This window comes from Drosophila miranda, chromosome XL (genome assembly GCF_003369915.1).
Source record: "Drosophila miranda strain MSH22 chromosome XL, D.miranda_PacBio2.1, whole genome shotgun sequence".
NCBI lineage: Eukaryota > Metazoa > Arthropoda > Insecta > Diptera > Drosophilidae > Drosophila > Drosophila miranda.
Genome location: NC_046673.1, coordinates 8,775,581 through 9,199,580, shown reverse-complemented (window position 1 = coordinate 9,199,580; position 424,000 = coordinate 8,775,581). Strand labels below are relative to the sequence as shown.

At 45.6% G+C, this 424,000-nt stretch overlaps 46 protein-coding genes and 3 long non-coding RNA genes across 87 annotated transcripts; 26 read left to right on the top strand and 23 right to left on the bottom strand.

Moving 5' to 3' along the window:
- Positions 1-2,782: 2,782 nt before the first annotated feature.
- LOC108158828 (coronin-7) lies at positions 2,783-12,700 on the top strand. 5 transcript variants are annotated; one of them, XM_017291530.2, is made up of 15 exons: positions 2,783-2,888; positions 5,047-5,533; positions 5,607-5,793; positions 5,865-6,421; positions 6,482-6,634; positions 6,775-7,377; positions 7,751-7,970; positions 8,054-8,130; positions 8,443-8,475; positions 8,575-8,747; positions 8,813-9,745; positions 9,803-10,148; positions 10,213-10,351; positions 10,441-10,544; positions 10,613-10,705. In XM_017291530.2, exons 2-15 carry the CDS (start codon positions 5,225-5,227, stop codon positions 10,703-10,705), a joined length of 3,927 nt encoding a protein of 1,308 aa, XP_017147019.1. In that variant the 5' UTR covers positions 2,783-2,888; positions 5,047-5,224. The 5 variants fall into 5 exon arrangements, with proteins under 5 accessions (XP_017147019.1, XP_017147038.1, XP_033242623.1 ...); XM_017291549.2 differs by lacking the exon at positions 6,775-7,377 and having other exon boundaries at positions 10,613-12,700; XM_033386732.1 differs by lacking the exon at positions 2,783-2,888 and having other exon boundaries at positions 5,225-5,533; positions 10,613-12,700.
- A 933-nt stretch (positions 12,701-13,633) lies between these two features.
- LOC108163163 lies at positions 13,634-17,964 on the top strand. Its single transcript, XM_017298288.2, has 9 exons — positions 13,634-13,968; positions 14,031-14,948; positions 15,005-15,432; positions 15,509-15,660; positions 15,736-15,952; positions 16,012-16,362; positions 16,432-17,268; positions 17,330-17,550; positions 17,611-17,964. Exons 1-9 carry the CDS (start codon positions 13,830-13,832, stop codon positions 17,759-17,761), a joined length of 3,414 nt encoding a protein of 1,137 aa, XP_017153777.1. The 5' UTR covers positions 13,634-13,829; the 3' UTR covers positions 17,762-17,964.
- LOC108163168 (putative uncharacterized protein DDB_G0268364) lies at positions 17,786-21,277 on the bottom strand. 2 transcript variants are annotated; one of them, XM_017298302.2, is made up of 3 exons: positions 21,079-21,277; positions 19,558-20,986; positions 17,786-19,489 (listed from the first exon to the last, which is right to left on the bottom strand). In XM_017298302.2, the coding sequence occupies exons 1-3, from the start codon at positions 21,120-21,122 to the stop codon at positions 19,007-19,009; spliced, it is 1,956 nt and encodes a 651-aa protein (XP_017153791.1). In that variant the 5' UTR covers positions 21,123-21,277; the 3' UTR covers positions 17,786-19,006. The 2 variants fall into 2 exon arrangements, with proteins under 2 accessions (XP_017153791.1, XP_017153800.1); XM_017298311.2 differs by having other exon boundaries at positions 19,558-20,983; positions 21,079-21,276.
- Positions 21,278-21,858: 581 nt separating this feature from the next.
- Positions 21,859-23,781, top strand: LOC108164654 (probable dolichyl pyrophosphate Glc1Man9GlcNAc2 alpha-1,3-glucosyltransferase). The gene is made up of 4 exons (XM_017300506.1): positions 21,859-22,033; positions 22,134-23,054; positions 23,120-23,230; positions 23,295-23,781. The coding sequence occupies exons 1-4, from the start codon at positions 21,942-21,944 to the stop codon at positions 23,740-23,742; spliced, it is 1,572 nt and encodes a 523-aa protein (XP_017155995.1). The 5' UTR covers positions 21,859-21,941; the 3' UTR covers positions 23,743-23,781.
- Positions 23,782-24,131: 350 nt separating this feature from the next.
- LOC108164655 (ataxin-1) lies at positions 24,132-25,234 on the top strand. Its single transcript, XM_017300507.2, has 3 exons — positions 24,132-24,362; positions 24,422-24,647; positions 24,727-25,234. Exons 1-3 carry the CDS (start codon positions 24,205-24,207, stop codon positions 25,084-25,086), a joined length of 744 nt encoding a protein of 247 aa, XP_017155996.1. The 5' UTR covers positions 24,132-24,204; the 3' UTR covers positions 25,087-25,234.
- A 5,273-nt stretch (positions 25,235-30,507) lies between these two features.
- LOC117188039 lies at positions 30,508-37,280 on the bottom strand. Its single transcript, XR_004472427.1, has 3 exons — positions 36,898-37,280; positions 32,952-33,153; positions 30,508-31,766 (listed from the first exon to the last, which is right to left on the bottom strand). It is a non-coding gene; the product is annotated as an uncharacterized LOC117188039 (long non-coding RNA).
- A 1,003-nt stretch (positions 37,281-38,283) lies between these two features.
- On the top strand, positions 38,284-56,351 carry LOC108164584 (frizzled-3). The gene is made up of 2 exons (XM_017300411.2): positions 38,284-39,062; positions 54,309-56,351. The coding sequence occupies exons 1-2, from the start codon at positions 38,832-38,834 to the stop codon at positions 56,058-56,060; spliced, it is 1,983 nt and encodes a 660-aa protein (XP_017155900.1). The 5' UTR covers positions 38,284-38,831; the 3' UTR covers positions 56,061-56,351.
- A 3,411-nt stretch (positions 56,352-59,762) lies between these two features.
- On the top strand, positions 59,763-62,843 carry LOC108164840 (protein O-mannosyl-transferase 2). Its single transcript, XM_017300766.2, has 10 exons — positions 59,763-59,891; positions 59,968-60,051; positions 60,139-60,223; positions 60,293-60,397; positions 60,463-60,571; positions 60,631-61,412; positions 61,489-61,729; positions 61,804-61,952; positions 62,024-62,420; positions 62,483-62,843. Exons 1-10 carry the CDS (start codon positions 59,788-59,790, stop codon positions 62,674-62,676), a joined length of 2,250 nt encoding a protein of 749 aa, XP_017156255.1. The 5' UTR covers positions 59,763-59,787; the 3' UTR covers positions 62,677-62,843.
- Positions 62,727-64,580, bottom strand: LOC108164841. The gene is made up of 3 exons (XM_017300767.2): positions 63,783-64,580; positions 63,391-63,702; positions 62,727-63,324 (listed from the first exon to the last, which is right to left on the bottom strand). The coding sequence occupies exons 1-3, from the start codon at positions 64,335-64,337 to the stop codon at positions 62,914-62,916; spliced, it is 1,278 nt and encodes a 425-aa protein (XP_017156256.1). The 5' UTR covers positions 64,338-64,580; the 3' UTR covers positions 62,727-62,913.
- A 5,141-nt stretch (positions 64,581-69,721) lies between these two features.
- On the top strand, positions 69,722-70,470 carry LOC108164842. The gene is made up of 2 exons (XM_033391339.1): positions 69,722-69,879; positions 69,962-70,470. Exons 1-2 carry the CDS (start codon positions 69,829-69,831, stop codon positions 70,319-70,321), a joined length of 411 nt encoding a protein of 136 aa, XP_033247230.1. The 5' UTR covers positions 69,722-69,828; the 3' UTR covers positions 70,322-70,470.
- A 383-nt stretch (positions 70,471-70,853) lies between these two features.
- On the bottom strand, positions 70,854-71,686 carry LOC117188061. The gene is made up of 2 exons (XM_033391330.1): positions 71,445-71,686; positions 70,854-71,363 (listed from the first exon to the last, which is right to left on the bottom strand). The coding sequence occupies exons 1-2, from the start codon at positions 71,493-71,495 to the stop codon at positions 70,998-71,000; spliced, it is 417 nt and encodes a 138-aa protein (XP_033247221.1). The 5' UTR covers positions 71,496-71,686; the 3' UTR covers positions 70,854-70,997.
- Positions 71,687-72,332: 646 nt separating this feature from the next.
- On the top strand, positions 72,333-108,441 carry LOC108157372 (putative uncharacterized protein DDB_G0282133). 8 transcript variants are annotated; one of them, XM_033391268.1, is made up of 3 exons: positions 72,333-72,396; positions 95,878-96,291; positions 104,982-108,441. In XM_033391268.1, the coding sequence occupies exons 1-3, from the start codon at positions 72,348-72,350 to the stop codon at positions 106,949-106,951; spliced, it is 2,433 nt and encodes an 810-aa protein (XP_033247159.1). In that variant the 5' UTR covers positions 72,333-72,347; the 3' UTR covers positions 106,952-108,441. The 8 variants fall into 8 exon arrangements, with proteins under 8 accessions (XP_033247159.1, XP_033247178.1, XP_033247158.1 ...); XM_033391287.1 differs by lacking the exon at positions 72,333-72,396 and adding an exon at positions 73,407-73,572; XM_033391267.1 differs by lacking the exon at positions 72,333-72,396 and adding an exon at positions 74,466-75,096.
- Positions 107,665-112,531, bottom strand: LOC117188068. Its single transcript, XR_004472452.1, has 2 exons — positions 112,327-112,531; positions 107,665-112,276 (listed from the first exon to the last, which is right to left on the bottom strand). It is a non-coding gene; the product is annotated as an uncharacterized LOC117188068 (long non-coding RNA).
- LOC108164843 (mitochondrial import receptor subunit TOM70-like) lies at positions 111,846-114,618 on the top strand. The gene is made up of 2 exons (XM_033391292.1): positions 111,846-112,244; positions 112,529-114,618. The coding sequence occupies exon 2, from the start codon at positions 112,853-112,855 to the stop codon at positions 114,509-114,511; it is 1,659 nt and encodes a 552-aa protein (XP_033247183.1). The 5' UTR covers positions 111,846-112,244; positions 112,529-112,852; the 3' UTR covers positions 114,512-114,618.
- Positions 114,619-115,351: 733 nt separating this feature from the next.
- Positions 115,352-116,450, bottom strand: LOC108164844. Its single transcript, XM_017300773.2, has 4 exons — positions 116,316-116,450; positions 116,204-116,265; positions 115,995-116,130; positions 115,352-115,932 (listed from the first exon to the last, which is right to left on the bottom strand). Exons 1-4 carry the CDS (start codon positions 116,348-116,350, stop codon positions 115,854-115,856), a joined length of 312 nt encoding a protein of 103 aa, XP_017156262.1. The 5' UTR covers positions 116,351-116,450; the 3' UTR covers positions 115,352-115,853.
- A 632-nt stretch (positions 116,451-117,082) lies between these two features.
- LOC108156334 (histone deacetylase complex subunit SAP30 homolog) lies at positions 117,083-118,592 on the top strand. Its single transcript, XM_017287734.2, has 2 exons — positions 117,083-117,829; positions 117,906-118,592. Exons 1-2 carry the CDS (start codon positions 117,437-117,439, stop codon positions 118,032-118,034), a joined length of 522 nt encoding a protein of 173 aa, XP_017143223.1. The 5' UTR covers positions 117,083-117,436; the 3' UTR covers positions 118,035-118,592.
- On the bottom strand, positions 118,468-120,540 carry LOC108156286 (exosome complex component RRP45). Its single transcript, XM_017287666.2, has 3 exons — positions 119,984-120,540; positions 119,305-119,922; positions 118,468-119,245 (listed from the first exon to the last, which is right to left on the bottom strand). Exons 1-3 carry the CDS (start codon positions 120,438-120,440, stop codon positions 119,124-119,126), a joined length of 1,197 nt encoding a protein of 398 aa, XP_017143155.1. The 5' UTR covers positions 120,441-120,540; the 3' UTR covers positions 118,468-119,123.
- A 394-nt stretch (positions 120,541-120,934) lies between these two features.
- Positions 120,935-125,168, top strand: LOC108156303 (UPF0472 protein C16orf72). Of its 2 annotated transcripts, XM_017287691.2 has the most exons (6): positions 120,935-121,609; positions 122,953-123,042; positions 123,123-123,309; positions 123,388-123,636; positions 123,705-123,824; positions 124,574-125,168. In XM_017287691.2, exons 1-6 carry the CDS (start codon positions 121,429-121,431, stop codon positions 124,608-124,610), a joined length of 864 nt encoding a protein of 287 aa, XP_017143180.1. In that variant the 5' UTR covers positions 120,935-121,428; the 3' UTR covers positions 124,611-125,168. The 2 variants fall into 2 exon arrangements, with proteins under 2 accessions (XP_017143180.1, XP_017143187.1); XM_017287698.2 differs by lacking the exon at positions 124,574-125,168 and having other exon boundaries at positions 123,705-124,525.
- Positions 125,169-126,777: 1,609 nt separating this feature from the next.
- On the bottom strand, positions 126,778-129,282 carry LOC108156316 (NECAP-like protein CG9132). The gene is made up of 4 exons (XM_017287709.2): positions 129,099-129,282; positions 128,269-128,665; positions 127,986-128,197; positions 126,778-127,918 (listed from the first exon to the last, which is right to left on the bottom strand). Exons 1-4 carry the CDS (start codon positions 129,179-129,181, stop codon positions 127,867-127,869), a joined length of 744 nt encoding a protein of 247 aa, XP_017143198.1. The 5' UTR covers positions 129,182-129,282; the 3' UTR covers positions 126,778-127,866.
- Positions 129,283-129,384: 102 nt separating this feature from the next.
- On the top strand, positions 129,385-130,744 carry LOC108156291 (zinc finger protein 845). The gene is made up of 2 exons (XM_017287678.2): positions 129,385-129,674; positions 129,735-130,744. Exons 1-2 carry the CDS (start codon positions 129,489-129,491, stop codon positions 130,704-130,706), a joined length of 1,158 nt encoding a protein of 385 aa, XP_017143167.1. The 5' UTR covers positions 129,385-129,488; the 3' UTR covers positions 130,707-130,744.
- LOC108156324 (39S ribosomal protein L22, mitochondrial) lies at positions 130,704-131,679 on the bottom strand. Its single transcript, XM_017287722.2, has 2 exons — positions 131,314-131,679; positions 130,704-131,240 (listed from the first exon to the last, which is right to left on the bottom strand). Exons 1-2 carry the CDS (start codon positions 131,581-131,583, stop codon positions 130,809-130,811), a joined length of 702 nt encoding a protein of 233 aa, XP_017143211.1. The 5' UTR covers positions 131,584-131,679; the 3' UTR covers positions 130,704-130,808.
- A 252-nt stretch (positions 131,680-131,931) lies between these two features.
- Positions 131,932-139,125, top strand: LOC108164646. Its single transcript, XM_033391900.1, has 6 exons — positions 131,932-132,160; positions 132,225-134,327; positions 134,395-134,524; positions 134,583-136,505; positions 136,584-136,798; positions 136,857-139,125. Exons 1-6 carry the CDS (start codon positions 132,020-132,022, stop codon positions 138,816-138,818), a joined length of 6,474 nt encoding a protein of 2,157 aa, XP_033247791.1. The 5' UTR covers positions 131,932-132,019; the 3' UTR covers positions 138,819-139,125.
- A 1,634-nt stretch (positions 139,126-140,759) lies between these two features.
- On the top strand, positions 140,760-175,903 carry LOC108160771 (integrin alpha-PS2). Of its 5 annotated transcripts, none has more exons than XM_017294975.2 (12): positions 140,760-140,883; positions 144,326-144,692; positions 154,198-154,328; positions 156,759-156,856; positions 162,165-162,291; positions 166,457-166,518; positions 167,128-167,176; positions 169,064-169,138; positions 170,895-172,173; positions 172,230-172,473; positions 172,547-174,307; positions 174,418-175,903. In XM_017294975.2, the coding sequence occupies exons 2-12, from the start codon at positions 144,496-144,498 to the stop codon at positions 174,505-174,507; spliced, it is 4,113 nt and encodes a 1,370-aa protein (XP_017150464.1). In that variant the 5' UTR covers positions 140,760-140,883; positions 144,326-144,495; the 3' UTR covers positions 174,508-175,903. The 5 variants fall into 5 exon arrangements, with proteins under 5 accessions (XP_017150464.1, XP_033243246.1, XP_017150498.1 ...); XM_033387355.1 differs by having other exon boundaries at positions 140,760-140,887; XM_017294999.2 differs by having other exon boundaries at positions 140,764-140,814.
- Positions 175,904-177,980: 2,077 nt separating this feature from the next.
- On the bottom strand, positions 177,981-178,825 carry LOC108151572 (transmembrane protein 256 homolog). The gene has a single exon (XM_017280248.2). The coding sequence runs from the start codon at positions 178,754-178,756 to the stop codon at positions 178,208-178,210; it is 549 nt and encodes a 182-aa protein (XP_017135737.1). The 5' UTR covers positions 178,757-178,825; the 3' UTR covers positions 177,981-178,207.
- Positions 178,826-180,424: 1,599 nt separating this feature from the next.
- Positions 180,425-181,474, top strand: LOC117186487. Of its 2 annotated transcripts, none has more exons than XR_004471547.1 (3): positions 180,425-180,910; positions 180,988-181,183; positions 181,226-181,474. It is a non-coding gene; the product is annotated as an uncharacterized LOC117186487 (long non-coding RNA). The 2 variants fall into 2 exon arrangements; XR_004471546.1 differs by having other exon boundaries at positions 180,428-180,910; positions 181,250-181,465.
- Positions 181,475-183,264: 1,790 nt separating this feature from the next.
- LOC108159877 (protein gone early) lies at positions 183,265-209,073 on the top strand. 2 transcript variants are annotated; one of them, XM_017293495.2, is made up of 11 exons: positions 183,265-183,503; positions 189,821-190,257; positions 190,360-190,695; positions 190,773-190,937; positions 206,223-206,486; positions 206,546-206,697; positions 206,768-206,895; positions 206,960-207,514; positions 207,596-207,718; positions 207,817-208,320; positions 208,396-209,073. In XM_017293495.2, exons 2-11 carry the CDS (start codon positions 189,924-189,926, stop codon positions 208,481-208,483), a joined length of 2,649 nt encoding a protein of 882 aa, XP_017148984.1. In that variant the 5' UTR covers positions 183,265-183,503; positions 189,821-189,923; the 3' UTR covers positions 208,484-209,073. The 2 variants fall into 2 exon arrangements, with proteins under 2 accessions (XP_017148984.1, XP_017148976.1); XM_017293487.2 differs by having other exon boundaries at positions 190,345-190,695.
- LOC108160022 (keratin, type I cytoskeletal 10) lies at positions 191,003-192,446 on the bottom strand. The gene is made up of 3 exons (XM_017293762.2): positions 192,378-192,446; positions 191,487-192,303; positions 191,003-191,403 (listed from the first exon to the last, which is right to left on the bottom strand). The coding sequence occupies exons 1-3, from the start codon at positions 192,390-192,392 to the stop codon at positions 191,087-191,089; spliced, it is 1,149 nt and encodes a 382-aa protein (XP_017149251.1). The 5' UTR covers positions 192,393-192,446; the 3' UTR covers positions 191,003-191,086.
- On the bottom strand, positions 196,052-196,847 carry LOC108160049. Its single transcript, XM_017293797.2, has one exon. The coding sequence runs from the start codon at positions 196,685-196,687 to the stop codon at positions 196,052-196,054; it is 636 nt and encodes a 211-aa protein (XP_017149286.1). The 5' UTR covers positions 196,688-196,847.
- LOC108160038 lies at positions 199,099-200,117 on the bottom strand. The gene has a single exon (XM_017293785.2). The coding sequence runs from the start codon at positions 200,002-200,004 to the stop codon at positions 199,225-199,227; it is 780 nt and encodes a 259-aa protein (XP_017149274.1). The 5' UTR covers positions 200,005-200,117; the 3' UTR covers positions 199,099-199,224.
- LOC108159907 lies at positions 203,358-204,895 on the bottom strand. The gene is made up of 3 exons (XM_017293542.2): positions 204,785-204,895; positions 203,960-204,695; positions 203,358-203,884 (listed from the first exon to the last, which is right to left on the bottom strand). The coding sequence occupies exons 1-3, from the start codon at positions 204,797-204,799 to the stop codon at positions 203,604-203,606; spliced, it is 1,032 nt and encodes a 343-aa protein (XP_017149031.1). The 5' UTR covers positions 204,800-204,895; the 3' UTR covers positions 203,358-203,603.
- LOC108159887 lies at positions 208,712-215,882 on the bottom strand. The gene is made up of 3 exons (XM_017293517.2): positions 214,889-215,882; positions 209,846-210,979; positions 208,712-209,774 (listed from the first exon to the last, which is right to left on the bottom strand). The coding sequence occupies exons 1-3, from the start codon at positions 215,860-215,862 to the stop codon at positions 209,666-209,668; spliced, it is 2,217 nt and encodes a 738-aa protein (XP_017149006.1). The 5' UTR covers positions 215,863-215,882; the 3' UTR covers positions 208,712-209,665.
- Positions 215,883-216,059: 177 nt separating this feature from the next.
- Positions 216,060-223,167, top strand: LOC108160058 (transforming growth factor beta-1-induced transcript 1 protein). Of its 2 annotated transcripts, none has more exons than XM_017293816.2 (5): positions 216,060-216,149; positions 216,693-216,815; positions 221,365-221,589; positions 222,532-222,765; positions 222,838-223,167. In XM_017293816.2, exons 2-5 carry the CDS (start codon positions 216,813-216,815, stop codon positions 222,913-222,915), a joined length of 540 nt encoding a protein of 179 aa, XP_017149305.1. In that variant the 5' UTR covers positions 216,060-216,149; positions 216,693-216,812; the 3' UTR covers positions 222,916-223,167. The 2 variants fall into 2 exon arrangements, with proteins under 2 accessions (XP_017149305.1, XP_017149297.1); XM_017293808.2 differs by having other exon boundaries at positions 216,065-216,149; positions 216,715-216,815.
- Positions 223,168-223,837: 670 nt separating this feature from the next.
- On the bottom strand, positions 223,838-227,214 carry LOC108164719. Its single transcript, XM_017300604.2, has 3 exons — positions 226,962-227,214; positions 224,129-226,891; positions 223,838-224,063 (listed from the first exon to the last, which is right to left on the bottom strand). The coding sequence occupies exons 1-3, from the start codon at positions 227,043-227,045 to the stop codon at positions 224,043-224,045; spliced, it is 2,868 nt and encodes a 955-aa protein (XP_017156093.1). The 5' UTR covers positions 227,046-227,214; the 3' UTR covers positions 223,838-224,042.
- A 104-nt stretch (positions 227,215-227,318) lies between these two features.
- On the bottom strand, positions 227,319-242,278 carry LOC108164720 (carboxypeptidase D). 8 transcript variants are annotated; one of them, XM_017300606.2, is made up of 10 exons: positions 242,113-242,278; positions 241,631-241,719; positions 230,360-230,625; positions 229,965-230,297; positions 229,716-229,903; positions 229,154-229,195; positions 228,772-229,067; positions 228,537-228,713; positions 228,378-228,470; positions 227,319-227,668 (listed from the first exon to the last, which is right to left on the bottom strand). In XM_017300606.2, exons 3-10 carry the CDS (start codon positions 230,605-230,607, stop codon positions 227,459-227,461), a joined length of 1,587 nt encoding a protein of 528 aa, XP_017156095.1. In that variant the 5' UTR covers positions 230,608-230,625; positions 241,631-241,719; positions 242,113-242,278; the 3' UTR covers positions 227,319-227,458. The 8 variants fall into 8 exon arrangements, with proteins under 8 accessions (XP_017156095.1, XP_017156094.1, XP_017156096.1 ...); XM_017300605.2 differs by having other exon boundaries at positions 230,360-230,641; positions 242,113-242,277; XM_017300607.2 differs by having other exon boundaries at positions 229,154-229,183; positions 230,360-230,641; positions 242,113-242,277.
- Positions 231,131-232,024, top strand: LOC108164776 (serine protease SP24D). Its single transcript, XM_017300697.2, has 2 exons — positions 231,131-231,392; positions 231,453-232,024. The coding sequence occupies exons 1-2, from the start codon at positions 231,169-231,171 to the stop codon at positions 231,988-231,990; spliced, it is 762 nt and encodes a 253-aa protein (XP_017156186.1). The 5' UTR covers positions 231,131-231,168; the 3' UTR covers positions 231,991-232,024.
- LOC108164778 (serine protease SP24D) lies at positions 233,086-233,966 on the bottom strand. Its single transcript, XM_017300699.2, has 2 exons — positions 233,724-233,966; positions 233,086-233,655 (listed from the first exon to the last, which is right to left on the bottom strand). The coding sequence occupies exons 1-2, from the start codon at positions 233,927-233,929 to the stop codon at positions 233,112-233,114; spliced, it is 750 nt and encodes a 249-aa protein (XP_017156188.1). The 5' UTR covers positions 233,930-233,966; the 3' UTR covers positions 233,086-233,111.
- On the top strand, positions 234,195-235,168 carry LOC108164721 (trypsin beta). The gene is made up of 2 exons (XM_017300611.2): positions 234,195-234,443; positions 234,513-235,168. Exons 1-2 carry the CDS (start codon positions 234,214-234,216, stop codon positions 235,066-235,068), a joined length of 786 nt encoding a protein of 261 aa, XP_017156100.1. The 5' UTR covers positions 234,195-234,213; the 3' UTR covers positions 235,069-235,168.
- LOC108164777 (chymotrypsin-1) lies at positions 236,454-237,427 on the top strand. Its single transcript, XM_017300698.2, has 2 exons — positions 236,454-236,767; positions 236,845-237,427. Exons 1-2 carry the CDS (start codon positions 236,538-236,540, stop codon positions 237,371-237,373), a joined length of 759 nt encoding a protein of 252 aa, XP_017156187.1. The 5' UTR covers positions 236,454-236,537; the 3' UTR covers positions 237,374-237,427.
- LOC108164775 (serine protease SP24D) lies at positions 238,015-239,019 on the top strand. Its single transcript, XM_017300695.2, has 2 exons — positions 238,015-238,287; positions 238,376-239,019. Exons 1-2 carry the CDS (start codon positions 238,049-238,051, stop codon positions 238,902-238,904), a joined length of 768 nt encoding a protein of 255 aa, XP_017156184.1. The 5' UTR covers positions 238,015-238,048; the 3' UTR covers positions 238,905-239,019.
- A 1,700-nt stretch (positions 242,279-243,978) lies between the features above and the next one.
- LOC108164090 (septin-5) lies at positions 243,979-252,492 on the top strand. 2 transcript variants are annotated; one of them, XM_017299683.2, is made up of 5 exons: positions 243,979-244,104; positions 244,555-245,121; positions 250,265-250,724; positions 250,783-251,185; positions 251,250-252,492. In XM_017299683.2, the coding sequence occupies exons 2-5, from the start codon at positions 244,842-244,844 to the stop codon at positions 251,508-251,510; spliced, it is 1,404 nt and encodes a 467-aa protein (XP_017155172.1). In that variant the 5' UTR covers positions 243,979-244,104; positions 244,555-244,841; the 3' UTR covers positions 251,511-252,492. The 2 variants fall into 2 exon arrangements, with proteins under 2 accessions (XP_017155172.1, XP_017155178.1); XM_017299689.2 differs by lacking the exons at positions 243,979-244,104; positions 244,555-245,121 and adding an exon at positions 249,651-250,037.
- Positions 252,493-258,596: 6,104 nt separating this feature from the next.
- LOC108156758 (cAMP-specific 3',5'-cyclic phosphodiesterase) lies at positions 258,597-379,063 on the bottom strand. Of its 10 annotated transcripts, none has more exons than XM_033392000.1 (13): positions 378,926-379,063; positions 377,150-378,816; positions 282,643-282,819; positions 277,178-277,216; positions 268,305-268,409; positions 265,928-266,111; positions 265,766-265,859; positions 261,427-261,764; positions 260,802-261,066; positions 260,619-260,733; positions 260,393-260,555; positions 259,964-260,332; positions 258,597-259,884 (listed from the first exon to the last, which is right to left on the bottom strand). In XM_033392000.1, exons 1-13 carry the CDS (start codon positions 379,007-379,009, stop codon positions 259,669-259,671), a joined length of 3,816 nt encoding a protein of 1,271 aa, XP_033247891.1. In that variant the 5' UTR covers positions 379,010-379,063; the 3' UTR covers positions 258,597-259,668. The 10 variants fall into 10 exon arrangements, with proteins under 10 accessions (XP_033247891.1, XP_033247895.1, XP_017143936.1 ...); XM_033392004.1 differs by having other exon boundaries at positions 265,928-266,105; XM_017288447.2 differs by lacking the exons at positions 377,150-378,816; positions 378,926-379,063 and adding exons at positions 332,045-333,306; positions 361,083-361,352.
- On the top strand, positions 289,859-291,619 carry LOC108156817 (katanin p60 ATPase-containing subunit A-like 2). Its single transcript, XM_017288516.2, has one exon. It carries the CDS (start codon positions 289,865-289,867, stop codon positions 291,566-291,568), a length of 1,704 nt encoding a protein of 567 aa, XP_017144005.1. The 5' UTR covers positions 289,859-289,864; the 3' UTR covers positions 291,569-291,619.
- LOC108156839 (protein new-glue 3-like) lies at positions 370,062-386,099 on the top strand. Its single transcript, XM_017288554.2, has 2 exons — positions 370,062-370,103; positions 385,571-386,099. The coding sequence occupies exon 2, from the start codon at positions 385,571-385,573 to the stop codon at positions 385,904-385,906; it is 336 nt and encodes a 111-aa protein (XP_017144043.1). The 5' UTR covers positions 370,062-370,103; the 3' UTR covers positions 385,907-386,099.
- On the bottom strand, positions 372,248-373,089 carry LOC117188347 (salivary glue protein Sgs-4). 2 transcript variants are annotated; one of them, XM_033392071.1, is made up of 2 exons: positions 372,886-373,089; positions 372,248-372,645 (listed from the first exon to the last, which is right to left on the bottom strand). In XM_033392071.1, exons 1-2 carry the CDS (start codon positions 373,061-373,063, stop codon positions 372,386-372,388), a joined length of 438 nt encoding a protein of 145 aa, XP_033247962.1. In that variant the 5' UTR covers positions 373,064-373,089; the 3' UTR covers positions 372,248-372,385. The 2 variants fall into 2 exon arrangements, with proteins under 2 accessions (XP_033247962.1, XP_033247960.1); XM_033392069.1 differs by having other exon boundaries at positions 372,248-372,798; positions 372,886-373,088.
- On the top strand, positions 379,558-379,780 carry LOC117188375 (protein new-glue 4). The gene has a single exon (XM_033392116.1). It carries the CDS (start codon positions 379,589-379,591, stop codon positions 379,778-379,780), a length of 192 nt encoding a protein of 63 aa, XP_033248007.1. The 5' UTR covers positions 379,558-379,588.
- Positions 381,331-381,998, bottom strand: LOC117188351 (protein new-glue 2-like). Its single transcript, XM_033392072.1, has one exon. The coding sequence runs from the start codon at positions 381,954-381,956 to the stop codon at positions 381,510-381,512; it is 447 nt and encodes a 148-aa protein (XP_033247963.1). The 5' UTR covers positions 381,957-381,998; the 3' UTR covers positions 381,331-381,509.
- LOC108156830 (alpha-tubulin N-acetyltransferase 1-like) lies at positions 382,327-383,534 on the bottom strand. Its single transcript, XM_017288542.2, has 2 exons — positions 383,426-383,534; positions 382,327-383,359 (listed from the first exon to the last, which is right to left on the bottom strand). Exon 2 carries the CDS (start codon positions 383,329-383,331, stop codon positions 382,462-382,464), a length of 870 nt encoding a protein of 289 aa, XP_017144031.1. The 5' UTR covers positions 383,332-383,359; positions 383,426-383,534; the 3' UTR covers positions 382,327-382,461.
- LOC108156850 (protein new-glue 3-like) lies at positions 384,737-385,171 on the bottom strand. The gene has a single exon (XM_017288579.2). The coding sequence runs from the start codon at positions 385,122-385,124 to the stop codon at positions 384,789-384,791; it is 336 nt and encodes a 111-aa protein (XP_017144068.1). The 5' UTR covers positions 385,125-385,171; the 3' UTR covers positions 384,737-384,788.
- A 3,879-nt stretch (positions 386,100-389,978) lies between the features above and the next one.
- LOC117188353 (protein new-glue 3) lies at positions 389,979-390,666 on the top strand. Its single transcript, XM_033392077.1, has one exon. It carries the CDS (start codon positions 390,055-390,057, stop codon positions 390,445-390,447), a length of 393 nt encoding a protein of 130 aa, XP_033247968.1. The 5' UTR covers positions 389,979-390,054; the 3' UTR covers positions 390,448-390,666.
- Positions 390,667-424,000: the final 33,334 nt, after the last annotated feature.

The following is a 424,000-nucleotide window of genomic DNA, read 5'->3' as shown; positions in this document are numbered from 1 at the left end:
CCTCCCACGCGGCCGTCTAGCTTTGAGCCATCAGTGTAGAAGTGGACCGCATTTGCAGGTCCTGGTTCGCCCATCTCCCAGTCCTCCCTAGATGGGATTGATACCTGGAAGGGCGTCGAGAGGTGATCACTGGGGATACAGTAATCTGTCCTCTCTGGTAATTGCGGGAGTCTCATCAGGATTCCCGAGTGCCCAACCGCGGATGCTTTCCACAGTCTGGCTTCTCTCATTCTGAGGGCGGAAAGTGTTGCCACCTTCTTTCCCATGAGATCCACAGGGAGGAGGTCCAGCACAGTATCCAGGGCTTCCCCTGGAGTAGTGCGTAGCCCGCCAGTTATGCATAGCTCTGCCATGCGTTGAACTCTGCTGAGTTTATTGAGGCATGTCCTTCTGTCCAAGGCTGGCCACCATACCACCACTCCATAGAGCATGATTGGTCGTATGATGGCGGTGTAGAGCCACCGAACTATATAGGGGGTCATTCCCCATTTTAGTCCGATGGCTTTCCTGCAGGTATAGAGGGCCACTGTGGCCTTCTTTACTCTATCCTCTATGCTCAATTTCCAATCGAGCTTTCTATCGAGGATTAGGCCAAGATACTTGGCGTTGTTGCTGAAGACTAGCGTTTCCCCACATAGTCTTGGGGGAATCAGTACCGGAACTTTGTACTTCCTAGTGAAAAGCACCAGTTCCGTTTTAGACGGGTTGACGCCTAACCCGCATTTGTCTGCCCATTTCGACATTTTCGTGAGAGTACTTGTCATGCACTCACACAATGTCTGCGGAAATTTTCCGAAGAATGCTATGGCAACATCGTCCGCGTACGCCACCACACGGCAGCCACCCCCCTCTATCTCCCGCAGCAGTGTGTTCACTGCCACGTTCCATAGGAGGGGCGAGAGGACTCCGCCCTGCGGTGTGCCTCTGCTGACAAATCTGGTACACGTTGACGTCCCCAGTGATGCCTCAACCGTCCTGCATTGTAGCATCTGATCGATCAGGCTCACCGTCCTGGAGTCAACGCCCAGATCCGTCAGTGCGCCCGTGATGGCGGTCGGAAGGATGTTGTTAAAGGCGCCTTCTATGTCGAGGAAGGCTACTAGGGTGTACTCCTTAAAATTAATTAAATAAGACTAAGAATGGCCAATGAAAATCGTCAAAAATGCATTGCAAAACTTGTAGCTGCAGCATTATGTTTTGCAGAAAAGTTTAACGATTTTCATTGGCCGAAACCAAAAATCGCGTCGTTATATGGCGGTATATTTAAACCCAACACATGAAAAAATAAGTTTATAATATATCCAATATTAGAAGTGGTGTATATCAAATACATATTAAAACTAACTTATCAATGCCAATATTAATACAAGTCCCTGGGCTCCGTTAAACTGACCAACTTGGTAGGAAACGGCCGCGACAGGCCGTGTTAATATTCCCCAATAATTTCTCTAGTTTTCGGCTATTAAAGTGATCAGCCTGAATGGTAGGTCCTGAAGGTCAAATTTTTGCCGAAAAACATTCTGAATCTGCTCCACCTATTGAATATGAACATCACGTAAATTTCCCATTGGGTTGACCTTATACAGTAATTAAGGTACATAATTTAAAAGTATGGAATGGGACTCATTGTTGTTAACCGGTTCAAAGAGAACCTTTCCAGATTCAAGTTCGGTTATCGTACTATCGACAGGATATAAGTGGTGCGCGTCAAATAGAAATTGTTTGAAAGTGAACCAGCGAAAAGGATTTAAATGCAATCTATTGGAATGTGAATAAATATATTTGATAAGCAAGCAGCTGTAGGAGAAGGATGTTCAAACTTTTGCAGATTAATTCGAAACGATTCAAGCACATCGAGCAGTGCTCTTGAAAATACCGTAGCGTTCCAGCTAGTTCTACTGAATCTTAGCGAACTTTCAGTAAAGATGGATAAATACTTGGGGCTAAAGCCACAAAATGTTGACAAACTTATATTTTTGAACAATATCGTGTGGATTCTTGATTAAAAGCATATCATTAGTTTATACATATATCTATATTTGATTCATACAATGGAATTTGTATGGATATGTTGTGTGATATTTTTCATTTGCATATTTACAGTATATTTTGAATGTGAGACGGTACATTTCTGAGTGTCAGACCGCATATTTGATCTATAGTTAAGACACCATGCCTACCTCAAACACCTTGCAATTTTTTGTATAGTATCCTCTAGTATTTTTTGAGACGCGTTATGGACTCACCCTCTTCTCGAATGCACGAATGTAGTCATCCTGTAGAAATGCCATTTAGAGCCATGTCCAAGTCCCCATCGGATAAAAGTTCGTGGTCAGTTATCGAATTCCTGATCGTTTTCCATCAAAATCCCAATTTTTTCAAAAATAATCTTAGAACGTGGATAACGGAGGTTTTTCAAACTGGCGCCTCAATGGGGCTTACACAGATGTCGCTTTTGATAACTACATATACATGTAGTTAATGTGTAGTAGTCGTGTAGTTACCATGTAAGGACATTAATTTTATAAACAATCCAATAAAGATAAGACATAATATATTATCCAGTATTGTAGAAAGTTAATTTATTAATTAATGGGATACAATTATGAGTTCAGAGCTGATGGTCCTAGCTAGTTAGTAATATTCCACGGAATATCAAAATTGAGGAATATGTATAATATAACTTGAGCTCGTCAGTATATTTACGGTATATTTTGAAATTTGTGACGCAATTTCGATATATTTCTGATGGTCGGACGGTATATTTTATCGGTAAGTCCGCGTCACACTGCTCGCGATGCACCTTAAAAAAAGCCGATAATAGAAATAATATTTAATAGAAAAGGGCCCCGCCACAATATCGCGGTGTGATTATAGAAAAGATTTTGGTAATTAATCTGTTACAGATCCTGTTATTTTTTTTTAAATATACTTCTGGTTTGTGTATTGCACCGTGGGTGTGTGTGGTTTATGTGCGTTTGTGTGTGTGCAAAACTGCTCCTTTGTTTGCTCATAAAAAAAAACGGCGTCGGCTTCGCGCAGTTCTTGTTGTTTTTTTGTAGTTTTAGTCATTGTCATTGCCGCTGCCGGCGCCAGGGTGTGTGCCGCCGCAAAGGAAAAACAAAGGCCTCCTTTACATCCGTTTTTCGCGTTCATATGTGTGTGTGTGTGTCGATAATTAATTGCACGCAAGTTGCAGCAACTAGAAAGTTGCATTATTTCAAAAGCCTGTCACGGAAAATGTCAATAAATGCAAGATGCAAGAACAACAAAAACCAACCACCAGTAGAGAGAGGGTGTGCGTTTGAGAAGAGCAGAGCAAAAAAGAACAATAAAACAGTAGCAAAAAAGCTCTCGCTTGCCGGTTTATGCCCATTAGCCCAGCCCCTGCCCAGCCCGGCAGCCACCCCCAGCCAAGCAGCAGCAGCACACACCCACAGCGAGAAAGAGAGAAAGACAGTGTCGCGTGAGAGTGGGGGGAGACACCCATATTCCATATTCCTTGCACCCTTTGCACACGATGCACACAGCATAGCATAGCGCACACAAGATGCCGCTCCCTCTCTCCCTTTTTATGCTCTCTTCTCTTATGCATGCTCTCCCACGCCGGAAAGACCGGATCCCGTTAATATTAAACGGTGATGGTGGAGAGTAGAGATGGCAGCAGCAGCAGCAAGGTCTCCTCCTGATTGCACTTGTCGTCTCGGTCTCGGTATATCTGCAACCCGCTTGTTGGCGCATTTCATTTTTCTTTCGTTTTTCTAAATCACTTGACCCCATTACCTGGTAGCAAACCCAATACCTGATTCACTTGGCTGTTGCTGCTGGTGCTTCCAATCGCCTCTCCTGCTTCTGCTTCTGCGGCTGCGGCTGAGGCTGCCTGGCTAGCCTGGTGGTCATTTGTTTTGCCGCTTTCTAACGGACCAGTTGAATTGGCGCACGCGTCGTTTGCCTTCTGTTTGTTAGTCTCCTCTCTTTCTCGTTCTCTTTGTGTTGGTCACCTCCCAACCCCCCTGGATGACTGGCTGCACTTGGGAAATTATCCATCCACTGACGCTGCGTCGCTGCTGCTTCTGCTGCTGGAAGAAGAGGAGAAAAAGTGGTTTGCTCTGCTCTCCTCTTCGCGCGCGTGTGTGTGTGTGTGTGTTCGAGTGTGAGCAAGTGTGACAAAATCTCCAATTCTCCAACCCCCTGTTGTCAAGGGTCCATCAACTGTGCGTAGATTACTGCCTGCCTGTCGAGGAAATTTCCATGGCAACCGTAGATCGGTGATATATGCATGCCATATATGGACTCATATGTAGGTGTGGCTCCTGATCATACGACATACATATGTATTTATGTATGTATGTGCATACATACATATATCCAATGCACTTTAATGGGGTAGGGTATACAAGTGTCGATTTCCCCCTCACATTTCCTGTTATACAAACAAATACTGCATACAGCAAAATGTACATGTGTTTGTGCGTGTGTGTGTGTGTGTTTGGTGTTGCTTATCCGGCTTTTTGTGGAACATCTTTGGATATTGTTGGATGGATGGAGTGATATATTCGCTGGCATTGAAGCCATTCTTCTGCTCCTCGCACTTGCTGCAATCGCAGTCGCCTTTAGCTTGCTTTCTCTTTTCAATCGGCAGCAGCAGCCGTATCAGGGGGAGTGGGTGTGGGGGAAGAATTTGCAACGGACACCGTTCCAATTCCATTCCAATGTATTCCAGTGTGTGTGTTTGTGTGTTGTGTTTGATGGCAGTGCAAGTGCCGTGCCGTGCCGGGAATCGCCTTATCAAAAAGCTGGCCGTTTCTTTTTCTGTCTCTGTTTCTGTTTCTGGCCTTATCGAGTGACTCACGGCAGAGCGGCGGCGGCGACGGCGACAACAGGCCTTTGCTTCAATACCAGGAACCACATACTATAAATATATGTATATATTATATTATGCGAGTGCCCACAAACAGATGTGTGGTTGTGCCTCTTTTAAAAAAAAAAAAAACAAAAAACCAAAAAAAACTCTTTTATAGTATGAATATGCCTGCACTTTTCCAGACACGCACAGAGCCAGCGAGAGACGGGAGCCGAACAGATCAGCAGACCTGAACCCACCCCCACTCTAGCGATCTAGCGATCCAGCAATCCAGCGATCCAGCGAACAAACTCTCCTTTAGGCACATCGGATTGCTTTCCATTCGAGCAACAGCCACATCCTCAGTCACATCACAACAGCATGGCCTGGCGCTTCAAGGCTTCCAAATATAAAAATGCCGCGCCCATTGTCCCCAAAGCGGAGGCATGCGTCCGCGAGATCTGTGTGGGCAGCTATCAGACGTATGGCAACAATATCGCCGCATCGGCCGCCTTCATGGCCTTCAATTGGGAGCACACCGGATCGAGTGTGGCCGTCCTGCCGCTGGACGATTGCGGGCGCAAGAGCAAGACAATGCCGCTGCTGCATGGGCACACGGACACAGTGACAGATCTGAAGTTTTCGCCATTCCATGACGGCCTGTTGGCCACCGCATCGCAGGATTGCCTGGTAGGGATTACATTACGCCCCCTGCCCGCCACTCCATCTTAATGCAATGGAGCTCTTCTTTTTTGTTTTGCAGGTGAAAATCTGGCATATACCAGAAAAGGGCCTGGAGCAGTCGCTCTCCGATCCGGAGGCCGTCTTCTCACACAAACAGCGACGCGTGGAGACGGTGGGCTTCCATCCGACGGCCGATGGAATGATGTACTCGACAGCGGCCGGTTGCGTGGCCTTGTTCGATCTGAGGAGCCAAATAGAGATATTCTGTGAGTGCCTATGTCAAACCCAATGCTGGGCGAGCGCCGTCTAATTGGGTTCACCTTTTCCACTCACACAGCCAACAATGAGCATCCCGAGGTGATACAGTCGGCCAGTTGGCGCGAGGATGGCACTGTCCTGGCCACCAGTTGCAAGGACAAGTGTGTGCGAATATTCGATCCACGCGCCTCCGGCTCACCCCTCCAAATGGTGGCTGAATCGCATCAGAGCATCAAGGATTCGCGAGTTGTCTGGCTGGGAGGGCAGCCGCGCATCCTTACCACCGGCTTCGATGCAGCTCGCCTGCGGCAGGTTATCATCCGGGATATCCGTAACTTTGGCACACCCGAAAAGACCCTCGAGCTGGACTGCTCGACGGGCATACTGATGCCACTGTTTGACCCCGACACGAACATGCTCTTCCTTGCCGGTAAGGGGGACACCACCATTAACTATCTGGAGATCACAGACAAGGATCCCTACCTGATCGAGGGACTGCGGCACACCGGCGAACAGACGAAGGGCGCTTGCCTGGTCCCCAAGCGGGCATTGAGGGTGATGGAGGCGGAGGTGAATCGCGTACTCCAACTGACATCCAATATGGTCATTCCCATCATGTACCAAGTACCCAGAAAGGTAAGAGAGAGAGAGAGGGAGAGAGATACGATTATAATTCTGGGTTTCCCTCTCCTCTAGACCTATCGCGATTTCCATGCCGATCTCTATCCGGAGACCACGGGCTACAAAACGGAGCTGATTGCCTGCGAGTGGCTGAATGGGAGCAATCTGGCGGTGCCCAAGATGAATCTGGACCCGGCAAAGCGGGAGTTTGGCGACGAGCCGATAATCGTAAGTGCGGGGCAGAGAAGGACGGGTCCGAAACGAGGAATAGGAGTATTCTATATAGATTAAGAGCAGGGTCTGGGTTGTCTATAGGCTCTATGCGATCTTTGATCTCTAATCCCCGTTATTCCCGGCCATCAATGCAGATCCATCGGGGAAATTTAAGCGATTTTGTGAAGAATCTGGAGAACCAGCGGGCCAATGGCCAAGGCAAGGGCAAGGCCACCGGCCAGAAGAGCCAGACACAGATACAGACACAGACACAAACCCCTAACCAGTCGGCCAAGCGAAACGACAACGATCACTTTGTGATGCTGAGCAAGGGCAACAATTTCGAGGAGAAGAACGGCAACGACAACAGCAACCAGAACGGAGCCGGCCAGAAGAAGAGCTGCTCCCAGGCGCAGTCGCAGCCGGACGGAGAATGCAGCGAGCTGATACGTAAATTTGAGGCCAAGTACAAGATCGATACCGAGAAGGATGTACGTGCTGCAGGTGGCGATGGCCATGACGACGAAAAGGAGTCGCCCACCGAACATTCGGCTGGCAGCAGCGAAGAGGCATCCGCCAGTTCGTCGGGTGCCCTGGACACCCACTCGGCCAGCGGCAGCAACTCCCCGCCCAAGCCGATGCCGCGCACATCGCGCAACAACTCCCTGCCGGAGGCCAGCGATTCGGCCGGCGAGAGTAGCAGCACCACAACCACGCCGCGGCCCAGGCCACGTACAACGGCAGCGACTGCCTACAAGGTGCCCCACTGTTGCAGATCCCCAGATCCACGTTTTGGTTGTTGTCTTTCGTTTTTAGTTTTGTAGCGTTGTTTTTTGATAATTTTTCATCGTTTCTTTTTCGTCCTTATGGACTTTATCGAATGATTCGATCGATATCGTTTGTAGATCGTATCGTTTGTATCGGTTTGGAGACCAGACCCCACCTGTCTGCAGGCTCACTTTTTTGTTGTTTTTAGTGACTCAGAAAATTATGATTTTCGTCACCGTTGTTTTGAAATTATTTTCCCATTTAATTGAGTGTAGAATTATGATTTTTAAACGGCACCAATTTGTTTATACGTTTACGGTAGATTTCCATTGACTTACGATATATTTTTGCCCACACGCACAGCCCCGATTGGGACCGAAGCCCTTCTCGAGCACCACGGGCGATGTGTCCTTTGACAAAGTGTTTGCCGTACCCCTGGCACCCGGCTCCCATGAGAACATCTCGAACGTTGGCCAGGAGAGCGTGGGCAGCGGAGGCGTAAGCGGAGAGCCAGCAGCAGCAGCCCCAACTCACGTACAGGCGTCAGCCAAGCCGGATCTGATTGTGGAAATTGAAATCAAAAGTGAGTGGAGACCAAAATCATAAACAGGGATGAAGGATTTCTTTAACACCGCTTCCTCTATCCCCATCCCGGTATGCTTGCAGAGAAGAACGAACGGGAGACGGTTGCATCTGCCGGCAATGGAGTTCAAAAGTCACTGACTACATCGGAGCGGCGCAAGGTAAGTCTCTCTCCAAGGAGACGGACTCTCTCTCTCTTACTGTTGTAGTCCTGTGGTCCGTGTACGACTACAATATGTGTTTTTGAAACGTTCCTTAATCTGTGATCTATAATCCGTAATCTGTAATCTGCTCTCTTCTGACCTCTCTTACATGCCTGTGCCACAACAAAATTCGCCTTATCTCGTGCCTAACTTTCTTTAAAACGCATCCTGACTACTTACTAACCACCCCTCCAAAATAAACTCCTCTGTCTACTAAAACTTCCAACCGACAACCAACAACTACAACAACAACTACTGGAACCACTGTAGTCCTCGGCTGACGATGATGAATCATCCGATAAGGTCTGCAACGGGGGGATCACCGAACACCACCCGAGTCCGATCGATTGCGCTAGCCAGCATTAATCACACTTTATTCTCTGTATCGTTTACCAAATCTAGATTTTCGAACAAAACTCCGAGTCGTCGGAGAATTCAACGGAGGGGGAAGACCGCACCGATGCCGATCTGCGGCGCTTCTCCTCGGCCCGGAGCAGCATTGCTGAGCGTCGACGTCTCTACGAGAACCGCTCCAAGAGTCAGGTGGACGAGAAGGCCCAGTCGCCAGTGCCATTGTAAGTGTGGAGGGGGGAAAGAAAGCCACCTGTACAACATTCTCTCAATCGTATACCTCTTGCAGGCGTCGCGAGCACTCCAAGGTGGAGCCGCTGAAGCCCAACCAGCAGCAGCAGCAACAGAGCACCTGCATCGACAGCAAGCGGATCTCGGTGCCTGAGGGTAAGCTCCTCGAAGAACATCGTCAGCAACGGGGCAACAATGGGGCGGCCAATGCCGCTGGCCTCAAGAAATCCGCCACGGAGGCTGCCTTCAGTGCCGCCTCGACCAAACGCACCTCGACCGTATTCGGCAAGGTGTCCAAATTCCGGCACCTGAAGGGCACGCCCGGCCACAAGTCCACCCACATCGAGAACTTGCGCAACTTGAGCCGCCAGATACCGGGCGAATGCAATGGCTTCCACGCCAATCACGAGCGTGTGGCAGTGCCGCTGTCGGGGCCCGGCGGAAAGATAGCGATCTTTGAGCTGAGTCGCCCAGGCCGTCTGCCCGACGGTGTCATTCCCTCGCTGGTGAATGGCAGCAACATCATGGACTTCCAGTGGGATCCGTTCGATGCCCAGCGCCTGGCCGTCGCCTGTGACGATGGCATCGTCAAGCTGTGGCACATAGCCGAAGGCGGCCTCAGCGAGCCAACAAACACGCCCGCCGGCGAACTGACCGCCCACCTCGACAAGATCTACTTCATCCGCTTCCACCCGCTGGCCGCCGACGTTTTGCTCACCGCCAGCTACGACATGACCATCAAGCTCTGGGACTTGCGCACCATGACCGAGAAATGCGCGCTGACGGGCCACTCGGACCAGATATTCGACTTTGCCTGGAGCCCATGCGGCCGCCTGGGGGCCACCGTCTGCAAGGATGGCAAGATACGCGTCTACAATCCACGCAAGTCGGAGATGCCCATACGCGAGGGCAACGGACCCGTGGGCACCCGAGGGGCTCGCATCACCTGGGCCGTCGAGGGACAGTACATTGTCTGCACTGGATTCGATAAGTACGATATATCATTCCCACTTCCATTCGCCTATTCTCATTTAAATACATTCTACAGGGTCTCGGAGCGACAGATCAGCGTGTATAATGCCCAAAAATTGACGGCACCTCTGAACACGGCCAGTCTGGATGTGTCGCCATCGATACTGATCCCCTTCTACGACGAGGACAGCTCCACACTGTTCGTCACGGGCAAGGGCGACTCGACCATCTATTGCTATGAGATCACCGACGAGGAGCCGTACATCTGCCCGCTGTCGCATCATCGTTGCACATCGCTGCACCAGGGCCTCAGCTTCCTCACCAAGAACCACTGCGATGTGGCCAGCGTGGAATTCTCCAAGGCCTACAGGCTGACCAACACGACCATCGAGCCGCTCAGCTTCACAGTGCCACGGATCAAGGTGGGTGTCAAGAACAGCCTGTGTTTAACCTCCAACCTCATTCTCGTGTGTGTGTTTTTTGCAGAGCGAGCTGTTCCAAGACGACCTCTTTCCACCCACGCGCATCACCTGGAGCGCCACGCTCAGTGCCGATGATTGGTTTGCCAGCAACAATGACAAGGCGGCTCCCAAAATCAGCCTCAAGCCGGAGGGCATGGAGACCCGTGAGTAGTCGAATCTTCCTTTGTCCTTTTCGCCCTGCGCCCTGCTCTTAACTCTTTCTCCCCTTCTCTCTGTTTTCCCTGTGTTGCAGTGTCTTCAATACAACAAGTGCCAGTGCAGCATACAAAGAAATCGTTGGAGCAGCACGCTCAACTTGGCCAAAAGTCAGAGTACGAGATTAACAAACAGCAAGAGGTACAACACAACAACCCGCACTAAATGTTGTTGGGACTCATTAACTGAACATTTTAAACGACTTGCAGATCCAGAAATCGGTGAGTGCGCGCATGGAGTACACCACAAAACTGGAGCAAGACGATATGGAGGGTGTGGACGAGAACGAGTGGCAGGAGTAGCAGCAACAGAAACAGCAACAGAAACGAGATTGGGAGTAATTTGACTATATATGTATTGACAGGACATAAAGCGGCTTTACAGCGACAGCAGCAGCAGCAGCAGCAAACAGCAAATAAAATAACTCTCTCGTAGACAAGCCGAAAGCTAAAACTAATCCACACAAACATGGCCATAAAAAGGTCCTCCAATCCGTGCAGTATATGTATGTACATATATATGTGTATGTATGTTGTAAAAGGGGAGGAAAGGACAGACTGTTCCGTTCCCTTGGGTTTCCTTTCCATTCCTTATCCTCATCTCTCTCCTCGCCCTGCAGTTGCTCAATAATTGCCAAATTACTGATCGTAAGCAATGTTTTTATTCGGTTTATTTCGGTTCGTTTTTTTTGTTTGTTTAAACTACAAAATTTATTTGTAATTACCGATGTGTTTATTTTGTATTTGTACGTGTGCTACAATTACAATATTTAAGTAGTTAGTCCAAAATTAGTTTAGCCCGTTCAAATGACTTATAATTCATAATCATTTACACTTAATGGAATCCCTCCTGAGTTCTCGCGTCCTTAAGTTTGTGTTTGTGTTTGTTTTTTATGTTTTTATGTGGCCATATACTAACGTATTTTTATAAGGACTCCTCTCCTCGAGTATATTTCTCCCTCTCTCTCTCTCTCTTTCTTATGTATGTATGTGTATGTGTATGTGTGTGCGAACGAGAGGGTTTGTCTGTCTCTTTCTTTGTCATTTTCTGTCTAGTCTTTGCTCCATCGATCCTCCTTAAACCATTCCCCCACAGCCCCCCACAAAAATACAACATATAGACTGTAACTGTAATAATTGCTGATAAAGATATAATGATAATGATTATGATAATGGATACGTTTCATATGCGTAAAGACAATTAATTTAACAAACAAAAAAAAGAGAGAAAGAGAAACTAAAATGACAAAATCAAACATTGTAATCACAGAATCAAAGAAAACGATTAACGAACTCGAAAATTGTACGATTCCAAAATGTAATAATAACGAAAAGACTTGAAGAACAGATGAGCCAGATAGATAGTACCCAGATATTAGAGATACATACAGATATACTATGTATTGTGTACATCAATCTGGCCATCTCCCTACCATATGATTCACAAACAAACAAAAACGAGTTGCCATAAACATTTTGTGTGTAATATCCTTCGGAGGGGGAAGTAGGAAGGCAATAGAATTTTTGTACTTGCAATAGAATATAGTATATACCTATATACAAGCATACATACATATATTATACAAACATGACATACACACATATATATATATTGATATATTTTGTATACCAATCGTAACTAAAAGGCCAACAACTCCCCCAATGGCTGAAACAACGACTGAAAACCAAACACACTCCAACAATAGACACTCGAACAGAACAGAACAGAACAGAGCAAAGACAGGCAGCAGACCAACGTATAAATTCTCGGGTAATGGGCAATATTGTGCTAGCCGCCTAGTGTGCTAACTGATAAAGGTTCTATTATACAGATATACACATAAAATAGCTATAGGCGCATACACATATACTGTGTACGTACGACGCATGTCGCAAAGATTAATGCTGCCCCAAAATGCTGAAACAATTCCAAATCGAAAGTCCAAGTTGCATTTAACTCGTAAACCCCTATGGAACGACTGAACAAATGACTCACAAAGTATTCAAAAACACTGAACATTCTGATCTCCGGCCTCCACTCACATGATGATGTGATGATGATCGTTCGCCCACGCTCAGAGCTCTCTACAGAGGGTTCTACAGAGAGCAGGAGGCGGACGGGCGGGGGGAACACGGAGCTCCATTTGATATGATTATAAATGATATTTTGTATTGAAGAACGGATGGGAGATGAAGTAAACCTAAACCTAAGCCTAGATACCCATAGATCCCCCAGTATCCCAAGCAAGCATTTTGTATTTATTAGCCATATTCGATTACAATAAACACACACACATATTTACAAGCGTATATATATATTTAGGAAACTTCTTTCGATTCTCTACGTCTCTCTCTTATTTCTATTACTATTTATATCTATATAAATATACAAATATAAAACTTGAAGCGAAATATGATATGAGAATAAATGTCGGCAATGGGACACGACTCACGACTCGAGAGAAGTGATTGTGGCAGGTGCAAGAAGGTAGCAGCAGCAGCAGCAAAGGGAATCAGAAATGAAAATGCAAAATGCAAATGCGAATAAAAAGCATACACATTATTTATACAATTTATTTTACAGTACGATTATATATATCCGCTAAACCCCCATTAAAATCCAATACTCTAGCCCTAAGCAATAATTATAATATTATTAATAATAATAATGAAGGCAAAAATATATTTATATACATAATTCAATAAAAACAAATACAAAAAACTACAAAATATAATTAAAAACCCAAGAAAATCCATCAATAACTTTTGATCCACCAGCTTTAGAACCAAGGAATCACCAGCACAATGTATCATGTATCGGTATCAGGTATCACGTTAACCATCAACTTTTGAGTGCTGGGGAATGCCCATCGTAAATATAATCGGCTACGAGCCTATCGATACTGGCAATTCAAATTGGAATGATTCCCCGTTCTTCATGATATCTTACTATTTTGGATTCGTTTACTTCTTTTTATCGCGTATTCCAATAGATATATCGTCTATCGATATACTCCACAAGCAATGCATCATGCATCAATTAAATGGATTGTAGTATTTTACGCTCCATTTCTGAAAACCCGATGCATGAATTTATGCATCATAATCATCAATCATGTGCGTTCACCGGCACTATCATACGAAATTTATACCTGATCCTTGATCAACAATGGGGGGATTTATGGCAGATTTTTCGATTATATAAAGAATACTACATACCTAAAACCCCTATCGAATGGCCATCGGTAGGGGGCTCATCGGTTCTTGGCTCCGCACAAAGGTTGCGCTTGGCCCTGGGTAGGTTGCCAGGACGACGGTGTCCGTCTCTCGTTGCCCCTCCAAGGGCATCGAACAAACAAAAGTTTTCCCCTGAAATTGGAGGACAGCGAAAGCAGCAGTCAGAATCGCAGATGAATTGCTGGCATCGATGAAGTTCCTGCTGAAGAAATGCCTGAGGAAGAAGGCCCCGGAGATGAAGCCGGGTGCCATCCTGGATGCGGTCATCTCCCAGTCCTCGGCCACGGCCTGCAAGTGCCTTCTGTACAAGCTGGCCGACTACAAGCGGGGTGAGTGCCATTCGGACATCGCAGGATGCACTGAGCCTAGACCACTATGTGCCCTATTTCAGGCGGAGACCTGATCGATGCCATCAACTCGGGCGGCCTTGTCGCCGTAGAGCAGCTGATCCGTGAACAGTTCGGTGTATTCATGTACAACGATGGCAAGGGACAGGTGATCAATCGGGCGGAGTTCCTGCGCTGGAAATACCGCGACCACACGGAGGTGACCATACCCATTGAGGCGTCGCTCTCGATCCACGATCCGCTCGGCAAGTGGGAGGACCACAAGGCCTGCTGGCAGATGCAGTACCGCGGCGCCCTGGGGGAGAGTCTGCTCCACGTCCTGATCATCTGCGACTCGAAGATCCACACCAAGCTGGCCCGGGTCCTGCTGCGCGTCTTTCCCAACCTGGCGCTGGACGTGATGGAGGGCGAGGAGTATCTGGGGGCCAGTGCCCTGCATCTGTCGATTGCCTACAGCAACAACGAGCTGGTGGCAGACCTCATCGAGGCGGGGGCGGACATCAATCAGCGGGCCATCGGCAGCTTCTTTCTGCCGCGCGACCAACAGCGCACGAATCCCGCCAAGAGCACCGACTACGAGGGACTGGCCTACATGGGGGAATACCCGCTGGCCTGGGCCGCCTGCTGTGCCAACGAGAGTGTCTACAACCTGCTGGTGGACTGCGGTGCCGATCCGGATGCCCAGGACTCGTTCGGCAACATGATCCTGCACATGGTCGTTGTCTGCGACAAGCTGGACATGTTCGGCTATGCCCTGCGCCATCCGAAGACCCCCGCCAAAAACGGCATCGTCAATCAGACGGGGCTCACACCCCTCACCCTCGCCTGCAAGCTGGGCCGGGCAGAGGTCTTTCGCGAGATGTTGGAGCTCTCGGCGCGCGAGTTTTGGCGCTACAGCAACATCACCTGTTCTGGCTATCCACTGAATGCGCTGGACACACTCCTGCCCGATGGTCGGACGAGTAAGTGGGCGGAGCGACCACTCTTCATTCTCTTCATTAATGATGCCTTCCTTTAGATTGGAACTCCGCTTTGTTCATCATTCTGAATGGCACCAAGCCGGAGCACTTGGACATGCTGGACGGTGGGATTATTCAACGTCTGCTTGAGGAGAAATGGAAGACCTTTGCCCAGAACCAGTTCCTTAAGCGCCTGCTCATCCTATCCACGCATCTGCTCTGCCTGTCCGTCTCCGTTTATCTGCGTCCCGCCCACGAGGGCGAGCCCGAGGAGGAGTCGGAGTCCGCTCTGGCCGCTGCTGCGGCCGCTCTTCAGAATCGAGCTGAGCCTGGAGGAACCGCGGAAGCCAGCGATGACTACAATGCACAGACGGTGGCCAGATATTGCGCCGAATTGGCCACCATTGCGGGTGTCCTCAGCTACGTGGTCTTCCAGCAGGGCGACGAGATCAAGAACCAGGGATTATCGGCCTTTCTCAAGCAGCTGGTAGGTGCACCCTCCAGCCTTCCAGCCTCTACCCTTCTTTATTCATCATTCCATTCCATTCCATTCGTTTTGGCAGTCACATGCTCCGGCCAAAGCCATCTTTCTGTTCTCCAATCTACTGATCCTGGCCTGCATTCCCTTCCGCCTGATTGGCGACACCGACACCGAGGAGGCCATACTGATATTTGCGGTACCCGGCTCTTGGTTTTTGCTCATGTTCTTTGCCGGGTGAGTGTGCCGGATACGATACAAAAGATGGAAGATCTAATCTGTAATCTGCAATTTGTAATCGACTCCTATTAGAGCCATCCGTTTGACCGGGCCTTTTGTGACCATGATCTACTCGATGATCACCGGCGACATGTTCACCTTCGGCATCATCTACTGCATTGTTCTGTGTGGATTCTCGCAGGCCTTCTACTTCCTCTACAAGGGGCATCCCCAGGTGCAGTCGACGATGTTCAATACCTACACCAGCACCTGGATGGCCCTCTTTCAGACCACTTTGGGGGACTACAATGTTAGTTTCAAGGATAATTATTCTCTAGTCATTTCTATAATATTTTCTCCTCCATCCAGTATCCAGATCTCAATCAGACCACATATCCGAATCTCTCGAAAACCGTGTTCGTGATCTTCATGATATTTGTGCCCATCCTGCTGCTAAACATGCTGATCGCCATGATGGGCAACACCTACGTGACGGTGATCGAACAGTCCGAGAAGGAGTGGATGAAGCAATGGGCCAAGATCGTTGTCACCCTGGAGCGGGCCGTGCCCCAAGCGGATGCCAAGGGCTATCTGGAGGCCTACTCCATTCCGCTGGGGCCGTCGGATGACTCGGGGTTCGAGGTGCGCGGCGTTATGGTCATCAAGAGCAAGAGCAAGACGCGGGCCAAGCAACGGAAGGGGGCCGTTTCCAATTGGAAGGTGAGTGGAGTGGAATGGATCCGTCATCCGTTTTCTGTCTAAATCGAAATCTTTTCATGGAAAGCGTAGCGTGTGGGACGTGTCACGCTTACGGCCTTGAAGAAGCGCGGCATGACCGGTGAGGAGATGCGTCGGCTCATGTGGGGACGCGCCTCCATCTCCAGCCCCGTCAAGGTCACCAAGCAGAAGCTAAAGAATCCCTACAACACAATGCACACGGACTCGGACTTCACCAATGCCATGGACATGCTCACCTTCGCCAACAATCCGGCATCCAGCAATGGCGTGCAGCTGCGCACAACGGCCTCCCTGGGCGGTGGAAAGGAGTCTGCTCCACCGGTGCCGGATCCCTTTCGGGAGCTGATCTTGATGTCGGACGAGCGGCCAGAGACCCATGATCCCCATTACTTTGCCGGGCTGCAGCAGCTGGCCAACAAGGCCTTCGATCTGGTCGAGCAGACAATGAAGACACAGCCGCATCCGCACTCGCAATCACAGCCGCAGACCGACATGAACGTGGCGCCAGCCCCCATAGCCGCTCCGGTTCCAGTGGCTGCTGCTGCTGCAGTCACATCTTTGCCTGCTGCTGCTGCTGCTCCAATGCCTGCGGTGGCCATACCATTGCCCATGACCACACTGGGCAATCTGTTCCAGGACCCCAAGGACGTTGTGGATCCCAAGAAGCTTGAGGAGTTCATGGCCATGCTGGCCGAGGTGGAGACGGAGGAGAGCGACAGTGGGGGGCCCATTCTTGGAAAGCTCTCGCTGGCAAAGCGGACGCACAACGCTCTGTCCAAGGCGGACATACGGCGGGAGCACGACACGATGGGCTTCGATGGGAACAGTCACGGGCAGTTTCAGGGCATGTCCTCCGTCTGGGCACCGCCCGGCCTGGACGTGAGCACGGTAAGGATTCGCAAATGAGAATCGTAGATTGTTAGAAGCCTAGTGGGCATTTCTTTGGCAGGGCTTTCACTTTGACGAGGCCGTCGCTGAGGAGGTGCTGACCATTGAGCAGGAAGCCGAGGTGGAGACCGAGGACGGCAATGGGGGCCAGGAAAGCGAGGATTTGCCCACCACAGATGAGGTGCACGCCACCATGAAGCAGTTCCATCTGCGCAAGTGTCAGCCATCGCAGGATGAGGCCGCCCGTCGGGCCAAGAGTGCGCGCGTTCGTCGAAGGAACAAGTGAGTGATGTTTTGGGATCCACGCATCCTTGATCAAAGCCTTTTTTACTTCCTTTGCAGAGTCTCGCCGGAGCAGAGCGAAGAGGAGGAGCGGCGTCAGCAGCGTGGACGTACGGCCCACGGACGCAAGATGCCGTCGCCGCCCGATCCGCTGGAGCCATGGAGCACCCGCGAGCTCCAGGACATCAACAAGATTCTGGCCAGAAAGTAACAGAAACAATAGTACACAATCGCATCTGGCACATAGTCCTTGTGGCTTATAATTGATTTTAGATCTTATCCTAATTACACATACAAATACATAATAAACCCGGGGATGCTCGGCCCACGGCCGTGTGCCGTGGCACACCATCGCCGAATTCCATCACTTCGGCTGTGTGCCACTGTAGGGGGCATCCTCGGCTGCGTCTCTAAGTGCTAGCTTTAAAATGGTGGATGTGTGTTTGGTGGTTGGAGGAGTTGGTGAAACCTGCAGCCAAATGTGGCATTCCCGAAGCAGTCCACAATATCTCATCCGTTTTGGCATTATTCTGGACTTGAGACTAGCGTATCTTCGGGTGTTTATATTAACAAGAAAGGAAGGAAGGAAGAAAGGAAGGTGCTACCTTCGGCGGCCCCGAAGCTTTCGGATACCCTTGCAGATCGATAGTTCGCCGCCTGTGCTTCGATTTTAATCTTTGTTTTCTTTTTCTGCTCAGCTATGAAGAAACACATCCAATTACAGGCCTTATCTTTAGAAATATACAATTTATCATGCACTCCTCGGTCGTTTCTTCGTTCGATGTTGGCATCGCTTGGGCCAGTTGATGGTAAAGACTTGACGATATAGTAGCATGATCTGGGCGCTAGCCACTGAAAGGATCTATGTTTCGTTTCTGCCTTACTCTGTACGTTTAGCGGCAGCAAAGCACTTTACTTTGGTATCCTCACGAGATGCTCTATGCCTTAGATTCCAATTCCAATTCCATAAAAAGTTGTAGCTACAAAACTAAGTGACTAGTTTGCATAGAAAGAGGTGAAACGGACAGACGGGTATAGTGCTATATATACACACACGGCTATTCGTGCTAATCAAGATTATATATATGTATATATCCTTCACGTGATTGTAAACATCAGAATACCCTCAACTGCAAGGGTATACGTATAAATTTAAATCCGAAATCATTTCTACACTGAAGAATCTCACCTAAAACCTAAAAACTATCTATATATAATCTTCTCCTATACTCTACTCTACTCTTCTCTGCGATATGAACTAAATATTTATAATATACATTGTGCTGGATGACAGGGAATGGCGCAATCAATGCCATTGCCATTGCCGATGCCAATGCCAATGCCTCCCGATGCTTCGATATGATTGCTAGTTGTCCAAAATCCAAAAACTAAGCCTCTCCTCTAAATCTCTTTCTCTTTGGAGGGGGTGGGGAGACATAGACGCAGCTCTGAGCTTTTACCGAAACCCTCCAGTCAGCGTCCGATCCGTGGACATTGTGGTGATCGTCTGCGCCTGCGTTTGCTGCTGCTGTTGCGATTGCGTTGCCGTCTGGGCACTCGATACCGTAGAGTTAATGTATATGGGCGTGGCATTGGTGACGGTGCTGGAGTTGCTCTGGCTGAGATTTACATGCTGCTGTTGCTGTACTTGCACCTGTATCTGATGCTGCTGCTGGTGGTGGTGATGCTGCTGCTGCTGCTGATGATGATGCTGCTGCTGCTGGTGGGTGGCTGTGGCCGCGGGCGTGGCCCCCAGCTGGATGAGCTGCTGTGCCGTCAGCAGCTGTGTGGGTATGATCACCTGCTGCTGTTGGCCATGCTGCTGCCCAGCCAACTGTGCAGCGGCGGCGACTTGTTGCTGCTGTTGTTGCTGCTGCTGTTGTTGCTGTTGCTGCATCTGCAGTCGCAGCAGCTGCAAGTGGCTTGCTGTGATGGCAATCTGAAAGGGAAAACATGGCAGCATCTGTCAGAATTTCGCCGTTGGATATATTTTTTTGGATGACTTACTGGTACATTGGTTATCTCTCCCGTTGGGCCCACCACCTGCTGAATTATCTGAATTTGCTGCTGCTGCTGTTGTTGTTGTTGTTGCTGTTGCTGCTGGTGATGCTGCTGGGCGAGATTCTGGAGCAGGGCTGTTTGCTGCTGGGCTGCCGTTGTGGGTGCCGGAGTGGCGGTCAGCTGCCCATTGGGGCCGGTGGTGAGGATCAGCTGCTGCGTGGGCTGCTGGGCGGCCACAATATTGAGGCCAAGACTCTGGGACAAGTGATTCTGGGCTGGCTGCTGCTGCACCTGCTGCACTTGCTGGACCAGCTGCGTCCCCTGTTGCCCCGGCAGTGCAATGAAGTACTGCAGCTGCTGCCCGCCCGCATGTCCTCCGGCCTGCTGGATGATCTGCACATGCTGGGGTTGATGCTGCTGCTGCTGTTGCTGCTGCTGGTGTTGATGCTGCTGCAGTTGGGCGGTGAAAATGTCCTGATTGACAGTGCTGAAGCCGAGTACCTCGGCTGCGGTGGCAGCGCTGCTGGTGTCCATCTTTAGGGTGGCCGTGGCAGAAGGTACAGTGGTGCCGCCCAAGCTGAAGTTGCTCGTGGCGGTGGCTGTGGCGGCGGAGGAGGAGCTGTGGTTGACGGAACTGCCCGCAACAGAGCTGGCCATACCCGTTGTTGAGCACGCTCCCATTGAATCTTTGCCCTTCTGCGCCGACGATGGCTTGATCTCCTCCCGCGGCACTATGTCGATGAGGAAGTCGAACTGATCGTAGTTGGCTATGGCCTGGGCGATGTCCGAGCGTTGCAGCGTGCGCCGGCGACTCTCCTCGGTGTGCACCCAGGCGTGCATGGTCAGCTCCTGGATGAAGTACTCGCAGGCCTTGGCAAAGAGCAGCGGTGCCTCGCCCGCTATCATTTTGGCGTTTTCGTCCAGCTTCATGATTTTCTTGATGCGTGCCAAGGGCAGAACCTGATGCTTGGCATCGACCTGCCCGATCCCATGCACCTCACTCACGATATTCGGCCAGAAGTTGTCGATGGTCGGCGGCGGCTTGCGGGCCACTTGCGCCCGTGTCGCCTTTGTGGCCTTCTCCTTGGGCGTGCTGGGACTGGGACTGGCACTGACCGTCATCGTCATTCCGGGATTCACAATGGTGCAGGCGCTAGACACCAGCGTTGCCTGCATTGGCATCGTCAGCGTGGCCGTGGCCGATTGTTGAAGCTGCTGCTGCTGCTGCTGTTGTTGTTGTTGTTGTTGCTGCTGCTGCTGCTGTTGTGGGGGTAGTTGCTGTTGGGATGTGACAACCACAGCGTTGGGCGTTCGTCGCTGAACACCCGTCGTTACCTTTCCCGCTGTGTAGGCCTGCGCCATGGGCCCGCTTAGATCCACCTTGATCGGTGTCACGGTGATTGTGTTGTCGAACAGCGTGGTGGAGGTATTGCTGCTAGGAAGAAACACAAAACAAAACCCATCAATTTTATTATTTGTAAAGCGTCCGAAGTTGGGGAGGGGTTTGGGGGTGGGCAAGAAACGTACCTGTTTGGCGCCTTATTCGTGCCGCCATTGTTGGTGGCGTACATGGCCAATGTAGCTCACGTGCTCTGCTATGCGGCGGCGGCAATTGGTGGGCTTGAGCGACCGGCTCAAGCTCAGATTATTTATTTAATTTGATGCTATTAATTCGCAAATGCGTACATACACTGAGCTGCAAAACTATCGATGGTCCTATCGATATATTATTTGTTTTTCTATCAATGGCCTTATCGATAGAAGCGTCATCATTGTGGGTATTCATTCAGTTCTGAAGCTGAACTCAATTTGGAGTCAATAAATCTCAGGCATCTTCTGGAACGAAGGCAGTTGTAAGCGTATGACAAAAGACTTTGCTAAATTTGCTGCGAAGAGGGGAAATAGCATGAAAGACAAAATACAAATCGGATCCGATGCGCCCTCCATGGTCTAGCACTTTCGATAACACAATACTGTCTCCAGCCCTGGTGCGGTATGTGTAATCGGTGGCTTATCAGTTATCAGTATTGTGAATAATATTCAGGTGACCGTTTTGAATACTTTTTAATAAATTTAATTTTCAACGGTACATAGAAATCCAATAAAAGCAAGTATTTAGAATGGGCTAGTTAAGTAGGAAATTGATTCATCAATCGCAAAAAATTATGTGGGCATGGCAAATTTTTTTATATAGATGGTAATATTCGACGGAAGATCAAAAACGGGGAATATTTTGAAAATGATACGGTCTATTTTGGTATATTTCGGAGGGTCAGACGGTATACTTTATCAATAAGTCCGCGGTCACACTGCTGATATTGAACATCGGTAACCATCGGCAAAAAACATGCATCGAGCATCGAGGTTTTTTTAAATCACTAAAATCCAGTATGAATCCTAATCCTATGATTCTCAAGAAGGACTGCTTTTGGCAACTGGTGGGGATCAGCACAGGTCTCAAAATACTACTCATTCCCGCCAAGTAAGTGCGTGGCCCAGAGCCAGAGCCAAAGAAGAGCCAGTCCCCAAAGAAGTCCGGTCCCCTCATAACACAACCATCTGATCCACTTGTGCTTTTGCAGCCATTCCACAGACTTTGAGGTGCACCGCAACTGGCTGGCCATCACTCATAGCCTGCCTTTGAATCGCTGGTATTTTGAAGACACAAGCGAGTGGACGCTGGACTATCCTCCGTTCTTTGCGTATTTCGAATGGCTGCTCTCGCAGGTGGCGAGATTCGTCGATCCCCGGATGCTGATTGTGGAGAACCTCAACTATGAGTCAAAGGCCACATTGTACTTTCAACGACTGTCGGTGACGGCCATGGACCTGATCTATGTCCTGGGCGTGCGCAGTTGCCTGAGCGCCTTGGGCGTAGTCAAAGGTAGCCAGCAGTTCTTTGCCGGCTCCCTGCTGCAGCTCCTCAATGTGGGCCTCATCTTCGTCGATCACATTCACTTCCAGTACAATGGCTTCATGTTCGGCATACTCCTGCTGAGCATAAGTGCATTGATACGCCAGCGTTTCCTCTGGAGCGCCTTCGCCTTTGCTGTCCTGCTGAACTTTAAGCACATCTTCCTGTACTTGGCGCCGCCTTTTGGCGTATACCTCATGCGATTCTACTGCCTGGAGCAGGCCAACGTTAAGGGTGGCTCCTTTTGGAGATCCCTCTTCAAGTTATTGGCCGTCGGACTGGCGCCATTTGTGGTCTCCTTCGGCCCATTCTGGAATCAGCTGCCGCAGATTATGTCCCGCCTGTTCCCCTTCAAACGGGGACTCACTCACGCCTACTGGGCCCCCAACATATGGGCGCTCTACAACACCGCCGACAAGGTGGCCGCCAATGTGCTAAAGACAGCCAGTGCAGGACCATCGAGCACATCGGGCCTGGTCCAGCAGATCGATCACTCCGTTCTGCCGACCATTACACCGTCCATGACTTTTGGCCTGACTATCGTCTTTATGCTGCCGATTCTGCTGAAGCTCTTCAAGAGCTCCAAGAAGTAAGCTTTGCTTTTGATTTTTGACTTGGTCTTTTTGCATCATTTTCGATTTGTAAACATCGCAGGCAAAGCCCGCTAATGTTCCTACGAGCTGTGGTACTGTGTGCCTGCTCCTCGTTCATGTTCGGCTGGCATGTCCACGAAAAGGCGATACTAATGTGCCTAATACCTCTAAGGTGAGTGCCTGAATGCGTACGTATTGCGGCTAAAAATGAGTTCTGTTCTGTTTGTCCGCCATAGCCTGCTCACCTTGGTGAACCGTGAGGATGCCAGGTATGCCTACATCCTGGGCATTGCCGGGTACTTTTCGCTGTTCCCGCTGCTCTTCGACATTGACTTGTACGTGCCGCGCTATTCCCTCTACTTGTCGTACATGGCCATGCTCTATGGGCAGCTTTATCGCATGTTTTCGGGCTTCAAAGGCTTCCATTGGCTGGAGTGGGCATATATGCTGGGATTCATAGCAATACCGCTGTACGAGCACATCATCAGCCGACTGCTGGGCCTCCACATCCGACTGCCCTTCATGCCGCTGCTATTGACGTCCACATACTCGGCCCTCGGTGTGGTCTACTTTTTTGGGCGCTACTATCTTTATGCCATGGGCGTCAGCTGGCCAAAGGTGGCTGCTCCCAAGGCCACAGCCACATACTCCTCGTCTGCCAAGCGAAAGCGTAAAACCAAATGAACGAAAAACTAGAATATACTTGAATACTTGAAAAGAATATTCAATAGAAATCTGCATGGGTTCAGATGGGATCGGATCAAATGGGATGGGACGGAAGGTGGGATGGGATGTGCGAGACTAGAAGGCGCCTGGCGCAACAGCCAGCTCGGCGCCGCATCTTCGAAGCGAGCCAAACAATGGCTCAAACTATTAAGTGGAAACCGACCGATCCTAGGTACAACGCTGAACCGACGCCGATGCCGAAGCCGTGCCATTGTCTCCGATAAAGTGGGATGCCGCGTACCTGTCGCCTTGAGCAGATTATGGCAGGAATACCGCGCCGGCTGCCGACAGTCATAAACCAGGTAAGTGCAACAGAGAGTGTCACATTCGGTGTGTATGGCGGTGGCGACACATTCTTTGGAAATTCCATGGAAAACACGCTCTCGACTGAATGAATATCAATGGCCTGATCGAGCACCGATGCCATCAGTTGATAGTTTACCCTCCAACGGACAGGTTGTCATTATACCATACATCATAGCCATGCAGATTCAAATGGAATTTGCGCCCAATCACGGCTACAAGCCATTCAAGATGCCACAGCAGCAGACGCAGCCGCATGTGGCGGCGGCCACCAAGTAAGCATATCTTTTCTCGTGTGTGTTTCTCGAGTGATTGATTGATTGATCCGTTGCAGTCACGTGGAGTCCAGTGGCTGCTTCAGGAAGGGCTCCTACATTGAGCTATCCAATGGAGCCATGCGTCGTGTGGAGGACATTCGCACAGAGGACTTCATTCAATCGGCGCTGCGCAGCCAGCTCTTCGATCTGAGAGAGGCCACGGTCGTACGGATTGACAGGGGACACTTGTGCACCTCCTCGCATGTGACCATCACATTTAGCTACGACACACGACACTCCAAGGTGAGAGCACTCCTGTCACACTGGCGCCTCGATTGAAATCCGTGGCCTCTTGGGTTCTACTTCCACTTCCTGTTTGCAGGTCAATATGGATGTGCTGCCGGGTCATCCGTTGTTCGTCTATGGCCAGGGCTGGGCCTCCTGCAATCCGCAATTGTCGTTCCAGCTGTACGAGCTTAAGTGTCAGCAATTGCAGGTCGGGGACATCTGCCTGTCGCTTGTGCCCCGAGAGCAGCAGACTGTGCACCACATTTCTGCTCCTCCTCATCTTGCTGCTGCTGCTGACCCACCGGCGCCTCCACCACAAGTGCCACTTGCGTCTCCACCGGACAGGGGCTATGGGATGGCGCCCATGAGGCATCATTCCTATCAGATGTATGCAGAGATGGCCAATTTTGTGGCTGCCTACACCCAGCACGTCATTGAGAAATTAAGGAACTAGCCAGTTTTGGAGCTTTTGCATAGGAACGTGGCTATGCTTCGATAGATTTCTCGCTATCGCTGTCATGACCGATTACTCATATATTTTCAATTAACTGTAAAATGTTTATTTTGCTTAATAAATTGAAAATCAATACTAGCAGAACCAATTCTACATATTTGCACAATCAAATCTCGATCATATTGATGATTCTGCGGCATTTCGATCGAAAAACGATTATTTTCAGTGTGGTAAAGGACTAATTGTTGGCGGGCGATTCAAAAACACTTGTATTGTCACTGCATATGAACATATTCTTTTATTTTTTAAACAAACATTTTGGGGCCAGCTTTGGCAGTAAAATATATTATAATGGTAACTACGAAAGTCCAACGATATCGATATTTTCAAAGTGTTAAAAGTAAACGAATACTTGGCGCGCATTCAAACGAATGATTCTGGTATTGTAAAATATGCAGAATTCGACGATTCATTGAACCTAAAACAGTTCTAGAATAAAAAATAGATAAAATGATATTTGATCATTTAAAATGCTAAGAATATAATAATAGACACGCACAATTAATGCATATGAAACGTGCGATCCGTGCTAAAAAGTTGTATTCCATTTGATCAGCATTCATTAAATTGCTTGCCATTCTCTTTCCGCCCCAACTGAGCATTCGATTCAATTGGGGTATTCCCCCCTCCCACACAATACATATCTGTCCTGCATACGAGTACATATGGATTTCAGTTTCTACCTTCACCTTCAGGTTACGGGCGTATCCCAAAGCCTACAAAAAAACATAAAAAACAACAATTCGACCGACTTAATTCAGCAATCAAAAGCAATACAACAGCAACAAGAACGGCTGAAGAAAGAAACCTGAGAGTAAAAACCCTATCATAAAGGAAACTTCCAGACATAAAGTCCCTATAATTACCAACACCCTGAACGTTGTAAATGCATCAAAATTGAACCGCCCCTCGGGGCAATATTTCATGCGGCAGCAACAAAAACAAGAAGCACCCAAAGCTGAAGAGGAAGATCCCAAGACGCGGCCAAAGACGAATGCGATGGCGGGGGAAGTGGAAAGGGTTGCACGATGGAGCGGCAGGGGAACCGAACAAAAAACGTGCATTCAATTTTCAGCTCGAATCTTGGCCTGAATCTTGATCCTAACCCGATCTCTACACGATGAATAAATGATTGTGTTTGATAAAAATAAAGATACAAAATTAAGTCCGAATATTTGCAGAGATAATTTCTAAAAATCATAAAATTCTTTTAGAACAAATTGTATTTTAAAAAGTACTTCATAGATATTTCTTGTGGAGTTTCAACAGAACCATAAAACTACTACTACAAAGAGTTTTCTGCGAGTGTATTTTATGGTCCTCGGTCTTCCGGCCATATTTGGAGCAATTTGCGGCAATTGAGTTGTTGTTGTCGCACAGTTTTTCCCATGCTGGGGGAAAATTCTTGAATGACTTTCCACTGCCACCGTGCCGCCCGGCCCTGCCCTGCCCCTTCACTTGCAACTTTACCCCGCCCCTCTCTAAATTTTTACGATGCGGAGCCGAGCTCTTCATTGCAGCCAGCATTTATCATATATCATCCATCCCTGGAAGACACAGGAACTGTGCGCATTAGGCCTCATAATGGATAATTTCGCACAAAAACGCAAAAGACAAACCGAGAGACAGAAGGAGGATGCATCATACACCATGCACCATGGACTTGCCGCATTGGACACGGCCAGCACGATGACAACGAGAGGCATACTGCGGAGTGCGGCAGCGGCAGCCTGCGTCTTGTATTCCCTTGAAAAGGGTATTTCGACTTGCAGAAGAGCTTTGCTAAGAAGCCCTAAGAAGGTATGTCTCGTATTGTATTCCTGATTAGTATCTCAGTTTGAAACTGGGAAAAATAGAGATAGAAACGATCTCCCTGGAAGGATATTCAAATCTCCACAAGCCTCTACAAATATGCTTTAATGAATATTTCGCAAAAGATTCATTCATCTCCTATCTTTTGTTCCTCAACCAGAATCCAGACAAGGTTTACTCTTTGGATTTTGTACTCCTAAATCTACGTTTTTGGTTGGGGTTGTTTGGTTGGTTGCTCTTGTTGTTTTTTTTTATATAGGGAGCTTGGGGTTCCGTTTACCTGGAAAAAGTCTTAAAAGTTTTGTGTGATCTTTGAACCTGAGTCATCATTTGTTTGCTTCCTCGACCCGAGCCCCTGGACACCCTGACTATGAGTCATGTCCAGTCACCTCCACTCTTTTTACTACTAGTATTCTCTTTCCATACCATAGCCGTATCTTGGGCAACCCTTGTCAAGAAAAAGAGAATCTGTAGACGGCGTAAGGAACAGCAAGATTTAAAATTGGTTTGCCAATATACTAGGCCAAATATATATTTGGATTAATATTAAATAAACTTATTACTATGTTGGTACTAGTTACAAGCAGAAACTTCACTAACTAGTACTAGAAAATCATCTTTAAAATCTTGCCTGACGGCATGCTCCGGGACGGCTACCGTCCGAACATGGAGAAAGAGGGGTTTTTGCTGCCATCGATCACTATTCGGTCTCCATCTCAAGGAAGGTGGTGGCCGGGAGTACTACCCTACCAGCACTGGCAGGGCCCAGGCAAAGGGTGCCCCGACATCAAGATACCAGACATGAAGTTTCTATATATATTGTATCTGTATGTAAATGAGTCAAATAAACCTATCCTATTCTTAATATTAAACAACACAAATAAGAGGCATACATATGTCTGTACATTTTAATTGTTTCTAATTGACCCGCCTCTGTTGTAATTTTCTAGAATTTTTTTGCACTGCACCAGGCATAATTATTTAGTAATTTACTGGGCCCTTTCCCCATTCATGTGTATTTCCTTGTAATTGGAATCGATTTGATCGATGCCAATAATTTGCATTGCCAAAACAGCAAGAGAGAGAGAGGTGGAGAGAGGGGGAGAAGAAAACAGACTTATTCCACGATATTTGTCTGATGTTCCACTTCCAGTTCCAGGTCCAGTGCGTGTGTCTCTGTTTTTGCAAGTAAATTGCATCATAAATTTCAAGACTCCGGGACTGGAGACTGGAACCTGGGACTGCGGAGTGCTGCCTGCTGTGGCGCCTCGAGGATTGCGTGTATTTAAATCATATTTCTCTTTACAGCTTCTGTTTCCCTTGTTTCGCCATCACCCTCTTCGACTGCCCCGACTGCACTCCTCTTCTGCCTAATCTGGCCAGCTGGCCAACAAGTTTCTTTATACCGACGATATTTACTGTCTGTACATTTTGCCATGCAAAAGAACGAAATCTCCATGTCACTGGGGAGGAAACGCTGTTTCTCATTACTTTAAAACGTTTTTCTTTCGATGGAAAACTCCAATGAAGTCGGTCCAATGGAAAAGGTATTGGGTAGTCCACAGGCTCTCTCTTTTTCCTGCCCTCAGACGCCTTCCAGTTCCTGGAATTCTCTGGGTGCGTGTGTGCGTGTGGCTCTCTCAAATGCATTTCAATTGGGAGAGCGAACACATATGGACTCAGAGTGATGGGAGTGGGAGAGACTTGCAAATCATTTATAACCGGCAGCTGCCTGCCTGCTGTTGCTCTCTTACCTGCTCAGCGGGCTAGTTCAAATGCTCTCTTATCACTGCTGCCCCGCTGGCCGTCGCACGCTTATCATTTAATGAACGCCCCAGCTTCCAGTGTGCCTGCCTGCCCGATTCCATTGCGGCTTTGGGCGTTATCTTAAGTAAAAGGAAGACCACTCTCCGACCACGACTCACAGCCCCAGCCCCAGTCCCAGCCCCAGGATCGACTACTACAACTACTACAATTCCGCTTGCAACTGCAGTGCAATGTTAATATAGCGATAATCGTGGATCCATCTACTAATTAATTGACTCTTTGTGTTCTTCATTTTTTTGCTCTTTTCTCGTTCGTTGATGGAAAACAGAGCAGAACGGATGGGATGGCACTGACAGAAGGCCAGATATGCCCACTCATATCAGGGAGAAAGGGATATGAAATTCGATTGAATAGTTCGTGTGGACAAAAAATGGTATTACCAGTAATGCAATGGGGTGGAAACATTCTATAGATCCTATAGAACAGCGAAATATAAGTATCATTATCCATTCAAATGAAATCCCACATCGGATCAGTGGGCATTCTCTAGTCGGAACACAGAATATATGGGCCTGTCCTACCTGTTTTGTTTTTGTTCGCTCTGGTTTGCCACCATCTTCGCGTGGCGGGCCCATCTCCATTTGGCTGGACGCCAGTCAGCCAGAGATAGCGATAGCCCAGACCCAGACCCAGACCCAGACCGAGACCCAGACTGCGGCATCCGTCCAACCAACCATCCAGGCATCTCATCTCTCGCGGCGCTTTCATTTCATTAAAAGCCTGTTTCAATTTTCTGCATTTTAGTGCTTGATGCACTTTGGCATCTCGAGGTAAGGCGAGCCACGCCACTCAGCCATGCGATGCGCCTCATCCTCCTCCTCCTCCTCCTCCCTTTTGGCTTTTAGCCGGATTCCCTTTGACTCTGACTCTGGCTCTGGATCTGGCCATGTGTGTGCTGTGCTGTGCCTGTGTGCTTTGTGGTTGGCCAACACATATTTGCACTTTGTCTGGGCTCCCCATATCCCCACATCCTCATCCTCGCTCCATCTGTAATCTTCAATACCCAAAGACTTGAGCCCACATCGCCGGGTTTAACCCATTAAAGAGTGTCGGGTATTTGCAATACGAAATAGTTTTATTAAAAACTAAAATATAAATCTCCTTCTTGAAAGACATAAAAAAATATTAAACCCATATGAAGTGTATATTTCTGTACAAATATCGAGTTCGGCCGACAAACGGATAAAAATGGAATATAAAAGGTAAAGATTCTACAATATATATTCTATTTACTAACTCGAAAATATCATTTTCGTAATCAAATCGTCAAATACTACAATTTTGTATATAATTTTCTTTGAAATTTAATTTATAATTACAATATCAGTAATAGCAATAAATTAAGTGTATTTTTTAACTATCTAAAACAGCGATGCGCTCGCATGTGACTTAATCACGGCGTGTATTTTGTTATTGCATTCTCGGGCATAAGCCGTGGAAACACACTTTTTTAGGAAAATTATGATTCAATGAAATAATCTGTCAGGCTTTGCCACAGGGGGTTAATTAAAGACCAATCTAATTTCGAGGACTTCTTCCTTGGAATGCCCCTTGGAGCCATGGTGGCTTTCAGTTTTCTTGCTTTAGTGGTGCCAAGGGCCAACCATGGGTTAATTGGGCATCGAGTGTGTTGATAATTTTGACATTTAGTCTGTTATCTGAAGTTCATTTCTGTTGAAAATGGAAATCCTGTATGCGTGTCCCCCACCCTGCCAGTCGGTCTTTCCGTCTGTCTGTCTGTCTGTGTGTGTGGGGTCGCTAAATTAGCACCTACACCACACTACAGAGCAGAGAGAGCCTGTAGCCGGAGTTTCGAGTGCATACGATGATCGTTTCCCCCGCTTCACGTTTGCCGCTTGATGCTTACCGCTCCCCTCTTTGGGCCATGGATCAAAGTTCTTTGTGGGCAACTTTATTAGCACCCCAGTTCTGCTTTCATCTTTTGCCGACAAAGTTCCCTCGGCTCTCGAGCTCTCTTATCTCTCCCCCTTTTCATACCCATACGACGGTATGGCCCTGTTCCGTTCCGCTTGCCAGGATATGGCAAATTATTTTCGGCGCGCCTTCCTTTCCATCCGCCAACCCTATAGACGATTGTCTAGGGCCGCGCACAAAAGAGATCATATTGGGTTATGCCTGAAGTAGTTCCTGAGCTTTTTCTATACCCTTACCGATGGAGGGTATACAATTTTTGATCAGAAGGATTCACTTAAGATCCTGATCAAATTGATCATTTTTATTTACCTTTTTAAGTCTAAGAATTAACATCATTGGATCGGTAGTGTTACTCGAACACAATTTCAGCATGAAATATGGGACATAAAGTATGGGAACGATCAAGAACGATCTTCAAGTTATCTTTTCTACAATAACTTAGTTTTAGTTTCCCTTATGTTGCATATACGCAATCGTTTTGCGAACTCGTTTCACGCGTCTGAAATAGGCTCAATATACTTAAAATGTTCGTACTATTAGAAGCTCGAAATGTTTTTTTCGGAGCCATAATACCATTATACCCGCCACAATGTCCAATTAACATCCACAATACTTGATAAGTCTCTATAACAATCCAGACCTTTCTTTCTGAACTCAAACATTTTTGATCCCTTAAGCTGCATTAGAAAGAGTATCAAAATCGAGTCTTCCTTTATTGGTTTTTCATGGGCTTTTAGCAAAGTTTTTTTTCTCGAATTTTTGTATTCGAGATTTTTGTTTGTTTTTGTACTTTTTTGTATACTTTCCGTCGTATTTTTATTGTTGGGATTGGACTGAGGCTGGAACTGGGCTGAGGAGTATTGTTGTTTTGCGGGTCTTGGCTTTTACCTGGACTAGCGCCAGGCTTCGTTACCCGTCCCCGTCTCCATCTCCGTCCTCCGTCTACCGCAGTCCTTATGCCAGCCCTCTTGTTCTGTCTGTTGTGCCTGTGGCCGCCTGCATATCAGTTTCCCAACAGCGAGAGCTTCAAGCAGCTCAAGGATGATCTGAAATGTATAAGTCCTTCAATTAGGCCTATCAAATAACCTCACAGTGCTCAACAACTTGCAGGAGCTTAATCTATTATACACGTACAGGTATATGAGGGGAACTGGCCTACAAAAGTGGTAAACTCTGTGGACCTTCGAGAAGAATCGTTTATGCATATATGTATGTATGTACATTGTTCAAGAAAATCAAAATGCATAATTCATTCTCATTCAGTGTTGGTTTTGTGATATAGTCTGATCACATCTTTAATGCAGCAGCGCCCCTCTGATGGTGCAGTCAACGTCCCAATATTTAATGTACTCATGTCTAAAGAGATGAAATAATTTCTCAATCACTTAACCCTGAGCGCAGGCTCTCTTTAATCTTTAAAGTGAAACTTATACTGTCCACATACATATATGTACATACATATGTATGCTTATCGAACTAATACCCATATCGAAGACATCTATCACGTTGTGACTGGGTTTCTTCCACACCCACTCCCTGGTGAGAGATTTATGCGGCTGGTGTTTGCTGTACTTTAAATAGTAACAGATCACCGTCTATCCCCCTATTGGTGGGCACAACAACAGAAGAGACTCCTCTCCTTCATTGCCGCCTAATCCCTGGACCCTGCCGCTGCCCCTGTCCCTGCCCCTGCCCATGACCACTCGCTTGTCCGACAAGTAACTTAAGACTTTCGTCTGTTCCTTTGGACTGAGCCGCTGTAATTCACACGACTCCCCTTACCACCTACCTGGGCCGAATGATTCTTGGCATTGTAATTATCGCATTATTCCTATGGCTTCTTCAAAACGAGAAGCAAACAAAGCGACAGGCAAATCCATCAAGTATGAAGTTTACACGCACATTGCGAACTATCGGATACCCCCTAATATCTGATAATACATGATATTTCTTGATCTACATATGTAGTACCTTAGTTTCACTAGCAGCACATCCACAGTCGCCTATGTTGTACACCACGTGACTGGCACTTGTGGCTGGAAAAACAGCTGTTTATCGGGCTATATCCACTGATTGTATTATTTCCCACATTATTGAATATTTACTATATAGTTTCATTTAAAACAGAGTCAAGGAATCATCGAATGTGGCTAAGTGCAAGGTCTTCCTGTTCTGGGTGCCACTGAGGGGGCTGCCGCATGACGTGTGACTAAAGGGAGTACAGCGCTTACCCTGGAAAATGTATCTTTGCATAAAGAGTGGCTCCATGGCTCCATGTTAACTGGGAAATCCCGCCGGGGAGTCCAGGCATATTGAATTGCAGGCGCCCGGTTCGAGGGTGTATGTACAAATGCAGATATTCCATGCGTATTCCCTGGTCCCCTCCCCACCAGGGCAGTAGGAGATCCGTGTATACACCCAGAGAAAATAGCCCTGAAATTTTTACATTTTCACATAGATTTAAATATTTATAGAACATGACTACGCCGTAGTCGTCGGTGTCGTCGTCAATATGTTACGCTGGGGTGGGCAGGGTGCTTGCCCCCTAGCTTAAGATAAATAGGTTTTCATACTTGAAATACATAATTGTCCCACTAAAATAAAAATTCTCCATTCTAAATTTTATATATTTTTACTTACATACATCTCAAATCAATACATCTCTATTATTTTATATTATATTATTATATATTATTATTATTTATTTATATTTATTATTATATATTATATTTCACTATATTATATTATTATATCATATAGATTTATTATGGCGGGTGTTGTAGCATATATAAAATATATATCGTATTGTATTAGTTATATAAATCATAAGCCTACATATATACAGTCTGAGAATCGGCAATAAAAGTAGAGCCGCGGCCCTTGCCGCCATTTACAAAACAGAGATTAGATTTCATTATCTCGTTAGCTGTAGCATAAAAATTTAAGTTGATGAAATTAAAAATTTAAAAACTTGTGTACTTCCATTTATGATCCATTTTTCTCTCAGTGTGGAGCAAATCAAAAGATAAATAAAATAAATATTGACGCGCGTCCAATTCGCGAAAGGTAAAAAACGGGGGAAAAAATGTAGAAACGAATCGGGTTGATGGTGGATGGACGATGGAGGAGGGAGACGAGAGTGGCTAAGGCTGAGTGGAAGAGTGGAAGAGCTGAGGATGAGGATGAGGAGAGTAGCATACAAACATCGTGACTCGAAGCGGCGGCGAAACATCAAGCATACTGAATAAAGTACTCAAAACGTATTTAAAAGTACTAAACACAAGTACCAGAGATTAATAAGCGCGTTTGAACTCGGCCGACCAGAAAACTAGTTAATGGCTCACACACACACAGACACACATACACAGGCACCCAGCGACCAGAGACCAACGGCAGAGGCAGAGGCAGAGTCAGAGTCAAACCCGAGACGAATGTGGGAGAGCGGGCCGGTTGGTCGGTCGGACATCCACTCCGATGGCATCGGATCGGATCGTCCAACGTACATACATATGTATCTTTGTCAAACATCGCGGGAAATGCCAGGGGGGAAAAGCCATGCAGAATCGGAAAAGCGCAAACAAATCAAAGACTCCAGCAAACGTGAAGCCAGACCCAAGTCGAAGTCGGAGTCGAAGACGAGGACGGAAACTGTGACGGCGAAGCGGTGTGGAAAATATGATCGTTTTCCATGTTGACAGCGCTTAACGGATGGGCAAATCCCCATCGCGGTTCCACTTTGAGATGTGTGCATAAAGTCAGTGCATAGAATGGGAATGGGGATTGACAGATGCTATGGGAACTGTCCACAGAACTGGATATCACTGAACTCGAACAGGACTCGTACAATGCACAGAATAAAACCATTTGGGAAAATTCAGATTCATTATATTTGCTCCCACGATTCATCGGAAAACAATTTACTTAAGACTAGTCCATCTTTAATGCTCTTAAGGAAAAGAGAAAAATAAATAAAGAAAGGCTCAACTAGAACTTGAAACCTGGGCCTGAAGACACAGCGAGGGTCCTCGATCCTCTCTGAGAATTGCGATTAAAGATGAGTGACGATAGGCAATTGTTGTACTCATTCTGGTACTAATTTCATTTAACAAACTCAACTCTCTTTATAGGTAACAAAAGGTACTAAAAGTGCAGAGTCTATACGAATAGGTTAAAAGATAATTGGAATTTAATGTGGCATTGGGAATACATACATATAATAAATGATCCACATTTAGCATAAGCTCAGTTAAGTATTCCAAACATCCGGTCAAAATCATAATACCCTGTGCAAACAGTAGAGAACAACGATCCCCCATTACCACAATTGGTTTAATCCAAAGCGATCCCCGACGATCGATCCTCAAACGGTGCGAGACACTTAAGAGAGACACTCTTGAGCCCCCGAAAGAAGAATGTGAAAACAGAATAGAGAGTGTAAACAAAAGATGATCCGCTGCTGCAGGGCTGGGGTAGGCTATGGGTATCGTATGGGTGCTTACCATTAGCTATTATATGGCCAGCCACTTCTTTCCAGATTACTTCCAGTCAAATCGATTCTCTTTGAAGATATTTTTACGTGCGCACTTCCAAAATAAACACAAATTCTCTCTCTCTCTTGCTCGTTCTTCTTGGGCACTGCTTACATGGAGGATTAGCTGCTGTGACAATTGGGAAACAGAAACAGAAAGAGGGAGAGGGAGAGAGAGAAATGGAAGAGCCGTACGGAAGTGCGCACCGATTTATTTCCAATTGAGCGTAATTTTGGAACTAGGAAACTGGAAAAGGATCAGTGTCAAAGAGATAGGGAGAGAGTGAGATGGGGAGGGGGAAACAGGTGGGCCATCTAACATCTACATACCTTCCATAACTCACTGCAATTCGTTGTTGATTTTGCTATTTTCTCTGCAAAAAATAAGATCGTGAGGAAAGGGAGGAGAATGAGAGCCAAAGGCAAGGAGCAGCAGCAACAAAAATAATGCGAGAAAAAGAATGAGGAGGAGCAGGAGCTGGAGCTGCAGCAAAACTTGGAGCTGGAGGAGGGGGAGGAGGAGGAGAAGGCAGAACAAAAATCTTATCTCGCTGCCGGAAATCAAAGCACACATCAAAGATTGCCGACATTTGCCGCCCGTCCAAGTCAAAGTCGCTGCAACTGCAACTGCAGCCACAACGTGTGGTGGTCGCCGTGTTCAATTGCATTTACCCCAGCTCCCCCTGCAGTCGCACCACCCTGCCCCCGGCTGTTGCGGTTGGCTGGCCGCTGCCGTTGTTGCCGATCGAATTTCCCCACCATACACGTACAGAGAACAGGGTGTGTTCAAAAAAGGTGAGGCATGAGACCATGAGCAGATGCAATAAATTAATATTACCTAGTATTATTCGTAGAACGTTGATCATCGGTGTATCCTTCAAGTGTTCCGGTTTGTAGAGAATCGGAATGCTTTCTTTTCCACAACATCCTCAAAGCCCCTTCTCTTTCTTGTTCTCCCATTTCGCGATTAGCCTTGTATTAATGGACCTTGCTCCATCTTGAAGGGAAAGCACTCCTGATCCTCAAACGATTTCTTGAACTGATCCGACATCCTATCTGACATACGGTCGGGTGAATCAACACAGATATGTAGGTTCAATAGGTACCCACAGGTTTTATACATACATACACAGACATTGACAATTAATAGGAAAATGGAAAATGTACAATGATAGATGTGTGACTTTACCCCAAAAAGCCATAGTAAAATTTCCTCCATCAAAATTAGTAACTAAAATGAGGAAATTTGATCGGGCGATTTAAGCAGACACAATGCTTAAACGATCCATGGTGTTTATGATATGACGCGCCTCCCAGACATATCGTCGCGACGAAAGAACAGTGGTCTGGATCGTGTTCCAAATGTCTGGATAATTGATAATTGAAACATGCTGCAGACCCAAAAACGGTCCAGACCCCCCAGACGAAATAAACAAACGGATGGGATTGTTTGCATTCAACACCTGTCTACCGAATGGGATCATGCTTATGGTCATCTTGATGATATGCCAATAGCCAATAATTAGACAGTCGCTTAGGAATTACTTACATATACATATGAAGATATCTATGCACATACACAAGTATATGTATATGGATTGGGAGGGATAACCTTTAAGGGCAATTTTTGGGAAATCTACTATTCTCACCCTGTTTTTTGCTACGAGTCCACCGAGGCCAACAAATTAAAAGTTAAAAACACACATTTCCATATTCTTTTGTACCGATGTTATTTTCCAAAAATATTAAACCTTAGCTAATTTAACCAGTTGACATATAGTTTTATTAACTTTGATCTGATCTGAACTTTTTAAAATAAGCAAAAGTTCAGTTGATCGCAACAATGTCGAAAGCGAATTTTTGCCCATAATCGACTTTAGCAACAATTATAGGGCCAATCAAGAGCTACTTTATAATAGAAAATTAACTTTGAAAATCCGTCTTATTTTGGCCTATTTATCACTTGCAATGTGTACGACTTTCCCGTTCGACGTCTGGGAAATGGCCAAATGTAAATCATAGAACTTTTGTGTATGCCATATCAAGTTTTTTTTTTTTTTAATATTATTATTCTTTTTTTAAAATAATATTATATGTTATAGTTTAAATTTTATAAAAACGGAAAACAGCTCCATCGAAGCGACAAAAAACTGGTTTAGCAATCTATCGAACATGTTCGACGCGTTTGAACAGTTTCCATGTTGCCAGCAACATACTTTGCAACATTAGATCGTACCTTCGATTCGACCTTTTTAAGCGCCAAAAGCATTCTCAAAATTTTCTTCAAATGAAAAACCAGAACCTTTAAACAAATATTTAAAAGGTGACGGCAACCAACCACCAAACATGCTTGAACGCAGCCTGGTCGAGCCAGGCGAACCACAAAAACTCTCTTCGTGCTTGCTCTTAGGTGCCTTAAGAACATGAGTCGGATTTTCTGCAACATTTGGTTTTGGTCAAACTGGCTAATGGTGCTATGACACTAGAATTTTCGGACCTTTCTGCGAAGAGAGAGATATCATGAGAGACATAACGCAAAATTAGTGTTCATAGCCGTCTCCAGACACATCGCCCAGCACCAATTCTAACACGCTCGCCCAGCCAGACAGCAAAATTCGATCTAAAAAGTGTAACAATCGATGCTCTTAGCTCAACTGGAGGCTGGAGCATATTTGTACATATATCTCTTCCTCTCCTTCCCATAAGGCTTAGTGTCATATGGCCATAGGCGAGCTCGAGCCACGACTCGAGTCTCTGGGCTATGGAAAGGTATGGAAAGCTAGGGAAAACCCAGCAACATAAACGGACTGCAATACGAACCTCACCCCATTTTGGATTCTAATATGCCATGAAGACTTACAAGCCTCGTCAACATTCACAGCATGTTGAAGATAAAGGTGAGCTGGACATTGCATGCGCTGTGCTTTCCTTGCCGTTCTGCCCGTTGACCATACCTTTTTTTTTTCTCAGCAGCACACGTTTGTTGCCGAGCAACATTTCAAGGCGGGCGTATTTGAAAGAAACGGACTTGCCGCCCCCAAATGCGAGCATGAATGAACGGGCCGCGGACAGGGAAACAACAGAAAACTAGTGTCGAATGAACTCCGAACAGCAGTTTCGTAAATTTTCCCCACAAAAATATCCAAATTGAAATCAAACTACTGAAAACATATTTATGTATATACATACAATATCAATAGCCGCCTCAATCTGGGGAATTGGAAAGCTGGAAAATGGAAACACCAGAGATAGTGCCGAGTTTTCTTTGATATTTCCCACAAAAATATCCAGAATCCCTACATGCCGGTATCGTTCGGGATAGTGCCTCTGCCCGCGTATAAAGAACAAACTCAGAACAGGTCTGAAGGAGCTTGGAATCCATATCTGTAGTATATAAGAACTTGGTGGAATATTAGTTGTATTTTTTTCACGTGATCCCTCGCGAGTGTGTAAACATTGCCAAATCATTGCCATGAAGCCCGTTTAATCCAGACCCTGAGATCCTGAAATCCTCTTCTGTCCGGGTGACAGCCCCCATACGATATTCCTAACCCTTCCCCCGCACCACGACAACCAAGAACAAATGTTGGCTCGTGCAACAGCCCTGGGCCTGATCCTGCAGAGCATCTGGCTGGGAATCGGTGGAAGCTCCAGCCTCGATGGACACGGCCAAGTGGCGGGCCACCACCATCACCACTCGAGTGGATTACAATGTCAGCGAATAGCGGTGTCGGCCTGCCAAGGCCTCGGCTACAATATGACCGCACTGCCCAATCTGGCTGGTCACACCAATCAGCTGGAGGCTGAGCTACAGGTAAGCATGAAACACAGGCACGTCCCATCCATCCCCCATCCCCCCTCCCAGACTCTCGATCCCACGCCGTTGATAAGCTCTGGCTATGGCTGTGGCTCTAGCTCTGGCCCCGGCTTTTGTGTGGCCCATAAAAATAATTCTCGCCGCTTACGTGCGAAAGCCCAAGCCCCCAACAAAACCAGAAAGAAGGCGAATTTCGGTTATCCGAAGCCTTACATACCCTCACTGAGCACCCCCATTCTGCTGTGTCCTTTATGCTGTACCCTATAGTCATGCCATGCGTATCGAAGTTAATTATTTACAGAAGCGGTCCACGACATGCATTTTGTTTTTGCATTCTCGGTCATTCTCCTTGGTACCCTTTTGGTTGCGTTTGTGTCTGGCGGCGTGGAAAGGACGTCCTCAGAGGATTCTTAGCCAGCCGTAAGGAATACTGATCCGTACATATCCGATCTTAAAATAATATTACCCTTTGCGAGGGTATCCACGAGTGAAGACATAACAAAAACAAAAACAAATGAACACAGAGACGGACAAACGGTTGAAAAGTCACAAGCTCTTGCGAAATGTACGAAATTGTGAATGGCAGAGCGGGTTGGGGTTAGAGCTGTGGCGGCAGCTCATCAAAGTGCGACTCTCCCCGAAGACCCCACTAGCACACCTGCCCCCTGCCCACAAGACTTTTTCTGAGTTTGTTTTTTACTTGTTTCATATTCGCTCCGGTGATGTCTCAGATAAGCACAAGCTACAAAATCCAAAAAAATCAAGTAAATAATACTCGTAAATTTTCAAAAATATAAAACAAGTAACTGGCAGAGACTTTGGTACTGAAATCAGTACCACACTTTTTCTTTACTTGAAATGAAATGTAGAAGTATCGATTCAGGGTCTATGGATGGTCTATGGGTCTATCAAAATTTCTACACCAACTGGGAAAAAGTTTTTGTATTCGTATTTCCTATCAGCAGTATTGAAGAATTTATTCAGGGTCACAATAGATATGAGTATGAGAGACCATGGAAATGTATTCTGAATACCAAGAGTATTCCAATCTGTTAATATATAGTTCTGAATTCTTTTTTACACAGATCTACAATAGATCTGTTTTTTTTTTTTGTTTTTTTTATATGCTATCGGTCTGAGGAGAACACTGCCCTGCCCCTGCCTCCTGGCCCCTACTCCTGTGGGTATGGTATTATTGTGTACGCCCTCCCGCTGCTCTGATTGTACTTTGTTTTTCGGGGGTTTCATTTCCATTAGCAACGCTCTGGGGAAAAATACAAAAGGAGGCATGGCTTCGACTCTGACTCTGACTCCGATTCCTACTACGGGGCTCGGTATCTAGATAAAAGTGGAAACAACACACTGACACACGCATACACATGCAGGGACCAGGGGCGGCACAGGCACAGTTATCACTCAGAAAAAAGTCAAAGAAGCGACATTTAATTGCTTTTCAATTAAAAGAGAGAGAGGGACACCAATAGAAGAGGGACAGAGAATGGGAGAATGAACCATATGCAGCTATCAGGGCTGCCGTCTTTGCATGTTCTATATAAAATGATAAAAGAGAGAACTAGAGAGAAAAACAGACGGAGTGTTAGTGTGGTAAAACTCTTTGGCTGATACCCTGTTACTTGTAGCCAGAAAAAACAAAAAAATGTACCCCACTTGGGTGCTATTTTGTAAAAAAAACTATTGTTCAATAATGTGAGATGAACTGATCTATTGATCTAATACGAATGAGAGCCATTCATTGTCTGAATACGAGCATCGCCGTTGATACCCTAGAAAATGCGATCAGATCAGAAGAGCTTATACAGCTCAGGTCGTCTTCGTCCATAATTTACCATGAAAATGGTCCATGAAAATCGCTGAGTAGCTGGAAGGAGCGAGAGAGAGAGAGAGAGAGAGCCATTTAGTGGAAATCACATGGGCGACCTCTGCGATTGTGCGGCGACAAAGAAAGAAAGAAAGAATGGAAGAATGAAAGAAACGGTGGAGAAGAAAGAGGCTGCCGCCGCGCACTGAAGAGTGAAAGAGAAATGTGTAAAAACTCGAGCCAGCTTAGAAAGACACTGAGAGAGGGAGGGGGGCTAGATGTCGAAGAGAGGCTGTGGCTGTGCGTGTGCGTGTGCATCTGCGCTCGGCGCTTGTGTGTGTGTGTGTGTGTGTGTGTGAGTCCATTAACACCTTTCGGCTAGCTCTTTTGAGCATAGCTTGCATTTCATGTCCATGCCTGCATTTGGGAGAGCAGGCAAATGTCGATGACGATGATGCTGTGCCGTGCCATGCCGTGCCTAAGTGCTGCAAAGAAGTGATGCTTGGGGAGGGGGTAGGGGACCGGGACCGAGACCGAGCCCGAGACCATACGACAGATAAGCGGAGAGACTGCATTTGACTTTTTATCTCTCGGCTGCACAGCGCTCTCTCCCCATCGCAGTCACCTAATCTCTATGTTTCCATATACCCTCTCAACGGGTATGATAGAACTATGGAAGGTGCGGCCATGCCGCCCATCATCATGCCCAAGCAGACGCCATGTGTCTATTTTTATGTGTTCTCCCCAGGGTATACAAAGTCTCGACTCTATACCGAAACTCTGTTCTTTCTTTCTATCTAGGGGCGTCTGCTCTCCCACTCCCACTCCCACTCTCCCTTCCCCTCCCCAGAAGCCATCGCATTGTTCGATCTAAAAATGCATTGTCCGTTTTCCCCGTTTTCCCTCGATTTACTCGTTGTTTAGAGGAGAGAGAGGCAATGAAATCCCCCGTACATGCCTCAAGTGGCAATAAAAACGAAAGCAGCGCCCCCTGAATCAACCCCTACCCCTCATTCCATCCACTGCCCCCACCTACACACCAAACATCGAACAAATTGAATCGGAAGCACGTAAAACAGATCAAAGGCAGAAAAACTATACAAAAGAAAATCAAAAGAGGCAGCAACATCAAGCGGCAATAAAAAGCAACAATAGCAGCAGCAACAGCAGCGGCAAAAACAACAATCAAATTCGGAGATGGGTTTACATAACGAAGGCATCAGAAGAGCATCGGCAACGTCATTCGAGGATACTATATTCGTATGACCATTTACCATATACCATATGCCATATGCCATATGCGATGGAAAAGATCAGAAGAACGGGAGAGACACCCAAGAATTGAGCCAGAAACGAGAAGAATGAATTTCTGTTTCTATGAACTTTATTAAATATCGGCATATATCTAATGAAAGATATATGTTTGATTATCGATTGGAAAGACCTTTAACTTCTGATAACTTTCAAAGAAAAAAAACGCATAGTCTAGATGGTCGAACAACTGTACAGTGTGCTCCCCAAAGATTTTTTTCTGCCAGCTTTGCAGTATTAAAACTATTTTGTATCTCTCATCATCTATCCCATGCAAAGCCTATCCATCGCCCAGATATACTCGTACATAGGCTCATTCTCTTTATAAAGTTTCCAATTAAATAAACTTTTTTGTTGCTGTGAGGGAGCTCCGTTGATGGATGGTGTTATCTACAGTGGAACGGACATCATCATCATTCCCCTTAGTGGGGAGCGCACTTTCAATTAATTTGCTTGTAATTGTCGCTTGACGAGCACTTTGTCGGCACTTGATCGCAACGCGCCCCCACTCGACAAACAGACAGACAGATAGACAGACGGACAAACAGACACACAGATAGATAGATACATATATGTACAGATAGAGAGACAGACAGACAGACATACAAGCAAACAAATAAATAGGCAACACACAGACAAGACAAATGATAAAACTGAAGAGAAGTGCATTTGACTCTCTTGGTGCGCTTGGACATTTCAAACACCAAAAAAAAACCAACCCTCCTCTGCCTGTTGATATTTTGTTTTTGTTTTTGCTGTCCCCCAAAGCTCCTCCATTCACGTGGCAACGGGCTCCCTATTCCCCAGCCATTGGGTTTTTGGGTTTGTCAACGATGTTTGTGTTTTGTACTATCTCCAACCGCCGACCCTCCTGTCCAGATAAAGAAAATGTTCGTGGTCCCCTCAAGTCGACATAACGTCAGGGCTTTGAAGATGTCTGCCCTTAAACATGACAGATGACTGGCTGACTGCTCCGCTCCACCCATCAACAACAGACACACCGCCGGACAGAGAGATAGAAATTGTTTTGAAAATAGTTGGGAATATGCGCTCATAAATGGAAGATCTGATGGGTAGGAAAAATTATCATTATTTAGGAATATTTTCTTTGTTTTTTGGAATCCTTAACCATCAGCAAATGGGAAATGTTGCATTGCATGTGACAAACTGTCCGACTAGTTGGTATACCCTTTGCTTTAAACAGAGAAGTGTTTTACTCGCACGACTCGTACTCGTCGTAGCTTCGGCAGATGACAAAACGGTTTGGCATTTTATGTAAAGTAATTGTAAATATTTGAGCAAGGCATTAGCCAGAAAGCCCCGGCCACAAGCTCCGGCTCTCACCTGTGGGGCTCCCCAGACCCCCGACCACAGACCCCACTGCACCCAAACCAAAACCAAAAACAACATCAGAAGACAAGGCCGCGGTCCGCATGCATACATACACACGTAGATGGCAGCCATAAAGCAGGCACAGCAACGAGGACCGACCGACGACCGACCGACCGACGATGGCGACAATAAAATTGTTTGATTTTGAAAATCAGAACCCATTAAGATTGCTTCGGCAACCAGTTCTCCAGTGAAAGAGAGAGAGAGAGACTACAGAGACATCGATAGAGAGGTGGCCACGTACATACAATATATGATAAACATTAACGAAAGCATAAGAAAACTTTTGGGGTTTCGGGATCCAAAGAAATGTGGTAAAACTTAGGTTTTTTATCGTTTTCGTTTTTATGGCAATTGCCTTTGGGGCTTATCGCTCGGCAAAGTCCCCCCCGGTCCTACAGAATGCATGACCTAACCTCGCATATCAATCCTATATCTCACTATCTATGTATATCTATCAGCATTTGATTAAAGAAATTGCCGCGAAAAGAAAAAAAACAAAAAAAGGGAAATAATATTGCATAGGTATCTTAGTACAGGGTATATAGGGTGTGTTTCGATAGGAGAACTATATCTCAAGAGATCGATTTAAGGTGGATTTTTCCAATTTTTCTTTTGCTTTCAACATAATCTTCTTTTAGACGCAGGTCCCCACAATGTCGGAAAGAACTTTCTTATGGAAGATCATAATAAAAGAAAATATGGTATGAAAAATACCAAAAATACTCGGAAAACTTTTTGTTTCACATCAAATTGATAGAAATTATATGCTATTATTGGTAAAATGTTTTGGGGATTTAACAAAGTTGTGCTTATTTTGTAGTGGAGGAAGTTTTTGAGGATACAAATGTATGTTCTATGTATTAGGGAAATAGATGAATTCCATTATTCTGTATTCCATTAAATACATATTTGAGGGGTATTCAGATGGTCGAAAGGACTGATTGTAGCGTTTTCTGGTACTGGTTTCTCTTCCGTTCAATTCCCGATAAATAAAAAAAATACCTAATGTGTTTGCATTGGGGTTTTGCTATCAGTAAAAGAAATCATAAAATTTGTTGTGATATTCTCCGGCGTAAAGAAATACACACACACACGCAGACATGCACACACACACATTATCATCCAAAGTTAATCCGCAACGGCATTTCTGATAAGAAAAGTAACCCAAAAGCTCTTATCAAAGATTGACGCCGGTAGAAAAAAAAAACAACGACAAGCGCCAGAGACACATTGAAGTTGTTGTTGGGCTGCTACCTCGTTTACGTACGCAGACAAAGTGGGAGAGAGAGGGAGAATGTTTGCATTGTAATTATGGCAAAGCCCAAAACAACAACAATGAGGAATCCATCAGGGCGGGATTTGAAACGACTTAACAATGATAATGTCACAAAAAGCACAAGAACGTCAGAGTTCCCTTTCAACCAAAGTCGAGAGAGGGAGAGAGAGACAGATTACATGCGTAAGTCGTGGCATATTGCTTGGAGAGGAGAGGAGAGGTTCTTCTTGGTTCTATTTTGATACCCAAAATTCATAGTGAATCCTGAGATCATTATTTAGATGTTATTGGAATCTAGCCAGATACAATCTATCCTTAAGAGGATAGAGAGACTTCAACGGACTTTGAAGTCTGCTGGCGCTGCGGCAGCCACAAACGATTGGCAGAGACGGGCGAGTGCAGGAGCAGGAGATAATGCGAGGCACAGTGGAACGGAACGGGACGGGACGGAGACGGATGTGTGATGGGTGATGGGAATGCGCTGAACATAACTCCAACAAAATGTCGCTTGTTATTTTTCGGATATATATTTTTGTCGTTTCACTGGAATCCATCTCTCCTCTCCCTCTCGCTCTCGCTCTATAATGATGGGGTCAAAAGGAGCTGAGCTGCAATGCTGACGAAAACAATTTGACGTCCAAGAAAAAAAAGAAACAAACAAAAAAGTTGGCAAGGGGAACAAAAACAAAACCAAAAGTCAACACACACACAGAAAAAGTCATTGCGAAATCCTCAAAGCGCGATTCCGTAGCAACAACAATTAGTTCATTCCACTGTCGTGGTCTTCGTCATCGTCGTCGGAGGAGGCTCTGCTCTGCCCTGCTCAGCGGTATCTCTGCTGCAGCGCAGCGCTCCCTGTGATCATTCCGCTGCCTGCCCTGCCCTGCCGGGGCCCCGCTATTCCTTTTCCTGGAGCTTCTACTGCCTTCTTCTCCTCATCCGCCTTCTCTCCTGCTTCTTCTTCGTCATGTGCAAAAGACAAACCACGCAAAAAATGCGGCAACGTTTTTCAAATGCCAGTCCAGAGAGAGTGAGAGAGAGAGAGAGAGAGAGAGAGAGAACAGTGGAAAGGGGAAGCAAACGGCAAGCAAAGAGCAAGAGGCAAGGGCAAAAGAGAGCGGCATACCTGCTGCTACACGATACGTTTTTCACCGTCGGCACTCGGCAGCCATCGGCAAGTGCGTGTGGGCGGGGGCCATGAAGATAGTGGGCCTTGATGAACCGCAAACAAAATGTTCGGCGAAAGGGGTATCGTGTTGTCCAGCAGCCCATGTGAAGAACAGCAACAGTTAAAGAAGCAGGCAAAAGAATCAGCAGGCACAGGCACATGCACAGGCAGAGGAATGTCGAACGAAGTCCCAGCCTCAGACTCGGAAAAAATTCGAAAAATATAAAAGAAAAAAAAAAAAACGACGGCCTCTGCAGCCACAGCCACAGCCACAGGTTTGTGTCTTAAGTCTTTTGTTTTTTTGTGGTACCCTTTCTGCGGCGACTATAACAAATTTGAGCAGACCTTTGCTTTCGATGGTACCCTAGCTTTTCATAAAGTTTTCGGTTGAAATTAGTATGCAATTGAAAGACGGGATCCAAACGAAGGATTAGATGGAGTATTTGGAGTGTATTCTACAGATTTTATGGTCAGTGGCCTTCGATTTCCTTAGGATTGAAAGGTCTGATATCCGCACAAGAAGAGCTGTCCAATTCAAGGGTATTTGTTGGTTCGATCTACAAGACAAGCCTTCCCTTTAGCAGGAGGCAGGAGGCAGGATGTTGCAAGATGACGTTGAACTTGCTGCCTGTTGCAGTTGCAGTTTCAGTTGTTGCTGCAGCGCGTAATTACATGGCAATTAAGTTAATTGAACTGCGCGCCTGCGCTCGCGTGAATTGCTCTCACTCTTTACCGCTCCCCCAAACCGTATACGAATCCCCAATCGCAATGCCCCAATGCTGCTCCATTGCCCCATCGTTGCTTTACATGACAGTGGGATAAAGTTGATCCATCCAGTGGCATAATTTGTGTTGTAAGTTGCGTGTAGAACTCGAAACGGCAGCCTCATTTTGGTAATCCCGCCTGACAAAATGTCAGCAATGGAGACGGCAGCGCATATATTACTCCGTGGACGGACTCCCGTGTCGGTCCGCCTGTCCACAGGGGCACCGCACCATGCATCCATACAATGGCATGGCATGGCATGGCTTGGCCTGGCCCGGTCTGGCCTGCCCTGGCCTGGCCGCGGCAAACCAGTCCCAAAACATGTCCCAATTGTATGGGTAACTGTAGCGTGCCAGTGCCAGTGGCAGTGCCAGACCCAGCCGCCACTAAGCGGCCGAAACGATACTCTAAGCCAAAAGACCAATTGAACCGGCAATGTACTCGGCCGGCCAGTGCTCAGTGCTCAGTTCTCAGCTTCAGTTTTATGCCGCCGTAAAGTTCTTCGTCCCTTGAACGTCCCTGACTGCACCGAAGATTTCTGTCAGAGATTATCTAACTTGAGAGAGCGAGAGCCCCGGGAGCCGCAAACACTTGGGGACAAGGATTTAGAAGCAGTCACTTGATGGCAACTAAATCAACGAATCCTTGGAATACACTGATCTAATAGATCGTATAGAAACAAAGCATCAACTGAAACTGTTTGAAGCGCAAATGATATGCAGAAGGATCATAAATCAAAGAACTAAAAAGTATAGTTTTATTAATACATAAATTTGTATGATCTGAAGAATCTTTCCCCATTTCAGACCGTTTCTTTTGCTGTGACCTGCACTGTATACACAGCCAGAGAATGCCAGAGAATCGATTCCTAGCTCTTGATGTTGTGCGCGGCGGCATCCATCTGCCTGGTGCTTTGGTGCATTCCGCTTGGATCGGGCTGGGGCTGGGGCTGGTTCTGGGGCTGGGGCTGCGGCTGGAGCGTTGGATGTGTGTGCCTCTTGGTCTTGCGACTGGGGCTTTTCTGCTCCTCGTTTGCCTTTGAATGACAATCGTCGCCAGTCAAAATGTCAATTAATTGTGAGACGACAGTCGTATGTCGTCGGCATTGCCAGCGCTGGCGAGTTGACAGTTCTGTCAGCGATCCGTGGCACTGCAAAAATGCAGTCGGCGATCTCTACCATTTGAATTGATCTCCAGCTCCAGCATCAGCTTCAGCTCGATCTCAATCTTGATCTCGATCTGTGGCTCTTTTTGTTTCGGTTTCTGCAATAGCTGTTTCTGTTTCTGTATCTGTATCTACATCTCTGGCTTATCAGAGCTATAGGGCTCTAATTAGGAAGGCAGAATGCTAGCTTTTGCATCTATGATGTCATGACGATCTATCATCCCAAGCGGAAAGGAAGTGAGGAACGGGCAGAGGCCAGGGGCAAGCCGGGGCATCTTAATTATGCAAATTATTGCCAGAATCAAGTCAGCGATCGCGATCTGCCTGCGATTGAGACAGAAATCTCAGCAAATAAAATCCACCCCAGGAAATATAGAAATACAATTTTTTGGTCCGCTCGCTAATTGCAAGCGCTCTCTCGTAGCGAAAATTAAATCAATTGACTTTGATGTTGAGCCGACAACGAAAACAGCGATGACGACGACGACGACGACAGCCCGGCCCCAATGGATCTCTGCCCCACTCGATCTTCCCTCCGAAATCGTCCGAAACAGCATTCGAGCATTCGTGCACAGCTGTCAATGCGAATCAGCCGGAGTCGGAGCGTCAGCATCAGCGTCAGCGCCAAACGGCAACTAAATCAAATAAAGCGCAAATCAAATAAAGTACCACAATGCACGAAAGCCGAATAAACAAACCCACACACATGCCTCGTCGGATGGATGACCGACGAGTGCATACCCTAACAACAAGAGTCCCCCAAACCCAAAAAAAAAAAGGTTTACCTCTTCATCTCTCTCTCTGTCTCCAGCGAACCTCTTCCCTACTCTTTAAAAGCTGGATTCCGATCGGATATAGCTTTAAACCGACTACAAAAATCATGCGACTCTCGCACTCGCAGGGTGGGGAATCGCAAGCGAGACGCAACGGCTGGAAAAAGATGAATCGTTGCCGGCTCGCGGATTGCTGCTCCGCTGCTGCCAGACTGCTGACTGTTGACTGCTGACCAAAACTCGACTTTGAGCTTCGCCGGGCCTAGCCGGACAGGGGCATCTATCCGTCCATCCGCCGTATATATGGCTTCGTCTGTTATGTGCGACGCGGCGCTGCGGTATTTCCAGTCAGCATTTTGCAACACTTTTCACTCTGACAGCCGGCAAATTGCTTTGGGGGCCGCCTTAGCATTAGCCACAATCCCCAGCCACATCCGAATCCGAATGAAGCGTGCCGCATAGATGGCTCGCAGAGATACAGGATAACATGGCCGAGTGGAGCCTCTGTCACGGCGTGGCGTGAAGTGGCGGGCGCTGAGAGATGAAAGGCCTCCTATCCGGGATGAAAGAAGAGGTCGGAGAGATCCTCTCTGCGTTTCGATTCCAAAACCTGTCGATACTATCGCTGGCCGATTGCCAGGCCCTTCCACTCGTGTAATTCAGTTCTCAATTGTTTAATTATCGAATATCCAATTGACACATTGAGTAATTCCTGTTTAAGAACCAAATATTCCACTCCGAATGACCGCATAACAATAACAAAGTGCATTCATCGATACTTCGATTGCATTACCATTCCCCTTTGAGGACCCATCGGGGCGGGGCGGGGCAGGGCGCCTAAGCCCATAATTTGTATGCCATATTCGTGGGCACACTGTCCGTTCCACGATCCGGTCTGGGTCTGGGACTGGGCCTGGCTTGGGCTCTGCAAGCGTAGAAAATTATAAATTAATCCATTACCTAGATTATGCAGATGTCTGAACGCATTAAGTGTCCATGGGCCAGTACCATGGAGCAGCAGCGGAGGATCTGTTGGATCTCTTGGGCATTAAGCGTTGTTAATGAATGAACACACGACACAGCCAGAGCCAGAGCCAGAGCTAGAGTCGAGAATTGAGTTGAGTGGCGTTTCCATCTGGTTTCAGTCCGCGGTGGTGGTGGTTGGGGAGAAGGAGGAGGTGCCACAAGGTTGTGTGGCACTAATGAAAGTCAAAGATATCGCAGCCGCCGCTGGATAGTTTCCGAGTGCGGCGGCAGCTGTTTAGGGGTTCGTTCTCCATTTCCATTCCATTCCTTTCCCTTCCATTCGATTCCTTTCAAAAATATTCAAAGTCAAAGTGCCGCGCGACAAAGTCTGTCCGCCGTCCCCTCCGCACCCGACCACCGTCCCTTCCTCTCGTTTCGTTGCCATTGCATTCGCTTGGAAATCATTAATCAAAATTGAAAAATCATTAAGTTCACGTTTTTCGTTCGTTCGTTTTTTTTGGGAGGTGTCAACTCTCGCATTGTTGTTGGTCTTGTAATTGAATTGTGAACACGGGCACACGAGGAGGGGCACCGCAGAGCACCAGACCCAGGCCAGGTCCCGCTCAAATTGAACAAAATTAAATGCTTTTGGTCTTCATCCGAAAAAAGTGTGAAACACGCTGCTGCAAACCGAAAGACAAGAAAAAAAATTTAAAAGAAATTGCCGCAAGTCTCCGCGTCTCTACAGCCACAAAACGAAACCCGAAAAGAGCTCCAGGCGATCGGTGGAGCGAAGCAGAAACGGTTCATTATTATTTTTGTTTTTGTGTTGTTTTTTAAGTAAATTAAGCAGAACTTTGCTGTTTGCTGTTCAAGCCGAGCCGCCCGATGACACAAAACGTACGATCATTTAATGATTGTTCAAAATCCTCATCAAAGTCAGAAATCATTGTTTGAAACACATAAATGTGTACACACAAAGAACTAAGACTACTCGTTCGAGTAGTACTCCTTTTCCACTAGCGGACGCACATTCTCCTAGGCGAAAGGATCCATTCGATAGAGAACCTATGCCACGATATCCACATTTGTGATGGACTTTTCTTATAGAAAATTGTTTAATTTTTTGTCCAATAAGATTATTTTTCCTTGAATACTCTCTTCAAACAGAGCATAAGAACATATTTGATAGAGATTTTTGCTGAGTATATCCATTCGCTTCTATAAACATCGCATGAATACAATACATAGTACATACGTATATGTACGTACTCGTATGTAGTCGTTCCTTGAACCCCCACTGACGCTCAAACCCTTTCAAATTGCCGACTTTGTTACTGTCTGTAATAACAATAATTTCGTTTGCTGGAGACCAAAACGAATTTGTCGCTTGGTGTCGGGTGGACGGATGGACGGACAGACGGATAAACTGCGGTGCGGCGAGCCGCGGCGAATTGCCAACTTCTTCTTTGGGCTTTTGCGTGGCCGAAAAAATGACAGCAGCGCAGCAGCGGAGGCATGGCTATGGCGCTGCGAGTGGAAGGAGCACGGCAACATAAATGCTCAAAGCGTTGCAGATTGCATTCGCTGCGCAGGCTGGAGGGGGTTAGAGGGGCAGGGGGTGGATCGGCTTGGGGGTGTGACTGGAGGAGAGGAGTGTATGGTGAGATGATGATGATGACCAAGCATTGCTCTTTTGCATTAATAATACATTTTAGACACTCTTCAAGCCTTTGCTCACGCTCTCTCTTCCAGCTTGTCGCTCTCTCGCGCTCTCTATCTCTCTCTCAGTTCACCTGCACTGTATTGCTAGAAGGTGAGGCAGAGCTCCCTCTAACGCTGGCCCTGAGGATCGGCTTGGGTATACCTCACCCTATATTAGTACACCTTGCCCTCCGCTAGCCGATTGCCCTTCAGTTTTGTATACCCCTTGACGGGGGGTATATTGATTTTAGTCCAACGGTTTCGCTGCCACATCTGAACATTTAGATTTGAATGGCCTTCGCATTGTTTCCCAAAAAAGCAGATCAAGCACTGGCAAAAGGGTATTTCAAATTCGAGAGGCACCTGCCAAAGCCCATGCATTTTTCTCTCTTCTTTTTGGACTTTGCTTTTTCGTTGTTGTTGTTGTCGATGATAATGCCGACTTGCTGGCTGCTGCGCCTGATGATGATGAGGTTCACTTGCTGTGTGCTTTTTGCTGGGTTTGTTGTTGCTGCTGCATCATTAAATTATTATTGCCCGAAGCTATTTTTCATCGAAGTGTGAGTAGAGCAGAGAGGGAGAGTCAAAAGGAAGAGAAACAAAAGCTACACAGAATTGGAAATCGCGTGTCTAATGCTTCATTCGAGATGCCCGGCGGTTCTTCTGCTATCTGCCCCCGTCCCACCATCTTCACATCCCCATACTCTCCCCCTTCCCCTTCCCCTCCCCCTCCTCCACCTCTATCTCTTCTTTCGGCCGCTCCTCGTCTGGGCCGCTTTCGGCCTTTCGTCTGGGCCTAATGTAGCTTAATTATACAACCAACAGCAGCAACAGCAGCAGTGGAAGCAGCAATAACAATTCGGTTACTGTTAGCCCCCACAATATCAGAGCCAAGAACGAGTTGGCCTGTCCAAGAGGCAGCCCATCAAATCCATGTCAAAGTCCCGCTCAGGGAGTCACTGCCGCGATATCAGAATGATGCCTACACAGAGAGAAAAGCTTGACAACTTGCATGAGATAAGAACTTAGATCCCTGTCTGATTGATCCTGTCTGTGCAAATTGCCCATAAGCGAACGGACACCACAAGCGATTCGGCAAATCCCCCAACCAATGATATTCCGATATAATTACGGACCATCGAAATTTATTTCAGTGTACTCCTGCAGCCGGAACCTTGGAACTCTTTCCTGAGAAAACGTTTCTCGATAATTTGATGCAGTTTTTTTTGTCGTTTTTTATTGTTGTTTTTTTCTCTCTCTCTCTGGGTCTCTGGGCCCCCGAAACCTTGCTGTTCCTGTGCTATCCTGTCCCTCGTTGTTTTTTTTTTGCCCCGGACTTGTCTAAAATTCCACAAACTCATAAATGTTGATGCGTCTGGTCCGTCATCGTCATCATTGTCGTCGTCGTCGTCGTCCGGTCGGGGCTCTTTTGATGGACAATGGGTTTGGTATGTGTCTGACTCGGTTTGTGGCTGGTTTTTGCTCCGACATGGTTTTCCATGGATTAATTTCGCATCAAGTCGAATGGAATCTGGCTTCATTTGATGTTATTAGATTGCATGGCCAGTAATTGACAATTAATTGCCATCGACAACAACTGCAAATGGTAATGGAATGGACGTTCGCGTCCACGTCCACGTCCACGTCGGACGCGGGATGCCATTTGAAACGTTTTCTTTCTTATGTGTGAAATCTGACGCAAGTTTTCACACCAAACATTCATTCACACACATCGTAATGATCAAAGGAATGGAAACAACAAACAAAAAGAAGCATGAGACCCTTTTCCACTTCAGAGGAAAACCCGGACTACTGGTTTGATTTTCTAACATTTTCCCAGTGACAAAGAATCTGTGGGGTAGAGATAGATACATAGATACTTGCCAAGATCTATCATATATGGGGTACAACATATATCGAAGTATACGACTTTTAGCAATTAGCAAGATTTAATTATATCGCTTATATCGATGGAATGGCCACATAAAAGATTGCCGCCCAAGTAATTAGATCGAAATTTGTTGTTCGATAAGCAAAATCGAAAAAAAGGAGAACAAAAACTACACGGAAATTACTAAATAGTACGCCTTCAGTAAAACAAAGCAAAAACAAATTGCTTCTAAACAAAAGATCGGATCTGATTCCCATTTCCCATATCCCATAACCCATTCCCCATTCCACGTTCCCCCTTTTCCTCTTCACACTTTGGCGCTTCTTGGCTTTTGTAGTTTCGGCGCGAGGTCTATAATTTTATCTAATAATAAAAATGCCATAAAAACTTAGTCAAACAGTTGGACTTTGTTGTGGCGCCTGCTCTTTGTTGTTCCGCCGACACGACGCCATCAAGCAGCATTAACAATAGCCACAACACCAGATAATTCAACAAATGCTGGCCATTTGCAACAATTGAGCACAACAATTGCTGGGCAGTTTGTTTGGCTCGTCAAATGTCTGGTATTAAAATTAGTTGAAATTGCAAATAATGCTAGTGATTTCCCCTCATATATGTATGTACTCATAGACGTACTCTCGTACTCGCGTGGGTCTGAAAGGCTTTCATTTGGGAGCATCGCATCGTAGTTGAAGTACAATATAATCTGAAACGAATAACAACAATAATAGTTATTTTCTACGTTTTTTGTCTTAAGTTAATGCAATGTTTCCCTGCAAAGACTTTCCATCAACATATATATGTATTTATAGATCTGCTGATTGCCTACAGAATCTTTAAGAGTAGGTGCTCCTAGAATAGATGCCTGAACGACACCGAAGTGCTTGAATGTAGGACTTTGGACAGGGCTGAGAATAGCCCTTAGATCTATATTGTAGACCTTCCCCCACCCGTTTCTGGATGCACCACTAATAATTGTTGCATGTCATTCTTGTTGCCTTTCCTTGCAGATTGCCAAGCTGCTGCCTTTGATCGAGTCGGGCTGCTCGAGGCGGGCGCGCTTTCTGCTCTGCTCGGCGCTGTTTCCGCTCTGCACGCCGGATGTGCCACGGCCCGTGACCGCCTGCAAGTCCCTCTGCGAGACGGTGAAGGGGGAGTGCGCCGCCAATGCCGGTCCGGAGCTGATGCAGCTGTGGCCCCCCTTCCTCAGCTGCGAGAGTCTGCCGCAACCGGAGAAGCACGAGCTGTGCATGCAGATACCCCAGGAGGGTGTCCATGCGGCGCCAACGGCCAGTGCGGCCGCATCGGAGACTGTCCCCGCCCAGGAGCCCCCGTTGCAGCAGCAACAGCAGCCACAGCAGCAGTTGCAGCATCCGCAACAGCAGCCGCAGCAACAGCAGCACATGTCCCGCTTTTGGATGTCCTGGAAGACGGGTGGGCCACTGGGAGGCGGGAACGGCGGTGGAGGAGGTGGCGGCGGCGGCGGCAGCCTGGCCGGTATCATCTGCCCGCAGAACTTCAGCGGAAGCCACCTGAATCCGGAGGAGTGTCTGCCCCAGTGCCAGCGGGACGCCTACCACACCACACAGCAGAAGAAGCTAACGGAGAGCCTGATCCTGGGCCTGTCCGCCGTGTGCTTTGTCCTCACGCTGTTCGCGCTGGTCACCTTCTGGGCGGAGCCGACGCGGTTCGGGTACCCGGAGCGCCCCGTGCTCTTCCTCTGCCTGTGCTACAACCTGTTCAGCGTGTGCTACCTGGAGCGGATCGTGTTCCACAACCAGGCGCGGAGTCTGGCCCAGCTTCAGGAGCCGCAGGGGCTGCGGCTGCGTCCCGCCTGCCAGCTGACGCCACCCTGCCTGGCCTCGTACATCACCACCTCGTACCTGAGCCTGTGCGCCGCCAGCTGGTGGCTGATCTTCGCCCTCTGCTTCTACCTCTCGTCGCACAAGAAGTGGTCCAGCGAGGCGCTGGAGAAGCGTTCCGGCCTCTTCCATGTGCTGGCCTGGGTGCCGCCCCTGGTGCCGCCGATCGCGGCCCTGCTCCTGGAGCGTGTCCGTCCCAGCGAGCTGACGGGCATGTGCTCGGCCCCCGGATTCGTGGAGCTGCCCGCCCTGGTGCTGCTCCTCCTGGGGCTGTACTTTACGCTGCGCGCCTCCCGCTCCCTGCACTCGCTGCAGCAGCAGCTCCAGCCCACGCTGGCCCACCACCGCTTCGGCCAGATCCGGAAGCGGTTCGTCATCTTCTCGCTGCTCTTCTTCGTCCCGACGGCGGCGGGCGTGGTGGCCGCCCTCTGCGAGCGCTTCGGCGATCCCGTTCCCAGCTGTTCGACGCTCGAGGACTGCGCCGCGCCAGATCCCCTCACCGCCTGGCCGGCGCTGGTGAGGATCTTCTTCCAGTTGGCGGGCGGCACACTCACCGGCATGTGGGTGTGGTCCCGCAAGACCTGCGAGAGCTATCGCAGCCGTCTAGTGGCCGGCGGTACGCCCACCTCCTCCCTGATGACCCAGAGCAAGTCGGGGGCGAACGGCCATGGGGGCCATGCCGGTGCCAATGCCATGGGAGGCGGTGCATCCGCTCTGCCCAAAAAGCATCTCTACACCAGCGGCAAATCGATGCTGGCCAGCGGAGGCATTGGAGGCATTGCCGGTTTCGTGGGAGGAGGAGGCGGAAACGGGGGCGGGGCCAGTGCCACCGCTCCGCTCTATGCGGGCATTAGCTTCCACAATGTCCCCGTCTACAATCCCAACCAGTCGCGTGTCTAAAGAGGGATCCGATGGCTCAAAGCCTGATCAATGATCTGGATACATACTCGTATGCATCGCTCATTAAATAAAAACAAATTAATAAATTATCAATTGAAATGTGTTAATCGATTTTAAGTCCCCATTTTGAATAGTTTTTAAGTATCACCTAAGTCCTGTGTAAATAGAGGAATCGTATTTTTATTTGTATTTTATTTTCTGTGTATTTGTATTTTTTTTTTGTAATTAATTTGTTTCTAGGAACTTGATTTAATTCAAATTGTGAATAAATTGTGAACTATAATATTTAAATGAGAAATTAAAGTTTGTTTTCATCTGCAATCACGAGATAGAGTACTTGAGCTGCCCCTAACATACCCTAAGATGTTCTTAAAGATGTTCCCATAAAAAACCAAAAAAACCGTAGACATAGTAAAGGAACTTTTTAATGTGATAATCATTCAAATAATGATAATGGATCGGACATCGAAAGAAACGGAAGAGTACGATGCTATATGAAAATCTGGTAACAATCTGGTAATCATCGTTGTTTCCTCCACCAGAAATGCCCTGTAGAGCTCCTGTCCTGTTCTGTTTTTCGCGGGTAGACCCTCGAGCAATAACTGAAGAGACTTCAGTAGTTACTATCTAAATGGTTTTATGGTTGTTCCCTCCGGAACAGGCACCAGTATTAAGTACTGTTCAGGAAGCACCAACCCACTCGACGAGGTTTCTTGGGTCACAGAATCAACACATCTATAATGTTAATTTCCACAAGAAAAGCGGGGATCCCTTAGCGAATACTTATCTAGATATTACTTATGATACCTTCCTGCCCTTTCGGTGGCAGTGGCAGACTGGTAACCAAAGACAGCTGAAATCAGTGGAATTCGAAATCCAAGTGCATCGAGTGCCCCCGCTGTGGTTCTTGAAACTCTCACGTGCCTCCAGGTTTCTCCTTTCTCTGTCCCACCATATGGGTTAATTATGCGAGAGCGGCACTCTGGCGGGGCAGCACGAATTCGTTTAATTGCAACAAAAGGAAGCTAAATTGTTGCTATTGTTCGGCCCCTGCAATGGCAGCGGCAATTAGAAGGAAAATGCTTAATGACAGAGGCACCGGCGTTGATTGCCAGCGTTTTGCTAAGAGCCCCACCCTTTCCCTTTCCCTCCTTCCTTGCTACCTCTCCACTCTCCCCCTCACCTAATCCACCGCCTGTAGGCATCGCCTCCTCTGCCCCTGCCTCTGTGCTACCTGTTGTCCTACCTGTGCGTGTCGTGTCTCTTCTGGGTCGTCGCTGCAACGTTGCAACGCCACCCTGAGAGAGTGTCACACACATTAAGAGACACGTCGGGACACGCTGGTAGTCGACTACTGTGGCACCCCTTAAAGGATGATGGTACCACTGTGTTTGTGTGTGTGTGTGTGGGGGGGGTGGGGGGAGGGCATGGGAATGGGCACCGAACAGCAGCAAAAGCAATTCAACAACGGGCTTAATAGCCGAGCCGCAATTAATTTGATTGAAGCTGCCACACCGCGTGCCGGGCAACGTTTCTATCCAACAAATTGCCAGGCGGTCGGTGCAACAACAGAAACATGTGGCAGCAACAGAAACAGCAGCAGCAGCAACAACCACAAGCAGCGGCAGCAACTGTGCAGCAAGCGTGCAATTAACTCTTGTGCGCCAAGATCAAAGCGATTAAAGCCGCCCTGGCAAACAGTCAGGCAGACAGACAGACAGACAGACGGCCAGACGGACGAAGTCGCCATCCCCCCTTGGCTAAGACCAAAGACCTGTAGACCGACACCGAAGATTGGGACCAAGACGGGCCCCAAGACTCAGAATAAGCCAAGCGAAGCAGCCAGCTCTCTGACGCTTTATCGTCATCCTCATCGGTGTCGTACGAGTAGTACTCTCCGTCTTTGATATTCTTACGAATCGACCATTGGATACCCAGTGATCGAGAGTGGGAGAGTACTAAAATGTCTAAATAATAATATGTGATGCATGTGCATGGATGTACCGCGATATGAACGAGTCAGCTATATCCCCCAATAGGTATTTGACTTCTATACGTATCCGGGGGTATGCAAAGAATATCTAGCGATGGGCCTGAAACGTGGAAACAGCTAAAACGAGGGGCAGAGGCCGATCCCCAGGCAGCTCTGGCCAAAGCAGTGCCGTGGCTGTGGCTGTGGCTGTGGCCGTGTGGTTGGATTGGCCATTTACGTGCGTTAAATGTGTCCAAGAGCTGTGGGGCCAACGCAATAAATGCAGCACAAAACGAATTGTGGGACAAATGCACTTCAATGAGCCACCAAATGGCTATTAGCCATGGGCCATGCGCCTCGGAACCGGTCTCAAATTTCAATTTGTTTGCCATCCCACAAGAGTGGTACCGATTTCCATGCTAAATTATCATTAAGGCACAAATGGAGGAACTATTAGATATGACGGCATAGATTTGGGGAATTAGCATTGAGGATCGGATCTGTTGATTCTGGAGCCCAAGACACATCATCGGATGGGTTGGTGCTTCCTGAAAAGAATTCTTTGCGCCATTCTGATGCCTTGCTTAATTTTGATATTCCGTTGAATAATGATGGCTAACTAAAACTCTCAGCTCCACCCACAAAGTTGTATCCCATTGATGAATGCATTTTCTAAGAACCTAATTACTTAATTAATAAAGAAATTTTCTCAAAATTATATGCTTTAGACGTATTCATGCATTCGATTAGTTTTCCTGTATATCCTGATCCCGATACTAATTCTTGGTCTCTGTAAGAACATCAATAATTGCAAAATATCTTTGAAATGCCTTTAAAACAAAGACTGACTAGTTTATGCATTTATTAGAGCCTGGGATGACAAAGATTTCCGCAATTTCCTATAATATCCTTTTCCCTAAGGTATGCAGAATGTTGCCCATGTTTTCTCGACACATGAGTCTGGCCCATACAAATTGAATGTTGCCTCAACCTTTGTGCATGGAGTGGTTGCGTTGTAGATCCGTTGGTTCGGGCGCTCAACGGGGGACGTCTACATGACACGATATCTACATACATTGTACTGCATTCTAGAGACGCCACTGAGACCTGTTGATGAAAAGTACAATTGTACATGATTTCTTACATTGCATATTCTTAGGCATTGTATTCTCTTTAGTATCGTAGCCGTCCGTGAGGCAGCGCCACAATTTCTCTTTGGCGCGCACCACACGTAACATTCCATACACACTTACGTTTCATTCCGTACACTCTTACGTTTTGGTACTTTGATTTCATTTTTTTAATGCTTATTTTGGAAAAAATTATATTTAAGGAAACATTTAAAAATTAGCCAATCTTGTAGAAAATTTAATTATCAGAAGGATACAATTCTTTGTTTGGGCCTGAAGTCCTAGCTGGCTAGTAGTATCAATTCGAACATAAAAATCGACGAATATGATCTCAGATCATGGACAGAGACCGATTAACCCATTGTCGACCAGTCTAGGCCAGAATCAGAGCCAAAGTCAGAGCCAGAGACAAAGCCAAAAGCCAAAAGCCCAAGCCAAGTCGTAGCTAAATCAAGTCCAAGACCGGTTTTGCAGTGGTGCGTGGAAACGGGGAAAGAATGCCGAAAGAGAAAGCATTCTCCCGCGATCAGTTCAGTTGTTTTTGTTGACGTGTGCAGCACACACCACACCAGACCACTCTGGTAGAGAAATGCTGCTCCAGATCTAGGGGAAAATTCTAGAAAATATGGCAGCTAGCGTTGTTAAAACTCCCAAATGTCCCAGACGAGGATCGGCCAAAGAGCAGCAGTCCAAGGCCTCATCCAAGTCAAACAATGAGTCGAACAATGGGTAAGTATATCCCCGAATCTGGATCTGAATCTGCATCTGAAGCGAAACAAAATCAAAATCAAAATCTCACTTCCAGGCATTGGTGGATCCTACTGGCATCCGTGTTCCTCATTACCTTTGCCACTCGCTTCTACAAGGTGACCGAACCGGATCACATCTGGTAAGGCAGATATTTCCCCATCCCATCCCATCCCGGATCCCATGAATGGTCGAATGTCGTCTCTGAATGGGGTCGTCTCTTTTGCAGCTGGGATGAGACACACTTTGGCAAGATGGGGAGCTGGTACATCAATCGAACATTCTTCTTCGATGTCCATCCACCGCTGGGAAAGGTTAGTTCCAAGACTGATAAATACGAGTATACAATATTTGTATAAATCTGTATCTCTAACATCTGGCAGATGCTTATTGGACTCTCTGGCTACTTGACTGGCTACAATGGAACGTTTCCGTTTGAAAAGCCGGGGGATAAATACAACGAGACCGCCTATCAGGGCATGCGATATGTGAGTGTATATTCGGAAAGAGATAAACTGTATCGGCATCTAATGCTTTCTGAATTGTTTCGCAGTTCTGTACGACGCTGGGGGCCCTGATCATGCCCATGGGCTTCGATACTGTCTACGATCTGACGCGATCCCACGAAGCGGCCCTGCTCTCGGCAGCCTATCTCATATTTGGTGAGGGATTCGAAAACACCTTCAACCTTTGAACCATTTAACTGAAATCCTCCGTTTAGATGTGGGACTCCTGACGCTGAATCAGTACATCCTGCTGGACCCCATTCTGCTGTTCTTTATGATGGGCTCCGTCTGGGGCATGGTGAAGATCTCGAAGGCGACGGCCTCGGGTGGGTCCTACTCGGTCCGCTGGTGGTTCTGGCTCTTCCTCACCGGCACCATGCTCTCGTGCACGATCAGTGTGAAGTTTGTGGGTCTGTTTGTGGTGCTGCTGGTGGGTCTGCACACGGCCACCGAGCTGTGGCTGATCCTGGGCGACCTGGGCCAGCCGATTGTGGAGACGCTCAAGCAGATCGCCTGTCGCGCCATCACCCTCATCCTCTGGCCGATCCTCCTGTACACGCTCTTCTTCTACATCCATCTCAGTGTGCTCAATCGCAGCGGCAATGGCGACGGCTTCTACAGCTCCGCCTTCCAGTCGCGTCTCATTGGCAACTCGCTGTACAACGCCAGCATGCCCAGGGACGTGGCCTACGGGTCCGTGGTGACTATTAAGAACCACAAGACGGGCGGCGGCTATCTCCACTCGCACTTCCATCTGTACCCCAAGGGATCCGGCGCCCGCCAGCAGCAGATCACCACCTACACGCACAAGGACGACAACAACAAGTGGGTGATCAAGCCGCACAACAAGCAGCGGCTGCCCAAGGACAAGCTCCAGCTGCTGCGGCACGGCGATCTCGTCCGGCTGGAGCATTTGGTGACCAAGCGGAATCTGCACTCGCACAGCGAACCGGCGCCCATGACCAAGAAGCATCTGCAGGTCACGGGCTATGGCGAGGTGAGGTGGTGGGGCCTCAGGGCCCCAAAAGACTGCAATCCAATCGAAACTGTTTCACTTTCTTGGCCCATTGCAGTCGGGCGTGGGCGACGCCAACGATGTGTGGCGCGTTCTCATTGTGGGCGGCAAGGTCAACGAGACGGTGCACACGGTCACCTCCCGCCTGATGCTGATCCACTACCTGCAGAACTGCGCCCTCACCTCCAGCGGCAAGCAGCTGCCCAAGTGGGGATTCGAGCAGCAGGAGGTCTCCTGCAACCTGAATGTTCGCGACAAGTACGCCCACTGGAACGTCGAGGACAATGAGCACAAGTTGTGTGGGTATTATGATCCCAATTGGTATCCTTCGGCATTCCTTTCTTCACTTGCCTCCACTTGCCTCTGCCCGCAGTGCCCAGTGTCAGCTTTAGTGTGTATGCTCCTGGCTTCTTTGCGCGCTTCCTCGAGTCCCATGCCGTCATGCTGCAGGGCAACGCGGGCCTCAAGCCCAAGGAAGGCGAGGTCACCAGCAGACCCTGGCAGTGGCCCATCAACTATCGGGTAAGCCAAATCGAATCAAATCAAATCGTATAGATTCCGCATTCCACATTCGATTCCGTACTTCCTTCCAGGGTCAGTTCTTCTCTGGCAGCAGCTATCGCATCTATTTGCTGGGCAATCCCGTGATTTGGTGGAGCAATCTGGTATTTCTTGCCCTCTTCGTGGCCGTCTTCCTGGGCAATGCCATCCTGGAGCAGCGACGCGCTGGCCAGGCTCGGGCCCTCGTCCGCTCCCAAGCGGACAGCGAGGACAGCGAACCCTCCACCACGGATGTGCCTCTGTGCACCTGCTGTCCAGAGGAGCAGCAGCTGTTGAGGCAGCCGCGGAAGGACCACAGCGACCCCCTTCGGGCCGCTGCCTGGCTCTTTGTCGGCTGGCTGCTCCACTATCTGCCGTTCTGGGCCATGGGGCGGGTGCTCTACTTCCATCACTACTTCCCGGCGCTGATCTTCAACTCTCTGCTGACAGGTGGGTCTCCGCCGTTCCCTGTTCGCCCAAGACTGACTCCCCTCTGATCTCTCTGCCTTTAGGGGTGATGTTCCACCACATAATACAGTCGCTGCCGCGATGGATACAGCACGTACTGCTGGGCGGACTGCTCTCGCTGATCGTCTACAGCTTCGCCCTGTTCTCGCCCCTGGCCTACGGGATGAGCGGGCCCCTGGCCAACGAGCCGAACAGCACCATGCACAGCCTCAAGTGGCTGTCCACCTGGGAGTTCTAGTTCTGGGCTCTTGTTTAGTATAGGGTAGAGAGCAGACATGAGTAGATATATACATATGAATAGTATTTAATGTTTAGATTGCGCTTACGACTACGTACCGAATAAAAGTAACAAAAAACAACATAAAAAAAAAACACACATTAGTACGAATTGGTGCCAAAAAAAACGTTAAGCCGATGATAGATTGAATATAAATAGATCGATCAGACATCCCCCCACAGGCCCCCACAGGTCGGATCAATCGAATATGCCGAGCTCATCGAAGCGACGGAGGGCATAGCGCAGGGTGTCCGTGGTGCGGGGATTGGAGGAGAACATCAGCTGGACCTTCGTCTTGGCAAAGTCCGGATCACTGAGGGCCTCGATGCTGATGTCGTACGAGTCCTCCTTCTTCATTGTGACCATCGGCAGGAAGGCGTACGACGAGAAGAAGCCGTACAGCTCACGGGCCCTAATCTCCTGCTGGATGTCCGCATAGCTCGGCACGAACTCAAAGTGCATCCGCTCGAGGCTCTCGCGCAGGGCGCCGTAGTACGTCTGGATGAGGAACTCCCGCCGGTGGATGAGCACATCCAGCTGGACACTGCTATTCAGAAAGAAGTTGATGTCGCATCCGGGACTCCCGAAAAAGCTGTTCTGAAAGTCCACCTGCAAGCGGGAAGGATTAGGAGACTGCCAGAGGATATACAAATGAAAGGGTGATGGGTGTCTTACAAATATTGCATCTATGGGCTTTGTGGGCTGCTCGTCGTCGTATTTGTACATGAAATTGTTCACCCAGAGATCGCCGTGATTCAGCACGGTTATCTCTCCGGGCAGGGACCGACCGGTCGTCACCAGGTTCTCCTTGATGTTGTCGCAGTGGCGGTGCAGCTTGTCCGCCAGCTGCTCATAGCCGGGCCACTCGGCCACCAGATTGGCCAGCGTTCGCAGCTGCAGGGCCATGAAGTTGATGAAACGCTCGTTTGTCCGTATGTAGTTCTCGTCCAGCATGCCGCTGGTGAAGTGCTCCCCCACGCCGGGCTCCTGCAAAAAGGAAACGAAACAAAAACAGGGATAGGAACACAGCGACACGCAGGAGGGCAGACGCCCCGAAGAGTACTCACCTTCTGGGCCAGGAGCATGGAGCTGGCATGGAACTTGCCCAGCTTCTTGAGGATCACCACGCAGTGCTCCTCGTTGAGGCCGCTCTGGCGGCTGGCCAGCTTGTAGCCGTACTGGGTGAGGTCATCGAAGACGATCGTCTGGATGGGCTCGCGGGTCGTGTAGAGGCACTTGGCCCCAAACTTGGAGCCGTCGCCAATGAGCACCTCCAGCTTGCCGAGCACATCGAAGTAGAAGATCTTCTCGCGCAGGTAGACGGCCAGCTCCTCGAGGAACTGGGTGGCCGGTGTGATGGCAATGCTCTTGACTATCATCGCCAGCTCCTCGTCCAGCTGCCGCTTGCTGCTCCGGTACAGAGCCCTGGCGCGATAGATCTTGCTGCAGTAATTCTCCCCACCGCCGCCACTCGATTCGGCGAATATGATCTTCTTGATATCCACACGCATGTCGCGCAGGCCATCCTCCAGGGCGGCCTTGAAGAATTCCTCGTTTAGGTACTTGGGCGGGTCGCCAGTGCGCCTCTCCTTATCCTTCTCCTTCTCGCTCTCCAGCTTCATGCTGCTGTCGTCCCCAGAACGAGTATTCAAGATCCGGCCGTCAGTCAGTCAGTCAGCAGTTGGCAGTCGGCAATCGGCAATCGGCAGTCAGCAGTCAGTGTCCTGTCTATTCTAAGTGGTGTCCTATTTTCAGTATCCCTTCGCTTCGAAATCTCTGGATTGTTTTCGTACTACTCGTATTGTCTGGCTCGTGTAATGGCTGGTCTAGTGGTTGCGTCTGCGTTTGCGTTGCTTGGGAAACTGTGGCCCGCCCAGGCGACTCCTCTAAATATAAGCCCTTATCAGGTGAAGGCGCTGCCGTCAGCGACGCCAGCGTCGACATCGATTAAATCGCTTCATACACACAGATATATGCTAGACCATATCTCTGGCTATATACTCACCTCTCGGCGTACATATCGGCGGGGACAGTGGCGGGGAGAATAGAATAGAGCACAGCCACAGCTACAGGTCGCCTGCATAAATTTCCCATAAGCAAACGGACACAGACACCGATGCCATTAGTCGAGGGCATGATAGTCAGATGTAACATCTGGGAATGTTGAATTTTAGCATGCAAAATATGTTTCTGCGGCACCGATAACCTCTCTCCCCCCAATCGGAATAGATCTATAGATTCTACAGTAGAATCTTAAATATGCTTTCGACTCGGAACTTCGCATAAGGGAAAGGCTACAAGCCGCTAGATCGAGGAATGTGAACGTTCTACTAGGTTCTTTCGAACCTCTCCCCCCCTTCAAAAACCTCTCTGGGTGTGGGTGGTCCGTCCCTGGCATTGGATCTACATGCATTCGACTCGGACATCATCGTGAGTATCATCCATCAACCTAGGCGAGCCAAATACGACGTGTCCAGCATACTCCGAGTACCATATACCATCCATATACACCCATATACACACATATTTGTACGTGTGAGCATGTGTTGGGTGGACACCTATATATTGTAGGTATGGCTTTATAGATTTTTATAGCTGTCATTAGTCTAAGTAAATGATAAATGCGTCTGAGCGTTCGTTGAGCACTTTGTCCATGCTAGCAGGCTGATGCTGATTAAAGAGCTCCACATATATTCGACATAATCGTTGGTTTCGTTTCTTTTGACAGCACTGTATCTTAGAATTGGTTCGAAATTGTTAATAGGTTTTTGTTGTGCATAAATATATACTATATGATGGAAAGGAAAGCAAAGCGGAACTTTGGGCAGAGAGATTCGACGTAGAGTTCTATCGCCGGGCGGGGGAGAGCCCAGAACTCGAGACATTTGAAAAACGACAATGGAATGCTCAACGAGATTATGGCGATTATCATTTGTACGACTGCGGAATCCACAGCACGTGGTTCGATTTCGAGCTTATCGAGAAGCAGCTGCCTACTATAATCGTACTATAATCCCCATCAAACCGATCAAAGTCGTAAACCCAATTACAAGGCACAACAAATCAACGATAGCTCTGCTCTGCGTTGTAGGCCGGGCTAACTCTCCTTTTGGCGTGGTCGGAATGCCCCAACCATCCTTCATCCTACATCCTCTGACTCCAGCTTTGGCTCTGACGCTGGCTCTGAGAGAGAGCTGAGAGAGTGCTAGAGTCATGCCAGGACAGGACATGAGTATATGACCTATAGAAAGCCCAGGCGTTATTGCGAACAGCGTGTTTTATTTGGTCGAATTTCTATTGCGAATTCTATTGTTCCTCGAGCATTCCCGGCGACGAACAGGTGCCATGGTCCAGTGGCAGGGCCTCTTCCTGGCATCCTGTCATTCGAGTCCTGCTCGCTTAGCTCAGGCTCAGCGAGGTCTTCGTTTTAAGCCAAGTCTGGAGAACTTGACGCAGACTGGCGAATGTTTACGGTATTTTTGGTCTTCTTGTTGAGGCAACGCCTGGCCCTAACCTTGCTGCTGGTATAAGGGCTGGCCTGTATGGATTCCTATGTGAATGACGGTTCTGCCTGTCGGACCAATCCACACTTACCGAACGGACGAAGCTCATCTTCTGAGTTGGGGAGAGCTTGCCCCAGGTCCGCGAAGCCTCTACGGCGCACTGGCCCGGCGACATCTGCGAGTGCTTCCGGTTGTAGGCTCTTAGGAATTGCCGAAAGCCGATGTTTTTGGTGGCGCCTGTCTCGCCCTTCAGTTTGCTCAGGAAATTGCCCATGATGGAAACGAGATATTTTTGATACTAAGGAATTTAATTGTTTTGAGGCAAGACTCAGTTCAGTTCAGAAATGAGGATAAATAACCAAATACCCATACACAAAGGAGTGCACTATGTCAAAGCATACTTTCTTCTGTAAATTCTGTCCAACCCATTCGAATCATCAAGAAAGTATGCTAAAGGATAGAACAGATCAGAACAGAGCACACTAGACCTCTCTAGAGAGTTCGTTGAATCTCCAAAGGAACAATATCATTCATTCGCTGGCAGCAGATAAGAATTAAAATCGTGATTCGAGGGCGTGACTTGGGCTCTACTCTGCACTGGCCTTGGAAAAACAAACAAAATGCAGTGCAATGTCTTCGCAAAAGTCGCATTTGCATATACAGATCCGAGTACGGGTATACATATGTATATATGTATATACTAATCGTATCTATATGTTCTCTTCGAATTGCACAACAATAAAATTACGTCATTTGCGAGAGGGAGTTGCGGGTTTGGTTTCGTGCTATATATTGTTTGATATGGGACGATGGGACTGTGGGGATCGTGGATGCCAATACGTGAGGATTGTGGCTTGAGCACGGCTCTGTTGTAGATAAACGGCTGCTCGGATGACACATCCGAGACGAGTCTAGTGATGCGAAGATACGAAACTATTCTGGGACGACCTTTGACCCGTGTCTGGCTGCCGTCTAATTAGCTCAGTTCCTCCTTTGCCGTCTCCACGCGAGAACTACTTGGACATTGGGTTTGTACTGGTATTCGCTCATATTCATGTTGACCCGCCTGACACCGGCCATCGGTCTTCGCCATCTCTTCCGATTATACTTCCCCATTAGACATCTATTCTGTCTATAAACTGATCTGAACTGGCTTGTCTAATGTCTACTAGTGTTTAATGCCTAATGCCTGGCACTAAGTAATCTCAAATGACGCATTAAACAACACAAAGTGTGCGATCTTAGAGTGCTGCCTAATCGGCAAACAGATCTGGAATGGCCTTGGCAATGGAAGTGCAACATCTCCGAGACTTGGCCACAGTTACAGTCCGCAGTAGCCAGTTCCCCGTATCTGTATCTTTTCATTCGATTTTGGTTTTGGTTTTGGTTTCTGTTTCCGAGGCACTGCCAGAGAGACGCAATCCATAATTGCAGTTCACTGAAGGTTATCTCTCACGACTACGAAAAGAAAGCAGAAAGCAGAAAGACTAAGGGACAAACGGAAATTGAAACCGAAACCGATCGAGGGTGCGCTATAAAATATATTTTATATATAGTATATATTTAGATTTAGTGGAAGCTATACGAGTGCGAGTAGTGTGGGAAACACGATCACCATAGAGGTATTCGTACCAGTATTCCTTGATGTTCTGGAAGTATTTATTCTCACTATCTGCTGATACTCCGCATCGGAATGGCCATCTAGCAGACACTATATGACCTACGTCTACAATAACTACTGCCATACATCGATATCTATGTACACATACGAGTATGCCCATATGTATAGGTAGTATATCGCTTGGCCAGACAAATACAAAACCTTCACTTACTTGAGCCTCCGTCTCGGGAGATAGAACACCAACAGAACCGCACTATGCAAGCACTCGACTCCAATCCGATCCTATCTGAAGATCGATACCTCGATACCTAAAACGAGCACTCGTACTGCTCAATGGGTAGATAAACATGCGATTCCTGATACCCTCCTCCAGCATAGGGCGACTCACTTCGGTATAGAAGTGCTCTTATCTCAAAGTTAAACCAATTTACAAGGAAATTTGCTTAGGAAAATGGCTTTGGGTAAGTAGGTTAGTATAAGTATTTAACATACCAGTATTTCCCACAATAAATAGGTAAATGTTTTACTTTGAATCTTCTTGAGCATGAAAGTGGCCCAATCAGGTAATATGTACATGCAGGGACATATTTTAGTCGGAGGGATATGTATAAGACCTTTTCCTTTACAAGCATTTTAGCAGCAATGCCAGGTGATTGAGAGATTCGCTTGGGCCGGATCGATTCCCGCAAAGAATTGTGTCAAAACTCAAGCCAGCAACAAATTGTTTACTTAGCTTTTCATTCCGTATCTGTATCTGTTGCTGTTGCTGTCGCTGTCTCTCTTTTTCTGTATGTAGAAGCGAGTCCGGTCCGGCATGCCGCCAGTGCCGCCAGATTGCCAGTGTCAATACTTAGATGAGATATGTACTATTATATGTGAAGTGTTGGGAATTTGCTGCTGCGCAAAAAGTGCATTAAACTTGAACCAAATGCTGATTGCCGACTGCCAATTGCCGCCACACCAATCGTTCTGGCTCCCTGGAAGCCACAAGCAGAGCCTTCCACTACGCTTGTTAGCCAAGTACGCAGATAGGAACGGGCCATAATCTGCCGCTTGCTAATCAACATACGATACGCCCATCCCAGCCAAGCTTAGACAAAACCTTAGTCCCAAGGTATCGATCCTGGGAACCTGTGAATTAAAATATTTTAAACATGTTCCTTTAAGCTCACATAAATTATCTAGCTATTTCCCTCTCTATGGCAGCAGAGGAGCCAATATATACCTACATATCCTTTAGAATTAGTCTGCATTATGCAGTTTAATTTCCTCATCGTATGTAGATATTTCTACTAATTCATCCGGGCAAAAGTCCTGTCTAGCCCATGATGCAATTATACAAGGTGGTCTCGTCGGGAGCCGAAGTTCGTTCGTGTTGTCCCTTATCGTCAGTGCATGCTTGCTTGTGGATGATGAAGGTTGTTCACGGACGAATTTTTTGATATATTCTTAGCCCTTATGTCCCGACAACAACAAAATTATAAAAAGCATATAAAAAAAATACCACAGAATTAGAAGTAATCTTTATATATTATGTAAAAGAACATTTTAATATAACTAAAAATGTTGAAGAAAAATTATTAATGGCTGCATAAAATTTAAATATTAATATATAAGTAAAATCATTTTATTTTAAAATTTTAAAACCCACGGGCCTGTTAAGGGTTAAACAACATCAACATACACCGTCTCACTCACACTCACTATACTATGTGCCCTTCACTCGCACTTACTGCTAGCATACGTTAAGGGACTAACTTTTGCCGACGAGACCACCTTGTATAATTGCATCATGGTCTAGCCGAATTTTTTCTTATCCAACACACCAAAATGATCCGAGGCAATCCTTTTCCTTGAACGGCAACAGTGGCAACCTTGCCATCTTCGTGCATTTTGAGCCGAGCCACAAATTTCCACAAGTAATCGGCCTTCAGCATTCAAGTCAGCCTTCAACTGAGAAAAAAGTTAATTGTAAGCTGCAAATTTAAGATGAATTCCAATTGGCGTGAAGAATACATTCGCAAGTCGGTTGGCTACTATGTAAGTCCATCGCATGTCATTCGGTCACGTGCTTTTCCGAACATCCCTGCCTCATCTCATCCGCCATTCGACCTGCCCATAGGTTTCATCCAAAAGCAGCCCCGAGGACAATTCGACTCCCAATGTGCAGGCGGTGGAGGACAAGCCGTACTTTGCCAGCAACATTGCGCACTATCCGCACTTGCAACCGACCAACCTCACCTGGGTTCCTGACCACCTAAGCTACGCGGATCTGAAGGAGGCCGTGGACAAGGGCTTCGACCCGAAGCAGTTGCGCCCCAAGAACATACCCTGGTCCAAGCTCAAATCTGAGAGCAATACTCTCTTCGATTGGCCGAAATACACTCGGACTGGAGGCCAGTATGCCCATGGCAATGCCAATGCCAATGCCATGCAGAAGAAGAAGCAGGAGAATTTGCGTCCGCCAAATGGCCGATTCTAGGGACGACCAGTCGGTGACAAAAACTCCTCTACTTCGCCAAAGCCGGTTCAAAATCAGTCCTTTGGGCTTACCGTAGCCCCGCAGCAGCTCGCTTTGCATGGAGATTGTACCAATATGTATGAAAACTAGATAGAAATAATAAAGAAATAAAATAACAATGTAAGCACATTTTATTCTGCAATTTGTTGGTTAGCTTTAGCTGCTGCAGCGATGTTTCGATGTATTTCGATGTATTTCTCGATGTTCAGTGTTGGGTAGGGTCTGAAGCCTCGAGTCGTGCCAGCAACTTGTTCTTGCCACAACCACTTGTCAATTTATTCTCTAGTATGGACTCTAGGCAGGTAAAAAGTATTCAAGTATTGATTATAGATTTTAAAAAACATTGCTGAACATTTTTGCCTGGCACTTTAAATACTCCACTGCTCATTTTTCCACACTTAAGTTGCCGATATATGTATATCGATTGTTTCAAAAGAAACATCGCTGCAGCAGCTACTAGCTGTAGTACCAACAAGTTGCAGAAAATTGTAGCTTACATTGTTATTGTATTTCTTTATTATTTCTATTTAGTTTTAATACATATAGGTACAATCCATGAAAAGCGAGTTGCTGGGGGGTTACGGTAAGCCCCAAGGACTGATTTTGAACCGGCTTTGGCGAAGTAGAGGAGTTTTTGTCACCGACTGGTCGTCCCATTTGGCGGACGCAAATTCTCCTGCTTCTTCTTCTGCATGGCATTGGCATTTGCATTGCCATGGGCATACTGGCCTCCAGTCCGAGTGTATTTCGGCCAATCGAAGAGAGTATTGCTCTCAGATTTGAGCTTGGACCAGGGTATGTTCTTGGGGCGCAACTGCTTCGGGTCGAAGCCCTTGTCCACGGCCTCCTTCAGATCCGCGTAGCTTAGGTGGTCAGGAACCCAGGTGAGGTTGGTCGGTTGCAAGTGCGGATAGTGCGCAATGTTGCTGGCAAAGTACGGCTTGTCCTCCACCGCCTGCACATTGGGAGTCGAATTGTCCTCGGGGCTGCTTTTGGATGAAACCTATGGGCAGGTCGAATGGCGGATGAGATGAGCAGGGATGTTCGGAAAAGCACGTGACCGAATGACATGCGATGGACTTACATAGTAGCCAACCGACTTGCGAATGTATTCTTCACGCCAATTGGAATTCATCTTAAATTTGCAGCTTACAATTAACTTTTTTCTCAGTTGAAGGCTGACTTGAATGCTGAAGGCCGATGACTTGTGGAAATTTGTGGCTCGGCTCGGAATGCACAAAGATGGCAGGGTTGCCACTGTTGCCGTTTAAGGAAAAGGATTGCCTCGGATCATTTTGGTGTGCTGGATAAGAAAAAATTCGGCTAGACAGGAATTTTCTCGAGGGAATAGAAGAAATGCGCTGTTAGATGTAAAGACAGGCTTTAGCGATTGCTGAACAAACAAATAGATTTTTAAATATTTAAATATAGGGATCTCTTTATCTTAATCTCGTTTTTGGTTTTTGGTTCATTTGCAAACATATTCCGACTTAACCCATGTCTACTGTATTTTTGTTTTGTTTGCACTTTGTACAAATTTATGAACGTAAATTTATGCGTATGTATGTATGCTATGTATGTACGAACGAATCATTTTCTGCGCTCTGGTGTTTTTTCTATGAGTATGAATATCGTTTTCAGCTTTTCAATATTTTCCTCGCGCCAAGCTCGAGCGCACGTCGCCGCTTAGTTGATAACCGAACGCCCCCCAGAGCGGAGCTGCCACAAAGCCGTTGAAATAACCGAAAACAACAACAACGACAAATAGTGCGCGGGCGTGAACAGTACTGCTATACGAGAAGAGGACGTTGAGTCACCCACGCGTCCCAAGGCTGGTGAGTGCGCGAAGGACTTGTTTCGCTCTCTCCTTCATCTGATTTCCCTTCATGCGTTGTCCCACTAACACATGTGTGGAATCGCCAGAGAGCACTCTCCCGCCATTGTGGGAATCTATTTCGTATCACAAATCAACACCGAGAGTGGCAAAATGTGGGCCGTAGGAATATGCCGCTCGGAGAGCGGATACACACCTTTGGGTACGTACACACTTACCTGCGCAAAAACAAACGGTAAACATCTCTGTTTTGATCTCAATACCCAAATATGACCGAGTGACCCCATTCGGTGTTCCCTTTCTGCCTTTTGCTCTGTTGTGGTTTTTTTTGTTTGCATCCCATCTTCGACTCCAGTCGGCACACGATTGTGTCTCTACATGATGCTGATATACTGAGTATTCGTGAACAGAACAGAACTCATATTGAGTATCAAAATCATCGTATTTCAAAGCTTGCCTTATTTTTCTTGTGTTCCATTTTGGAAAAGACGCGAGCGTGACTCAACAAGTGTCTGCTGGCCTGCTTTGCTCTGACAAAGGGGTGCGAGGGTGTGGGAAGCCTCGAAGCTGAAACGCAATAGGAAATGGCATTGACACAGTGGTGCTGTGGGGTGTGGGATGCCCAGATGCCTGCCACCTGATGCTTTTGCGGGCTCCAATGCAAATTGTATCTCAGAAAGAGCCGTCCCAAGTGCTGTACGTGCCTCACTCTGCCATGCGCTACGCGCGGCCTCTATCTGGTGCTATTTCTGTTTAGAATTTTCAGCACAAAAGAAACCGAAAAGCCACTCGGTGCTCTTATCAAACGTTCCAAAAAGCCAAGTTCCCAATCATTAGTTGAGAAAAAGCTTGCCCGTAGTCGAGTTCTGCGCCTCATCATTTGACCATGCGAAAGCTTCCTCGCACAGTGGTGTGGCCCCGGCCCTGCACAGTGGTCCGCAGGCAGGAAAAAATGCAAAGAGGTGTAAAAGGCAAACAAATCTTGTGTCTTGGGCAGGCAAAAACCCATCTAGACAGTGACATGCGTTTGCATGTCGTTGGTGTAATCTTCCATGACCTACGACCCGACGACGGGTCGCTATTAACTACCTGCTAACTACTGGGCCCACCGCTTATCGGTCACAATGTGTTTTTAATCTATTTGTGACTGTCCCCGGGCCCTTTCCACCTATAAATGTGCGAATATGACAGATTCCCAGACAGTTGACTTTATGAACTGATGCAGTTCGGTTGTTTTCAGTTGTTAAATGTGAATATTCTCTAAACAAGTACGCAAAGATTAAAAATACATGACTGAAAATTAAAAAAAATTCGCTTTTATTGAAAACAAAAGGGATTTCAAAGTGATTTAATCTATACTACGAACATTAATTAATGGGTAAGTTATTTACATATATGTACGTTAGTATGGATATAGTTTAAAATATTTTATGGTTAAAGAAGTAAAGGCATTTCAAGGCATGGTCAAAAATATATTATTGAGTATTAATAAAATCGTTCAAACAGGTATGCAAATTTATGTGACCTGAGAGGTAATATTTTGTTAGATTTATATATGTATATTTGTATATAAATCTAACTATTTTTTGGAAGTGTAATTTTAATATTTTCGATGATTAGCAGAGTCTTTTTCTCTATCCAATTTGTATTATATTTAATACACACAAGCAAATGATCGTTTAAAGTAGCAATTTCATTGCATCCAACTTTGAGCATAGTTTTGCTCCACTGTGCTGCACAGATGTGCGCCAGCGATAGCTGAGTGAAAGCTCTGGGCGCTCAATGCCGCTAACGGTCAACGGTTGCAGTGCGGTGTGCGAAACGCTGATAAGCGCCGCCGCAGCGAAAGAGATGGCAACAACAGCCGCTCCATGACCAGAGATGATGACACTCAAATTGGGTTAGGCGCAATATGTGAGGCATGCGTCAGAGCGCTCCGCCTGACTTTTTCTTTGTTCTTTTGCCAGCAAACACCTCCAACAACCTCCAACCCAACGTCGACTGCGACGGCGACTGCGACTACGATTTCTCTCCTGCGCAGCTGGCTGCGCTGCTCTCCTCGTCGCATTTGAACTCTTTCTTACGCCGCGATATTCTTGGAATTATGCACAAAGACAGTGCAGCGCTTTGCGAGAGAGTGCTCGAGGGAAAGAAATCGCGAGCGAGCGCAGGCCCCAGCGGCGCTGCTGCGACGCGTTCAGAGCCAGCTGCAGCAGCGACGTCGCAGCACACGCGGCAGCAAAATAAATCGCCCGTCCATTTGAGCTTCAATCATACACGAGGAGGTCCAACAAATTGGGCGGCGAGCAAGCAAGTGGGAGCGCTAGATTCTGAGCAAATTAACTGTGTTTTTTTTTGTGTGTCGTGTCGCGTCGTGGTTGATTCCTTTGAGGTCAAAGTGCTTTACAATACGCGCAGTCCGCGGCAGAGAGGCAGGCGAAGGCTGCTGCCCCAAAAATTGAACACTCGAGTGCTGCGTAGATGATCATTTCGTGACGTCAAACGGGAAATACAGACAACAGTGACGACTCTTTCTCTTTGTGTTTGCAAAGAAGATGTTGCATTAAGCGCGCTTCAAACTATGCAAATAGCAAATAAGTGACACAAATAGAAAACCACAGCAGCAACAGAAAAGGCGACATGCTGCTGGAAAGGTTAAACGGAGACCAGGAAAAGATGCTGCCACAACCCCATGCAGCAATCAAACGGAAGCCCGAACAGGAACAGGAGCTGCAACCTAAGCAGCACAAGAGATCCTTCGATCCGCACAGCCCGATCAACTACAACAATAGACAACAGGCGAAAATGTATTCTAATCCCAATACGCAGCAGATTTTGGTCCAGATCAGACCCTCCATAAGTGTAGCAACGACACCCCCAAAACCAACAACGACAACAGCATGTGAGTGATGTGATGTGATTCTTTCGTTCTTTGCTTTGCTCTGCTCTTCTCTGCTTTGGTTTGGCCCCGAACATGTTTTCTTTCTTTACGCGCTTTTATCGCGCGCGCACCGAACAGCTGCTGTGACCAAAGAAGCAATCAGCTAGGCACAGTGGTACGCTGAAGCTTTGCTTTTGGCTGGTGAAATCAGTTTAGTGAAGCAATGGCCAAAGGAATTATGATGTGTAGTGTACATCTTTGGAAGGGCAGTGAGTGATATTTTAGAAAAAACATTTGTGATGTTTTTTCCCCAACAATTGTTTTAATGAATTTGCATGCCTTCAGAAAGGGAGAAAACCACTCCAGTTCCAGTGATACTTGACCCAAACTTAACCTGTCAAGGATACACCACTCGCTCATCTCTCTCTCTCTCTCTCCCACTCTGTCCTTAAAAAATGATGCGCAGCAGAAAGAGAAACGAAAACAACAAATAAACGCGCCGGCGAACAGACGGAGAAAGAGAGAGAGAGACAGCAGGCAGGCAACGCACTCACTCACGAGGTTGAAGCACGGCAATGAACTTCAGGCGACGAAAGAAAAGTTTGTTTTCGAGGTTAAAAGTGGTCCCGAACGAAGGGAAGGGTGCGGGGCAAGCAAGGGAGCCCAAAGAATAACAAAGAGGGGTGACAGCGAGGGAGAGAAAGATGTAGCAATGGCATTGGCATTTGTTGTGCTTCGTTTCCCCTCCTCTCCCTCCCGCACGGTCTCTCTTTCTAAATTGCCAAAATATCAGCAGTTTCTACTTAGCGCGCGCCCCATACAATACCATACAATACCATACATACCCACATTGTATATCGAAAGCTCAAAACAAACGGAATGAAAATTAAATAAACAATAGGTTCAATGCACTTAAGTCGCAGTAGAATTCAATTTGCACGAAACACAGGCATACACATGAACACACACACTCGTACAGCCCACACGCACACAGCTGCATGATGCAATTATACAAGGTGGTCTCGTCGGCAAAAGTTAGTCCCTTAACGTATGCTAGCAATAAGTGCGAGTGAAGGGCACATAGTATAGTGAGTGTGAGTGAGACGGTGTATGTTGATGTTGATTAACCCTTAACAGGCCCGTGGGTTTTAAAATTTTAAAATAAAATGATTTTACTGATATATTAATATTTAAATTTTATGCAGCCATTAATAATTTTTCTTCAACATTTTTAGTTATATTAAAATGTTCTTTTACATAATATATAAAGATTACTTCTAATTCTGTGGTATTTTTTGTATATGCTTTTTATAATTTTGTTGTTGTCGGGACATAAGGGTTAAGAATATATCAAAAAATTCGTCCGTGAACAACCTTCATCATCAACAAGCAAGCATGCACTGACGATAAGGGACAACACGAACGAACTTCGGCTCCCGACGAGACCACCTTGTATAATTGCATCATGCACAGCTGCATCCGAAGAAAGCTTCGGATAGCGTAAGCTTTTCGCTCATTTGGCCTTCAGAACCAGCCTCAACTTGCACTCGGAAATGTAAATCGCATTTAACGCATACAGATGAACATTTACATGTATCCATTATCCATTACACCGCTATCAGGCAGGAACGCAGTGTGAAAGGGGGGGATCCCGGTCTAGCATATAGAGCACTTATGTTCCACTAAAAGTGATGCTCCAAAATGGTTAGAAAGTGTTAAACATCATGTTAAACATAATTGAAATAAACAAATAATCTGTATTATGTTCATTTTAATACAAAAGCAAAGGTTATCCTCCGGGAAAGCATTTTTGTTAGCAACTCTAGAGATTGTCAAATGATTTTACTGTCAAATTTCGTTCTTCTTTGCAATCGTATGACCAAGCTATCTGAATAATCAAATGAAGTCGTTTAAATTGAAGTATAATGGTCCCAAACGCTCTACCGGGATACCGCACGTTGAGTGTGCATCGAAGGAATCAAAGCTAACTCGGAAGCCAACCGAACAGCACAAAAGTGAGTGTGAATTTACTTGCAACATACTTGCAACATCTCAGTTTGTGTTGTGTTGCACGGCTGCGTAGAGTGCAACAATACACAAGGGAAAACTGTTGCTTATGGTAGCAAATGGAGCTGTGCGCTTCTCCTACTGTTCTCTGAGCTTTTGGGGCCTGCGACTGCCACAACGATTTGCACCCAAAACTACGAGATCTGGTCTTGTGTTGCTCCAAATGTTGCCAAAAGAGAATTCCTCATATATTGTACACACTTATCGAGTATACGCCGTGTGTGTCTGCATTATGCAGAGCTAAAAATTTATTTTACTTATCAATTAATAATGAAACAAATTCCTCCGTATATCGCAAAAGGCAATTAAGTATAAATTCAATAAAGCCACTTCCGCACAGATGGGAAACCACCAAAAACAACATGTCAGTGTGACTCGATTTCCGTATTAATCAGACAGATCCCGCTATCAGATGCAGGCTGCAGTCCATCGTTGCTTCATTTTTGGGGAGATACATTTTTTGGATGTCAGGTGGCGGCTGGATATCTCCTCCCGGCTCCTCCCAAACGTGTTTGCAAATGTAATCTACATATATGTATGTATGTATGTCTGTTTGTGCGTATACTTAATACTTCCTGTGGCAGTGGCAGTGGCAGATGAACAAAGACAGAGCGACGGAGACGCAGGCAGGAAATGCTCGAAAAATAATAAAAATAAAAGCACATTTTTGTTGTCTTTTAATTGTTATTGTTTTTGTTCTTATTGCCTTGTGACTGCTGCCTGTACCCTGTCTTTGCGCACTAAAAAGGGTATATTAAATTCGAGTATTGTCTTACGATCTACTTCGATTCTCCCTCGGAAATATCGGAGATTCTACCTCCCCTCCAGGGGATTTCCATGCCCATTCCATCGTGACATTCCCTTGGACTAGGGTATACCCCTAGTCGGCACTTGCAACTGCATTTGGCTGCACTTATTTTTGTTTATTACCGCCTGACCATGAGAGGAGATTGCCATGCAATGCAAATTGAATGACGACAGCCACCAGCAGCAGCAGGCGCAGGCGATAATAATTTACAATTTATTAATTATTTAGCGCCTTGCCCTGGCATCCCCCGGGGCGGGGGACACCCCAAACAAAGCCCCTGGGAAGAGTCGCCTACCCCAACAATTTGCGTGGCGGCAAAGACAAGGTCAGAGCCAGGGTAGGGTCGGATAGGGGTTCACTCACCCAAGTGCCGCCAGCCGCCAGCCGCCATCCGCCACATGCACCTGATTCTACATCATAGACACGCGCGCGTCGGCCGGATGCAGAGGGAGCGAGGGCACACGAGGGAGGCACACTCTGCTGCAATTCCCCCCAATTCCCACCAAAAACAAAAAAAAAAGTTCAAGCACCTGCTCTCTCGCTCGTGCTCTTTCACTTTCCCTCTCACTCCCCCATCTCTCGTTTCGCTGGCCGATTAAAGCGGCCTGCGCACACGCTTTTCGCAATAAAACCCGAATGGTTCGGTTCGTTACTCCGATAAGAGCTTTTGTGCTCGCGAAAAGTCCAAAGTTTCGTAGAGAAAGAGCTGTAAGAGCATCAGGAAGGGAAATTGTGAGCTTGCTATCGACAAATCGATTGAGTAATCGAAGATTGCAAAAGGAATCGATTGAGCCCATGCACCAACATTTTATTCACAAAACACCCGGATACCAGATCTTGAAATGGCTTTCGGCTTACACTATTTTCGATTTAGTAAAAATCTTTATTTTCCTAGCAATTTCCTTGAATTTTTCTACAATTTGTATTTATTTTGATGACCTCTTTTTCTTTACTTTTAGGTGAGTAAAATATACTGCCTGTCCATACCCTGAGTAAGTGACACGCCCCCCATTTCATTTAAACCTATCCACATAAAAATGAACACTTTTCGAACCACAAAAAAAAAGAAACAAAATCTAAAATATGTGCAATAATTTACAAAGAAGTGAGAAAAAAAAAAAGAGAAAAAGAGGAGAAACCAAACAAGAAAACACTTAAAAAATTCATTTCGAAACTGCGCATTTGTTCGAGAGCACCCAAAGACGGGAATTTAGATATATACGTATAATATTTATATAGAACTTGTTGCGTTTCGTAAACAATTAGCAAGAAATGCAATATATAATGCAATACTATATACATTTCGAATCGCGCATAAATTCAATCGAATTCAAGCGGACTACGGCCAAAATGTGGGTGCATAACCACCCAAAAGAAGCCAAACGCCAGAGGCGGAGTGGCATAGAGGGGGTGGGGCATGGCAGCGAGAGAGAGACAGTGGGAGAGAGTGTGTCCATAAGGCGTGGAGGGATCAGGTTCAATGGCCAAAACACACAACAACAGAAGGCAACAGACAACAGCCAAAAAGTCACCCAGCCAGATGGGTTGTTGGCCAAATTGAATTGAATTGGAAACAAGTTCAATGCTGGGGGGAGGGACGTATGGACGGATGGATGGGTGGATGGCTGGATGGCTGGATGGAGGAGGAGCAGCAGCTTTGGGGCATGGTTTATGAGGGAGGTTAGGCTCCATCGACGCCTTGGGGGTTGCAGCAACGAGTCAACCAAGTCATTAACATTCTCTGAACAACAAATAAATCGTTGAACCTGAAAGGCACAGACACAGGCACGGGCACAGCCAGAGACAACAGATAGAAAGTAGAAGGAGATACACAGATACAGGCAGTTCTTGCCTCATGCAGCGGCTGTGGCGGCAACGGCAACGACAACGACAACGGCTGGCTGTCATTTCCCTTTCTTTTGTCGCTTCCTTTATTGCTTTCGTGATGAGTTACTTGAGCGAAATCTCTTATTAGGACTATTGGGCAAGGACACGTGTCGTGGCTTGTTGTCGGTCTTGGAATGAGGACATTCATGTGTACATCGGGGGTTCATTGCGCGATAGGGGGCTTTTTGAGGTCACTCCATCTATCTACATATAGAGATAAACCAGAAATGCATTGATAAGCCATATCTAAATGGGGGACACAATCGTAATCGTAATTATTATAATGAGCATCAGCATATAGACTCTTGAAATATAAGGAAGCCTCTGCTTGGAGCTGCATCCAGTGTATGTCCATTTCTAGAGCTCTTACTACTGTTTATTGCCATTATTAAGGACTAATATATCATGTATAACAAGTGCAGGAATATTTTCGGAAATTGACAAAGTAAGAGATCCTTTCATGTTATGGTTATACATACCTCAAATATAAATGCTAGAATACGTGCACCCAAGCCACGCTTCCGCGTGGATTCGAGGCAGAAACACAACCGAGAGACGCGGCTGCATGACGCGCCGCTCGTATAACCGTATCGCATGCAGGAAAATATTTGGTTAAACAACCAAAGACCTAAATATACAAATATTTATGCGAATTACAGGCTCAATGTTGGTCCTTTGAGAAGAGAATGACAGTTTTCATGGGATCCTTTTACCTTCTTCTAGTACTGTTCTCACGACTCACAGATGGCATCCAAATGTGTTCGAAATTCGGGCATCGGATGATTAACTTAGCCAATCAATAATTATGCACTTACGTATCGTTTATCGTAGTATACTGAGGACAAATACTCCCACAGAGGACAAACTTTATGGCTGACGTGTTGGTTAATGCCGTGAGGTGGTTGGAGCGTGGGTTTATGGCCATGGGGGAGGGGAGGATAGGATAGGATATATATTTTTATATTTCATTTTGTAATTGGTAGCCAACGTCAACGGCCGTTTGCTGACGTGGCCCCATGGAAAGTTTGCCTGTCCGTCTTTTTGTCTGCTTGTGTTTGGGGCGGTGTGTGGGCATGCAGGGGCTAATGGAGGTGGCAGTAAATGCCACAAACAGACACAACACTAGTACGTGCTTCTCCAACTGGCGCATGTTCTTGGTAGTACGTGTCTTTTGGTCAACAAACCCCCCGCTCGGATCCGATCCTTTACTCAACTTTTACTCGATATTTCATCATCAAAATGCGCTTTCTTTGCTGCCTGCGATCTATCCTGTTCTGCAAAAAGAAGAAGAGTTCTGATCTGCCATCTGTTATCTGCAGGTGCTACAGAGTCGTTTAATGCCGAATGACTCGGCAGCACGTGAGTGCTTTTCCGATCACCAATTTCCGACCGCCAGCGAAGAGAGGGCGAAAGTGAGAGCGTCAGAGAGCAGATAGCAGAGCTTTGCACGCGCGCCTCTCGCTCTCTCTCTCTCTCTCTCTCTCTCTCTCTCTCTGTTACTATTACGTTATTCGGGTTTGTTCCTTTAACTTGCGGCTCATGAGAGCCGAAACTTAACATACCACGTTGCTGGAATCTCTCACACTTAACATTTGGCATGCGGCTGGAAAAATGCTGTATGGCCCGTAAAAAGAGGCCAGAGACGGCGCTCGCAGGGTTGTCCACACCTCGAGCCAGCTTTACCATGCGCTCACATGTACGCCAACGAGAGAGGGAGAGAGCGAGAGCGACAGCGAGAGAGAGCCCCCAAGTTGGGGCCGTACCCGCAGTTTGTGAATAATTCTGCCATGAGACCAGTCGACGTTTTACCGCCGTCGTCGACGTTACAAGCAGAAAGCACAACGACGAATCGCAAAGTGCGCCCCGACCGACCGACTCGATTAGCCCCAACGCCGAAATTCACGTCTCCGCGAGTGTTCCGTTTCGTTCCGTTGCCCGTCGATTCGAATCCCGAGAGTCCCTCCCCACAGGCCACAAATTTTCAGATACAACTTGTCTGTTCCCATTGAGAACTTTAGATTTGGATTTGGATTTGGTTGTGTCTGGACTTGTGGATACCACACCGATGCAAATCAGTTGCGCCCGATTTGCAGTGCCAAACGATGGCGTTGTTATTTGTGCAACAGAAATCACAGAAGCCACAACAACAACAACAACAGCCAGAGCCACACCAGTGGCATCCACGATTGAGAACAACAGCCAACGCCGAGGAGCAACGGTGCAAGGATACCCCTCATATAGGGGAGGCGCCACAACAGCAACAGCAACAACAACAACGCATTGAAAATCATCTGCATCTGCAGCTGCAACAACGCTTGAAGTAAAAGCCAAAAATATACATACATATATTTGAAATCAGCGAAAACTCTTACGAAATAAAGCCCAAAAATCCAACAAAAATATCAAAAAAATACACGTTGCGCCTGCGCATTGCCCCACAAAGAACAAAGAAAGTTTCTCTTTACCCCAAAACAACAACAACAACAACAACAAGAAAAAGTGAGAAAAATAATTTTTGGAAAATAATCCAAAAATAAATAAAAGTTAAGCTAACACTTTTGTGTGTGTGTTTGCGGTTTTTTTGTTCGAGTGTTTACTTTGCAAGTGACTAAAAATACAATAGAAACCGAAAAAGAAATCTAAAATGGAGCAAATCACCAATTACTTTGAGCACATGGATTACGTGTCCTTTGGGGTTATAGCCCTGCCCTGCGTGGTGATAGCCGTCTATGGATTCCTTCAGGTGGCCAGTGGACTGGCCAAAGGGAAAAGTAAGTAGTACAAAAGAAAGGTCTACACTAAGAGAAAGAGACAGAGAGACAGAGTGAAACGTGAGTCAGTTCCACGCCAGACTCCTCCCCAGACTCCCCGATTGCGCTGACTAAGAGCTGCAGATATATGTAAGATTTTGACATGATGTTAATGTGGAAATTTACAAAAGATAAACAGTATTTTTTAAAGCATATGTTTTGATTCATTCATCAAGTACTTGAGGCCATTCAGCAATTATGGATTCGGATAGTTTGATCATTCATTGATTGATCGGATCTTCGCATGGATTTTGGCACTTAACCTGATCCACTTTTGAGGCAATGAATGCTGTGCTCCACATTCCTTTAAATGTGGAATAGAACAGAGCCAAACAGAGTACGGCGAACGGTCTGGCTATTGGCAATCCCCATAACCGCAGAAAAGCAAACAAATTCAAAAAAAAAAAAAAAAACAGAAATAATATGGAAATTATTCTTGTTCTCGTGTATTTATCATGTGAAATTTGTTTAAGTAGGAAAGTTTTAACAGCTGCTCCCCAAACCGGGAGCCGGCAAATGGGTCTTTCCCACACTTCTCCTCCCATTGGAGCCGTCAGATACGACGACTCCCCGGGCATTATTTATAGTGTGCGGAAAGTAAATACACGCGAGAACTTGTTGCGATTGCGATTGTGATTGTGATCCCACGGGAACCACAATGTGCCACAATAGGTCTGTGTGTGCGCCCCTGACCTACCCCACAACCTTCAAAATGCGCGATCGTTAGCCCCGCGCCCCCGTCCGATGGGGAGTTGGGGAGTGTCTGATAAGAGCTTCGATTGCGATTAATCAAAAGAGTGTTGGCTGCATAGAAATTTGTTTGCAAGTCGAACTTTTAAGCGAAAGACATCACTCGAAAGCGATCGTATCTCAGGGATCTACTGGATCGAATCTGGAGTCGGCGATTTTTTGTTTCATTTGATTTCTTTGAAGAAATAAAACCCGATCGTTACGTAACACTCGCGGCAGCAACTTTCACACGCAACTAATTTACAAGGAGACAATCGGCTGAAAAGATACTGCAAGCAGATACAAAGATACACGAAAGAAGATACAAAACCTGCAGAGACTTACTTTCTTTTCGGTTGGGAAAGGTCCCGCGCATTCGCGCTGCCGGAGGAGGGCCGAATATCGCCGATCTATCCGACAGTCAAACAGATCAGAAAGTTAACTTAATTTTCTTTTGATTTTCTTTGTTTGTTTTTTGTGTTTTTTTTGTTTGCCATCTGCCATTTGCTATTTTTGTGCATCTTTCGCCTTGCTCTTGTTATGGCCGCCTCAACGCTCTTTGGCGTTTTGTTTTTTCATTCTTTTGTTTCAAATTGAGTTCATTTATTTTTGTTGTGTGAGGCAGTAAATGAAATTCAATAAATTAGCAGAAGATACGGATACATCCGTACCTGAAGATATTCTACCTACGTTTTCCATTCCCCCACACACACACGGCTGGAAGAACATCTGCTGTCGCTCTGACCCATCCATCTGCCCCTCCAGAGGGGTACGAGTACTGGTATTTTTTGCGCGCAATAGATCTCCTCTCTTATCAGGGGGAAAAAGTAGATTAATTTGTATTCTTTTTTGCGAGTATTCCTTTTATTTTCGTTCTCTGTTGTGTTCTTTTTTGTTGTTTTTCCCCACTCGTATGGCATGGAATTTTACGAGTAAGTATTTCCCTTCGTGCCCCTTTAGGGCCCTCCAGGGGAATTGAAATTGGATCTGGTATGCATAATGCATAATGCATAAGCGAGGACTGAGGGGTCTCTGAGTTTTGTGTTTTATTTTTTTAATCAAATTTGTTGCAGTGTGTGTGTGTATCCTTTCGCTTAGGGGAACAGTGGATCATCCGAATAGCATTGAATATAATTCCAGCAATTACTTTTGCCATAAATACTACTATTGTTAATGGTTTTCTACTTTGTTTTAAAACATTTTCACGCTCTTCGTAAAAAACAAACGCGTATTAAACGCTTCCGATCTGTGGCACCGATAAGCGTATCGTGGCAATTATACATTGTTTTTTTTTAGCCAGTAAAATAGCTTGGAAATCTCTATTGGCAAATATTTCCAGCACAACAAAAACAAAAGTGAATACTCTTTCGAGCAATTGAGACTGTGGGGCATGCTGATGCCTCAACCCATCGAATGGGCCCATCCTCTTGGAAACCGGAGAGCTCTGCTCTTGAACCATCAATCAGAGGAGAGGGAGAACTCTTTGCCCTTTCAGGACCTCAAAAGGGGCCCCATCAATCCGTCTCCAAGTACAGGGTATCCGCACAGTCGAGGCACATTCCTGGGGCTCTGTCGTTCCGGCGCTCTGGTATTTTTTTAATTTATTTGAACTCTTATGCTAATTTGTTGGCATTTAGTTCTCTCTAAAACAGATTCTTATACAGAAAAGCAGACTCTGATTCGAATTTCGGAATCATCTGTGGGGCATGCCCCGACACCGTCTCTACGTGCGGAATGGAGCGGGGCAGGGCAGGGCAGGGTAGGGTAGGTCGTGTGTCGTGACATAATCGGCGACCCTCCATTTATGGGATTTGTGTGGATTTTTGCATAAAACTCGAAAAGTGAAAAGAGTCGAAGAAATTTGCTTTTTTGCTGAGCAGAGAAGAGAAATACACAGAGACGTGACATAAGCAAAGGTCGAAGATACCCCAACAGACCCGCCGCGACCCCGGCCATCGCTCATCGCTCATCCATTTCCAGTCTTCGTCTTCATCTTTGGGTCTCGTCTTCGGGCCTGCTTCTTGGCCAAGTTTAAAGCCAAAGCCAAAGCGAAAGTTTTGCCTCGTTTGTGTTTTTTTGTTGTTTTTGTTTTTTCTTTTTTGGTTTTTTGTTTTTTCGAACTTCTTATTTAACAGCTCCGGTCGTCGTGGTCGCTCGTTTTCACTTTACCTTGATATTTTCGATGTTGTTTTCTCTGCGGCTTTTCTACTACGTGCCACAATTAAATAAAAATATGAATCAAAGACACACACTCGCATTTCCAAATATAAATATATCCCAAAAAACAAAAATACTCATGATTAATGAACCACACATAATGTCAGCGCTTTTCCAGGTGTACGACAGAAGATTTCAGATACTTTTTCGTATCGCAAAATACTGGGAGCTAGTATCTTCATTGACTTTTATGTTAAAATAACTGCCCCGCCCCCTCTTCCGCCTCCCAAAGGTTAAGCCTTTCAGACATTTGTGTGAAGTACCCGATTGTAAATTGTAGGAAAATTTTAAGTGAATTTTACTCCGTAAATCTCGGTGCAAATTACACTGAAAATCAACGAGACGTAGAAGAATACCAAAATTTTCAATATTTCCAAAATTGTCAGGTGTTTGAAAATGTGGTACCCTCCATCGTCGGGACCTTATTGGGTGTATCCCCAAGATCGCTGTAAAACATGTGAGTGCAAAGATATTTGTAGGTGTGGGGCAGAATCTTTCAGGAAACATTCCCCCAAAAGGAGCTCCTTCTCGCCAAGTTCCAGCCTCAAAGAGTAGTCAAAGAGTTTTCGATCTGGTCTAGAGAATTCTAGTTCGAAATTCCATAACTACATAGGCTTTTGTTTGCTTATTAGCTTTGTGTTCACTTTTCAAATATATTTTATAGAAATAGCAGGCATTTTTTATAGTGCCAAGCATCAGCTGGTTCGTTATTCAACATTCAACAAAATTACTGTGAGCAAGGCAGTTACCAACGGAAAATATTCAAATAGTTAAATAATTTTATACAATTTTCGAAAAAGATGTATACCTCCTCATCGGGTACATCCTCAGGGGTGGTGCCTGTAGTATCATGGAGATCCACCAAAGCCACATGTGAGTGCCTCAAGCTGTAAAGATACTTACGTACTCAGTGTTGCCGTCGCGATGTTCCGATGTTTCGAGTGATGGTAGTCTAGCTCTAGCAATCCCGCTTGGTCACTGTCTCGCTGTGTCGTTACGTCGCTGTGTCGTTGTGTTGCTGTCTCGTTGCGTTGCTGTCTCGTTTCGTCGCTGTGCTTTTGGTTCGCTGTCTCGTTGCGTCGCTGTGTGTTTGTGTTTCTGTCTCGTTGCTTCGCTGTCACATTTTGCGGCTGTCTCGTTGCATCGCTGTCTCGTTGCGTTGCTGTCTCGTTGCGTTGCTGTCTCGTTGCGTTGCTGTCTCATTGCGTTTCTGTGTCATTGTGTCGCTGTCTCGTTGCGTCGCTGTCTCGTTGTGTCGCTGTACCTTTGGGTCGCTGTCTCGTTGTGTCGCTGTCTCATTGTGCGGCTGTCTCGTTGCGTCGCTGTGTCGTAGTGTTGCTGTCTCGTTGCGTCGCTGTCTCGTTGCGTTTCTGTCTCGTTGCATCGCTGGGTCGTTGTGTCGCTGTCTCGTTGCGTCGCTGTCTCGTTGCCTCGCTGTGTCGTTGTGTCGCTTTTGATATCTCGCTGTTGCTGTCTCTCTATCGCTTTTGTTGCTGTTATGTGATGCAAGCGGCACTCGTGCCACCCCGCGCTCTGTCGTCATCATCTCTCGCTCTCTGATGTATTCGAAGTTGTTAGCACTTTTTACAGCCCAACATCATCACGACTGCAACAAAATGGTGCGATTTTTTTTTGGCCAAACGAACAAAGCGAGACGAACGCTAGACGCGAGAAAGAGAAACAAATTGAAGCTAATTGACAGGAAACGGGCAGCACTTTTACTCTCAAACAGCCAGAAGTTGGCCAGGCCATAGGCTTTCGATTGTACCTCGAAAGGATCTCTTAAGCGGTAGATAGGTAGATCTACGATAGATCTATTTACTTGTGTCTCGGAGAGTGCCGAGTGGGATGGGGATTTTATTTCTATGAAATCTCTTCAATCAAATGCTAATCAAGAATTTCAACATTCAATATATTTCCACTTAAGAGGACAGCCCCCCCTTTTCCGCTTTCCCCCTGTACCACCATATGAAAATGATTTTATTTATGCACAATATATGAATGAATTTATTTGCCCAGCGGTGAGAGGCCACAAAAGAGCAAAAATTTAAGCGTTTTGGTAGCAGGGGAAAATGCGGAAAGTGTAAATTTGTAGCCGGAAATGTGTGTTAATATATTATACGACAACAAAGTATCTTCTTCGGGCCTATATCAAGTGTGGCACTTCAAAGAATGGCTGTGTCTCTCTGTATGTCCATTCGATTCGAGGGTATCCCCAGTTCGGCCCATAGGTTGTTCCTATAGCGGAAAACTGAAACTATTTATGCACAAAGATACAAAGATACATTTGTTGGTAGGATTCTGTGATTAACTGATTGGATGAAAAGTGTCGGCGAGAAGGTTTCCCAGCACCAAATCAGATTTATACATCTATATATCAACAGATTTGTATCCAACAGATACACGGATACGCAGATACATACACTCTCGCGTCCACACTCGAGTGTGTGTTTTAGAACAGTTTATAGATACAAATCTATTCAATTGTTGATCTTTATTTAGATTGGTGGGGGGCGGGAGAGCTTTGTGTGGGTCGTATGTTCTGTGGTGATTTCCTCTCTCTATAAAATCGTGTTGTTGGACCGCCCCATCGTCTATAGACGATTTGCCGATGTCCGATCGCCGATCGCATTCCAAACAATTTTTCACTGTACATTTTCACCCGTTCTCATCACCAAAGCTCACTGCATTCTATGATTTTTGCGCTTATTTTTACATAAGCCTTTTTTTTATTTGGTTTTCTGTTTCGCGCGCGCTGCCAACTTGTTGATTTGCACATTCGACGCGGCGTCCGACAGGCGTGACAGCGACAAAAAAAAAAAAAAAAAACCATTTGGAATATGTGGAACATTGAATATTGAATATGTCAATTGTTCCACATTGTTTGGGTTATCGATTAGCAATACTATAGAAGTATTACAGCTCCAACTTGCCATTAAATAGGGACCGTTTATCTAAATAGAAGATTGAATCGATTATTAATCGAATTTGGAAGAAAATCATCTGCATAAGTCGGAAATTTAATACGAATTAGAGAATAAATCGAACAGGAATGGCTATTATATATCGATTACTGGTGTAAACGATTATTTATCGAGAACTTTGACCAAATGGAGTATGGAATAGGTTGGGGATGATCAATCGAACAAGTCTTGGCTATTAAAATATCAATAGCTGCAGTAAACGATTATTAATCGAATCACATTTAAGATTATTCATTAGAAATGGGAGATCCTCCAAATGGGAGATTTATGGGCTATTCAAATAGCAATAACTATAGATCGTTCATCGTTCAGTTATCCATCTTTCCGCCCCTCCCTTCTCCACGCTTTTAACCTACTGTTTTACATTTCCCATGCCACACTTCCGTTAATCCATCTTTCGAGTAGTATGTGTTTTCCCTGCTCTGCTCTTCTTTCTCATGTGTTTTTTTTGTATATTTTCCAGCTGTGTTTTCTCTTTGGAAACTTATCTAACATTCCCTCCGATTTCTCACGGTTTTCACTCTGTTTTCCACTCCACTCCACTCCAATTTCGCACTGCATTCGGGTGCTCCGTCAATGCCAAATTTATTAACATCCTCCCCATTCATATTCGTATTCGTACAATATTTGTACATGTTGTGTGTGTTTGCAAAATGTTGAAATCATTTCCGCAATTTTTTTATAGATTTCGTTGGCAAAAGAAAGCCAGAGATCTCTGGCTCTGTGGAGGGAACCTCCATAGTAATAGTAACTATAATTATTGCTCACTTTCCCAAACATGTAATTCGTTTCTCTATCTATCTGTATATATCTTTCCACTGTTCCGCTGTACTTTTTAGCATTTAGGGGGCCCCCTTTCACTGCCACAGAGAGTCGTCACTCGAAGGGGCACACACAGAGAGCGAGTCAGAGAAGGGGCACATCGAGTAGGTCTTGTATATTTACTTGACTTCTCTATCTCTCTCTCTCTGTCGCTCTGTGTCTCTGTCTCTTTTGTTATGTATCTCGAATGCGTTATTTACTTATGTTTTTTACAAGTGCAATTGAGGTTACTTTCTATTTAAAAATTAAAGGAAAAAAAACAAGTACTACGTGCATGCAAATGGTGGAGAGGTTTGGGGCCAGCGACAGAGACAGAGACAGAGCCAAGGCCCGATCATCAGAGTGTGGCCATATTGTTGGCTTTTTCTCTCTGTCTCTCCGTTTCTTCTTCCACATCTTATCGATGGTACGTTTACGTGCTGCGGACTCCACTTTGTGGGCACTTTGCAGAACCATTCAGTACTTTGTTCTTAAGGAATCAGAATGCCAAGATCCAAGTGGGATCAATAAGGGTTGCTCTATCAGTTGGCACTGGAGGGTGTACCCTTCTACATCTTCGAACACATGTTCTAATCCACTATCTGATGGAGTGCTATCTGCTTACGAGCTTCTGTTTGCTTGTCTTTGGAGCACATGTTCATTTGTTTGGTCTGATACATGATATCTGATAGGATAGGAATGTCCTTCGATGGGTTCTTGTGATCTTGTGCCGTGTCGAGACCCTGGGACCTGCTGCAGTAATCCCTTGATGGTTCGCTGTGGCATGTTCTTGATCTGTTTTTGTTTTTGTCTTTCGCACACAGCTGGCGGCATGCATCAAAATTTGCCATCATTTCTCTAGCTGTCTTCTGTCTTCTGTTTTCTGTCCACTGGCCACTGCCCTTGTTGTTCCTCTCGAAGATCTCGAAGAGTACACGATTAGATGTTTTAGATGTTTACTGTCTGTGTATGCCCCGTTTCGTTTCGTTTCGCTTCGCTTCGTTTCTTTCTGTTTTGTGTTTCGTTTCTGTTTCGTTCTGTTTCTGTTGCTGTTTTCTTCTGGTTCTGCTTCTGTTTCAGTTTCTGTTCCGTTTAGGGATTGTGTTTTTATTTTGTATATTTTTGTGTGTCTGTTTTTATAAATGTGTTGTGTGTGGCCGCCGCCGCCGCCCCCATTTGTATTACTTTGATTACTTTCTTGGCTGCAGAGTCAAATAAATCATTGAGTTCTGCCACACTGCCACGCTGCCACACTGCTACACGCCACTTTTTGGCGTTCAAAAATAATACATACGAGTATGTATGCCCCCAGGGGGCATTCAAACCGACCATAATATATATCATATGTCGGCCATTATGTATTATAATAATAATAATAATAATTATCATAAATATTTTGTGTGTTTTTCTCATGAATGAAGAATGAAGGCGGCCAAAACAGAAAAGTATCTCCCACAAAAAACCAAAACAAAATCTGCCCCAAAAACAAAAAATAGCGAGAAACATTTTGTCAAAAAAGTAATTTCTTGGCAGAATAGAACATAAAAGCCGCACGAAATAAACCAAAACAAAATCCCGTATTTGTATCTGTATCTAAATATGTTTGAATCTGTATCTGTATTGGTTTCGAGTGGGCCGTGAAACGTCGCCTCGTCCGTGGAGCATCGCCAGCAATTGCAAATTGTGATAAAAGCAGAGAAAACACTCGCCGAAATATGGGTCATCCTCGATAGATAGAAATCTCTGCCTCTCTGGCTCTCGATTCAGAGTCCGATTCCGATCCACTTGTGCTCTGGCCCGTTACTTTGGCGGTGGAGTGGAGCACTAGAGCTGGAATAACGGCAGCCCCATGGCAGATCAACGGTAGATCTAAAGTGCAAAGAGAGAGAGAAACCATAGAGAAAAAGGAAGAAAGAAGCCGCTTCGGCAGTGTCGATTAATTGATTGATTTCCTATCGATCTACAAAAGAATCGTGTCCTTTGGGATGCGGAACACCCACGTTTCCAGTAGGAAGGCCAGAGCACTACTCTGATCCGAATTCTAGGGAATTCCCTTTTGAAGCTTTCGCTTGTGCGTCTCGAGTCGAGCATCAATGTGCCGGGCAGACAATTTCTATGCCTCTCGATCTAGATATTCATTAGAGATCCCACATCAGAGATTCCACAGCCATGGGAGATGATTATTAAATTGCATTCAGCACTTGGCCGCTTGGCCGCTTGTCCGTTTGGCCGCTGGTCCGCTCCGCTTGCAATTAAATTAAGTTGGAAAAATGAAAATATACATAAATATATTGAGAATGATTTGTTTTGACAAGTGTCTCAAGAATTCAGTGCTTACGATACTTGGAGGAGGAGTGTTGTCTTGTGGCATTCGAGTATTCTTCAGGTTCAGCTCTTCATCTGTACAGCTCTTGAGGTTTTCTTTTGGGCTGTCAGAAAAGTGTCAGAATCATAGAATTGTGACAGCAAGCACGCGGGACTCATTCTCATATCCCTCCAATTTAATTTCTGAAGAGAAACAAAACAAAATAAATACAACTAGAATTAGATGCGAACTGTTAGATGTATATGTATCTATGTATATCTCGTTTTTAGAGATGGAAATTTCGTTCGGGGAAATTAGTTGATTTGTGTTTGGTATTTGAGTAAACAGCGGATTCCATAATGTTTTCAATTAATAACAATTGCCGAATGCCAGCCATGGTCTCTCGGAACGATGTGTACGGGGAGATCTATGACGCAGATCTGACCTGATCCGATCCAATCCGATCTGATCTTCATTTGTATATTTGTTTTCCAAACTATAATTATGGATTTTTCACTAATTAGCTGATGGGCTTTCCACTTGGATTGAGTGATTTATTGGATTGAGAAGCAGGGAAGAATAGGTTCTGGACTCGATAGATTTTTAATAAAGAAAGAGCGGAAATACCTTGAGCTTATTTATGGACGGGTGGAGGAAACCTTCTTCCGTTTATAGATAACATACGGCTATGATAACGAATCCCATCGCCATGTGCCACCACCACTCGATGTCGTCATCGGAAGTGAGTTATTTATCGAACGATCCGACCCGATCCGACCCGATCCGACCCGACCCTACCACACCCGCCACAGACCAAAGCATGGTCGATCCCCCTTCCCTTTCATTTCGCTCTTTTTTGCCCATTCAGGCATAAAATACAACTAATTGTACCCGCAATAAACGTCACCAGATCACGCTCCATCGCCGGCGATCTACGAGTGTGCACATATGTGCTCTGCTCTGCCCACTACGGATATTGGTAGTAGTACTTCTCGAATTCGCGAAACCCCAATCCCCGAATAAAGAGCACGTCCCATGGGCAGGGGCTGGGTCTTCTTCCTGTATGACTCTGTGTGTCTTACATCAATCTAATGTACGTTTCACGGCATACGGAATACCGAATGCCACACAAAGTTCTAGATGCTTGTGCACGTAATTGGAATGCGAATTACTTAATTTTCTATGGATTTTCCATACACATCTTTTTTTTTTTTTGTTTTCGTTCTGTTTGATGCCCCGAAAAGCACAGACAATTATACAAGGCATTGAGGCCGCGTTAACATTTCCGGCTACACAGCACTCTGTCTACTACGATTACAATCCATCTGTTATCCCTCCGTCGCTCGCTCTAAGAGTTTCTTTTTTGGACTCTGAAAATAGAACACGTGTTTCCTTAGGCTCGCGCGATGAACTTCAAACCCCACAACACTCGAAGGGGGGAAAAGCAAACAAGTATTTCAGTTCGTTAGCACCCCGAGGTAACCCCAGAAACAGAAGGCATTAAACTCATTATGGAAACTTGTTTTAGTGGTGTGTTGTTGGGGATTGCGGATTGCGGATTGGGGAATGCGAATGGGAAATGCTCGAGCGACGTATGCGCACGGGCACGGGCACGGGCACGGGTCCACCACACAGCAGTCGGCAAAAATTTCCAACGAGATTTTGTACGTTTTCGGAAACTCCATCTGCCGCATGTGTCCCCACTCCTCTGTGTGTGTGCGTGTATCTGTATCTGTGGCAGACACGCATGCGCTGAATGCGCGCTGTCATTATCGGGGGCTGTTGCCATGCGCAAAGCCAGATGCCAGAGCATACCCTTTTTGCATTTTGTTTCCTTTGAAATTTCGGCACACATGTGGCTTTCGATGGGCAAGCAACCGAGGGGCACTGCTGCATGGTGCGCCACATGTAGCATATCTTCTGTATCTTCTGGCTTAAGGAGCTTATGAAATACGATCCTCGGTGCAGGAGAGGGCAGATGGCGATCGATCAAAGTGTATCTCGGGGTTCGTTCTTCTTCCACCCTAATGATCCGCTTCACTGGGGACTGCTCCACTCTTTCGTGCTGGTCTTCTTTCGAACGCTCTTTATGGCGCGGTAATTCTTGCCGTGCCGGGCCTCGTTTCCTTTTTGCTCCCTTTGCTCTTTGTTTTTTTTTTCCTGTCTCTCTCTTTTTTGTTCCCCTTTTAGCGGCTTTGTCGCGTTTCTGCTTTGTGAGAGCTTCTTCGTTGGAATTCATTCAACTTTGGCGCTCTGGTATTTTTGTAGTTTTTTTTGTTTCGATCCGTTTCGTGCCGTTTCTGTTGCTAACTTATGAATGATCCCAAAGATCCGATCCCCAATGATCACGATCATCACGCTGATGATGATGATGATGCAGTTGATGAGTTCTGTGGCCACAAATAGAATCACGCGCGCCTTTCATTTCCGTTGCAATTTTTGGCACCCTAAAGGGGAAAGTCATTCCTCTCTCCGCCCGCTCTCGCCCTCTGCCATCGCAAGAGGGGGGCACACGTGCCGCCCTGCACAGCGTTTTCAATGAACTTCCAAATACGGGAACGACTGGTTCTGGAACTCGCTGAGGAATAATCCAAGCAATTTCAATTTCAATTCCATTCATTAAAGCGCGGCTCTTAACGGTTCAATTCCATTTCCATTCCCATTCCCATTCTGGATGGACCTAGAGATTCAATGCCCGGCAGCATCGCCTCTCCATTCCACAATGTTCCTGGCGATTTCCATTTCCATTCCGATTCCAATTTCAATTCCATGCAGGCGCCGTCTTTTGCGAATTCTCGCCATTCAATGCACGACGGCGCCTCTCCATCTGCTCGTAAATCACACGCCCCAAAAGCCCCCACATAGCCGATCTAGAGTGGGCGTGTCATATCATTTGAATACTAATATATTTCGCATTTGCCAAAAAGGAATACAACAATTTCAAAGTGAGAACAACAAATTACACTCCACGCGAAATTCCAAAGAGTTCTCTTCGTGGCTCGGGTGGCGGTGGGGCGGCCTGGCGAGGGGCAGGGTTAGGGGCAGGGGTACGCACATGGACCCGGCGCGCTAGGCACGAACTGGTACCTGTTTTTCGTGGCTTTTATTTGTTTTATTTTGTCTTTAATTTATTATTTTGTTGTTGTTGTTGTTGTTTTTTTCTGCCACTCGTTTTCGTTCTCCCAAAACGAGAAATTGTCAAAATTCCCCACAAGATCTCCATTCACAGCCACAGCCATTCGGTGGTTTTCTATCGAAAGCCGTGAAAATTCGAACATCGAACTGCCCTTCATGGAAATTCGTGCATCGACGAAAACGTTTTAGGGGAAACCCCCTTGGAAAGGAGTCCTTTCCCTATACTCGTAAAAACAAACCCATATCTATACGATTTCTTGGAAGCAGCATGGATCATACGCCCGTGTTCGTATTATCAACACGTTATCGGGACAGTTCCAAGGTAGTACTACTAAAATTAGTGGAAATTCCGGGGAAATGGAATATAAACAGCATCTGAAGTTCAGGGTAAAGACTTTTGGTGAGGTTTGTCTAAGATATGGCCATAATCCAAAGAAGTACATACCCTCTAGAAGGTATTATCATATCTTATCTAAATAGGAAGCTAATAGGTGTGGTGTGGGGGGCTGGTGTGGACTGCTGGGGGCACGTGGTCATAGCCTGCCCTAGGCTCTACGGCGAAAAAGATAGCAACCAAATTCGAGTTCGAAAACGAATACGACTACGAATTCGCCGTATTCCGTATTCCACTTATCAGAGAATCGAGTCGAGTCGAGTCGATGATGATGATGATGATTCACTGTGTCGTCATCATCGCCATGGCGTCGTAGTAGTAGTCGTAAACGTGAATTGGTATGACTCTGGGTTTTTTTTTTCTTGGTCTTGGGCGTTGGTTGTTTTCTTCCCGCGTTTTGCTGGCTATCGTTCGTTTAGTTCGTTTTCAAATGCAAGTGCAGGCGGTTTGTGGTTTTCTACACGATCAGAGTCTCTCCTGCTAACTGGATAAAAATAAATAACATAGTATCTACTGTCATATCAGCGCCGCGTTTTCATGCACAATGCACGACCTCGGTTTCGCTGAGTTGTTGAAGTTTAAGTTGAAAGATTACTGTAGGTCAAACCGAAACCAAAACAAAAGAATCCTTAAGTAATCCAAAATTTCTTTCGCTTTTCTTTTAGATGAGAAGATGCAACAGCAGTGTAATCCAAACAATAACAATAGCAACAACAACAATTCCAATAATGGCCACACCACTGGCAACGCTGGTGGCAACAATTACAACAACGGATACAACAACAACGGCGGCAAACGCTGCCCTGGAAAGTATTCCAATAATAATTCCAACAACGGCAACATGTCTGGATACCAAAACAACAATAATAACAACAAAAATGGTTCCCGCAAGAATCGCTACAACAACAACAACCAGAATCAGAATCATACCCAAAAACAGCGTCACTTCTATGGCAATTCGCAAAAGCGAATCGATGGAGCAGGCGACGAGTTGGGTACCACTGGGAATGTGGAATCGCAGCCCAAATCCTGGCGCAATTACGGCGGACACCATCTGGTGAATTCTTCATGCATCGAAGGTGAGTAATTGTTGCAAAATACCGAAAATAGCGAGTACTTTTTTGGGAGGAATGAAACAAAAGATAGGCACAAATAGGGGAACACCCTTGTTCGCTTTCGACATATTCCCACAAATTCCCAGGGCAGGGCATTCTACAAAAAGTCTCGTGAAATATTGGTTGTAGATTTCAATATCGTCTGTGGAGAAGGCATTCCTTCGAGCGGAAAGAGCTCTACGGTTCTGTTTTGTGGAAGTCACTCCCACACTTGATTCTCAGTTGAACTGTTGGCCAGAGAAACCCAGACATAAACACAGACACTGAAGACGCTGATTCACTTCCATTTCCATGCCGATTACGAGTCGGCTTTTTGTTTTGTTTTTGGTTCATAAAATTCCAAGCAAATCGAGCGACCGGCATCTAAAAAATGAATCACACATACAAAACCAAAACCAAAAACAAAAACAACGTCAACGTCATCGATGGGAACGGGTATCGTATCGTCACTTGCTTCGCTAGTTGTACTTTTTGCCAGATTTGGACGTGGCTCTGATTGTATGTATGTTGTTGCATCTTTGGGTCAGAGGCAGGGGCAGAGCCAGTGGGTGATGGGGTGGGGGACTGGACGTTAATTAGGAAAATGCGTTTGATTGGAATGGCCTCCTTCCCACGAGACGCTCTGATGGCCGACCGACCGACCGCCGCACACACACACACAGAAATAAGTACTACGAGTACAGTCGCGTCGGGGGAATTATAGTGAGAGGTGATCCAGTAGATTGTCGAATGCGTACTCGTTTATTTGGGTCGACTATCTATCCATCCATCCATCCATCCACCTATCCATCTATCTATCTATACTTGCTATCCCCTGGGGAGGGTAAACCTCAGTATTCAATTGACTCTTGACCACAGCAGAGACACGGAGATGCCGTTGGCCTACAGAGAGAGGGAGAGAGAGTGCCTTTTCTATTTATACACTGTCTCGTTACCCGATCTACAGAATACACAGAAATTGCAAAGGTTCTTCTGCTCATAAATAGGAAAATTGCAGGAAATCTTCGCTTAAGCCTAATGAACCTCAGATCGAAACGAGGCGCGCTCAAGATAGCAGCAGCACTGATGGGGGCGGGGGGATCTCAATCTGACGGAACGTGTGTGTGTCTGCTGGGGGGATAGTATTCTCTCGTAAAAATACAACTAATTTCATTGGGAGACCCGGCCCCTTGCCGGCCGCTTGCTTTCGCTTTCGCTTTCGTTCGAAATTCCTCCCATTAAAAATCAATTCAAAATTCGGGCGAAAAAAGATTCAAACAACAAATAAAACAACAATAAAGCGGAATTAAATAAACAAACAAAAGCGTTTGGGCACAAGAAAGGAAAGGTAGAACAAGTCGCAAAAAGTAAAAAAAAAAAACCAACAAAAACGAAACCCAAAACATTTAAATGGAACTCAAATAATCAAAATAATCTATAATCTGTTCAGTTTCATAATTTCATAATTTATGCGGAAACATAAATATCATTCCTCTAATTTGCATTTCAACATAGGCGATTATCTGTGTGTGTGTGGTTTTTTGCACCTGATTGATTAGAGGGTTACGCATATGTATAGGTGGATATCCATATAACATCTTTTTGAGAAGAAGAATCAATGAAAAATCGCTTGCCACTCACTCAGCGCCAGGCATAGATCATACTCCTTTGTTCATCTATTCCTATCGATTGTTATCGATGACTAGATAACGTTCCCTTGAAGCTTGTCTTCTTTTGAACCAATCTGCCGCGATAACGGCCTAAAACCCCTCTCCATTCTATAGTTGTCGATGGCTTTCGTTTATTATTCTCCGATAAATCCGATAATCAATCTCGTCTTCATATCTATAACTATCGACTGTTATCGATAACTAATCAAGCGAAAATCGTTAGATAAGGTTAAGTTTAATATTTTCCGGCTTTGCCACGCTTATTACATGTTTTTTTTTTTTGGCACAAAGCGTGGAAAAAACTTTCCAGAATTGTTATCGTGCGTTTCCATATACATGCCTACATATGTATGTAAATATAGTAGATGTACATGTATATGTTTTTTATATATATTTATTGTATTATTGTCAGGGCGTGACGATGGGGCGGGTAGAAAGCTAAGACGCAATACACCTCTGCGTCGACTTTCGGAGGAGCAGCAGCTGATTAGCGCTTCTGCTTGTATTCTGTATCTGTGTGAGTGTTGGGTCTTAGATTCGATTCGATTCCATTCGATTCGATTTTATTTGCCAGTGTATCAGGTGTATTATTGGTTATTATTGGTGTACACTCTCTGGTACGTGCTCGTATAGTGCGGCAATCAGACGACGGGGGTTCGATTGGGTTCGTGTATTCTGGTCAAACGATGAACTACTGATAGTCGCAGATACCGGCAGGCAGCAGCACGACAAAGAATCGGGAGAATCGAGCACTTACATAACTGATCGTTTTGTCATTGATTAGCACTTGGCCGGAACCGAAACCGAAACCGAAACGGAGACCCAGCTCCTCCCAAGTATCGATCTGATCAGGAAATAAGAAATACTGAAAGTTGCACAACTTTTTGGGATGGAAATTTGCACTCGAGCGTTAAATAATTAGAGCTACTCGTACGTACGTATGTATCTTTGGCTTTGACAGAGGGGATTGGTTGATGGGAATCGTTAATCATCTCTGGGCACTTGAAACGTAAACGTAACCTCGAGCTCCACTTCCCCAAAGATCAGCGCCAGCAGACAGACAGGCAGACAGACAGACAGACATCAGATAGTACTATTCAGAAAGAGATGTAATAAAGCCAGCTAGCAGCCGTCTTATATGACCCACAAAGAGCCATTAGATAATTGTGTTGGCCAAGTAATGAGCGAAATGAACGCCTCCAAGTGGCGGAAAAATGTCTGTCTGTGGCACAGGCATGATGGCATTCGATGAATGCAACCGCCAGACGCATTTTTCACGCCCCGTTGAATTTCACACACTCGACTCGGCTTTAAGGCTCTCCATCGCCATCTGTGTAGATACATTGTAGCCGTATTCAATGTTCAATGCCTCCATCCTTCCCCCCATTGCAGGCGAGGGTGGGGTGTACTCGTAATTGGAATCCAAAGGAAACTTGAACTCATTTACGGTGGTGCCAACTAACGGTGGTGCCACAAACCACATGCCACATGCCACACGCACTCCATTGATCGTTGCAATCGTCACCAGAGCAAACGTACAGTGCGTTTCACGGATGTAAGAGCTGTCACCTCAATCAATATTTGCCATTTGGAACCTTTCTCCGTCTTAGGAAACGGACTTCATGTCTCGTACGTAGTTTTCCTCGATAAATAATCGATAAGTGCCTCGATTTTCGGTAATGTTCATTCAATTATTGATTTCAAAAAAACGAATATCGATTATCGATATTTTTAATTCGATAACTAATCGTTGGAGATCTTTAAATGTTTCATATTCATTCTAAATGGCATTCCATTGATATATGCTCGATTTCCTCCGATAAAAAATCGATTTATGTAACTTTAATCGATAAGTGACTCGATAATTTGGCTGTGTGTCAATATTTTTCGCCAAATGACTGTTCGACAGCTAACCTCCGTAATGATCATTACATTGATGGGATTTTTATCGATTACCAATGTTTTTAATTCGATAACTGCTCGTTGGAGATCTTTCAATGTGCCACAGCGATACGTTCGGTTTCCTTCGATAAATCGTACCTTACAACTGGTGGCATATCCAACGCTTTTGAACACTTTTGAAACGCACTGTAGACACATATTTCACATTCCTGCTCGCATTATTAACCCATTAAAAAGTGCTGCTGCCACAGACACAGACACATACGAATATGTAACAATAGTAAAAAAAAAAAGATTGCTCACACGTCAGTTATTGCTATTGTGATAGCAGCCCGTAATCATCAGCTTTAGCCTTAGCTTCAGCTTCAGATTCATGCTCATCATTATCATCAGCGTTCGCATTTCTTTAAAATACGTAGCTCTTTGGAATAGCTCCCCGACTCCGACTCCGACTCCGACCCCAGCTCCGACTCCGAATCTCTGTCTCGGCATCGCAGCCGCCGGCAATAGTCAAGGTTAACATGTTTGCCATTTAAGCAACGGGCGTTTACCCAATGTCTGCGATCTCTGCGTTGAGATGAGACCAAAGATCGCGTGTGATCTCGCTACCTACTACTCATACAACGGTCACCATCACAGTGACAATCGTCAGTTTTCTACACGATCTTCAGCGATCAATGATCAGATTAAGTTTCAGATATACACAGGAAAGTGCCTCAGTTTGAGGGATTCTAAGATCAAATTGTGTATCCTTTGTTTTCCATTTTTCCCATGGTCTTTATCTCAACCTTGACCTTTCATTACCTGTATTTACAGCACTTTAATTGTAAGATAAATATTGGTATAGTAACATACGATTGTTCTCCGAAATTAGAGCCCCAATAATAGCACAAAGTGCCATAAAGATTAATCAAATTTTCGGCTATTTCGTACGTCAAAATACTGTGATAAAAATTGAAGAATGATAAGGAAATTTAAGGACTTTAGGCCAATTCCAGACAGTTACAAAACCAGTCCAGTAGTCTACATATAGTATATATGTATATATATATGCAAATCTGTTGGATATTGTTAAAAGTTTTTCTTTTATGGCTCGTTATTATATCTGTTTTTGTGTTCGCTGGCTGGCTGTGACCTCAATGCAAAAAGAGACCCCTACTATATATACATATGTTGCGTATATATTATACAGACAGATAGTATATATTTGATTAATAAAACTCATATTAGTTTACATTAAAAGCAAGCCATAGTCGGACCATAGCCAGGGGCTGCCATATCTGCATATATCTATGGCTATGGCTATGGGCACACGGATCGAGGGGTAGCATACACGTTGTGTGTGTTGGGGGATCGGGATGGGATGTTTGTTGTGTTGTGACATACGTGAGCGTGTTATGTTCGCTCACAATTAACTATCGCGATGGATGTTTTACGAGTATTATCGTTATTGTTATTGTTATTTCTTTATTTTCTGTAGCTCTCAAAGCCAGCTTTTTTGGCCCAGAGCCTCATTAAAAATGCACAAGACCACAATTGCGAGTCGAGTGGACTCGTCGTACTTCGTAATTGCTGGGGCTGTGTGGCGCGGCTTTTGGGGGGTTTTGTGTGTCTTGTGTCTTGGCACAGGAAGCGCCGCATAAACCCACGAAGGTCAACTCAAAGCCGAATAAAAAATCCACTGGCACTGCCACTGCCACTGCCACTGCCCCCCAGGGATGCTTTTCGATTGGAGAGATAGGATAGGTAGCCGCCTACAATATGGGTCACCCTGTGACGTATGCCTTGTCGGAGGCGTCGGCGTATTAGGTAATCGATAAACAAATGAAATTGCGTCACTGCCAGGCGAATTCATTACCGAATAGAAAATGATAAAACTAATGCATAAATATAGACTTATCTTGACAGTTGACTGCCTGCGCGATAACTAATTAAATATATCAATATATCAATCCGTATACCAGAAAATTCCCCTCCTGGAATCTGCGTGTCCGTTACTCTCTCGCCCATGGGAAGGGGAAGGGGAAGGGGCAGGGGCCCAGTTCATCTGCTGCCAACCAAAATTTTGTAATTTGATTCGATTTTGTTTTATAATTTTGTGTCGGGATTGCCCCGTTTTGTGTGGATTGTAGCTTGGAGCTGATTAGATGTTAGACTTTCGACGATCCACTTCCACTTGACGACGACGACGACGACGACGACGACTCACAGACGCGTGCATACAGGTGTGTGGGGGGGAGACAATCACGACAGTTCCTCGAGCACTAGTCCGTGGCCGTTGGTAACTGGAGGAGGGACGAACTGGCCGACTGGCCATCTTATCGGTGCCCGGTAACCAAATTTCTTTTGGGCTGTCTAGACCCCAGACCCCCAAAACGCATGAGACGATCAACGAATGGAATTGGAATGAAAGCAATCCTTTTCACAACCGAAACACGAGTACTTGCATGAAGCATCTCATGAAGTACCATTAAAGCCATTCAAACATTGGCCGCATCACGAGTCTCGGGCGAGGGTACGGGTACATTGTTGTACCAGCATGTGTGCTCAAAGATTATCATTTAAGCTGCTGGCATGCGTTTGTCCCGCTTATTTGCCTAAGCAATCTTATCGGTAGACGTATGTATTTTTTAAGTGCTTTTTGGCCAGGTTTTTTTCGTGAGTTGTGTCCCTCCAAAGGTTAAGATCTGTCGCATGTGGAGAGATTACTCATGCGAAAGGAATATCCCCAACGACGATAGTGGGATATAACTAGAACTAGCACTAGAATAATGATCGTCTCCACTCTGGTGCGGTGGGGGGCATACATTTTCGCGTGCTTCATCGTGTTTATGTTTTAATCAGATGTACATATGTATGTACATACTTGATATTTATGTACATATTTGATATTTCAAGGCTGTTTGGAGAGTTTGGCGCGTGCGTTAAGCCGATGCGCACTCAAAGGCAGCGGCGATAAAGCGATGGTATAGGGCTTCAGCGCTCCACCACTCCGCCATCACCATAAAAGTGTCAAATTTTGTTGAAGCTTTCGGAAGCTCTCGGCGGCAGATAATTGTTGGCTTGTGGGCCAGATGGCCGGACCATTCGGGCCGGGCCGGGCCTGTCCCAAAGAGGTTGTTGGCCACGCCCTATCTAATCGGCAGCCACGCACACAGCACTCCAAATACATACGTGATGAACATACACATGTACTCGCATGTAAACCATATATCGAGCCATTCAATTCGACTCGATACGATATCATTTCTCCCAGAAGCAAACGATGACGATGATTCGATGAGATTCTGTGTGCAGCTCACGTCTGGGTGCTTAGCGTGCTCCGGGGCAGCGTCCTTCGGGTCGGCCGAAGTCAACAAACCCACCTCGTCGCCATATGATTTATCTATGCGCGTATTGAAAGTCAATAAGTGCCTCCCTCGCGTCCACACATCTATTCATCTACCTTGGGTAGTATTTACTCTGGGGCCAGAACTTCCCGTCTCTGGAAAGATGAGACAAGCTCGCGTATAGATACATATGTATTAAGGAAATGCACGCTCGCGAACGAGCACTTTTCAGGCTTTTCTCTCTGTAGTTTGTACAAGGAAGCTTAGAGGCTGGCGGCTAATGAGTGCAGGAAATGCGTTCGTCGCAAGTGCAATGCAAACCGATAGATAAGAAAGTTTTGGGGGACGTTTGAGACGTCACAAGACCCGCTGACTGTCCGGGTGACGGAGTGACAGCTTGACAGACGACACCTGATGACAGATTGCTGTATTTGACAGATCTGCGCAATCGAAAGTCGTTACCCGTGAATGGGAAATTTCCAATAATCGGATTCGAGAGGTACAATATGATCATTATTGAGCATTTGGCTTATGCAGGTGTATCTAAACAAATCGATAAATATCGATATACATAAAATTCGATTTATTTGATTTAAAATCATTTATTTGTAGGGTATTTTCTCGTAAAGACCCCACTTATCCCTTAGCATCATTCATCTCAGCCCCAACCCCTTTCGTAGTCGAACCCCACCTCCCCACCTCCCCACAACAACAGCACCAGCACCAGCACCATCACCCACTTATCTCTCTGACAACAGGTCAAGCCAGCTTCCCAGCCAGGTTCTAAGCGTGTGCCCAGCCCCCCAAAAAAAAAAATGTGTTTCCGTGGCTTGGCAACAGCACTCCACCCCACAATAGCACCAGCCCCAGGCCTGCCCAATAAAACCACCTGACCCCACACCATCACACCCCATCCACCCCCCCTCATCACCCCTAGGCTACCCAACAGACGACCAAGCGACAGCCGACCAGCAGCTTTTATTTGGCTTAATGGAAATGATGGAATGATGATGAGCTAAACGCGGAAGCCGACGACACAGCGTCTCGCATACACGTCGTAGAACGTAGAACGTAGAAAGAACTCTTAATAGGCGAAGGAGAGTGGGGAAGGGGAAGGGGAGGATCATAATATCAGAAAATGTTTATAATTGTCATTCCCAGCTACACAAACGCACACACGCACACAGCACCGCACTCTTCCGAAAGCTGAAAAACCCGAAACAAGAACCGCCGCACATGCCTCAATTTCCAGTCGTGCGTAACCGTAACCGTAACCCCTTCCCCTGCGCCTTCCCCTTCCCTTCCCATCCCCTTCCCCTTTCCTAAATCAAAAATCCACACACGCGAAAACCTAAAACAAATACCAGAAACAAAAACAAAAACAAAAATAATAACAAAAAGGGAAACGAAATGAAAACGAAAAGAGAAAGAGATAGAGATAGAGACGGAGTGTGTGAGAGAGTGGTAGGGGGAGGGGAGAGAAACAAAAAAAGCACGTGGCGAGGGTAGATGTAGATAAGCCTCTCGCATACCCCCCCGCCACCCGCCACCCGCTCAAGGCACCACGCACCAATGCGATGCGATAGAAGCTCGTGTTTGGGTTCGTGATCGAGATCGTGCTCGGGCTTCGGGCTGTGCGTGAGGAAGTGTTCATGCATGTCTGTGTGTGTGTGTGGGTGTTTGCTGGTGCCTTGCAGTACTCTCCCCCTTCCCTCTTTTCTTATATTTATTCAAATTTGAAATTAATTTTGACCTTGCATCGCTTTCGTTGCAGACAAATTCCTGGGCCAGCACAATCCGGCCCACCGCAACAGCACCAGCAGCGAGACAGCTAGCGAGGACATCTGTTCCAGCCGCGAGCAGATCCACAAGCCCAAGGGCGGCCACAGCAATGCCCCAAACGGTGGCAGCAATAGCAACAAGTCGCACTCGAAACGCCAACAGAAGCAGCAGCAGGACCAGCAGCAGACCCAGAATGGCCACGGCAAGGCAGCAGCCGCTGCAGGTGCAGCAGGATTCAACAAAGGCAAGCAGCAGTCCGGTGGAAAGTGGCGCCAGCAGCAGCAGCAGCCCCAGCAGCAGTCGCAACAGTTGCAGCAGCAGAAGCGTGGCAGCAACAACAACAAGAAGCAGCAGCAGGGCAACAGCAAGTGGTGCAACAACAGCAACGGCAACGGTGGTGGTGGCAGGAACACCTGCCACAGCAACATGAACAAAGCGAACGGCAACAACAATCGCAATGTGGCCAAGAACCTGGCCAACTCCTGTGGCAGCAGCAGCTTCTCGTCCTCATCGTCGGCCCTCAGTTCCTCTGCTGGCAGCTCGCCGAACAGCTCCCCGTACGCCAATGGCAGCCGCAAGCAGCGTGGCAGTGGCGGCGATCAGTGGCGCCACTGCAAGAATATCCTGCAGCAGGGCAAGGTGAACGTGAACTTCCTGGTGCCGCCGCTGCGCCAGCGCGAGCAATTGAAAATGGACGACGAGGAGGTGATCAAGCGCCTGCGCCCCCATTTGGTTGACCGCCACCTGCTGCGGGTGTACGGCTTCCCCGTGGACAGTGTGGTGCACGAGGGCGCCGTCGAGATCTTCAAGTGCATGCCGAACATGAATATGGCCGCCGCTCGCGTGATGTCCCTGACTCTGGAGCGGGAAATGCTGTACCGCGAACAGGGGCCGCCACCCGTTATCAACTACGATGACGGCCTGCCGACGGAGGAGTCCCAACGAGCAGCTGCCGCCCTACAGATGGGCATAGGGACTGGAGCCAACCGAACCTTCACATTTTCGACAGACTCCGGCAACTGTTCGCCGAGCTCCCTGGACTCCGAGTCCGGCGAGTGGAGCGGCAGCGAGTCCTCCGAGTCGTCGGCGGGAGCTAGCAGGCCGGAGATGCAGTACTATCAGTACGCCAACAGTGTCCACGCCCATGTGGAGCGCAGCCTGGCGAAGCCATGCGCCCGCTGCAAGCGCCACTTCCTGGTCGATGAGATGACCGGCGAGTATCTGACGCGCGAGGAGTGCGTCTACCACGAGGGCAAGTACAATCGCTTCTACGACGGTACCTACATTGGTCGCTGGACCTGCTGCAATGCCACCGACGAGGCAGCCGAGGGCTGCGTCCAGGGCGAGCTCCACGTGTGGACTGGCTCTGCGGTGGGCGTCAACGGACCCTACTACGACTACGTGCGCACCCAACCAGCCCCGGGGCGCTACAACTTGGGGCACACACCCTCCGTGTATGCCCTCGACTGCGAGATGAGCTACACGGGCCGTGGCCTCGATGTGACCAAAGTATCGCTGGTGGCCCTCAACGGGCAGCTGGTGTACGAGCACTTTGTGCGCCCCGACTCCGACATCATTGACTACAACACACGCTACTCCGGCATCACGGAGCAGGATCTCCGCTCGGACAGTGTCAAGACCCTCGCCGAGGTGCAGCGCGACCTGCTGCAGCTGATCAACGACGACACCATTCTGATCGGCCATGCCCTGGACAACGATCTGCGCGCCTTGCGCATCGTCCACCACACACTGATCGACACCTCGATCACGTTTCCCCACGGCAGCGGGTTTCCCTTCCGCCGGGCCCTGCGCCTCCTCACCAAGTTCCATCTGCACCGCGAGATCCAGTGCGGAGAGGGGACGACGGGACACAGCAGCTTCGAGGATTCGCGCGCCTGCATGGACCTCATGCTATGGCGTGTGCGTCGCGAGCTGGACCCCACATGGCGCTGGCAGGGATAGGTGCGAGGTTCGAGGAACGAGGAGCGAACATGCGCACAATGGGGTCGAGTGCACATGCATATTGTTGGGCGGGTTGTTTTAGTTACGTATAGTTATTATAATATTGGGATGGGTTTCAGGGCTGGGGCTTAGGCCCTGCGGTGGCTCCACGGGGGACGGGGGCCACCGCTTAGATGTATTGTATTCAAATCTCAGAAGTGTTTTCGAAACACGGCATCGAACGGCAGCTGCCGCATTGCCGACGAAATGTTTCACAAATCAAATTTAAACAAATGATCGACACAAAACGTTGTTGCATTCAATAAAGGCAAAACACTATATTTATGCTATAAAGAGAAGGATAGAACTTTAATCGACACATATGTATATACGCATATTGTTTTTTTCTATTATTTAATTCTTTTTTTTTTCGAACCACAAGAAAATGTACTGAAGTTTTAGCTGTGATGTTTTTTTTCACTTTCTCACATATTTACACGACAAACAAAACAAAACAAAAACAAAAACAAAAAAAACAACAAAAAAATCCACAAAAAAAATGAAAAGAAAATACAAAAAAGATATATACGTAGATTTCTAGAGAGGAAGGGTAATCGAAATGCCTTTCATATTTTTTTGACCAAAACTTTCGACAAAAAATCACTCCATTTATCACGATTTACTTTTAGTTTCGTTTTCTTTACCATTATTATTTTTATAATTTTTTTGTTATATTTTATTTTATTTTTTATTCGACCAAAAGTACGAATGAAGGAAGCATCTCATATGTCAAAAAAACGCGACGGAAGGAAAGTTGAAAACTTTCAAAATTTAACTACTTTATACACTATGCATAAATGTAGGTTAGGTTCTGCCCCTGCCCGCCCGCCCCCCTCCACCCACTAAACGTAGCTCTTTAGTCTATATTTTTTGTCCCCCTTTGTTCTTTCTGTTTGTCAAGGATTACATATAAATATTTATTTAAAGATATCGCGCACACACACACACACACACACACACAAATGTTCATTGAAGATTCTTCGAGTGAACTTCGAACTTCTCCATTTTAGGCTTAAGAGTCCCAGCAAGTAATTAAATTTGGTTTTCTGACCAAATCCAAATCCAAAAAGAAATACAAATATATCTATGACATTGAGCGATTGCTCCTCTTCGCCGATGCCCCCCCTAGGGCGTGGGGTGTGGGGTGGAGCGGAGTGGAACTCGAGGAATGGAGTTCTTTATTCCTCATTCGATTCGACAATTGATGTTCCTACTTAGAGTAGTGGCAAGAGCACGCACACACACACGCCACACGCCACACGCCACACGCCACACGCACAGAATGCCACAATTTTTGTTTGAAATGGAAAGGGCAGTGGAAACCGAAACGGAAAAGATACAAATGCGACTGCACTCTGCACGAAAAAGCAAAGGAATAAATTGAGCGATTTAACGATTGAACCACAATAAAAGAAACATTGATTTGTTTACAACTAAATACCACTTTAAAAGCAATTATCGTTCTTATTAAACGGGCGTGGGTTGGGCGTTCATTTTCAGAGATTTCAGGAATGGAACACAGATCTAATACGAGATCTTTGCTGGAGGAAGTTTAACGTACGGATGAATCACTTATTACTCATCATGTGAAGGGTGTATCCTATATACTATGCCTAGACGATGACTACTTACTTGGCTCCCACTTTTCTTCCTACAATCTTAATTTAGCCGAATGTATGGGTATGTATGTATTTACCTTCGACGGGCAGCAGCAGGTGGGTTTTACTATAGAGTACATACATATGTATGTACTGTTTACAGTTTACAGTTTACCGATTGTCACCTTAGCCAAACGATCAAGATCAAACCGCAACCATATGTCTGTCTCTTGGCCCTGCAGTCGGAGGTCAATGCATTGCAGATGCAAACGAGGGAGGGGGGTGGGGGGTCTCGAGGCTTCTGCATTTGGGACTTTCAGCCAGTTTGCGGAAGCAGTGCTGCGTTGGAGGGCTGGTGTATGATCAGCCGAGGGCATGTTTGTGCACCACTACTCGTCTCGTATAGTCGTATTGTTTACCCAACTAAGTAAGCAGAAAGTGCTAAAACCAGACCCAGGCACAGTCAGAGACTCAGAGCCAGGCATCTGCGTCGCAGAAACTATCGGGGCTTACATCGTGGTATCGTGGTGCTGTGCGGCCCAACAGCTGTTCCGTGTACGGTGTACGGAGGAGAGCATCTGATTGCCCAGATTGCAAACGGCGGCATGGCTGGCAAAGGTTATCGCCGTGCGTCTGACGTCAATTTTGCCGTCTTTAGCCCTCGAATGAGTGCAAAGCGAGCCATCATCACCAGGCAACAAGCCCCACTCGTGTGTGTGTGTGTGTGTGTGGTGTGTTCGAGGTAAAGGCGAAGAAGCAGTGAAAGTAGAAAGTGATTCAAGAGGTGGCGGCATGTTAATGGTGCTGATCCCATACCGGTGCCGATGCCGATGCCGATGCCGATGCTGATGACGAAATCCGAAATGGGTTGACATACTTTAAGCAGAGCGCAGCACGGAGCACGCAGCACGCAGCACACCCACGGCTTTCCTCCTCTTGCCACAAAGTTCGATCAAAGCTGTGTGAATTACAGCATTGTGCTCGATTTTTAATCGATTTCGGAGGCGGAGAGCGGGTAGGGGCCAGGGGGTAGGGGCGAAGGAATGCTTTTGCGGTTGATCCAATCCGAACCGATCCGATACGATCCGACTATCATTTGACGGATGAAGGCGATCGACTAAATATAAATTGAATGTTCGTGTTTGGCACATTTGTGCGAGAAATCGCATCAATTGTTTTAATTGTCTGGTATATAGAAAAACATTGGGATGTGTTAGCGCTACTATATACATACACACATACCTATGTATCTAAATATGTGCATAGGTATACGTATAGTGTAGAATCTGCTTCTGCTGGTGCTGATGCTGGTGTGTGCAGCGCACGAAAAACGAACCAAATCTATAACAAAGCATTCTGTCAGCAGCCACAGGTATTACTAGGTACTATTATGCAATCACACACACACAAACACACACAGAGCACGAATCTGTTGGGAGAATCAATTGGCCAAACACCGTTGGCCAGACAATCGGTCTCCCCTCAATAATGGCATGCAAAAGTTGATTGAATTTCGAAATATTCACTGATTACAGCAGAAGACATTCAAGCCGAGAGAGACCGAGAGGTGCTGCCGCATAACGCGCGACACGACACATCTTCTGATGTAGATCTTGGCTTCATCCTACACCCCAGCCTTGGGAGAGCCCACAAATATGAGTATGTATGCCATGAGACACCTGTGTAGTCCCCACATTTGCCAATGAACCAATGAACCATGTGGTCAAATGATTCATCGATATATTTATGCAGATTCAACTGGTGTAATAGTCGCAATCCGTTTTAAAATTAACCAAAAAAGGCAAAACAACCGAAACCGAATCCAAGTCACCGATGATGATTCACTCGCGTCAGCATTTCTCGTAAGAAGTCGGCGTGGCGTCACAAATATATATTTATACTTATGCAAACATTTTCATTTATTCGGCGTCACCTGCTGAGCCCTCTCCCAGTCCCCGTTCCCGTCCTGGGGGTCTATCACAGAGTTATAGAACGTAGAAGACATAGGGAATATTCTAGGGAACCCCATAACTATCTGACCATTCTCATATATGGGTCTGATTGGATTCGCATTTCCTATAAATAAATATCCTATTGTCCAATCGAAAGCACATATGTATTTTTTTTGTTTCAGAAAGGCTCTAAGCCGACACATGACTCCCCAGCGCAACGTTGCATTTGCCGATAACTACGTCACGATCACCGCGTCGATCACCGATGACCGATGGAATTGCATGGATTCAGAATAGAGCCATAGCCATAGCCAGAAACGGAGTCCGATACAGATACAACGAAACAGTTAAAAAATGTCGTCATTTTATTTGGACACATCAGAGCATAAGGCGATGACGTGATGGCGCTGCTGGCACGAAACTTGGCCAAAGAATTTTGTTGGGGAGCGCGGGCACCCCATGACATAATTACCCCAAAACGGAGCCATATGTAAGATGATACTCGTACGAGTATACCCGCCCATATTTGGGAATGTGTGGAGAAGCTGCAAATTGCTTTCCATTTCCGTTGCCAGACGCATTTGGTGGCAAGCTGAATTGGCCCCCGGACTGCAATTGTTTCACCGTCTCAGTGGAATGGCAATTGAGAATGCGATTGGCAGTGAAAATGCAAATTCAAATGCAAATGCCTTTTGCATGTCCATTCATTCAATCGAAGGCAGCAATTACTGAAGCAGGGACTGTCTCTGTAGAATCTTATATTTGAGATTTCAGGGTAACCAGAAGTAAGCTCACATTTGCACGCACTGAAGTACAAGATACTTGAAGATACTATTATTTTTTATCAATCAGTTTCATTAATCAATTTCCCATTAACGATTAACGATTATCAGATTATTTTCCTTTATTTTCCGCTCACCGATTGGATCGCATTTTGTAAGAGAAAATTTCACTTTGGAATTTGGAATTTCTTTTCGGATGCGTTTCGAGCAACATGAATCATTGCTGTCTCTCCCTCTCTCTCTCTCTATCTCTGTCTCTCACTTTCGCCATGTACTCGGAATGTGATTGAGGAAAGAAAGGGAAAGGCCATTTGATCCAGATACGTTCGCTCTCTCTGTGAGAGTGATGCATGATGCTTCTGATACTCTTGTTGCTATGCATATCCGAGAGCATAAGATTTTCCACCGCAGGGTATCAAAAGCTCTGACCCCAGTCTCGTATCTTCAGAGAGAACCAGAGTGCAGCGGAGAGGGAGCAGAGCAGAGCAGAGCAGAGCAGAGCAGAGCAGAGCAGAGCAGAGCAGTGCCCTAGCCGATCGATTAGCTGAACGGTTAATTCAAGTTGAAGGCCTTTGGCGCGTCATGCGAGTGCTGCTGGTATGCTCGTGCATGTGGCTAAACAAACGCACCTTGGCGGCCAATTTCATTTGAGTTTTGTTCGTTTTTCATTCTGTTGTTTCAGGCCTGTGTACGAGTATTTACCTTGCATGGCCGCAGCTTTTCGACGGCACGACACCCACACTGAGCAGACGCAGTGGCAGTGGCAGTGGCAGTGGCAGTGGCAGAGGCAGGGGTACGCAGTACAGATACTGACACAGAAGACAGTGGCCTCCTCGGAGCCACAGACTCTGATCAGATCTGCTCTGCCTCATCCTACACGTTGGACGTCGTCGTCTGTGAATCGACAGTGCCCCTGATGACGGTTGGTGAAAGTTCAAGGCTGTTTTCCGTGGGCTTTGCAACAAGTAAACATTGAAATACAATCATGATTATGGAGAACATACCAGTACACCAGCAGATGATAAGAATCAAGTCGGAGATCCATCCCACCAAAAGTGATCTGTGGGATATCCATATCATATCATCAGCCGCTCCATAGACACCCATAGAACAGTACATTTTCTTTCTAATTAGTCCCTTATTTCGGGGCCAAGACAGTCATAATGAAATATTTATTAGAACTCCTTTTCTCTATTTTAACGTTAGGGATCAAAACAGCAGAACAGTTGGAAATCGCTAGAAAGCAAGCCAAGCGAAAAAACTCAACAAACTGTGGCGTCGTGTAATATTTGAGGGCACAGGGAATTTCGAAAAAAAATTGATCAATATATCCTTGACTTGGAACTTCAGCCAAAGCCTTTGTACGACTGTAGGCTCGACTCTATATTCTTGCATAGGACTTCCTACTGACTAGAAACAAGTAATTTTCAAAAAAAAATTCCAAAAGAAAATAGTTGAAAAAAAAAAAACAAATTTCGAAACGAACTACGTATTTTGACGGTAATTTCGAATCATCGCTATAAACCGAAAATGGCGATGATACTTCAGGGCCTCCAGCGCCTGGCGGCTATTAAGTTGGAGAAGTGGCAGATCGGCGTTATCTGCAGCACGCCATTCGTGATCGGGCTGTTGACGATCGGAGCTAGAAAAATACTCGCCGGGAAGACTACGCCGGCCCAGAAGCTAGCTCTGTTCAAGCAGGCCATGATCTACGGGGCGGCGGGCAAGAATTGCTGTCGCAACGAGATGTACAAGGATGCTCTGATGTGCTACGAAAAGGCGCTCGAGAAGTGCCCGAAGGACATGACCAACGACATGGCAGCGCTGCTGTATAAGCGAGCGGAGGCATATGAGAAGCTGCACAAGTGGGACAAGGTTCTGGAGGACTGTACCGAGTCGTTGGCGTACTGTCCTGAATACATCAAGGCCTACGCGCGTCGGGCCCGCGCTCACGAGGCTCTAAACAACTTCAAGGACAGCTTAGACGACATTACGGCTTGCTGCATCCTGGAGCTGTTCCAGAACAATCGCAGCATTGATTTTGCCGATCGCATACTCCAGCTGACGGCACGTGCAGACGCCGTTGAGGAACTGGCCAGCCGGGCACCGATTGTGCCTTCGTTGATCTGCATCAACTCCTACATGCGCCTGTTCATTGCCGATCCACTGCAGACTATGAAAGTGCCGCCGCGCTCCTTGGTGAAGACGCCCAACGCCTTCGTGCGCGCATACTGGGCGTTGCGCGACCGGCTCTTCGACGACATTATCCCAGCCTGCACGGAGGAAATCGAGTCCCCCGAGTCCTCCGGCTACCGGCTCGAGGCCCTGCTGATGCGCGGCACGTTCTATCTGCTTTCCAACGCGTTCAAGGAGAGCAAGCACGACTTTGGGGCCATCATCGACAACCCCAACGCCGGTGCCACCCTCTGTGCGTATGCCTATATGCGTCGTGCCACTGTCAATTACTACATGAATGACAGGGCGGCTGCCGTAGCCGACTTTAATGCGGCGGAGAAGATCAATCCCGCAAACCCTGATGTGTACCTTCAGCGTGCTCTCATTCTACTGCCCCTGAATCCGGCTAAGGCGCTCAAGCATTTCAAGAAGACGGTGGAACTGGCACCAGGGCACGCTTTGGCTGTTATCAACATGTACTATGCCGACTTCCGTGCCAGCATCATCGCGGGTGCCCTCAGCGATAAACGCCTTGAGGGCCTGATGCGCAGCTTTGAGGAGGTCATCATGGCGTTTCCCGATTGCGTCGAATGCTACAAATTGATGGCCCAAATGCTGGTCGCCCTTCAGGACTTTGTCAAAGCCCAGGAATACTTCGTAAAGGCTCTGGAATTGGAGCCCTCCAATTCGTCCGTGATTGTGCAGCATGCGCGCATGGTCCTGCAGTGGCATGAGGACAAGGAGATAGCTTCAGAGATGCTCAACCAGGCAATCGTGGCTAACCCCCACTGCCAGCAGGCGTACGAAACTCTAGGCACCATCGAGATGGAGCGGGCGCACCTAAAGGAAGCTGTTAAGCTGTTCGACCAGGCCATAGCTTGCTGCAAGAGCTATGATGACCTAACGCATGCCTTTGCCCTACGCGATGCCTCCCAGGCTCAGATCAATATCAACCAAAAACTGGGCATCGATATCGAGGTCACGAACGAATTGGTCCAACAGCTCCTCGACTAGGAGCTCTCGTTATTCGTTCGCCCAAACAATTGTCCAATTATTTTTGTCATATTTGTAACATTACATTTGTGCAATTAAAAAGCCCGTTTCATTCGCGCCAAACCATTCCCTGGGGCCGAGCCTGGATTCGAATGCATTTGCTGACCGAGCACTTGCCGAAAATTTTTTTGGGATGCTCTTCATTGCATCACCGCACTTGCGACTAGCTAAAAATATAATCAATATTTTACAGTGCAATTTAAAGCACGAACGAACCCGTTTATGGAACCAGCCAAACTCCCCATCCTCCTACTACTCCTCCTCCTCTTCCTGGCGGTGCCATGTGGGACCAGTCGCTGGCTAGAGAAGATTTTCGGCTGCATTCGTGTCAAAATTTGTGTGTGCATCAGGCGCGTGTTTCTGTGATGGACAGGGGGCGCCATGTTGTCATACTACTTTCAAAATACATATTATAGAAAGAAAAAAAAACGATGCTCGTGGGCTGTGGAATTTACGGCAATTTGTCTGGTGGCACTGCGAGCTTGTGGCTTTCTGCTTTCTGCTTACTGCTTGTTGCCCGATGCCTGTTGCATGTTGCATGACAACAATGTATCATATTTTTTCGGTTCGTTCATTACATGACGTGGGCGGCTCTGCATTTCCTCAACGACTGAACACTGACGATCTCAACCCGGAAAAGGAAAGCGCAGTGCATGATTGGTACGAGTACTCGTATGATTGAGTAATTATGGTGTTGGCGGCGATACCAAATAGAGGTAGCCAAGGAAGGAGGGTCCGCTTGGCATAATTAATGTAGTCTTTTAAATTTCTACTAGGGTTTAACCACAGCATAGAATTGTATCATTTGGAAGCGTATTTTCATAGTTTTAATTGCTATTGCACCAGCAGGTAAATGTAAATAGTTGCCAAAAGTGGCGACCGTGGTTACACATGATTATTTATCTGATCGATTTAGATATATGTATATGCGTATGTATGTATATGTGTGTGTATATGCATTTAGGATTGTATGCGCGTACTCAATTTAAGGCTTAGTCGTGAAAAGTGCTTTCTATATATGTACATAAGATGTGGGTTAACTTGTAACTACTCGTAACTTTGGTGATTAATGCGAATTTATAAAAAAAAAAAACCATAATGATAACAAGAAAAAGAAATGAAGACAGCCAGAACTGGCATTGAAACACTTTAACAAAAGCGCGAGGCACGTAAGCGATTTCTCCTCAGTAGCAGCAGAGTCCCAATTCGAGTCCCGTATGCGACTCCTGGAACAAGCGCAATTTGGAAGACTTGACTTGGCCTGAGAATGACGAATGACGAATGTTGCTCGTCCACCCTCTAGCTAATCGCTGGTCGGGGCAGATATGTGCTGCTTGTAAATGACGCCAGTAATCTCCCCATTCCTCTGGATGACGCAGCGCCTGTTCCACGGGGACGGGGGAGAAGTCGGTTAAGTGCCAGAGGCAAGGGGTCGATCACTTACCTATTTCCACTGTATAGGCAGATGGTTGGATGACGTGCCTCTGGTTGAGCCACCGCATTCCTTGGCTCCAGACCCGCCACCTGATCAGATATGGCCATGCCGATGCCAGAGACATTCGGGTTTATATCGCCTTTGGCTGCAAGGCATTGCTCGTTATTGGCCTGGCACAACTATTTGCACATGCTCATCCATTGGGGATATCTACTCACCGCCCAAGCAGAGCCCTTGACGATTCGCCAGCAGAGCGCCCACCGTGTCCGGCTGTGTGACGCTGCAAAAGTGGGTTTTTAATACGTTATTGGTATTATCGAGATGCCATACATATCGCTCAAGACTTTCTCCAGTTGGGTCTCCATGGGCTACACTTAAATTTTACGTTTTTGGCGAAATTAATTCCAAAAAAACAAAGCAAAAACCAAAACAATGATTAGGGATAGTGTGACCGCGGACTTATTGATAAGATATACGGTCTGACCCTCAAAAATATACCAAAATATTCCGTCTCATTAAATATACCTTTAAAAATTAAATTTAGTAGATAAAATTGATCAAATATACCATTATATTCCGATATACCGTAAATATACCTTCAACTCAATTTCAACGTAAAAAAAAACAGTATATAATACACTGTAGATGATCAGCCTGATGCTATTATATTTGTATTTTCTTTCAAATTCGCCCGCAATTGCTGTCGAAGGGGTATGGACAATTGGAAAAACGGCCGAGAAAATGCAACGCACGCAAGTTAAAATTCACCCTTTTGCCTAACATACCATGGAGGGAAGCTTATACAATATCCCCGCTAGGAATTTCACAGAAAAAAGAGGGCACGGTAAAATCTACCTCTTTTGCCTAATATACCAAAATAGGCCAAAAATAGGTCCGCCCACATGGCATAATGTTGATCAAAAATAGCGAGGTGAAGTTCGTACGAGCCTGGCCATTTCCCTTGGCTGTTTTTGCCTGTTGTTCATATCTAATCATGTATGAAAAATTGTAGATTTTTATGTCAGTTTGTTCACGAATTGGCATTCGATGTGCGCTGGGACATCTTAATGACGTCTTAAAAATACTACAAAATAATACAAATATCGATTAACAATTTAAAAATACCCAACATACTAAAAAAGTTGCAAGAGGTGTGGGCTAGATAGGGGACAAGATCGAACGCACCTTCAACGACATCGTCTCCTCTCCAGTGGTACGCGGATAAGTGGGAGCACAAATAACATCGCCAGATCTTCAGAAATTGTCCTACGTTACCTTACCATACCTAAGTATGACCCTGCAGCTTCGGGGTGGTGTGACCATCAATTATCGATAAGGAAGACGCAGAAGAGAAGGCAACAAAAACAGAGAAACAAAAACCGTCGCGAGCAGCAGCAGCAGTGCAGACACCACACACATTCACAATAAAGAGATCGAGAATCGGCAACAGTATGAACAACGGCTTCAGCACCGGTGAGGAGGACTCCCGTGGCCACGCAGACCAGACCTGCTGCCTGATTGACGACATGGAAAGGTGTCGCAATCAGGCCGGCTACGCCAGCTACAGCAAACGCATCCAGAAGACTGTGGCCCAGAAGCGCCTGAAGCTGAGTAGTGACCCAAGTGCCCAGCACATCTACATCTGTGACCACCACAAGGAGCGCATACAGTCGGTACGGACCAAGCGACGACGCAAGGACAGCGAGGACGATAGCAATGAGACGGACACAGATTTGCACGAGTTTCCTGATCTCTACCAGCTGAGCGTTAGCACACTGCGTCGCTATAAACGCCACTTTAAGGTCCAGACACGGCAGGGCATGAAGCGGGCACAATTGGCAGATGTAAGTCGAGATCTAATAAAAGTGTTTTGTTGAATTTTACTAGATATATTGTGTTCTATTTCCTATGTGTGTGCAGACCATCATGAAACATTTCAAGACAATACCCATCAAGGAAAAGGAGATAATCACGTTTTTTGTGTATATGGTGAAAATGGGGACAAATAAGTTGGATCAAAAAAATGGCATTGGCAATGATACCACCTAACTTGGATGTAAAGGACACAAGGGGAGGGAGGATGCTACGGCTGCCGGCTCTCAAAGCAAGCTAGCTATCTCCCTTCCACAATATGCACACACACACACATACACATTGTTGCTGCGTTTGCTTTCGTCATCATTCGTTCTCCTGACGTCAGCATTGTTCACTTCTAATAGCAATAATGTCCCACAATCCTGTACTGTGCCCATGCCTACCAGCAATCTTCCTACATCCCAACAAAAATCAGAAGATAAATATACATTTAATTGTAGAATAAAGAATGTAATATAAATTTACATCTAAAGAAATTAAGTAAACAAGCAAACAGCAACTGGTGCTCCCAAAACAAGAATTATATGATGTATGTATTGTAGTTTAAAGCCAAGAAAAGAGAGTAGATTGGTAATCGCGAAAGAAGAATAATTAACACTAAGATGAATGAATTTTTACAACTTTATTGTAGCATTTGTCCGTTGTTAATAGCTCTTTATATACATAATAGATACACCTAAAATCTAAAACATTAAACCAACGCACGAATAAACCATGTACATTTTATAAAAACAAGCAGCAGAACCAATTGATCGAAACGGAAATCAAAAAGCGAACTCTTATTCCATGATTTCCATGGTCAGCGACGAGCACGAATTGTGTTCACTTTTTAGCGTTAAGCCGGGGCTGGCCCACCTTGGAAAGAAATTAAATCAATCCCATAGTCTAAACAAGTGAAACGAATTAACTTTCTTTTAATTGAAGTTCGTTCTACTGGTTGTATGTGTTGCAATACTCGAACCGACAACCGCGATCTTCTGCCTGGGGCTGTGGCTCTTCCTGCCCTACCACGTAATGCTAGTTTAAGCTTAAATAAGATGTATATGGTCAGTGGGCGCTGACAAACTGAACGAATTGTGTTAAGGTCTAGACTGATTTTAGCCATACAATTATTAAACTTAAGTAAACATTAACGGAAAGCCTGTCTAACCTATTAATTTATAGATTTATTATACATAAATTGTTTACAAATAGATGACTTGCTTCGCTTTCCTTTTCCTCCGTACCGCCCTAGAAACCATTCCTTTTTTAGAAGGAACTCTGTTACTGCTTCTTTTTGTTGCCCTTGTTGCGCTTACGCTTGGGTTTGCCAGGGCTCTGCTTTGTCAGATCTATTGTGGGTTCAGGCTCCTGCGGCAGCCAGCCGCTGTCGTCCATGGGTAGTTCTGAATAAAAGGAGACGCATGGGCAGAGGAACAAGGATCATTATTCAGGCAGGACTTACCCTCTTCCTGTGCTGGTTGATCGCTTTCGACGTTTTCGACGTTATCGGCGTTCTCTCCTTCGTCTGCTTCGAGCTTTGGATTCGGCTTGGCCTCCACTTCTAAATCCATGTCCTCTGTTATATGCTGCTGCTGCTTTTGATCCCCCTTCATAAGAGTCTTGAAGCTCAGCTTCTGTGCCGACTTGGCCATTAAACCCAGCATGCCAGTGTTTTTCTTGGTGCCCTCTAAACATTGCTGCTCATCCAGATCCAAGGCCTTTCGGACGAATGTAACCATGGCCTTGCACCGATTCGCAGCACTCCGGGCACATTGCATGATGGTGCGAACATCAGTTGGGACAGTGCCGCCAGCATTGAGGGTGCACAGCTCCTGATAGGAGTTAAAGCTCAAAATAATAGTCGAATCGGCGGTATTCTCCTCCAGCAGCGTAGGGTCTACAAAGGGCTGAAAGTTGCTTGTGTAGATGCAGTAGGTGACGCTCACAGGATAGTGCAGAAAGAGCAGGGGTATCATGTCGCGCTCCTTCTCCGTGTAGGTGCGGAGCTCACCATCGGTAAAAGTCACGTCTGGACGGCGAAAGTGCATAAGGGCAGCCAAAACGGCAACAGTGCTGGCATCTACAAAGAAAGCAAACGTTAGACGGTCGAAGGTATTCTCTATGACACTCGTCATGCTTACCATACAGATTTCCATCGTGATTGAGAACATTGACGTCTACACGGATGCACCAGACATGCAGCTCGGAGGCCACACACAGAGACTCCAGATCCACACAACGTGAGGTGCGGAATGTCCGCTCCAGCAGCGAATTAAGCGTGAGCGAGCGCTTATCGTGCGTCTTCTGTACCGAGTCTAGGTAGGAAACGCCTGCCAGTGTTACATACAGCTGGAGCTTGCCCTCGTTCGGCCTGGACGTGGTCGGTGTGCCCATGTCGCAGGTCACCTGAGCCATTACCTTGGTATCGCCAAGCGACACGACCACCGAGCCATATTCCCCACCGAAGGTTAGTTGGACATCGCGGCTTTCTCCAGACTTGCGGCCATCGAGGCGTTGGCTCTGCTTCACCGCCTGTTGGATGAATTTACGTTCGGTCTTTGTTTTACCCGGCTCGAAGAAGCCTGTGTTCATAAACATTTTAGTTCTTGTTGATTTTTGCTCTGTTTTGAATTTGATTCTGGTACGCCGGCAGTCGGCTTTTAAAAACGTGCAGAGATTCTGCAGAGCTGCCACCTAGTTCGATAAAATATCGACACTGAACTGGTTCATTTAAACTGGAACTATTGATCTACGAAATAATTAATGGTTGCGTTCAGTATGAACTTACAAAGTGTTAGGAATTTGAAAAATGGATGAGTTTTGTATATACATTTCTGATAAATAATGTGCAATTTCATAAAATGTATATCTCAACATTTCCTCTAAGCGAAAAATCATGTGGGAGAATTTTTCTTCTCTTGGCGGTCGTTTTTCCATTGTAACTTAACATAAGAGAATAATTTAACTGAATTCACTGAAAAGAAAGGCATATAGAACCATAGAAATTTATAATTTTTTAGTTCAGGGATGGGATCTAGAACGAACTGACTCGTCTAAATCGAACTAGATTGCCAACTCTGGTGAAAACATCTTGAATCAGTCCGGCAGCACTAACAGCAGAGTCTCAATTCTTTTTTGAGGTGATTTACTATTCACACTCGTTTCTATGTCGAATACACAAATACATTTTAACAAACAAATAAATAAAGGCGATCTACGGCACTTCTAGTGGCGGATTGGAGGCAGTGCATCAAAGTGCGCATTCAAGTGCCCGAAGTCTGCAGTCAAGAGTGGACAATCCTCTACACACCCACACACAGAAGCAAGACTGCGTGTGTGTGAAGCGTGTGTGCTTCTGTGCGAGCATATCTCGCTCGTGTGTGTGTGGTTAGTGCGTACTGTCGTCGTAGCAGAAGAGGAAGCAGCAGAAAGGAGCAGCAGCCAGAAGACGCAAGTCGCGATTCCCTAGTCGCGGAGTCCAGGGCAGTAGCCGTAACTGTGACAGAAGAAAAAAACCAGCGCAGCAAAAACCACATACAACCCACACACACACTAACATACACACAAAAAAAAAACACAGTCAAAAATGCAACAGCAGCATGAATCGGGCGGCGAGGAAAGCTGGCTCGAGGAGCAGTGTCACCATGAAATTGACGGCCAGCATGATGAATTCGAACGGGAGTATGTGCGTCAGCGTGACAACAATTTAGGCACCGTCTGGGGAGCATTCCAGGATTCGGCCACCGCTGTGGCCCAGCTCTATCGCGGTAAGTGCCGGGGCACTAGGGAACGGAACTTTGGTAACAGGGGCGTAGTACAGGCTTTCACGGTCCTTTCCAATAGAAGGATAAGCGGTGTAGCGGCGAGAGAAGGAAGCTGGGGCAAAACGCATTTCCATGGTTCATTTTTTTTTGTGTTGGTTCTTTGTGTCTGAGAGTGTGTGTGTGTGTAAAAATAGTTTTGGGCGAGGTATTAATAGCCCAGCGCTCAAGGAAGAAGCAGCACCATCCCGGCTTTCATTTACCTTCTGCCCCCGGCCCTGATCCTTTCAATAGTTAAATTCTTCTCTAGTTTCATAGCCTTTTCGTAATGAGCTCTCAGCTCCTTTTTTCCTGCACAATCTACGCATTATCAAAATGCAGAAAGGGCTTTGGCTTGTGCTGTGTAGGGGGAGAGTGGAGGCACGGTCAGAGCATTGCAATAGAATAGAGAGAACGAGAGAGTCGGTGGCAGAGCCCCAGAGGGCGAGCGAGCGAGGGAGCGAGAGATGTAGAAGCCAAGTGCAATGGCAGCGCAGTAGGCAGCGACAGCAGCTGTGTAGAGAGGCAGAGGCGTCGCGTCTAGGAATTACATGTATATTTTTCTGATTGCTGATTCTAGTTATTTGTGGGCTTCTTTTTGTTGTTGCTCCGATATCCATTAATCAACATGTGCGTGCATCGTATGTACACACACGCACACACACACACACCTGAAACGCACATCTCTGCGTCACAACAAAAACAATGCTCAAACAGCTGTTTTGCTTCGTCATTCTTTTAGCGGAGATGGGGGGATGGCGAAAAATTAAAGAATGAAAATAGTAATGACGGCGCAGCCCCAAAACCGGAAGCTGAAAGATGAATATGCTTTGCCTTCTGTTGCTTCTTCTTTCTCCTCATCTGTTTCTCTTCTATCCGGCAAGTCGCTGTCGCAGCCTCTTGTTCTTTTTATTTTATTGCAAATTATTTTGGGTTATGACTGAGTGTGGCTAGTGCCATCCCGCTTCCACTTTAGTTTGCTGCAGGCTCTTCTTCTCGGGTCGATAACGGCACAAGGGAGGTCGGTCTACAGCCACTCTCACTCTCTCTCTCTCTTTCTATTTCGTCGTCCTGTATTCTCCGTGTGCAGCAGGTGTGCAAAGAGGAGACAGTGCAAAAAGAACAGCTAGATACCAGAGTGGAGAGTGAGAGAGGGACAGCAGGATGATTGATCTTCAATGGCCGACAGGTCGGACATGTTTATTTTATTTTATATTTTGACAAGAGAGGAAATTGAGTTTTCTAGGCTTCTACTTCCAACACTTCTACAACTAACAACCATCTCACATTCCATCCTTTTTTTCCGACAGAGCGCTCATCAAACGCATTTTCCTCAGACACAGGAGCCCTTTGGCTGCCCTTCCAGACCGCAGCTGGCACTGTGACAACACTTTACAAAGGTAATGTAGCCCCCGAAACGATACATATTGATTCCCCTTCAATGGTAACCATAACCATACCCAATTAATGCACCTTCCAGAATCATGTGATGGTCTCAAGCGCACTAGCGACGCTGCTGTACAGTGCGGATATCAACGCCGCACACGCGAGCTAGCAGATTGGGCACGCAGCAAAAAACGGCGCATGATACGTCGGGAGGATCTATTGGCCTATCTAGCCGGAAAACCGATGCCGCCATTCAACACAAATCCACATGCCAATCGTCGGTGAGTCCCCCGGCAGCAGGTTCCAGGGCAGTCACCCTTTTATATCTTAACCAAATCCCTCTCTCGATGTCTCCGTAGGTCACCAAAACCAGAGCATCACCACGGCGGTGGCGGCGGACATTTTTCGACCAGCGGTGGACCAGGCTCTGGCCTTGGCTTTCTCGGATCTGGCCTGGACCTGCCCGGTGGCCCACTGACAGGAGCTTCGGGACAGCCATCGCATTTGTTGTCGCCAGCTGTCGTACAGGGTGGTGGTGGCGGTGCCCCGGGGGCTGGCATCGGCGATGATTTGCACACCTTCAAGGAGGCTTTGGTTTTGCGCCCACGGTTAGTCCATCCATTCTCCATTTTGATTGTGCATATCCTCCCTAATCTCTTGATTGTTCTGATTTCAGTGGGCCGGAACTATTTGCATTTGTTGCCAATGAAATAGCGCGTCACTGCAAGCGTCCCGGCAGTCCCATCGACGATAAAATGGATATATGCCACTATAGCAGTAAACGACAGCGCTTCATGTAATCCCATCGTCCAATCCGCCATTATCTATCCCAAAATAACACACACCACAACCATCCCCCGCATCTCACCTTTTAAGTCGTGATCAGGCAGTGTAGTAGAATCGGCACTATTTTTGGATAGAAAGAATCTTTCGAGAGAAGCAAGACAGAAGAGGACGCGTTCTGAAAGCACAGACGTCAAATGTAAAATGTTTGCCTAAAATTCTTTTTGCAATGGCCTTCGCCCCACACACTTTAACCAACTTGTGCATGTATGTGCAGACACTTACATGAGTTTAAAATAGGTTTTAGTTGCTAGTTCTAAAAAAATACGGTCAACATTGTCGTTTCATGACAACGTAGCGGTGTAATAGAGTTTTTTGAATTTTTTTTGCACGGATTTTCGTCGAACAGCTATTGGAAAATTAATTGATTACGATGAAATATTTTTCTGGGCCAGCTGTGTGTCCAATATATATACTTAGAATTGAGCAAAAAGATATTCGAGGAGGAGGAGAGCAGGTAGTCGCAGGCAGGACTGTAGTTAATGTATTATACAATACTTTTAGCGTGGAAATGCAGCTGTGTAAATATCGTAGCTAGATACAGAAGCCGAAAGTATAGCAGGGTAAAGCAGAAGCAGAACATTAAGATCCCCCAATCAGCTATATATATATATAGTAATTATGTATCCGAATTAAGTGAAAATTGTATTAGCCGATATAATTCATATATGTTTTTTTTTGTTTTTTTGCTTGTTCGTATAGGAAATCGCCCACTCAGCCACATTCTCCCCCCTCCTAGACCACATCTCCGCTAAAGGAAGGATCTCCACGCCAGTTCTCTGGGTCTGGTGTCTGCCCCAAGCCACACAAAAAGCAGAATTCCACCTAAACTGAAATTTAAATTAAAAAAAAAACAACAAAAAACGCTACAACAAGCATTACTTATGCGCATGGAGGCACATATACTACAAAATCAGGCAGAATATGATATATAGAATCTGTGTGTTGGTGGTTAGTAGCCCCGCAAGTTTCTAGCTGGCCAGGTTATACATCTATTAACACATATGTACGTACATATAGCTATGTATGTGAATAGGAAACGATGAAGTAACACACACAAGCACTCACACACAATGCTGTTCTATTCAGAATATGTAACACACACAAACACACAAATTACTAAGCGAAACAACAAAATGGGAAAGGCTAAGAGAAAGGAGGAAGGAGGAGTATCAGAGAGATGATGGCAAAGTCAAGCGGAAACAGATGTCCTATGAGAATAATGAAATGTAATTATATGTACTAAAATCTAAACAACTTAACAATTACAAAACAAAAACAAGCAAAAAAAAAAAAATTTAAAAAAAAACGAAAGCAAAAAACTATACAAAAAATACAGCGTGACCGGAAGCAAAAATTATAAGTTAAATAAAAACCATATGAAAAAAGTTTAATGGAAAATTAGTGATATTTATTGGCGTGGACAATCAAAGACTATAGAACAGTCCACGAGGCACAAAAAGCTTCGTTGACAAAATCTTGGGCAGCTCAGTCGGTCCCCAAAATCCAACAACGTGCAAGACGTACATTTCGGTCCAAGGAATCTGACACCAGAATACGCAGTCGGTCCCAAGAAAGCAAAAAAGAAAATGTTACAAGGAGTCGTCCATCCAGGAGGAGGAGGAGTCGGAAGAGGTGGTTCCTAGAAGGAAGCAGCAGACCAGACGAGACCAGCCTGAAATTGTATTTTGAAAGAATCCTTGGAATGAAAACTGCATTAATTGTACATTGAAATTGCTATGGGTTTTTGTTTGTATTTATTTCGTATTTCATTAATATTAGTTGCATTTTGTATATATCATGTGTGTGTATATTTATACATATAATTTTTTTAACTTTATTTTTTCGTATGTTCATTTTTTGTAGACTGCTCAAAGCTGGCAAATAATGTATGTAGTGATGGTATTGAAGGTTCTCTCGAATGAGCTACAAAAATGAAACACGAGAGCCCCCCAACGTATATCCATAATGATACAGTGCGTTTCACAGTTGCAAGACGGGGTTGAGTGATTGTAGAGCGGAGCTTCGTTGCTTTGGCAGCTGCTAGGGGGTGCCCTGAAAGAGCCTTTGTACAAATTAATATCCATATACCAATTGAACTAAATTCTTGCAAGTTTCGCTATGGTTTGGTTAGTAGTTATACATTTATCACCATGTTGAAACAAATCCTTGGTTAGTTAATATTAAATCAGGTGTTTTCTAGCCCTTGAAAGTCGGTTAAGATTCTGTACTATATTTCACAATTAAGGGTCTATTTTTAAATTGAAAGAAATCGCTAATGGGTATGAATGGACTTGCAAATAGTTTGTATCCAGAACTCGATTACTGCCTTCGAATTGTGTTGGGTCTGTCAATTGGAACCTTTCAGAGCATACATTTATCTATCAAACATCTTTAATTCGATTATACCTATTATTGTGATTAATTTCGGAGATATCTAATAGATTCTGCTTAAGCAGTATCGATTCATCTGGAGGATCTGCTCTCACTCTCCGTCTAGTCCATGCCAGTCCAGCGAAAAGTGAAACACACTGTATGCCCAGAAGTGGTTTTGTTTAATACCCAGTCGATAGAGCGAGCGATGAAATTGTGTGCCAGTTGCAGCTCTAAGTATACACATGAATGGAACAAATATATATAGCTATTTTTTATGTTTTCATTAGTTTTTGTTTAGTTCATACACATTTTTGTTTTATGTTTTTGTTCAACAACAGCAACAGAAACAATAAGGAGCAGCAGCAGGGAGCGATGTTGCTCCCAAACATACACATAGTAATCTACGATATTGTTTCGGACTGCGGGCTAACAATGGGTACGGTTCAGAATTAGCAAGAACGTGGGGAGGGGCGGGGTCAAACAATTAAACTATGGAATAAGTATATATAGAGCAGGATCGGGGCAAACAGTTTAACTATTGAATTTATATTTAGCAAGATCTCGTTCACTATTTATCGATCGTAGTTGCATGTACATATGTATGTTTGTATACTCATTCGTTTTTTGTTGGTTTCTTTTTTGTAATGTACTAAATACATTGCGTGGTTTATTTAAATACATATGGATATCTTTCATCATACTGTATGTGTATATATATAGTATATATATATATATAATTCATTTGATTTACTTAATTGCTATGCGTGTGTGCCGTTTTTTAAACAAAAATATAATATAATATAAGACCCTCGTGTTGTCGGGGCTGGATTGTGGAGCGGGAAGGAACAAGGTGGTGAAGACTGCTGCGTGGGGGCGATAGATAGTGTAACAAAAAACTAAAATTGGTATGGTATGTAATGCCGTCCTATAACGATACGATACTTTCTTTTGTTTAGTTGCTTGCTCATCTGCGGAATGTCCTTGCATGCACACGTGACTGTGACTGTGACTGGTGTAAGTACTCAACAATTTGAATCACTTTCCACTCTAGTTTTTTTTTTTTTTTTTCCTTTTTTTGCATGTTTCATGTTGCGTGCCTATAAAATTGGTTTAAAGTTTTAACTTAATTCGCTTTTGCGTCCAACAAATTACACTTTCCGAATATTAACTTCCATTACAATTATTACGAATTATCATGCTTCCTTCAAACAATTCCTTTACACAATTAACAACCAGGCTAAATAGTTTTGCTACCAAAATCCCCTCCCTATCTATCTACACCATTCAGAGGGAGACGGGTAGAGAGCCCCTCTCCAGTGTGAGAGAGGAGAGGCAGAGAGGGGAAACTAATACACAATTTCCATTAATTAATATATATATAAAAAAGGCTAACTTTAACGTTTTTCTCTTGCGCTGAATGCCTCGGTTCAATTTCTCCTCTTGGTCGTCGTCGTCGTTCCCATTGCCAAAACGAAAAAAAAAATTATAATCCAAGTAATGAATGTCCCCAACAAATGATAGTAGGTGATAATATAAAGCGCTGAAGAAGATCCTATGACAGAAGAAAGGAGGTCGGTCGCAACAGCAGCAGCAGGCAGCAGGAGGATTAGAGCTGCAGCCTAGAACTGCACCCAGTTGGCATTTGCCGAGTTCTGTTGTCCTTGATTGCCACTGGAACGGAACAACGAAACGCCATTAGGGAGGATTGGGAAGCAGCTACAGGAGACACGGGACTTACCCGGCTGATGCATAGTCGGTCCACTCGGAGCCCCCGCCGGATGGTCTGTGGGCTGGCGAGACACCAGGACTTGTCCGAACCGTCGCCCCTGGAGAAGCCGCTGCGGCTGGTGGTGGCGCTATCTTGCCCAGGCCACCGGGCGGCGGTGGCAGTACGCCGCTGTTGCCCTTGTTCTTGCCAGTCCGGGACGGACCGTCGGAGCCGTCCTTTTTCTATACAAAACAAAACAGCACATACATGAGTGGAAAGGCCTAATGGGCTGTTAAGGAGCATAGGAGCCTACCGTTATTCTCATATTAATCTTGATAGTTTCCCCCTCCTTGAAGCCCAGATCCAGCTCCTGCTTGGGCTCGGTTTTCTCCTTTTCGATCTGCTCTTGGTTCTTAACCCACTTAAAGTGATCCTGCAGCGCCACATTCAGATCAAAGGAGTCCGAACGATCGCCAAAGCCCAGGCCCAAAAAGGCAGACCTTCCATTGTCGTCCTGGACGCGTATGACGAAATAACGGGAACTGTCGGAGACTGCTTCGATGGCCACGCCGGGATATGTATCGATGGGGCAATTGGCGAATAGGGCGCCGCTGGCCTTATCCTCCAGCTTCAAGATGCAGGCAGTGCCCTTCGCCACAAGTCGCATCCTCCCTGTCCAGGTGGGTTCCTTTAGGTTCCAGTCGGCGGCCCTGCAAACAAGAGATGGGAAAATTCAGATGGAAATCAGTGAGCAACAAAGAAATCAGCAGCCGCGGCAGCAGCAGCAGCACACACGCAAATGATGGAGCTTTTTTCGGGGGGGAAAGGGAGAGGAGGGGTGGCCGCATACGTGTAAGGGAAAATGTACAGTAATTAAGCAAAAAGCATAGAGCAGCTGTAAAAAATCAATTGGAAATGAACTTCAAAAGAGAAGAACAGCAACAGCAACAACAACAAGCATAATTTATGCATTCTCACGCAGCACACACACACAGACACCCATACACATGTAGACATGCCCCAGATGTGGGGGCGTCTTTTTGAGTGCAGGGGAAAAACTTTCAATTTAGAATAAAACACAGTAAAAGCAAAAGAAAAAAGCAGTAGTCACTTTTTCTTCCTATTGTTGTTGCCTTGACTCACCTATAGCCTCGATTGCTCGCCCGCGGTGGTATTTTATATATAAAAACCTCCGGTTTGACAATCAGCACGCTCTCGTATTCCATGGTTTTTGTTTAAAAACTTCACTGTTTTTGATTTTGTTTATTATCTGAAATTCTGCCAAGTGTTTTTTTTTTTGTAAGCTCGGGGGACTAGCTTTTAAGCTTACCAACTACACTGATAACGATAGTGCACTCTGGGTATCGATGTATCGCTTAGACAGTCTCTGCGTGTCTATCGATTATTGAGTTAGGGTGATTTTGCCATCTGCAGTATTTTCGTCTTGTTAAGCACTGGAGGGGGAGGGGAGCAAAACAATTTGTTTAAAAACAAATGTGTTTTTGACATAGTTATAGTAGTAGTAGTAGTAAAATGCGGCCGGATTTAAATATTACCAGCGACAGTGACTTGGAAGCTGTGTTGGAAGAGTTCAAGCAGAAGGTGGAGCGGCGCAATAGTGTTGGCTCGGCCAAGTACACGTGCAGCATTGAAAACTGCGGGGCCACATTCAAGCGTCTCGACCATTTGGATCGGCACGAGTTCCACCACACGGGCAAAGTAAGTGTGAATGACTAACGAAAATGCAACTATTAGCTACTATCACTATGGCTATTACAGAAGAAGCATGCCTGTACGTATGAGGGCTGCGACAAGACCTACTCAATTGTCACCCACTTGAAGCGGCATCTGCGTAGCACCCACGAGCGAACCGAAGATGCGGCACAGAAAAACGTTAAGTGCTCAGTGCTGGAGTGCAAGAAGATGTTCACATCCGACAGCAACATGCAGCGTCATGTGCGTCAAGCTCACGACAGTCCCAGGGTGTACCCATGTGGACACTGCCCGGCCAAGTTCTCGCAAAAGTTGAAGCTGAAGCGACACGAGATCCGGGAGCACACCAAAGACTATCCGTATCGCTGCAGCAAGTGTAGTCGCGGCTTCTACCAGGAGTGGCAGCGGGAGAGCCATCAGGGCAGCTGCAAGCTCTACTCCTGCCCCGGCTGTGACCTGCAGTTCGACAAGTGGACGATATACACGAAGCATTGCCGCGACACGCTGCATGGACGGCAGCGGAACAAGTGCGAGCACTGCGAGAGCAGCTACGCCAAGCCCAGCGATCTCAGGCTTCACATGGAGGCCAAGCACAAGGACTCGGTGGGGGCTTTTGCATGCACCGAGGAGGGTTGCTCTCGCACCTATTCATACGAGCGTAATTTGCGCCAACACCAGCTGGCGGCGCACACCGGAAGGCGCTTCGAGTGTCAAGCCATCAACTGCAGACGCTGCTTCAGCAGTGCCCAGAACCTGTCCAAGCATCTGGCACGGGATCACACCGATGGAAAAGAGAAGGTGGAGAAGGAGAAGCCAAAGTCAAATTCGAAGACCCGCAAGCGTCGTCGCGATGCTGGTCGCACCAAACATTCCAGGCTGTCAAAGCTGGCCTGCCTGCAGCTGGAGAAGGATGTGGATGAGGAGGTGCGTCAACGCAAGTCCCCGGCTTTGAAGAAAGTCGCTGAATATCTGGTTGAAGAGGATCCCTTGCAGCAGCTGATTAGCGCGACTCTACAAGACGAAGAGGCAGTGGACTAAAGATGCGCATCTTTCGTTTTAATATTTATTAAACAATGTTCAAAACAAACAAAAAATGCTTGATGGGGAAGCAGGTGGAAAAGCGGTGTGGGACGGTGTACACTACAGGGAATTGATAACCTTCCGGCTGCGCATCTGTTCCAGCCAATGCTCATACTGCTGCTCGGGTGTTTGTGGCTCCTGGTAGTAGTGCTCGGGCGGCTGGCCTTCCTCCAGGCGCACGAAGTAGTGACAGTGCTTGTACTCCACCTGGCCGAAACGACCGCGCGCATGTCGTCGCATTCCCTTGAAGACGCGGCCCTTTCCCACAAATGATTCGGCTACCCACAGATTGCTTTTGTATTCCACATTGTGGCGCTGAACTGCCATCTCCTGTGCCTCCAAAATGGTCTCTTTCACATCGGTGGCTCCCTTCTTGAGCACAAAATTGAGCTGCTTGAGGGCTTCGTCCACGGACATGCCGCGCACAAATGCCGCTATATACCACATCTTGTCCGGGCTGTATTTGATATTGCTGCGCATATGACACACGTACTGTAAAGGCAGATTGTGGAGTGCGGTCCATAAGAGTGGGTTTAATCGGAATGAGAATCTAAATTGAATTTACCGCCTTGCGTGGCTCCTCGTCCGGCTGCTGGGGTGGATGTACTGTTTTGTTATATACCAGCCACTTGCGCGGCCCATTATTGTGTTTGTTCCAACTGGCACACAGGGCTCCTCCAGATCCAGCGGCCGTGTGCAGGTTGTGGTGATTGACAGGTGCCCCACTGTGATCCAGTGCGGATGGGGTGGACGCGGAGGCAGTCGCCTTAAGCAGCATTGAGCTGGGCATCGCTTGCAGCCTCAGCTGCGACATTTGCCTTATCACTGTGTGCATGACTATTGGATTTCTATTCAAGAGTTTCCAAATTAAATAAAATAAAATAGGAATCGCGTAATGTGGGTGCCAGAGGTTGCCAGCTCGCTGAAAACTGGCCAGCTATGAACAGCTGTTGATATCGATAGAAGATGTTAGTCGATGAATGCAGAAAATAAAATATCATTTTATTATTATTTATTCATATTTGAATATATATCATCATATAAAATCCTTCGATTGGTATAAATACGCCTATTTAAGCGAATTAAAAGTATTCAAATTTGAATGCCAATTAAATGGCAGCCCTTCTCAAATCTCCTTCTTAAATCTGAAGCCGATCTGGCAGCCTCGTATTAAACGGTAAATTTCAAAGAATTTTTCACGTGTTTTCCCTCGCTGTTTCGTTCTATTGTTAATTGTTAATTGTTCATAATTCAGTGTATATCTGAGGAGAATGAAATTGCCAATCGTCTTCGGGCTGCTATGCCTCTGGCCCGTTCTAATCGGTCGGTGCCAGTCGACGGACAAAAAGTCGGAGATTGCCAAACTGCGCAGTGAACTGAGCGATGCCCTGGAGGCCAGCGATGTGGGACCGGTAAGTGGCTTTTTTCCTTCACTTCCGGCATTTAGTGGGTACATCTGTGCTCTTCCTGCCGCAGCCAGGAGTCATCACACAGCCAGTGTGGACGAAGCAGTCACAAGGCGCTCCTATCCCAGCGACAGCCGGCAAGGTAATTGTGGATCAAGCGGCCTTGAGGAGTGCCGCTGCCGTTCGGGACGAGATCCAGAAGGCTGTGGCCCAGCAGGGACATACCCAAGAAGTGCTGCAGCTAGATGCGGCTCTCAAGGCGGCGAGCAGTGCCCAGGCAGGCTCCACCTTGGGCGATGCGCGCCAGGAGATGCTGGGCGCAAGCCAGGACCCCGAGGACGAGGGACCCGGGCAGCCGAATGTGGTGCAATCGCAGGTGGACACGCCTGGCATAGATCTGGAGCAGCTGCAGCGCGTTGAACTGTCAAAGCGTCGGACCCGAGACCTGCTTGTGCTCAGTCGCATCGAGGAGGACACACACTTCACCCTCGGCGCCGATGTGGACCAGTGGCTGTCTGTGCTGGCCAATGGCAGCGCCTATCTTGTGGGCCTGCAGCCTGGGGGCTTCCTGGTGCTAAACAGAGACTTATCGACCTTGCAAACTGTGCCGCTGACTGCTCCCATTGACGCGATGATCAGCCTCGAGCGCTGGAGCATCCGCACCCACCTGCAGGAGGGTCTGTTGGTGGTGGCCTCCCAGCACCAGCTTCTCTGGCACCGCCTGGAGCCGGGCCGAGGCCTGGTGCCCTTCTGGCACTGGCCCCTGGGCAGCCCGGCCACTAGGCTGTCGATTTTCAGTCTGGACGGTCGCGACTTCATCGTACTGGCCGGCAATCGCACCCTGAACGTCTACTCCTACGATCTGGAGGCGGAGGAGTTCTGGATCGCCCAGCGACTGCAGCTGCCAGAGACAATAAAAGCCATGGCCGTGCTGGACACTGGCCGGGAACTGCTTTTGGCCGTGGGACAAACGGACGAGGCCTTCATCTATGCCTACAATCCGCGAGAGCGTCCGATTGGGGATGCGGGGCTGCAGCTGCAGCTTCACCAGAGGGTGGAGGCGCCTCAGGTGGCGACTATTGCCGCCTTCCAGATGGGTGGACGCAGCTACCTGGCCCTGGGCGGACAGCGACCCCAGATCCTGGCCCATGTGCAGGGCCAGCTCTTGCCGCGGACGATTCTGGGTCAGAATTTCGGCTTCGTGGAGTTCTTTCTGCCCGTGCCGGTGCGTAGCTATCGGGACGATCTCTTGCTGCTCGTGCAGCATCGCGTCACCTTCGACACGCACACGCTGCTCGTCCTGGAGGTGCTCATATGGACGGGCGAGGCCTTCGAGGCGGGCCTGCCGCCTCCGTGCGGAATCAACGACCAGCACATCACCCACGGTGCCGGTTGCATGCTGGACCACGAGCGGGAGGCGGGCCTGATTGGAGCAGCGCTGATTCGGCAGCAAGACCGTCCGCCGCTGATGCTGGTGCCCCGCCGCCAGGCACCGTCGGGGCTCTTTCGCCTGGAGACGCAGCTGCTGCCACGGAATTCGGAGGCAAAGGATTTGCAGGAGATACAACAGTTCATGCGAGAGTGGGTGGAGGAACAGGACGCTATAATCCGCCTAGTCGAAGCACAGCTGCGTTCGCCCCTGCCCTTGGAGAAGGAGTTCGAGGAGATCCACGCCCCTCAGGTGATCAACGAAGGCGGTGACATCCTGGAGCTCTTCGTCAACGATGTCCGCTGGACGGCTGACGATGCGGCCATCGATCTGCGCCAGCTTCTGCAACAGATCCGCCTGCTCGAGCAAGAGCTGCAGGCATCAGCAGCTCCAAGGCGGCCCAAACGCCAGCCTGAGGCGCTCTACAACTTCCACTATGATCTACTGGAGGTGGACAGCGTCGATGCGGATATCCTCGTCCTTGACAAGTTGAACCACGTGCCGTTCTACGTCCAAAACAGGTCCTTGTCCTTTCCTGAAGGGTCGCTCAATGTCCAGCGCCTGGAGCTGCTGGAGGCCCCAACGGAGCAGCTTCCCCCCGAGGGATCTGAGTCGCATGAGCGCCTGAAGCTGGACGGGAACCTGGAGTACGAGAGCATCAACGGCTTGGATTGGACCCAACTGCTACGGGAGCTGGTGTGGCGGCATAGGCCACTGCAGCTCTCCCAGCTTCATGTGCAGGGCGTGAGTGGAGTGGTTTCACTCGTTCCTTTCCTTTGTAATCCTGTGCCTTCCATTCTTCCATACACAGGCTGTCATATTCGAAGATGCACTGCATCTGAGCTCGCTGAACGAACTCCGTTTCCCCGAGGATTACTTGTGGTCACAGGGGAATGGCACCACCATCGTCCAGGCACCGAAGGAGTTTACCCAGACCCTCTGTAGAGTATCCCTCTTGCCTTTTATCTTCCATTTGTCTCATTCGATTGCCATTTGCAGCCGCTAATGTCGTGGACACGACAGGAACCATCAATGAGATGCGGCCAGAGGATGCCATTAGCCTCAGCGATGACCAGGATTGGCCCGGTTTTGTCACCTTCTCCCAACTGGAGGTATCCGAGGAACTGGAGCTCAATGGCACTGCCCAGGGCAGGCAGTTCGAGGAGGCACCCCTGAATCCCACTCTCCTAGAATCGCACCACATCCGCTCCGACTGCCATTTCGCACAGCTATTCGTCCAGGGGCCGCTCCATTTGCGTGGCCTGCTGGACAACGACAGCTACGACTCTCTGCTGGGCGATCTGCTGCAGCGTTCGCCCGATCCCGTGCAGGAGCTGATTGTGGGGGGTGCCAAGCGTGTGGTGGGACAGCTCACGCTGCCTGTGGACACCCACGTGGCGGATGGAAAACTGAGCGGCATCCCACTGGAGCACTTTGTGACCAAGCACACGAATCAGGTTCTCCGGAATCTGACGCATCTGCATGGATACGTTTATTTCCATCGGCTGATCCTTGCCGAGGGCGCCACCTACGATGGAGTCCATCTGGAGAAGCTCCTGGCCGAATCCTTGCGGCTGGACGGGCCCTCCCTTAGTTCTCCCGGCACTCGACTACGCTTTGAGGGCCCTCCACCGGATATGGCCGGAGGACTGCGCCTGGAGCACAGCCTCAATCAGGTGCCGCTGGCCACTGGCTATCAGACGCTCCGCGAGCCCCTACACTTGAGCCGCGTCAGCTTTCAGCGCCTGGAGGCCGAACAGGCGCAAGTGTCCCGCGATGTGATCGGATCGGGGCTACTTAATGGCCGCCATCTGGGCGACGTGCTGCAGGAGGAGCCGCACAGCTGGTCCGGAGAGGTGCACGTACAGGAATTGATCTTGCCGCAGGGCGTACAGGCGCAAGAGCTTCAGGGAGTACGGGCGGACCTGATGCTCGATTTCCTGCTGCAGCTGGACGAGCTGCCACTGCTGATCCTGCAGGGCCAGCTGCAGGTGGAGCGAATTGCCGTCAGCGGATCGGTGCAGGTCGAAGGTCCGCTCAACGGCCGCGATCTGGACCATCTGCAGCGGGAGGTGATTTGGCTGGACCGCACCAACGAGATGCGAACGCGCTGGCGGCTCCAGGAGCCGCCAGTATTCGCCGGCGATCTGCACATCCTGGGCAGCTTCAACGAGCGACTGCTCCCTGAGCTCCTCGATGACATTGTGTTCCGATCGGATGGGGATCAGGATGTGGTCATCGAGGGAACCAAAAGCTTCACTTCTCCCCTCCGCGTGGCCGATGAACTGCATCTCGAGGCACTAAACGGTATACCCTTCGAGCGGTTGGCCAACAGGCGGCACCCGCTGAACCTCACTGGTAATGTGCGCCTCCAGGGCCGCCTCCATGTGGCTGCAGTGCAGCTCGAGGGTGCGCTGAACAACGATCCGCGGGCCATGGGCCAGCTGGAAAAGCTCCTGCGCTGGGATCCCGTCTGGCAGGACTTCGTGCAGCGCGGAAGAGTGGTGCTTCTGCCTGGCGGTGCGTCTATGCCGCTGGAAGACCTCACAGTCCTAGGCCACTTGGGAAATCTCAGCCAGGAGCCGGTGCAGCATCTCTTCGAGCAAATGATTTTCAAACAAGAACCGCACATCCGTGTCGAGGGTCACAAGATCTTCACGGGACGCGTGAGCATCCCAGACGGGGCTCACATTCGCCAGCTGAACGGACTCGACCTGGAGCAGCTACTCAGCCAGCTCATCTTCATCGATGGACAGGTGGAGGTGATGGTGGAAACACCCGTCCACTTTGCGGCGCCCGTCCAGGCGGATCGGCTGCTGGCCGATCGTCTCCTGCTGACGGGACAGCTCCTCAATGGATGCAATGTGACGGAATGGCTGCTGGATACCGTACGCGTGGATCGCGACTGGCTGGGTCCTCAAAGTGAGTAGTAGAAGTAGTACTGGTGGAGGCTAGTAGAGGAGCCTTCTGAACCCCTCTGACATTTCTTTGATCCTTCAGCTCCCATCACATTTGCCGATGGATCACTGGATCACAATGCCTTGGAGGTGGAGCAGCTGAATCACGTGAATCTGTCGCGTTTGGTTACCCTGCACACGGAACAGCACCTCCTGGAGCCCCTACTGACAGAGGAGCTGCTGCTGGATGGGATGATGCAAGTGCAAGGGCTGGTCAATGCCCGCAATCTCTCCCAGGAATATGCCAATACTTTGAGGGTGCGCCATCGAGCAATAGCTTGGGGATCCATTTGAATCTTACCCTTTTGTTTTTCAGATTAATTCCCCGGAGCCGCAAAGAGTGGAGACACCCCTGCTGCTGTCGGGCATCCATGTGCGGGGTCCCCTGCAGGTGAATGTACCCATCAATGGCGATGCCAGCCTCAATCTGAGCGATGTGGCCAGCCTGGAGGAGCCCACGATACGCCTGCAGTCACCGCTCTTTTTTAGCAGACTGCATGCCCCCCACCTGAGGGCCAGGCAGCGGCTCAACGCCTTCGATTTTGTGGACTGGCACGAGCGGAGTCTGTGGGCACGCGGCAGGACTGAGCAGACAATCACGGGCAACTGGCGGGTGAAGCAGCTCAGAGTCAAGCAGGCGGCTGACGGCGACATTAGATACCGCCGCCAGACAATGGAACAGATGGAGGAGCAATACCGAAAGCTGTGCCAGCGACTCTCAACGATGTTCGGCTCTCTGAGTATTCCCTATCAAGTGCAGAAACTGAGGCGCAGCTTCACGCTCCGGCAGCCCAAGCGAAACGAGGATGTGAGGCGCATCTTTGGCCTGGACGCGGCCGTTCAGGCTGGCGGCAGAGGTGGCATTTTTCTGCTGGTGAACGAGATGGGCTGTTGGACGCGTATCCATCGCTGGAATGGCACGCGTTTTGCCCATGCCGGAGCCTTTCAGAGCGGACCCGTGGACGAAGTGATTGGCCTTCAGCTGAAGAACAATAGCGGACGGGACTTTGCCTTTATGACAAGCCACGAGATGGATGAGGGAGAGCACGAGTCCACCTGGAACTGCACGGGCGCCAGCGTCCTCCAGAGCTGGCAAACGGATGGCGAACAGAAGGAGACGGAGCCCTTGGCGATACCAGTGGAAACGCTCCAGGGTCTGAAGGAGAAGCAAAAGGAGCTCCAGAAGCGGCCGCTTCCCAGCTATCAGGAGGCCATCAAGTACTTGCAGCGTCCGGCCGTCGAGTCCGAGTTGGGACCGCATTGGGGTCGGAGAAAGGAGATCGGTCCAGAGGAGCTGCACGCGCTAAGGCGCCGTCTGCTGGAGACCCTCAGCTTTCGGCTGCAGACCGAAGTGAACATCACGCAGCTGAGCATACCCGAGAGCGACCTGTACGACGACCAGTTGGTCGAGGACTTTCTGCAACTGATGACGCAGCTGCAGGGCTTCCGGCCCCGCCTCCAGACGGACACGTTGCCCCTGCCCGACAGTCCGGCCCGGGTCCTGGCCGCCCGCAGTGCCCAGCTCATCTGGCCCGTGCTGCAAGAGCTCCGAGTGATTGGTGGTGACGGCGGGTCGGGTGCTGAAGAGGAGCTGGCCCTGGAGGAGACCCTTCTGGATGTCCTCGAGGTGGCCAACAACAGCAGCTCTGAACAGACCTCCCAGCTGCATGCGGTGATTGGCAGGCTGCGCCAACTGCAAGAGCAGCTACAGCGGAACGATGGGGAACCGATGGCGTCTGCTTCCAGCCGTGCTCCCGACCAGACGCTGCCCCACCCGACGCTGCAATGGCGGCCAGTGCAGACGCTACGCCTCCATGTGGGCCCCAAGAATCGCTCCCGGCTGCTCTATGCGCGTCTCACCCTCTTGGACACCCCCGAGGGCCGAGGATCACCAACAACACCTTCGACCGCGCCACCCGCCCACATCCAGCTGCACCATGCCAACGGATCGCTCTTCCAGTCCCTGGCCGCCGACCGCCAGGCCAGGCAGCTGACCGCCCTGCGGGTGCGGGACGAGACACTGCTGGCCTTCGTCGAGGGCTGCTGCCAGATACGCGTATTCATCTACCGCGGAGTCCAGGGCTTTGTGCCCTTCGCCCGCTTCCGCGCCCACAAAGCGGATGAGGAGTCGCCAGTGCTGCAGCTGCTCGCTATACGTCTGCCGCTTCAGCGTCCACCCGGATCAGTCTATGCCCTGGCCGTGGCGCAGGCCCGGCGGATAACTTTCTACGAGCTGGTCATCGCAGGGCTACTGGAGCCATGGCTAAAGTGTAATTGAATGAGAAAAGCCAACCGGAACGGATATATATGTTACTTGTTACTCCGTACAATACTCGTGTCTAGATGATGGAACAGGCGTTCCTCCATTCATTGTCAGCTCTAAGGTCTGATTAGATCTTTCTCTGATCAGAAAATATGTGAGTATACATTACAATAGATGTTATGAATTGTAAGCAATGTAATAAGAACTATAGGAACAATCTTTGCAACATTTATCCTTTTAAAATTAAGGTCAATCATCAAAGATGCACTGAATGTAATATTTACGTTAGTTATTCCTTGTACCATATATCTTTCCTCCTGGATTTGTTTCTGTTTTTTGCAGCCTTTGTTTTTGGTCTTGTATGATTTGAAATTTAAAACACGATTTGAAATGTGTCTAGGCGCGAAATATTTTTTCTTGCCAGAGATGCTTTCGATTGTTTAGGGTTGCATTTGAAAGGTATTTGCATAGTGCAGAGGGATGTTAAATAGCGATTCCAGCAACAAGCTATGTTAAGTAACATTTTTTTAGCGCATGCTAAAATACGGTAACAGGCATGTTATATTTTTATATCTTGTTTATTCGTTGTCTATGTTTCTCACATATTTATGTGCATCTATTTTTCATTGGCAATACTTTTACTTTTACTTCTTTTTAAATATTTTATTTCAGTCGGTCGGCCACAGGGCTATGTTAAGACTATTTTGACATATCATCTGTGTCACTTCAGTGCCTCGCTAATCTCTTTTTTAAATTTTAAATAATTTTTTCAAAATATTGCATATTGTACATGCATGTGTACTATTACTATAATTAAGAAAATCTATTACGCACTTCGAGGGACTTGATTTCACATACGCTATCCTGACATTATGTCCCACCCGCTCGCCTAGTTTTCCGCACCTAACATAGTTATACCATGCGTTCACATACACACATCAGTGCTGCCATAAAAACACTGGTAGTTTAAAAAAAATAGCCAAAAATGGCTAACACCGAAAATAAATAAGCTTAAACTTATTCCGACTAATTAAACTCAAAAAATAACAGATGTATTTATTGTGCTTTTATTATATAAAAGTTAAGAGTAATAGATGTGCTAAATAGCCTGCCGTTAGGCACGATTTCTGAGGGTTTAATTAGACACTGGAATCAGACAGACCGACAGATCAAACTTGTGCACTTAATCAACTCAATCAACAATTATAAGTGCGTTTATTCTAAAGCGGAGCCCTCTTCATGAGCGGCTGCTGCTTGCATAGGCTCCGTTCGCAACATGGTATAAGAGCGCACGACATTACAATTCAATAGCGTGATTTCATACATGTCTCTTAGGTATAATTATAGATATATATATATATATATATATATAGGCAGGCAACTGATTTGCCTTAACAAATACCGCCAGCTTCAATACCACTTTTGGTTGTTGTATTTTTCGTTTTTTGGAATTAAATACAAATATTTCAATGGAAAATCATAATTTTTGCCACATAGCAGCAGTATGCGTTGGTTGTGTCTGCTGGAACTTTACGAAGCCACTCTTTTTCCGCGCTTCCCAACCAGGCATCACAAAAATTAGTTTATAAAGTATTTTCTACATATCACATATACCACAGGCGAAGCCTCGGAACAAAGTTCTTGTTCATACGAACAAAGTTCCCATCACGAATGGCACACCAGACATAATATTTTTTATGCAGCGATAAAATCCAGAGTACGTGCATTATACACAGATTTAAAGCTAAAACAAGATGAATGTATTTAAAAAAAATGCTTAAATGCTTTTACACATATATGGAAATCTGTATTGAAAATTGTACAAGCAATTCAACTTTTAAAACTGCTAGATCTAGCCGGAAATATGCTAAAGTGGCAGCGCTGTTGTAAACCACACAGAAAATCGAGCCAAAGAGCGGGATGACCGTACCCTTATGAATAATTCTACCTTTCGCGACCTGACGGTCGGTTGTGCGCGCGCGATCCAAATCGAACAACAGCAACCGTAACGGTACATGGAGCCAGTGCGCGCTGAAATTAATTTTTTTGAAAATCCATTTGCAAATATGCAAATTTAATTGTTGGTATTTGAACACATGTAATAATATGCATGATTTGTGTGCTTTTCTGTGAATATCTGTGACTATCAGAGTCAACAAAATGTTTTGTGTTTGTGTAATTAATGTTTTCAGTTGCAATGCTCGCATGCTCTGCCGCAGTTTGCCGCCAAACTGTTGTTATTCAAAATTGCGAGTTTTCGTATTTGTCAAATTTGTAGAGATCAGTTCAAAAATGTGTCTTGAAATGATTGGAATAGATTTTGATAGCCATGTGGCGATCTTTATGTCACTGTGTGATCTGTATCTATTTATTTAGCTATACTCGTATACTCGTGTATATGCCTAATTTATATTAACCAAATGAATGACACATCAAATTGTATAGACATTTGCCAGCGGAAATTACATTCAAAAATGCTTGGATGCTCAAGACGGTTGTCTGCCTACTCACCTAAACAAAATCTGTGTAGGATGCCCCCTTCTATAAGCTCTACCCCACCACTCCTCCCCCCCCCCCCCCCCCCCCCCCCCCCCCCCCCCGACCCAACGGATCTCCCAACCAGCAAGTTAATGAAAAAACGAACGAACTTTGCTATCATTTTGGCTGTTAGAGAGCTTTGAGATTGTGTCTCTTCGAGAGTCTCACCCTGTCTCTTCTGTCTGTGTCGCTCTCGCATTGAGTAGGCGATCTAGCGTGAGCGGTTCGTTGCGGTTCACCTGGCTGGTGGAGCGCACACAGATAGACGTATCTCTGTATCTACATTAAGATGTATCTAATAGATACTTTGCGCCACTTGCTCTCTCGCCCTAGTCTTGGTTCAAATTTGGCTGCGTGCTGAGCATTGCAACGGCAGAAAATAAGAGTAACAAATAAAACGATAAAAAAAACTGTAACACGCGACGTGAATAAAATGTCGACCATATAATTTTCAACATGAAATATTTTTTTCAAGTGCAAAAAAAAAGTGGAAAATACAAACATTTTATATATGTATTCCTCAAATCAAACATATGGACTTGGAAAAGCTTTAACCTTCCCACACACACACACACACACACACTCACACACATACACTTTCATAAAGAGAAATAGATGTGGGTCTACTTATGCCATAAATGTGATCCCAGTGCTGGCTCAACGGTTTCATACCGCTTTTCTGCACTGGCCTCAAAGCAACGCCAGATCTTTATATGCACATATCTAGCGTACATATGTACGTATTTTAGTATCCCCGTATATGCATGTCTATATATATATATATATATACATATAGACCTAGCTATAGACAAGACTCTGCTGGGCGTAGCACACAGTCAGTCAGCAGCAGCAGGCACTCCGACGAAACAAATTTATTTTTAGATAAATGATCTGGTGTGTGTATTTTTTTTTTGCCTCTAATTTGTTGGCTTTTTTTTTGCGCCTGCCCAGATATTTTAACGTTAACCCAGATGGTTAACGTTTTGGGATCTATGGCAGTTTCAGCCGCTGGAAAACAAAGTTGCCCTAACTAATTGGCTCCGACTTACTCGAAACTTTGCCTGGCTGCAGCAACAGCACTTCGGGATCCTCAGTTTCAGCCTGTAAACGTATATAATGGTTAACAATTCGAGAATATATAAAAAAAGGGTTCCTTGTATAAAAATGACATCATAGAGTTTCTAGAATTTCAATTAAAGTTCCTAGTTCATGCTAGTATTTGAAAAAACATTAAAAACTCTCACTTTCGACAAAACAACAACATTTCTAGTGTTTCGATTACGAATAAAAACTGAAAAGTTTTCGACGAAAAATACCATCTTCGGATCTACCTAGAAACAAGATTTTTGAAGTCTTTGCCCCCAACTAGTTTTTTGGAATCACAAAAACAATATACAAATAGAATTCTTGAGTAAACTTTGATCCATTTGTGGCCAATCTATTTTGTATGGTATTTCGCCCGAGCTTGGAAACACTTTGCACACAGACACCACATACTCGTACAGTACTCGTATACATATATTCCGGCTGCAATTTGTGCCTGACAAATTTAACGGCTTTTTATTGGCAGAGTCAAGAGCCGAGCCGTACAGTCGTATTATTATGAATGCCGATCACATGATCAATGCCTGGGCATGAATCGCTGCCATATGGCACGATCGTTCTACAAAAAATTTCAATTATAGTTTAAGTTTTTTGTTTTCTCTACACAGCTACGGCTGTTGTGGTGTCTATGAATGGCAGCAGCCTATCAATGAGTTGTGGCGCCCACACATCTACTACAACTACTACATACATACATACATATTTATGTATGTATCTGTATCTGTATCTGTGGAAAATGTGTCAAATGTCACCTGCACTAATGTTGAATGCAAACGGGTCGAACGCCAACGCCAAAGCCAACCGTCAACGCCAACGCCGCCTACGGCCTTTTTTCGCATATTCAATGCAATTTGTAGAAAGACAACAAACACTTGGCTGAAAGGGCCCGGGGTCTCGTTCTCTGGACCTGGCTCTGTCGAGCCGTTATTTTTTTTTTTGGGGGGGCAACCTGTTTCGCGGTCCATTACGTCATCTGTGCGATAGAGAGACAGCGAGATGCTGTGCGTAGAACGCGCCAAAAAGCCAAAGAACAATAACAAGAACCAGTCAAAAATGTTTAGAGACAAACAAATCAGATTTTAAAACGAAGCAATATTGAGGATTCAACTTCATTAATACCCTGGGACTTAAAGATTTTTCCAACTAAAACTACTTTTAGAAATGCTTAAATTTCAACTAAAATCAAATGTTTAAACTAAACAATTAAATGTTTTAAATAATAAAAAAATATATAAATAACGTGGAAAAAATAAATTTTCTAAATATATATAAAAAAAAATTAACTCCAACAAATTAAATCATTAAAATGGAATTTCAATTTAGAAATGACGTGAAAAGAATTCCAGATTAAAATTGTAAAATATTATCAAATAAAATTACATACAAAAAACAGTTGAAAATCCAATTAAAAGAGAGATAAAAAAGGATAAGAAAATCATCGTTTTAGAATCTATTTTAAGGCAGTGGGTTGATCAGTCGAAGACACCTTTTGGCACCCTAGCTTCCGCTCAAGGCCAGAATATCTCGATTTCGAAGTTGTCGCGAGATAGAGAGAGCGATAGAGATGCAGAGAGTGGGAGAGCGGGAACGATAGAGAGAGAAAGAGCGGCAGATAGAGAGAACGATCTGAACCTCTGTCTTTGCTGAGTTGAAGAACATTTCGTCGCTGTTTAGGTTGTATTTTTTTTTTTTGGTTTTGATTTTGCTTTTTTCGGAATCTCGGAATTCATTTCGGCCAAGGTTGAGTTTTTATAATAAATAAAGCTTGTCGTGTGTGTGTGCATGATTGTCTGTGTGGGATCGCACTCTTTGGCTGTGTGGTGCCTCTGACCATATGTGATATTTGCAACGCTTAATTCTCCAATTGAACAACTCTTCAGGCCAACACCCACAGCAGCTGTGAAGATGCAATCGTAAAGGAGCAAAATATCTTAATGCAAACCCGACGAAAGCGAAACAAACGAAACTAAAAGCCCAAAAACACTCAGTCACCCATAGAAATTGTATCCAAGGAAAAGCCCGCGTGAAAAAAGAAAAGTGAATCAAAACGATGACAGCCCGCCGTCATCACCTGAGTCCGGGGCTGGCCCTGGTCCTGATGCTCCTTGTGAACGAGGTTCACATCTCGATTGGCTACAACATCGATCTGCCCAGCTATGTGAGGTACCAGCAGGCCACCAATTCCATGTTCGGCTTCAGCATTGCCTTGCACAAGGCACGCAATGACTACTTCGCCAACCAAAACAAGTAAGTACTCTACGACTACATATGAATGTATATATAAGGGGGCCACTGGGTGGGGCTTCTAGCTCTCCAATGACAAGGGGGGCGTGCTAGTGTTTGACCTTCTGACATCCCCACATACCCCCAATGAAGCGTGTACCATTATTCCATAAACTGCTGGAACGAGACCTATTAAATCAGGAATATATGATCTTGAAAACGACAAAATAGTACGTTCTCAATTGTGCAGCCACAAATCTAAAGCCGAAGCTGTAGATTCGCCTTTATATCTTTTCTTTCAAAAGGTAATTGAGGGTTGTTTGATCTATTGTATTGAACTGAATGCACTGAACAAAACAAAGGGCCATAGGTCACCATATTATGATCTTATTTCAATGATTTCTTAAAAGGTTATACAAGAAACACTTGGAATTCAGTTTTTTTCATATTTTGGGAAACTATTTTAACTGATTCCGGACTGAGCTGGACATCAAGTTTGCTAAGATAAGATTGTTATTTTCAGTGTGAAGAATACCATCATCATAGTGGAAGAATTTAAGATTTACTGCCTCTAAAGATTGCAAAATTCTTTCCGGAAGATTGGGAAATATGTGGTATCTTTTATCTTTATCTATGTGAGACATTGCTTTCCTCTTGTGCGTGACTTTCCTGGGTTTTTCCTCATCTTTTTTTGGACAGTCGGCTTATCGGCTGCTGGGGCGGATCCCCAGAACTAGCCCAAGATAAGGGCCCAAAGAAAGGCTGGCAACAAAAACAAAATTCTTTTTATCACAGTCTCGAGAGACGTCATAGTATACCCAAAGTGACAGCATAAGTTCAACAAACTGAGAGGCTGGCAGTGAGAGGAGAGCTACCGATAGCCAGAGCACAAATCTACACTTTCAACATATACTTTCATAACGTTTTTAGTGTTCTTAAATGGCAGTTGAGCAATTAAATGCGTTTTGTAATTAGGTCTTAAGAGCATTTTTTCAGAACTAAAGCAACGAGTCATAATTTCGAATGCAGATTACAAAAAAAAAAAAAACAAAGTTTCTGGGGAATTAACAATGAAGGGATTAGTCTTTGAATTCTGTTAAATTCAATCTCAAGCCAGGGTCCCCCCAGTCTGTTGGATCATTTTCCAGCAGATAGAACATCCCTTTCCCTTCCCCGTCCAAGAGATAATACCGAGACATGTTAATCTCTCAGTACAGTACAGCACTGCCCACTCGGTCTATCTATGCTCTCTGTCCCCCTATCTACAGCATCCCTCTGTGAGAGCGTGCGGCGTCAGGCGTTAAGCGTCAGGCACTAAGGGCCCATTAATTTCAATCAGAAAGAGATATGCATTTGGAGCTGTTGCCGATGAAGCTGTAGAAGAAGAAGGTGCCTCATTGACAAATTTACGAGTGTCCTATTGCACTATATGTATCTATCTATCTGCTCCAATGGACCGAACTTCTTTTGAATGATTGGTAAATATGGGACATTTTCGAGCTGAACCGTAAAGTTTATTGGGCAATCTCGAGTGCTTGACCCCATGACAAATGGCAAAATATGCAGTTCCAGCCGCTCTCCGTCCTGGCTCCGATGCTTTCTTGACTTTCAGTCGAGTTAGTTATTTATGTGAGGCGTTCAATATACGAACGAACTAACGAACGAACGAATCGATAGCCTTTGCTGAACCCCACAAAGTTCAGTTTGGTGGAGCGTGTTAATCAGCGTAGTCTCTGTGCCAGTCCCATAGTCTCTCATAGTCTCTCATAGTCCCATAGTGGGTCTCAGACTTTTCGCACGTTCATGGAGAGGCTACGGTACGTACAGAGGCGGAAGAAGCTTGGCTGGAAGATACATACATCCATCCATACATACCATCGATAGGGAGAGAGTGCTGGAACTCAGGCCGAGTCGGGGCTATCAACGCAACAGCATCTCTGGCTACGTGTGTGAATGGCCTTTGGGCCATTTGCACTTCTTTATTCGTTATTCCCTATAATCCATATACACACAGCCAAACAGATACAGATACTGTAGCTAGAGCCAGTCTGCTCTGCGCTCTCTAAGTGCACTTAAAAAGAAACGAAAATTATTTAAATGCAGCGTTAAAAATGTTTACAATTCAATAAACAGACGCAAACACAGCCACAGAGACAGACCGAAAGACAGACAGACAGACAGACAGACAGAGACACAAAAGAAGATCGCAGAGCATTTTGGTTAGACCTGGCCCTCGACACGTTCAGATACAGATACAGATACAGAGATACTACATACAACAGCAGAGTAAAAGCGCTAACAGAGTAAGAATTGGAGACCAAGTTGGTTGAACTCTGTATGCTCTTTTGTTGGAAATGTTCTCTTTAAAAGTGCACCTGGAATGAGGTGAGCTGTCAGTCCTTCGAAAGTATCTCAAGCTCCTCAGCTAATCAATTGATATGCAGTAATATTCCCTTAAGTTTGTGGCTGTTCTAGGTATTTTTAGGGAATTTTATTTTGGAAAATGTTCAAGTTCCAAAAGGTTTGTCCTCGAATTCTCTATAATCTCTATAAAATAACCATTTTCTGTAATTTTGAAGTGATCTATATTCTTGTAAGTTTGTTTTTGTTTGCATTACTTAAAGTAAAAGTGAAATATCCAAGATTAATGCCAAGATTAGCCAAGAGAAAAGCGTCTATAATGGCAGAACTTTTAAGGAATTCCAAGAAATACCAATTAGAAAGTTATCTATGGGATATATGTATGAACGATTCGTAAGATTGGACGTAATTCCCTTACCAAGAAGCTCTTTTTGGCTTTTGCGAGCCGGCTGCAAATGAATACATAATGCCTTTGTCGAAGGGCAATATACGAGCACTTATACGCCTGGTACCCTCCTCTTTCAGCCACTCCACTCTCCCTTGCCGGCTTAAAAGCTTAAAAATTACCTGACTCCATTCTGCAGCTTCATGAGATAATTGTGTGTTAAATGCCCACAAGACAAAAGGCGAGGCGAGACGACAACGAATTGAGGAAAGTGGTAGCGGGGGAGTGGGGACTGAGGGGGGTAGCTAAGTAACTAGTTGTGGTTATTGTTTATAAGGCAAAAGACCAAAGCCGTTGGCCAATATGTGGTTTGCCCTGAAGCGCGCGTTGCGCGTTTGCTGTGCCACCAGCAGCAGCAGCAGCAATTAATACAGCACATAAATGTATCCGTATCTTGCAGACAAATGCTCTTGTATCTCTGTATCTGTATCTGTATCTCTGCTTGACATAGTTTACAACAATCTGTGCGTGTGTGATTGTGTGTGCTATTTACGGTCAAGTGTTGCGTCGGCGCACAAGGTTACCAGCCAGCCAGCCAGCCAGCCACTAAACGCAGCTTCACCCAATTGGCCAAATAGAGTCGTTTGTCCGTTAGGCGCTGAGACCATCCATCCAGAACGAGAGAGTTGATCGCAGTCCAGTTGTGGCCAGGCAGCAGGCGCAGGTTTCCTTATAGATAGACTCTGTATGGGGTGTCCATGGTTATGCTGTGCCTCATTAGCCTGACCTCGTTCTTCCATGGCAGCTCTTCGGCAGCTACATGGCTACTAGCTACTGGCTTTGGGTGTTCTCTTAAGCAGATCAGATCCCAAAATGTTTGAATAAACATTGATGGGCCTAAGGAAGCCGATACAAGACTTTGATGTTCAAGTGCAGCTAAGGAAATGCAAGAGGGAAAGTGTATCCGTATAGATATTATGTATATCTTAAAATGTTGACTCAAAAGATAGAACACTGCATTCAGATCGTTTAAGATCTTCTAAACTTCGGTAATTTTTAATTAAAATTTTTTCATTCAACACATATTTATTTGTTTTAGAAACTCATTCATCAATGGATTGAAATTTGGAGTACAGTAGCTCTTCCAGAGATATGATTGAATTTTCAAAAATTATTCGAAACATTTTAGATATCTTAAAGTCTTTTTCCCTGAGATACTACGAGTATCTCGAAAATTTCCTTTCAATTATTTGTAGCTAGGTTTTTTCCGACAGACCACCGACTTTGCTGGCGGCTGAAGCAGTAGCCGATCACTTGAGGAGTTCATTTAGGTCTGCCCCGCTCCCGGCCGTCGCTCCTTCTGTTCTCCATTAAGTGGGTTACAGTGCCTGCTCATGGGCATGGGCCTGGGTAATCTATCTATTGCATAAACTACTGTCAGCTGCAGCTGCCATGAAAATGATCGTGTCGATCGCTGCTGGATTGCCTGTGTGTTGTCGGCAGCAGCGCCGCTTACGTTTGTTGTGGTTATGAAATTGCAAAACGGCAGCAGCAGACAATGAGAAATGTAATTGATTTCAAATATTTATTTTCCTCCTTTTGCCCGTACTCTCTGGCATTTCGGTTCGGTTTGGGCTGCTATTGCTGGCCGCCTTAATTGCCGCTTGATTGCAGACTCGAGTGCTGGCTGTAGTGTGGGGTACTCGTAGATAGACATCAGCGGAGATCTGAGATCGGAGATCAGCTGGATAGATAGAATTAAGGCTTCTCCACGAAAAACGGAAGTGTCAATGTGTAAAAAAGGTGTTGGAAAACCACACACAAATCCACAAGCACACACACAAACACAAACATAAACAGAGGAAAAAGACAATGAGAGAGGGGCTCGGGCTCGGGCTCGGGCTCGGTCTCGGGCTCAGGCTCAGGCCCTGGCCCTGGCTCAGAGTCAGGCTGGTACCGGGGGCACAACATTTGGGTAAATGGCTCAATGAACAAACAAACGGAGGAGGGTACGATCGAAAATGAGCGCCGGCCCCGGGAACCTAGGGTATGTGCCTTTGCCTAGGCTGTCACGTGTGTGAACGGTTAGTTTTTCCCAGAGAGACCTCCAGGAAAACGAAATGAGGCGCACACATGTTTAGCGCCGACACGCCCTCGCTCTTTCCAGCCCTAGTCCTCACCCCTCGCCATCACCCAGGGTCGCGTCGCGGCGAATGGTTTCGGTTCCTTTAACGCGGACTGACTCTGAAAGTGACTTGGCGATTTACGGAATGAAATGTACCCCTTTATATTTACGTTGTGCATTACTTAAAAGGTTACCCAGAATGAGTATGAGAATGACAGAAACAGACACAGCCACAGCCACAGCGAGAGACACAGAGAGGCAGATCGACAGTGCTGACTAAAAGTCTCTCAGACAGAGAGTTTCGGGGTGGCAGCGGATGTTGGGATCATAGTTCATGTTTGTGACTGTTCTTGGCTGGAGTGGGGAGGGGGAGGCCGAAAGATCACTACGGATACGATTTCTGATCAGCTTTTGGGACTGTCAAATGCAAATAAGATTGCCCAGAAAGTACATTGAAAGTTCGGAATGAAATTTCAATGATTTCAATCGAACCTACTCGTATATCTTCGGGAAGTCTATCAGGTAACTTGAAAGATTTCAGATGAGAAAAATAGAATCGATAAAATGATTAAAATGACTCAAACTCTCTTGAGCAATATAGATCTACAGGGGATTGAAAAAGATCTCTGCAGAAAGCCGAAAACTCAACAATTTCAATAATAAATTTCCTACTCAAATCGATGGAAGGCCGAAGATACTCGGTTCATAATTATTTTTAAAGAATTATCTGCACTGAAGATACTCGCATGACTCACAATTAGATGAACTCAAGAGGTAGCAGGTCCATTGAAAATGATTTTATAACTATGGGAAGAGAGCATGAAAGTAACTTCCGATTGATTGTAAATGCAGAAATCTTTAGTAACTTTCTTAAATTCTGAGCGGGACACCCACAATGAAACAAGAGCTCGTTGAAATTGTTTGATAGATTGCTGGGATCAGAAGGTCACAAGCCTGAAGCCTGAGGCCCGAAGGAAATGCCTAACAAATTGCCTGTCCCAGGATCGGGGACCAGCTGTCTGTGTGTCGTCGTGTCGTTACTCGTGTGGTGCACATACATTCCTCGCTCACTGTGCTCGTGTCATTCATTCTGGAGAACGGGAGGGGAGGGCCGCGCATAGTGAGGCAGGAAGCATGCGCAGCTTCACACGAGAGCAGAGCAGAGCAGAGCACCCACATCATGATGTCGGGGGACTTGAGACTGGGACTTGGATTGGGATTGGGAATGGGAATGGGAATGTGGGACTAGTCCGGTGTCTGGCTCGATGTCTGTCTGTTCAGCTGTTGCTGTCCCACTCGTGCCTGCCATATCCTGCGAGCAACGAAACGAATGTCGGGCATGTGTTGTCATTGAGACAAAGTCGGAAGTCGGGGGCTAGGTATTGGTTGAGGGACTTCACAGACAGACAGGGAGAGAGAGAGAGAGAGCAAAGGAGGTGCACAGAACAATTTTCGAAATTTATTTTTAAAAAATTATTTTTATTGCGGCTGCTGCACGCGACGACAATCGAAGAAGTAACCCAAGACGTCGCACCAGACCAGATCAGACCCTGGCACTGAAGACCAAAGTCGGGGAGAACGAACATTCGTTCCATTTAGCATTCAAGGCGCGATCTAACAAAAGGTTCTTCTTTTATTTTCTCTTCTCTGCTCTTTCTCGCCGCTCCTTTTCCATTTAATTTGGTTCTCCTTTCCTGGCCTTCCAGTCGATTCGTTGAGACATGTGTGCGGAAAATTGGTTTCCCATTTATTTCTCCGTCTCCTAATAGAGACATTTTGAGCCTGAGTCGACCTGAAACGCAGTGCAAAAATATTTGGATCTGAACGAACAACAATCAAGCAATTGGGAAATTGTTTGGCTTTTTGTTGGCTAGGCGCCTGGTTTGATGTTATATTTGTTCCATTCACCCACTTCCAATTGAATTGCATTGATTTTGATTATTTTAGAGCTGGCATTGTGTGTGGCTTCTCATTCTCTCTCTCGCTCTCTCTGGGCTCTCTATCTCTCTGGTTCGCTGCACAAGAAACAACAAACAAATGGATGATGACAGAACAAACAAATGAACACATTTGCCTCTGGGGAGGCTGCTGACGCGTGCTCTTTAATTAAAAAAAAAAAATTACGCAAGCCAACGCTTCACTGATCTAAATTCGCTTCGAAATGAACGGTTGACGGGTACGGGATACGGGATACGGGGATAGATCGTCTGAAGGTTTATCCGCAAGCCAATGCTATAATAATCGAAAATCAGATCAGTGATGATTTTCTTGCAATGCAGTTTTCAGTTCATAGAGACCTCAAGAACAACAAGACCACATAAAAAATGGGATTACCAGGGAACATGAATCAGTTAAGGAGTTGATAAAACACGCATAGAAAATGAAAGATCAAAGAATTGTGGTTTCCTATGGGTTTATGGTTATAGTTTGTAATATCTTTTCTGCTTACTTGGAACTTCTATAAATAAAATCATTCGATTCAAAAATATACATATACCAATAGATTGGCTCCGAGAGTGGATATTGTAAGAAGAACGGGGTCTTACTTCGATTTATATTTTTCAAATTTAAATTTAATAATTTTCATACATAAAATTCCCTTTTATTTAATAGATTTTTTCAAATATTTTTCATATTTTAATTAAATATTTTGAATTTTAAAAAATATAAGAAAATTGAAAATTTGTATTTTTATACATTTTCAATACATTTAAAAACAAAAGTTAATTCTATTTATTTTCATTATATTTAATATAATACACAATATCTATGGGGGTGTGCCATTTTTCTTTCAGTGTAATTGCATACATAGTACGTACATATGTGAAAGGATATATAGAATACATACTACAATATATCTTTAAATGGTATTCATAATAAATATATTAATATCCACTGGTTGTTGTCACTGTTTATCGTTTTTTTTTTTTTTTCGAAATACTGGGAATTGGAAAAGATATGTTCATATCTGTGTGCATATATGTATGTATATTTTTAAGCGCCATGAGTCAAATAAATTTGGATTATTCATCTGCTGTGAAGAGTAATTTCTTTTGATTGTTATTTTGGTTATTCATTCATTCAACGAAATGCAAATGCGTTCTAGAGGGGCGCCGTGGCCTGGCCTGGCCCGGCCGGGTCTGTCGTTGGTCTACAAAGAGGGAGGAGAGGAGGAGGAACCTGTTTGAGCTTGATGTCAGCATTGACTGTATGTTCGTAAATTAATATTAATTATATTCAACGAGAGAGTATGATCGAATCGGGCCCTGTCAAGCTCTTCGATGAATGCCAATGATGTCAGCGGGCACACACAGATACTAGATACACAGATACTTGGGCACAGAGATACAGTTTGAGAGAGCTTTAGGTTAAGTATTCATCTTCTCTTTCTATCTATGGGCTAGAGTCTAAGGTCTACTTTAGAGGCCTCTTTTTGGCATTTTAATAAATACCAAATGCCACCCAAATGCCTGACAGGATCCAAGGGCCCGCTTCATGGTTTCACTTACTCACTTACCCATTCACCCCGTTCAGAAGAACTTCTCTTTTCCGTTTGCCGTCTGCCGATCTTCTGTCTGTCTGTCTGTCTGTCTCTCTGTCTGTGGGTCGGATCGTCCCTCCCTCACTTGGGTTTGCCACGCATCTGTGCAATTTTTGCTTTAGTCAAGCGTCAAATTGTTGCATGTGGGCCGAGCAGGTCGGCGGGCTGCACAGAGAGAGAGAGAGAGAGAGAGAGGAGCGGGGCACGGGGCAAGAGCCCCGTTTTTAATCAACTCTCAAGTGTTTGATTTGGACCGTTTGCGGCGGCCCGCCTTGTACATTGCATCTATATATGTATATTTTACTTTCCGTTTTATTATTTTCAATTTTAATGAAGGCCCATTTACTGCACCCCTCAGGGCCCGGAGCCAGAGCCAGGCAGGCACCCTTTTTGTTCGCCGCACTTCCGCATTCAATGAATGCTAATGACAGCTGTCAATGTGCGTGCCATGATGAACTACTACTGGCTCTGGTGCTTGTCCCTGCCGCCCCTGCTCGCCCTGCTGCTTCCCTGATGCTCGCCCATTCAGTAGCCAGGGAGTAGAGTCAGAGGGAGTTCAAGCCGAGACCTGGGCTCAGCTGAGCTGATGGTGGCTCTAGAGTCTAGAGAAAGGTTGGTGAGGGTTGCCAAAGGCAATGCAGAAAGCAGCCAAATCATCAATGATTATGGGTTTAATCCAATTTCGAAACGTGTTACCAGATTGGAAATTTAAGAAATCTCATTTAAAAATGGTTTTGTATGGGGAAAATATAGATAGATAAGGGTAAATATAATTTGGAATCATTTACACACGTGTTATGTTTTTGCACGGCAAAGAAATATCAGTGTAATTCCATTTTTGGCAATTTTTAGACGAAAAATAATTTTATCTATTAGAAATACTTAAAATATTCAAGTTAATTTAAAAATATGCAATATTTAATACAAAAATTCCTTCCTTTTGATTTAAAAATAAATACTTTACAAACTTAAACTTTATATGTTCGATTTAAATACCATTTAAAACATACCATTAATCGAATAGAGTGGAATTTCTTCGCTTTACTTTTGAAAATTTTCTGCCGAATTTTCAGTTTCAATTTGCTAATCCCTCGATTTTGTGTTGTGCTTCTTTCAGTGTCAGCCTGATTGTGGGTGCCCCAAAATACGATACGTCCCGGTTTCAGCCCGGCGTTGTGGAGGCCGGTGGCGTCTTCAAATGCAGCATGAAAGACGATGACTGCAAATTGGTGCCCTTCGATTCCAAAGGTAATTTCAACGACACTCGACAAAAGGAATGGGCTATAAAATGGGTATAAATCTGGTACTTTTGAAAGGGAGTTTCTCTATCGAACCGTTGGCGCCAGGGCCAGAGCCAGGCCTGCCTCCCCCCCCCATTGAATCTCCATCAAATTGGCGCCAGAGACACATCAGAGAGTGTCAAGGCGGTGGGTAGGTGTGGGGTGTGCGAGGGGCCCAGAGTGCAATTAGTTTATTTATGGGCTACACGCAGGCGCAACTTTTTAGTATGCAAAATGCGAAGAATGCAGTCCGTGGAGGGGGAAATACTCGAACAGATATGCAAAAATACGAAATTGCAATAATACTCGTATATTTTTAGACAATTTCCATTTGTTTGAAAGCCTCACAGCCAGCACATCCTCAGCATAAAACGGAAATGATAAACGCTCAGAACTTCCTCGCAGCGCATCATTCGGATATTTTTGCATATTTTTTCCATTAAGTTCCCCAGTTCCTGGGTGCCCGGCCCGCCCCAGCTCAATGTCTCCTCGCCGCGGCCATAAATATGCAATTTGGTTTTGCCACACAAACAGAGAAAACAGAGAAAAACACCTCTGAAAATTTATTGACACGTGCCTCATCAGGGGACTGCAGACGCGCTAATGGATTGGGGATGGGTACATTATTCTTATGGGGGGGGGTTGACATAAATTACTGGCCGATACTCTCCCCTTTTCTTAATTTTTTTTGCTAAAACGAAAGTGTTTCTCTTTGAAACGTGAATTGTGCGCTGGGCCAGGAGTAAACAGGTGCTTCATCCAGCTAGCAGGTTCGTTGTCTCATCCATCGCTGTGTAGTACCGTACCTCTATGTGTGATGCACTCTGAATCACAGCACACTTAAGTGGATGTGATTCATTCGGCACTTCTCGGATTCGTGTATCATTCTAATTATTTATTTTACTTATGTCATTCCTGCCACATTTCACCCACATCGAATATTACCAACACAAGAAACGGAAGACTTACGCAAAGGAAACATATTTCCGTTCCGTTCTGTTCCGTCTTTTACTTGATTTTGTTTGCTGTTCGCGTCACTCACAGTTCATTGCTTCATTTGCTTAAAATATGCACGTACATTCACGTTTTTAATGAATTCATATTCGCTCATTATTATCCCGTAGATGTTAAATAGTTGTCCGCTCCAATGAGCTCATTCACGATCGATCTCGATACAAACCCTTTATTTCTTCTTTAATCGAAGATCAGCCTTTCACTTTTGCAAAACAAGTTAGTCTTTCACTTGAGATTCATTTGGAAGCTACAAATTTAATTTGCAAAACAAAGTTGAAGAAAAATTTGAAAACATATTTGAAAACTTCAACTTTGGGTCGCTACATCCCCAGGTAAATGCAGTCACTATAGACACGTATCAAAAATCAAGTGAAAGCTCCTACAATTCTCTCTACAGTCCATTAATTTTTGTGGATATCTGCGATGCAGATGCCGAGTAAAAATTCTTAACCCAAATCTCCTTTCTTAAAACAATTTTTCGGGGTTATAATGCAAATTAAAATTGATTTATAGACAAACAAAAGTTCCAAAATAAGACGAATTTTCCAAAAAGTCACAATTGCATGAAATTTGAGAATTTTTGAATTTTTTGTTGGTACTTAATAATAGAGAAATGTGTATAGACCCACTGTTTCGTGCTGTGATTCATTCGTGATTATTTTACTTGATTCATCGATCATTTGGTGTGCGTATACGAGTATCACCCACTGGATCGGTCAGCGATCGCATTCAACACACTCCCTACTAGTCCCGCATTCACTCCCTGTACTTGGGGCACTCTGCCATCTACCATCTACCATCTTCCATCCATCATTCCCCTAATGAGGCGGCGATGCACCCTTGAATCCATTCAAGGATGATGGATTCGCCATTCATCCCTCATTAGGCCAACAAATATGTACAGTCTGCACACCCAAAACTACAAGTATTCCCCCACCCACCGCCCTGCGAGGCACCTCACCTTAGTCCCACCCGCAATTGTGTCATAAATCACTGACAAAAGGAAGTGACCATCAGCGTTCTCAAGTGTTCTGTTCTCAGTGTTGTGTCCGTCTCAGCGAGAGAGAGGGAGCTTAATTAGTTTGCTTTTTTTTTGCATTTTATTTTTTATTCGGCTTAGAGCACCGCCCCAAGAATACATATTAATTTCAGTAAATTGTCCATTTCCGTCCACATTTTGTCGGAATTATTGTTGTGTGTGCCTCTTGTTTCTTCTCAATCTTTCCTTTAGAATATGCTTTATTATCTTTAAAGTCTTAAGTTCTTCTTTTTTGCTGCTCTCCGTCCACTTTTGGTTTCCGCCAAAACCAAGATGGGATTTTAAATGGACGGCAAATGATATTAATTTCTTCTTTCTCTCCCTCGAAAAAACCAAACCAAACAGGTAACAATCGGAATACAGAGGGCGAAATCGTAGACAGGAAGTCCTACCAATGGCTGGGAGCCACTGTGGCCACAGGACGCGACAACGATTTGGTTGTGGTAAGTCTTTATATCCCAAGAAACAAAAAGCGCTCTATAAGTCATACTTTGAGGTCTCTAGCAGGCACCACCACTCTTTCTGGTATTGCCTACTTACATGCACCTAATGCCAGCGCTTAATGTGCCACTCAAATGCGAAACTGGGATATACCCGCGTACTTTCATTTTCCACAGACCACAAGTGACCTACTAACTGACTTCCCCACGAATGTCGTCCGTCCACCGATTTTAATGTGCATTGAATGATGGCATCATCATCGCGCTTGCTCTGCCTCTGGGACTGGGACTGGGACTGGGATAGACCTCGTTAAAATGTCAAATCGCATCGAAAGTGCAAGGTAGCGGACAACCAGTCGGATCAGACCCGGGTCGGGTCGGGTCGGGTCGGGGAGGGGAGGGGAGGGGGGCGCCGCCCACCGGGTATCATCGGGTAACAGACACCTCCCGAGCACACTGAAAATCCAAAGAATAAAATTACATTTTTTATGGGTTTGTTTGACGTGTTCGGGTGTTATTATGCATTCATGCCGTTAGATGTCAGTGGGTGTCTTGGTCTTGGGTCTGGGGTTCTCAATGCGTTTCGATTTCGGTGTATTCGGTGCTTTTTGTCATCTCTGTGGTTCCCACTTGGATTGCGTCAAGTAAACCACACTCACACTCACACACAAACAAAAGCCAAGCCACTGGAGAGATACCAATAGTCAGATAGTCTACATAGGTGCTTGCCAGCCAGGGTGCCCCGGCTCCCTGGGTGCTTTTGGTGCTTGGGTGCTTTGGGGGCTCTTTAAGGTGTGCCATGTCTCGCAACTTTGGTTAATTGCGTTGGCGTTGACGTTGACGTTGACGTTGGCTTTGTTGTCTGCCCACCCACCTGGGGGACCTGTGGGACTGCCGCAAGACCGAGAACCCCATAAACATTTGATTTTCACTTTAGTTCTCAATTAACTTTGATTTGGCCCATTTGATTTTGGCCATGGCGCACCAAGAACCGTTAACATTGATGGCCCAGAGTGTACGCTCCGCCCAGAGTGCGAGCGTGTGTACTTTTGTGGCTCCGAACCACTATTGGACTACGTCCAGGTCACTTCCGCCACGCGCTTTGGCCTGGTCTTCGACTGGCCTTCAAATTCCCATTAACCAGAGCAGGTCATCGATTGATTTAGTTTGTTCCAAGTGCGCCCTAAATGGGGGGGGGGGGGGGGGGGGCAACAGGACTACATCATCCTCTCGCATTACCTCAGGCAGCCGCGCGAAATTCTGCAGGATTATGACTGGCCATAGAAGAGGGTACGAATGCTCAAATGTTTTGGTTCGGAGTTGGTTAGCTTCAAATGTGGCAACTTATTTTAAGGCAGTGCTTACAAAACTTAGATCAGACAATATATCAGATTTCTATGAAGCTGAGTTCTCCAGATATGTCCAAATATATGTATGTACATTCATAAATACGAGTACTGCTTTTCATATCCTTGGCCTTGGAAGTTTTTGCCTAAATCATGCCCATGACATGTTTTTGTTGGGTCCGTCGCAAAATGATAAATTCATCTGGAAAAAAAACGTATGATTTGCTTCCATTTTGCTTGTGGTTTTTCATGGCAAGAACGCTGTAATTTTGGTCGTCCTGGTGGCAGGCTGAATGCCACAGCTCTACTGGCCCATCGAGATCCAAGCGCTGGACATTTGGGTCAAAGAAAACGTTCGGCGGAGAAGTCCTTCAAGTGCGAATACAAATGCATTGTCAGAAATGTATCAGTATTGGCTAAGTGGCATTAAAGCAAGTCTAAGGATCATTATCCCGCGTATAAGATGCCATGAGATCACCCAGAGTTTGGTTAGGTGAGGTTATGAGACATACGTATATATGTATGGTATGGTATGTATGATAGCACCATTAACCTCGCGCTGACGACGCGTCAACAGTGGCATCGATGTGGATGTGAGGCGTGGGCGTTGGCGATGACCGCCTACAATTTGGCCATGATCGGCAATCAACGCAGACCCAAGGTGACATCATTTTGAACTCACAGAAAATGCTACCCAATGCTCACGCTGAATATGCCTGGGTCCGCTTCTGCTGGGGACTGGGCCTTGGCCTGCGCCTGCGCCTGGGCCTGGGCCTGGGGGGCTTGTGCCGCATGTCGTGCGGTCTCGTTTCGCAACGTTTTTATTTTCTTTTCCGATGCTGTTGTTGTTTGGTCTGCTCTGCTCTGCTCTGCCCGTTGCGATTGCGACATGATCATCGACACGATCTGTGAAATTGCCAGCGCTATTGAACTCAAATATGGCCGGGGCACACACAGAAAGAGAGAGAGAGAGCGCAGGAGCTGAGAATGGAGATGGAGCTGGGGCTGGGACTGGGGCTGGAGCAGGGGCCATGGGCCTAGCATCGGGTCTGGCATCTGCATCTGCATCTGGCATCCGGCATCCGAGTGGCTCTGGGGGGGGGGGGGGGGGGGGGGGGGGGGGGGGGGGGGGGGAGGGAAGGAGGCAATGGATGCACCGATATTCTTTTGGCATTCGCATTGGTAACGTCTGCATGTCGACCATGTCAAACGTGTTGACTTTTGACTCTGACTCCCCCCCCCACCCCCACCCCCAGACTCGTACAACACAGAAATCGACGGCGTCTGCAAAAGTGCAGTTTAATGTCTCAAAAATTTATCGTTGGCGTTTCGGTATGCACTCTGCTCCAAACATGGGCAATAAACCACACAAAAACAAAAACAAAGCAAAACAAAGCAAACAAAAGCCCAAATACAGACCCAGAGACCTTTCAAAACTACTACTAAAAACTGCAAAAAGAAAGCCAAAACCAAACCAAACTAAACAGCAACAAGAAATCATTCAAAATATGTTTCGGGTAAAAGGAAATAAACCGAGAACACGACAAAACAATTTGGCTATAAAGAATGCAATCGGTGGACAAGAGCACGGCAAGAAAGGTCACCATTCAAATGGGGAAAAAATTGATCTTTTAAAGATCTTCTAAGTATTTAAAGCACATGGAAATATGGGGAGCAAATGCATAGAACTTGAGACTAGATTTGGTATCCCAGCCCCGTCTCGTTCGCACTTGTCGTGGGAGATGGGAAAAACCTAAACAGAAAGAGAGGAACCACGAGCACTTGTTATGCTCTAGTACACAGAAGACTAATATATCCCCAAACTCGTTGAATGAATAGTAATGTTGGCATCAAAATGGAAACTTTTCTGCCCATTCGTGGTCAAAACTCATATACAGTAGCATAATTTTTGATTTCATTGCAGAAAGCAACCACTTGTTGGGGCCTCGGTGAGAGCTGTTCACGTTCCTGTGCCTTTCTGGGCCTAATTTGCATATCTAACCATCTTACCGGGAACTCCAACTGAAACTGCAACTAGAACTGGGTCCAGGCTGGGAGCAGGCCTGACCAGAGCTCTCCTCTTTGCTGACTGATAATAAAGTTTTTAATAGGAAATTGCTATTAACTTATTGATCATGGCATGGACAATGGTCCACTGCTGCGGCCCGCCTCGGGGCAATTGTTGAGAATTTCAATTGAATTGTTCCATGTTGCTACAGCCCCAGAATATGGCCCAGCGGCAAGTCGATTGTCTGATTTTGGCTGGCTTGTGTTTTTATTATTTTTCATTTTTATAGGCAGAGCCAAGCAGGATGGTGGACTGTGATTTTTTGTATGCTGTCCGGTGTGCTGTCCGCTTGCATAATATGGGGCCGGGGCCCATAGATTTGTGATTCAATGGGGGCATTTGAATGGATCGGCATAGCCGGGCCGAGCCGAGCCGAGTCGAGTCGAGTCGAGTCGAGCCCCCTGCCCCATGCCTTTCCACCGATCCGATCAGCATTCATTTTTGGCGATAGCGCGTCATTTTGAGTTTATGTCAGAGTCGCAGTCGCAGTCACAGTCGCAGTCGCAGTCGGAGGGAGTCGGAATCGAAGCCGCAGATGGGGCTGGGGGCTGGTGGATGGGGATGGGGCTCGAGATGGAGACAGAGAGCCACTGGTTGCCATAAATGGCACAATATGTATAAATTTGTAAAAGTAATTGCAGTGCGGAGACAATGGCCTGGCCTAAGATCTTGACGCTGATGTTGATGTCTGATGCCTGGTGCTTGCTGCCTTCTGCAGGCAGGCTTTTCCCTCTGTCTCTGCCTCTGCCTCTGCCACTGGCACTGCTGCCACGGCAGCCTCATGCCAAACTCCCAACTGCTGACCATATTTGGTCTGGTACTGGGACCAGAGATGGTTGGCATCGAGGCCGGGACTGAAAGCTGGTGAGAAGGGGCGGCGGCAGAGAGCCCCGTGCGTGTTTTATGTCCAACTGCCAGCCATTTATACATTATAAAACTATATAAACACACAGAACTGCAGAGATGCGAAGCGATGCAATGCGATTCAATGCGATGATGTTACTCCCTGCCCCTGCCCCTGCCCCAGGCACAGTGTCATGAGGTGCATGAGAAAATGGTTGGAAAAATAACACTCGCAGTTTAAAGATTATACTTTCTGAAGAAAGTCACTTAAATACATACCAAAATAATGTCTTTTTGTTTTCAAAAATTTTTCAATGAATATTTTGATCTTTTAAGGTTCATAATTTTGATTAAAAGTGTATCGAAATATAAAAAAACAAAAAAAAATGGGAGTCAAGAAACTGAATATAACAAAGAAAATTGTTTCATATTTTAATCCTGGAAATTTGATTGTTATCTTATGTATTTTAAAACGGTTGAAATTAAACTGAATTGCAGATTGAATATTATATTTTATGGCACTACTGCATTATCGAAAATTAGTATAAATATCAGTTATAGGGTTAGGGTTATACATATATTATCAGCTGTCGACTAAATTGGAGAATCAGTTCCTGAATGAAGACATTTCTCAAAAACAAATGGTTATTAATCAAAAATCTTGATCCTTCTCATCGAGTACTAGTGCAATATTTTCTAGAATAAATCTGTGAATATGGAAAAGTACTGGAATACACCTTAGAATACATGTATGGTTTAAAACCTGCCTGTCTATCTAGTCTACCTTTCAAGAACTTTTTCAAACACTTTGGGCACACTGTTCTTAAGGGGGCGGGGATCGGTCTGTTAATTCGCTTTGGCCATTTTAGGAAGGCCGGCCGCTCCATACAGTCGGCCTGCCATTGTTTCACATCTTCACAAAATAATTTCCATGCCTCCAAAATGCCTCTATCATGCCTCTCTTTCTTTTAGCATACATATCTCCCCCCCCACTCGCTCAATCGCTCACTCACTCTATGTATCTTGATCTCTCTTTGTGTCTCTGTCTTTGCAGGCCTGTGCACCGCGATATGTGTTCCACACGATGACGCCATCGAGGGCGATGCGCTATGACCCAGTGGGCACCTGCTTCACCTCCCATAACTTCGAGCAGTTCCACGAGCTATCCCCCTGTCGGACAAGTGAGTAAAAGCTGTACAGATTAACCCAGACATAACTTGAACCTGCGCTACGGTGTAAGCGTGATTTCTGCTGTTCCTCGCCGTGTAATGTCCTCTCCATGCCATGCATGTCCCTATTCGTTCCATTGAGTGTGACTGTAATTTGAGAGGAAGGGAATCCCCTGAAGAGCGAAATTCAAACTGTCAGTTATTTTTCTTGCCTTACTTATTTTTTGTTGTATCTTTTTTGGTAGTCCCAGAGTATCGAATAACGGTAACTGAGTGTTCAGCGGTTCAGCGAAAGTGAAAAGAAATCGTATCATCATTAAAGCCTGTGAATCTTTTGTGGAAATATTTGTTGCTTTAGCTTAAAGCTTAAGTAGGCAAAAAAAGGTCACTACTGCGATGATCGAGATCTAATCAGCAATCTAGAAAGGATGTTCGATCAACAGTCTTTATCAATGGTCAAGTAAAAATGATATTTTATCAGTCATGACAGAGTATTTTTTTAAAAGAGAATTAAACTAAAGACTTTACAAAGTAAATAATTCTCCAAGGGAACATATGTACATATCTATGGATGCATGTACGAAGGATCCCAGCGAGGGAATCAAATAGAGACATTTCGAAATCTTCATTAACAATATTTATCCAACAGGTATTCTAGACATCTGTTTAAGGGATCTTTCATTATCAAAGGAATCGAAATAATGAAATCCTAAATAAGCTTTTAGTTCTCTGTAACATCGGATTCCACAGAGATGTGTCTTAGAAAACAATGTTTTCATAATAAAGTTGTAAAAAAAGAGACGAAATTCCTTACGGAAATATTCCCCAATCTCATAATAGAACCAATATTCCAAAGAAAGTACATCTCTTCACGGACTAATTTTGTTAATTTCAAGAACAAATGAAACCATAAACCTCTAAAACTCAAAATCTACACCCACCTGAACACACCACCCACCCGCCGATGCCGACAGATCCAATGAAAGATTTATGGGTCGTGACAGCCAACAAATATATGGGTGCTCCCCGGTATCAAAAGAAGAAACTGAAAACATATCTATTCGGAGTAGTTTTTGGATGTTTTTGTACATCTAAAAATATTTAATTTGATGTTCAAAGTATTTGTTTTCCCCTCCTATCGAAGAATGCATCACAGGGAAGTCGTTTTCTTTCGCTTTCTTTTACCTCCCAATTTTGTTGTTGTATATTTTGTTTTTTTTTGTTTTTGCTTTTGGGACAGCCTGCCAAATTTGTTTGCTTAGTCATCGCATTATACGGGCTATATATGATACATATGTATATACCTATAGCTCTATACCTATATAACACATGTGGCATTCGCCTCCTCCTCCGCAAAAGTTCTGCCTAGGTGTGAGTATTTTTAGCATCGCTTACCAGATGCAAAGCATAGATGCTATATACACACAAGTATATACTATAGTATATTATGGATCTGTGTATGGAGGTGGATGGATCTAAAGATACATACAGATGCACATATGTATGAGTATTATTATATGGCTCTGCTGGCATATGGCAAACATTGGGGTGTTGCGGCTGCTGGAACTAGTTCATTATGGGGGAAGATTTGTTTTGGCTTTTGTTATGTTTTAGCTTGTCAATGAACAGAAACTGGGAACAGGATCTGCCTATGTGTTTTGTTTGCCCTATCGATCAAATGACTTATGCATTTATATGTGAGTGTTTTATAGGATTCAGTGTGCCATCCTCTGATCGTTCTGATGGAGCTCCCAGTCGAATACGCCTCCCTTCCTCCCTCCTCCCTCCACAATGATGAGATTTCTCAATTCCCGCAGCCAATATGGTCAGACCAAGGGCAATTTAACGATTCTAAGCACATTGGGACCAGGCCGACCATATTCCCATTGGTCTTGTTCACCGTCATCATCATCAACATCGTCGTCATCATCCGCATTGAGGCTGCTGTGGGGTTATTAATGCTGCCGCTGGATGTTGCAGTTGTGAAATGATTAGCAGCAGACCCATCTTGACAGTTCGCTTCAGCACATTCCGACATCACTGAAAGCAATAAATACCAACTTAACGCACAAAATGCCAAACTAAATAGTTAAACGAAACACAAAACAAAAAAAGACCAGCAACAACAGCAACGACAACGAAAAGGGTAAATCAAACAACAAAAGCGGAATAAAACCATGAATCCATGAACACTAAAAATCGTTGCGCCGAAGTCTATACACCCTGAAGATCAAGATCGTAAAGATCTACTAAAAATACTCAGAACACTAATTATTGCTATTCTACTTTTGAAGGACTTAAGTTCGCAATTACAGATATAATTATAATCCTATTTGGATTGGCTGGAATTACTTATAAGGCCATTTGTTTGTAACTATCGAAACTTCCTTCCTACTCCTTATCGATGAGGCTTAAGAGATCTTTCACCTTTCACATCCACAGACTGTGGGTATCGGAAGTTCTTCTCTGCGGTACCAAAATCTGGCCTAAACTATAATACCCCCTTAAAGGGTATAGTATACCAAAAGACACACACACAAACACACACACAAATCGTTGAATGTCCAAGTCCGAGTTGGTGGTGGAGCTGAGTGGAGTCGCTCTTCGTGCCCTTGCTAAAAACTAATTGTAATTCAAGACGGGGCGATTTTATTATGGGAATTACTACAACTGCACGCACTCGCACACACACACACACGCGACAGACAATGCCTTGGGTATGTCCAGGTACACATAGGTACTACATACATATACGAGCACACGTGTGTGAGAGTGAGTGCCTTACAAAAAGTTGACTTATGCGATTGCTGCTGCCGCGACGTCAGCGACATGTCGCTGCCTGCCTTCGGCCCCCCGGCTCCGTCGGGCTCCGGCTCGGTGCGCTCAAATTGAAACACTTCGGAGACAAATTGTTATCGTTTAATTTGATCAAACGCACGATCTGCCTGTTGATTTCTCTCTTGTTTTTGCTCGCTCTTCCTCTCTCTCTCTCGGTGTCTCCAGCCTTATCGTTGCTCTCATGCGAAGGCAGGCGACATAATGGTACTCGTGGAGTGCGAGGGTATGCTGCATTCGTGTAGATCTGTGTAACAGGCAGAAATACTGTATCCGTTCTTAGCATAAAGTGAAAGTATTAATGTTTAGCATAGACAGTCGAAATTCGATCCATTCTCAAAGCTTTGAAGAAACACAAACTCAATTTACAAAATGCCCACGCAAATGGAATTTATTTTAACAACATCCACATTCTACATCTTAATTTTAAAGTTAAGAGGATCTCTTTTTGGCAGAATTAAATTCGTTTTGTTTGAAGCCAATACAAAAAAAAACCGATTAAAACCAAGTTTTTGGAAAGTTACGTTGCTCTCTAAGCGATCTTTTGGCATTTGTTTAGTAAAATATGGGATTTTATATCTTTTGCTGCTCTTTAACTCGGACCCTGGCTGTGCCAAGCGCTACTATTGGGTATTACATGGTCGGGACCCACTTCCAATGGGTCTGTTTGCTGACTCGTTTTTGTGCTGTTCCCTCTGCGTGATTTTGTATTTGGTAGCAAAGCAACATTCGCAAGACACTTTGCCGGACAGTCTGGCACAGAAACAAACAAAAGGCGGAGCCCAACAAAAGGATGTGTGGATCTGATCTGTTGCTGTAGCTGTGGCTGTGGCTGTGGCTGTCCACTTTAGGCCTTAGCCTTGCCTTCGTCTTGATCTTTTTGTTTGCCGCTCTGCTGTCGCTGTCGCTGTTGCTGTTGCTGTCACTGTTGTTGCTGTTGCCTTGGCTGTTCTCTGTTCGTATTGTTGTATTTTCATTTCAATGTCCATCGGATGTCTGGCAGTTTACCCCAAAGGCGCGCTCTAATCCTTTTATGTTGCTCTCCACCAACTCGACCAACTCTCCCGTACCGGACTGACAAATAGCAGCGCAATTTATTGCATTGCATCGGTAATTATTTGCAATTTATTGTCCCACATACTTATCCGATCCGATCCCTCTCGGTCCCTCTGCCCTCTCGAACCATTTGCTGCCCTCGGCAGGGGCAGGCTCATTGAGCTGTGCCCGAACATTTATGAGGAAATCACAATGCCGTGCCTAAATGGTCAACTGTGACTGACATTCTCACTCTTTCCCGCTCGGTCACTCACTCACCTGATATCTCTCTTTCTCCTACTTGCAGACAACTGGGGTTATCATCGCCAGGGCTCGTGTCAGGCCGGCTTCAGTGCAGCCGTCAACAAAGTAAGTATTCACTGTATACCCAAGTCTACCCTACTATGAGTCAAGGATTATATAAGATGGGATTAGTTTTATTTATAATGAGAACTGTTAGTAGGATCCAAAGCTGATAAATCTATAGTTTCCAAAAGGATTCTTCGATGTTTTCTGTTATTTACTTGTTTCTAAGAAGTTTTACGCAAATATGTAGAAAACTATAAAAGTATCCTTATTATAGGATGCGATAAACAGATATGTGAGCAGAGGCTATATAACGGACACATAAATATATCAGAATATAGTATTCCGAAAATCAAAGAGCATTACGAGTTCGTCCATGTCAAGCAATCCGTATAAAAAGAGACCTACCTACCCAATCTTTACTTGCCTCTTTCTACAAAGGTTTTTTGTATTTTTTTTTTTGGGTTCATTGAGTTATTATATGCATGGAAAGGCTGGAGAGGGGGCACAGAGGAGGATGGCGGCATGGGCATGTCTTCGGCGTGGGCACGTTTAGTTGGCACCTCGTTGGGGATCGTGGCATAACATTTGCATTCACAATTGCATCCACAGCATTCGATCTGACTATATATTTTGTTTTTTTTTCCCCCGTTTCGTTTCTTTTCCCTCTAGAATGGCTCGCGTTTGTTCATTGGCGCACCTGGCAGTTGGTACTGGCAAGGTAAGTGCACGTTTTTCCCACATGTACCGTGTACCGTTGTTCTACTTATTTTTCTATCTGTCTATCAAAACCTACAATATGTTACTTTTGTACCTTGTACCTTTTTGTCTATTGAGACGATTTACTTTTACTGTATGTATTTTGAATTTGCTGTTCTTTCTAGTACTCGTATCTCGTATCTCAATGAACAATCCAAACAATTATCCAATGTATTTAGTCATAGCTAGAGCTCTAAGTATTATTCCTAGATGATCTCCAAACTCAAGAACTCCTACAACAAGAAACACACAGACACAAACACACTCACCCAACCAAATACACACCAAAACACACACAAAGTCCCGTAGTCTGGTTTGAATTTGAAGTTATTTTCCCGTATTCATAGCATTTGTCCTCGTATCCCACCCAAAAAGCTAAAAGTTCTCCAGTATCCCAAGTAAATCTATTGAATTTTGTTTCTGTTTGCTCTCCAGTGTACAAAAAGCACAATGAGTTGTTTTTTTTCTTCTTTCATATACTCGTATGTATGTACTTTCCCTAGTTTAGTTTATTTCCCCTATTTTTTGTGCCTAATATTGTTGGTCGTCCTAAGAGTCTTAAGGCAGTCCCTAACCTAAGTAATATCCACAAAGAAAACCAATTAAACCTTAAACCTTAAAGATATGTATCTCTTTTCTGGGCCTAGTTCTATGTTTGTATTGTAATCCAGCTTCCTATAAGATAGGAACACCCCAACATTTACCCAAGTCTCTAACACCTGATCCATAGATCTAAGCGGACCATCCATCCAGTCGAAGCGAATCAGCATCTGTAGAAGATTTGTTGAATGCCAAACTATGTCGGGACGTAGCCTATGACCCCTAATGTGATGATTCCTAGTGCATGTCGCATTGTACTTGTATTTAGTGAATAGTCTAAGCTTAGGTGCAAATTGTAACAGACATAATATAAATCTATTAAGTAATGGTAGCTGTGCATTTAACAAGATCTCACTTGTATTTGCGCTGAAGGGCTTGTAAGACATTCTGTACCAAAGGATTTCATACACTTATTAGATGCACAGCTACTGTACAGTATTGGTAGAATAGAGTCGCATAAGATAAGTCGTATATAGTCGTATTGTGTTGTCGAGTTGTTGTCATCAAAATTGTTTAACCCCAATTGGCCTAACGTCGCACTATTGTCGCTGCCCGAAGCTAACAATTGTACCGTACTTTGTATTGTACCCACATGAGCGAACCAAAAATTTCTAGAATCATTATGCTAACGAAAATCATTCAACACTCGACGGCAAAAGTCGGTAGTGACTGTACTTTGATTATTGTAAACGTAACCGAAAACATCCTTAGCTGCATCTTAGCTGTACCGTATCCGATACACTACTGTCTACTGTAACTTTAACTGTATCTTTAACTGTAATTGTACCTGTACCTGTATCTGTATCTGTACCTGAACCGTAAAGCGCGTCATGTCTCACCTACTATTTTTTTTTATTTTTCGTTGTCTTATTTGATTAATCTAAATTATGTATTCTCTCTTTCTCTTTCTTTTTTGATCCTTTACCCACTGTCTCACCTTACCCACTCTCCCTCTCTCTGTCTCTATGTGTGTGTGTGTCGGCGCAAAATGCATGCAATTTTGTACCGTACCGTATTCACAAAACACACAACAAAAAAAAAAAAAAAATAAATAAATAAAAAAATGACGTATGCATTCTGTACCGATCGCCATGAACTGTGTCTGTTGCTCAACCCCAACAAAACCAAACAAATATCACACAACTCGATCACCACAAAACCAACCAAACCAACAACCAAACCAATCAACATTTTTCCAAAACTTCTGTTGCTATTAAAACCCGAAACACACTGAATACAAAATAAAAAGGACAAACCTACTCAATACCGCCCGATGCCGAGTTTCCATTTAAGCCGCCTTATTATCAGCCCTTCGGCACTGGAGGTAATAATAATAAAAAAAAAAATAATAAAAAAAATTAAATGCAAAAACCAAATACGCTTCTCACACACTGCCTCAAAACTCAACCACAACCCGAAACTGTACCTACGAACATTAACCTATAGCTGCCAAAAGTACCTAAACATCTACACACACACAAAACATACTCAAACGATCTCCATAAATGGTGTCTGATAATGCAAAATATTCAAATATCAAAATATCGAATCACATTAAACCTGAAAATGGGTATAAAAACATCAATCATCATCGTGCGAACACTGCTGTATCCTGGAAGAAAAGCAATGAATATTCATTTGTTCCATGGCATCCAACAGATATCGCCAGAGAACTCGCCGCATCGCCTCGAAAGCTACGCTAACTAATCTGGGAGAGTAAACCAAACCAATCCAAAACAATCTCCCCGCTTTATCTTACTATCTCTGTCTTTTCCCCATATCGCTTTGTCCATGTCCGCTTCTCTGGTGATTGTCGCGATTGCTTCTATTGACCGATGTTGGATGAAAGAGAAACCCCTATTCGAGCTGGGAATTTCTATTTCATCTGATCCTGGCTTCTACCTATGCATATACCTACTTATAAGGTTTTGGGGATAAGCGAAGGAGCTATGTTTGGATCGGCAGAGAAGGAACTTGTTTATTTTTTATATCTTTGTTTCAATATTGTTTCAGTTTTACTCTTTCATTATTTTGTTTTTGTATTCTTTGACTTGAAAAAAAAATCATAAATTCAAATTTGTTTGAAGGTTAAGCTATTCCAGGTCCTTGGAGATAAGGTAGGATAAAAGTGGGACTGGAAAACAGTCTAGCATGAATTTTGATTCAATCCTTTAAGGACTTAGTAGTGGTAGTTGAAGGATAGGATAAGATTTCGATTGATTGTACTACAGTTATAAAATACCTTTTTCAAAATTTGTCTATGTGTTTTATAGTGTTCCCTCATTGGGTTACATGGAAGACTAAACAAAAATCCGTTTTTCTGTCAGAGTTTTACGTAATGCAGCGTCAATTTACTGTGTCATGCCCAAGCTACATATATTGTTTTTGCTTTCTTGGCACCGACAGGCGAAGCCGAGTTGGCAGCGATCAGAGGCGAAAGACCTCTTAAAGGAGAATTGAAGTACCAGTAGTGAAGTACCCCGCGCAGCCCTACAATTTTTTCCTGATGCAATATCTTTTAATTTTATAGTCGTAGGTTAAATGAAAGAGAAACTGAACGAAAGAGTTAGAAGGAAGAATTTTGAAACTATTTTAGCTTCTTCTGTGGGAAGGAGACCCTTTCCTTTTCATCATCTTCCCTTCCCCTCTGCCGTGACCACCTCTTTCGTCTACCCACCATTACCATTACTTAGCATTTAAGATCTTTAGCTGTGCATGTCTGCGCTGGTAGTTTATTTGGGTGTTTGGCTGTACTACTAACCGGAATGCAACCTAATCATAATCTGCACGATCTCTGAAGCATGTCTAGGGGTGGAAATACCCCTACTGCCAATCACATCTATCTATCCATATACCCATAATATAGTAGACTTCTTGTAGTGTAATCGTTGTTGTTGCTGCTTTAGCTGGATTAGTTCCACATGCAAATCAATTCCTAATGTCGTTGTTGTTCAGCATGTCCATAGCCATGTAGCGTACTCACCACAAATCACCAAGAGAAAACCCGATAATGATCTGAAGATGATCTGAACTTGGATCGAAACGGCTCACTAACTCAAGTGTTTCCAATGCTTCCACAGGTCAGGCCTCCTCCCACGATGTGACCAAGCCGGAGAACCAAGTCTTCTCCACGGTCGAGAGCACCTCGGTCAACGATGACTCGTATCTGGGGTACTCCATGGTCACCGGCGACTTTGATGGCGATCGCAGTGAGGATGTGGCCATTGGCAAGCCCCGTGGCGCCAATCTTACTGGCCAGGTCGTGGTCAACCGCTGGAACATGGCCAATATCTTGAATATTACTGGTCGACAGATTGGCGAATACTTTGGCTACGCCCTAGCCTCCAGCGACGTGGATGGCGATGGCCTGGACGATCTCATTATTGGTGCACCCATGTTCACGGAGTTGGACAACGTGGAGGGCAAGTACGATGTGGGCCGCGTCTATGTGCTGATCCAGGGCGGGCACACCGCCGCCCAGTTCTTTACCACGGAGCATATACGCGACGGATTCCAGACGAAGGGTCGCTTCGGTCTCGCCCTCACCACCCTGGGTGATGTGAATGGCGATGGCTATGGCGATTTTGCTGTCGGCGCTCCCTATGACGGACCCGAGGGCAGGGGCGTTGTGTATATCTACCATGGATCGTCGATGGGTCCGCTGGCGAAACCCTCGCAGATCATACGCGCTGAGCAGCTGGTGGAGGGTGCCCCCTATCCGCGGACCTTCGGTTTTGCCCTCTCGGGTGGCGTGGACATGGATGGTAACACCTATCCGGATCTGGCTGTGGGCGCCTACAGCTCCGATCGGGTGTACCTGTTCAAGTCCCGGCCCGTGGCTGCTGTCAATGCGGAGACGACCTTTGCCAGTCCCTCGAAGCTGATCAGCCTCGATGATCGCAGTTGTCAGCTCCAGAGGGATCATAAGAGGGTGCCCTGCATGCTGCTGACCACCTGCTGGAGCTTCACCGGCCGCTACTTGCCCGATCAGCTGGACTTTGATGTGTCCTGGCTGCTGGACGCCAAGAAGGTGCGCAATCCCCGCATGTTCTTCCTTCGGGATGAGGGCAAGAACATCAGGAACCAGACGATCCGTCTGAATTATGGCCAAAATTACTGCCTCAACGAAACGGTCTACATAATGGACAAGGTCCAGGACAAGCTTACGCCCTTGGAGGTCGAGGCCCGCTACAATCTGCGCAGCAATCGTCCCCTCGAGCCCGTGGTTCGACGCAGGCGCGGCATCCTCGAGCCGGTAATCGATCAGAACCGTGAGATCGTCGTGCGCGATGCCATCAACATCCAGAAGAACTGTGGACCCGACAACATCTGCGAGCCCGATCTCAAGTTGGAAATCAAGTAAGTCGAACAGTAGCCGTCGTGCCACAGCCCAGACCTAACCGAATCTCTTACAGAACCGTGGATAAATATCTGTTTGGTTCGCCCGAACCACTCACCGTCGAAGTCCTGATCTCGAACAACAACGAGGATGCCTTCGAGGCAGCCTTCTATATGATCACACCCCGGGACCTGGAGTTCCGTAAGCTACAGCAGCTGGGAGAGAAGAAGGACACGCCCATTACCTGCTCGGCACCCACGCCGGCAAACAATCATACGCTCAAGTGCGACATTGGCAATCCCCTGGAGTCCGGACAAATTGTAAGTAAACGATCCCTGGCCTCTGGATCCGTAACTAGCACCGATTCTGATCTGTTTCGATCTCCCTGCCCAGGCCCACTTCATGATCAGCCTAGTGCCGGCGGACAAGTACGGCAGCTCCTCCAGCTACGAATTCTACTGGGAGGCCAACTCCACAAACGTGGAGAAAGAGGGCTCCCACTTCGACAATATCTACCGCAAGAGCGTTGGCATTTGGGTGGACACGGATTTGGATATTAAGGGCACATCCCTGCCGGACTATCAGCTGTACAAGGCCGACGACTACAAGTCGCTGCAGAATGCCACCGTCGAAGAGGATATCGGACCGCAGGTAGTGCACATCTACGAGATACGCAACAATCGTCCGTCGATCATCGAGGAGGCCGAGGTCTACATCCACTATCCCTACGAGACCATTGTGGGGGATCCGCTGATGTATCTGCTCAGCCAGCCGGAGACGGGCGGCAAGATCCAATGCGAAAAGGTGTACGAAGTCAACGAGCACAACCTGAAGCTGGACGATAAGCTGAAGAACAAGTCATATCTGCACGCCCAGGGCGCTATCAGCAATTCGGTGCAGTTCAGCAGCCAGGCGGCGACTGGTGCCGCTGCTGGCGGAGCTGAGAGAGCTGAGGGTCACCTGGAGATCTCTCAGGGTTCCCAGGGCGGGCAGGCCGTGACCGTCAGCCAGACGGAGGCCAAGAATCGTCTGACCCCCAAGCAGGTGGCGTTACTGGAGCGTGAGGATGCCCTCGATGTGCCCGGCGATGCATCGTATGTCCATCAGGATCGTGCTAGTCAAGCGGTGACCATCGACCAACAGGAGCCTCGCATCAATCAGAGCACCTTCACGACCATCTCCTCCTCCAGGTCGGGCTCGGGCTCGGGCTCGGGCTCGGGCTCGGGCTTGGGCTATGGCTCCGGTAATCCCAGTGCCCAGCTCCGAGGCCACAGCACTCAGGGACACATTCAGATGGCCGGCCTGCCCCAGCAATCCACCATCGTGAGCAGCAGCTCTGGGTATACGTCGGCGGGACCACAGGCTGGTGGCGGTGGGGCCAACTTTGCTGACAAATCCATGTATGGGGGACGCAGTGGCAATTTCCATGCAGGAACCCTGGATCTGGGCAGTATACCACGCAGTAATGTGGACAACGATCTCTACAGGAACAGCCAGTTCCAGGGACAGGGTCAGGGACAGTTTCACACCCAGTCGTACGGACAGGGGCAAGGGCAGGGCCAGTTTGGAGCTGCGCCAGGAGGCTATCATGTGACGTACAGCTCTGGCAGCAAGCCCTACTATGGACGTGAGAATGGGGACTACTACGACGAGGATATACTCCAGCAGGGTCCTGGTCAGAGTCAGGGTCAGGGCCAGGGCGGGCAAGGACAGTGGTCCTCGTCTAGCTCTAGCTCTTCGCAACGTCGCTTCCGTCGCAACAGCGACCAGGACCAGGAGCAGCCCCAGCAGATCGACCTGAACTCGCCTTGCCAGTCGGCCCGCTGTCGCACCATCCGCTGTGTGGTGACCAACCTGGGCACCGAGGACGGTGATGCCGCATTTGTGGCCATTCGCGCCCGCATGGTGGCCAAGACCATGGAGAAGCTGGCCTCGAACGTACCTCTCAATGTGTCCACGCTGGCCGTGGCCAACGTAACCCAGCTGCCATTCATTGGCCAGCCAAAGGACAAGATCATCAAGTCGCACGAGATCTTCTACAAGGCGGAACCGGAGCCGCAACAGGTGCCGGATGTGGTGCCCCTCTGGGTGGTGGTGTTGGCCGCGTGTGCGGGTGCGCTAATCTTCCTGCTGCTCGTCTGGCTGCTTTACAAGGTGAGTGATCCATGATCCATGATGGGGAATATAGAAGATGTAAAAGCTTAAGCCATATCGACTTGATCCGAGTCCTAACTAACGTAATTCTCCAACGTTATCCATTACAGTGCGGCTTCTTCAATCGCAACCGACCCACGGATCACGCCCAGGAGCGACAGCCCCTTCGCAATGGCTACCATGGCGACGAGCATCTGTAGAGCTCTCCTCCCAGTTCTTCATGCAACATGAAATAACAACAACAACAACAGCAATAATAGTAACAACAAATTACGAACTCTTAACATCGTACTAAAACAGAGACAAAACACACAACAAAATCAATGTACTAAAAACAAGGAAACTGTTCTACGATGTACTAAACACACAAGAAAAAACTGGCTCTCCGAAGGAATGCCGCCGAAAGGATGGCTGCAAACAGTTTTCGATAACTGCCACTGTCGGCGCATTGCAGAGAACACTGTACTCTACGAGTATAATCGGTTCAACAGAGACAACAACAACAAAAACAGAACTTGCCTAGTCACGACATAAAGAACTTTCTAATGCGTAAAGGTTTTTAATTTGTAATATTTAAACCTTATGATATCCAGATGTTTATAATTATTTTTATTTTTTTGAAATTATTTTATTTTTTTACATAGTTTTGTCCTTTGCAAAAAAGGATTCTCCCGAAAAGTTAAACAAGTGCTATATTAATCTGTACTAAAGAAGCGGAGTAACAGAACCTAATGCTAAGTGAATGAATGTCTGGAAAGCGTATGAGTGCGAATGAATGATTCAATGGGTGTGAATGAGTGGGAGTGATATGTAGCTAATATGTGAAAACGAAAAAGAAACGATTATAGATAAGTGCCGGGAATAGAAATGAAATGAAACTAAATTAATTGAAATGCTGCCCACAGAGAAGCTGTCCTATACATACATACATATATACTGCCACGCCCTCTAGCCAGCAGCTATATAACAACAATAATAGCAAACAAACAAAATTTATAGGTGCTACTCTAGAGTTCTCTTTTTTTTTTCTTTTCTTGAAGATTGTTGGCGCTTTTCACTAAATTACGAAAGATGTTTTTTGAAATACATTTATAAGTGTGGAAAATTGTGTTTGCCAAACTCAAAGTTTGCCAGCTGCAACGCCAAAATGTGTTAAAAAAGCAAAAACAAAAGAATTAACTAATCTTTGTAAAACCTTTTGTGTAAATACTAAAAATAAACAAAAGTAAAAACTGAAACCAGAATGGTTAGGTTTTTAAATTTAAATTTTAGATTGCATTTATTTCCAAACTACATTTGGAGAAGCGCCTCACCGACTTCTTTCAGTGTATTCTCGAAATAAACGACCCCTGTTCGCGCTGATTCTGTGTCTATATTTAGAATACTACCAACATAAAATAATTAACCTGGTTTCACCTGCTGCTCACAGTTAGTTTAGCCAAATTATACGCTACTGTTTAATTTATTAACTGTACTTATTAATGCGTGTCTTACATTATGAAGAATCCGTTTTTTTTTGTTCTAATTTCTGTATTAAATTGAATAATTTTACCATAAAAATATAAATAAAAACGAAGGTCGAGTTGTAAAAGTTAATTTTAATTGCACTTTATTCAAAGGTCAAGGGGAGTTCGAGTGAAGTTTTTGTTTTTTAAGATAATACAAAGTTGAGTTGCAAGGTAAGAGGACAATTTATTTATTCCAATAAAATTATCGGAAAACACCTTTCAAATTTGAATTTAAATTAGAGCTCGAATTTAAATGCGCCACAGCAGCCAGCCCGTGTCAGTGAGCGAACTGTGCTGCCAACCTGCGTTTACGTATAAATCCTATCTAATAGGCTGCCTGCGATGCAAATATACATAATATCCTTATAACAACTAATTTAAAGTTATTGTAACATTAGATAAGCCATGTTAGATAAGAAATTTTTTTGTGAACCCGTGAGGCCATAAATACCCTGCTGGAGGAGAACATTGGAAGAAATAAATAAATATGAACATGAAGTCTGTTTCGTCCATTTTCCATAAATTTGTAGATTTTCAAACTTGGTTGGCTTTTCTCCTCATCAAACACACCAATCGACAGCGTTCTCCAGCTGGAATCATGCTCTAATAGTGCTCTAAGAAATGGTTGTCAAAACTCATAGTTATCGAAGATATTCTCACCATTCAGGCGAACGCTGCCGAGCGGTTCACAGTCTTTATTTTTCATTGCCAGTAAATGTTGCTCGAACAGATCTGCTCGGCCAGATTGTGAGACTTTCAACGATTAAGGGTGCATTTTTAAGCGAATCCATTGAACAGCGGAAAAGAACTAAATTTTCAAAGCCCACAAATTTTGGTCGTAAGTTAAACGAAAGCTTGTGTGTACTCGTAGTACCATTTTTTGACACCAGCAAATAGAAGATCCCCAGCCTGATAGTCATGGATGAGGAGAAGATTGCCGTGGATGGGATAGTGGAATAGGACCTTTGACAGCATAACGACAATCAAGGTGAGCTCCTGCCGAATCGAATACATGCTCCTACTCGTACTCGTACCACTAGTACTGGAATTTCTCGTGTTCCGCAGTTATTTATAAAAAAAAAATGGGTTAACTAAGGTTCTAAAAAAGCCCAAGCCTCGTTCCGAGGTATCCGATAATTCCGATAATTTCGAGACAGCCAAGGAGTCGTCCCGCTCGGAGGTGTCCGATAATTCCGATCATTTGGAGACAGCCAAGGAGTCGCTACATGACGCTGTCAATTTGCAGGAACCCTTTAAGGAGTAAACTAAAGTGAGTATTGATCGTGTGTCAGTGTGCTAATATCGTTTAAAGCCAAGTTCTGTTTCCATCACTTAGATATTCGAAGCAAAATGATGGCGGATGGCGAGCTGGAGTTAGAGTTAAATATGTTCCTAAATGAAATTGTATTGTTTAGCAACCTGATATTGTATCGAAATGCATGAGGGTAATCCTTGAATACAGACAAAATGGTATATGTAGAAAGTTATATCTTCGAATTAAATTTTGCTGCCAGAGGCAGCTCTTGGCCAAAAGGCACGCAAAGGAGTAAGAGCACGAGGTGGCAACTGAGTGGGGGATCGATTGTATGGTTGGGTTCATAGACATTGTGGGGGGTGCATCCCAAAACCTATTCTGACAAGAGTGTACAGTGACAGAGAAAGTACAGAGTCCACCACCGACATTTTCTACAATTTGTTTGTACTTTAAACTTGGCTCGACGCTGCGATGATGTGGGGCTTATTTACAGGAAATATATTCCCAAATATGCTTGGACTATACATGTATACATAAATTCGAATCAAATAAATTCCATGCTCATGAAGCTCATGTGTGTGATGTTTTCATTTCGTACTAAAGGAAACTTTAAATAAAATCGGTGGCAGGATTTGCAGGATACGTTCGGAACGCTGCAGTGGCTTATTGCTGATGATTGGAGGGCTGATTGACGGCTCTTCCGGAGGAAGAAGGTAATTGTTTCATTACCTCACTGACAACATAATTGACACGACCCTGTTGTGCTGTTATCAGGTGTAAATTTGCATGGATATCATTGCAAATCAGGCAGTGGAGGTACTTCTTACTCCGGTAGAGCCCTTAGTCAACCGACAGATCATCCTTAAGCCGCTTTTGGGGGGTTCCGAACGTATTTACCGTCCAGGATGAGGGCTGGAAGAGCTAGAGCGTATTTATTGGTTGTATTGTATTGCGTTAAGATGCAGTCCCTCCGATGCATCAAAGTGGTTAATGTCTTCTCCCTCTGTAATGTTCACCAGGTCTTCAATCGAATCCTCGTATCGATAATATCGCTGCTGGGATACCACTGCAAGTCAATCTATGCCATCTGTGTTTTCAGCTCGTCATTGGTAACTCCAGCCATAGAGCACCATGATCCTACATGATCAGCGACATCCACGCTGCTATCAGGAAGAACACTCCAATGGTCGGATAAGTCCGGATACGTTGTTTACCCGTTAGGGCGTAATAGTAGAAGGAGCCGCTGTAGATGAGGGCGCCTGTGGTCATCAGGGTTCCGGTTAGTACGGGGTAGTGGACCAGTGGCATGGCCATCATGGCGAACGCATGCCAGAGGTGCATGCGAATGGCCCCATCAGCATAGGCCTCCGAGCGCATCTGCTCCAACGGGTCCTTTATATCTTCCAGCACGTAGCTGCAGTAGGCGCCCATTAAAATGGCCGATGTGCCACTCAGGCCGGCAAAACGCACAAAGTGGTAATTACTGCCGACTATAGAGTTCAGCGATATATCCGGCCAGACGTATTTAGAAACGATCGAGCCCAGCGTTTGCGTCTCCTTCAGAATCATCTTTCCTTGTTCCGGCGTTATCCCAATGGCGTGAATTAGTTTCGATCCGGAAGACCTAGCCGCTTGCATTACAGGATTGCCGAGGCCAATGTTGTTTAAGCAGTCCTCCAGCGACATTTGATATAATTTCTCAAACTTTGGTTTAGTTTATTACAGAAAATTTGACACTGTTTGCTTGTATCCCAAGCCTGCTTCGATTACATAAGCGCGAAACTGTAAGTGTAGCTTACTATTGTTTTCAATTTTCAAAAGGTATTTCAATATACTCTAAGGCACAGAGTAATATGTAATATTGATTCGTAATTATAATTATATTTAATTATAAGATAATTAAAAAAAATCAAGAGCGCCAAGTCAAACTTAAATCTTAAGCCATAGCATAGCTGTTCCCTCAAGTTCGATCAAGTTCGAATTTTCGAACTCGCCCACGCGCAGGCAGCGAAAACGGTAATTGCAGCCTACGTTTTGTTCTAGCTTCATTTGAGAAAGCAAACACAGGATGGCCGTACCTTTTACAGTTATACACTTTCTCTCCGCACTCTCTTTTCGCTCTCTTTGAATCGGTATGAATCGTAGCAAAAATGAGACTCATTCTAGAATTACTTACATTTTTTACCGTTGGCAACATTCAATTTGTGTGGATCAGACACATGTGCCGAGAAATGGGCACCACTGTCCCGCAACATGGCACGGAATGAGCAGCATTCTGCATACCCTAGGAATTATCCTAGAATATATAGAATATATATGTATATAATATATAGGACTAGAAAATATTTGTCATCTCAGGCTCCAATTAATGCAGAAACTAGTGAGTCTATGCTTTAAAGCTATCTGAACGAAAAGATTCTTTTTATGGCCATTTACAAAGATCAAGAATAGGTATCGGGATCGATATACATATATACAGGAAACATATTAAGTGCATGAATAGGTCAAGAACATTTTAATCTAAGTAAAAGTTATTAATAAGTACGTTTCAAGACAGTTTGGAAAACAGAATGTTTATATTAATTAAAGGAAATTGGGCATAAAAATAGCGTACAAGTCCATGTATGGGGGACGCAATAGCAATTTCTATGCAGACACCCTGGATCTGGGCAGCATACCACACAGTAATGTGGACAACGATCTCTACAAGAAGACCCAGGACAGGGTCAGGGTCAGGGACAGGGACAGTTTCAGCCGGCAGCAATATAACAACAATAGCAGCAGACAAAAAAAAATAGCAAAAAAATTATAGGTGCTACGCTGAGCTCTAATATTTTTTTTTGTCTTTTCTTGAAGAAAATTGTATTCCCAAACTCAAATTTTGCCAGTTGCAAGGCCAAAATGTGTTAAAAAAAAGCCAAAACAAATGAATTAAATAATCTTTGTAAAACCTTTTGTGTAAATACTAAAAATAAACAAAAGTATTAACTGTAACCAGAATGGGTTTTTAAATTTAAATTTTAGATTGCATTTATTTCCAGCTCGAATTTAAATACGCCACAGCAGCCAGTCCTAGTCAGTGAGCGAACTGTGCTGCCAACCTGCGTTTACGTATAAATCCTATCTAATAGGCTGCCCGCGATGCAAATATACATAATATCCTTATAACAACTAATTTAAACTTATTGTAACATTAGATAAGCCATGTTAGATAAGAAATTTTTTTGTGAACCCGTGAGGCCATAAATACCCTGCTGGAGGAGAACATTGGAAGAAATAAATAAATATGAACATGAAGTCTGTTTCGTCCATTTTCCATAAATTTGTAGATTTTCAAACTTGGTTGGCTTCTCTCCTCATCAAACACACCAATCGACAGCGTTCTCCAGCTGGAATCATGCTCTAATAGTGCTCTAAGAAATGGTTGTCAAAACTCATAGTTATCGAAGATATTCTCACCATTCAGGCGAACGCTGCCGAGCGGTTCACAGTCTTTATTTTTCATTGCCAGTAAATGTTGCTCGAACAGATCCGAAAGACGCACAAAATACTTTAAACCTTTTTGGTCCGCCGTGCGTGTAGTTTTTTCGGCCAGACTGTGAGACTTTCAACGAATTAAGGGTGCATTTTTAAGCGCATCCATTGAACAGCGGAAAAGAACTAAATTTTCAAAGCTCACAAATTTTGGTCATAAGTTAAACGAAAGCTTGTGTGTACTCGTAGTACCATTTTTTGACACCAGCAAATAGAAGATCCCCAGCCTGATAGTCATGGATGAGGAGAAGATTGCCGTGGATGGGATAGTGGAATAGGACCTTTGACAGCATAACGACAATCAAGGTGAGCTCCTGCCGAATCGAATACATGCTCCTACTCGTACTCGTACCACTAGTACTGGAATTTCTCGTGTTCCGCAGTTATTTATAAAAAAAAAATGGGTTAACTAAAGTTCTAAAAAAGCCCAAGCCTCGTTCCGAGGTATCCGATAATTTCGAGACAGCCAAGGAGTCGTCCCGCTCGGAGGTGTCCGATAATTCCGATCATTTGGAGACAGCCAAGGAGTCGCTACATGACGCTGTCAATTTGCAGGAACCCTTTAAAGAGGAAACTAAAGTGTGTATTGATCGTGTGTCAGTGTGCTAATATCGTTTAAAGCCAAGTTCTGTTTCCATCACTTAGATATTCGAAGCAAAATGATGGCGGATGGCGAGCTGGAGTTAGAGTTAAATATGTTCCTAAATGAAATTGTATTGTTTAGCAACCTGATATTGTATCGAAATGCATGAGGGTAATCCTTGAATACAGACAAAATGGTATATGTAGAAAGTTATATCTTCGAATTAAATTTTGCTGCCAGAGGCAGCTCTTGGCCAAAAGGCACGCAAAGGAGTAAGAGCACGAGGTGGCAACTGAGTGGGGGATCGATTGTATGGTTGGGTTCATAGACATTGTGGGGGGTGCATCCCAAAACCTATTCTGACAAGAGTGTACAGTGACAGAGAAAGTACAGAGTCCACCACCGACATTTTCTACAATTTGTTTGTACTTTAAACTTGGCTCGACGCTGCGATGATGTGGGGCTTAATTACAGGAAATATATTCCCAAATATGCTTGGACTATACATGTATACATAAATTCGAATCAAATAAATTCCATGCTCATGAAGCTCATGTGTGTGATGTTTTCATTTCGTACTAAAGGAAACTTTAAATAAAATCGGTGGCAGGATTTGCAGGATACGTTCGGAACGCTGCAGTGGCGTATTGCTGATGATTGGAGGGCTGATTGACGGCTCTTCCGGAGGAAGAAGGTAATTGTTTCATTACCTCACTGACAACATAATTGACACGACCCTGTTGTGCTGTTATCAGGTGTAAATTTGCATGGATATCATTGCAAATCAGGCAGTGGAGGTACTTCTTACTCCGGTAGAGCCCTTAGTCAACCGACAGATCATCCTTAAGACGCTATTGGGGGGTTCCGAACGTATTTACCGTCCAGGATAAGGGCTGGAAGAGCTAGAGCGTATTTATTGAAATGTGTTGTTAAGATGCAGTCCCTCCGATCCATCAAAGTGGTTAATGTCTTCTCCCTCTGTAATGTTCCGCAGTTTTCCAATGGAATCCTCGTATCGCTAGTATCGCTGCTGGGATACAAAATATGGCTATTGACTTCAGAGACTTGATGCCACTGCAAGTTAATCTGTGCCATCTGTGTTTTCAGTTCGTCATTGGTAAAAGCAGCCATAGAACAAAATCAATCTACATCCTACATCCTTCATCCGTCATGCACTCCTTGCACAGAATAGCGGGATGGCCGTACCTTTTATAGTTATACCATGCCAGAGGCAACAACTACGTGCAGGCAACGGAAACGGTAATTGCAGCCTACGTTTTGTTCTAGTTTCATTTGAGAAAGCAAACACAGGATGGCCGTACCTTTTACAGTTATACACTGTCTCTCCGCACTCTCTTTTCGCTCTCTTTGAATCGGGATGAATCGTAGCAAAAATGAGACTCATTTCAGACTTACTTATATTTTTTTCCGTTTGCAACATTCAATTTGTGTGGATCAGACACATGTGCCGAGAAATGGGCACCACTGTCCCGCAACATGGCACGGAATGAGCAGCATTCTGCATACCCTAGGAATTATCCTAGAATATATAGAATATATAGAATTAGAAAATGTTTGTCATCTCAGGCTTCAATGAATGCAGAAACTAGTGAGTCTCTGCTTTAAAGCTATCTGAACGAAATGATTCTTTTTATGGCCATTTACAAAGATCAAGATTATGTATCGGGGTCGATATACATACATATATACAGGAACATATTAAGTGCATGAATAGGTCATAAACAATTCAATTTAAGAAAAATGTATTATTAAGTACGTTTCAAGACAGTTTGGAAAACAGAATGTTTAAAGGAAATTGGTCATACAAATGTCCATACTACGGTTTATGGTTAGCTATAGCTCAAGTGCTCGTACACGAACCAAATTCATTCCAACTGTTTTAATATTATTATTCTTTTAATTTATAACAATTATGTGAATGTTATAATGTCCCATATTTAAGCATAGTTGCCAGTTAAAAATTTTTGTGAAAATGCGGAAAATTTCAGTATTTAATTGCATGTGATTATTTGTATACGGTCACACTGACTTTCTTGCCGCTCCACTGTTGGGAAAGCAAAGAACAGTAATCATTGAGAAAGCAAAGCGGGAAGTTCAAACAGATAGGCACATCGTCGTGGCCTGAGCGCGTAAAATTCAACTGTTTTTCGATTTAGTTCTATTGAGATTGTGCGCGTGGTGTTTATTTTTTTCGTTTGTATTGTACTTTGTGTAGAATCGCTGTGCGAGGCGCAATGCGAGAAGCGTGCATTTAAAATGTGTAAATTGTTGCTAATCGAGCTATAAACAAAAAAGGTAATACATCTCTCAAGAGATGTTATTTTGCTGCAGCAGGAATGTGTCTGATCGAGTGTGTGTGCCTGTGTGTGTGCGCAGAACATGAAAAAAAGAGAAAGATAATGTAGAACGAGTAGTACACCTTAGGCGAGCAGTGGCCCAGCCACAGCCGCAGTCGCAGCCGCAGCCGCACTTTCAAGCCGTAGTTGAAAAAGTGGAAAAGTGAGAGAGAGGGTGTGCATGTGTGTTACAGTGTGTGTTTCTGTTTGTGTGTGTGTGTGTGTGAAATGCCGGCAGAACCGGTTCAGCAAGTGACCAAAGCAAAAACCTCAGCTCTTGGGACCGTTCCTACTCCCGCTCCCGCTCCCGCTCCCTCTCCTGCTCGTGGCTCTCCACCTCCTCCTCACCAGGTACTTCGTTTTCACGTCGACCTGTTCATGATCACTGGAATCTGTCACATTCGACTGGAAATGTACGAGCACTTTCCAATATTTGCAGATACCCCTGCCGCTGACACTCTGACCCCGGCAAAGGTGTAAAGATCAATGGGAAAGCTGACAGCTAATAAGTTATAGTGGCAATAATAATTCCGTTTGGAATTCAGTTCTGAGGATCAGCTGGTAAGGTCCGAAAATTTAGGTATGTCACTAAACAGTGCAATGCTTAGTTTGTTCTTTCACCAGAGGTTACAAAATACATAGTTCAAGCTCCTTCAGACATATCTTAATGGTTTTAGCTATGAAAGAAAATCAATTTTCTGACAACACCACGTTTTCAAATCAAAATACATAATTTGAGGAATGCCATTCGAATGGCTTGGATTTAATCGAAAATACAGTGCTTGGCTAATATTGCACGAATATTGCATTCATTCATTCTGTCTCTCTTCTCTCCTCTTCCTCTTTGTCTTTCTTGACACTATTTCATTTGGCTGCTCCGCCTGTGCATCAGCCTCCCTCTCTCTCTTTCTCTTCTTTTCTTGCCCTAAAATTCCCATAATTAATGCGCAGCTGCAGCTGCGGCGAGGGCAGCACGCTTTAAAAGATTTTCCAGATGTTCCAGATCCACTCTAAAGGCATTGACATTGAAATTATTGAGAAATAACCATCATACGGAGATTTCTAACATAAATAAATCAAACTAAAGATCGCTGTGCAGATAGATTTATATTTAAATTATTAATAATTTAAAAGTTGTTGGTGTTTTTTATTTTTCATTTTCTGTGTGTATTCTTTTCTTATCCGGATCCGTGCTTCATCCATATTGAAGCTGCATCCTCCATACTTCCGGTTGTACTGTTTCTCTCTCTGTCCTGCTCTCTCTCCTGCTTTTGGCATACCGTTGTTCGTGGGCATGTGCAAGTGGGCCGGCCCCACTGTTAGTTTTTGGCTGGCATCGCTGCCTGCTCTAAACACTTTTGCATTTGCGCATTGTAATTCTCACGCACGGAAAGGGACCCCCGACCCCCCTTTTACCGCTATCCGTTCGCCCGCATCCACAGTTGTCTTTTGTTCGCTACGCATTTTTGTTACTGCTTTTTGCATTGTTTCCAAGCTAAGCAACAAAAAATACATATGCCATTGATGAGTATTCGACTTGGAAATACCTCCTAAACAAATGCCATTAAATACACTCAGATCTAAAGGAGATATTATTTTGATATTGGCTGTAATTATTATGCAATAGAAATCATTCTTTATGGATCGGAAAACAATTGCTAAGTAGTTTCCATACTTCTTTTCGATTTCACACAGCTCAGACAGTGCTCTCTGGTAAAATCAAGTGAGCCTCTTTCCTCAACGAGTACAGGGTATATAAAAAACAAAAACAAAAACACTAGAAAAGCTAACCTTAACCGCGCCTTTTTCCGTTAAACGTTTTACGGCTTTAACTTTCCGCTCGACTGCTCTTGGATGATGTAGTATGAGTGAGAAAACATTTTGTCTTCTGCCTGCGGGAGTTTTGGAAGAACAAACTCCGCCTCATGTTCCCAGCTCAAACATTTACTCTTTTATGTTTGATGGAGTGTTTGCGTGCCCGAATCGTCGGAATGGAGGAGGAGTTGCATAAGAAACGTTTACACACTTTCCTTGGATTACAGTTTCGCAAGTTGGCAATTTGCACTTTGTTAACGTTTAAGTGACTTCTACTAGCGGACAAATTGTTGTTGATAGATTTATTGTTCAACAAACAACAAAAACATCACCAACCAAATGAGCTGATTGTGCAATCCCCGTTTCTCTGGTGTTCTCAGAGAGGTGGCGGGAGAGGTGGGAAGGGGAGGGGAGGGCCAAGACAAGGTTATCATTACTGCCCAACAAAAACTACAATCTATTCGTTTCTCATACCCTGTAGCCGAAGGGCATGCTAAGCATGCTAGATTGCTTTCAACTTTAATGGAATGGAAAAAATCCTCCCCCAGCAGGGGTATCCCCCGTCTGCCAGGAAGTACATAACACTACGTATGAATGTTGATAACACCTCAAAGAAAACCTTCGTATAGAATACCCCCAAGTCGGTCAAATGTATACTCGACTGTCCCGAAATCAACACATCTGATAATACGACTGCAGCCCCGTGCTGTCAGCCGCCGACAGCGATGTCGTTTGGCGTGCCATTAACTCAAATTAAATGTCAATAGCACCTCCCAACAAGCGACAAGAACAAACGAGAGGGCTGGGCGCAGAGAGAGGGAGAGAGTGCGGCAAACAAATGAAATTTAAAGCTACAAGCTCCCCTAAAGAGGGGCGGGATGGGGACTAGCACTAGCCCCCTCTCATTGACAGGTGCTCGCGCGAATCGGTTGTCAAAATGTGTAAGCCCGGTAACACTCAATTACCAACGGAAAGAGACTATCAATTTGATGGCTCTCTAATACGTATATTTGCTGTTTGCTTCACCCCCTCGCCCCGACAACCAGCCGAGTATTTTTTTGGTATGGCTAATAGTTGTTTAATGCCTGTCAAAATATGGTCAGCATATTTATTACCACTATTTCTATACCTTGGTGCGGTGCTCTTATCTGCTGAGATTTATGTGTATGGCAGTGGATGATGATTTATGTGCGGTGGGGCCTCTTGTTCAAATATGGTAAGTGGCAGCCCGAAGCCCGAAGAAAGGTGCGGTGCTGTATCCGGGGGTTCCTTGGAAGTCGTCTGAATATGGTCGGAAAAAGAAAGACCGCTTTGAGAGTGCCCGTGTGGGTGGTGAAACGGTGAAAGAGAATAATGTTTTGATTTGAAAGAGCAAGGGCTAGAGGGATTGAATAAACTAATCTCCCCACTCAATAATTTCACATTGAAAGTAGTTTTCTCTGCCCAAAAGAGAACTCAGATCTACCTTAAGCAATAAACCGCTGTACCAACTGTAGCTAAGACTCTTAAGAGATTCCTTTACATTGTAACCCCCTCCTCCCTAGAGCAAAACTTGTATGAAACTGCGTCTCAACGGGGAATGGAAATGGGAATGGGAATTGCGCTTCGCACAACTCAGAACAGCGTGGACAACAGCCCAACAATCCACCCCAACTAAATGACGCAGCAGCAGCCACATCTTTTGCAAGTGCCAGAGATACATACCACATCGCCATCCATCTACCCATCCACCCATCCATCCATCTCTCCACTGTCTCTCGCGATGAGAGGAGGAATCATGCCCAATAAGCGGAAAATCTGGAAAAAATCTGGAATCAAAGCAATTGAAACTTGATAAGGAAAACTGAAATGGAGCCACCACTTGCCTTTATTCTTCTTCCACATTGTGCTGCAAGTGCAGCTTACTTACACACATACACAGACTTGGATCGGGTGTCCCCATTTTGGGGAAACTGCCGCCGCGGCATTTATCTACTTTGAACTGCTCAAAGTCGACCCATTTAATTGGGCAAAAAAGAGTACAAAATATAAAAATTAATTTTAGCGCAAAAAATATATGACTAACAGTGGAAGGAAAAACCGATTTTGTAATGCGGAAATCATGGATGGGGTAGATCGTTGAATGGAAAGAAAGGTCTTCCCGAAACCTGAAACCCACGAGCCAAGTGGAAATCTGAATGGTACTTCAATTGATTCTACTAGTGCTATATTGTATTTCAATCTGTAAAGCCAAAATTATAGAAAACTGTAGGACTGTGGGCCAACGAAAATTACCCAAATGGCAAGAAAAGAAATTTAATAAATTCTGCATATTTCACAATGAAATCCCAAAAAATATAGATATGTATGTATGTTGGGGAAGGTGTTAGCTAAATAGATAAATCAGAAATTTCCATTCTATAGAATGTACTCGTTGCACAAGTGGATTTAGGGGTACTGTGGTATCATTTGTAAATAAAAATATTTACACGTTTTTCTTGAGAGTATTTGTATTTTAATCTCAAAGGACTTTTGAGTATGAAAGTTCTATGAGCTATTTATTTATTTGTAGCTGGCAGCCATACGATCTAAAAGTAGCAATACCTACTATAAGGTTTTGGGTGTGTGTACACGTACATATGCCGAGTGTGTCATCATCCTCCATTATCATCAGTTTATCTTTATGTGAGTCTTCTGATGATCTTATCACTTAATACGGTTCCACTGGAAAGAACACACGCTTTCATCATTACTCAACTCTCGGTAGATAGATAGGCCATTCCCATTCCCATTTCACTGGATGTGGGGACATCCGAGAGATAGCCTTAAGTAAGCCCCTTCAAATATATCTTCAATTTGTTTGTATGTGTAAGGTTTTCGTTAATTAAATCAAGCTAAATATTACATAAAAATTGATTTATGCTGGCCATGAAATATTGTTCGAAAACCCGAAAGTTATCTCATGTACAGAGACTCTGTATGTAGACTCTTTATGGGCCTTAGTGGCAGTGCCTAAAAATGAGCAATGTATTAGGCAATAATCTCAAAGCGATAAGATAAAAAAAATATGCCAGTTTTCATTGCCTTTTCCAGTACGTGTGTGTGCTGGGTTCTGGTTTAAGTCCCCCAGCACGCCAGACGATCCGACACGACCGACTGACCAGAACTTATCGCCTGCTGAGGGGCTCTAAAGGAGATTTGCCATGGCTTGAAAATGGTGGGAGAATCTTGATTAAAGTGTACAAAAATTAGGAAATACCAAAGCGTTGAAGGTGTAGTTCTTATAAATGTAATTATGATTAATGTACGAGTCAGCGAGCAAGTGGTAGTATCGCTAAGACACTCTATTGGCTGATGATGATGCTCTACTCTGCTCTCACTCTCTTTCTCGTAGTCGCGTGCATTCCAGTTTTCTATTGTAATTAACCTGGCCTTGCCGATCCGATCCGATCCGTTCCGTTCCTATCTGTTCTGTTGGGTGCTGTGTGGGTGCTGCTCTTCTCACAGATTGAATGACAAACATGCTATAAAATTTCACAAACGAGTACTCGTACTCGTACTCGTACCCGTCCGAGAGTTGATGTTGAAAGCAGAAATAGGAAAAAAAAAACTATAACTATTTTAAGCCGAACATAACCACAGACACAACAAAGACTAGTGACGCCTCCGCTGGGTGTTCAGCGAGGCGAGACAGAACAGATCTGTATTTAACTGGAATATCGTATGTACATATATGTTGTATTAATTTTGAAAAATGACCTGTACAAATGTCCCATATTCCCGCCAAAAAAAAAATAGAACAGATTTTGATTGTAATTATCAATTAGCCTGGTTTAATTCGCTGGACTTTCTGTTGCATTTTTAATTATTGTACTTGCACGGATCTCAATTAAAATTTATGCATGAATCGAGAGACCGAGACCAAGACCGAGAGACCAGAGCCAGGCATTCGAAGACATTTTTCGCAGTGCAAATTGCCAGCAATTGTTGTCAATTTAAAATTGAAAAGAAGTCAAATGTTGGGCAGAAGAATGCATGCAATATCCACATGCGAGTATAGCCGCTGATCTGTTCCACATATAGCATCCATACTTATGTGTTCCTATATGTATGTACATATGTACAACATGCTCTTATACATATGTACAGTGTACAATGTATAATGTACAGAAAGTATACTTATATCAGAGGCCATCAAGTGGCTGCTATCTCCCTCTTCGGGGCAATTTTCACTTATCGCTGATGCTCTACATAACGTCAAAAAGGTCTCTGTCTTTATGGCTGCTCTACTTGGCTCTACTTGGTGGATAGCGAGAGGTGTACACCTGACTATCAGGACAGGGCGGGGCGGGGGCGGGGGCGGGACAGGGGCATCGTATATCATGTCTCAAGGTAATCTTTTGATTATCAGGTCTGTTAAGACTGATCAAAGGCAATGGACGAGAACTTTTGTTAATAAATTCTTCTACTTATCTTCAACAGATCTGAAAATGCCTGGTAATTTGCATTGAGGAAGCGGAACAGAAACCCAGAAAGAGAAAGCGATTCACAGTCAGAGCCAGAGCCAGTGCAAAGATTCGGTGTAATGGCCATCAATCAGGGCAAGTATAAGCCCACAATCTGTGCCATCGATGAGGTGGACGATCGCAGCTATAAGCTGCACAACAGCCAGGACGAGATCCGTGGCAAGAAGCAGCAGCAGCTGCAGCAGATCGAGGGCAGCGAAACGGCCCCACTGACGACGAACCAACAGAAGCTGCACATGGATGAGGCGGGACTGACGCCCAAGGACTTGGAGGCGGCACGACAAGAGGCACTCAACGAGGTCGGCGGGGGAGTGGCAGGTGGCGGCGGCGGCGGCAGGACACCCACAGCGAATACACCCAACTCGACACATCCTTCGGCGAATGGCCTGAGAGGTGAGTGGTCCATCATCTCATGTCATTGAATCACTCATTTCATCACACATTTCTGTCCATCTCCCATCTCTTTCGTGTGCTATAAAGCCTTGCTGCTTCCAGGACGCCGCTCCTTTGATGCACTGATGAGCTTGTCGAGGAAACGAAGGATCCTGTATGTGACCACCGCCTGCCTGTGCGCCCTGCTGCTGATCATCATCATCATGCTGCTGGCCTTCTGGCCGGACGTGCCCTTCTATCTGCGTGCCCCGCTCTGCATGGAGCGGGAGTGCGTGGAGAGCAGCCGGCAGCTGCTCCTGTGGGCCAACACCTCGAAGAGTCCGTGCCACCAGACGTACGAGTGGGCGTGCGGCAACTTTGCCAGCGACTATGCCGACAACGATTACTTTGTGATCAAGCGTGGCGAATGGAACTACAAGACTTACAATGAGTATCAGGGTGAGGCTTCAGACTCTTCAACCCCCCTTCAATCATTCATTCTGATGTTCTATTCTGTTCTCTCCTCCCCCCCGCAGAACTCAATGAACTGAATCGCTTCATTTCGATGCTGCCCAACTCTGCCGAAGGCTCCTACTCCGTGGAGTCCACCATCAGCAGTCTGTACCGCAGTTGCCGGGAGATCGATTCGCTCGACAAGAGCCAGTCGGATCTACTGCTGAAGCGAGCCATTAAATCCGTGGGTGAGTCCCAACTGCCGGATAGATCCTTGCATTAAGTACAGCTATGGGTTGTATTATGGGTTGGATTCTTCTGTGTGTTTACATTTATTTTGGGGACTTTGTGTACAAAAAAAAGGGAGTTTATCATTCTATTGGTTCGATTTGGCTTCCTATTTGCCATTGGGCGGCAGATAGGTGGCACTTTGGGCATTATTGTGGCCGCCAGAGCTGCCACCCGACACAGCGGAAGTGTAGCCGCCAGCAGAGCCACCAGTGGAGGAGGTGTACCCACCAGCAGAGCCACCAGTGGAGGAGGTGTACCCACCAGCAGAGCCGCCGGAGGAAGAGCCGCCACCAGCAGCATACTGGGAGCTGCCACTGCTGGCAGAGCCAAGGGCACCGCCATCCAGGATGCCGACAACAGACTGGGCAGGAGCCACGCCGCCATCGGTATGCTCCGAAGTGCCCTCGATCCTGTCGTATTCGGCTAAATAGAAGAAAGGAAACGTTAGAAGACGTTAAAGTGTACATCCATTGAGGAAGGAAGAGGCATCTGCCTGTGCGTCGTACCCTGAATCTGCTGCTGGGCATGAGACGCCTCCGCCTCCGTCTTGTACTTGATGAAGAAGACCTCCGGCTTGCTGGGCACGGTGGGTGCGGGTGTGGCAATGTCGTTGACCTCCAGCTGGTTATCTTTCTTGGACAGCACATAGATGACGGTCTTCTCCTCCTTGGGTGCGTACTCGGCCGAGAGCTTCACATTGGCATTGCTCGAAGATGGGGCCTTGATGAACAACACGCGGTAGTTCTTCTGCGGGCGACCGATCACCAGATGCTTGGCCCGCTCCAGATTCTCGTGCTCCTCGGGTGCGGCGACGGTGAAGAACTGCTTGTGGATGATGGGCTCCTGGAAGCCACGCTGCACCTCCTGCTCCTGCTGCTGCTGGTAGGATGGTGCCTGGTAGCCCGAGAGGGCGCCAAAGCCGATGTTCGGGGAGGGGCCAAAGCCGGTGAAGCCGCCCGAGGAGCCGCCATAGTTGGAGGAGGCTGTTCGGACGCCGCCAAAGTTCGAAGAGGAGGAGCCACTGCCGTAGTTGCTACCGCCGCTGCTGTAGCCGCCGCCGCCGCCGCCGCCGCCGCCAAAGTGTCCGCTAACCTGAGGAGCGGCTGCCACGCCGCCGGAGCTGCCGACAAGAGATCCAACGCTGGCGCTCTGGAAGGCGCCCAGGGGTCCATAGGCCGCAGAGCTCTGGGTGTTGCTGGGGGCAGTCAGGAAGCCGCCTCCCTGGGAGCTCTGAGTATGGGTCAGAGTGCCAGAGAGTCCGCTGCCATAGTTGTAGCCCTGCTGGGGCTTGGCCTGGCCGAGGGCCATCAGAGTGCAAAGGGTCTGAAAGGGTGCAAGAAGAGACGATCGATCGATCCTGTGGGTAATCCTTTGGGTAATCCGTTCGAAGCTCTTACCACAAATAGACGCATCTTGAGTGCTTTTCAGTTGTCGGGCTAATGATGCTGCCCGTCAATGATTTGTGGCCTTTTATACTCCGAAACCCCGAAACGTTCGAGTAACCAATCGCTTAACCCCTAGCATGCGAGTAATACCTCTGTTTTCCTCCTCTTCCTCCACTGCTTCTATAATTTTTTTTTCTATTTCTTTCTTCTCCTCGCTGGCTGTTTAATTAATTGCTCAATTATTTGACTATGGCTCGAATCGAACCTCTGACATTTGACTTGTTTGTTTGCCTCTCGTTTTCGCCTCCCCTCTTGTTCGACCGTCTCTTTCACGCCTCCTTTAATGTGACCTGTTGTCTGTCGATCTTGGCTTTGACTCTGGTTTTCCGTGGGCTTCTTCTGGCCATAAATCATATCGGCTCCGATATTCCGTCAATGGATCAGTTTCCAGACAGACACGAAATTCGGCTGCATTTTTTGTGCGTTTTATCGCATCACTGCCGTCATTGGCATGCAAATTTTTGCATAGAAATGTCATCTGATTGATTGATATCTATTGTATAATACCTATACTATATTTACAGTATATATTGTTATATGCAGCAGCATACTCATAACTTAATTTAGTCAGCACTGAAGAGCAAACAAGCTCGGGGCTGGAAATCAATCTGAAGGCTTTTAAAATAGCATTCAATTCTAACAATATCCAAGTCGGAACTTGGAACTGCATATCTACATCCTGGAATATCATCACTACGATATATCTGAGTTGCTTGCACTGGGATTTTCCACTTTTAAGCCTTACAATATTCGTTTATTGGTATATATCTAAAACCAAGCATTTTGTAAGCATTTTCAATCGCCATGTGTCCGTTTGCTTATGGGCTCTTTGAACCCGAATGTGCACTAGTGGAACAGGGATGGAAATACGGATATCATGGGCATTCCTTTCTGCCATTTGATCATACTCAAACAGCACTTTCCCTGCCAATACTTTCCTTTTTCATTTTAATGGATTCTCTTCTTTAAATATATAATTTTTCATTGCTCAGGCTAGGGTTAAGAAACATATGTACCTATAGACATTCCCCTACTTTTTCATAATCAGTATTTCTCAAGTGATTATTTCACACACACATCTTGATTGATGAACCCCCAATATGTTTGCTGTCTGCCTTGCCGTTTCCCACAAAGAAACACTCGAACAATATTTGTAGCTCTTTTCTTCGGTGATTTTTTTTTGGGGGTTTTGTTTTAAGAACAGAACCTGCTTCCGCCAGGAGGAGGGGACCTTGCCGGGTTTGACGTACTAAGCTGCCATTGTTAGCCAGAATTTAATTATGTTTTGGAAGGCATTAGGCGGAATCACTAAGAAAGAGAAGAGCATTGGGGTTATTATAGTATTATTTGTGAGCTTGCCGAAGGCGCAGCGATCTATTGGCATTGGTTTCGCTTTTATAAATCAAAATTCATCGAATATGATTTGAAGTATGAATTTTGTATGCTCTTTGGTTAATTCTGCTAATTACCCAGTCCCCATTAGATATTTAATTGGATTAATGATGTTTTCAATAGCTCCAATCTATCCCCCGCTCTCGATCGAACTTAAATTTTCTTGGGCTTTGGCTTCCGCTTCGAACAGTTTTGAGTTTTTGTTTTTGTGTGTGACAAATCTTTTGTGGATCCCAACAATTCAGGCGTTTTCCATTGATATATGTTTCGTTTATGGGCTGAATTTCTATTGGCTTCATTAGAAATGACTTTGCAGAGACAAAGGAATTGGGAATAAGTGAGCAAAGGGATGAGGAGCAGTTGCATAGGTTTCTTTAGGTCTTTCATAAGAATCTCCAGATCGCTGGAGCTCCCCACAGGATGGCTTGCAGAGGAACAAAGACGAAAGGAAGGAAGAAGGAAGGAAGTGTCTGCGTCAGAATGGGCCAAAGAGCAAAGTCACGTCGATCCCAAAGCCCCCCAAAACGCCATCGAGAGATCAGTGCCCTATGGACTTTCAAAATTAAAACCGATTTGTAAAAATGCAACTGCTACTACGATTTCTACGAGCCATTTTCGCTTTGGGGCAACTGTTCCGCTGAAATCTTGATACCCCCTTCCCAAAGGGTAGCCCAAAAAGATGCGTGCCTCTTTGGTTATCTTGTGTCATGGTCTATTTTTAGTTGGGCGGGCTAAAAGCAGAAATTCCAAAACAAAACCAAAGAGTAAACCAACCAAAAACAAAAAATAGAGATAAACCGAAAACGAAATTCCAATCGATGGTCGAGCGGAGATCTGTGGATGGGATCAAAAATATGTATCAATATAATTGCCATAATTTGAATGCGTTTTGGGTTGGGCTGGGGCCGTTTTGAGGGCCAAAACTGATATATACCTTAAGCGATGGATAGGCATTTCCCCACCAGGCGTGAACAGGCGGGTGGCCTAGAACCCGCACGAACCCACGTTCGCAGGTGCGACCTTGGGGATGGACAGTGTTTGCATAAAATTTCTTCTTAATTCGCGTGGATTGGCTTTGTTTGGTTTTGGCCGTCTGCAAAGATTAATTGCTGCCAAATTGTTGCTGATGCCAATCAAAAGAAAGGTCGTCCAGTTGATGCCCAAACATGGCCCGGTCGCTGGTCTCCGTCTCCGTCTCGCGTCTGGCTCTTGGCTCTAAAAAATCCTATTAATTAAATGCAAATGCAAATAAATCCAAAGAGCCGATAAACTGGCTTCGCGAAAAATCAGACAAATCATAAAAAAAATGCATTGCCGTTTCTGTTTCGGTTGCGACTTGCAAAAATTTATGCAAATTTCTGCTTTTTAGTTTTTGCTCTAAAATCCAATTTAGACGATACTTGGAAGCCCCTGAAAAAGAGCCAAAAACGTTTTAAAAATAGTTGCAGTAGTAAAAAAAAATGCTCTTGGAAGGCATAAAAATTAATTCAAAAATATTCCACATAAAATATATAAAGGAATCAATTTTTGTTCCACTTTTTCCCATACTTTAATATTATTGAAACATTTGTATTATCTCTCGAAAAAATGCCCATTTATTATTAACCTCTAAGATGTTGTAATGTAGAAATTTTTTCAAAGGATTATTTTGTGTCTCAACATTTGAAAAAAGTGTCTCCCACATTTCTTGTTGGTTTTTGGTTTTTTTTCTCCCATATGCTGACTGATTTTCCCCTGTTCCTTAAACTCTCAGTTCTGTTTATTTGGCAGATATTGTTGGCCACGTGATACCTAGCAAAGTAACCTTTCAAAGAACTTTTATTGGAACTTTTCAATTCATTTTTATGCACTTTCACTCACATTTCACTTCATTTTACTGATTTGTAACCAAAGACCAATAAGCCCAATCGAAGGCATCTCCTTTGGCACAGGGTCAAAGCACTTTTTCAGATACATTCACACATATTTAGGTGTGTATATGTATTCGTATATGAAATCAAAACAAAACAAAAAATAATTCGCAAATCAGATATCACGAAACAAAAAAAAAGCAAAAACCACAAACTGTGCAAAAATTATACAACAAAAAATAATTAAGAGAGCTTTTTTTATTTACGCGTTCGCCAAGAGTTTTATGATAAATTTGTGGGTTTGCTGCGGATTTGTGGAAATGGCTTATCGACTATATGCAAATTGCGCAGAATATTCAACGATTTGGATTCAGTAGAGACGATTCACTGGCGCCACGAGCCCAGGGGCATGGGCAGGGGCCTCCGATAGTGATAGCCCCCGTCGCCATCGGGTCCCGGTGGAGTCGATTGCGATTGGGATGACTGTTGGGTGGCGGCGCTAAGGGCTCCGATCACGGACTGGACGGGGGCCACATAGGGGGCCGCTATCTCGGTGTTGCCGCCCAGCTGGTCGTAGTGAGTCTGAATCTCGCGCTGCGCGGCGGCAGCCTCCTCGTTCGTCTTGTACTTGATGAAGAAGATATCGGGCTTCTGCTCCGCCGCCTGCTGCTGGGGCGCCACAATGTCCTGGGCCTTCAGCTCCTGCTGCTTCCTGGTGAGCACATAGATCACAGTGCGCTCCTCCTGGGGCGCCAGCTCGGCCGTGTACTTCACCTGGTCGCTGCTGGGAGTGGGGGCGCGTATGAAGATGACGCGATAGTTCCGCCGTGGCTGGCCTATCACCAGGTGCTTGGTACGGGGCTGCAGCTCCTCGGGATCCTCGGCCGGGGATATGCTGTAGAACTGCTTGGTTATGATGGGTTCCACGGCGGTGGCTGGTGGCGGCAGATAGGAGCGCGATCCCTGGGCCGGGATCAGACCAAGACACGAGACTAAAAGCAGACACCACAGGTTGAGCATTTCGCGGCTTCGAAAGTGAAACTGTTCCACCCACTGCCAAAGCGGTTGACTTTTAAGAGAAATTTTCCAAGATCTAAACGCGAGATTTGCCAACAAACGAATCTGTGAAAATCTCAGTCCAATTAGGAGATGGGCAAAAACAAAAGACTTGGGCAACAAACTCGAGTCTGAGTCCCAAAATTAATTGTGCGTGAAAATGCTTGTAATACCAGGAGTCGAATACATATAGTATAAATTTTATATGGGAGCTGGGAGACAGGCCAGTCCGGCGTGTTGTAAGATCTGATCCAGGGTCATTATGTGTCGAAATTTACACGATTTCTAGATTTATTATGAGTGATTAATTGCTGATTAATTCGTTAAGAGTTGGTGCAACTTTCTGAGTACTCTTAAATCTTCTTTAAGGGCATCTTTTATTTCACTTATTTTTATCGAATTAATTGACTTGAATGCTCGCACCAGTTACCTTGACTAATCATTGGAAAACTTAATTAAATAGAAGAAATAATTAATAATAATCTAATCTAGAAAATAATGTGTATAGCAAATGGGATACCGATAATTTTGATATGGCATTTCGTTATGCTCTGCACACATTTCGCTGCTAATTTGCAGATCATTTATCATCTGATCGATGGAGAATACAACACAGAGCATTGCCTACCCACAGGGGCAGCACTCAACGCCCGCGCTTTTGACTAATGATCCAATGATCTCTCGGCCAACTCTGTCTCCCTCTGTTACCATATGCATGTTGGCTCATTTCGATGTCAGTTATTTGGCTCGCTCGATGGCTGGCTGGCTGGCTGGCTGGCAGCCTCGATGCAGATTAGTAGATTAATCTCAGTATTTCTTGGGTTTCTTTTTGTGAGCTTTATTTGTATTTTTTGCCTCGGTGTTGTCAACAGCTCGAGACAATTAAAATATCAACAATGGATCGAAAGAGTGGTAGGCCATGCCTTCCTCAGACTTGGACTCGCTCTGTCTTTGGAACTGGTTCGATTTGGTTCGCTTGTGTCTGCATCCGATTTGCATAAATTGACGCGTAATTCCCACACTTTCATGTCGCATTTAAGCAAAATGGTACAGCTAATTTGATTTATGTCCCGTTTTATTAAGAAAAATTGTGGCCATACCGAGAGATATGCCCATATACGAGCCACGAGGGGCTCCTCTACAATCTACAATATGAAGATGTTGCCAGCAGCCTCTCCACTTCGTCTGGTTGTGCGTGTGAAGGTTGTCTTGGAAAAAAGTTGCTCTCGTTTATCAGTTATACATTCGAACAACACATCTGAATGTATTTCCAACCTCACCACATTTTAAAAGAATATCAAACCAAATCGATTGCGTTTATGGAATGATGGCAAACTCCTGGACGATTATATGTTTTCGCAGAAATAGCCTGGTCTTCGAAAACACATTTTGACCTAGACTAGATTCGAGGCAATTTAGAAATAAAAGCTTTTGGGTCTGGTAGAATTTGAACTTTGCCGATTTTAATACTTTTCACTCGGCATCCAAAACATTTGATGTATTTAAAAGGGAAATGTAAGGCCTTTCATATGTAGTAAATTCAATTTATTACATTTCGGTTTTTTGGGTTTTTTTTTTTTAATATAGGATAGGAATTTTAGTTACGTATCATTAAATTGGTCCACTGAATGAACATTTTAAGAATCTGTACTTTCATTCTTTGCTGAATGAAATGTAAAAAGTAAAAATTAATAAAAAATTCCTTCATTTAAAGAATTGAATACACTTTTAATTTTGTAATTTCTTTATGCCTTGACATTTAACCAAGGAATATTTCCATTTGCCCCGATCCGATCAGATCTGATGCGATGAGTTTATTCAGCGTCAGTTTAATGGCCCAATCAAACCCACGGCAAGAAAAAAGGGGTAGAAGAGAGCTCTGGCCAAATGAGATACTTATGCGAGTATAGTATATAAAATTTTACTATTTAATTAAATTTGATGAGCTTATTTTGATTTCTCACTTCATTTAAGCTAATTTCTGTTGGAAGTTTTGACAGCAGCTCTGGGGTCCGGTCATTGTCATTGTGGTTTCATCGTTGGTTTCTGTTCGATTTTGATTTTGATTCCGATTTGGATTTGGACTCGGACAAGTTACGACTATGCTTGGGCTTTTGGCCTCTCTGATTTGAATATCGTGAAGAAAACAAAGCCGAAATGTTACTGTTTCTGTTTTTGTACTTTGACTTTGACTCTGAGATGGATTTCATGGAGCGGTGCGGCGCGGCGCTTAGGCAATTTATTTATATGATTTTTTTTATGAATTTTTCCAAATGGCCCTATTTCTTGGGCAACCCAGAGCTTTCTAGACATTTCTTCTTTAAATATAAACTTTATTGACAACAAAAACAAAAAATACAAAAAAACGTTGACTTTTCTCTTAAAATTATGCAACACTGAAAAATGGGTGGGATTTGTGAGGGGGAGGCGGTGCATATGCGGGTGCAGGGTGCGGGTGGTACGTATGCGGGTGGCTGGTGGCTGGTCGGGTGATTGTGCGATTAATGCTTGAGCAGACTGGGCAGATACTGGGCACTGGGCGACAGGCTGCTGTTGGGTCCGCTCGATGGCCGGTTGCCGATCTGGCGGTAGTTGTAGCTGCCATCGGGATTGAGGCCATCCAGGCTGCCGATCACCGAGGTAATGGGCGCATTGTTGTCCTCCTGGTACTCGTTGGTGCCGCCCAGCTTGTCGTACTGTCCCTGGATCTCGTGTTGGGCCTGCTTCGCCTCGTCGTCGGTCTTGTACTTGATGAAGAATACCTCCGGCTTGCTGGGCTGTGTGGGCGCCGGTGTGGCAATATCGGTGGCATCCAGATCATTGTCCTTCTTGGACAGCACATAGATGACGGTCTTCTCCTCCTGCGGTGCAAACTCGGCCGAATACTTGACATTCGCATTGTCGCCGGCCGGGGCCTTGATGAACACCACGCGATAGTTCTTCTGCGGGCGTCCCAGAACCAGGTGCTTCACCTTGCCATCGTTGCTGTGATCCTCGGGCGCCGAAACCAGATAGAATTTCTTGTTGATGATGGGCGCCTGTGTGGTGCTCGCCGGTGGCAGGTACTTGTCGCCACCGCGATGGGGCTGGATTGCCACCAGGCCGCCGCCAATGCCGCCGATGCTGCCGCCGCCTCCTATGACGTGAGCGCCACCGCCGCCGCTGCCTCCAATGAAGATGTCCGAGGGGCCGGAACCGGGCTGCTCATAACCGTACTGAGGACGGGCCTGGGCCAGAGCCAGCAGGGCCAGGCAGCAGATGAAAAGTGGACGAACGAACATGACTGCTTCTGATGGGTAATCCTTAGTGATCCTCGGGGCGACTGAGTGACTGACTGACTGACTAGAGATCGTTGTGCTTGGTGCTTCGTTGGTTGCTTCGTTGACGAATTGCTTCGAGGCAATGGTTGCATTTGAGGCCGCTCCACTTGGGTTATATATGCTCCGACTGCCCCATGCTTGGGCTGGTGCTCTGCTCTGCCGTCGTCAACGTCAGTTTATGCAAATTTGATGGCATCTCTCAATGCTCAATGCTCAATGCTCCATGCCCGAGCCTATGCTCTCAGTTTCAGTTTCAGACTCGGATTTGAGCGGATTGGTCTTCAGTGTTCAGTGTTCAGTGTGACCTAAAATTTATTCAAATTAGAACGATCGCTTGGTGGGTCTTGTAGCTCACAGATGCGCTTTATTCGGGGTCTGAATCTAAGTTAGCCATGGTTTACATTCGCTGGACACCACTCCACTACCATCTCTCAACAAAAGTCTTCTTTTGGTATTTTTGCCATCTGGCTCTGGCATTGAACTTGACTTCGCGTTCGCCTTGGGAAAACTCACAATGGATTAGCAAATATCTATATATATTTAGTATATCTTCATATTCGCATCTAAATACTTAGTTATGTATCTGTAGGCCCGTCTTTTACCGGGATTGAATCTCATTAAACGGCACCTGAAGCGTTGACGATGATGCTTCAGAGGCGGCATCAATCTTTGGGCCTCAAAACAAGTTTAATGGGTTTTTTCTTCTGATTTTTTGCTGGCCTATTCGCTCATCCATTAAATGGCAAATATCTATAACAGTTGGAACATGAATTCAATGAATATTTATTTCCAGAAATTATAAATTTTTTGACATTAAGAAATTATTGCGGGAAAATTGGTGCATTTTTCATGTAGAATATCTGTGAATATTAGACTTAAAAGATAGGATAGGACATTCGACATATCTATTACTTGCGCGGCCTGGATTGGAGGGAATGAGGTGGATACACATTGAAATAATTAATAATATAATAATGCTTATAGCCAAGTGCCTTTATGGGAATACTTTTTTTTTGTATTTTACATAAATATGTATCTACATATTTAATCGTTTCTCAATTAAAGAAAAACGAGTGCAATATTTTGTACCTATTTATGGCAGCCTTACCTCAAAGACTTTCAGTGCTAAGAACAGCCCCTAGATTATGCAAAGATATATGATATGATATGATATGATATAGGACATATATATGAAACAGGAAATATATATAAGCCAAATCCGTATCCGTCATCGTTCGGTATTTTCAATTCAAATTCATATTTGGGCGAAAATGAAATGCCTGACCGGCAGATAGTTTCGGGGTTTAGACGGGGGTTGTTGGCTTGCCCTTTAGTTCCTTAATAATATTCAAAATATACTATACTATACATATTAATAGAAAAACTCATTCCATTTCTTAGTTGCTTTCCTTTTGTATATGCTAAAGCCTTAATCAGATTCAGATTTCCAACAAACTGTTCTACATAAATTCCTTTAGACACAAAATATTTGTATTTCCTTGTTAGAAATGGTTTATTCTTTTGCATCAATTGGCTTTTCATGTTTTTCGAGTTTTCACGTGATTTCTTCAAACCTTTATTTATTTTTAAATAATTTATTAATATTTTTTATTTCTTTATATTCCTTTGGCATTAGCTTAAATCAAATTTCTTTGGTTTTCTCCTAATAAGTACAGATAAATCTGCCTTCAGATTTGCTTTTTTCTGGGCCAATTTGGCTTCCTTGTTGTTCGATTGGCGGAATTTCCCAGCGAAGTTGGTCACCATAAATGGTGACCCCAAGCGAACCAATCGATGACTCAGAGTGCCCCATAGAGCTAAAGAGAAACAGACATTCACCGGCGGCTGCTTTAGAGGTCGGGTCGCCTTGGTTGGACTGAGTTGGATAGGCGGGCATGCATATACATACGAAAATCGTAAATATTGGCAAATAAACCCATAAAACATAATTCGACTGGACTGGCAAATGTAGAAGCAGGCAAGAGCTCAAGATTGTGAATTTGAATAATGCCTTTGAATGAATTTATGGGCTGGAGATTGATGACAGAACATAAACGAATAAAACTGATTGACAATTTCGGCAACAATACGTATCATCAGTGATAAACACGATGGCGATGAATGCTGAATGCCCCCCAACGAGTAGATAGAGAGAGAGAGGAAATGGATCGTCGGATGGTAATGCATTCTGAGCTGAGATTTTCGAGCTTCACTAATTTAGCTATTAGCAGATCGCATATCGTGTATCGTATATCGCATATGGATTATGGAAAACTGAACAAAATGATAATTATCAATTAGGCATTCCATATTTATAACTTGCCATCTCTCCCTCTGCGATCCGAATCGATCGCTTGCTGTGCTGAAAATTTATGTAACATTTTATTGATGATGACAGTAATAGAAATCGAATCGAGGGACAAATCGGTTCGCTCGAATCAGAAGATCTACCACACCGAATCAGTATCCAGTGTCTGGATATCTGTATCTGTATCTGCATCTGTATCTGTACCTGTTTCAGTTTCGACTCAAAAACTTGAGTTCGTTCGGCTACCGTCCGTCGCAACGTTTTATTTAGTAGGTGTGATTATCTTTATGCTAAAGAAGAGCCGCCCCATTGATATGCAGATCTCGAGATGGCCAGCACGATACGAAACGGGGAAAAGATACGATACACACTATCTGATCCCAGATACCAAATAGGCACATCCATCGGGCGTTGTAATTGATAATAAATTTGTTGGCGCCAGGCACTCTGTCTCCGGGGCGTGGCCACAGTCACCGCCAGCCAAAGTCCCCAAATTCATTAATATATATACATATATAGATATATATATATGGGTATATTTAACTAATTTTTTATTTAATACTCTGAGGTATTTTAATGCCCGCGACTTGCATTGGCATTGGCCGACCTTGGCGGGCTTGCATATCAATTCCGAGTTTGAGTTTCTTTAAGTCTAAGTCGCTAATTTATTTACCTGCGACTCTGACTGTGCCTGTGCCTGTCTGTGCCTGCCTGCCCATCCATCGCGTGGTTCCGTTCCGAGTGATATTGGTCTGCTGCGGTTGGTCAGTTGGATCGGGTCTCGGGTCTCTGGTCGGACTTCAACAATTATGAGCGGCTTGCCAAATAGTCGCTTGGGGAGGAGGAGGCGGTGGAGACCACTCTTTGGGCTTTCCGATTATGCAAGTTGCAGGTGGCTTAGCGGGTCGAAAATTTTGTGGATCACATGATCTTTATACAATGTAGAGTTTGGAATCCCGTTTCCTGTCTCTAATGTTTTTTGAGACAATTGAATATCCATTTTTTGTACATTTTTTGAATGCCTATAAGAACGCTTAGGTTTTATTAAAAAAAATATAATAAAATATACAAACATATACAGAATTAATGCCGAAAGGAGAATCTAAATCGAAAATCGCAAAAGTTTCCTCAACGTAATTCTAGACAAATCCAAATCTGGCTAGAATCCTGAGGAGTAGGTGTCCATTGGGGGTAGGTGTCCTGGCAGTGTTTATGTGCGTGTGTGTGTGGATGGATGGAATGGGGGGGATATCTACTTGCGCACTGGCCTCGCGGGCAGATAGGTGGCCTGGGCATTGGAGCCGTTGAAGGTGCTGATCACCTGACGCTGGCTGCCCTCGCCATCGAAGCCCACATTGTTGTAGCTGGCGTCTGCGTTGGGCACACCGCCAGTGCCGACAATGTTGAGGCTGCCACTGGAATCGGTGACCACGCCAGAGGCACCATTGTCGCCCAGGCTACCAATCACCGATGAGACGGGGATGATGCCCTCGTTGCTGGTCTCAGAAGCGCCACCCAAAGCATCATAGTTGGCTGTAGAGGGAAAGAGAGAGGGATTTTGGTCAAGGATATGATCCTTCTGGAGGCAGATGTCCTTGGCACACTCACCCTGAATGGTCTGCTGGGCATGGGCCGCCTCCTGGGGCGTCTTGTACTTGACAAAGAAGACCTCGGGCTTGTTGGCCACTGGACGCTGTGTGACCACCTCGGCACTGACATCCAGAGCATTCGATTTCTTGGACAGCACGTAGATGGCGGTCTTCTCCTCGACGGGTGCGACGTTGGCAATGATCTTGGCCTTGCTGGTGGTCGAAGTGGGGGCGTTGATGAACACCACACGGTAGTTCTTCTGGGGCCTGCCCACATTCACGTAGCGGACGATCTGCTGCTCGTCATGGTCCTCGGGGGCGGAGTGGATGTAGAAGTGCTTGCTGACCAGCGCAGGCTGGAAGTTGGCCAGGTGGCTGATGTACGACTCCTGCTCGTTGTAGTTGATGGTGGGGCCGGGCCGGAGACCCTGCAGTCCGATGCTGTCACTGACCGAGGAGGACTCGGCTCCGCCGACCTGGTAGCCAATGGAGGAGGAGGAGGAGGAGGAGGAGGAGGGAGCGAAACCAGTCGAAGCACTGCCCAAATTCAGCTGGCCAATGGAGGGCGCCGAGCTGAAGTAGTTGGTGCCGGCAGCCGTCGGCTGGTAGGAGGTGCCCACAACCAGGGGGGTGCTCACCACAGAGCTGGGAAGGTTGCCGTTGTAGCCACCTGCCTGGTAGCGGTAGCCCAGATGGGACACATCCGGACGGGGAGCGGCCAGCGAACCGCCGATAACCGCCAGGCAGGCCAAGACCTGCAATCAGGATGCCATTGGATGAGTGCTGCTGCTCCCGCTGCATGGATTTGGTTTTGGATCCCTTTTTGGGATGCAAGAGTACTCACCACAAACTGATTCATGCTTTCGACTGGAGGATGGGAGTGAGAGATGGGAGACAACGCGGACAACTGTTGCTCTGGAGCTGTTGCACTGGATTGATGCGTTGTCCGTATCAAACTGTCACCTTTTATACCAGCCGGGGGCCAACGGGGCCTTTAATTGAAGTTAATTAAAGTGGTTTGCAATAAATCGTTAAAAAACTATAACACCCAGCGATCAGCAGCAGCCAAGTCCAGCCTCAAAAATGCCCAAATCCAAGCATCAATATAATAACTACAAAATCCGGCTAGCACCGCAGGCACCGCTGGCACCGCTGGCACCGCTAGCACCGCCGGTGCTACCATCTCCAGTTTTCTTGTTTTCGGGGTTTTTTCGTTCCCCCACAAAGTCGATGGATCGATCGATCGATCGTCCCGAAGTGCTAATTGCTGATGTAAACAGACAGCAGACCAAGACACAATCAATTTCTATGTCTTTGACGGGTCTGACCGTGCTGCGATGTCATCAGCTGGATGATGAAACTTGTGAGGAAGCGAAGAAGCGAGGAATCCGGTAGCCAAAAGACAAATGATATCTACATATTTTATAGATATGATTAGGGGGTGCTCAGGGTTCTTGATGAGTGCAAAATAAATGACAGATATTCTATCAAACTGTTGGATGTTTTAGAATTGAATAGAGTGCCATAATATTCACCGTAGTGTGTCTTGAATCTGGGGAATATCTTTTGCAACAGCCTGCCTTTTTATCAGTTTCGTGTTTCGATAAGTTGGAACTCAAGAAATATGCCTGAGATGAAGAGTGTTGGCTATTCTATATATCTATCTTTAAGAATATTGTTTGTGAAGAATGAAAGCATTCCACTGGGACTTTTTCGTCTTGAATCGTTTCATGGATGGACACTCCGCTCAACTGCTTTCCAAAAATATTAATAATATTTCTATATACATATATCTATAGATCACATCTAGAGAGTATATAGGTAGCGTTTCACCTGGAAAATTTTACCATTTGTATTGTTTTATTATTATTTATTTTTTTAATAATTTATGACTGCAAGAGAAGACGGGACTGAGCGCCCTGAAATTTTCAAGCAGCCAAACATTTTAGCGCTTTTAATAGCCATAAACCGATACAGATATCGATTTACACATACTGCATATATATACATATATGCTATAAAATATACAATATATCATACAGACATACATGTACATACATAGTATATGCAACTAACTCTTTTCTATTGGTGAATTTCATGTTTGGTTGGCTTTTGGGAATTTTCGATTAGCGTAGAGCCGTGTCCCGGGTCTTTCCATCCACACATATAATAATAGCAGCACCGCTACTAACTAATTGACCCGACTAACCCGAACTGGGCGCATGATACTAATTGATACTCTTCCCTTTCTCAACTCCCCACCCCTCCCTCCACCCATACAGATGGCTGGCAGCTATTTCGGGACTCGAATCGCTTGCAGTACTGGGAGCACAAGCGGGCCCTGGTGCATCTCCAGGCAAAGTACGGCATCTTCCCGTACTATCGCATCAGTGTGGAGAACGGCTATAGCAATCCCCATGATTATGTGATTGCGATCGACGAGGGTCAGATTGGATTGCCGGACAAGTATTTCTATGGCCCCGATGCCGATGAGGAAGTCGTCAAAGGCTACAAGCTGCTTCTCAGGGACTTTGCCATCAATATGGGTGAGATTTAATTGGCTAAAACTTCTGTAAATCGTTCCTTAATGTTTAATGTTTAATAGGGATTGTTTCCCGCGAGGCGGATCTGTTTGCCGATGATATTTTTCACTACGAGCGCCGGATTGTCAATCATATTGAGGACGCCAAGGCTGGTGGGGAACGCCAGTTGAACAGACTGATGCGACTGGCTGATCTGAAGACCAAGGCTCCGTCTGTAAGCTCATCTTCCTTCGATTCATGAAACTCCTTGCTAATCCGCAGGTATCCTTGTGTACCCCTTTCAGCTACCAATTTTCGAGTCGCTTCAGGCCATTTTTCCGAATACCAAAATCACCGAAGACACTGAGGTCTTGGTGCGAGATGTAGAGGTCTTGCATTCCCTCTCCGAACTGCTCTCTACCTCGGATAAAAAGTGAGTTTTTTCTGGGGGGTGGGGGAAAGACTTTGAGAATTGAGACGAATCTGTATTCTGGCAGACCCATCAACAACTTTATCATTTGGTCGCTGGCCCGACAAATGCTGCCACATCTGTCCAAGGAGTATCGCACGCTGGCGGAGCACTTTGACCATGCCATCTATGGGCGGACGGCCAGCTATCCCCGGTGGCTCATCTGCAGCCGGGTGGTGCGTGACTGGCTGCCCTTTGCTGTGGAGGCACTGCAGCAGCAGCCGGCCCAGCTGCAGTTCGAAAGGACATCCCCCCCTCAGGCCTCCAGCCTGAACAAAACGCACGCCAACGAGGAGTACTTGCGCCTGATGTTCTACAGCCTGCGCAACCAGCTGCAGGACTCGCTGGAGCAGGCCAGCTGGCTGGAGAGCGCCGCGAGGCAGTTCCTCAAGAAGAAGCTGGACGAGATGCGGCTGCAGTTCGGTATACCCGGCGAGGTGCTGGACCAGCCCAACTACCTCAAGGACTACTACAACGACCTGATGCTGAACAACCTGTACTTTGTGGAGCATCTGGAGTCCATCTGGACGTTCCGACGCACGCGCCTCGAGAAGAAACTGAGGCCGCTTGGCATGCTGGATGTGTATGTTTTGCATAACTGGAGCGGAGCAGGGGCTTTCTAACTTTCTAACACTTTCTCCTCGATCTCTCTCCTCGCGTGCAGCATTGTTTCCGAGATGTACACAAGGGACAATCCGCAGGCCATTGCCTACTCGAACAAGTTGAACATGCTGCTGGTGTCGAGGGTTCTGATCAGCTCCAGCTACTACGACTATCGCTATCCAGTGTAAGTGTACCTCCACCTTCACATCCGCCTCTACCTCCTCTATGCAGCTCGTTCTCATGGTGTCTCTCTCTCTGTCTGTCTCTTTCTTTTTCCTGCAGATCTGTAAATTTTGCCCGCATCGGGACGGACATTTTGGAGGCTTTGATTGAGAACTTCTCCACATTCCTGCTGCAGTTCAATGCGCAGAGCTCGGACCTGAGCGACGCTGTGCCCGAGATCCACTACGCTCAGCCGGATGTCAATTGCCTGGCCGCCGGACAGCCGCCGCGCCTCACCCATGAGCTCAACGAGCTGTCCAGCACTGCCCTCAAGAGCTTCCATGTTACCTTGAGTGCGGCCAGGACGGCAGCGAGGGCCCTGAGCAGCTTCGTGACGGCCATCGATGCGGGCAGCGCCATCCAGGGGTCGGGCATCGATCAGGTGAACACCTACGAGGCCCTGGGGCTGACACGGCGCCTGAGAGTGCCCGGTCTGCGGTCGTTCAATGAGAACGAGCTCTTCACCTTGGCCTACATGCAGCAGCATTGCAGCACAACCATAGCAGACAAGGACTATGCCAGGATAAAGCCGCATGTGGAAAGCCAGCTGGCCGAAAGATATCTGTACGTGACGAATGCGTCCATTCTCTCCTTTCTCTCTTTCCTAGTCGCTAATGAGCTGTTTGCTTTGTCTTCCAGATTCAATGCCACCTGGCAGCACATACAGTTCCTGCCGCGATCCACCAATTGCGCCGTGTCCGAGCCGAGCTGTTCGAACCTGCTCTGAAATCCATTTGATCATCCCCAGGCACCCAGCGACTGTGGATGATTTTGTACAATTCCTTAGCTCCAACAAAAAACAACTATTTATTGTACTTTTTTTATACACCCACACATTGCCAGAGACACACTCACAACCACACACACACAAACACTTACACAGAGAATCGGCTTAGATCTAGACTAGAGTGTAAGCTAACTAGTTTTAACTACGAAGGATTAGACTTAACATTGACTAGCCACTGTTGACATCACCTCCAGAGACCCCCCTCCCACATCCAAACTCACATACGTATGTACACTCTTCAAGCGACCAGCCTTGAGCCCACTTACTGTACTCGTAACAACAGGAAAACGCGATGTTTTTCCCGCTCAGAGTAATTTGGATTAAGTACGAACCTATTGGATAATTTAGTCTAGGGCGTAAACTAAACATAGTTAGTTGCTAAGCGCATTCCGCATGCACACCCTATAGCCCCCTGTATAGATTGATGAATTTAATTTGATACGTGCTTCTTGAGAACTATTAAAGCGAGAATGACTTTTCAAGGTTCTTTAAATGAAAGTATTTAGAGACTTGATAAGCATACCATAAAACATGTCTTATTTATGCAGCCCCACAATCAATGGAGCTGGTCTACAGATAACACTATGCAGCAGACGAAAACAAACTCTGACTTGATACCACTTTTTGTGACGGACTAGAGGGCTCCATAAATTTGTATTTAATTCTTTGTTGTATGAAGCTTTTAGTCGGCTGCAATCGAAATTTTGATTTTGAAAACTCATGATCTCAGGACAAGTCGAATTAAACCAGTTTAAGGTTATCAAAAATCGTTGGATACGTTTGATTCAACTTCCCAAAAATCAATGCTTACGTACTTCGGAGAGCACCAAAAAGTGTTGCCTGCTTTTAGGCTTTACGCGAAAATGGAACCAAAGAAGAAGAAATCCGAGTATATAGTATTTGGAACCTATGGGGAATTTAATTAAATTTCAAGAACCAAATTTGAAGGTACACGACTATTATTTTGGGTTAATCTGAATTTCGAACTACTTTCAATTTACTTGGAACCAATGCTAAGATTAGTCCCAACGAGAGCTCAGGATTTGCTCATACTTTGGTGTACAATTTTTAAAAATGTTGGGAGACAACAATGAGGGAGACAACAATCAGTGGCAGGTTTCTCTATACGGACATTTCGCTGTCCTCAGAATCGTCTCTGTCGCTGGACTCACGGCGATTCAATGCGGCCAGCACATTGTCCAACAACTCCAAGCTGCATTTCGTGGCCACACTGGAAAGAGAAACCAAAAGGCAGTTCGAATAGAGGGTAGATTGAGGTAGAAGCAATCCCAGATATCATACCTTGCAATATTCTCCCAGGGTGTTGAGCTTCGGCGGTTTTTGTAAAGGCAACAGGCCTGACAATTCAACTGGAACTGATACCGCCATTTGTGGAGCTCGTGCAGAGGGTCAATATCTGCCTTGGCCACGGATCGCTGGAGCCTCCGGAGAATGTATGAGGGGGGGGTGTCGTTACTTTCATCTTCGCTCTCAGGAAAGACCATGGCTTGAGAATGTATCTGAAATTGATTCCGCTCTTCGAAGAGCTCATTCAGGGGGTCAACATCTACCGTGGCCACGGATCGTTGGACGGTGGGTGAGGATTGACTATCCCTATCCGGAACGGACCAGGGCAGAACGTCCTCTTCTTCGTACTCGCTTTCAGGAACAACCATGGCTTGGGAATGTACCTGGAACTGATGCCGCCGCTCGAGCAGGTCATTCAGGTCGTCAACATCTGCGTTGGCTTCGGATTGCTGGGGTGAGGGTGAGGGTTGGTTGCTCCTCCGGAGAATGGATGGCGACGGAGCATCCTTTTCTTCATCCTCGCTCTCAGGAAAGATCATAGCTTGAGAATGTGGCTGAAATTCATTCCGCCGTTCGATGAGCTCATTCAGGGGGTCAACATCTTCAGTGGCCATGGATTGTTGGACGATGAGTGACGCTTGACTATCCCTATGAGGAACGGACCAGAGCGGAACGTCCTCTTCTTCACAGTCGCTTTCAGGAACAACTTTGGCCAACTTCCTGCGGGGAGCGACTTTCTCTTGCCGCTGCTTCTTGAGGTTTCCGGCCAGCTCCTTCTTGAGATGGGACTGGCGGCGTCTCTCCCGGCATTCGCTCACCAGCTGCTTATTCTGGTCCAGCTCGGCCCGCTCCCGCATGGCCTGCTGCTGGCGCTCGTTTAGCGGCTCCGGATCAGAAGCTTCCGGCTGCTGCCGCCTCTTGAGTTCCGCCTCCATGTAGTTCAGCACCATCTTCTCGTCCTTGAGCTCCTCCTCCAAGGTGCGCGATAGGAGCATCTGTCCATTTGGACTGCGAAGGATCTTTGCCTCCTTTAGGCGCTCATCCTCGATTCGAAGTTGCTGAGGCAGCTCCTGGCTGCATCCTGTCCAGATCTTTTCGCTATACGGCGACTCGTTCAGGCTTAGGGGTCTAGCAGGTGGAGACGGAGACACAGAAGGGGTAGATACATTTATAGAGTTGAGTAATTGCATCAGCCTGGGATTCCAGTTCCTATTAAGTTTCATATGGACTGCCGACACGCAACCTTTCTTACCCCCCAGAGAATTGCACACGCGGCCCACGCACAGCCCCCCAGAACTTCGTCTCATCCCCACCATGACAGCGGGGAAAGCAGAAGCCCCAAGGCCAATGCCAGAAATAGGAAAATGGTAACAAATCGTGGGAAAGAGTCATCAGCTATTTTGAATACCCCGGACAGGGGAGAAACCAAATATGTCTAAGCTCTTCGTCATCTGGATTTCGGAGAGTAGACCTAGACGTAGGGTAACCAGTGACTATGGAAAAAAATCAACATTTTTTGCCATAAGTATAATTTTGCTGTTGTTCAGAATCTAAGAATAAAAATTTTAAATTTGACTTAAATTAAAATTAAAATTATAAAATAAAAAAATTAACTTTATAAATTTTAAATGAAAATTCCTAATACGTTAAAGCACCTTAATGGTGTTTTCAAACAGTTTTATTGGCTACCCTTGATATTTGCATTATCGGTAAAAAATCGAAAGAATTCCACTTTCCTATCTTTGATCAATCTAAATTAAATATTCATATATGTAGATGTCTGTATATAGATTATATAGATAGATTATAGATTATATGTGCAATGAATTTTTCTAAATTCTAATAACACTTAAATGTGGTTTTATATTTAAAATTAGAATTAGATTAGAATGTATCAAAGTAGAATAGAATATATCAAAATATATGTCTATATCCTACCCCCTGCACCGTCGCAACCTTCATGGGTTAGCTTATGAGCACTTCTGCCAGATAGTGTATGATAACGCGATTCATTCATTCATTTCTTATGTATGAAGCCGCCTGGGGGCTGCGGTTGGGGTCTGGGTCACTGAGGTTAAGGTTGCGCCTGTTCAGTTCTCGACTCTGTTCGCAAATACACTCCTTCTCCACTCTTATCCGACCCCTCCAATCGCAGTGATAGGGAACGTAAATAATATGACACAATCAAATTGGGAAATGGAGAAGCCAAAAGCCGTAGAAGAATTAATTAATAAACACCGCCGAAAAAGCAGTGATGAGGCAACCTCTAGAGTCACAGAGTGGGATGGATATAGATATGGATAGAGAGAGATATGGCAAGAGGGCTTACGGGGCAGCGGCGTCTCGTTCGCAGCCCGCTAAATGGCAGCGCTAAAATTTATTGATCAAACAAATAAAGCGCATCAGCAACAAAAAACGTGTCTAAAAAAAAGAAACGAAAAGAAAAGAACCCACAAATGACGAAGTAAAGTCATCCAAAATTGAGTGCGAGGAAGTGGTGCTTACCGGGAGGAGGGGGTATCGCAGAGCTTGCCGATTTATAGGTTATCGAAAGGGCACAGCCAAAGCCAGAACCAGAGACGGAGGAAGGGTTAAGGTAAGTCTGATTCCCATATGACATTTTACTGCGAATTCTACTGTCGAAGGTGTACGGGGATTAATGGATTATATAAGCTTCGAATTTATTGAGCAGACGTAGTCGAAACTGATACCACAAGCCAATCAGATTTTGATCAAATTTGACTGATTTATGTTCAAAGATATTCAAAACTAAAGGTCATCGATACCCAACGACATATAAAATATATTGTATAAATTACATATTTCATAATGTAAGTATCTATGTATACGAGCTCGAATACCGACTGAGTAGCGCTTATAAAAGTAGAGCCGCGGCCTTTGCCGCTCGATCATATTAGGATAGAGCTAGCGGTAAAGAGAGTTAAAAATAGAGGGAAAGGTGCGCTTCATAAATGAAAAACTACCTTTTACTCATCAGCTACTCCGTGTGTGAGATGGAAAGAGACAGAGTTTTCGGCGCAATGGAGTCATATAAAAATAAACCGATCGTAAAGAGTTTCTACAGTTCAATAGACATGATTACTCTTTATGATCCTGATATGTTTAATATTTTGGATAACATCCAATTTTTAAAGGGCCGTAAAGCGAAACCCCAGGACTCTGCACTCTGCAGGACTCTTCAATTACAGTCTCCGAGATCTGAGGCGCTCGTCAGGACGGACAGAAAGACATGGCTATATCTACTCAGCTATATATGCTGATCAAGAACATATGTACATACTTTATGGGGTCGAAAACGCTTTCTTCTACACGAATCTAATATACCCCTTTTACCCTTTCGATTGCTTGGTATAAGGAGTTGTAGATTATGCATGGCATTTATCTAAGAAGCAGTTGATTTAGAAAAGAGATTGATGTTAAGCACTAGACTGGGAAAAGTTAGATACTTTTCTCTTATTATACAAGAAAAGTGATACGTGCAAGTGGGCAAATTTCAATGAGACATAGTTTTCTAGCATATCGCAATACCATTTTTATGGAAAATTGATAATTGATAATATTAATAAGCAAGTGGTATTATATTATTTATTACCCAAGCTTAATTTTATCGGAAGACATTTTGACGTGTTGATATCAAAATGATGTTGGCATTTTTGTTTCGCTCTGTTGTTCCTACCAAATGCTTCAGATACTCCCTAACATACGAGTATGTACATATATATGAAAATGTAGACGTTTCTCCTTCCTTATTAGAAACCCCAAAAAATTTGGCTGTTTGGTTGTGGCAAAAGCACAACAAAATATGCGGCAACAAATATATGCGTAGAACGGTGGTATATACAGGTACAATATACATACATTGGTACATATTTATACTCGTATGTATAACGCAAATTCCAATTGCAAACAGTTGTCGATTAGCACACGACGATCGTAGTATTTGATTACGAAAGTTCTTCGTATCAGCGAAAAGACCAAACTGCAAAAAGTTCAGAAACAAGAGAAGCAGTTGCACCGAAGAGGTGAGACTACGGCAGGGCAGACCACGGCGTTTGGGTTCGGCCTCAGCGAACCCGGCGATGACCTAAGCCCCGTTCCCCATATGGGGCATGCACGCAGAAGCGACCCTGAACCTGTTAGTCAGCGCCGCCGCCTAGCCGGCAACAGTTAGATAGTGCCCTAAGCCTCGAGGCAGGGCATGTCAGCTGTCCGGACAACCCTAACCTGCAGTTGGCAGCCCCCACTTGGTAGTAAATATTTCTAATTGCCGCCAAAAAGGGCGACAAACAAAAACGAAGAGCAAGAAAAGGGAAAACAAAACCAAAACAACAGAGGAATGGTAGCTCCGGGGGCCGAAGCTTTTAATACACTTGGCGGAATCAACCCCTGGATGGTAGAGTATTATTGATATCTGAAATATATCTATTCGACCTATATTTCCTCCGATAGGCATATATAACACAATGCTTTAACTCTTAGATGTAGCTCTGCTATTATAAGGATCGGCATCTAGTACAAATCGACGGACATATGTAGGAACAGTACGACACGGACTATGTATAGCCACTCGCAGGTTGAGGGAGCCCTCGGAGTACACCCTATAAAATCGGAAGAGATTCGTTCAAACAATGATAACCTCTGCAAGGGTATTTCCAGCAGCAGCAGCAGAAGCAGCAGTTCTTTTTTTTGCCAAAGCCAACGCCAACGCCAGCGCCTGGCATCGGCAGAGGTGAGTGAGTAACTCCAAAGCAGCGGGGCTGCGGCTACGATGGCGTCAGCGCAGCATTGCCAGCTGACGAACTGGAGAGTGGAGAACAGAGTGCGGCCGGGCCTCTCTCCCTCGCCGCCTCACTCGCACGCTCTTCGCGACTCAGCTGACGGTCGACGATGACATCATTTTGGATTCACAGTTTGCCGTCGCCGTCGCTGCCGCTACCTCTGCTGCCGTGTGTTTCTGTCTCTGCCCGACCCCTTAATGTAGTGCAGCGAGAAAGAGAGAGCGAAAGTAATACTCACAGCATCTGGAACATCGACAGCTTGGGATCCCTGGAGGAATTCTCGGTGGAAGACCGCAGCAATTCCACTATACCATTGTCGTGCTGCTCGGCCCGCGATATCAGCTCCAGCAACGCTTCCCGCTTGGCCGGCGGCAGCAGCTGCGGATTGCAGGCCAATGGTACCAGGTGTCGGATATGATCCGCCCCCTCTGAATCATTCTCCTTGTAACGGGCACTGAGCATGGGCGATACGGCCGGCGCTGGCGGGTGTCTACCCATCTGGCGGCGAACCCCCTTCGAGATCCTCGATCCGTTTCGAGCTCGGACCGATCCGGAACGGCGGGCACACGCGGGCGGATGCGGGGAAGGTGCTACGTAACTCTCCCGCTCGATCCCGGAGAGCAGCATCTCCAGCTGCTGGTGGGACTCGGCCAAGGCCTTGTTCCCCGGCACACGGGACGATAGCAATGGCAGCGCCACGTGATCCGAGCTGGAGCACACATGCGATCCTTGACCATTGGCCTTGGCTCCCTTAGGGATTACACCGATCATCGGCCGCGGCCTGCCTTTGGTCCGCTGGCTGCCAGTAGCGGACGGAGGTGTGTAGGACCGTCCGAAGGCCGTTCGGGATAAGGTCACCGGCATGCGGTTCCTGCTCTTCCCAAAGCCGGCATTCGCCTGTTCCTTGCCGTGCGGCAGCGGCAGGTGGGGGTTGGAGAAGGAGTGCATCCCCTTGGGATGCAGACATGTTCTGGCCGGGCGGGGGGTCTTCGGGGCGTGGGTGGAGCTCCTGCTGGGTCGCACGATGGCTATGTTGGAGAACCTTCCCGCCGGCGCACGCTTTTCGCTGTTCCAGTTGGAGTTCCATACGGGACTCAGGCGTGTCCTGCGCTGCTGGTGCTGCTGCTGCTGCTGTTGCTGTGGTTGCTGTTGCTGCTCGCGGCGCCTGCGCGCGAACTGCCGACGAGCGGCCCCCGCTGTTGCTGGCTTCATTTGACGCTCGCTGACGTCGCTGACTGCGCTGCTGGGTTGCTGCTACGCCGCTGCCTTGGCGTCTGCTCTGCGCTGCGCTGCGCTTCGGTTTCTGTTTCAGTTTCTTGGTCGTCGCTCGCCGGTTCGGTTCGGTTCGATTCGACCCGCTTCGTTTCGATTCGACTCGACTCCGCAATCCGCAATCCGCAATCCGCACTCCGCTGTTTTCGCGACTGCCTTTTCTGCTATTCCGCTATTGTCGCTACCCTTTCTATCTTTCTATACCGCGTTCCACTGAAATTTCAACGGTACACAAAATAAACAACAAGAAAATATAACTAAATACAAATAAAAAAAAAACTAATTAATGTTAATATTGGCAGCAATTACTCGAAATTGTTTGATTCCGTTTTTTTGGTTTATTTTTTGACAATTTTTCAAAAGGCGTTCGACATTCGTTCGTTCGGTTCGACAATGCCTCAGCGAGGGGTGTACGGAGAGTTGTAGGGAGAGCAGGTTCATATGAGCCGTGGAAGTCCCATCCGGAAAACTCTATTCAAAACTCTGCAAATAACTAAGAGTACAACTTTTTTGGGGTTCCTATCGAAGAAAGCTAAGAAATTATTTACAAAAGTAGTGCGGAGGAAGCGCACCTTTGAGAGTTCCAATAGTATTGAAGAATGTGCTTTCAAAGTGGTTCGACAATACAATATAATAGATTACTAGGGGCCCAACTATTGCCTACAGTAGCCAGAACATATAGTACCTTTTTACCCTTTATGTTAAAAATTATTTTCTGTGTGTGCTGTTTTTCAACTTAGTAAAAGTTTGTTTTTTGTTTTTCAAATCAGTCTTATAAATATACTTCAACAGATACACGCCTACACATACGCGTACGGGCTACGAGTACAACTATTATTTTCGACAAGACCAAATCTCAGTAAATCGAAATCAAGCAGCAAACAAACAAGATGGTAAGTCCCATAAGATCTATCCAAGTATTGTTCAGACTATGTAAGCCGGGGAATCGCTGGTTGGGGGGGAGCACCGCACCGGGTACTGCGGGTTACTCCACATTCAAATCACTTTCCAACTGGTCGCCCAGCTGGCTGGCAATCCATTCCCAGTCCCCCCTCCTCCACAATCCACACAATCCGATCCACTCCAACTCCCTCCTATCCCAACCGATCCGATTCGATCTTCTGCGGGGGCGTAGGCCAAACAGGTTGGAGAGCTGCTGGAGATTGCTCATACGTCGCGTTGGCTTTACTTTTATTTTGGTCTTATTTTTGTGCCTGTCTTGGTTTTTCCGATTTTCACCTCGGGAATAGCATGTGTGAGCGGAATTTCGGAGTGTTAACCACCAAGAGACACCCAGAGACACCCAGAGACACCCAGACGCCCAGACAGCTCCACCGTCATCCATCTGGCTTTTGGGCAGCCTACCCAAAAAACTAAAACTCACGCACACTCCAATATATGGTCTGGCTTGCCTTATTAGACTTTATGTTAATTACCATACTAAAAATAAAAATAAAATACAAAATAAAATAGCGAGACGCAGCGACAGAGGTACTCCTCATCGGCAAAATATTTCAAGAGCCATCACCAAAGTGCGTCCCAAGTGGGCGTCCTCCAAGTCTGGTTACAGTCTTTATGTTTTTGTTTTTTTGGGGAAAATTTCAAATTTCAAAAACTGCTTTCAGTGGGCGAAAGCAAAAGTTTGACTCAAGGGCCTGGTCTGGTCTCTGGTCTCTCATTCCTTATATAAAATGTACGAGTACATATGTATTCGTATATACATTGGTACATAAAATATCGAATGAAACTAAGCCCAGAAATATTCTGAGTGGGGCTGTGATGGGCTGGGATGGTGATGTCATCCAACTTTTTACACACAAATATCATCAATTTACAAAACGATTTATTTGTTGTCCGATTAATAAAATGAGCCATATAAATCAGACGCCTTGAAGAGCCTGCTTAACCTGAAGAAGATCTCGAAGAGTCATCAGCAGAATTATCATGATGATCATCATCATCATTTGGCAGATAGAGAGTGAAGAGTGAAAGAGAGACGGAGAGAGAGAGAGAGAGAGAGTGATTGTTTGATGAGAGTCATAACGTTTGATAAGCGGAAACGGTTTATTGCCCTGACTAACGGTGCGTTGGGCTTGGCTAAATGGGCTCTAGATGATGATCTTTGGTTGGATTAACTATCAAATGTGTTTATTTTTCATTTCTGGGAGGTGGTGGCCGGTTTGTCGAGAGAGTGACCTAAGGAGAATTATTTTCGCAGCTCTGCTGGCATTTTCCTTTTGAGTCTAGTATCAATCACGGTATCCATTCGCTTTCCACACTCCTCATGCAATCCCATTCAGCATTGCACATCACATCTGCCTTATCGATCTTTCTTAGGTGATTCTGAGTCTGATTGGCCGCAGATGATCTTATTCCAAGACGATTTTCCCCCATATATTACAAAAGCATTTCGGCATTTCACTCACAGTTTAAATGGTTTTATGGCCATTACGTATACGCACTGTGTACTCGCGTGTGCGCCGAGTGTCTGTGTAGGAGTGTGGGATGGGGATGCTTGATGGGATCTGCTTGTTGGAGGCGTCTGCTACAAATTATCTGATCCAAGGCAACAGTAGCCCCCACACCCACCCCCTCGCTGACCCACAACCATCATCCACAATTGCTTCCCGCTGATTGACAACTTTGATTGATGCCCGGAGCATGGCAGAGCAAACAGAAACAGAAACAGAAGCAATGTGAGTTGCAGAGAATAGCACAGACTTGCTGCTCATCTCTCTATCTCTTTCCATCTCCATCTCTAGCTCTCTCAGCCCCTATCTTTCCCTAAGTTCCACCTCATCTGTCGATCCGTATCTCTTGGTGATCCGTCATCAGTCTAACCGTATCTGTGGCTGATCCGTCATCTTTCGATCTACATACACATATGTACACACATATATCTGGGCTTCCTCTTTCTATTTATGGTTGACACAAGGGTTCACAACAATGGTGTGCAATTGTATTCCTTTCCTGCCATGATTCAGTTCCTCGGTGCTTTAATTATCGCTTATGAATAAGTAAGGTACCATTACTGGCGACCTACTGCGGCTGCCATTGATGTTTTACGGTTCCTTTATTCCTTTACGTTTCCGTATTTCTATTTGCTGCACCAATTGTTCCCTTTTCCACGGTGCTAAAATTGCAATTTTTGTTGCGATTTCGCGATTGCACTGCAACTGCACTGATAAGAAATGCAAATTGTCAACAACAGGCAATAATAAATGCACTTGGAATTGGAATTGAGTTGAGTGGAGGCCAAATGGGGCGGAAAGCCCTTAGTGAAGATGCCCCATAAACGGTAGAAGGCCAAAATGGGGAAATCAGCAAAGGCTGAACGACATTGAGACCCCATATAGCCCCATAATCCCCGAAAAGATCAATACAACGGCAATCCCATCAATATCAAATCGATATACATATGTATGTACCAGAATATTTGGTAATGGGATACTTTTCCTAATCGCTTTTGATATGGGGTCAAAACGGTTCGTTTTGAGGTCAAATTTGTATCTTTGTTTCGGGTTCAAAGAGCTTGTCTGTATATCTTTGAGAAATATCAATTTACCAGCCATATATTTAGATATTAGATATTATTAGGTGTCTTGTATATGTTTTCCTGTTCGATGATCGTCCGCAGATTAAAGGTATTTCTGTTTACCGCGAGTACAGATAACAGTGAAGTATTTATCGTTATAGCTAATACTGAAAGTATTGCTTTGAGGAGTAGTCAATCGATATTCCATATCAGAGAACACAGTTGTTTGCCTTCCATGAGAACACTCTCCCATGGATGTATCTTTCGCTGAAGTTCCGAAAGGGCATCGGCTCTTCGGCTCTTACTCTGGGGTTTTCTTTTTCCCTGTTCCTTTTCGGTTTCGTTGTTGAATTTTGTTTGTTTTGTTTGCTGCCCATTAGGCGCTGAACAATTTTCTTAATTTTTGTATTTTATTTTCGTTGGTTTTGTTATTGTTTTCTGGATGGAAGCAAACTTACTGGAAGTGCTGCCCTTGGCCCCAAACCTCCCCCCCCTACACCCAAAAATGACTTACTCCCCCTGCTGCCATCTCCTTCTGCCTCTCCATCCGCATGTCTGTGCGTGTGTGTGTGTGTTTAATTCGATTCTAACTCTAGCGATGATCTAAGTGAGATGTCCGTCGTCTATGCAAAAGGAACAAAACGAGCAAAAAAGAGCGCGGGAGAGAGAGAGAGGGAGAGAAATGATATTGTTGCCACATCTGGCGTTTAAACTTTGAGCGGATGGGAAGCGAGTGGAGGCGGGTGGTGCTGAAAGGGAGGGGGGGTGTGTGTGTGTGCTCGAAAAACTTAATGTGCGTTTAATTTGTGCAAATTCAATTTTTGGGCAATTCGCGGATGGGGTTGCGGGTGCAAATAATATCTCGACAGCAGAAAGTCCCCTTTCGGATCGGATCGGATCGGAACAGGGGTTTCCCTATGCCACAGATCACCCGCAATATTGGCTGATGTTTAATTTAATTTATTATGTTATTTTATGTTGTTTTTGTTGCATTTTTATGAGCAATTACTCAACATTTACAGGCCCATAAAAATAGATAATTTGGCGTACCATAATTGCAGGGGCAGGAGGAGGAGGAGGAGGAGGAGGAGGACTATAAATAGTTTCTCTAAATGGGGTGCAATTTCCCCCAATTTCCCATTTCGGAGCCAATGCCACTTCTTGGGTGTCCGATGGATAGTGAGGTGATAATGGCCCGAACGTGTACAGACGGCACATTGGGGCCAAGGGGCCGGCTTCAAAGACCAGTTAGGGATGACCACAAAAGGGTTCTCCAAATGGGAAGGAGCCCACGTTTAAGGGGGCATGCCATGAGGCCATGGCAGGGCAACACCTTCAAAGCTGTCAAAACGGGTTAATCTTCAGTAGATCCACAGTAGAGATTAGAAATGAAATTCCTTTTGCAGAACTTTGATAGCCACCCACTGGGACGGGCCCAATTCATTATTGTATAATATAATGTTATTGCTGCTGTTTTGTAAATTATTTTACGCTGATGCTCATCATTTATTATACTATATATTCGTATACAATATACAATATATGTATTTGTATTCGTATTCGTATTCATATGCATATTCATATTCTTTGTGTTGAGGCCTTTGGCATTTGGGTATTGGGTTACGTAAAATCGCTGGCTGCTGTTGTCTGCGGTTTTTGAACTCGATTCCGTGTGACTTGACGGACAGACAGATGCGAAGATGAATCTTACAGCCGCCCCACAATCCGCAGTCCCCCAGTCTCCCAGTCTGAGCACCAGTCCCCATCACAGCACCCCGAAAAGAGAATATTATTTATTATGTATTATGAAATATTTCAAGTACGTGATTTTCATTTCAAATGAATCGAAATTAATATGGCTCCTACCACCGCCACCCTCCCTCTGTCTTCATTTCTCGCATCCGCAGTCGGAACTGGAATCTATCTGTCACAAATGCAATGAGGTCATCGCGGAGCGCATCATCACGGCCCTGGGCAAGTCCTGGCATCCGGATCACTTTGCCTGCAAGGACTGCCAGCGCCCCATCACGGAGGCCACCTTCAACATTCAGAGCGGGGAGCCCGTCTGCTCCGATTGCTTCGTGAAGAACTACTCGGGCACCTGCTTTGGCTGCAAGCAGCCCATCTTGGAGGTGAGTCCATGTCCATATCTATGTCCATGTCCATGTTCATCCATCCATCTCTTTCTTTCCGTTCATTCAACAATTTGTAGCGCGTAATTCTCGTCGTCTGTTTGCCATAAACTCTGCGGCTTTACGAGCTTCGATGTAATGAATATTGTCAACATTTATCTTGCGACTCTTAGATACATATGTACATACATACATATAAGAAATGGTTAGATATCCACAAGTGCGAGTACGAGCAGCAGTGCGTCCGTATAGTATATGGCAACTATTTAATTAGGGAAGTGATTGCGATTTGTGTGTATATTTAGACTTCTTTCCATTGAAATATTGAGGCGCGGTCTTAAAGTTCCTAAAAACTCATGAAACTATTTGGAAATCCTATTCTCCGCGAACAGACTTCCAAATTGATGGAGTATTTATTTGACACTTACCCGGAATTGAGTAGGAGTTCTCCATAACCTAAGATTCCTTGGGGTCATACAAATATTTATCAAGACTCGCTTTTTGTAGTGCCATCAGCTATGTATATTCATGAATATTTCCAGACATTATTAGGTTAATCTCTGTTGTCTTTTCTGAAGAAGAAGTATCTCACCGTTTCTGTAAAAGTATATACTACATAAAATACTAGCACTATTCGATAACGATCTATTCCCCGCGAAAGGGTATTCCGTATTCCGTTCGAGTAATTTCCAGTGACGCCTCCTCCCCACCTTTACTGTTTGCGAGGCCGCAAGGTCAGCGCAGCTCATCGTGGGTGTGTGCGCGATTGATTGGCTTTGATTATGATTATATATACTAAACACACACACACATACATACATCTACTATATGCGATGGAAAAACATGTGCACGTTGTATGCACCATTGATTTCTGTCGCTCTGTCTGGCCACACTCTTTATTTGCCCGAAAGTATGCTAAGGAACTCGATCTTTCCCCTCCAGCGCACCATCAACGCCATGGAGAAGTCGTGGCACGAGGAGTGCTTCCAGTGCAATGGCCCTTGCAAAAAGCCGCTGGTTGGCACTTCCTTCTACGAGCGGGAAGGGCATCCCTACTGCCGGGCGGACTTTGAGCAGCTGTTCGCCGCCCGATGCGCCGGCTGTGAACAGCCGATCACGGACAACGCGATCGTGGCCCTCAGTGCCAAATGGCATCGCAGTTGCTTCAAGTGCAAGGTAAGCAAGACACTTGCCTCTGATTGATACTGATTGATTGGCCTAACAATCCGACTCGATCCTATTTTTCAGAACTGCAGCGCTCCCATCACGGCCAGCTCCTTCGCCGTGGAGGGGAACAAGCCCCTGTGCAGTGCCTGTTCTGGCTAGGAGCGGCACCTGCCCCGGCACCAGCACCTGCACCAGCACCCACACCGGTTCACCCGATTCACTTCGATATCTATTGTATATTATCTATTATTATGGTATTTGTAGTCATGCAATTCGTTGAACAAGCCCGAGGAAAGAGCGAAAACTCAGAGCAGACACTATTTTAGTGTAGAAACAATTTTTGGATTTTTAAATTTGGATTTGGATTTGGATTAGACAAGAACACGATAAATGCATTTGAAACACCTGTCAGGCGCTGCAGCTGTGCTTTTTTTGGGGCCTGAGGAGAAAGATAACGATAGTTGATGGTTGATGGATGATGGATGGAGGTGGGGAGGAGATGTTAATGCTTAAAATAATTATTATAATTATGTTTAGTTGATATGCACAAACGATTGTTGTCTATCTCACACTCCCTCTCTCTCTCTGGCTTCGTATGGCCTCCCCTGCCTCTCTTTAAACGAGTGTAGCCCCTCTCGACCCTCTCTTGATTGTTTTCGTAATGCACAAAAGTATCTGATAAATGAAATATGAATAAACATTAATCTTGAATCATCCGAACGTCTCTTAAATATGGTATAGAAATCTACGGTTCCGTTTCCCTTAGGGTAGCGACGGGAAGGAACACAGATGCTTCTTGCGACTACTTACAAGTAGGCTATAGCTTGAAGGCTTTATATAGGATTAATTTCGAAACTTCCCAAGTGAAACCAAAGACTATACTTGGATGGGGCACATATGAGCTCTTCTATGACGATGTTTTTCCCGCGGTTCCTTAGACAGAGCGCGCGCGTGCAGGGTTGCAATTCTGAGGCCCTTTACAGACCGGCGTTGCCAGAGGTGAAACGAAAGCTCGAGTAATTGAAATTGAATTTGTGCCGGATCTTAGTATAGCCCCCAAATTCATACAAATCCATTGGGATTCGTTTGCAGAACCAAAGTAACTTCCTTTATTTGAAATTCATACTCTTCAATTTGGTTTCGCTCCGTGGGCAACGTTCTCACCCACTTTCCATACAAACTCATTCTCTGTAAATAACCCATCTATTTTGTTTTCAATTTTGTTTTTGCTTCCCGAAAATTAGACTTTAAATTTTGGGGAATTCAATCAAATTAATAATTAAAGTTTAACTTAAATGTTTTGGGAGCTGGAAAAGAGAAGGTGAGCAAAGTCAGTGATGGCATGGAGGTAAAACGGTAGTCTGTCGCTCACCTTATCGTCCAGGAGGGCACCAAGTGAACGCATCAGGGGATCGAGCACCTGATGCACTTGATCTCTGGACACATGACGGAATGCCTCGAGCAGGGCCTGCTGGAGCTCATCTTCCTTCTGTGCTTTGCGGCTGGCCGTCTTCTGCGACTTCTGTTCGGCGTCCTTTGCTTTGGGTGATCGCAGTGCCAGCCACTTACTGTAGGGGATGTCGTCCAGTTCCACCTGCGTCTTGACATCTTCCAGCCCCGACCGCATAAGATGTACATCGATGTTATTTTGTGGAGCTCCCGCACCTGGTTGGTGGGCGGGGGCTCCGCTGTTCCTCGTCCGGACGAGGCGGGAGCGCTTCAGATCTTGGGGCTTCTTCTTGGGCACCAGGCGCGGCTCGTACAACTTGTGATCGTTGAGACACATCTTGAGGTCGTATTTATGTTTGGGCTTCTTATCGTGGAACGACGAGTGGAGAGCCGGATGCTTGGGATGGGACGAGTGCGCATTCCCATTGGCGGGATGGGCCTGCTTCTGGGAGCGGCGGTAGTGCTCGCGGGCCACCTTGAACCGCTCCTCCTGCATGTCCTCGATGAAGGTGAGGAACTTTGTGGAGCGCTCCAGCAGGCACTCGACCACCGGATCGTGTCTATCCAGTATGCCCTTCTCCACGCACGTGCTGCTCAGCGTGTAGATCATCTCCATGAGGGCGCTCAGCTTCTGCGGCACCTTGTCCAGGAGGAAGAACCGCAGCTGGCGCTGGTACGTGGCGATCGACTGGTGCATCAGCCCATACACACACACCACCCGCTGGCAGGCCTCGTTGGAGGTGGCACTGTTGAAATAGCCCACCGGGGTGCGGCGCACATCGTCGATCATTCCCTTCAGGGGATAGAGGAAGTTGCGCGAGAAGCGCACACAGAACTCGAAGGCGTTCCGCTCCCGCTTCTTTCGCTCCAAGGTGTTGCACTCGGGCACTTGGAGCTGCAGGAGGCTGTTCTGCAGGCGGTCCAGTGCGCTGATGATCCGCTCCTGGGTCAGCGAGATCTTGTTGTAGATGCCCAGCTTCTCGTACTTCAGATCCTCCAGCGACTGGCTGAACATCACCGGTCGGGTCTTCCGACGCCTCGTCGGCGAAGGCGTCGTGTTTGGGGCCTGGTGCGGGGAGGTGTCCGTCGTCGGTATAGGGATCGAAAGGCTCTGCTTTTCACGGCCTGCAGGTGCCCGTGAGAGGATGACCTTGTCCCGGCCACCGGGCTGACGGCGGATGTTGCGCGAGTCCCCGCCTCCGGGCTGACGAACGTGGGCCAGAGCTGGGGTGGGAAGCTCATCACTCTGATCCGTTTCGGACGTTGCACGAGGCCGAGGAGTGCACATTTTTTGAGCCATCTTGGGGTTCTTCTTGAGAAGCCGCTTGTAGCTCCGGGGCCGCGGCAGCACGTGCCGCCGGCTTGGACTTGCCAGCGTCTCCTGGGACCTCGGCCCACGCGGAGTCTCCTCCGACCACTGGGAGGTGTATTGCAGCGGACTCAGGCTCCGCAGCAGACTCAGGCGGTGCGGACAGCGTTCCATCTCGAAGAAGATCGGCTTGTTCTGTCTCTCCTCCGCCAGGTGCTTCTCGTCCGTTTGACTGGTATTGTAGCTGGGACGGCTCTCCAGCTGGCAGAGGTAGCCGCTGCGGTCGTCGTACTCGTGATCGAGGTCACTGTCCTCCCAAAAGAAGGGCGACGTCGGCTCCGGCTCCAGGCTGCGGTGCTGATGCATGAACTGGCTGGCCGCACAGTTGGTGGTGTTCACGGCCTGGCAGACGTTGACCTCGATGGCCTGCGATATCATTGCCGAGGGTATTATGTCCACAAAACTGGCCTCCGGCTCCCTGTAGTCCAATTTGACGGCCTTCTGGACAAGTGCCTTCCTGCAGCCGCCATCCCCATGGCCAGCATCGGTGGTCGCTAGCATCGAGCTCCTGAGGCGCTGCATCAGATCATCGGCACTGACCGGGAACTTTGCCGGAGTCTTCCTCTGCTTGGACGGAAGCTTCAGCTCCCACCTCTGAGCCCTGGGCGGCACCGCTGGCTTGGACGATGGCTGCTCGGGGCCCCTCTTATGGACCTTGAACCGTCGCGGAGACTGCTGGTTTTGCGCAATTGGGGCATGGTCCTCCTGCTGACTCAAACAGGCCAGAGATTTCAAGGACTCCAACTCCTCGCACACCTCCCGGTGCAGGGCCTCCAAGCGCTCGCTGTTTTGGTGGATGGGGTCCTGGGTGAAGTGACACCTTCTAATCACGGGTTTCTTCTTCAACCTGGAAGGGGCATGGGCTTGGCAATGGGGATTAAAGTCGCATCCAGCGCAAAGACGCTTGTGCTCCGCGATCTTGAACACAAGCCGCTCGTTCTCCACGCTCTCTTCGTCCTTCCTGTTGGCCAAAGATTGAAGCGAAAAGAACTGGGTCTCGCTGGTGTCCTGGAAGTGGAGACACTTGCTAGTCACAGGACGCTTCCTGAACTTTACCCTCAGCTGCTGGGGCTTGTCCCCTTGTCCTGTCTCGTCCGCCTGATTGTCGCCAGATGAGTTCAGCGAGAGCTGTGTCTCCACATCCGTGTCCCGCGACGTGAACTGGCCGAGGACATCACGGCCGGGATGGCGTACCTTGCAGAAGATCGGAGCGTTCGACCTCAAGTCAGACCGCAGGCGACTCTTCTCGGCCAACTCGGCCGCACGCTGTTTGTTGTGGCGCTTCACGGCATTCGGAATGGAGTCCGGACTAGAGAACTGCTTGGGACTCCACGTATTAGCGATGGATCCCAGGTGGATTGGCTGGATGATCCGTACGTGTACTCACCCGAAACTCAAATCTGCTGTCTCCCATTCCGATGACATGCGAGTCAGTGGCTGGGCAGCGCATCGGCTGGTCGTGGCTGTTCATCTTCTGTACTTCCTTGGTCCTCTAGGTCTGGGGTCTCAGTCCGTGCTTAATAATTGTATGGTTTTTAGAATCCAAGAGAATTTTTGTTTGTTTTTCGGGCAAATGTTTGAGTTTGATTGGAAAACCGGACTAAATTTTGTTGAACCTTTGCCTCCAGAGTGAGAGAATAATATGGTGAATATGGAGTTGATAGATTACACTTGGACTATAGTGTCAAGGGATATTTTGTATATTTCTTTAAATGTCACGAAGGAAAACACGTTGCTTTTATGATAGATTGCACTGGGAGAAGGCTTTATTGTTGTCCTGTCCCGTTGTCATCGCTCACAATAAATAGTACGACGGAAGTAGTCACAATCCTAAGACTAAGAGTAAAACAAAAAATCCTTATAGACTATTGCGGATGCTGCCCATCAACCGAATATGTTCGAATAGAGGCTATTCAGCCCATTGCTGATGGTCGAGAAGATCCCGTCGTTGGAGGTGGCTGCCGCATATGGCGGCATTTGGGGCCTGTAGTGCTGCGCCGCCTGCATGGGCCTGTATATGCCGCCCGGAGAGCCGCCAACGCCAACTCCAACGCCGCCGACGGAAACCATTGGACCGCCGATGCCCTCAATGCGCTGTGAAATCGAAATGGGAGGGATTGCAAATAGTAGTAGATTCGAGATACGTTTATTGTCCACTCTTGGCCAAGATTCTGCATTCAGTTTTCTATACAATACCAATAACAAGCAACACTTAAGCGTCTGGCATGGGTCTCCTTACACCAGAACGACTCTTACAATTTAAACATAGTATTCCCATCGAGCATTCTCTACAAACTACTTGGGAAGCGGAGGAACTACGGGAAGAATTGAAATACAGGCAGGAACTAAAGGATGGACCAAAGGTATTCTTAAGAGTGTGCATTAGTATTCAAATAAAGAAGAAACTAATGGCGGAACTAGACAGAACATTGTTGGAGTATTGGAGTGGGAATGTGGAAAACAAGTAGATCTATGAGTAAGGGGTTGAGGATTACTAGGAGCTTCGGAGGTCATATCGGGTTAGTGTAGTGTTAGCACACCTTAAGACTAAAGCACTTCCGATTGTATTTACACGCCAGCCATTCACACCGGGAGCTCGGTTCAGAGGGGGATCCGATCTAGTCAGCGGCCAACTGCAGCTTGTCGTTCACCCGACGCGTCTTGGCCGTGGTGACGCTGGAGGCAACTGAAGAGGCCACCAGGTACGGCTTGGGTTAGAGGGTAAAGGTTAGCCAGCACCAGGAAGTGAATTTCTTAGGAAGTAGATGGGAGACCCCAATGGATGGGCAGTGGATGGACCTACCTTTGAGGACTGCAGCGTCACATTTAGCAGCGTGGGATGCTGCTCCACAATGACGAACTCCACCTCGCGGGGGGCAAAGCCCTCGGCAAAGACCTGAGAGAAATGCACACGATAATCAGTGGATGATCGTCGAAAGTTCGAAATTATGCAAATACTCACCTCTGCCTTGTAGTAGCCGGGCAGGAGGATGCGCCAGAACTCGCCGTACTTGGTGGTCTGGAAGCCAACGTCGCGTCCCTTGATCTTGATGGAGGCCCGCTCAATGGGCATGCCCGCCGGATCGAAGACAAAGCCCTGGACACCACGATGCGCCTCGGCCAGGAATTTGATGAGTGACTACATGATGGGGCGAGTAAGAATCGAAAAGAAACACTCGAGAGGACTTGCAACGTACCAGCTGATTGTCCTCCCAGTACTTCTTCAGCTCGTAGGCGGGCGGGAACTTGCAGCAGGAGATCTCCAGCGTGATCTCCATGCAGCCATACCACACGTAATTGTAGTCCTGCATTCCCCCCGTCAGGGGATACCAGGCCGCTCCATTGGTGATGCCGTTCTCGAAGGCCGGCGTGGCCGACTTGCAGGCCACTCCACGGGACATCTTGGCATGGTTCCGGGCATAGACCAGCGACAGATGCTTCAGCACATCGTCGTCGGGGGTCAGCGAGGGGGCCGCCGAATAGGTCTGGAACACTGCACCCAGAGGACATGTGGGGGGAAAAGAGAAGAGGGGCATTCGCGGTTAGATGGGTCGCTCAGGCAGCAGTCTGTGTACTCACTCGCGCACAGGGCGGACGAACGGCAGATCCCTTTGAGCAGCCATATTGGTGCGAAGGCAAGCATTAAAGTACAAAGTCAGCTTTATAAATCTGATCTCTACAGCGAGACAGTGCATCTGCCTTTGATACCCTTGCAGATTATATTCAAACATACATATATAGACAATGATCCCAACCAAAGACCATCCAATTACCAAGATATTGCATCAAAAACAAATTCCATTTTCTTATTGGATTCGTGGGACCGAAAGACAGGTCTTCTGTGCACCTCGCCAAAGACTGTTGTTTTTGTTACTGGATTGTGGGAACCGACTCAGCTGCTTAGGCCATTGACGAAGCATAGGTGAAGAGAGAATCGAAAGAACTGATTTTTGGTGCCTCATGCAACATCCTGGTAATTGGCAGAAGACTACGCTAAAGGATATTTTTGTTCTAAGCGGACACAGCGGACAGGGGTTGAGATCAAGAATGTATATTGTAATGGCTGTAAGTCACATCTGCGAGGGTTTAAACTGGAAGAATCGGTGGCTATATCTAGAGGCGTACTTCTCGGACTACTTACTGGAGTTTGGCGTATTGTCGTAGGGGTAACTGGCCACCAATGCACCTCCATGGAGGCTGCCGCTCAGCACGAACTGTATCTTGGATATCCAGTCCTTGACCGCATCCGTCTCCGGCTGCCCGCGCTTGTTGTTCTGCTTGAAGTAGTCCGGAAAGTTGCGGTTCAAGTCGAACCCGCGGGCATTGTATCTGCGGAATATCCGTGAGGAAGGTGCCTTTAGGTGGTGATGACTTGCAACGAGCCTCTTACCTGCCCTGACCACCATCGCAGGTGCCCTCCTTGGACACCGCATAGCCATCCGGATTCATGGTGGGCAGAATGTGGATCCGAGTGTTGTCCAACAGCCACTTGACATACTGGTCCGAGCTGTAGCTGGTCACAAAGTACTGGATGAGGTGCAGCAGCATCTCGCGGCCCACGGGCTCGTTGCCGTGGATGTTGCCCACGTACTTGACGTCCGGCTTGCCGATCATGTGCTCGTACGGCGAGGAGCTGACCACCATCACCCAGAGATCACGGCCCTGGATGGACTTGCCGATCGAGTAGAGGGCCGTCAGGTTGGGATACCTGGCACTGGTGGCTCTGTCGAAGGGAAGGATGTCAATGGAAATTCATCTAACCAGAGCTGGGCGGAGGGGACTCACCTCAGGAAGCGCGTGAGCTCCTCGTGATCGTGGTAGACAAAGTCCAGGTTCTGGGAATCCGGCATGTAGGCTCTCGGCTCGGGCAGACCCTGGATCGGCTGCTGCTGCTCCAGTTGTGGCTGCTGCTGGAGCTCTCCGCCGCCAGGGTTCACCGTCTTGGCACTGGCCAGGGTGTGGCAGGAGGCATGGATGATGATGAGGGCGAACAGCTGCAGCAGCTGGCCAGCGATGCTCTTTCGCAAGATCATGTTGGGGCGACGGCGAGTCTGCGAATGCACAAAGCTGCCCGCCAGGCAGACCATTTAAAGACCATGAAAGATACATTGTGGACAGATGAGTTTCTGACGGATGAGGATGAGGAGATGGACAGCAGGCAGCAACAGGTTGTGCGGCTGAGGCCAAATCGAATGTGCTACGTGCCACCAGACGCGATCATTGGCCTCTCTCGGTGGCTGTGGCTGTGGCTCTGACTCTGTGACACTGAAACGTGTTCCCCTGGCAGGCTGGCAGGCTAGCAAGCTGGTCAGCGATCAGCGATCGGCGATCAGAGTTCATTGATACCAGAGCACAGAGGCCCGGCCTGGCCTGGCGAGTTCCCAGAAATAGATCAGTACAGATACCCCATGCCCCACCCGAAGGCTTCTTCGGCTTGTCTAATCAACTCGGCGACTGTAACCGGATGACACTATCTATACCCTATCTGGCTCCATGGGCCCTGATAAGATACTCCCACCTCCAGGCAGATTGACTATAAAAGCAGAGAGCCGGCACCATCTCACGCCATCTCTTGACCAGAAGAAGAACGAACCATGAAGCTCACCCTATCCGCTGGACTTATCCTGCTGGCCTGCTGTCTGAGCCAGGCCCTACCCCAGGGTCGTGTGGCCGGTGGCGAGGACGCCGTCCTAGGTCAGCTGCCCTACCAGGCTGCCCTCTCAATCGGTGGCAGCTACAACTGCGGTGTCGTGATCATCGCCGAGCGCTATGCCCTCACAGCCCTCACCTGTGTCTGCTCCGATGGCAAGAACACGCCGTAAGTGGAAAGGGAATAAAGCAAGAGGATGAACGAGGCTCATCTATCCTTTACTTTCAGTTGGTCTCCTAACCTCTTTGGCATCACCTTTGGATCCGTGGATCTCTACACCGGCGGCAAGGAAATTCGCGTTGAGGAGATCACGATCAATCCCAACTACAACACCCTCAAGACCGGCCTGGCCCTGCTCCGCCTCAAGGAGCCCATTGTCTTCGACGAGAACGTGAGTGCCGTGGCACTGGCCAGCGAAAACCCACCAGTGGGTGCCCAGGTGGATATCTCCGGCTTTGGACGCACCACCGAATCGGAGGCCAACATGCACCGCACCCTGCAGATTGGCCAGGCCGCCGTAATGCCCGCCCGTGAGTGCCGTTTGAGCTATAGCGAGGATGAGCCCCAGGAGAACGACCAAGTGCTCTGCCTGGGCCATGAGCGTCGCAATGGCATCTGCAGAGGCGACATTGGCGGACCTGCCGTCTACCAGCAGAAGCTGGTGGGTCTGGCCGGCGAGATGCTGGGCGAATGCGGTGGCCTGCTCCCAGAGCGCTTCATCAGCATTGCGGCCAACTATGATTGGATCCAGCAGCATATCCAATAAATTTCAAAACTACTTTATTTCATATTCAAGCAAGAAGAGAGTGTCTCAATGGTGTTTCCGGGACAGAAATGAATAGACATGGAAGCCCAGTTCTTCAACAGGGACTATGTGATAGGGGAATGGCACTTACGAAAAGGTCCATCGGATGTTTCTAACAGGCAAAAAATGGTTATCTATCCATTTTTCGTACACTCATACGTATATTAGGAAATGACTTTTGGACCTTGGTCCAATCGGCGTCTTAGCCATTCAAAAATATATGATTGTTTCTATGATATTCTGTATAGAATGACACTTGGATTACATTCTAAAATATAGCCCAAGCAGCAAGAGCCTTCAAGAAAAAGGAAAAAGGCTTATTGCTAAGGTACCACCATTCAGAAAAAACTTCAATGTTCGTTATACACACTTCATATACGATTATTAGATTAGATTGTGTGATAGAAATTCCGTCTATTAAGTAGAAAAAGCGAAAAGTACATTAAAAGACCAGCATGGGGTAACAAAGTTGTAGATACCCTGGCAGATCCATAGTTCCATGTGATTTTTATTAAACCAAAGCTAGTACTAGTCAACAGCCAAATAAAATCCCACACAACACAACAAATTCGTCATTAATTATGAGTTTTGTTTAATGTTCTTTTCTGAAGTAAGCTTGCGTTTTTCCACATAACTTGAGTACTACATTCATACATACATACATTGAGAGCTACATTCAGTGTTGAAGAACATTAAAATTCTGAAAAGCTAACGAATGCAGCTTAGAATCAGCCGAAGACCTTTTGCAGCTTATGCTTACCGAAATATTAAGCATTCAAATTGAAATTTTGAGCGCGTTTGAGCAAAGTCAAGAATATTAAAGAACAAATCTCTGTTTGGATCAATGAAGTCCCGGTTTCCTGAATAAAGATTCTATCAAGATAGAGTTAAACTATAACTTTTCAGAGAATGCAGCTGCCTTGAAACTACCACTAAAACCTATCGAAATGAAGTTCAGGATACATATTAGAGAGTAGACTTCAACCTAGGCTTCAGAAAAAGATAATGACCCATGGACTGGGCCTTGAAAGCCATTCCATTTGAGGAAGATCACAATTTAGTGAATTTTCGATTGGTTTTATTCAAGCACTGTTCTCGGCTATCCAGTCGAGGTGCTGGGTCACATCCACATAGCCATCGGGCTGCTCGGTGCCGCAGCTGCTGACAAAGAAGGCGGCAATGCCCACCAATTGGTTGTTGTAGACAGCCGGGGAGCCGGCGTCGCCGGTGCAGAGACCAGAGCTCTCCACGTCATCCGCTTCGGGTACCAGGCAGAGAAGATCTTCCTGACTGAGGAACAAGGACTCCTGGCACGCATCGGCACTGATCGACTGCCTGGTGGCCACCTGCAGGCCGTGGCTGAGCGCTCCGTCGGGCTGTGACGATCCCCAGCCGGCGAAGGTGATCTGGGAGCCTACGGCAGGACGCTCGCTGGCCAGCCCAATGGGCTCGGTGTTGGCATTGAGGGTCAATGGGGAGGCCAGCTCCAAGAGGGCCAGGTCGTTGGCCCCAACGCCGCCGCTGGAGTAGTCGCTATGCACCACGATCCTAGAGAGGGCCACCAGCTGGCCCCCAACAAGGCGCTGAATACTGCCAGCGCGGACGAGGAATGTGCGGGCGGGATAGCTACGGGAAGATTAGTGGCAGTGATTAATGGGTGACTCGAATCTTTTTTCGAGCGGGCGCGGTTCTACCTTTCCTGACCCCCACCCACGGTCACACAGTGGGCGGCGGTCAGAGCCCATCGCTGGCTGATCAGAGCACCGCCGGCGATGTGGGCTCCATTGCGCTGCAGGGAGATGGCATATGGATGGGAGCCGACATCCGCGGGCAGCCGGGAGGCCTGCACGCCCATGGCCACTGCCAGGAGAAGGACGAGGAGTGTCTGAACTGATTGCATGCTGGCTTTGAAGAGAACTGAGCAGTCCGCTTCCTAGTCTGGAACCCTTTATAGAGGCTTTTATGGTGCCGGGGATAGGTCTACCCATAACCGAATCTTATCGAGTGCGGGACGGCTCGTAAATCGCCCCGACGCTTATCGTTGTTTGTGCTCAAGATTAGCTGAAGAGCTGCAGGCCGGGCCAAGAAAGCGGAACGGCGGAAAGCTGGGGCTTTGGTTGGGGCTGGGATTGGCCGTGGAGTGGCTATCGATTGGCCATTGAAATCAGTTGATATTCCATAGCCATGGCTGTTCCACGTCTAGCGCTCGCTCTGCTAGCCCTGTCCCTGCTCCTCTCGGTGGCTCAGTCCTCGCCCGAGGGCCGCATTCTAGGCGGCGAAGATGCCACCGCCTTCGATTTTCCCTGGTCGGCCTCCCTGCGTTACAACAAGGCCCACACCTGCATGGCCTGCATCATCTCCAACACCCGTCTGCTGACCGCCGCCCATTGTGTGTCCGATATGGGCACAACACCGTGAGTATTGATCGGTGACCCCGACCCAACCCAAGTGGTGACCCTCCTTCTAATCAATTCCTTCTGCAGGGTGGCTGCCAGCACCTTGGGCGTGCGCGTGGGTAGCATCAATCAGTATGCCGGCGGACAGATCGTGAATGTAAATAGCGTCCTCATTCATCCCTCGTACGGAAACTTCCTGCACGATCTGGCCATCATCACGCTAAGTGAGCCCCTGGTATTCACGGAGCGCATTACGGCCGTTACCCTGCCCACCAAGGTGGAGGAGGGCTCCGCCGAGGAGGAGTCCACGGAGCTGCCCAACGGAACACCCGTCTATGCGGCTGGCTGGGGCGAGGTCTCTGACGGCTCGGCCCCCTACAAGCTGCAGAAGGCCAACTACAATACGCTGAGCTCTCCCTACTGCGAGCTGGCCGCCGGCTATGGCTACGAGTCCTGCCTGTGCCTGACCAGTGCCGAGAAGGAGGGCATCTGCCGCGGTGACGCCGGCGCCGCTGTCATTGACGACAACAAGGTGCTTCAGGGCATCACCAGCTTCCAGTTCGCGGACTGCGGCAGCTCCTACCCGGACGTGGCCTCTCGCATCTACTACTATCTCGATTGGATCGAGGCAAATGCTCAGTAGACTACGAGTATCTGCAGGAGGAGACCACAGGATGAACGAGCGCTTGTTTTTCAACATTTTTTTTTCATGTGCATAAAGTGCTTTCTCCTATTAACAAGAACAAAATGTGTTTCCATGGCTAATCCAAAATTCGGAACAGCCCCAGACCCGGTTTATGGGGGCTTCCAAGAAGAGAGAAACTATAGGCTATAGAATTTAGTGACGGCCATAAATTTGGCCTGATAGGCGGCCTCGTTTTGTGGCGTCTTTACTGCAAATTAATTGGCTGCAAAAAATTTCCCTGAGCAAAGGTTCCATAGCTGACCTTGAAGGGTCCATTGGTATACTTCGATTTTAGCGTTATGGGATTGACCGACGTTGGGCAGTCGGGAGGGCTGATCAAGCTTTTCAATTTGAAATTTTTCTATCCTGTTACTAGGGATTTCTTATCGAGTTACTCTGGATTGATAGGGATCTAGAAAAATCCCGTGATTTCGGATTAAACGCAGAACTAGCCAGAAGCTATTCCTGATCGAGGTCGAGTGGGAAACTAAACAAATTTAGCCAATGACAAGCAAGGTTTCCTTATCGATTAACAATTATATGAGATCAATTTCACCGCCAATTATAGAAAATCGACGAATTATTATTTCTATTAACACTCCATTATAATGTGCTCTCTGATTTCCTTATTGACTCGACATTGATAGAGATCTACGGAAACCTCTTGAGTCTGGAATCGTCATATATGGCCAGAAATAATCGCAGGTCTACTATGGCTTAGGAAAATATTTATAGCTGCATTTTGGTAATCGCTAATAAAACTTTCCAATCGAGATCTCTATTGGTATAGATCTGGGGAAAACCCCAGTCTCGATTTCTGTAGTGCTAAATTTGGAATTTGTTGCTAGAAAGACCTTTTCCTTCTTCAGTTCTTTTCTATTCCTAATTCGATAAGAGGGCAGTAGATTTAACATTTATTGTAGATCTACATCATAGGAGTTTCGGTAGTCTAATGGGCAAATCAAATGTTCTCGATTGTGTGGATCATTCCAGGGGTTTTTTTCCGTCCCACTCGAAAATCAGGTTCCTGACTCACGGCTTACTCATCTTCCTATCTTTCTTGAATCCATTTTGTTGTCATGGTCATAGATCTGCGAAGGAGAGGGGACTCTGCTTTTACTAATGCAATCGAATCGATATTACGAGTGTGTATTTCTGTGTGCAAATTGATCGGGGGAAACAACATCGCCTAACGTCCAATTTAGCTGGCAAAAGGCCGCGATAAGATTAGATTTATTCCGATGTCCAAGCCCCAGATAAGACCAGCTAAGGGGGGAGCTGCTTTGAGAGGGGGGTTCTGCGTGGTGTTGACCACTTAAACGGTCGGCCTTTGCGCTACGCATTTCAGTTCCAACCATCGGTGGCGGAGGAAGCACCCATTCACCCCCAATAGAAAAAGTACCACACAAACAGAAAGAGAGAGAGAGATGATTCAATCAAGTGGCCTTGTGGTAGCCCTGCTCTGCCTTTCTGTACTCCTAGGAGGCTGCCAGGCAGGCCTCAAGAGCCGCATCTTGGGCGGAGACGAGGCCGGCCCCACCGACACTCCCTATGCCGCCTCTCTGCGGGTGGACAATGCGCATGTGTGCGGCGCAAGCATCGTGTCCGCGACAAAATTGGTCACCACCGCCCACTGTCTGTACCGCGATGGAAAGCTGTAAGTGCACCCCCGCCCCGCACAAGAGACAGACGAAGGGATATCTTTTAACCGAAAAATATTGCCTTCCCATCCAGGATCGAAACCAGCCGCCTGACGTGCCGCGTGGGCAGCACCAATCAGTATGCCGGTGGAAAGGTTGTCTACGTCGAGTCGGTCACCGTGCACCCGGACTTCTACCAGCTGCAGAACAATGTGGCCGTGATCACCCTCACCTCCGCTCTGGCCTTTACCGACCGCATCATGGCCGTGGAGCTTGCCAGCGGCGATGATGACTTGCCCGCGGAGGGCTCCCTCATCAGCGTCGCCGGCTGGGGCCGCACCGTGGAGGGCAGCAACTCCTACAAGATCCGCGAGCTCACGCTCTCCGTCGCCGAGGAGGCGGTCTGCCTGGACGCCTACAGCGCCCACGACAAGACCAGCTTCTGCCTGGCCCACGAGCTCAAGCATGGCACCTGCCACGGCGACGGGGGCAGTGGAGCCGTCTACAACGACAAGCTTATTGGATTGACCAACTTTGTGGTGGGTGCCTGCGGCTCCCGCTATCCGGACGTGTTCGTGCGGGTGTCCAGCTTCTACGAGTGGCTGCAGCCGCTGATCGCCTAGATCCCTAATCCCTTAGCAATATTATACTACCTCATGGCTCTGGGGCCCAACTAATTGGCCCTGTCGTTTGTTCTTGGTCGGTAAGAGTCGGTGTTAATGGACGGCATTTGGGGGTGACTCATTCGATTGATGGTGATAAGGATAAGGAGACGATTGCCACTGGACTGGACGTAGGCTGGCGATTGCCGCACCGTACTAATTCCCTATAAAACATTTATGGCACAATTTATGGCATGGCACGATGGCGGCAGGCTCTTGTTTTTATCTAACAATGTCAGGCATCACTATCACACTGGAATGCAGTTATTAAGCAAGCAAAATAATTGAAAACGCTTGGAAATCTAAGCCATCTTGTTGTCATTCTGCGATCCCTAACAAAGGCTGACGATCCCTTTGGCAGTTAGTTCCGTTCAAGATATGCAAATCTCAATAGTCTTTCCACAGTACTTAGCCATGTTCTTTCCTTTTGAGGGTGATGTCACAACCCTCTCATTACAGCTCCCCAATTGGAGCAGGCGCCCTAATTGAAACAGACATTAGAGGCCAGACCGAAGACAAGCCCCGATAGTGACTTGACTGTGAGACACTGATGATGATGACGCGGCCACAGGGCTATCATAAATAAGCGGATCCAGGCCTCGATCCAGCCACAACCCAATCGAGAAAGAACCGGAAATGTCTTTACGAAGCCCCGCATTTCTCCTCCTGATGACCTGCATCGCCGGCGGCATCCGCGGCCAAGATCTGGACGATGGAGCCTCGCCCCGCATCGTCGGCGGCACTCGGGCCGTGGCGGGGCAGTTCCCCCACCAGATCTCGCTGCGGCATAACAAGCGATTCACCTGCGGTGGCTCCATCCTGTCCTCCAGCTACGTCCTGACGGCCGCCCACTGCGTCAAGTCGGGGAAGAATGTGTAAGATAATTACTTTTTGGATTGTGGATTTTCCGGCAGGATATTGTAAATTTTCCCTTTCCCACTGATCCTACCTCCTCTCTGGCAGAACTCCCGCCTCACAGCTGAGCATTCGGGCCGGCAGTCTGCGCCTCTCCAGCGGGGGAGTGCTCGTGAATGTGGCCCAGGTGATTGTGCATCCCCAGTACGGCGGCTCGGGCTATGATGTGGCTGTGCTCCGCTTGGCATCCCCTCTGAAGTTCAGCTCCTATATAAAGGCCATCTCCCTGGCGACCAGTGATCCGCCCAACAATTCCATTGTGGACATCTCCGGGTGGGGGGCCATCTTCCAGAACGGGCCCGTTTCGGATGAGCTCCTCTATGCCCATGTGCGCGCACTCGCCCGCGACACGTGCCAGCAGAGGTACTACGGATCTCTATCAGACACGACCATGTGCCTGCTGCATGAGGCCGAGAAGGGGGCCTGCCACGGCGACTCCGGCGGTCCTGCCACCTACGGCGGCAACCTGGTGGGCGTGGCCAGCTTTGTCCTGGGCGGCTGCGGGCGCTCGGCCCCCGACGGCTACGAGCGCGTCTCTGTGCTGCGGCCATGGATACGACAGAACGCCAGACTCTAGATGGAGCACGTGACCCGGCCCCGATCTCCCTTTTTGGGTCATCTCCCTGTTTGCGACTCATTTGGCGGCAAGCGAATTGTAACCGGTTCAGAACAGTAAAGAGCAACGAGCATTATTCTGCGTTTTTCTGCCTCTCTGGGGGGCTTATCAGAGCGCGACCTCTGCCCCTGGCTACACCCCAGTGAAAGTGAAAATTGGAGTCTGCGCCAACTCCAACAACAGCTCCATCAACAGCTCCACCTCTATCTCTACCTCTATCCCCCCAGGTAAAGTGTGGCTATTGTTGCTGCTCGGTAATTTTCCGTTTATTTTTAGTTTTTTTTCAGTTTTTCCCGTCTCTCTGTCTCTCTCTCTCTCTCTGCCCCACCACCAGCAGTTAATGAGTTTGTTTTGGTTTTCATTTAACTTGTCTTAAAAAACTTTCGAGTGCGGGGCTTTGGCTTCGGCTTCGTCTTAGCCGCAGCCCCAGCCCCGGCCCCGGCCCGATCCCCCCGCTTGTACGAGTATTCCACAGCTTTTTTCCTACCCATCCAGAGGGTATTTTGATTGTGAGCAACCAGTATACCAGCATTAAGTAAATGTGTACTCGAACTTTTACAGATAAACACTTCCCCCTAGTCGCTCAGTTTGAAAAGTATCTGAATACCACATTGGCACAGCACAGATCATTGTTTTCACTGCAGGCCGTACTCAGAAGGAATGGTAAATATTGTTGGAACTACTATGGCATTCAGCTGTGATTTAGCAGGGTAGGGTATCCATGGCTTCGGGCGAGCTCCTTTCTTTCTCGTTTTTGTTGTGTATTTTGGAGAGTTTTAATTTTGTATATTTACTTGTTTTTTTTTTTTTGTTGCTCGTTTTTTCTTGTGTTTCTCTGTATGCAATTATCGGATCGGTTGGATTGGACCGCATCGCATCGCATCTCATGGGTTCGTGTGGGGCTGGCTCTTTGAGTTCATTCGTTTTGTGAGCCTGCCTGTCTGCCAGTCTGCCAGTCTGTCCGTGTCCGGGTCCATGTCCGCCAGCCAAGTGTGAAATGCGGCTTTGAAATGCAATTCACGCGCGAGTCATCGAACCTCTTTTATTTTATTTCATTTTACATTTGCTTGAGTCGAGATGTTGAGGGCATGGAAATGGAAATTTTGGGGAAGAAAGGTTCTGTTCCAGTGAGTGAGTGACTGACCTACTCATGGGCGATCATTAAGCGGGGACTGAATGCTGATTAAAGCTGTTCCAATTTCTCGCTTGCATTCCTCACACTTTCATTCAATTTATTGCTATTTCATTTGATGAAATTCATTATAAGTTCATTTCGAAACTAATCGGTTATTTAACATTTTCTGCGACACGTTAGGACCCCATCAGACCCCATCAAAACACTTGTTTTTTTCCAATAAGCAGAAAATGGAACAATGGCCATAGGAATAGGTAGAGGCGGACGAGAATCTGTATTGTTTCTGAAGCATACGTTTCCTGTGTCCTGTGTTTGTGGCTTTATCAAATTTGATACAAATCGAATTATTTTATCATCTATCATCCATGCTGTCTCTATCAAGAGTCTCGTATCGCATGATACTGTTTTTCATGTTTTCGATTCGGTCCTAATGCGATCCATCTCCGCGACATCCATGCAGCCGCCGTCTCGCTCAATTTCACTTGGTCCATGGCTGTGCCACTTCCAGGCAGCCATCGGCCTCGCATTGGTATCGGCATCGCCGTGGCCATGGCCATGGCCATGGTCATGGCCAACTTCAAAGTCCAAGCGTGTCGCAACAAACAAATTTCTTTCAATTAGGCTCTGCATACCCTCCGCCCCCTCTCTGGCTCTGACCGTGGCTCCGTGGTTCTGTTTTTGGTTTTCAATTTTGATTAGCAGGGAAAGTAATCGACGGACGAGTGTCGTCTTGGCCAAGAGTAAGTGGCTTTTAATGGACAAAGAAAAGTTAAAGCCGATCAGAAGCGCACAGAGCACTTGCTAACGGGTTTGTTTGCCTGAATCCGGGCCGCGGCTCGAGGTGGGAGACGCGTCGCCGGGGCGTAGAAGAAAGAAAGAGAGACCACAGACCAGACCCCCAGCTCCACCACCACTCCACTCCACTCCACTCCACTCCACTCGAATCCACTCCAAGCGGTTAACCCACTAACCTTGTTACCGCTAACCGTTTCGTGGTCGCATTGAAAGTGGCTTCTGGCTTCTGCAGCGGGGAACAGGCAGACCAGGAGGCTGGTGCTCGCTGCCTGCTGCCACTGGCGGCCTATGTCAAGTTCAATGCTGCCCCCCTCCCCCCTGGTGACGCGACGGAGGATAGCCCTGACGGAGGCCGTCTTCGGGCAAGGCCAAAGGACACCCATGGACGAGGAGAGACATGCGCACTGGGTTAGTGGGTGAGTGTGAGCCCTTGACAGCAGGGGGTTGGACGTTGGTTGGACGTTGGACCAGTCGCTCTGGGACTCCCTCTCCCTGTCCCCCTATCTGGCTGTTTATATAACAACAAAAACTGCAGCACGACCTTCACCTTGGCAGTGGCAGAAGTGGCACCAGGACACGCAGATAAGCCGCAACTTAGCCTTGTTCCGCCAGTGGCCTCCCCGCACTGCCTGACGGACTGACTGGCCTTGATCTTCAGCTTTCCCACTTGCGGATGGAATGGGATAGGATGGGAGACCTCTAGAGTGTCGTTTTCTATATACAATATATACAATATTTACGAGTATGGGTTTATTACCTGATTTCCTGCGACTTCCTGTTTGCTCGACGACACTTTCTGCCCAACGATTTGGTGTCGCTGCTGTTGTATGTTTTCCCGCGGAGTGGCTGCAATGGAAATTTGCATAAAATATTCAATCAGCTTTCATTGTCTCCGGCGGTCGCCTGCTTTTGCTTTTGCTAACGCTGTTGCCTTTGCCGGGCTTCAATTTCTTCACACCAAAAAAAGCGAAACAAAAATGCAAACAAAAAAATTCTCTTTCCGTGTAGTTTCTCTTTACGCCTACGCGTTGTGGCGCCCAAAATTAGCACTGGACTGGCCGAAAAACACGCGACACCCTGACGCAATTGGAACGGGACGATGACGGGGACGGGGCACAGAGATGATGGATTTTTGGTAGTGGCAAGTGGCATGGAGACTGTCTTGCCTCAAAGGAATCGTCAATGAAATTTCAGCGGCAGCTCGAATCCGTCTTGAATCAATTTGTATTTGTTGCTTACACTTTCCAGAGACAGTCACAGAGGCAGAAACGGAAACGGAGGGGGGCTCTGCAGAAGCTGAAGCAGATTGTGGCAGACTTGGGCTGTGTTGTGGCAGAAGGCAGAGAGCAAGTTTTGAAACGCGTCCGATTGCTAGCGCCGTAAGTGTTCGACTGAATTGTGGCCAGTGGCGCGTCTGCTTTGAGCCATGCCATGAATGGGGACTGTTTTTGAGTCTGCTCCGCCAGCCAGCCATGCTCCACTTCCAGAAATTTGTGTGTGCAAATAAATGCCGGCCCTCTTCGTATGGTGCACCATTATTTTAAACAATTTATATTCAGGTTTTAATCGCTCTGAAAGCGTCGAACTTTGAAAACCTTTTAAAACTGCCCAAATAATGGCAGGCAGCCCTTGTCAGCCAGCAAACTTAAAGAGCCCGCTTCAGTTTCCTAGCAATCGGCTTGCTGTAACGCAACGATTGCCGCCACAGTAGGGTAGAACCTCTAACCATACAGTACATATGTACATATGTATGATCATTCACCGAAAATGTCGCAAACGAACTTTCTGGATTAGATCCAATTTGCGTATTCTATATTAACCAATATTGGCATCTAAAGCATGTACAATATAACAGTTTTCTTATATTGTGAGGCAAGTGTCTTCAAAAACTGCAAACTCCAAAAATGCTAAGCACAGAAACCGAAAATGAAACAGAATGTGATATTTCGTGTATACCAATATGTACATTAAAATATTCTGGAATCACAAGAGAAAACAAAAACCAAACAAAACAAAGCATACGATTGTATTTTTGTGAGCACATATTGTCTGTATTCTACATGCACAACGTTGCTGTGCTTGCTGGCTCATGATGACGCGGCGGTAGACGAAAGCCAGAGCCAAAAACCCTGGGTACCCTGCTAAAAGTTAATTGAAAAACGATGATTCCAGCTCCCAATAGATATTACGAATTATTTGTTCCTTCTGAGAGCATATTTCAAGATATATTTCCCAGGATAAGCGGCCCAATTCTTTTTCCCTTTTCCTGCGAAGAGGTGCTGATTGTCCCACTTTAAATCAGTTGGCGCGCGCGCGCCCTCTTTTTAAATCTGGCGCCCTCCAGCGGCCAGCCCCGTTTGGGTGCTGCCGTATCGATACTGCATCCAAAGGCGCCAGGTTCAAAAAGAGGGCGCGTGCGCCAAGGGTTCTAGAGTCTTCGGTTCTGGCGTTCAGCCACCGCCGCGTCATCATAAATATTATTTATGACAGAATCTAAAAAAACGAGTCCTTAAATTCAGCATTCATAAATCGTATAAAATTATGTGGGGATGGCAAAATGTTCTATATAGCTAATAATATTCGACAGATTATCAAAATTTAACAATAGGAACGTTTTTTTTGTTTGACTATTTCGCTAAAACCACTTGTTACGCAAAACGCAATAAAAGCAAGGACTAAAAACTAGCCAATCTTGAAGAAAATTTATTCTTTTACGGCATAAAATTATGTGGGCAGAACTAAGGGTTTTAGTTAGCCAGCATTATTCAACGGAATAAAGAAATTGGGCAATTGGACGATTTTTCTCTTACGTTTTATTGCGTTTTATTTGTTTGACTATTTTCGCTAAAACCTTTTTTTACACAAAATGCAATAGAAGCAAGTATTTAGAATAAACCAGTTAAATAGAAAAATTATTCATGAATCGTATAAAATTATGTGGGCATGGCTAAAAGTTCTATAAAGCCAGTAATATTCCACAGAAGATCAAAAACGAGGAATATGTAAAGTAGAACTTGAATTCGTCAGTATATTTACAGTATATTTTTAAAAAGAGACGGTATATTTCGGTATGTTTCTGAGGGTCAGAAGGTATATTTTTTGTCACAAGTCCGCGGTCACACTGCTTTGAAACTTGCCGCGGGTCGGTTCTCGTTTTTTTTCAACAAAAATGCGCCAACGCGCACCATCGCAACGCAAATTGAAACCGCAACGGAAATAGTTAATAACGATGTGCGTGTAAATTAATATATTTTCCTGGTTTTTCGTTTGTATTGCCAGTGCTTGTCTCTATTTGCTTTCTGTGCGTTTGTGTGTGAGTGTCACTGTGTGTTTGCTGTCTCGCTTTGGCTTGCACATTTCAAATGCAAGCGCATCTCTCTTGGGCCCAGTGTTCGTGTAGGTCAAGGTGAGGCAGCAGCAGCAGCTGCCTGCAAGCACCGTTAGTTTTTCAGCCCCTCTTCTCACTCGCTCATTGAATATGCAGTTTTCAATCAGTGTGTCAGCAGGATATTCACACACAAACAGAAAGAACAAATACACACATAAAACGGAGTACTCCTAAACCTCCCTCTCCACCCTCTTGCATTGAAACCGTAAAAGTCAATAATTGCATTGACTTTTTTTGCAATCGCCAGCTCTCTTAAACTACTCTCTCTCTCTCTCCCTCTCCCTCTCTCTCAGTCTATCTATTAGCACCAGATTCCGTCACCTACGAGAGCGATAAGCACAGAGCTAGATAAGCGCAACCGTAAATAACGGTTCAACAGTTGAAATAATTAGTTAATGGACCTGATCGTCGCCTAGTGGCAGCTGCAGAAGCGCAGTAAAAGCGACTGCACCAGCACCAACACCAGCACTAGAACCAGCACCAAGTTGCAACTGCAACATTTGCAACAGAAAAACCAGACAAAACGGCGTTTCTACAGCAGCGTCGCCTCTTCGGCGGCGGTAATGTGTCATCAACATCAATGAAACACCAGCCGCCGCCTCCTCCGCTGCCCTTAACGCAGCCCCCATCGCTGGGTGGCGGCGGGGTTGGTGGGGTCTCTGGCAGCGTCATCAGCAGCAGCAGTGGAAGCAGCAGCATAGTGGCCAATGCCATTAGCAGCCTCAATGGCAACAACAGTGCCACCAGCAGCAGCAGTTGCATTCAACCAGCCAACAACAACAACAATCACAACAACAACATCAACAACATCAGCAGCAGCTTTGAGGCAGGAAAATCTCGTCCACCCCTCTACCCAAAACGTGAGTAAATCCCTTTAAGGGCGCCACCACCAGGGGGCACAATGGGCAACAGGCAACAATGAGAGCAACAGGAATTCCCAGATTCCTGTTGCAGCTTACAGAAGGCTAAAATAGTTCAAGAGCTCGGGGAAAACGGGTCTACATGTCGGTATCGATGATCTGTAGGTATTTTGTCCATGGGATCTGATCTCCCTAAGATTAGGTGGACGCACTTCAGCTTCAGGGGCAATAGCTACTTACTGCAGCCGTTTTCCCAATCCAATCCAAACCATTTCCAATCAAGCAAAAAAACATGGAAAGTCGCCGCGAACTTCCTTTCCTTTTTTGTTTTTTGTTTTGTTTTGTATCTGTTCGTTTTGGCTTCGCTTTCGCCTTGCTTTTAGACGTGGACTTGTACTTGGTCTGTGGATTGGGGTCTGCAGTCTGAAGTCTGGGCTCTGGCTCTGTCTCTGTCTCTGGGTCTGTCTCTAGCTCTGCTACCACTGCCTCTGCTGGGTCTTGGAGTTGTAAGCTTCAAAGGCAACGGCCCATTTTTGGTGGGCGTAGACTTTGTTTTTATTTTTTGTATACCCTTTGCGGAAAGGCACTTCGATTGTGATCGGCTGTTTGTAACGCCCAGAAGTCTCATTAATTCCATGTAAATTCAATATCACAGTAGGAGGGTATCTGGAAGTTCTGGTGGCAGCGGCGTTCCTTTCTTACTTTCTAGCTGGCGGCAGCCGCACCCAATAGCAGATCGCTCGGCCCTGGGGCACTGGCGATGGCCATGTCGAAGGGAGTGTGGGGCAACGTGACCGCAGCTAACGGTACTCCTGGTTGACATGTCGTTAGTGTTCGATGAGCATTTGTGCCGCTGTCGATCGTAGGGGGACGCCTTAAACGGCCCGACCAAGAACGGGCAGCTCCACAGAGCCCATGCCCATACCTTTGGCCCAGAAGCGAACGTGATAAGATAAACAGCATTTAACAAGAGACTCAGTTGTGCGAATGCGAGTGCGAGTACGATTTCTGGAAATACTCGTATGAGACGGCTCTTCGAGTAGGAGTAGGCGATAGCGGTGTCGAATGTATTGATTGATACTTTTAAAGGAATAATGTTCGCATTGTTTAAAGTAGCTTGTTTTGAGTCACTACCCATTTTCCGACTTGCAGTTGCACTTCTCTTCTCCATTGTTTAGCGGCAATTCAAAATGCAGCATTATTAGCATTTAAAAGCTCATTAAGAGCCAACATTCATTGTTATGCCAAATGAATACACATGTTCTCCGGCTTTGGCTCTGGCTCGTCTCTCTGATGTTTTGTGTTCTATTCCCGAATGTGGGGGCGTTTGCATGAGTCTCGGAATGGAAATGGAAATGGGAATGGAATTTTCATAGCAATTAGGGAAATCAGTGCATAGAGCTGTCACATTTGTTCTATTCGAACTGGGGGAAACTGAGAAAAGGGTTGAATGCAAGGGGGGCGGTGATGGCACACATTTTGGTTGTTTTCTAGAAATAGAAAAGTGAAAGAATGTCAAATCCGTTTCAGAACAAGATCAGACGCACAAGAGCTTCTCAATTGTGTTGGATTATACGATGATTCTGTTCCCCCCATCCCATACCATCCCATCCGATCCGATCCGATCCAATACGAACAATACACACCCGTATGTATTTGTATATTCCGTGGAGTTCATTTCCAACATAAACAATTCTATGCCTTAAATGGAAAACTAAAGAATTCCGAAATTGAATCGAAAGCCCAAATCGAATGGATATATTTTTGGTATTTTTCCAGCTTCAGCCACAAAAAAATGCTCCAGCCTAGAGATTCACATGGGGCAAGTAGAGGGAATGTTTGTGCAACTATGGGATACCCTATAGTCGGTGATATAGAGGGAATATAGAGCAGAACAAACAAATAGGAGGTCTCCTGCTGCCACTCGAACACAAGGGTATACCCTTGCCCTCACCGATGGCTGGATGGCTGGAAGGGTGATGGAAGACTGGCTGAAAGGTGCCAAGAGACGCAGAAGGAGGCTGGAGAGGTGAACTTGGGCAGCAGCTACTTCAAATGCCGTCAATTGTTTGAAAGTTTTCAGCGTGCCGCGGGCAGCCAGAGAGCAGCCAGCGGTGTTGCAACTATTTATGGAACAGTTCAGCAGCAGCAGCAGCAAGGCCCAAGCGAGTGCCCTTGGCTGTGGATGCCTCGTTGCAGTTGCAGTGTCTATGTGTGCGTGTGCTTGCCTTTTGTTTGTTTAGCAAATGCCTCCGAGGCTGGGGCCAAGCCAAACCGATCCGAACTCTGGCCAGAAACCCAATGCCAACCGATGCCGATGCCGATGCCAATGCACGTTCAATGGCTGCATCGAGAGGCACTTCATTCTTCTGCACTCTGGCACCCCCCAACTCCCTCTGGGATTCTTCCTATGCCTGGGGCACTCGTGCGTTCAACAAGACTCTCGAACTGTAGCTGCTCCAGAGCTTGCCACATCTCGAATTGAACTTAATTGAAATGAAATTGAGATGCCACAAGAGGTAGCGGCATGGAGGCATGGAAAGATGCACAGTGAGAGAGCGAGAGAGAGAGTGGGGCACTGAGATTCGAATTGATGTGTCGCCATATGTTAAATGGTCTGTCATAATGCTGATCGAGATCGTGTTGAAACGTTTCCCAAGACCTCAGCCCTCGGCCCTCTCCTCCGATGAATCCGATCTAACGATAAATGCTCAAGTGTTTGACACCCATCAACCCATCTCTTCTCTCTGGGGTACACCCTCCCACCCCGGCCTGGTCTAACGATTTGCGTGGGGGACTGGTGTCTGCCCCAGTCACAGACTCAGACCCAGACCCCAGACGACCCAGAGGCCCCAGAGGCCCCAGAGGCCCTAGACCAAGACCCAGACCCTCCCATGACGCTGACAGCGATAAGTCTAGTCAATGAACCGCACGAAAGTGGGGGCTATCCATCCACTGGCGGGGGCAAGATGAAAGATGAAAGAGATATGAAAACTGCAACGCCCACACAAAAGCTTTTTCCTCGGATAAACACACGACAATAGGATGAGGGAGCCCCCTGGATAAAGATCTTTCTCTAGCGCTGGAGAGAGTGAGAACAATGACAGAGACAGAGACAGAGACGGAGAACTAACTGGCTGATTTATCGAATTGAGAGCTCAGATTTTTGTCAGATGTGTGGGAAGAGAAGGAGGAGGAGGGGGACTACAGACTGCAAAATGTGGAATACATCGCCCAAAGCCCGACAAAGCCCAACGTCCCTTACCATCAATCCCTAAAAGAGCAGAGTCGACTGTGCCCTGTTCCCACAGCGCTCCAATGTTTTTGTTTATAAATGACAATCTTCCAGTGAATGCACTCATTAGCCCGATTTCGCACATTTATCCGACAGATGCAGATACAGATACAGATACAGATACAGATACAGATACAGATACAGGCAGCTACCCACCCAGTGGACACTGCCACTATCTCTCTGCCCCAAGACTTGGGTAAACAAACAACAAGTTCAATCTTTTGTTTACACCCGCGAATCGCTGCAATTGCAAGATGATGTTTATCCTCGCGGATACCCTGCGCAATGGGGAGGGGACCTGCTGGGTCAGCACCCCCTTCGCCCTAGCCTGTGATTTCCTGTTTTGTTTCTCCATCATGCCTTCGATGAGTGTGACGTGACGCCTCAACAGCCGTGCGTGCTTCAAGGGGCTTGTATTTTTTTTTAGGGGTTGTGACAGGGTGAGGCAGTCGACACCCAGCGCCCTGCACCCTGCACCCTGCACTGGGAGTCGGTAGCTCTTCCCCTTGGCCTTGCCTTGCGCGGCTTGGCCCACTTGGCGTGCCGTAAACTCGATTAGATGTAAAGCAGCGCCAGTACGTGAGCGGAAACAATAACGTAACTGTCTCCCGTGGCCACCCTTTGGTGTGTGTGTGTGTGTGTGTGCCAAGGGGTGGGTGGTGTGTCCCCTTTATCCTGTGTCCTGTCAGGGTGAACAACATCCCAATCGACCAGGGCTGCCATATGCCAGGAAAGGGAAGAGCACAGTACTTTGCCCTGTCTAGATTCTAAAGTATCTTCAAGCGGATACAAAACTAAACTCAAGCCGGAGCGAAAAAGGTGGCAATTTTGTAGAGTTAAACACTAGGAATTTTTCTGGATTTTTGGATGGTTTGTGGTAGAAGAATCGATCGTAAATGGATCTTGTCCCGGCTGTCTGGCAGCACGGCCACCCACCGCTCTTGGCCTCCCCGTTCGAGGCTAGTGGCAGGCCCAACATGTGGCATGGCACACATTTTCGGGGCTTCCACTAGTCGTAGTTTGTGCGGCGCAGGCGCCGAGAGAGTGCCGTGCCTAAGCACTATAGTGGGGTAGAACTAGAGAGGCCCGAAAAGCGGGCGGTTGCAATTTGGCGTTGCCACTTGTTCATTGTTACATCCTTAAGAGCAAGAGAGAGAGAGAGAGAGTGCCAGTGCCAGAGAGTCTATTAAATTTTGGATGCTTTTCGGGCAGTTTCCTGGCTGGCAGTTGCAACTCGCCTTCCGCCTACTACCTACTACTGCTGCCAACAAAAACAATAAAGTGTTCACTCAACTCGGGGATTTTTTCAATTGCAACAAACAGCGAAACAGCGAAACAATGTTGTAAATTTGTTTATAAACCAAGAAGAGAAAAGACAAAAGACCAAAGGGACGGACAAGGCCACACACCACAGGAACAGAGAAGAAGAGAGACCGAGAAAAGCAGGAAAGAAAATTGCGAGGCTTTCCCCCAACTACGCCTTAAGTAGGCTTCGGTTGGGTATACACACGAATCGTAAGGAAGGGAAGGGCACGCAAGGAAAGGGAAGTCCAGGATAGGAGAGTTATCAAAAACAAGTAGCAGGAACAGGAACAGAGCCCCTCCCTCCCTAGAGCCATGTGTAAGTAATGGCTTAAAGAGCCAGTCGGTGGAGCAGTCGGGAGTCAGAGCGATTCTCTTTCGAGTGTCACTCCACTTAAAAGGCCCTCCCACTGCATTCCATTCGCATTCGCATTCGCAATGCATTTGCCTAATGAGGCACTGATGGAGCATGGAGTTGCCTGGAAGCAGAGCGGTCCTTCAACCGATTAACCCATTTGTGTCCTTTGTTTTCGGTCCTTGTTGCAGCCAAGACACCCTCGTTTGACAAGGACCGTGACTACATTGGGTTTGCCACGCTGCCGGAGCAGGTGCACCGGAAGTCGGTGAAGCGTGGCTTCGAGTTCACGCTGATGGTGGTCGGGGAGTCCGGCCTGGGCAAGTCGACGCTCATCAACAGCCTCTTCCTCGGTGACCTGTACAAGAACCGCCAGATGCCCAACGTGGAGGAGCGCATCGAGAAGACGACCCGCGTCGAAAAGAAGACCATGGACATCGAGGAGCGCGGCGTCCGGCTGCGCCTCACTGTGGTGGACACGCCCGGGTTCGGGGATGCCATCAACTGCGAGGACAGCTGGCGGGTGTGCACCTCGTACATCGACGAGCAGTTCCGCCAGTACTTCACCGACGAGAGCGGACTGAATCGGCGCAACATACAGGACAACCGAGTGCACTGCTGCCTCTACTTTGTTCCGCCCTGGGGGCACAGGTGAGACCCGCCGCACCCAAGGCAGTGGCAAGAGCAGAACTAATCCAATTGCTTGCAGCCTGCGACAGATGGATCTGGACCTGATCAGGCGGCTGCATCGCAAGGTGAACATTGTGCTGGTGATTGGCAAGGCGGACTGCCTGAACAAGCAGGAGGTGCGCAAGCTCAAGGAGCGCATACTGCAGGACCTCGAGGACAATCACATACAGCTGTACCAGTTCCCCGAATGCGACTCCGACGAGGACGATGACTTCAAGCAGCAGGACCGCGAGCTGAAGGCCTCCATTCCGTTCGCCGTCGTTGGCAGCAACACCATTCTGGAGGTCGCCGGCAAGAAGGTGCGCGGCCGCCAGTACCCCTGGGGTGTGGTCAATGTGGAGGATCCGGAGCACAGCGACTTCATAAAGCTGCGCACCTTCTTGATATCCACGCACATGCAGGACTTGAAGGATACCACACAGGTGAGCCACAGCCCTGTGCCCATGGTGCACATTATGTGACTACTTTTCGATTTTCCTTCTGCAGGATGTGCACTACGAGAACTTCCGGGCGCAGTGCATCTCACAGATCTCGCAGCATGCGCTGCGGGAGCGCGGCAAGTTGAAGCGCGACTCGATCAGCTCGACGAACGGATTCGATGCGGCCATTTCGGAGACGGACAGGCTGCTGCTGCAAAAGGACGAGGAGATCAGACGCATGCAGGACATGCTCACCCAGATGCAGGAGAAGCTCAAGCAAACGCATCTCATGGAGATGAAGAAGAACGACAGCGTGATCGATGTCTAGGCGGAGAGCAGATTAGAGACAGAGAGAGATAGAGATAGAGAGAGAGGAATCGAGCAAGGGACGTGTTCGAGCGTGTTCAATTTTGCACCTTGATATTGATACATATATATATATATATACATATATGCGATACGACTTATATAATGTGACCCAGAGAGACACACCTGTCCCATCCTGGAGCTGCAGCTGCAACCAAATCAATTTATTAAGTTCTTAAGCTAGCACTGTTTGAAAATGTCGGTGTTTTTGCTCCTTCCGTTTTCTTCGGACAGTCAATCCATTAGTTGCAATCTTAAAAATATAAAACGTAGTTTCGAGACTAAGAAAACGATAGACAACGATACGAGAACGGTATTAGCGAACGGTATTCCGCAGCAGAGACCAAAAGCACAACAACCAAAATGCAGAGAATTGAGCCCAGCCCCCAACTGGCAGCTTTCTCCCACTGGCATCGAAGCCTTTTTCAATATTGTAGCTAATAGCAATTTGTACGAGCCACAACCCCACCCCCACCCACATCCCACATCCCACACGCCACACCAGTTTATAAGGGTTGCAAATGGCAGATTATCTGATATATATATACTTTTTTTTCTCTAGAATTATGTAACTATAACCGAAAACAGTTATGCAAAACATTACGTGTACATCCATTTTGATGATATTAATTGTGACAGAGAGTATTCTAAAGATATTGAGTGTGAATCGCATTTCAGCAGCAGGGCGATTTCATTCGTCATCAAATTACGATAATCAGTACGATATTATACCAAAGTTTAGGGAGTTTCAAAAACTTGACGGAATAACAAAATGTAAAAAAAAAACAGAGCAGATCAACCCACAGAGGCACTTAGAATCGTTACAGAGAAAGACATAGCAAGGAAGCAACTCTTTTTTTTTATTAATTAATTTACTTATAACTTTTTCTGTTTTTTTTTTTTTGTTTGTTTGTTTTATTGATTCCCAAAGAACAAGAACAAACTAAAGTAAAGAACATTCGCTTGAACTGGAAAAAATCCAGTCATTGTTGGTCAAATTAATTAAAAGCCGCTTCTTGGCGCTGCTGTATCAATTAGATAGATTTCCGTGCTTGAATTTCAATGAATCAACTTTCAGCATGTTCCCATTATTTATTCTAATTATTATCCACGAACAAAACCTATTTTGTTCTAACGAATTGTTAATGAATTTATTTTAAATGAATTAATTAAGCCTACATGCAACAACCATAATATATAAATGAAATTATAGTCGAAAAATTATGTATAACAACATAGCGATGATAAAAATCGATTTCAAATAAAGGTAACAACAATTTAAGAATTAAAACGGACTCTGCATATCTGTAACTTCTATGGCAACCGATTTTTCCAACGATACTAGATTCAGCATAACAATTTATTATTCGATTCTTGCTACCTTTTCCAGAGACGCGTATGCTCTGTAACAGCCGCAAGCTGAACAGAATGGAAGGAAATCTGATGCTTAGGAAACATTTTTCAAAGGTAGCGGACTGTATATACTCCGTATATACTCTGTATATATTTTTCCGAGTTTAATTTCATCTCAATCGATTAACAAAATGTTCTTGATCGCAAAATGAAGTGCCTCGACCAATCGGTTCATATTCCTCCATGATAAAGGACAAATACTAATCAAACATATTTTATTGTATTTCAGTGAGCATTATTTTAACGGCGCCATGTTCCCCCGTATACCCCGCTATGTCTTAGAGAAGATGTTATGGATAACGACTATCAATTGGCACTCAGAGCCTCCAAGTACATACATGTGTACGTCGATTAAACGAGCATTTTCTACGCTACTGGTTCTTACCGACTATCGCAATTGACTAGTTCTGGAAAAACTGGAACCAGCTAGGGCTAGGGCTGAAGTCCGACAAAGCCTCAGTGGCGAGCTGTTGGATCTAGAAAGCAGCTTCAGACGACACTGAAGTGGCAGCAGCGCTTGGTCCAAATTTGTTAATCAGCCAGCAGGGAGTACCGCACTCACCGAGAGTCCTACTGTCGATGCTCTTTGCTTATAGCACCCTAGTGTAAAAGATCATGAAATAAACCAGTTGTAGCGTTATGGTCGCAGCACACGTGCCTCGATATGATCTATGATCCTTGATAAGGACTTCATCAAATCAGGGACATTTTTCGACCACAGGAAGCCATTGCGCGGTTATTTTGGTAAAAAAATTGCCGAAAAAACAAAATACGTATGGCTGGGTAGAATAGAGAATATTTTTCTGATCACAAGAAGCCATGGCACGCCCATACAGTCTATACATTGTTAGTCTGAAACTATGTCATAACTTCTAAATTAATATATAGCCCTCAAATATACCTTACAATTTGTAACAAAATATTTGCCGCTCAGACTGAAAGTATGCCTTACCTTCTTACTGCTGCAATAAGGTGCTGCTGTTCTATGATAAGTTGATCCAGGCAACAGAGGTGAGGGCTAGTACCGCGTAGTTATTGGAGGGTTTGTCCTGCAGATGGGGATACGGAGATCCCTGTTTCGCCCGGTGCTGCTATCTAATACCGGATGCAGGAATCCCCATAAATAATCCCGCAGAATGTCGGGAAATGAAAGAGTCGATCAATTGAAGTATTTTTAAATATTATCATCTCATTTATTTAAATTTATTAATTTCTCATTTTTCATTTCTCTTTGTGTAGTTCTTTTTTATGTATCGCACTTGTTGTTCCACCTTCCACTTTCCATGCTCTTTATGCTGTTCATGTGACATGAGGTTCTGTTTAATGGCAAACTGAATGACCTCTGCTCTTAGTTATCATTGCTACTTACGTTACTTGCTCTTGCATGCATTTCTGTATGTACTCGTATATGACTTTGCTTCTTTTCTCTTTTCTTGGGGTAAATTTGGTTTAACTTCATTAATGATTACGCTGCACATACACACATAACTACATTTACTCATATATATGTACATATAATATACATATGGTGTATATGTATACGGTTTTCTGAGAGAGTCGAAACGAAACCGAAACAATACCAATACTCGAAGTACAACAAAGAAAGACTGTTAATCGGTATGCTCGTAGTTTATTCCAGTTGTAGTTATAAGTATTCTTAAGTGACTAAGCCTGGATAAGCCCTAGTACGCCTGATGAAGTTCATTGGTAGGTAATTTCTCATTTTCATTTTCATTTTTTATTAATCGTGCTTATTTTCATTTTCATTTTATTTCGCTCATATTTCCCTGACCTGACCATACATGCTCGTGTCTCCGCTCTGACGGGTTCCACTTCGTGTCTAAACCGGAAAGCTTAAGATCTCTATCTTCATTCCGCTTCCGCTTACCCCTTCCCCTTCACCTTTACTTTCACTTTCCTTTCGGTGTTGTGTTGTGTTGTGTCTTGTGTGTGTGTGATGTCTGTTGCTTGTTGGTGAGCTCCTTGTATATGTAATTGTATAAATTTCCAAAAACAAAAAAAAATGCCTAACTGTTTTCCCAGTAACGCCAGCGTTACCTGAACTCTATGTATATAATATCTCCCATCTATATATATGTATATACCCTCTCATCCCTCATCCATTCGATTGAAATGCTGCCTCCCCTATACTACCCATCAGCATTTCAAGCGGTATGTCCTCTAACAACCGTCGCCAGCGCACATTTTAATGGTATTTCTTGTAGTATATTCTTTGTATATTTTGTTTTGTGTTTTTCTTTCTTTTTTTTTTTTTTGGTTTTTGTCTTTGTCTTTGGTGTTTTTCATTTCATTATAGTACAAAACATGCCTTTTCAATCATTTGTATTAATTCATCATCTCTTGCCCTCTTTTCTTTTTTTTTTTTAGGTTTTCTCCGCCATTTTTGGTAAGTGGGTTTTCTGCTCTTTATGTTTAGTGTTATTTATTATTAAGTTATCTCAAAAAAAAGTTCTCAATTACGGCTAACAGCACAACAAATAGTTTTCATTTTGGTTTCATCTGGCTAAGTAATCCAAAAAATTTGGCCAACCTGTACTACAAATGCTGATCTCTCTCTCTATATACTCGTATTATTCTGTATACACGTATGCACTGTATGTAGATCTCTCTATAGTTAGTAGTAATATGCGAATATCTTGAATGGGACATGCTCCAAGGAGTTAACATAAACTCTACACACTCTATGCTCGTATGTATATTAATATAGATATATACACTGATATATTTCTGCGGCACTTCAAAGCAACACAAAAATCAAAAATACAATACACACTAAACGAATCAATTTCAGTCAAAATTGGCCCCGACCCGAGGCCATCGAAATTGAGTAGGCTATCATTTCGATAGGGATAGTGGGAGCGGGAGTGGGACTGAGTCTGAGACTGAGGGGCCTATAACTTGCTACTATCTTTCGGTTTTGCTCGGCAAGTTTCTACAAAGTTATACATACATACATATATTAGTAGACTCCTTGTTTTGGTAACCATAAATTGCTTGTCTTGGATGCTTTGTGTTTTGGATGAGGCTTTGGATGAGTTCTTTGGTTAGGATAATTTGTAATTTCTGTTTCTTCATTCCTGCTTCATTCCACTTTACAGATCTTAGTGATCTGATTTGATCGATTTGGTTTCTTTTGGTTTTTGGTTTTCGGTTTTAGGGCTTTAAATTCATTGAATTACACACAGACACACACACAGAGAATACACGTACAACATATGTGTATGTATGGTTAGGCTAAGTAAGTTTCAACTCGAGTATACATCAAATGTACGTTACTGCTTATGCATATATGTACTATATATGTATCTATATATGTATATGTATATGTATGCATATAAATAGATATATATGTATATGTAGTTTGGTTAATACTCTGGTAAATTACGACTACATATTCTCTCATATATGTATGTACATATGTTGATCTGTAATCGGTATTTGGTAATCGGTATTCTATATCTCTTTTCTATTATATTCTGAATCGGGTTCTGTTTCGGTGTCTCCTCTGTGGATCTCTAAGCTGTAGTTTCATTACTCACAGGAAAATACTTATTACAAATACAATTTACTTCAATTTTATTCATATTTTGTGAGAAGAGAAAAAAGTCATTTGATTTTTTGTTGTTTTGGTTTTTTTTTTGTTCTTTTTTTGTTGTTTTTCTTTGTTTTATTTATTTCACTCAATTTTTTTTGTTAAAGTAGCTTTTTGTTTTTGCTTTTGCTTTGTTTAAGTTTGCCATGGACTTGCCGTCGTTTTGCTGTTGCTGCAACTATTGTATAATTAATTAATCATTAATCATATATAGGTAGGTATATGTATGTATATCTTGCTGTATTTGCTGTAGGTTGATTAAGTTTCGACAAATAGTAAATCTGAAGCGCACATTTACAATGCTGCTTAAATTGCTATAAAGTATTCTTTTGCTCGGCTCCAACTTAAACTTCGTCTACAAATTCCAGTTGATCGTAATCCTCGCAGTCCTCTGCTTCAACAATAATTTTCTTGGATGCATATATATATATATATATAGCTCTACTCTTGTTTATATATGTACATACATATATATATGTATATATGTTCACCAATAGTGCATCATAATTTTAATGATATTTTTAGACCATCAAGGTTCTTTTTTCCACTCCACTGCACTCCATTCTATTCCATTTCATTTCATTTCATTCACATATTATATATAGTATATATATTTGTTATGTATTAAAAAAAGACTATTTTATGCGCGGATCCTGCCCGCTTAAACACAAAAAAGAAATATATGTATATATGTATGTATATAGAATAGCACTAAGGTCTGAAAAAAACGGGGATAATAATCGGGTAATAAATTAATAACAATAAAACATAATATAAAACAATATAAATTATGCGCTCTTTAGAATTTGGCCTGCCACATTGATCGATCCGCGCACCAGCGCCAGGATCGTGACTTTACATATGCATATATGTATATATATACTCGTATATGCTATAGCTTTCCTATATATATATATGTATATATATATATATACTATGTATATGTATGTATAGATCTATATAGAGTGTCGTATAGGTTAGGTATAAATAATGGTATTATAGCCAATGACTTTTTCGTTCTTTTCTTTTGGTTTTTTGCATTTCGATAACTAAAAATTGCTTGTGCTTGTTTTTTTTGCTTTTGTTTTTCTTTTTGTTTTTGTTTTTGTTTGTTTTTTAGTTTTTAATTTTATTTTGTTGTTGTCGAAGAGTCTTTTGCTTTGTTGTAAATTGTGTGTGTTTTTCCAGTAAAATTGTTCACTAAATTCATGTTCTGTTCCACATGCTCTTTCTCTTTCTCATTTTCATTCCTGTCTGTGGTCTGTGTCTTGCCTCGTTTCGGTTTCATTTCTTTTACTTTGTGTGTGTTTTTCAGCTTAGTAACTAAATAATATAATATATGTAATATATAGCGAAAAATATTTGCGAAGACAGCGTTTGACATTATTTTCTGTTTCTCTCCATTCTACATTCTCCCTCTCTTTCTTTCTTTCCTTCTTTATCGCTCTTCTTATGGAAGCAAATTGAAATTGCAATTCAAAGAGGTAATGGAAATGGAAACTCTTTAGCAACCCACAATAGTTTTTCTTTCCGTTCCATTCCATTCCGTTCCTTTCCTTTGACTAATTCTTTCTCATCTTGAACTGCCCTTTCCTCTTCCTATCCTTATCCTTGCTTCTCTTAGTTTTATTTTATATGTTTTTTGGCTTTGTTTTCTTTCATTTAGTTTAGCGGCAACACTTGCCTGCTGCTTGATTTAAATTCGAGTCAAACATTTAAATTATTTACAAATAATATTAAAAAAAAAAAAAAAAAATAACTATATATATATTTTTATAAATACATATATATAAATATATTGACATACATATATGTACATACATATGTGTGTATATATACATATGTATATATATATGAATAACTATACAACTACAGTCCGGCCGTAGACCGAACAGGGGGTCTCCGGTCTTCGGTCGTCAAAGGGTTCATCGAATCCTCTTTTCATTTTCAACATGATCGGTTTTGCTTTCAATTTTTGTTTAATTCACTGGGTTCTTACACTTTACATTGGTTTTCTTTTCTTTTTTGTTTTTGTTTTGTTTTGCTTTGTGTGAGTTTGTGGGTTGCTTCTTTTGCTTTGTCTAAATCATAAAATCATTTCAATATGCGCTGCTTACGTAATCAAACAACAGAATCATCGAGTAAAATAAACGTTTTTCAGGCATGCAAAAACATTAAAACTTAAAAACTTTCCCTTATGCTTAAATGTACTTCTGCTTTTGTTTCCGTTTCCGCTTCCGTACCATTCTCTTCGGTTCCGCTCTGCTCGGTACTGGTGGGGATGGATATCTAGGCGTTCTAGGGGGGGTTGTGTGTGTGCCTTCCTGGCCTGGGTTCAGTTTTGTCAATGGTTTAAAATAGGAGCAGAGTTTGAACAATTTTGGGGGCGGGACGGGGAACTTATTAGACTAATGCGTATTTAACAGCAGATTTAACAGAGGGTTTAATGCTTAGTGCTTAAGTAGTTCAGATTTGCTTAACAATGATCATTTGCAACAAAAATCGTCTATATCTTGGGGGATTCGCGTCTCGGGTTCTCGGGTCTGGTGGAGTTTTGGTATCATCTTAGTATTATTTGCGTTAGTTGGTTTTCTCTTCTTTTCTTCTCGTTCTTTTTGCTTTGTCTTGGATTTTCGTTTGGTTTTGGTTTTGCTAAGAATATATAAGATCTTCCTCAGCATTTGCTTAGATTTCTTTTGATCTTGATCTTATTCTGGTTCTTGATTTAGTATTTCTCTTTAGCTTGTTTGTGTGTGTGTTTTTCAGGGTTTTCAACATCAATCTCATTGTTTTTCCATTAAGTAAGTTTCTAATTTCCTTTTTTGTTTTTCGTTTTTCTATGCTTTGTAAGTTAAACGGTACTTTTGCTATTGCTGTTTGGTTTTTTGTATGCTTTAAACATTTGTTTAATAGTTTTTTTTTTGTTTTTAGTTAGGTTGTTTGTTGTTTTTTTTTTTTCGTATTTTTTATAAGATTTTTTTCTTGGTTTTCTTTTTTTTATAGGTTTTTTGTTTGTTAATAATAGTCACTAACGTAGTGGGAAAAGGTTTTGAGCCTTTTCCGTAAATCTGCGATACATTCCCGCGACTCTCCGTCATATTCCACCTTGTTGCGCTTGATTTTGCACGTCACCCGCTATGGGAGCGACGCCACCTCCACCGCCGCCCCCACCCGACCCGCCACCCATCGCCGCAGTGGCGGTGGTGCCGGTGGTGGTGCTGGAGCCGGCATCGACCCGGCCCTCGCTCTCATCGTCGCACTCCTCCTCCAGTTCGGCCAGGTTCTCCTGATCGGACTCTTCCAGAGTTACCTGCGGGTGGAAGAACAGAAAGAGTTTCGAGTTAGATATGGTCCAAGATCATTCAGATCCGATCTAGAGATTTAGTTACTTGAAAGCGTATCTTCTCGTCCTGTGGCAAATCATCGGCCGCCGATGGTGGCGGCGATGGCGGTATCATGCTCTGGTAGTAGTCTCTGTTCTCTTCAAGCGTATCGAGTATGTCCTGGGCATCGGGATGCACTAAATCGGCCCAGGTCTCCCAGAGCGGATGCACAATGTAGTCGATGAAGCCCACCTGCGACTTCTCGATGGTGGCATTGTGTCGATCGCACATCGGACTGATATCCATGCCCGACTCGCGCTCCTTGTCGCCCTGTAGGAAGAACTCCTCCATGAGTAGGGCCACCCAGCGCTTGTAAAGCGGCAGCGGTTTGGTGGGATTGCTTAGATCAGCGCAATGCACCAGATTCTCAAGCACCTGAGAATGGATTGGATAAGAACGTACTCGAATATATATGGAGGCGTGTATGCGGCTCACCTGTATACGATCGGTGTAGTTGTCCAGCAGCAAAACTCCAGAGCCGGCCACTTTTTTGGTTTCCACCATTGTCTTCAGATCGGCCAGCAGACTCATGTGCTTGGACATGTCCGTGGATAGCACAATATCAATAACCATTTTCCTCAATGTTTGGCGTTGTTTCCTACACAATGGAGATGGAAATGGGGATACAGATAGGTACAATCGCATGCGAGAGTCCACTCACTTTTGCATATTACAGAATATATCACATCCTTGATTTTGCAATAATTTAAAGGCAACCGCTAAATGATGATTTTCCAAAACAGATTCGTCATTGTACATTAATGCTAGCTCGGAACCTGAAACGAGAGCAAGCCATCCGAGATCAGTATCCGAGAATATGTGGAATACCAGGAGAGATACTCACTTGAGTTAACCAAAAACTGGTTGGTTAATCCTGGATGATCAACATCGTGTATGCAAGCGGCAAACAGTGCCCCGCCCACCTCGAGTGGTGTGAACACGCCTTCGAGAGCCGGTGTATTGAGCAGCACATTGGTGCTCTGTGTCACGTCAGCGGCATGAAGCGAATTGTGAAACGGATTGTCTTTGACGTAGTGGTCCTCCAGAGTAGTCATAAAGTTAAGAAAAGTTTTCGGTGGTATCATAAGACTGGTCAGTAATTCTCTACTCTGTAATGGCCAGAAAGAGAAAGAGATAGAAAAGACGGACCATTAGATGGGCTAATAAAGTGATCACTTTTGCATGTACTTTGCACAAGACGAGTATTGGGCTGTTGGCTTGGATGATTGGATCGCATCTTCAGACTTGAATTTACTTTGAATTTTTAAATAAGATGCTGACAAATTCCAAGTATGAGGCTGTACAAGTATCCATAGAAGTTGTCAGATATTATTTCTGTAGCACACAATCGTCGAAAAATGCCATAAGCGAACGGATAACCTATACACTATACAATAAAGATGCCATAGGGGAGTAGTCCCATCTTCTTGGTTCATTGTTTGTTGTGTACTTTGTAGTCCATGACCAACCTGAAATATGGTGTATGCCACACAGGTGAGCGGGCGGTTGCAGCTCCAATCGCCAATCTTGAATATCTCAATGCCCCAGGTGTCCAGCTCCCCGAGCAGGGTGCCCAGCTCGTTCTCCTTGGGCGTCTCCACGCCAAAGGTGGGCAGCTTCTCGCCGGTGAAGCTGTTCGTGTGGGACAGTGGCCGCTTCACTCCGCTGATCTGGGACATGGGTGGGCCGCGCGGCGACCGGGCCCGTGCAACCCCATATGCCTGCTGGTTGATGGCGGCCGCGGCGCTGGCCACCTCCGGATTATCGTCCACGCGCAGCGAGGGTAAATCGAACTCTTGCTGTTTGTCTGCAAATAATCGAACGGGAAAGGAAGGATACAGTTTATTAAGTGTACTATCATCAGCAATCACCAGCCGCCACGGATGGCAGACAGACAGACAGACAGATCAAATAGGAGTGCACACACGAGTGCGACGGCCAGTCCCCAGGCCATTTGAGACTGAGGCTCTCACCCAAGGACAGCCGCACAGACTGACAGCGGACTGAAAGTGGATCAGGATGCATCATAGCCACTCCACTCATATCTTCCATAGACTCTGCTTGCGTCTGTTTACACAGCCATATACTCGTAAATATTCAAGAGTCGGCAAACAAAACTTTTGCATACAGAACTCCATTGCCTACTGCCTACTGCCTACTGCTTACTGCCTAGTGGGTCAAACCTTTCCCTCTGACCCACCCTACCGCCCCGCACACTACACCCCACACCCACACCCACACCCACACCCACATTCCTTTCCAATTGTTTGTTTTTCTAGCACAGAGAAAATTCAAAATTGCCTCTGAATAAATTAATATTCATTTCAAAGTCCAAATTGCGTTCGGCTGCTGCTGGTGGAGAAATTGCTGTGGAGGATGGAGGAAAGGCTACATTCACACACACACACACACACACTCGTAGGACATACATAAATAACCCACGGATATCCAAGTGGGCGTGGCCCGTTGGGGCGTTGGGGCGTGGCAGCTGCGTGTGTTTTCCGCTTACATATGCACCGACAAAAAACATCACGAGTTTGCAGATTTCGTCCGTATATTTAACTGTTGCGCCACGGGGGGGCACCGATTGAGCTTCAATCGATTTGATGGATTTACAAAGCTCAAGTAAGGCCCTAACTTTGAATGGGTTTCAATCAAATGATCAATGGATAATCCAGCAAAGAGCCAGGCTCTGACCAATTAACATACTAATGAAAATCGGTGTACAAAAATCATACAAATCCATGGAATACCAGATCTAGCAAAGATTTTTGGATTTAAATGTACTGAATGGAATGATTAAATGCCACCTCCAAGTACATTCTCTACTCGAGACGCACAAGCGAAAGAATGTTATTAACAACAACATACATGTCGTGAGCATGTTTTTGTTATTGTTTTTGTTATTGGCTGGCGTACACTATATCTTTTTGCACTCTTTCAATGCCCTTGGGTACCTTTAAGTGCTGACATTTTTTGGCTCCCATCCAAGACTAGGTTTTTTTTCAAATATGTATTTTCTTCTTGTGGCTCTTTCGTCCCGTGAGAGCGTGAGTGAGAGTGTCCAATGGGGCAACTCTATCAGCTTGACAGCGCATAAATTTTGCGCCCCTGCCCTGAGAATCTTTTTCGCATTTGCTTCCACGTTGTTTTTTTTAGAAGGTCCCTTCTATCCTTGCCAGGAAAAATACACACACACGGACATATGTGTGTACAGAAAACAACAACAAAAAGTTATACACCTGATGTGCGGGCCAGCATCTTGTTTTGCATATGTTGTGGCCCCACAGCCCCACAGCCCCCAATACCCCCCCACCCGCACAGGTCTTACGCTTATTATTCGTACTCTTTGGATTCAACTGCTTCTTTAATCTGATTCGGAATCTGTTTCTGTTTGGTATTCCTGTTGCCCCACGGATTCACCTTGCAGGTGATTCCAGGTGGTTAGCATATACTCGTACTCGTGTGAGTATTTCGAGTATGCTTTCTCCCCCACTTTCACCATGCTTTCACCCTGCTTGGGCACCCTCTGCCGCCGGAACCACTCCCAAGTATAATCTGTCTCTGTCCCTTCCTACATTTTGACTTTTTGCTTCGGTTTCGAGGTCGGATCGGATCGGATCGGACCGGGTCGGGGCTTCTGTTGCAAATGAAGTGTTACAAATGGACATTAGGCCCTCGCGCGTGTGTGTGCCACAGCGTGCCAGTGTGTGTCTGTGTGGGGCCCCCAAATGCGATTTTATGCTTGATAAACTACAAAAACAACAACTAGCACAGATATAGGCCTGGAAATTCTAGTGAAAGGTAGCCAGAGACCCCTACGATGTCCATCAGAAGGACTTTGCCGCCTCTCCCACTCCCACTCCCCCGCTCGCTCTCTCTCTGTCGCTCTGTCTGCGTGTCTCTGTCTCTGTCTCTGTTTCTCCCACCGCCGTCCGTGTGGACTCGGAGGTTAGCGAAGCAGAAATATGGACAAATGTGCAAATATGCCACCCAGTGGCAGCGTCGTTCAGTCCCCCACATTTTTTTTTTTATTTTTTGCTCCGCTTTCAACTCTTTCCCTTTCAACTCTTTTTTGCGACCTAGGCCGGGGCCTAGGTGCGGCGCCTTTGTTTGTACACACCCCCAGCTTCAGTGTCCGCTCTCCGCGGGCCACCGTATGCCGTATGCCGCATGCCGCATGCCTCATCCAGATCCCGCTATGCGCTATCGCACACAGAGTGCCACAAAGTGGCTTTGGCCAGGACAAAAGAGCGGTAAGTGGGCAGCAGGCAGGCGCCTGGGATCGGCTACGGGATTGGGCCATTGGGGATTGTGGACTCGGACTTGGAGTCGGCTTGCGGGCTCGGTTCGCAGGTTAAACAATGAAATTTCCACTTCATCTGTTTTTATGCTGCTCTGCATAATTTAATTTTGCACTTTCAATCCAACGCTGCGGCGAAAGAGGCGGCCCAGAGGCGAGACACGGCGACAGAGACAGGGGAAAACGCTATGCGAAAGTTTAAACATTTCTCAATGTAATTCCCTCCCCCACTGTACGTGGGGTACGTGACTTTTGGCTGAGGATTCACTTTTTATGGCCGGCATTTTCGGGTGGCCAGGGGTCGAATCGTCGGCTGATCGACAGAAGGAATTAGCTTCACTTAGAGAACATCTGCACAGTTTATCATATGCCATAATGGATATAGAAGCTCTGCTGGCTCTCTGGCATTCTTCTCTCGAAACAAGGCGGTTTGGAGTTCGCTCTAGAACACCGGGCCACAGGGAACCTCCGTACGGAATGGCCATTAAGTGTTGCCCAAAAAATGTCCACGGTATTGCAGTTGCGACTTGCTTGGGGGTCCTTCTATGATTTGCATAACTTTTGCTGCTGCTTTTTCCACCGCATAATTTGCTGCCGTTCTGCCATGGTGATGGAGACGGAGATGGAGATGGAGATGGATGGCGGCTTGAGTTTTCCTTTCTTTTGCTTTTTTTTTTTTTTGCTGGTACTTTTCTGCTTCGCTGAGGCTTCTTCGCGTCTACTGTGGTTAATGCGATTTTATTGCATACTTTTGTGCGCCGCTCACCAACAATTTCAACAACAACCTCATTTTTACAACAACAGCAACAGGAGAAGAGAAGGGCAGCAGAAGCTAGAAACAACTTGCAGGCAAAACGAAACGAAACGAAACGAAAGTTGAAGCTGAAAGCCGCGCCACAAAACTTCTTGACTAACTTTTCAGCACATTTCCATTTGCTAGGGTCTTAATGGATGGAGCACCCGCTGATAGTTATAGCTCCCTTCCATTGATGATGATGATCCGAAATAAAGGGTAAATACAATTGGAAATATGCTGGTTGAGGTGCTGGTCCTCCAAGTGCGTACGCATCGAATCACTTCGAATGGTGGCACTACTCGTCCTGGCGTTCTGGTATTGTGCAATTGTTTTGCGTAAAGTTTTCAGCTTCATTCCGGCCAAGTTTAGATGGCTTATTCAAGCGAAGAAGAACGACAGAAACTTATTTCCTTCCACAGAAGACAGACAGTTTTTTGGGGTACATTTTTTGTTGCTTAATTAAATACATATCAGATTCCTGTTAGTTCTTTAAGGTATCATATCATCTCTGTGTGTCTTTAAGCAAAGACCGCTTTTGGTTTCTTGGAAGCGACTTTTGGGCGTCGCCAAGGCCTAAATTTGCTGTGGGATTCTCCTGCGCCTAGACAAAGACTGTGTTGATATTGTTGCTGGATTCTGGGACCGACTTAGCAGCCAAGAACAGCTTTATGGTAGCCCATGCTAGGTTCTAGTCTTCGTTTAAACTTACCCAAAAATGTGGAGCATATATATTCGGAAATCTGATTTCCCGATTTGCTTGACTCGCTGAAGTGTGACAGCTCCTTGTTAAGCATGCGTTTGAACTGGACAAACGAAAGATTTACACGATAAATAGAGGTCAATATATATATATATGGATATGATAATGTACCTTGAGTGATGCCATGTCGGAGACACTGCGATGCGTCTGTATGGTCTCCAACTGATCCAAACACCAGTCTAACTCCTCAATGGTATCGGTGGCTAGGCGTGTGTAGGCCTCGTCCCCCTGCGCCAATTGAACGCCACTGGCGTTTCCGCCGCGTCCGGATGACGATTGAGCTGGCCGCCTGGATCTTGTTTGATTAATAAATGGTTTACACACACACACACACACACACACACACGCACGCACGCACACACGCACACACATAGATATACAGAGATAGAGAGAGACAGAAGCCAGGGAGGGAGACAGAGAGAGAGTAGGAGTGGGATTTGGGACAGGTTAAGGGGTTTTTGGGGAGGAGGGGAGGAACAACAAAGAATACATCGAACAAACAATCAAACAAACGAACATCGAGGGCGAGAACGAGAACGAGAACGAGAGCATGGGGATGAAAAAGAATAAATATATAACAAAAGCAAAAAGAAAATCGAAAACAAAAAATCAATGATAAATGATCAGATCAAAATCGAAATCGTGATCGAAACAAACGGGAAGCAAACGGCAAACAGGCGGGAGGCAGGGAGGAGGAGGAGGAGCATTGGAAATGGGAATGGAAATGGTTAGGTGTGGTGGGTTTTGGTGGTGGATTGGTGGTGGGTTTGTGGTGGGTTGGTGGTGTAAGCCGAAAAGTGCACAACATTTAGATTGATTTGGTTGCAAAAGTCGAGTTTCAATCGAGCCAAACAACACACACATTTATTTATGTACACACATATTATATGGAGAAATGAGACAGTGAGAGAGAGTTAGAGCGAGAGAGAGAGAGAGTAGAAGAAAGAGAGAGAGAGAAAAAAATATTTATATTTATGAACAAAATTGGAACAAATTCTGTTTTGGTTTTTCTTCTCTGATTTTGTTGATTTTTTGTTTGGGGGTTTGGTGGTTTTTACATCAATTTTTTTTTTTTGCTGGGGCTTAGGTCTAAAGGGTTAATGGGCGGGCGTTTGGGGGGGGCTGGGGGCAATGGCAAGTCATTTAGAGCTTAAGAGAGGGGGGACGGGGGGGGGGGAAAGGGTAACAAAAACAATCAACAACCAAACAATGCAACAACAGAGTCCGAGTTCGTATCCGTGTCCGTGTCCGTGTCTGAGTGCTGTGTTCCTGGTTGAACAACCCGTGTCGAGATTTTCGCTTGAAAATATATACAAATATTCCCCATATCGCAGCAGATATGATATTTTTTCTGCTCTAAATTTAAGTGTTTTTTTTTTCCCAGCAACCCAACGACATGCACACATACAAATACATAAACATATATACATATATTCTTGGGAAAATATCAAAAAAGCTCTGTGTATAAATAACACCTCGATTCAAAAAAATCTTTTTTTGGATTTCTTACTTTTGTTGTTGTATTTTCTATTTTTTTTTTGTTTTTTGCGATATTTTTGGCACGTTTCACGTCATTTCTGTTGAAGTAGAAGTGGGTGTGCAAGGGTTAGAGAGGGGGGGGGGGGTTTGGGGGTTGGGGGGGAAGCCATGCCGATAAGTCCCGGGGACCTTCAACCTTTTCCAAAGGGTTCTTCTCTCATTTTCGTGGGTATTTCTATTTTTATTCGTTATAAAATACACATTTACCCAAAGACCATCAAAAGTTATTGTTAGTCGAGAGGTTGCTGGGTGGTAGGGTGGTAAGGGTGGTAGGGGAAGTGGGGGTAAGATGAAAATTAAATACTAAATTCTTCCCCCCCAATCCCCCCGCCCCACGCTTTTAGCTGTAACTACTGTTATGGTTGTTGTTGTTGTTGTTGTTGTCACTGCTGTCGCTGGCTTTTTTTTTTTTTTGTTTATTTATTTTACTTGTATTTTATTTGTATTTTTATTTGTATTTTATTTGTATTTGTATTTTTATGCTTTTGATTAATTAAAGTGTGAGACGACAAAAACACACCGAGAGCACAAAAGAGGGTGTGAGGGGCGGAGGAGGGTGACAGATAGCTGGACAGAGAAAGAGAGAGATAGAAATAGAGAGGGGGGGGAGAGAGAGGGGAGTAGTAATAGTGGTGGGGTTAGATGGGTTGGTTAGAGCGAGCAAAGAGCAGGCAAAAACACAGACAGAGAACCGAACGGGGGGAGGGTCGGCTGGAGGGAGGGTGGGGTTGGAAAAGATTTCACTTTTGAGTTTTGGGGTCAAGTACATCTTTTAGTACACAACAAATTGAATGTCTCTTCACTGAGTGGGATAGGGCGGGCGACGGGTTGGCGTGGGGTCGTGTGGGGGGGGTCGGGTCGGGTTGGGTTGGGTTGCTTTTGGGCGCTGGGCGCTGGGTGCTGGGCCTTTGGGCCTCTGCTGGCCAAGGTCACGAAGTACAACACTTACTTGTTTGATGCTGGAACATTTGTCAGACTTAATAAATTGTTGCGCACTGAACGTAAGCTGGCTAAAATTTGGGCGAACGGCGTCACAATGAGATCCTCGCCATGGCTGCGGAAAGACAAAGAGAAAGACAAAAAAAGGTGGCATAAGTAAGGATATTCCACAAGTATTCGATTGGTTTATGGCATATGAAATATGTATAAAGCATTTTTTAAAACATGCACGAGATCTAATTACAAAAACAAATACAAATATGGTTTTTTTTTTCTATTTTAGGACATAAATATGTATATTTTTGTGTTTCATGAGTAAGCCAGTACAAAACTATTGAATATTGCCCCCCAGCATCTGGCATCTGACAATGTTTTCCTGCCGTTCTGCGGCATTTCAATGGATGCCTTTTCGATTACCGAAAACGTGAAATTTTTAGTGCTCGAAATGGCTGAATGTTTTCCAGCCAACAGCCAAGGAGTAGGAGTAGAACGTGAGTGCAAGCGGCCAAAAAGGTCAGTGTCTGGCCTCAATATACACCGCCAAGCGCCAAGCGCCAAGCGCCAAGCGCCCATCCCACCCACACACTCAGGGTCCGCCAAAGGACGCCATCACGACGGCCAAGTTTCGCCACACTCTTCCTCCGTTTTTTTTTGTTTTTTGGCAGTTGAAAATTCCACAGAAATTGAGGAAAACATATAGAAAAAAAAAAAGAAAAAGAAGAGGATATATGGGAGGATGGGGACTGGGCTGGGTGGCTCTCCTTAGTGGCACACGAGCCACTTGCTTTGAACATTTTGCTCTGTGCCAAAAATAAGAACAAAAAAAAGAGGACAAAAAGCCGAAAAACCGAAAATCGAAATGACCAAACGAAGCAAATCGCTGGCCAAAGAAAAAGTTGACAAACAAAAAAATTGGCATAAATTAATAATAATAAAAAGTAAAATGGATAATATATATAAATACGTACATATATGTACACAGATGCGAGGGCGTACACGGTGCGCATCAGTGACGTCACAAAAAAACACAGACACAGACACAGAATGGCGCCAAGGAATTAAATTGAATTTGAAATTGGGATTGAAATACAGGGGATTCTACAATGGTTGTATTGAAAGGTTCTTGATTTTATTTGAAGACCTTTTTGGGCTTCCACCAAAGCAGATAATTGAGTGCTTTTGAAATGCCAAAATTCCAGGGTATACCGCTAGTCGAGATCTTTTTTGAAACATTAAATCTCTTTGGTATTTTTCGCATAGGAATTTCCCCCTTTTTTTTGTTTCTTAAACTCTGCTCGTTTTATATTTATTTTTTAAGCTACAAGAAAAAAAAAAATAATAATGAGGAGCTTTGAAAACGAAAAAAAAAAACACCCATTATAGAACGATTAAAATTAAATAAGTATACTATTATTCCAAATATTTATGCCACCCATTAAATACGGAAATATCTACATATATCCCATTAAATTCCCTAAAATACATTCCTTTTAAAATTTAAAAGGCTTCAAGATTCAACCTTAAAGATCCCAAAGATTTCCTTGACTTGCAAGGGTAGCAGCTAGTCGGAAGCCTGGCTTTGTTGCACATTTGATCGCTTTAACCGCTAATTGTGTCGCCGCCTACGACAATGAAAATCGTTCGGGACGCAACAAAAAATTGAAAATAAAATATGAAAAGCAATTTCTGCCACGCACACAGAGAGAAAGAGAGAGAGAGAGAGAGAGAGAGAGAAAGAGAGATTGGTCTGGTGGCATGAAAAATGTTTTCCCATTGAAACAACTTTTGACGCTTGTAAAATTGACCTCCTTTGCGGCCATAACTACAGAAACAACAACAACAACAACAACATTAGCATCACTACCAACAACAATGGCAGCTCATTTACAGGCTCCGTGTCCGCGCGCCTCCGTGCTCGGCAATCTGCGGCCTCTGTGCCACTTTGGGGTCGCTCCTCTGCCGTCTCGCGCTATTTGTTTAACACATTTGTTTGTTTGCCTGATTTCTGGCACGTCGCACACTTCGGATTTCGGATGGATCATCGTATCATCGAGAGACGTAAGGCATATACAACAGATATCGGGCCGACATTATCCGTCCATCCATCCATCCATCCACCCAATCCACCCAATCCCTAGCCCAATTCCATATCCATTCGATCCATCCGCAAGACAACACACCCCCTCCCCACCCCATCCTCCTCCACACTGTCGATGGAAAAGTGCCGGCAACTGCAGCAGCATCCAGGGGGGCGGGGGCGAGGGGGGGTATGGGCAGACCAGACTCATTTGTGTGCGGTTTTTTTCTTCTTTTTTTCTGCCGCTGATTTGTCATTTTCATTTGACGCGTCGTTGAGGGGGTGGTGGGGCGGGGGTAGACAGTTTTCGCATTTTCTTTGGTCCGTTATATTTTTTGTTTTTCTTTTTGGGGGGGTATTAATACTGCGACGCATTTTGCAGGCCCCCCGTTTTGGGTTCAAAACACAATGACTCATCCCGCCCCCATAGGACTTTCGGGGGAGGGATCGAAGGGGGGGTAGGTACGAGTAGGATGGCGGGCAACAGGTCAAAAGAGAGTCCTTCACTGGCCTTAAAGAAGTCAATTCAATCCAGAAGATCCAGAAGTTTTAAATCAATGTAGAAACCCCATCAAATAGGACAAAAAACCAGCGAGAAATCCTGCCTTCATCCTGTATCACTATCAGTTGGTATCATTATGATGGATTACGATTGATCTTCTTTCGTTTTTTGGATCTCAGAAGAAGTTTTAAGGGCTGCAGGTCCAGTTTTTAAAGATTCGAATCACTTGAACGTAGGGGATTCCTCTTTCCTCTTAAGATTGGGCCTTGGCCTTATTGAATATTAATCGATGGCACTTAGAGTTCTTCTGCTAGTTCTGATCTCCTTCTTGAAGCTGAAAGACCATTACAGTGATCCATTTTGATAGTTTTCTCGTTAGACTTTTCTCTCTGTGTGTGTGGCAGAAGAACAGGAGCCCCAATAGAACATAAATAATGAAGGAATCGTCGTACATCGAAGAAGCGAAACACGCAGCAGAAACATCGCGAATAAGACATCTTGTTTAGTGTCATTAAATTGGAATATAAATATATATATTGTATCTACATACTACATATAGCCAACAATATATAGTATATAAACGCGATTTATATAGTTATGTAGGAGGGGAAACGAGCAAGTGAGAGGCGAACTATTTTGAGGGCGAGCCATAGATGGTTTCTGGTCACGGGATTGGTTTGATCGATTTGGGGGGGACTTTACCTGCGCTGCGACTTAATGGAGAACATATTGTCCCGATCGGCGAGTATGGTCACAGCCAGATCGTCCTGCATGATCGATGGTATCATATTGAAGAAGCTGTGCACACGCGGCAGTGACTGCGACGAGGCTGAGTTTTTGTTCAACATTTTGTAACACCAATCAACAATCAGCAATCACCAAAACACTCACAAAATCTCACTCGAAAAAAAAAAGTTCAAATGAACAACAAATTAATTGCACAATAAAATGTGGAAAAAATGGAATATCACTTGTTCCTCTTTTCCTCCACTTGGGCGGGCGTCGGGCCCCCAATTGGGGCAACTATCTTTCGGGGCTTTATCTTTCGGTTTGAGTTACGAGCATCGACTGTAATCGTTTAATTTATGGGTACGAATGCGAGTATTTTAAATTTAATTGCTTTCTTGGTTCGATCTTGTTGGGGGTTCTTTCGGTTTAAGTTTCGGTTTCGGTCTTGTGTTGTTTTTGGGGGGCTTTTTCGAATTTTCCACGAGCGCGCGCTGACCGAGAATGAAGCGCGTCCCGCGGCGTGGCCAGCGAAAATACAGAAAAAACCAACACAAATCCAACAAAAGTGAAAAAGAAAAATTATAGTAGACGACGACGGCGACGACGACGACAGAGCAGCGGCTGAGGCTGGGAAGAGCAACGTAACGTAAGAAACAAATTATATTCAACTTAAAAAAAAAAATATATATATACATATATATATTTCTACAACTGTGTGCCCCTCTCTCTGTCTCTGTCTCTCTCGCTCTCTTCTACTCTTTCTGTTTCTCTCTGTCTCTGTTTTTTTTTTTTGTGTGTCATTTTGCTTGTATATCTTTTTATTTTTATTTTATTTAAGATTTTTGCTTGCTTTTCATCATCATCATCATCAGCAGCAGCAGCATCATCATCATTAGAGGGAGCATCAGCAGCAGAAGGGAACAAGAGAGTGGCAGCAGCAACTTAAACAACAACATGAACAGCACTTGCTCAATTATTGAGAAAACAGGGTGTCGCGAGATCGAAAGGAAATTAATTGACAGGAGAACCCACAGCCGACATCCCAGAAGGAACATCCCAGTATTCGACCAGATCCGAGAATTACATAAAAACTTAATGATTGAACACCGCTAGAAAATCAATAGGAAAATGATCACAGATCGATTTGCAAGAGATCTTTATCGATTCATCGTTTGCATGGATGCTATAGGATACAGTTATTCTATGGGGATGCCAGAAGTAGTGGCATATCTCAGAGATATAGAGTATATATAGTATACCAGTGCCTGGTAAACTGATAAACGGTTGAGGGAAAGCTCCAATCATTTGCAAACCTCATCACAGAGAACACCTTTTCGTGTTGAAGCACCCTGTCTGGGCCTGTGTCGAGTGCCCTCTAAGACAGCCGGCATGCGTCCTTGCCTGGCACTTCATCAGCAACAGCAGCGGCAGCGGTAGCATCATCATCATTATCATCGTCATTATTTTGAATGAGAGATATACAACGACTATCAGTAGTCGTCCGTCTCTTTCTCAAATAAATTTAATTTCCATTTGGTCTCTGCCTCGCTCCCGTTCCCCCTGATCCAGCTGGGCGTTACGCACTTCCACCTTCCATCTAACGATTAAAATGCCTTACCTACGCGAATGTTTCATATATTCTCTTCTGAGCGCCGCCACGCCTTTAGTTGCGATTTTGGTGGGCAATTTCGGGGGGCGATTGCCCTACCGATTGCCCTACCGATAGGCCTACCGATTGCCCTACCGATTGCCCTACCGATTGCCCTACCGATTGCCCTACCGATTGCCCCACCGATCGCCCTACCGATTGCCCTAACGATTGCTCTACCGATTGCTCAACCGATTGTTGCAGCTGTTCGCATTTGATTAACGCTCATTAGCGCCAGAAGCAACAACAACTGCAACAACAACAACAAAAGCAGCAAATTTTTAAATACCGCAATTATTTTAATATCTTTCGCATGATAGAGCGAGACAGGTACAGTGTGTGTTAGAGAGAGAGAGAGAGAGATAAAGCTCAAGCATTTTTCAGGTTATTATTACAAGAATTCTAATAATAGTTCTTCTTTGAGCAAATTTTTTAATTTACACACACACACACACACACACACACATGTGACTAATTATGCGAGAGTGTGTACGTGTGCGTGTGTGTGTGCGTCTATTCATTCCACTTAAACTGATAACGAGAGAGGCAGAGAGAGGGCGGGCGACATCACGGGGTAATATGGGGCAGACATTACTCATACGCAGCGTGCGCCAAAATCATCAACCGGCAGGGCAGGGCCTGCTGCTGCTGCCACACGATGCCTTTTCCACCGACACTTTTTGCACCCCAAGAGCAAAGCGACTCCCAATTTACCGACAGCCTGGCTCAAAACTTCTCGTTTGCCAATCGATTTCCGGGGTTCTGTGCGGATTTTGGTAAAGGTTTTCGGTTGATGGGAGGGATCCGCCCCAGCTGTGTCTCGGCATTTATTGCACTGAGTGAATGACTAAATGACTTAATGACCAAACGACTGTGAGCGATTGTCATTCCCATTCCCATTCCCATCCCCCCGGCCTGTCCGTCCGCACCCCATTGATGAATAGAGTAAGAGCCAGCCCAATTCGGGGGAGTGCTTATACGTTTTGGGGTAAACACAATTTCTCGCTGATTCACTGCGGGGGCGGTGGCGGGTCGTACGGATAGCCAAATCAGAATGCAGCCCGCAAAGTGAGACGGAGATTTACGACTTGAAGAGACTACACACACAACTCGTGTGTGGATGCGGTTTATGCAATCAAACGAAAAGGCCCCCAAAATGGAACTAGTTCCGTTGAATGCGGAGATGCTTCGACTACCGAGAGTAATCATATGATTTTCCCAATAGAATCTACAGTGCAGTAGAAGCCATTCATGGCAGATCAAAGCTTGGAGCTAACTTTGAATAAAGAACTAGTTCTGCGTCGAAAGACAACCCTAGAGCATTCTGATGCATGTCCCTGGACTCACGCTCTCAGTCCCCGGTTCATTCTGGATTCGAGCAGCACACGACATGTATTTTGTTTTTGCACACGTGGGCCCGAGCCTCGCAGGAATACTTAGCCATTCTCTTTTGCAGCATTCGATTCCTAAGAATACATCCCGTAGCCCTGGCCAGAGCTCAGATCAAGGGCATTCACCTTAAAGAAACTAAAAGAACTAGTTCATTTCCATTAGGCCAGAATCGACTTAATCCTTAATCGCTTTGCAAATCAATTGAATTCAATATCGTCGTAACCAAATTTCGTTCGACTGCACTCGACTCAATTTTGTCATTCAGTTTTCAGTTTCCAGTTTTTCCCTGGCTTTCCTGCTTTTGACAATATCATGGACCAGTGCACTCTGCGCACAGATATTAAAGCGTTTAATTTGCATTTCATTTTTGGCACTCTGGCATTCCTCCATGCCCCGTACGCCACCTCCCCCCACACCCGTAAAAGCGAGATGCCATTTCCATGACCAAAAAAAAATAAAAAAAAATACGAAAAATATAGAATTTTTGCAATGCTTCACAGTGCCTCTCGCAGTGCCTCTCGCAGTGCCTCTCGCAGTGCCTCTCAGTGCTGGGGTGTGAATGACAAATCTGCAATGTGAAATGCATTTTCATTTTCATTTTCATGCGAGTACGAAGTACATATACATATACGTATACCCATGTGTACGTGTGTGCATATGTGCTTGTATCATATATTAAAGCTAAAATTATGCGGCCGCAATCACGACTGTACCATGCTCCTACACACACACACACACACACACGGGGGAATGAGGCATGGGGCATGGGGGGCACTGCACTCAGGCAGGGGGCACTGAGCAGCTTTTCCCGGCAATTGAGGCAGCAGCAGGGCAGGCAGGCAAAAAATTTAATGCACAAGAAAAATGTATTTTATTTAGTTGAAGCATTTTACTTCGACTTCGGCTTTTCTCTGCTTCTGCTGCTGCTTGAGCCATATATTTTATGGGGTTTTTCCTTTCGTCTTTTTTTAGGGCTCTTGGGCGCTCAGCTCTTCTTGGGTGTCACGCTGCGTATGAATAATATGTGTAAGTGTATGTGGCAACTAGAGAGACTGCGGGCACAGCAGGAGGCACGGCACAGCACACACACACACACAGAAGCATCAGCTGAGGCGATTGGCAGGAGTTCCCCTTGATTGACTTCTGCCAGCAATTATCTCTCTCTCTTTCTCTCTTCCTCTGTGTGTGTGTGTGTTTTCTTTTGGCAATCCTCTGTCGGACAGGAAATAGGAAATGTTTTTCATATTTAAATTAGCTTTGGCCTGCACTCAATATGCCGCTGCCTCTGCCTCTGCTGCTGCTGCTGCTGTTGGCAGCCTTCAGCCACCGAAAATCAGCCTCAATCCCCCCTCATTCCCCCACCCATTCCACCCATTCGATGCGAGAGAAATTCCTCGACTGGCAGGCAAAACTCGTGACTGTCAAAGACAAATTGAAATGACTCAACAGAATCAAAAACAGACACAGAGCAAAAAAAAAATTACCCACCACGTGAGTGATATGCACAGCGGACAGACATCATCCAACGGAACGGAATGGAACGAAACGAAACGGAACACACACATTTTCCGGAGTGTCAGAGTTCACTGAACTGCGGACCAAGAAACACACGCGGATTGCGGGGGGTTCGGGCGGGATTTTGGGGAGTGAAGATGATTTCTGGCAAAATATTTTGGCTTTGCCTTCAAAGCCAGAGATTTCTGTGTGGATTCAAGAATCCTTGATAAATCATTGCAGACACTAAGAAAGGACTCAATGCTCGTATGAGTACTCTTTGATGTCCTTCGTGTTTCGATCAAAAACACTGCAAAAAAACTATCCAAAATTAACAATTATTCAATAAAGGGAATAAAATGCATTAAATATTTCTGGAGCCCCCAAAGTCTGGCAGTGTTTTGTTTGTTATTTTTGTTGGCTGTTGAGTAGTGTATTTGGCGGCAGAAACCTTTTGAAGTCCTTCAGCAATTCAGACAGACGAACCCTTTCGAAGCAGAAGACTTAAACGATATCCTTGCAGTCCTCGAAGGCACTTCAGAGTGGATTTAACACTTAATCTTTAGATGCACCCAAAACATGAATACCACCAACAATCCGGCACACTCACGTACCTACACATGTATGTACATTTATTTGTTGATATCCTTTAAGCAATAAAAACCTATTTGCATATCAAAAATTGATTAAATTTTCAGCCAAGCTTCAGAGCATGCCCAACCGAAAACGAAAGTAAAACCAAAAAGAAAGTTGTATGCAGACTGCAAGGTGGATAAAATAGCGTCAAATAAGTTCGAGTGAATTTTCCAGAGAGAGGGAGAGAGGGAGAGAGGCAGAAAATGCATGCAAACGAGAGAGAAAATTGTGCAATCAGATTAAACAAACAAACAAACAACAAATGCAGGGAGACAAAGACAAAGACAAGGACTAAACACGACACAAACATCAGCAATAGATAGATAGATAGATAGATAGATAGATAGATTGATAGATAGAGAGAGTCTGAGAGAGTTATATGGCTAGAGCTCTCGGCATACGTACGATCGGTCAATGAGTATAGAGGCCTCCTGTTCTTTAAACCTGGAAAAAGGGTTACAATCATAATAAACAACGATAAGACATTTAACAATCATAGAAGTACACTAAGTATAGAAAGATCAGATGTATATATACTATATAAAGCAAGAGAGAGTTGGAAATAAGTATGGATATAGTAGTAGTAGTAGTACATATCTAGGGGGCGATTGGGTGGGGTTTTGGGGGTGGGAGACAACAAACAAACATACGACAAAACAAAAGGCCAAAGAAACAGAGCAATCAAATCGAAAAGCGAAATATATCAAGGGATCTCTATCCTCTTTTGACGCATATTTTATACAGCAAATGAAAGCAACTCAAAAGTGTACAAGCTATGTGTGTGTTTTTTCTCAGTGTTTATCCCGCTTGAGCGCCCCAAAGTATGCCCTGCCGGTGGGAGAGAGAGAGAGAGAGAGAGAGAGCCTAATTGATGCGTCACGTGCCACAAAGTTAAGTCCCAGAAGGCAACGCCAGCGGAGAAGGATGATGATGATGATGATGATGATGATGATGTGACCCCCAAGCGGCTGTCGCTGACGCAGGCAATGACCCCGCTGCCACTGCCCCCGTCACGCCCCGCCACACAGATCATTGCGACTCTGTTGCCACTGCCACTGCCACGCAGCCATGACGTCATTGCGTACGTCACACAACAAACATGGGGTATGGGGTTCGCAGCGGTTCGCAAAACTGCACAAAAAGTCGAAGTTGAAGTGTTGACATTTAAGCACATGGCCAATCCCCAGAACCCCCCAAAACTCTGCGCAAATGTCATATGACGCAAGGGGCGGAGGTGTGCCCCTAAACCGAACAGAACCTTAAATACAGAGCCCCACCCCACCGCAAGCACAAGTTCAGTCCTGAATACGATTGCATCGGACGCCGCTTAGGCGCTAATCTGACATTGACCTTAGCCTGACCTTGCCCAACACTATTATCACGCAACACCACTCTCCGACATCTCAGACTTTGGGACTTCAGAGAAACCCATCCCGGCGTTGGTTTTTCTTTCTCTTATTTGGTTATTCTTAAACGTTAGATGCACAAATTGCCCATAAGCGAAAGGACACAGCGATTCGGAGACTCTGAAATGCCAAACATTTGAGGATGTGGTAGTACATGCTGCAGGGAGGAATGTGTCACTCGTTTTACAATTGCCAGTCACGTGTGAACGTGGAATTTCAACATATGGTACCAGTGGAACCGACAATCATCAGAAGCGAATGAGAATCTTCTGCGAATAGAACCAAAACCGAACTAATCCTTGCCATCCATCTGCATCTCACTGACTTCCACAAAATCCCATAAAAATACCGAAAATTAACTCCTTTCTGTGCCACGGCAGAGGCTGTTTACATTGTTGCTGGCTTCTAGGGACCGACTCGGCTGTCAATAAGTATAATACTAGATAGATGGTTCCTCAGGCTCCTGCATAGCCCCGCTTTTGGGAAAGCATCCCAGCAGACGCCTTTAACCAACCCAAAACCCAAGAAAGTCACCTCACTTGATCGCAACTCGATGGAATCCACACAGCCCGTGTTAATCTTTGCGTCACCTCACTTAACCTCCGAATCACCCCGAAACCCCACCCCCCAGAAAGTCCTGTGCACACACACAATCAGCAAGGACTTATCCCAACCCATTCCAGCGCCTGTCCAGGCCAAACCCTCAATCAAGTGAACCCAAAAACACCCGAAGCCTGAAGCCCGAAAGCCTTGGCAACTCAATTAAAATCTGTCCTTCCTACGCCTCCCCCCCCAGCCCCCCAGCCACCCCGCAAGACCAACTCCGATTACCAGGCTTCTCCTTCGTCAATATCTGCTGCTGCTACTTAGTTAATGGCGAAACAAGGTTGCAACAGTTGCAAAAACAAATTGTATGCAATTCAAAGGAAGTTTGCATCTGTGGCAAACGACAAACTTTATCGAGATACACCTGCTGACAGAACGAATGAATGCCAGAGAAGGAACAGACCATGGACTGGGTCTGGGATTGTGTGGCTTTAATTTCGAAATTTCCCATTCGGATGAAAGACATTCGCAGAACCGGAGGCCTTTTGTTTTTCCGAGAAGCAGCAACAGCAGCAGAATTTCCACTTAACTGCTGCATCTATTATAATAATTTTCGAGCATCGACAGGGGGCGGGGGAGGCTGCTGCTGTCTGAAAATTATGAGAAGGAACATCCCGAACAACAAAATATTATGACTAATTCGTGAGTTGTTTTGCTGTTCAGTTCAGTCGTTGGTTGCGATGCGACCTTGACATTTACACAGAAACCAAATGGGGAGATCTCTCACTCTCCCTCCCTCTCTGTCCGCCTCCCCCTCTCCACACTCTCTGGCTCAGACATTTGGCTAATTATTTGTTATTAGTGTTGAAATCTTTATGATTCGCATTTCCACTCCCCCACCGAAAAAAAACTTGGTCGTCCATCAAATTTATCGGTTCTCAGCTCTGTGGCACCCCAAAAATCTATCCCTCCCTCATTCCTCATCCAATCTCTCCCTCCCTCTCTCTGTGTGTGTGTGTGTGTGTGTGTGTGTGTGTGTGTGTGTAATTGACAGCTCATCAAGAACATTGTTTGAAAGTGGCAGACCTGAGGCCCCGACAGTTTGGATGGGCTGTGCTACGTAAGACTAAGAGTACATGTATATATGTATATCGTGGGGTGGGGTGGGGTGTGGGGGTTGGGGGGTGGGATGTAGGTATTCAGAAATATTCCAACTTGATTGAAAGCAAACGCAGCGTGCGCTGAAAGGTAAAGATTTCCCTCTGGTGGGAAAAAGGGAGAGTCACAAGGAGCGACGGCACAGGAGGGGGGTACGGGGCGGTAAGGTTTTTGGCAGGCCCAAAAACTTTGAAGGCAGACAAAACTTTTTGGCTTTTAAAGGGAGGGGTGGGGGGTGGGTGGTGGTAGAGGGGGGAAGTCCGGGAGGATGCAAATTGCGTTGCTGTCGCCTGCCAAAAACATTTGACCGTAAAGGGAGCGCCCACGAGACACACAACAGGGGGGAGGGGGGAGGAAGGGGCGTAGCGGTATGTACGAAAGCAAAGAATATAAAAGAAAGTCCAAGTCCAAGACAAGGGAAAAACAAAAATATTTATATTTCAACTAAAATTAAGTCATTTCTCCTCAGAGAGAGAGAGGGAGAGATGTCGAGTCTGCCATGATATGCCACTTAATTTTGGTGGCAAACTAAATACGTTTTAGTGTCTGCTCAATGCGATCATGGTTATTATTAACAAGGCAGACGTCTTGCCAGTGAAGGATCTACATTTAGACCGGGATGCTCGGCAAAGGAGAATGCCCCGCCCGTCCGACGTTCACGCGTGAATGGCTTTCTACATGGTGGCCGATCGCTTATGGTACATTTGTATGGCGTATAAACGATCCATTGGCCATTAGGTGGCAAAAAATACCAGAAACAACATGCATTGCGTGTGCATGACTACGATTTTATCTTGTTTTTGTCAATCCAATTGGATGTACTGTAGAATCAACCTTAGAGGAGACATCTTGAGCAATCAATTCTCTTCGAATGTTCCTGGCATTCTCTATGTTCATTCTCTAGGGCTCTACGCTATGGTTCCCCTCTAGGGTTCTTTAATTCCCCTCCAATAATTGCCATTGCAGGTCTATAAAAAGTATTTAAATGTTATTTTTGGACCATTTTTCCTGTATTTTATTTACTTTGTTGTGTGGGCATTTTTCGTTGTTATTGGTGAAGCTCTTAAGTGCTTGGGCCACATATGCATCTACAGATATCGTCTATATATAATTTGCCGTATAGATTTCTCTGTGTTTGGGGGCAAGACGCAGAGCAGGAACTGCAGGAAGGAGCTCACTTTTGGCGCTGTAAAAATAGCTGTACAAATGTAAATATTTTGCATTTTGCATTCACCAACAGCCAGCCCGCCACCGCCCACCTTCCACCTCCCACCTCCCACCTCCCACTCGTTCAACCTCATTCGATGTGTATTCCATCTTTTGAATGGGAATGATCATCATCATCGGCATCGTTATACCCTTGCAGAAGGTATTGTGATCGGAAACAGATGCCTGCAATGCATCTCCGACTTTAGAGGGTACTTCTATTCATGATGTATGAAGTGGTGGATGCCTTTTGGTGGACTTAATCCAAGAGTCGATTCCATCTGTAAGGGTATCAGGGCTAAGACCTCTGGCCTGTGGTGCTGCTGCTGTTGCTGTTGCAGCTGCATGCTTTAATTACGTGTTATTGTTGTTTTTGGGGGCGCATAATGAGTGTGTGCAACGGCCCCGAAGTGCACTCAAACGCTGCCAAAACGCATCAAACGACGATATGCACCATCGTCAGAGAGAACACTGAATCAGAGGGGCTTGCCAAAATACAATACAAAAACACACACACAGCACAACAGCACAACAACAACAACAACAACAACAACAACAAAAAGTGCCAGAAGAAAGGAACAAAAACAAAAATTGCATTTCCGGCCTCTGGCCTCAGTGTTGCATGCCGCGCTTTGAGTGTGGCTGCCCGGTCATGCATGGGCAGATAGGGAGGGAAAGAGAGGGAGAGATGGCAATGGTTGTGGCATGTGGCATGTGACTAACTAATTGAAGAAGTTGGGGAGGCTGTGGGCTCTATGGAGAGGCAGAGAATGGAGCCAAAAATGCACAGATTTTCCTGGTATTTTGTGAAGTTTAAGCCCACAATGGCACAGGATGGCGTACAGAAAGGCGTGTAGGGGGTGGAGGTGTTAGAACAACAGAGAGAGAAACAGTTAAGCCTTCCAGCAAAAATCCCACAGAGTGTGGCCAGGAAAAAGCAGTGAAAGGATGGGGATTGCCGGGGCAGGAGTGTTTACGAGTAGAAAGAAAAACCCATGCCCATCAACGGTTCGAATTCCCTGTCCGGTAGTGTTCCCTTAAAGAAATGTATAGCCAGTATATAGGAAAGGAAAAAAGAAGCATCAAGTGTAGAAATCATAGACCTATTTGTGGGGAAACACACACACTTAAGCACAAGGAACAGTGTTGGCAAACACATTGAAAAAGCAACACCAAAAAGTGTCCTCAGAGATGGAAAAATATGAATGCAAACAAATAATAAACCAAAGAAGAGGTACAAAAAAAGTAAAACTAATCAACACTCATGAGCAACAGTGTTGGCTAAGACACACCACAAGCGTCCTTTGGCAAATCAAAGCAAATAAAATAAAGCAATTTGTGACTGAAGGAAGGCGTGAATCCAACACGGAAAAGGTGTAGAAAATGGGCAACATCCAACATCAATGGGATCTGCGATGCGACAGGGACACTGGGCTAATTAAATGTGAGCATGTCCATGAGAAAGAAAGGGCAGAGGGAGCCCGAATTCGAGCTCAAATCAAAAACAATCAATACAAAATTGTGGCTTCTATTTGTTGGTGCGGTGGGACTTACCTTTCGCTAGCGATGCTTGAATTTCTGGACATGGACTTGGGTGACATCTCAAAGTCGGAGTCGGAGCGGTATAGAAATGATTCGCGACGTTGTGGTAAATTCTGTAGAACCAAACCAGCGCTGGGTGAACCGCCCTCAAGCGGTGATCGAGCGCCCTGGCCATTTTCTACATCGAAACTGTAAATGAAATGAAGAAAAGCAAAGAAAAATATGGAATTAGTACAGAGATATACATATATAATCGTGTAGTATATGGCATAGGGAGGACCCTTCTCAGGGATGACGGAGAGTCCAGGGGCGGGTGTGGGGTGTCGTTGCGGTAATGATGAAATGTTGGGGCTGCTCAGGAAACGGAAGCTCGCCTAACAAGGCGCTTTTAAAGTTTCATTTCGTTAGACATCTTTTTCTTGCCGCCTTCTGCTGTTGCTCTTCCTTTTTTCGGTTCGTTGTCTGCGGCAAAAAGTTTTTCTTTCTGGCACAAATTGTTGTAACGACGCCAGAGTGCAAACGAAAGCAAAAGTCAGTCTCGTTCCCTCCGAAAAGTCTGCAAAAATGTGAAAGAAAAGTTCACTCGATTCCAGGGAGCGCAGCGCAGTGGAGTGGAGTGGAGTGGAGTGGAGTCCTTTTATCGCAAGAGTTAGTGAAAAACTTCCATCAGCAGAATGCCAGCTCATCATTGGGCGGCGCGGCGCGTCGCTACATGGACTTCAATTTGCCGCTCGGCGGCGTCTCGCCAGGCGTAACCCGACACGAACTGAAGAACTTTCCAGCCACTAGGGCGCAGTACAAATTGCCCATAGGCGAGCGGCCATCCACGAATCGGGATTTGGTTAATTTACTTTTTATTTCTAATCTTTACCCATCGAGTAAGTGAAAGGACTGCATCTGTCGTTTGGCTCTCGAGTGCATACTTTTGGGATCCAAAAACATGCCACATTGCTCTCAATACCAAGGCAATGGTGGAAGCCATAGATTGATTTAAATATAAATAGATATCCCGAAAGATGTCCCGTTTTCCCTTGCGGTTCATTGACTTTTGTTTCCTTTTCTTTTTCTTTTTGGTTTGGTTTGGCTTTTCAAGTTTTGTTTCATAATAATAAATAAAAATAGAAATGTTTTTGGCCCCAAAAGACTGGCCAGGCACTTGCCGCAACTTTCTTGCAGCACAGCTGGTCGCATATCCTGCCACAGCACCCCGCCCACCCGACCCCACCCTTCACTCGCCTTGAAAGGCCTTTTGGCACAGGGTCGGTTCGAGTTTGGTGGGTGGGGGTTGGGGGGGGAAAAGTCGTAAAGAAAAATGATGTTTTAAGTAAAATTTATATCGGGGTCATTAAGTAAACTTGGCACAAAGTTGTTGCCGCTTGTTGCTGTTGCTTTCTTTTTGCGGAGGGGGGCATGGGGCATGGGGCATGGGGCAGGGAAGGTGGGTTGATCAACAATGTCGCCAGTTTCCATGGCATACTTTGTGGCAACAGCAACAAAACAGTTTTTAGTTTCGGTTTCAGTTTTCGGTTTCCAGTTGCAGTTTTTGGCTGCTTTTCAGTTTTCGTTGTTGTTGTTGTAGTTTTAATGGTGTAACGGACACTCTGCCACACTCCGTGCCACACTCTGTGCAGCAGCTGATATTTTCCTTCCATTTAGAGAGTGCGCAACAGAATGCCACATGCCACATGCCACAAAACACACACATTGTTGCACTCGTTGTTGTTTTTGCCCCCCCCTCTCACCCTCCAGCTGGGAAATTGGTGAATTTACATTCCATTCCATAAGATACCTGCCACCTTCAGCCTCGAATGGTTTTTTGGTGTGTTGTTTGAGTGGATTTGAATCATTATTCATGCATTCGATTCGATCACAGACTCATTATTCAGATACTTTTTCAGTCACTCGTTGATTCACTTGCAATGTCCGCCAAATACTTGGCGCCTCTCTGCTTATCCTGACAGACCAAGGACTCCCCCCCGTCCCTCTATCCAGCCACCCGTCCGTCCCTTGTGTTAACGCACTCACAGCAACAGCAACAACAACAACAACAACAACAACAACAACAGAACACTCAACACTCATAAAGTGTCCTCGGCATCCTGTCAGCAGCAGCGGAACAAAAAGACAAAGCGAAAGAAATAAGCGAAAAGCGAGAAGCGCAAACAAACAAACAAACAACAAAAAAAAAAGGGGCAAAAGGAAGACAGGAACAAAAGCTAGCAAGACAATAATCCTGCGAGAGAAATTGCGAGAGACAGCACGGGACAGGACAGGACGGGACAGGACAGCGACCAAGAGCTTGAGCAAGAGCAAGTTGCCACTTGCAACATGAATCGCCTGTCCAGTGCAACACACAATTCGCGAAGTTGCAGCAAAGTGCTTTTGCAGCAAGTGTTTTTGGCTGGGTGGCAAGGCACTTAAAGCAACATGAAAGCAACACGGAATTCAATTGAATTTTAAGCAGCCCCCGTGCCACACATCCTTGGGGCGAGTGCCACTGCTCTTGCTTCTTGGGTTGTGGTTGAGGTTCAACAGGAGTGCAGGAGGTGCGGCAAATGCCACTCAACTTTGAGCTATCACCTCACAAGCACACACACACACACATCTGCTCGTAGCTCGTGTACGACCGACGAGTATCTTATAGATACATACCCACACTTTACTGTGGCCTGGTCCTCATCAAGGCGGCTTATTATACCCCACTAATCGTGCAGTGCCCCAGGACGGGTGTATTCACGGGCTGCATCGTTCGAAGAGCAGACAGCCCTCAACACTGGCATGGACATGTCGGATCTTGGGATTGATCTCAGTTGAGACAACAAGAATGTTCTCAGTGCTTTAACTCTCCTGCTAGCTCTTTTGTGTCTCGTCTCCTCTCTTTTTGTTCTTTTGGGAGAGTAGCGAGCAGCGAGCAGCGAGTAGGTTCGCCATGTCATAGCGAGAATGCTTCGCAAGTCCAGTATCTATCTAGCGAGAAAAGAGTAACGAGTCGCCCCAAGCATGAAGATCTGCTACTGATCTTGTACTGTCGATCTCTTGATACTTCTTCTAAAATTCTTCCAACGCTTGCCACCTGTCGCACATTTCATTCCCAAACATCGTATAGACTCAAAGTTCGAGTAAAACGCAGACACACCCGATTGAGAGGTATCTCTTAGTCGGAATGGCGAGCACACAGCGTTCCCCGTTTTTGTTCTTGTGGCATATGTACTTGCAGGCGAACCAAAACACAATTACAGCAGGCGGATGAAGGCGGAAGAGTGTGCCAAGGCGAGAGGGTGGGGCAGGAGAGCACTGAGGAGAGCGGATGAGTGTACTTCTCACATTTAAGCTGTGACGTGCCGGGTTACCGCTTTAAGCCAGCAGCCGCCACATGCCACAACAGTCTCTCCCCCATCTCCCCCTCCCAGCGTATTCCAGTGCTGGATTTGGGCGAAAGTCGGAGCGTAGGAGGCTAGAAGAAGTAGTAGGAGATTGGCATTGTTGGGGGATCGGGAGTGTTGGGAGGAGTCCATGCCATTGGTTGTTGCTCTGCTGCTTCGGGGCAAGTGTGTGGGGCATGGCGAACGGAAGTAGAAGTGGAAGTGGAAGTGTGCCCGACGGCAGCTCTTCCCTGCGCCTAATTATATGTGCAAATAAATGAACGACGCATGCTGATTGTATGAGTGTGTTGTCTGCGTGTGTAAGAGTGTGTAGTGTCATTGTTGTTTGGCATAGACAAAAGGCAAAGTTGCCCCTCATAGTTGTCATACAGCGAGAGAGGGAGAGATAGAGAGCGAGCGAGCGAACCAGCGAGTGCGCTAAGCTCAATGCCCTACGCCAACTTAATTAGTTTTTTAGAGTCGCGACTAACACTCGCACTCACCCTCATATTTCCACAACATGTGGGATTGTGTGGGTGAAAAGTATTAAGCACTTTTCATGGAAGGCATTCGTTTGTTTTTCAGGCGCTCAACAAACGAGTTGCAACACCTGGAAACAGTTCAGCGAGCTGATTCTTTTTCGTTTTCAACTCTTAAACGGTCACAAAGTGGGATCTCCCATTATCCAATTATGCCATTGGTTAAATCAATTTGATAGGCAAAAGCGAAAGCGCAAAAGTGTGCTGTAAAACGCAATAAAAATCGAATATTCCGATTAAAGGCATTTGTTGCCAAAAATACTTTTTCGAACGCGTTTTCGGGTAAACGGGCTTAAAACATTCGCCTTCTTTAAGGCGACCTTTCGGAATTGTGGAATACAATCTAAATAATAAATTTGGTTATCGAACAACATGCACGCCTAAAGATGGAATGAAGAGGAAGATGTTGGGAACCTTTTGAGCGGCCAGCCGATGATCCTCAACCTAAACCATTTTCGAAATAAAATATAACTACTCGATGGTTGGTAAAAGAAAATTTCAGGCATTCCCCCAAGCCCCAAGTGGCTCCTATCATTGATAGGACGCAATCCATCAAAGCATTCAGTGATGTACATCCCAAAATGAATCTGCTAACGCTCCACCCTTAAATGCTGCCATTCACAAATCATTCACTTTGTTTTTGGGGTAAGTGGCCTTCTCGTTTTCTCTTTTACTCTCGCTAGTGCTACAGCAGGATGTCTCGTTAGTTGAGAGACCTTGAGAGGAAATGGTATTCCGAAAAAAAAGAGTCAAAAAACTAACCAAAATCCAAAGACCGAACCAAAGTAAAACCAAAATAAGTAGCGATGCCCAAAGAAAGACAGAGAGAGAGAGAGAGAGGGGGCGTGAGAGAGGGACAGAGCAACAGCCGATTGCAACTCTGAGTGTGAGAAGAAGAAGGACAGACAGAAGCAGAGCAAAAACTGTCACAAGGCCATTAACAAAAGCCGGAGACTGACTGCCACGGAGGATGCATGGATGCTGTATGGATGCGAAGGATGTGGAGGATGGGGGTTGGGGAACCAGCAGCAGCGTCAAAAGATGGGGCCTGAGGGGGGGACTCGTTGCCAGACTGCAACGAGGCGGGCTACTGGGGCGGTGTGGGGTGAAAAAGAAACCAAATTAAAATTGCGAGGCGAAATGAAATGGGCGCAGCCACCCCTCCTTTACGCCCCACTGCGTCCCGCATCACAACCAGCATGGCCGTACTTCTGTTGAGGTGCTTTCTGACGATGCCACACGATGCGTTTTCCACCGACAGGAATCCACTGTTCGCATCGGTGTTTCTCTAGTCTGAGAATCACTTCAAATACGGTACTACACTCAGAGAAAAATTGCATACATGGCATGTATTGGTTAATTTAATAAATTAATTAATATATTTATTTAAGTAAGAAAAATATTCTGCATAATTATATATGAGAAATATGTTTGATTTAAATAAATAAATATTCTTAACTTAAGAAAAATAAATTAAATTGTATTTATATGTGAAAAATATTTTATTGATACGTGAAAAATATATTTTTATTTTAAATGTGAAAAATATATTTCATTTAAAAGTGCAAAATATTTTATATATAAATATACAAAAATTAAATTTAATTCATTTAATTTAATTAATTAATTTAATGTGTAAAATATATTTAATTAAAATATAAAAAATATTTAATTTAAAAATTAAAAATGTGTTTAATTTTAATTTTATATTTAATCGCTCTCGTTTCAAATTTGTAGATGTTTTATCTAATATTCAAATTTCAGTGATTTTTTTCTCTGAGTGTAAGAAGAGTGGCTCGGAGAATGTCTTCATTCGTCCGAAGGCAGGAAAAGGATAATTACCCGTCCCGTCGGTGGAAAGCGGATGGTGTATCCCAAGCACCTTTAATGTTTTTTAAAGGCAAGGTGAAATGGATGGACGGATAGACGGATGGATGGATGGCCTGCTGGTAGAGAGAGTCTGCCTGTGCCTCTGCCTCTGGCTCTGCCTCTGCCTCTGCCTGTGCCCGTGCATGTTGCATAATTTGACAGAGTGATGGCTGAGATGAGGGCGTGGCAAGGGGCTGTGTGTGTGTGTGTGTGTGTGTGTGTGTGTGTGTGCGTGTACGGGCTCCGCGCTGATTTTCATTTCATTGCGTTGTCGTCTGCGTCGCCGTGCATTTGATTAACCGTCGAAGCAGCTGTTGCCGTCATCTCGCCAAATTGAGCATGTAGAGAGCGAGAAGGCTCTTGGCAACATTCAACCTGCAACGACGCAGTGCTGGTGTGGCACGCTGGTGGTCGTGTGGTGGTCAGGGGGGGATAACGAACAATTAAGTACACTAACCAATTGAGGGATGAAAGGAGAGTGTGCGTGTGTGTGTGGGGGGCAAAAAGGATACCCAGTCGCACTTGGAACTTGATTGGTTTTCGATACGCCACTTAGGTTGCAGTTAATTTGGGGGCTTTTCTATGCCAGTCCTGGACATGCATTTCATTCGAAATGTAATTTCCTAGACCATCCAAATCCCATCCAAATGGCAGGCAATTCTGAAAAACCCAAAAGAGTATACATTTCCATATTTCGGTTGATTGCCGACTGCGGCTCGTCATGCTCTTTTCGCATTTTTAATTAGCGCACCAATTTGACGCACAGCCACACACAGATCAGAGGCATGCCACACACACACAGACACACACACACACACACACACACCACCTTCACCATCTGGGATACCATCTAAGCCCACTAGAGCACCTTTATCCACCCGAAATTGGCCATATTTTCAGGCTCTCTCTCTCTCTCTGGGCTCTTTATACCCAGTACTCGAAGCGTTTGGGGGTATATCAGATGGAGACACCCAGAAGGAACCGTTTCCAAACCCATAAAGCGCCTAGATCTCAAGGACTATAAGAGCTGGAGCAACCAAATTTCGTATCCTCCCACTGAAATCACGCAGAATCATAAAGAATACCCTTATCAAGCAGATAGCAGATCGGATTACTATAGCCAGAAGGCACAAATCCATTCGCAGTTGCTATCCAACCGCCTTCCACGCGCTTGCTCACTCCCTCTCCCTCTCACACACACTCTTCCTCGTGCAGTGTGCGCCCTCTGGCAGAGGAGAGCCATACTGACTGAGTATCGGGTATGAATGCAGAGCCGCGGCCCTAGCTGCAACGCACAACGTGACTGCCTGCTCGTTTTTGGTTGCGGTTGCCCCGAGAGAAGGCGGACTGTTTGAGGGGCTGTGGCTGAGGAGTGGAGTGGCTGTAGAGCAGTAGCCCCTGGCAACCCTGAGCCCTTGTTATGGCAACTCTGTTTGAAATGGGAAAACAATCGGAACGGTTGAAATGCCTGGAAGTCAATGCTGGCTGGGAGTTTGCCATCATCTCAGTAAAGCCCAGAAATTCTCAGAACACAGCCCACTTTCACTCTCTCTCTTTCGGCGTCTCTCTGGCGCTCTGTTTATCTCTGGGGAATCTATCTGGATGAAAATGAAGACCCACGGCAAGTACGGCGTAACGGCAACGGCTGCCAATGCGGTCCTGTGCGAGGATGTGCGCAACTTCAGCACTCGCCGACGCAACATTCTCTATCTGATGCATCGGTATCTGGTGGAGAACGGCTACTACAGCAGCGCGGAGGCCCTCAAGGGGGAGGGCCGGCTGTCGGAGGAGTACGAGCTGTGCGACAACATCGACCTGGATGCCATGTATCTGGAGTACGCGAGCTTCTTCAACATGAAGTTCGGCAAGTATCCGCGCATCCTCAAAAAGATGGGACCCAAGCTCAAGGTGGAGCTGTCCAAGGGCCAGAGCCATCCAGCGGCAGGCGCTGGGGCAGGGGCAGGCGGCAAGCAGGGCCAGCAGCCGGCGCCACAGCCACCACACTCACAGTCGAAGCTCCAACAGGATGGGCAGCACTCGATGGGCAATTGGCATGCCGTAATGGGGGCCGCCACAGCTGCGGCTGCTGCCAGTTTGAATAACGATGCCACGCAGCAGCAGCAACAGCAGCGGAATGAGAATGGAAATGGTAATCCCCCACAGTTGCACATCAAGAAAATGGCCACAGCCGAGTGCAGCAGCAGCGCGGATATTCCGCTTCGAATTAGCGACATCGAGCATGGACACTCGGGGGGAGACGACGCCCTGTTCGCCTCCCTCGACTGGCAGGTGCTGGCCGAGCTGGTGAAGACCTCCATACTGCGGGAGGACATCCGGCTGCGGTGGTCCGATGTGTGCGGCAATCAGCGGGCCATTGAGCTGATCAAGGAGGCCGTCGTGACGCCCATCGAGTACCCGCAGCTGTTTGCCCACGGCCTGAGGCCGTGGCGCTCGCTGCTGCTGCACGGACCCCCCGGCAGTGGCAAGACCTTCCTGGCGAAGGCCCTCTATGCGGAGACCCAGGGCCAGGTGACCTTCTTCAACATCACGGCCAGCATCATGGTGAGCAAGTGGCGCGGCGAGTCGGAGAAGATACTCCGCGTGCTCTTCCACATGGCCGCGCGGCGTGCCCCGTCGGTGATATTCTTCGACGAGATCGAGAGTCTCACGTCGAAGCGGGACAGGGCCACCGACCACGAGTCCTCGAAGCGCTTCAAGAACGAGCTCCTGCAGCTGCTCGACGGCATGGAGCACACCCTCAAGGGCGTCTTCGTGCTGGCCAGCACCAATCTGCCCTGGGACATCGACGAGGCCTTCCTGCGGCGCTTCGAGAAGAAGCTGCTCGTCCAGCTGCCCAACCAGGCCGAGCGCAGCTCCCTCATCAGCCGCCTGCTCGGCTCCAGCGTCAGTCTGAGTGCCAGCCTGCTCGAGCGGCTCGTCCGGCTCTCCGACCAGTTCACCGGCGACGAGATCCGTCTGGCCTGCAAGGAGATCAGCATGCAGCGGGTGCGCTGTGCCACGCGCGGCATTCCCCCCGCCGACGGTGCCTCCAAGGAGTCGCAGGCCGCGCTGGAGGCCAGCGTCGAGCAGGCCTTCGGGCAGGTGCGTCCCCTGGGCCAGAAGCTGCTGGCCAAGCACGAGCAATGGCAGCAGGACAATGGCTCCTGATCCGCTTATACTTTGTATTTTGTTGCTGTTTATAAATAAAGTTTCGAGAACATAAAAATCCCCCCCCATCATTACCTGCCGGTGGTCCGTCGCCTGGCTCCCGCGATGGTCATGCGGGAGACGTAGCGTCGGATGCGACCGCTCGAGCGCCGCTGCTGGGTGCCACTCGGTCCGGGCCCACCGCCAGCGGCGTTCACCGAGCGTATGCTGTTCTCCGTCGTGGTGGAGCTGCGCCGATCGCTGGTCATCACATCCGAGGACATGGACGAGGACAAGATGGAGGCAGCCGAACGGCGCTTCCCGCCGGTCCCCGCCCCCGCCCCGGCACCGGTGAAGGTGCCCCCGCCACTCGACGAGGTGGTGGTGGCCGAACTGTCCGAGCGGGAGAATAGCGAGGAGCGCTTTCTGCGGCTGCAGCTGCCACCCGGTCCGGTGGCATCCTGAATGTTGCTGTAGAACTCCTCGGTCTCGCGATCGTACGTCTCGTCCTCGTCGTCGTCCAACGGCGGCCGCTCCTCGTCCTCCTCGAACTCCTCGGCCTCGGCCTCCGTGGCCATGGTGTCGCTGCGCTGGCTGAGACCCGCCCGCCGTCCCCCGTTGGAGAGGGAGGACGAGTGCTGCTGCTGCTGCTGCTGCTGCTGCAGCTGGTAGTACTCGTGGTAGTCCCTCGAGCCCCGCGACCTGCTGCTCGTCCCGGTCCCGGTGGTGCTCAGATGGCGGTACGGGGCCGAGCTGGAGTTGCTGGTGGTGCTCAGTGAGTGCCGCTTGCTGCCCCCCTGCACGGCTTCGGCGAGGGCTCCACTTCCATTGCCAGGCATTTCAATGGCCGTGGCCGTGGCAGGGCCAGCCTCCCCATCGCCATCGCTTTCGCCTCCGCCGACGCTGCCGCTGAAGGTGACTTCGTGGAACTTGGAGGACTTGCGTCGTGCCCGGGGCACACCCTCTCCGCTCCCAGCTCCCATCGAGATCGAGGGACGCGGGCGATTGTTGTTGTCCAGGGTATGCTCCTGCTGCTGCTGCTGCTCCTCCTGCTGCTGCTCCAATCCATCGGCTGGGGCCAGGGTCAGGGCCAGGGGCTGTCGACGACGACTCCAGGGAAAGGCGCGTATAAATGCAAAGATTATGAAGAGCGTGGCAATCATTGTGGAGCTCCTTCCGTCCCTCCTTTCCTCAGATCTCTTTCATCTTTCGATAGCACTTTACGCGAATTTTGTTCGTTTCGATTTATTTTCGATTATTATTTCGATTTTTAATTAGTTCAATTTGTTTGTTCGTTTCGCATCAGCATAATCCCCTGCGAGTGAGATGACAGACGGAGATGAGAACGGAACCGGAAGCACACGACGTGGCAGAGTGGCAGAGTGGCAGAATGGGAGCTGTGTGTGGCTGCAACTGACGCGACACGTGGCAATGTAAAAGGTCTCTCGCTCTCCCTCTGATCTACCACGCTTCATTGGTTTGCCCATTGCTGGGGCTGTATTATGTATCTGTATCTGTATCTGTATCTGTATCTGACTGACTGACTGACTGATAAACTGTTGCGGTTGAGCCACAGGAAAACTGACTATCGAAGGAGCTCTGATTTGATGCGCAATTTTGATGGCGATGCGAGAATATTATGATAATCAATGCACAATTATTGCACCCACAGATACACAGATACACAGATACACAGTACCCACCCTCCCTCCCTCCCTCCGCCCGTCTGTAAGGACAAAGCAGCAGCATTTTCGCTTTGTCCTTTAGCGGGGGGCCCCCTCCTCGTGTGGAGAGGAGCCCTGGATAACAACAAAACGGACTTAAAGCCCGTAAGGAGCTTTGCTGCTTGATGATGACGATGATGACGATGATGATGATGATGGTATCCTCCCCACACTAGAAGCTACTTTTCAGTTCATCCATAATTGAAATGATTTAACAATGAGATGGCTGGCTGGCTAGCTGGCTGTCCGACAAGGAGGTCAGGGATTAAGGTCACTTACGGGACTGGAGAGACCCAGAGACAATGTCCAGACCAATTTGTGCAATCACTTTGCCAATTACCATTATTTCAAGTTCACGATTAACCCAAATGGAAAAAGCAATGCGAAGAGAGAGAGAGAGAGCGCCAGAGAGAGGACTCCATGGAGAAGGACCTGTTTAAGTGGCATTTCCATTCACGGTATTTCCCCGGGCCCCTTTTCAGTGGGTCTTCAGAAGGCCAATGCAACAGACTCGCGGATATAACCCCTATATCCCTGTGTTCCACGTGGAACCAAAAATGTTCCCATAACCGAAAGGACACATGCAAAGTGCCAGTCACGTGTGAATATTTATGCGAACTTCTACAGAAAAGAAAGCATTATTAACGGGTAGATCTTGTGCCATCGTGCACACGCCATTTATGTTGTTTTCGACATTCTAGGGGTATCTCTTTTGCAGAGAATCCTCTTGGGAGTCAGACCCTGCCCGTTTTCAGGCTCAAGGCCAACAGCTCAGTGGAGCGGGAAGCCCCCAAATGCATTGGCAAGTGAGAGGCCGCTTAATTGGCCACCATTCTGTCTTCTTAATGAAAGTTATCAGAGAGAGAGAGCTAGCTCTGGGCGGGGAAGCCTTACAAGTTCGAATGAAAGACGGCAGATGGGGACCGCCAAGTGGTGTCTCTCAGTCGGCTGCACCTGCCGCAGATGCCGCACCACGTACTACTTTTTAATTTGTTCAAATTGCATTAAAAGGAGAAAAAAAATAAGTCGAGAAAACTCAGTGGCAGGGCAGGTGGGTGGGAGGTGGGGAGGCAGCATCCAAAGTGAATTAAGTGCAGTAAAAACGCTTTTCTTTTATATATTTCCCTCGCAGCCTCCTTGGACGTTTCTCTTCGAAGTGCATACATATACATATAGCCTTTGCAGCGCCATCTAGGCCGCGTTACAGGTACTAGGCAGGGCTGGGGGGTGGTGGGGTGGGGACGGGTCTTGCTTCTGTGGCGTGGAGCTCATCTTGTGGCTTGCTTATCGCGTCGGGCACACATTGCCCCTCCCCCTGTCGCTGGGTGGTGGGCGGTGGGCGGTGGGCGGGTGCTCTCTAAGTGTTGGTAAACAAGCTAGAAACAGGCATCGTTCCCTCTCGCTCTGGCTGCAGCAGCAGGGCGGGAGGGGCAGGACCCTGGGGCGATGTTTTGCTACTTTCACAGCGACTGCGCCTGGTCCGGCGAACACACACACACACAGGCACAAATATTTCCTTTCAATTTTTCTTCATTTTTTGTTCTTTCTTTCTTTCTGTTGCTTTTGCTTCTTTTCTTTGGCAACTAATTCCACATTCTATATAATATATATATGTGTGCGTGTGTGTGTGTGTTTGGGCAGCATCTCAATGCTGGAGGCATGCCCCAATCTCAGACCCCAGACCCCAGACCCGAGCAACGTTTTGTTTCGCTTCTCTCTTTCGCTCTCGGGGGCTAAAATTTAAGTAGCAACAAATCACTTCATTGTTTGCGTGTTTACATAATATTTATACATCGTACCCCTCCCCCCCCCCCCCCCATCCCACTGTCTGCCACTGTTCTCCCTCTCTTTTTGTTGACACAGTGTTTCATTAATAAAAATGCTGCCTGCCCGCCTCTCCTCCCCCCAAACCCACAAAACCAAAAGAGAAATCGAAATAAAAATCCCGTCAGACAACGGGAAAAACTTTCAGACTGCACGTCGCCCCCGAAAAAACGAAGAGAGAGCTGGCAACTCTGGCAACGCGATGGACGGATAGAAGGGTTACCCCCAGCTTAAAACAAAGACAAAAAACCCAAGCCGAGGGCTGGAATACCCTAGCTTCTGGCGGGGCTTCCGACCTCTTTGGGCATAGAAAAATGTATGAGAATCGTATATCGATTGCATTTGCCAGTCACACGTAATCGTTGAAAGGCAACCCTGTCATACTGGAATGAAAGAGCGTGTGTGAGAGCTCCAAGGAGTGTATTGACCAAATCCGAAAGCAGTTTGTGTGTTTGATGGATTAAGTGCTTAAAAACCACCAGCAAACCACTGGCATCGTTCTCTGTAAAACAAAGAAGGAAACCAAACACGCACGAACATGTTCGATAGATATTAAAATGGGGATTAAAATAGTCGTAAGAGCAGGAGATAATCAAAGACCAAAGAGACCCCTTAAGATGCACTTAAATATCCACCGCTGAAATGCATCATTCCGTGGAAGAGGAGGAGGAGGAGTCTCCAGGGGGACGGGTTCATGCCTCTGTGTGTACAATCCATTAACAACGCCAGCCCCTTGCCCCGCACAGATGCAACCCCATTAACATCAACACCAACATCATCATCATCGTCAGCCCTAATATCCTCCGCTACGGCCACGTCATAAATAATGTTCTCTCTTTAGGATCCGCATCCTGCATCCGCCGGGTGCCGCCTGCCCCCCTGCTTAATGCAAAACATCTTTCAAAATATGCGCATAGTTTCGGCCAGGGGATGGGAATGGGAATGGGAATGGGGATGGGGGTGTGCAAAGTATTTAAAGCAAAATGCATGGGGCATGGGACATGAGGCTTGAGCGGCATAATGGATAAAATATTTGGCAAACATTTCGAATGGGGCGAGAAGAGATATTTAGTCCCACTCCACACTCCCCCCCCCACCACCCCATCGATTCAAGGCAACGTTGAAATACTTTGCCCTCAAATTTGAGAGGTGATCCCATTGAATGCTGAAGGACTTCGAGCAGGACTCCGCCTCCACTTTTCTCATGACAAAAAATGTGCACATTGCACGAGGAAAAGTGTGTGTGTGTGTGGGAGAGAGAGGGAACGAGCTAGTGCGTGGCAATCTGCTTTCTTCGGAAAGAAAAAAGAATGAAAATTGTCCCCCAAAGAGTTATCTTCCTTTCTTCCGTTCAGATTCTTTTTTTGTTTTCTTTGGCTGCCTTCTGTCTGGCTTTTATTTGGGAGTTTAAGTGGCTCTCCGCTCTCTCTACTTTCTCCCTTTCTCTAGCCCCCGGGCTGGCCAGGACTGCTGGCTCCTGGCCATGGCTGTCTGTCTGTCTGTCAGGCGTCCGCCCTGGCGTCTGCGTCATTTCCTGGTCTCTCTGTGTCTCTCTGATGTGTCAGTGTTTGTTGGTCCCAACTGCAATTTAAGGCTTTTGTGTTCTGCCAAGTCCCAAGGAACAGGCAGGAGGCAGGGAGGACCGGAGGTGGAAGGTTGGATTGGAAATGGAAATCCGAATCGTGACGATGATGATCTGGCCGAATGCCGATGATGGCTGGCTGGCTGGCTGGCTGGCTGGCTGATGATGGCCTTTGGCAAATGCCATTCTCAATGGGGGCGGAGAGGCGGAGGCCTCCGGAGGGTCGGTCTCAATGCAAATACTGACCAAATTAGTGTCAAAACGTATTGACTGTACACGGATACACACACACGCACACTCAGACCCACAAAGCGACACACACATGCACAGTTAATGGCATTGCAATTTGCATGCATGTATGTACGAGTAGATGTGTGTCAAAAGTGTACTCTCCCTCGCTCCTTGCCACCCCTCGCCCCCCTCTGGCACCCTGTCTGGTGTATGTGCTATGAATTTTTAGCTAACACACTTAACCCACTTGCCACGCCCCACTTGCCACACATAGCCGCCCCATGTGTCTGTCTGTGTGTATGTGTGTGTTGCATAATTCACGAAATATGTGAAAGTTTTCGCCACTTTAAAGAGCAACAAAAAAATAGAAAGCGATGCAATTAAATTATGTGTAGAAAATATAATTAAGATGTAAAAGTGTTGGCTGCAGGGACACTGTCCACAGGAGGTCCTTTGCGGCCTCTCCTTGTGGCGGGAAAGTTTCAAGTTCTAGACACACAACTTTTGTTCGCCTACTTTTAAGCGGATTAGATTAAATCAGAAATTGACGGAAATTTAAGGGCTACCGATTAAATGGATAAAAAGGTGCTCCCAAGATCCCCGCTCTCTGTCCTCAATCCTCTCTTCAAACCCTATCTATCACTGAAATTCGAATAAATACATAAATTCCGCTCATTCGAAAGTGCTGATTGGTGCTTTGGACACACAGAAAGGCGTTGTAAAGGCAACAGATTGGCGAATACAAATTTATTGAAAGCATTTTCAATGGCCAATTCAGAGAAAATTCATTTAAACTATTTCAATTTTCCATTAGACTGGCAATTGGCATTCGCAATGGATTGCCAGGTGAGATTTGGGCTCACCATGTTCTGTCGCACGGAAAATTATGCGTGACAAGAAATAGTGTGCACTCAGTTGGTCAATTCAATGGCAGGACAACGTTGACAAAGCAGAGAGTATTTCTCTTCCCAAGACTATGACATTTTTCTCAGTGTGTATCCCCACTCTACCTGGTCTGTGCCACTCCTCCAGCCTTCCTTTGAACATTCCCCTTAGCCCTGCCCTCCGACCATCATCTCAGCTTCATCATCGATTGCCTTTCATCTTGCTTTATGAGTTGTAATTCCTTTTGTCGCTGCAAATTGAATGACGACCCAGTGACGTCACAAGAAGAAGTAGAAAGAGCAGAAGGTAGTACAGGGAGAGGGAGAGGGAAAGAAATGTCCAGACATTGGACAGAAAGACATTGAGAATTGTCATATAAAAATAGCTTTGACGCCGGCGGGGGGGGGGGGGGGGGGGGGGGGGGGGGGGGGGGGGGGGGGGGGGGGGGGGGGGGGGGGGGGGGGGGGGGGGGGCCCGCTGGCTGTACGCCACTGAAATTGAAGCCACTAAAATCCACCATTTGCCACCTCTGGCAAGAAGTCTTTTGACAATTAAATGATGCCAGCGAGAACAATGAAAGAAACGACCAAGGGAGGAACGGAAGGGCCACAGCTGAGGCATCTTAAGAATGTGCGAGGCGGCCTCGAGGTGGTGGCGGGGGGGGAGTAGCAGAGGGTGCTCTAAATGACGTTGCTTTTAGCGCTGTGCAGAGGCAAAGGCAGAGGCAGAGGCCTCGGCGAAACTCAATTAAATGTGACAGTAGAAAATACTGCTTCTGCCGCTGCCTAAAAGTATGCTTTATGTAAAAGCTACAGCCTGAAGGGGGGACCGGGGGATGGGCGGGCAGCCGCCAGGTGTGTCACACACTCGACTCGTCGACACAGGGTGGTCCTCCCCCTCCCCCCACCCTGTTCCATCGCCTTTAATTTCATCAACTTCTCCAAAGTGTTGCCTGCTTTTTGGTGCACAACAAAAAGAAAAAACCTAAACTGAATTTTCGTTGGAAAGTCCATTTTCCATGGCATTTAAAACAAAGTTTTGCACACTTTCCGGTGAAGATAGAATTTAGGAATATTTCTGGAAATCCTGGCACCACATGAATTAAAATTGAAAGCCACTTGAACGGTAATTGGTAGCATTTGCAGGGAAAAACCCAATTTGGATTTCCATGGAAAAATGCGTTTACAATCCGCACTATTGTTCCACCAGATTTCTTTGGAACTTAACGCAAAAGTAAATCTCTAATTGGAAAACGGATCAACAAAGGATCTGGCAAGGACACACACACACAGACACACATCTAGGCATTAGTATTAGTGTCTTAGGAAGGGTATTCGAAATATTAAATAAAATATGCATATTAAAGAGATTCTTTTCTCTACTCTCTTTGCTCTCTCTCTCTCTCTCTCTTTCACTGCCACACAGATACACCACATACAGATGTGTGTGTGTGTGTGTGTGTGTTTGTGTGTTTCGGGAGGAATCTTTGCGCCATCAGCGTTTTCATCTTTATCGCTCGGGAATGGCAGGCAGCAGCTGCCAATAAGCAACGATTATGCTTGTAGCAACAATCGACTGCTGCCTATCTGTGTGTCGGTGTGTCGGTGTGTCGGTGTGTCGGTGTGTCGGAGTGTGTGTATATGTATCTGTGTGTGTGTGTGTGTTTGTGTGTGTGTCTGTCTGTAAAGGCAACAAAAATTGCATGAAGCACTCAAGTCAGGCACAGCCTCAAAGCCAAAGGCAAAGCCTCTGCTCTGCTCTGCTCTGCTCTGCTCTCCTCTCCTCTCCATTCATGTGTGTGTGTGTGTGTGTATCTGTGTGAGCACATTGATAGCACTTGTGAGGCGTTATAAACTGCAAGCAGTTACAGAGCCATGAAAAAAGGTTGGCAGCCAGGAATGTTACCAGAAAAAACTGACCCAAAAGGCATTTCCTTTTTCGCCTTTAAAGAAGGCAACAAATTGTGTAAAATAAAAAGGAAATTGTAAATAAAAACAGACACACAAAGAGAGAGCGACAGACAGACAGACGGCAGTGGGGGGGGGGGGGGGGGAAAGGAATTCCTTTGGCAAATCAACTTTTGCTTCTATCTACATTTAAATATTGCAAACGTGTGAAAAACGAGCCTCATTTTCATCGAAAAGGCTGCAAAATTCCTGATGAAAACAATTTTGATCAAAATGCGTAAATTGTTGAAATTCCTTTAGGGGTTTTTTCACTCTTTAAAAACAGATACAAAAGTATCTGCGATTTGTGTGGCATATTGTGGCATATATTTAACTTGCATTTAAAGCCCCGATTTTGGTTCGCCCACTTTTCTGTTTTCGTCTCATTTAAATCCCAAATTAAACGCCCCAAAGTATGCAACAGAATTAAAACTATTTGCCACACAAACACACACATTGCCATTTATTTATTTATTCATTTGGCATCCCAGCAGAAAACAACTTAATTAGTTTATGATCATTTAATGCACTCTGCCAAATGTGCGCCCAAACGTGCGACGGAGAGGTGGAAATGCCAGCAGAGAAGCCCATCCTCATCCTGTCTCCCGTCTCCCTTGTCTGGCTGTGTGTGTGTGGTGTGTGTGTGCATAAATTAAATTAAAATTAAATGTTTAAAAATGAGAGAGCGACCTTAGAGCGGATGGTGGAGGTTGGGCGGGTGGTAGGGTGGTAGGGAAGGTACCGTTGACTCCTCAAGGCTCAACTCTCTCTCCCGCCATTCAACCCAATTGCCTTTCACCTTTGGGCATAATTAACACGCTACGTGTGCCATTTTGTGGGCAGGCAGATGGATAGGCGTGGCAGGTGATTACATACTTAATGCACACGCACGAGAGACAGTGAGAATGCGGCTTAAAGCTCTTAATTGATCGCTTCATATGGGGCAACTATAATGTGCTTAAGGGGCGCCTTTCAGCCGTCAAAAACAGGAGAGAGAGAAAAAGCCAGAAAGTAGAAAGTTAAGCCACGCAAGGAGCCTCGGAGGACGTTGATGATTTCTGTAAACCGTTGAGCATTTATTAAAATTAAAAGCAGACCGAAAGAGAGACCCAGAGACAGACCCAGAGCCAGAGGAAATCGAAATGTGGCAGCAGCAAACCCCGGCAGCTACCTCTTCGGTTGCCTCTTCGGGGGCTCTTTTGGAGGCAGTCCTGCTTAACGGGGCAAAATCCGTTAACAGGCACAATAAGACCATTACACAACCCATCTTCCAGCTCCGCCTCCGCCCCCCAAGGGCCTCTCCTTCCCCCTTTTACGAATGGCTTTTTATAGCACGTTGATTTCTGGTCCACAGCCGAAAATTAAAATGAAATGGAAAAGAAATTGAAAATGCCCAGCAAGCAACAGACCAGAATGATATCATTCGTGCGGGAAAGAGACACACACAGGCAAAGAGACAGCAAGAGAGAGAGAGAGAGAGGGAGAGATGTGTCCCGATAAGTAGGTGGAAATCCCTTCAAGATTTTACCAAAAGAACATAAAAGAGTTGCTCCACACAGACACACAGAGACAGATATACTCGGGGAAATCCATTCAAAGTACAGTCCACGTCTGATGCCCGATGCACAATGCCTTTTCCACAGACACTTTTTCCGTTTTTCCCACACCTTTATTCAGTTGAATATACCCTGGAAATAACCTATCTATCTATCTCTGTGAAACTCTTTTGAGAGCACAAATTATCTCCTGGGAAACCAAATGTGCCGAATCATGGACAGGACATGTAATTTGTTGTTGCCATTCTTGAGCATTCGCTTGAGTCGAGCATCAAGGGCATGACAATAATTAATACCCACCAGCAGTGGAAAATATTTCAATTCCTTCATTATTATTTATTATTAATTGTTTTTATTTTAATTTAATTTTTAATTTTAATTTTTTTTTAAAGGAATAAGAATAGATAATGGCAATGGATCGTGGGATTATGTGTAAATCTATTCGAAAATAGTGCTGAAAAACGTAGAAAGAAATGTTTAGCCTTTTAGCAGAGATAATTCTCGGAAAAAGATGGGCCAAACAGAAGCAGAATTCCAAGAAGATTCTAAGAATCTACAAATCGGTTAGTGCTGGTTTTATCTTCTGAAAATATCTTTAATCTTTGGTATCTTCGCTTGCTTTTCCCCAACGACTGGCAGTGGTCGTTCTTTGTGAAAATATATCAAAAATCATATATTTCCAGCTTCAGAGAATGAGAAAAGGGAAGGAGGAACGAGGAAAGAGCGAGGACAGAATAAAAATAAAATGCGTATAAAAATGGCATTAGAAAATACAAGAAAAAAAATAAAGAAGAATGAATGAACGAAAGACGCAGCAATAAATGGCAAAAGAAGCCTCTATTCAGGCGGGCGGGGCAGGTGCAGGGGGTAGGTGGAGAGAGGAAAAGCTGAACAGAAACAGGAAATAAAATTCCACTTTAAACGTTTTTAATACAAATGCAAATACACACGTAACAAGAGACAGAGAGAGGGAGAGAGGGAGAGAGGGAGAAGGAGGAGCGTGTCAGAGAAACAGAGCCAGAAAGAGAAGCTAGACAGAAAGGAGAGGGCGGACGGGACAGGAGGACAGGAGGACCGGAGGGAGCGGAGGGAGCGGACGGGACAGACAGCTTGACAGGCGAGTGAGCGATGAGTGGAAGAGAGCGACAGAGGAAGAGAGAGGGGTATGACGGTAGAGGGGTGCCATTTCTTTTTTTTGGTAGGGGCTTTGGGAGGGTAAATGCGGTCACACATTAAAGGGATATTAATATATAGATTTCTGAGAGGCGACAGGAAACCCATCAAAGGATTTTCACCAGAAAAAAACACCGCTCATATCATGATGCCGTCAAAGGCTCTTATTCTCTCTCTCTCTCTATCTCCTGCCAAATAAAGTGGCAGCTACAAACCAAGACAGCAGACAGGAGCAAGATACAGATACAGCCACACAGAGAGACAAGTGCATATGAAAAAATCATAGCATAGTTTGAGGCGCAGCAAAAGAGGAAGTCAGAGGGTGGAAAATACACAAAACGCTGAGACTGCAAAAGCGGAAGTGTAATAAAGTGCAAAAGTGCAAAAAGAGCACAGATAGAAGCAGGAAAATAGAGACAGAGAGGGAGAGGGAGAGCCCAACAAACAAAAGTGAGATAAGAACAATGCGAAACAAGAAAAGTCAAATGTAAGAAGTGTCACAGAAGTTGTTAAAGCGGCACACAGTCGGTGGCAAGGAGCGGGGCAGGAGGGGAGGGGCAAAAAGGTGAGATCTTAGATGAATTAAATCGAGCAGACAAATGCAAAGCAGTTAAGAAATGCCCAAAGACGCGAGACGTGAAGACAGGAGGAGAGTACAGGGAAAACCTAAAGGAGAAGGAGGAGGATATATTTTTTATGGGAGTAGTAGGATCTAGGACTAGCAGCAGAATATGGGAGTAGGAGAAGATAGAACCAAAAAGTGTACAGAATATATCTTCGGAAACATTCTACAAGTATTCCACAAGGCATACGAGTATGCCAATGTTTTCCCGTCAAAATGCGCCATAAGCGAGCGGCTACAATCGTTTCAAATGGCACCGAAATCAGCACGAGGGATTCCCTGTAGTTCTACCATGAAATCCCGAAGAGAAAGGCAACTTTTAAAGGGGGAAAAACCCCAAAATACTTGCTTATAAGCGTGGAATTGCACCGCCATTGAGTGAGCCAAGCGAGCCCCGAGGAGTGCTGCCGCATGACGCGAGTAAAACAGAGCTTTGCAGCTTCGGGATCCGAATGGAGACAATTTTTGGGCAAAATCCAGTTTAGATTGTAAATTTGTTCAAGAAAATTTTTGTTCTTCTTGATTTGGCAGCAAGGACTCGGCTAAGGACCTCATTTTCAGAGGCCTGGCCCTCCCACAAAAATGCGCAGCCACAAGAGGCGTGGGCCCAGACAGAGGGGGGCAGGGCCGTGTAGGGGAGACATGTAAATCCTGTGTGTGTGTCGTCACGCACACACAATCGCAGAAAGTGTAAAAGTAGAATGAACGGAAACCGTTACTGGCACAAGGACCTCGAAAAGTATGTGCAACATTAAGTGTGGCAACGTTGTCGCTGTCGCTGTCGCTGTCGTTGTCGTTGTCGCCCTCCCCCTCGTCCACGCCCACCTGCTGCTGCTACTCGTCGCCGTCTGCCTCTTGTGTGCCTCTTTTTGTGCACACAAGTTTTTTTTTGTGCCTGCTTTTTCGGGGGAGGGTACGGGCGATACCCTTACCCAAAGATACTCCCTTCGATCTAGAGAGATCTGTTGTCTGATCGGGAGATGGCTTATATCCTTATATATTTCCTTTGATGGCACAGATACAGATACACATTTTGGTTGCAAGAGCATTTCAGAGTCCGTCATAGCTGCTCCTCTCCGCCTCTCCTTTCTTCTGCTTTTTACAATTATTTCACTCATTAAGAGAAAGAGAAACACAAGCTTGAAAGACAACAGAAGACAGAGAGCGAACGAATGGGGCAAGAATGAAAAAAGCAAACAACAGAAGCAACAATTCTCTCAGAAGCATCCTTGAGCCTCCTCCTTCAGCCCCAACGAAGCGGCAGCCAGGCCCTGGCTGCAGAAGTGTCTTCCACAAGAACAACACACCCTCCCACCGCCCAGCCCCTTCAGAAAAAGAGATGGCATCAGATACAATGGCAAAAGCAACTACTTTTCGTCACTAATCAACTTCCAAATGAACTGGCGCCAGTGCTGTGATACCCAGTACTCCCCCAGGCGAAGGCCTCGAGGGTATGCCCGTACTCCCTGAAACTCTGTTCTATTAAATCCTCTACAGGATGCAAATTAAAGCACACATTTTCGTATATGTAATTCAGTTCCGATACAATGTTCCAAATCCATTTAAACTTAACTCAAATTTTGATAAATAATTGTATTCATTTTAATGTGAAAACGCATTTAAACCAGGGAAAAAAATCATTTCTAAGTTTCAAATTAAATTTAAAAATATTGTAAAGTTGGTTTTTTTAAATTTTTTATTTACAGTTTTATTGTTTATTTTTTTTATTATAGTTTTATTGTTTAATTTTTTTTACAGTTTTATTGTTTCATATTTGCTATTTACAGTTTTATTATTTAATTTTGTTTAAAATTTTATTGTTTTATTTTTTTTATTTACAGTTTTATTGTATAATTCATTGTTACAGTTTTATTGTTTAATATTTGATATTTAGAGTTTTATTATTTAATTTATTTTTTTAGGTTTTATTGTTTAATTTTTTTATTTACAGTTTTATTGGTTAATTTTTGTTTTTATATTATTTATTTTTGTATAATTTTTGTTTAATATTATTTTATTTATTTATTTATTTTTGAAAAGACATTCAAATAAGGAAAAGTAAAAAAAAAACCTTTTTAGGTTTAAACTCAAACTTTACTTATAGTTTATTATTTTTTTGCTATTTTAGCTATTTATAATATAATATATTTTTTTTATTAAAAATTATTTTATTTTTTTAATTATTTTGTTGTATAGAGAATATAGAGAAAAAGTATAAACTACTTTCTGTCTAAAGCCACAAATGAAAGGAATTATGCGCTGGTTTGCTGTACAAATTTCCCATAAGTGAACGGATACGTTCCGACGTGAAGCTCGGGATTGCGGATAATTGTAGATATTTTTGTATTGGATTTTTTGTGAATTCTTTTAGCGGGTAGCTCTATTGTCGAAATTTGTGCTCCCGATTTTTGTTTGTTTTTCGGGAAAAAGTTAAATTATGAAAATGTCAGGAACACATACAGACACGCCCAAACACACCCATACACATACATACATACATATATAAATGAATAAATGCCAAAAACAATTTACATAAAAATATTTGTGCCAAAAAAGTTTTTTAACACCACAGCCCAAAAGAGACCGGGATTTTTGAGCGGGGGGGAAGGGAGAAGAGGAAAAGCGGTTTTTGCCAAATTTCCATATGAAAAGCAAATGTGTGGGCGTCGTCGGCGGGCGTGGCTTGTGGTGTATAGGGGCCTGGGATTCGAGAGAATTCCGGGGGAAAGTTTATCAACTGAAGCATCGCCTAATCAACAGACCGACCGACCGCCCGCCCGGCCGGGAATCCTGCCTCTGAAACGCCATTACGGCGGCCGCACAATTTTTGGGGATCCCCCCCCCCGCGTATCGCATCCATCCCCTAACCTCACTTTGTGTATGTTTTATTTGTTCACAAGTTGAAAATTTCAATTTAAGGCACACAAAACTCATTAAGGGACAATGTGGACAACCTCCAAAGGAGGATCAAAAAGGGGAAACAGCACACACACACAACACTTTTGCGGGCTGTGGGGGATTTGATAAAACATACGATACATACACGATACTCTGCACTCGATGAGGAAATTCCTTAAAGGAATGGCACAAAGAGTTCTGTCTATTCTCCGGAAGTAGGGCATTTTTTTTACATTTTAAAGCCGCAAAGCCTGGAACAATATCATCTTCTATTGGAGGAACAGACTTTTCAACGAGAAACGACCACACTTACTTAAATCGAAGGATTCATTTGAGTTACAAAGGATTCAGAGCATTAAAATTCCATATCGCTGTTTAAAAAATCGATTACCAAAGGTTTCGATGTGGCCTTTAAAGGATTATAGGTATATTTCTATGAAATAGTTCGTAGTAGTAGTACTGTACCCCTTTTCTACCCCGCCAGATGTTGCTTCCATCTCTAATTTGACACGCGCCCATCTCTAAGCCTCGCATAATGCGAATGCGTTCGCTTTGCGCTTTACGCTTTCGATTCAATCAATTCTTGATGTCTTTATTAATATTTATGCGATGCTGCCGACGTATCTGCGTATCTCTCTCTCTGCCGCTTGCTGTCTCTGTCTGTCTGTGTTTCTGTGTGTGCGGGGGGTATGTATCTGTGTTTGGGGATTGAGTGTGTCTGTTTTGAGCTTTTACGTCAGAGCGCGTAATGCTCATAACGCCACACTCTCCATCCCCCCCTCCAGCCAGGCCTCATTCCCACTGGCACGTTCTTTCACTTGCCCCAAAATGTATGCAACGAAGAACAATTTTTAAGTGCTTTAATTTTATTTCATAGCACAAGACAGAGAGAGAGAGAGAATGAGAGAGAGAGAGAGAGAGAGAGAGCGAGATGAGATAGGACTTTCTTGTGGATTTTATATGGAATAATTCGATTGTGTGGGTTTTTTGGGCCAAGAGAGTCCCACAGAATACCCTACATTCTCGCCCACTCTCTTCTCCATATTTTGTCTCTGTTCCTCTTTTTATTCGCTCTTTTTTTTCTTCTATTTTTCATTCTTTTGACACCACAAAACACTCGTATATTTTTATATTTTTTTGGCTAATTCGCTTTGTAGGCGCCATTAATGGTCACGGCCTCTGAACTCCCCCTTGCCCTCTCGCTCTCGCGGGCATCCGTGGACGGACGGGCACATCTCACCTTCGTTGCGAAGTCCACTCACGTAGCCGGTCATTAGATCAACTTTAATGGGATGCAGTTCACGTTTTTATTTACTTAGATCTCTTTGCTTTCTGTCTCTCTCTCTCTCTCTCTCTCTCCCTCTCGTTTCCTGGTTCTTGGGGGCGTTCGTCTTTTTCTTTTCAATAAGTTCACACATCGTTAAAGAAAAACCTGAGAGACCATTAAACTTTATGCAAAAGCACTAAAAATGTGTCTAAACCGTGTTGGAAATACGTTTCTGCAACACCTTTCAACACTGGGGCGTCATGAATGTCTTGTTCGAGAAACAATGCGGAATAGTTTTATATTATCTGAGACGTGATCTTTAGTTAAAGCTACAGTATATCTTATTCAGAAACAGTGTTGGCTAACAAGTTAATGTTTAGTGTTGATCAATTAACATAAAAAACCAGATGTCTGAAAAGCTCACCAAGAAAAACAGAGCTAATGCAGAAACAGTGTTGGCTAACAGTAGTTCATGTTTAGTGTTGATCAATGTAGAAAACAAACAAAAACAACAATATGTTAAAGCTTCCTAATGAAAAAAACAATTGAAAATAATTGGCAAATGTGCGTTGAGTGTTGGTGAACAAGAAGCCAATGTTGGAGAACGTCCGCTGCTATTGGCTTTTATCTAGGCGAGAGGCCCAGTCTTTTAATTTCCTTTTATGCTTTGCCTCTCATTATACCATTTCCTACGCTCTCTCTCTTTCCTTGCGGTGGTCTTTGTGGGTCCTTTCTATGGCAGAGCCCCCGGTGTCGTCTAGGAGACCCAACTTTAATTGAAATCTTTGCTCTGAAAGCGACTTTCTGCTATTTGAAAATACTTCCTGGACCCAGAAACTCTGAGACAGCAACAGGGGGGGAAGAGGAGCTACTGCTGCTGATGCTTTGGGGAAAACTTTTGCCAAACAACTTTGCCTCAAAGACAAAAGCAGCATCCAGAGGAAGACGAAGAAAAAACAGGAACGGGGGGGGGAATGGTAAATGGTAAATGGAAATTTGTTTTCCTTTGGCCACAAAAGATAGCCAACGGGAGGGGGGAGCCTGCGCTGGGGCTTGGTCAAGAGTGACACGACAGTGCGGATGTGCGGGTACAGTCGCGTCCAAAAGGTAAGCTTCGCTTTGTTGTGGCGGGGTCTCGCTTCGGTACACGTTCACCTTAGTCGTCACGCGATACCGCTAATTGCATAGCCATAGATATATGGCAGAAATTATCGGTCATTAGAGGCAGCAGCTCCATAAAGCCATAAAGATCGTGCAATTAACTTTTGGATCGACATTAACGTCAGCCGATGATCAGCAGTCCATCATATATAGAAATAATACAGAAAAGAGTGCTGCCCAAAGACAATACCAGTGGGGAGACCATAAAGAAATTACAGCTACAGTTCCACAGCGAGTACGAAAGCACGAATCGCCTCCAGACCCACATTTATGGTAGTAAATGGAAGGTTTTTCCACTGCAATAAACCACCGGAATGCTCCGAAGTCTGGGGGTTCTGTAAACTGCGTCATTTATTTACCGATCGCATAAACCTTTTGATATCTTTGGCAGCCGATGCCCCGAAGATATGGGGCCACCTTTATTTTGTTTTTGAAAAATAACCCACAAAAAAAAAAACCCCACTTTATCTAGAGTATGATTTTATGGATTCAGTAGTCAAAATACTCGTGTGCAGACGATATATATATATACATGTAGTTTCTCACATTTAATGATTGAAAGCCATGACCTTCTCTCTGTCGCTTCGAACATAGAAATACCATTTTCAATGGCACATCCTGTATGTATGCTGTCTGCTGTTTGCTGGACACACACCAGGAGGAACTATGTGACAGAGTGGAGATGCAGGATGAAGGACACACACACACACACACACACACACGTTTAGGATGACATTGACGTTGCTTTTCATGGCAATGTCAAGGAAGGAAAAACGGAAATTAAAATCCATCTACCAACAAAGAAATACATAAGTACATTTTCCATTTTCCATTCTACAAATCGAGCCAAAAGATGAAAGTAGAACCACACAAACATTCAACAAATTAATGAAAGTCTTTTGGAGAGATAGAGATAGAGAGAGCCATCACTTCCTCTGGTGATCTCCCCCCCTCCCTACCTGGACGATTCATATTCATTTGGCCGAAACAGTTTTATGGCTCCCCACGTGCTAGGGGGAAACTTTCCATTTTCCACCTCAGTTGCAGTAGGAAACGGCATTAGGGGGTTAGGGGTTAGGGGCTGTAGGGGAGGACGACCTAGTTCCAGTGCCACTTATTTTTCCGTATCTATCGATGGAGGAGCAACAGGAGGAGTCGCGTCGAAGGCGGCAGTCGTGCCGAGTCGTGGGAAACCTTTTTGCAAATTCCCTCAGATATTTTTAATTTAATTTTTTTTCAATTATACTTTTTTCGTAGTCTTACTCCCCCCCGCCCCCCTCTACGCACACGCCATAGACACACGTGGCCAAACAGCATTAACATTTTGTTGCTGTCCCTCTCTCATTTTCCTCCGTGCCTTTTCCTGGCATTTTGCAATTATTTGATGCGTCTGTGTATGTTCAGGGAATGTTGGGGAAAATTCTGCTGCTGGCATAGGAATTTTTCAATGTAAATAGTGCTTCAAAGAAGGTCCTCGAAGTCCACACACCGTAAAGCAGGGGACGGTTGGATGGGAAATTGTTAGAAAATTGCTAGAAAATATTGATCAACATTAATAAATCCATGACCACCCGACCTCCAAGAAGTAATTCCATTTTAATCGTGACTTTTCGCAGCGATAACATTCGATAGCCCTCGATAAACTGAGCATAATTATCGTATAATTGTCAATTGCATATTTCAAGGATATCTTGCACCCACAAGGGTGTATCGATGACCCTGCTGACCTTTGACCTTACATCGCATCGCATTCCGTTGTTATCGCAGAGAATTAATCAAAACTTTTGAGTTATCCAATTAGCGGGGCCGTCTAAAAGTTTATCACCTTCAGCCAACACCCCGCCAGGACCAGGACCTCTGATACCCTACCACCCCCACACCACTATCGCATGAAGGAGCGAAGAATCGTAAAAAATAAAAGAGAGAATGCCAAACGGTAGAAGTAGGAGGAGGAGCGGGAGCGGGAGGAGGAGGAGTCGAAGAAGAGAGCGAATGCTTGCGGTGAGCTTTTATACGGCACGTAATTGCTCTCGGAGAGTGGGTGGGAGGGATGAGCACCTCCCGTTACCGTTTGCTTACCGTTATATGGAGATTGAAGATGAAGCGAGTATGCCGGATGGCGCCGGCTACAGTGGGGGGGGGAGGCCCCATAAAGAGTAGCAGCTGTTTAGTAGGCAGCCCCGTTACCCCACCCCCACTGTATGCGTGTATGAGGAAGGAAAACATAAATGAAAATCAATAAATAAAAATTTTATCGTCTCAGTGAATGGATGGAGAACAGGAAGAGCACGGAGCACTGAAGGAGTGAAGGAGGCCAAAGCTAGGAGCAAAAGCGAGGCTTAAATTAACTCACGCACACACATAAAAAAGGGGTGAGGAGGGGAGATATGCGAGAGAGAGAGAGAGAGACAGGGCACATGGTTGTAGGTGGGGAAAAGTTTTTAGTGCCAAAAAAGGGGTGCGGGATGGGGAAAGGGAAAACCCAAAGCTAGACCGTAACGGGAAGCGGAAACTGGAAAACCGCCAAACAAAATCGATAAATTCTCATGCTTTTACAGGACTGAAAGAGAGGGCTCTGGGAACACGAGTGAGAGGGTGAGATTTAGACAGATTACAGTGAAAGAGATGGGGCATGGTAATGCAATTGGCCAATAAATCATAGCGCATAAAACTGCACAAAAATGTCAGGCATCGAGGGATAAATAATCCTCTTTCGAGTGGGAGTGGGAGTGGGAGTGGGAGAGGGATGGGAATAGGTATCCAACGACGCCGATTTAAGTCAATCAAAGCTGGAGTACTGCATCCAGTAGTCGATCAATCAATTAATCACACGCCTCCCACCGCCTCTCAATCGTTTACATCAATCAGTGAAATCAGTAAATGGCTATCAATTAGATAAAAGCGCCTTATCAGTGGCACTAGCGGACTAGTGACGAAAGCAGTAGCCACACTCCACCCTGTCCCCCCCCCCCCCCCCTTGCGGGGCATGATTTATGGCCAAAAGGAGATAGCCAGAAAGAGAGAGAGAGAAGGAGCAGAGATGGAGAGTACTGGTGTCCCCCGAAAACAATCGGCAGAATCGGGCAGACATACATATTAGCCCATAAATCTGTATAACAGTCGCGTTCATAAATCAATATTCAAATGGAAATAAACCTTCTACAACCACGACAACAACAGCTACTACTACGACACACAAGGGCTCTTCAAAACAAAATAATGAACGATAATGGAACAGCTGCGACGGCGGTGACGCCGCTGGCGCCGGCGCCGGCGCCTCCACGATCACTTGAACCTTGCTCTATATTTTTCCACGCCAGTGTCGTGCAGAGCTTGCTCGGCGTCAGCGAAGGAAGAGAGAGCGAGGCTACAAAGAGAGCAGCCAGAACTGCACTTGCAGTGTCTCTCTCCAATCAGCATCGGCACACACCCACAGGGACCAGCACAGTCGCGGGCATTGCAGCGATGTGGACACGATCATCAGCGGGAGAAATGGGAAACGAAACGCTTTGGAATTCCAATTAGTTGTCGCTCTCGCTCTTTCTCTCTCTTTTATTAATGACTGGTACGTGACTGAGGGACCGGCTTATAATCATTTCACATGTGACAGACGGCAGACGGCAGACGGCAGGCGGCAGACAGCAGACGGGCAGAGCATTATCCATTATCCAACGATTGGCCCACCCACTGTGCAGCAAAACCACACCACACGTCTCCCTCCCCTCTCAACCGCGGGAGGTTCTCAGAACTGCAGTGTTGCCGTACTTCATCTTGGGCTTATCAAAATGAAAACTTTTGCGATTTGTTTAGGTTCGTAAAAGTTGTTGAGTTTTATGTAAAGCAATTTACGTTTTGATTTTGATTTGCGCAAACGTCCAAAAAACGAGCCAAGCAGCAAATAGATTGCCTCGCAAATAAATAGAATAAATGTTGGACCGAGTGGGGGGGGGGAGCTGGGGGCGCCGGGTTCGGGCTGTGGTAAATTACATTTCATTTTTGAAATCAACGCGAGATGGCCGAGAGATGGAGTTAAGTTTTTTAGTGAAAAGCGGCAACGTCGCATTAAGGGACGTGTGTTCAATGAGCGAAAGGCGCAGATAGAGAGGGAGAGAGAGAGAGAGAGGGCTTGAAGAACGAGGCGAGGACAGGACAGGACAGTAAGTCCCAGGCCAGGCTCCTGTTGAAAATTCAATTTGATTTGATTTGATTTTCGTTCTCGTTTTCGTTTTCGTTTGAATGCACAGCACAACACAGAAACTTGAAAAACAGAAAAAGAGGAGCACAACACAAAGTGGAAGTGAAAGACGCTGAGTGGATAAGGAGATGGAGCAATGATACATATGTACATACATACATACATATGTACGTATTTCAAATAAGTGGGGAATGTATGGGGAAAGTTCCCCGTATTTTAAGCCATTAATCTTTAGTGATCGGTGGATGGCTCCATCAAAAAATATCTTTCTTGAATTTTAGAATCGTTCCTATCGTTTCGTATTCCCCTTCTTTCAATCTCATTTCTTATCGATATTTATCCCTTCATTCTATTATTTCTTATCAGCAGGCAGCAGCTACGTTGCCCCATTTCTCACACAAGCACGCACGCACAGTGGGCCACACACACACAGCAGGACGCAAATAACAAGGCACGCGACACGTTTGCGTACGCCCATTGCCAATTTAGCGGCGAACGCATACATACAGACAGACATACATACATACATATGTACACAGCCACATGTTTTAGACATTTACTTTTGCGGGCCACCGTCTCGAAGATTTTTCATTGAGCTTCGAGGCAAGTGCCTCTGCCTCTGCTTCTGCCTCTCGCTCTCTCCTTCTTCTGTTGTTGTTGCCTTCTCGCTTTTTCAGCTGGCGATAAAAATCAACAGTCAGCGGCGACGTCGACGTCTACAAGCAGCCGGCAAAACTTTTGATACCCTCCAATCTGGTATGCCAGACAGCATTTAAGTTGGAACTGCAATTGTGGGATCACTATATTATCCATTTTTCAAGACTTTTAGTTGTTTTATTCATGTGTTCTATAAGAACCAGCAGAATTGGTCTACTAAAACAACAAATGAATGTATGCATATATGGAATGATCAGCAGAGGGTATGACACGCTTCGACTACCGATATTCCTGCCGCTTTTCCACTCTCTTTTATCGCACAATTAATTGAAAAACATTCAAATTGTGCCATGCGGTGGTGTTGTTTTTGCTTTTTTATTTTTCTAATTAATTTTCGGGCGAGCGTCCCACTGTAGTCGCTGTTGCTCTCTCTCTCTCTCTCTCACGCTGTCTCTGTTCCCATTCACGATACCGCTACAGCTAACGCTGCCTTCTGCCAACCAAGCCTCTCATTGAGCCACGCTCGGCTCTCCCACTCACGTTGCCGCTCCTGTTCACGTTTGTTCCTATCAAACGATGATCCTCTCACGATACCGCGCACTGCTCCAACAAAAACAACATTACAAGAATAACACACTTCCCCTTTCAGCCAACCGCACCGCACTCACAGGTAGGTACTGCAGCAGCACTCTCTCGCTGCTGCTGAGCTTCACTCTCACTCTCTCACGCTGGCAGCGCTTCTGCTGGTGCTGCTGCTCCTACTGTTCTTATTGTTGTTGCTGTCTCTGTCTCTGTTGCTGCTGCTGCGTTTTGTTTATTTGTCTCTGTTCCACTTGTTTTTTGCCTTTCGCCTTTTGCACTTGTCCGTTCGTTGCTGCTGGTTGGCGCTGGCTCTGCTTCTTATTTGCTTGTTATTATGCACACTTTTCCCGTTACATTTCAATTGGATTTTCGCTGATTTTTCGCACTAATTCTTTATTGGGAATTTAATTTGCGATTTAGAATATTTAGCACACAAATTTTTTTTTGGTTTTTTGAGGAGAGCGCGAGACACACGAACCACCGCGCCGCGCCGCACGCCCGAAGTGCCTTTACGTTATATGATGAAAACCGAAACGACGACGACGCCGAGAACCGTTCAACATGAACGACGACGACGACGCGAGCAGAGCAAAACAGAGCAGAGCTGCCCCACTGAGCCAACAGCCAACAGCAGCAGCAGCAGCAGCAAAACGATGCGAAAAACGAATTGAGGCGAAGGCGAACAGGCACGGCATGGCACCCAACACACACCCACATACACACACACACAGACGAGGGAGCGAACGAGAGAGCAAGACCAGAGGCAAGCTTGAGAGAGCCAGCCAGCGCAATGCGTGAGAGCGTGTCAGGCTGTAAGTAAGCCGCCAGGCAGTGGGGGGGTGGCTTGTATAGGTAGCCATGCCTAATGAGAGAGGTTACCCCCCCGCTGGCAGGGGGGAAAGCAAAGGGGAGAAGCAAAGCGCATTTGGCAATTGAAATTGAAAGTTATAATCAAGGTGTATGCAAGACAAGGTGAGGGGCGATACCACGATACCACATTTTGATTGCAGTGCATGCACACGCACTCCGATTAAGAGAGAGAGAGATTGACAGAAAGAAATGTGTGACATTCGAAGAGCGAGAATAGTCCTTACCTTTAACGAATACACCTTGATTGTAATGAGACGACGGCGGTGGCGACGGCGGCTGCAAATCCATCATCAAACAGCTGCCGCTACCACTGCCACTGCCGGTGGGTGCGCTGCTATTGCTCTCTCTCTTTCTCTTTCTTTCATTCTGGCTCTCTTTGGCAAACAGCGGAAATCCAATTACAGGCAGAGTAGGGACTCCGGACCCCAGCAGACAGAGCGGCAGCGACAGCGTCGCGGCGCCGTAGCTTACAGTGACTCGAAAAGGAACACGCATATACACACACAGACGCACACGCAGTGGGACGCATGGGGACAACAGATGGATCAAGTGGGATTCACACACACACGCACACAAGCCGACGGACGACTTGGGGACAGTGGGAGAAACAGAAATCGCACAGAAACAACAAAAACGTGACTTTGAATTATCCCACGGGGAATATAGGGAAAACAGTGGAAAAGCGGCGTTGAGTGGAGGAGAAAAAAATGATACTGGAAGAATAAATGTAGCTTTGTGATTTATGCCTAAGTTTCGAGTAAATAATATTCTATGTAGCTCCGTCATGACCTCCTTAAGGCGGAGGAGTTCAGCGCACAAGGGTTAACGTTAAGGTATGTATATGGGAAAATATAAATATTGTTGAATATGGTTTCGAAAAAGATTTTCATTATAGATCATCGACAACACCTCGGATGAAATCGTATTTCAGAATATAGGTCTCTTGGGGGAAACTTCGCCTTTAGTCGGAGAGAAATTCTTTCGATGGTTTACAACTTCCACATCACGAATTTTATTCCAATTTTGAGAAAAACTTTAAACACGTAACTTTAAAAACTGCTAGAACCTTTAAAAGACAACTTATGAAACATTTTGATGAATGTTTTGGTATAAGAAAAACCAGAACTTGCTCTTAAATGATGTCTCGTGGGTAGAAAAAGTTTAGCTAGAGATCAAATCGATGAATTAACGATTATTAAATATCGTTAGTTTTTGCCCATCTCTAACCCACATTGTTCTGCATTTTTGTTGCTCTTCCCCCTTCCTTTGCCCCACAACCAATCACTAATCTTTCGGTTGCCAGTTTTGCTGACTCTTTTCCCTCTCCTTAGTCTGCCACCCTCCTCCTGCTTCTTAGAAGACGTTTATCGCGGGCGATAAAAAAAAAAAACGCAGCCCCACACTTTTTTGCTTTTTGTTGGGGTGTTGGGTGCCAAGTGGGCAGGGGCGCCGGCACCAATGCAGCACCTACAAAGCGATGCCGACTCTCAGATTCTTATCAGCAAAAAAGAAGCGACAGCAAGCGCGTCGGCAGCGGGCGGCAACAACAGCAACAATGATCGTCGACGCTGCCCGCGTGCTGTTATCACAAAACAAACGGCACCTGCCGGACCCGATCCGGGGACAGGCCCCCTGCGGACAAAAACGGTGGCGACAGCAGCAGGCAGCAGCGGCAGCAGCAGCAGCCGGCAGCGACGTCACAAGAGAGCAGGGCAGCCGCAGAGTAAGAGCGACAGCGAGTGTCAACAAAAGAGAGACAGAGAGAGAGAGAGCAAGAGTGGGTGGAGAAGGAGTGTTTAAGGAGGAAAAGCCTCTCCGCCTTCATCTTTGTTGTTGTTGTTTTTTTTCTTTAAAAGATTTACATTTTAAGCAATTAATAGCCATTGGGGTGGGGAGCGGAGTGTGTGCGAGAGAGACAAGCGAATGGGAATACCACCCTCATGTTAGGGTAGCGGGGGCAACCTTGAACTTTGACCTCGCCCCCACACAAGCGGCATTCCAATCTGCGCCTAAAAATTTGATTGCCAAAGAAGAAGAGAAAGACGAAGCAAAAGAAGAACGAGATGTTTAAGAGAAAGACGAAGAAGAAGGAAAAGCAGAAGCAGCCACAATTTTGTTCCAGTCTTTCCCGCCTCCGGAATCGGCGGCACCTGAGCAGGCTCTCTCTTTCACTCCCCCACACCCCCTACCTACCCCACTCCGATGAACACTTGATGTGTGACGACAGTTCTCTCTCTCTCCTCATTTGTCTCGTTTGGGGGAAGATGGAATTTGGGTGGATGTGGGAATGGCAGGGCAATAATTAGTCCCAAGTGGGTTTCATAGCAAACAGCTTATGGCTATGTGGATTAGTGGGCGGCTCGGTTAGACCTTTGATGCTACGGATTGAGCGAGCGAGAGAGAGAGACATACAAATGTCTCCACTTGTTGGGAGATGGAGTGGAGGGCGGGGGCATGAGAAGTAGGATTTTGCAATTTGAGATACCCTGATTCCAATTCCGAATACTTTAAAACGAGTATCGGCTCTCCGTTCCCGGGCTTAAATTTCTCTCAAAGGAAAAGATTTTACTACTTCAATCTCTCTTGATCGAGCACAATTTATTATTTCATGGTTATTTTCTTCACTATTCAAGAGTTCTCTCTGTTGCATCAACGTGGGAGTAATGCCGTTATTTAGAGCAGAAGATATATCATCGGACATGCATCATTATATGTATGTACGTATTCATTAAACAATCCAAATCACGAGATATCCACCGCCAGCACCGCCACTTTGCGAGTGAATCCACATTTGATTCGATCCTCCTCCTCCTCCTCCTCCTCTCGTGTATCATTCATTCCACATTTGTATGCCACATGCGATCGTGCGCTATATATAATAATCTCTCCCGCCAAATTGCTTGCAATTTTGTTGCCGCTTTTGTATATTCTTTTTTCATTCTTTCTTTCATTTCTGTTTTCGTGTATCTCTATTTTTATGTGTTTTTTTTTTAGTTTTTTAGATAAGCGAAGCTTTGCATGTTCACGAGTGGAGGGGATCTGTTCCCCCCTCCGGTACACTAACCATCCGTAGGTCATGCTTTATTAAACAAATGGCACACAGCAACACTCACACAGGAGGAGGGAAGGTAATGGAATGCTTGGGTAGCCGAGTTTATGAATAGAATTCTAACAACTTAATTATAGATATCGGAGAGTGGATCGGATCGCTTGGATGGCGGGGGTTCTGTGGGGAGGATACAGAAAGAATGGGACAGATCTGACAGCGAAAAGTTTTCATGTCTATAATGAATCCACATTCAGGAATACTCGGCACAGATAATGAATGTAACCTTTTCAATTTTGTCAAAGAATATAATTCTGATTTAATAATAGATATGGAAATTACTGATTCATTCCCCGAGATTATTATTGTCCTTAAACAAAAAAATAAGAATGAAAATCCATTCTCTAAGGATAGTCGGGATATAGAATGTAGTTCCATGAAATTTCTATTCAAAATCAAGCTGGAAATACCGATTATATTTCATTGATATTCAGGCACATAATGAATACAATTAATGCATTAACAAATAACTAAAAAATATATGTCATAAGTCATATATGGATAGTCAGGTGTGATCATAGATATAGGAGAGATCTGCTATAAGAATTGGGTACAAAATTATTCGGGTATAGAGGGGTTCCTGCCTAGAGATATTATCGATTCAACACTGCATTTAGAAAATAGTCATGGATTTCCAACTGGAATTCAAACAGAATTTCCTAGGGGTAGATCTTCGAATTGATCCTCATTCGAAGACGAATTCGAATTCGATTGTACTGTTTCTCACTCACCTTGAGGGCGAATTCCGAAAATTGTAGCAACAACAGCAGAAGGAGCACACCATATACACAAGAAAATTGATGCTGCCGCACCACGTCGACGTTGAGGTATTGCCGGTAGCTCCGGTGCCACTGCCACAGCCGCTGCCGCTGCTGCTGTTGTTGTTGTTGTTGTTGTTCAGGGAGCTTCCGCCCACACCGCCCGTTAGGGTGGTAGAATTCTCCTCGGTTCCCGCTGTTCCCCCAGTCCCCGTTGTGCCGCTGCTGCTGTGGCGACTCGAGAGATTGCAGAGATCGAGTCCCGCTGCTGCGATAATCGAGGCAGCAGAGGATTTGCGACGTCCAGTTGCTGCTGCTGCTGCTGCTGCCGCTGCTGCGCCTTTCACTGCTCCTCCTCCGCCCGTTGCTACTGCCAGTGCAGCTGCTGCGCTGCTGCTGCCGTTGTTGTTGGGTGCTGCTCTGCTGGCTTTGGTGCTTTGCTTCAGGAATTTGCTCAGTCGGCGGGCAGCTAGATGCGGCGGGGGCTGGGGACTTTGTCCGCCCAAGGCCGGTGGTGCACTGCAGGTGGAACGTTTTCGTTGCAGCTGGATCGTCGCTGCTGTTGCGTGGTCTGCTGCTGCTGCTGCTGTTGCTGCAGGCGATGCATCCACGAAGCTTATTTGCTTCCACTTCTTTTTCTTCTTCTTTACTTTGGCGGTGGCCTTGAGCAAATGGCGCGATCGGAATGCCGCTGCTGCAGTTGTTGTCTGTGTGGCTGCGGCAGCAGTGGTTGCTGCTGCGGGGATTACTCTTCTTGAGCGGACTGATCCACCGGCTACTTCTCTTCTCGCTGCGGGTCCTTCTCCTCCTTCTCGTCCTCCTGCTGCTGCTGCGGCTGGCGTTAGGCTCTGGCTGCGCCTTTGACGCGGCGCTGCGGCAACGTCGGCGGCGGCGTCGTCGTCACCTTTGGCCGCCAGTTCAAAAACTTTTCACCCGGCCACCCACACACACACACACACGCAGGCACGCAGACAGAGGCAATCTCTCCCGCTGACACACACACCACACACACACACACACGCGCGTACGCTTACGCTCACGCTGGCGGCGTGTGTCGTCGACGTCGCGGTCGCGGCATTTGATAAGCGGCTTCTCTGGTTGTTGTTGCTGTTGCCGCTGCTGCGCCGCTGCGGCGGCTGCTGCTTTGATTTGAGTGCTGCTTCTGTGGCCGCTTCAGCTCAGCCTCTGTCGCTGCTGCTGCTGCTGCTGGATAACTGTTTTTGGCACTGCTTTTTTATGTAATTTTTCAAACACTTGCAAAAAAAATTGTCAAAAAAATACTTAATAATAATGTAATTTTTCTTTGTTTTTTTTTTTTTTTTGGTTTTTGTCTCACATCCACACACAGAGACACACGAGAGCACGAGCGCGCGCGCCTACACAGAGACACGGGAGCGAAGACGACGGCAACGGCGACGGAAGCAAAAAGGAATTTCTGGCGTGTAGCGGTAAACGCGTGCGATGCTCACAGCTGCAGCGACCGCACGACATTAAGCAGAGGGACAGAACAGAAGCCCAAGCAGCGCCCAGCGCCAGCGCCAGCGCCAAAACGATATGGGAGTAGAACAGCAGGCAGAGGCAGCGGGCAGAAGCAGCTGGCAGAGTCCATGGTATATCCATACACGGTGGGGTCATTCCGCTCTTCAGCTGGCCTAGGTTGTTATCACACACTCTCTCTCTCTCTCTGACTCTCTTTATCTCAAACTGCACGCGGACACACTAAAAACACGAGACGCAATAGCACATGATCTAATGAATCCCCACAGGTTAACATACAGATTCAAGACCATAGGCATACGCATACGCGTACGCACACGATTGTTAGAATTAGGTAAGCACTAGGAGACCGCTCGCAGAGCTGGTCTCACCTTAAATAGGTACTCTCTGGCAGAGGCGGCTGAAGCAGAAGCAGAGCAGCGGGAGCAAATGACAGAGAGCGGCCGAAGAAGCGAGTGGGAAAAAACCACGAAGCGAAAGAGACCACGCACAGAGAGGGTGACGGCGAAGGAGAAGGCGAAAGCGTGCAGGCGAAAGCACGCCGCCAGCGGAAGCTGTGTGGAGACCGAGTGACGCCGGCAGCGCAGCCAAGCGATACTCTTCGATTTGTCTAGCCTCCAGCGAGTGCGTATGCACGAATACGCAATGGGTTGGTTGCAGGCGGGGAGCGTTCATGTACGCAAGGGATCGAATGGATTTTTTTTAGACCTAGAAAAGCTATTGGCGGTTATGATCGAATAATTAGCATCTAGCCACTATCTTCAACCCCAGATCTCCTATTACATATACATGACACTATTACGTTGTACAAGTGTAGCAGACTCATTCGATACGATTGACACGACCTTTCGCCCCACGAGTGATTGTGAACTCAACTCGAAAAAATTGCAGTTGAGTATATTTTTACATCATAATCGTTTAGCTTCCACTTGAGAGATTAATATTAAAGGGTATCTAAGGCTAGTCAATCCTTCTTGGGAAATCCACTAATAATGCGAAAAAGGCAATTTCTGTTTCATATCGAAGGACGGATGTAGACATTAGACAAACTTTAAAATTACTACAGATGTCTCACTTATGTATGTAAACTATAATAAATTCTTTCGATATGCATATTTTGGGGATTTTTTGTTCGAGGTGTACAATAGGGTAAGAGTAGGGTATCCAGTGGTCGGGGAGGTGTACACTCTCATTCCGCTGCTACTGAATGAAATGCGCAAAATAGTAGCAGACGCCGGCGTCGCTGCCACGCTACGTTCTATGCGAGTTCGCTGCGGAGAAGAACTGAAATGAGCGGACTGGCGGCTAGGTCCCCTTAATTTTTTTTGTTTACTCTCTTCTTTGAATTTCTTTCTAGTTTTGTTCATCTAATCTTTCTTATCTTTTGTTGTTATTTACTTTTATTTCGGTTTTTCTATTATTTATTTGTTGTTCTGCTGGACAAGATAGAGAGTGCAGGCTCTCTTTCCTTAGTTTGTGCTTCTCTTTTGCGCAGAAAGGTGCGCGCTCTTTTCTTTTTGGAAAAGTGCCGTCTCTCTTAAAGCGTCGCATTCGCAGCTGGCTTTTGCTGCTGCCGTTTTCACGCTGCCACGGCTGTTTCTGTTACCCTTGTTGTTGTTTTTGTTGTTGTTGCGCGTTGCACTTGAAAACTTTACTTACGCACAGCACCCCCACCTTTCAGCCGGCACCCCACTCTCACTCTCACTCTCTCCCTCTCTCTATCTCACTCTCTCTGTTTCTCTGTTTCTCTTTGGCCGGCTGAAGTGCATTTGCATTTATTATTGAGCCGCCGCCCCCAAAGCTGGGTCAAGTGATGGGCGCGGCGGCGGCGGCAGAGCAGAGCAGAGCAGCCAGGGTGTGCAGCACCAGCAGCAGCAGCAGCAGCAGCAGCAGCAGGCGACGCAGCAGAATTGAACTCAAGTGGAACACTGGTCCACAGGATTGCAGAGATCCCATCGAGTGAGAAAATTTCATTAAAGAGAGGACTGCAGTCAACCCTCGTTCAACAAAATAGCCAACCGGATCACAATTTCCCATAAGCGAACAGACAATCGGGGCGACTGGTCTCTGCTTTAAAGACCGTGTCCAAATGTGTCCCGGTAGTCTACGCGTATCTATAAGATACTTATTGCCATTTATGTACAGATATTCAGGACACATTCTGGATATACTCTTTGCTCTGCTGTCTGGTGTAATTAAATCGCTCTCTTCACGGCACGAGGCAGTTCTGATTGCTATATTAGTTATCCTCTTTACATCATCCACCACTCGAGCCTCGTTCCACACGGGGGGGGCAGTTGGGGTAACCTTATGCTGCACTTGCTCTCGGGCACCGGGTCCCAGGTCCCGGGTCCCAGGTCCCGGCTCATTGCCTGGTATTTTGTTATTAGCTCTTAAGTTGCCCCAGGTGCCTCAAGGTGCTCCAAGAGGGGTCACCGGAAAGTTTCAAATTTCTTTTGGCCAATAAAAATAAACAAAGGAGCGTCGCCAGTGGTGGCAGAGCGGTGACAGGCGGGCGGGGGGGCGTAGGAGGGGGACTGAAATGAGCTCCAGGCTCGGATTGCAATTATCCTCCGACTGGCGGGTAGCGTCTCCAGCAGCTGCGAGAGTTATCCATCAAAGATGGATGCCGCTTTCCACAGGCTCTAATGAAAATTTGCTACCATTTTGCAAAGAGTCGCCTTGAGTGTCTAAATACTGGAGAGGATGGGGGTAGTCTGGACGGGTATGGGAATGGGAATGGGGATGGAGAGGTCCGGACTCAGGTGGGGACACTTATCCATTCAGTTGGAAAGAAAAGAAAACGAGACGAAAGGAAGGGAAATTTCTCCTGTTATGGTTATGGCTTCCTCCTCAAACTGCCATCCAGCCAGATGTTATCACAATTTTGGTCTTTTGCATAAACACTCACAGAGATCTGTCAAAAGGAAAAGATATACTCTTGATGGGTAAACTCTCTCTCTCTCTCTCTCTCTCTCTCTCTCTCTCTCTCTCTGTCTTCTAGCGAGGGGAGTATGTGGACTTTCTGCTTGACTTGGGCTTGGGTCCCGGAACTTGAATTTGACTATCAGATATTGAAGAAAATACAATCTTTCAATATTGAATGGAGGGAACCTCCATTGGGATCCATCCTCAGATGAAGAGTACCTAATCTTCGTCCATGGTTTCCCATGTATTATTCTACTATTCTGTGCCTTGTCTGTCCATCGCATCCACTGACAAACAGCCCACAACAATAACAAAAAAAGAGGAAGGACACACGACCAAAACATACAAAAAAAAAACAACAAAAAAACACACACAAAACTAATGGACGGGCAATGGCACCCAGGGGGCTGGCTAAAGAGATACGGAGAGCAGGATAGATAGACGGGGGGGAAATAGAGAAAGAGAGAGAGAGAGAGAGAGTGTGTGGGGGGATGGTCTACATATATATATAACACCCTGTGGAGTGTTCTCCGTGTTGTTTGTTGGAGAGATTTCTGGCGGCTGCCCACGAGTCAAATATTTGTTAAACAACTTTCAAGCGTTCCTTTTTCTCGCTCTCTTAACTCACAAAACTAATTATTCTCTGGAGATATTGTACGTACAGATAACCCATCAAATTGTAATAAATATCTTTCCAGATAAATAGCGATATAAAGCAAGGCTTTGGACGAATATTTTTGGGAAAATTCTTTTAAAATGTATCCCAGAATTAAAAGAAGAATTTTGGGTACAGAAGTTTTCCATGGTAGTTTTTCTAAAGTTTACAAAATTAAAGCTATTGCAAAGCTTTTTCTCTGGCACTTCAAAATAACTCGACTTTTCTATAAATATTTAGGTTTCCAAAATTGACAGAAGGGTTTTTTTAACCTTTTTTTTATATATGATGATTTTTTTCGCCAAAAAGTGGGATCTACAAAGAAAATCCCTTAAATCGTTTTCGTTTATATTTTTTGTGAGAGATTTGTTTGAAATTATGCGGAAACTCGTAATTTGTCCCGTAGAATAAAGAAAAAAGAGGCAGCAGAGGGTGTTTTTCCACAGATAAAATGTCATTAAGAGTTTTCCTAGTAAAATGACCGCGCAATGGCAATTTGTTGTTTTCTGTGTAAAAAGGGAATGAATGAAAAGTCCTCATTAATATTCGCCTCTGCACTTTGATTGTTGTTTGTTAAGCCATGCAAAAAAATAATCCCTTTGCCTTGCCGTTGCCTTTGACGGGGGCCCGACAAATATTTGCGAACGGAGTGTCCTTGGATTTTTCAAATATTTTCCATCATACATGGAGCTCGTGTGGAGCTCATACCACCTCCAGCTGGTTCATTAATGCCTTTTTTTGTTTTATTTTTGTTGTTGTCAATTTCCTGCGCTTTGAGATCGCATTTCGCATTTTGTTGGAGATTTTCAGTACGCCCGCGAATGTGCGTGTGCAACACGCCCCCGCTTTGCCTGCCACTTTTTCACCTTTTTTACCCGTTTTGTTTTCCTGCAGTTAACTTTATTGCCATCTGGAGGCGGGATCGTGAACGTGGCCCGCGGACAAACAAATTGCATGCGGCTCTCATTTCTCATTTAACATTTCATGTGTCTGGCGTCGCTGCCGCTGCCGCTGCACTTACAGCAGGTAGCAAGGTGGGCAGCACCTCGGGCGGACCACGCCCAAGTGCCAGCACTGCCACAGAGAGTGATCCAGCAGCAGCACTGAAGCTGGAATCCCGAAACTGCCACACGCGCTGCTACGCCGCATACCAAAAAGTTAATCATAAAAAAACGCACCGGCGAAAATGCCAAGGTTCACCGTGTTGCTGATTGTTTTTCCTAGGGGCGGCAAAGCGTGGGGCGTTTGCAACAAGTTGCACATGGCGTATACGCAATATTCGGTGTAACAGCGAGATTTGCTGTTTTCACACAAAGGGTCGGCGCAATTCCGAATCCTGTGAGAGCCAAATGGGGGCCGAGGGAAGGGAGGGAGCTTACCCGCGCGGCGGATCAGTAATCAAAGCGCTCGAAAAACACTCACCTGTAAAAAAGAAAGAGGGAATTTTCAATTAGTTTGCGCTGTGCATACATATGTGGGTTTATTAAATTTAAATATCAAAACTAAAGACTGGTGAAGTGCGGAACTTAAGCTGACTTTATGAGTGCAATTTTCTTGTATCCTTATTGTTATTCTCTTATAGAAATGTTTGCCTCTTGCACTGAATGATGTCGGGTTAAGTTTAGTTGTTCTTTGGAATTCCTTAAGACAGACAGTTAACCCCACCCCCCCTATTCTCCCATGAAATCCTTCCTGCCTGCTATATCCTCTAGTGCGAGTAGCTTTTAAGCTTTAAAATCCTGACCACTAGCAACAAAATTCGGATTGTCCAAGTGCTGTAAGCTCCATAAGCTTTTTTCTACCAGGAAGCTTCCACAATCTGAATGCTTCTCGGGTGAAAGTTTAATGGAAAATGGAAAAGTTCTTGGCGTGGTGAAAAGTTTAGCGAGTGCTTTGCATTTTTTAGTTTGAAAGCTTTGGTTAACTGCGAAGCTCCTTCTGTGAAGAGCTTTCTAAAGATCAATGCGGTACGAAATTGCAGTAATGCTGTGGTCTATTTAAGATACATTTGTATCTTTCGTGGGAAAAAGTGGCTGGAATTGTTCAAATTTGCATTTAATCATATTTTAACCATTTTTGAAAAAATATCTAATAGTATCTCGTGGATTCATATGTATCTTTAGCCCTTTTAAAACTGCATTTTGATGCCAAAATGGTTTTTCATGCATCACAAATACAAATTGAGATTTCAGAAATTTCAGCGATATTTTCTTAAAGATACATATATATCTTTCATGGGAAAAAGTTGCTAGAACTGTTTAAATTTGCATCTAATCATATTTTAATAATTTTTAAACATATTTCTAAAAGTATCTGGTGGGTACATATGTATCCTTAGCCGTTTGAATTCTGTATTTTGATGCAAAATTGGTTTGTCTATCTTCAAGATAGACTTGTATCTTTTTTAGGAAGGGGTTGCCTGAATAGTTTAAATTTGCAGAAAATCATAATATACCATTTTTGAATATATTTCTAAAAGTATCTCGAGGATACATACGTATCTTCAACCTTTTAAATACTGTATTTTGGTGCAAAAATGGTTTCAAATGACTTCCAAGTCCAAATTGAGTGATTTAAGAAATACCTCCTCAAGTATCCTCAAGATAGATTTGTATCTTTAAGCCCTAAGAGTTATATTTTCAGGAAAAACTAGCTTTAAATGTTCCTTAATTTAATTTTAATTAAATTCCAGCTGCAGGATTGGTGGCGTGGCCAACAAAAAAGATGGTGCAAGCTCAGCAGGTGGACACAAGTGAGATAGAGATAAAGAGAAAGCGCATGGGGCCATCTCAAAGGCCAAAACAAAACAAAATGGAACCTCGCCCCATGGGTAGTCCACAATTGTTTTGTTTACAAAAACAAAAAACTGGCAAAGAGATTTCTCGCTTCCAGTAAAATTAGAAAAGGCCAAGGGGAAAGCATACTGACGTGTGGAAAAGAGCAAAAAATAAACTGACTTATGGAAGTTGGGCAACAGTTGAAAGCCCCTCAAATGAAGTGGTGTTTGAAGTCCCGCTGCTGAGTGTTGTAGATGATAATTACCTAAATTAAATGGGTCACAGGAGAGGTGTTGTTCAAATGATTGCAAAAGAGCAGAACGAAGCCTTAATCAGCATGGCACATGTTCCTACAGCCAATATTTTGGTGGAATAATGAACGGAAGGAGTTGCAAAAAGGTTGACCAAGTTGAACTTTTGCTCATTTGTCGCCGATTTGCCTACGTGTTCCCGCTTTATTTTCAATTGGAGGCAGCTCTCCTCCCCTTGCAATGCAATAAATTACATTCCTTTCTTGCTTGCTCTCTTCCTCTCTGTCCCTTTCATTTTAATGGTCCTGTGTTTATTATCATTGCTTTTCTCATACCGGGACTTCACCTTTGTGCCACTGGGGCCCTCAGTTCTCAGTTCACGGGATTTTCCAACTTTTTCTGCCTCGCTTTTCCTCTCTGGCTTGCTTTTTCTCCCTTTCTTTCTCTTTCTCTCTCTCTGGCACTGTTTCTGTCTCGTTGTGTTGCTCCCTTTCAATGTTTGTCTAACCCATCTCAGATTGCCTTTATCTTTGGGATATACTTCAAATGGCCATCCGAGCTGGCAGGCTCTTATGCTGCCTCGTCTCTTACTTAAGCCAGGGGCCAAGAAGAGGTTTACCTTCAAAATGTCACACGTGTCGTATGCGTAATGTTTGTAATGTCAGCATTAACGTTGCCCCGAGGGGCAGGGGCAGAAGCAGGGCCGGGGCCATGGGATAAAAGATTGCTTGGATGGATGGATAGATCATCAGTGCATTATGTTGCAACGTTTTATGCTAATTAACAACTTAACGCGATTTTCATTAGCATTTTGTGGGTTTTTTTTTTCTTTTTGTTTTGCCGTTGCTTAAAATTCCACGCATAATATTTGAGCGTCACGCTGGGAGTCGCAGCTAGGGCCGCGGCTCTACATTTATACCCAATACATAGTCAGTATGGCTCTCCTCCGTGAGAGGGGGGTTGGGTAGCTACTAAAAGTTAATTTGTTCCTTGTGGCTATAATAATAATCAGATCTGATTCAGGTTCGGCGATCTGGTAGATATGGCTAGTCTTTACGAATCTGAACTTTTGATTTTCTTGTATCTCGCTTCCTTCTGGGTGTTACACAAGCCACTGTCATTCCAAGTCTAATAAAGCCCTATACTCTGCTTCAGTATCCGGAGATACTCTCCAGCAGCGTTCCGATGGGCATAAATTATGTAGAAATACAGAAAATTGGAGACAGACAGAGCGGAAGGTGGAGGTAGAGGTAGAGAGAGAGGGAGAGGGAGAGTGGGAGAAGTTATTTAAGAGGCGTAATTTATAGTTGATTTGAAGCCTTTTAATTATCGTAAATATGTTGTAACGATGGGCCTTTGATTGTGTTCACCCCCCACACACACACACACACACTGCAGTCTGATGTTATGGCATAAATATGGCACGAAAATATCATAAATGTTGATTTAAAATTGAAATGAGTTGCATAAATTATTGCGATTCTATCATGGCACTCAACAACACTGTATTTGGGCTACAGCCAACACTAGTTGTGTTAATTTGCCACCCAAAGAAAGAGAAAGAGAGAGGGAGAGAGAGGGAGTGAGGGAGGGTGGAATGGGCAAACAAACCAATACAAATTATAGGATTAGTCGTTCTACAAGAAGAATTAGTCAAGCACCAGCGTGGCAGGCGAACCAGTGTTGGACAAGGACGAAGCGTGGACTGTGGACAGTTCTCTAATATTTGAAACTTTAATAAAGCATCCATCCATCCTTCCCCCGTGTTCCATGCGCGTCTGGGCCCATCCATCCCACCGAGTGGCGAGCAAATATGCCTTCATTAGCGCCTGAAAGTATGCAGCACTCGGGTGAAGAAGGATGTACCCTGCGGAAGCGGAAGGCGAAGGACTCCGCGAATACAATATGCAAACAAAGGCACGCGCTGGCATGCAAACATTGTCCGGCTGATGGGGATGGGGGGCTGTCGTCCAGGCCTTTAAAAAGGGTTCTCCGCTCTGCCGCTTAGAGGCATCTTTCTCACCGACAAAATAGGGGAACAACTTTTTCAAGAGCCAGTTGGAAAGTGTTGCCTGAAAGCAGGCCGGAGCAGCCAAGATGTCCAGCAAGTAAGAGCAACTAATGCCAGAGAGCTTAGGCGAGAGCTGTTCAGGTCAAACAGAATGATGTTAGCGGTTAGCGGGGAGGACCCTCAAAATGAATTGGCTTTAAGAGCGGCGATGGGTGTATGTGTGGATACTGGCATCCCAATTAAGGGTGAGAGTTATTCGAAAGCTAAAGAGATTATGGATGATAGATGAACATTCACAGAGATGAGCCTACAGCAAGTGCTTCTCAACAGATGGGATATGTTTTTCGACAGATTGACAGATTGAGAAAGATCTCTGATATTCTATGTTGCAAATAATAAAGGGTAACGATTGGGTTCAACTCGAATAATATACAAATATATAATTTTCTCCATACAAATTTCTCCATCCTTCTATCCCACAATAATCTTAATCCCTTTCTTACAGCTCCACCAGATCCTACCCCCTGACTCCGCTTTCACAGCACTATCTGGCACCTCCCCCCTCCAACAAAAAAACACACAGAGATTTCCATGAAAATCACAGAATTAACCCCCGACCCCACCAGTGCAGCTTTGAGTCCCGACACCGACCTTTTTTGCCGAAACCGCAGGAAACCTCGCAGCTCGTTCTGGTGCTGGGGCGGGGGGTATCGCTGCGTTGGGGCTGATAAAAAATGCGGTCTGCGTCATCGGTCGATCCCCTGATAGCTTAAAGATTGCTCACCAAATTGAAGTTTAAATATACAGACATTAGCTGTTCCTTTTTTTTTCTGGCTTGGACAACAACAATTTCGATTCATTGGGTGGAAAACAACTTTCGGATGGTATATAAATGAGGCCCAGAAGGGACATCCCCAGGACTCTGCCACCGAGTCTCTCTCTTATATTTCCTGAATAACAGCAACAGCAACAATAATATATATGACTTTTCGGACCATTTGTCTGTATGTTTTTAATAATAAATAAACTGTAAACATAAGTCACGCATACGGAAAGCCCAAAAGTTGAGCCTCGAGCTCCCAGAGATTTATCTTTCCCTCCGTATCTGGGAGGATGCTGTTTAAGAAGCGGGCCCAACCACGACACCAATCAGGAGCCCAGGCATACCCTGGGTACTTGTGGCCAAAGCTATGCAAATGTTGCGGCCTGCCGGAGAGTCTGTCTGGATTTTTAAAGTCTCCACAGCCAAACCCACCCACCCACCTACACTGCCTGTGCCTGTGCCTCTGGGAATGTTCCCCATTTTCATAATTCCTAAGGGAATTTTTGATTTGGAATTTAATGCTCCGACTAACAGGTGGATGAAGTAGCCCAACACAGAGCTCAGCTGAAACGAGATGAGATGAGATGGAAATTGGGCTGTCAACTAACTGATAAGGTGCTTAAGTAAGTTTCTGGGCCCCAGTGAGTAGACCCCCATACGGTTTTCCATTTCCTTTTCACTTGCCAAAACGTTGAGAATGCTTTTTCGAAAGAGCGCAGATTCTCATTTGCGATTGGAATAATTAAGCGACCGTGTTTACTCTCGCGAATAAATAGTTTTCAAATATTTTAATTCCATTTTTCCGCTTTCTGATTCCATAAAAGTCAACAAGCAAACAAAACTATTCCGACAACTAAAAATTAGCTCAAATAAATGTTGGGGAATCATTTTAAATTTGTGTACCTATTTTTTGTTGGCTATTTATTTGATTTAAATGTAAATTTTTTTTCTCCTTAATTTATGAATTTGTTTAGTATGGAATTCCACCAAAAAAATTACGAAAATCACTGAATTAATTGAAGTAATTTGAATTGAGATATTACTGAACATTTTTCTACCCACATAAATCTCGTGCATTTCCGACTGACTGGCTGTTCCATTTACCATTTACCATTTAACGTTTTGCCTAAAAAAATATGTCTCTGCCCCCGAATGATGATAATTTAATTTGAAATTTGTTGGCGTTGCAGCAACAAATATGCACGAGTTTATGCCTCAACGAATGCTGTACTGCTTACAACTTTTCGCCGCCATGTCATTTGTCAATTTGTGCTTATCCATTAGCGAATTTAATATTATCTAATATATCATTTGATTTATTTGCAATCCATTTATGTGGCAGGACAGGTCACTAGGAATATATATATATATATCTAAATGCCATGGTTCGTACGGACAAGGGTATCAAAAAAGCTCCTCCTGCTGTTGGCCCTTGAGGTTCGGTTTTTTGCTGAATTTGCTCGATTTTAGCTGGCAATTTAATTTAAATACATTTAATGGACATAATGCCAATAATTGTTTAACTTTCCCTTCCCCCGCAGCCGCGTCCATCCCATGATATATTCCTTTTAAGCTGAGCGCAGTCGAAAGGAAAACGAAAGGAAACGGAAATTTTCATGGCCTGGCAGCTTCAATTACCCCCCACTTTGCTTTAGCATCCTTCGCTTCCTTTGCCTCCTTTGGCCCATTTGCCATTTCTGGGGTTCATTAAAATAATTCGCATCTTTTCTTGTTATTGTGTGGCTGTTGTTGGTGTTTTTGTTGTTTTTGGTTTTCCCCATAGCTTTTCCTCTGCCTGATGTTATTAATATATCTCACTGTGTGCCTTTGCCAGAGACAGACAGAGATAGAGATAGAAAGAGAGGAGGTAGAGAGACAGTGAACAGGGTACGAAAAATTAAAAACATTTAAATTTAATTATACGACTATGACAAACAATTTTGGCATTCTGACAACGCCACAAGACGATGGGAGGGCGGAGGAGAACAGAAGCAGGGGCCTGTGCGTCTGTGTGCGTCTGTGTGCCCCTCTGTTGCCAATGACATTCTCCGACTGATGGAACGATGGGTCTGGTCTGGTCTTGTCTGGTCTGGTCTGGCCTCTGAGCATCGCCCCCAAGCAATTTGCAACAACAACTCAACAATTAGCAGCGAGTTCAATGTGCCACAAGAGTCCTGGACATCAGAAATGCGACATGGACAGGGACATGGTTATAAACAAGTTCATTAGCCAGGGGTAACGATGTAGCAGAGTCAAGTCGGTGCCTGCCTCTGCTGCTGCTCGAATTTCGGGCACGCAAATTGATTGAAGGCAAAATGGGCCAAAGCTTAGATGGAATTTTTGCGGCATACCATGGTTAGACCAGGAAATATTTACTCTACATATATATTAAGGGGGGTAAATATAATTTCTAGTTTAAGGTCAAAGAGGGCACACTTTGATTTTGCTTTTTACCAATATCTTGGTAATTTTCTAGCCTTTCCGCTGGAAATTCGTACAATCCCTAAACATGACTCACCCAAAGAGATCCGTCTCGCTGCCGGGGAAACTGATCCTGGGCGACAGGGGCGAGCGACCGGCCCGCTTCAGCATGTCGTGCAGGCCGGGCGGTGCATGGATGGGACTCAAGATGGTGATCTTGCGATTGGGTGGTGCCAGGAAGCCCCCACTCAGGGTCAGCTGAGTGCGCATGCCCGCCGAGCTGCTCTTCATTTCGATGGTCTCCGCCGACTTGGAGATGAGGATCGAGGAGGACTGCTGCAGTCCCAGCTTTGACATGGACAGCTGCATGGATCCGCCAGTCCCGGTGCTGTCCGATAGGTTGCTGCTGCCGATGCCATTGCCATCACCCAACGCCGCTGTGGCATCATCGATCTGGGTGGAGGCGCTCCGTATGCACTTCTCAGGCCTGGCCCCACTCACCGGGGTCATGCCGGCGGCCGCCTCCGAGTGGGCCGACGTGGAGCGGACAAACTGGCGCACATGCTTCTGGTGGGCGGTGAGGAAGCCGTGCGATCCGCCCTCCGGCTGCTGGAGGAAGCTCTGGAACTTCGACTTGCTGCTGGTGGTGCTGGCCGAGTTTCCCACCGCCTGGTTGCTGGATCCGCTGGCTATGTACCGGGTGCTGCTGCTGCTGCTCGTGCTGGTGCTGGTCCTCTGCTCGCTGGTGATTATCGACGTCGAGGACTGGGCCTTCAGCTGCTGGGCCAGGGCGGCGGCAGCGCTGGCGCTCAGCTGCAGGGTGCTCTGCTCTCCCACAATCGTGCTCGACTGCAAGCTCTGGCTTCGCGTTGAGCTGGAGATGATCTTCTGTTGGGTCTGTTGCTGTTGGATCTGCTGCTGTTGGATCTGTTGCTGCTGCTGCTGTTGCTGTTGCTGGATCTGTTGCTGCTGCTGTATGGAGGATAGATTGTTGGTGCTGCTGCTGGTCACCGAATAGGAGCGTGTGGCCACCTTGGTGGTGCTCGAGCTCGATGTCTGGCTACTGAACTTCTGGCTATGCTTCACCTGCTGGAGGCGCTTCTGTTCCGCCGCCGCCGTGGTGGACGAGCCGGCAAAGACGCTGTCCTCGCTGCCAGCCGGAGAGCCCATTTCCATGTCCATTTCCATCGAGCGCAGCTCCTCGGCATCCACCTCGCTCGGTGTGGTTATTATGTACTGGGGCGGTGGTGCCTGCTTCTGGCCTGCACCACCATTGCCATTGCTGTCGTTGCTGTTTCCGGACATTTCAGGTGGTTTCTTGTTAAGATTTTTTGCTGTGTTTTTTTCGTTTGGTTTTTGCTGCGAAACAGAAGTTTTGGTTAAAGGTTAAAAGCAGTTTGAGGCCAAGTTTTTGGCTCTCTTTTTGGTATACTCTCTTGCCACGTTGTTGCATACTTTTGAGGGAGGTCTGCGAGGGTTTGTTTTCCCATTTCCCAGCGAGTGAATACCCTAATTAGCTCAACGAGTGGAGCACCCGCGCGCGCATTAAGCAGGAAGCAAAAAACTTTCGACTCCAAAGTGACAAAAAAATGGGGGGGGGGGCAAAACACACACAAAGACAAAAAAAGAGACTGTGAAGTGCTGTGGGTAGGGATTAACATCTCCCCGAACCCATTTCGGTTTACATATGACATGAAATGAGGCAAGGAAAAGAAAAATTAAAGATTCCGAAACAACTATAGACAGAAGGTTTCAACACTGTTCCCATAAAATATTGACAGCCATTTGCGTTGGATATGGGTCCTCCATTTAGGCTTCAGATGGAAATCGGAACGAACACGCTCGAGGTCGAACTCGAACTCGAACTCGAACATGTGTTCTCCCTGGAACTCCGCCCCCAATTCCTCCGCTGCGAGGCTGCCACCCACTGGTCTCATCAGTAAAGCATCGCCTTTGGCAGAATTTTCTTCTCTGTTTTCTTTTTATTTTATTTTTTTTTTGGAGGTAACGTTGAAAAAAAGTTTGTTTTCATTTTTTGGCGCTGCTGGTTTCTGGCTTTTCTTGAAGCTCGGTTTGGTGGAGAGAAGGGCAGGGGCTGTGTATTCTAACAAGCTGCATAATTAACCTGTGAACTGTGACCGAAACTCGTGCCGCTGTTCCTGCACTTTACATCCACTAATTGCTGGCAGGCTCCAGAGGGAGAGAGAGAGAGAGAGAGAGAGGGAGCAACATTCTAGCTCATTAACTTTAGAGACTTTGATTGCATTACTGAGGGGAAAACTGTGATTTATATTGAAGTTCCTGTTTCCCTTTGCCTCTCGTTTCTTTCAATAAGCCCAAGGATGCCAGAGGCTAAGCAGGATGCCGCGAAAGGTCGTCCTCCGGGCAATATGATTGAACATCGCGATATTACAAGTTATTTGATTTGAATGCTCCTAAGCAATCTCTTTAAATGCACCATTCGAACTTCATTCATTGCCATAGAAACATTTGCTGATTTCCAGGTGAGGGGCTATCGCTTTTTGATTGCAAAGTGAAATGCAAAGGAAACTATGGGTCAAAGGCAAAGCTGCCACATGCCGGGGGCAATCGCAATATTGGTGAATCTGTCTCCAATGTTCGTCTGCATTTCTCAAAGGGTCTATACGTGTATTTTTGATCCCTGTAGCCAAAATACAACCTTACCATAAACGGAAGTGGTTTTTGTGTTTGCAAAAATCTGCCAATCTGTTTGAAATATTGAGTGTCCATATAAAAACCTTCCGGAACTTTCGGGGTACGAAATATACCATTAGCCGAGCTTGGGCAAATTTTCTGGTATTTTTTTCAAACAGTTCAATATTTTAGACAGACTTTGTGGTAGAACTTTAATCAGGAGTCATATAGTTTATAGAAGACAACAATAAAGGAAAACTTGACTGTAAGAATGACAAAAAAATACAAATTTGTTGAAGATTTTAATAAGTTTTCACCTCAAATTTAATGAAAATGGAAGTCAATTGTACAGAAAGATATGGATATGTCGGTGCCTAAGCTTAATCTCAGTATATTTTGGTCTGTTTGGTGTTTCACCAGGAGATTGTTGGCAGTGTTAGCTCTGCTGAGAGATCCTTAAGAGAGGATCAAAAGGGACGAGTTGAGGATAGCTCGCATTGAGTGTGTTCCTCCGCGATGATGCGTGAGAGAGAGGGAGAGACGTGTCTAAGAGAAATGTCTTGCATTTGAGAGTTTTCCCACACCAGATCCCATTTCTACTGAAAACCCCACAGGTATGAGTTTTTTTATTATTAAAAAAAATATTAATTTTTGGCAAAAACTAGTTTAAGTCTTTGCAGATAAATATCAAAGATAAATAATTGAAAGTCAACATTTTTTACGATTTTTGTTTTTGATTAAATGAACGCTTCGTTGAGTCTTCACTGAAAGTCACTGAATTGTGGTGCAAAATTAATGGATTGCAGTCACACAATTTGTGGCATAATCAAGGTCGCCTTCCGTTGGGTTTTGGGGCAATGCCTATCACAGGACTCCCAGGGCCCAGCAGAAGAACAATTTGTGCAACAACCGTACAGATGGACCGACACGCATACGCGCACATGGAGAGTGCGCACACAGATACAGATGGAGGCAAAAAGGATGTTACTGCAATTTTATGCAAATGGGGGGAACCCTTTGGCTCGCTTAGCCACCAGAGAAATGGCACACTGGCGGCCACACAATGCGATGCTGCCCCTTTCCCGCCCCAGCAGGGACATGGGTGATGGGGCAGGCTTCCATTGAGCCGGAAGCACGTCTCTCCTCCGTGTTGACACTTGCACTCGTCCTCGCACAGACTCTTCCCCACATTTTGCTGTGTTTCCTCGTGTCCCCCTGGCCTATCAGTTTGTGTCTCGCAGGTTGTGTGGTTTTTTTGGGGACATTTTTCAAAGTTTCCGCCATGGGGCGTGACACTTAAAGTAATTGCAGTTCGAACAGCAGGCACAATAGCAGGGGCAAGTGCCAGCCCAAGGAAAGTTGCAGCATACAGTTGGATCTAAAGCATCTAAAATAGCCACAAAGCACCTGGAGAGTACTCGCAATAGCAACAAATAAAAACCACAATGGTGGGATGGGGATGGTGATGGGTATGCGGAGGGGGAGGAAGAGGGGGAACAAGCAACAACCAGTCAAGAATTGATCAAACTCGATTGCCTCCTGCAGTTGCAACTGTGTTCCGGCGTGTGTACAACATTTGCAATCAATTCAATTTCGCATTACGCATACGTATGCAGCGTTTCGATGCCATAGAATACCAACACCAAAGCCAATGGGGGTCTCAGAATTACTCATTGCCAGCGTTATTTATTGCGCTTCATAGAGCTCATATTTGATTTGGTTTGCTTGCTTTGCCTGGGCATTCCATCAGCGGCGCAACAACAAGAACAAAATCAATTTGCATTTACAGGCAAACAAGGAAGCGAAGGCAATAAACCCCATATGTGTTGATTGCCACGCCTCGATCCGCCCCATTCTCCTCAAGTTAACAAAGGATTTCCTCCCCAGTCACTGTAACGTCATTCTTTTGTTACTTTTACACACACACACACACCCATGACTGTACCCTGTACTCATCACACACACACACGCACACACACAGAGAACTGTCAACATCATTAGCCATATATCAACTTCAGTTTCAATGCCCCCCAACCCGCAACCAAATGAATGCTAAATGAGTGTCAAAGAGGGCCAAAAACACATTCGCTTTAAAGTTTGAGCCAAAAGGGATCTACGGCAACGACCTTCAACTATTCAACTTTAGCGAGAAATCCTACCCGCCTTTAACCAGAGAACACTCAAATATATTTTGGCATTCATTCTGCAACAAATTCTTGCTAAAAAAGAAAGTAATTGTGGCATCAGAATTTGCACTTGAGAATAACAATCAAAATATTCTGTGCTTCGAGGGCATCCCAAATATTAGTGGATATTTTCACTGGCTAGGAGAGGAGGACTCTCAGTCGAGGGCATCCACAACTATCGTGCAACACAAAATTTTAACTTGAACATTAAGTTTAACTTTAATTTGATTTTGTTTTAAATGAGCTGCTAATTGGGTGCCTGAGCAGTGCATATCAAAACTGTTTTGTCCGAGCCATCGTGTAAAATTGTGAAAGGGAAGTAAATCTGCTTTGCTCTGGCATTTTGTTGGTGGAACATTTTAATTGGCATTAATTGCCCAACTGCATCTAAAGGCCACTGAGAAATTCTATTAGAAAATTTGTGCCATCCGCCATCTCTCTCTCTCTCTCTCTTTGTGCCATTCATAAATCAGTCATAATCAATTTTGAAATAACGCACGGCCCTAATTTGATTCGATTTGGTAATAATAACTTTTTCATATCGATTGAGCCCCCAACGCTATGCCTATCCCTTCCCCCCCTCTTGTTGCACTGCAAAATCGTTCGAGTTTGAGTTCGAGTGGGCCGCCCTATTGGGGATGTTAATTGACTTGGAAAGAGATTTAACTGGCTGTAGAGCAGCCGTTGACTCGCCGATTCCACGACTCCACGCGGGTATTACATAAATGAAAATTGGAAGTGATTTTGCTGGTTTTGGTGGTTTGCACGGCTTTGACCACGGGCCAAGGTCGTCTTAGCCACCGCCGTGAAATGCACTTCATTTCTAGCCGGTGTGTCGCCAAAGCCTGCTATCAAAGTTAATTTCAATTCAAATTGGCTTTGGTTTTAATGCATGCCATGAAACATGCCGCTTGGCACTGACCTTGCCACCGAATGATGTCTCCATGGCTACTCTATGGCTGTGGGAGTCCTCTCAGTGAATTCACTTGGCACAGCATCTAAGCCCTCCCCCTCTCCTTTTACCTTTTTGCCACAGGAAATTAAAAAAGCAAGCCATGAAAGAGTGAAGGTTAATTTATTTTTTATTCTTTATTTTGCACCATTAAAATACTTAATTCTTTGCTCGGAATGCGCTCCACGTGTCACTGATGAGAGCCCAAGAGGGGAGGGGGTTTCTGCAGGATTAAACAGGAACAAAAATTCCACAAAAAAGATTGCCGGCGGAATTCCAATGATTTGTTTCATGCTGCAGCAGCAGCTATGCGTAGGAAATAAATCTTAAATAAATCCCGATCTTCTCAGAGTCGAGTCTGGGCTCGGCCCTGCATTCAGGCTTTGCATATATGCAATTTCAGGCAATCCTTTCTGAGGCTTTCTGAGGGCCTCCCTGTACTCTGCATATCCCAAAGGGGACGCTTGCCTTCACCCAGAGAAAATGGGTGATTTGAAATATACATCACTTTTGAAATGAATATTTTTCATATTTCCTACAAATTGTATACTTTAAAGTGTTTTAAAGTTAGACTTAATATGGCGGCTGTTTCAGTCGAAGTTTGTGCCTAAAAAGCCTTAATGCAGCAAAATGCTGTGGAAGATACTACAGCATTTGCTCCATGCTACAACTGTAGAAAGACACACACTCCAAACATTATCGAGTGCGCACAGTGCATTGGCACTCCGAATATTTGTCTGTGCAACTCGATATCTGCCGCTGCTCTCCGGGCCACAATTGTCTGGTAGTAGCATTCACAAATCATATTGGGGCAGAGGGTTAAGAGCATCAATTGCCAGGGCCTGGGTGAGAGAGAGAGCGAAAGAGCCTAAAGCAAGCGAATATCGAATTTTCTGCTGTGTTGCACCAGTCCACCCGCTCGAGCCAGGAATTTGGATGCCGAAACGGATGCGCACCACTCGCTTTTGGCTGATTTGCGAAAATTTGTTAGAGAATTTTTTTTTGAAAGAGCATCTATCCGGGCAGTTCCATGGACCTCTCCATGAAAGAGGTCGTGCAGAGCAGAGGGCAGGCTCAGGCTCAGGCTCAGGCTCAGGGCTCACGACTCGCAATTTAATCAAAGTTCCATTAATAATGAAATGCCGCTCAGTGGCAACAAACGAAATGAGAGAGCTGAAATTGTGAAAGTTACAGACGTTTTCCATGTAACCTCCCTCCTCCAGTACCAGCATTTTCCAGCTTCCGGGTAACAGAGCCAGAGCCAGAGCCAGAGCCAGAGACCGGCGATGCTTAAGCCTATTTAAGCCGAACACAGGAGGTGGCTGCCAGGGAGCTCTGTGGCGGCTGGTTTGGGGGCTTAAGGTAACACGACGACAATCAAAGACACAACACGAAAACGGCCAAAGTCAGGCCCAAAAACGAAAAACGAAAAACGAAATGAAAGAGACACTCGGTTGTGGATTCGAGCGGAAAAGGAAGTCGGCAAAAGGAGAGGGGAAAGTGCTCCCCCTGCAGTATTTGGTGTGAATCAACACTCATTGACAACATTTTTCGGGAGAACTAAAGACCTCTTTGGGGCAAGAAATCGATCAAATGAAGGCCTAGCCCTAAAAGAGAGTGATTCCATTTTACGCAGAACTGATGCCCAATCGACAACGTTCTCCAGCTGGAATTATGCTCAAAATAGTACTCCAAGAAATGGTTGTCAAAACTCATAGTTATCGAAGATATTCTCACCATTCATTCGAGTACTTCCGAGCACTTCACAGTCTATATTTGTTTTACTCCCAGTAAATATTGCTTGTTCCGCCGTGAGCGTACTTTTTTCGTCCAGACAGTGAGAATTTCAAAGATTTACGGGTGAATTACGGAAGAACAACTGAATTCAAACACTTACAAACCAAAGATTGTGTGTACTTGTGGTACCATTTTTTGGCCCCAGCAAATAAAAGATCCCCAGCCTGACAATCATGGATCAGAAGAAGATTCCCGTGGATGAGACAGTGGAGGTTTTTGACGGTATAACCACAATCAAGGTGAGCTCTTGCCTACTCTACCTCGTACTGGTACCACTAGTACTGGAACTTCCCGTGCTCCCGCAGTATTTTGCCAAAAATGAAGGATCAACTAAGGCTCTAGAAAAGCCCAAGCCTCGTTTCGAGGTGTCCGATAATTCCGATAAATTGGAGACAGCCAAGGAGTTGCCTCGCTCCGAGATGTCCGACAATTTGGAGACAGCCAAGGAGTTGCCTCGTTCCGAGATGTCCGACAATTTGGAGACAGCCAAGGAGTCTCTACATGACGCTGTCGACTTGCAGAAACCCTTAAAAAAGTAAACTTAAGTGAGTATTGATCGTGTCTCAGATTGCTAATATCGTTTAAAGCCAAGTTCTGTTTCCATCATTTAGATATTCAAAGCAAAATGATGGCGGATGGCGAGCTGGAGTTAGAGTTAAATATGTTCCTAATTGAGTAGAATATTGTTTGGTCAGTCTGTTTTAAATTTTATTGCAACATAGCAACCTGATATTGTTTCGAAATGCATGCGGGTAATCCTTGAATGCAGACACAAAATATTGCATGAATAAAGTCTGTATCCCCGAGTACACAACAGTGGTAAGAACACGGGGAGGCAACACTGAGTGGGGGATGGTATTGGTTGGGTTCACAGGTTGGTCAGCCATAAATTTGCTTAATTTATTTGTGCGTGCTCTCGCTGCCTTTAAAATCGTTTCGGGGGGGGGCAGAAGCAGCAGTCTTAAGGGGTTGCCGCCTCCCACCCAAGACAATGAAGTGGATGTCACAAAGCCACAAAACCAATTTGATGACGATAATGATGATGGGGTTGATGGGGTTGATGGGGTTGACGGGGTGGCCTGGGGGTGTGCTCTAATGGCTCTTTGGATCTTCCGCTGGAAAGTGGAACGTGTTTGGCTTTCAGTTTCAGTTCTACTCGCTGCCATTTTCATTTCATTTTCATTTGAATCCTTAGTCTTGGCCCATGTTTGCCCACCATATTTTCTGCTGCTGTGTCAAGAACATGCCACACATTTTTCATCGTTCAATTTGATTGTGTTTCTGTTTCTGTGTTGCATGCATTCTAATTGTACTTTCATTCAATTTTCACCCCCCAGAGCGACAGGACTGAAATCTCAGAGCAAAAAGGATTATTTCAGTGATTGCAAAAACGTCTTTGCTTGCCAATAAATTCTGTGTTTGTTTTCATTGAACACTCATAACCACTGGCAATGCGACCTTTTGTTGTCTCCTCCGTGTCTTGGCCAAGGAATATTCATTTCGATATTTGCCTTTAGATGGCAGAAACCAAGCCAAAAGAAAATTCCTACAAATTGATTTAATTAAAATTATGATATTTTTGATGCCACAGGCAGGACACGTGTGCCTGGTATTTATTAGCAGATTTATTCAGAATTATTGGACAAACTTTTTGCCATGGAAAAACAGCAAAATCAAATAAATAACAATTCCCGGATTTGTATTGTACTCTAGAACTATTTTATGATTAAGACCAACTCGAAAGCTATTAAAGAGAGGCTTAAATATACAATATTTTTGCACTTTACTCGGAATTGTCATCAGGTGGAAATCTGCAACCAAAAGCCTGTGGAAAACCTTCTGTTTAGTGCAGCTTAGACGGCTTTAAAGGGAAGCAATTGAGGCCTTAACCTTAGCCAGGAAATCATACGAATACGACTTGATTGATCCTTTAAATGTCCCTGATTATGTGAGAATTCTGTTGGGGTTTCTAGTAATTGGAAGAAACGATAGAGATACGTGTAGTTTTCCCTGGATATTATTCGATTTCGCATATTATTCTTATGGATTTGTTTTGGTTTTTCTTCCGATCGATCTGTTATCATTCATTTCCATAATAGAAACATTTTTTGAGGAAATTTACAAGAAACAAACTCCACTTGAGGCTCTCCCCCTTAGCCCCTAACAACTTTTACTCACGCAACTTCAGCTCCAGCCCCGCCCCCAATCAATCAGTCATTCAGTCAGTCATTCGATGGTCTCGGGGGCAAAATGAGTGAGGTCACAACATGCCGTGCAACATTTTTGGCAATTTTGATGAGAGCGGTGGGGACGGGCAACCCCACCGTTAAAGAATGTTAACAATTGACAGCCCCCGTCCAGGACGTAAAAAAGGAGAAGAAAAAAACGAAACGTAAGAATAAGAATAACAAAGGAATCACAAAAGCTGACCCCAAAAAAAAAAAAAAAAAAATACATAAATGAAATTGTGTGTGTGTGTGTGTGTGTCTGTGTAGGTTTTGGGGGTAGTCTTCTTCCAACAACAACGATAAGGAAAAATGCAAAATCGATGGGCAAAAGTGCGCTCCACAGAAGCTTTAAAGACGGAGAGAGAGAGAGCGCGGGGGAGGGGCTACAATATTCCCGTGGAGCGAAGGGCATGTGGTTGATCTTTCTCCCAGAAAGTGGGGGACAGGTTGAATCCTTGTATCTATGATACACACAGACACACACACACACACAGCATAACACACATACAATGCAAACATTTTCATGCGACGCATTTCAAATATTTGCCTTTCATGCGGCAAGAAAGGGATAGACGGGGATCGGGAGGGCTAGCTATTGTGGCAAATTGCCGCAGTGCTCAAGTACAGTGGACACCAGCCATAGGACTACCAATGGATAAGTATATCATATCAGATATCATTCAGAACAAAGTACAAGGAAGATCACTGATTACAATACCATATATTTTAGGGTAGTATTCCGCCAACTTGCAGTTTATATTTTATTAGGCATCATATTATAGAGGACCTTTCTTTACTGGATTATTTCCCCACTTTTCATTGGGGAACTATTTTCTACAATTTTCTATTTCTATGATCGTTCGTATCTCCGTACTAAAGATTACGCAAAATAAAGGTACGTGTACTATACTAAAAGGAGATTCCCTTAAGTTCGCTCCTAAAGAAAATATCGCTCGAAGCCTACCCAGAACTATTTTATATAAAAAAGATAGTATCATAGCATGTTCGTATAATAATGCCCCATCCTATCATATCATCCCTTTATTTAATTTCGTATGTACCTCATTTATACTGCCTGTCATCGTATCAGGTCATATCATCTGTATATTTGTTCGGAAAATCCCCTTTTGTAGACCTTTCTCTCCTCTTTTATTGTATTTGCTGTAGGTGGTGCTGCCTGTATTGACCTTATCAAGTGGCTGGTTGAATGTGAGCCTGGACAGGTGAGTGTCTGCTTTTGGCTTTGCTCATTTTTTTTGTATTTTTTTTTCTGTTGTAGCTGCCGCTTATTCTGCTATCAAAATATTTATAGGCACTCCAAGCACACACACATACGTATTGTCCATGGCGCGCACACACACACAAACACACAAAGCTGCTACTTACGCACACAGAAGCAAACCGATAAATTGTGTCAGTTTTTGGTTTTTTCTTCTTTTTTTTGTTAAAGCGATTTAACATGTTTCTGATGGCAATCTCACTGCCCATCGCTCTCTCTCTCTCTCTCTCTCTCTCTCTCTATCTCTGTCTCTGTCAGCCTCTGGTGGGGAGCTCTTCTGCTCTTTGGGTGCAATTACATAATAATTCAATGAATAACAAGCAAGGCATGCCACAGGATGGGGCAAATATAAATATGAGATGAAGAAAAAATTATTTCAGTTTCCTAAAAGTAGGCAGACGTTCGGGGTGCAGAAGAATCAGGAGCAGCTGAAGAGGATGGTCCTTAAGCAGGGGGGGGTGGGGAGGGGGGTAAAGCTGCAGAAGTTTCCCCACACGCGCACACACGGGCCCAAAACGCCCGCACAGTGGGAGCGAAAAGTATGCTCTAGTGGCCACCTGTCTGACAAAAGGCGAATGACAAGCCGCCGTCGCCCAGCCCCAGCCCCAGGACGGGGACGGGGACGGGGGGGAAAGATGAAAGCGAAACAGACAGGCAGGCAGACAGAGAGGCCTGCCTCTTGTCTTGGATGCTCCTTCCACGCTCTTGCCGGTTTTTTGTTTCACTTGAAGCGTTTGGCTTATGACCCAAGTAAATATACTACTTCTAGGAAACTGATACACTCAAAGGCGGCAAGGCACGGGACGTTCCCCCACGGCTCGCATCCTGGGGGGCCCTGCCGGCTTGATGCTCATCAAATCACTTTCAATGGGTACTCTCTTTGTGGTTGGCTCTGATTAATATATATAGACGTTGGCAGTTGACTAAGCTGTTGACAGCTCCTTTAAAACAAAGTCTGCTGTGAAATTGCTTCTGTGGGACGTCTGATAAATGCCTGTTACCCAATCCAATAATTATCACAATAACTACCAGATATTTCCTTTACAAAACATCCTCTAACACCTTCAAATATGCCATCAGAAAAAGAGAAGAAAATGGTTTTCTCTTGGCTCTGCAATTCCGTTTTCCATTCTCCATTTACATCTGTGGAAAATTAACTTTATATTCTTTTTCTTTCTTTTTGAAGGTTTGCTCTCTCAAGTTTTTCGTTTAATTCCACCTTTCATATGTGTGTGAAAACTTCATTAAGGAGTTTCCATTAGGGAGCTTGTTTCCTTGTTTTAAAGCCCTCTGTTTCGTAGTACTTTTTGGCTATAAGTTGTTTTGCCTTTGTTCTTCCATTTCCATTTTCATATACCTTTTAGCTTTTCTTCTTTTCCGGCACTCATCTCTCCATTTAGCCTTTCCTTTCTTTTTCTTTTTTTGTTATTTTTTAATCCTCTTTGGCCCTGTCTTTCTTGGCATTTCCTTCCTTTTTCCGATTCTTGGCACCTCTTCTCCCCTTGAGCTGTTTGTTGTGGTTGTCTCTTTCCGTCTCCCGGCACTCCATCAGCATTGGCCAACATTTCATATTTTTTTGTTTTCAGCTTTTCCCAATTTTTGTTTGGGACTCCTGTGGCTGATGCTGCTCCCGATTCTGCTGTTTGTGTTCTCCGTTAATGTTTCCATGTCAGTGAGGGGAATCTTCAGTTTTCCTCTTGGCCGGCAACATCTGAACCCTTGAGGGAATTGTTTCACTCTTTGCCTTTGTTAGTCTCTCTTTAGCCAGCCAGTCGCTGTCTATCCAATCCTCCTGTCCTGGCTGTCTCGGCTGTCCTGTCCGGTGCGCTTCTTACCTTTCCACCCCCCTCCTAACCTCTTCTTGGATATAAACGTGCGTAAGATGGTTTTTGTTATAATTATTAATTAAGTTATTTATTCTTCAGGATAGGCTCCTCTTCTACATCTTCGTTTTGGGCCCTGGCTGCCCTCTCATTTTGCCACTCGTTTCTCAGCCGCAGTCTTCACCTGTGAGAGGTTTTCCCTGCCGTTCTCTTTCTCTCTCTGTGATGGACTTTTCCCCCTCACTCTCTCTCTCTCTTTCTCTATCTCTGTTTCGTTCTCTGCTGGTTAATGGGAACGAGGCTGCCAGCACTAATTAAATTATGAAGTGTTTTCTGCTACATTTACCCCTCACTCACTCTCCCTCTTTCTCTTCACTCTACCCCCACTCAACCTCCCCCTACCCACTCCCTGCCAGACAAGAGTAACTAGCGCATTAGTCGCTGTCGTAGTTGTTGTAATTATTTGTTGTCGCTACTCAAGTGCTCAGCGAACTGGCAACACTTATACACCGAAACACAACCCAACCCGAACCCAACCCCAAACCACCCCAAAACACCCCAAAACAGCAAAAAAGAACAGAAGGTGAAAAAAATGTAGGAAGCCCAAAGCGGAAACGGAAGCTGTTTGAGCTTTGTTAAGGGAAGAGTCGGGCAGAAAGGGTTGAGGGTTGGCAGGAAGTCAAATTGCGTGAGAGAGCTCTACACGGCACGTATCCTTAACACACACACACACACACACACGTGAATAGTAAATATGTATGCATTTCTGTGGCCGGGTGGGCGCTGGGGTTTTCTCTCTGTGTATACAAGCATAATTTTCATACAAATTAGAAAGCAAATTAAATCCACACACCTAGACACACACACAGAGACAGACAGGTGGAAGGGTAAGAACTAAGAGACCTATTAGAAGGGGGAAGGTTAAGGATTCAATATGGGTGCTTGGGGGTCCTTTGTTTGGGTCCTTCAACAATATGAAAACTGATTTGTATGTTTTCGTTATTGTTACACTTTCTCTCGCCCAAAACGATGCCCATTAAAAAAGTTACGATGATGAAGCGACCAACAGAAGGGAAAGGGGGGTGCAGTGAGATGATGAGATCATAAGAAAATTCGGTAGCCTTAAGGTCACATTTTATGGGGCACTAAAGGTGAAACCATCTCATTAGCCGAAAAATGTTGAATTTTTGGTTACAATTATGCAATCCCAAGACTTTGCAAGCGACTCAAAAATTAAAATTAAAAAAAATCGTTTAAAAATTATAAGAAAACAAACATTTTCAGCGTAAAGGAGTACCAAGACAATCATTTGTAAGGAAAAGCTTTGGGGAAAGTGTTGACACTTTTCGTGGAAAATATTTGTCATTATTTAAGGAGAAAAATAACACGAAAAACAAGAATAAAACTCCAAATTAGAAAATGAGAAAAGTGTTCCCCAAAGAGCCAACAATATTCTCAGAGACTGGAGTACAAATTTTTGTCTCTGCCCCCCCCACCCCCCACAAACACCACTTTTCTGCCTCTTCCACATCCGGTTACTGCGCATCTTCCCGTCTGGTTGCTGCCCCAATTTCTGTTTGTCATTGCAGGTGGATGTGGGGATGGTATGGAATGGGACTGGCGTATGTGCTTTTCTGATGTTGTTCCTGCTTTACTTAACATAATTCGCTGTAATTTGTGTGTTCATGTTAGACATTATTACGGGAGAAAGTCCTGGGTTTGTCCGGGTTTTTGCGGCCCTACTTCATTGTGTTTTTTTTTTTGGCCGAAAAAGGGAAATCTGTTGTTCGAGTGTGTATGCTGTTGAAGCATTATTCATACCGATTTATGATCCATCTTTTCAGCTCTTTGTCTTGCGTTTTTTTTAATTTACTGGAGTTTGTGTGATGTGTGTTTCCTGCCCTCAGGTTGCCGCCTTGTTTGGGCTTTGTCTCCTTTTCGTGTATTTTTTCTTTGTGTTTTGATGACATTGAAGAAGAAGGTTAGATAGGACTTATCAACAGGTTGCCTTTAGGCCTTTTTGGATGGCAGAGATCTGTGCAGAAGCGGAAAAGCTGAAGCCTTTGATTGAGTCCCCGGAATCTATGTGTTATCTGAACTAAAACCAATTTATGCCTGAAAATGATCCCATAAATATAAAATACGAGCTGCCAGCTCTCAGCTGGGTACAATTTCGTGGGCAAAAGGCATTCGGTTTGTCCACTGAATCCCCAAAATAGAATCAGTGGGGATTCGATTGGCGAAGAGGCAAATCTGATTTTTTTTTGTCGACCCTGTTTCCTGTTTTATTTTCTAATTTTGAACGCTGTTAGATGCTGGTTAGGTCGGGACAGAGCGGGGCAGGGCAGGGCAGGGACTGGGCGCAAAGGTGTCCTCTCTGGCATGCCATATCCAGCCGTTACCTGCAGGCCATCGGCATGGCGCATGCAAAATCGCGGGAAAATTTCGTTTTACTGCAGCGGCCTCCACCGGCGACCCGCGGCGAAGCGTATACAATTTGATTAGCTGACAGCCGGGGCGCCGCAGCAGCCTGCGGAGCTGGAGAGCACAAAGTGCTCCTGGTGGCTCTTTTGGGCCAGCAGACACCAGCTAACATTTCAGAGGCGCAGCCACCATCGCCAACTGATGGCATGGAATGGATGCAAGGGCATACCCAGGATTCCTCGAAGGGTGGGGCCCCCAATTAGGTACAAAGCCCGACACACTATAGCCCTCACAATCACTGCACGCTTTACTCCAGAGGATGTGCCTTTGGCTGGTCTCACTCTCTTTCTATTCTCTGATATTTGGGGCTATTGTCGCTGCTTTCAATGCATGCAAGTCTGCAAGGACAGCAACCTTTTACCCAAGAGGAGGATCAAGAGATACGAGTATGGCTGCAGAACGGGTCCTCACCAAATGGTGGTACCATGAGGTGGTGCCATAAGGTGGTACCATGAGGTGGTACCATGAGGTGGTACTAAACGATAAACCCAGGGGCCTAAAGGGAACTGGCGCTGATTCTGGAGAGCCTGGAGCTGCTACTGATAAATAAATATCAAACAAATTGATGTTGAACTAGTGTTTTTGTTGAGATTCATTCGGCATGCCGAATGGCAGCCAGCAGGCGCTATGTGGCTGGATACTGATGTAATCCTGGGGGGCTGCCAGGATTAGGTTGTCAACGCGGTGGAGCAGCTGTAGGTCCGCAACATGGCAAACATTTTGCATATACTGCGACCAGAGGACCATCAGCATCGATGGCGATGTCAAACACTGAGAACGAGGCATTTGCCCGGATTCCACTCCCAATTCCACTGCCGGTCCTGCCACTAGCCCGGGGTTGAAGCGAGGCTCGAGAGAGTAGTAGGTACTCGTATGTGATAAGGATAATAAGCACACACATAAATATAGTACTACAGTGTGGGGCCAAAGGATTGTCTGTGTGCTGGCATAAAGCGCATCAACGTTAATGGCACCAACCAGGCAACAGTCAGTCGCAGTAGGAGGAGGACCATGAGCACGAGAACGAGAACCAGAACGAGAAAGCCATGCTCCAGATGACATTCAAAGAGCTTAGCTCCGTATGGGAAGTGGACACTTAAAGTGGCCGGGAAGAGCCAAAAGGAGATTATAAAAATGAAAGCGGGGGCCCAAGAGAATGCCGAGTGGTGCAAATAGCCCCATTGTGCGGCAGCCGGGAACCTAAGAGCCCAAGAGCCACATTCCGGCAGAACGCCACATTGGCCCTGACATTGGTCCAGTACACGAGTGGGTAGTGCTTGCCGAGCGGAAGCCAAAAGGAGATTGAGCCTGAGAGGGCTCTCTGTACGATTCAACCGGATTGAATTGAATTGAATTGAATTGAATTGATTATTTTGCTACCTTCCACTGGCAATCTGCCGCACAGCTGTGTGGGGGCCGTATATGTGTGTTGTTTACTCATTTGACAGAGACCCAAAATAGCACATAGATTGATTATGCATATTGTTTCGGCATTGCAATGGAATGGAGTCTATTTTTGGCCAAGAAGAGCTCCTTAATTGGCTGTTGTGACCATTCTGTGGAATGGCACTGCCTTGCACGATTGGCCTGCACCCCCCTTTGGGGCATCGAAGGACACATTACATTACTGCTTCACTTTTAAGTCTGCCATACTCGTATTACATATTAGGGGGACACTGCCTGCCCCTTTGAAGAGGAAGGGAAAGGAAGCCTTTGGGTGTGCCACAAGTTGAAGTTGCAGCCAGTCGGAACTTGAGGGAATTTGCTTGTTGGGCCAAATTAGGCATAGATCAAATCATTTAACGATAATCGAAGTATTCATTCATTCATTGTTGGAGAAAATTGGAATTAGCTCATGAACATTTCCGTGTCATGATTTTCGAGACAAGAATGTCTGTCCAGACATTCTTCATTAGTGTCCTTCGTCCTTCCAGCAACAAATGAATGCTGTGCAGGATTAGCAAGTGCTATATTGTCATGAGATAAGGTAATTTTTGGGCATTAGAGGGTCAAAGATGCCTCGCTTCAGAGGAGTAGAAAAAGTGCCTTGAAGATTGCTTTTCAGCGGATTCAAGGCGTTTATTTTGAAGTGCAATCCAATCATTGCTGATCCTTTATATACTTAAGCCACAAGAATTAAACCAAGAGTTTAAACGAAAATCAAGAAAAGTTTTTATTTCACAGCTCCAATTTGTTGTATATTTAAACCAAATATTTCCGTATACACATCAAAATGCAAATGTAATCTAAACTCTCGAGGCAAATACGAGCATGTTTACATTCGAATCTCAGGACTTCTCTCTCTCTCTCTGAATATAAATGTAATATTTTAGAGCAAGATATTATTACAATTCATTACGAGTTTATGCGCATCCTTAATATTTGTAGTTTAATGTGCCATTAAGTAATGCTTCATGTCAAAGGTCCGTTCGAATCGACTCTGGCTTTAATTGCTCAAAATGCAATTGCCAACAAATAAAATGTTTTTGTTGTTATTTTGTTTTGAAATGGAATTAGTCGAGTGCATGGGTAGAACTCATTTGGTTCGGTTTGTTCTCGGCTTTTCGCCAGTTAATTTGCGCGAGGGTCTGAACGTAAAAACTGAATCTGGCCGAGTGAAAGTTTTGGCACTTGCGTCTAGAGTGCCGATTTCGTGGGCTCTGGTCAACGCTAGACGGTCGGCGGACCCACAAAAACCGACTTGATTAGGCGACATAAAACAAGTTAATGACAGCGCTCATTATGGCAAAACAGCTGGGTGCCCCCAGCCGCCAGCCGCCAGCCCCTCCACCCTCTATCATTTACTAACACATACATGCACACATCTTGGGGGTTACGCACACGCAATTAATCATGCGGCTTTGTGCGGGTTTGGGGGGAGGGTGGTGGGCTCGGAGGCTGCCGGCACAGACTTTTCACTTTAAAGGCAATTTATTGCTTTGCACCCTCCAAGAATTGATAAATTTTTGAATAAGCTGCGGGACACCCACCCCCATCCCACACCAACACCAAAAAAAAGAAGAAAAAGAGAAGCAAAGAAATGAATCCACCACGTAAGCAAAAGCCGAATAAAAATGATGAAAGACTTACGGACCACGTTGCGTATACATGATGAATGGGAGGCGCAAACAAAATCCCAATAAATGGCCGACAGAAAGGCATAAAAATTGCACAAATAAACAAGGGGATACACCGCAGGGCAGGGCTGGGCTGGGCAGAGGGGGAGGAGGAGGGGATGAAACATATTATAAAATACAGCCACAACGTAAAAATGCTCGGGGAAAAGGCCTCCGCGGGCTAATGAGACCCGCCCGACCGCAGAGAAACTGAAAGTCGAACCGAACACTTTTCCACTTCTCCACTTCACCACTTCACCACTTTTGCACTTTTCCGAATAGTTCGGACAGTTTTTTCCCCCATCCTACTGTGGCTCGATTCAGGGCTTTATGCAAGTGCCATTCATTATTAAATCAAATTGACACGCGTCCAATTCGGAACTTTCTTCTGCATTTCCAGTAATTACAGCCTTAGGGGTTGGGGTTGATCGATGAGGTGGTTCGAATGCAATTACACTGGCTGCTCCCCCTGTCTCTGGGCTTCGGAAAACTTTAAAGTTTTCTTTCCGATTTGCCCACAGCCAAAAAAAAGAGGAAAGCAAACTTTTTTTGAACCGAAACCCATCCAAATGGGAATGCCTAAAAGGGTTGTATTGTTGGCCAAATGAAAGTGCACTATAGAAAGTTTGAGGTGTCTTGTTTCGTTTTGTTTGAGACTACACCTGGCAGGGGCTGGTTCGAAAGGAGTTTGGCACTTGATTTGGGGAGGTATTCCGTAAGGGGCTTGGCTCTTTAAAGTCTCAAATCAAGTGGCATTCCCATTCGAAAGGTGAGTGAAATCTTGAAAAACCAATAAAAACGATTATCCATTTTATTGGGGTTCCTTTTTCAGCTCCAAATGAATTGGCGGGGAATGAAACTTGCCTTCCGGTCCGTGCTCCTGCCTCTGCACCTGCTCCTGCTCCTGCTCCTCTCTCAATTTGCAGTTTTGGGGCCCAAACCAAACATAACGTGGCATGCAAAAGTCCGACAACAAAGCCTGCAACCAGACAATTGCTCTCTCTCTCTCTTTTTTTCGCTCTTTTCCATCCCGATTGACATGTAAACAGGGCCAAAGCCGGGGCTAAGCAAAGCCACTGCTCTCTCGACTGGCAGAGCCGTTGGTCCGTGCTCGGTGCTCGGTGCTCGGTGCTCGGTGCTCGGTGCTCGGTGCTCCGTGCTCGTTGCGAACTGTTGACATGTGGTTGAGCTGTGCACCACGCCACTGCCGCTCGCCTGCAATTGAGCGTTCACAAATTGCTTTGCCCCACCAGAAAGTGGCAGCGGGGCAACAACAGCAGCAACCACACACGGTGCGGAGGCATCATCGCCGCTCGACATCAGCTCGAACGCCTAGGTCATAATTGGCTTTTGGCCTGGTGGCACGTAAGTACGTACACATGTACATATGTATGTGAAATGCATATTGGAAACCAGTGCAACAACAGGGCCCGAATCGGGGAGGCGAGGGATGCTCTGATACCCTTTTTGCATACGAAATGATTGCCGATAGCTGCGAATAGCCGATGTATATTTGGTATTTTCCAAAACTGACCTGAAATTGTGCCACTGAAATCATGACAAAATCAAGCAAATGCACAAATTTGATGGAATAGGAAGAATGTCCGTGAATAAGGCACGCAACTCAGGAGGGGAGAGCAGACCACAGAAAATACTGCAACAACAACGCAGCCAAAATTCCTGTCCAGGCCAAATGTGCAGCTATGACAGGAGCAACGTTTTCCAGTCTCGACGAGAAATTAGACGATTCCGATTCTGATTAAATCCCAAGCCCAAGCCCACACACACACACACATACAGCACACCAATACTTGCACAAGCAAAATGTTGCTAATTTACAAACAAATTGTGTGCCTTGGCCTTTTCCGCTCTTGGTCTCAATAGAAGCCAAGAGACAAAAGGACACCGTTCCGGTGGCAAGTTGACCGCTGATCAGCTGGAAATTTTACAGAAAATTCCACACTGAATGTGCCACAAAGTGCAGCCAAGGATGCGTTCAGTTACCACTAATCATACGGTTTCGGAGCCGTCTAATTGGAAGTATTCTTGCAACCACTGCCGTGGCACACCGCCTCATATGAGATCTGGGAAGACTCCTATTGCAGATTGGCAGCCGCTGGAGTGGGAAATCTGCCGCACAGGCTGCATCCCAAATAGATGCCAAAGAGCATCTATGACACCCGCCTGCACTTGCTTTTCAGTTTTCAGCCTTCAGTTTTGGGCGCCACAAAACAGTTGGCAACTAAGTTGCCACAGGCAGGCAGGAGGGGGCAGGAGGGGGCTGGAGGGGGTGTTACGGGTGCCTAATTGCATGCAGAGAGTGTACTTCTGTTGCCACTGGCAACCGTTGGTAACTTTCCCGATTGGCCCCTTGCCGTTCTCTATCTTTCTGGCTGTCTTTTCGACTGTTTGTGACTGCCCTTTTCTGTATAATGCTAAACTTTCGTTTAATTCAATTAAATTCTAAAAGTTGCACTCGACTTGCATGCTGCATGCTGGGTACTACGCTGAAGGCTGTTGATGCCGCTTGTTTGTGGCTGAAACTTGCCAATTATTTGCAACATCCCAGTTGGGATACATATCCGCCTTCTGTGTGGTCCTGATGGCGGCCAGGAGTGGAAACAGGGACCGCTGACCGACGACCGATGATCCAAAAGATCTGTAAAAATGGATCGCCTGCTCGACTCTCAATGATTACTGGGACACTTCCGATTGCTTTATAATTATTAGCCATTTGTTTAGATACGTTACTCTCTCCCCTCCCCCCATGTTTTTCGTTTGTGTTTTTGTTGCTCTATTTTTTATGTATTTGCGGCGATAAGGCCATGGTGTGTGCCCTATAAATCACAATCAAAGTCATGTTAACAAGTCGCTGTTTGTTCTCGACGCTGGCTGGTTGTTTGCTGCCTTCTTTTGTTGGCCTTTTTACAGCCCTTATCTGCTTATCAGTAGTGTGTTTGGTAAAAATAATAATAATAATAATAATAACATGCACATTATTCGTCCCAGGCAATCGCATATGCTAGGCCAAAAAGGCGATAACTTTGCCGGATTAGCTGTCGTCCCGCATTATCTCTTCTATAATTCATTTCCAGATACAAGTTCTCCGCTCTCTGCTCTCTATCTACCAGAACTACGCGCACTTCGTACTTTTCAAATATCTCAGGCCACATATTCTTGAAATAATTAGCCATTTGTTGCCTCCTCTAGGAGGCCCCACATGCAATCCTTTCATCTGGCGCTAATCGGTACTTCCTCAACTTCAGCTAAATTAATTTGTATACGAACTTTAAGCAGCTTATAGCAAACTTTTCACTATGCACGATAAGTAGCTACAATATTTAGGATATATACACATGTACTATATATATATTCTGTGTATAATAAAGCCAACTTCGGGACTACTCTGGTGACTGCTCGAAGCAGAGGTTGTGCATTCTGTTACACAGAAGACATCTCCATGGTTGTTATGTATGCCAGAACCTAATCAAAACCTCATTCAAATTTTATGCACAACAGGTGGAAGGTGCCAAACGAGAGCGAAAGAGACGGAGCGAGACAGAGAGTGAGCTAGAAAGAGTGCGTGTAAAACAGATGGGCAAAAGTTCTAGGCAAGCGGAAGCCGAGTCAGAATCTGTCCAAAAAAATAAACAGCAGGTAAAAACAAAAAGAATTTTAAATGTGCAGGGAGAGAGAGGTCTTTTGGCAATTGAAAATTTAAGGCTAAAAGTTTATGCAAAACGAAGGATAGCACACGGCCATTAAAATATTGTTCCCAAAAGATATCCGGCAGCAAGAAAACAAAAGATTTCGCACAAATCTCAATTGGATGTGCCAAGAACCCTTTTCATTTTGCACAGCAACAACAAACAAAATGACAGCGTTATACGCAATTTATAATTAATTTATATTCAAAAGTTTTCGAGCAGATACATTTATGTGGGGGTCCGGCCCTGCGGCCTGTACGCCGGATCCGGGGGAGCCATTTAAATTTCCCCAAATTTGTTTGGCATCTGAGCGAAAACAGATTCGGCTATGAGTATGGCCCCAAACAGATTTAATTGAACAGAAACTGCCACACATTTGCTGGAGGGGAGCAGGAGATCCAGGGGCATGGCTATTCCATTGATGGACGGTTCAGAGTGTGTTTGATGTCCCTGTGCCTCACTTAATGGCGCGTTTCCCCATAAATATGTTTGCCAATTGAGCGGCAAGTTGTACATGCAACAACAACAACAACAACACTGGGGACAACCAGCTTTGGCGCAGGAGTCACGGATTGCTTTGATGTGAACGAAGTCCAGTCCAGTCCAGGCTGTTGGCAGCTTAACAGCTTTGGCTTATAGCCATATGATCTAATTGGTTGTGGCTGAAGCATCGCCCAACTGGCCAGATTAATCGAAATCATTAAAGACAATTTAAATAGTAAGACGAGCAACGGTCATGTACGAACATTTGTGCAACCAAATATCAAATGAAAATATAGCAATATATTTAATAAAATCGCTTTACTCAATCAATCAATCAATCAATAAATCAATCACCAGCAATAATGTGCTTTATGACAGGTGTGGCTAATTCCCTCCGGCTATCCATCGGAGTGCAAGCAGAAAAGAGAGGAAAAGACTGTCCCGAGCTCCATTGCATTTGCAAATTCAATTTTGGGGCTTAAGAGCTTTGGGGGTAAGTGCAAAATGCAAAATGCAAAACACTATAGGCTTTGCGCTGGAAACGGATACGGGGAATCTGATTCCGATGCTGGTTGAGATTTCATAAATGTAAATTATATGGCCACAAAATCAAACCGCACTGGCCAGCCGCCTGCCCCGCACTCTACGCATATCTCTCTGTCTCTGTCTATGTCTGTCTCTATCTACCAATCGACTCAAATCCCCTACGAGGCGTCCCATTCCCTATTGGGGCGCAGTTTCGATTATTAATTTCAACTGACAAATACACATGTTTTCGAGTTGGGTCCATTGGAAGGCAGGGCTGATTGTGGCACATGGTCTATCGGCTGTGTGTGTGTGTGGCATGATAGAATCAACTCCGCCCCAGATAGAAGACCCTTTAATTAGAAATGAACCAAAAGCAAAAGCAAAAAGCCTCACAGCCGCAATAGCCAAAAATGTGAAATCTAAAATCCTGGATAGCCGAAAGATGAAGGTCTGGGGCAAAAGCCTAAATGGAATTTGATGAACGTGTCGTCTCATTGTCCCGGCACCGGCACCCACAAGCCTGACTGCCTCAAATTGATTTCGAATTGCAAATAAAAAAAAGAAAAGAAAGAAAAAGAATGGGAAACCACACCAACGGAACGGCTCTATTGTACGGCAAAAACCAGTAATTTTTATGGTTTTTTCCCTGTCTCTGTTTAGTTGGGTGTTCTACAATGCTAATATTGATCAATCTCTTCTGCCCCTTCACGGCGGGTGTCCTAATTCTGTCTACCATGACACATCAAGAGATTTAGCTCCAAGTTTCATATGGTCAATATATTTCCGAACCCCATACCGCATTTCCTATAGATCGGTAGCTCTCCACGATTGTTGGGTATCGAGTGGAAATCAAAGTTTGATGCTTGGCAGACTATTGGCAGGCACTGTGCATAATGAATATACAGTGCATGGCATGGCATGGCTTGGTGGATACTTTTTTAGCTTCTGCTTTTAATTAGAAATCGGACCACAGTAGCAGTAACAAATAATGAACTGCACACCTGTCGCCCTCTCACCTGTGCATTTCTTCTGCGCGAACCCAAAAAAGGGGGTGGGAGGAAACAGAAAGGAAAAGCTGAGAGGCAGTGCAGCCGCAGAGCCGCAGCAGCTGGAAAATCGAAAATCGATGGCTCAAGTGGAAACCAGTGGCTGGTGGGTGGGAGGTTGGAGTCTAGGCCGCCTCAAGGGGGAAGAAAAGCATGGGGCATGCAGAAAAGCGAAAATTTTCGCTTTATTTTTATGCTTTCTTTCCCTCTCTCTCTCTCTCTGGGTGTAAGTGTGTGTTTGTGTAAGTCTTAGGGCCAGAAATCGATGATGAAAATGTTCATTGAATAGAAACTGGAAAATCAAACAATCGAATTCAATTATTTCGTAAATTCAAGCAGATAGCGACAGATACACGCACACGTAGAAAAAAGGAAATCAAAAAAAACGTCTGCTGGCAAACATATTGGAATACAGCAAGTCTTTGAGGGGTGACAATATTTCATATTTTCATACACTCGCATGATAGTCAAAGGTTTTTAATGAATTTTTTTGCAAAAGCGATTGCCAACTGACTTTTCGACATTTAATAAAAATGCTCCTCATGTGCAAATACACATTTATTTTTACTTTGACTCTGGACGTGAGTGGAGTTACATGGAATTAAAGAGGAATACAAATTCGATTGGCTTCTGGGTACGCTTTTGCATATCAGATTTTATCCGACATACGAGAATCTCTTTGAGGAGTTGGATGAATATTTTCTATTTAATTACAGTAAATACCTCCCCCAATCCGCTCCCCTGATAATCTTCATTGTTCACTCAATCATTAGCAAAATATTAAGCATACGCTTATTGGGCTTATTGTTCGAAATTCTTGCACCTGAAGTGACATTTTCGTTGGAGTTTACGCAGAAATCGCATTCTGAATCGGTAATTGTCTTTTGTTCTTGCACTTGACATTCGAAAAGACAATTGGCAGGCCCATCCATTTATCCATCTATCGAGCGATGAGAGCTCATGAGAACTAGCACACATTGTTTAAGCCTTGGCAAATTTCTCGGTAAAATCAATGGAGAAAGTTGCCATTTGAACTTTTGCCTGACACAAATTGTGGAGCGATAATTTTCACCATTAGCCATGGTCAGGGCCAAGACGAAAATGATGGTCGACAGTTTGTCAACTTCGGTTTGTCCTTGATTTTCTATGCAAATTTGCCCCTGGTCAACCAGAGGGCGGAAGCCGACCAGTGAGAGGGCCAAACAGATAATCAATAGGCTTGCGAACAGCATACAATATTGTCTTGGGGAATGCGAATGATTGATTAAGCCTGTTACCAACTAAGTGGTTCGGCCCCCTGCCCATCTGCTATTTGTTAATATTTAATTACTAAACTTTCCAACGGATTTCATCTAATACCTGACTGTCTATAGTAGGTATCTGTCGCTGGGTTCTGCGGTTTGCGGAATGGCATAAGCAAAAGTAGAGTCTCAACCGCAAACAAAACCCCAAAATGAAAGCCAGCCAGCCAGCCAGGCAGCCTGGCGAGTGTTCTTGTCGTGTTTAATAATCTGCGGTTAAGTGGAATGGAATAAACGAAGGAACGATAAAGATATGGGGAGATCTTAGCTGAGTGAAAATTGAAATATTACGTATACGCACAATTGCACATACAAGGGCATATATGTATTCATGTGTGTATGCGTGTGGAAAAGAGCACATTAAGAGTTTTGAACACCCTTTTTGTACACTATGCCCTTCCAATAAAGATCAGTTGACATAAATATATCATTGGTAAATGGGAGCTGTTTGAGGAACAACAGTTGCTGGTAATATTTTGAGTACATGTCAGAGTACAAGATAGATAGATGATAGATAAATGATTTTATTAGCTAGATTATTTCTGATAGTATTCAGAGTGGAATCCATTATCTTGGACAAAGTCCAGCCCGTGCCATAGCGTCCAATCTGCTGAGCCAAAGCCCATGGCATTTCTGGCTAAGCCCTTGCCGGCGAGTGTATCTTAAGTCGCTGGCGCTGTCTCCATGTTGACAAAGATTATGTGACAATAAGCTTAGATAATTCATTTGCTACGAGGAGCACATAAAGCAGCAGACACCCCCACAAACACAGCCACAGACACAGACACAGACCCAGCACACAGCACACAGCCATGCCATAGAGGGGTGGCCGTAGCAGCCAGAACATCCAGAACACCCAGCACCCAGCACCGAACAGAAGCAGCTGTCAGTTGTGTAAATATTTTGTGGCAAGAGTACAAATAGAAATGCTGTCGATAAATCGAAGCACATGACTAGCCTTGCATTAGCAGCTGCGAGTCTGCGGGTCGGTCTCTCAATGTAAGACCAAACAGCATTAGGGGGGATGCTGGCAGGCAGCTACTTAGACGAAGCCGAAGTCGAAGTCGAAGTCGAAGCCGAAGCAAAGGCTGAATCTGTCAATTACATTTCAATCACTTTGAGTTCGTGCCGCATGGAAATGAGTGCAAACGAATGATCAAATTAGTGAATGTCCCATGATTTGAGTCGATTTGCGTTCAAGATGTTGGCTTTTTAGCTCATTTTCCAGTCGGTCAATAAGTGATCATTGAGTTAGCTCCCATTTCCAACCGATTGACTGGCATTTTGACTATGATCTGCCGTGAATCACTAATCATTAATCAACAACGAATAAAGAGTGTGCATTTTATTGCTGGATTCTGGGGACCGACTCAGCCTTTTGTGCTATGTAATTGTACAGTCTTTGCAGAGGGTATGAAAACGGAATAAAATGCAGGCAGAAAACAAAGCTCGGTTAAAACATTTCAACATTCTTTTCATTTAAATGTAAATTGTTGCAAAATGGCGACGGATATGGAGCCATGTGCTCCTTCTTTCTGCTTGAGGAAACATAAAAATTTGCATCAACTTTTTTCTGCGGCCACAGACAGCAGTAAACAGCTCTCTTCCATCCCAGTCCATCTTCTTCCATGCCATTCGAATACCACTTTTGAACGAATTTGCCTCAATTTGCCAATCAACTTGAATGACAAAGTTGTCTTGGAGTGTATGGAGTGTGTGGAGTATGTGGCTCGGCCTTCTGGCTGTATGCAAATCCTTTAAGTGGCCATCGAGGGAAATGTTGCACACACCAACAGTGAGACCGATAAGCTTGCGCACTTAACAGGTGCAGATCTTATCAGGCAGCAAGCGCTGCCACGCTTATCCGACCCTAAAGATTTTTTCTGCCCAAAATATAAATTGGGAACAAAAGAACGAATTTCCCAGTCGCTATGTCGCCTTTTAATTGCCCCTGTACGTCAATCATTTACTCAAGTAGAACACTGTCATTGGAATTGGAATTGGTATTGGAATGGGAGTACAGTAGACACCGGTTATGTCACACGCCAGTCGAAGGCGCTCCTCGTGTCGGTTCCCAGTGCTATCTACTGTAAGAATTGTACGTAGCTCTTGTCCCAAAATACCACCTACTTCTGGCATTAAGTCGACTGGTCGACTGGTCTCTATCGCACTAGAGACTCTTATCTTATCGAATGCTCGCCTGCTCGCTCGGCCACCTTCCCGTTCCCATTCCCCTAACCATTCCCACGGCCCAGTCGTCGATTATGAAACATTTCGCATTTCTGTTCTGTGATTAATTTTAAATAAAATAGCCCAGAAAAGTCACAGTAGATTAAAAATAAGTTTAGCACTCCATAAATGCACTCAGCACGCAGCGAAAGTATTCAAAAAAGCACTACAGATGGATATACTCGGATACTGGATCCGGATGGAAAGCCAAATAAATTATCAACACACATAGCAGATGCTCCTGCCAGAACCCCTGGGCAGTTTACTGTCAATATACGAGCATCTATGGGCTTTTCAAGGGATTCTAATTTGAAGCATTTCCTGTAGATCGGTAGTTCTCCTCGATTAGTGGGTGTCGGGTGGAAATCAAAGTTTGATGCTTTCAATAAACGCCTGTTGTCAGACGATTGGCAGGCACTGTGCAGCAGACAGGCATCTGTGCATCATCGTCATCATTAGCGGCGAGCAGACACTGCGGAAGATGATTTTCTCGATACGCCTCTGGGGCAGAGTGACGCATTTAAGGACGCACTCATTCGATTGAGCAGCAGCCATTTACCGGGAAATTAAAGAAATGCTGGGTATGGGTAGGATGTCTGTGAGTGGACTCTCGTTAATCATTAATATTTATGGGCTGTGCAAGTTAACATATGAAATTCGATACAGAGCGACTCCAAGCGGCAATAACCAATGACCAACCATGTCCAGCATCTGTATCCCCGACTAAGAACTCTCTTTGTCTTTGGTGTATTACAGACGAAAGTCCCGATCCTCATCCCCAGTCCTGATCAACAAGTTTCGCTTTCATGTTTTCTGTTCGGACTGCCTCGCTGTCAGGATATGAACAGTGAGTGTTGTTGCTGTGCATTCTGGGGGCACTCAGGCGAACCCTAACAACAACCCCAACAAGTCAAATTATACTCAAATATATTCAAACAAATGGAGGTATGTATTTTTGCCTATGCAAACGATAAAATCATAATATATTGCTAAATTTCTGGCCTCATTTTTCTTATTTTTTTGTATATTGTTCCTTTTTCATTTTTTGTACGCATAATTTTCAACGGAAATCGAATCAAATGCAATCGAGTGCAAAATGATATGCGAGGATTCGAGTGGGAATAGCAGGACAACGTCAACGAGTCCTATACGTAATAATATGGTATAATATGTATTTATTTATGTTTCGTTTCGTTTCACCCTTAAAGTATGCAGGTGGCAACGTGGCAAGAGACTCTACCATTCAGAGAGCTTCATTTTGATTGTATTTTATGAAATATTAATTAAATAATTCCCTTTTTCCGTTCTGAATTTCGCTTACCTTTTTGTGCGGTGGAGAGTTTCAGTTTCAGTTTCTGTTTCTTTGTTGCTGTTGCTTTAGGTGGAGTGTTGTTTCTGTTGTTGTTTTTGTTGTTGCTTTTGATGGAACGGGAGTTGGGGGGCCCGGGCCGTTTGCCCACCAACCTGACTTACGGCACAATTTGTTTTAATTGCTTTTTAGCTTCAGCTTTTACTTGTGTTGAATTTTTTTGTAATTTTTTAATAAATTTTTATTTTTTTTTCGTCTTGTTTCGGTTCTGTCTTCTTTTGAATTTGTTACGTTTTATGTATTTATCTGCGAGTTTCAGGGTGGGGGAACAGAGGAGCAGAATGTGGAAATTAACGCGCAATGCAAACAAAGAGTGGAATAAAACACACAGGGACCAGAGTCAGAGACAGATACGAGTACGAGTACGAGTACGAGTACGGGTACGAGTGCGACTACTGGTAGAGAGACACACAGAAATCAGCGAGTACCGAGCACAACGAGTGTACGTATACGAGTACATATGTTTCTGTCCATTTTCATTTCATCGTACTTTTCTGATACTGATTCTGATTCTGGTTCTCTTTCAATATTTTACGTCCTTGTTTTTTTACACCTTTGTGACTTTTTGGCTTTTCTTGCGGATAAACACAGTTTTGTCTCGTTCGCCGTTTAGCTTTTGGTTTATTTTTATCGTTGTGTCGTGATTCCGTTGGTTCGTACGTTCGTTCGTTCGTTTGTCCGTTGGCTCGCCCCGGATCAGGGCACCGCACAGAGGCGGTGGCAGCTACAGCTACAGCTACAGCGGCAGCGGCATTCATCCACTCGACTGCTCAGTTTTATAAATAAGTTTCGTTGTTCTTTTCGGGGTAGCACGCAGAGCAGCATCGAATGGCCAGAGCGAAATGAATTTTAAGCCAAGCTAGCACCATTGATGATAGCGGGGACATCTCATCTCATCTCATCTCATCATGTGTATCTGTGAGATACACGCGTACAAGACTCGATAGAAACAGAAACAGAGCGGAGCAGAGCAGACTCTCCTTCCTGGCGGCTGCACCAGGGAATGCGTTAATTATGCGACACGAGCACTTAGCCACAGACCCACAAGCATTTCAATTTTGATGAATTCCGTTCTTGGGGAATGTGGAAGGCACATCCCCCTGCTATTTATGTGTGTACGCCCCCCTCTCTCTTTCTGGGTTCTCTTGAACATTTGACGATTTCCCCTGTTCCCTGCTCGGAATGGATTGGTTGCGGATTGACACTTCTAGCGGGGGGAATGGCATGTGGCATGTGGCAGAATGTTGCTGGATACGTTTGGCAACTGATTATCTACCAAACTCTGCTATAGGTAGAATATTATTATATATGATACATATCTAGCCTTAAAGATCACAGTTTCTCAAATCATTCATGTCTAATATTCTAGAAGAAGGTAGCCTCAAGGATCTCCTCACTATTTGAGGGGTACAGAAGGTTTTTGCTAGATTTGAAAATTTCTCATTTCATTTTCTGGTTTTCATCATTTGCATGTCTCTTTCAAAGAAAAAAAAGAATACACAAATAATATTTTTAAATTGTTTTGTCAGCCGCACACAAAAAGTTCGACGAAATGTGTTAATTTTCTTAGGCCCCATTGTGATTGTTGTTGTTGTTGTTGGTGGTGGTGGTTGTGGTGGGGCTTTCTATAGCCGAGGTCCAATAATTTTGATTGCTGCCAAAAATTCTTAGACAGACGGCCGCATTTCGCTGGCTGACTAAGTGAGCCAGAGCCCCCACCCCCACCCACCCTCAAAAGTAACGGGGCAGGAAGGCGACAGAAGTGGACGACGAGTGCCTGTCTCTGACTGTTTATTTGCTGTACCCCGTGGTACACCCCTCTCGCAAGTCCCGCACTGATATCCGGGTCTACAATCGACACATTTTTATAGAGTTTATGCGTTTATTACGCTAATTGTTGTTGCTCTTGTGAGCTCCCCCCTGCGTGCCCCTACGCTCCCCTGCGTTCGATAGCAAGTGATATGAGAAGTTTTTGTCTTTGCTTTCTTTGGTTATTTTATTTATACATGTTTTTTTTTGGTTTAGCAATTGTGATTTGCTTGAGTCATCGGGAATTGGCCAAGTTCAAAGTGGTTTTGTTGTCTGTTGCCTTTTCTAGTAGAACTTTCGGGGGACGGGATGGCAACAATCTTTCGGGGATCAACAACTCTCTGAATGCTGAACGCTGAACTCTGAATTGTTTGTGCAGTTTGTGTTGGGAAATCTTCTGCCAATGCAGATGGAAAGTTTTGATAAGGAATTAGAGTTTCTAGGGGAACAGATTCCAATAATTGCCAATTCGAACTTTCAGGAGGGCCCCCTTTAGTATTCCTCTCTTTTGCTCTCTTACTTTTGCTCTTGTCATTCCAGTCTATAAAGTCTATCTATAGTTTTCCTTTGTATTGAAATCCGTTTGGTTTTGTTTAATGTTTTCTTGATGTTCTTTAGATTTTATTTTATTTCTTAGTACATATATTTGTCCATAAATCTTTGAGGTACCTTCTGTGGAAAGTATTATTGTTATTGCTATATTCTATATATCGTTCTATGCGCCAGTCATCCCTTGATTGCCATTGCCATCCTATTCTTTGATCTTGAGATCACCCTAACAAGATATCCTTGAATGCCTTTAGTCGCACTTAATTGAGAGCTTTTCGGGTCACTTTTTAGCATTGGGAACTCCGCTGCCCTGCAGCATCATTAATCATTGACGACTTTTAAGTTTTTGTTTTTGTTTTTATCGCCACAAAGAGCACCTTGCTGGCCGCCGAGCGAGCCCCTACCCAAACTTTTGTTTCAAGCACACAAATATATATGCCCCATCGGCGATTAATCAGTGAGCAATTTATAGGAAACAAATGATAACAATCAATAGAAGCGATTATTTTCGGTTCGGTTTTTGTTTCTGTTTCTCGATACGATTTTCTTGATTTCCCTTTATGGCACTTTCTCATAATGTTATTTACGGATTTAGCATTGACAAAATCGTAGCCCCCACGCCGTTTTGCAGAGCGCTCGTTAGCGGTGCCCACTGGCCAGACCCGACCTTATACGGAGATCAACCCTAGCAATGAATGCCCTGCAACAAGTTCTTGGAGCCAGGTTCTGTTTTTAGTATTCGGTTCGGTGTTGGTCGTGGGTTTAGTAAACGTTGGGTTTCAGTATTGGGTTCCAGCTATTTGTGTAGTGTTTCGACACCAATACTACACCTTATTTGGAATGAAATGGAATGGAATATCAACCTTAAAATGCTGTTCTCGAGTCCACGTTCTGTTTTGGTTGGTTTTAGTCGCTTAGTCGCTCTGAAGTTTCAGTTCGAGTAGAGTATGACTTTTTGGGTTCCATTTTTTTTGTAGAGTTTCGATGGGGATCGCACTTTCGGCTCTTCCCCCTTCGGTGGTGCACTTTGATTTGCTTTGCCTGAGATTTTTAAACACTTTTTTTCTTGCCGTAGTTTTTCTGAAGCACCTTCGACACTCAACACGCGACAAAAAAAAAACAAAAAAAAAAAAAACGAAAGCACTTTGAAAAAAAGTTCTATGGAGGGGGCATGGAAATGGTAGTGCAAAGACCACACGCACACCTTGGCGGGGAAAGATGTTGATTGTAGGATGTTGTTTGTTGACGCTGGCGGGGGGGCACGTGCTGCTGGCGCTGCCACTGCCACTGCCGTTGCTGCTGCTGCTGCTGCTGCTGCTGCTGCTGTGGGTGGTTGCTGCTTCTACTGTGGCGCTCACTAACTGCTTGGGGCTGCTAGCCGCTGCTGCTACTGCTGCTGCTGCTGCTCGACTTTCACGCTAGACGACTGCTTTGCAACTGCTTAGCGGCATGGGCGGCACAGCAGCGATAACGGCACTCCGGCCATCGGGCATCGGGCATCGGGCACGGGCTCGACAGGCCGTCTGTTCATGTTCGGGCGCGTTCGCTTGCCCGTCGAACATGTTGCGAGGCAGTGAAAGTGCACGGCACGGGGCACGGGGCACGGCGCGCCGCGGCGGTGTGCTCGGAAAAACAAAAACAATCGAGCCAGGAAATTGGCAGCCGATGCTCAAACAGGCAATCGGGCAAATAAACTGCATTAATCGAAATGCAGCTCAAGTTGACACTAGACACTGGGTGTAGGTGCCCTGGGGCAAGAGTCATTCAAAATAAATTAAAGTAAACTTTTGAATACAACATTTAAGACGCCAGCTGCACTTTCACCGGCGTCTGACATTTTATTAAATTACTTTCAATACCCATTTTAAAATATTTAAATATTACAGATATTTTGAACATTCCAAAAAATAAATTCCCTTTAATTGTATCAAGTGAATATTAATTTTTAACAAACAAAAGTTAAAGCCAACTGAAAGTTTCCTTTTCGAAGGAAAAACGTATCACTTTTTTTTGCTTGGTCTGTAAATATTATTCAAGAGCTAAGAATGGAATGGAATATATCAAAGGAATATTCTACATTTTCTGTACAGGCAAATATTATATTTTATTCAACTCTCCACTGGCACTTGGGACACTGTGCCGAGGCCGAGCCAACATGTTGCCGTCAGAGCCAGAACCAGAGCCAGAGTCAGAGCCAGAGACTAACATGTTGTGTTGGCTGACTTTGTGGGGCATTTATGTGGCCGATGGAAGCCCTCAGCAAACATCAGGCAGCAGAAGCCAAGTCCAGGACCAGAAACAGCAACAGCAACAGCACAAATTGCAACAGGAATGACAACGATAATGATTCTGATGATGATGTTAGAGCAGAAGATTCGTATGGTTTTAGGGCTGGCAGGCATTCAACGCATTCTGGCATTCTGGCATTCAGGTCCCAGGCGTCCATTAGTCATAGGAATTGTGCACACAACAATGGTCGGCACTCTTGTTTTCGCGGTGGTGGAGGGGGATCTGTGCAACGCTGCGTATGATTAACAAAATTAGCAAACATTTATCAACAGTTGCAGCAGGGCCGGTCCCCCCGGGGAAGCTGCAGAGGCGGTAGCGTTAGCGGTAGTGGAACTACTCGGAAAAACTAGAACAACAGATAGAAATACAAACTTTTGTCAACTTTTGTGACAAGTTTGTAGCTCTGTTCCCGTTCTCTCTCGCCCTCTGCTAAGCAGTTTAAATTCCTAACTTAATTTTGTTTCAACATTTGAGTTTGTGTTTGCTTTCTTCTCTGTTTTTTCCGTTTCCGTTTCTCTCTTCAATGGAGGTTTGAGCAAGTGGCTGGAGTTTGTTTTATCAAAAGATCGCTATTTTATAATTAAATAAATGCTGTTATACCTGCACCAAAGGGATCGTTTTGTTAACCTTGGAAGTCTCGGAACCCTTGATGTTTCCATTAATAAACCATAAAAACGTCTTTACACTATTTTCACTTATTTTATTAAAACTTACACTCGTTGCCAATTGCCTTTTACCTTATGAAAGGTATTCTTAATTTATTATTTCACTGTTTTTACTGGAGTCACTGTCGGGGACTCCAGGACTCCAGGATGCCGAGGATATGTTTTTATTTCTATGTTTTTTTTTGGACTTACGTTTACTTTAGTATTTGTATTTTATTTAATTTGTATGAGAAAGTAAGACTCATTAAGTTCTGGAAATTTATTTAATCCAGAATTCAAAAGGGGCAAAATAATACATATTTTCAATATTTTTGAGGTAGAGAATATTTTTGATCTAGAGATCAGCGAAATACGTTTGGATCATTTTGGATTCGTTATAGGTAGTTTATTAACTTTTAATATGGCCTATTTCCAATTTAAAATTTAAATAAATTGATGTGTTTTTGAAAGGGGTGCACTGGGAGTTCAGAATTTAGTTGGAGCTGAAAGTCATTGGGTACGCGAAAGACAAACAATAATATATCAGTTTCTTTGTCGGTACTTCTCGTTTCAACAGCCACATCGGATTAATATGCATAACTCTTCCCACGTCTCCCATCTTTAGTCTCATTCTCATTTTGACACTCAAACACAGCACCAAATGAATCCATCCTCTTCCTGACTCCTTCTTCATTGACTTTTGACATAATTGCTTTTATTTTTATTTTTCCCTTGAACGCAAATAAAAGCCACATGTCGAACCACCCAGCAGTACCTGGAAAGCCCCACCACTCCATCGTTCCCTATCCATTTCATAGTTAACATAATTGAAAGAAGCGAATATAGGATGGGAAATGTCAGTTAAATTGATTGAACATGTCGAGGAAGAACCTTTGAACTACACATGTACACACACTCGTATGTACATGTACTTCCACTCTTTTAGCGGTTATCTTGCTCTGTGTCTCTCTCAATTATTGACGGACTGACAATTTTGCGGGGGCTCGTGGTCCATGTGGCTAAAACAAAACACACAAAAAAGAAATCATACTCGTACAAGACCAGAGACCAGAGACCAAAGACCAAAGACCAAGCCCCCCCCCCCCTGCCCCCGATGAGCTTCCTACTGAACTGGGCAAAGGCTCATTAAGCTGGACTCTTGCTGGGTCACACCATACCCCCACGTTATGCACCATCTGCACCATCTACACCTGTACAATTCCCCACCTCCCCACCTTATACAAAAATCATTGAAATAAGTTTGTGCAATACGAGTACCCGTATCACTGCCTGTGCAGGAATGCCATACGGGAATAGTATGGATTTGCAGTTGTCAGACGGCAATTGAGTAATTAAAACTATCCGTTTCACTTACGATTTTCTTTGATTATGGGAAAAATACTGTCAAAACATTCCAAACTCACCTGCAAAGAAATCAATAGGAAGTGCAAATTCTTGATTAATTAAATTGGCAAAGAATGTGTGAGGACGGGGAAGGAAAATTGCTTGGAATATGGGAAAATGTTTGTTTAAGTTTCAGATTTCATTACAAATGGACTTAAAGTGTTGGCAAATACACATCAACGGCAGATAATTGAGTCATGAATGTCCTCGAGGGCACACTCAAAATACTATGAAATATTACTGTGATTTGAATGGAATTCCAAGAAAAAAGATTACCTAGAGTTTAAGCAATTACCAAACACAATGAATTCTTCGAATTATTTCGATATTTGAGTGAAATGGATTTTCTTTTACCATTTTAATATTGAACAAGATATCTTCTACTTCAAACGTGATATGGTCCATTTTCAGAGCACTAATTGTTGTTCCATTAGGTTATGCATGTATTGATTTTGATTTAATTTTCATTAAATATTTCCTATCGAGAATGTGGGGGGTGCTGTGCTGCTGGTTGGCTCTTTTGATGCTTTCACGTCTTTAACCGCAATTTCCTGTGCAATCCTGATGGCAAATTACCTGTGGCGCTGCAGGTAATCATCTGACCACCGCAGAGGCAACTATCAACTCAAAAACTTGCACGCTTAGAGCCAGATACCACAGCCTGCCGCCTGCCGCCGGCCTTCTTGTGCAGCCTTGGCCATGAACAGGACCACAGCTGCTCCTGGAACGGGGGGCACAAAGCAATGTCAACGACTTAGACTGGATCCTTGACTGCCAGATGCAGCATGGCCCATAATGTTCCCACTTGCAGGAGTTACACGTTGGCCTTGAATCCCACTTCCGGTTGCAACGAAATGTCGGAGTAAGAACTGAGATTTTCCCTCCCTTTGCCAGTAAAACGGCCAGCTGGATCCCAAAAGCTTCCCGGATGGTGGCAGCTGTAAAGCTTGGAGGGTACCGTATTCGGCTGAGAAATTTGTCGAAAAAAGCTTAGGCGAAAGCATATGTTGGCCGTGGTGAAAGCTTACGAAGGCTTGGGTAGTGGTGGATGGATGGATAACAACGGCAACAGCTCTGCTATGCTTTAAGCTTCGACAAAAGCTCCATATATCAAAGCTCAAGAAAAGCTTCCCAAAGCTGTCATACGTTCAGCTTAAACATTAATATCAGGAATAATAATAATAATAAGTTACATATATTTTAAGAATAAAACATAAAAAAATTTAGTTTTAATTTTAGCGGATGTTTTACAGAATAATTATAAATAATAATAATTATTTTGGAAAAAATAATATTATTTTAATCATACTTTTAGCCAGAATTTCTAAAAAATAAAAATAATAATGTGTAAAATGCATTTGTGACCTTTTGAATCATTTACGAAAAGAATAATTATTTTGAGCGGAAAAAACTGCAAACTAAAAATAATTTAATTTTATTCATACTTTTATCCAGCATTTCTAAAAAATACAAATAAAAAATAGTTATGTATGTATAATGCATTTGATATTGATTGATAAATGGGAGTTATTTTTGGCCCAACCTGACCCGTTCCCGGAAAGGTTATCTCCCGTTCCCTGGCCTATCCATACTATAAATAATCGCCACACACCTACGCACGTCTTTTGCTGAAGTTCAATGACTAGCAACAATGGAGATCTACTCAGGCGTGAATTATTGCCAGCAAGCTGCTGTCCGTTCGGCTCCAGTGCCCAAAACAGGAACAGGATACTGGAGAAGGAGGAGGCGGAGGCGGAGGCGGAGACGGAGGCATTCCATGAAATGTGGGATGATTCTACTCCAAACAATGGGTAAACACACACATGGTTTCACAATTTCAGTGGTTAAACCTCCTCCTGGAGGGCCTAAGAGATCGCTGGAGCTCCAACCGTAGAGCCAGTAGAGCAAAGGAAAACACAAATTGAAGCCATGTCAGAAGCAAAATGAGGCAAAAAGAAGAATCTTTCCAATATGTCGGCATATATATGTATAAGCTATGCTCGTATGTTTTTCAATTAACTAAATATAGACTTTTTTATACAGATCATTGTTGTTTGGCCAGAACGCTATTTGTTATCGAAGTATTCGTATTACTGACACATTTTGGCTAAGGCAAGCCCTAGTAAGCGTGCCATCCGAGACGTCGCTCCAGATTCGGGTAAAACCCAAAGAGGCTTCGGTTGGAAACTGATCTAGAAAGCAGATCTATTGAGCTATAAAAGCCCCGATTTGGTCTCTGGAAAAGCATCAGTTGTTAGCCAATCCAACTATCACCAACATGCGGTACTCTTGCGTCCTCCTCCTCCTGGCCCTCTTCGGCTGTGTCCTGGTCAGACAGACCAGTGGCACCGGCACCGCAACCACCACCGTGGCGACTGTCACAGCCACCACCACCGCGGCGACTGCCACAGCCACCACCACCTCTGCATCCGCCACCACGACTGCCGCCTCCGCGACCGCTGACACCACAACTACCGCCGCCTCAAGCTCAGCAGCCACAACCGCCGCCCCTTCTACACCATCTGGGGGCAAGACCAAGGTCAAGCGCAACTGGAAGCGGAAGGTGCACAAGGGCAAGAAGAGGTCCATCCGCCGCAGGAACAGGAACAGGAACAAGAACAACAAAAAGAGTGGCTAGGCTAGGTCTGGCTCTAGATCCACAAATGGAGGTCTACAATCCTGGCACTGATCCTGACCCAAACAAATTCCCGATAACTCGATGTCTTTTTGTTTTCTATATTTAAATGATTATTATACCCGATACTCAAAATGAGTATTGGGGTATATTAGATTTGTGGTAAAAGTGGATGTGTGTAACGTCCAGAAGGAATCGTTTCCGACCCCATAAAGTATATATATTCTTGATCAGCATCAATAGCCGAGTCGATTGAGCCCTGTCTGTCTGTCCGTCTGTCCGTCCGTCCGTCCGTCCGTCCGTCCGTCCGTCCGTTCGTCCGTCCGTCCCCTTCAGCGCCTAGTGCTCAAAGACTATAAGAGCTAGAGCAACGATGTTTTGGATCCAGACTTCCGTGATATGTCACTGCTACAAAAATATTTCAAAACTTCGCCCCGCCCACTTCCGCCCCCACAAAGGACGAAAATCTGTGGCATCCACATTTTTAAAGATACGATAAAACCAAAAACGCAGAATCGGTGAGGCTGACCATATATTCTACAGTGCAAAATCTGAACCAGATCGTATAATGATTATAGCCAGAATCAAGAAAACAATTTCATTCTTTCTCGCTCTGTCTCACTCTAACACACAGGTTTCATGGTCGGTTTTGTCAATTGCAAAATATGAGTTCAAGGATCTCAGAACCTATAAGAGCCAGAGCAACCAAATTTGGTATCCACACTCCTGTGATATCGGACCTTGACCGTTTCGTGTCCAAATTTCGCCACACCCCCTTCCGCCCCCGCAAAGGACGAAAATCTGGGGCATCCACAAATCTCAGAGACTATTAAAGCTAGAGTAACCAAATTTGGTATCCGCACTTCTGTTAGATCTCACTATAAAACGTATATCTCAGAATTTCGCCACCCCCCCCCCCCCTTTTCGGGTATAACTGTAGAGTTGCGGTGTCCGCAGCAACTCACAACGTTCCACCTCGTTTTTGAATAGTTCTAAGGCAATAAAATAGGTTGATTTAATCACATATGTATCAAGGAAGTACTTAAGAACAGAGAGTTGGGTGCATCGTGGATCGGTTCCAGCAATGTTCGGATACACCACATCGTTCTGTTAGACACACTCGTATGTAGAAGCAAACTCGTAGACGAAAATATGCATTGCATTTATCTGGAATTATCATCTCTTTGTCTATAGAAGCTTGGCTAAGGAAATTGTGTGGATTCTTGTATGAGAATCGCGTTAAAGAATTAATTTTGACTAAAAGAATAATTATGCCACTTTTGTTCTGTTTAAATTTGCTTTAAAGTCGAGGACGAGTCACCTCAAGCCTCATCCTGTGATAAATAAATACAAAAGGTTCCACTACAGTAGCCAGGGCATTGTCAGAAGGTTCATTTCCGCTGTGGCCACACAGAATGGCGTGCAAAATGCAAAAACAGAAGCAGAAACGAAGCAGAGCTCTCTCGTTGATGGGATAGGCAACATTAACACACGCGATGTGGCTCGGTGGCATCTGTGGCACTGCCGGCTGGGGCAAGCATCCAAGGACAGGGACAATTGCATGTGTAATTTGTGTTTAGTGGGCTGGCAGTGCTCCATTAAATGTTTCACACAAAAGAAACAAAGGTCTGATGCGGCAGGTGTAACTTCCACTGATGTGGGTACAAAAATATGTACATCTGTACATACGAGAGAGCTCAATAGTCAACTACTCTCAAAAAAGTTCTGTATCTAGATGCTCATAAAGAGAGGCCAATGGACGAACGGCCTTGACTAGATGGTCGGGGATCTTTACCGCCTGTTTTGGTTTGGTTTTTTATTATTTTTGTATCATTTGAGACTTAATGGGATCGGCCTGGGAGGATTGGATGCCTCGCAGGCTGTTCCTGATCCACCTTTGTGGTGTTGCTGGGTGCTCCCTTTCTCTAACCACACGATTTGCGTCGGCCGTGCTTCCGAGCTCTGGTTTCCCCACACCCACAAGGTGGCTGAGTGGTTGGTTCTGCAGTGGTGCGTGTCGTGCCAGGCGACGTGTCTGGGAGTGGTGTTACAGGTGGTGACCAGGTGCAGCAGGTGGGCTGGCAGTCTGATATCGGGGGCTGGGTGGTTGGACCACAGGGAACTTCTTCCCCGTTGCCACTGCCACACGGTGGCTGGGTGGTTGGTTCTGCTGTGGTGCGTGTCGTGCCAGGCGACGTGGCCTCAGAGTGTGACAAGGTGCTGCAGGTGGGCTGGCAGTCTGATATCGGGGGCTGGGTGGTTGGACCACAGGGAACTTCTTCCCCGTTGCCACTGCCACACGGTGGCTGGTTGGTTGGTTCTGCTGTGGTGCGTGTCGTGCCAGGCGACGTGGCCCCAGACGGTGACCAGGTGCTGCAGGTGGGCTGGCAGTCCACTATCGGGGGCTTGGTGGTTGCACCACAAGGCTCCTCTTCCTCATTGCCATCGGAGCAATCGCAGTCTTCCGACAAATCGCTGTTGTCGTCGACGTTGGTTGGTTCCCTGGCTACACATGTTCTTGGTCTTCTCTTTGAGCACTTGGATGCAGAGGCCTCGAAGAGGGCCCCGGCCACAATCAGTCCCATCAGCCAGAGAAAGCGCATCTTGCATACTGCTGCCGGAGAGCCCCAATGCATCTCCTATATATACGCAGAGATGCAGGCGACGATCCCGGGGTCTTGGCCCTATCCACAGCCATTCGGAGGTGTCGGGTGATGGCCTTCCACAAATATTTGTTTGTTGGAAAGGTCTGTTCTTCCATTTTTGGCTCGCTCCACGCGCTTTACTTAGCGCGTTCTTACTTTTATTTTAGCTGAAATTATTTTTCTTTTTGGTTTTGTTGAAGTTTACTTAGCGACATCTGGTTATTACCATATTGATTGACTTTAGGTTTGCTTTTCTTTCGGTTTCTTCGAATTATTCGTTCATTTACGGGGTTTTTTTTTTTGTGGATCTTTCCCTCAAAGAGAAGATCGTTGCTAACTATATCTATACTATATGGGAATGGGAGAGTTCTGCGATAGCTGGAAGGATTTTCTACTTTCCCAAAAATATAATACAAATTATTACATTTTTTCTTTGAATTTAATACAAGATTTACGCGAGTATTGATCAAAGTTGCTATCGTTAGAGCTTGAAGTGTCAAGAATAGTCACATCTCCAGAGCAATCACCTTTCTATTGTTTCGGAGCCCGAGCCCGACCTTCTCGTGGGCAAACAGACTTTTGGCAAACGACATTGGACTATAAAATGCGGCGAAAGCGATTAGACGATTGTCAGAATACGGAGCGAACTGTGTGAGAATGAAGTACGACAAGCGATCCCTGCTGCTAGCCCTCCTCTGCCTGGGCATGTGCTTGGCCCTGGTGGTCGGCCAGGAGCTGGACGATATTTCCGAGGCCGAAGAGGACAGTGGCTCCTCCGCCGATGTGGATGGCGCCGATCAGTCGGATGGAGACAACGGCACAGATGTGACAGACGATGGTGGCAGCAGCTCCGATGTGGACGATGGCTCTGCGGATGGGGAAGACGATTCGGCGGCAACTCCAACACCGCCACCAACGCCGACAAAGAAGAAGAACAACAACAAGAAGAAGGCTGGCAATAGGCGCGTCAATAGCAACAAAGCCAACAGCAAGAAGACCGCTGCTCGGAAGCGCAACAACAGCAGCGCCAGGAAGACCACCAACAACAACAACAGGAGGAGTGCTGCTCGTGCCATCAGCAACAACAATAGGATCAAACGTCGCGCCAACAACAATGCCAGAAGAACCCGGGGTTAGGGGTTCGGTGTTCGGTTATCCATCAACAACAGCAACAAAAACAACAACAACAACAACAACAAGAGTATATGCAAAATAAATTTTTTTTTTATGATTTAATCAACTGTTTTTTTTACCTTTTTTTTATTGTTTTGAAGAGCATAAAACATGCAACAAAAAAAAACACATTTTTGGTTGAAATTTATGTGTAATGTTGACCGATGACCAAAAAATGTTCGAAATTCGTTCAAATGGAAAGCGGATATGCACATGTTCAAAATGGCAGAAAGAAAATAAAAATAGAGAAGTCGATGGAGTATAAGTCCCCACAAACTGTTCAATTATCCACAACGTTTTCGTTGGGCTATCATCATAAGTTATTCAGGTCCTTGTCAGCACAAAGCCACAGAACGCACATAGACCCATACATGGAAGCATAGATACATAGATACTCGTATTGTATCCAAAATCCACAAATAAAATCAACTTGAACATCTTTTCTTTGCCTGTCGGCAGCAACCTGAACCTGGAACCTGTGTGGTGGTAACTGAAAGTTTTGTCACTTAACTTTTGTAATTCGATTAAGTCTCGACTAGCTGGAAATTGATTTCATTGTGAGTCGCTAATTGCCCCCAGCCCACCACCACCCCCACCTCGTTTATTGGGCTAACTTTTCAGTTAGTTAAAGTTGTTGATTTTCTAGTTTGGTTACGCCCACGAGACGGTGACGGAGTCGGGGACGGGGACAGGGACGGGGACAGGGCGTATTCGCAAACAGCTTGACAATGAGAGTGAGAGTGGCAGTGGCAGTGGCAGTGGCGGTGGGTGGGGAAGTGGCAGTGGAAGTGGAAGCGGTAGTACTAGCCACGTTGTGCTGCTGGCTTTTGTCTGACGTGCTTTGGTGTATGGTAATTTAATAACAACCTGGGGAACATTTGTGCAAACGTTGCCAAAATGCCAGCGAGACAATTGGACTCGTTTGTTTCTGATTATTTTGCAAATACATTTAATTTTGTTGTTTCATTTATTATCTTTGCGAAGGCCGAGCTCTGGTGGATTGTGGGTCTTTAATTTGCAAAAAGATTGCCAAAAACTGCCTCTCAAAACAATTTAGAAGCTATCCAGCTGTGTAAGTTTTAAGCGGTACCCAAATTTGCGGCTTCCTTTGGCAATGTGGAATGGCAAATAACTGGTCTCTCGCCCCAGTTGAATTTTCTTCTTCGCAATGCATTTAATGCACATGTATTATTAGGCACTTGTAGGCACTGCCCCTCAGATTGGCCCCTGAACCATCGAAACGATCGGTTGGGGCCGCATTGTAGACGACCTCTGAGAGGACGATTAGTCCAAAGCTCCGACTCCGGGCCTTCAGAAAGCACTCGACCAGCGACCCCCAGGCAGATGTCTCTGGTCGATGGCCGACCATGGCTCCGGAACGATATTCCCGCATCGTGCAAAGATGCAGGCTGTGGTGTCGCGCACAACGGCACCAGTGGCATGAGGGCGGCATTTCTGAGGCGCCAGTTGAGCGATCCAATGTTCTCCTCAATGAACGGCCGAGCATGACCCTCGATTTCGTGCCCGCAACAGGTGGCCGGCCTCGTGAAGCACACAGACGAGGAATCCAGGCATCCACATCCTCGCACATGTCCTGTTTGATTAGCTTATCGACCAGTACGGGGATGAGTAGCCGCAGAGCACCGCGGGCGTAGTGCTTGGAAGGACGCGCTGGTGCAAGACCCTTGTCCATGGCTTCCTTGACCACGTTGCCGGTCGACCAGAACTCGATGTCTTGGATGTCCTGGCTTCCTTAGTCGCCTTCATGGCATCCACAGTGATGCGGTAAAGGGGGTAGGGCTCCATGCACTGGTAGTACGGGGTCACTGACTTCACCAAGCACGTGAGCATGTCCCAGCAGAGAAAGGATGAATCAGAACCCAATCAAATCTGACCTGGGCTCAAATAGTAAAAGTAAAGCGGGGTTTTTGCAGAGTAAAGGCAGAAGTGTAATAAATTGCTTCAACGCCTACTAGGACTCAATTGGCTCAAACCTCCAAAAATTTCAAATATATTTCAAATATTTCACAAATTTTTTGTCTGTCTGGTTCGTTAAGTGGAGGCTTAAGATATGCGGTGGCTTCTGACTGTGGGATCGCCAAGAAAAACATATCGATGCCTGCAGCCTTACATCAGAATATCAATGACATCGATGCTACCATCTCTAGGTTTCTATCTCTTTGGTCTAGCGATTCTTACGTTTTACCCGGAGTTGCTTTAGCTTCTTTTCTTTAACTGGAGATGCAAATATAGAACCGCAGGAGACCATGACACATGGAAGCATATGTATGTTGCTGCGAGGTCTGTGTGTTTTGATTTGTTGATTTATTTGTTTTTCTGTCCGCCTCCACAAAAGTCAGGGCGAATCGAGGCGGGACCGCCTGTGGCCTTCACGACGGCTGCTTTCTTCCCTACTTTGCGCCTAATGAGCAATTTAATTATGCACATTGATTGATTGATTCTAATTGATGGAGAGGCACCGCGTCAGGCACAGAACGGACCAAAATTCAACCTTTAAATGGCCAAAAGCTTCGCCTCAATAAACCCACTTACTTTATGAAACAGCCACAACTGGTAACTGTTTTCCTCATTATGGCTATCATCGATTGGAAGCTGGGCCTGTCAAGGACTCCAAAGACTACCTTTGGAGTCCGCTGGCAATTGAAGGATCATTGAAATGTAACTGAGAAGGAGATAGATTCCGAGGCGCTACAAGCATCTAGATTGCAGAGACAGGGATTTTCGATCTGGATAAAGAAATGAATAAGCCAGAAAGCACGCACTTTGCAGAGATGTGACTATTGTAGGATGTTGAGTTCTAGAGTGTTGAAAGAGTGCACTGAGAGAGTAAGTTTCGGGATGTGAACTTACCGAACATTGGCCAGGGTGTGTCGTCGGTTCTTGAGATAGCGGCTGTGGTACTTCTGGAGATCCCCGATGGAGCCCTGCTCGGCCTGCATCTTGCTGGTGGGCAGCAGCTGCGAGTTGCTCGGATGCGAGGAGGCTAGAGCGGAGGCCGACGTCGAGGTCAGGCGATGATGGGCCGCAACGCTGACGCTGCTGCTGTTTTGGGTGTTGGTGGCGTTGCCAGTGCTGCCGCCGCTGGAGGCAAGGGTCTCGTTCGAGTTGCTGCCAATGACGGTGGTGGCCGATGAGGAGCCGCCGCCGGTGGAGCCGATGGGTGCTAGGACGATGCGCGACCAGCAGGACTTGTGCGGCTTGCGGAACTTAAGCTTGATGCGCGGCGACGGAGTTGAGGCTGTGCCGTATTCGGTGGCCTGGCCAGCACTGACCGATCCAGATCCTCCAGCTGCTGTCGCCGGTCCCGTGGACGACGAGGTGGCCGACGAGTGGTGCACACTCTCACAGCTGCCGCAATATCCCGCCCCGGCGATGGTTGGTATCGGCGGTAGTGTCTCTGAGCACTGGCTGCTCAGGGACAGCTGCTTGGAGTTGGCCTGCTCGGACTCCTCCTCCTCCTTGATGTGCGGCAGTGGTGAGGTCTGTGGCTGGCAGCTGCAGCGCTGTGTCTGGCTCTGGCTCTGGCTCTGGCCCTGGCTCTGATTGGGGTTCGGGTTCGGGTTCGGGTTCTGGTTCTGACTTGGATTCGGATTCGGATTCGTGTTGCTGTACAGACTGGATGGGGTGGTCACTGAAGTGAGCAGATTGCTTGGGGCAGCGACTGCTGTCGTCGCCGTGGAGACCGTCACTGGCTGGATCAGGCTGGGGGCTGTGCTGGTGACGGAGCCCAGCTGCTGGACTACTGCGGTGGGTGAGACACTAGCGTCACTCAGGGTCTCTGGTTCGGCGCGACGGGCCACAAGACCGCTGGCCAGGGAAGCGGCGGCTATGTCGGCGGCGCTCAGCTGCTGCTCCAAGTCCTCGTCCACGTCGTTGATCAGAGTCTTCAGCGATATGGGCGTTGTCACCGATGTGCCACCGATCGTGTCGGCCAGCGAGTGCTTCTTCTCGCCGGTGGTATACGGTTCGAGGTCGGACTCGCTGGTTTTCTGCTGCCGCTCTGCGGCTCCTTCTACTCCTCCTGCTCCTGCCCTGTGTGGCTCGGTAGTCGAATGATCACCTTTGGTGGCTTTCCTTTTGGCCTCCTCCTGGTCCACTCCCACTCCCGACTTCTGTTGCGGATCAGTGGTGTCCGAAATGTTTTTGTTGGTTTTGGGTTCGTCCGGTGTCTGTGCGGGTGTTTGGGGCGGACTTGTGGCGGGGGCTGCGGAGCCGCCCCCGCGACAAGGTAGGCAACAGCGAAACACTGTGCCACCGAAGCACTTGGTCCTTGGCTTTGATTTTCGCTTTCCTTGCCCCTTGCCACTCCCACAGCCGTTCCCACTACTACTGCCGCCAACGGCTGCGCCTCCAGCTCCAGCTCCTTCTCCAGCGGCACCACCGCCTCCACCGCCCCCACTGGCTGCCAGGCCGTTAACGTTGCAGATGCCACCTACTGCAGCTGTTCCACTGTGGCCGTTCCCGTTCTCGTTGCCGTTGCCGTTTCCGTTTCCGTTGCTGCTGCTGCTGACGCGATGCTGGAAACCAAAGGGAAATCATTGAAAAATACAAATTGAACAATTATTTAGCTATCATTAGTGGATATATGTATATAGCGGACTACGGTCTGCCTCCCCGCCCCTCAACCTTGGCCGGCGGCTGGTCCGAGCCCTTTGGCCCCGCATTCTTGCTAAACGGAAAACTCTGCGCGAGCCTCGCCAGACGCATCATTCCCCAATCGATCCTTGGTCCTGGTCAGAGGCACATGGTCCTTCACTCGGCTGTCTGAAAGGAGATGGAGATAGAGAGAGAAAAACACGATCAGTACATGGATTATATGGCATTTAGCTTATATATTCTTATATAGTAATAATTAATAAATACATGAAGAATATGTAGATGGTAAGGGCATACACATTGCGGTGCGCGAGAGTAACTTTCATTCCAATTTCTTTTCTTAATTTCCCCTCCGGTGCCGCCTCAAAGTATGCCACACAACAGCAGCAGAACAGCAGCTGAACAGCAGGTGGGGATGCGATGCACGTATGTGGGTTATCCACATATTTGCCAACAAAAGTTTTGCCAACATCCGCATCCGACCTTCCGGCGACCAGCAGCGGCAGCTGCACAAACTGACCCACATGCCACATGCACACACAGCGAGGCGGCGTGCCCCAGCTTCGAGCTCGGTATTCGGTTCATTTCAGTTCCGCTGTAGGCACAGCGATTCACTTAAATCCACTTAAGTCCATCATCGGACGGAATCGCGCAGTGCCACTGCCACTGGGCGCACAACGCAGAAAAATTCTGATGCCGATGGTGGAATTGATACTGAAACTGAAAGTGCTGCTCCTGGTGCTCCCCTGGCTGCTGATATGCAAGTTCCTGTACAAGCCCGAGGACTTTACGGAGCCGTCGGTGTTCTACAACAGCCTGGACTATCATCCGGAGGACTACATAGACACGTTCACAACGCTGCAGCAGGAAGACTACTTTCAGTGATTGTGAAATGAGGATAATTTGTTGAATTTTTTGTATTGTTTAAGTTTATTCCCCTATAAAAAATATAATGAGTGTCGGAGAAGCCCCGCTTTGGTTACTGTAATAATTTCAATCTTTTTTTTTCGTTGATGAGTAATGGAATTTTTGGTTAGCACCTCTGCGACAGAGACCTACTTTTTAAGAAATTTAATGAAAGATTCGCAGGCAGAGATAGATCATTTGTGAAGTCCCAAGCCAAATGTGCGATATATTTGTGAACAAAAGAGTTCAGCAGGCCTTCAGCTATATGTATGCGATATTGTTTGGCAGATCAATATTATTCTTATAAAGATACGTAGACAATTATGTAGATAAATCTCTTCCGTTGTGGCCTGGTTCCCAATAATCCAATTCAAATGGAACCAATCGAAGCTCAGAAATAAACAAATATTTAGATCACTTGGTGCTTGGCGCAATGGTTGACTGTCACGATATTCGTACTTGGGATAGTACGTTAGAGAGCTATATTTAAACCCGATTATAATAGAGACCTTTGAACAAGTGGATAGGAAATTCGCAAACCGAATTGGCGTTTAAAAATAATACGCAAATTAAAGACAAATATTTGGACAAATGACAATGATATGGAACATTGGATACAAAAACACACATAATTGTCAGCTGATCTATGAAATGAAACGGCGATATCTCTGAAGAACAGGTTCAATTTCGACTAGTCCTAGGGGACTTTTTTTTAAACCATTTAGTTTGTTTTCTTTTAGCTTTTAAAAGCTCTTAGCCGAATGGAAACTTTTCAAATTATTCAGGGTATTGTTTTGAATTGAATCTCTATGGTATCTATAAGTCAGAAGGCTGTTCTTTGAGAAATCTCAACACAATTCTTCATAGACGGTAAAACAACAGCGTAAATTCTCAATATAGTGTTTCATAACACAAGTTTACACGGTTTTGGACCTGAGCAATAAAAAGCTGTTTATAAGGTAGATTCGGAGCCTGAAATTGGTTCTATTGGCCATTAAGGGCCATTTATTGAATTGGAAAGTACAAATCCGAAACGAACAGAGGTTGAACTGAGTCTTTTATATTTCTTGGGATCTGTTTCACGCTTTAGGGTCCAACAGTAGTCGCTCATCATGCCTTCGTCCCAAAATCCTTGGTATCGCCTCTCGATTTTCGCTATATCTTGATGTAGCCGCTCTCCTTGCCCTTCGCTCGTATTGCCCAAGTTTTGTGGGAAAAAATCAAGATGTGAATGCAGACATTCGAGCTCCAATCTTGTGGTAATTTTTCAAAAAATTGTCGATTTCTTGTTTTGTAATCCGGTGATTTGTAGTTACCGAGAAAGTTGTGAACAACATTTTTAAACGATCCCCATGCTGCTGCTTGGCCATTACTTTTTGAATATCAGGTCCCACCACTATTCCTTCTTTGATTTTTGCGTATGACAGTTTTGGAAACAACTTGATTAAGTACTGGAAAGCGCAGTACCGAAATCATGTAAGCCCATTAAAGTCTTCGACAATTCAGACAGAATAATATCCCCTCTGATGTATTTTTTAAAAGCTGTTATTTCGTTTAATTTTCTTCAAACCAAATGTTAAAAAAAAGTAAGGCTAGTCTTCGTTGTGCCTTGGATAAGAGATACAACTAAAGACGAAATGGGTATCGTTCAACGTGATCGTTTCGTGGTGGTTCGGCGGAGTGCAGCTTGGGGTCAGGGGGGTGGTGTCTAGCCGCTCATCCTGCGGTTGGAGAGGGATCGGCGCCTTAATGAGGTGGTGGCACTGCTAGAGGTGGTCGAGACACGGTGATGGTGACGCCTCCTGACCTTCCTGTTCTTCTTGCTCTTGTTCTTGTTCTTGTTCTTGTTCCTGTTCGCGCTCCTCTTGCCACCAGATCGGTGTTCTACCCATTTCACGGTCCTCTTTTTCTTTTTGCCGCTGGTGGAGGCGGCGGTCGTGGTGGTGGTGGTGGTGTCGGCGGCGGAGGCGGAGGTGGTGGTGGTCGTGGCTGCTGTTGTGGTTGTGGCACTTGCCGACGTTGTTGTTGTTGTGGCAGATGCAGACGTTGTTGTTGTGGCCGTTCCCGTGGTCGTGGTCGTCGACGACGCTGCCAAAGACTGGCCGATGAGGACACAGGCCAGGACTGCCAGGAGCAAAACGCAATGGTATCTCATGATGATGATGATGGCGACTGCAAGAACTCTTTGCCAAGCTCCAGCAAAAGACTGGCTTTTTATACCCCGCAGCGTGATTCTGCAATTGTGTTTGCATTTGCGAACCTTTTGTTCCGTTGCCATTTGCCGCCACACATTCCGGAGAGAAAGGAAAAGACAAAGAATTCGCAAATATAGTGGTCTGTCTCTGCCGACTATACAGCTGCCAAAGTTAGGGAAACGACCTCGAACCCACACCAAAGGAACGGAATCGTCTGTGGCCTACCACCGGGTGCTGTGCGACTCGAGAACGGGCCGGGGACTGTGTTGCATAGTCTCGAGCGCGGATCAGGAATCGCCCGACTTGCTTGTAAAACAAAGGTAACACATAGCTGCCAAAATGTATACATATTTAATAATGTCATCGGTGATAACTAATGATAAACGCTAATGCTCGGGGGCTTAGCCGCTGTCTGCTGTCTGCTGGTGTGTCACACATATCCATGCGGACTGTGGTGTGTGCGATTTATGTGTGGCGTACATTCGATCGGCTGATCTGTCCGTCGGCAGCGTGGCTGGCATTGTTGCCTCTGGCCCGAGAGCCCTGAATAATCTCGGCCATGCTGCAGTCGCTGTTGCAGCGGGACGACAGTAGGTCCGTGGTTGAGCAGCTCAGCTGCTGCGGGTCCTGGAAGCGGCGTTTCCTGTAGTTAGCCTCCCCGACATGGAACGTCATGGCACTGGTGCGCTGCCTCTCAGAGCCGGCGGCCAATCTGGCTGGGACGCTCTTGGTGGCCTGCAGGAGGGGCATCGAGGGTGACACACCCTGAAAGTATCCCTCGTAGAGGACGAAGTGATTGGCCTGTGGAATGGTGCGCACCAGGCCGTAGTGGCGGGCCATGAAAAGTATCAGCTTCTGGGACGGACGGTCAACCGATAGCTTCGACGGGGTCCACTTCTCCGCCGCCAGCATGGCCTCGAAGAGCGCCTTGCCCAGGCCACAGCGCTGGCGGGACTCGTGCACATAAAAGTCCAGGACGGCTGGAGCCCGCTGCACCTTGTGCACCTGGCCGGTCTCGTCGTACAAATAGAGATCCTTGGTGCCGACCTTCAGCAGCCCGACGACCACTCCGTTGGCTCCTTCCTTTCCATCCGCCATCAGATACACGGTTTGGTTGTCGCTCTTCTCCAGGCGCTGGGCCGTCGTCACCGGGTTCATCAGGTCCTGGGCTGTGGCCGACAGCTGGCCCATACGGTCGATTATCTCCGCCATCTTCAAAGTTACGTCCGCGCACTTAAATCGCTTGCCGGAAAAGTTCTGCGGCAGCAGGTCCGACGACACTCTTATAATCGCCTCTGGAAACAGGGGCTTAATATCAAAGCAGAAGTCCGTCATTGCATTTAGTTCTTGTCTCTGTGTTGTCCTGGCCGAAATAAAATTGTAATAGAAACTTATACGAGAGTGAATATAGTTGAATTTTAACACTTACAGTGCCAGATGTTAGTTTTTTCGATTATTACCGATTTCCTAGTAGTTGTTCGATGTTTTTCCAGCCGATGTTTCTCGGACCAACACTGAGCACTGACTGTATTTCGGAAGCCCCAGGCCCAAAAAGCTGACACAAAAGTTATGTGATCAAATTTCTAGATTTTTTCGTAACTCGGTGACAATATGACTATAAATTATTATCCATATGAATATTTTTCATACAGAAAGTACAAGCAATAACCTCAATTCCCGTGCACTCTGCGGTCACACTAAGCGATTAAGTATCGTCAAAAAAAAGGTAAATAAATCGAAAGCCACCGTATGGTGAATAGTCAATAAAAATGTAATAAAATTGTACGACTGTTAGAATAAAACTTTTCAATGAAAGAAACTACGAATTTAATTCTGTTAGTGATGATAAAAGATAAAAGTAAGAACAAAATCGTACTCAATCGATACCAATTGGCTGGCACTACCGACAGCTTCCAACACTGTCAATTCGTGGAATTTAATTAGCTTAATCAATTGAAAATGTGTAAAGTTGTCCGTGGCCCGAATAGTAACATGCCACTGATCTAGCCAGCCTTTGGCCCGTTTTGGCGGCTCAATTGCCATTAAGTAGCACCAAGTCACACAGGTTTACGGATTAGGCAAGCCACAAGCACCCCACAAATGATGGCTGCGGCTGCTTCCACTGATCGGTGCTATTGCCCGGCTCTGGGTTCGGGTTTGTGCAGGTAAAGCATTCATCAATATTTGGTCCGACTACGTCTAGCGGCAGGTCGGGGAGTTTCTGGTTTTGATAGACATTCGCTGGGCGAATCGGACCCGTTGAGCTCTGAGGAAGAAACAAAAGCGAAACAGCCGATCTATACGGAATATATTTCACAGGAGATCTCATGAATTCTGCACTCTACTACATAGGGACCAAAGTAAGGGGTAAGACGCAGCTGCTTGACCAAAGAGGAGGCCAATGCCAATTTGGGGCCTGGCAGAAAGGACAGCAGCTTCTTCCCAGGGGTCAAACGCGTGGATACCTTGCTCGGCATTGACGGCAACTTTCACCATGATCTGTACGTGGCCCAGTTGCGGGATAGACAACACTTGCCATACCCAACAGAGCCAGCCCCAGCCCACGACACACTTTGACATTCTTTCAGAGTTCATGTTAAGCAATCAAATAAATAAAATAAAATTTTTTAATTGCCTTAAAACTATTCAAAAACATTAATTAGAATTAGAAAATTAAACTATCAGGAATTCGTTTGGGTCGGAATCAGTATCGGAATTGGTAGGTATCATTATGGTGTCCACTTGTGGCTCCATTTAGGGATTACATTTGTGGATCTAAAGTCAGACCAAGCCTAGCCGCTCTTGTTGCTCTTGTTCCTGTTCCTGCGGCGGATGGACCTCTTCTTGCCCTTGTGCACCTTGCGCTTCCAGTGGCGCTTGACCTTGGTCTTGCCCCCAGATGGTGTAGAAGGTGCGGCGGTTGTGGCTGCTGAGCTTGTGGCGGCGGTAGTTGTGGTGGCGGCGGCGGTGGTGGTGGTGGCTGCCGTGGTTGTGGTTGTGGCCGATGCAGAGGTGGTGGTGGTAGTGGCAGCCGCCACGGTGGTGGTTGTGGTGCCGGTGCCACTGGTCTGTCTGACCAGGACACAGCCGAAGAGGGCCAGGAGGAGGAGGACGCAAGAGTACCGCATGTTGGTGATAGTTGGATTGGCTGACAACTGATGCTTTTCCAGAGACCAAATCGGGGCTTTTATAGCTCAATAGATCTGCTTTCTAGATCAGCTTCCAGCCGAAGCCCCTTTGGGTTTATCCCGAATCTGGCACGTTTTCTGGGGCTGGCTAAATATAAACTGTGTCACCAATGCGAAAACTTCGGTAACAAAGAGCGTTCTGCAAAAACAATAATTCGCAAATTTGCTCTTGCGCCCCTGGCAACTGTTCAAACACGAGAGATTTCTCTTCTGTTTCTATTTTCCGCCACACTTCCAAACAATGATGAATTCGTTGTGTTGCTACTCCGATTTGAATTTGAGTTCCCATTCTCTATGGTACAGAAAACTTCCGCGCCGGAGTACAATAAAAGGCAGTAGAATCTCCCTAATTGTCATCAGTTCCTCAAAGCAGCCGATCCATAGACATGCGGTACTCTTGCGTCCTCCTCCTCCTGGCCCTCTTCGGCTGTGTCCTGGTCAGACAGACCAGTGGCACCGGCACCACAACCACCACCGTGGCGGCTGACACTACCACCACCACCTCTGCATCGGCCACAACCACAACCACGGCAGCCACCACCACCACCGCCGCCGCCACCACAACTACCGCCGCCACAAGCTCAGCAGCCACAACCGCCGCACCTTCCACACCATCTGGGGGCAAGACCAAGGTCAAGCGCCACTGGAAGCGCAAGGTGCACAAGGGCAAGAAGAGGTCCATCCGCCGCAGGAACAGAAACAAGAGCAACAAGAGCGGCTAGGCTTGGTCTGACTCTAGATCCACAAATTTAATCCGTAAATGGAGCCACGAATGGATGCCTAATCATACCGATTCCGATACTGATGCTGACCCAAAGGAAGTCCCGAAGAAATCATATTTTTGTTAGCTTTTAATTGTCCCTTTGTATATTTCTGTTCCTTAAGCTTAAGGCAAATATAAAATTTGATAACAAAGTAATATAGTTCTTGGGGAACTGGCAGAAGGCGTCCATATGGATGCCAGGCTGTCGCCTTTGAATTAAGAATTGAATTTGTTAAGAATTAGATGGGTTCACATATTGTAGGGCAGTGAAGAATATCTTGGGCGACAATCATGAAGAGCACCCATTTTACTTTCCCTCCGCCCAGGTTCCACTGGCTCTGGGGAGGGCCTCTTTTGAAGTATTTATATGGAAAAGTCTTTGGCTGCTGGGAGTGAAAAATGCGTACTTCTAAAAAGGAGCATTATTTATTTATGTTTCGATGCATTGAGCTGTCAAACTTCAATTTCCATGGAAACCCATTAGCAGGAGAGTCGAACCCACGAAACCCGCAAAACGCCTCTCCCCCTCGGGGGGGGAACATCAGTTTACAGGCAACGAAATAAGTGAAAACTTTCTATTCCAAAAACAACCAAAAACCGAGGCGGGCAGCACTTTTGGGCCACGAAAGAGTTGCCATAGATACCGCACAGTCATGTGTGTGTGTGTGTGTGTATTTTTGACATGCAACAAGAAATATTTTAAAGAAATATCAGTAAAAACGATTAGCATAACAAAGGAGGTGTGCTTCAAAAAATTGCGAGCATCGAAACCACTGAGCAAACAGCAACCGAACCGCGAACCAGCGAACCGCCTGCCACTCTCGGTGAGATCTGGGGAGCTGGAGGCGAGAAATTGTTTCCATTATGCGATGAATTATTCGAACCATTTTGGAGCATAGCTTCGGGGCTGCTAGTCAAATGAGCAGCTGCCTGTCGCCATCGCCATCGCCGTAGCCGTCGCCGGTGCCGCCAGGTATGCCGAAAACTATGCCAAAATTCTGACAGGTCTTGGGGCAACGAGCTGGAATGATAGTTGGATTGGGGGGGATGGTATCCCGCCCCCAAAAAGCAGACAGCAGACATGCTGGGACGTGAACGCTGCAAATGCTGAAGGGAATTAATAAATAATTCATACGAATCTAAATATTTCGCATAACTAATTTGGCTACTTAGGGCTCAAAGCGTCACCTGCGGTACTCAAAGTGCGTTTCTCGGAATGCAACTTTGATGGAACTTCCTTTCATCTGGTGACTTCAATTATGCATATTTGTGATAGAGTCGGAGATTTCTTGGGTGACACTTTCACAACAAATCCAAATCGAAGCTCTTTCTCTCTGGCTTCTCGCTGGAAGGGGAAGAAATCATTCTAATAGCAATATCTCGCTGTTGCATGCCACATAGCCTGGATAGAGCCATAAAGCTGCTGGGGATACATACACATACACATGTATGTGTATTTGCTATTGATTTTTATTGAGACATTTGCAAAATTAATGTCCATGATGCGGGATAGCCGATCATCCCAGGAAGCACTCGACCCGACCCGACTCGACTCGACTCCACTTGTCGAATGATGAGTGGCATTAATAAATCAATAGCATTTTGATGGCAAATAATTTGAGAGCAGCAGCTCTGGCTCATCCACAACCTCGACATTCTGCGTCCTCGCCCCACCCGAACAAAGGACATGTGTGTGTGCTCCTGATAAGCGACTTCCATGGCCTCCAGTTATGCTGCAGCGAGACTCGACTCGTGTCAAGTTATTTTATTGATTGATGCCGACAAATCTAGTTCCTGTTGTTCTGCTCTCAGCATTAACAGAACAGGAGATACCACCTCCCCCCACAAACACACACAAACACACACACACACATGCGAGGATACAGGCTATACCGAGTTTCTATATAAAAAAACAAAAATAATGTCATTAATTTTCGTGCAAAAAGCCGCACAATGGGGACTCATCCCCATCATGTCCATGGCGATGCAGCTGGGGGATTGGGGTACGGTTTCCCAGAAAGGATGAATCAGAGCCCAATCAAATCTGACCTGGGCTCAAATGGTAAAGGTGAAGCGGGGTTTTTGCAGAGTAATGGGAGAAATGTAATAAATTGCTTCAACGACAACTCGGATTGGGTCGAACCTCTAAAAATTTCAAATATTTAAGCCCGAAAATAGTTATCGAAGTAGATTTGACTTTCTAATGCTTCAGACCATCTTTCGGCATCGTCATGTCGTCCCTCAAAACACACAAATTTGTAGTCTACTAAAATTTGTGGGATTTTTTCTTTCGAGAAAAATGAACTCATCCCAAAATTTTGAGCTGAACCGGACTAAAAGAATTTTAATGCAAATTTGCACAGAGGATCCCCAAGTGAGTTGGGGCCATATACCAAGCTCATCTGGCATTTTGTCTGTGTTTTGTTTTTTGTCTTTTCAGGAAGTGGCTGAACAGTTATTTTTACTCAATCAGACAGAAATAACCAACCCGGAGACCATGCAGTTTCTGGCGAAAATCAGTCGTCTGAAGAAAGGTTTCCACCAACTAAACCATGACTGCATCACTCGGGAACGCGATAGTCCATCCACGAATTTATTTTCGCTGGACATAAGCCTCGAAGCGAATCTGGTGATATTGAAAAGAGGGATCATGCATCTCGCCAAGGAGCTGCAGCAAAAGAAACCCATTGAACAGAAGTCGGTCTAGGCAACAATAGCTAACATTTTCTTCAGATCAACATTTTCTGCAAGTACTCGCACACTCGGCAAAGAAGAAGGCATCAATAAACTTGGTTTCCCTGCAATTTGCGTCTACTTTTATACAAAAAAAACAACTGAGAATGTCTCAGCACATTTCGGGATGGAATCCGGGGCAGGCCTGATCCTTGGACCGCTTGCCTTCGTCCAGGAATCGTCTGGTGGCCGCCACATCGTTCAAAAGGCTACGGACTTGTGGCCCAAAGTCCGGTGTATTCAGGCAGGGTGGGTCTTGCATTGTTATTCGTGGCTTTACGTTTCGTTTTCAATAGAAAGCCGTGTTTCAGAGATGCTACCTCGACTGAGTGATGGCATTTGGTGGGTAGCTGTTCTGCTTCCGATGGTTCTGCTATCAAACAGTGTTGGATGATTCCCTATTTTCACATATTTATTTTTCAGGAATATTCTCTTTGTACAATTTTAATTTGCTGGTGTCAAAGTCGAAGATCAAGGCATTTGTTTCGCAATTTATACATAGGCTAATACTAGCACAACTCTTTCTTATTGATACGTAAATTCATGTGGCATGAACGACGAGGTGGCTGCCGGAAAGCTTGTTCCGAAACTAGATTTCAAAGTGGACATGTCGCCTTGGACATGGACTATTCCTTAAGATCATTCCCTGTCATGGTAAGCAAGCCCTTGTACATCACGAAGAGATGTAATGGGAATCAATCGTCGATGGCAGCTGCCACACAAGTTTTGGCAGACTCTCGGGTCTGCCTGTCGTCTACCACACCTGGGGTTTGTATGTCTGTATACGCATATATAACACCATTTAGTTCTCTGGTATTCCCAGAGAGCAGAACAATGATCGCACGATCTGTTTGTGGATCGGCCTTCGTCTAAACAGCAGCTATACGAGTATAAATATTGAACAAGCCCGAACAGCTCGTAAGCCCCAAGAGGCAATTGATGAATGAAATCGATGAGCCACCGAAGCGATCAGATCAGTCGCTTCGGATCGATGAATGAAGATTCCGCGGGTGGGATGTACCCAAATAGAGTCTCTCTATGGAGTGTAGAATTCGGCAAGTATTATTATCAGATCGTCTGGGGCTCTGGGATCGCTTGTTTGGCATTTGTTTCACTGGTAATTGTTCTCGTGGGCAAATAGTTGGCATTTGTGCAAATATTTCAATAAGCGTAGTGTTTGGCTGCTGTATGTCTTTGACGTTATTTTTTTTTCTTTTTTTGGTATTCGCAATTGTACCGACTCCGTGACGCAGGGAGTGCGTCGTTGTAGAGTGATATAAATAGGGCCGCATGGATTCTGAAAACGTCAGAGAAGAGTTAAAGCTCTTCCACTGAATTTATCCCGAGCCAAGTAGTCCTCAGTTCTCGGCCAATATGAAGCTTCACTGGCTGCTCCTGGCTGTTTGTCTGGCCTGCTCGCTGCGGATCAGCTGCGGCACCGGCACCTCTACCACTTCCACTACCGCTGCAGCGAGTGTGACCAGCACCAGCGCCAGCGCCGCCGACGCCACCTCCACCACCACCACCACCACCACCACCACCACCACCACCAGCGCCTCCACCCCGGACGCCAGCACTTCGGCCAGCAGCAGCAGCAGCGACGATGCTACCACAGCCGCCAGCAGCAGCAGCAGCAGCAGCAGCAGTAGCAGCTCCTCCAGCAAGAAGAGTGCCGCTGCCAAGCGCAAGGCCCGGCTACGTCGTCGGAGGGCTGCCAAAAGGAGGGCGGCCAGAAGGCGTGCTGCCAGAAGGAGGAACAGGGGCTAGACAGGACGGACAGGAACCGAGACCGAGACCGATACCGATACCGATACCGATACCGATACCAATAGCGATGAGGACGAGGCGGCCCCATTGGATTGAGATGGCTGCTCCCCCGCACGCTGGAAGCTCAAATTTTTTGTTGTACCCCTCTTTGTGTATGTCAATGTTCAGTAATTAAATATGTATCCTGGGCTATGGTTTAGAAATGCTTTAAAAAAATAATCAATTCTTTGGAATCGTTTATCGGAGCAAAAAGCTGAAATATTCCGAAAATCGAAGGGTTTTCCATGACATCTGAATGGAATTTATACAATTCGGCTTCCAGCCTTTAAAGTAAGTATTCCAAGATGATCTTAAAAATATACTTTTCGCCACAAAGCAACGCATTTCCTACAAAAATATTAAGTGGCTCTCAAGCTGTAGCCCTTAGAAAATGCAGAGAATAGTGAACAGGAGACTGTTGTTGAACATTTGCAAATTGAATTTGACCTGGCAGTCACAGTACAGGTTACAGGACCTCCCTTTCACAAAGCAAAACCGGTGGCGGAGGAGGTGGAGGTGAACAAAATGAATTTAACGGGGCATTTGGAATGCACTGAAACGGTTAGCTTGATTACTTGGCCCTGCCGTACATTGTTGCTTCAAGGGTGAAAGGTTAAAGCTGCCACTGAATCAACCCACACAAAAACAGACAGACGCACACACACACGCACACATTGTACGAGTGTACAAGAGAGCTGCTCGTCCTCATATGAGCTGCAATAAAAAAAAGCAACAAGTTGAAAGACCACGCAAGCAAAAAGCAAAAGCCATCAAGGCCCCCCTCACACACACACACACACACAGACACACACCAATCCCATTCCCAATCACAAGACCAGAAATACCCCAACCACAGCACAAAAACCCATCAGCAATTCGAGCACATAAAAATGGTTATAACCAAGAACCAAGAAAGGAATGATTATGGCTGCCATCAAAACCGAATATGGAGATACCCTTATTGAATAAACGAAATAATATAATGGATGCAGTGTTATTTTCTCTATAAAATATACTAATTCCACTATATTGATCCCCTTCTAAATCAGCAATGAGGACTGCCTGATGTGGATCCTCTGTGGAATGTCCATTGATGTCAGTCCCCAATAGATGCACCTTTTAAGGGGTATATTTCTTATTTCCACTTCCTTGAAGGATCCCCCTTTAAATGCTCTGCTTTATAGGAATCTTTCCTTCTGCAAAGCGCCTTCTAGGACCTTGCTATAGCCCTTCTTGGGTTAAATTCGATTTGATTTCACCTTTCGGGAATCCAGCTGCATTTTTGTTCTCCTCCTCATGGAAATACTGTAACACCCGCTGGATGGAGGGTATCGGAATGGGAAACAATAACAAGAAGCAAACAGCAATGCCAACACAATACACTACAATGGGCACAACTGTTGCTGTTGCTGTTTCTGTTTCTGTTGCTGTTCTTGTTCTGCTCTTGTTTCTGCTCTGTTCTCTTCTCTTCTGGCTTCTGGTGCCCGCTTTGGCCGTTGCTTGTGCCGTTGTCTGGCATTGCCAAGTAATGACAGGCGCGAGCTTGAAATGAAAGCGAAGCGCAGGACAGCCGCAGCCCACAGCCACAGCCACAGCCACGGCCCCACTTACAGCAACAGCAACAGCAACAGCCACAGCAAACAGAGTGAAGAGAGTGAAGAGAGAAGAGAACACAACGGTAGTCGCGTGGAAGTGACATTCGTCTTCAGACAAAAGCCCAAGCACAAGGAAGAGTTGCGATGGTGAGGGGGACAAGGCGATAGAGAAGGCAATAGTATAGGCCAAAGAGAAGGAGCCGCAAAACAATGGGTCGGTGGGTCGGTGGGTGGCTGAGTGGTATGAGAATCCCCCAACCCCCATACAGGGTCCCCATTTATCAAATTGGAGAAAATCCATCAAATTTATATAGCACACCCCTTGGCGTACCCATTATTTGATCATTTCATTTGATTTCGTTTCGTTTATATAATATCCCCCAGCCCCAGGTGGGTAAAATATTATTGATCAGATCAGCTTTACTAATTGAGTTCATATATGTCTGATTGGGCACGCATTTAATCAGCAAACGCGCTCAGAGAATCTTCAGAGACCCTTCACTTTTTCGGTGGGAACGAACCCATTTAAAGATCAATCTTTTACATAATCATAATATATTAAAGCAGAGAGCACGATTCATATTTTGTGGCTATTTTTTATACACTCCCTAATGCGAAAAGTATACCCTGAAAGATCAGATAAATTCGATTAACATCGGTACTCCTTAGGAAACCATTCCAAATGGGATTCACTTTTGTTTTTCACATTCTGCAAAATCGAAGGCTTAATCGTCTTATTACTTTTTATAGGGGGTTTTTAGAGAGAGGTTTGGCCATTGATCCCCTTGCGAATCGAAGTGAGATACTGCCAGGGTATGCTGAAGTCCAATCTCTGGGCTCCCAGCATTCCATCTCGTTGCACGAGTGTGCGTTGCTCCCGGGACACCCAGTATTTATGTACAATATGCACATATGTATGTGTATTGATATGCTGCGCTTTGTGGCCGTTGATGTTGATATGCTCGACGTGACTTATATTATACATATATCTCTACACACACACACACACACCATTTATTGTGTATGCTACTATGTATCCACATCCACATCTGTGGCACTAAAGAGAGGTACGAGGCACTTGTGTCAGAGTGTGTGCGAGCGAGAGTGGCATACAATTACGCCTTGTTTGTCTTGTCCTCGCCATGCCTTGTTCTTGTCTGTTCCTGTTCTGTTCCTTGCCTGCTCCACTCCACTCCTCCCCTCCCCACTCCACTCCTCTTCACTCGTCTGAGCTCTGTTTTTATGTTCTCTCGTTGTTGGCTCCTATTATTGTTATTGCTACGACGCCCAATTCTTTGGAATACTTTCGTTGTACTGCTTATTATTTTGCAAATACTTGAGGCCAAGAGGCCCCCTACCCCCACCCCCACCCCCACCGCATGCTCCAAACATATTTGAAGCCAGCGAACAACAATTGCCCACTATAAGCATGTTGGGTAATTTTTGTATTCTCCATTCTTGAGTTTGCATTTATTTTTTGGCTCCCTTTTTGCCATATTATTTGTGCGCTTCGTTTACACACAATGGGGCCGGGGCCCGGCCGTCTGGTGTGCGGCTTATTTTCGAGAGTTGACGAGCAACAAATGCAGGACCTGCCGCCGGGGACAGAGAGAGGGAGAGAGAGAGCTTAGAGCAACAAGTGTGCGAGTAGCACAGCCACAGGTCGACGATGGTATTATTCGGGGTCATTGGTTAACTGGGAATTTAATTTCGAGTGCATTTTGGTCTGGAAGACCAGAAGGATCTCTCAAGGATATTCCCGAACATCTACTGTTCGAGAAGATAGCGATAGATCTACTTCCGATTGAAAGATGATTGCAGTTGGGATTGGAAAATAATGTTTTGGATGGACGTGAGAGGGCAGACGAGACAAGCCTTGAACTGTGACTGAAAGGCAAAGAAAGGATCAAATAAATCACAATTACCACAGTTCTAAGAATGATTGCCTGGATCACGTATAAGTTTTTGCCCAACACCCACTATCCACTATCCAGGGCCAGACCAGGCCAGGCCAGGCCTTCGCATTCGATTTATTCGTTCTGCAAATGGCTTTGCCTAATTTGGTCTTTTATTTTTTTTGTTTTTGTTTGTGGCCTCATGCTCATGGCCTTCTGGCATTCGTATGCAAAGAGCGCATAAATTTAATCAGTTAGTGGGACGCTTTTTTTTGTTTTTTCTGCTGCTTCTGGTGGGCGTAGCCATGCCGTGTAGGTGTGGCCAAGGCTCTGCGTGTTGGCCAAGACAGAGAACAGAGAACAGCCACATGGACTCGAACTCTGACGGACCGGACACGGACATGCGGACATGCGGACAGTGGCATCTATGCCGGGTCACAGGCCGCATGTTCTGCACATGCCCAGCGCCAGACTGGCAGACGGACAGACTGGCGGAGACCGAAGATGGCAGGAAAGGGTGGCAAGGGAGGATTGGAAGGATGATTGTTACCAAGTTCTCCTCTCTTACTCTCTTTCTATTCCTCTTTCTGGGCATCATTCATTGATTTCTGAGACTTTTTTGTCTAGCCTTTCGGGTTTTTCCTCTCATTGGGTTTGATTTTGTTTCGCTAGGATTGCCGTTGCCATTGCCGTTGCCATTTCCTGTATGTGCTAAACCAATAAACCAACTTTTGACATGTCTGCCTGTTGGCTGTTTGAATTGCGTCCTAATTGTACCACTCAGTATGTGTGTGGGCGTCTCTGTCCATCTGCCTGTCTGCCTCTCTGCCTCTTGCACTTATGGTGTGGAATTGTCAACGAATTGTGGACCAAACGTATGGAGTCTTCTCTCAACCCCTACCAAATCAATCAATCAATCAATTAGCCAAGGCATCCAGTATCTGTGCATCCATCAAACGCTGAGACTACCACGCTGATCCCATCGAATAAAGATCAATTTTCATATGACTTGCACACTGACTTTGCTTCAATTGAATATTTCCAGCCATCCTGCTCTCCAGCTTTCAACCTTTCAGTCAGCCACAGGCATTCTGGCTGGCATCCCCTTGATGGCTTCCAGCTGGGCTAATTATTATGGGCTCCTCCTCCGGTTCCTCCTCCTCCTCATGCGAGGAAGCAGAGCACGCGCATCATCATCAATCACGGCGTGTCCCTGGCATCGTTCGGCAAATTTGACAGCGATTGCGACATTTACAACTGTTCCCCCCAGCTCCCTCTACTTCCCGCCAGTTCTGCTCGGTGCGGCTGGGCCTGGCTCTCGACTCTCAGGCTTTCAGGCTCTCAGGTTCTCAGGCTTCAGGTTGGCTTAAAGTGTCCATCAGCAGAGGAGAGCACGATGAAGTGGCTTCAGCGGCTAATCTCCGTAAGCAACGAAGGCCCTCGAGCAGCAAGACGGTTTCGTGGATAATGATGATGATGCGGTAGCAGGCGAGCGAATGAATTAATCTGCAAAGAATACCTTCAAAATGACAAAAGAAAACACACTCATTTCGACAGTATTCAACAGTATTCAAATTAAACTAAATTTCTCTTCTGCTAAATGAATATCTTAGTTTATAAAAACCAGCTCTAATCGGTATATTTTTTGGAATAAGCAGCGATTGGATGACATGAACTAAAGGACAACAAAGCCCAAATAGATTGAATACAATTAGATATGATATAATATACGATTTATGCATACATATAATAATAGGTTTCGTTTGTGGGAAACAGCAACAAAATAAAACAATTAAATCATCCCATAAATCGATCTATGACATAAATAGATAAATAATATTGGAATTATTAGAATATTTATTGATGTAAAAAAATACCCATTTAAATAAGAAATTAATCAAAAATAAAATACGAAATTTAATTTATTTTAATTAACTTTTCGTCGGCCTTGTTTGTGGGGAGGGGGGGGAGGTCCTGTGCTTGGTCAGGCGAATGCAGTGGCCCTCAATGAGAGCACTTTTCGTGTGCCAATTTCAGAGGATACTGCTGCTCTTGCTCCGCTGCGGTCGTGTCTCTTCATCCAAAAAAAATCATAAAAAATAGAATATAAAAAAAAAACCAGCTCATCCGTCTATGGACCTTGTTCTGGGACCAGATTGCTGCGGCCATGTTGGTGGTCCGTCAACACGCGTTCAGTGCATGACAGCCCATGGATGTCCAGCAGCCGGCACCGGCAACAAGCCACGCTTGACCCGTTTTCAATGGCCAAGAGTGCCGTTCATGGCAGTTGAGAGAGAGAGACAGAAGAGAAGCGACCCTGCAATCATTTAAATGCAAAAACGTTTTCCATAGTGGTCGGCCTGATGAGGCCTCTAAGCCTTGCTGAGGTTTGATATGAGGTTATGATTAAAGAAAAAAGAAACGAAAGGAACCTCAACGCCAAACCAATTCTATTTACAAGTATTTCTATGCCAAAAGAGCTGTTGATTCTATTGAATAATTAGCAGATTCCAATCAATTGTGCTGCAAAACCTCAACTCAATTATAACCATTAAATGATGCATTCGAATTGCCTGGACAAATGCCTGATTGGTTGTGCGAGTAAAAGTGCCAGCTTGACCTCAAATGACCCGTTCGTTGGCTTTCAATTGATTGCCATACGGGTCAGCAGGCTTAGCAACATTCCGTGAACAATCAATGCGGAAAGCCGCAATTAAATAATTATGATTCAAAGCTTCGAAGCCATTGGGGGAGTGGCTGAGCAAATTAAGACCGAATGTTGAAATAATTTCAATTGTCGCTCTTTGGGGCATTGTACGTTACATATTTAGTTTCAATTATTAAATTAAATAATTAATTTGCGCTTAATGTGCAGTTAAATTTAATGGCTATTAAAAATGTAAAAGGCACACGCATCGCACGGCACCGCACACGTTGACGGAATTTAAAGCGCATGACAGAGCGGGCCCGAATAAGTATGCTACACATATTTTTGGTTTAGAAGGATTTACAAGGACTCCTATAGAGCCCCCAAGCCCCTGCTGCCTTGCTAATTGAGAAAGCTGCCCGGCATTTTGGTCAATAATTTAAAATTAACACTTGCCACACACACACAGACACACAGAAGCACACATACACGCCACTACCACCCATTATGGCCTGCCAGCAGCAAACCCCTTGTGGCTTTTCCGGACTATTTTTGTGTTCGGGTGCGGGCCCCGCTTCCTTTTCAGGTGTTCAGCTCGGATGTGTGTGTGTTGTTTTTTCCTCCACATACTACAGGTGAACCACATTTGTATATGGCATACTGAAAATCAATAGACTAAGCCATCCAACCACACAGAACCCACCCCAGCTAAGAGGGCACCCAGTCCCTGGTCCCAGCCCCCAGCCCCAGCCAAACCCTTTTGCCTGCCTCTTGTTCTCTATTAATAGATCGAGCTGATGTGGAATGCTCTGACCAGCTTTTTGTGTCAAAATGTAAGTCCTTTCGGGCCACCAAAACAACCGCCCCGTCCATCCAGGAAGTCCCTACCTCAAAATGGAACACAATTAAAGCGGCTTATGAATTTAATTGTTGATGGACTTTGGGGCCTACAAAATATTTGCACTCAAACAGTGCTTTTGGTGGGTGGTTTTTTGGGGCGGGGATTGATTGATTTACCCCCCAAACACAGTGCTGTCTGGATGGCTGGCCGTCTGGCTGATTGATGAATCGCCCAAATGCATTATAGAAACATTTTCGAGTGGGGATGCATCATCATTATGTTGCTTGCAGCTGGTCTCTATCTCTCTCTCTCTCTGCGAGTGTGGTTACAGGTGCAGTTCTCAACTCAATTAAAATGGTATACAGCCCCCCCCCCCAACAGGTTTAAATTTCCACCTTTCCATTAATATTGCTTTCAGGATGTGCAAATGTCCGTAAATATTTTCTTTTCAGGCCATAAATGGCAACAAAAATGGAAGCAGTTGGAAAATGGTACATTTCGTTAGTTTCTAATTACTTAAGTTTATGAAACTTCTCCAAACGTATCCAAATTAAGTCCATAACAATGAAGCTGGGTCCTGCCATATAAATTACCCATTTTGATGAGGCAAATGAAGGATATTTTTTGAGTTTGGCTTGAGCTTATGGTGCTGGATGGAAAGCTCTCAGCCAGTCCTCAAATGTCCTGAAAATCAAAATAAATATGCGTCGAGTGCGGCATCAGCACCATCATGTGTGTGTGTATAAGTCTGTGTGTGTGTGTGTGGGGGATAACAGTAACAAAACCGGGGCCTGGCCGGGCATATAAATGGCTTCATTTTGACGAACTGCCAGACCATTTGCATGCGTGTCTAACTGTGTACAAATTTTTGCGGATTTCTGCTTCTCTCTCCCTCTTTCAGAGGGCAAACGTAAATGATGTTCTTTGTTTGTCTGTCTGAGTGCGTGCTTAGCCCCCTAAAGCTCCCAAACCCGCTTTCAGCCCCAAATCTCATTCCATTCGTTGGCCTGGAATTATTTACAGAATAATCCAATCACATTTAATGCAAGCTGGCAGTGTTTAAAAAAACCCAGAGCAAGAAAATTATAGTTCAAACTTCCGATAAGACAAAAGGAAATTCTATGGGTTTTAGCGTGTAAGAAATATATGATCAGGGGGGATACAACATTTCGAAAATCTAGCTGGACTTTGCTTCGGTCGCGCGCCAACCCCCGGCTCACTTGCACCGCTTTGGTCGGGTTCACTCGCTTCGGTTGGGTCCACTCGCTTCCACTCGCTTCAGTCTGGTCCACTTGCTTCAGTCGGATACACTCGCTTCGGTCGTGTCCACTCGCTGCGGTCGGGTCCACTCGCCTCCGTCGAGCCCACTCGCTCGTTCCCGATATGAGCCAAAACTTTTCTTATAATAGATATTTTACGATTTACTTAGCATTTCATCAAACGATCCCTACCAAAGCCGGATACCTATCAGGGATTCTTTCATCTCGATTTTCCCATGGATGATTATCTATATATACATATACATATGTATGTATGTAGAAAGAAGGTTCCAATTTGAACCAAGATCAAAGAATTTATTTAAGGCAACAAATACCGGAAAAAGTTGGCAAATATTTCGATTAATAAAACCTGGTATTAGAGAAAAACTAATATTAAATATTTAGTAGTAAGTCTGTTTGAATCTGTTTTGGGTGTATCCTCAAAAACAGCTTCAATCCGTTCCAATTTTCGTTTGTTCTTTGAGCCATTGCTACCACGGACTCGATGGCTTCGTGGCGCAATGGGATGTCAGAGAAGACACGAAAAGACCGCCCAAAGGACGGGCTATCCTTTTACTTGTGGATGCCAAAAGTCATCTGAGTATTTCCTTCGCCAACTAGTTGGCATGTCCATTTAAAGTTTTCATAATATTGTCAGCTGAAAGACGAACCATTTCCCACTTATCCTCCACTTTGATTGATTTCAAAATCAATTTTCTAATCTTTTTCTAGAACGTAACTGGTTTACCCTCCTCCCCCCGACCGCCTCTGCAACTTATTTCCGTTTTCAACGCGCACTTTCTGCCAGGCAGCGTCTCCGTACCCCGGGAAATTCGGGCGTGTCGCTGTCGTAAAGTTCTTGGAGCTGCTGCCCAAGGACGCCCGCTTGGCTTCATAAAAATAGTTGTAAATTTCCGAGCAGTCTGCATAAATTGCCGGGAACGACAGGGTTCCAGGGTTTTCCTCCCCCGCCCACCGCCCACCGCCCACCAACGACCCTACGACCCCCAAGACTCTGCGAGGGTTCGCCCTCTGCTGCCACGTCAGGAAGTTTCACACGTCGTTTCAATCCTGGAAGGCAGTAAAAAGTGACGCAACTTTTGTAAACATTGTCAACAGTCGTAAATTTTCCAAGCTCTTGGCTAAACCTGATTATCCCTGTAGTTGCTCAAGTAGTGGAGACGAGCGAACTCGTAGATACAACATGATGATCGTCTCGTCGCCGTACGCCCATCCCCTTCTGTGTATCTCTGTCTGTGTCTGTATTTTGGTGTGCAGTCGTAAATCCATTTTGTATACTTTTCTCTGGCATTCATCGGGGATGAACCAACCTAATTATAAGTTCCTTTTCTTTCCTTGCCTTTTCTTTTTTTGGGTGGGATTTGCATTAGAAAAGTGCCACACAATGGACAGCGGGTCGCTCCCCCTAGAGAGTGTGCAACAGTTTGGCATCTCTATCCATGAGTATCTCTGTATCTTTAGTGCCTTTCACGCAGTGTTTGTGTGTGTGCTTGTAAGAAGATTTATGATTTGTGGTCTTTCCACTGCTTTCCCTGCTTCCTGGGAGGGTCGTCAGTGGCGGCATCCACCTGACGCCTGATGCCTGACGCCTGACAGCTGCCACAGAGTCCATGAGAGTGTGTCCTGCCAGGAATACACACTCTGTTGTGTACATACATGTATGTAGGAGTAGCTATGTGTATAAGATGAATGTATCTGGCATCTGCAGATATAGCCATTTGCCTGCCTGGCTGGCAATTCCATTTTCACATCTCGGCAGAAACAAATTCAATTACAAGCCAAGCAAAATGTGCGTCCAAATCCAAGGCGGGCCCTGAGAGCGTCTGACGATCACACACACACACACTCCGACTATATGTACATATGTTTAGCTAAAATTAAAATCATATGCATGAAATGAGCGCGAAATTGAAATGGAATGAAATGAAATAAATACAGGCCCCAGAGCGAAGCGACGGAAAAGTTTCCCCACGAAAGTTTCCCTTCATCCGCATTCTCTTCTAGGGTCTCTCGGTTTCAGCTTTCATTCTTTAATCTCAATCTTACACCCTGCTCCTGTTTTCTTGGCCCTCCCCTCCGCCTCTCTATCGAGACATTGACACAAATCCGAAGAAAGAGAACGAGAAGCGGATAGCTCTTGCCAGCGAGAAGTACAACGAACTGGAAATGCTCTAAAGCCATGAAGAAAACGACTCAAAAATTGCCCAAAAATCAAAGAATGGCAATATATAAACGAACAGAAATATGCAGTATTTTCCTTGAAAAACCTCCAAAAAATATCCATGTAATACCTAACGATTGCTTTTGCCTTTAGCCAACATCTTCCACCACATATCGACTAAACTCTTATTTGAATCTACAGCATTTGATGACATTTTCCCATCCATCCGACGCGTTGGAGTCTCAGCCGTGCAGATTTGAGCCCGGCTGAGTGTTGCTGTCGTGACTGTGGCTTCAGTAACTTTTACTACGATAGAACACCACAGCACAGCACACCATCCCCTTTGGCAATGGCACTGCGGTCTCAGGGCATGGCGTCCCATCGTCAGGCATCGCTTCCTTTAAGGCTTTAAGTTGCTCGAAGCCCGACGCCCAACGCCCGACGTTCAGCATGTGACGGAAGTCGGAGTGAGCTTCCGCCTCCAGCTGATGGCCATTGTCACTATGCTCTTCATTTCCCCCTAGTGTCTCCCCCACCTCCCCGGTCCTTTGCCCCCCGAAACTAATTTATTTACCTAGAACCCAACTGCTGACGCCTATTTGTATGCAATTAATTTTGTTTCTGCCTCTCTTTCCCTCTCTCCGCCAGGACAAACAAAATACAAAAAATGTAAAAAAAACAGACCTCAAGACAGGGGCGTCGTGCTACAAAGTGGCAAAATAGCAGGGGGGGCCAAAGAAAATGTTTTTTATGGGATCACTTGTCATTTTGGTTGTTTGCCAGGTCTCAGATCACAGATCTCCATATTCCCCCATGGACTAAGCTTCTGATTTAATTTAAGCAAATCAACTAAATTGCCGGGGGAGTCACGGGGCCCACATCCCGAAATGGCCATACGCCTGTCAGCAATCTAATGAAAATTGATGCTATATGATTTACACTTTTCCGTTGCCAAATTTATTGTTTTTCCCCCTGGCCGGACACCGACTCCTTCTCCTTCTGGTATTCTAATGGCCGCCAAAAGAATATATATAAATGAGTATTTGCGGCGGGGAACAAAGAGTGCGAGTGCGAGTGCGAGTCGGAGTGAGAGAGAATGAAATTAATGAACTTCCCAGAGCTGAAGGATCTTCATTTCGGCAATTGACAGCTCGAAAAATTACCTTTAACTAACGAAAGTTAGGCCAAAATTAATGGGTTATAATTTCATAAAAAATGCTCTCAAAACAATTTATTATCAATTTTACAATTTCTTGGTTTTTTTTTTTAATACGGATTATATTTTACTGGTTTGTTTAACCTGAAGTTTTTTTTATATATTTTTTTGATATTATTATATTATATTATACTATTTTATTATTATATTTTTGTATATTATTTATTTTTAATTTTTATTCTTTTTATACGTTATTGAAATTGCTTTTAACATGTTTTTTTTTTATAAGATGGAACTGTTTTTGAAAAGACTTTGGAGTGCGCAACTTTATGTAAAGTTTCTTTAAAGTTAAATCATTTAAAAGGTATGTATATTGTTTATTTATATTATACGTTATTATAATATTTCATTTCAAACCTTTTTTCTAAGCAAAGTTTCTTTTAGACGGGGGGCCGACACAATTAACAGCTCAGACTCACCTGAAATTAGAAAATGAGAAGAAAAGACAACAAAAATTAGTAAAAGTTGTGTGAAAATATTGGGCAAGAGAGAGAGAGAGAGATAGCATGGAAAGGTATACGCATAATATATAATTCATCTGTTGATGATGGGCACTTAAATAATTTTTAATGGCAATTTTAATTGCCGCAGATATCGTTGGTTTTTGTTTATATTTTTTTCTTTTTACGAGTTTTCCATTTGAAAGTTTTCCCCCTGTTGGTTTTTTTATTATTACATAAGGGTGGGGTGGTTCGGGGGCAAGGGAGGCGGCCAGCTAGGCTGTTAACTGTCACTGGCATGCATTGACCGGCAGTGAAATGAAGGTTGCGGTCAAACTAAGTCCCACACAGACTCTCTCCTACTCTGCGATAGTGGAGGGGCTATGTATTTGTATATGTATATGTATACGAATTGTGAAAGTGGTTGTTGCTGTTGTTACAGACGGTTTGCGGCGGCTCTGGCTCTGACTGTGGCTCTGGAGATGCGGCTGGGGTTGTCATGAAGAAAAGCCGGGCTGGTTGACAGCGGCTTTAACCTGCGGTTTGGCCTTGGGCCATCGGCCAGTGGCCAGTTGTTTTTGGCCTGTTGCTTTCTGTGTGTATTAATTATTTAGCGAAACGTAACGTATACGTAATATTGTTACACAAGGCTTTTAGCCAGAGAGCCACAGAGGAGCCCGGCTGAGCCGCCCCCGACAGGAACTATCTCCTTCGACCAGCCTCATGGCAACTGTCAAAAAAGATTCCCGAACGTTTCCTTCACCGTCCACCGGCAGTAGGTATTTCCATTTTCCATGGATTACAATTCAGTTTCACTTAACTTTTTCCTCTCAGAGACAGATGCAGATGCAGAGAGTGAGGGACGGAGAAATCCACAGAGTGCAGCAAGGAATTGGAAAGGAGAAAGGGAAAATGCACAGAAAGAGAGGCAAGCAAGAGATCAACAGTTCAGTGGGAATTACAGCTCAGAGAGATATATTTATTGACATAATGGAATCATCCAATGAAGAAACAACTTAAAGCCGGTTTCCACAAGCCCTGTTCGCTCTCGAACGACAGAAGGTATTACCCGAAGAGCTGTACAGTCGAGTGGCGCCACGGGGCGGTCAACATGCCGCTGTCTGTTGGCAGATTCGTTGGCACCAGCCAGGATTCCTTGGGACCCCGGAAGGTCTATGATGATCCTGCTATAACATTTCTGCATCCCTTAAAGCTAACCCACTCCCACCTTTTGTATTCCCTAATCCCAGTCACGTTCTTCTGTACATTTTCTTCTTTTTTCTTCCCTCTTTTTTGAATCTTCATTTGCGTCACGTCTTAGAGGCGTTGGCCACAGCCACAGCCAGGGCTCAAAAGTGGCCAGGACCATCATCATCGTCAGCTCCGTCTGTCGTCCTGCGGTACACAACAAACTAAAGCCACTATACCAGACCAGAGCCCCCCGCCCCACAGTTTCCCTTTACATTGGATTAACTAAATGAAATTTGAACGTGTTCAACGGAATGTCGAGGCTTGTCTGATTAACCCCAACGCCACCCCACCCCCCAACCGCAGAGAGGGAGAGCGAAGGTCAGGCATTTAATTGCAGTGCGTAACAAGTAGAAATTGAAATTTAATGACAGTTTGTTTGACCGCAAAATTGACATTCGATGCGATTCGGTGGCCAGTCAAGCGGCAAAAGCTTATTCCGCTCACACGAAAGTTAATTAAAATTATGCAAAAAGCGAAACAAAAAAAAAAAAGCAAACATGAATAATCGAACGAAATATCAATTGCTAATGGGGGTAAATGCCTTGTGGTATATATTTAATAGTAAATTCTTTTCTCGGCCTATAAAGAATGCTTTCCATTCCACTTTCACTTTCAAGCCACTTGGTCAAGGTCAAAAGAATCAAAAGAAATAAAAACATGCACGGACATATCAGAAACCAGAAAACTGTTTACAAAACAAACGAGGAAAACTTTCATTTTCATTTATTACGTTATTATTATATCCCCCTGCCCCACCCCAACTACAATATTTTGGGCTCCAAGGCGTTGAAATCATGTTGTGACGTCAGCCAGCCAGAAGCAAGGATCGTCCAAGTATGACGGAACCCTACCACCGCCGCCGAGAAAGTAAATGAAAAGTTTTCTCTCGGTATATTAGGTATTCGCCGCTTCCTGTAATAAAAATTGCGGCTTGTCATGCGATTTGGTTTCGCCTCTGAAAACCAGACCGACGCGACATCCCGCCTCTAATGTGTTGGACAATATATATAGACCCGTAGCCCTCCCTCCCCCAGAGCCACCTCAAGAGATCTGGTAACCCTTTGGTGCGCCGCCAGCTAAAGAAAAGCCTCCCAAGAAAAATTTCAAGTAGTTTCTCGAGAGATTGTCATCAGAAGCTTTGAACATTTTCTAATAGATTAAGGCTCGAAAAATATACGATATTAGAGCAAATTCTGATAGTGTTTGTTAGGTTTTGTCGGGGCTTCTAAGCCAACAATTTTTGTAAAATTCATATCCTGGAAATTTGTATGAAGCACAATTTGTTAATTGTGATTATATTTTCTTTGTCTTTAGCTTTGACTTTCGTTTACCCTGATTTTCCTGCTTTTCCGCGCTTAATTTTCTGCTGTACCAAATTATTCCTGTCATCGTTTATTTTTTGTTATTGTTTGCTTCGGTTTTTTCGTTCTTTCTTATTTTGTTAACTTTTGCATTTTATTTTCCAGTTTCCATTTTCCATTTCCCACTTTCATTTCATTTCATTTATTTTTGCCAGATTTTTCCATTTGTGTTATGGTTTGAGTTTCGCTTTCGGCAGCCGTCGTTCCCTTCGTTTTCTTTGCATTTTATTTTTTACTGTCAGCGACACGCAAGGCACGCCTCCTGTTCCTGCAGCTCCTCTGGCTCCTCCCGCTCCTGCTGCTCCTCTGGCTCCTCCGGCTTGTCTGTCTGTTCTCGACAGAAATCCTGGTACGCATATCCTTTTAATTGAAAACACACTGGACCGCCCCGCCCCGCCGAGCCTGTAGCCAGCGGAATATCCGCCAAACTGACTTTATATAGAAATAATAACAATAACGATTTAAATTAAGTGCAACGGCAAGCGGAAAGCAAATTTGCTGGTTTGCTGTTGCCGGTTTGCTGTTGCTTCCTCTCCTCGCCTCTCCCCTTCGGAGAGTCTTTTTTGCTGGTGAGTAAGTAATCGTTTTTAATTTAACAAGTACGTGACAGTTGCCAAATTTTCCGAGGCTCCATTTCCACTCCCGACACTCCCTTGGCACCTGCGTTTGTAGCCAGCCCCGTAGCCAGGTGCTTGTGGGTGTTTTCAGCATTAAGTGCCAAATTTGTTGGAAACTCAAACCGAGCTGAAAGCCAGGGCCGCAGCACTCGATACCCTGGCCCCCACAGACATTTTCCCACGAATGGATTGGATCTGCTGGCATTCTGCTGATCTGATTTTGGCCTAGAAACAGAAATGGAGACTAAACACATATGTATCCTCAGCAAGGGTATAACAGAAACAGAAACTAAATGAATGGGAAACAAAATGCTTTGTCTGGGTCGTTTTCATGGATACGCCAGGAGCTGTAGATCACATCCTCATACTTAGAACCGCCAAATACCCCACATATACCGTATTTGGTGAATACCCAAAGAAGTACGTGTTTAGTACAGGGTATGAATACAATTAGGAGCTATTCATTCAGAAGAGCGACCGTTTGAATTTCATTGCGAAACACCATCAAGGTGTTCCCAAAAAGCGGCGACGCAGCCTGCACAAAGCCACCCGTTGAAGGAGCCTCGCAATGCAGCGTACACCTTGCCATCCTGCCAGCCAGCCATTCCTGGATAGCGCCAGAGCTCGGTGAATGCTTATTTCAATCATTCTGCTGTTGTAGATTTCCCATCAATAAGAAACACTTCAGTAGTGCGGGCATTGGTATGTTCCAATGACAGTCGTAACTGGTCTAGTTTTTGCGGTATTTGACAGCACGTTGCTTTATGCAGACGATTTTATTCTTTACTTTGACAGCAGAATGTGTGAAAGAACAGGGCTCCCACCGTATCATATTTTGTGGTAGCTGTCAAAACCGCGCTGGCAGTGAGAAGGCGATTCGCGATGGTGTCAACGCTGTATCGAATGGTCTGCGCCATGGCGTTACTTTTGACTGAACAGATGGATAAAGGCATCATCGTCCATTTGCCTGTGGCCCACCACCTTTGACCCTTCACTCAACGAACCAATCTCAGATGATAGTCGCGAACTGATCAAGGACAACCTTCTGGCCGAAATGGTCCCTCTTGTGCCGCGCAGTGCGTGGCCTGCGTGGCAGTCATCGAGCTGCCGATGCTGCCCTACTGCGACGAGATTATGTCCGAGTTGATGACCAATCTGGTGGACCCCACTCTCCACTGCAGCATCAAGCCGCCGATACTCTCGACCTTCGTCTCCTCGAGGGATACTCGGCATCTTGCAGGGCCTGTCCTGTGTTGCAGAAGCGGTCCAAGGATCAGTACACGCAAAGCCCTAGCTGTAGCTTAATATTGTTTATAGTATTTTTTACAGTTTATATTTTAATGAATGAATATTTTATTTAAAACAGTTACACCCCTTAATTGAAAACATTTCCAGCTCGACGGGGACTCCTGCCTGCCGATAATCGATAAAGCGAAGAGTGGAATCAATAAATTGAGACGCGAATGAATTTTAATTTAAATTTAAATAAAGTCGAATGCATTGGATAAGAAGGTAGCTCCAATTGATGTCCTCTCCAGAATGTCTGCAGATGATTGAATATGGAACATGCTCCGTAGACACACACATGCCTGCCCTCCGTCGGCTGTGCTGTTATGTGGGCGAAATGCCTTGCTGAAAGTTGCATTTCTCCATTCGAGGGACATGAAAACGTCAATCAAAACGCAGCCGAGCCGCGACCGAGGCCGAGGCCGAGCAAGCGTAACATAAGGTAGAATTTTTGTGTTTTTATTTTTATTTTAAAGACCTTTAAGAGTACCAGAAAAACCCAATGAGTGGCTGTGGCTGGGCCTGTGGCTAAAATCAATTTCGGATGCCCGACCACACCCGGCGACAGAGAGGCAAATAAGCGTAATGCCATCGATAAGAAAGTGTCTCGAAAGGCACAGGCAAAGCGATTCGCCATCACTCTCTATCTGTTGGCTTTATGTATGATGATTATGTTTATTCCTTCTCACTTAATTTATTGTAAAATGTTAAATTTCACGAAGCGGAAATGTTTATTAGAGCGGAAACTGTTATTTTTAGTGTGATGGACAGGTCTGAGAGCACGTTGTGGCTATGGCTATGGCTATGGCTATGGCTATGGATCTGAGTCCTTCTCCTGCTCTCCTTCTATTGGTCGAACAAAGCAGCAACAGCACCAGCAACAGGGCCAGAAGTATACGTAAGCTCTTTCGTGTGTGTGTGTGTGTGAGTGTGTGTGTGTCGCTCTGTGTGCGCTTTCCTTTTTTCTCGCTCAGCTGCCAACAATTAATTTATTAATATTTTTCGTTTTCGGCTTTGCTAACGGCACACCACGTGGCGTATGCGCAACTTATTAAGTATACGAAAGACAGTCCTGTTCCGTCCCGGGCCTGGCCTGGCGTGTCCTGTCTCTCTCTCTCTTTCGCTCTTTCTGCTGCTGAACATTATCCTGCCAACCTGTTAATTAGTCGCCGCCTTTCACTTTTCTTTCGCTAATTAAAAAACCAAGTTTGAGCAACAAAAACGCATTATTTTTTCTTAAAATATTTATTAAAAAGTTTTCTTAGCCACAGGCCGTGAATATTGCCCCTTTTACCTGGTTTTCTTTCCGCACCGGCAGTGATTAAATCAAATTTCGAGCTAAGCGAGTATCTCCTGTGATGAAAGGAACTTTGCAATGAGATAACACCAGATTGAAGAAAGTTCAAAGGGAATAAAGTTTCGACCAGTGATGAAACACGGGCAGAATTTCAGTTAAATGTTGCAGGAAAATTGAGGAAAACCTTTAAAGATTTGTTAAGGGGGATTGGGAATGGTTGATGTTTTGAACAAAATTGATAATTCATGGATAAAATAATAGTTTTCAGGTCAAGTCATGTATTGCTGATAACCTTTTGGCATTCCTCTGAAAACATCCCAAGATCTGAGCACCAAAGAGAGAAATATGAGGCACAATTCCCTGGAAAGCATACAGACTCGTATTCTGCCCTCAAATTTTCATTTGGATTCCATTTTTGGCACTTGAATATTTATCGATGCTTAAGCTGCTTTGTGCATTTTATAGACTCTCTCACTCACATAGCTGCCTCTCTCCCAGTCTCCCGGTCTCGCGGGTTCCCAGTCTGCCATCCTTCAGACCATCTCGTGGCCTTTGGGCCCAGCTGAAGCAGCAAAAGGTTCCGAATCTGCTTAAAAATGTTCATCTTAAATACTTAATGGAAAATACTCGCTTGCCACAAGAACAGGAACAGCCAGCGCTGCCCCATTCAGCCAGAGTTCTTCAGTTGTCCGCAACATTTCAAATTAATTTTACAGCTGCCAGTTAAGAGTGCCGGACCCCCTGAACATCCCCCCTGCCACCAGTTTGCGCCAGAAGTACGCGGGCAGCTCCGTCCTTGGGCCACCCACCTTGTGCTATAATGAAGTAGCAAATAAATAGCTAATAAATTCCCTTCCTTATCTCCCCCTCCTTATCCACCATTACGCACTCAAAAGCTGTCGGAAACATAGCCAAGAAGAACCAGTAAGCCAAAGTCCCGGGTGGGACAGGCAGAGACAAAAACAGAGAAAACGAGCGTCCAGAGAGTCCTAGTGCAAGTCCTGCTTTCTTGAAGAGTTCCCTAATAAATGCGACTGGTTAGTTTGTCATTTATAATGGCTACTGTAAAGTTGTTCACTTTGTTGGGAAGGATGTTCGCCGGCCGATGGGATCCTAAGGTAAGTGCACCGATCATCTCTTGAAGCAGATAGTACTCTGAAAATCCACTTCAAGTATGTTTAAAAAAACTTAAGAGTCTATAAAAAATATTACTTTCTTCAATAAATAATGCAACCAATTGCCATATAATTTCATTAATTTTAGTGTGCAACTTTAGTGGTTTTTTAAATACTATACGAGTATAGAAAACCCACTTCGATCATAGGGTATTCCTGCTTTCGTTGAGGTCCCGAGCTGTACTATTTGTTTTTTTCTAATTTTCTCCCTTTTTTCATTTGCAGCAATTCTTCAGCGGGAAACTCGGACAGAAAGAAAAATACGCCGCGGCCGCAAACTTATCTCGGCCCCCACTCAATGGTGGAGGGAGGCAGAAACCACAGGGCGCGAGGAAAAAGGCAAAAGCGCAGTTGCCTGCACAAATTTGCATGCAAATTAAATGCGATAAATTCTGTCGTCATTGTTTGGGGGCTCTCATCTTTGCTTGACGTCATTCCAGGAACAAAAGGGGGGCCTGAGCCTGCAATTACCGCCTGGCGCACGGCTTGGGCCAACTTGCATAAATCAGAGAAAGAGAAAGACCCACCATCCACCGGCCAAAAAGTGCACTCCATGCAGCACCTTAGACTGCACTTAATGTGTGTGTAAATGCCCTTTCCCCCACCCCCAGGGGAATCCATAGGGGATGCAATTAATGACGAGCTCATCGTTTATTCATCAATTGCAATTTGCCCACAAGCCAAACAGCTGGAAGGCAGCTGGAAGCCAAAGGCCAATACTGGTAGCCACGCGGCTCGTCCGTGGCATGCAAATACATTAAACAACGCACAAGAACAACAAAATGGCCACAAAGAAGCAGAGGGCCAACAGGCAGCAGGCAAGAGGAACAACTCCCTCAAAACAAACCAAGCAGACAGTGGGCCGAGAGCGTCAATAAACGCTCCCCAGATGAGTGCTCCGTAAAATGTTTATCCAATTCGAAAATATGAAATGATTTATTCCATTCTTTGATCGAGAACAAAGAAGACTCCATCCTCCCAGACCCAAATCTTTGATTCCCAAATCCATAGTTTTACGATATCCTGTCTGGGATGCCAGTGTCCCTTTGTCGCCGCCATCAATCGCTACCCGAGAACGCCCTCTAACGTACTATGAGCATTGTACTCGCTAATGGCAGAATGGCGTCCCGTCTGTGATTGGTGACAGTGGATTGGGACAGTGGATGCTTTTGTTTCGCCCGCTGCGATACTGGCCCAAAAGCCAATTATTATATAATTTTTACAGCATTTGCTGTGAATGGAAATCTCTTTCTATCATATTTGCCGCAGTGCCAGTTCCAGACGAAGGTCCCCCACTGTGCCCCCCCACTGAATGACAACAAAATAAATGAAATTGAGCGTTGGTTGGCTTATTCAAAAGCATGGCCTCCTCCCACTTCCCCATCCATTCCACCACGGAAATGTTCTTTGGCAAGAGGTTCGGTCAATACGGCGAGAGAAAAAAGAGTGGGGTGGAAAATCGGTAAATAAACAAGCAACCAAGAGCCTGGCAAAAAGTTAAAGGAAAATATTTACAAATGAATTAACGTAATGAAAATAAATAAACTAGCACAGATATAGCCCGTCCGATCATGATGACGCCATGCCTGGCGGTCGCCTCAGATCCATAAAAAGTTGAAGGTGTATTACACAAAAGGTGGAACATATATACAAACATATGTAATGAGTCCACAGTATTCAGAATATCGAATCAAAATACTCATGATTCTTTAATTCTTTCGATCAATACAAAACCTTCCTTCAGTCAGATTCGAATCTCGTTTCTTGTTCTCTCTACCTCTCTATAAAACCGGATGGAGAGTGAGCGAGAAAAACAAACGAAAATTTCGGCTCTGACGAAGCTAATCCCCAATTTCGAATACCACCGAATCGATTTGGTTGCCCGTTCATGCAGGAGTCTAGTATGTACTACGTATATGGCCATCTGCATCGTCAAAAAGTATTTCTGCCACCGCTAAACCACATCTGCGGTGGATTTTACCATTTTCAAGACAGTAAATAAAATTTTAACTGCTTTTAAAATACCAATACACATTACCGTAAGCCCACCTGCACCATATGGTGAGTGAAACCATGAGTACATCCAGTTGGAAAACAGCCCCTGGCCTTCGACTCTGGGCTCTGATAATACCAAGGCTGGAGGATGGATGCAGTCCATTCAATGATGACTGTCAAGAGGCAGAGGTTGTGGCAAAGAACGACGACAGCACTCTCTGGAATCCTTAACCTAAGATATATATATATTCCTATTAAATTTAATGTTTGGAAATTCAGTGATAGCATTTTATGAATACGTTCGCAGAACAATCTCCTTGAAATATGCTTTGCCAGTTCAACTTTCAACTATTTCTGCTTTGTGTTAGTTTTTTTATGATACGAGTATGTCCACAAAAGACATGTACGCGCTGCTCTCGGATGACTTCTTCAATGGAATTCCATTCCGTTGGCGTTCGCGTTCGCGTTCGCTCTCTCGTTTGCGTTTGCTTTCGCTTTATTTATCGCCAAGTTCTGCTTGCTCTTTGCCACATTTACGAGGCAGATTGTGAACTCCTTCTCCTTCCCCTTTCACGTTTTTTTCCTTTTTTTTACGCCTGTTATTGTATTTTTTAATGCCATACACATGCTCGTATACAAATACGGGTTGTATACACATTTACATACATATAAAGGGGGACATATCGATTGCAGGACTCGCCTTGGCGTGGCTAGAACACTGGGAGCCCATCCCAACTGATGGAAAATTCCCTTTGAGCCCTCTTCTCCTGTCCGACCTCCGTCCCCCGACCGCCGTCCTAAAACAAATAATCTTTTGCCGACTCTGCTGCTGTTGGTTCGCTGGTTTGCTGCCTCGAAAGGCTTATCATATTGTATCTGAAAGTCTAATTTCGAACTGTAACTGCGCCTTGGCGACGGCCACTTTCGGGCTACTTTCGGCCTACTTTCGGCCTACTTTCAGCTACTTTTCCAGCATTAAAATTTCGTTTATTGCCAACCGGGGAGCTGTTAAGTCGTCAAACGCAAAGCCTCCACCGAACAAGAATTCACTCTGCCGACTCTGCTCAATAATATGTACAAACATACATACATATGCCATTTGGCTCAAGACGAGGCCAATAATACTCTTGTGGCCCCGCGACGTGCCATTGGGGGCCACGTGAGACAATTTTCGTGGGGAGAGACAATGGCAAGAAAAAATGTCCCGGATATTATATTTTATATTGATACATTTATTTATTTGCTGCAGGCTTAATTAATATAATATAAATACAGATTTTGGGATATTAATGTTTGCGAGAAGAAAATGTGAAAGAACCCTTCTTCACGTGATAAGACGTTTTGTAATTTAAAAATAAATTGTATTATTAATTTTTCCTAGCACTCAAAACTTTACAAAAAACTTATTACTTTGGGTACAAGTCACTATAAAACAAAATATTCTCGGGATAATTTAATTCATTTTTTTGAGATGCTTATCATTTTCAAGCTCTATTTAATACTTAACTTTTTGAATATGTACATATATTTTAATTTTGTACTTCTGTTGTTTTAATTTTAATTGTATACTATATATTTGTATTATTTCTATGTATATTTTTTTTAAAATGATGAATAATATGTTATATATATTTTTTTTTAACAATTTTCTTTTTTTTCATCTAAAACTTTTTTTTATTTTAGTTTCCTCTAACGTATTTGCATTTGAAGAATATTAACAGTTATATATTTTTTAATTCTATTTTTATATGACTATCAATATTTTAAACTTTTTTAAATAATGTCAGGTTTATTTTTTAATGAATTAATTTTTCAATTTCATTTGTTTTTGTATTTTTTTTGTTTTCTTGTATGTATGTGAGTTTTTTCATTGTGCGATTCTGTCGATTCCCCACACACTACCGAATAAACTGGGCTAAAAGGGAGTTACCATTGAACCCCATTGAATCAAGCCCAGCCGCGATGTGGGTCTCCTTCGCCCTGAACAAAGTGTGCACCATTGTGTTGTGGTGTGCTGTTCCCTCCACTGCTGTGCTTGATTGTGCCGGGCAGTATGTATGGCCTGTGGCATATGGCATATGTCCGATGGGAGATTGGGAGATGCTGTGAGGCGAGCACTGAGCACACATGCTGCTATTAATCCTTCGATTTCTTCGTCCGAACTCGTCAAAGAGCCAGCATTATTGGATGATTGGATGCTTGCGTTAATTGTGCCCCCCATTAAAGGGTTCAGTTTGTCAGGCAACTGATTGAACGATTGAAATGCTTGCGCCACAGTACACACCCACAATCTGCCACCGGGAGTGTGTGCTGTGCAGCCATTGATTAAATTGGGATTAGAACGCATCTGTGGCAAGAGTAAACTATATGGTTAGCCCCTGCAACAGCCTGCCCGCACTTGGTCTCTGCCACTGGCTGCTCTCCTATTGATACAGCAGTGCAACCTGCAACATGCAAATTGAAGTGCACAGTCCACAGTCCGCAGTCCACATCCAACAGATGCCAGCCAGTCGAATGCCAACGGGAGGATGGAATATCAGATTGATACGCAAATCGGATTTTGAAGAAGCTTTGTTGTGTTTGAAGATAACCAGAGATTATCTCTCGTTTGACGAGCGGTACGGCTTGTGTCTGATTGAAAATGACAATTCCGCAATGTGCAGTACAAGTTCTTTCGAATGTTCCTCTATTCTCAGATGAATCTTTCAATTTCTTTGCTTGAAATATTCTTTTTTGAGGGGGGGAAGTACCCTCCCGGAGTCTTGCCATGAATCTTTAACGTTTTCGGGCTGACATTTTCTGTACCAGAAAACTTTTGCCTTTCTTGTTACTCGTTCACTTTTTGGTTGGAACTGTTGCACACATACATATACACATATATATATACATATATATCACTTTTACCTTTTGAGGCGGCCAACAAGTGTTTTCATTGCAATTAGCGGTGTTTCATGGACTCTCTGCCGCCGCCACGCCACGCCACTCGACTTCCATCTTCCATTTTCACTCTTCATTATGCACACAACTTGCTCCTTTGGCCCACTTTCGACTTTCTTCGGGCCAACGACAGATACGACATGCCCATGACATGGCCACGCCCACAATTCATGCTTGACATTCAACGCCCTCCTCTGGAGAATGAGAATGAGGCACAGCTCTCTGGATGGGCTGAGATGGGAGCGAAACTATGAAAGGAATGGGTTAGGGATGGTTATGGCCGGGCCGGGCAGAGCAGAGCATAGCAGAGTCGGAAGCCGTCATCACTTTGTATGGAAAAGTTTTGCTGGCGTGTTTTTGAAATTTTTGCCCGAGAACAGAGCAGAAAAGGGCGGAAATTGTCAGTGCACAATATCCGTTGATTTGTGCAGCATGAAAATGGGAGGAAAAAAAAAAAGCGGCAAAATCCATTGACACGAAATGCAAGTCGCACAGATACTCGCATATTCGTTCAGGGAGCAGAGGGGAGCTGGTCGGGCGAAAGGGAAAACCCCAAAGGCATTTCAGCAAATTATGCATATTCTACGGAAATGGATGGGCAGAGATGATGGCCCCAGTCCCACTCCCAGTCCCATTTACTCGTACACCTCTCAGCCCTGAGTCTGACTGCCACACGACCCCCCTGGGACATATCGCATGACCAATTAGCACTCGCCTTCGAAGAAGGAAAAGTATTTTCATAACCCGAAAAGTTTGAGCTCCCCAGCACGGAAAGGGGGAAAGGGAGAGAAAACCCTTTTCTCGGCATCCGTTATTTACTTTCAATTCCCCAAATAACAAAACGGAATTCTCTTATTTTTCCACTGCCAGTGGAACAGTGGAACAGTGGAACAGGCATTCTCAAGTCTGAAAACCTTTTGCGGTTTGCTTTCCCATTAACATAAAACCCCACCAACCTCAACCCCAAACCCCAACCCCAATCCCCAACCCCAATCCCCACCAAAAACCAAACCAAACCGAAACGGAGCAAAATGTAGAGAAAATGGTCTTGTATGTAATCGAAGGCAGGTCTGAAGGCTGAAATAAATAAATAAAAATAATAACAACGGGAGAAGGAGAAATGCCCCAAAAACCGTAGAGGAAGAAGGCGTCCGTCCGCTTGTTGCTATTTTCTTGCCTCTATCTCTGTCTTGGAGGCGACCCAAATCGCTGGGCGGGTGGAGGTCGGGTGGGGCCAAAAAGTCTCAGAGCCTTCAGGTAAATGCAAAATAAAGAAAACGAAAAGAAAAATGAAATGAAACCTTGGGATAATACAGGAGAGAGACAGAGAGAGAGAGTGGGATGGGGTGGGGCTCAGGGCCTGACAGGGAACAGGGAAGGTGGGTCACATCAATATGGACGCCTGTCAGTCAGGACACACAAAAAATGTCATTTTTTATGCCCTTTACTGAGCGGCAAGGCAGCAGCGTCTTATGGGACAGAATCCAAAGGACCCCAAAAAGAACTTGGGGGCGCCAACGACGCACCAAAGCCCATTAAAAGATACACACATACATGTGTACAAATATCTATAACAATGTTCAATATATGTAGTATGAATCAGTTGTTAAAAAAATCAAAAATGCAGGAGAAATACTGATGACAGAGAATATAAATTTGGAATATGGTTTCAAAAGTGAAATTATTATAAATATTGATTGATTTATTTTCAAAATCTATAGAATTTGATTTTATATAATTTATTTTATTTTCAACTAAATAAATATAAAATAATTTCCGTAAAAATAGTAAAAAAAAAAAAAGGTACAATTTATTTTGTGAATTTTTGTTGTCCTTGCCGAGTTCTTTAAATATCCTCGAAATACTCACGTATTGCTTACATTTTTTTTTAAGGGCATTAAAAGTTTGTCAATTGGAAAAAAAATCAAGGAATTTGGATTTCCTCACCCACTTTGGAACTTTTCTTTTTTCGTTTATTCTGACTCTTCTATTCAGTTATTCCATTACGCCATTCCCTCTCTGTTCTTTGTTTGCTTGGGGCAGAGGCAGGGCAGGGCAGGGCAGGGCATGGCAGCAACACGTCGTCGTCGTCGTCAGGGCAAAAACTCATAAAGTATATTAACAAAATGTTCGATTGCACTTTACCTTTTAGCATTTTTTCCTTTGCTACTTTTCCTTCCTGCCTTCCTGCCTTCCTACCCTCCTACCGCCCCTTGCCCCTTGCCGCTTGCCGCTTGCATGACTAACGGATTCCAATATGCCTGGCTCTTGGCCCCTCTGTCTGTCTCACTTTTGTGTCTCTGTTTGCCATTCAGCCAGTCTGCCTGTAAGCCTGTCTGTCAGTCAGAATCACAAAAAAAAAGGTTGCGGCACATTTTCTTTTTCAATTTTTCGAAAGAAGTTCCCCATTGAAATTCTGCACCGAAAGTTGACCTTTTTGGCTAGAATTAAAGACAAGAAAATGGATGAAATTAAAAAGGTTTGTGGATGGCTGGCTGGCCCCCAAGGATGACCATATTAATAATGTTAGTTTTAAATTCCAGTTTGGGTTGAATTTGTTGAAAATGTTTTACAATTGAATTTCGAGTTGAATTTCATTGAAGTCCAAACTCTGTTTTCCCCTTCGAATGGTAATGGGAATGCCATTTGATTCGTGATTATCGTTGCTTCTTGATCAGTGAAATCAATTCAATCAATTTAACGACACGATTGAGTAAGCCACAAAATATCTTCACAATTGATTCAATCAAAAATTGATTTATTGCACTACGGCTGCTCCATCTACCCCACAGCCATATTTGTGGCACAAACCATATATTAATGCATTCAACTAAAGCGAGTCCTCCATTTCAAGGATTCATGTGTACAAACATACAAACATACATATGTATTGTCGCATTCAACAGCATTCAACAAAAATGAATTGATTTAATTTGTGGCCAAAGTGTCGCCCATTAAACTTCGGTACTAACGAACTAAAATGTTGCCACACACACACACACTCGTCGTTCTGTGTGGAAGAATGTGTATCTTTTTGGAAGAGTAGAGTGTATCCATGAGAATGTATCTATCAGCATGACTGTGTCTCTGCCTGTGTCTGTGTGTGTGATAAAATGCGAGTGTAGCAATCAAACTGTTGATTCCAGCCCAAGGGGCATGCGGCAAAAACAAAAATAATAAAAATGGCATCCGTTTTCGCTGTCGCTGTCGCTGTGGATGTCGCTGTCGCTGTCTTTGTGGCAACACCCTCCCGCCCCATCTGACCAGCGAAACCCCTCCCCACCATCCCATCCCCCAGGGGTGGGCATTTTCTTCACTGTCTATGCCCTACAGAGCGTCGTTGACAGCGCGCATACGAGTACGAATAGAGGGACCGAGAGATGGAGCCATAGAAATTTATGCCAAATTCCATTCGCTATGACGCCAGACATTCACTTCGATGTGGCTCTGGCTCTCACCTCTCGCGATGGCCACCACCCACGGCTATGGGAATATTTCCTTGACTTTATTTCGGATCAGATCCCGATCCCCCCACACAAACACACCCCACACCCCAAACGTTTGTAGCTGCTGGGTGAATATTGCATCAGTTTTCAATGCAAGTTTCAAGTGGTTGTAAATATTTTCATGACATATGGCATCGCATCGCTCCTGATGGTGAGGTTTTACTGTCATTGGAAAATTGTTTTCTATATGAACTATTTGCAAAGCAATCATTTGATGGAGGTAAGCACCAGTAGGATAATATATGTATGTGCATACGACTGGCCATGGCATACAAAATTGAATTCCTCTTTAATATCATATGTAGATATTTAAATGTTGAAAACCAAAACAATGTTCTTCAATTATATACATACATATGTGTAAGATATTATTTACATGATGATAGTTTATTGATAATATTGAATCGCGATAGGCTGGTAAGTGTAAAAACAAATTTTTTAAACATTACGGCGCGATCTTTCGATCTCGATATTATTTCTAGCTGTTGCCACTCTTTTTATACCCGATACTCAAAATGAGTATTGGGGTATATTAGATTTGTGGTAAAAGTGGATGTGTGTAACGTCCAGAAGGAATCGTTTCCGACCCCATAAAGTATATATATTCTTGATCAGCATCAATAGCCGAGTCGATTGAGCCCTGTCTGTCTGTCCGTCTGTCCGTCCGTCCGTCTGTCCGTCTGTCCGTCCCCTTCAGCGCCTAGTGCTCAAAGACTATAAGAGCTAGAGCAACGATGTTTTGGATCCAGACTTCTGTGATATGTCACTGCTACAAAAATATTTCAAAACTTCGCCCCGCCCACTTCCGCCCCCACAAAGGACGAAAATCTGTGGCATCCACAATTTTAAAGATATGAGAAAACCAAAAACGTAGAATTGTAGAGAATGACCATATCTTTAAGACTGCGGAATCTGAATTGGATCGTATTATTATTATAGCCAGCATCAAGAAAACAATTTCATTTTTTCTCGCCCTGTCTCTCTCTAACACACACGTAGCATAGGCGGCTTTGCTTAGAGTAAAACATTAGCGCCTAGATCTCAGAGACTACAAAAGCTAGAGCAACCAAATTTGGTATCCACACTCCTAATATATCGGACCGAGACGAGTTTGTTTCAAAATTTCGCCACACCCCCTTCCGCCCCCGCAAAGGACGAAAATCTGGGGATATTCAAAAATCTCAGAGACTATTAAAGCTAGAGTAACCAAATTTGGTATCCGCACTTCTGTAAGATCTTACTATAAAACGTGTATCTTAAAATTTCGCCCCACCCCCTTCCGCCCACACAAAGAACGAAAATCTGTTGCATCCACAATATTGCACATTCGAGAAAACTAAAAACGCAGAATCATAGATAATGATAATAATCAGATTGCTGAATCTGGATCAGATCAGATCATTTTTATAGCCAATAGGAACAAATCAATTTGCAGTGGCTACGCAGCGCCCGACGTCACGCTCAGACTGATTTTCTGTCTCTCTCGCACGCACTCTTTGTCGTGTCGTTTAATATTAGCGGCGTCTGCCGGAGGAGAGCCATACTGACTTAGTATCCGGTATAACCGTAGAGTTGCGGTGTCCGCAGCAACTCACAACGTTCCCCCTCGTTTGTTCTTCTTCTCTGCTGTGCTCTCGTTTTGCCGTTGCTGTTAACCTGCTGTTGATCTCGTTCTGCTGTTAGTCCCCTATAACTCTGCTGTTATTTTGCTGTGGATCTCGTTCTGCTGTTAGTCTGAAGTCAATTTAATGTTAATCTGCTGTTATTATGCTGTTAATCTGCTGTTGCTGCTCAAGCTTGCCCAGTCAGTCAACAGCAAAGAGAGATAGAGAGAGAGAGAGAATAGAAAACAGTGCTAAAGTAGACGCGCACTAAATGTTGCCAGACTCTGGTGGCAACACTTAGGAACATCTGATCGTTGTAAAATATGTGGTATAAATGCAAATTAAAGTCTTTTAGCTGTTGGCCATCATAACACATAACAGATAGCTGGCTAATTTCTCAAGCTTTGACCTATTCTCAGGGCTTTCAGCATTCTGCTTCTGTTGCTGTTGCTGTTGTGATGTCAGCAAGTGAAAAGTTTCCCCTGCCAGGAAATGGACAAGTGGCAGTCAAAGCGGAAAGTTCTTGGGGAGGGAGGAGGATATGGGGCTAAAATTGCTGGCCAAAAATCCGCCTCCTGTGTACAGATACCACACAGTACCAATCCACATGCATGCAACAGCTGACGTTGGCGCTGAGTAATCTAATTAAAAGTTAGTTTCAACTTGTTTTTTAATGATGTCACGCCTTGCGAAATTTGGCGCCTAGCCTGGCCTACTCTCACACACAACTCAAGGCAACAAGGCACAAGCTTTCTCTTTCTCTTTTCTCTTACTGTTTGGCAGAGGATTGTATTTTGCCTTAATTACAATTTATGGATCCTTCAAGTGTTGCTGGCAAAGGGGTGGAAAAGAAAGCTTATAAAAAGGTAAGCGCCACGGCATCCCCCCAAATGGGGTCAAAATCACATAAAAGCGAAAAACATGAAAGAAACGAAATCATCGAAAGTCGATCCTGTAGATACCCTGGCCACTGCTTATATGAAATGTATTGGTACAATTTGGCTTAGATATGGAACAATATACATATGTATTCTGTTAAGGGTGTGATTGGAATATATATTCTGAAGACCAAAAAGAATTATTTTTTCACCGATTGTAGTGGCATGGAAGCGGTTTGCCTCCAAATGACAGATCCGTGAAAGGTATTGCGTATTACGAAAGCTTCGTAAGATCAAGAACATGCAAATACATCTACTTAATGGTCAAACATCTCCTTACAATCAATGTACCCTCGGCAGAAGGGTGCAAAGTGCAAAAAGTGTGGGGGGGGGGGGGGGGAGACGAGCGAGAGCAAAGCGATGTAATTACATAAAAGCTTAAGAAGAAGCAGCACCAGAAGGAGCAAGCAAGAGCAGCTACAAGGGCAACGCACCATGCAAATAACAGTAAAAGAACAGGAACTAGCACGGCAAAAGCAACACCAACAAGAACAAGTACGAACAACAGAGCAATAGCTAGAGAGAGAGCGAGAGAGAGGGGTAGAGAGAGGAAGGTAAGTGTGCCATTTGCCCATACGTTGAGTGAGAGTTCATTTGAGCGGAACTCAAAATGAAAGAGAATCCGGATGCCGCCTGCGCAGTGGGGAGCGAGAGCAGCCAAGCGGGAGCATTACAGCAGCGGAACAGTGGGACGAAGTATGAGAAAACTGAAACTCAATTAGATTTCTGCTTACATTTACAAACTATATATTCTCAAATAGAAACCAAATTCATTTAATTTAATTAAGTAAATAAGCACCTGGAGACCTCAAACCTTAAAGAGCCTCAAACCTTGAAAACAAAGGTAACCGCTCTCCTCGTACATATTGTGGCTTCAAAAAAGAGCAGTCTTCCCAAAACTACACTCAGAGAAAAAGAGCACTATGAATCGACTTCTTACATAGAGATTAGAAAATGTATACCAATAGATTTATAGCGAGTGTGGAAGTTTTAACAAGAAAGAGTTTTTACTTACATTTTACAATTAATATACAATAGAATATACATATAAAATACACTATAGTATATTTTATGCAAATATTTTATCTACATAGCTATTATATTTCATTTCATCAATTTATATTTGAAATCAATGTAAATATTTAATATATAAATTCTATATTTTTCATGTTTAGATCAAATTTTCTTTATATTTAGATTACAAATTTAAAATATATTTTTTTAAAGCATTAGAAATACTTTTTAATAAATTTATGCTTAAATCAAAGTTAATTCTATTTAATTTAACTTTTTTTGATTTTTTAAACCCAATATTTAACTAAAACAAGATTTTGTTTTTCTCCCGGCAGACGGCGCGGGTGTGGGGGGAGGTGAAAGGTTTTTCTGTGACGTAGGAAACTTCTAAACACTAGCACGTACATAATCCACGAAATCCTTCAACCCACTGTGCCACGTAGCGTAGTTCCGCTCTTCCCAAGGCATTGACATTGGGCGACAATTGTGTCAATCCCCACACCCACACAACCACTCACACACACACATGCACACACATCCCCATACATCTGAAAATAGTCACATATGCTAGGCTGCTTGTCAGCGGCTACTGGCCAGCGTTTTATTTGCTCCTTTTTATTTAGCTTTTTTTTGCCGGTTCCGGGGGCCAGGTTCCGTCTTATATAAGCCCGATCTGACAACCCCAAATCAAAAAAAAAATCCACCCGAAACTCTGCTAAATTTGGAAGCCCGAATTATATAAGCCCACGTTGCGGCGTGTCCTGTCCGACGCCCACTGACGTCACTCGAACCGCTTTAATTGCTGCTGTTAAACAAAACTAACCAAAAAGGTGAACAACAAAAACAAAACAAAACAAAAAGAAATACATCAAAAATAAATCAAAAGCAAAGAACACATTTTGAAACACATGCAGACAGAACAGACACGGCCATAATTTTAATTACCTAAACAAACTGAAAATTCTAGACCCAGACCCAGACCCAGACCCAGAGCCACGACGATGACGAGTTAGAAACTTGCTTGCAATTAATAAAGTTTCACTTTGCCTTTCCCCTGCCGCCCCTTTTCCAAAGTTTTCTCTGTTTTTATTTTTTGTTTGGGTAAACAACATTCGGAAACATCAGCCAGCAAGTGGGGACCCAAGGCCTTTGATTTACTCCATATACCCGTATGTACATTGTACCTGCCACAGATATAAATGGGATAGACTGATGGCAATTCAATTTGATTTAACTTTTTGTATACCCAGCACACCCCTTCATGTCTCACGCACAGCCGATAAATGATAAGTGATAAGTGTCTCTCGTTGGCAGCCTTTTGCCTTGCACCTTCATTTAAGATCTGATTAGCAGGTATCCCTTAGTCGAAATATCCATCCATCGTTGTGTGTTTGGGTTCTAAATGCTGTGTTTGCCTTTTTGGACAGTGCTTCGATAGTCGTCTGGGATACTGCTCGCTGGATGAGATACTATGGACTTCAAGCCCTTAGCCCGTGGCCAGCTCCATCCCCATTCAAGCTCCGTGGGTTGCGGGGCCTTTGTGGCTCTAAATGCAGGCACAAGCTTTTTTCGCTCAAGCTGTTAACAAGACCAACAAATTGAAAGGTTTTGCCCCAGCCACTCGTAAGCCGACTGACTTGCTGACCAAAAAGGACAAACTATTTGATGGCTTCAATGAAATGAAAGAAGGTGCCAGTGTTGAATGGCAGGGTAGAGGAGATTAGGGGAGAGACTGAGAGGGTCCTTCAAATCCTGTGTAAATATCCGTAAGTGGTTTGGTCTTTGCGACCAGACGAATGCAATATCTTTAAATTTATCCGCAAGTTCTTTTAAAACGTCGCCAAGTCTCCCACATTAAAAGAAAAAACAAAAAAGGGAAGGCAATTGATTTTTTATCGTTTCAATTTGGAAGTACTTTTGTTTAAACAGTTCAAAGGACAACAATCAAAGCTACAACACCGAGTGTCCACAGCAAAGGCACCTACATCTTATAAATTGTGCGATTTTCTCACTTATTCAATTCTATCAGTGAGTTAATTTTTTTGTCAAAGATTCCCCTTTTCTGGTGGCTGCCGTGAAAAAAGCCACACTCTGATATATGTATGTATAATCGTTCTCTAGCCGGGGAGGTTTTTTGCAAACAATGCTTTATTTCATGCCACATTTTTCTTCATAAAATTAAAAACAAATATTTGTTTATTAAATCATAGGTTTTTTCTTAAACAATTTGTTAGTAAAAGACAAATTTTATTCAATTATAAAAATGTTTCCAATCCAATAATCTAGTTTTTTTTCTCCAAATAAAATGACAATCAAGAAGTAATTCAGACTTTATTGTGAAAATGAATTATTAATAAATATATTTTGGTACCACAATTGGCCCAAGGGCAAAAAAAGATCTTGTTATTATATGTAGACAAGCCCCAGAATCAGTTTGAAAATATTGATGAGATAGCA

Bases quoted from the DNA above. Each gene is read 5' to 3' on its own strand.
- LOC117188353 (XM_033392077.1), top strand. From the start codon at position 390,055: ATGAAGCTTCACTGGCTGCTCCTGGCTGTTTGTCTGGCCTGCTCGCTG.
- LOC108163163 (XM_017298288.2), top strand. From the start codon at position 13,830: ATGAAGTTCCTGCTGAAGAAATGCCTGAGGAAGAAGGCCCCGGAGATG. The intron at 15,433-15,508 runs GTAGGTGCACCC...TCGTTTTGGCAG, and splicing joins CGGCCTTTCTCAAGCAGCTG to TCACATGCTCCGGCCAAAGC. The intron at 16,363-16,431 runs GTGAGTGGAGTG...TGGAAAGCGTAG, and splicing joins GGGCCGTTTCCAATTGGAAG to CGTGTGGGACGTGTCACGCT.
- LOC108164842 (XM_033391339.1), top strand. From the start codon at position 69,829: ATGAATTCCAATTGGCGTGAAGAATACATTCGCAAGTCGGTTGGCTAC. The intron at 69,880-69,961 runs GTAAGTCCATCG...ACCTGCCCATAG, and splicing joins GCAAGTCGGTTGGCTACTAT to GTTTCATCCAAAAGCAGCCC.
- LOC108156758 (XM_033392000.1), bottom strand. From the start codon at position 379,009: ATGATGCGTCTGGCGAGGCTCGCGCAGAGTTTTCCGTTTAGCAAGAAT. The intron at 277,217-282,642 runs GTAAGTCCCACC...CCCTTTTTCCAG, and splicing joins TCAAGCATCGCTAGCGAAAG to GTTTAAAGAACAGGAGGCCT. The intron at 268,410-277,177 runs GTACGTATGCCG...GTCTTTCCGCAG, and splicing joins TCTATACTCATTGACCGATC to CCATGGCGAGGATCTCATTG.
- LOC108156817 (XM_017288516.2), top strand. From the start codon at position 289,865: ATGCCTGGAAGTCAATGCTGGCTGGGAGTTTGCCATCATCTCAGTAAA.
- LOC108156830 (XM_017288542.2), bottom strand. From the start codon at position 383,331: ATGACGGACTTCTGCTTTGATATTAAGCCCCTGTTTCCAGAGGCGATT.
- LOC108151572 (XM_017280248.2), bottom strand. From the start codon at position 178,756: ATGTCGCTGGAGGACTGCTTAAACAACATTGGCCTCGGCAATCCTGTA.
- LOC108160049 (XM_017293797.2), bottom strand. From the start codon at position 196,687: ATGCTCAACCTGTGGTGTCTGCTTTTAGTCTCGTGTCTTGGTCTGATC.
- LOC108160058 (XM_017293816.2), top strand. The intron at 221,590-222,531 runs GTGAGTCCATGT...TTTCCCCTCCAG, and splicing joins GCAAGCAGCCCATCTTGGAG to CGCACCATCAACGCCATGGA. The intron at 222,766-222,837 runs GTAAGCAAGACA...CCTATTTTTCAG, and splicing joins GCAGTTGCTTCAAGTGCAAG to AACTGCAGCGCTCCCATCAC.
- LOC117188061 (XM_033391330.1), bottom strand. From the start codon at position 71,495: ATGAATTCCAATTGGCGTGAAGAATACATTCGCAAGTCGGTTGGCTAC. The intron at 71,364-71,444 runs GTAAGTCCATCG...ACCTGCCCATAG, and splicing joins GCAAGTCGGTTGGCTACTAT to GTTTCATCCAAAAGCAGCCC.
- LOC108164654 (XM_017300506.1), top strand. From the start codon at position 21,942: ATGAATCCTAATCCTATGATTCTCAAGAAGGACTGCTTTTGGCAACTG. The intron at 22,034-22,133 runs GTAAGTGCGTGG...GTGCTTTTGCAG, and splicing joins ATACTACTCATTCCCGCCAA to CCATTCCACAGACTTTGAGG. The intron at 23,231-23,294 runs GTGAGTGCCTGA...TGTCCGCCATAG, and splicing joins ATGTGCCTAATACCTCTAAG to CCTGCTCACCTTGGTGAACC.
- LOC108159877 (XM_017293487.2), top strand. From the start codon at position 189,924: ATGGCCATCAATCAGGGCAAGTATAAGCCCACAATCTGTGCCATCGAT. The intron at 207,719-207,816 runs GTAAGTGTACCT...TTTTTCCTGCAG, and splicing joins TACGACTATCGCTATCCAGT to ATCTGTAAATTTTGCCCGCA. The intron at 208,321-208,395 runs GTACGTGACGAA...TTTGTCTTCCAG, and splicing joins CAGCTGGCCGAAAGATATCT to ATTCAATGCCACCTGGCAGC.
- LOC108164775 (XM_017300695.2), top strand. From the start codon at position 238,049: ATGTCTTTACGAAGCCCCGCATTTCTCCTCCTGATGACCTGCATCGCC. The intron at 238,288-238,375 runs GTAAGATAATTA...CCTCTCTGGCAG, and splicing joins GTCAAGTCGGGGAAGAATGT to AACTCCCGCCTCACAGCTGA.
- LOC108164776 (XM_017300697.2), top strand. From the start codon at position 231,169: ATGAAGCTCACCCTATCCGCTGGACTTATCCTGCTGGCCTGCTGTCTG. The intron at 231,393-231,452 runs GTAAGTGGAAAG...CTTTACTTTCAG, and splicing joins TCCGATGGCAAGAACACGCC to TTGGTCTCCTAACCTCTTTG.
- LOC108160771 (XM_017294975.2), top strand. From the start codon at position 144,496: ATGACAGCCCGCCGTCATCACCTGAGTCCGGGGCTGGCCCTGGTCCTG. The intron at 166,519-167,127 runs GTAAGTATTCAC...TTTTCCCTCTAG, and splicing joins TCAGTGCAGCCGTCAACAAA to AATGGCTCGCGTTTGTTCAT. The intron at 167,177-169,063 runs GTAAGTGCACGT...CAAAATAAAAAG, and splicing joins TGGCAGTTGGTACTGGCAAG to GACAAACCTACTCAATACCG.
- LOC108164844 (XM_017300773.2), bottom strand. From the start codon at position 116,350: ATGGAGACCCAACTGGAGAAAGTCTTGAGCGATAT. The intron at 116,131-116,203 runs GTGAGTAGATAT...AATGCCTTGCAG, and splicing joins TCAAGGGCTCTGCTTGGGCG to CCAAAGGCGATATAAACCCG. The intron at 115,933-115,994 runs GTAAGTGATCGA...CCCGTGGAACAG, and splicing joins TGCCTATACAGTGGAAATAG to GCGCTGCGTCATCCAGAGGA.
- LOC108164777 (XM_017300698.2), top strand. From the start codon at position 236,538: ATGATTCAATCAAGTGGCCTTGTGGTAGCCCTGCTCTGCCTTTCTGTA. The intron at 236,768-236,844 runs GTAAGTGCACCC...CTTCCCATCCAG, and splicing joins CTGTACCGCGATGGAAAGCT to GATCGAAACCAGCCGCCTGA.
- LOC108156291 (XM_017287678.2), top strand. From the start codon at position 129,489: ATGCGGCCGGATTTAAATATTACCAGCGACAGTGACTTGGAAGCTGTG. The intron at 129,675-129,734 runs GTAAGTGTGAAT...TGGCTATTACAG, and splicing joins AGTTCCACCACACGGGCAAA to AAGAAGCATGCCTGTACGTA.
- LOC117188351 (XM_033392072.1), bottom strand. From the start codon at position 381,956: ATGAGATACCATTGCGTTTTGCTCCTGGCAGTCCTGGCCTGTGTCCTC.
- LOC117188375 (XM_033392116.1), top strand. From the start codon at position 379,589: ATGCCGATGGTGGAATTGATACTGAAACTGAAAGTGCTGCTCCTGGTG.
- LOC108156334 (XM_017287734.2), top strand. From the start codon at position 117,437: ATGAACAACGGCTTCAGCACCGGTGAGGAGGACTCCCGTGGCCACGCA. The intron at 117,830-117,905 runs GTAAGTCGAGAT...ATGTGTGTGCAG, and splicing joins AGCGGGCACAATTGGCAGAT to ACCATCATGAAACATTTCAA.
- LOC108163168 (XM_017298302.2), bottom strand. From the start codon at position 21,122: ATGTACGCCACCAACAATGGCGGCACGAATAAGGCGCCAAACAG. The intron at 20,987-21,078 runs GTACGTTTCTTG...GTTTCTTCCTAG, and splicing joins ACGAATAAGGCGCCAAACAG to CAGCAATACCTCCACCACGC. The intron at 19,490-19,557 runs GTAAGTCATCCA...TTTCCCTTTCAG, and splicing joins GAGAGATAACCAATGTACCA to ATTGCCATCACAGCAAGCCA.
- LOC108156839 (XM_017288554.2), top strand. From the start codon at position 385,571: ATGCGGTACTCTTGCGTCCTCCTCCTCCTGGCCCTCTTCGGCTGTGTC.
- LOC108157372 (XM_033391267.1), top strand. From the start codon at position 74,835: ATGCTGCTGGAAAGGTTAAACGGAGACCAGGAAAAGATGCTGCCACAA. The intron at 75,097-95,877 runs GTGAGTGATGTG...CTTTTCTTTTAG, and splicing joins ACCAACAACGACAACAGCAT to ATGAGAAGATGCAACAGCAG. The intron at 96,292-104,981 runs GTGAGTAATTGT...CTTTCGTTGCAG, and splicing joins GAATTCTTCATGCATCGAAG to ACAAATTCCTGGGCCAGCAC.
- LOC108164646 (XM_033391900.1), top strand. From the start codon at position 132,020: ATGAAATTGCCAATCGTCTTCGGGCTGCTATGCCTCTGGCCCGTTCTA. The intron at 134,328-134,394 runs GTGAGTGGAGTG...TTCCATACACAG, and splicing joins CCCAGCTTCATGTGCAGGGC to GCTGTCATATTCGAAGATGC. The intron at 136,799-136,856 runs GTGCGCCATCGA...TTTGTTTTTCAG, and splicing joins AATATGCCAATACTTTGAGG to ATTAATTCCCCGGAGCCGCA.
- LOC108164719 (XM_017300604.2), bottom strand. From the start codon at position 227,045: ATGAACAGCCACGACCAGCCGATGCGCTGCCCAGCCACTGACTCGCAT. The intron at 226,892-226,961 runs GTGAGTACACGT...AGTCCCAAGCAG, and splicing joins ACAGCAGATTTGAGTTTCGG to TTCTCTAGTCCGGACTCCAT. The intron at 224,064-224,128 runs GTGAGCGACAGA...TCTCTTTTCCAG, and splicing joins GTGCCCTCCTGGACGATAAG to CTCCCAAAACATTTAAGTTA.
- LOC108160022 (XM_017293762.2), bottom strand. The intron at 191,404-191,486 runs GTACGACGCACA...TCTTCTATTTAG, and splicing joins TGCCCAGCAGCAGATTCAGG to CCGAATACGACAGGATCGAG.
- LOC108156850 (XM_017288579.2), bottom strand. From the start codon at position 385,124: ATGCGGTACTCTTGCGTCCTCCTCCTCCTGGCCCTCTTCGGCTGTGTC.
- LOC108164720 (XM_017300606.2), bottom strand. From the start codon at position 230,607: ATGATCTTGCGAAAGAGCATCGCTGGCCAGCTGCTGCAGCTGTTCGCC. The intron at 229,904-229,964 runs GTAAGAGGCTCG...GATATTCCGCAG, and splicing joins TGCGATGGTGGTCAGGGCAG to ATACAATGCCCGCGGGTTCG. The intron at 228,714-228,771 runs GTACGTTGCAAG...CCCATCATGTAG, and splicing joins ACTGGGAGGACAATCAGCTG to TCACTCATCAAATTCCTGGC.
- LOC108160038 (XM_017293785.2), bottom strand. From the start codon at position 200,004: ATGTTCGTTCGTCCACTTTTCATCTGCTGCCTGGCCCTGCTGGCTCTG.
- LOC108164655 (XM_017300507.2), top strand. From the start codon at position 24,205: ATGCCATCAGTTGATAGTTTACCCTCCAACGGACAGGTTGTCATTATA. The intron at 24,363-24,421 runs GTAAGCATATCT...GATCCGTTGCAG, and splicing joins CATGTGGCGGCGGCCACCAA to TCACGTGGAGTCCAGTGGCT. The intron at 24,648-24,726 runs GTGAGAGCACTC...TCCTGTTTGCAG, and splicing joins ACGACACACGACACTCCAAG to GTCAATATGGATGTGCTGCC.
- LOC108164721 (XM_017300611.2), top strand. From the start codon at position 234,214: ATGGCTGTTCCACGTCTAGCGCTCGCTCTGCTAGCCCTGTCCCTGCTC. The intron at 234,444-234,512 runs GTGAGTATTGAT...TTCCTTCTGCAG, and splicing joins TCCGATATGGGCACAACACC to GGTGGCTGCCAGCACCTTGG.
- LOC108164778 (XM_017300699.2), bottom strand. From the start codon at position 233,929: ATGCAATCAGTTCAGACACTCCTCGTCCTTCTCCTGGCAGTGGCCATG. The intron at 233,656-233,723 runs GTAGAACCGCGC...ATCTTCCCGTAG, and splicing joins GTGGGTGGGGGTCAGGAAAG to CTATCCCGCCCGCACATTCC.
- LOC108156303 (XM_017287691.2), top strand. From the start codon at position 121,429: ATGCAACAGCAGCATGAATCGGGCGGCGAGGAAAGCTGGCTCGAGGAG. The intron at 121,610-122,952 runs GTAAGTGCCGGG...TTTTTCCGACAG, and splicing joins TGTGGCCCAGCTCTATCGCG to AGCGCTCATCAAACGCATTT. The intron at 123,043-123,122 runs GTAATGTAGCCC...TGCACCTTCCAG, and splicing joins TGTGACAACACTTTACAAAG to AATCATGTGATGGTCTCAAG.
- LOC108164840 (XM_017300766.2), top strand. From the start codon at position 59,788: ATGGCAGCTAGCGTTGTTAAAACTCCCAAATGTCCCAGACGAGGATCG. The intron at 60,224-60,292 runs GTTAGTTCCAAG...AACATCTGGCAG, and splicing joins TCCATCCACCGCTGGGAAAG to ATGCTTATTGGACTCTCTGG. The intron at 60,572-60,630 runs GTGAGGGATTCG...TCCTCCGTTTAG, and splicing joins GGCAGCCTATCTCATATTTG to ATGTGGGACTCCTGACGCTG.
- LOC108159907 (XM_017293542.2), bottom strand. The intron at 203,885-203,959 runs GTGAGTGTGCCA...TTCCCTCTACAG, and splicing joins TGCCCAGCAGACCATTCAGG to CCAACTATGATGCTTTGGGT.
- LOC108159887 (XM_017293517.2), bottom strand. From the start codon at position 215,862: ATGAAGCCAGCAACAGCGGGGGCCGCTCGTCGGCAGTTCGCGCGCAGG. The intron at 210,980-214,888 runs GTGAGTATTACT...TCCACCTGCTAG, and splicing joins CTGTCGATGTTCCAGATGCT to ACCCCTAAGCCTGAACGAGT. The intron at 209,775-209,845 runs GTATGATATCTG...TTCTCTTTCCAG, and splicing joins CCCTGGGAGAATATTGCAAG to TGTGGCCACGAAATGCAGCT.
- LOC108164090 (XM_017299683.2), top strand. From the start codon at position 244,842: ATGAAACACCAGCCGCCGCCTCCTCCGCTGCCCTTAACGCAGCCCCCA. The intron at 245,122-250,264 runs GTGAGTAAATCC...TCCTTGTTGCAG, and splicing joins TCCACCCCTCTACCCAAAAC to CCAAGACACCCTCGTTTGAC. The intron at 251,186-251,249 runs GTGAGCCACAGC...TTCCTTCTGCAG, and splicing joins ACTTGAAGGATACCACACAG to GATGTGCACTACGAGAACTT.
- LOC108158828 (XM_033386732.1), top strand. From the start codon at position 5,225: ATGGCCTGGCGCTTCAAGGCTTCCAAATATAAAAATGCCGCGCCCATT. The intron at 8,748-8,812 runs GTAAGTGTGGAG...TACCTCTTGCAG, and splicing joins GCCCAGTCGCCAGTGCCATT to GCGTCGCGAGCACTCCAAGG. The intron at 10,149-10,212 runs GTGGGTGTCAAG...TGTTTTTTGCAG, and splicing joins TCACAGTGCCACGGATCAAG to AGCGAGCTGTTCCAAGACGA.
- LOC108156286 (XM_017287666.2), bottom strand. From the start codon at position 120,440: ATGTTTATGAACACAGGCTTCTTCGAGCCGGGTAAAACAAAGACCGAA. The intron at 119,923-119,983 runs GTAAGCATGACG...CTTTCTTTGTAG, and splicing joins TCACGATGGAAATCTGTATG to ATGCCAGCACTGTTGCCGTT. The intron at 119,246-119,304 runs GTAAGTCCTGCC...CCTTTTATTCAG, and splicing joins TCAACCAGCACAGGAAGAGG to AACTACCCATGGACGACAGC.
- LOC108164584 (XM_017300411.2), top strand. From the start codon at position 38,832: ATGTTGGCTCGTGCAACAGCCCTGGGCCTGATCCTGCAGAGCATCTGG. The intron at 39,063-54,308 runs GTAAGCATGAAA...CTTTCCTTGCAG, and splicing joins AGCTGGAGGCTGAGCTACAG to ATTGCCAAGCTGCTGCCTTT.
- LOC108156316 (XM_017287709.2), bottom strand. From the start codon at position 129,181: ATGGAATACGAGAGCGTGCTGATTGTCAAACCGGAGGTTTTTATATAT. The intron at 128,198-128,268 runs GTAGGCTCCTAT...TGTTTTGTATAG, and splicing joins AGATTAATATGAGAATAACG to AAAAAGGACGGCTCCGACGG. The intron at 127,919-127,985 runs GTAAGTCCCGTG...GTTCCGTTCCAG, and splicing joins ACCGACTATGCATCAGCCGG to TGGCAATCAAGGACAACAGA.
- LOC108156324 (XM_017287722.2), bottom strand. From the start codon at position 131,583: ATGCACACAGTGATAAGGCAAATGTCGCAGCTGAGGCTGCAAGCGATG. The intron at 131,241-131,313 runs GTAAATTCAATT...CTGCCTTTACAG, and splicing joins ACGAGGAGCCACGCAAGGCG to TACGTGTGTCATATGCGCAG.
- LOC108164843 (XM_033391292.1), top strand. From the start codon at position 112,853: ATGGCGATGATACTTCAGGGCCTCCAGCGCCTGGCGGCTATTAAGTTG.
- LOC117188347 (XM_033392069.1), bottom strand. From the start codon at position 373,063: ATGCGCTTTCTCTGGCTGATGGGACTGATTGTGGCCGGGGCCCTCTTC. The intron at 372,799-372,885 runs CTTGTGGTGCAA...CGTCGCCTGGCA, and splicing joins TGGCAATGAGGAAGAGGAGC to CGACACGCACCACAGCAGAA.
- LOC108164841 (XM_017300767.2), bottom strand. From the start codon at position 64,337: ATGAAGCTGGAGAGCGAGAAGGAGAAGGATAAGGAGAGGCGCACTGGC. The intron at 63,703-63,782 runs GTGAGTACTCTT...TCCTTTTTGCAG, and splicing joins CCATGCTCCTGGCCCAGAAG to GAGCCCGGCGTGGGGGAGCA. The intron at 63,325-63,390 runs GTAAGACACCCA...TCCCGCTTGCAG, and splicing joins AGCCCATAGATGCAATATTT to GTGGACTTTCAGAACAGCTT.